Raw genomic sequence first — 503435 nt, 5'->3', positions numbered from 1 at the left:
CGAAACGCAGGAGTGCGAGGTGAAAAGCGTCGAAGAAGGGCGAAGCAAAGTGAAACACAGGAGGCAGAAGGATACGCTTAGCATTTTACAGACGAAACGTGCTCGCCAGACCGACGATCGACAAGCAAAAAGCGAAGAGGAGGTCGCGGGTGCGAGCGTTAAGGTAAGCGGGGATGGAAGCGATGGATTCACACAGGGATGGGTGAAAGGACTCAAGGAATCGTCGCACGTACCTGCCAGAAGAAGATGAAACGGTAACGAGTGTAGTTCACGGTAACTAAATATTCGCAGGATCGTATCGGGGCCAACGACGGAAAAAGGGGAGTTGAATGCTCGCTTTCGTCGCGTCACGACGTTATTCGACGTCGCCATGCTGTGTATGCATGCAATCGTCGTCGTCGCTCGTGGAGACAATTTATTCTCACGGTTTCGCGCGCAATTTGCCACGGGCACGTGTAACGAGGATAACGAGAATCATCGAATGAAAAGCCAACGTCGTGGCTGCAAATTGCGTTTCACGCGACATTTGCTATAACGCCTGCCGCGAATATTTCTAGTGGGCCCGCGGCCCTCGTGGCATCGCTCCCGGCTGTTCGATCTTCTCCGACACCGAGGCAATCGACTGTTCGGTAAGAGATACTCGATACGTTGTTTAACTCGTCGTCTTCGCGATCCTGTTGCTTTTCTTCCGCGTCAACCTGGTTTCTCATATTATCGCAAATTATTCGTTTCGAAGAATCGCTAGATGTTTAATTCGTTTAAACGTTAGTCGAGGAATCGCACGTATTAGATATTGCGTTAGACTTTTATGACACGGCATAAATAGTAACTCGTAATTTACGTAAAATCTTTAATCTGTTTGAATAACGCATCGAGAATTAAATTTGTAATTAGCTTTTAATTAAATTTTTCTAATCGATCATCATCGTTTGCGCTCTTACTGTAGAGGAACAATTAGCCCGAACATTCCCAACAGCAGAAGGTTATTTTACTCAGTATTCTTAGCAAAGTAAAGCGCGGTTGGTTAAAAAAAGGGAACGAGGGAACGATTAATGCTCGCGCCAAGTTTTTATTGCGGGAATTCAATTTCCAAAATAAACATTTGCAAAGAGAACAACTGTTGACAAGTCCATTCTCGTGCGAATTTCAACATTTACGGTGAATGTCCCTCGACATTTTGCCTCATATATTTCCGCGTCCGCCGTTTTCATCGGCAACGATCGATACTGGCTATTTTTCCTGCTATTCCAGTCAACTGCACTACACAACGTGTGAAAAATGAATTAAAGCTCCGATCTAGCAGTTTCCTTTTCTGGACAAGAAAGAAGAAAGAAGAAAGAAGGAAGAAGGAAGAAGAAAGAAGGAAGAAGAGAGAAGAAAGAAGGAAAGACAGCGGAAACCATTATGGAAACCAACGATAGAGGCATGCTGGCGATCCGGTTCGCGTTGCAAAAGCTAGCATGTCGCGTAAAACCGTAAAAGAAAGTGGCTGCGACAAGACTATTCAAATATTTGAAGTTCCTCTTGCCGAGGAAGAGCCTTATGATGAAATTACCGCGTCCGACTCTAAATATAAAAACGCTCGTAAAGGAAGTACACGCGTGCTCGCGAGCCAAGAGGAAATGAAAAATACCGCTTGGCTGGATGTTTCGTTATAATTTGGGACGATATTCTTGATAACGAAATTCGTGAATTAATCAAAAAGATAACGGTCCAATTTATAGAAACGGAAAAAGAACGAATAGCGATGCTTGAGCTTCCGATCGTTGTTAAACATGAGGCATACGTGGTTTTATCGGTAGTAGAAATTGAAGATAAAAAGACTTTCCGTATTTACGATCATATAGAAGGATGCGTATGTGGTGCGTGGATCGTTGACGTAAGATACCTTACTTTAACTCTTTAGAGACTACTGATGCAACTAGCGAAGTTACAAAAAATGTTAGGTAATTTGTGAAATTATTTTTTGAATGGTTCATTTTATTTTTACATCATTTTCAATGGTTTCGTTTTAATATTCAGTTGCGGTTGCTATCGTTTTGTAAAATGTTGGCACTCTTTAGAAAATAATACGATCCTAGTAACCACTTTTGGAACTATTGATTTCGGTTAACAGCCTTTCGTGTGTGAGCGAAAGCGCTTTAGTAATTCGTGTATCGTTTTACATTTGATTAGCGTGTAAAAGCCGTGTAATTTTTTAATTAGAAAATATTATATAGATCAACTCGCATTTATTGCCGTAAATCTATGTTGCACGTTCGATATTTTAGTTACATCTAATTCACAAGTCTAATTAATACAAATTACAAAGTGGCCAATTATTTTTTGAAGCCATTTTTTTACGATAAGACAAGTAGTATCTCAATGCAACTTTTATGTTCACGAAATTATTACAATATTACAACAACCTAGAAGCATTTTATACGTCTATAAAATTTTAAATTCTATTAACAAAACATTTCTAACAAGAAGCTAAATACCAATAGCAAGGAATTTATCCTCATCCATAAACATCGCGGTTTACTCGTCTGAAACTACTACTATCTAACTGAAACTATCCGAAAACCACCCTTGTTTTCCATTGATGACAACGATGATACGATTTCGAAATCCCACGATGCTAAACAATCAAATCGGAAAACGGAAACGGTGGCGATGAGAAAACTGATAGAAGAATATATAACATGCGTGTTGTAAGTTTACATCGTGGCACGTATGCGGATAACAATAAGTGACGGGAGTGTAGGATGCGTCCGAGGGTAGTTGGAGGATGGAAGCGGATCGTGGATGTGAAAGAGAATGACGCACTGGCGGGCGCAGCAACCACATAAGCGCGAAAATGAAGAAGCAATTATTCTAATGGAGGCTTTGGGAGGATTGTAGCCGGGACAAGTGAGGTAATCCATGAATAATACCTATACCCTTCCACCCTTCTCTCATCCATGCTACTCTACCAGTTACTATCCCATATTCTCGTGGCCCTAGTGTCGTCTGCCTGTTGTCCTTCTCCGCCGTTCGCTAATATTATGCTAAATTCCGGTAATCCTTGAATGCCAACCTAGCCACAGATACAGTATCGCTATCTCGACTAACGCGTCCGATTCGAGGCCAGTAACGCTCTTGGTCTTCGTCTCTTTCCACTTTGGTCGTTTCTTTCTCGTATCCATCTTCTCCAGCTGTTCTCTTTCTCGTTTTTTCTTCTATTTCTCTCGATTCTTCTCTGTTCGAATGCTAATCGAGGATGTATGCCAGTATTCGCGGAAATCTAAGACGAATCGTCGTGAAAAGGGAAGAGCAAAAATCGAGAGGTCAAGTTGAGGATTCAAACGGGAATTTCTGCCCGAATCCTCCACTCGTTGAGGACCATTTCTCGTTCCATTCGATCCTTCTCTACCAATCCGTGTTCTAGCCGGTAACAGGATTTTTTGGACGAAAAGGCAACCCGCGCTTTTATCCGACTCTATTCGTCGAATTTTGAAAGAATGATACCTGCTCAGGGAAGTTCTTATTTACGTGTATTCAGTATTTAAAGTCGCTTTCTGGCCTTTTCCTCGAATAAAGCCAAGCGTTTCCGCGATACGTATTATACTTAGACTTTTGTATAAAGATTATTGGTACCAAGTCTGAAATCGAATAAATTAGACTTAGGAATATCTTCGAATGCTGTTTTTAATACTGTAATGCGGATTATTTTGTGCATTTTTATCCTGTCTTATCTGTAAGTGGTTGTGTTAAAAAATGTGTCTTAACGTACGTGCCTGGGATAATCTGGAATTTAATTTGAGCTGTATTAAAATAAATTTTAATTTTTTAGATATCGTTATATTGTTTCGTTGCAATAAAATTTGGTAACGTTTTAATTAATTAAATGTTTTTGACTGTACCTATTCACTCGCAAACGATAATTAGATTCATATACAGTCTATTATTCTTTCTAAATCTTAATAATTAATTAGAGAAAGCAATAGTACAGGCTGTTTTGTACAGTAACATCCAAGGAATTTTATTATATAGTCAAAACAATTCAAACACGAAACGATATGCCTTTAACGTAACCACCGTCGCGGAACGAAACACGTAGCGTAGGTAGTATTACGGCGAACGACGCTGAGCTCGTTTTCTCATCCGTGTAATATTACTGCGAGAACACAAATCCAGTTTCCTATTTCTACATCTGAAAATGATACGTATACCCTGTTATGGAAATTCAGTGTTACTTTTATGGAAATATCCATGGCACGTCATTGCTCCTGTTCGGACGGGATGGACATTTTACCATGATTATCCCCACTGTATCGGGTTGTCAAAAAATTAAATGCCACAATTTAAACCGCATTCGTAAAATGCTCGACTCTCCAGGAAATGGAAAAAAAAAAAAAGAAATATTAAGTACTAATTTTCTATTTTCTCTTTTTTTCTGGATTAGCATGAAAGTACCGAAAGTTCAGCTTCTACGATACAATTTTTTAACTTTCTTTCTAAGCTTCGCTCCCGTACTCTTGATTTTACCACATCACGAACCGTGTTAACCTATGTAACTGAAATCTTGGTAGACCTTTCGAAAAACGGACTCGGGGGAGATAGAAGCAGAGAATAAAAAGAACGAGCGGAGGAAGATGGCGGCGGAAGAAAGGACTTAAGGTCGAGGTATACGCTTGTTCAAAGAAGACTATTCGAAATGTTTCGGTTCACAATCTTTTCTCCCCCCGTTCTTCTACTCTTCTTCGTGGCTTTCTCGTTTTTGTTCGTTCATTCTTTCCCACGCGACGCTCTCGTCGCTTCTTTCTTCCGCGGCACGGTGCCGCGTCGGAAAAAACACAGCTGCACTACTTTATATTACCATTCTTTGGGAAACCGTGGGCATACCACCACAATTTCTGCGTCTAGGATAAAATCGGAAGTAATCATGAGAAGTGGGGATCTCGAGGGTGTGCGCGCGCGCGAGCACAAGCAAGCACACAGTTGGAATTGAAGGGAGAGCCGTGAGATAGGGAGAGATGGGTTAAAAGGGAATGACAAAGACGGGGAGAGGTATGAAAAGAGGCCGCAGAATCGGCGGCGAGAGGGAGAAGGATGGAAAAAAGTAAGTGAACCCCGGAGTGCAGCGTATCAGAGCTTGTGCAACGCTGCATCAAGCGGCTGACGATGCACTTAGGGATATTAGTAAAGCCCCGTCGAATAAGAGCCGACGTCTGGCCTGTCTTCGTTTATCGCCGCCCGAAATGCTGCTTTTAACGCGTTAATCGCCGTCTCGTTATGGACAAGGTTAATAAACTGCGTACGTTCTACAGAAATTTTCAGTTGGTATCCTGTACAGACAGTGTGTTTCAGAGAAAGTGTTCGTAGAAAAATTTCGAAGGAATCAAAAAATGTGTTTTATTGATGTCTTGTAAATCAGATTCCTGTTGGAATTGGAAAAATTAGAGAATTGAATTTTTCTATGGATTTACGTTCATTGCAGATTTTTTGTTTTTCGGCAAATATTTTATGTCTTCGTTGAAATATTTAACATTTGTGTAGACAGAAAATTTGACATGTAAAAATTAGATAAATCTTTCTTCGAGAGTTTTAGACATTTATCGAACTGTCTGATAGCAAGTCTGATATGATCGTACGTAGTCAGATAGACTTCATTGCTCTTTTTCTAATTATAAAGTGGTTATCATATATAAATAAATGTTTTATATAAAATACAGTATTTTCTTCACACTATTTAATTGTAAATCATTTAACACCTAATTTCTTTTTAATTCAGTTTTGAAGAAGAAATAAAATTCATCCTACATCTGGTAAATTCTACTTATCAAATATTTCGCTTACAGGATCATCGAAAATTTCCAGGATAACATTTAATCACCTTAATTCGATACCTTCGTTAAATAAAGCAACCAAAGACGCGTCGCTGTGCGCAAAGATACAATGGCGGAATTTACTTACGTGCCGATTCCTCTTTCGACCATAAATGAGAATTATTTCAGAGAATGATAATTACAAAGCGTCTACGGGAACGAAGTTATATTCAACGGAACTGCCAGGATTAAATATTTCATTTATGTCTGCAGGTCCGACTTAATCGGTTTACGTTCTTTGGGAGTTGGAAAAACCGCCTAGCCCCAGAACCAGTAGAAAGATTTACTGCCGCTTGAAATTCTGCAGCTTTATATGTGTAACACCCGCATACCGAACAATTTTGCAAACCAATCGTTACAAAAGGAATTTTTTCTTCTTACTGTAGAAAAATCCATAAATTCGCATTAAATCTACCGAATCAAAACTTTTATATCTCGATATTCTATATCAGTTACGTTTTGGTTTCATTAAAGTATTTCTGCTACGTTTTTTCTATACAAAACTGGTTGTTCGAAGAAATATTTAAACCACTTTAATCCTATCTCTGTTCCGATATCGTATTAAGTAATAATTGCGGTTCGTATTTGGCCAGGCTATAGAGTTCCGCAATGACTATTCTCGAACGGTATAGTACATTGTGTGTTCGAGACTCGTTACTCGATTAGGATCATTATACCGTTTCTAATGCGAATTACCAAGAATCGTAAATTTCGGCCATTACCCGACTACTAAATCGGCTGTATAATACCATTGTAGCAGTTTTTATGAAGCACGATGTATGAACTAAAGGTAAATTCACAAGGTTGGTTTTGCACAGATTTATGGTCTTTTAATTTTCTACACGATAAGCAATGCTTCGGTACCTTTTTTATATCTTACACGAAAAGTTATCGTTAGAAGAATCGTGAAATTATTTATTAATAGTAACTTGCTTGATAAATGAAATGATAAACGTTTCAAGAATGAATATCGTATGTTACAAAATATTTAACAACAATAACCGAAGACAGAACATGATTCATGGATACCTAAAATTCCGCAATTTAATGGTTTTACAAAACCAACGAATTTCTGTAATAACTGATACTACCTGTGGACGCAATAAAATTAACTGTTTATTTCATAAATTGCCCATGAAATATTGATATCCGCAGAATCATCGACGCAAGAATGTAATTGATTTAATTTCCTCGCAGTCGAAATTTCCACCATATTCACTACAAAAACTCATTTATTCGTTTTTTGTTAATCATAACCAAACGAATTGTGTTATTATCTCTAGCACGCTGTCTCGTTCATTATTTATTCATATGGTAATAATAACACCAAAAATGCCTCTATTAAAAATCACGCGAAAGAAAACGCGTTAACTCTTAAAATTTAAAATCTTAAACTACTGTTTCTCTCCAATCTAATTATTTTATTACCTATATCTGGTTCAATTGAAATTCCAAGTTTCGAATTTTCGACAACGCGAGACTAAGGTGGAACAGTTTCGAACGCTTGAATGTTCGTTCGACTGCGCGAATGGTTTCGCACCCTCCCACCCTTTGAAGCCGTATATTCGTTTCGCATGCTAAAATAGGTAATCGGAAGTCTGCGAAATGAAAGGAGGCTGCGGCCCTCCGACCACTACCTGTTGCTATCGTGGACAGTAGGTAACTGAAACCGGCGGATGGATTTCATTTTATCGACTGCTTCGGATTTTAAGGAAATTTCTTTCGGACTATGTTTCGAGAAACGAAACAAGGAAGAAACTGCTGCTTCAAATTATTTTGTAGCGATGTAAAATGCTATTTTGTGTAGATAATGTGAATGAGGTCGCCATGTCTTACCGCATCGACAGATTTCCTGCACGCCATGCAATTTTTGTAAGTATTCGAATACTTAATGACTGGTTAATGAATTTCTTAATGTTTTATATATTCGTAAAAAGTAAGCTACTGTAAATACTAAGTTTGAAGCTTTTATAATGTACAAATTTTTCGTTCTAAAATCGTTAGAAAACGATCACAAACTGCACGGATATCCGATGTATACATAGAAATTGTGTTCTGTTGGCGCGTTTGGGATTCCATGAAACTAGAATTGACAAAGGGTAGCTTGACCAGAGTTGGAGAAACAGCTGAGTTGCATCTTGAGCAAATTTGTCGGAATTAGGAGCAACCATAATCTTGGCTAATTGGAAGCGACGTAAGAACAGCGCGATACAAATACCAAGACCAGTTTCTGAAGGCTTAGGATTTGAGTCGAACGGAAAGCTGACGCAGAATTTCCACATGCATTTCGTGGAAGGAACCTTGTCATCGCTTCTCGTTTCCATCAACCAAAAACTAGGAACGAATCCAGAAGTTTGCCACTTTATTTTGTGTTTTGACCTGTGCCGCGAGATTCTCGAGGTAAGCGCTTTAGTTCTTTCGGTACTTTAACGAGAAATAGCAACTTTCACATAGCCACGTGTACGCCGTGTACGTGTCTCACAATTTTTCTAATGACCGTTTCTACTTCGTGGTTCTCTAAAGACTGTTTAGGGTAAGTTTGGCCAATGCGTAAAAAGTTCCAGAGGTGTGAGCATTGGTAATCGATGATGAATTCTACTTTTGAGAGTGAATCTATTATACGTGTTTAGGCAAGATTGTTAAAAATATTTCTGCTACGTAATTATAAGTGCTAATGGTAAATGCCTTAAAATGGTATTTTGAATCGCATGAAAAAAGTGAAAATTTTCTGAACTGAAATGTGAATATTATTAAATACAAGAATATCCAAATCATTCAACATCATAAACTTATAAAATTTCTAGGAAAAATTACGAATTGATCATTCTGTCCACCCTAAGAATCTTAGCATTAATAAATTTCGAATCGGAAGTAGTACCAAATAAGCTTCGATCGACAGATGATTGGATAGTTATCGAAGAGAGAAGGAGAGAGAAAATCGAGATAGAGAGGGAGTGACTTTCAATCTTCTGTTCACCAGCACGGGAGCAGAAAGTGCACGCTCTGCTACCCTGACATAAATACTGCTTTCGTAGACGGAGCAAAACTTTCAGCCACAGTCCAGAGACTCGACTGCCGAGAGTTCGCTGACCAAAAGTCTCCAGCTTTCGGAAAAAGGAGCTCCGAGTGCCTCGCTACCATTTCCCGTCCGAAGGAGGAAAGAAAAGAGGCGAAGCGCCGGAAATTTCCTCCTTCCTCCCTGGTTTCGGGCAATTGGACTTGTACGCGCGTCGAGAACCGCGACTAAGCACGCTATCTCTTCTGCTACTTTTTCAACCGGTCTTCCAGGGGCTCATGGCTATCGGGCACGCATATGCTTACTCCGGATTGATATCTGGTATTAAGTAGTCACTTGCTGGAAGCTAGCTGGATAGGGTGGACAAGTGACAGGTTGGAACCGGATGTTGGTTTCTCCGAGAGTTGTCGTTGCTTGTATTTCTTTGAAGTTGGTTGACTGTGTGAAATTACTGGAATGAGGTTGAATTTAATCCCTTGTTACTCAACTGCACAGAATTCGGCTTTCTTTCTTATCACAAAGGCCACAAAAGGTATCGCACGTATTTTTATTTTCCAATGAAGCGTTTTTCTTTTAGCTTCTACATTTCATTTTCACAAAATCAAATTCTTGCAATCATATGAAAAATTGCAATCATGTGCTTAATATAATTGGACTTAGTTAATTAGCATATAGATACAATAGTGTGCGAATTCATTTTGTAACAACTATATACGATCAGAGAACGTAAAGTAGATAGTTTATAAGATGCAAGAACTTTATTATGCAAAAATTCTTACGTGTTACTTATAATCGATTCTTCGAAGTCTTCAATGAAAAATAACTATATATTGCCATTATATGGTTGGCTGGGAATTCAATTAAATATTCGTTAAAAAGCAAAAAAGGAAATTGAATACCGCTACTACAGTTTGAAATAAAATCGTTCTTAATGCAACTAAAAAAAATTCACATAAAGAAAATATCACAATGCTGTCGCGAAAATGCTGAAACTCGATATATTTAATATAACAGGCGAAGTAAGGACTAAATGGAGTTTTCCTTACGGTTATTTCGTATTCAAGTGTCAATAGGACGAGTGCGCATCGAATTGCAATATAGGAGGTCGAGTGGCGACCAAGCGGGGATCTCTTCGTCTCGGATCTTAGATAACGAGTTGCCCATTGGACTTCCTGATACTTTTTCCAGCCATTTCCGCGATATAGAAGTCGAAGAACTTCCGTCGCTGCTGGAAAGTATCGGTCAATAAAGATGCATAGCTCAAGCATACAATCCAAGATACCAATAAACGGTTATTATTTGCATTAATTCTTGACGCAAGCCTCGAAACTTTTTGGTTACTATTGTCTATGGGTATTCTATTCAGACGAGGTCAAGCGCCTGGAATTTCTTCTTCTTCTTGACACGATTTTATTTTCTTTTCTTTTTTTATTGCGACGCTGCAGATCTGACATAGGAGATTTATCGCAACTTAAATAATAACATTTGAAATGTAAAAAGAAAGTTAAATTATAATATTACGCAAAAGTTTTAATCCATGCATCAAATGGAGATGGTATCTTTCATAAACGAATATAAGATTGTTAGAAATTCTGTTGTATTTGTTAAAAAGTATTTAATTCAAAAATTAATAATTAATACAAGGAATGAAAATGCTCAAAAATCGCTAAAACTCGTGAGATATACATAATTTCATTTAAAGAAATCCGAAAGATACTTATGTATATTATGTATATTTTTCGATATCCAATACGTTTTATATAACAAGTAATATTAATCGATATTTATTTACCGCACAGATAATAAAAATTCAGATAAAACAGAAATCTGACGGAAGGAAGACACGTTAAAACATAGCGATCGTGTCTCAAGTGTTAATATTCTTCCATCTAGAAACTTCCGTCTAGCATGCCCTTCTTAGAATTCCGTGAGCGCATGCCGTGAGATTAATATTGACGGCTTCGAGAGCGTACCGATATGCACGATGGAGCAAATTTAATTTTCGTGTCCTGGGGATATCGGCCGGAGGGGAGTAACGGAGGATGCTGGCTATCTCCGTCGGACTGCGGACGTTTCTTACCTGCGTTGGTTACGGCCGGATGCGTAGCCCTGTCCAAGAATATAATTAAAACTTTACCGCTGTATCCACAACAACTGATCGAAATATAAATCAACAGGCTCCTCTAAGTTTCTTCGGATCATATTTTCTCAAGATATTCGTCCCGAATTCCAGCGCCATAAAATCTGACCCCGTTTCGAAATCAACCGGCTAAGATCTTTTTAAAGATCTCAGTATTAAGTTGTACAGACTTTAGAGAAACAGGAATGATTAGCTGTTTTGAGAAGTTAATGAATATTTTCTTTTTCATTTTGTGAAACCTTTTCAATTGCGTTACGTGATAAAACTTTGAGAAGGATCGGTGAATGTATTTTCGAATGCATAATTTAAATACAACTAAATTCATAATTATTTTCAAAAATAACATTAGATAATGTATATGATAAGGAAAGTGTTAATGGATGTATTAAATTTATTCGATGATGTGATACGGTACGCTTCTTTCAATTCCTCGGCACAAAGTTTCGCCAGAAGGAATTTTTCTTTAACACATCGGATGCGCTCTGCTCATCAACCTATCAAGTTTTAACAAGCAACACCTCGCGCTGCATAGTTTAAAACTTATGTAATAAATCGAATCTCTCAAGAAATCTTATTAGTATGCACCCTTCGGCAAGTCGCACAATATTAAGTTGATATGCGACCAGCCTCGGTTCGAGTTACTTTCCAATAAACAATAAAATTTCTCATAACTCATCGAACTCCGTTCTCAGGCGCAACTCAGTGATTTGTTTAATTAAAAGGATTGTTCACTCGGAAAATGGATATTTTTCGAATTCTCTTCTTAATCATGATTACTAAACTATGTGATGTTTATATAAATTTATATTTTTATGAACACAACTAAAAAAATAGAATCTACATAAATATTACAACGAGTATTTTAACCTAGATATTTTGGAGATTTTCGAATATTATGTGTATTTTATTGACTGTTAAATTTTCCATAAGAATAAAAAAAGTTCTACAATTTACAAAACAACACTAAAACTTTGAGACAAATTGGATACATTTTCTAATCAAATTTAAGACGGGTATGTTACATCTTTGATAAGATTTTTGCATATTTTAAGATTTGCATATTTGTCAAGATTCCTGTAACCTAATATTTTGAAAAATGATTTTAAATCGCCACGAATTCCAAAATTTCCACAGAATATTTTTTTTTCAATTTCAACGTCACCAACAAAAAGAATCTAATAATCGGTAATAACGTAGGTAGAATCGGCGCTTGGTAATTACATGGCGCAGGAAAGACGTTCGTGCTGGCGGAAGAGGGATTAGGGCCTGGTAGAATCGAACTCGTTGGAGGTGCACGGAACGCGGCCTTTGCAAGGCCGTTTGTCATGCAAATACGCTTTGCCTGGCATGCAAAAGTGAGCTACGCCGATCTGCCGAAAAAAGGAGGCTAAGCCTGTGGAGTTTTCTAATTTATCCGAAACGCGAGCAGACGGCCTCGCAAAGTCAGGTGGCTGAGGCAAGAGCAAGAGCAAGGGCAGCAGCAATATCCATTAGCGAGTGCTAGATATCCGCAACTGTTTCGTCAAGAAGAACAGAGAAGGAGAAAGATGGATAAAGAGAGACGAATAGATAGAGGGTAGCTTTGGTCCTGCGATAGACAGAGGGGTTGCCAGAAGTGGGAGACATAGAATGGGAATGAAGTGGAGGTTAAAGGGATAAAAAGGGAGCAAGGGTTCCAAGGGGTGTGGGGGAGGGCATGGTGGTGGATTGTGTATTATAATCGAGGGATAAGATGTTGAGTATTTTCGGAGACATCGGGGGTGAAGTGTATAAAGGGAGCATTCGCGAGAGAAAATATTGCAGCCACGATTAAATGGGCCTTACCTCGGCCCGATTGAAAAGTAATCGTGTATGCTCATCAGAGCTTTATCTATAGCTCCAGTATGTGTGAAATAAGTATTTCTGTGGCGTTATGCGCTTTATTATCTCGGAGATAATAAGGTCTCGGTCAAATTAAGGTTACAAAGAGGGAGGCGAAGTTCTTATTTATACTGATTTCTAGTCTGCTGTCTCGAATGAATATTTCGAATATTTTAATGGACTATTGAAGAATACTGTGTTATTCAATTCGCTAGTATTTTAATATCTTTAGTACGTTCTTATATTAAATCCAGTTTGACGCAGAGTATTTTAATAAACTTAGAATTTCTCAATTATCTTCTAGAATCATCAGTAACTATTTTCTGTTTATTCAGCGATACAGTTTGTATTACTTAACGGATACATGGCTTAATAAATACCACAACCACTATGTATTTCCAAGAAGAAAGTTTAACATCATATAACGATAAGAAGTTTTCAAAATTTTCCGCGTTGAATGTTCTGCAAATTAAATCTTAATATCTGATAAAAAATATAAAAGCTTGTAGAAAATATGCTTTTTATATGACGCATTAAATATGCGCGAATGAGAACGAAAGGAGTTTTATATTTTAAAAGGAATGAATTGATATCGAATGGTATGAAAATGTTTTCAAAATAATTTTCCATTATGATTATTTTTATGAAATAAACGTAATTATTAAATATGCATGTTTTTTTTTTATTAAAATCAGTTTGAAAATGATCGTAACACTATGGTGATTACAGTGTCACAGATGAAACGAATCAAACTTTTATTCTCAAATTTTTTTACTTCTCCACCTTCTATCTCTCGCGTTTTCACGGTTCACGGGATCGGAACTTTTCATCTTACGTCAAAGATACTTTCACGTGATTTGCCAATAACTTATGTACAAGTAATTTCTGTTCCGTGATTCTAAGTGGAGAACTTGATTCCGGAGCACGTATCGTGGAAGATTTAACGTTCAGCAAGTAAGAATCGTTTCTCCTCGCACGAACGCTACTATATTCTTCGAAAATTCTTTCAACGGAAATAGACTAGAATATCGAATGTTTCACAACTTTTGACAGCCATGTATTTTTCACAGCGAATTTTATAAGTTAAAGCAAAGCAATATATTTTATGAAGGTTAATAATCAGTGTAATATATAATACGATATGTGTATTATGATAGCCTAATATGAATTAAATTCCATTTGTATAATATTTTTTATGCATCTACATCTTTCATTTAGATATATCAAGAACAGTGCATTGTCGTTATTTCAACAAAGATCTAATGATCTCAATGTAAAGTAATGTGTGTTGATTAATGAACGACGGGTTATGCCGTAATTATCCTCTCGAAAGTAATCTTATATGTAGTAAAAGACCAAGGTTCATGGATTGTATCCATCCTTGTTAAATAGGTGTCTATAGCAATTGAATCAACGTCAGTTACTAGCAATCATTTATCACTAAATTTCTTAAGAACACTCGCTCGGTCTATGTGAATCGTTTGCTTTATACGAATAATCCAAAATAATTTGAATGATATTAACATGGCATGATACAGGCATGAATGAATTTAAATAAATTTACAGTTACTTGTTATGCGATCTTTCTGTTTTACAAAACATTTACAAACAATATCTCGAGTCAAACTATGGTTAAATAATTTTAGGTAATGTGTACGCGAATATTTTTGTTCAGTTATGATTATATGCTCATTTCTGCAAATTTGCAATACATCGACATGGATATGATTACGACGATATGACCACCATAGATTATATTTGTTAAACAAATACAAGCACCTAGATATATTTATGTCTGTTTGTCATTTTCATTTATCACCGATCAAGTAAACTATGATCTATTCTACCAGTCATATGTTTGATCACGACAACACATTGGTTTATGTTATTGATCGATTGTCGCCTCATATACTGATTCATACTACTTGTAGCGGTCTGCGCACGTGCCAATACACGAACCAATGTTCACACTACTTGTTGTTGTTATTATTAATATTATTAAAGTTGTTATTATTAATCAATGTTTTAATATTAATGTGTCTAAATAGTAGTCTCAGTAACCATACGATTGCGATCGAATGCACGAAAAAAATATGCATTGTAGGATTTTATTATTATTTAGAATGAATTAAACAGGGAACGATGGTTATTTAACGTGAACTAAATACAATAATGTGCTATAACTAAGACAACTAAATAGTTTATTTACAACTCTCGTCACCATGGTTCCAACGCTCTCTTTCACGCGGACCACACTCCTTGACAACGCTGACAACACTCTGACTTCTTGTCTCACACTCTTGAGTCCGACAACGCCGGCAACACTAAAGAACTCTCTGGCAACGCCGAAGCTTACTCTGGCAACACTAAAACCCGACAACGCCGGCAACACTAAAAGAGCTCTCTGGCAACACCGAAGTCCGCTGGCAACACTAAAGACTTCTCTGGCAAAATTAAAGCCCGACAACGCCGGCAACACTAAAAGAGCTCTCTGGCAACACCGAAGCTCGCTGGCAACACTAAAACCCACTGGCAAAACTAAAATCCTGTTAACTCACTAACGGCTACCTTTTACATCCTGGCTCCGCACATGTCCCATGATCAAATGGACTCTCTTAATTACCCAGGACTTTTCCCGATATAATTACTCAAGGTTTTCCTTCGATATTGCAATATTTTTTGTTTTAAGTATACAATACAATTTCGATGAGAAACAACTTTCTTTTAATTTTGTACCACACAAATGTAATAACTTTAATAATTCTTCCATTTCTATCTGTTACATTATGTCATATACCTACAATAAGGCTGGATTATATCTAGTTTGGCGATTACTATTTCGAGCAACTACATATTACTAGAGTCCAGAAGTGACGATGTAAATTCCACATACTATAAAATACAGAAAATTGTTAATTCTTCTAATCAAAAAAATAAAAACAAACAGAATATCGTTTTTATCAAGCAAAAACGCCTCCATGACTTATAATTCCTCGAGAAATATATCCGTCGTTTTGTTCACGATTCGATCGCATTATATATTGTTTGTAACATCTTTCTCATGGAATACGCGATATCTGGTTGATCGAGCGGCACATGTAACCATGTAAAGGTAGCGTTCGTTCCTCGACTCGTCGTTTTCTGATACGGCCAACGGAATTCAATGTGAGCGAACCCCGTCTAGCCCCGTAGCTTCCACAGTCCTCTGTCTTTTAAGACTTTTTACCTACATCGAAGCTGGAAGTCGAGGCGTTTCCCGTCGATTCAGCCTCCACGATGCGGAAAGGGTTGGAAAAGTCGTGGTCAGAATTGGATCCGGATTTTGGGTGTTGCAAGTTCCTAGGAGAATGCGAATGAATGGCGGGGGTAGGGCACAACACGAAAAGGGCGGAGGAGCTGAAGCTCCAGCCAGACAGTAACGTTGTTAATATGCAAATCTTATCATCGCCGATTTATTTGCGGATCCTTCTATTTCTCCTAAAATACCCCAATTTCTTCCTCCACTGGTTTAACCGTACGTTTACTAACTGGTTCAAATGCACACGTGTTCCATCTGATTCTTTACCAGCCTCTCTGTGATTCATTACGATCCGCCGGTTCGATGAAATCACGATAATAGGGCTATGTTGAGGGAAGTCTCATTGTAATTTTGTCTTTATTTTGTCTAAACCTTTATGAATGCGTTTGATTGGCTATTTGTTTTTAACGATATTGATTGAAAACGTTTAATTGAATTGCATTCAGGTTCTTAAGAAATATTATTCTTCTCAAATATTATTCTTAGTTGTATAATATCCTAATTGAATATGTTTCAAGTTTGCAAAAAATTTATTTATACTAAACACTGAACGCTTTCCATTCGTAATCTTGGAAATCCTTTTTTAAAGGATTTCATAAATTTCTAACATACGACTGTGTTACGCCACGAGGCTCTGCAGAGATCGTATTTCCAACCGTCGCTCGCGGTCCTCCAGCGTCGCAGATACATCCTCTTATCTGCCCGACGAAAAATATACATTGTATCGATGAGCGCATATTTGTCACCAAATAACGAGTTCTGGAATCGTCGATCTCGGACCGTTATTTTCTAACGAAGAAGTCGGCCTACGTGATTGTCACGTAAAATAATAAAAAAAACACAAAAAATAATAAAAAAAAGACAGAATTTATTTCTTCACACTTGATTTACACTTGACTTCCGAACTCTAGGAGCGACTTTTTAAGACTGAAGCTCTTACAATTCCACCTTTAAAAACTGATTTGTTTCTTTCTTTGTCATCCCTTAATATCCCCACTATCCACGCGTTTGTTAGCCGTTCTCGAATATTCGGCAAAAGGACCGTTGGGATATTGAGGGTTCATTGAGCACTTCGCCTCGCCGACATACACTGTCGCCGAGTGCGGCCGCATCTTTATTTCTATCATCAGCGGTTCCGAAGCGCGGCCCGGTCTTTGATGTAGATCGAGGTGTAGTTGATGTTACATGATCATCGGCGCGTGCGATGGCGTGATCCGAGCATATGGGGGGTCGTCTCCCCGAAAGTCAAAGAATCGGTCTAAGGGGGAGTCTGAATCGAACGCTCTAACCGATCAGTCGCATCCGAAATCTGTAACCGAGGAGTTCATTTTCGTCGTCCGAACAGTCAATAAGTCTACCACGGTTCTACCTTCAAATCAATTCGTTTGCAAAGTCTAACTATCGCATCGAGACATATCGTCAAATCGGGTCACATTTTCTGTAACGCTTAAGCTGTACTCATCGTCAAATACTTGTGACGCTCATAACATTGTGTAATCCATTGTTGAATATATACATCATATTAACCTGTTAACACAGTGTTAATTTCAATTAACCACCCCTGTTATCCTAACCGAAACACGGAGAACGACTATTTCGCGGCGTCGATTAGCCGAATCGTAGCGAGAATTTACGCCTCTCGCTGACGCGTTTTCCTCGCGACCGCGTCTCTCCGCGAACGGTCGTAACAGACTGAATTATTTCGAGTTGTGACACTTTTGCGATTTATTGTATACGTATAGTATCCCTTGTACTCTTATTGCAACCGAATATTGAAAATCCACCAAATCTACTAAGCTTTAGAAACTATCCAAATATCTATATATTCGGAATACTCCCTTTTGAAAGTATTACTCAAGAAAGCTATTATTTTTTAACTTGTACGAGTGATTTAAAGCATCCTATCTAAACGAAAACGAATGGCAACAAAAGATGGCAAAGAGACTAAACAGTTCTAATCTTCCCATGAAGTATGGTACAACAAGAACTCAGCTCTGGCTGCTAGCAAATGTTTTTCTCGAAACGGACGCAAAGCTTTTTGCACGGTAATGATAAATGCTCATGAACGAGTCTACGAGCATCTAAGGTCGTATAACGTTGGATAGGCGTATTACTATCGCGAAAAGGTGCATTGTTTCGCGTTCAAGGATGATGCTTCATTATCGGATATTGGATAAATTAGTAGCAATTAAACCAGGATACGGTTTCTGCTGTTAGTAGATGAACGTTAAGAGGGTAAATCTAATCAGCTGGTAATTAAAGTTAAACTATTATAACGCGCAAAACTTCTTAAAATGTATTAATTATACACTACAATTAATTGAACAGAGGCGAAATTTGAGACACGAACGTTTCTCTCTTACAGCTCTTGTTTGCTAACGTTAAAAGATCGTTTATTTTCCTAATCCCTTAAGCGTCAATGTTCCATTAATTATTACATTTTATTTGCAACTTTTCTCATTGTCAGCTAACGTAAATTATTGAATTTGATATTTTAACGTGGTGATTATAGAAGAGAATTCCAAGGACTTGTTTAATACTTTTTTCAACCACAATTTCTTTTTGCATCTATCTCTTACGATTTATTAAAGTCCGAAGAAATCGAAGTATCTATAGCATTGTGATAGCAATTTTCTATAAATTATAGAACCTTTGCCTTATATTTCTGATTTGTGAAGTAGACTTCTCTATGTTATCTATTATTCTAATATATTTTTTCACTTCGATAAAACAAGTTACTTTATTTGTGTCCTTCAATAATGTTGCGTTTATACAACACTTACGAATTATTTCACTGTTCGATCATTAATGAGTCAATGATAGCGAAAGTGTTGCATATTATACGTAATATTATATTATGTTATAAACAATAAAACAAATTTTGATAGTATTTTCTTGTAAGAATGCTGTTTATAAAGAGAAATAATACATATTTTGGCGAACATAATTGTCAAGAAAGCGACACGGATTTATTTTCGAGCGTCATAGGGCGAAAGTATCGATAGCTTTCGAAGAAGCTAGACTAAGATTGAATTGGTCCGCGGGGACGATGGCAAGAAAGGAAAAAGACGAGAGAAAAAACAGAAAGTGCGGAAAAGGACAATAAAAGATCAAATAACTTTTGCCTCTTATCCTCCGGAGAGCATCTAGCGATAGATGAATATCGCTTTCCTCTATGACTAAATCTTACGTTTGGGACTACTGAATTCCAACGACGAATGAATTATATCGTCGCCCTAAAGAAGGATGTTCATACTAGACTTTCTTTGAAATTCAGATTTTTTTTTTAGCGGTACGTACCGTTTCACGGTACCTCTTAAAAATTTCCAATTTCCTTCAAAGGGATTAATTACATTCATCATTCCACGAGTCGTAAGTCTTGAAGTTCTCTCTAAATGTGATTTTTAATATTCTATATCTCTAGATTATAGAACGTTCTTATTTATGAGAAAAAACGTTTCAATCGGTCACAGAATTTTTATTTTAATTTGAAATCTAGGATCTAATAAAGTGTAGTAGTATAGAGTAATAAAATATAATAGATAAAATGCAATTTAAGAAATTTCGACTACGTAATATTTTTCTAGAATAAGAAAATTAGATACGATTCTTTTACTTTGAGCTGGATATTAAAAAATTCCTCTCGTCGTTCGAGGAAAAACACTAGTGCTTCGATAAAATTATTATTATTATTGGATATCGTATAACGGCACAACAAATTATTTTGCCGGTATGAAATTAAGTAAGCAATGCTCTTATCAAATTTCCTTTGAATCAACAATTAATTTACGTGGAAATTAATCAAAATAAAAAAAGATTAAAAATACAATCAGCCACGGCGTTATACGAATTGCGTTCGATATTTTAATTAAAAGAGGAAGCGAGATATTTAGCAGAATTTTAACTACGATTTTTCATAAAATTTATATCGGGAGAGATCAATTTGAGAATTGGACAGTTTCGCGTTACTTTCATTCGATATTTTTGATAACGTGACTCCGCATAAACTCTCGCGAACTTCAGGTATTTCAGTACCGTGAAAAGGCGAGATCGATAAAAATTAATGCAAATGGAGTTTTTCATGGGTATGGTATACCCGGTGAAAATATACGCGGAGGGTTTTGTTTTATTCAATAGAGACAAATGCTTGTTGACACGGACTGGTGTTTTCGCCGGTTAGTTCATACACGATGCAGCGCATTAGCGATTCTGATGTATTTAAGTATGCACGGTTTCGTCCTCGTGCTTTTCAATTTTTCTCCCGGACTTCTACCGAAAAAAACACCTGTCTGTCCGACAGGATAGAAAAATCTAAAAGAGAATAAAGGCGTTCGTTACGGAGAAATATCGAATAACGTTGCAACATCGAATCATTGCTCGATTCTTCGATAAATTTTGTAAAGGTGCAAGTACAGGAAATTATTTAGGTTTGCTGGAGTTATTCGTGTATTTTAATGATGCTGAGAATATAAATAACATTTTGTGTTTTAACTGCTTCCAAGATATTTCGTTTGTATTTTAGAGAAGTTTAGAAATTCTGCTTTGTATCATTATGTTCATGATAATCTTGATCTAACAAATTACAAATCAATCTATTATTAATGCAATCAAGATTGTGCAACAAAAGTAATTTGAATATTTGAAAATCCAAATGCAAACTGTTTAAGTTTACGCCATTCAGGATGGAAGATTCAGCGACTATTAAGGACGTGATGAATTTAAGTTGTAAAAGTTGTTCGAATTTGTGTGCGCTTGGAATTTTAAGCGAAAGCTTCACAGTGCAGTTCAAAAGTACGCCTCGAGAGAAATTTATCGCGAGATGTAGAAGAGCGCGAAAGCGCGTTGCGATTTTTAGCAGCTCGATTCCTTCTTTAAAACATTTCCTAACTGGATATTAGTTATCCGGCTGAGATGAATTTCTGTGTCTGAGAATCTTTCTGTGAAATGAATTTGTTTCAGTTAATGTTCTCGTTTCTTGCGACTCGTAAATCCCATGAACCGACTAATACACTTCAGACGGTATTATTAGTACGAGTGCTAGCTCTAAGACACGAATAAACTTCTATCAAAGAATTATTCAAGATATATAGAGGCATTTGCAAAATTATACTAGAATGTGTTACGCTACGTTGTGTGTTAATTGCATTGCGTTGCGTTTCATTATGTTGCGTTGTGTTACGTTGCATGTTGCACAGTGTTACCAGTTAGACTTTCGTCACAGTAATTCGATGTATAGAGAGTCGGGAGATTGTATTTTTTTCAGTTGCCTGGTGGCCATTAATTTCATATCATTTTTCATTTCGAAGTTCTGTATCCAACACCGATGATACACCGCTGAAATAAATTCATGTTGTCGGCTAACCACCGTGCAGAGCGAAGAGATTAATCGCTGACCGCCACGAATCATTAAGCAACAATTACATACTAACAACGATCATCAGTAACGCTTTTCCATTTACATAATTGTAGCGTCGTGAGGTTGATTAGTGGCTAGTGTCCGATATGGAATCAGGAAAGACGATTTTACCGGCCTGCTATTATGTCAGAGTTAAATTCAGCTTGCTGTTCTGTTAAGTATAGCTTTTCTTGGATTTATATATGTTTCATTTCACGATAGTGTATCAAGGAAAATGTACTTGCTTGAGGAAAGGTTTGTAAATCAACTCTAATAATCGGATAACTGTTCTCTTTTCCCTTCTTTTGCGTGTGTTTTAACATACATCCGCCAACAATTCAAGCAAATTACCACCAGACGAATTCTAACATTGGCACATATCTGCCAAGTTAATTTTCTCTTCAATTCGACTAGAGCTCCATATTCCCAAAAGCTTCAGTTCGTTTATTCCATGGTCTCACAATTTGTGCGTAAATCACTACTCTATGGAATTCCTTATCCCAGTTCATTATCACCTTAATTAACACGTTATAGAGGATCCACTTCTTTCTATGCCATTAAAACTCATTAATTCTTTCATTTCCAGCCTTACTATGCGTACTTACACACACGCACGCACGCACACACACATATGAATTTTCCAGCAGTGTTATGTTCATACAGGGGCATAGAAATGCCTACTGTGAGTGTGTAGAGACGGCGAACACGCGTACGAATGTATATGGGACATACGCGAGAAGGATGCGAGGTTGGCTCGGAATTAGACCATGTAAGGAATGGTTGATGGGCGTCTCGGTAGCCGGTGAACTAGCCGGTTTTATGGGACGATGGTTTTACGAGCGTATCTAACCCATCCGCCACCCCCTAACATTCTTGGCTCGTACGTTGGAGAGGAAAAGGTACATGGAATCTAGCGGAACGAACTTCGCCGAGTTACGCTCGAACCCCGTCTCTTTCACCTTCCTTCTATTTCCCTTCCTCCTTTTTCCTCTTTCTCAGTAGTTTCGACTTTTAAGGAATCTTAAGGAATCCCACGTTATCCGTGATCGGCCAATTCCTCAATGCATGCTCGTAAAAATGTCCATAAAGCGGATATATAATTGTATCCATTTTCAATTTCTTGTTCATGTTGCGCTGAACGTTGACGCGTATCACTGCAGCGATGGCCGATCGTTGCCTAACTTGCACTACTGGCGCGAAAAGTAAATGTTCTTTTATATGAAATTCCAGGAATTTTGGATTCTGCAGGCAGATTTTTCTACATAAAAGAAATTTTTGTGATACTTGGACCTCTTACGCTAAATAATATTTATATTCTTATTCCCTTATATATTTAATGTCATTAGTGAGATTTAAAAAGTTATAAGTTGCGAATTTTCAGAGCTAATAAATTCTCTTACATAACAATAACGATAACAGGTTTGCCAGTAATATGAATAAAGTTTAGTAGCTGTGTTTTATAACTTGCAAGCCAGCTAATTATTAGACTAAAAATTCTAAAATTTGAAGAAATCTGTCTTCATTTCTCTGTTGAATGTATAATCGTTGACATTTTCTTCAAGACCGATCATTTTCATTAAAATTTTTCTTCAGGATAGGATAAACTCATTGTCTCGTGATAATACGTACAGGAAGGTGAGAAACAGTTTTGGGGAAAACGGGTCTTTGGAGGGCAATTCACTCGACAGGACTACAAACAAGTTTCACGCGGAAAATCAGACATAGAAAACGAACTACGTAGGTCAAGGTGTGTATGGCCAAAGGGACAAAGGTATCGTGAAGCGACGTGTATAGATATCGATTGACAAGGAAAAGCAGTTCGAGAAACTAGGGGAACATAAAGGAGATTGAACGAGAATGTACGGTACACATGTAAAGCTGATGGATATACGTATCTATCCTCGTGATACTACATACTATTGACTGGCCTTTCTTTGTGACTTTCGATAGCATACATGAAACTCTTACGCAGATCCATAAAATCGTAACTTTTTATATTGCACCGTTTCTAGTTGTATCGAGTTGTTCGAAAAGTTTGTAGTGTGTTTGACAATCGATGTTTTATACAGATGGATATTAAAGAAAATTAAAGAGAAACATCTGAAATCAGTTAATTATAAATATTTTGTTTTTATCAATGTAAGGCTTCATTTCGTGTATCGATGAAAAAGAAGGCCAAAAGTGTCGAATCTTGACTAGAATATTCAATTCCAATATCACCGGATATAAAATATTCACATTATTATTTATTGCAGGTTTTGTAAAACTTTTTTAATTATGAAGAATTGGATACTTTAAGGGTTTAAATTATCTTCGTTGCTGAGAAGAATCAAAAATTGTTTGAAAAAGAACAACTTTTGATATTAATACACTCAATAACATTCAAATAGCGAATGTAATAATAAATAAGCTATAGAATATAATTTTTATATGATTTCAAATTTCATAATCAATTCTATGGCATCGTTTTCTCCGTATCTTGTGCCAGATCTGACGAGTTGTTTTTCTACGAAGCAAGGAAACGAAAGCGGGATCCAACGCGTCGTGACCACGACCACCAACAGCAACGAACGTCCGTTCTGTGACGGATATGATATTGCCGGAAATAGAAACGCGATTTCCCGTGCGATCTATGCGTCTGTAATACCGAATACAAATGGGATATGGATATACCCAGTTCGCTGTATGGTGGTAAATTATACAGGTGTAGGATATGCAGAAGGGCAAGGAAACATCGCCAATGGCGTGGTAATCTTGTCAGTGACTATATTTTCTGTATTTATATGTTATTTACTGATTCATTTGGAAACATCGGAATCTCGTCGTTCGATGAACCCTTACTTCACGATTCATTGATATATGTATTTTTTAATAAAAAAATTGTGTTCCATTAATATTTCTCTATAATGTGACGAAGAATCGAAAAATTACGTAATTTTTTTAGTGTGTCTATATAATCTTTTTAGTGAATATTTACTTATTATGACATGTTGATAAGAAAATCATCGGAAATTGCATAGATGCGTGAAAAAGATATCTCTATATGTTTGGATTGGTTAATAATTAACGAAAGATGTTACTTTTGGTGTGTATACTATCAGATATTTTATTTATCGAAAATTTTATTCTAGTACTGCATTCATGCATCAGTCTATAAATAATACACACGAACGAGCAGAGATTAAAGCGGAACCTCTAGGTTCAATTAAATATTAAATGTAAAACGCTTAAACGCTTAATTTGTACCTGTTGCGTTAAAATTAGCAGAGAAATAATACAAGGCACGGTATATATATCCATCGACCAAATATACAGAAATTCTCATTCACTCGTTCACTTCTCCTTATCATATTCGTTTCTTTTTATCAACGAGAACTGGGTTGATATAACGAATAAAAAGATGACAATAAAATTAACTTAAAGTATAATCACATTTAAATAAAGCAGATTTTCCAATAACCTAATAAACATAAAAACTTGAGTCAAATAAAGTTATTGACACGATAAATATTTGATATTTTAAGTAATATTTTATTCTAATTAAAATGAAATATTGTGACAAATTCTGATAATAACCTACAATACAGAAACGTATCGATTTTACGATTTATCGCTATATTTTGCCCTCTGTCTACGCTATTGGCATTCGTGCAGTTACTATGCGGACAATATACACGAATAATCGGTCGACTGAATTTCCCAAATCGTTGCACTTTCGGTCGTATAAGAACCGTGTTATACGCTTTTCGTTCATGCTCGCCAGAATACCAAGCAACAGGAAATTATCTTTGCGAGGTGAGAAACATTTACGTTTGAACTCTAGCAGGAAAATAGAAAGCAAAACTCGTTACATACTTATTATTGTTTAATATTTTCGCGTGTATTGAATTTATTCTCGAGAAAGCACAACTCGAGGGATGAAACGCGACACAGAAACTAGAAAGAGAAGAAAGAGAGTGTTTAAATGGCGTATTCGATTCTCATACATATTTTGTGGACTCTGGCTTAAGAATTGAAATACAAAATGATATGGAAATTAATGCAGAGAATATTTACGATTTTATTTTTATAAATACAATGATTTTACATACAGAGCAATGTGAGATATTTCTTTCTTGTTGGTAAAAATAATTGGTTTCATAAATGAAAATTCATGAATAAAGATTTTTATTCGACATAGCATACGCGCGAAGTTGTTAAAACACTCGTTATTCGTGCGTACAGATTGAAATTCATGCTGATAAAACTTTACTGACAAATAATAAACTCTTGTTTTGTAAATTGTTAAAAGTCAACAGCACATTGTAAAGCACGGAATAATGAGAAACCTTTTTTAGTAAAAATTTCTCGGTGAAACTAGATAATACCTTATCAATCGAGCCGTTTCAGCGGTTTATGATATTTTTTAAGCATTGTGGTACGTTACGTTAGAAGAAAAAAAGGCAACATAGAAATAAAATACAAAAAATCGAAGGGAAAAGAATGAAAAGAATTGAATTTTCCGCGTTTAGTTCGACCGGGGAGCAGCGTGTCCATTCGACGGGACGAAAAATTTTGGGATGGCGATATTTCACGGAAGTAGCGTAATAAAACGGAAATTCTGTTAGTCCCATTATATCATAGATTTACGAGCAAATATTTTTATAATTGTGATCCACAGAATGCACGCAAAATACCCGTATACAATAAAGCGATCTGAATTTCAAATTTTCAAACAGGAACGAGTGCTCGCGAGGCCTTCAGGCGGTTACCGTTTTCATCGTACGTTTCTCCAACACCGCGTCGCCGTACCAAATTAAACACACTTGATTTTCAATTTTCTACCGAAGACACTTTCGCGATTGTCCGTGAAAAATATAAAGCATAAATGTTCATCAGATTTGACGAGTGCCTCGAAATATTATAAAGTAGCGTTTACACAACATACTAATCTATAAATAGCTTCTTGGATTCAATCTTTTCCTCTTAATACAGTTCATAGTGGATATTTTCGAACGAAGGAAAATTATATATTTAATATAATTTATATTCTAGTTCATTTATTACTCGATAATAAATCTTTTTCCAAAATAATGAAATGCAAAAATAATAAGGTGGATATTTTAAATTATTCTTCCATGTAATATTGTGGCATGCGTGTGAAAGCTTCAGTTTCGATTTCAGCGGAGAATTTTTCTGTTGCAACGTTTACAAGTATCTGTTTTACTAGGTGAATCAGCGGCGATTTATTGTAATACGGTAGCATACAGTAGCAGAGTGGTCATGATGCATCGTACATTGCTGTTGATGATACACTAACCGACTGCATATGGTAGTAGCGTGTTGGATGTTTAACTTAAATAGGTTTTATGATCAATGGTAATAGAGACACAATTTTAAACCATATATTATAAAATTGTACCACCATCGTAAACAAATTTTCTAAACATATAAACAAGCTATTTAAATCGAGACACAAACAAAAAGTGCGTCAAATAAAATTCTTTTCCAGACAAATGTAAAATAATGTCACACGATTTAACTTTTCAGTTCAATTTTATATTTCTAAACTTTAGTCTTTATAAGCATTTTTCATCGAGCAGGGAAGAAGTAGAAGAAGCAGCGGTAGCAATTTTTTTTCCATAAAAAGAGGTACGTTAGCAAGAATCGATTTTACCACTTAGAGACGCGGGGTATCAAATAAATGTTGGGAACCGACGAGCTCTATAATAATCAGTGGCAAACGAACCGCAGAACGATAGAACACCTTTAGATCGTTGATTTATTTCGCGGGGGCCTGTTAACGAATGACAGCAACCATTACCGACATGCTGCCGCATGCAGTCGTCACATTTGCACGCACAAAGGCCTAGCAGCGTTGCATTGTAACGGAGAGTACGTCAAAGACACTCGTGCTACTGTCACTGGCTCTGTGACCGTGTAAATGTCTAATACTATACACGTACACAACCAGCATGCGTAACTTTGCGCCGGATCTGCGCCGCGGCAATTTAACGTCCTCGGATATGATCGCGTACAAAGCTGTTTATCGTTGCAAGATGGACAGCTTCAAGACTTCGTGTGTATTCGTTCGTGTCGAATTCGTGTGTAATTTCAACAACGGTTCGCTTGCCAACATTTGACTGACGTTGCACATTTGCTTTGTTAAACGTTGCTGTTGCTTTCGTTACAGCCCGCGTGTTTTCCTTCAGCTCGTTTTTCACGTAGCCTGTTGTAAATTGGTACCGGCTATTTTATTAAACTAGTTTCTTCCTAAACTAACAATTAGGAACGATAAATCACTCTTTAACGTTTTGCATTCCAATTAGTTTGCGTATTCGAGTTCTCGATGAAACGATCACCAGCGTAATAGTTAATAATTTGTACTTTCGAACTCTCCGATTATTTTTGTGTATCTAGAGTGAAATATCGTGGCCGTAATAAAGTTCACGAAAGAATCGTAATTGAATGAGAAAACTTTCGACGAGCAAAACGGCCAATGCTTAAAGGAGCTATTAACGTTAAAGAAGAAGTATGAAATTCGAAATACAGTCTAGGCGCGTTATTAATTAACTAAAAAGTTCGATTAAATTTAACGCTAATTTCAGTGTGAAACAGATTTTACACCTTATAGATCTTATATAGAAGTGATTTCTTTTCTGTGGTTTAACGTGGTTCTCATTTGTCACGTGTCAACGAGAACGAGCATTAACATTCCGCGCCTCGTCGTCTAGAACAGAAGAAAATGTCGGACAGATAGTATAGGAGTTAGGCAATGAATAGAATCTATTCGAAGTGGTATGAAACCGACGGATACGTTGACACGATGAATAATTACGAACGTCGAAACGTTTCATTTTCACGTCCGCCTACAAACATTCACCGATTCACTAACATATATTCAGAGGATTGAAGGATTTTCGCTGAGTAATCGTTCAAACGAGGAGTTTATTATCCTGATTTCTTCACATCAGTGTTCATGTTTCTATATTTTTGTATTCTGTAAATCTTTTTAAAAGCAAAACATTACATTTTAAATATGTACATAAAAATGCATTTAACCGATGAATTTATCCGCTGAATCATCGATAAGCACGGCTAAAGAAAAAATCCGAATAACATTCGTTACTGACCATAATTCGATCAAAGATGAAACTTTCGTTATTCCAGTTTGCGTTTCCTCGAGACTTTGCAACGACTTTCTCGTAACTCTCTTGCGAATCTTCATTAAGTACGCACTGAACTATGAACAGCTTCCGAAAGTTAAAGTCACTTATCGGCGATGAGCATATCTCCGGTAAGTTTAATCTACCCTGGAATCTAGATTTCCTGCCGGAAATCGGGACATTGATCCTTGTACCCGACGACGGCAGATTACGATCCGGGAATGTTTATTAAATCCAACTATGTTTCTTTCCGCTAGCCCTCCCCCACCTTTCCTCGATCGTTCTCGTTCCTTCTACTAGATTAAAAGTCACCCCTCGCAGTCCTGCTGACACCCCTGCAACCCCCAAGCACGGTCGTTGTTATTATCGTTTCTTTTTCCTCGCTTTTCTCACTTTTAACGTGTCACTTTGCACATAAACGTTTTCTTTTAATGATCTAATAATTTCAACTTTTTCTCCCTCTTTGCCTGTTACTTAAGAGATTTACTCGCAGGATATTGAAACGAATTTATCGAAACGCAACTGGGAAATATTTTCTATTTTACATTTTACATAGTTATTTGTTCTGGGTTTCTTTTGCGAAATATATGGTGGCGAAAAAATAATTATTTTTATTTTAAATTGTTTGTCGAAAATCGTATATCTTTTGTATGCTATAGAATTTGATTCGATACAAATCTACTTTGTGTATATAAATTATGCGAGGAAAAGGATTTTTAATCTAGATTAGCACTCGTAAAATTACAAATAAGTATTATGTTAGTATACACTTATTTGTAAATTAACGTTTTAGAATAGCAGAAGGAAGTGCATTCGTTTAAAACATTATACTCCAGATAAAGCACGACACTAAAACGTGTTCGTCCATTTTCTTCAATTATTCCAGTTATCTTGGCGTGATACCAATTATTTCCCCTGTTGTCAGGAAAATTATCGCAATTAACGGCGACGTTTATGAAGTTGAACGAATCGTGTCTATCTTCATTTCTGCCATTTTTCTTGATTAAAAAAGTTTAACCCGACCTTTTCATAACGTTATTATTAAATCCGTCGTTAAAAAGTCACATTACGTCTTAATAAAACGACATTGAAAGTTTATTTATTTGCTGATTAATATTTCATTTTATTTCTTTATTCAGTCAATTATTACAACTGCGGAAAACAGCAAAGAATATTCTCGGAAAAATAAATGGCGAAATATCGTGTATCTTCATTCTTAATATCGAATTTTTTGTAAATATTTAATATTACGATACATACACTCGTCTGTATTTAATATTATATAAACTGACTGGAAGCGTGTGTAATATTTAATATTGGATAAATTCGATTCGATTTTGAACGCGTGCAAATGGATATCAGGTTCATTTGAATCCTGGATAATCCCATGGCGTGCATTCTGTGGATTCGCACTCATGCCAAACTAGCAGTCACTTGGACCGACTGCACAATCTATGAGAGCGACCGGCGGAATTTCATTAGCATCGAACTGCTGCCACCGAACTGTCCAAGTACCATTCGTACCAGCGTTTCTTCTCTATGTCAGATTTGTCTACTGCTCCTGTCGGCCTCTTTTATGGGTGTACCGACTTGTCGATGATGCCAACATTTTCATTAATAGCACGTAGAATAGGACCGATGATATCAAGATGTCAAACATACGTGAATAAAAACAAAGTTGAATTTCTAATTAATATTTTCGGAGGTTAATCAATAGAACTCTGCGTATAAATTAAACTATGTGTAGTGGAGCTGGTTTAAGAATTCTAGTACGGTAATATTAGAAATGGGCATTTCTCTTCATTATCTATGACGTGGAAAATATAATTTCTTTTTAAGTAATATCTAAAATAATATGAAATATAAAATTATATAAATAAATTTTAGTATAAAGACATAGTTAGCGATCTTGTCAAGGTTTCTTAAGTAGAATCGCGTTAATGTTCTTCGTATCCAGTACACGTACGATGCGAGTATGTCTTATCAAAGTTGATCTTGGACTATTCCCAGCAAACACAAACTGTCGGCATCTTAACGAACCAATACTGTGCCGAATGTAACTGAAATCGATCGATACGCTTCCATCCCCCTTCGTAATTTGTATGCAACAAACTTGCCAATGCTCTTTACATCAATGGTATCTTCGATTCCCCAAAGAAGATTTATATCGAGGACGCAAGAACTTTAGAAACTTCTGCTTTAAACTCGACTTACTTTAGTTGAAATATTTTTTTAAATATACCTTTAATACCGTAGAATTAAATAAATTATAGTAATGGTTAGACTAATTATTAAATTAATTTAATATGTGGAACGTGATCTTCTTTGTTCTTCAAAAAACTAAATCAGTGTTAATTCTGGATCATTTCATCAATGAGTGGATCAAATCGGTCGCACGAAACAGTTGGCAAATCTGAAAAGCGGTTCAATCATACGTTGATATTTCTACGATACGTTAATATATAATTCCAAGTAATTATATCGTAGATCTAACGTTGAACAAACAGCCGCGATTCGTATTCGATATTAATCAGGCTACAAACGACTGCAATTACAATTAGATGATAAAGCACGATTGGAACAGTCGTTCGTACCAATACTACCCTATCGATCGCATCACGTCTAAGCTAGTAGATTAAGAAATTTAACTGATCAAAGAGAATATTTGCCTTTGAGCCTGTGTAATTGGTGTAATTAACATAATGCGTAATCCCGTTTAGCCGGTGTGATCCGCCAGTTCGAGTGTCCTATGAAAACAGCTTGAGCGATCTTGTAATGCGTTCAAGAATCTGGTTATATCAGCGAGAGAATACGTGTTAACGAGTATTTAATCTTTCGAGGATTCAATCAAATTTGCGTAGCGGATAAAATTTTATACGTATTTTCTTTTTTAATAAGTTAACTAAATATTTGGTTTTATTGTATGTGATATTGTGAAGGTAAACATGAGAATACATTTAGCGAGAATGTACTCTTGATTTTTGGCCCAATGAAATTGAAAAGATTTTCCAAGATATTTATTCTTTTATTTATAAACTATTCGGATTCTAGTTAATTCTACAACAAAACAAGTGGCATTGTAAAATATCGCCAGAACAAAAGAAATTAAACGAATACAGAACACGTACATTAAATGAGAAAACTTCGAGCGACAAGAGAGGAACGTATACAACGTGAAACTAAGCGTAGCACCTACAACCGATAATCACGTGTTAATTTTCACCTTCCATCGAATAAAAAGAGCGCGAAAAAGAAAGAAGCTAATCCAGACTATACAAGGAAATTTTTATAGGCAAAGGAACAACCTTCGATAAAAAAAGGAACACGATAAAAGAAGAAGGAAACACAGACGCGAGGAGAACAAGGATCTGACGATAGAAGAAACAGATACAAGAAAAGAAAAATAAACCACGAGACGAGCGAGAGAAGCTGAGAGGCTGAATAAAATGGGAAGGAAAATAAAAGACTAAGACAAAATCCAGTGTGCAAGAAAAAAAGCACACGATCATGAAAAGAACTACGAAAACGAAGTTGAAGTTCAGTGAAGGAGAATTGAAGAGATTGAAGAGTTGAGATAGAAAAGGAGAAGGTAGTTGTTGCTGAGCGAACGTTCGCCAACGTCTCCTAGCCCATTCTGAAGTCTATTACGGATTCCGTGGAATTATGCCGATTAGCTGGGGTTCCCCGGAATTTACACCGGACTAGCGCTCAATACTAGCCTCCGCGGCGAAATCTCATCTCGTGGAAATAATTAAAACCCATACCTACGCCACGGCACTGAGATCCCTTTAACTAGCAGCGGCTTCTCATCCGACTACCTGTCGCTTCAGCCTCCAACGTCCTCCGTGAGTCGAACAAGAGCCTCGACAACGGATTATAAGCGAAATCGCTCGGGTTTGGATGACTCGCATGCTTTCACATATAATCGTGAGACTTCAGTTTACATCCTGGACCTGAATGCATGTTTAAAGTTTGATCGTTAAGAATTTGACGTGTGATTCCTGTATGTACGTGTATGGCTCAATGTCGATTATAAACAGTAGTTTGATACCGATAGTAATTTTAAATTGCTTTAAATCGCGAGATTTCAGTTTACATTTAGATCGTGGATGGAATTTGATCAGGGATAATTATTTGATACATGATCATTTTTATTGAAATATATGTAATTTTGTACGCTACACCGGATCAGCCGCGCAGTAGTGATACGCATATGTGTGTGTGATTATGTGTGCGAGTATGCGCAGCATCTCGTAGAACAAAAGAATGTCACTGTTCATGTTACATGGTAAAAAGTGAGACTAGAAGAGTGCTGAAACACGTGTAATGGGTATCTATGAACATCTTGTAAATCACATATTATATAAATACAAAACTATTTTATTATCATCCCTAGATGTAATAAAAGTGTTCTTATATATTTATTTCGGCGATTACGATCAAAAATTTTGTTCATAAGTAAATAGTTGAATATCGATCACAGTCTTGTGACTTGATCGCGAATTTAATTACTTTAGATCACGAATATTCGCAAAAAATGCGTACTCTTACACGATCATTGGATTATGAGTATAGGATTATAAGTATATTGAATATAATTGGTTACAGATATTGTTGAGTAGAATAGGATATTAAGCGTTTGGTGTGTGATCATGATTAAATGCATGAATTTTGATCGTTGTTAAACAATGATTTCTGATTTCGCTGTGAATTACATGTCGATTATAAGAAAAAACGTATAGTTTGATCGAGGAGAGAATTCGATACCAGACAGGTTGAAAAATTCTTGACTGGCCTGGTTATTCCGGAGAGGATACGTCAGGATGCTTTACTCGCGACAGTTTCTTAAAGCGACGAGGAGTTTTTAAGTTATGCAAAGCTATGCGACTTTGCGATCAGGATTCTGTGGTAAAGTCGTTCGACGCGATTCTTGATGAGAAGAATCTTTGAATCGCTGTGGTAGTTTGGATGATTTGATTGAACGAAGCGATTTTTAGACGGTCAAAGTAATTCAGTTTCAGTGCTCTTAGATATCGAGTAATTCCTTCCCCCTTTTACTTTTCTCAATTTTCCTTTACTATCTAATGACGTAACGTCGTTAATAAACTATGGTAATCAATATCTTTTAATCAAATAAAATCAAAATCCTTTATCTTCTTATTTATTTCATTCATCTCCATCTGTAGATATTGCAATTTTTTCTTTACATATAACAGGAATTTCTTCAATTATTGGTTCTTTAAATTTTATTGTTACTATTATAATAATAAAAAATTATTCTTTAAATTATGATCAAATTAATTTATTTTCATGATCAGTTTGTATTACAGTTATTTTATTGATTTTATCTTTACCTGTATCAGCAGGTGCAATTACTATATTACTTTTTAATCGAAATTTTAATACATCTTTTTTTGATCCTATAGGAGGAGGAGATCCAATTCTTTATCAACATTTATTTTGATTTTTTGGCCATCCAGAAGTTTATATTTTAATTCTTCCAGGGTTTGGTTTAATTTCTCAAGTTATTATAAATGAAAGAGGGAAAAAAGAAACTTTTGGAAATTTAAGAATAATTTATGCAATATTAGGAATTGGATTTTTAGGTTTTATTGTTTGAGCTCATCATATATTTACTGTTGGATTAGATGTTGATACTCGAGCTTATTTTACTTCAGCAACTATAATTATTGCAGTACTAACAGGAATTAAAGTTTTTAGATAATTGGCTACTTATCATGGATCAAAAATAAATTTTAATATTACTGTTATTTGATCAATTGGTTTTATTTTAATATTTACAATTGGTGGATTAACAGGAGTAATATTATCAAATTCTTCTATTGATATTATTTTACATGATACATATTATGTAGTTGGACATTTTCATTATGTATTATCTATAGGTGCAGTTTTTGCAATTATTACAAGATTAATTCATTGATACCCAATAATTACTGGTTTAATATTAAATCAAAAATGATTAAAAATTCAATTTGTTATAATATTTATTGGAGTAAATTTAACTTTTTTTCCACAACATTTTTTAGGATTAATGGCAATACCTCGACGATATTCTGATTATCCAGATTCATATTATTGTTGAAACTTAATTTCCGCAAAATCAAATAAAAGATCAGTTTCACTAACATGATGAATCAATATCTTTTTACAAAAAGCCAGAAGATAACTTATCATATTCTTCCCTTGTAGTTTTTACATTTGATTGTATAAAAAAAATAACCATCTATCTGTTCATATAATTTAATAATCCACCCCGGCACGTATCGCAACACGTTCAAGCTATAAATAACATTCATCACTTTGCAATATTTCCTAACAAACTGAAATTCAAAGCATTCTTATTACAGCATTAACCATCAACGATTACACATGGCCAGCGCTGATTACAGGTCTCCGTTTCGCGTTTTACGTGATAACGAAATATATATTATGCAAATATGTTTGTCGTGCTTCGTCATCAAATTCGGCTGGCGGATACTGTGGAAGCACGGCCGGCTCGGTGGCCCAATGCCGATAGCATTATTATATTATTCGACTAATGTTATTGCTGTGTTATGTGCCGGCCAATTAATATTGCGGACACATGGCAGCTTTCCACATACACAAGTATAGAGAGAGAGAGAGAGAGGCTTCGCCTTGGTACGCGATATCCCGATGGAATCGACTTCGCGATAAAATTGATTAACGCAACGCCAGTAGCGGGCAACCACACTTTACTGTTTTAAGCAGATCACGCGAACTGTACGTATACTACACTGACAACGGTAAATGGAGTAGAAACTAGCTGGAATGAAAGTTTCTACCGGGCTCTGCCAGGCCTCGAATCACGATATCCGGTCCGGTTAAAGAGCAAAAGACAATGGGCCAAAGACACGATCGCGGAATTAACTGTTTTAGCCTCTTAACTCTTTCCGAACGAAAGATTCTTACTTCGAATGGCTTTCATTAACCCAGATATGTTCCAATTTTTCCTTCACCATGTTTTTCAAAATAGTATTGTCTACTCTTCGCTTCCGTTTCAGACTTTTGGTGGCTCATGGAAATATTTAATCATTTGACACGGGAAGCTTGTATGAATATATTATGCGTTATATATTTTAATTTATTATTTCATCTAAAGAAGTATCTTGCGATTATCCTTATAGCAAGGTAGTAGGCATATAGAACTTACCTGGGAAATAATTTTGATTATCGTTTTTCGACATTCTTTATTTAAAAAATCGTGAAGTTTATCAACTAATTTTTGAAAAAATGAACAGGAAAAAAACCAGAACAAAAAAAGAAAAAAATGGCAAGAATGAATGAGATGCGTTGTACCATTATTGAGAAGTTTACGACAGATCGGTTAATAGGGAAGAAAAATCAGGAATCTTAGATGAATATCAAGAATTTCGCTAGAGATTTCTTTGGTTCCCAGTAACTTTGCTTTAACGACTTTCGGATTTCTCCCATTTTCAGGTTTTCTGTCAGATCTTTGAAACTAGCAAGGATTTTGCTGATTATTGGAAAGTGAATCTACAAGATTTTAATTAAACGAAACTCGAGAAATTCCTCCTTTTCCTTTGTGGAAATGCCATAAAAACATTTAACTAGAAACAGTCAGAAATTATATTTAACATTTCCTTTCGTTTTAAATCATATTAAATCTTTGGAAATATCCAGCGCGTTAAACACTGTAACACGACACGCTCCTCGCTAGAAAGAACGTAGGCTTATGGCGGTGGTACGAAAGTATTTGAAAAACTTTCCCTTTGTTACGAGGTAACAAGTTATAATAGTACCTCGGAAAGTTTTAGCTATCATTTTGTTCCAACGACTTTTTACGTGAGACGAGCCCTAACCCGACTTAAACTTGTCGGCCATTCATGTGTGGATAAATTGTCAATGAAAAATGGACAGAAACGATCCTCGTGACGAATAATGTGCTAGCTTTTCCAATTTTTATATATTTCTTATTCTTATTTAAATATTAATATTGTGGAAGGCAAGGAGATAAAATGTCGACGTTAATGAGGTACAAGTAACGCTCTGCAGATTACTTAAAGAAGTATAATAAAGTTGAAATTGATATATAATTATACAATATATTTAACAATTCCTTGTTGCTATATTATATAATTTTTTACAGTCTAATAATTACATTCTTTTAATATACATATTCACTAGTTCATATATTTTCTGTTAAAATCAAATTAGTGTCAGATAGTAATTAGAGTAACGATTTAATTACGAATAATAGAACCGATAATTAAATTATTATTATTTAATAACTATCGTCAATCCCTAAATTGCTATTTATTACCGGTATGCTATATTAACTACAATAATTACTCCTAATTACGTTAATGACTCATACACAAGCTTAATGCAACTCCACCGAATGATCCTCGATTAAGTTAATTGCTAAATAACGGGTGTACACTAATTGCAAGTATCTTGCGGTAAATATTCGCAGAATTGTATAAAATGAGCTCGAAAAGAACCTGATCGTTTCTAGCTGAAATTCACTGCGCCATTGAAACTTCTAATCACGTTGAAGATATTCCTATTAGCGTCGAATGAACCGCGAAGTGTTATTGAGTCGCTTTATTCATGGCGAGCGTAGTCTGTAAATTCGTGTTTTGGAGCAGATACCATATTAGAATTCGAAGTTAGCAATCAAACTAATTAACAAAAACAATTTGGAAATCACATTCATCATGCGTATCGTATTATATTATTTATATTTTAATTGTAAGGAGAAATTTATGAGTTTTAATTAGATCTATAACGAATCAAAGTCGCAGTGAATCAATGTACAAGCTACAAAGTATTAATTATAATATTATATATATCTGTGTATTTTGATTCAGCTTTGCTTAATACGATCAGTCAATAAATATGACTGTGACAATGAGTTTTATAAGTTTAGTATCCATATTCTTATGATTTTACGAAATCTGGAGTGTATATTTCCCTTGCTTTTTAATTACACATCTAGTAACCTTAACTTGACGTTTTTAAACTGATAAAAATGTAAATTAGTTTTATCACACAATACGAAATTATATGGAAGAAAAAGAACGAAAACTGATGTATTTTTAATAGGAAATTCAATATTTAATAAAGGAGAACGGGATCGTAGAAATTACATTTATTTTTCAATAGAGAAAATTGACACTTCGTAAGAAAGCATTAAAATTCATATTTTAAAGATGGTTTTTTCCAATAAAAATTGTAATCACATGTTTATGTTTCTTTGAGATTTATATTTTAACCTCTTAGCCGTTTGAACCAAATGATCAGCGTTAACAATATACAGGCAGAATATATAGTCTTTGTTTTTGATACGCTAGTGTCAGATATCAATTGTTGCTTTCCATTAAAATAAATATACCATTATTAGATGCTCTTTTTAACATGCTGATCCGTATTCTTATAATCTTTTAGAATTTTCAACCTCAAAATGCAGCTTCAAAATAGGAAACGAAGAGCAATTTGAAAAACACTATCGCGCTCTGAGTGTAAAAATTGTGACGTGGGTCTATGTGTCGTACCGTGCTTTAGGATATATTACATTCAATTGTATCATTAATTGTTACGGTAAATTATTAAAATTAAAGTATATGCATTATATGTTTAAGAAAAATTATAATTTAATTATCAAAAACTTCATTCTAATGTGCTTGCGTAGAAAATATTATTATCCGTCACACATTGCAGTGCTGTATCGTTTACGCGTAATTCGCGTCAAACTTTGTCGCACAAAACTCAACCGTACCTAAGAGGTTAAAGAACTGTAAAAAGATTACGCTTTCTTGAGAAATCGGCTGTGTTAACGCGACCGTGGTTTCTAAACTATGCTAAGTTTGAATTTATTCGCTGAATATAAGATTTATCTTAATAGGGTTCGAATAAGTTTCAGAAGAGTATTTATCTTTCTCGAATGGGAATTTTAATATGTAAATTCCCTCTTGAATTATACGGCTTTGGGATTTAACGAAAGCTTTCAGCGATTAGGTTTGTCAGTAAATGTTTTATGTAACGCCATATCATTCAACATTGAAATTTGTACGATCTGTCGAAAATATATGGTTTTCAAAGCTTACTTTGCAAATTCCTGTCGCAGCAATCGTACTGTAACACGGATCTATTTAACAGATTTTTCGAAACTCGTAGAATCCCTCTACATCATGCAGCTTTTCTAAAATCCACGGAAAACAAATTCCATTCTCTGTCGCGTCTCACCTATCCAACACACGTACATTCTTTAACGACCGATTTGAGCGCGTTACGACCGATCGTTTCGACGAATCGCGACAAACGTGTTCATTAGAAGCATCGTACGACTATAGTTTGATGTTGTTGTTGTGATGTAACATTGGTCTCATTAAAAATGTAAGGTCGTGATAAAATCTGGAAACAACGACGGCAGGTTATTACGCGGTTCTGGAAGATTGCGGCTCCACCGGGCCCTAACTCGCTTCACAACCCTCTCCCGGTTACAAAGGTCGACGTTTTATGGGTTTACACGTCGCGTAAGATTCGCGATAGAGCGCGAAACGTGCCTCGCCGCTCTTTACCTTTGCCATCATGAGAAGCACACACGAGCCTTTTGTTTGCGGTAAAAATGATTCATCGGGCCTTTGTCTGGAAAATTACCAGTTGATTTCACGTACTCGCCAGTGAGAATTGATTATATATGGAGGATTTCTTGAGATTTGCGTATTTAGTTTCTTATATCAGGATTTCTTATATCATAAGATTTTGGATAGTCTGGGTATCGAATGAATAGAAAGCCGTAAAATTTACAAGCTAATGATTCGCTTTGAAGGTTACTGTGCTAGAACATTTGCTGGCTACAAAAATTTATTTACACGTTAGCATCTCTGTATACAGTAAAAGTTGGAGTTAACTGTAGATTTAGTATTTAAATTATTCTGCTGTAGATGTTTTTGGACCTTTTCACTTTTAGTTCTTTAAACTGTTTTTATTTCCTTTATTTTTCTACTCTTTGTTATTTAATTCCGCGATTATATGATCGACGCGAGTGATTTGGGTGTGTAGTGTGTGTATAGTGCGTGTTGTATGTATCGTGGTCATTGTATACTTTGTTCGCAAAAAAACAGAGGCTATATTGGAAGTTTAATATAAAACTATTGCTATTTTTGGTACGACTTTTCTGCAAAGAGATTGGACACTCACAATGTGTGTGTGATATTTTTGAGGAAACCCGCGGACGGAACGATCGTCACAGTAAGAAATTTGTATAAACATTGTTTATGTGCGCTATTATTTATTATTTATAGAGGCGAAAGATTAAAGGAAACATTAATCCTCTCTGGTTGAAAATCTTATGAGGCGATTTTCGACATGTTACAGATTTTAATGACTAGGTAAGTATAATTTTTAATTTACGAGTTTCTTTACAAAACGTCAAGCAGAATGTTTTACGTTTTCAAATGTCATAATCTTCTTCTCTGCGAATTGTCCGAGGTAAGCTGCTGCCCATGTATCGTTCTATTTAAAGACCCCTGTGTACCCTGTTGCTTAGGCTGTCTTACTTTCGTTCGTGTAAGGAGGTTTGCTCGTATACAGGGATATTTTGACTCATGTTTAATTGTCAATAACTAAAAAACAAAGCCAAAAATGTAATTTTTTAATTCTCGACTTTCGTCCTATTTCGTCTTCAAGAATCAACCTTTAAATTTTCTAACACCTGTAGCCGAACATGTATATGAAGTTATTTAAAAGATTTCATATATTTATAAAATGACTTAACTCGATCTATTATAAGTCACCTACATTCCAAACACACTAAGTTAAGGTAATTAAGTTTATACACAATTAAACTGTAAAGATAAATAGCTTAACAGCAACAGAGGTATCAGTTAGCAAATAGCATTAACGCAGTAATATTATCTCAGACACGCGGTGCGGTGACCGAGGATCGTTAACCAACACTGTTAATCTTTAATTATCTGAAATTAAAGTAAGCACCAAGATTATCACCGCAATCGAAAGTCGTTCGAACAATTACACTTCTATCGACTTCGCTTCCTATACGTACATATATATATCTTTAAAGCATTGTTGGGGCGCTTTATCTCGAACGATCGGACGTCATAGTTATTCGAGTGCGTTTGAAGCAGAGTTGGTAAACGAGTTACGGTCATCGAGGTAACCGTTTACAAGCATATCATCCGAACAACTGTAGCTCAGACACGTAATTGAGAACATCAAAGTTTTCCTTTATTCCTGGTCGGTACAGGAAGTGCAAGACAAGGGTAAAGGGAGAGAGAGATAGAACCGAGAGTCGAGATGTAAGTTTGTTATACCCAAGAGGCGAAGTTTCTTGATATCCCACAAATGAATTTGATAAGCCCGGAAACAGTATTGATGTAGCACCAAATATTTCGCTGCGGCAAACTATTTGCAAACACACTGTAAAGACACGTTATTGCATTATTTTATGGCTGATTTTAGCAATGTCGACGCTCTGCCACTATATTATCCAAGGATGAACGATGTTCCGTCGCATAAACCAGTATTACTCTGATGAGACTAGCGTCATCGCTAATTTGCCATTAACGATTCCTATCAATCTGTTTCTGGCAACCGTACAAAGACATAAAAAAATATAAATTGGATCACGTCAATTTACAAATTATAGAAAGTTAATTTCTTCTTCTCGAAAACTTTCAATCCCATGCAAAGGCTTTTAATCCCATAGTACCTCGTAAGAATTCCTATAGCGCGTCGCTGGCATTGGAATCTTGACTCGGCGATCCGTTTACGCAGCTCAGCTTCCGGTTTCATCGTTCCACAAAATCGCGACTTGTTTGGCGGCAAATTTATCGGGTTCGCGGCGATTTCTCAAACTTTTCGCCGCTCGAACGGGCGCTAACAGAAAGACAGGATTACCTTTCCCACTCTTTTTCTCCGTTTCCTCCTCAATCCTTTCTCTTTCTCTCTTCATCCACCATACAGAACCCGGAATCCAGAGGGGTTACCCTCTCGTCTCCCAACCCCTTTTTCTCCTCGACGATCCCGTGGAATTCCTTTGGGAACTTTCCGATATTCATATCTGCTTGCTACTACATCAAAAATTCCAAACTCGCCTCGCTCAGCCCACGAGTTCCCTCAGTTATAAAGGATTCGCAGCCACTTATGATATCAGCCTTCTATCCTATCTCGGTCATCTAGCTCTCCGCCTTCTCTTCGAGCCTCTTCTCCAGCACTCTTCTCCTCCTCGACATCCTCCACTTTTTCGCTACCCTTCTTACCACCCTTGTGCTCTTTCACAACCTCTTTCAAGTCATGAACACAGGACGGTGTTTGAAAACGACTGTCGAACTGCGAAGAATTATCGGACATTGCGCAGACTAATGTCGTCTGGTGCCCGAGCGGAATTTCGCAGGATTCAATAATGTGAGTTGACTAAGAAGATCCTTAAGAATATAAAAATTTAACGACAGACTGCATCTTTTTTATGCATTCATGGGAAATTTAAAGATGCAGAAAGGGATAGAATGCGCGGAATATATGGCAATATTCAAAGTTAATTAGTCATTATAATATTTAGAGAGTGAAATCTATATTTAGATTTTATTTCTTTAACGTAGTATTTAGCGCAGTCTATTAATGAAAAATGATCAAAATTATAGTTTTTTCCCAGTAAGGCGGTCGTTATCAAATATTCTGTATCGTTCCTTCTTACGGTTATCCGTTCGTCGTCATCAATGTCCGGAAGCCTCTCTCCAGTCGCTCGCTCTCTTCTCTCTTACCTCCGTCTCTATCTCTTCTGTTTGTTCATCGTCTCTGTCTGCTTTTACCGATTTGTTCGACCTTTCATCCTTCTCTCTTCGACGTAACCGTTTTCTCCGTCTTTTCCGGTGTTTCCGCGCCGATCTGGATTAACGAGCCGACCCTTTTTCTGCCGTCCACTTCGGACTCTGGCCATCCGGCCCGTACGTGACTCGCCTCGAAACGAATCTCTCCATATACATGTACTATACTAGATATGTATGTACTATGAGAGATCGCTACTTCGGTTCTTCTTCCTCGTCACTAGCTTCTATTACTCTCGCTTCTACTCGCCGTTTTAGTAAGATTTTTTCTCTTCTTTTTTCCTCGTTTCGCTACATTGAAGCGGTTTATTTTTTTTTTTTTATCCTTTCACTTTTGACTTTAGTGTTCTTCGTATGATTAAATGTACCGTTTGATTTACGCCATCGAGGAGTTTTCTTTGATTTCGATGGCAGATAAAATCAATCGCAATGGCAATCGTAAAGCTTCTTCTGTTGTGGGCTTTTTTCTCCGGTTGAATATTTCCCGGTGGTTTCTTATTCTTTGTGAACGAGTTACTCGATTTTTCGATTCTGTAAATATTGAAATTCTTTAAAATATTTGACAAACTGTTGGTTTCTTTAAGATGGAGCTTCAATATGGCAATATTCCACGTAAGTTTCATTTTCTGGGAAAACAGGAGTCGAAAAATGCTTCTGGCTTGACATTCCAGAATATTGAAAATTTCAGAAATCTGAAGAGTTAATAATGAAAGTTGAACGAATGCTCTATGATAAAATTTGCAATCGAATATTCATATAATACACGATTAGTCTCATTATGTTAATTAATAAAATTATTCTTTTGTATTTATTGTTTATATTATTATTATTTATTATTTATATTATTTATATTATTTAAATGTAATTTTATTCTTCCGCAGAGAGATACTTTAAATTAAAATACTTTTTCTGAAATAAAAACTTTATTAACTAATTCTCTAGTTCTAAAATTACGATACAAACGAACAGATTGCCTACAGGGAATCCTTCGTGGTAACTTGAGTAATTAATTGCTGAAATATATCGCACCACCGAATTATAGTTAAACTGAATTCAACACTAATACGAGTTTAATTGATTTCAACTGCATCACAACAATTGTAACATCGTGTATGCTTCGATCGATACGCCGATTTTTATTCGCCATGTTTAGGTATTAAAACATTACCAGTGAATATTGCAAAACATCTGCTAAAAATTTCAGAACTGTCCCTCGTTTTACGCGATTTCACCCGGAAATCAGGTCGACCAAAATCGCCGCAGTCTCGACTACAATGTACACGATTCACAAAATCGAAGCGAATTCAGTTCATGGCACCAGAGTTAGACAAGATTAGAAATTTATTGCAAACACATCTCGTAATTTCTATTTACGTTTCAGATTGATATCAAATTTGACCAATATAATCGTGCCAGTCGTGTCTCATTACAGTGCTAACGATATTTCAAAATGTTTTATATGACACATACGATATGCACATAAATGTTTTCCGTGGCGAGTGTCCAAATACTTTGGTGAATCGGTGTATCGGTGAATTCCAACAGTTTCGTTAATAACCACAGACGGTCGGTTGTTTGTTGACGTCGAAAAACCAGACATCGATTGGCGACCGATGCGGCCGAATAAATGCAATTTAATTAATGAGAATGCACGTGCAAGTTTTATTTACTATTTTGATCGTATCGCGATCCCATTGCTGTCGCCTTGAGTGCTGATCCTTAATTAATGGCCGGACGTGGAGTGCCATCCTGTCGTCGTATTGCGGATTAATTCGATTCCAAGTGTCTATTAATTATCGGTCGGCTAGAATTGCGTGGTTGTCATAGGATCGAAATTCTAGCAAGAGGAACGCGCCGTAAACCTTTCCCGTATTGGTGGCTTTCTGGACGCGTATGTACATGAGCCAGAGGGGACTTTCACGCGTTCGTGGATGGATGGAGAGAATTCTACAGCATCAAGAAATAGCGTGGAAACGAGAGTGACGGAGGAATAGGGCAAGAGGGACAGGGAGAGTCGCGAACTCGTTAAGCATGAACGACCGATCGTTTGAGGCTTGGAAATCGGTTGCGGTGTAAACGTCACGTTTCAGAGAGCGTCTACAATGGCTCATTAAATTGAATAATCATCGAGGTCATATCCCAGCCGGCGAGGATGCGGTATCTGCAATTTATTTGGTCATCGGTCGGCAAAGTTATGTTAGTCCAGTTGGCCAAGTACTATCATCGAGTGTATTGAATCTGGATGAGATGTCTACAGCGACATAGACTGTCATGGCAAGATGTTATTCTTCTCTCCTAATATCGAGCCATCGAGATGACCAATCCTATCTATCGAATGAACTTTGGCTGATGAAAATTGGCTGACTGGCGTTACGATTTTTTAAGTATTAATAATGTTTGTTCACTATTAATGTAGATTTAGCATGAACAAGTTTGCTAAGAAGTATCGCGTATTTTCTATATTGTACGTAAATTCTAATCGATTTCCTCACTTTGATTTTTATGTAAAAACTGTATATAAAATTATTACTTTAATACTTTAATATATTCAGTTATAATATTTTATTATATCATTATCTCGATCCATAACCTAATGAATTGTCCTTCTTGACTTTAATTCCAATGAAATTTCAACCATTTCTTCCACCATATTTCTCACTATTCCTCGCTATTCCTGTTAAATATATACATTTTTCAATATTTTTCATATTGCTCCCTATACTATGCACACCCTTTGAATCGTTACAACACCAACAACAAAACTAATTGCTTCAAAAACAACGTTTTACATATTTTTATATTATAGTTAGTTTATAAAATATGATAACGTGCCCTCTATAAGCGAAAAAAGCAGGATTTTTCCTTTTTAAATGCTTTTTGTCTCGTTTCCATCCATCGTATCGTTTCAGAGATATCGTCGTTTGAAGTGGAGAATAATTTTGAATATTTTAACGTGGCTATGCCTATTGGGTGGTCGAATATCTCTTCCTCGCACGCGAGCGCTGACCTATCTCAAGCTTGATGGTTGTGCGGTGGTCAGTGACAGACGCTGAGTGGGCGTCTTTTTGCTACTACTACGCGACGTACGCATTTCCAGAAAAAAATCCAGGTCACGACAGATCGTTCACATTTATTTTCACACATTATACTTCACATTATACTTTAAACTCGAGTACCTTCGATGTTAATTGAGATGTCAACTTGAGACAAAGTGTATTTTTAATGTCGTGCTTCCTTTTAGCTATTGACATGTCAGCTTTAGTGATTATGGAATTTTTGTGGGAGCATCGTGAGTTAAAATTTGATGTTAGACCAGCGTATGAAAAGATTTTTATTCGTTTCCTCGTAATTTTGAAGAGATATATTGTTAATTATTGGCGTCTAAATACAAGGAAATCCGACAAGTCAATTTTTGTTGTGTGACAGAGAGTGACAAAAACATCCTAAAACTTCTTATTTGATCCTAAGATATTTTTAGTGTAAGATTTGTTGAAAAGACTGGGAACGTAACTTATCATGTTTTTTATTCGTGACCTCCATATTAAATGGAATTGAAAGTTAACTCTGTAAATGTGATTATAATAATTTTTAATTTACATATCAAAACAAACCAACCTAAACTTTCTTTAAATTCACTTTGTGTCAAGCGACTTGTCAAATTTTATTGTGTGACAGAGAGTGACAAAAACATCCTAAAACTTATTACTTGATCCTAAGATATTTTTAGTGTAAGATTTGTTGAAAAGATTGGGAACGTAACTTATCATGTTTTTTATTCGTGGCCTTCATATTAAATGGAATTGAAAGTTAACTCTGTAAATGTGATTATAATAATTTTTAATTTACATATCAAAACAAACCAACCTAAACTTTCTTTAAATTCACTTTGTGTCAAGCGACTTGTCAAATTTTATTGTGTGACAGAGAGTGACAAAAACATCCTAAAACTTCTTACTTGATCCTAAGATATTTTTAGTGTAAGATTTGTTGAAAAGACTGGGAACGTAACTTATCATGTTTAAATTATTCGTGGCCTTCATATTAAATGGAATTGAAAGTTAACTCTGTAAATGTGATTATAATAATTTTTAATTTACATATCAAAACAAAGCAACCAAAACTTTCTTTAAATTCACTTTGTGTCAAGCGACTTGAAAATCGATTGGCTCATATTTATCCGTTAAAAAATAGATTAATGTAAACGTTCACACCATAGAAGCTTTTTGAGCCTGGTACTTTCGGCCAAGCCATCTATTTTATTCGCGATATACGCGTGGCGGAGCATCGATTTGGCAACGAATTTCACACAAGCAATGCAAAATATAATAACATGCATCGACGTGACTCGTTGTCACAACGTATAATGCCCTCGATAAGTACATATTTTCCATCGTACACGATAATGTACCGATTGAACGGACGTTTATGCCATATCCGTTTATCACGTGTATCGCTTAATTAATCACTCTTCGTACTTTCATTGTTCAAATCGGACAGAAACAATTTGGCTTTTATTACTCGTGTCCGTTTGAATTGGATTTGGTTCGCAACCTTGCCGAAACATTTCCGCGCTACCGACGTATCATCCTGGAAGAATGACCGAATATAAATTACTGTAATAATAATGTCTACATTCCGTTGTCCTACAATTCGAACGCGTTTATTTAGAATTGATTAAACGATTTGTAATTATCGTCCGCTCCGTCGTTTATTAAAGTCGATGCCTTTCTCCGCAATCAAACGAAATCCTATTTAAATCATAACTAGCCTGTAATCAAATTGTTACCAGAAATCTCGGCCTTGTTAAATCCTATTGAAGTCATAATTAGTCCGTAATCGAATTGTTACCAGGAATCTCGGCCTTGTTAAATTAGAACAAAATAATTAGTTGGCGTTTTCATTAAGACAGCATAGTTTGTAAATTCAATTATTACTGTTAGTAAGAGTTTCAGGCTTTCGAAATCTGCCGAAAGCTGAAGAATTAATCCAACTTTTTTGCCTTCGATTTCTTCCAAATCACAATCATTCCATACAAAAGTAAATATTATATTAATTGCAAAGATCGCTATATAGAACTTCGTGGAAAGTAACAAAGCGATCCTTGAGCGAACATTGAGGGAAGAACGGGGCAATTTGTCTATGCACGAATCAAAGAGAGAAAGGCCTTTCCGGTTCGAGGTCACCGATATTCAACGGTTTCATTTTGTTAGACGCAAAATCCGAGAGCAGGCGGAACGGGTTTCGGTGTTTGGCCATCAGTCATTTCATGACGTGCCGGCTAAACACGGTACAACACTCATTCCATTTGATCCCCGAATAACGGCCGTTGCCCGATGTCTCTTTGAACGATATAAATGGAAACGCGTACCCTTTGCGGTCTTTGTACGACGCAAGCGAAGGGCAGCAAGTTGGATGATTCTGTTCAGGGTCAACGACTATCAATGTCCGAATATGCTGTCACTTTTTTTCCCTACGTGGGTGTTCGCGTTCTCGGCAGACTCTCAGCATTTTCTGATAGAACGACCCGTCTAGAAATATATACACATTTTTGTTCTTCTCTTTTTACCCTCTTTTCCTTTTCTTTTTTTTTTTTTTTTTTTTTGCTGAAGAAAGGTAGTAGGGAGTTGTAAACGGGAGTTGTAAATTGGATCCCATTGGATGGTGAAAGTACTTGATGTATTTTTGGTAAAATGAAATTGCATGATTGTAATAGAAGTGTTGACTGGATGAGATGATAAAGAGAAGTCGTTGACTTGTACAGGTTCGTGTGAAAGTTGAGAAGTTATTCAGATTAGGACGATAGGGAAATTTGTTTATTATTCTTTCTTACTTCCAAGTAATTGAAAATATTAGGAGATTGTAAGTTTCGGAGGTTCAGCGAGTTAATACTTTTTTATCTTTTATTTTATTTAAATATCGTATCGAATATTTATTAGTAACGTCTGACCATACATTAACCTGTACTACGTTTCTTTTAAGTAGGGGGTCACTTGTTGCTTTTGTGATCAGTAGAAACAAGAAAATTGATTAATTTATCTTGTTCTTTGTTCTTTTGTCCTTTGTATTTTGAACAAAATTTAGAAGTTGTTATACGGTCACACATATGCCATGAAATGTTTGTGTAATTTTTGGTGTGTAAAGTTTAAAATATAAGCGTTAAAATTTTTGTGTACCGTCCCACATCCGATTAATGCTCGATATTTATATTAATTAATTTATGTAGGCTCGTTAGATTCTCGTTAAAGAACGACAGCAGCAGACCATTAAACTGAATAATCATTTAGGTCAATGGGACGTTTTGATATGCTGCATATAATACAATATATATCTATAGAATATATATTTATAAAGTAGGAATCCTGATGAACTTCGAAATAAGTCTCTTGCATGTAATATAACAGAAATGATATTATACGTTGATGTAAATACGTTGTAACGAAGAATAGTTATAAACATTTTTTCAATTTATACATATATCGGTGATCATGTATATTTTGTCATTCTAAATTTGTAATAAAAACGGAAGTTTTTCAATTTAATAAAATTAAAAATAAAATTTGCAACATCAATTAAATGTAGAAAATTTCTAATGAAATATCTATCTATGTAAATATCACGACACATAATTTTAAACGTTGACTACACAGATACTAAAAATGATGGACAATGAGATTTATACATTAATCGTTTCTTTATTCAGTTTCATATATATATTTATCTCCGTTGGTACCAGCAGTGCGATAATTCATTGGTAGGCTTAGTACAAGTATCCATCACGGGATCACGTTATTACACGATACATTATTTAATTACATCGACGCAAGTATGCATATCGTTAATCATATTCATATATTATACCGTATGTATATATGCATATGTTATATTTATATTATACGTGTATGCGCGTAATTATTGTACAGTGTGCGGCTACGCCCTTAAATATTCGACTCTCGAAGGGGAAGATGATCGTATTCACAATATGACAAATCCTTCTGTTCGTTCATTTTTTATTTCTTTCTTCATAAATAATGTACGTTATGTATGTATATATAGTGCAAAATATATTAAGGCCAGGCCATTTATAGGAGGACGATTCTTAGTCCTCCTCAAAGACTAACCATTCATATATGTTTACTTCTTTTTTTTTTTTAGTCACTCTCTTTTATTTTGGTTTATTATCAAATCCGCACATATATCGATCGAGTATTACTTATTGTTAATTAATGACGATGGAACTAACACTAATTTAGCATTTGGTAAATGACGAAGCACAAAAAGCCAATTCGAATGGATAGGTTGATGCTAAATAAAATTGTATATTATGTTCTTTAAGTGCAAATCGTGATCTTTGGAGGGAATGCTCTGTCATTTTTGTTAATATTTTAGTTATTTTTTATCGAATATCCAAAAATGTATCAACACTTTGTAAATAATAGTTGTCAAATTTCAAAATTTTTGAATTTTCGAACTTTTAATCTTTCGAGTTTCTAAATTTCAAACAAAAATATAAATAGTGCACTTGTTAATAAATTGATGAGGATTCTGTATAAAAAAAAAAAAAAAATATTAATATTATAATTACTTACGATGATCGTGGTCTCTCATAAATGTTAAGCCATCTTTGGTTACCTAATGAAATTAATTACAATATTGACAAAATGACAGAGCATTTTCAAAATAAAATAACTTACATCACAAAAATCCAGGTCCTGAAAGTCTCGAAGATTTCGGTCGAAATCGCTTGAAATTCGAGTTAGAAATCCCAAAAAAGTATTTCCCGGATATGTAAGGAAAAATTCAACGGGGGTGAAAAGCCACCCGATATGTTATCCGATATGAGCTTTAATTTCTGTTTTTCGTTGATAGTTTTCACCCGCGCGTCAATCGACTTACTCTATTAAATTCGGTACATTTTTAGAGATACATTATATTTATGCGATTTCCTTTAATTTTTTTAAACATGCTATGTTTCCCGATTGCCTCGTAACATGAGATTTATCTGGATCTTTTAATATAATAGAATATAAACGGTTCGTAGAACAAAAATATTTACATCCACTCAGAATCGGTATACTAATAATTAAATAATGTAGTATATTTTACAATACGCTTTTATATCGATTGTTTCGCTTTGCATAAATATACATTTCATTCACTTACACGTTTCATACTCCGTATAATTTTGCAGATGAATTGAAAGTTATAATTTAGAAATGATCGATGATATTCATGATGATAATCTGTGGATAAATTTCTTCGTTAATGTTAATTAAATTATCTAACGATAAAAATTCTATCAACTTCTCTCCTTTTCATTTTCGTGTTATTGTTTGAAGAAAATGGTTGATGGAATCTTTTTCGATATTTAAGATTTTGTTTCATGTTACCAAACCATGGAAAGCCGATTATGTTGTGTAATTTGATTTCATATTTTATTTATATCTTACACTCTATTATATATATATATTATATATATTATATATATATTATATATATATCATATAAACGTCGTAAACACCTACAGCCAACAATTCAATAACTTTAATAATATCGTTTCATTATATTTCATATTTTACACAATCTACACATAAATGTATTCTCATATTCACTAATATTAAATGTCACATAATTTCTTCTTTCTAGTTACTAACAGTCATCGATTCATTCATATTCATTCATTTCGCATGTTTGCAATTGCGTGTAGAAATTTTGTTTATTTGTGAAATTATTTTTATCAACTTATATGGAACCATCTTCCTTGTTTTCTATTTCTCGTCTTGAATCGCTGAATTTTTATATTATTAAATTCTCGAATATTTGAATCCTGCATTTCAAATTCACCACATTAAAAATTATATTAAGCCATAAACTATAAGATTTCTACCATAAAAATTTCAATTAATGAGTTATTATCACTGGAAGAGTAACGAAATTAAAAATCTTTGCGTAATTTCTTACTTTCTTTCTAAACGAACCGCACTTTTTCTTTTGAATAAATCTTTGGCTATAATTATTAAATTGGACGTCAAAAACGAGGATTATTTTCTCACGCAACAAAGGAATTCGTTCCGTCGAATAAGTTAAAGGGAAATTTGTTTAAACTGGCGTTCGTTATATTTCAGCCTCTAATTAAATAAAATGTTCCGTACGATCTTCTGTGAACTAGTTGCTTTGTTTATACAAAATTTTCCGATAAAAGATTTCTTAATTATTAACAGGATAATGTCGTTATCGGAAACATTGTTGTAACATTAATATCTTGCTTCAAACACTGATACATCCCTCTAAAACAAAATTTCATTAACTAGAATGCATTTAAAAGAGAAGATCAAAAGCGATTAATAGGTGAAACGCGGAATCACTACTTCAAATTCACACACTTTGGCACGTTCTTTCAACTGAAGCGAATTATTTTACTTTCTTTTTAATACCTTTTTAATATGCTCAAAACGAATATTATTCGCAAAGTATCCTAGAAAACTGCGTTTTCTCAACAAATCTGTCAAATTGTCTAGCACAAGTGCGATCTATTTATAAATCTAAACTTTAATTTTACTTTGATTTATAGTGAGAAAGAAATAATATCTCAGTCTCTTTATTCCAACAGAAACTTCAAAAATATATTAAACATCCTCTACAATATTAATAATATAACTCAAGATGATATAGTTCCATCTCACAAATCTATTATTATTTACTATCATATATCATTATCATGTATATGATAATTCAAAATATGTAAATTTAAAAAATCGCATAACCTATCTATATACATAGGATAAATGAAATTTTGCTCGTTTTCTTTTTGTACGTAAAAATCGTACATATATTTCCTAACATTACATACCCGTTTAAGATGCACACACACCCTCTCATACATCCGTACAGAATCATCCATGACTCGCCATAATAATGCTCAACGATACTTTTCTCTCTTTTTATTTGTTGGTTGCAAAAGCAAAGGGATACATTTCTTACATTCTTACTAGCACGTTGGAATATTTTCCACTTTTGCGTTTCTTCCTTTTTTCATAATAGTTTTTTATTCGTTTTTACACTACATACGGTGGAAGCTCATCATACGAACAACGTGGCGTTCTGTGCATGCACACCGATATAACAGTATCGAAAGCACGGATACAACTTCATTTCCCGCTCATACGACGACTTTAATTAATGACTTTGTGCTTTATTGCGCGACTCTTTTGTTTTTGACCTTTATCTCGTCTCGTGCTCTCTTTTTTCTTCCAGTTTTTCTTCTCGGTTTCCTTTTATCCGTGTATATGAGCGACGAGACTTTCTTGTAAAAGGGAGCAAAACGCACGCTGCACGCTGAATGAATTAACTATACTTTGTCAGGAAACTGCGTTTATCGTTATCGTTACACTGTCATTTTCGTACAACGTATACGTGCTTACTTTGTAATTCTTGAATCGTTATATATATATATTATATATTTCATTTCAAAATTTTATAGATTAAAAAATCGATGATATCTTAATCAGAGGCGTAATATTTTTCGGTATGATGGGAGTTTATCTTTTCCATGTAAGTGATATAATGTTTGAGGAAAAACAAATTTGTAAGGAACGAAAGTCCAATGAAAGTTACGAGTAACTAGAAGAAATTACTGAAATTAAGAAAGAAATAAAATTTTTCTAGATAATTATCAATCGATATTGTGTTAAATGTCGGTCATTAATATGTAAATATGTAAACAATTGAGATAATAAATTTCCATTTCACAAGAATGAACTGTTTTTCATTTTTGAATTTATTAGACACTGGGACATCCACGAAACGTATAATATGCTACCAAAATGGATGAAGTTTAATTGGCGAAACTTATTCAAAAGTTTTCTAAGCTTGATAAAATCTTTTCTCACGAAAAGTACATTAATTTTGCATTCGTGTAACAATTACCATAAATTCAGTTTGTCTGTACAATTTTTTTCGTATTTATTACAAATCTAACGATATCTTCAGACTTGTGTACTCCTAATCGTTGCTTAAAAATGTGAAATCATATCGCTACTTTATAATTGATTAGGGATATGTATTGGATTCGTATAGGTTACTAATAATTGCCAATTTATTCCTTGTCCTCCTACGTAATACAAGAAACAAGAGAATAGAATGATACAATTCATATGTTTCCTCTCGATGATACCTACACCAACAATGAAATTTCTTCTGAATATTTGCGTCCAAATTTTAGATAATCTAGTGAAACGGATACGATGTACGAATAATATATATGTATCTGGCAATTTTAATTGTATTTATTAGTATTGTAAAAATTTGTAAAGATCCCAGAGGACATATTCCAAGATTTTATGACACTTCAACAAAGAATCAAAATAACATAATTAAAAATCTCACTAGAAACATTAAATGAAAGGAAAAATTATCAAGAGCTGTCGAACAACAAATTGTTAAACAATCTCCGCATGATTTCTTAGAAATCAAACTGCTCAATTCTACTTCTTATTAATTTTTTACTTTCATCACACAAATACACGATTCATTTACGTCAATAAGTTTATTCGTCGCAAGAAGACGATATAAAGAATAGCAAATTCTAAAGTGAATTTAAAAAATAGTATTTGCAACATCATCGCTCCTTTTATCTTATAGAGTTGATCAATGTGGCGTCCGAATGGCTTACGTATCAACTACGCGAAAACGTAGCTGATTCGCGTTTTAATCAAATCCAGATCTACGATTCACACATGAACCTTTGTGAACCGGTGATGAACAACATTTGCGTAACTAAATTTCATTCGTTCACATTATCTTGGTTGTCTGATATTCCCGTCAACGATCGTAATAATCCAGCGAGTCGGATATGAAGGGAACAGATTTTATTTCATGCCCTCCATATGCGTGTTCACACGTTGAAAAAAGACACGTGAATCCGTGAAACATAACGTGAAAAGGGACAGAGAAAAGTAGGAGGAAAAACGAGGTAGAGATGAGGATGGGACAAGAAAAAAGTACACGAGCCCGGGGTTTAATAATTCTATCATTGCAACAGATCGGACAATTCGACAGACCGGTCGTCGAAGAGAGACAGAGAAGGCGAACATGCAGTGCTAACGAGATATCTCGTTAAGCCTAGAACGGACAATCGCACGGTGGCACGGAGCGAGCTGTTCGATATGACGAGATCCACGACGAGATCTTCGTTCTGCCGTTACGTTTCTCCGATATTCATTAGAATATTAATTTCACGTTCGTCAGCCCTGATACAATAACGTACCCCTGTTGGTCGACGTGCAATTGTATCCGTGACCCAAGTTTATCGCGGTACGACTAAAGGTTCGACTCGTTTCGCGGTCTGAATAAACAAGGAATCAGTCCGCCGATTTTTCTCCATTTGTTCAAGCGGTGTACGCGAGGAAAAATTCGAGTAGAAATTCGTTCGATAAATTGTCCAGCCGAAACAATTACCCTCTTCTTACCAAGTATTATTTGGTAACTGAAAAGGGTGATTAATTTGAGAGAATTAATGAGATGGAGAAATCAGAAAATCTTTACTTTTTGTTTCGTTATTTCTATTGATATTCTATTTGGCAGTAATTTATAATCCTGTTTTTGATTTTATGCATGTTTTCTTTGAATAAAAGTTACTGTTAAGAGTGACTACAAAAAGTATTTTCGGATCATTGTATATATTACGTACTAATTAACTAGGTCCAACTATAATGAATTTCATATCGTTTACCAATTCGTCTGCAATTACGCGTGAATTGATGAAAAAGATCATTTAGTAGGCCAAGCGTACTGCTTTCGGTTCTTTAAATGTTTTTCTTGTTTTCTTCGAGCGGTTCAGTTTTTATAGTCATTTACTGTATTTAACTACCTGGCACATTGGCGCGTATTTTTAAAACCACTTTAAAATACTTCTCTGGTCTGGTTCTTTTGTTGAAAGATCGTGTAAGTGGTGCTACATTAAAGTGTGGACTTATACACGTAGGTCAAGTGGATTACAGAGTAACAGGTGGATGGTGAAATTGCTCTAACGAGACGTGTCTTCTTAATTGGAGAGATAAAAATGCCTACCTCGGCGACGTAACGAATTTAGATCTATCGCTTGCCAAGAGTTTGCGTATTGTTTGCAAAACGTGTTGTTTACAAATGACCAAAATTTAACCTAGTGAAATTATTCACTTGTAAAATAATAAATGAAGTGTTATACAATTTTTGAAGATAAAATTCTACGAAAAGGTTTGTCAATAAAATTTAAATATTAGTTAAATACTTATTTTTCTGGATAGATAATTTGTTGTTCAGTTCAGCTTTCTAGAGAAAATATTGTACATGGATAGAAAAAAAAAAAATATGGAAGATGAAAAATTGAAAATTTTATAATAAATAAATACAGAATGTGGGCGTTAATTGTTTATCATTCTAACTTCTGTGTTTTGCAAATTTGCTTTAATCAGAAGTTACGAATTTTTAAAATTCAAAGAACTAATAACAAAGTTCGAATAAATAACAGTTTTTCATTCAAGTCGGAATAATACGATATATATTTTGGTCCAGCGTAATGAATTATCGAATTTTAGATAAAAATGTATAAGGCTCGTATGATATTTTCATCAGTCCTTCAACGGTGAAGATCACGAAGTTTTGTATAAAATTCTTCTAATTCAGTTAAACTTGCTTTTACATTACACGATACTTAGTACTTTCAAACTAGGCAAATACGTTGCGAAAAGTTGTAGAAAAAGTTAAATCCACGTAAAATGAAATATCAAAATTTGTACAAGTTGTATAAGAGAAGTATGTAAGAAATATTTTGCTCGAAATATATCGAAAAATATTTTCGTATCGTTTTGTGATCTTATTTTATAATATCCACGATAAATACATAAAAAAGGAAAAAATTCAAATAAAGACAAGAAACGAATTATAAATAAATAAATGAAAATAACATTTTCTAACCAAAAATGAATAAAATTCAAAATAAATACTCGGTAAAATATTAAACCAAATTAAACGAAATTAACAAAAATTAAAAATGATAGAATTTTAAAACTATACACATGAGATAGAAATCTGTATGTATCATTACTTACCGAACGAACTCTGCAAACAGATACAACCTCTTTCGATTCTAATTCGTCAGCTAGATCCGGTAGTGTATCATCGATGGAGGGATCGAACAAATGCAACGATAAGATATCAACACAAACTTGTAACTAATTTTTCCGAAATGAACTTGCTTTTTCTCTGTCGACGAGTATAACGCAGCACAGAAATCGATATGCATCGACACACAGGAAAAAAAATGATCGACCGTCGTCGTTGAAGTAAACGCATGATTCTTCGTTCCTTCTGTATTCACGTGTTTTTTTCTTTTTTTTTTTTTTTTATAGTGTTCTTTACGTCAAAGCGAGCAGTTGGGACAATACTATTAGAAGAATACAAGAGGCGGGTGGTAAAATGTCGTTTGAGGACGTCGACGAGGATGCGTCGTCGCCGTTGAAGAATGGTTCCAAGGTTGAACCCGTTTCCCGTAAAGAGCCTTGATACACGTTAGTCAGTCTGTGATCTCGATCGTTGATCGCTTCGTTCGTGTCACTGTCCAGTCTTCGGTCTCCCAGTTTCTTCGAATGTTTCGGTAGATCCATATCTGAAACAAACGAAATCATTTTAAGTTGAATTAATAAAATTTTTCATTTTTCTCGGTTTTATTGAAGAGGATGAAGTTTCATCAGATTCTTCATCGATAATAGGAAGAATATGGTGTATTCTTTAAAAAGATATTTAAAATATATATAATATATATTTAAAATGGAAATTTATCGACGTGGACTTGAGATGGATATACAAACACACACACACACACACACAACGGTATTTTCATGTTATTAAATTTTACTTATAGTATGGCTATATATTTTCTTGCTGCAGAAATTATAAGTAGTGTTTTATCCAAAGCTAGTGGTATAGTACGGTACATGGTCAGACATTGCGCCACGCATTTGTGTACTCAGTTAATAGATTGTAAATCTTTAATCTGAACTCTATTTCTCTTAAATTTCGATATTATGCAACGTATAATATGTAATTAAATTTTATTCGTGTAAAAAATTCTTTACTCGTATAAGCAATATTTCAAACTTGTGCTGCATAAAAAATTGGCTACACGATACGTTTCGGACTAACGACACGCTTGGTAGTTAGTGGGACAATTTAAGTGACATCAGACGCCATACACTTTTTTTTTGCGCATGCATAACTTCGTGATAGAAACTATACCAGGGTTGTGGAGTGGAGCATTTTCACGCTCGACGTCACATTACATAGGAGGCGGTATTGGCGGAAAAAGAGGAAGCAAGAATGCATCTCTTTGACGAGGAATTTCTATAGTGGATTCAATTTATACATGTATCGACATGTACTCTACTAACACTAATATCTTCTGGGCATCTCCGTGCAACTGTTTACATGCGATATTAAATTTGTGCTGTGGTTTCATAAAAATACTTCAGTTTTTACATCCCCTCCCCTACGGCGAGACCGTGTAACTTGTTATATTAAAATTTCTTTACGATTCTATTGCTTCGTTGTTGGAAAATTTTTGTTTCCGTCAACGTAATTTCGACTGTCGGAAATTAATTCTAAATGGATCGCGTTTATCTTTGGATTTTATTTAAATTATCAAGTTTCAAAAATTCACAGTATATAAAAAGTAATCGCAAATAATACTTGCAAATGTTCGGTGAAAAATGATAAAATTTAACAAATCAGTTAGTCTCTGCGTAATTATTCAGAGCTTTGAAATATAAATATGAGGATAGTTATATAAAGTACGGAAATATAAATACAGTTTTATATAATATTTTTACTCATTCGAACGAGTGAACGATGAATGTCCTATAGGACGTTACTCATTAAAATATATTTTAAAATTTAAATTTCATTTTTATTGCAATTCTCGTATCAATAAAATCTCAAACATACACATAAAGTTTCTGATATAAAATGATAATAAAAATGAAAGAAGCCTGTCATTTGATTTATAGAATTTTTGATGGCTTTATGCTTAATTTAAAGAAATATCAATCGATCATATAATATATTGATACTAATTACACGCATATTAATATTCATCTACTATTTCTAATAAAATAATTTTTCAAGGCCTTTATTACTAGTAAAGAAACAATTTGTTCAAACTATCCTAAGGAATCGTCCGATGTTCAGGTAAAAAAAAAAAGAAAGGAACGAAAAAACAAAAAGAAACTGCAATCTTCCATCGCGATAACGCAAGGGCCATGTGTTGCAAAATTGACACACCAGAAATTGGAAAAGGCGAAACGGGAAGTTTCGTCGCTTCCGCCGTACTCTTTCGATATTGTTTTCTAAAATTATTATATACCCCAAGTAATTCACCGAAATTACGAAAATACAAAAGCAAGCAAACCAGTTTTCTCCTTTTATTAAGGGAGAGGAGATAAAGCAAGGATAAGGAAATTCGTTAACGCGACGTTTCATTCGCAACATTTTTCAATAAATCTAAATAATCGAATTTTGTTTCTTAACATCGTGTCTACGAAAAGTAATGTCACGAGTTCGCTTAATACCTTCTTTGTCACTATTTCTCTTACCTAGATTCTATAACTCTTTTTTTTTAAAGAAATCGAAGTATCATTATGGTAAACTATATTACATATTATTTAATCCTTAATGGCTTAATTACACACAATACGTTGATCTTACAAAAACGCGAAGTCCCGAAGAAAAATTCTTTGCATCCATCGCTATCGTTGAAAACTGAAAGATATCCTTAACGTTATCATCACAACCCTTCGGCAAAAGCCATCAAGGTGCGAGTAGAAATGGCGCACGTCTTGCGGCATAACCGCTTCCAAAAAACTGGAGCCCATTCTCGGTTCTATCCTGCATCGAAAATTTGCCGGCTGGCGTCCGCAAAAAGTCTAATCGACCAAGCAAAGCGTAACGAGCAATTTGCAGGCCGGATTCAATTTATTGCGTATACACTTCCGCGATCGGATCTGGCCCCGGACAGATGTTGCGGGGCTGGAAGCTGAAAAGAAGAAGCGGGAAAAAGAAATCGCGGAAGGTGGTGGAACGCTCGACAAAGGGGCACGAGAAAACGAGACATTGCCACAGGGTGGTAGGGTGGATATAGGGGAGGAGAGGAAGGTTGGAGCGAGGGGAATGGAAGGGTGAAACGTGCGGCAGCTCGTCGAAATAGCAGTTTAGCACTGATAGCACTTGGCGGACTTTTATCGATCATGTCTGGCAACAGATGGCTCACCCAATTCCCGGCGGCGCGTTTTGTCTGGCCGGCCTGATAAACGATAACTAATACGGAACAGAAGAAGCAGCAGCAAGAGAAAAGGGAAGAGAGATGTAGCGTTGGGGTAGGATGGGCCGGCGGTTGGATATTGTTTCGCGGACTTTTAGCCCTTGACGTGACGTGCCAACATCTCTCGCCACTGTTGTCCCATCCTCCTCTATGCGATGCTTCCTGCTACTGCTATACTCCTATATATCCTCTCCTTCTCCATCTGTACCCTCTTTTTTCTCCTCGTTTTCTCTTCTAGCCACCCTCGATCGTGTCTGTTGTACAGGGTGTGCCACCCGCGAGCGCATCTCTGATTTACTATTCTCTCTGCAGACATGCTTGTGGTTCTTTGTCCATTTGATTGTTCGATTTGCTCGTCCATTTGTATATTTGGCGAAATCATGTTCGTATAACTCGAGTATTACCGTTATATTTTTACAATTTAAAATGACGTTTCGTGCGTATTAAATAAGCTAACATATAATAGCGTAAATGATGCGGTTTTCTTTTGAGAGTTGAGTTTAATAAAACGATAACGAACTACTTAGTTCATATATTAAATATTAAATGCGCACCGATATGCATTTATTCAAAATTATCAAAATAAATCAGAATTTCTATACTTCTATGTTCATCATAGTAAAGAACGTTCAATTTCTTTTCAATGTACTACTCTGGTGAATATTAGTTTTATTCTTAGTGAAAACTATAAATCATTCAGCATTCTCCGATCCATCTTTTATCACCCTATATAATAGATATCATTACTAATTCAAACTCTCCAGTTTCCAAATTACAAGTTTATTACACGGATTAAGCGACCACTGTACAACAATCGGGAGAAGTATGCTTTCTATAGTTCACTTTAACCCATCAAGATTCTCGGCCAAAAATATTTCAAACAATTATCAAACTATTTCAATCGTTGCATCCTGCTCTCAGCTTGAAACTTAGCCAGAATGTTGAACGCAATTGACCTATTATAAGTCACAACCAGACTCTGTGTTCAAGTGTAAAATCCCACCCGTTACGTTTCTCTGCTTTCTTTTCTCCCGTCGTTCTCTTCACGCTCCGTTTATACCTTCGCTTCGGTTTAACGGTTAATCCCCCGGGTTTATCTGATCGCGTGACTTCAACGAGAAGTTGGAGCACGCCGCGCGAGCGAGGACAATCTTTGCACACACACTTCCCGTGGACGATAATACACGCGTCGGCTTTGTTAGTTTACACGGCTTACGCGATAAAATTTCCGTCATTAAACGCGGGGGCGTAGCCGATTCGCTCGCTGATAATGGACTGCGTGTTACAGTGATTTCCTTGTAAATACTTAAACTCGGTTTTACTCCACTTGTTACGTCTTTCTGGATATCGTCTGATTCGCGCCTGAACGCTCAACGCGCACCTCGTGCCTTCGTCACGGCAACCATAATCATTCTCTTCCATCTTTTTTAGATTGAAATGTTACACAGTTAATACTTTTCGTTTGTTTTTCTTTCTTAGATAAATATTGATAAGTACGATTATCTTGAAGAATGAATTTTGTTTCATAATTTCGTCCCTATGGATGTACACCATGTAGTTCGCGATATAAAACTCATATCTGACGACGAGTGAGTTCGTCGTAATAAATTCGATCATTTTAAAGTTGCAGTTTCATTATACAACATACACGTGCAACATACGCGTTGTCCTGCGCAACTTTCATTCGAAAATTTATATTGCTAAGTTCGGCGAACAAACAATATGTCGCGACAAGTTTCACGTTTATTTGGAAATGAAATTCCCTTTTTGAGCGCACTCGGGACTTTTCACCGTACGAAACAAGTGGGACGAAAATGGCTAACGAAATTTTATATTTAGAAAATTATCAATCCGCCGATACTTATGGCTTTTAACTCGAGTCGATGGGTTTACAAACATTTTTTATTGCTGATCTACTCAAGATAATCTAAGAGTATTTGGTCAACTGGAAAGTTAATGAATTTTGTAGATATTTACAGGATCATTATTAGTATGTTTTATTTAACATTCTTTCATAGGAATTTAATTTAAGTTTGAAGAATGAAGTTTCGAATATACGATAGGTTTCGTATTTATAATACGTACGAGCGTAATTGTAGAGAAAATTCAAATATGCGAGTTTAACCGTAAACATTAAATTCATAAACTTTGCTCTTCGAAGTAATGCATATTGTTAACTCGAAATTATCTTTCTCTATCAATCGGTCCGTTAGATTAAAGAGGATTTTGACACTTTTATTCCGCGTATATTCTATATTATATCGAGATAAAATATCGCGACACTTCTCTAAAAATGTAGTAGAATACGTCCCTCGCTAAATTGCAAATTACTATTTAACGAATAAAACGTCAGGTTTATTTTGTTTAGAATTAAAATCTATCGTTTCGCGGCACGATACGAACGATATATACGTGTGGCATTGTTTTTGCTTACCGATAGTCGAACGAACGTTTCCGCGTCGGGAGTTGCAACGAAACAAATTTGGATTTGCGTTAGAGAACTAAATCGGAGCAGACGATAACCATCGGTTTCGCAAAAATAAGCAGCTTGGCCAATTCCAGCCCGATACTCCAGCTATTACGCTCAAATTAATAATCAATGCTAATTGCCATTGTCATTAGGTGAACGACCATTATACCATATATATCGTGAATAACTATGTCATACGATCTACTTTGTCTGCGTTTTCCGGTTAACCGAGAAATTTTGCAGAATTCAACGAAATTTATTCGCTGCTGCTTGTTTCAAGAAATATCACATTTTATTTCTATCATCGGGAATCGTTATTATTCGCGATATCTCCCGTATATCAACAATGCGACTATTTCAATTATTTTGTACGAACATTTATCTTTGATTTGCATGTAAATTGTGAACAACGGTTCTGAATAATCCGCATACGCCGTGAAACCTGACAGTTTGACGCATACGCGAATTATTATTCTTCCACGTGTTGGTTTCCTACTTTTTCATAAAATTGTTGCGCGATAATATAACTTTGCATCGCATAATATTATAAAACTTTGAAAGCAGCAATGGGAATTTATATCAGTTTTTATAATAATGCATAATTACATTATGATACGGAAGGTTTAGCACAGAAATGGGACAATCGTATTTTGTTTGGAAAACAAGAAAAATATAGAAAGCAAATGTTTTTTCGCATGATAATAGCGGCAGTCGTTAATGTTTTAATGTTCAGAAGTGTAGGGATGATAGAGCGGATGACTGTTACAGGAGATTGAACTATTATTTTATTGCTAGCTAAAAAGAGACGTTCGCTCATACTCGCTGTACCGTTCACTTATACTCGCTGGCAAGACTCTTTTGTCTTCGCGCAGGCAGTCGCTGTAAGTACACACATACACACACACCCGCACACCCGCACACCTAATGCATATCCCTTTTGGCCTAAGCCAACGTGCCTCACAAGGATTTCACGCGACCACCAACACGTCATGGCCTGCTGACCTTAAAGCTAAACAGACAACTATCGGCGGTCGGTTCTCATCACCCATAGTTCTGTTTCCTTGAACTATCTAATATGTACCACTTGTCCTAACTTATACACTAACACCATAGAAACATGGAGTTTTTTCTATTAAAGTTTATCTTTACGCATAGTATTGTTGAACTAATGATTTTATCCTTAGAACCGCTTTTCCTCTAAATTCTTTATGTGTAATTTAATCGTATGCATATTTTCATTTTTAAATGAAATACGAATTTAATTTCTAGGTTTCTTTACAAAAATATAATCTTCGTTGTATACATTGATAGTGTATATTTCTTTATTTTCTTTTCTATTGTACATTTCTCTGATTCAAAGCAAATAATGGCATATTCCTTTCTCCCGGATGATTCATAATAAACAGTGATTAATTAGCAATTAAGATAGAAATATAATTTTACTTTATTTATGCTGCGTTTTGTGTTGACTCTCCTCATGCCGTACTATAATTTTTATCGCACTGTCTCTAATTAAGCGAGTGTAACGCAACACATATGCGATCCAATTAACATTGGATTACGCAGAATCGCGATTTCGTGAGACACGTTCACCATATAGAACGTATTAAAAAAGAAAGAAGAAAACGAAATAATATTAATAAATAATTTCTCTGAAGAAGAATTTTGTAATTTGAATATAATTCAATAAGTGAATATTCCTTATTTTGTTTTTCTAAAGAAATGTAAAAATTAAGAAAGCTGTGGATTTAATTCACATTTATTATCGTTTCATCTTTTTATCTCGTAATTAATAACACCCGCCCATCCTTTAGAAGTCCGATATTCCTTGCAAACTTTGTTTTGTTCTCTTTCGCTGGCATTCCTAAGGTAATTCTGTTTATCGAAACAATTTCGTACAAAAAAGAGGTGCATATGTGTATTATGGGGGCGTGCCTGTAGTCGCGAAGAAGAAAAATTCTTCTTGATAGGTAAACATAAACGAAGGTAGAGGGAGAAGTTGGAAAGCACTGAAGTTGAGAGTTTGCGATCCTCGTAAACGTATTATCCACGAGAACTCACCGTAAAGTCGAATGTTTCCCTCTGCGTCGCCGATTGAGTTCTTTGAGATGCACTTGTAACCACCGAGATCCTGTTTCTGTAGATTCATAATTACCAAGCGCATCTGTACACTGTACACGGATGTCTTCACTTCTGACATCGAGTATTTGTGATTGCTAATTATCATCTCGCCTGAAACAAAAAAAAGGATTTACATTTTTAAAAATTACCTGCTGAAACACCGTACAAATTTTCAGTATTTTGAACGATCATAATTTTATTTGTACGATTATAGCATTAAATAAATAAATGTATAAAGTAGGAGTTTCTAAGTTCTTTCGTAATCACGTGAGCACAAACCATCGTCATATGGTTGTTAGCGCGTAACGTACAAAATTTACAAGGATAATTTTCTCTATATACGCACAAATGTCTTTTCGCAGGGTGTGCATACTACAAAAATTGCTTCACGTGTTTTCTTTTCTTAAACTAAAAAATTATTCAAGCATTAATATCTAAACTACGAGAGGAACGCTAGATTTTATTTTCACTAGAAATAAATGGATTTCCAACGTATACTAAAATACGTCAAACGTCGAACTTTATATGGTTTACTATAGAAAAAGTATTAAGGCATTTCAATGGTAAACAAATACCAATTAAACAAAGTTAAAAGCACTGTTCTTCTCTCATGGTTCTTTAACATTTAAAAATAATCCGTACATATAACTAATCTTGGCGAAACAATTTTATATAAAACGTATCAAATTATGCTAACTTCGTTCCACAAAACGTTACGCCATAAGAAAGTAAAGAGGTCCTAAGGATCCGGTAGAATGGGAATTTTCGAACCGTACAATGCTCGGCTTCGCTTCGCATTTAAATTTCTGTACGTGACTTATCTTCGTGGCTCGCCAGCGAACACGCTTCGGCGAATTATTATTTTACTCAGCCAGCCAACGAAAATTCAGTTTCTATCGCGTGCGATTTAATAAACCTATCTATCGATTCATGTTCTTCGACTCGAAAAATAAAATCTTATGTCTGGTTTTTATACAGTGGTGAACAGAGGCAAGTTTAAAATACATCATAATTTGATAAAATTAAATTATGACTAACAAAAGAAGAAAATAAATTTGTCAAGTGCAGTGTGAATGAACTTTGGATGTTTACATATTCGTATTTTTATAAATAGTAACAAAGGAGAAATATTTAAATAAAAATGTATTATCATTCAGATAAGTTATTATATGTATTTTATTCTTGATATTTAGATAAATATTCTTGCACATATATACTGGATATAAATACATGAACAACAACAATTTAACAGTAAATAATTTGTCCATATTAAAATAGATGGTTATTACCAATATAAAAAAGAATTTATAGTAAATACAGAATTTACTAATACTTCTATGTACAATTGTCTTTTGTTCAGAATTGCTTCTTTCTGGAAGCGATTTCGTTAGAACTATAATACTCTACAGCTTTGGTAATATTTTTCGAAATGAGGAATAAAACCAAACGACGGTGGAAACAGTTAATTGAATCTTACCTGATTCCCGTGTCCAATAATTAATGGCCTTCGGAGAAGCTTCGACGAGACAAACCAGCGTTACGTTGGTTCCAGTTGGCGCGCCGACTAGCTGGTTTGGTACTTGAACCATCGGGTGAACTGCAATTTATCGCGACGCCATTAATCAATGGCAGAACATAAAGTATACGTATATGTAATAATTATCGGACACGCCGCGATTTGTCACCCGTCATTGATACGGTTCAATGAAACGTAACGCGCCGACACGTTCGGGTTAAAGTAAATTCGATCACGTGAAATTGCATACGGCGATCGTCGGATTTCAGGAAATTTATTTTCGATATGACGCTGTTTGCACCCCACCGATACATACTAACAGAAAATTCAATAATTTTGGAATATAAGTAGCCTCTTTTAAAGTTGAATTACAGAAAGTGGCTAATATTAAATTCCTAACGTATATTTATTTTTACTCTATCCTCGGCCAGAAGACCTGATACTGTCTTAATAAAACCTGTTTCATGTGTTTGAGCACCGTAAGCAATATAACGAGTCTCTGAGATACTATTTTTAAAAAAAGAAATATTCATATGTTATCTTATATAAATATATCGTTTATACACATTTACCTCTGTTTCGGTACTATTTCGGAATTTTAAGTACAAACTGTCATTTTTTATAACACCATCTCTCATTCTGGTCAAAAGATTTCTGCCCACCGAAAAGAATAAAGCAAAAGGAACAACGGAAAAAGATATTACATAGACAAATCGCTATAAGAATAAGCGAGTGTACTGCTATCTCGAAATTCCTTTATCCTAATAGTCATACTTCCATATTAATTCGCAGATCATAAGTTCTATTATACTAATCTACGTATTAAAAAATCAACTATATCCAAAAACTATTAATCACCAAACATACAACTTTTCTTTAAATTTCACCGTGTTCGTCACCGTCTCAGCCATAAATCTACCTATAGCACACACGCGTCACGCAAACTACAAGAACGCAAAGTACGCTGCATCGCGATACGAAATCGCGCAATCGTAATTTCAAATTTCTACCAGTATATTCCTCATTTCCAACAGACTTTCAAATCTGCATCAACTTTGTTCGCACTACCACTGACAGTAGCTCGCGATACAACGCAGGACTCGAGGTCGAATTAAATATAAGACGAGCATTTGTTATGAAGTTGCTCGAAACTGTGTCACACGCGTAAGAGTCATTTTCCCGGTGAAACGCAGCCGGATCATATTCATTCTGCACAATTGCGCTACGGTACAGTCTTCTCTCTAATAATAAGAGAGAGAAAAGGAGAGAGAGAGAGAGAGAGAGAGAGAGAGCAAAGGTCGTAGGACGGAAGCGGGATGGTTAAAAGCAACAGAGATCGCATGCCGATGTATTGTGCCGGTTACAATCGCCTTACGAGATATTTCCTGGTGTTCGTCCTTTTGTGGTGGCCATTAGCCGTCGTCGAGGCCGCATAACTTATGATAATGAAATGCTGGCGTGGTTGACGGTCCTGTCATTTAAAAGGAGCGGAAGGTAACTCGCGGCATAGCGCGTCTATCGTTCCGAATATCGTAAGCAGCTTTCTGTGAGCTGCTTAGGTCTTAACAGCCATCCTCTTTCCGTGCCGGCCAGTTCTTTTGACCGAGTAAGTTACGTTTGTTCCTGCATTTTGAGGAAGAAGCGGCTACAAAATACTCCTCGTGTCTCGGACCACTTGCTTAATCATACATACATTTCCAAGATAAGTCGGGAAAAGTGGACCAGCGACGTCTGCGAGACTCTCGTTTCGTCAAACGGATTTCCGATCTGTTTTCGACGTAAGAAGGTTTCGTCCGGCGATGTTATTGCAACGTATTATCGTGATCCGGATGCATTGGGGATGAATCGGGCTAGGCACTGGAATTGGTGAGAGAAGATTTCATAGAGTTGTGAAGAGACGTAGGTGCTCAGGTAATAGGATGAAATTTTTGGTGGTGAAACTGAAACTATTTTTGCAATGTGAATTTTTTATCTGAAATTGCAGGGACATAACGCGATAAGTCACATTATTTTTCAGTTAAAATTCAATTAAAATTCAGTATGTTCAGTATGTCGCTTGGTCCCGTATTACCATAATTGTTTCTTTATTTGGTTTGGATTTTTCATTCTCTTCAAAATTTTCAAAATACCGATCGTTACAGTATTAAAATATTACTGTCTTGATAATTATTCAGCGACTTGTAAATTATTTTTTAAAAACTTACGTCTTTGAATCTAACAGAACGTTTTCATTTTTAATTGCGTCATTAAAATTCTCTCGTTCAATCATAATGTGAGATTAAAAGAAATAATCAACAAAAGCGTACAATTATCATATCTTTCCTACGATCTTCAAATAGAAGATGGTGTAAAAAGTAATTCGATTTACAAATATTTCTCAAACTATCTGTCAAATGAATAATTACTTCTTAAATTTGCAAATGTAAATTATATAAATCTTATACCTTGTTGAGAGACTCGCAAAAGCATGATGAAGTTTTCAAGGTGTCAGGAGGTTGATCGAGTTAGAAAGCTGAGTTCGAAAAGGGCAAATTAGATTAAAATCAAAATTGAACTGTATTACGATAGCATATATCGATTACCTTACAAACTAAACCACAACTCGGTGAAGACCACGTCGTGCATAACACGAAAACAAATCTGCAGTTTCTCGCGTGCCCTTGGGACTTGTAGGTTTGCGATGGAATGAAGTGAGAACCCTTTGATTCCCTAGTGAGAGGAAAATACATTCCCTTCACTGGCAGCTCGTAGAATAATCTATTGTTGCCTTCTACCAATATTAGAACATAAATTCAAGAAAATATTTAAAAATCAAATTTCCAACCATGTTTTTAAATCGTATTGTTTGCTATACATTTAAATTTAATTGTTTACAAAGATGGACTAAAATATAAATTTAACGAAACACAACGTCAATCCGAATAATTACCTTTGTTGTAGAATCAGAAACACTGCCAAACGGACATTAATTAACAAACAAGTTTTAATTCGTATCAGCCAAGAATTCATTAAATTTCCATCAACGAAATAATTAATCACAACCTTCCTGTAATACGAACGTATCGCGTGAATCGGTTTGGGATTCATTTTACGTATTGTACATTAATTAACCGTAATTAATTAACTGATACACTTTAAAAGCGTTTGGAAAATCTGTTCGAAAGGAAATGTTTATTTGGAAGAGTGTATTTAAATAGGAAACCTGTTCAGAGGTATTCGAAAGCTATTCAAGGTGGGAAAATAACTGTGTTTCGATGAAAGCTATCACGGTACGAACAATTTCGACGCTGAGGGCATCGCGTCGATACGGACAGAATTATTTAATACACCATAGCGGGAATTAAAACTTTTTTCGTTTCAACTACAGACTTGCGGGACTCGTAAATCAATCTTTATATCTCGACACGTACCGTTGTTCGTTCGAATATTCATTTAGCTCGATTGCGGAACCGTCGTTTCGGTCCGATGTTTAGATTAATGAGCTGAACGAAATCCAATTCTGTAATTGGCCAGGCTGAAAGTACGATGATATCCAAAAAACGTGAATAAAGATGTACATACACCGAGGCAATAAACGCGCGTTTCCACAATCGAATTGCCAGGAACAACGGATTGAATCTCTTTTCGCCAAAAAGTTATTCCGAGCTTAAATATTTTTGTGATCTCTACGAAATATATACTTGCATTAAATATCCTGTAGCTTCTATGTGCAAATGCACGTTTTTAGATTTGTTCCACGCTCCATCGATAAAACTGCGACAATTAGGTTTCGTTACAATACCAACTACATTTCAAAACGTTTCGTATAATACACATAATATATTCATAACCGGCATTTCCCAATATTCGAATACTTTTGCGAGCCTGGGTATAAACAAAACTCTATCAATTTACCAATTCAATTTGATCTTTATCGAAGGAAGGAAGAACGGGAGGAAGGAAGGAAGAAAGGTAATTGTAGAAGGGCCAGCAACGACAGGGCGAAATATCGCCAGCGCTGGCATTCTCTGAAAATGTTAGAGGGCTAGGATGGTATTTGGTCGGAGATAGGTCGGTTCGCCGCGAAATAAATCATTTAAATTGGAGGAAAGAGAAATCCCGGCTAATAGCTTAGGATTTCGGCCGAAGGTGTGTCCCCTGATGCGATTGTGGTGATGAAGTAAGCCTGTAAGGCGAAATATTGGGATGCCCTAATAGGTTTCCAGATCGGCTGGTCAAGCCGCTTTATGTGGTTTCTTCGATGGTAGCCGATCTTCATGATGAGTATTAACGCTATAATATCAAAAGTTGCTGGTAACCTCCGATAAATCTTTCTTAACTTGTATTAACGACTGCGCCGGTTCTCCCTAGTCTATTTATTGTCTCGCATGAATGTTGACTAAACCAAGGAATTATTAACTTACAGTTTCTTCAGAATTTAAAGATTGTACCTGCAAGACTGTTTTCTATCGTTAACAAATTCCTTCAATTTAAAGGTAAAACGAAAGAATCGTTATTGATTCGTGTAATTTTATATTAAAATTTCATATATATATGTCGGAGATGAAAGGACAACGGGGTCACCCGTTGGAATTGCTTGGAAAAGCCTCAATAGCATTCATGAAATAACCCAGACACAGTCATTCGAAACTTGAGACAATGAGCTTAGGCTCGAGGCGACAACCGGTCGCCGAGCGTAGCCGCGGTCACGGGATGGACGTTCCACCTAACAGAAAAGTACCAATATTATGAGACACACGTTGAATTAACAATCAAACCCTGGGCAAGAGCAATGTCGCAGTTATGTGAGTCTGCCTAGCAACGGTAGCAGTTTGTTGGTATCCCAGGCCAACGTTAAACAAAGCTAACGCAAGCGTAAGGAGAAGAAAGTTTCCATTACACAGTTGTCCTTGTGATCTCCTTGGTAAGTGACACATCGTCTAGAGAGCAATATAAAGAGCGTCATAGCGAGCGATACTTTTGTGCATAGAAATTCTATTCTGAGTTTAATAAAGAGTGAGCCCGTGGACCGTGGATTCGCTATATCGAACCTAAGGTCATTGCCATTAGCGTCTAGTTACCGCGGTCACTGGTCGATCTTATTTCATCTGTATCCGTGTTAATAAACGTTATCTTGATTGTGAAACAACAATGAACAACCCAAGCGAAGATTCTTTACACGCCCATAATTTAAGCTCAAACAACTCAACTCCGACATATAGATATTGAAAGTTTTCCGAGATAAGATTGAAATTGGGATATAAGAAGATTTAATCTTATTTCGAAAAAGATGTTGGTTTAATATAGAATGATTCTTCTAGAATACTTTCACTTTCACAAAAATTTAACTATTTCATTTGAAAAAGAGAGAAAGAGAGCCAGGAAAAGGGATAAATTTGTAATAATGCCAATTAGATGGAACATGTAAAATGTAAAATTTGCTTTAAATCGTCGACAAGGGACGAATTCAAGCGTAACGGGTGACGGCGCTGTGTAGAACGTGTTAAAACAGCGAATCGTTTAAAGATGTCCAGTTGGGAATACTGTGGAGCGAAATACGCTTGTCGTGCTGCGGCAAAACGCTAGGAAATCCTGTAATAGGTTTCTAGGTTGACTGGCTAAGGGAGCAGGCTGTGGTTTCGCGGGGATGGCTCTCATAGAAAGCAGAATTCCCTCTGCTTCTAGGCCAAAGGACAGATCTTCGTACTTCCATGGTAATACTGTAACCTTCGCGCTTCGCTGCATCTCTACCAAGCTGGCGTCGCGGCGTGAATAGACGATTGGTACGACGGTTTCTTCGTTCAATATTGATGGACAGTTTAAAGATGTACTCGTCGCTTGTGAAACTACCAGTACCACCGAGTTTCCGGCGTCCATCCGCTACGTTTTGACGCAAATAATCCCTGGGAATAATGTAAATTTCATATCGTCTTCGTTGCTGTCCCTTCAGTGACTGACAAATGCTTGCCACGCTGCGCAATTATACAATATTAAATTTAGACTAAAGATTGCAAAATCTTGCCAACGTTAGTTTAAAAGATGAACCGAGGATAAAAATTTTGAATTTTGCAAATGTGCATGTCGTAATCCTTGAAAAGTTGCAAAAATATTAATATTTTTATATGCGATTCGTTTGAAAGTTAACAATCTATAAAAAATGCTTTGCTGCTCAAATTCCATATGTTAGTACACCTACATCGACGTTAGTACATCCAACGTTAAAGTGCCAATGTCAAAAATTCGAATTGAGCAACATAAGCAATTTCAAAATCGTTAACTCCAACGTGATCTAACGGCGTAACCATAATTTCTGTTTGTCCAATGGAGATACAAGATTGCTCGTTTTAATCGAATAATACGATTCCATTTGGACTAGCATACGCACATGGCAAGAATGCTTCGACCGATCGTATCCATGGAAGGAATTCATTGGTCGTGATGTTACGGACGGTAACGTGATCATAAATCACAATAGTCCGACTAAAAAGTGCGCGACGTAAAAAGGATGTAAAGCAGAAATCGTAAACTGCAGTTTAACGTGTAAGGGGAGGTAGTGGTAGGTAAAGGCGACAGAAATCCAATACTGCAGTAAGAGGTATGCGCGTAAAGTTCTTATCTATGGAAACAAGAGTCGAAATTCCAGATTGGCGCGTGGACAATAAAAACGACAATTTTTCATTACTGATTCAAACCATTACTATGATTTCTCCTATCTGTATGGGATTCACTACAAAAATTTGATACTACAAAAATGAAACGTGAAAGCTGATAAAAAGGTACTTCATTGGAAAATAAAGGTATGCGTAAATACTTTTTTTGCAGCCATTGTATTGCTTATGGTAATATAATTTACACAAAGGATATCTTTAGATTTATTATCTTAACGTTAGAATACTTGTTCTCTGGAAAAGAAAAATTGCAGGTTACAATGTTTCGTATTTTAAACGTAGTTCAAAGTAAGAATAGAATCCAATAACGTTGGAATTTTAATACGAGATTTAAATTCAAAGGAGTAGTCGGATATATCTTAAAATAATATTTGCAAAGTAGGTATACTTTAAAATATGCATAAGCTTCTTTCGATCGATCTGTCAGAATCGCGTTTCTCCTCGATAAATATCCCACTGGTCGATGAAAGTTTAGTCAACCCATACATAGTCACCGGAGGGGAATGGAGTAAACTTCAATTAAATCCATATTTTAAGTTTTGGAAAGTGGTCGAATTCCATTCCTTTCGGCGAATTTGAACGCCTGTTCAACGAAGAATTCCATTCGCGCCGAGTTTTAGATTCATAGAAGAAGTTGAACCGAGTCGCCTCGGAATTTGTGTACAAACTATTCATCGCTTTTTAGTATCAACTTCCACTATAGCAGTCGTTACTGGTGCGTCACCGGTATCAGGAATCTCGTTAATACCATCGACCTTGCGAAACTTCCCCGAACAGACGTCGTTTTCTCTCACGGAGACCGCGTGTACTAGACGACCTTTTTTCATTCGTTTATTTGTCACTAATGCTGTTGCGAAGGAGAAAAAGTGTCTTATATTTAGAGAAGCAGCTTTAAGGAATGGGGCAGATGCGTGTCAAATGTTCGCTTATAAACAGGTCAATATATGCTGCATCTAATTACTAATTCATTATTAATTCGTAGTCGCGATCCAGCTGTCATAGCGTACAGACGTTTGCTATAATCCTCCGCCAGTTTACAAACAGTAAGCGAATAATACCGTTAGAAAAGGACAACTATAGCTATGTATCTCGAAATGAAAACGAAGAAAAGCGTATGAAACTGCTCGATCGTTGATACCGATTTTCACTATAATTAGGTATTATCTGGTTCGGAGATGGCTTCGAACATACAACCAGGACATTCCTCAATCCGTCAACTAGGTGATCTGCCACTTTAATGGCAGAAGTACGACTCATCCAAAGAATTGTCTAGAAATAAGCATAGAAGAAGTCCGGAAGGGAAAAAGGATATAAAAAGGAATGCAAAATTCAAAGAAGATCTTGAGATAATTGCAATAACAACCTCCAATAGATTTATATTATTAGATACACCTGATGGATATACCTGAATGTTAACCATCACAGACGAATTCAAATTAAAAGTAAATAATGACTAGGTCAAGATAATACCGAGTGACTCTAATTCATACAGAAAAATAATAAAACTTCTAAAAATGCTGGACGCTAACTTTCACACTGTCTCAATTACAACAGAACAGGCCTTTTTGTGTAGTCCTACGCAACTTACGTCACTCAGCAGACCTAGGAGGATTAAAGGAAGAACTTCTACAGCACGGACACGAAGTAACTAACATCAACGATATAGAACACAGAGCTACACAAAATCCAATGTCCTTGTTTCTCATAGACCTCAAGCAAAGCCAAATAATTAAATCATTTACAACATTGACAAAATTGTGAAGTACATAGTAAACTTCGAACCACTATATAAAAAAAAAGAGAGATAGTGCAGTACAAGAGATGTTAAAGATACAGTCATACCGAAATAATATTGTAATCACCAATTTCTCTGTGTAAAATGCTCAGATATATATCCAACAAATGAGTACACTAAACCGGCAGACATTCCTCCGAAATGTGTCCTTTGCTGAGATAATCATCCAAAAAATTATAAAAGCTGTCCAGCTCATAAGGTGCTCTGTAGAAAAATGTACCTTGAATTCAGACTGAAATACAATCCGAATACTAATATTACTTCTCTAGATAACGAAATAAGAAGCCATTTAAGACTTGCCTCTTCATCCGTATCCTATATTCGGGCAATTCTAGGAAATACGAGCAATAAACGCTCACATGATAACATCGATAACAGCCAAACAGTTAATGCACAAACTACAGAAATCCTTTACGGGCTAGAGAAACTAATTGAGAAACAAACAGAACAGATCAATAACCTGCTGGCTCCGTTAACGCTAGTAATAAACAAAATAACGAAATTTTCAACAAAATAACAAACTACAGAAATTTTTTACGGGCTAGAGAAACTAATTGAGGAACAAACAGAACGGATCAATAACCTGCTGCCTCTGCTAACGTTACTGTAATAAACAAAATGACGCTTAATGCCAAATAATGAAGTCGATACGTACCGGAACGTTAACGGTCTGGCTCGACATAAAAACGACCTAGAAATCTTTCTAGACTGCCAAAAAATAGACATAATGCTTATTTCTGAAACTCATTTTACGGACAAATATTAGTTTAAAGCCAACGGTTACAATACTTATCACTCTCGATACCTCAGCGGCAGGGCAGGTATGTCGGATCAGGTATTATTATAAAATCTAATATCAAACACTACGAACTTCTACTATACAAGAAGGATCATCTCCAAGCAACTACCATTATGATTTAAGATTGGCATAGTCCGTTTGAAATACCTGCTATGTATTGTTCTCCGAGGCACAGCCTATTAAAAGAGGATTTTGATCATTTTCTTTTAAAGTCTAGGTTACAGGTTTATAGCAGGAGGCGATTTTAATGCTAAACGTATTGACTGAGGTAATAGAAACATCACTCCAAAAGGTAGATTACTATACAAAAGTATTTTATCAAATAAATTAAATTACATTAGTACAGGTGAGCCCATACTGGCCTATGGAGACAAACAAATTACTTGACTTACTGGACTTCTTCATAAACAAAAATATATCTCCGAGATACATTCAAGTTAATTCTTCTCTAGAGTTGTCCTCAGATCACTCACCAGTTATTGTAACAGTCGGTTCTACAATTATTGAAAATCAACTTGCTATCTGAATCTATAACAAACCAATTAACTGGTCTCACTTTAGGCAATCCTTCAACATTTCAAAATCAAACCACCAAAGACGAAAGAAGATATAGATGCAGCAGTTGAGTATCTGATGAACAACATAATAAACGCGTGTCGCTCTTCTACTCTAAAGTTAGAGTATATAACCCAACACGAGTATCCAAACGCTATAAGAAAAAAATCGAAGATAAAAGAAAGTTAGGAAGGTTAGGAAGGTGTAAAGTAGCAGATATTCTGAAGTAGACAAACTTGAAGAAAACAAAATAGAAGGCAAATGGAAACTAAACAACGCAACTACAAAACCAGAAAATTTCCACAAAAGTTCAGAAATGAGTGTTTTCAAATATATTTGGATAAGCTGACTTCCACATCCGTTACAAACTACTCTCTCTGAAAAGTTCCGAACAGACTCACCAGATCACAGCAGATAATTCCTTCCCCTAGTTCTCCACGTGGTGATTGAGCAAGGTGTCCCATAGACAGAACCAACCTATTCGCTTCTCATCTAGCTACAGTATTCAAACCGTTTCTTCCCAAATCCACTTCGTGTGAAACCGAAATATTTAAACATTTCCAATCGTCAAGCCAAGCCTCTTTCCCTGTCAAGTTCTTTTCTTCCCAGGAAGCCAATGCAATGATTGACAAAAATCTTAACTCTATGAAGGTCCTAGAACACGATATGATCAGCGATAAGGTGATCAAAGAATTACCGAAAAAGGGGATATCGCTCATCACATTTTAACGTAATCATCCATTTTTGATTATTATCCATCCTCATGGAAACTGTCAATCATCACACTTACTCACGAACGACTGTAGTATCATACCGTCCAATCAGCTTACTATCGAGCCTATTCAAACTCTTGGGAAAAAAGTTAAGCAAACGCCTACGTACCATACTGGATGATACAATGACGATTCCAAATCATCAATTTGAGTTTCGAAAACGTATTGGGTATTCGACAACTGAACTGGTATATCGTATTACACATAATATTAGCCAGGAGTTGGGAAAGAAATCATGCATTCTTACCTAAATAACAGACAATTTAAGATTTTTAGATGCCACAACTACAACTTTTCCTACTGAGGTTGGAGTACCACAATGCTGTGTACTTGGACCAATCTTATACTTCATCTATACGACAGACCTACTCACTTCGGCCAATGTCAATAGAGCTACATTCGTTGACGATACCGCAGTCTTAGCAGCGGATAAAAACCCAGAAGTAGCTTCTCCAGTCCTTCAGGATCACTTGAACAAAATTGTAAAATGTTGTCATACATAGCGTATTAACACAAATGAAGGCAAATCAATGCATGTTACTTCAGTCAATGCATGTAAAGTACCTAGGAATGCTATTAGACAGAAGATTAACTTGGAAATAAGTAAGTTCTACTTAAAGACAGTTCTATTGACTTATAGGCCAGCGTTCGAAATTAAGCAAAATCATTTTATAAACCTGTATGGATCTACGGAATTCAACTGTGGGGTGCAGGAATTCAACTCTAACATTGAGATCCTACAGTGATTTCAATCGAAAACGCTCAGGACTATCTGTAATGCCCCTCGGTACGTAAGCCAATGAAACCATACACAGAGACTTAAAAATACTAACAGTTAAAGAAGAAATTTTGAAATTCAGTAACAGTTACAACATACGCTTGACTAAGCATTCCAATCCTCTGGTCACTCAGCTTTTAAATAGAGCAGTCCACCGGAGAAGACTGAAAAGGCACTGTACACTGGATCTACACAACAGATTCAATTAGCAAAGGATATATTAATCCATTAAGATATGTACCAAAAGAAGTAGCCTTACCGTAAGGTTACATATTAGGACATGGAAACGCGACATCGTAATTACTAAAAATTCTTTTTAAGAATTGATTGTAATATTCTACCGAATAAAAAAAAAAAAAATCATTAATTCGTATACTTTGATAAAATTCACATACTATTGTAGTATCGTGGATGAAAGGCCTAAGAGATATCAGGCGAACTATAAACAATGTCGCGAGAAAGCCGAAGTGCCGACATGCTCATCAATGTGTCGTCGGTCCTTCAATCGAATAGTTTCATGGAGAAGGCCTATGTGAGCCTGTCCACGAGCGGTTGCGGAACATGTGTGTTGTGGGGCTAAGACAGAAGACAAAGGGATGCTAAGAGAGAAAGACGAATTAACAGTCAGTGTCAGTGGAGAAGCCGGAGAGTGTTAGTTGAGAAGTCAAGGAAAGAGTGTTGCTAGCGTTGTCGAGAGAGTGTTTCCTGTTTAATCGACATTTGTTTAATTAATTCATTGCAAATAAACTGATTGTAATATAAGATACTACACTATTATAAACAGACCAAAGTATTTTAATACGTGAATAAATGAAGTACATAAAACATCTATGACATATTAAGTTCTATTCCCCGAAATTCTCTTAATATATAAATTTTAACCTTCCAACTATGAAAATTTGGAATAGTGGCGGAACTAGTTATGTTCTCATAAGTTCTTCCATGTATCGTCATAAGCAATTACAAAGCGATTGCTACATGCGATACTCCAGGAATGGAAGCGGAATTGCGCGGAACAAAATAAAGCTTCGTACAATTTGTCCCAGAAGAGGTGAACTGGCCCGAAATTGTTCCACCAGCGACAGCGATTTACGGCAGTTGTAATCAGTTTGATTAACGCAGACAGCCGCGATAAATGCAGGTAGCACGATGCATCGAGGCTACTTCAATTTGCGAGGAACTCGCGAAGCCTCGACTAGCATCGTCTATTAGGTCTATTGGAAACTTGTACCCGTTGTTTTTTTCCTCTATCGATTAGCTTTCTGTCAAATGAAACTGTTGGACCGCGGTATATTACGCGTGATTCTCATGGATAAAATATTCTTCAAAATGATCAAAGAAGATTGATCAAATCGTTCATTGTTGGTGCAAATATTTCAATACTATTGTCTTATCAGATCGTGCATTGCTGCAAATAAAAATTGGAAGAATCAGTAGCGTGATCAGTGACGTGAGAAGATTCCTAGCTGTAGACTAGTTGTAGAGTCGGTCAAAAGTTAGAAGTTAATCCGCACGAATCTAAATTAAGTCTTGCGAGTGAAACGGTCTAGATAGATAGCTGGTGGGCACGTTTATTTAGGGTAGGACGGTGACCCAGTAAATTTAACCCTTTAATTTTCTTGACCGAAATATTCTGCAGAAACGAGCCACCTTGCTAAATAACTTTCGGCTAATAAACACTTTGAGGTTTACTGTCTTTTGAGTACCATCGTAGAAAGTATACGTAACCAACAGAAAACTGCAACCTTTCAGTTTTATGCTTTATAGGTGTTTTTAATAATAAAATCTAGAATTGTCGAGGGACAACTAATTGCGATTAAAGTATTAAATTATAACCAGAACTTTATTGAAACGTAGAAAGGTTAATCACGAGATCGTTTAATAAAATAAACGTAGTAATTGATAAGATACTAGAACTTTTCTACGCTTGAGTTTTAATAAATTGTCATTTGGGAGCGTAACTGAAAGAAAATATTTATTCAAAAATAGAATAGAGAGATTGCTGACGAATTAAGGTCCATTTAAACGGTGTTGTTTTTTGACGTAAAATAAGCTTACAAGGAAAGACATTAAGGGATTCTAGATAGAGAAGACTGCGGTTTCCACGGGATAAGTACGGTCCACGGGAAGCAGCATTTTCCTCGCTCTAGAATGAGGAAACCATGGTGTTTCTACCTTAATAAGATAACACCCAATTCCATTCTATTATTACATAGGTAAACCATGTTTTACTACGATACTCTTTCATTAATATTATTTTCGACTCTTTCTTTTATCGTATCAAAGATAATCATCGATTAAAATGCCTGCGATTGTCAAAGTTATGCAACAGATATGCTCGTTTCGTGTATTTTATACGATATTCTGTACGATCATCGTCTCACGACGAGTAAAAACGACAGATAACTATGACTAACGTGATAAATTACACGATGAACGGAGTCTCGTTCGCGTATCGTTTCACCGTTGTAAGACACGCTAATTAAACAATCGAATTTGTTTTGGTTGCGGCTAGTAAATCGCGTGTAATCAACCAACAATTAACCAGAGCTCTGTGAACGCAGCCGATGTGTCAGTTATTTCCATTCACACGTTGCTATTCAAGAGTTGTATAACAGGGGAAGCAAAATGGTGGGAAGGTGTTGGCAACGGTTAAGCAGGCTTTCTGCACAATAATGACCAGCTATTGCACAATTGGGAATTACGCGCTGAATTTGAACCACTGCATGTTTAATTCAGAAGCCAGAGATTATTAATCTGATTTTCCACTTCTGTCGCTATGTACGTACGTATAGCGAGGATATGTTGAACATTATCAACGCGTTTCATCAAACATCAACGAACCATCTAGGCGGATATGGGTTAGACATTGGTGAGACAAATGAGAAGGTTTTTCCACGTGAACAAATGATACAAGTTTTTAAAACTCATATTGTCTGTTACATGGAACGCAGAAAAGTTGTCGACAATATACAGGGTGGTTCACGTAACTGGGACAAGTAATATGGTTGCAATTAAAAAATTATGCGGAAGAAAAGATGCGAATCATTCAAGAAATGCTATCTTTCTCGGAGAGTTTTCTTACGTGCAATTTCTTTTGGAGGTCCTTTCGTTATTCTTCATTAAAAATATCGAGAAACGTTTGGTCTATAAGACGTTTTAAACAAAGTTTAGTTAACTCGAACGAAGTCTTTCTGAAAATGCTTTGATGTTGCTTCAATATCAACATTCCACATTTTGTACATTAACTTCGATATATTCAATTTCCTACTTCCAGGAACAAATTTCTTTCACAAATTTCTCGCAGCAGAGATACGGAAAGAAATTCCTTATCAGCTAGCGAATTAACGAAAGAAAGAGTCCTGGTGGCGCTTTCATGCGAAAAGAAGCATCGTCGTTTCTCTCATAGAATAAATGTTCTATCGCGCGCGAGTACCCTTAAGATTCGTTGTAACGACCTATCTTGAAATTGTATCAAAATGAAATTTCGCGGAAGACCTTTGGAATGGCCGAATCGGACAAAAATTTGCGCCTCTCCTCTTCCTTCCCTCCGGTCACGTTTCCAGGCAACGAGGTTCTTTCGACTCGCGTCGAGGACCGCGCGCTGTTATCAAAAAAAAAAAAAAAAAAGAAAGAAAGGAGGAAAGACAGAGATAGGAAACGAGGTCCTCTCGCGTTCTTCTTCTGTTTTACTTGTTCGTGGAAGATAAAAGGAGGGACGATTGTTCTCCGTTCCCAACGAAGAGACCGCGTAAATTCCTCGCTTTGCGTGGCGATGTAACAATCAGAACGAGTCGAACCGGATCGATCGTAAAACCCCTTTCTCTGCCTGTCTTTGAGCGTTTCCTCGTAACACACAGACGATCCTCCAGCCATCTTCGAGATGATCCGGTTTGTCCTTCTCCTCAGCCTGGTCTCTCAATCGACAATAGCCCCGATCGCTTGAATTTCGAAGCAATAGCTCGCGAATGCAATCGTCTATACGGTCTGCGGGCACGGAGCGTATTCAATGAAATTCGATTATCCCGCACGATCTTATCGCTCGAGGGCAGGTGCAAGATCGTAGCAGGAACCTAGGTACATCCAATTTCCGGCGAAGAATTACTTCTCTCTCGGTCCTAAGACACCGAGGAACGCAATAGTAACCGCGATTTAACTCGCCGGTCATTGGCTACACTACTGATTCGCAGTTCTTTTGCTTACACACCTTTTCTTCCAACTTGCTCGTTCGTTCACTATTCCATTGTTGGCTTGAACTTGTAGGCTTAATTACTGTTAGATTTTATTTGAGCATTTTGTTCATTTTCAATTTTGTATGCCAGTTTCAGCTTTGAGATCTAATTGTAAGCGTGGATTTTTAAGATTAAAGATAAATAAATGTAAATTAATGGATTTTAAAACTGCTTCGATTACTCTTTGAGCATTATAAGTTGCAATATTGCCTTTATTAAACTATTCACTTTATTCACATTTATTTTATTTGGGGATTTTGTTCATTTTCAATTTTGTGTGCCAGTTTCATTATTTTTCACTATTTTTACGTATTTCATTGGGTAGGTGCGCATTTCCTTGCTCGTGCTTATTCTTCTTTTACTTTCTATCTATATTTAGCAGTCGATATATCGTCTACAAAATAATTATATTATCTTTCTCTTTTTCCAAGATTCTGCTTTGTACACTCTATTCGTTGCGCCTTAGCTCGTTCCTGCTGTTATTTAAGTTGCAATTTATCTTTACTTTCTTTTTTCCACTCCGTTACCGTCTGCAATCATCCTCTCGCTTTCCTCCTTCCCACTGCTTCTTCTTTTCCGTTTCTAATACAGATACGAGTTTCCCTTTTGCCACGTTGAAATTATGTAAAGAAGGATACGATGGCTATCTTCGTGCATGCTCGCTGCAACCACACTCCTGCTTTCCTCTTTCTTCGCTTTTTTATTTCTTCTTTTTTGCTTCTTCTTCATTCGTTCTCCTTTGCCTTTGGTAGCCTAACCACGCTGTGTACATTTGGTTCGAGGTGGGACGTCCTTAAGATTGCAACTCGCGTCGGATAGGACCGTGGCTTCGCATTGTGCGCGATTCACAGAATACACTCCGTGCCTAAGTGGCGGGAATATGATGGCTTTATCGTGGTCTAGTTGCCGGAGGAATTTTATTTCTTTGTTCTATTCCTTGTGCTCTGTCAATGATGCATTTCATTTCTCGGCGTCGTGAATTTTAAGAAATTTTTATGTCCTAATGTTTCAAAGAATTCTGTTCACCTTTCCTCTTTCTTCCTTTCCTTGCAGAACAGAGGGAAATACATGGTTAAACACGTAATTGAACGCCATCAATTTCGTTTCGATGGATCTTGTTTCAGCACGTAACATGGTAGCTATTTGTATTGAGACTTCAAAAAGATCTAGAATTTTTATTTTCAGAATTTCTAGTATTTTTCGGTCTTATAGAAATTTTAGACTTCCTAGGATTTTAATGTTTGACATATATTTTAGAGATTTGAAGATTTGCGAAATTCGTATAAAATAAATGTTTCTTCATTAATTACATTTCCTAAATTCCTTACGTTGCTGAACAACAAATTCATGTGTTTTGATAACACTGTGTAAGTCTCAATACACGTGTGTTATGAATTCCCAAGCTTTTATCTCTATATATAAAATAATTGATTCGTGAAAACACGCACGACTTATGAAGCATCAAACATTAATTTGTTTTCACGGGAAAATAAAAGTAGAAGGGTTCAATAAAAGGGCTGTAATATATTCTTACAGTGAACGATAATTTTCAAGCGATAAGGAGTAATTGCTTTATTATTAGAACCGGTAATACTTTTGAAGTATTTATATGTACAATACATTTATTCAAAATTTCAATCGCTATAACTTTTATAGTAAAGAAGTTGAAGCATTTTTAATGAAAAATATTGTCTAGATTTCGCATTTTACCACATTTCGCGTAGGAAGAGAATTTTGTTATGACAATGTAATGATACGAGTCTGGAAGTATATTTATTTTGAATATCACGGTAGGAAACAAGTTACAAATTTGATATGTGTGACATAACGTTGAATATGTTATATGTGTTACGTCGCGTGTAGTCGGTACCTGCGACGTCCCTCATGGTCAGGCCGCCGTAGCCTGCACATCGTCACACTGACCCGCAATAAACCCAAGGAACCACCATAGCCCACATCTGTTATCCATAAAGTTGCATTCTTTTGAACATCTTCGGTTTATGAGTGGTCCCTTAAAAGGGTCCTTAGGTTTATTGCACGCTCTCGCTCATTACGGAGAAAGCAGATGTGCCCAGCGAAATAGTGGGTTTTTCCCCAGGTACAAAGGCACCCAGGAGCCACAAATGCAGGAGACTTTCTCCTTGTATTTTGTTTCTTGACATTGGCTAGAACCAATGGTCATCGCGGATCGTTACCCTCACTTTTCTACCGAAAAGTGTGAACTACGAATCCGCGTTCTTAGTTCAACAAGGATACACCCACATCGAGCTTTCTTCCCAAATAGTACGAGACGGGTCAATCATTGTTCTAACACCCCTCGGACAGTCAAGTTCACTGTTCTAACACTCATCGGGCCGTCAAGTTCTAACATAACTCAGTCAAGTTCTCGTTGCTCTAACTATCAAATCGAACAATCTTCGGGTCCATCACAACGCTTTCCGACACGACGAATTCAAACACGTTCGGTTCACGTTAACTATTGTAATCCAGTGCAAATAAATATACATATATTATATAACTGTGAAGTCCAGTTATATTCCAACCCAATCACCCTTTATTCTCCCACAAGAAATAAGGGGATCGCCGTGTTCGTGCAATCGTAGCGGGAATTTACGACTCCCGTTGACGCGCTATAACGCGACCGTCTCCCCGCGACTGGACGAATTAACAATATGTATGATGAAGTAACTCAATTTACAGCTTCATGCGCAGTAAGCAAAGAAAACAGACATGAGGGAGTTATTTAAATATTTCGAAGCATTGATAAACGGTTGGTTATAGATAGAATGATTATAGATCGTGAAAGAATCTCTAAATAAAGAAATTATTATACCAAGAGAGATTGGCAATCTTATTTATAAGTTATCGCGTTTTTTCTAAATCAAGATTATCATAAAATGTATTAGACAACAAAAATTATTACAGACAAGATCTCCACACGATTCACTCAAAACAACGGACAAACAATCACGTCAACATTGGCGATAAAATCTCTATCATTTATCGAGATGTTGTTCATCAACCTTTTTCCTATCTCCTATATTAAATTTTCTATATTAAATCGTCGTAAATAAATGATCTCAACTATTATTACACTAGGGGGATAATTAGATCGATAGTGGCGGACATTGATAAATCGTGGTGCATAGTACGTGTTCAGAAACGTGTAAGAATCTCTAAAAATAAGCCAGAACCCGATAGACGGGAATTAGCGGAATCCATTCCTCGGCTATGAAGATAATCTTTGGATTACGAAGGGTGGCTGAGATAAATCTTTTCGGTGAAAATAGCTAGTGAAATGATATTAGGGCGTACTCACAGTGTACGTGCAGCATCATTCGTTTGCTGACTGATGGTGGTACTCCGTTACTCGCGATGCACAGGTAGGTGCCCATCTCGCTTCTGGTTACTTTCGACAGAGTCAGCGTTTCTCCTTCAGCAGTAGCTACTGCAATACAGAGTCAGACGGGCGGAATTAAAGATTCTGAAAAATTTTCTGAGCCGCTTGTCGAATGGGTGATTTCTCGAGTAACCGAAACGCAAACTCACCAATCTGAATTATTTACGTAGGTCTGAGCTTTTTTCTTCATTAAACGAGCACAGTGATATTTTATGGAAAATTAATTTGTAAAGGCGCTGTCAATTAGAGCAATAAAAGTGAGAAGTTTATTTGGAGACTGGCTGCTTAAAAAATGATTCATTCGAATTCGTGCAAGTAATATTTTCGCTAATTCGAAGGATTTCTCGATCGAATAAATTTGCAAGTTTGCTTTCGGTGAATCAATACGAAAGATAAAGACTAAATATATAGTTTATCAAAACTTGTTTGTTTTCCTTATTGTTTGTTTGAATTCCAGAATTTTGACATCTAAAGTGTAATGCTTCGATTGAATCTCGATGAGCTACTTACACGGTTGATTCGTTCAACCTTATCGAGTAAATAATCGAATTGGCTCTATTACTAATCAAACACATCGGATTAGATACGATACGAAGCTTAAGGTTCCGCTATCGTCCCGTTCAATTCAACACATCGATACTACTTGCTCGAACTCCTCACGAAGTGCGAGCGAACAGCAGAGGGTGAAAATGCAGTTTCACCTTCGCTTGCGAATCAGCATTTCTCTCGACGAAATGAAAATACTCGATTGTTTTATGCAAAAGAATGCATTATTGTCTCTAAAAAATATCATCTTATTTCCTACTGCATTCCCGATAATAAATATTCTTCTAAAAATTAAAACATTTTTTTGTTGAGGAATCCATGGACCCTATATTTGAATAACTAAAGTAATCTCGAAAAATATCAAAGAAGAGAGGAGTAAAAGTAAACCGGTTCTTCGAACCAGACATGCTTGCGTTACAAGTCTTTTGTACTGAAACTCGATCTTACCTTTAAATTGGTACTATTTTTCAAAAACGTATACTTGAATTTTTCTATGAAATTCTACGAATTCAACAGACGAAGCGATTCGAAGTGGAAATAAAACTGGAGGACTTTACAAGATAATGCGAGTAACGTGAGTTTATTCGTATACTGCTGAAATTTTTATTCTTCAAATTATTTCTAATATTTCGCTATCTAACATAAAAAAAAAAAAAAAAAAAAATGCGCGTGCCTTCCTTGAAAAGAAACTTCAAGAAACGACGTGAGATTTTTTTTTCACAAATTGACGCGTGGTTTCATATTTGTCACGTCTAGTGAATAATCTACTATGAATGAGATTGGAATTTATATGTTCTATTATCTTACGATGTTAAAGTATGAATTATTTTCCTTAAATTGTTTACGTCTATAGCGTGCACGTCGAGTTTGAAAATTATTTCTTCGCTGAGAATATATCAAATTACTGGTTCATTCAATGGCTGTCAAAATTCTACTTAAGTCGGCATTGTGACAAGTATCGAGGCGACGAATATTTGCATGATTCGATGCAACGAGAAGGAAAACATTGAAATATGAGTGGCGACAGTTTCGTTTCGCTCACGAGTTCAGTAGCCTGAGGAATTATCGTATATCTTACACTTTAAAATCGATTTCATAATCACCGAAGTATGAAAATATGCGAAAATTATCATGCAAACTATATTACGAATGTAAAAAAATTTGTCGCAAAAAGAGAAAAGTATGTTGGGGTGTTTTAACTCGTTGGATGTACCATCATACGTCGAATGCGTCGACTTCGTAAAAGTTAATTTATAAAAGTTCGTTTGATTTTTGCTGTAATTTATTCCATTTTTGACATAGAAAAACTTCTATTGTTCGAAATTCTAGTCACAAGATGCATGAATTTGCTGAAATTTCGCTTGTACCACATATCAGTTGACACAGTTGCCTCGATCAGAAAAGGGGAGCTCTTCAAAAAATTGTGATTTATGAATCGAAATGTAAGAGGTGAAGTTGACGAATTGACTTCAATTTCGATATTATCCCTGTTTTCCGATTTCAATCCGATGTTTTATACGAGCCGCTTTACTTACATCGAAAATATATTATCATATTATATACACGTCATTGGCATCGCCATTTTGCAATCTTTTCGCATACTCAAAGTCGATCCAGCTAACATATAAATCGTCATTTATTCAGTGTTGATTGACATAATGTAAATTATACGGTATCGTTATTTTCGAAATTGCCGATATTTTTGTATGAATACTGAAATCATTGATAAAACCGAAGGATACAAAAAGATTACTATCAATATAAATCACAAATAAAATTCCAAAAGCCCATACATATTTTCCATGGAATATCCAGTAATTTTATCATATTTACATATAATACCTGTCATATAGAGCCGTGAAAGAAAATTTAATAATGAAAATGGAGCTGAAATAATTGAAATATCAGGTAGAATAATATTTTCGAGTTGTTTAATCCGGGTTAGGCAATCGGTAATCAAAAACGCGACTTATAAAGAGTATTATCTTTTTCAAAAAATGATCGTATTAAAGAAATACAACCAGTGCAAAAATACTCGACGTATTTCCAACTGATGTAATGAAGATAAAAACCGAACATAACTGGAGACGCAATCACGGGTTTGTAGGTTTTGTAAACATACTCACTTTTCGTTTTGCCACCGGACGATCCGGCACGGGAAATAATCTCGGCGCCATCTTCTCGCTTCCATACGATCTCAGGTTTTGGATAGCCGCGAGCCTTGCAGACCAGTTTTGCGGATCCGCCCTCAGGTACCATCAAGTCGTTCGAGGTCTCTTCGGATATTATGTCCGGCGGTATCACCACTTCTAGAAACGCGCTCTGTAAATTCAATACACCAAGGTATCGGTATTATTATGCTCTATTGCAGAGAGAATATGGCAATATTATCATATAATCCGAAAAAGGATAATTCTTTAATTTCATGAAATCAACGAATTATTTTCGTTTAATAGCTCGATCCAGGGGAATCGTGATAATGTATTTTAACTTCTAGCCTCGAAGACGTTTAATTATTAAGCGGATTTTAATTAAGCTGGGACAGGAAACGGTAATATTTCTGCCATGTAAATTCCGAAAATTTTAGAACATAATTCGTTGAAATTTAGCCACCTCCGTCTATGCGGGTGCAGACCGTCGGAAAACACTACCTTCACCAAGCACAGAACGGATTTCACTTTGAAATGAATGCCTTCCATACCAAAGCATTGCGTACAATAAAAATCTGACCCGGATCTACGGTAAAAAGATTCTCTACTTCTCCGACCATTTTCCTTTCCTTTCCCACTCTTTCTCCGCTCTTCTTTTTTTTCTTCCTTTCTTTATTTTTTTTTTTTCATTTCATTTCTTTTTTTTTTCTTCTTATTGCACGACTTGCTATTTCAAAGGATAATTTATTCGTACCTGACTCTTCATAGGATCCGTGTTGACTTGACACATGTAAATGCCTCGATCTTCTCGGCGTACCCCACGAATATTCAACGTCCACGTGTTGTAGTCACTGTGTGTTACTGATAAACGCGCGTTGTTCGTGATCACGTGTTCGTGAATCGCCAGGACTGCCTTGGTGTCTGCTTTGATCCACGCCACCTGACCTCACAAACCCATTTCTTAACACACTGCGCTATTTCTTCGTCCATGTGCACGGTACCGCTTGCGCGGCACTGGCGAAAACTTATCGCTAACAATATGCACAGACTCGATGTTTTAATACCTTAATTGCTAGATAATTCCGCGTAGAACTCATTTTCGAAACGATCTCGACTCGTTTCATATCCTTTGTCATGGAAATGAAACATGCTCGAATTCGAGTTTATCCATAATTAATCGATGAAAGTGATTGCTCGTCGTTAAAATTCCTTTTTGTGAATGAAAAGTTCATAAGAACGAAACTAGCGATTATAAATACGTTGTTACTTAAGACCATCCTTTAATATCCCTTTTAATATTCTTTAAGGTTATAGGCTATGATTTGGAATAGTTTTTTACGTAATAGTTGACATTTTTATAAAAGTAGGCTTTAACGCATTACGTTACGTTTCGGATTAATTGCATGTAAAAAATTGAAAAAAGAAAGCCGAACGAATGGTCGAACTGGAAAATACTTGTTCTAGAATGAAGAATGCGCGGATGTACCATTTTCATCGTCGCTATTTTCAACTAGTTTTATCACGTTTCAAGAGCATTAAAATTTCAAACTATTGAACAAACTTATGCAGGAAAAATATAATTACGTAACGTTGCGCTTATGAGAAATATGATAGGAGAAGATGCGTTATAGAAAGATAAACTTCATTATACCGTAGTTTATCTTTCCCTCTGGTTTTTCTATCCTTAAACAGAAAATACGACTCGTTCCAATTGCATGATTACTTTGCATTTTAAAATAGTGAGAATAATATTCGTTCCACTATTTTACCTTTCCCGTTTACACAAGTATTTATAAATTAAATCTCGCACTTGATTTAACTATCGATTGTACGAATGTTTTTACGACGCGTTATTTTATAGAAATTCTTTTAAATTGGCAAGATCAAAGGAATTCACAATCCTGTCAAAGAGTAATTAAAGTTTCTCTCTAGCATTTAAGCATGCTCCATTTCCGCATGGATTTTATAACGCTATAAAGATTTAATCAGTTTCGTAATAATAAAAGGACGAATTGATTCTTTTTGCAATACATATGCTTGCAGAAGAAATTAACAAAGATTTATTTAGAAGGAATATACTGTTTAGTACAGAATACGTTGTTTTCTCAGAATACTGATATTAATGTTAATGTAGATATTTTTTTAGATTCTTCTGCAAAATATGTATCGAACCAAGTATTTTAATCTCTTAATATTTTCCTGCAAAACTTATTAAATACCAGACTTCTAATATTTTTATTTTCTTCTTTTATACGATAATTAATTTTTTTCTGAATTCATTATATCTATTTCCCTGTTCAAAGTACCTAAAGAAACTTCCTATATCGTATTTTCTCAATTTCAATTTCTTAGATCGTTAATTCTTAACATCTCGTTGTGTAGGATACTTTTTATTTTATTTTAAAGACGTATTATATCTGCACATATTAATGATATTAGATTATATATATAAACTATAATTTTTTACATTGAGAAATCCTACGACGACTAGACTACGAGACACCTACAATATCAACGAGGCATTTCACATCATATGCTTAAACTTAAATTCAATCGATTATTTCTCAGATAAACTTTCTTTAATTGTTTTTGATGATTGTCAGATTTTATATCTTTATACAACAGAGTAATCTTCTCAATAGATAGACTTTAATTTTAATATTGATTAGTGCCATCATTACAATTAAAAAGAAATATTTCAAACTTAATTAACCAATATGCGTAAAATTGCGCTTTGTTTAAACACTTTATCGACCCTCAAAACCCAGATATTTCACCGCAATGCGAAAAATATTATCCAATTTTACTAAGTTATACCGTGAAGGCAACAATCCGAGATACAGTAGACGAAGTTCATTTTCCAACGTCAACATTTTCCTTCCGAATGCAGCTCGGTCTGCTATAGATGTACGCGAAGTTTTGGCGGGAAGTTTTCTTATTTCGCATAGATATTATTGGCACGAAATTGAACCGGCGGCATGTCGAATATCTGACCTCGCGTCGCTTTGATAGGCTATCTATCAACCAACAAAAGAGGTCTGCGGTTCTTATCGATAACTCGAAAGCGGAGTGTACAGAGAAGGCAGCTGGAGAGGTTTACGGAGAAGCTGCGAGGGTTGAGGTGGAGGATCGCGTTTGGAAGCGGCAGTGGAAAGGAGAGAGAGAGAGAGTGAGAAAGAGAAAGAGAGGAAGAGAGGGGGGGGGGAGACAGAGAGAGAGAGAGAGAGAGACCAACCAGTAGCTAGAAGCTAGAGAAAGCGGGGTGGAGGGCTTTGAGTGTTTGGTAGTGACGGCCCTGTGAGTGCCTCCACTTATAATACATTATACGAGGATAGTAAACCCTCTTCTCCCTTTCCTTCTACTTGCCCTTCGCCATCCTGAGCAGCTCCAAAAACGAGCTCTCTTCGGGAACTGAAAAAGTCCCCCGGACGACAGATGCGCGCGATTCTGAAACATTTATGCCACTTTCCCGCCCCTCGGTGTCCCATCGTCCTCTGCGATGGACCTTTTGCTTTTACGTCGTTCTTCTTTTCGAGATTCATCGATGGATGATTAATCTGTTTTGGGATATCGAGCTTTGGAACTTCCGAACACTATAAACACGTGTATCCGTCGATCCTAGAATTAATTTCGTTCGATTGCACGAGGCCATTTGCCCAAAGGCTATTATTTGGTATTTGGTATGATAGGATATTGTTTAACACTTTTCAGTTTGCGGCAATATCTGGTTTAATTTATATCTTCCTTTAGGGTATTAATATTTAAAAAGATCCCCAATAATACAATATTTATAAAACTATCGCACACCATCAAACCGTAGTATTGTATTATTTCATTTGAATAATTTTATAGTTTTATAAAGAGCACCACCCTTATCATCCGCTGGTTGTAATTAACGGTTTCTCATTGCCTACGTTACTGTTTTATTTAAACAGCTCCACAGCCTTTTCATAAATTTAAGCTCCGCGTACATGCCTAAGGAAACTGCGTCGAAACGCGGAACGCTTGTCGGTTCCGAGGCTCCACCTCTTTCTTTCGATCTTTCAACGAGCTGGCTGGTCGAAATATTCAGGGAAAGTCGAAAGTCGCGGCACGATCTTCGCTCAGAGGATCGTATACACGAAAGAAGGGAAACCCCTTTCTCGTTCGGAGAACTCTTCGCCGTTTGGCCGCGAAATCCACCCCCGAGGAAGGGTTGAGAACTATTGGATTTAAGAAGCCGCGTGAAACGTTAAAATTGTCTATTCTTAAGACTTTTTAATATTTTTGAAGACGCTTTGTCATTTTGAAATATCGTACCGTTTTAGAGCTACGAAATTAGTTAAAAGTCATGGTAAAGTAGACGTGACCGGAAACGTTAAGTGTCGCAGCAAAATTAGCTCTTTCCGGTGCTGTCGCGTCTTTGAGAACAAGAAAGTAGAAAACATAAGAGAAAACAAACTTGAAGGAGCTTGCACATATAGAAGAGAGGGAGAGGGGGAGAGGGGGAGAGTAATAATGACGGAGAAAGGAAAAAGAACGATGTGGAAGAGGAAAGGAATGATCCAGTAACGGTGTCTCGCGAGCAGTCGCAAATTTACAGCACAATGAGCAGTCCACGACTTTAAAGAGCTGAACTCTATGGAAACGAGTTTATCTTAAGCGAAAGACGCCTTCCGCCTAATGCAGTTTTCCCTACGCATTTTCAACTGGCGATCGGTCTGGCGGCCTCGTACCTTTGTCGAGGGTGAAAAATAAGGACTACTAAAGGAACTTGAAGCAAAAGGAAAAGTGAAGAAGAAAAAGGATAGGAAGCGTGTACACGGAGAGGAAGATAGAAAGCGAGAGAGAAGAATAGATAGGATAAGAGGATGGGAGCGTGGATAGGCGACGATGGAGCAGACGAAAGGCGAAAGAGAGCGAAACAGAGGAGGGGGGAAGGACGTGGAACCCTAGTCAGATATAATATCACACTATGTGCACCTATCTACCGTGGTCTCCATTCTCGGCCCTCTTTCATATGCAAAACCATCGTCGGCGCTCTATTGTGGCGCATTGTGGGATCAGGAGCCTCGTCGGTCCAGTCTACCACACCTCGTTTATTTCCCGCCATCTTCTCGCTCATGCCCTCCTTCCACGACCACCTAACTTCTCTCTTTCGTCTTCTTTTTCATCCTTCTTCTCGTTTTCTTCCCTGCCTTATCCCCTTTTCTCTGTTCGTACGACTGCATTCTCCCCTGTCCACCGACTATTCTTTTATTTTCTCGACTTCTGTTTTCGGTAGCGAGCTACGGCTGTTCCTTTCAACGGCATGCAGATAAATGGATAAGCTTGCTAATTAAAAGTTTCGCAGGGCCCGATCCCTTTCTTCGTATCCTGCTGCTGCTTCCTGTCGTCACCCCTCCTCTCACGCTGTCTAATGTTATTTCATCGTCTTCCTATTCTCCTTCATCCGTTTCCGTTTCTTCTGCTTGCATTTGGCCTCTCTGCTCGCGCTTCGTTATATTCAAACGGCCACCGGTTCTATTTGGTTGTCGCTGCCGGCCGGCTTTACGCTCGAGATTTCAGAAAGCATTATTCCCTCACTAGCCTTTGTTCCCTGGCCTCTGCTTTTTGCAACTGGGGACAACTTTAAATGTTAGTATTTATTACTGCAGAGTGCTCGGTTCGCAGCAGATTACTGTGACGGTTTTACACACGCAGCATCGCGCGATTAACCGATTGTATCAAGCGAGCCTCATGATATTGTGGCTTACGCGTCTACGGCTACACGTGACCGTCAGTTTTCTTCGTCATCATCGGCTGTTTTCATCGGCAGAAGGGTTGCATGGTTTGTTGAATCCCGTCGCTTGGTTAACGATTTATCTTGCTTCGGCCTGTTGGCTATTTTATTTTACTTGTTTTCGGACTTATTTCTTCTATTTATTTCTCCTTACCGTCGAAAGGCCTAGCAACTTTGCAACGATTAGTCACGAAAGTTTTTTTCATAAAAATGTTATCCTTTTACTATGGTATCGTGTCTATACTGTGCGAAATGAATTTTAGATTGCTCGTTTCGAGATTACTTTGTTGGTTCTTTGACATTACACGGTTCGACAGCCTTGCAGCGCTAAGCCATGCGAGCTACCTATATCATGTAAAATAAGAGTCTGTCTTCAAAAGATAGTTTTATAAAGTTTAAGTTTTGTCTTTGTAGAATTATACAAGGATTGGTTGTTTCGAGATATTTAATTCCTAATAATCTTCTTTGTGAAGCCCGTGATAATTAGCGCTGATGTTTATGCTTTTCTCGACGACATTGTAATAAAGTTGCACCTGTCTTTTATATGTAAAGTAGCTTCATAGTTCACGTTTCTTTGGTTCGTACTTTTATCAAAGTTTTTTCCCTTTCATTTCTTTCTACGTACGGATGATACACAGGATATTTCTATAGTATCTGTTCCTAATAAACTTGTTACAGAAATACAGTCGGTCGATTCGTCGCGTCAACAACAGCATAAGTGGAATTGATGTGTAGATGTCCTTTTTTATTCTTAACTTACGTTAATTTAACTTAGTATATTAAATTAGTTTCTCAAGGACTAAAATGATGTCAACGGGATATTTTAATTTATCATTTTGATCAATCCATTCTATTTTTGCATGTAATTTAGAAATAAATGGGATATATGTAATCTAGAAATAAAATATCTAGTTAGTCATCTGCTTGTATGCGTTTTTCATTCTTCAAATTCAATATTGAGAATCGACGGAACTATCGTTTCTTTGAATTATAACCGTTTTTATGCAATTTTTTCATAATTAATAGGCATAACACGATATTGCAAGGAACCGTCAATAAACGACAGATTCGATTTTTTTCTTCGCGTTTATAACGAAATTTATGTACGCCAGACCAATGACGGATCGAAGATAAAATAGAGAAAGGTACGTGACGACCATCGACGATAGGAAATAATACTTCTAAAATATGACCTGGATTGCTTTTATTCCTCTCTTATTCTGTTTGTTTAGGTAATAATCCTTTGAAATGTTGGTAGCATACTTTTATTGTATAGGTTAAATATAATATCAATATTGAACGTAGGTCACAGAAAGCAATATAAAAATTATTTGAAAAATCTGGATACTTCTTTGGGACAAAAATCGTTTTTGAATAATTTTCACTGCTTGTAGAAAACGTTTCATCGAACATGTGGGATTTTTATAACTTAAGCTTTCAAACGAGATAACAATTCCTATAAATTTTAATAATTTCCCAATAGTTTTTCAAGTTCACTTCATTTTTCGTAAATGTCAAAATATTTATTATAGGAAATATATAAGTGTATTTAGTGTTTCCAACTTTATGAGATATATTTCTTTATGGACGATCAGTGTATTATTTGAATCATCGGCTACAAAATTCATCGGATACTTTATGTAGTTCACATGTTATGCTGTTAATTAAACAGATTATTTCGCGGCGTGTACCAGGGAGATATGAATTTTGAAACCGTCTGCTTTTGATACATGTACATTCGTCCGAGGCAAAGGCTTAACTTAATCTTCCCGACTTTGACGTAATTAGTATCATGCGCTAAACAAGATAAAATTTGGCGGAGCATATTTATGAATCTGTATATTTCTTCCCTTGGACTTACCTCATTTTTCAATTTTCGATTAACTGTTTAATATTCTCGGATTCCGGCGATCTCCTGTACAACTTGTATTGATGCCTTTAATATAAGTATTCGTTTAAATCACGGTTTTATCTCGCCTCCATTTTATTCGTTTCGACAAACGAGTAACATATATTTCAGATACGGTGATCCGTGAGTATTGATCGCTATAGGGAATTTTCTCGATTCAACGTTTTATTTAAAAATAGGAAAGGGACGAACCAATGATTTTCTTCTATTCTGGCTTGCAAATTTTTATATATTGCTATTCACCGACAATATCAAAGATTTTCAACCGGAGTCGCAATTTTTGTTAACAGTAAAAATGCAATTTTGTGAAGCACATAATCTATACAATACAATGTATGCTGATATTGAGAAAATTAATAAAATTACTCTATCGAGGGAATCACTTTTCAAACATTTTAAAAACAATTACAAATTATATTTACAAAGTTTTGATATTTAAACGTATGAAAAACGAAGGAAAGAGTTTCTTCGGGACTTGGCTATAGAGTCTCCACCAATTCCATACAAACCCTGATAATTTCACTAGAGAAGGCGTCTATCTTATTAGAAATTCCTTCGAGCGTCTGTCACAAGACTCTCTAATCTTTGGACTTGGAGGTTCTTCATTTCGTAGAATTTCAATTTCGCAGGAACCATTCTTTACAAAATCGTACTTTCTTTTAAACATCGCGGCATATTGTGACGCGTACTCTTAAGCGCGTTTAAGATGAACCACGTCTTATGGCTAGTCATGTATGTTTCAACCACGATGAACGAGTAATTGTTTTAACGCGCGAAACGCAATACGATTTTCCGTGCCCATAAAACTGTTTCGTCCTTTTTTTCTTTTACAATGAAAACGGTTATTTCCTCCGTTTGCGATTACTTGTTCAGTCATTTTTCTTGGCTGGCATCCTTTTTTTTCTTTTGATGATAGTAGTAAATAATTCTTTTGCGATGAGAAAGAGAATGGCAAATGTGCGACGCTCGCTCATAAATCTCTTTAAAGACCGTGTGCAAGAGGAGCAATGGATATGGTAATAATAGATTATAAACAACGGAGTGGAGCTATTTCAGAATTGTCACAGTGAATTTCGAATTTTATCTTGAGGTTCTGTTATGCTGCGTATGACAGGCTTTCGTTGAATGCGAAGCTTTATGCGTTTTGACGGATCAGCTTCCGATGTCTCGTGATTTTCGTACAAAACGAGCCGGTGCTTTGCTTAATAATTCGCCGTGGAGCTGTTAAAAATCGTTTGAGAACGATAAATTCAATCTAACATTTCTGGCGATTCGACCATTAATAATAATTCGACGATTGAAGAGAACCCGTTAAATCGGTTAAATCTATCAATAATTAACGCTACGGAGTGTTTTCAGCAGTTAGTAAATGACACTTAATTTCGTCCGATCTTTAAAAAGAATAATAGAATTGTAATTTTTATGGCACTATTTCCTTTCGTTCAATTTCGAGAAATTGGGAGTTTAAAGTTTACTGTAATGGAATAGTCTTTCATTTTTCATTTTCTATTTTCGTGGACTCTTTAACTCGATGATAAATCTTACCAACATTATCTTAATTTATTCTCTGCTTGTTACTGTAATTTAAATATTTGATAAAAAATATCTTACGTTTGTTATATATTTTATATACATCATTTAACCCTTTCGTTCCAAAGTTATTTAGCAACTGTAAACGTTTGTCTGTAATTTTTCTACCTAGCGCATCATCTATTATTTTCTAGCGATATTTTATCCAATGCAGGAAGAATTCAAAATAGGAATGAATATTTCGTTCGATAATTTTAAAGACGTCAGTACAATTATAGTGGAAACGAAGGGGTCAAATGAATTTTTAAACGCTCGGTTTTCTCATCAGCTTAATTTATTAGTTCACTTTACTATTTCTTATTAATTCATTTACTAGTTCTTATTTCTCTACATTCATTCTATAAAATCTGACATCACGTGTTCTCTAACATACACCTGATATCTAGAGCCTCTTTTACTTTCTATCTTCTACCAACGATTAATCCGCCTTTTTTATTAATCTTATTTAATCTAAATTAATGCTTATTGAAAAACATGCTCATGCAACCTCTGTCATCACCTTCTGTTATCATATAATCATGCATCAAGGCATGCCTTTTATAAGTGAGAATTCATAGATACGCTAAGAACAATCTGATATTCAACACTCGACTCGATCGTCGAGACCCCGCTATTACTTACGACGCATAACACATCTTAAACATTGTGCACTCAACTGTCGTCCAATGCAGCTTGCATCATATTTCATCCCACGAACAAACAGTTTCAAGTGTGTTGTGCAATTGTGGAGAAACGTTTTGTGCGACATACGTCTGTGCGTTTATATATAGATCATATAAAATTTTTCTCTCTGATGAATCAGCGGCCAACCGTCAAACCTAATCTCGTGTTTGTAGGATACCTTCTTTTCGTATTGGAAAGTACTAGGTTCAGTAACGGGTCGAATAAATTTTTGCTCGAACGATATTAAAACTTACGGTGTATTTTTTCGGTTCACTTATGGTGCTCTCGATATATATGAGTACTATAATTTAATCCGCTGTGATAATAAAAGTATAGTTACTGCAGTGATTAAACGGTGGCCATGTAATAATTATAAATATAGAATATTACATTTTTTGAAAATAAAATTTAGAACATAGTAAGAAAGTTTTATTACGATAATTGTAATAAAATTTGGTACAATTTGTCAGAAATTTAATAATGCTGAAATATTCTAGAAGATTCACGATTTTGAAAAAGAATTTGTTATGTAAAAATACTTTCGATTAACTCCTTGGAAGAAATTTGCGAGCATACAATAATTATCACGAGCAATTTCACGAAAGATCCGTCAGAAATTGTAACTAGTTGTCACGTTCCGGTATGTCTGGGCATCGCCAATGTTTCGTTCTGGAAGTTCCAATTATGGCGTTTAAGCGTCGAAGCTTAAATCTAAAAAGCCAAGAAGCCATTTATCATTGCAGTAGAATATCAAAATTAATTTTCTTGAATACACAAAGGATGATGTTCCCTCAAATGAATTTCCAAGATAAGATTCCAAATTCTCTTGGCTAATTTATCTTTGAATTACCTGCAGTGATTATTTCTCATTTCGTATTAAAGTTTTTGCTACGCAAGCTTGAACATAAAATATTTCTCGATTGCAATACGATGAAAACTGATGATATCAGCAGTCCGTGCGGAAAAGCGAAAATCATCATGGTGAAACTTGTATTTCTAACTGGTATATCGCACTATAGTATACATTTATTGCCGGCTATTCATCGGCGCGTGAATGAAGATTAAGCTTTTCGAGTACGCTTGTTTAAGTTGCTCGTCTTGGTGGATACACACCACCACGAACAACCACTACGGAAGAATATTCACCGAGGCTTTCAGAGAGTTGCGTGAAGGAATATTCGAGCTGGAAACGCGAAAAATATCAGCTCGTGAGAAATCTGATGTGAGGTAGCTTGAAAATTTCTCGAGAGCATTTTCGTTCAAAGGAAACACTGTGTTTAAAATTTCCACTGCTATATCAAACCTTCTATATTTACCTGTCGTTCGCAATTTCTTTTTCTATTAGTAAAGTGATTTAAACGAACTTTAAAAAAAAAAAAAAAGAATAGATCGAAATTTTTTTGTGATATCGAAAAAAAATTCGGAGAATTTCGTGATATATGAAATATCTCGATAGAAACCCCGATAAATGAATGAAAAATAAAATTTGAAGAGTTAAAATTTTCTGGCTTCATTTCTTATTTGTTTAACACCTTTCCCTGCGTAAGTCGAAAGATATCACATGGTTAGGTCAGAGTGATTTGTCATTCAGCGTATTCGCAAAGGGGCAAAGATACTCGGCGTGTTTACGGCCGTATATATGCGCATACATTTGGCGCAAGACTTTAACCGGGACTCTTGATCATGAGGATGAAAATGAAAATGATAATTTGTCGTATACGAATCAGCAAGTCAAATAGCAGCAAGTTAGGCGGGTTCGCGCCTTCGGCCGCGTCTCGCTGAGCTCGAGAAAGAATGATGATTTTCTTTCGTGGAACAAGCGATAATTGAAATTATGCATGCGTTTCCGAAACACATTTCTTTGTCTCGCCTTTCTCCGCGTATCAATTTCATTCTCGTTTCGGACACTTCGAGACTTCGTTCAAACTGTTTTCGAATTGATGAAAATAAGAATGAATATGATTTATAATTATTTAAAGAGGAAGGAATTTTTATATCATTTTTAGAATCATTCCGTTCGTCACCTTCGTTACGATAGTAAGTAATAAGAAAAAATTAAGAGGAAGTAGGGAACACCTTTAACTTCAGAAAATTCTTTTAGGAATACCCTTTCCATTTGGAAATGTGCAAACGAGTGCAGCGTGGAAACAGTGAAAGGAAGGAGGTGGATCACAAACCCCGTTGGCAAAAAGAATCATTCATTTGCCAAGTTATAAAGTTTAAGGTTTCAAGGCTTAATTAAAGTCTACAGGGCAACTTTCGACGAAAATCTCTTCGAAAAGAAATATTTTCTTCGCCGACTATTCCGTACAGTAAGAAATTCGTTCAACAAGTGGAATCGTAAAACTGTAAAATATATTTCTACGAGTTTTACTTGTGAAATTATCGCTTTTGTTTGTGCAAGATAATCAAGAGAATATATCGATTTATAAGAAACTCTAACTTGGATATTAACTGTAATCTGGTTATTAATTTGGATGTTGTTATTAATTGCAAAAGTTTTTAACCTGGCATTTATGCTTTAACGCGATCAAATATATTTTTCATCGTAAACGACAAGTATACGAAAGATTATTATTTATTGGCGAAAAATGTAACTAATTCCGAATACTTGGAATGTTTTCTCTGCTGCGGAAAATAATAAATTAATGGCTGTTTGTTTCGTCGATAATCAATTTCATTCGTTACACATTTGTGCAAAATATATTTCAAGTATGTATTTAGTTATTGAAATGGAAGATATCTAATAAAATATATCACCTGAATGACATTATCGAAAGCATGGAAGAAAAAGACTGGCTGAAACACGAATACAATTATTTGACTTTCAACAAACACGAATGTGTATATATATATATCGTATGGAAGGTACATTGTTCTGATTTCTCTAGAGTATTGTTTTTTTCCGACGGAAATAGGTAGATTGCAGCAGCCGGGAAAACATCAATGTTATTAGCTTTCTGTACAGTTTTACCAATTAAATAAAAATTTGATATAATAAATAACTTCTATTAGCAATTTATTCATTTATAATAAATAATATTGCAATTATCGGAAATAATAATTTTGTTTTATATATTCAACTGCATAAATATATGAGTTTTCTGCATCGCTAACGAGAACGGTATTAATTCGTTTTTTGTTAAATGCTGCATATTTATTGTTTATCATGTTCCTATTTGTACCAAATATTTGTTATTTTTGTTATGTTAACAACATTTGATCTAAATACAGATCTATGTCTTGTCATCAATGTCTGTCTCTTGCTCTATATCTTTTATGTTTCTTTCTATAGTATTTACAGCCTCAGCCTTTCAATTACTTTTTAGATTTCACTTTGCTGTGATGCATTCGTTGTATCTTTTTGTATATCGTGAGCTCGAAAAAGAATTAGATTGGCAATTTGACTTTAGAATTACTAATTTTCTGCTTACTCTTCATCTAATTTATCAATAGCTATAGTTTCGATTCCGCATAATCTACTTTCCAAGCTACTGCTATTTTTCAAATGCCTTAGACTGTTCGAACAGCAATGCCATTTTTTAAATATCTAGATATTGTTCCGAGTGTTAATTTCAAAAAATAAATTTATATTAATGCAAGTACTAAAAAATGGATCTGTCTATGAAACAGTCTAAGAATAAGCACATGCTACCTTAGTATCGATACGTAGCAGCGATTAGAAGGCCAGTTCACATCGATTGTTCATGATAATTCATGAGTGAAACAAATGTGAAATAACACGAGGATCTACACAGAGTGTTTCAAAATGATGGAGCGAAGGATTTAAAAATTTAGAAATAAACGTTAAATGAGAAAGAAACCAGAATTGATAGACATGAACTGCTTAGAAATATCAATGAACATACATATTGTATTGTCTAACTATTTTGTTTCATTATATATAGATATATCAAAAAATAAACATCTCTAGAGAATTAGCCCTGAAGCACCTGAGGAAAGCTGTTAGAAGATAGGAGATGATATCGTGCCAATTGCTTAAAAAATGACTCTCGACCGAGCAACTCCTATAAATTTTATCTATTATATAAACCTATATCCACAATCTCTACTATAGTATGAAATGTACTTATAATATAATATTGTCTGTAATCAACGGTATATTTATCGCATATGAAACACTCTGTAAAACGTAAAGTGAGGAAACACGGTCGAAGGGAACGGGCCGAACGCTCTAACTATGCCTGAAACAGTCTGGTGTCACAGTTGTCATCGTGTATAGGTACACAGTGAAAGAGAGACAGTATGCACGAACTTTTCGCAAGCTATTCTTTCTCTCGTTCTTTCTTCCTATCGTTCTGTAATCGCGGGTTTTTTTCACGTCTATCTTCTTTCTTTTCGTTCCGTTTCGTTTCTTTCTACTCTTTTCGTGTGTTTACTTTTTTCTCGCGTGTCTCGTTACCAAGAGGAACCACCTTCCGGTCGACAAGGTCCGGCGTAGAGAAGCCGTAAGGAATGAGAACGAGGGAGGAAGGAAGGAACGCCGCGGAAGAAGAAAAAAGTATGCTCGAAAAGTTTAAGTCACGCGGGCTGGCACGTTTCAGTTCATGTGCAGCGGTTCTATATCGGCTGATGGGTGAAAATGGATGTCGTACAGAGAGAGATGCTTTAGTGATGGTGGCGGCTGCTGCGGTGGTTTTCTTTTTCATAGCTGGCAGTGGTGCAGTTAAATGCAGTGCTGTGAGGTGCAGGCACACGCGCATATAAGTAGTGCAGTAGTAATAGTAGTAGTGATGGTAGTAGTAGTAGTAGTAGTAGGTAGTAGTAGTAGTAGTAGTAGTAGTAGTAGTAGTAGATAAGGTAGTCCATTACAGGCGGACACAGGTTAATGGTAAAATAGTTACCCGGGCCTTGGCGCCGCCAGAGTGATCTCCGCTCGCGGAGGAGGAAGGACTCACCCGGTATCCACCGAGGTTGCTCACCACGCAGGTGAAGGTTGCGTCTCGACCCTGCGAGATCGTTAAGTTCTCCAACGGGTATGTGAAGTCTGGCTCGAGCCCCGTCACTGTAACAATCAATTGGCCATTTTTTTCATCGAATAATTGGTCATTTTTTTAAATGCGTGCGCACTTATCTTTTTTTTATCAGTCAGATGACTGATTTAAACACCTACTAAGCTGTGTTTCTTTAGATTTAGATCATTGTTCATACCTATTTCATTGTTATTATTTATAGTTTACTCCATATATCAAATTTCACAATGTAACGACAGGGAGATGTATGAAAATTATTTGTAATATTCAGCAACAAAAATTTCGTCGACGTTAACAATATCAAAGCATAAAATGCAGTGAAAAGAGAAATGTGTCAAAAAATGTGCGAAAAAAGAGAGCCCTGATATATGTCAAAAGTTTCCAAAATAGCATGTATGGATAAAATAAAGTACCAATATGTAAAACGCTTAAGCTGTGCATTGTGAAACGGAATGACCTTTCGTTCGAATTACTAAAAAAAGCTTGTATTCAAGTCGGAGCGCATACGTCCATACTCGGGATTAATGTCTTAAATTGATTCTGTGTCGATATCACCGCTCAATTGAATAGTACCATGTAAGGTACATACGTTTGTTCATGTGTGTTTTAAAACTATTTCACAATGTTATGTTAGTTTCCAGAAATGTATAGTTTCGCAAACTACATACTTATAAATAAGAAAAATTTTCCGTGAAGGGACGGGAGTGGTAGTATATTCTTATAGATTAAAATGATTAGATAATAATTAATGATAGAAAAAAAAACTGACGGTGAACATAAACCGAGGCTTGAAGAAGAGTCTAATTTCTAGAGACATCAGGTTTCTTAAGGGAATGTTATCTGCGAAGCAAGCAACGTCGAAAAGTTTTACTGGCGCACACTTTGGATGCTTTATCTTCGCTGGTATGAAGCAGCGCGGAAAATTCTGCTCCTCGAGATTTTCATTTTATCTTCTTCTTTTAAAGAGAATTCTACTATCTCTAAGGAAATGCCTTTTTTGAAGCAAATAGCCCCGATTTGGCAATGATTTCAGCGCGAATTTTTCATAGAACAAGGTGTTACGTTCGTAACTAAGAAATATGTTGATACACGATATGTTAAAATACGAATTTGTATACAGGGTCAAGGTGCATGGATCATGTTACTAAAGCAAAAATGTCTTTATAATTTACAATACTCGATACAAATGGAAAAATTACCTTTCGATCAATTACTAGCAATTTCTCGTAATCGTAGAACCTTCCAAAACCGTTCAAAATCGTAGGTATGCGTAGCATGTGTAATTGAAATTCACGAACTGTTTCTCCGGTTACGAGAAACGAGAAACTGAAAATTTAAAGGATGTAAGGGATTAAAAGGTAAATTCACAGGAGAAAACGTCCAGTGTATAAAAAGTGCTAGAGATAATATTACTCCAACTCGTAGAGAAGAGAGATAATCGCTTGCATAACTAATGTTTAGAGTTATAGATTAATCTTTATTCTTCGCTTTTCTTTTTCTTTTCCTATACGTGTATGAATAATATTTTATTAAAATCTCCATATGGTTAAGGTATTATATTCTTCCAAAATTTCAAGAGAAGGGGATAGGTAAAAGCAAGAAATATTTTCGCGGAACTTTTTCGATAAAGAGAGATGCTTTTTAAAACATTCGAAGAAGAAAGAAAATTATACATGATATAAATTCATGACTGTATCTTAAACAGTAAACACATTTAAAAATGTTTGAAATTATGTTTTTGAAAAATAAAGAAATTGAAAAATAAGAAATGTATTACACAGACAATTTCTAAAAATTTATGTACGTTTTTCTTGTAATAGATGTTACTCATATTGTAATATTTGATTATCACGTTATTATTTGACATCGATATTGTAATTCGATGAAAAGTTAGTAAATGCAAATGATCGACGATAATAGAAGAAAATTGTAATGGAGATTTAAATGCATGCATATTTTCAGATGAAATTAAATTACTACATTTTCCAATGAATATATGTATATATTATTATATAAATAAATATAAATATAAATACATAATTATATATATTAATTATATTATATATATTTGGTCATATTAATTATATATAATTTCATCGGTGAAAGTACAAACATTTCAAGTAATAAATTCTTTACCTTCCATTCGTTTGTTCAACATCTGCTTTTCAAAATTACTGATCCGAAATATATAGTTTCAATATATAGATTAACAATTACATATAGAATAATTATATATAGAATAATAATTTATAGACTAATAATAATATATAGACACCCCACGATATATATTGCAAATCTAAAATAATTTCAAATATACGTTCATCTTTCTATACTCTCATCTTGAATTTGCCAGGTGGTGGCGTCAAACTCTTTGATTCGTTATCCACAAAGTATTTCTTTCTATTATGAAATAAATATATGCGCATATTTCTATCTGTTGTAACCGTCAATAAAAACCGTAAATTGACTATTTTATGTCGCGCAAGATAAGATATTACGTTTTGTATAAAATGCAGAATCGAATTAACTGTATTTCATGTAAATGAATTTTGTACGAAAATGAACCGGTAAATCGCGAAACGAAATACCGAATACTGCCAAATTTTTTAATTAGAATTTATATCAATTCCTCTTTCAATATATCAATTCCTATTCAATACCTCTTTTTCCTTTTAAATATCCCATGGATATCTGACAAAGCATTGAAATATCGTGGAAAATATTAAATTATAACAATTTTCAAGCTAACAGTATCAAAGCATAAGAAAAGGGTGATGTATCATGAATACACCAAATTGTGTTCGTTCTATGCCATTTTACCGTGTCTTACGATATTATTTCAATTTCTAAACATCTTAAAGATATAGGTTGACCCAGTTATGTGGAAAGCCCTGTAGAGAAGCGCATTGAGAAGTTCCCGTAAATCGTATTACAATGAAAAATTAGAGGGAAGCTTCAGCGGTATCTCTAACGCAGCTGGAACGACAGTTATGCAATCGAACATATATCACCGGTGAGCCATCGCGAAATAAAGGTGCGCTCAATAAAACGCCAGCGTTGCTTGGGGAAGAAACTGATTCACCGTATAAACTTTTTTGCCATTTTCAAGAAAAACGCATACGTGCGGATTTCGAATTTACCTCGCGACGAGTGGTTCGCCGCGATATCTTCAACAAGGGATAGAAAACCGTCATGACGATGGTTTCGATAGTTAGGCATGACTTTTTGTCGCTCAGATTTTCCACAGACACAAATGTATACTGGTTCACGAAAGTATTTGAACACATACTATAGAAAACTTTTATATTCATATTAACGTGTCGTATGAAATATTTTACAATTTTATTAGTACGGTTATGAGACTCGATTATCATGATATTAGTAAAGTTTGAAATCTATCTGAAAATGTATATTCCTGCATTAAATTGAACGCCAAATACATACTTTTAAACATTTGTATTCAATTATAGGTTATTATTTTTCACTCACTAGGAAGAATTTGTGGATCCTGCTGGGATAGGCTTTTCATGACACTTTTTGGTGACACATTTTTTTTAATTGGCCGCAAGATAAGAGAAAAATAAATGGGAAAGATTTTTTGAAATATCAAATGTCATTTACGTGAAAGCAGGTCAGCAGTTTATGACAGTTTGTATGGAAGTACGCAACCATTAAAAACTCTTTCAACCTCAAAAATCATTTTCAATATTTGCTCGCTGACTAAAATTCGGTTACACGTGCACGCGCGATAAAGACAAACAATGCTTGTTTTAAATAAACTGCAAAAATCTTATCTATGCTATCGCATAACGTACATGTATTGTAAACTGTGAACACACAAAGTGAGCAAAGCTAGCAAATGGAATTTCAAGCAGAATGCGACGAATTACTTTTTTCAAATGCGTGCCGTAAATGTAGCGTTTGAAGCAAAATGTCTTGGAGAAAAGATAAGGGCAAGAACATTTGTTCATTTTCTGTATAACACGGATAGTTAGATCTTTCATTATATATTGTATGTACAGCTACAATTCTGACAAATTAATCTTAGTCTTTTAACGAGGGAAACATATTTGGATTTTATATTAATTTCATATATCACGCGAATCGGGAATATTTTTTGCTTTCCTTAATTAATCTTTCAAAATCAAGTACATAAAGTTTTAGATCATAATAAGAAGGATTTACACAGTGTCTCATACCCATAAACGCAAATATTAACGTTACCATTGCCTAAACACGATCTGCAGTACAGCATCTTAAATCAGCAATTACGCGCTCAACCCTGATCGTTCGCTCACTTCCGTCTCTCATTACCGATTTCCTCGTCTTGTTATTTTCTTGCTAACTAGAACCAGTTCCGTTCGATATTCGCCTCAAATTTATGTTCTCCTACAAACACGTAAATTTTCCAATGCACGAAACATCGTTTAAGCTTTAAACGAATGAAACGAGGGAGCGAACTTCGTGATTAATCAATTTGTTGCAACAACCTTTTCACACGAATTACTCGATTCGTCGGAAAGAAATGTTCCTCGTTTGGATAGGCAAACACACGAGGCGAGGCGTGAGATACGTTTTTAAACGAAGCACGTGTTGCACAGACGATGTTTCTTGTCAAAAATTTCTAATGAAAATTTCAATGAATCCGAAACGTTTTTGATTGGCCTTTACGATTTCGTGCGGTAGGTGGCCGCGTCCTGTGTTAAGCGTTTTTGGTTACAAATTCGCGTACATAGCACGCGCGAACGATTGAAAGTCGAGAACTCGAGGGAGTTTCCTCGGTCGATCATGTGTTCTCTGGTTAAAAACGGTCGAGGTTTATGCGATAATCGCGAGATATTAATATTTAGAATTCGTCTGTTTTGTTCTAGGGATCGTCCAAAATAATTTACGTATTCTTTCTCTGGCCTCCGGCGCGCAGTTTCGTGAAAGCTCCATACAGCTATGCGATATTGGCATCTAAAATATTTCCGTGAACTGTTAATATTGCAACGAGACAACTCAAGGAGGAAAGTTGTTGCTCGCCAGCGTCGAAAATATATAATGCACGTTTCGAATCGATGATCGGAGAGACTGGTCGACGACTAACATTGCGGACGGACTTCTACCAGAAATTTTAAAGCGCGAATATAACGTTTAGAATGTTTAGAAAGAGAGAACATAATGTTTATAATGTTTAGAAATTGATTTTTCTTTAACACTACAACTATCGATAGTTAACACGAAGCTATTTCTAACAAAACCAGTCAAAATGACTGGTCTTTAAAAATATGCGATATTTTTTTTATATTTATTGATTTATTACTTTCTTATAGAAAGAATTCCATGTTATATAGTAAATTTTTGGTATTATTAATCCATCTGGGACCTTGATCCCTAAACGAGGATTCACATATTTATAAAATTGTAGAACCAGTCATTTTAACTTGTGTTGTATTTCTAGTATTACCATCTAAGGATCTAACGATCGATCCGGAATTTTCCTAACAACTGATATCATCATATTAAATGATGTGGAATGAAAAAAACGAGGAAACTGGTTAATGGGGGTTCGATAAACAGATTGCAAGATCCTTTTATATTTTAACAAGCACCGGTCATTTTCACGGGTATTGGTATAAGTAACCTTAGTACAAAATTATTTTAAGTTTGAATACGTAAAAAATAAAATAAAATTGTAATGTCGTTACATTATTACGCATAAAAATATAACATGAAGTAGGAATTTTGAAATAAAATTGTAGAGCCAGTCAATTTGTGGTAGTTCCAGTGTTAAATATGACAGAGTTTATATTGCGAGATCTACGGTAGATTAGCACGCCGTTTCCTCTTTCAATGAAATTTCTACCTGTTCTTTTAATTTAATCTTCATATTGAATCTTCCCACAAACCTAATTTAGATCGCTATATATCTTAAAAATTGTTCAAAATATCGAAAATATCAACGGCATCCCTGTATCCCTATTAATCCTTTCATCGCTAATTCTAAACACCTCTAAACGACGTATCGCCCACTCAATTCAATAATCGTTCCCGGATTGCAGAAAATCGTCGAATAGTCTAGTGGTGAGATACATGGAAAAGAACAATGTGAGCACGCTGATCGATAAAAGGAACAGAAAGGATATCAAATTGCGACTCGCATCGATTATCAAGGATATCACGCGGTCGGTAATGATGAGCGTTATGTTGTGCGACAAGAGGATGGCAATGGCGTTGTACGAGATGAGGCAACAGAGCCGACTGAATTTTACGAGGATATTTACATGAGCGCAATATTTTATAGAGCACTTAATGCTGGGTCACGTTTTGTCCCTCAGTGGCGAGGCGGCCATCTATGAATCAAAGTACGCTTTAAAGATTTCTTTCTCATACCGCCCCGTGCCATGGATAAGGAACTCGCTCAGGCTCGTACCTTGCCTAGAATATCTTACACGGTATCTCTCCGTCGCTTTCTTATTGTTCCCTTTCTTTTTCTTTCTCTTGCTTTCTTCCAATTTTCCATCTTTTCCATCTTGCAAGAGAAACCTGGTTTCGTTGCTCTCGTCTCTTCTTTCAACGAGAGATGCTTGTCTGTCTGTTAGTAATGCGCACGCTGAAGGAGAGTGGAACCTTCGTCGAAGAAAACGGAACGCTACTTGAAATTGGAAACGCGGAGAAACGCTAGAGTTGTTACGTTGTCGCGTACGATTTTGCTCGCATTGATCGCCCAACAAGTTGTACACACATTGAAGGCTAGAATGACGAGCGACGCCGAGACTTCGCGATAATATTTATTAGAGGTTGTACATACACGGGTGAGTGTACATACGTGGTCGAGCATTTTTCGATAGGATCAGGTAAAATATATTATATAAGCGTAGTAAATAATTTGTCACGTAATTCTTCGCATTCGGTTATAAACGATTTTTAAACGAATTACGAGCTGCGAAATGTTTGTACGGTGTGTAAACTAAAATGTTTGTTTAGTTTCTTAGAGTGAAAAATCAAGATGAGTTGATTCAGTGAATACGACGGTAGTTAATCGTAAAATTTAAACAATAGGATGAACGTGAGTAATATGAAAAGATTTATAATAAAACAGACGACGATAGGATTACGGTAATTAGCACTTACAATTACATAAGCTTAAGCGAGACGTGGACCATTAATTCTAATTGCCAGTATTTTCTCTCGGACATTCTCTTACTTTCGCTTCTTAATGTATTGTGGCAGTCGGCTTGGCAATTTCGTCTGCCTGCTGTTTCTATTGTTTAAATAATTTAAAGAATACGTATATTTACCTTTTGAGTGATTACATTAAATTGATTTACATTAATAAACGACAATTAAATATTTTTCTCTAGTTATTATAAAAAATCAGAAACACTGCAGCAATTAAAATACATCACATTCTTCGAGTTATCTAGGATCAAAGGATGGAATTAAATTCAAATGGCACGGTAACATCCGATAACATCTGGATTAAATAGCAGTGCAATGCCAATTAAAAATTTGCATCTACATAAATTATATGCGTCATAAAGCAAAGCATTAAAAAAATCGAACTAATTCGCTGGGAACCTATTGATAGAGAGGGAGAAAATCTGGGGGAATCCCCGATTGCGCCGGTGTAAATATCAGCTAAAGGGTGGTACGCGTGTGTACGCTAAAACGGCGCGCTTTAATTTCACGCGGCGGAACCTCGGCGGCGAATGCAATTACTCTTGCAATCAATTTAGATAACTCCCAGTAGAACCGGCACGTAATTGTTAACGCGATTATCCGGCTCAGCCGGCAAGTTGTGTAAGCTGGAACAACGGTCAAGAAGAAACGCGACGCGTCGCGAAAGGCGCCCCTTTTCACAAGAAAATCCGCCTTCGTTTGTAACGCCGAGGAAAGCGAGCAACTTCGTCACGTTCGAGAAAAATGCTATTGGAACAGAGGAAATAAATTTTTTCACACGAGATTGGATATTTTTCTTTAAATTTTTTAGCTGCGCGATACGAAAATATCTTTTATTTGGAGTGCTTTTTCGAATTTTTTAACTGGTATTCCTGCGCAAAAAAGCATAGGATCCTTTTTTCAACGGATGTTATAACGTATTTAAACGCATGTTGTACGGATTGATGTTGAATACCGAAAAGCTGATCAAATACCAAGGCTGTGTTGGAATGGTACGTGAATTTACTGTTTAGGTTAGCAAATGCTCGTAGTGACGTGTATCAGCAGCGATACATTGCCTAAAACTGGGAATCGTGAATCTTGATGCTCCTACAATTATCTCTGGAGTAATAGCAGCACAAGCTTTAATTATTCGATTCATCATGGGGCACCTGCAGTGGTAGATTGCTGTCGATAAACGTTCAACGTACTTATCAGCATATTATAGAGATACGTATAGAAGGATTAATTAGAATTTGTGCTATTATTGCTTTATGAATATACAGAACATGAAAAATGGAGGTGTACAATATTTATCGAGTGTTATTGTAGACATCGAGACAATGAGAGAAGTTCTTCTTTTTCGCTTGGAACTTTACGTGCATGTGTTCGATTAATATCTGCTTCTGGTACGCTTCTTCGCAGTTTTCCAGTCACGCTAACAGAGACATTATTAATTCGGTAGAATGGGAATCGCAGTACCGTGTAACTGTTTTCTTGATTAATGAATGTTTTTCCAGTGGTCCAGCCGAGATTTTGACCGGTACACGTAGATTTCGTGCCAAAGAAGCCATCCACTCCTACTATTCTGTTTCCCTTGATTTTGATAAATTGGAAGACGATGCGACGCCACGTAGAATGGATTGCAGTTCCGTGGACAAGTTCTGTCGGAGCGTTTGTTTCGCGGCTATTTATCGTGTTCTCGCTTTTAGAGGATTTGTCCCGCATAGGATAATCATTGTTAACCGTGTGATACGTACGAAATGTAAGTGGCAGCTTGAAAAGGATCAGGATTTGCATTGTATCTAGTGAGAGATTTATTGCGTACGATTATAGTATCTGAAATTGTTAATGGATTGGTGCTCGTTAATCTTAATGTTACAAATGAAAGTCATTAGGGTTTAACAAAATACCTATTACTATTTTTACTTATATGTTTGGACGTGCTATTGGATATTACAAAGGTGTTTGTGAAACCGCCACTTTCCTTAGTCTCCAATGTTCGTGTGACACGCGACACGATGCAGTTTTTGTTTTTCCACCGGTGCATTTCCACGCGTATCCGAAAATTTACAAGGGTAATACCACGGTGCACGGAACGATTCATCCAACTTTGCGACCCGTGATTTAATCCCTCGAAACTTGTACGGGGTATGAGTAACACGAAGAATATGAGATTATCGGTATACGTTTGAATATATTCGGAATTATTTACCAGTTCATTCGTTCGTTTATATACGCCGCTCATTAATACACATAGTTAGGGAAACAAAAAAAGATTGGAGAAGAGAATGAAATTATTGAATCGTTGGAAAGAAAGATAGCGAAACTTAAAAGAACCTCGATGTTAATCTACTTTTCTATGAATAGCTGCGACTAGTCGTTGAATAGCTTCTATAATTTGGTTACTCGAAGTAATTTCTGTTGGTTTCTAAAAGTATTCAATTTCTTGGAATTAAAATAATATCCTGGTATACATAAATGTCACACATGGAGTTAAACATTTCAGGTTCAATAATATTTTTTCCTCGGTCTTCGTCGTTATATCGAGCAACCCAGCTTTTCTATCGTTAATAGCTACATTTAATATCATAACGTTGGTTTTATAAATTTTTTCCAACTTTATTAAATATATAACATTTCCAACAACTTAATAGAATTAAAAATTCCTTTTTTCTCTTCGTTTACTACTTCTCGAAAGAAGCTACTAAAATATCCGAATATAATATCGAATAAAACGATATTCGCGTATTTGGCCATTTTGATTAATTAATGGACGACTAGCGGATACAATGGATATTTCCGAGATAATACACATTTTATGCCGATGAGATATTAATCCTGATATTAATAATGGTCACCTGTATTAAGTTTGATTCGTGACAATTAATATGTCTTTAAATAATGAATACAGGTAAGACAGTATCGCAAGTACTACAAATTGCAATTAAAATTAATTTGGATGAACGCTGATCCGGCCAACGATCGCAACATTATGTATTTGGTTTAACCAGCTGACAATGATTTTAATGAGTTTTTCACGTGACACTCAAGGATGCTCTCTTGCCGATTTTAATATCCGTCATAGACACGCTCGCGTTTATGAGTGTCGTTCTCCCTACCGTTTGTCATGCAAAATTATTAAACGAGCAAATCCTCGTTCATTTCGAGATGCATGTGTATTTAAACGTAAATATACTACGTTAAAAATCATTCGACGCGCACGTGGAATTTAGCAACGTCGTATATTACATTTATTCGATGTAATATAATACACATTAATAAAATAATTCTATTTTGAAAGTACCGCGTTTTGTTATCCCTGAAAAATTATTATTGCAAAGCATTTTAAAGTATACGATTTTATGGACTTTGTCAAAGTTTAAATCTGACTAAGCAATCGTAGCAAATATGAAATATTTTTCTAAATATTGTATGTGATCAATACAGTGAATCTTCGTTTATATAACCTCTGTTTATATGAAGGAAATTGTAGTAGTGTCTAATTGACCAAACTTTAGTCCAGCCGCTATTATCTGAATTACAGTCGTGCGTCAATCCACTTATACGAACGTCTAACAATAACATGTACAGTGGCTCACGAAATTATCCGAACGGTGTAATACTGTTGATAGTTTTTCATCCTCCTTTGCACCGAATGTAAACATCATTGCTAAATGAAAATATTGGTACGTTCACTGGATGTTAGGATACCGTTTCAGTAACAGTAACGTAAAAGTGTGCACAATAGTATTTAAAATGAATACCAAAAAATCTGAAACAAAAAAGTGTGAAAGAGAAATAATGTTCCGATTACATGAGGACGGCAAATCATATAACGAGATTGCCGGAATTGTGAATAGAAGTAAGTTCACAATACACTATATCATAAATAACTTGCAAGCAAAGCTCGATCAGGTCGACCAAAGAAAGTGACTGGAAAAGAGGAGAAAGTTATCATTCGCGAATTAAGAAAAATCTTACTACATCCGCTCCTTAACTCGCAAGTATGATAGCTGATATGTTTCATAAAGAAGTTCACCCGGAATTATGTCGACAAATCTTACGAAACAATAATTTTCATGGCAGAGTACCGCGAAAGAAGCCATATATTAATGCTATAAATCATAAAAAAAGATTGACTTTTGCAAAAACCTATATTAACAAAGATAATTCTTTTTGGGACGAAGTCATCTTTTCGGACTAGTCAAAGTTTAACATTTTTGGTTCAGATGGTCAAAATTATGTGTGGAGAAAACCAAATACCGGATTGGAAATTCGACATTTACATCAAACAGTGTAACACGTGGTGAATCGGTCATGGTGTGGGGGTGCATGGCTGCCAGTGGCACCGGAAATTTGATATGTATTGATGGAATACTTGATAAATATAAGTATTTAAATATTTTTAAAATAACCTTAAATAAAGTGCCCGTAAATTAGGATTATTGGAAGATTTCCACTTCATAGGATAATGATCCTAAGCAATACTGCTAGAATTGTAAAAGAATGGATCGTATGTAACACACCACACATGTTAATTACTGCACTGCAAAGTCCAGACATAAATCCGATTAAAAATTTATGGGCTGAAATCGGAAAAAGATTAAATAAATTTCAGATAATCTCAAAGCAAGTATTGAAAGATAAAATTATAGAAATGTGGAACTTCGTTGTGTGTAGTTTTACAAAATCAATAGTTTACAGCATGGAACGACGATTGAGACACACTATTGCTGCTAAAGGTGGTCCAACAAAATATTAATATTAAATAATTTAATAATATATGTAGCGTTCAAATACTTTTGCGAGTCACTTACAATGCGTGTTTCTAATAAATGTATCAGGACTCCTATCTATATATTTTTATATAATAATTTTAAGACTTCCATCTTTCTATTGATATCTGCTTGTCGAAACAAATTAATGTACATTAATTCGGCCATTCAAGTTTACACATGTAAGCGTTCGAATACTTTCGTGAGCCACTGTAAACAGTATACGTGTGGCATAAACAGGCACGTGTGTAACGCACTCTCATGCTTCGCAATCGATATAAATTTGCAACGATATTACATACACATGTACGTATTTCAAAGCATATGTTTCGTAGAATCCTCTTATACGGACACGAATCCTTATTAATTGAGTGAAAAATTATAAATAGTGAGGAGGGCTGAGTGGACTCCTATTATATATATAAATGACGTTATACGAACTAGTTTGTCCCCCGAAAGGTTCATTCTAAACGAAGTTCAGCTTTACCATAAATAAATATACATAATAAAGATATATATGAATAGAAATCGTTTTAAATTTACCAAATGAATAATCATATGACAGCTAAATTGTACTTTGTTTTTTGGTCATCATCTTTGTAAATATTATATTTGATGTTGCAATAATTCCAACGATCAAAACATTTCTAAAACAGAATTATAACTTTAAGCATTTAGCTCGAAGAGAAATTGTAACGATATATGGATTTGAGTCCTTTCTATGCATTTCTACTGTAATAAATATTATAGAGCTGTCAACGGGGAGAAACTTTTTGCTTATACGGGAAATAAAACGCGGCTGGTTCAAAAATATCTGTTCGGCGTTGCAATTTGTTTTTCGTCGAATTTCCATTGTCAAGATTGATTCCCCGATGGACCATGTCCGTCGAGTGAACGTTCTCCAGAGGGTAAACGGACATTCCAGTAATTTCAATGACCATCCGTCGTATTCAAACACTAATTTGAGCCGTACGAAGAATTCCACCCTCCCTCGAGCGCATTTCGCCGTTTTTCTTCATTTTCCAGAAAATGGACCAACGCTTGTGATTTAAAGTCTTTGTATTGCTTGTTATTTACACGAAAGTAATTTCAGCTGATGCAGATAATATCAACAATTACATATCTTCAAAGAACTGAGAATCTCTTGCTTTATCATTCCTCTGACGTATTTATTTTCAAAAGATACATTTATTATCGCATTATACGTATATTAATTAAGGCAGGAGTATGTAATTATCTTGTTCAATATACAATCAAGTTGTTTTACTGAAAAAGATGGATTCTGCAGTATTGAATAACCTACAATAAAATTTTAATTTGCGGATAGTAATTTTCTTAAGAAATAGTCTATAGAAATATCAAAACGATATATTTTATAATAAATTCTATGATATATTCTAAACTCTTAGCACTATAGATAAGAATGTAAAGAACAGTCCATAATTCAATTTCACCGTGCTCGATTTCACCGGTAACAAATGTTGACCCTTCGAGCGGAAACGGGCAACGGTAGGGCGATCCAAAATTGAACCGAACGAAATATTAGTGGGAATCTATCAGGATTCATTAAGCGGCCGCGAAACATTACCAAATGGTCAACAGAACAGAGAACGGGCAGCAATTCACTTCCACCGGCCGAATTCATGGTTATTTTAGCAAATACTTCTTGCCTCTTCCTGTCCTTTTCTCTCTCTCTTTTTCTCTTTGTACCACTGTATTCGCTTGAAATCGCATTAAGAAACGGAAACGATGAATGGAGGATGTTTCGCGACAACGCGAAATACATTGAATAAATATTACCCGTGCACAAGTGTCGTTGGAAAATATTTTGAAACGGTCGAAGCGAAAGAAAAGCAAACGGAACATCGTTCCCGCCGATTGCTAAAATTGATTCCTCGCACTTTCATACCGGAGCAAATAGCCGGTCCTACGTTTACTGAGAAAATACGAAGATCAATACTTTTCGGACTGCAATGGATGGAGCGGCTTCTGTGTATCATTTTGTCGTATAATCGCATCACGAGTATCAACTTATTAGCCACGATCGTCCGCGCTTACTTTCTACTCCTATTTCTTTGGTGCGATACTATGGTTTTGGAGCAAAATATCGTAAAATAAATATTACTATCACTGGTCCAATAAAGAATATTTGGAGAAAATAGCGCAACTTCGGCAGAGCTTAACGCTTTCAATTCCTAATCACGTACAATTTTTTTCAGAAACGGCGCTAACTATGTTCGAACACATCCACGCTTAATTTCGTTCGACAGTGCTTTCAATACCGGCACAAAAACCATAACGAGCCTGTTCACAGTTTCGACACATCCGCAATTACGTGGCCGTTAGTAATGTTGGCAGACGCGTTCCTTTTCCACGGAACTTCTTTATTTCTGAAACTTTTCGCACCCAGAGTCTCTGAACTAGCCTGGGGAAAGTCGGAAAGTTCGTGAAAGTCAGTATAACGAGTGATCTTCTATTTCTCTACGTCAACCAATATTAAGAAACACGTGTTCTACAAGAATTCGTGTACGTACAATATTTAAACAAATTGAACGTTTATAGTCGTTTCTGTAATTGCTCTATAATATATATTAGTTTATTAAGAAACCTTTTAGGTCTTATTTTAGTTATAAGTTATAAACTAAGAAGTTTATTGAATTACTATTATCTTTATACTTTGAGAATCTAGCTTCGTGTCTTTGATTGATTAGCACGTGTCTTCAATAAAAATTGATGGTGTTTTTGCAACATGCTTAAACAGGTATTTATGCCGTATCAATCTGCTAAGAGTATATTAAGAAATGACCACCTTAAGAAACTTTCAATTTAAAAAGAAAACAATTTTCCTTTAAACTAAATTAAAGGCAAGCTGCTACTTCATACACTGATGATTGAATTATAATATAATATTGAAACGCAAACATTTAATGTTAGTAAGAAGTTCATGGATTAATATACAGGTAGACAATAAAAAAACAAGCTATCAAAACCAACCCCTTCTTCAATGGTACGCCAAAACATTTCTGAACCTGGATGAGATCCGAGAGCAGAAACTGGGAAAGTTGATGAAACTTGTGATAACGAGTGATTCCCTTCGTCTCTTTCCTGCCAAGGAACATCAAGGAGCACGTGCTCAGCAAGAATCGTCAGTTATTTTAACCCTGGCTCGTGGCCGATAATTGTCGCTGCGAGCTACCGTAGGTGGAGCGTGGAAATGTGGGGACGTTTATGACCATCCGTGGATAGTCATATAACCGACAACAGAGAGACAGAGAGACAGAGACAGAGACAGAGACAGAGAGAGAGAGAGAGAGACAGAGAGAGAACTAGATAGCATGAAACAGGGAGAAGCCCGGAGTAAGAACGTGGAGAAAAGGGAGTGGGAAAAATGAGTGGAAAAAGAGAAAGTCATTCAAGACGAGAAATCGAGGAAAGGGCAGAAGCGAGGAAGTAAGGAAAAGCTAAGGAAAGGGGAAGAAAAACGAGAAGACGAACGAGAAGGACGTGTAAGAAAAGCAGAGACGGAGAGAACGAGAGGATGGAAGGAGGTCTGATGGGTCAAGGGTCGAGTCGTGTCCCCGGGTATAAGGAGTCGCAAGCGAATAACGTGCTATCTCACGTCTCCCACGGGGATCTGACCACCGTGGCCATCGTTGGCAGCAGAGTATTGCTGCCGATCAGCTCTGACCCTTCTTCAAACGTTTTCTCGGCTGACCCCTTCTTACACGTCTACTTTTCTCCCGCGAGTACTACTAGACCCGATGTCGTTGAAACAAACTCACCAACGAAAGTTGACCGGCCGATCCACCAACCAGGAAGGGGCCAAACTGGATCGTGTTATTTCACCGATGTTCGCGCACTTAACACTCGCGCCGTTGACTTCGACTTTCAGGGGAAGAGAACTCATCCCTTTCTTTTTTTCGTCTGTGACGGGACCGTGGTTTCAATGGGTTTGATTTTCCCTCTTCGAACCTCTGAATCTTAATGATCGAGCATTTGTGATTAACTTGCGATAATAACGATGAAAGTTTGTCAATTGAAATTTTTGGACAAAATTGGAAACTTACTATTGTAGGTATTATATGGTTTTTGTTAGATCATGGTTACAGCAGATACGTATTCTAGCGAACTGCCGTTCTAATGAATGGAATATCTCGAGATCGAGATTCATACACTCGTAACATATCGATTGCTTTAAAGTATTTGTCAGAACCGGGAACACGCATTCATCGTAACCATAACCATATGCAATAAATGCACTATGTACGTTAGAAAATTTGACGTGTTATGAAACAAGCCAGAAAATTTGACGCATATTTAGACTGCAAAAAAAAAAAAAAAAAAATGAATTGCACCGCAATCGGATTGTTCGTTGAACACACGATTTATCCAGGTTTTCCGCAACTTCGTTACCACAAACAAGAAAAATAATCTGAAATCTGATGGTATGAAAATGCGACGCGACTCAGTCAAAATCTAGAAATTCCAGTTTTAATGAACGTGATAATAATTCTTGCGCATGTCTGGGTCGGCCAGGAAGACAGAGAGGAAGTGTGCACTCGGCCCGAGTACCGAAGAAAGGAAAGCAGAGAAAGCGTCACGTATTTCAATTTAAAAATGCAATTATCTCGAAACGGTTGCCGTGATTGCCTTTTTGCTTATCAAGGTGGCGGGTATAAAAAGAAGAAAAAAGAAAAAAAGAATCAGGAACTCCCATGGAGAGAATGAACTAAGGAAAGAATGGTACTGGCTATGAATTTCGAATGTAAATAGAATCGTAACATTACGAACGACGTACTGGGAAACTTTTAAATGAAGTCAATGAATAAGCGATTGGATGAACCATATTACTTTACGTGCGATGCTTCTAATGAAATAGAGAAAATTCTAATTTTTTTACTTGACTAATAGAATGTGCTGTCATCATATGACTGTAAGAAATTTTATTATAAAAATAAAACGCACAACTTGATAAAAAGCACTTCATAGGAAGATAAGAATATGTATAAATCCTTTCCGTAGCTATTGTGCAAAGCCATGAGATTGAACAGAGAAACCGTGTTAGCGATAATGAAATAAATTTTATTTTAGAATGTCACTCCAGTCTAATTTTCTTCTTAATAATAATTATCATTGTAGAATAATCGCAAATAATCGAGATCAGTTTCGAACTCCATCAACGTTCGCCTATTCGTTTCACTTGCATGATGGCTTCTCAAACACAGTTTCCGTGTGGGCATGCATACCAGACGTTGATCGTGCGATGATCAAGAACGAGCGAGGCGTAACAATTCGAGCTCGCGCTGACGAGGTATTTTCAATTCCAATGGCAGCGTTACGCGACCGCCTGTACGCAACAAAGGTTCAGAAACAGTTTATTGGTTGTTTCGTCTTTCTTGTCAGTCGAGATACCACATGACAGATCCGGCCAGCCAATCCGTTTCACAACGTATCGTGCTCTGTGTGCTCGCTACAAAAGCTCGCAATCCACCCTACGCAACCTCCGTTCCGATGGTTCAACCAGTCTCTGTTTCTCTCCCTTTTTCTCCTCTCTTTCTCTCTCACTGATTCGCCCTTGTCAATTTTTCCTCCTTTCATTTCCATATTCTTCTGTTTTCCTCGTTCTCCGTTTTTTCCCATTCGTTGTTTTAACAAGCGTATTTTTACATCGCGTCACATCAAAAAGCGTTTCATGCATATAAGCACGTGTAATTGAACATAGAAACATTGAAGGGATTTAAATTTCAATCTTTTCCCGGTAAACCCGACAGCTTTTCTCCTTTTTACGTTTTACTGTTACGTTGGCTGCACGGGAATAACTCTGGTTAACCGCGTGTAACGCATTCGACGATTATTTGTGTTAAAAATTGTACCTACAGGAAGAAAAAACCAAGATAAATGAAATATTTGAAACATTCGCTGCGGTTATGCGTTCGATAGACGCACGTGTTACATGTTTCGTTTTTTTTTTTCCTCTTCTGGTTTTTCTATCTTCTGACAGAAATAAACCTTTTATGTCTTTTTCTTTCATTCGAATTGCTTCGTTTAGAATTGATAAGATGTCGCCTTCTTTCACATATACATACGTACATTTTATTGCCTTTATCTATATGTAATTCCAAACCTAAATAAAAATACAAGATAAATTAGGAGCTCGAAAAGTGGGCTGCCACAAAGAAAGAAAGATGTCAGCCATTACATTTTCCTTGTATACTTTTCAAACAAAAATCATCTACATCGTTATATTAGACTTTCTGAAATGTAACGTTTCAAAATAAATCGATTTATAGAAAAAATATAGATAGTTGGTCGATTAATTCTGCCATCATAAATTACTTGTAATCAGTTCGTTTTATGAAAAGATGCTTGGAACAGAATTCGTTTGATATCAATGGGCGTTCGTTCTGTTTTTAGAGATATAATGTGAAATATTTAGTGAACATCGAATTTGAAATATTCCTTTGCATCATAAACCGTTTATAAATAATTGAAGGTAGTAGAATTCGATGACTCACCCTGTATGTTTAATAATTAACCAGAACGTTTGTATTACTCACGAAGGAAAAACAAATACGACGATGTCGATTGCAGTTTCTCATTTGGATCTGAGAAATAGAAGGAAAGTTAATATCTAGTCGGAACGATACGAGCTTGTGAAACTTGTGTGCTTCGTTCTTCCAATTCCGATCCTCGCTTATAAACATTCGAAGAAAGCGTATTTCGTTGTTTGCGATTGTTCACCCGCAAAAAGAATATCGCAATCGTTCAATGTAAAGTACGAAAGCCTCGGTTCCAATGCCGAACGAGTTACGTCTTTCTGTGTACTCGTCCTGTTTAACGAACGTCTCGTTTACGACTCGCTCCGAGCTTCTTTGATGTACGACGGAAGATTAGTTTAACAACTAAGGAATACAAAGTCTTGGTTTTCTTTCCGATGTAACTCGAAAAGGTGAATGGAATTGGTTCTTTGGATTGCTTGAACGAGAATAGAAACGAGAGAACACAAATAAAGATTTATACTTTACTATCTTTTCTTCGATATAGTATAATGTATACACGATGTTAAGAGAAATTAATATAATGCAAGGAACCGTATAATAAACGCTGTGTTGTATTTTATTTGTAGTTAAGCTTGTTACATTAAGTTATAATATTCGTATATGCTCTTCATTATGTCGTGAACTTAATGCAAGTATATTTAGCGTCAATTTAATATCAACGATCTCCTCTAGCTTCTACAAGATTCTAAATGTTATTTTACATTCCAGAGCTACCACTACTGTAGATATTAACGACGTAAACATTTCATTCTCAGACAATAATTTCTTGAAATTACTCTAAACGCGCAAAATCACTAGATTTGTTTCCAAATGAAATTATGGTAATTACGGTATGGTAATATTGTTCTATTGTCAACAGCTTGGTTAAATTATATCGAATGGTTATAATGTAATGTCAGGTTAAAATCAACGAAACCACAACAAAGTACGGACGCGTTCAACAATAAGATGCAAGAACAGAACGGTGTTGAAATAGAGTTTGCGACCCAGTTACTTTATCTTCTTCCTTTACGGCGTAGAAAATGAACTTTCGAGATCAACTGAGCAACGAACATCGAGAACTGGTTCGCGACAATAGCTATGAAATTACCGTGCATAAATATTGTTCAACTTTTTCGTTGTTCGACGCGTCACGGGATAGCTTTTGAAACTTGTAAAAGTCGTCGAGTCACTCAGCAAAATGACATTCATGAGAATCACCTGGTGGTACTATACTTGAAGATTATAATTGATAACGTAGGCATTACTTGGTGTTTTAAAGAATCATTTTATTACATCGAAGAGATGCGACGATTTTTTGAAATAATTGGAACAGTACTCTAAAAAATAAACGTGTTTGGTAATTATAGAAAAAATTGGAATGTTTATTTATTTGAAGATTGTTAATTGGAACACGCGCGTTCCTGCATACTAGTTTACATTTCGAACGTGCCTGTTACTCGTTACAAATTGCAATCACAATTTGTTTCGCCGCCCTAAATACACATATGTGATTAGAAAAAAATATTATTATCAATAATAATAATATACTTAATTTAGAAATCCTAGTACAATTACCACTATACTGGTCAATAATCAATATTAAAAAATACAGTGTACAATGAACGAAGTAAACCAGTTTATCGGGATAAAAGTAATCAAGAAACTTGGAATACCAATCGATGAACAGACCAAAGCCACAGAATGGACGCGTCAAAGGAAATTTTCCGTAGAATGTGTGTTAAACTTTGGTTTCATACACGTACAGGAAATAATTCGAATGCGATCAAAAGGGGAAAAGAATGAAAAATAGAGAAAGAGAGAGAGAAAAGGAAATAAAGTATAGTCTGGGACATTTACAGAATTACCAGCAGTTACACAGATTGTAACGAGGTCAGCGGAAAGCGAATGAAAAGTACATTAGGATAAACACAAAAGTACATTCTTTAAGCAGACCGAGTGACGTTGAACAATCGTCTCACCCCTCACCGAACGACCCAGTTACTTCGTTCTTCTTTGTTCGCCAACGTAAGAAATGATGCTATGCGAGCTTCGGAGCAACTGCACCCTGGGCGCAATACGTGGTCGGAATGGTACTCGTGAAATGTTACCGAAATTTCTCATTCCCGCCGTTAGTTAACGACCGAACCTGCCTCCTACGCGTTTCAAAGCTGTTGCTCGCTCATCATCAATAATACCACGACACGAGGAATACAAATGTGAAACGTAAAAAAAATTAACGGTTAAACGCGTGCGCGCGTGATCGATAACGAACCTTCTTCGTGCTATTCGCTACAGATTATTTTTCCTCTCTACTAAATTTCTCTGGATAATTTGAAATGGTAAACTCGTACATTTTAAATATGGCGCTTGCTTATGGAAATTTATATGCACCTAACATCTTGACAAGTAGGTATTCGTATTATGCAAATTCAAGGTTTGATAAGGGTGCATCCGTGTATTTTTCTTCCTGCCAGATTCTACAATTTTGTGAAGCTTGGAAAACTCGAAGTATTTGTAGTATTATGATAAACTACTTTGTTTCAAACGATGAAAATTGTTTTAACGTGATAGAATATCTACTCGTATTGTTGGTCGTTTCAGAAAAAGAACTGTCATAAATATATTATCTTTTCAAAATATTTAGTGCAAAAGCGCGATAAATCCTGCTGTCAGCTATTTTTATAATTAGATTGCATATGGAGAACGGATGTGAAACGTGCGCTTTTAACTAGCTAAACATCTACGTGTAATTTAAGAAGGTAAAAAGGACGAAGCTTATTACGACAGTATGTTTTAATTACCTGCTGTAAACGCCCCTTATAACTGGGAACTAAAAGGTGAATATATGTAGGTTTTCATCGCGAGAACGACATTAAACGTTCATAAGTATAAACGGACAACCTTTGTCTTGCTTTGTTTAATAGAAAAAAATGATTCACCACGTAATTAAAGACAACTCGCGTTGTCCTGTGATATACATGTGTACAGGCATACGAAAATAGGTGGGCGTTTCGTTCACGAGGCATTGCACAAGTTTACTGCGATTTTGTTTCCGCAAACTGTATTCTCTTTGCAAAATAAAAGTCAAACAACCAACGCGACCATTGGCTTTTTTCGATAAATTTTATCTTTTAACTGCCCTCAGATTTTTTATCTAAGCAAAAGAATGCGAAGAAGAATCACTCGGTTCAAAGGAGTTCTAACTTTGCAAATTTCATTCGAAGAAAAGTCAAAGTACTACTGATATTAATATTTAACACGACAGTATTTCATCCTTCGTTCTTATATTTTTGACACGATCTTTCAATTCTTCGAAGATACAAATTTTTAATAATTAAATTACATATAACAACATATAAAATATTATTAGTTTTTCGAAGTCTATGTCTTCTTCTTCTGTATTCTAAATTAAAAAATCCTTGATTTCTTTTGTTATATAAATTTAGAGATACGTTAGTCACAATAAGGAATGTTTTACATACGCGAAGTTGATGAGCGAATATGAGGATCAATGGATAACTGTTGCTAGTAATCAACTACTGTATCCATCATCGCTCGTGTATCATAGTCGAGCGTAAATTTTGAGATGATGCGACAGTTCCCTGAGCCCGGTCGAGACTAGATTATTAGCTAATTTTGTTTGTTTACGAGGGAACAGCAAAGCGCATTCCAGTCACTGTAAGTGATTAACGAACAGCCGCGCAATTGCTACATTGTTTGGCCGTCAAGGTTGACAAGGCAAACACATATTTCGAAATTAGAGTTTAGTACAAGCGAACGTTTCTGATTCGTTGATAAACTGCAATCCCTTTTGTCCATAATGCGCTTCCATTCTGCATAGTTAAAAAGAATTTTACGAATATAATCAACGAAGAAATAGAACATCGTTACGTTGTTCTCTAAACGAGTAATGTTAAACGGCATCGTAGAGAATAATTTGCAAGTGTAATTAGTGGAAAAAATTTCATTATAGTATTATGTTTATAGTAGCAGATATTAAATGCTATATCACAGATTTTAATAAATTTTGTTAATGGAAATTTCGTATCGCATTCCTCGGTGGTATATCTACATTCAGTACAATTATTTTTCGTTATTCTTTATTTATTACTATTTCGCTCCTTAATTACGATTAGAAATCAAGTTACAATTGGTAATAGAAGCCTAAACACAGTTACTAAAGTCTATTTTTGTATAATTAGGATAGTTTAGGTAATTCGTTCGAGAAATTTTCGCAACTATCAGCCCGGTGTAATGCGTATAATTACAGATGGACGTTATTTTAAACGTAAGCTTTGTAATTGCCAGGATAACGATCTGAAAACTTGCAAATTCGGCATATAACAAACATTTAAACTTGTCGCACGACGTTAAAATTAATTGGAACAATTTCATGAAATTATCAGATAAACAGGTGCTCCACGGTTTAAAGTTTGTACCAGGTGTTCCGAAACCGGAAAATTAAACCACCATGAGTTATACATCACTATATCCGCGCGCGATTTTCAGTTTCCATTGCGGCCGACGTAAACACCATGCGATAGAATTGCGCAACAATTTTCTCACTGCGTAGATACAAATTTGCATATAAATATTTTAGTAACCTGCAATGGACTTCTATTTCGCGAATTTTAATTAACAAAAGTTCATGATAGTTTTTAGCATTGAATAAGTATTCACTTATAGATTATAAATTACATATAATCTACAAATCTAAATCTGCCAGTTTTATGAATACTTTGTTAAATATTTTCGGTTATGGACGGTCAAAATTCCATCCAAATGAAATGGGTCTAAAGACTGGAAAAATATTTCTTCTAAACTTATTTTAGTATCGAATCCATTAATTGTTCATGTACAGATGCACTTTATCGTATGTGCGTATTATTATAAATGTAACAAAAATTCAGCCGATAGATCACATTTGAATCTCCAACCCTCTCATCGAAGCTTTTTTGTCGCATGTGTGCGTTTAACGTCTCGAGACGGTTCATTCGATCGTGCAACTTTATAACTTTATCGCTATCAAACAATCATCACCCTATTATCGCGAGCGTGCATTATCATTAACGATTATCACCGTCTCTCTATATTCACCGTATATTCCTCTAACGATCCAACGTCAAACATGATTTCATTCACGCGTGACTATGTACGTGCGCATCATGGACCTCTTGAGATAACTATAACTGTATATCAATGTTATATCACGCTGTACGTCGGACATATAAGCGTAGCTGCTAGCAGGAGGTCTGACCACCTAAGGATACGTGAATTCTATGTTTGCGCGTTTCGAGACGAGCGAGCACAAGAAGACACGCATTGGTTCGTTCATCCGAGCGTGTGTGTGTGCGCGCGCGCGCGCGTGTGTGTGTGTATGCAGCATCGAAACGGAAGAAGAAATGGGGGAAAGGTTGGAGTTGATTGGGTGTAAGCAAACAGGAGTTCCTGGCCAGGAAATCCACTACTTCTGTCCGTGTGTCCAAGCATCATCCCACATGTCACGCCACGCTCCACGTTCCGGCAACCTCACTCCAATCCTCCACCACGTCGTTCTTCCACTTCTGTTTCCGCTTCCAATGCCATTGGGATTCTTTCCGCTACCTAGCACGTCCTCGCATTTATACTCTTTCCTAGATGGCAATTTCCCTTTTTCTGTTGCTCTCGCTATTTCTCTATTTCCTTCTTTCTCTCTCTCTCCCTCTCTCTCTCTCTCTCTCCTTTCACCATTTTCTATACCTTCTCTTAAGAATATAAATTTTCTTCCTTTTTCCTCTATGTCTTCATTTCGTTCGTCGCTTCCTCCTTATTTCTTCTTCAGGTTTCCATCTTTTCTTCGAGTCGTTGTAGCTTTGTCTGTTTTTTTTCATCCTTCTGTCGCTCGTATACACACGCAGACACACGTGAACGGCAAATTTACTTTTCTGCTTTTGCTCCTACGACGACGTCGCCCCATTTCTCCACGCTTTTCTGTCCACCGTTTACCTTTGATCGCTCGTAATGAGAAACAACCGTGCGGAATCTCGTGGAAGGAGCATCGGCGCAGTGTTTCGAGAGATATCTAAGGTTCTCCTACGCCACTGATGTGTTCGAGTATGACAGACGTTTCTTTAACGATTCTAGCGAGTTTTCAAACGTCGAGCAAAAATTGCGGAGGCGTGTCTTTGAACTTTGTTAATCATTTTAGTATTTTGGTGCAGATGAAGCAGCCAAATGATATTCGAAGTCACTTTACTATAATGAAATATCTCATAGTATTTAAAATGATTACATAAAATAAAAATAAAATAAAAATTTTATAATATAACGTTTTAATAAAATGCGAGGTGGTTAGCGCGTAGGCTTGGTTGATAAAGGAACGAGCAGATGAATTTGTAATAACAAGATATATCGAAACAAATATATGTACAGAGATAGTGTATGCTGATTTTGATCGTCGCTCACTCAACAACTACAATAACAAAAGAATATCATAGGGAGCATGTTCATACATTTACATATGTTAACGGATGTTGCCACAAAAAGTTACACCTTCTTGTGTAATTCTAGCTGAAGATTACAAGAAACATCAACATTACAATTAACAATCTAGACTTTGTAATCCAAAACAACGTTAGTATTCAAGGGCACAATAATATGGATCTCTCCCAGTTTTGAATTTCTTCCGTTTCAACAGCAAACTTGAAACTTTTTCTACGACCATGAACCACTACAAATGTATAGCCCATTACATTCATAAGATAGGTTTGTATGTCAACAGTCGGACATAAACTATTTAAAGCATTCTCCTTTATGCATCGTACGTAATATACATTTCATAAAAGCGTAGAAGAATTCCCTGAGGAGAGATACATATAAAACATCCCACTGTACGTCGACATCAATTTCTCTAAGAAATTGTAGATCAAAATCAAACATAGCTTTTTTAGCATAACCTTTCTACATCCTACGTGTATCCTATGAATGATACTAACTTGATAGATGGTTAACTATAGTACTCTATAAACGAAATATTGATTCATTTGCAATACGTGTCGTATCGACCGAAGACAGAATTTTAGTTTTATATTCGAAAGCTTAAGAAAATATTTAGTGAGGTAATACCCTCAGTTTATAGTGATTATTTCATTTAAAACGATAATTACCGTTGAACAGAATGGATATGCATTGCGATAATTGGATTCTTTTTTAGCTCCGACTTTTCAATCTAAGCACGCGTGTGTTGTGAAACTCGTGCCCTTTCTAGCATACCTTTCTTATTCTTATTTTAAAATTATATTGGCTGCGAAACGGAATTCTAACAAGTTCGTTTCGCGATATACAATTGACACATCGTCCACGAAGTCCAATTCGAAGTATGAACCACGGGTAACTGCGATAACCGCACGCAGGGAAGTTGGTATAGAAACGGTATTGTTATCGAATGGTATCTATCCATCTCCATTTCCCGGTGCCGTGTATAGACCTTCTGGTCGAAGTAATGTTGTCGCTTGTTAGTTTCTGCAGCAGTGACTTTCTTTTCGCTCGTACATAGTTACGAGCAATTTGCGGATATATACATACCTTAACGTATTTCCCGAATTCTGTCGTACATTATCGAAACTACTAAATTTTCAATTAATTTCTATCCTTTCCGCTATTATTCTATTCACTTTTCTACTATTTTTATAAAAAGTTACATCACTTACGTAGATTATCAATTAAAGTTCTGTTGGTCCTTTTATTACTAAATTGATTTTTCTAGAAACCTCGTTAGAGACCTAACGGTATCATTCGGTTGCAAGTGATGAATTAAGTTTGCATCGTAGCTCCTTCGAAAGAGGGCAGCGTTTCACGCGATAGAATTCCAAAGAGAAATGGAAAATATTTTGCTGATTTGATATGCAACATTTCTGCGTCAGTTTCGCGTACCGATATACAGGACATTTCATAACATGTGGGACACGCTTCAAAAGTGAGCAGGAGACATATAATGGAGAGAAAAAGAACGTATAAATAAAATTGATATAAACATGTGTCCTATCTGACCTAGTTTCAAAGGTGTAGCTTACGTTTGTGTTACAATGACAATTGGCGACAGTTTATCTTCATAAAAAGTGCTCGAAATGACCAACCTCGGTCTGTATGCAGGCTTGCAGTCATTGTGTCAAAGAATTTTTGCAATGTTTTAAAAATTCCAGGTGTATGTCGAATAATAGATATAGACCATATCAGACATCTTTTATTAGTATTTATTATCATAACATAAAAGTGAACTACAATTTTGAAACAAAGTCAAATTGGGCATGTATTTACTTCAACTTTTTTCATTACATTTGTGTCTCCTGTTCACGTTTAAATAGTCTTCCACGTGTTATGAAACACGTCGTATTTATAATGGAGTTTAATTCACAGATCATTAAAGTCAGACTATGCCCCATTACTAGCCACCATATCTTCGTGAAAAGTTGCTAGCGTACAATTACTAACGGAGAATAGTATTTTCCCTGCTCGTTTATCGATCGCAATTTATTCTTGAAAATTTATCGCTGACTACCACCGAGCGATTCAATTCAAATTGATTACACATTGTCGCATCGGAGGTATTGAACTTTAACGCCGATATCTTATGCTCGCTGTATTTTACAATCCACGTGAGAATTGTGCGACCGTTCGTAAGTTTCTAGTCGATAAAAGCCACGTGTTTTTTTCTATCGAAACATTGAATTTCTATTAGGTAATCTAAGATAAATTAAAAGAAAAAAAAAAAAGAAAAAAAAAACGTTACAATTACAAAACGCTTTCAATTACAAGATCGTCGATGTGACTCCTTAACAGCTCAATTCTGAAAACATGTTTCGTTCGACGATGTTTGGAAAACGGTAGAAAAAGTTAACGTATTAATCTTTTTTAAAAAAAAGTCGTGGATCCAAACATTCTTATACGCTAAATTTTCCATTTTCCGCTACGAAGTTTATCCTCAAAGCACAAGAACAGGAGAAAATCATAGAAATTATTATCAAAAAATTTGCTAGTGTCCTGATCCCGGACCGCAAGCCCTCGACTGGATTATCGTACGCAAATTTCAAGACATCCCCCTTTCACCCTTGCGTCTTTACTCTTTCCCACTTAAAACCCTTTTTCTCGGAAGAGTTTGCAACCCTGCCGGCCAAGGCTCGGGTTTCGCGTTTACAATTATTCCCTTCGTACATCTTCTGCCTATTTCACTCCTTTCTTCGCTCATTCCTCCTTTCCTAGTCGCGATTTCGCCGGCCTGTTTCACCGTGAAAACACACCCTTGCCCTGCCCCTTCACCCTTGTTTCCCCTGCTTCACAGCCTCCTTGCTCGCCAAGTTGAAAATCCTAATGAGATCTTGAAAGTCTGAGATCTGATATTCAGCCCGTTTACCTTACTTTGTTTGCAGTTGCAGCTCCACGAAATCATTGCAGCACGACTAGCAACGGCTTTCCTTACCTGGCGCGATATATATATTTGCAAATGAATCGAAAAATACGAATAAAATCCTTGAAGGGAAACGGTGACATTGTAAAGTTCAGCGGTTTCTGATTTAACGTTGTTGCGTGGTTGCTCGATGAAAAATCTATGAAAGTATTTACAACGAGCGTAGAAATTTCAAAGATGAAATTTAAATATCGAGGAACTTTGTTCAGAGAGTAATGGAGTGGACAAAACATGAAAACGATTTTATAGAAACGGCGAATGCAGTGTAGAAATAACCAGAAAGATGAGGATATGAATTTTAGACAGACTTGGAAATTACATCGCGAAGTAATACGAGAATAAATGTGAATGTTTTCGTGATGTGATTTATTTTTACTTAAAAACCAAATAGAAGTCTGCGGAATAACTAATTGTCATATCGATATACGTTGTTGATAGATACAAGGCGTTATCGATAAGAACCGAGATGACGTTAAGAGTGCGAGACACGATCTGGAAAGCAAACGTTATTCCTGCTTTGCAATTCTACTCATCCGCCGTTTTTTTCAACTTCATCTCGCCCTTCTATTTCTCTCTCTATTTTCGGTTTTTCTCGTGATCCTCTATCCCCAACAGCGAAGTCTCGAATTCTAGATACCGGTACTTTCCGAAGATCACGTCGTGGCAAGTGAAATCGAGCACTTCTTACTGGATGTGATATATTCACGAGGAATCAACGGAATTCGATGTGAATGTTCAACGCTTCGCGCTATCATCGGGACGTTGTTCCCGCCTCTAGTGATCGATAAATCCTGCTTTCGTCACATTATTGAAAGCTGCTTTCATCCCTCTCAGTGTCTCTTACCATTTTCTGTCCTCGTATCATTTCTAATCAAGCTACATGCAGGACACCGTGTGCGAAGTGATAGATTTTTTAATTATCTAAACGTAGATGAATTATTAAACAGGGGATTTCGTGAAAATTGGCAAATTCTATATCAGATTTTAAATACGTTCCATGTCATTCTAGAAATATAATTCCGGCTATTCTAAAAATAATTCTTTTCGTTAGACTTGAGTGACGCTGATGGATTTGCCTAAGTGACATTTTTAGCACTAAGTACAAAGATAATTTTTGTATTTATAATGATATATATTTCATGAGAATTCATACAGAGAAGATTCAGCAGTAGATTACATTTTTAGAGAAATATATAAAACAATAAATCTGAAATTACCATTCGACTGCGCATAACTGACATAATTATGACACGAAGTTAACTTTCACAGAAGATCCACGCACGTAATATAATTAAAGTGACAAGTTTCTGAAGTTTCTTAGTCGGAACAGGCTCGAAAAGTTACTGCTTTGTTCAAAATGTTCAAACGAATCAAATAGGGGGTCCAATAGTGTCAAAGTTACAAATGTCAAAGTCTCGTTACGGTGAAGTTCGTAGAAACGGCCGAGTGTGTCATCGTCGCGCCGTTTATAGGGGCGTTTCATTCTGTCGAATTAAACCAGAGAAATATGTAGTTCAAAGTGTCGCTCCTCTATTTAAGTAATATGTACTGGAGAACAAACATAACAAGACTTTATTGCACTCGCAAAGACTCACAGTTTTGCTAACAGTACTGTGATAAAGCTTAACCTCGAAACCAACAGCAATAAGAAAATAATAGAAGAAAATATCGCTGCTGTAATTATTTTACGATAAAACATTTTGTTCTACGTAGGTATAGAGGTGATACAGTAGACTTTCAGTTATCCGCTTCCACTTTAACGTATCACATTCTCGTTGAAATGGAAACAATGGACTAGCAGCAAAATTGACACATTCTATTTTCGTTTATATATTTATTATCGTTCGACTAAATACGCTTCTTATCATATATGTATATATATGTCGGAGTTGAGTTGTTTGAGTTTTGATTATGGGCGTGTAAAGAATCTTCGCCTGGGTTGTTCATTGTTGTTTCACAATCAAGATAACGTTTATTAACACAAATACAGAAGAAATAAGTTTGAACAGTAACAACGGTAACTAGACGCTGATGGCAATGACCTTAGATTCGATATAGCGAATCCACGGTCTACGGGCTCACTCTTTATTAAACTCAGAATAGAGTTTCTATGCACAAAAGTATCGCTCGCTATGACGCTCTTTATATTGCTCTCTAGACGATGTGTCACTCACCAAGGAGATCACAAGAATAACTGAGTAATGGAAACTTTCTTTTCCTTACGGTTGCGTTAGCTTTGTTTAACGTTGGCCTGGGATACCAACAAACTGTTACCGTTGCTAGGCAGACTCGCATAACTGCGACATTGCTCTTGCCCAGGGTTTGATTGTTAATACAACGTGTGTCTCATAATATTGGTACTTTTCTGTTAGGTGAAACGTTCATCCCGTGACCGCGGCTATGCTCGGCGACCGGTTGTCGCCTCGAGCCTAAGCTCATTGTCTCAAGTTTCGAATGACTGTGTCTGGGTTATTTCGTGAATACTATTGAGGCTTTTCCAAGCAATTCCAACGGGTGACCCCGTTGTCCTTTCATCTCCGACATATATAATGAATAATTGACCGTCTAAATACTTTTGTGACATTTCCGAAATATTATATACTTGTACTAAATATCTTGTTTTAAATTTACTATACTATGACAATTATAATTAGGTCTCGTTACAACGTTAATGGAACCTTATAACGTTTCATATAAAGACGAATACTTTCGAAAGGTTTAAATACTTGCGTGACAAATTGTACGTAAATGTCTACTGTAACGAATACAATCGCACTCCTTATTCACTCGATGGAATCCTATCACTGCAGATAAATAAAATAAAATTCCAAACCCGTCGTAGAAATCTAAGTTTACAAATCTATCTGATCCATGATATATTATTTTATTTATTTCATCCAGTAAATTCACTTTTTCAGCCCCTTTATACGTTTCTTTACGTACCGAAGTATAACGAGATGTCGGAAACAATATTAGATGCGACCTAGACAGATTCCGAATCATTTCGAGAACCGTTGGAGTATCCGGTGGCCCTGCGAGGGTCAACGCAACCGATTACGAAAGGAAGGACAGGGGAAAGGTGTCCCGAAGGGAGCTTATCGATCCACGTTAGGGAATCGTCCAATATGAGCTTGAATTACAGCGACGCTGTCCAAAGGACATCGAAAGACCCGCCGTTTCTTACACGATTCGAGCGTGTACCGTGAAGCGTTTCCTCCCGCGGGGACAGAACGCCATTGCTTTTTCGTTAATTTGACACGAAACGTTGTCCTACCGTATCGGAAAGGTAAAGTCTCTCTGATATGGCTGGGCTATCGGCGTGCCGTGTCCTGGGGATTCCTCGGTAACCGTCCCTTCTTCGTAGTATCGCAAATAGTTTGAAAAGCATGAACATTTACTCGACATGGACGGTTACTGTTAGAAATATCCGAATGAACAAACTTTATGATCGAGATGGAAAATTTCGTATTTTTTTTGATATTTCAGATTTGAAAATGCTGTTCAGTTTGATTCGTCTAACTCTGCTTGCTGATTATTTTTTTTCAACTAACATTATTTATGGCTAGAAGGAAATGAAACAATTAATAGAAAGACGAATACAATAATGCAATAACACTGAGAAGCAAGATTTATCGTAGGAATCTTTGGGAAATAAATAAGGTTTTTCTCTGTATACATCAACAAGAATTTATGATTCCCTTTAATTCTTTCGAAAAAATTTGAAAAGATGTGAAAATAGGAAGAAGTTAGAATGATTAATCGTTAGTTTAAGGATTGTGTGATTCGTGATGGGAAATGATTTATCAGAAATTTTACTCTAATAAATATGACTGGAACTTTTTCTATGCTCATAGAATTTCCAATCTATAAATTTCTTGCAAGCTTAGAAACAAGTATGTACTTTGTAACGGGAAAACTTTCTTTTATTTTATGGTTCAAGATATCTCGAGACACGAACTTGAGAGCAACTCGAGCAGTAACGAATATAATATAAAGAAGGAACGAATAAAAGTTGGCCGAGAACCAGTAAGATACATGTACATATGTATCGTGACAAGTGAAAAACTTGAAAATCCATTATTCATCGACTGTTCGAGTTAAGAAAATGTCGGTAATGGCCCTGCAAGTGAGTCGCTACTTCGATAGAGTAGCTGCTTCACTTATGTATGCGATGGATATCGATGGTACCTATGGCCGATGCAACTCGCAGAAATCGTATCAACTTTTATATTGTCATTTGTGTCGAGAAATGTTTCCCAGATACGATGCAGCATATTACGGCTCCTGAACGAGTCTGCGAATCTAAGGACATTTGGAACAGAGTTGTACGACGATTCATCGTCTGAATGCGACAGCTTTATTATCCTCATCCTCCGTTATCATCCTCAATTTTTAAATTCTATTGTAACTTATTTTAAGTTGAAAATGTGAGTGTTTTCCATTACGCGATCAAAACCGAATATCGGCCAAATATTGTTTCACATTAAAGGTGGAAAAATATTAGCGAATTTATTTAAATCGTGCAAACATTTTTTGAAGATTCTACAAACTTAGAAGATCAACAATCAAAGCGATTGTTTTTAAGAAACCGAATTCAAAGCTGTAACACTTAATACGAAGATAAATCTGCAAATCGTGGGTTGGATCATCGTATTGTGACATAGATGAAAATTACATCACACTGAGCGTAGTATCCGTTTCGACTGGTATCTATCATTCCCTTTACGGCAACGTAAACTTTCATATCGCAACAATCACACTGAATCATTATAGACCAACCAAAATTGTATATACAGTGGCTCACGAAAGTATTCGAACGCTTACACTTACACATATCAATTAATAAAACGAGGTGTACTAAACTAATTTGTTAAAACAATTTGGTATCTATAGTGATGGGAAAGTCTGAAGATTACATCAGTAAAATTTAAAAAGATTCAATACTATAGACAGGAGTTATGATACATTTATTAGAAACATTCATGATAAGTATCTCACAAAAGTATTCGAACGCTGTAACACTGTTGATAGTTTTTCATCTTCCTTTGCTCCAAATGTAAACATCATTGATAAATGAAAATATTGATACGTTCACTCGATGTTAGGATATCGTTTCAGTAACAGTAACGTAAAAGTGTGCACAATAGCATTTAAAATGAATACCAAAAAATCTGAAACAAAAAAGTGTGAAAGAGAAATAATGTTTCGATTACATGAGGACGGCAAATCATATAACGAGATTGCCGGAATTGGGAATAGAAGTAAGTTCACAATACACTATATCATAAATAACTTGCAAGCAAAGCTCGATCAGGTCGATCAAAGAAAGTGACTGGAAAAGAGGAGAAAGTTATCATTCGCGAATTAAGAAAAATCTTACTACATCCGCTCCTTAACTCGCAAGTATGATAGCTGATATGTTTCATAAAAAAGTTCATCCGGAATTATGTCGACAAATCTTACGAAACAATAATTTTCATGGCAGAGTACCACGAAAGAAGCCATATATTAATGCTATAAATCATAAAAAAAGATTGACTTTTGCAAAAACCTATATTAACAAAGATAATTCTTTTTGGGACAAAGTCATCTTTTCGGGCGAGTCAAAATTTAACATTTTTGGCTCAGATGGTCAAAATTATGTTTGGAGAAAACCAAATACAGAATTAGAAATTCGACATTTACATCAAACAGTGTAACACGGAGGTGGATCGATCATGGTGTGGAGGTGCATGACTGCCAGTGGCACTGGAAATTTGATATGTATTGATGGAATACTTGATAAATATAAGTATTTAAATATTTTAAAAATAACCTTAAAGAAAGTGCCCGTAAATTAGGATTATTGGAAGATTTCCACTTCATAGGATAATGATCCTAAGCAATACTGCTAGAATTGTAAAAGAATGGATCGTATGTAACACACCACACATGTTAATTACTGCACTGCAAAGACCAGACATAAATCCGATTGAAAATTTATGGGCTGAAATCGGAAAAAGATTAAATAAATTTCAGATAATCTCAAAGCAAGTATTGAAAGATAAAATTATAGAAATATGGAACTTCGTTGTGTGTAGTTTTACAAAATCAATGGTTTACAGCATGGAACGACGATTGAGACACACTATTGCTGCTAAAGGTGGTCCAACAAAATATTAATATTAAATAATTTAATAATATATGTAGCGTTCAAATACTTTTGCGAGTCACTTACAATGCGTGTTTCCAATAAATGTATCATAACTCCTACCTACGTTGTTGAATCCTTTTCAAATTTTACTGGCATAATCTTAAGACTTGCATCTTCCTATTGACATCTGCTTGTCTAAGCAAATTACTTTAATGTACATTATTTCGGCCATTCAAGTTTGCATATGTAAGCGTTCGAATACTTTCATGAGCCAATGTATATATATAGTCTAATATATAAATTCGAAATTTCCCTTGAATCCTTCACTTTTCACTGAATTTCGTGTTTTAATAATTACAAGCGTTTCGCCGACTCGCAATCAGCCAACAAAGACTACAGTTCTACCAAATTCTATCTCGGATTCTCGTCTATTCGCAAACGTAAACTTTCATGTCATCGTCGTTTCACTCTTCCGCTATAAGAATGCACACGTACGCTAGGGGGAAGTACTTACGTTCAAGCGTTATTATGCACTGAAACCAATGTACCCGGGCAACTTCATGCATTCGTAGACCTCGAGCACTTTCCATTCAATGTGCGCTCCAGACGAAAGAGTTAAATGATCTTCTCCATAGAAATGAAATTCGCGACTGTTAAAACATTTTATCTTTCCACTCTCGAATTATTGTACGAAGCGAGTCGAGTTGATGTGGCGAGTTATATTCTTCGTTTAGCTAAAAAGAAATAGTTGAACAGTTGAATAATTGTTCTATGATTTTGTTGTTTTTTTATAACTACAATTACGCATTTGAAAAGAATAAATGTACATAGTAAATACTATGGTCGAAGTATAAATGTAGTCTAAAGATATGTAAATTTATCGTAGATTTTTGTTCAGTTAATATAAAGTCATATATTATGTTCTTGTCTTCTAACGCGAGGGTTTCCTGTAAGAATTCTCCATCAAGATATGTTAGAAGTTTATAATATGGAAGAAGAATGATATACGAATGGAGATATGAGTAATATATCTGTTATGTTACGAGTGGATAGATCGCAAATCCATGATGTATATGTATACTTTGGGATTTAAATCAGCTTCTACCGGTAAGCATTTGAGATAGAGAACGATTTATTCTTAGGAACAACGGGACCAAAAGTATTTAATGTAATTCAAGTAACTGTAACCTTATTCCATACGAAACATAAGAAATTTTAATTATGATATTAAAAAGACTAAAGATGTTTTTTAATCTTCTAAACTCGAACTATACGAAACTAATTTTCTTGGGAATTTTATATCGTTTCAAAGAATACCAGAAGATCGAAAGAACAGCATTAAACACAGATTGTCTTAATAAGACGCGGTCAAAGCAAGCCAACCCTTATCAAGAGTTTCGCCGAGCGAAAAGCACGCACGGTATCCGACGATATCACTTAGATTACTGGATTCCGATCACGTATCAATCCGTGATTACTCGACTTAAATGCCGCTTTTCTAAACTCGTTCTAGAGGCACCTAGCATCCTTGCAAAAATTTTAAAAAAAGTAAAGAGAAACTACATAGAATCGAGTAATAGCAAACACAATGGAAAATATGGTACTACAAATAATATAATAATTTGTAACATTTCTAACGATTCTCTAATTGTTTATCATATTCATGTTTTGCTATAAGTAGTTTAATAGTCACAAAAGAAGGTGTGTGTGAAAGATTATCGTAATTATAATTTCTTCGAGGTTCGCTACCAAAGAGTATTTTAGGATGAAAGGCGAATTAAGTAAATACATTTGCCTAAGTAATCGACCAGTTTCGTGATACGAATTGCGACTGCTATGGTAATAATCGCCGCTAACAGATCGGTTTCGAATTATTCTCCGATCTACCAACATTACACCAAAGCTGCCATTATTGGCCATCTCATCGATGTCTTTTGCGTTATTCATCGACAGAACGCGTTATGTGAAGCGATTCTTATTGCCCTTTGATTCGCTTCGATGGTGTAATCTGATCATTTTTATGTCCATCGTTCAAAGAGAGATTTTGTAAAGCGACTATCTGTTGGAATTTTTAAAAGCCCGTTCTCAAACGTTCCATTTAATACTTATTTCTGGCATCGAAAAGATCAACAAATTTTAACGATAAAAAATAAATATTCGCTGATCAGTTTCTTCTTTTTAATGGTACATTCTTTAATGGGTTTAAGACATTATAAAATTTTTGGATACTCACAACGTAAAATTGTATTGCGTTATTCAATTTATATGAAACTTATAACAGGACTAATTTCGTTACAACATATGATTATGCTTCCCTGTTACACCGCTTCGTTAGCCAGAAAAATATTTCTGCAGGGTACAGAATAAGCGATGCACGAGTTCATATTTTTATGTTGTTCTCTATGTTCAATATTAAACAAGGAAGAAAGAAACAAAAACCAGGATACGCGTATTCGTTAGATGTTTTAGCAACAACGCATCTATTCAAATCTCAAGCTTCAAATACAATATACCATAGTTGCGTTTTGTTTTAATAACACTAAACGAACATATTTTGCACGGGAGCTGCCGTTAAGCAAACACATTGGTTAGAAAATTGTGAAAAATAACTGTCTCGTATATCAGAAATAGGAGAGCATAAAGGTTTGTTAGTGCTAAATTTGCTTCGAGGAAGCGGCGATTCAACGGATTTTACCTGGCTATTTTCTGATAAGCTTACTATTAGGATTCCCCTGATACGATCTCACGAAGAAACTTTTTCTCAAATTAAAATCGGCTGGTTAGCGAGTTCGATAACAGCACGAATCACGCTAATAGAGTAATTGAAATAAAAATGAAATCCAATGTCTTTGACAAAGGTAGAAACTTCCTTTCTTTTCTCTTCTCTTCGAATAAAGAATGAATTTCTATTAACTTGAACTTTATTCAAATATATCTTGCTATATTTGCGTCGTTTTGGCATGAATGTTCAAAAAGTCAGAAAGAAATGTAATATAAGAATATTGATTTATCAAGTTGAGCAATTTCAACCGCGACACACCGTTTTTCATTTCGATAAGTAGCCGGGCCCTCCAAACATTGTTCTCGAAACAACATTCTAATATATGGGCCAGCCGGCAGAAAGCTACTAAAGCAAATGTTTTATTCATAAAACGTTGATGTGATATAGCACCGGGAGGAATATCACGCGGCTTTGTTTGTATTCCATTCCATATTACCCAACCTCCCTATTATGTGAAAATGATACAGCACCGTCTATATCGAATACGCAGATATTGCGTTGTATCGATAACCGACCGCGCACATTATGCGATCTTTTTAGATTTGCAATCAGAGGGTGATTTCTTGAAAGGTCGCTTCGTGAAACGGCACGACACTCCTCAAGAACTGGCCTATCAGAGAATCGTGCAAACTTTAAGTTCATAAAGTGACATTTAAGTTCTTAACGACTGCCATAACCTGGGGAAAGTAGCTTTTGCGGAATCTGCGACAAGTACTATTGGAGTACAAAAATATTCCAATATAGTAGAAATTGCGGAATTTAAGTGGTGCGAGTCAAGAATTACTGAAACAGAGTAGTAAATATGTGCGAATAAATAGCCAAGCAAATCTGAGTCGTTTTTAACGTTTATAAGAAGTTAATATCTTAAATAAGCTTAATGATTTCGAAGTGATATTTACAAATGTTAGAATATTCTCTCAATGTTTTTATTTTTAATTTATTAGTTTTCCATCGTGTATCCACGTAATCATAAAAAGCTCAAAGCACAACCTCGTTTAACAAGAAAGAGGCGAGACAATTTCTTAACAAGAAGAAAGACAATGTGTATAAATAAAAGATTGATTAAGAAACTCAATCAAGCGTGAAAGATGTAGAATATTATCGATAAATCTACATCGCTTTACGCCTTTCATTTTTATATCGCTTAGTGGAGCATAACGACAGGTGACGTATATTAATAGATTATTCATCTTTCCACTCTTTCCATTTCCAAACAATTCACAATTACGAGCGTAAAATATATATACCTACTTTAATCGAGAAAAATTGAACCGCAGACTTCTTTTGGTAATTTGTTAACAACATTAAAGTCAAATTATATACGTTTTTAGTTTTATTTTCGTCGAAACTGCAGAGGAACCGATCCTGTCGTGATGGTAACGTGATACATATAATCGTTAATTACAAGCCGAGAATTGGCTGCCGAATATCAGAAGCTCGCGATGCCGAAACGTCTTGTTAAAGCCAGGAGAAATTCTAGTTTGAATCGAGTAGTCGTATCAGATCGAAGCAATTCAATCGTGCGAAATTGAAAAGCACGGAAGAGCATGAATCACCGTGCATTGAATCAGATCGAATGAGTTCGGATGTGTTCCGATCGGAAAAATCGAATCTCTAGGGGAAATGCTGCGATTACACACTTGCTTGCGACAATAGGGAGTGAGAACAAATCAATATACGTTTCTCAGAGCTCTCACGCTGTTTTCCACGCTGCGTTCCCCTTTAAAAAACATTCGAAACTCAAACGGAGAAACTCGTTTTAAAGGACGTAGTAATAGCATCGGTGAGGACTTAAAAGTCAGATGCATGAAACGAAAGACAAGCCATGTTATTTAATTGCATCTTTATAAGATGATTAATTATTAAATAAATAAAAAGAGTTTTGATTAAAGATAATTCAATTAAAGATCACTTTTCCTGCAAGAAGCGGCAACAACGAGACCAGGATAAAATTATTCCATGTTCTGAAGACGTTGTTTAACATGGATACAAAATTTAACGATAAATTTTTAGTATCATTAACAGAGCAAACACTTATCGAGTGTATTATGGTACTTAATACAGTGTAGATACATAAAACACGATTCGGCTTAATTAACATGAATTGCGTTCGAGAGTCTCAAACGTGCAGTTCGATTGCACGCATTTAGAACAAGCTAATGTTTCAGAAGCATCCATTCATGTAATCCGGCAATGAATGGAAATTGTGCTCATCCAACCAACGTGTTCATTTTATCGTTCGTGTTTAGGATCTACAAAATTTGTTCTTCAACAAAGAATGTCGGGAAAGCGGTGGAAAAAAAAATAGTTCGTGTTAATCGAAAGAAATATTCAATCGTTCAAGAAATAAAGCTTAAACGCGGTTTGTATCCATAAAAATTTGCACAATGCGATAATTATAATTCAGAGGAACGAAAGTAGAAAAGTTTAGAGTTAATTAACGTCCCCAATTAATACTTAGGTTTCCAGCATGCAATGGAGAAACTCAGTTTTTATAAATCAGGACACCTGAAGGCTGAGTCTCGTATCAACTGAGAGAAATCGTTTTCTATCGCGGCGAAATAAGTTGAACGCCGCACAGGCTTTAGGTTTCCAAGATAAATGGAAAAATAAGTGTCTCGATTCGAAGTTCATTGTCCGCGCGGCCAAGGAATGGTAGGAAAGAGAGGAAAGGAACCGACGAAACGATAAAAGAGTCCGGTACAAAGTGGCAGAAAGGAGTAGGTGTACCGTCTTACACAATGAATAATTGATGAGAAATTCGACTTGGGATTTTAGTAAATAATTTATCGCGAACACCATCGTAAAATTATTCCAAAGTTTCTTTCCTTCGAAAAGGACACCATCGACCACCGTGCAGAGAACTTTCTTTTGTTTCCACGCGAATAGTCCACGGAGTAAACTCAACCGAAATAAGCGAAGTTTATTGTTTGTCGGAGTAACGAGCAGGAACGCGAGGAAAAAGAATTAAGAAGAACGTGCAGAATACATTGCGACTAAAGTTCCTTCTGAACTAATTCAGACTTATTATCCCATAATATATTTTCATATAATACATTTTTTAACGAATGGTAGGTAAATACATTAGAGAGAATAAAAATCGCACCGCCATCGACCACTGTTAATTTTACCTATGAATGTTATCGTCCACTCGTTAATAAATGCTCCTTGAACGAATTTTATCGCCTGTCTGGAAACAACGATGAAAAGACTTTTCATAATTGCTATCGTGAGCAACATCTACAGGCGCGTAATCGAGCTGCCGATAAAATTGATTCTTGCCTCAAAAGCCTTCAATACACGATATCATCGTTCGATCGCGACACAAGCTGCCCTGCCATAATTCCTTAATCGAAACGTCGATAAACAATCATACCTTTCGAAAGAACAAAAGTAAACGCGTAAAGAAAAGAGGGAAGAAAAGAAAGCAACAAAGAAGAAGAAAAGAGGAGAGATAGCCGGTAATTATTTAACGTCACGATCCACTAAAAGGATTCTTGCGAAGGCGAGACGCGCTGGCCAGAAATTATCGCATAAAGAGCGCTATTTACAGGCAGAGAAAGAAGCAGCTCGGAATGAAGAATAAGAATAGAGTGAAAGTGGAGTGCAGGCCAGGGACGCGGGGGGTGAAGTAAAGAGGAAGGTGCGCGTGCCTCCGTTTTAGAGGATAAACCGAAAGATAAAAGTGTCCCGACCGGAAGTTCGTGTCCATCCCCCCTTCCTCCTGAGGGGCCGGAGAACGACAAAGGGAAAAGCACGAGAGAAAAAAGGACACTATCATTGAGGTGTTTGTTGGCGTGAAGAAGAGAGAAGAGCGGAAGGGAAGGAGAAGGAAAGGAAGAAAGAAAGAAAGAGAGGAAGGAAGGAAGGAAGGAAGGAAGGAAGGAAGGAAGGAAGGAAGGAAGGAAGGAAGAGACCGGTATAAAGTAACGCGAAACAGTGCTGCATTATTCACAGCATGAATTATTGATGAGCGTCGCGTAAAATATGAACGCTGGCGAGTCGTTATCAACGCCAGCGCAGCTCGTGCTTCCTCGTCGTCCCCTCTTTCTGTGGCCACGCGCGCGCGAGCGCGAGTGAGCACGCGAGTACGAGCTCGTGTACAGCTTCCTTTTCCTTTTTCAACCCTCTCGGTGTACGTCTCGACACACGAACGGAACGAACTCGGGAAGACCGTTTTTCCGTGGCTGCTGCACACGGTTGCGAACGAACAAATGGGATGAGACAGACGACACCGCACATATTGTATTACGTCATATTCTCTGCTAGCCGGGGATCATGCTCTCGTTATTCCTTGGCCTGGTCGCATTTTACGTTCGCCCATTTCCACTCCCGTTCTCCGGACCTCCACCTGTCTCTCCTAACCGAAGCGTTGATAGCGAACGTCGCCGTCTCAACTCCGCCACCGCCTCCGCCTCGCTCTCTGACTCCTGTCTTCGCGTCAACCGTTTTGTTTTTACACCTTTTCTGGATCACCTACCACCGTCTTTGGCTGGCTCTTCGGGATGCCTGAAGATTTTAGTTTGAGGAAATTTTCACGAAAACTGCTCGGCTAGCGTCGAGTAACCAGTTTACCCAGAAATAGTTGAAGACTCGACAAGGTTTGGTCGTTAATTTACAATATACATATCAATCGTTTATTTTCCCCAGAAATATTCATCCGCTGACGATATTTCGGACGAAAAATGGGATAAGATAGATTTGCATTTGGCCGACGGCGCGATCGCCTACGAAAGTGCATTTTTGCAGCGTCAGTCCTGTGCCCGAACGCGGACATACTTTCGCGTTTAGAAAGCGCCCCATCGACCTTCCGGAATACTGAAGCTGTCTCGAAGAGGCGGGTTTCGTCTCGTGGGTGGCTCGTCGAGAATGTTCACACGTTATCGTAGTGTTGGAAGGAGAGTCTTCTAATTTGGAAAATTGCTCGCTAGATCGTCTGGCTCGTTCTACCTGGCCCGGGGAATTATTTATGCTCCTCGAAATTGGTAATATGTCCTTACTTTACATACCTCGCACTTCTCTCCCTCCCCATTCTACCCTCTAATACCACGGGTAATGTTATATTACGTATTCGTTCCACCCCCGTCGCAATTCTATCCCCGCAACGTCGTCCCGTTTTTATTGGGGCGCGTCCGCGCCTTTTCAGCCCGAGCGAAAATGCTTTTTTGACGCTACGCTTCGATATAGATTCAATTCGACCTTTCATTTTTGCTACTGGGGTGTTGCTGCTGTAAATTTTGGTTAAACGCGGAAATTCGTACGTACGAACAGGCAATTTTCTCTAAGTTTCACTGTTGGATTTATGTGTATTTCGCGTGGTTTGTGGATGAGACGAGGCAGATTGTCTCTTGCTTTTTTAATACTTTGATAAGGTTCAGAGTAAATTTTTTTGTTTTTAAAGATCGAAATTAAGTTGGATTACGTGGGAAAAATTCAAAGAGATTGAAATTTATCGATGCATCGATTAGTTGCAAATCCCTTGAAGAATATTGTCAGTAAATGTGATTTATTTAATTGATAGCGTCTAGATAGATGTGTTGGCTTACTATAACTTTTACGAGATTTAGCAAGCAAACCTTGTACGATATCTACCAAGTCTATTACGAAAAGTGAAAAGAGAACGTAATCTTCATCTAGAAAGTAATAAATTTTAGCATTCGCATCAAGAAGGTACTACAAAATATTCGAAAGGTAAATCGAACTATTTCCTTCGCAAACGAGAATCGATTTCATTTTCATTGTCGCAAACAGAGACGAATCCTTTTGCTCCAGCTGCCAAAGTGAAATCAATTTATTAGTCAAAAGCATCGTGAATATAACGAGTCATCGCGAGGCATCACCTTTTCATTATATTTGCCGGATAAAGCGATCATAGATGGCCAAGGTAAACGTGCCTTCCAGCGCAATTCTCCCCTTCTGCATTTCCAATTACGCGGGGAGTTTATTAATTTTCGAAGATACCGCTTCGATGATGGCTTCAAACGAAACTCTGTTCTTTCTCTAGGACAAAAACGAGAAAGAAGAGGAAAGAGGGATGATAAAAATGAAGAGAGATATAGATAAAAAGAAAGAGCGAAGCATTATCAATAATAGAGAGAAAGTTTTGTCGAGACAACAAATGGCCAGTCCCCTCTCTCTCTCTCTCTCTCATTATTTCTCACTCCCTCTCATCATTCTCTTATTAGTTTGCGTCCCGACTATGTATCCCGACCTCCCACAACAGAGTCGTCCCTTCATCAACGCGGGATCGCTCATCCACGTAAATACGGCGTGAGAAAATCGTTTAAGCTCCCGTACGGAAGATCCTTTGCGTTCTTGTTTAAGCCGAGATAAAAGAAAATACTGGAGAAGACAACGACACCACTCGTAAATGCGCCTTTAATGGCGGTCGTGAAAGATTATCCCACCGACGGGTAGTCGTGTGTTTCGTTATTTATCGTCAATTACGCGCGCGTGTAAGTCTCTACGGCCACAAGACTGGAAATAGGGAGAGGGGCTCTCTTTAAAGTCTAAGTTTATTCAATTCGTTCCTCGTAAAACCGATACAGCGAACTATCTCCTGTCTTCCGATTCAATTATGGGCCCCCTCTATTCGCCGATGAATTATTAAAAACTCATGCCTGTCACAAACCAGATAGCCGTGGAAAAGTTCTTGCTTTATTGTTCGCGAAGAATATTTATGTTTTTAATCAAACAACAGATATTATAGAAGAAGTTTCGAAACAATAATTAGAATTATATAATTAGAATAGTATTTTTCTCTGTTAATACGCGATCATGGAAGGAATATCTTATCAACGGAACTCGAGCAGAATGTAGAGCAGATATGGAATTACTAGCATGAGATGCATTTCAAACCTACGTCATAACACACTTATCTCGTAACAAAAGCAACGAAAGTTATAAGCTTTGTAACGTCACTGTAAAATATCGATAGCAATCATTCTATCGTTATCATTCAAGTATTTCTTCGCACATCTACTTATATGCGATCCACTCAGAATATCGATAAAACTATTGGTCCTCGGAAAAACCAGGGGCAGAAAATTTTCTATTCCGAATGCAACGATACAGAGTTTTATTACAATCAAGGCGATCAGTTCGGCGAGACGGAAGCGAAACGGGAAAGACCGGATGACGATATAACCGGGAATGGTACGCGTCAGCTCGTCTAGAAGATCCGCGACGTCGACGACAACGATGCCGCGTGATCCTGAGGCGCCGATTCTCAGGGGCACGATATAATTTCATAATCAGAAAACGAACGAGCCAGGAAACGGTTTCTCCGATCGCACGTGAACATCCTTCCAAGTGCGATGCCGCGAGACGAGATCTCGTGTTAACCAGATACGTAGCAGGTAGGTATACAGTCCAGGATGGGAACACGGAATGAAACGGTTTCCGCCTGGTAAAGGAAACCGCATCCAACGATATTGCAAAACAGCCAAAAGGAATTCACGAATCTGCCGTTACCCCCCAAGGCTCGCATTATGACGCGATGCATAATGCAACGTGTGCACGCGGCCCCGTGCATCATACATAGCAATGTCGGATACGGATATGATTTCAAAAAGGATTTCCCTCTGTGTCTGTTTCCACGACCCTCTCTGTCTTTCTCCTGTTTCGATCGCAACCTTTCCTCCACGATGTGTGAGTATGTGAGTAGGTTTCGATAACGACGAACTTTGAATTACGATAGCTTGTACATAGCGCGTTAGCGAACGCGAGCGAGCGACTTTTCGCGTTTTCGTTTTACTTTCCCCTTTGATAGCGAACTTGAGACAAACTGACGACAACCGCTAAGACGCGGATTTTGCTGATACCGTTTTTTGAAATTTTCACGCGTTGTTCGATAAACCGAGTGCTCATGCATTGGGTTAGATTAATGGACCGATGAGAACGTGTTTAATGGATTCAGGTGATTTAAGGGTGCAAGGTGAATCGCCTGGTGGTGTAGCTTGAGAAACGTTTGTTGTACCTACAGCGCTAAAAATGTAGAAATGTTTTGTTGACAATTTTCGACGTCTGTAGCGAAGTCATATTTCGATCAAATAATTTGACGATTTTCAGAATTGATTAACGAAGGTAGAAAATTTAAAACATATACAGCGATAGAAAGAAGGAAAACAAGCTGAAAATGCAGAGAGTCTCGCTAGGGAGGAAAAGGTTAGTGAAAAGAGAGTATCCTGATATAGAAAAGGATTATAAGGAAAATTAGAAACTGGTTGAGAGGAACGTAAAAATGAAAGAAGTATAAGATAATAAAATAGTGGAGAGAATGGAGCACGTGACAGAAATACGGTTGTAGAAGAAAATTAAAGAATCTGAAGGGAAGAAATGTGTAATTCTAAAAAGCAACCGCGGATAACATTAGGAAGTAACAGCGACGCGAAAGGAGAGAATAAAAAAGCGAACGAAATGTGCAAGAAGATAGAAAGCGAGCTAAATAATACAACGGAAATTTCAATTGTTCCCCAAGAAAGAAAGTGTATAAAGGAAGGTTTTATAAGAAAGAGCTTGATAGATGTTTGAGATTAAAAAATGCGTACTTAATAATTTTAACAAGCGCCGTTACTGCGACTAAACATTAAAAGTATTAATACAATATCTCGTACGTTTTATTTTATGATTAACGAATCGACGAATTCTTGTGTGAACACAGATAATTTTTAACATTATGGAAAATATGCCCCCCCCTCCACCCAAAGAAAACAGTATTTTATATTATTCTCAAATTTAAACAATCGGAAGAATATTTTCTATTATTTCCTGAAAATTTCCAATTGTTAACAATAATTCCTCCTGTCTTCCATTTTGAAACGAAACAATTTTTTATTAAGTAACGTTAAGGAAAGAAGTAGAATTACGTCTTGGAAGTACGTTTGCGTTGCATTTCCTAAAGTGGATAAAAAAACTTGGAAAATAAAATTGCTGGCCGCACGCGTGACATTTCAGGCACCGAGTAAAAATAAGTACGTGAAGGGAATATCAAAACTTGTAAGCGAAATATCAAAAAAGCGAAAATTTCCTTCGTGACTCCGTGCCTGTAATACCGCGCACGGGACACTGAAAAATGACACGTCACTCAGCTTTAGATACTGACCTGCCACTGCTCATCCGATATTCGCACGCTTCGACCTTTTAACTTTTTCTCCAAAACTTACCCCGATTTTCAAATAACATATCATGTACCGTACGCTTGATCTTCATAAAAGTTCTTTAAGAACTTTCAACTTATTTCATATGCGTCGGCCTATTAATTGAAATTGTTATTGACCGATATCCATTCTGCAGAACTATCGATTTGCCAATAGCTCTGTAACTTATCAAATTTCAGTTTTAATTTAACGAAAAATATTCACAATTCACATACATGAGTAACAGAACTAGGAGCACGCAGGCTTCGATATGTCACAAATAAATTATTTTAGTGCACATCGAAAGGTTAAACGCGTGACGACACTTTCCTTGACTAACGATTTCTGAGTGTTGCGTTATTGACACAGTGAAACATATCTCCTCGAGACGAACGCTAAACGCAGTTTCAACGGTATTGGTGTCTCTTCTGTTTCCCCGTGCTATTCTCGTAGAAGAGGGTTGAGAATCGAGGAGCACAACAATGAAGAAGCAGAAGCAGAAAGAGAGAGAAAGAGAGAGAGAGAGAGAGAGAGGGGAGGGAGAGCATAGCGCATACAGAACGCGCGTGTTACGTTGCTTCACTGTTTACACGCATTCCGTTCACCATTGATCCTCTTTGCACGAGGCTAGGGGTAGTTCGGTTCCCGTTCCCATCGCTCTTGGGATTGTTTATAAGACTTCCGCTAGCTGCCGCGCTTTTCAAAGCTCAGCCCTACCGCTCGTCTTTCTCCTTTCTTCCAGACCCTTAGTTCCCTCTCTTTCCTTCTTTTCTTCTTTCTCATTCTCTCGTACGATCCGCTTTTCTCCTTCTCCTGCTCTCTCACGCTGCAGCAACTGGATGCCAGACAACAAGGGAGATTGTATGTATTACCTCGCCTGTCTGCCGCACGCTTGCCCCGACTCTTCCCAATCTACTTTCGAATCTCGCCACGACCGATACAAGGCACTACGCTCGCAATGCAATGCGATCAAATCGAACCCTCCTTGTATTCTGTCACGGACTTGAAATCCATACTATATATACAACTAACATCCCCTGCATGTATGTATAGTTGCACGTAAAGGGCATTTCACGCGTTATGAGTCAAATACGCGATAAATAAATATTTCTTTCGGTCAATGAACGAGTATTCATCTTGGAATTACATATTTTTAAATAATCGTATTCACGTCGACCTCTACATCCTCTGCTTGAGATATTTTTAAATGGACATAGTTGATCGTGAAAGATATAAAACGTATATAATTGACGTAAGAAACTGTAAGAAGGTACGGGTCTCGATCGTTTGCTTATGAGAAATTCATCGAGTATTGCTTGTTAGAATTTTCATACATTGCTTACAGTGATGCCAGGTTGTTATATATTTTAAATTGTAGGATATATTTTCGAAACAGTCTATACACATCACTACCTATCACTACATATCGATGTAATTGTATAATTGAAGAGAAGATCTGTGACGCGTGGTGTGTATACATGTTACGTTTATGGTGATATTTCGTGCCTACGTTAGTCGTTTGGTCGTTGGTATAGAGACACGTCCCTGAACCGCGAAAAATTTGATGGAACTCGACGCAGGCTAGTGAAGCAACGCTTTTATCCACGTCGGTCGCGACATCGGGGATTGCATTGGTTAGGGTAGATATCGGCGAGATATGATGGATGACGTTCAATGATTTTCCGCGCGCGTTTCAATCGAATCGTTATTAAGTCGGCTGGAAAGAGATGCCGCGAATGATTCCCTGTCGTTTGCTTCTCTACGAGCTCCGGATTTTATCTGGCGGCGATACGTTTGTGGCCGATGGTATTCTGCTCACCGATTCGAATTGTTTAATTTCGAAGATAGCTATGATATTTCAGAGATCTATTGTGTTTCAAGAGGAAAGTAATGGTTTTACTACTTTTCTATTTTTTGAAGAGTTTGACAGGTTGATTTTATTATAACAGGTTGATTATATGGAACAGAACTCGTCCAATTCGTTTCATCTTTTTTATCGATATTTTACTTGATTTCTTTCGTCCATATACAGTTCACGAAAATACCACAGAATACTTTTACGAATATATCATATATACTACATAAAGCTTTTTAGAATTTTATTTACACTATACTGAGACCGGACTGCCATTGATTGTATTGGTAAAATTTCAAATCAATCTGAGAACGGACATGCCGGTTAGCGGATAGTTATTGCAAACGTATATTTAAAAAGAAATTAGTATCCAGCATGAACAACCATCTCGGACTTTTTTTTAAACTTTAACAATATAATCATGATAGTCGTATCTCATAACAATGTTAATGAAATTTCAAAATGATTTTTATAATACAAATAATAAATTCGTATAAAGTTTCTATAAATACTCGAATTTATTATTTGTATTATAAAAACCATTTTTAAATTTCATCAACATTGTTATGAGATACGACTATCATGATTATATCGTTAAAGTTTGAACAAAATCTGAGACCACTGCATTGTATTTTATTTTGTAATAAATGAAAGCATTCGAGCATTTATAGAAACTTTATACAAATTTATTATTTGTATTATAAAAACCATTTTTAAATTTCATCAACATTGTTATGAGATACGACTATCATGATTATATCGTTAAAGTTTGAACAAAATCTGAGACCACTGCATTGTATTTTATTTTGAAATAAATGAAAGCATTCGAGCATTTATAGAAACTTTATACGGATTTATTATTTGTATTATAAAAACCATTTTTAAGTTTCATCAACATTGTTATGAGATACGACTATCATGATTATATCGTTAAAGTTTGAACAAAATCTGAGACCACTGCATTGTATTTTATTTTGTAATAAATGAAAGCATTCGAGCATTTATAGAAACTTTATACGAATTTATTATTTGTATTATAAAAACCATTTTTAAATTTCATCAACATTGTTATGAGATACGACTATCATGATTATATCGTTAAAGTTTGAACAAAATCTGAGACCACTGCATTGTATTTTATTTTGAAATAAACGAAAGCATTCGAGCATTTATAGAAACTTTATACGAATTTATTATTTGTATTATAAAAACCATTTTTAAATTTCATTAACATTGTTATGAGATACGACTATCATGATTATATCGTTAAAGTTTGAACAAAATCTGAGACCACTGCATTGTATTTTATTTTGAAATAAATGAAAGCATTCGAGCATTTATAGAAACTTTATACGGATTTATTATTTGTATTATAAAAACCATTTTTAAATTTCATTAACATTGTTATGAGATACGACTATCATGATTATATCGTTAAAGTTTGAACAAAATCTGAGACCACTGCATTGTATTTTATTTTGAAATAAATGAAAGCATTCGAGCATTTATAGAAACTTTATACGGATTTATTATTTGTATTATAAAAACCATTTTTAAGTTTCATCAACATTGTTATGAGATACGACTATCATGATTATATCGTTAAAGTTTGAACAAAATCTGAGACCACTGCATTGTATTTTATTTTGTAATAAATGAAAGCATTCGAGCATTTATAGAAACTTTATACGAATTTATTATTTGTATTATAAAAACCATTTTTAAATTTCATCAACATTGTTATGAGATACGACTATCATGATTATATCGTTAAAGTTTGAACAAAATCTGAGACCACTGCATTGTATTTTATTTTGAAATAAACGAAAGCATTCGAGCATTTATAGAAACTTTATACGAATTTATTATTTGTATTATAAAAACCATTTTTAAATTTCATTAACATTGTTATGAGATACGACTATCATGATTATATCGTTAAAGTTTGAACAAAATCTGAGACCACTGCATTGTATTTTATTTTGAAATAAATGAAAGCATTCGAGCATTTATAGAAACTTTATACGGATTTATTATTTGTATTATAAAAACCATTTTTAAATTTCATTAACATTGTTATGAGATACGACTATCATGATTATATCGTTAAAGTTTGAACAAAATCTGAGACCACTGCATTGTATTTTATTTTGAAATAAATGAAAGCATTCGAGCATTTATAGAAACTTTATACGGATTTATTATTTGTATTATAAAAACCATTTTTAAGTTTCATCAACATTGTTATGAGATACGACTATCATGATTATATCGTTAAAGTTTGAACAAAATCTGAGACCACTGCATTGTATTTTATTTTGTAATAAATGAAAGCATTCGAGCATTTATAGAAACTTTATACGAATTTATTATTTGTATTATAAAAACCATTTTTAAATTTCATCAACATTGTTATGAGATACGACTATCATGATTATATCGTTAAAGTTTGAACAAAATCTGAGACCACTGCATTGTATTTTATTTTGAAATAAACGAAAGCATTCGAGCATTTATAGAAACTTTATACGAATTTATTATTTGTATTATAAAAACCATTTTTAAATTTCATTAACATTGTTATGAGATACGACTATCATGATTATATCGTTAAAGTTTGAACAAAATCTGAGACCACTGCATTGTATTTTATTTTGAAATAAATGAAAGCATTCGAGCATTTATAGAAACTTTATACGGATTTATTATTTGTATTATAAAAACCATTTTTAAGTTTCATCAACATTGTTATGAGATACGACTATCATGATTATATCGTTAAAGTTTGAACAAAATCTGAGACCACTGCATTGTATTTTATTTTGTAATAAATGAAAGCATTCGAGCATTTATAGAAACTTTATACGAATTTATTATTTGTATTATAAAAACCATTTTTAAATTTCATCAACATTGTTATGAGATACGACTATCATGATTATATCGTTAAAGTTTGAACAAAATCTGAGACCACTGCATTGTATTTTATTTTGAAATAAACGAAAGCATTCGAGCATTTATAGAAACTTTATACGAATTTATTATTTGTATTATAAAAACCATTTTTAAATTTCATCAACATTGTTATGAGATACGACTATCATGATTATATCGTTAAAGTTTGAACAAAATCTGAGACCACTGCATTGTATTTTATTTTGAAATAAATGAAAGCATTCGAGCATTTATAGAAACTTTATACGAATTTATTATTTGTATTATAAAGACCATTTTTAAATTTCATCAACATTGTTATGAGATATGACTATCATGATTATATCGTTAAAGTTTAAACAAAATCTGAGACCACTGCATTGTATTTTAAAATTATATTTAAAAATTTTTTAAAAATTACTAAATTCCGATATAATATTATGATAAAATGTGCGCGAAAGCAAAATTAAATTATTTTTCTATTGTGCGGTGATTTTTAATAAAATTTTTCTCGATTTCGGGATAAAATGATTTTGTTCATACGGGTAAACGTAATCCTTTCATCTCTTTAGCTAAAGCAGAAGTAAATAGAAGCTTTCGTTGTATTAACATAAATAATGCCTTAGGCGTGTCAGGCGTACTTGATAATGTCAAACATTGATTTATAACCGTGAAACAAGTTTATCACGTCGCATTATCTGAATTTAATCATTCACAAGGTGTGCTAAACAGCGACCTATCCCAATCAAAGCGATGAAAATCGGGCTTAAACGCGAATCAATTAAGCTCTCGTTGATAACATCTTTGAAACAACATGGATCTATACCAATTTTCTTGTAAAGTATGTATGTGAATAACAGCTCGTTTCTTTCCTGAAATCAAAATGTTGATATCCTATACTTTATGACATAGACAATTATATCGATCGATAACTTGTTACCGTATTAAACGTTTTAAACAACGTATTCAATGAAAATAGATAAACGAATCAATAAACTTGTATATTATTTGCGTTGTGGTAAGATGGTTTGTTCGACGTTAAATACATTAAGCGGGTTTCTCGTCAAAAACATTAAAAAATAAATTATTTAATTTAAAAAGACAAATTTGAATTTTATACATTTTCTACGTGCCTACCCACTACAAAAGGACGAATAATATACAGATTAAAAAATTACATTCCTTCCTCCAAATCATTCAACCTTTATCTTATACAATCTGGAAAACCAAAATGGTATAATAATTCTCTAAAACGTCATTTCAACGAGCAATTATTTCGAGTATATGACAGACATTTTGTCTTTATCTCCGTTACTTTGTCAATTGCCGAAGTAACCAGTATCGTTAAACGGAACAAAAATCTTTGTCAAACTGGACATTTTCACTGATTTCGTATTTACCCGCAATATAATAAGATTTCCCCGATGTTGACGACGAGTTAGTGTCGTAACGGTGAAAGGGTTGCAACAATTCGTATTTGTTTTTACGGCGTGACCTACGTGTAACAATATTTCAACATAATGACGCGCGCGTTTATTATTTAAATTATGCGCAAAAATCTGCGGTTAAGAAGCGCCAGCTTCACCGGCACAATAATGAGCGTGTCGTTTGAAAAATCGCGCAAAACGCTGCTCCCTTCCCGTTTTTGCTTTCATTTGCGATATCTCATTTTGCTGGAAGCGTCGCGTTTTAATTAGTCAATTATTGTCTGTATAGTCAAATAATAATAAATTAAATACATTGTCTCTTGCGATACAGTTGTGTGTTTAAAGAAGAAAAGAGATTTTCAAATTGATCATTGAAAGAAAAAGTACAGACAAAAAGTAATCTAAAAATATAAGCGTATCGGGAAAGAGGTATAAAAGTACAAAAATATATAAAAATATCGGAAAAAATTATACGAAATGGAAGGAACAACGATAATAAAGGAAACAGATTTTTCTCTCGATTGCGATTTCGTTACAACTCTCTGTATTTCGCTTTGTATAACTCAACAGGATTTCTAGGGAAATTCAATAATATTGTCGGTACGGTAAAGTAACAACAAGGGGTTGCAATTCTCTTTGTTGAATTTCTCTTTTTTTTCCAACGTAATGTCATATTTCCAAGTAATTCTACTTTAACACCACGTTTCTTTGTTCTGTTACGAGGCATCTTATCTTAATATGTAATTTCGCTATTTCGTTCTCATAACGTTTCTCTCTTCAATCCCGTTTGTTGGTTAAAGAAATTCCGCCGTAACAAACTCTTTAATTTGCATAACGAAATATAAAAATACCATGGCACAGTTGAAAACATAAAACGAAACAACAATTAGAAGGTCTCTACAGCTGATAAAACAACGTTAGGTCGAATGTTAGATTTTAAAGAACAAATGAAAGTGAAAATGACAAAAACGTTCTATATTCGACAGTCTGTGTTTTTCTCCACTGAAAGTATCTGCGAGTGGATGGTTCGCAAAATTTTAACATCTCGTGTGTGAACGTTGAAAATCATGTACAGGGTGTCTCAAACTTACAGAATAATAATTTCATTAACGAGGGATTACAGATATTAGATACTTGATACGTTTTTATTCAAAACATGCATGGAAACAAAAGTCCAGCGAAAATGATCCCGTTCCGCATTATAAATTCGCAGATTCTCCTACGATCTTCGATTCCATCGATTTTCAATTCTTATTTAAGAAAAGAGCAAAGACAGAAAAGTATTGACGTATCTTCCACGAATCGATTCAGAAAGTTGGACGAAATGCGCGGCGCTGCAATTCTTCCGATTGGCCAGCCACAAGGGCAGTAACATATGGTCGTAGGGGGGAAAAAACGGCAACTCGTAACTTTAATTCGTTTAGATAGGGTTATATGTAGCCACGAAATGGCTCTCGGTCGGGAAGAAGTAAAACTCGCGAATGCGTTTTAAACTTGCTTGGAGGCCTTGTGTTCGAGCCACCCTTAACGAACGTATACTTTCACTTTTTTTCTTTCTTTATTTCTTCTTCTCCTGTTCTTTTCTTTTCCAGCAAGCTCTCGCGGCTCCTCCTTTCTTCTCAGCTTTCTTCCATCGTCCCGAGAGGAGAAAGCAGTGCGCGGGACTTGACCCTTCGTGTCTGAGGAAACCCAATTGAGTTCTGGACCGCAGTTATCCGATTATCACTATATACGATATACTTGTATGGCTTGAGACGATGATAGCAAAGGCACATGCGTGTGTTAGTCTGCCGTAGCTAGGTTGCTTCAAGGTGGAGATACATTCCGCGAAAGGAAGCGAGCGATTAATCACGTTTTACTAGACTTCGAGCTGAGCCAACCAATTTGCCCGGAAAGGTCGTTGTTTTCAGATAAGGGGGCGAGAGAAAGGGAGAACGAGAGACGGCTAGTGTTCCCACGGAACAATCGACGAATCCGACCGTGATACGGAGTATGGACAAACAATCTTATCTACCGGCCAAGAGATAGGACTCTCAATTTCTACTCCTCTCTCCCTCACACTGTCTGTCTGTTTGTCTGTCTGTTTGTCTCTGTCTCTCTCTCCCTCTCTCTCTCTCTCTCTCTCTCTCTTGGTTCCTCCTGCACCATCCTTTTCTCTATGTTCCATGCTCTCGGTTCATGCTTCCATGTTCGAGTCGTTCTACGTTCCTCTCAACGACACCGATTCGAGACCCAAATCTCTTCTTGGATGGATCCTGTAGTTCCGGATGTCTAGGCGAGAGCGACATCCTGTCGTGCCACATAGAAGGATACAGTTTATCGCTGTCAACAGCGCCGACTGATAAATATTGGCTGACGGGAGTATCGCCATGAAGCAAACAGGTGTTCCAGGTAGTGGTAATAAAAAGGAGAAGCTGCCACGTTTTTTCGATATTATATTAGAGGTCGGAAGATTTGACTGGTGAACATTTTTCGCAGGCACTTCTAATCTCTTCTGTTACAATATCGATCCACGGTGACAGGAATTGCCAAGATCAATTTAATAAAAGCGTGAAGATAGTATACGCGTAGTTAAACGTATAAAGTAGATAATAATGCAGAAGTGTTAAGTTAAATTCCCGATGAATTTCATATTTTCTGAATTGCTGTATGTGTAATAAAATGTACATTTTAAGAAGTCAAAGATTAAAGGATCTAATATAATGTAAAATCGGAAGTTCGTCCCAACGTGAGAGGAGAAGACTAGATAAAATAAATACAATTTTTCGATGAATACATGCATCTGAACCAATATGGCTTGATGCGTAATGTGTAATTATGAAGGAACGGTGTGTGAAAAACTGATAGATTATTAGAGAAAAAGAGAGAGGGCGTGAGGGCAATAAATGAGATCACATAAATCACATTGTAACAATTTAGTTTAATTACATTTAATAAATATTTTTCCTCACGCTGTAAATGTATCTACGATGAATTGAAAATTTTCTGTATGATTAGTTATTTCTGTACGATTCGTTTAAAAAGATTGCTCTTCCACGATCAAAAGGAAATCAAATCAAAAGTATTTTGTTTGTCGTTTTACCGCTACACTAATTTAAACTAACGATTATAATCCACCGTCAGATTAATTGAAAATTCTGTTACGTCTATATGTACGATATCAAGCATAGAGCATCTTACGTCAACATCATATTGCAATCAGTGTTAGGACTGTTGAATTTATGGTCGACTAAATCCACAAATTACTACTATGCAAGTAGTTGGTCTAAATGCAACTCTCTGCCGTAAACATAGATACTGGTATTTACGCCATACCAGGTCACGGTGGAGCTGTTCAGCAAGTCTAACGTTAATATTCGGACAAACCAGGATCGCTTTTCTTGCACGCCAAATATGGTTACGTAACAATAATTCGGTATTGCGATCAAGTATTGGAAAGCTTAATGAGAAAAAGACAAACGATTATAGAACACGAGGAACGATACATCGCTGTTCAATCGCGATAGATACCTGTTCATTGTTAGCTATATTTACATATCCAAGATGAATCGTATTATACACATAATGGTTTAAACAAGAATAATTTCTTATCATCGAAAGCATTGGCCAGGTTTTCCAGCTAGCATTTAAAAAAATGCAGAAGCAGATGCACATTTAACAAGATAGAAGATAAAAATACAAATGTTTTAAGCTGTAGCAACGTTGAGAATGGAAATGTGAATGAGAATTCGTAGTCTGCAACGAGAAACGTATTTGAGGAGAATGGCAATGCATTCTCGTTAGTCAAGCATAATTTAAACTGGATAATGGGTGATTGACGTCTGAACGAGGAAACTCTCTCAGCCATCCATCCCTACATCTGATTCCGATGTACAAACCTAATCACATTCGTAGGATAGAGGACGAGAGAATGAAAGGAACGAATAAAGTAACAACGTACAGCAGTCACCTGATATTTGTATCTTCATCGATCATTTTTAAGTTTATACGCTTATTTTGCTATTAAATATTGCTTTTAATACGGTATTCGTTGTACTTTTTTCTGTGAATGTCTTATTATCAGCTACTTAGAAATACGAAAACGACAGTTCATCAATGGACGAACGTTTACTGTATTCCTATTCAAAAGAGGAATTACGCTGTAACAAAGACGCGAATAAATTATTACGGCTAGAAAGTATGAAAAATATTGTAGGAAAGAAGAGGCAGAAAGAATTTCAAAATTATGCAACAGAGTGATGATAATCTGATCGCGAACCACTCGTTAGAACTACTTAAGTTCATTCACTCGTACCGTTAATCCACGCTTTGTTCCATAGAATATCCGCGACACCGTTCCAGCAGACAAATCGCTGCTAAATTCTATTCTCCGTGAAGCTTGGCTACACGCCAACGTATCCGACACCATGCAACGAACTTATTTAATTATTTTTCTATCAAGAAAACCCGTTGTCGAGATGTGAACGGATGAGAGAACCAGTTACCCTAAACTTATTTAATTATTTCCTCTTTTACCTTATACGACGATACTCGCCCATGTGGCGCAAAACGACACGTCGTTTGTAGTCAGTTACCATACCTATTTTTTCAGGTAATGTTATTCCGTTATAGGGCGTCTCATATAGTACATAAATAGTCTCCAGATGTAGTAAAAGATCGCATGCAGAACGGAAATAAACTATGCAGAGACACTGGGGAAATGGAAGAGAGAGAGAGAGAGAGAGGGAGAGAGAGAAGAAGTAATTTATTTTCTTCGTTTCTTCCGCAAATTAAACAGGTCGACCGAAAGAGCTCGATTCGAATTCCATAGGATCGGGTTGAATTCGTGCTAGAATTTCCGTGGAAAGGGACAGAATCGAAGGATACGTCTGTGAGAATAGAAGGATCCAGCCGCAGAACCTGTACGTCTGGGTGAAGAGCATAAGATTCGAGGTCCGGAAACGGTAAATTAATTCGCGAACGACAAGCCCAGTCGGCATTGCTATCGGCCGTCGTTTCTCCCTCGGTTTCAGGGAATAAACATCAGCGACAGAAGTTGACCGGCGACCGGGAACGACGTCGCTACGATGTCGGTTTCCAGGTCCCGGCGCATATCCGAAATTCGTTCAGCTAACCGTTCCCCCTTGGCTCGTGTTTGGCACCGGGCTTCCTACCTCGTTTCTCTACCTCCGTTGTATATCTGCATCGGACGTCGCGCGCCGCGCAACCACCGGGATTTCTACATTCGCTATATACCTAACTGTGTCGATCGCAACCCGCGAACTGCTGCGATGCGAATTGATATCTAATTCGGGTCCCGGTGATCTGCGAAATTAGCGGGCTAACTGCTTTTGCACCGGGGAACTCTCGGCCGATTGCGTTCCAATTTCGAGTTTACCGAGAACTGTTTGATGATTGACTTCGACGCCAGAATCGGGAAACATGCTCGATTCGCTTCGCCACAAGAAGTGTATTCTGTTTCTGCTTCGTTTTCTTTTTCCTTTTCTTCTTTTCTGTTTCATTGTAGGAAGTGAATTGAAATGTATATAACTGTTGAAATAAATTGAGCAAGCAAAGGTTTGAACGATTTCCGATTTCCGTACTGAAATTGAGATTTTAATTTATAGGTCTTCTTAGAGACTGTAATGAAAATTTTTTTAAAAGAAAGAGAAATTCGATTCATCCGATAATGTCTATAGCATTTCGTACGTATGTATTTTCCCTATACCACAATATATTTTTAAAACAGTTTGAATTTAATCGCATCGCATCAAAATTGGAAAACTATTTCACCCATTGTGAATACAATTTTCATTTTCAGATAAAATCTAGCCAAACGAATTTTCCATTTTAAGTATCGTTCATTGCTCGTCCAAACCATCAACGTCGGGTAAAATTGTCGACCTGAATCGGACGAAAGACGATCAAAAGCAAACGACACCGTTAACTTTTTCACTTACCGATTGGCACGTTGACAGCAAAGAGAACGACAAGAGCGCGATGGCAGAGCATTGTGCACTGCATGGAAAACGCGATGAATCGTCGTCGTCGTCGGTCGGTGGAACCAGCAGCTGTTCCTTTATCTACTTAACGCTGTCATCTTCCGCGAGAACCTCTGTTTCCAGTCTTCTGACGCATAGCATGCCTGAAACAATCGAGAACCATGGTTAAACGTATTCGTTAATCGTTACTCTTTTTTTTTATAATGTGAATAATTCTGTGGCCATCCCGATTGACAGATTGAACCGGTTGGTTCGATATTCGAACGCGTCTATTTTCGACGAACGGGACAGAACTACACCTCACCATCGTCGCGCTTTATCGGCCGTTTCCACCGAACGAACTTTCGACTCGCGCGCCCTTGCATCGCAAAATTGACTACCCTAACCACTTCCATCGTCGTTATCTGGCCTCAAGCTGCTGTTTCTCCTCGATGACGTTCGATCCTGTTCCGCGAAACTTGACTAACAGCTCGGTCAAAGACGAACTCCGGCTGATGTTTCATGGGACGTGGATCGATCACCTTGTTTCCTCACCAAACGACGTGTAATTGTTCAGAAAAATTTTGTTTTGTGTAAATTTGTATGTCTATATTGCGTTGTTATATAAAACATTTTGAAGGTTCATTAGCGCTATTAAAAGATAATGATAGAAGGTAGTAGCATAGATTCAAAACAAGAACATTTGGCGTATCTAATACTATTAACTATTAATAATATCTTTATACTCTCATGGCGTTTTTTTCGCCCAAGATATTTATATTTCTATATTAATAAATATTTTTTATATTATCCAAATCTATATAAATATAAATTTCGTTCGACTTTGTTACTGACAAAATTGTTATCAATCTCTATACGTTGAACTCGGTCGAGCGGTATCGAAAAAAAAAAGTCAAACGATAACAAGCATATAAAAGAACAAATTTTATCAAAATACACTCATCGAATAAGCGTTCTTCGTTTACATCGATCACGGTCGATTACTGGACACTGGAAAGCACGTGTCTATCCGCATCGCGCGTTCATTCGGCAAAACGAAAATTGTTGTCTGACGGTATTCGGCGAGTGTGTTACGATTTCCCTTGCCACTGGAATAACGCGAGATTGTTAATTTTCCATATTCCACGGGACATGCGTTCACGGCGTTACGTTCCGCTTTGTGCACACCATTGAACAGATTCGATTCCGTTCGACCAACACGTGTAACAGCACTGATACGGTTCCGCGTACGATTTCATCCTCGATAAAGTATTTGTAATTCTAATCCGCGATCTAAACGATCGACAAATAGGTAGCGTAGACTCATTTCCGCGTTGTCTGTATCGTCGAAAATTATTTTGTATAGTCGCGTCGGTGACTTGATCGTTCATATTGGTTCACGCGTCTACGCGACAATAAATTGTTAATTACCATTTGTGGTAGTTTGCTTTAAAGCATGAACAATGTAACGGACATGTTCCGCGACAATTTTACCAATTCGCGCGACATTGATTTTCAAAGTGATCGACGAAATTATCTGGCCCTACGATTCACCGTTGCTTATTCGATTTGCAAGCGGGTCAACAAGTCTCGTTATTAGCTCACCGTGTCTGACTATTGTGCGGATATTTATCGATTTCGTGCTCGCTTAATTCGTTTGCCTCTAGTGCTTTTGAGAAAAGATTCGAAAGGAAAAGTGGCTGTGAAAGTTTCAAAAGCAAAGATTCCAGAATAATATATAATAATAATTGCTCTTGAAAACAATGAAGAAGAATTTTGTTTTTAAAGTATTGATATTTATAGTATTATCGAAATAGAAATGGGAACTTTTGACAACCAATGTATCTAATTTTCCTCGTTCATTAAGGTACGCGTTAATACTTGTATATTTTGACAAGGGTAATAACCAACTACAAGTATGTAAATTATCATTGAAAATGAGCCATTAGTCGTAACGTGTATCTGATCGTTCAACGAATGAAATGAAAATTTTAATAGTAAAGTAGATAGGAATTAATTTCTCAAAATACTTTCTCAGAGATCTGTATCAAAATCTCCTTGTAAGTCGTATGACCTTATAACATACATATTGGGTTGGTAACTAAGTGATCGCGGATTTTGCCATTAGGTGGTATTGACAAAATCCGCAATCACTTAGTTTCCAGCCCAATATATGGTATCTTGGTAATTATCGTCACAACGAATCGAAACCGAAGAAAAAGCAGGATAACGATTGGTAGCAGCATATGAGCGTAGAAAAAGTCAACGGAAAATTCAGATCTGGGATAGACCCATATTATTGTACCTTTGAATACTAACGATTGTTTTAGTTTACAAGGTCTAGGGGCAAACGAAATCGGGAAAGATTGTTACTGCTGTTTCCTGTAATCTTCAGCTAGAGTTACACAAGAAGTTTAACTTTTTGTGGTAACGCCTGTCGATACAAATGTACGAACGTGCTCCTTAGGGAATTGATTGATTATTATCCTTTCTGCGATCGACGTAATAAATAGTATTGAGCGAGCGACGATTATAACTGGCCTACACTATCTCTTGTACTTATACGAATTTTACTACAACTGACTGTTACAAATTCATCCACTCGTTTCTTATCAAACAACCTACACGTTTAACACATCTCATATCTATCCTCGTGGCGATTTAAATAAGTCGGGGTAAACGTATACTATGGAAATTTGCGAAGCGCATGCGACAAGAAAGGTGAAGTTAAATGTAAATTGTAAAGCGTAACGTATGTTGCAAATAACTGACGGCGCTTGTGCGTTATACTGACACGGCGAAATTATTTAAATTGTAACGTACGGTCTAACCAGAAATAAATTACACGGTGAAATGTGTCGCGTGTCGACGAATATAATACCTCGTGAAACGTGCTAAGTTTCTACTCCATGTTAGACATACGGAGAAGACGATACCATAAGTTATATGAACATAACATCGCGTGATTATTGCATGCAATATTGTTCTTGTAATGGAACCAAAAAGTTAATACGATGCGACAGTTACTTATTACTAAAGATTATAGAAATAAATTAATAAGTTTATATTTTTACTGCTTGCTGCATATTGTTTATAGTATACATGAAATTAAAATGAAGATTTAATGAGAAATATAGAGAATAGGTCATAGAATAGAAAGTTTCTATTGTTAGTTCAAAAGATTCGTAAGTGAAAATATACTTATATATATAATATATATTATATATTGTTATTATTATTATATTTACATATAGTAATTTATTATATATATATACATATATCTCGGAGATGAAAGGACAACGGAGTCACCCGTTGGAATTGCTTGAAAAAGCCTCAATAGCATTCACGAAATAACCCAGACACAGTCATTCGAAACTTGAGACAATGAGCTTAGGCTCGAGGCGACAACCGGTCGCCGAGCGTAGCCGCGGTCACGGGATGAACGTTTCACCTAACAGAAAAGTACCAATATTATGAGACACACGTTGTATTAACAATCAAACCCTGGGCAAGAGCAATGTCGCAGTTATGCGAGTCTGCCTAGCAACGGTAGCAGTTTGTTGGTATCCCAGGCCAACGTTAAACAAAGCTAACGCAACCGTAAGGAGAAGAAAGTTTCCATTACTGAGTTGTTCTTGTGATCTCCTTGGTGAGTGACACATCGTCTAGAGAGCAATATAAAGAGCGTCATAGCGAGCGATACTTTTGTGCATAGAAATTCTATTCTGAGTTTAATAAAGAGTGAGCCCGTGGACCGTGGATTCGCTATATCGAATCTAAGGTCATTGCCATCAGCGTCTAGTTACCGCAGTCACTGTTCGAACTTATTTCTTCTGTATTTGTGTTAATAAACGTTATCTTGATTGTGAAACAACAATGAACAACCCAGGCGAAGATTCTTTACACGCCCATAATTCAAGCTCAAATAACTCTACTCCGACATATATATATAATTTTTGAGTAATGATATACGTTAGATGTACAATTTCTATGAAATTGAAACATTGTTATTCCTCGAAAGAAGAAATGGTCTCATGTTACAAAGTGAGTTTCGGTTCGTTTGAACTGCGAACCTTCGAGGGAAAAGAACAAGAGCAACCTTGTCCAGCCATCGTTATACACATGTTCGATGATTACTTTGAGCGCAGAATCTCTTTATAATGGAAAAACGAAGTCACTAGTGCAACCTTACAGTTAACGTTTCCTCTAACTTTGAATTTTTGACATCGTTCACATTACGAGAGAATCTTCGACAGAGAAGCTTCTAACATTTACATCAAGATTCTTCGTTGTACAATTTTACTAAAATTTTAAATAAAGATACTTATTATCGCTATAAAATTATTATAAAAAGTTATAAAAGATCAAAGTAATATAAAAATTGTCTAATAACAATAGTGATAAAATTTCAATGTCACAATTTCACGATATCAAAATTTCATTATCAACTAAATTTGGCCGAGAAGACTTCTAACTATCTATCGAATATACGACTTCCGAGTAAAAAATGAAATTCAATTTCCACGTGACTCAAAGGAAAATCATATTGGGCGCACTGCATGCTGGTGAAAATTTTGATGGCAATATTTGCGAAACCACTGATTCCTATGTACGTCTCCGCAGTGATGGGACGACGAGGCGACGTAAAATGCGAAACACGGAACACGAAATACTTCAGTTCGTTATTGGCAAGGTAAAGCCGATCTATACCACAGCAGAAATAGCGGCGGCGGATGCAGCACCAGCACCGCAAGCAACTTTCACGCAGACACCTCAACAAAAAGAGTCGGCGAATGGGGTTAACTTTAATTTACATTTGCTTCTACTTATGTACTACTATATCTATTTACAATGCATGTATGTGCGTACATATCCTTGTCGTGGTGACTGCTGCGCGACCACCAGCTGCGAATATCTTGAGTTAACAGTAAAACAATTTCAAAAGACAACTCTTCCTTGCGGAAACGCTTGCATTCCGGTGTATGTGCCTATTAAAAGAACTTGGATCGTGTACCTTTCCCTTCATTTTTTCCTTTTTTACATGGTTCACGGTAACTATAAGAGGTCAGTGATTCAAGATATTATTGGCTTGTCGGGAAAGTTCGTAAGGAAAGGTAAAATACTTAAAGGATTTTATAGAATATTTACGATGATTTTTTACGACTTATTGGTTAGCTGCATGATCGCTCTGAATGATAGCTGAAGAACTTTTCGTCCTTTTTAGCAATCGATCGCTTCAAGTGGTTTTTGCACAGTCCTAAAATATTCTGTATCTTGTCATTATAAAAAAGTTTTGCGTTGAAAAACATCTTTGCTATTAACCGATCTGAAACTTTTCTCATTAATTGCCACATTTAATGTTCAACTGAGGAAATTTGTCTCAATTTAGTACTTTGTTATTTCACATTTCCCAACTTTAAAAACGTTATGAACTTTCCGAACAACTTAATATTTTAACAAACAGTTATCTTTACCTTCTTTCCTTTAGTGTAACGAAAAATGATGATAACTGTGTCTAGATATACCACAGAAAGGATACATTTGAGGTTTCTTTTAATTGAATTATACTAGATACAATCATCATCTTCTTCTTCTTTTCTTATTTTTAAGACAGTAGTAACTGATATTCGACATGAAATACAAAACTCCGAGAAAAGAACAACGTGTTGAACAAATTTCCTACGTTTTTCACTAGAATAGAAAGCGAATAGAGCTGGAACTTCAGTTGCTTTGAATTATGCATTAATCGCTAGAAGAATTCATAACTCGATCTACCGGTACGTGTTCTAAAAAAGAATTACTGTAAAATATCTTGACTCGGTTTGCACTTAAGAGTCGTCCATGTTTAAAGCAACTTTCCATTCCGCATCTTGCGAAACTACTTGTAGGAATCGTGCCGCATTTGCATAAATGTTATCTTTCAAACTGCAGTTCTTCCTTGGCGACGGTTTTACTTTCTACTTTCTGACAGTCGGAGTGAAAACCCGTGTTGTTTACGATCTGCTAAATAAAATGTAAATAATGTGTCAAGATATACATATACTTTGTGATTATCGATCATTTGGACTCAAGAAAATAAAATGTATCTCTTCCGTTCAACTAATATCATCTTCTATAAATGTATTTTTCTTCGCATTTTATTTCGTAATTTGAGGAACAGGGATACGTGAAAAAGAAACCGTAGCAACACGCGTTGCACTGTGTAACAAGGGCTCACGTGTTTAGATTAGATGCAGATTAAAGCGCACTCAGAGATGGGCTTAGCGTGAGAGATCATTTGTCCGAGATAATTATTTTTCAGTATCATGCGATGCTTGCAAAGTACGTGGCTTCCTATGGTTGATTAATGAGACGATCGAGGACGCGTTGAAAGACCGTAGAACAGTTAATATATTCGTTTCTATCTTTTCCTGAATCGAATCTTGACAAATAAAAGTGCTTTTCCAAGAGCAATTACGAAAACACGTTTAATTTGTTAGAACAATGTAAAACAAAACAAATTTGAATTTGCAGCATTGTATCACCTTCGAATTTATACCCGTTAGAAATTATACCGACGTCAAAATTTATCTGCAATGTAAAATGTGCATATAGTACTACTGAATTAATAAGATATTTCAATTAACAACAAAATTTACAATTTACAATTTACAACAAAAGGACGACATACCTACCAATTGATTAGTCGTTATTCGATTATATTTAAATTTAACTTATTTGTAGATAAATAACTACTCTATGCGTCATAGAAATGTGTTATAGTATAATTATGAATCTATGTGTAATTTTAAAACATAGCAATATACAAGTAAATAAATCAAAGACATTTTAAAAAACTTGCACGTACAAAACAAACTCTATATAATCGTTGAAATTGCTATAATCGCGTCTAATATTCTGTTACATTAATATTTAAATGAACTTTCGTTCAGCCCCAAAATGATCGTTTGATCATAAATGCAAAAACCTCGCGTTCATTCCGATGCAGTCGATTTCGAAATAGATATTTTAAATAAAATTTCCTAGTTTCTTGATCGTTTCATCAAAACGGTTAAAATATTCATTATGGACCATTGATCCTGCACGAAGGCCCACGCTATGTATATACACATATATCGTGTCAGACCAAAACCGCGACACTATCACTTTTCCGATGATGATCGTTTGCGGCTGCGCAGGTATTTCGCTACAAGAGTAGGCGAAATTTACACGAAAATAAATTTGAAACGTTGCATGAACACCACAATTTCCGGAACGCTTTATTCAACACGGCCTCACTCCCCTATTGTTCCCTAATAAAAATAATATTCCGTGAACGGAGCGCAACTTGCTAATTTTGATTTTCCTACCTTCAACAAATGGCCTAATTTTTCGAGAAAACTTAAGTTAGAACGGAGTTTAAATTAGGAGGAATTTTTACCAGGTCGAAATTCCGTAATTACTTAATCTACACTCATGTTTAATTTATTTTCATTCGGCTACGTTCTACTACTATCCTCTTTATTTCTTACTGTGTATTGTTTCTCTTTTTGTTGCATTGTTTCATTTTGAATAAAGTATAAGAGACACTTGACATTTTAGAAACGCTTATGATCCTAATTATTGGTCAGTTATCATTAATTAATAGCTACTGTTGTGCTTTTCAAAGATATTTTTGGATTTGCTATTTCATAAAAGTGGAGTAACAGTTCGAATAAGTATTTTAGGGTAATTACTTTTCGAATTATAATTCGTATCGTAGTATCGATCCCAGAGTCCAGCTCTTCTCGTTCTCTTGAGCAACTGGCTAAGGATCGTTGATTCTCTTCGAGACACTGCTTTCGTAAGCGAAATTAAATCGAACAAGCAAACAGCTGAAGCGGGCAACACCGAGCTTTTACTTTTAGTGCACGCCATTAAATAAAATATAAAGCGTGACGATAAAGCTATAAATTTCTTAACCAAAAAATGGCAAATATATTTAAACGACTTTTTAAACAATCTATGTAGTATTAAAAATAAGTGCTACAAAATTATTTTCGCAGATAATATATCTCAATTTTCGAATCAAAGATTTATTTTAAAACGTATTTCAAATTTGGCAAGTACTCGGACACATTTTAAGAAATGTTTTTTAATCGACGAAATCAAATATTTCATTTAACTCGAGTATTCAGTCTTCACTTAACTTTTGCGTTTATATATTTGTCAAGTCTTACACATATTTGCGAATTTATTAAGTTTCTAACTAACGAAAAGAATTTGATAGATAAATCGTTGATATGCATGTTCGATACTAAGAGAGTTCCAAACGTTTCCGTAAAATGATTTTTAGATAGATCGTTATCTCCAGGGACGTGCAATATTTTCGACTGATACACATTACTCTCTAGAGAACGTTAAGTCCACTGCTATGAATTAACCGTCACATAAAACTGGAGACTCTAACAAATGTCCCTTAAAGAATACAAAAAGTCATCTTCGAGTAAATCTACAGAGACTGATATTCGCTGAGATGCTTTTATACTTCTTAGGATACACACACATCTATCTATCTATCTATCTCTCCTTCGATTTTTCCTCATCCGTCTTTAAGGTTTTAATTAAATCAAAATGTACGGAAGTGGCACAGTGCAATCCATTAAACAACCAATGAATGAATTATATCGTTCAATTTTCCTTAACTGGTATTATATCACTGATAGTGTTAAATTTAAAGCGTTCTTCAAACTGAAACCCTTTTAAAATGTTCAATAATATAGAAAAAGCATTTATCGAATGAAACTTGTGGAACCAATACAAAAATAACAAATTTATACTGAAATTTATGTCAACTATTTTAACGATAACCAAAAGTAATTACTTTTTTTTACGTGGCTTGCTATTTGACATTATACGTTACTTCAAAATGATCGCTGCCAGCGCGAGCATTGCACGTACCAATTGATCTGCATGTTTTCGTTGAAACTACACACAGAAACAGATAAATTCGCGAGAATTTTTTGCATCTTTTACAACGAAGCAGATAAAAGAATTATCGCCGCTCTAACGTAAAACGTAAAATATTTGAATGGGAAAAACGGTGATCGATTTTATTTTTACAACTATCGGGGAAAACAAGTCTACGGAAGAACAATCCAGCAGAGAAGAATAACGTCATCAGCGATGTTCGATTACAGTTGTATAAATCGAAAAGTATGTGCAAAGCAACTATTTTCGGGAATCATATTTTAATTGCATTTAGAGCTTTCTACAAACTTTATTCAAATACTATTTTTACCTTTAGTAACAGAGGCAACTGAACTGAAACATCGATATTTTGTACCCAATAAGAAATGACTGAGAATTATTTTCCTTAAGATAAGAGAATTTTTCCCCAGGATTACTAAGAGCTTCGTGATCTCAACTTGCATTTCCCTGTCTGACTCAACCATCAACGATATACGAATATCAAGCAGCAACGAACTCTGAAACTGCACGAAACTGAAACGCAGTGCTAGTGAACGAATTCGATTCTCTCGAACTCGAAAGCTTCTTACGCGGCAAAGTCTGGCGATGGAAATACGATGAAATATGACGAGGCACGATTACATCCGTTAGTGGTGTCGCAACGTTCAAACACAATTTCCATTGAACATGGAGAAAAGCGATCGCATGCTCGCTGAAGTTCGATTAATTCGCATCGCGTGCGAATAAAGACGCGTAGCTGTGTCTCGAATAAAAGGTAACCACCTATTGCCATATGTGTTTTCCGCTTTCGTGTGCACGATGTGCATCCGTGAATTCGTGAATATACAATGACACCGATCTTCACCGGGGTGAGTTTACGACGCTCGCTCTTCGCTTTTACGAGTTTGTCAAGATGAAACGACTTCGCGCGAACTCCGAATCCTTCTTTTCCGCCGGTGGTATTGACGCGTGAGAACGTTTCCTTTCAACTGTGGCTCCGACACTGTCTCGTCCCTAGACGCCTCCAACACAGTGATCGACTAAAGTTTAAGACTGCCGGACTCCCAGTCATTGAATTTGTTTCTTACTTCATTTTCTTTCTGTCCTTCCTTACGGCGAGAAGGAAAATCGGAGCCGGAAGGAAGCTCCGAACGCGTCAACCGCCGGCAGGTAATTTCCGTAATCATTGAATTTTCGCCGGCTTATGTTCGTTAAGTTAGTGCCAACTTTGGTCTCGCTCCTCTTCTCCCCTTCCCCCTTTTTAATTGAAAATTTATAAGCCTCATCCGCGTGCAAGAACATTTCGAATAGTTTTAATTGGAACAGTGTTAATTAACGGTAGTCGCGCCGTGTATTGGCGATTTTATTGTTAGACTTACGTGCCAAGCAAAGAGATTAATTTTGTAAATACCCTATTCTCGAATGTGTCACAAAAAAATAATTGAAATAGAAGATAAAGCTTTACACCGATAAGCTCGAACTGCTTTAATACACACTTACAAATAAAATACCTGCATCAAATGCTGTAACGGGTGTCATTTCGTTTCATTTTCATAGCTTATATAATAACATAAGATGCTATATTATTCTATTGCCTTGATTATTTTCTTCACTCTGTCTTCCTTAAAAGAAAATCCGACTTCCTGCCCTATCAAACAACATTCCACCATCCATTACATCTAGTTTATATTCATAAGGTTCGTTCATTAAAAACTAATTTCTTTTTAATTGGACCGCAACCTAGGTTGACATTGTTTTGTTTGTTTTGCCAATAACTGACTTGAACTGACTTGAACTGACTTCTTAACAGGAAAATGGAACACGGGAAAGGAAACAGCTGCCATCCTGATTGCATGTAATTCTTCTGCTAATTTGCAAAAATTCAAGCAACGAAAATTCCTTTTTAGATTAAAGCGACTCAACATTACGGCAAACACGATATTTTCACGGAGAGGGGAATCGCATTGCCAAAAATATATTTGTTCACAGTATAGGACAATAGGAGAAAAAAGCTGTTGGTTTTTCCGACGAGTTTGGCTTGATTTCCTACGGGATACGACGCGTAGAATAACGGTTCGTGACATTTTGGTGTCTCTTTTTATGGAATACCATGAATTTTTTAAAATATTCCCCTTCCGCTCTAAATCGCGTTAAAATCACATTACGCTATTGTCGGATAACGTTACTTTTTAAATTACTATTATAAGAAATTATTAGTATATAATGATATTATAATATAAAAAAATTATGTACATATTTTGATTATTTGTGATGGCGAATAATGAAATTTTGGTATATTAATCTTTTGGTTATTATAAATCTCCTCGGTATTGAATATATCAAATTTGGTAACAAATTTCCTCTTCCTTAATGTGATTATTAGTTGACGAGATGATGAAATTTAGTAGATTCATTTATAAATTTCGACCTCCGAATAAATGACATTTCTTATACACCAATCTAATATCTTTGCGATTTTCCCAAATATTTAATTAACTGAAATATTCGAGAGAATTCTTGAATTACTTCCCGATGGCACTCGCGAAGGTAAAGAGTTAAAACACTCTAAAATTTCTGTACAATGTTTGAACACGGTTCACTTGAGGGAAGGAGAAAAATGGAAAGATAGGAATAGGGTGAAACGTAGTTAATCGCGCACTCTGCTTTCTGCGTCATCGGGTTCCGAGTGTACTTCCATTTAAGTTGGTCTTTATTTTTATCGAGGGCGTAGCGGAATTTCACGATTAATTTATATGTTGTCGACCGTATTGGAAAGCTCTCATCCCGGTCGCGATACCAACGTGGAATCACTTTTTCACACTTATTGCCTTATCGAACTTCGAACGTCCTTAACTCTGGAATGCAAATCACTAGAGCTTAACTTAGATGAACTCCGAAGAGTGTGGGGTCTGACGACGAAAAGAGAGATAGAAGGAGGAAATGAGACACGGAGTTAGGCTAAAGATGGGAGTCAGAGGTTTCGAATTACCAAGTGCAGAATCCCTTTAAAAAAAAAAAAAACAAATTCAAATATCCTGCGTAAGAAGAATTTGCAAAGTTTGATAGACGTGGAGGATGCACATAATTCACGTATGAAATTTTAAGCGTATTTCAAAAGTGTGAATAGACAATGTGACCTGATTTTAACTTTGTGAGTTACTTAATACGACGACGTTTAATTGTAAAATTATAAATTACGTCGTGTCAATTTGTTACAGTCATGTATCTTGAAAGTCGATAGCCTTTAGATGTCGAGAAAAGTTAACTATAAAAGTGATAGTGTACAAATCAATACTGCAATAAAAATATGTAAAATGTAAATAGGTATAATTATAGCTATAATTTCAATTATCAGGTAAATCGTGAGATTAACTGTTCGATTCAAGCTGGATGTGTGATTATCGGAAATTATTATCAATTTGTTAATAAGATTTTCCAAAGATCTTTAGATCGATAAGCACTCGGTCAGATAAAACTGAAGCTTTTCAAGCATGAACACACGAGCGAAATCAAATTTCCGTAATCATAGAACAAAGCTCGGATATTCGTTTCATGCGTAATTATCCGTATCCTTTAACCGATATTTTCGTTAGCGTAAGTGCCTTGTAATTCACAATGAACACAGGAAAAAAATTATATCGGTATATTTGGTTGCAAATAGTTTAGTAACTGGACTCTCGAATGAAATAATAACGTCTATCTAAGAAAATAACAATGTACCAATTATTTGATTACAAACATTTACACAAAGTTTTTCCATCACAACTTTCAGGTTGTTTTCGCCCTCTTAACACGATGCGTAAAGAAAATAAGTAAAATACACGTTAAATATTTTTTCAACCGCCACGTCATATATCAGTCTATATCATCATAATCCTTGTAGCGCAAAATATAAATTGAATTTTAAATGAAATACAATGTCCAAAGTTAACCTAAACAATCGTGATCGCCTATAATCCAATAAAGATGTCAATTAATAGGTTTTGTTAGTCCTATAACACGTTCATAATTTTTGGACGCGTATCGAGAAAATTATGTCGTTGACCAACGTTATCGCTCATATAACTAGCGACAGAATAATTTCGGTGCTTTTCTGGTGGTCGTGGAATCATCAAAACTTTGCGGTTCGCTGAAAATGGAATCAAAGGGTATCGAGTAACGATTTAACTGCTGTGTGGATAGTCCAGCATTTGAATCACGATATTCGAAATTGTATCCCGCCCACCAAATAATTAATCCTGATCGATCTCTTAACGACGCGCCTATATTTCCTATTTCGGAATTTTGATTTTAAACGCACGCAATGTAAAAATGATCATCGAACAATTTGCGTTATATAATTCCCCTTTTCACGCTTTGAAATCATACTCTTATGTGTTTTATCCGACTAAAAACTACGTTTTAAAATTGTATGAATAAAATAAAAAAAAAAAAAAAAACAATACGCCATTTATGATGGATGTAAAATACTAGTTATCAATATGTGTATGAAACCTGCACAGATATTTAGGAAATAAATTGTCCATATCGTTAAACAAGTTATTCAGAAGTCGTACTGATTAATTCTATCAAAATTAATCGTTTAGCTTAAAAAAAAACTTTGTATTTTAATTGTTGAGGTTATTAGATGTGTGAACAAAGAAACGTGTGGATAGATTGTAAGGTAGAAAATATAATTTAATATACAAGTGTAAATACAAGTAGGAATATGTAAGTTGGTCCAGATCCGCACGCTAGCAGTGTTACCCTATGACTAAAGGAACGCCGAAAAAAGACGTCGCACGTGTGCCGCTTATCGTCTGTCGTCGACGCATTCTTTTGTCTATGCGCTATAGACGAAAGCCGAAGACCAGATGTAGAGTTTTCTCAGAAGTATCGATCACTTCAACATTAATTCTAAGATTAAGAAGTATTCAGAGCACACAGTTGATCAGTTTAACTTCGGCACAGCTCGATGATTCGTGTAATTGTGAATATCGGCAAGTATAAAAATCCGGCTGGTTTTCCCGAAAAAAGATACAAGAAACTATCGTCATGGATGTTTTTCTTTTCAATAGAGAATTTGGCGCATTTCTTATTTTTAGTATTTCATAGGTCGCCACTCGAGATGCATCTGTTTGAATACAACCGCCGACGAACTGTTCCATACGGCGCGGCGTCGTACTCGTACGTACAATTTTCCATGAGGACATAAGCAGGCTAAGAAGGAGTTTGAAGGTTCCTCGGTTTTCTCGTCCGACAGGCTACCTCTTGCATCACAATACTTCTCCAATTTCCTGAGCAGAAGTTACGGGACGCGTTCCATCATGACGTCACGGGAACAAAGCTTTTCCCCTATCCTGTTCACTTTTCGTCCTACAACCCTCCCATCTTTCCCCTTATAACCGTACATACGCCATTTTCTCCCTCTCCCTTCTGTTACCCCTTTTGTCTGTTACTCTTGCACGTTCGCTCTCGCCTCTTGCTGCTCGTTCCTCTCTGTCTGCCTCGCTAGTTACGGCCGTGTGGTCTTATTGCAGCTTCGCGTCGCCTCGTTTCTCGCGTACTTCCAGTGGAAGAAGGTGGGGTAAATAACCATGATAGTAAACTAAGTTTGCACGAGAAGCCGAGACATCGAAGACTCGCGCTCGCGCGCGCACCCGATCTTCCATCCATGATGACTTTCCTTCGACACGTTCGATCGTTAACCGCACACTGGATCCGTCTTACTTTCCAATGCGACTCTCAATTTGCCACGACGTTTCTCATTCCACGACTACGATCACGCTGCGTTAAAGAGACCGTGTCGTCGTATCGTGAAGTTCCATTGTCACGGAAGCCGTATCGAAGATAAAATCATGTTTTAAGTAAACAACGCTTTGATCTTAGAGATACTGAATTGTCGAGATTAACTTGATCGTTATTGCGTACGATCCAGTTATCTGAATAAAATCGGTACACGATCCGAGCTATCGTGATCTGTACGTGCAACTGTGGATAAATACAAACGTTTTAAACCGGAAGTCTAATAGATAGAGGGATAGAAAGAATATTTATGTTCATAATATTTAGAAGAAGTAGAAGCGATTAAGAAAATTTCAGTACTTGAGACCGTATAAATTTTACAGCAATAGAACACAGGGATCGAGATGCTAAGTTTACAATCGCTCTTAATCCGTCCCTATAGAATATTTCAGCCTCTGCACATTGCAATGGTTACGTTCGAATAATAGCCTCGAATGCATGATTTATTCATTTGGAAATTTTGCATAATTGGAAACATCTCCTTTCGCATTCTGTTGAGATGCGAAAAGATATCTGCAGAATTTTGAGGCTGTTCGATCGTTTTGCTGTTCGAATTCGAAGGAAAATTGAACTCTCCAATAATTACACAATATTTGCAACAAATATCAGTCTTCTTTCATAAAATTGTAAAATCTAGATAGAAGAAACAGCGAGGAAAGGGATATTAAGCGAACCCTTGGAATTCTCTTTCATAGTCACGATGGTCAAAAATAGAAATCGATAATACAAATTGACCGAGAAAATTTGCGAATAGAACGTTGCGTTAACGGAACGTTTGCCGTTAATGGGTTCGTATAGAATTATGAACATCGTGAACATCTTCAATGCTGGTGAGTATTGAACTACAAAAATCAATGCCAATAATATTTCTATAGATAACGATTTCTAACGATGCTTTTACATAGGTGTATCCGATTTATAATGAACGTGCTTGTTAAAGTAAGTACATTGATAGCATCCTCGGAAATCTGAGTAACCTTTCCACGTTCCACCCATTGTTCCCTGCGTAACCTGGTGCACAACGCACGATCCGAAATTCGTGTAAGTGCGTTCTGAGCGCGTTCACCTCGCATAATCTTGGAATAAATTGAGCCGGTACTATCGTTACACACCGTGATACCGGGGAAAGCAGTTTCGCCGATTACGCCGAACCCTCTGACAAAGGGAAGCCTGCTCTACGACGCGACGCAGCGTCTCGCTTCTGGAACGTAGCAAGACTTGTTATCCCTTATTTGATAGCTGCCCGAGCAGAAACCTGCAGCCTCTCGATCCGTTCAACGGTTCGCTTTCGTGCTCGGCTCTGTTTCCCAGCACAAGGGTTAAAATTGCACCCGGTCACGTATTTGCACCGTGTTATTTCCCGATATTTTTCAGAGTAATTTCAGTCTACGGTATTTCCTTAGCGATTGAATTATAAGTATATCGAACTAAAAGTATCTAAGAGATGTTTGTAAACTATTGACCATATATGCAAGTGACTAGAGGAGCTTCGATCGAAGACAATTGTACTAAACAAAAAAATGAATTAGGATTGTTTTGTATTAGTTGGATGATCCAGTTATCAATGAGTAGCTTGGACTAATAATAAATTATAATATCGATGAGTTTCTTGCGCGGAATGTGGAAAATTTGTTCGTTGATACTAAACTTTAAAGATCACAAACAACAAAGTTTAATATTAAACTGTGCAGTTCAGGAACGATAAAAATCTGAGAAATTATAATACTGCCCAAAAATAGCTCGAATATCTCAATAATTTTGCACCCAGCAAATTTTTCACGAAGAAATATCAATCTGCGATGTCAATTACATTCATTTGGGTCCCTGAAAGCCTCAAAAATCTTATTATCCCAGATTCAGCGTTTATTTCACATAGACGGGCAAATGATAAAGGTATGCCACTCTCCATGGGTGTTTCGTTCATCTGAGTTACGAAGGCCGCGGCGACCAGCCGTATAACTCGACAACGTGAATCCATTTAAGCCGCTCGAAAGAGGCACGCTCTCCGATTCCACTCGATCTTCGTGCCTGACGTGTAAATGCCGGGGTTAATGCGACGCGCTCCATTAAAGTCGAGTCTCGACACCCCGGAACATTGCTAATTACACGTGGCGCGCATAGCCCATGCTCACCAGTCGCCCTTCCTTCTCCTACCTCCCCCTTTTCTATCCTTTTCCGGATTTTCCTTTCTCCCTCTTACTCTCTAACCTATGCTTTACGCGATGTCTCCCTTCCAACTTCCCTTCGATTCCTGCACAGGAACTTTTGCCCTGTCTGCCATTGATAAGCTGCTTTCTCTTTGTACATCATATTTACTACAGGAGACGTTGTTTAATTTTTTAATGGACGACCTTTAGAATTCAATGCGTTATCAAGGAACCCTATATGAAAACTAACGATGAAAATTAAACGCTAAAGCTTTTTTATTTTTTAAATTAATTTAAAAATTAAAAATTAAATTAAAAATTAAAATTAAAAATTAAAACTTTCTGAAAAATATACAATCCGTATGTATATAGTTCATAGGTAGCGTCACTTCAGAAGGAGATGGACTAATTTAAAAATATGCATGCATATTCGCATCGTTGTCTGAATGTGTATACGTTAACGTTAATAACTTTTCTGTTTATCGATGCACAGTTTCGCGACATGGCATTAATAGCTTCATTAACCACAGCTATTTTGAAACACCTACAAGCTCGGTACACGCTCTTTGCTTGACAACAGCTTCATCAGCCTTTCTCTAACTTTCTTCCTCTTGTTTCACCTACTTTTTGGTTCGCCTGAGCAACTTACGACAAGACAAGCTAAGGGATGCAACGAATAAAACAACGCCCTTCCAGTTTCCACTTTCATTAAGTTACTTGCACAAAGGAAACGCGGAATTGAAAGCAAAGAAATTTTCTTTTGAATCTCTATCGATTAAATCAATTACATACTCTAATGTAGTATCGGGAATACTACTAATAATTAATGATGGTTTATTTATGAATGAATGGATTGTACAGATGTTGATTAGACAGGAAACGATGGTTATTTAACACGAACTAGTCGCAATAACGTACTATACTTTAGACAACTCAACAATTAATTTGCGACTCTCGTCACAACGAATCCAACGCTCTCTCTGACTTCTCCACTGACACTGACTGTGAATTTGTCTCTCTGCCTTAGCATCCCTTTTATGCCTTTGTCTTAGTCTCATCACGCACGTGTTACACAACCGCTCGTGGCCAGAGTTACGTAGGCTTTTTTTCTACGAAACTCTTCAACTGAAGGATCGACGACACATTGATAGGCCTGTCGGCACCTTGGCTCGTGACAATGTTTATGGTCTACCCGATATTTTTAGGCCTTTTGTCCACGATACTACGCTAATAAGGTATTCGAGTAATTCAAAGATTATTGCGTTACACGTTTAGTAATGACAGTGACGAGTCGATGTGACTCGATTATTCTGTCAAATGAAGGCGACGGAAGAGAAACGTAAGTCACATTTCTCGTCCTTTTATGGAGAAGTAATTTTTAACTTCAATATATTATAAATAACACGACAAATCTGTTTTCGTACTTGATTTTTCCATTAAGTGCGTTTACCCTCTTGAACATTTAAGATATTCATATCGATAAAAAATCGAGGAAAATAGATCATATCATTATCATTCTCGTGTGGTCTTCAGATGCCAGACACTACTGTTTCTGTGTTTAAATATATTAAGACAAAGATGTACTACTTCTATAATTGTTTTAGTCTCGCAGTACGATCTGTTTAACAAGTTTCCGAAGAAAAATCATTTTACTAAAATCACGTTACATTTCCAAAATTTATTTCCACATTCGGATAATCGATCAAAGCGGAAATCCGGTGTTCCTCCTAGCATGCTAGTTCAACGAAAATTTCTACCTGAAAATATTCCAATCCACAAAACTTGGGTTATTCTCACACGAGCGGTCGAGGCATTAGAAAAGCTGCAGATCGTCTTCCACGCTGCGTTCCGGTAGGGAAAGATTGAAAAAGTTTCCGTCGAAACGTCAGCCCCGCAAAAATACGAGTTCCAAGGTTGAATTCGCGGAATTTTCCTGGCAACTCGTCACGAGGTGCCGGCTAACAAACTCGCCATTAGGTAGCAACGGTTTGCCCGGCTGTTCCTGACAATTGCACGGCCGACCGTACGAAAACGTACACCGAAGAATTATTGCGCATCATGTGCAGCTAAGCTCGTAAGATTACTAACACGATAATTCCGAATTCATTCCCCTTTCCTCCCTCAACCACTGAATTAAATCCCGCACAGACTCATGTTCATAATACCTGTTGTGTCCGTTGCAAACTAGCCCCTCTAGAATTAATTTCACCGGGAGAATACTGCTATTCTACAACCGTTCCTCGCCTACGGTGAAGGTTCATTAAGGGAAAGTAAAATCTCTGACCTCCATGAAATTAAGAATCAGTTGAAGATATAAATATGTTGATCTTTGCTTCTTTTCGAGTGATATTCTCGGTGATACAATTGCAAGGCTGTAAATAATTCTTAACTCGTGACAATTTGTCTTTCATTTTCATTTAATTCTACTCCTGCGTTCATCGATATCTTTTATTTCTCGATCGAACAAAGATCCGAAACTGACAATTCGTTTGAAAATATATTTTATGAAATACATGAGCGAATTTGGAGGACGGATAAAATAATAATATTCCCTATAAATTGCAATGTAAATCTGATAAACGTATGCAAATTCTTGATCAACGCTGAGCAAAGTATCGACGAAACAGCCAGGAATATATCACGATCCGCAAATAATTAATACGGTGACAGAAGGAGTTATTAATCCAATGCGCGGTTTCAGTGGTCGATAATTAACGATTCAAAAGGTAGAGCTTAATTTGTCAGTTTTTCAAATACGGTTGAGCAGAAAGGTCTGTCTGTCTGGATGGTTGGTGGAATAGGAACTAGTTGGAGATTCAGTGGACGCAACGCGCTATTCAGAACAAAGCGGTCCTTCTGCGGCCAGATAATTGCAAATTCCATTTCGACGAGGCAAAACCGCGGGAGCAATGTAGTATGCCGTCGTGGAAGCGCATTAGTGATCGGGCTGATTGCACTTTTACCAAGAAACGGTGACGATGCTCGGAGACACCGTTAAGGAATGCGGAAGTAACATGCAAAAGCGGAGAATTCCAATTGACTCCCCCGCTCTTCGGCCGCAATATCTTATTACATATTACTGTTTTCAGAATAACGATGAGCTCCATACTCCTGCCCACTTACGTTTTCAACAAAAATTCAAATCGTAGCGTTTTCTTTCCTGTCTGGGAAAATTTCGTTTTCCTCTAACATTTCTTCGATTCAATGTACGAAACTTAAATATACGTTTCACAAACACGACAGAATAACATTTTGGAGCAATTTAAATCACACTTGAAGCGTAGAAAAATTTTATTAGTGATTATTAATTAGCGATCGGGAAATTCAATATTTGTTAACTTTTAATATTTCTGGCATTAATTCGTACAAAATTTGTACGCCAAACGGTACACGCATAGCGGTTTGTTATCCAATACCGTAGGTTCAGGAAATCCACATTTTAATTAAAACAGCATATCGCGGTATAAATTTACGTGTCACTTTTTTTTAATTTCCTACGAAATTGCGATCTTGTTAAAAGTGTCCAAATAGTTATCATTAAATTCGTTTACTTACATGATTGAAATATCTCTTTTCGACTAGATGTTTGTCAAATTATATTTACATTTTATTTAGCTTTACACCGTAAATATATATATATATATATATATATATAATATATATAATCATATATAGGTATATGAGAGATTGAAGTAAAATTATGAAATTAATTAAGATTCTTCGTCTCTTGCTGTCACGTAGCTTTCATTTCAGAATCGTTCCACAACGTCGAAAGTAGTTTTATATCCATTTTTATGAAGCAAACAGGCATATCGAGCACAAAAACAAAATATGTAATTGCATAATGCAGATTTTCAAGTAGGACATTATACCGGCCAACTACCAAATTGCATTACGTGGCTGCATAACGCATTCAATTTTCTCAGGTGTTTCTAGTGTTTTTCTCGATATTATCCAGTACATTGACTGACATAAATATGTAACAACGTTCTCTTCGGTAATAAATTGGGTTTTATTATTGATAGCACAATGTCGCAGACATCCCTTCCTATCTACTTACCAAACATCAAACTTTAGCTGACTTCTTAGATTCTACTCGAGGGGAAACATTAATGCTACTTACGTATTAAAGTACTTATAATTTTAAAACAGAATTGATTATGGAAATAGACTACACATATAGTGCCGTGAATAATTATAAACTCAAACTCATTTTCAGGTTTTTCATAATATTAAAACAAAAAATGACAGAATCTTTTATATAATTTCATATTATAATATAATACATAATTAAAGATATAACAAACAAAAACTTCCTTCTTTTAAGGTCTAGGAAAAATTTGAAATTTTCATTCAGTAGATTTAGTGGATTTCTCTTTATTCTTAATTACTTCTACAAATCTGTTAGGTACACTATCCACTAACTTTTTTAAAGTTTCGTTTTGAACATCCTCCCGCTTAGATTTTATTCTTTTTTTAAGTTTAACAATATTTTCTATAGCTGGCTTCTCCTGATCGTAAACTTTTCTTGAATTTCTAGAATTCCTCGTAAATTCTCGATCGGGTTCAGATCAGGACTCAATGCTGACCATTGTAATAATTTTATTCTGAAATCTCGAAACCACTAGTTTGTAGTGGCAATTGTATGAATAGGATCATTGTCTCGTAGAAAAATTGTCTTTTTGTCTTCTATTCTGGCAATAATTTGTCATGTAACATCTCCTGATATCCTATAGCGTTCAATCTACGCTTTACAAAAACAATTTCATTTAACTTATTCAGGCATGATCAGTGGTTTCTTGCAGATGTTGAAGAGATAATGTCGAAAATTTGTTTGTGTCTATAATTATTCACAGTAATGCAACTCTAGCAATAATAATTTCAGATTCAGATTAGTTTAATTATTAATTCCAGCTTTAATAAATTAAAATATGAATAATTAAGTCGATTTCGTGATTGATTTTTGTAATAAGCTCTTAGTTCTGATCAATTTTGATTAAGATTCTGTTCATATTTTTGAAGCAAGTAGTTTTCAAGAATAAGCTTCAAGATAAGTTTCAATAGAAGAAAAAACTTCGTTGACGAACACACATACAGGTGAGTTTATAACTTCGGACTCATACATTGACCTTAAACTAAAAGTTGAACAGAAGATCTTGCTTTTATAATTGGCAATAAAGAAGATGATATCAAATATAAAAATATCTTTGATTTATATAATTCCTCTGTCACCCGTTTCAGAGTATCTATCAAGTTTATCGAGCTCCTACAATATATATACATAGAACACAATACAATATAATTCAATTGCTTCTAATTTATTAACTAAGAATGAAATACGAAATTTCTATATTGTTTGCACGTATAATTTAAGTTTCCTAATTTAATGACACTTCTTGCACTTTCACCTTTTCGAATAACAAACGTAATTCGAATAACACTGTACTTTATTCCCACAATTTTTATACTTACAAAACATTGTTGAAGTTCTTTGCCAGAACATATTTCTATGTATTAGGTCGTCCGAAAAGTTTCTTTCATTTTATAGGGAAATAATGGATGCACATTTTCCGTTTTATATTATCTTATCGAATTATGTATGATCTATTTTGTTCTATCAAAATAAAGATCACAACGTTCGACGGATTAACTTTCATGTTTGTATAAAGATGGATCGTTGTAAAAGAAAGACACTTTTCGGATAACCTAATACTTTGTTAAAAACTTATACTTATTATATTATTCTCTCTTGAAAAACAGCAACTTGAAAATGACGATTTAGCATATATTTTACACGAAGGTCAAATGAATTAAATATTGAAATTCATGTCCGCAGGGATATGCGTGATTACAGGAACGAAATAACGTGAAAGTCAAAGTTTCACGGGTCACTTTACAACAAAACTGCTTCCAGATAACTTAAATGTATTAACGTTATAGTTACCAGCCGTGGATATAAATCATTTTACTTTCCACTTTAGTGTATGTCTCGCATATATCATTTTATTCGGTACGCTTCATGCCGCTACGTGTGTATATTGCAATACATTAAAGCGTTATGCGCTTGGAAGGGCAAATTACGGTGGGGTTATACATTCAAGAGATACTCCGGTCCAGAGTAGAGTTTACAATTTTAATAGCTATTTCAAGTACTATAATCTAGCTTGCTACCTATCTCGCTCCTTCGACTAATAATCGCGTACAAGATACTAGTCTCGATATGTATCAATTCCTTATTTACGTGTCGGATCGTTGATGTCGAAAAATGAAATTAAGAGTTATGTTTCACAATAAATCAGTCTTTAAAGAACAAAGATAAATTATGTAAACTCTTAAACTTCGATTAAACAATACCTATGTTAAAATATACATCAACATTATTAATTCCCATAGAGCCATTGTGAACAATCAAGTACTTTACACCTGTTACAATGTTATAACACTTTCCATTGGAACATGATCCTAATACAGTATTATTGCTACAAGTTTTCCAATAATGTTTACAATAATAACTAGTTAAAGATAAACATACATTTTGGGGGCAAACCTGGAAATTATAAATTTAAATGTTATTAATTTTTTTGATTGAATATATAACTTTTTAAAGATAGTTATTATCTTTTATATACCAGATCCAATACTTGAATATATGTTTCATTTAATAAATGAGGAGATACTATAACTGTAAAATTATTAAATGCCATAGGAAATAAAAACTTATTTGTGTTAATTAATTCAGTTTGCAAACACTGATCTTTCCAACCATGAAGATATTTTAAAGTTTTCTTAAAAGAACACAATGGAGTAAATCCAGATTGTAGTATTTCTAAATTTATAAAAAAAAGATATTGATAAAGAAATATTAATTTAATAAGATATTAATATACTAATAAAAATAACATTATATATAGTATATAACAAAAGGTTGAATATAATTATTATATACTATCCACATAACACTATCATCTTGATAATGACTAAAAGTATTATATCCAGGTACATGTAATTGGTCTTCCCATTTCCACATTGGTCTATTTGAATTTATTGCTTTTCTTAAATCTTTTTCGGTTTTTATATCCTATATAAAATAAAGTAAAATAAAAATTATAATTTTACAATAAAATGTAATTTGACATGTATACATTCTAATCTTACCAATTTATTGTTAATATCATAAGTAGGTGGAAGATTATCATATAAAATACAAAAGAGATTGTTTACCAATTTTTCAAGTATAAATGGAGTATTATTTCGTATAAAGAAATGATATTTCTCTTTATCTGTGAGAATATCGTATTGTAATATTATTCCAACCTTCATTGAGTACAATATACTCCAAAGAAGATTGCCAGAAATAATTACAAGTCTAGGCATTCGCAGGTCTTATTTATAATTGCTGAATGTGATCAAAGAAGATTCCAAAGCATTTTGCCTCGTTGCATCGAGAAATACATATTGCACGGCATTTCGAGCGTTATCTTTAGCACGTTCTACGTAGTCTTTGTTATAAAAGATATCACCTTCGCGGGTACATCTTGGAAGAAAGGCAAATTACAACGTGGTTAAGCGGCATTCGGTGGCATTAGGCGGCATCGCATTAGTATTCTGGAAACGTTTTCCACAGCATGTACAATTTAACACCTTCACGGTTCTACTATATTACGTCATACTCTGTCTAGTTGTCGTAATTCTATAAAGAGGATTTGAATACGTGCTCGTATTACACAGACACCTGTTAATTTGGTACAAGCCTCTATAATACAACATTCAAACAAATCATGAGACTTATTAGAAAAAAGAAGAAAAAAGGACAAGCGACAAAACCACTGGGCACAGCTTTTACCTTCGTTCTTAGTTTTATTTCTTATTGAGAATTCTAAAGAGTCTTTATAAAAAGAAATACGAAAAAGAATATAAGAAAATACATCTTACAGTGAAATATCCTCTTAGCAAAAAGAATTATTCTCTTTTTTATGCAACACTCTTATTTCAATAAATATTTACTTCGATGGGCTAAGAGGATTGCTTTAAAAACCTCTAGCGAGATAGTGGCGGAACAAAAAGAATTAAAATTCAACATTGATCTTGTTTAATAAAGATTGTTCACGACTATATCACGTACATTAGAAGAGTGCAGGAACGGTTCCAGTTAATCCGCAGAAAATTGAGTGAGTCGAAATAACTTAATCCCTCGCCGAAGCTTGTTCTTTGTACGGAAATATAAGCTTATCCGACGAGTTATGCAAAGACGCATTGTTACTAGTGGATTTTATCGTGTTGGAATGGGGGGAAACAGAACAGCTACTCCGCCCTTCCCATCATTCTTTTATTTGGTACATGATATAACTCGATAATATTCTTAAAGCATTGATTTTTTAAATAAAAATGTTAAATGCGAAGTATAAAATTAATGCATTGCGTTGCATGGAAGAAGAAGATTATTTTATCTTATGTCTTGGAGGAAGTGCAGTGCAATTTATGTTGCAGAGATCGCACAGCGCATTCTCCTTCTCTTCCCACGACACTTTGATCGTTACGGAGAACGAAGAAATATATTAGCAAAGATTGATTTAGGTAGCAAGAACAGAAATATCTTTAGAAATTTAATATCACGTTGTTAGTTTATCATAATCGCTGCGTTCATAAATATTTTTTGACAGATATCCTGAAACATAATGTACCTGACATAATAACGTATGATAAGTTCACTGTCAGAATAAGCTTTAATTCTTTTCATTTATTCTGTTACTCGAGCAACATCCGGTTGTTCTTCAATTTTATTTTTATAAAAGTAGTAATCAATGCTAAATCTTCGTAATCCATTTCAACGAACGTTCTTAACAGAATGGCTGAAAATCAATTTAAAATCTGACATTGATTATGCAGTAACATCGTAAGAGACAGAATGTCTTTTCACGTGTTATTTAATTTCCAAAGGCAGCAAGATTTCGGTGTTCATCGCCGTTTTGCTCTCGATATACGCAGGTGAAAATAACTATGAAGTCTTTCACCTGTTTCGTTTCGTTCGGATTTCGGCGATAAGTTCGAGTTCAAGAGAGAAATCCGTCGTCCATCACCCCGATTCGAATCCACAGAAAGAAAGTTTCGCCCGTGTTAAGAAAAGAGACAAAGCTGCAGCTGTATTTTCCTCCGTGACGCGGAATCGACGTGGAATAGTCTCAGCGAATTTAAAGGGGAAAAGAAACTTTTCATAAAACGAAGAGAAACGCAACGGCTACGATCATTTTTTTTTTTTTTCGAATTCCTTTCCTTTTGGTGTTACCCGATGCCAAGCTTTCCGTCCTCGTCTCTTTAATTAAACTTCCAAGAGATTGAGGTAAGGAAGAGGGAAAGGGACACAAATAAGAAATATGTCTTGATCGTCGGTAATTTTAGAATTTCCAAATATTCCACTAATTCTGTTCGATCCTTTTTCTTTGTAAGGGTGAAAGTTCTATTGTTCCGTTATTAATCACGAATATAGCGATCAAATTTGGTTTTTCTTCTTAACAAATAATCTATTTGAAAAACGATAAAATAGCTGTTACAACATTTCCCAAAAACAGGAAGTCAAAATATTCAATACAGAAGAATACATGTTGGACAAGAATGTAAACTCGTCTAAATCGTTTGTATATATATATATAGTATAAGTAACGTAATTCATTTGAGAAACAGAAACCAAAGCTTCTTCATTTTTGCTTTGGATTTGAAGAACGAGTTATAGGAAGGATCGAATTAGCCGCTTTAAACGAGCTTAACAGCCAGGTAGTTCGACGCAATCGAGTTGCGAAATCTCTGAATCCAAGCCAGCGAATCGTTTCGCGAAAACCTCCGGCTTCTGCCTATTCCCAGTTCTGACCTTGGTCAATTCCACTCCTCGTTATTCCGGTCCGCGCGGAGTACTGCAGGCGAGAAGTCACGTGCTGGGAACGTGTCCACCGTTTCCGGTCTCCTTCCTTTCAATCTTTGGAACGGGCTCGATTCCAACGCGGCTTCTCGTTCGTTCGCTTGCCGAATCTCGAAGAGGCACTGTTTGGAAGAGGCAACGCGAACGAACCAACGAACGAGCAACGGGTTGAAAGGCGATCGGGTCGACTCGAAGCCACGAAGGTTCACCAGGCTCGTCAGATATTTTAATGGAAGCTTGAACTTAAGATATTTCGTCGGACGAGACCGCTGTTGGCGTGCTACTCGAGTGTTCATAATGAGATGTTAATGGAGTGCCTGGAGAAAAAATTGCGGCTGTCACATCAGGCTATCGACAGCCATCTTACCTTCTTCTCGAGCCTCTGCTCTCTTTCTCCTGTTTCTTCCCTTCCGTCATTCGATCGCCTCTTTCTCTTCGTAGCCAGCCAAATCCACCACGTCAAAGAACCTCTCCTCCTTTCTAATCTATTTTGTCTATCGCAGACAATCTTCCCAACAAACCTTCTCTTCCCCTCGAGGAGAACGTTTCGACGAATGAACTCTATGTACATATACATGCACGACTCCTCTCTTCCAGCGTTTCCAATGTTCAGACGATTCGATTATCGAATAACGTTGCATCGGATCGCGGCATTCCTTTGGATTGGCCGTCGTGGACGGGACACATCGGCCGGAACAGAGGCTACAAAAACAGGATCTTGATCGGTGGGTATTCGTGACCCAAAAACGTTAAGTCGAGCGTCTTATATAATTGGCAGTGGATCAAGAAAGTCTTGGAGCGGCAGCCACTCCATAGTCATTAGACCTTCCATTAGCACGCTATGAGTTAGTCATTAGAACACGTTGTCGGGGATGTAAACGAGTCTCGCTGAATTCGGGACATTATTGGTCGATGTAGAAACCGGCTCAACGATATCGTTACAGTAATTCTGACTGATGTTTTAATTCTCCTGGATGTTATATCTTGGATTACCTGAATCGTTGATAAATTTTATCGAAAGCCGATTTGACCGAATTTATCTTTCAATCGGAGGAAGAATTTTTGTCTGAGTGTAAGACTCAAATTTATAAATGACGAAATCTATTAAAATTTTGTTGGAAATCAGAGAATGTTTTCTCGATGACACGTTAAGATTGACGTAGAAAAAAGCGGAGAATATTTGATATTCGTTATCGATCTAATCGTTGCTTTTTATAGATACACTTTTATTGATTTTATAGTTTATAATGGACTGCTTTAATATCTTATACCGACTAAAGTAGAAAAATTTCTGCGTCACAATATCTTGATATATTTCATGTAAATGTTTTATTTGCCGGTGAGTGCCGAACGATTTTCTTCTCTACGCAATTTCAAAATACACAAATTTCGTTTTGCTTTCGAGATAAAACGGTCGAGGATTAAAGAGACTTTAAAATCTCACTTAGAGATAACGTATTTTAGAGGAATCGTTCGCAAAGGAATAACGCAATACAAAATGGGTCAATGCAATCTTACAGAGGCAGTCACGTTTGTTATTATAAAAGCACCATCCAAGATTGCATTGACCTGTTTTTCCTTCTAATTTCTTCTTTCCGTGTATCGGCCAGTAAAAAGCGAGCCAGGAAGGGAAAAAAAGGTACAACAAGAAAAGAGATGTACTCGCGGCTTGTCTCGGCTGTTCAAATTACAAAATGTACTCAATAGCCGATACTTTTGTAACAAAATGATACTTCCCGCGGAATGAGGAGCGTTTATATCAAAAGAAGTGCCTCGCAGGAAGGAAACTTTGCCAAGCTACGAAAACTTTTCTCTTTTTTTCTGCTTCTCTGTTTTCACTGTTAAATCATACAAACGGCAAGGCTAGTCGCTAAGCTTTACGGAGAACAAGAAAAAGGAAAAGGAAAATGAAGGAAACAGAATTCTCGACGAGCTAATGGATTAATCTTTCTCTTGCTTCTCGTTCTACTTGAGAATAGAAGATTTTAGACAGACGATTTCATGACATTAGAAAGAGAGAGAGAGAGAGAGAGAGACAGTCAATCGGCAAAGGAACGACCTGATTCTTTTTATGAACCAAACTGTCTGGTTTAAGAGCCGAAACGACTCGATTTCCGGCCACGGGAAAGGTATTTACCCCCGTTTACACCATGACGTAACCATGTGATGATCGAGCCAATGCGAAATCGAAAAACTGTCACCATTGAAAATTGACGTTTCCGTGAAATGTCCTCTCCCTCTCAAACGCGGAGAGAAACGACGGTCCAGGTGATCTCAATGAACAGCCAAAAGATAGAAGCTTCAAAATTAATCCTACGGAAAAAAATATCGGTTCCATTATTCATATGATAGGAATCAACGTAGTTTCTTTTTAACCACGATCGATTATAAATTTCCATGATTTTATCTAGAATCATTCTCGACTGATCTAATGTTATACTGAAATTTGTTTTCTTTTTTGTGATTTTAAATATTAATAACGACGAGGGGATCAAATTGTAGGAGAAATTGTTCTATGTTTAATTTTCATAAGAATAATCGATAGTTATTTAATATGAAGATGCAGGAACGACTTTATTTTTACTTTTCGTAATAGAACTATAATACCTATAATATTAGTACAATCTTCCGTGATATCGAATTGCATCTGAAATATAATTTCTAAATCCGTCTTACTGAAAGTCAATTTTAATTTTGCTCCTTCGATGATTAAAAAAAGCAGAAGTAGAAAATAGCGATAGAAGCAAAAGCGACGCTATTTATAATAACGAGATAGAATATGTTACGCGTTCGGGAACATAATATCGAGAGAAACACACGAAACTCGTTTTTATGAGGCACAGTCACTTTCTTCAGCTAATATAAATCATATAGGACGCTTCGAAACTAGCTTCAAAAAATAGTCGCGAGTTCCCACGACCGTAAAATAGGATACTTCTCGCGCGCTACATGCAGCTCTGAATGCGTCGCTTGCATACCGCATCATAATAGTAACTCTTGAAAGAAAATAACCAGGATACACTTTTAAAGGTTGGACTTTAAGAGCATTCACGACTCTACAGGGAAACACGCAATGGTCGGTATAGCCAGATATATACTTCCGGTGTACACGGTGTCTTGTTTTAATCTAGAAATGGAGGCACGTGTCACTAAAACCTGAGTGATGAAATTGTCGAACCTGTTCGACGTCGATATAAACGCGAGACATTTTACTTTCAGAATGATAATATGTCTGTTTTTTGTAGAATTTTCTTGATAAATTTTTCATACTTTACCCCTTTAAATTATACTTATAATATGCATGTAACCGTATACTTGACAATTTATTTCAGTCTCTTTCGACTTACTCTATAAGACAATTAATTTATAGATATTTGTTAACGGTACCTTCAGACGTATATAACCTTCGATCTTTACTTCATCATCGTATAAACTAAATCAACCATAAAATTCAGCATCCAACCTACCAATACTCTTTCCAATAATGTTACAATCGATATCGCCTTTGAAGCTACTAATTCACCATCCTGAAGCCCGAAGAAGAAAACCGAGCAAAACGTACTTATCATGGTCGATTTTTACACCAACGTTCCGAAAGAAAATCGATTTATCTATTAAGCAGCGTTAGACGAGAAAGTTTTGATAGCGATTGCTTGCTCTACAAAGGCACCGGAGGCTATCCATTAAGAAAACTTTAGTCGTAGTCTTTGTCATCATTGGACGAAGAGGTAAAACACCTCTTTCCTTCGTTCTTTTCTTTCCTTATTTTTTTACTCTTTTCCCGTTTCGCTTTTTTGCACGTAGGTTGCAGCTAAGATGTCGTTCTGCACCTGACGTCGGCCGCGGCGAAGAAGTTTTTGCTGGCGAGGCGAGCGACGAATAAGAGAAGATTTTGCGAGGATAAAACTGCGAAAGCGGAGAAGGTCGAAAGTTTCGTACCCAGGCTAGACTTTCGTCACGGGAAAATCCGTCGTGTCGCGAGATTCGATTTCAATAGATTCGTCGACCCACTTGCGCGAAAAACCGTATAAATGTCGTAATCCAAAAAAGATGGGGAACAAACGTTAATATCTCTTGACCGATGTTTGATTATTTTCTTACACGAATTTCTTTCCACTCTTATCAGCGCGAGACATTTATTTCATACTGATATCTTTATGTAAAATAAACGTTTATCTGAGCAAAAGGCAATTTCCCTTATTCGTTATTATTAAGATAAATAATAAAATAATAAGTACTTTATACTGAAACTGATTTCAGTAAAAACGTATGTGTGTGTGTTTAATGTGTTAACTCCTGCGAGTTATAATATCGCAACGGATCTTGTAATTAGTTAAAATGGTCGTATACATTTTTTTCAAAGCACAAGCTTAGCTTCTCTTATTTCATAGAGCCTCATATGTTACTTTGTTGAAGAAGCTTCAACGAAAGTACGTTCCATGTAAAGCATAGAAAAAGATTGAAAAAATAACTTCACGGAACTTTATGAAACATTATCGCGCCATTGATCTACCACTGCTACAATATCAAAGACAAGTGGAGGCGATATAACGTCACCCTCTTTTTTACTTCGAAGTACTTTCACGTCTAATCTGTACAACCATACGTAAATCAATTTACGAATTATTATGAAATTATAAGAAATTATAAATTAACGATGAGAATTACGTAAAAAGATAGTTGATGAATTTATTTGAAAAGGAATTAAATAAAGAAAGCAGTAAGACAGAGATAATAGCCGTTACTTGACGCTTTATCGAGTCTGTACATAGAATAATAAGTGGTGGAAGAACCCTTTACAAACTATTTGGATGAATAAAAGTTTCGCCCGTAGTAATTTACTATTCAAAAGGTAAATTTTATGCAGATGGTATTTAATACCTCAAGATCTCTTAACTTCAAGAGTGCTTTGATATAAATGGAAATTAGTATTCTCTTTGCTTCGCGCATCCTAGTTGATATTTAAGATTGCTTTGCTCTGCGCCGCCAATTAATTACCGATAAACACTTAACATTTATTTTCACGATCGTCTCTCTTCCTACCAGCTACCGATATACAGATTCTAAATTATTGGCGGTATCAAGATCGCAAATAAAAAAAACTGTTTTGATAATATTTATTTACGTTAGTTACTTACTATGAAAAACTTTAATGTTTCGAAGGAACTCTGTTCCTTAAACGATTAATTATTTTAAATTGTCGTGGAAATATCGATATGATCGTAGTATAAAACCAATTAAAGGGTAATCATGATAATATCCAGTTATCCAAAATTATAATTAAAAGATCATAATTAGTCTGACGAATTTTTCGAAATGTAGAACATTTGATAGGCTATCAAACATTGGGAAAAGGGATGAAATATCGAAAGAAAAAACATTTTCTTCAAGAAATATAAAACGAAATGTTTTTAAACTCTATTATATCCTCATAAAGCATAATCACCGACGTAAAGCCTCGTTTCGATCGAAAGCGAGCTCATCGAATGATATAACGTTGGAGATCGATAACGGCTCGCCGACGATATTTTATGGTAATCATCGGAGAAATCGTTCGAAATTGAAAAAACTAAAGGTATATGTACCCCTGCAAACTTTTGAGACCATTCTCGAAACGCTTCTCGTCGCCGGTATACTTCTTCGACTTGATGGAATTCGATTTCGACGAGATAGACTCTCGCTATACGGAAAGTTCCGGCGTTTCGCTATTATCGATGACTACGGCTCAAAAATCTAACTTTACGACGGTTGAAAGGGGCATCGTCGATTTTCTTCGACTTTTAAACCCCGCGTATTCGAAACCATAGATTTCGCGGATCTTTGTCAGAGGATTATCAGGAAATTTATAAATCGTTTTAGCTACAACAGTTCTAGGATCAAGAAGAATCGACTGAATGAATGGAGAATGGTATCGAATGGAGGAGAAACGTTGCTTCAGGTTGAAATATTCTGTTCGGCTAAACGCATTACAGATCACAAAGTGCTTTCAACTTTTTAATGGGTGGAGAAACGATTTTAGATATCTTTTCGTCGTGGAGAATTTCGTATAGTAGCTACTTACAAGTGGATATAAACTTGTTGGAATAACTATTAAATTGAGTTGATACAGATACAATATGAGGATTCTTTCATAAAAAGATACATATTCTATGGTACACACACTATTGTTCGAATATACCAAAATGCTTTCTGTTCAATTTTCTTGAACGATAAAAATTTATTCGATCGGGAAAAGTTTAATTTGTTATTAATTTATACATTTCAGTACTATTAAAAAATGGTCAAAACGATAAGATAAGTGTTGAAAAGAAATTGAGAAATTGTGGATATTCTGGAGGTCGCACGGACGAGGAACGATAAAAGAAAAATGAACAAAGATAAGCCGTGTCGATGAAAAAGACACGAGCCGACACGCTTGGAATTCATTTGATTTTCCGTTCACGGGACCGAAAAGAACAAGTGGTACTTCGGGACGCCGATGCATCAAAGACAGTAGCGATATTGGAAACAGGAGCAAACTACTCTTCCTCGACCCCACACCCTTGCGTATCTACCGCCGTCCACGATTCCACGACTTTCTGCCAACTTCGACTTGCTCTTTTCATCCTTCGACCCCGACTCCAACCCCTAACGACCACGATTCTCTTTCTTTCTCCCTGTCCTGCACCTTCTTTTCCCTTTTCTCCTGTCGTTTCTCTTCTAAAGTTACTATCTCGAATGACCGCCCACGGATCGCGTTTTCGTTCCACGCAGTCGACTTGGAATAAATATGAACGCAACAAGTTTTCGACCGATGACAGCGGCAAGATTGAAATTCAGATTCATACGATCCAGATTTACCATACTAGATGGAACATTTTTCAGTTCGGTCGGGAAACGTATGCAAAACGAAGAAAATGATTTTCTCTCTATGGAATTTCTAATTCCAATTTCATTTAGTTCGCATCTACGTAATTTGGGTTTGGAGAATGTTCGAAGCGATTAACATTTTCGCATCTATGGACGAGAATGTCATTCGCGCAATGCTTTGCTGAATGTCACGAATACTTAGTACACGAGGAATTATCGTACAGATATTAGGCGCAGATAATTTTTGTAGAATGTACACGAAAAGTTTACTCGCCTAGGATCTCCAGTTCTCTCCTCGATAAATCGAAAAATGTAAAATATATTAACATTTCTAGATGTCGAAGTCAATTTTAAACTGATGGTACAGCTTGGTGAAAACGCAGCAACGCGAAATAAAAATATTGCAACGCATCGAGGGGTTAAATATGCAAGAAACTTTTCCCATAGCGGTATGTTTAAAATATGCAGATCACGGTTTTGTTGCATGTTAAAAATACAGAAAATGTTGCAATCGAGCCGGGCCTTCCTGTGGCCCGGTCAACAGCGAGATGACACTAGACTCCTCTTTAAAATTCCATCCACGTATTTTGCCCTTTACTTTTCAATTTCCTGTTTGAATTCGCAACTTAAAAATTTATTAAACCTGCAGGCGAAAAGACGATATTAATTCTTTCGTATCCATTTGCTTTTCAAAAACACGTCATATTGAATTCCAAGAAATTTCATGATACGCAACGGTTTTAATATCGCTCAACTATGTGTGTGCGTTCATAATTAGATCGAACGTTCATTTCATCGTATTTAGTTTTGGATATTTAATTCGCACTGTTTTCCAAATACGAAGTCTCAGAATTTTAATCAATTCTATTTCTACTTGTGTATCGTGCTGTTCTACTTTTTAATGAAAATTAATAATCCACTGCTCTAAAAAAAAAAAAAAAAAAAAAAATACAATTAGAAGCACCGCGTATCAAGTTTTATATCTCGTAGAATTAATGTTATTTAACAAAATTTTTTATGTTACGAATCTTCTGTAAACGTTAAGTATCGTTTAAAATTACCGCAGATTAAAGTACATAATAGAATCTATATCGACATACTTTGAGACAATAATAGGAAACGTACGTATATTTAGGAAGCTTTCCCTTTTATATTTTTTGACGGTTCTTGTCTTTTCGTGGTAAAGGTATGTGTATAAATGTCTAAGACTAAAGCCGATAACCCCCACACCCGTTTGCGAGAACTACGTCTTGGAATGCCATCTGCGACAACGAGATTCTCGATTAAAATTCCAATCGTGCCTTTTCAGATCCTTCTCTTTCAGACTCAAGATGTGATCTTAAATAAATCCACTAGCAGATACACCAGTAAATATGTGTATTTAAATTTTGCTTCTACACATATATATATATGTCGGAGTTGAGTTGTTTGAGCTTGAATTATGGGCATGTAAAGAATCTTCGCCTGGGTTGTTCATTCTTGTTTCACAATCAAGATAACGTTTATTAACACGAATACAGATGAAATAAGATCGACCAGTGACCGCGGTAACTAGACGCTGATGGCAATGACCTTAGATTCGATATAGCGAATCCACGGTCCACGGGCTCACTCTTTATTAAACTCAGAATAGAGTTTCTATGCACAAAAGTATCGCTCGCTATGACGCTCTTTATATTGCTCTCAAGACGATGTGTCACTCACCAAGGAGATCACAAGAATAACTGAGTAATGGAAACTTTCTTTTCCTTACGGTTGCGTTAGCTTTGTTTAACGTTGGCCTGGGATACCAACAAACTGCTACCGTTGCTAGGCAGACTCGCATAACTGCGACATTGCTCTTGCCCAGGGTTTGATTGTTAATTCAACGTGTGTCTCATAATATTGGTACTTTTCTGTTAGGTGGAACGTTCATCCCGTGACCGCGGCTACGCTCGGCGATCGGTTGTCGCCTCGAGCCTAAGTTCATTGTCTCAAATTTCGAATGACTGTGTCTGGGTTATTTCGTGAATGCTATTGAGGCTTTTCCAAGCAATTCCAACGGGTGACCCCGTTGTCCTTTCATCTCCGACATATATATAAGTATGTGCTTTCTTCAAATCTTATTCTTTTTGGTTTTCGTTCAAGAACTGACTTTCGAATCGAATTCCTAATTCATTTGAATCGAAAACAATTGCAACGAATATGCTTTCACGATTGTTAATTATGCTTAACACATTGTTCCTAGGAGCAATTGTATAAATAAAATCGATAGCATTCTCGAAATTACAAGATATAGCTGTACTATAATCTGTTAACACCGCTTTAGACCAAGAATAACTGGAGTCTCTACGGAGTTCTCGTTCCAGCTACTATTATTTCAAACTTTGTGCTAAGAAACGCTTTATGCGCTATATCCGAAGGGATCATTACGTAAGGGACCATTACGAATATAATTTGACAAAGCATTTTCGAATAACGCTTTCACGCATAAGACGAGATATAAGACGGTATCAAATAACTGTATAATTGGATGTAATTGCCTCGCTTCTTTTTACACTTCCAATTTTAGAAAATGTTACATTTGGAAAAAGCAGCGCCTGAGAGAAGAAATTTTCTAAACAAATAAAGAAGAAAAGAAAATAGTACAAAAGTAATATTAAAAAGATTGGACTAGAAAATTTGATAAAATATGGGTCAAAGGAATTATGAATTCAATGATTAAAACGTTTCCGTCAATGTGATATATATTTCTCAATACACACACTGACAAGATACTCTTTGTTTCCTGGTTGGCTTCCTGTATTCGATTTCCTTCCTTGCGCCTTTAACTTCCATTATTTCCTTCTTTCCATTCCCGTCACTAACAGAGATTCTGTTATACCTTGTGCTTCTGTTCCTTAAGATAATTATTCTCCACAGACGGTGCGTACTATGAGAAAGTGCAGTAATTTATTTGCTGTATTGCCACTCAACAGTCTTTACAAAAATAACGATTTTGCAATTATCCAAATGTCGTTTTCCTTCAGTACATCACCAATCCTTCTAACTAAATTAGAAATTCAGAATAATATTAAAAATAATACAAAAAAATATACATACAGATCATATATATATACAGAATGATTTGTATATATGTCGGAGATGAAAGGACAACGGGATCACCCGTTGGAATTGCTTGGAAAAGCCTCAGTAGCATTCACGAAATAACCCAGACACAGTCATTCGAAACTTGAGACAATGAGCTTAGGCTCGAGGCGACAACCGGTCGCCGAGCGTAGCCGCGGTCACGGGATGAACGTTCCACCTAACAGAAAAGTACCAATATTATGAGACACACGTTGTATTAACAATCAAACCCTGGGCAAAAGCAATGTCGCAGTTATGCGAGTCTGCCTAGCAACGATAGCAGTTTGTTGGTATCCCAGGCCAACGTTAAACAAAGCTAACGCAATCGTAAGGAGAAGAAAGTTTCCATTACTCAATTATTCTTGTGATCTCCTTGGTGAGTGACACATCGTCTAGAGAGCAATATAAAGAGCGTCATAGCGAGCGATATTTTTGTGCATAGAAACTCTATTCTGAGTTTAATAAAGAGTGAGCCCGTGGACCGTGGATTCGCTATATCGAACCTAAGGTCACTGCCATTAGCGTCTAGTTACCGCGGTCACTGGTCGATCTTATTTCATCTGTATTCGTGTTAATAAACGTTATCTTGATTGTGAGACAAGAATGAACAACCCAGGCGAAGATTCTTTACACGCCCATAATTCCAGCTCAAACAACTCAACTCCGACATATATAGAATGAATCAATAAAAATTATAAAAATAAGAGGAGAATTTTCAGAGTATACGATATTTGATATCTTTCCATACGATAGCCACTTTTATACCAAGTAACACTTATTTGAAAAAATTGTCCTTCTACTTCTATGGAACTGGACATATGGAATGATTTCGTAGGTTCTCTATAATAGTAAAAATAAAATAAAATTGTAAAAGCGAATGAAAAATCACAAAGATTAAACATACTTTGAAGAAGTTAACCTCTTAGGTACGATGCGCCACTATAGTGACTTTCGCAGATGTCATCTTATATTACGACGCGCCACTATAGTGGCTCACTCTACTGACTCACCGACTACACACGCTCACCGTTTGAACTAAATGATCTTTTTCATTTGTCTTGATCCACGCTCCTTTTGCCCTCAGAACGTTTTGTAACAGTGTCAACAATATACAGGCAGAATATATAATCTTTGTTTTTGATACGCCAGTGTCAGATATCAATCGTTGCTTTCCGTTAAAATAAATATACCATTATTAGATGCTCTTCTTGACATGCCGATCCGTGTCCTTATAATTTTTTAGAATCTTCAATCTCAAAATGTCGCTTCAAAATAGAAAACGAAGAGCAATTCGAAAAACACTATCGCGTTATGAGTGTGAAAATTGTGACGTGGTCTATGCGGTACCGTGCTTTAAAATATATCACACTCAGTTGTATTATTAATTATTAAAGTAAATTATTAAAGTTAAAGTATATGCATCATATATTTAAGAAAAATTATAATTTAATTATCAAAAACTTTATTCCAACTTGATTGCGTAGGGAACGGCATTATCCGTCACACATTGCAGTGCTGTATTGTTTACGCGTAATTCGCTTCAAACTCTGCCGTATAAAGAAACAACTCCGTGCAAAATTCAACCATACGTAAGAGGTTTAAAATGTCTATTGAAGCCAACTTTTCAAACTTTATCAAAAATCTGCCAACTGGTCTGGATCCCTTTTTTACTAGAGGTAGAAGTGAACATTATGGGTCATCAGTGGAAATATATTTTCCTTTAACCGCGATATCTAGGAAACATTTATTTAAAATTCCGCTCGCAGCTTTAGTCAGCTCATCCCGAAGATGAACAAAGTCATTGCGAGCAAATATTTACGTCTACGAGCGCGTAACGTTGTTGCGCTTTGAGACCATGCAATCACGTTGCTCGGATATACATTACTATTCAATATCGCACCGTCGACTCTGACAAATTAGATGAAATCTTCTTTTACTTAGACCCGGTGAAAATTGAATTGCGTCAGCTCGTGTCTGTCTGTTTTCGAATAAAGCGCCTCTGTAGCTCCGGACGCGTTACGATTTCGAATTCCTTAAGAATTCATACAAAGGTGCTGGCGCATATTGCTCCGTTGAAATTGCAAACGAACATCTCGCGAGATAGATAATACACGTTTATATCTTATCTTCCTGTTCTTCCTGTTAATTTAGGATGAAAAACAATAAAGTCTATCCTATTTGCTGCATACTTAACTCCAATACACTTACCGCTCCTTAATACTCACGACAAGCAGAAAATTCTGTAATAAACGCAACGACGTATGCAAGAAACGCGAAACACGTTGAAATCACGAATGAATTTAATCGAATGAATCCATGGAGGAGGAAGAAAAATTGGTAGCATCGGTGATGATCGAAAGCAAGGAATATGCGAAGGAGAAGAGGAAAGAGCAAATCAGGCAAGAAGGAGGAGTGAACGTAGGAGAGTAAGTAAACGAGTAAGCAGCGGACGGTGAAGAAAGAGAGCGGGATGGTTTAAAGGCAGTGCACGTAGCAGCGAGGGTGGACAGAAGGACGGTCAAGAGGGTATGAGGTCTGCGCAGCGGTCAGCAGAATCAGAATGCTTAGAACCCCATATAACGGCCACTCAACCGAGTTGAAACCGGTCGTGCTGGCTACGTTAGCCGGAGTATGTCGGTATGTAGGCAGTTACACCGTTACACACACATGTACAGACGATGTCAATTGTCCGAACAGAACTTGGTGAAGCTGTCTGCGAGAGTTTCCACGGGCTTTTCCAGCGACCGATCTCCTGGGAAGATCTAGACATCGCGTCGCCTCGAGTTCGCATCGAGCCGAGCGTCACGATGTTCCGTCAGACGAAAGATAGAGTCACATCGATAATTGGACCGTGTCGCGCGCAAAGAAACCGACTTCGTTATCGTTCGAATTCCTTTCCATCTATCTGACAGTGTTCCTTTTTCGCTCAGCTTTCCACATCATTTGTGTCGTTACTCTCGCCCGCCTGGCCCTCCTAGTCCTCGTTCTTGTGTAACAACGCGAGAAAAGGCGTAGTTGGACCGACGACGTAAGAGTTGCGCGACGAGTCGACAACCGTCGCTTCTTCTTGCATTGTTCGACTGCACCAGGCACGAGGATGTGTTTTGAAACGTTCTTAGTATCTTTGTGGATGGATTGAACAGGAAACGAACAGAGAGGACAACAGAGTATGTAATCGTGTGTGGGTGAGCGTGCGATGTGTAAGTCTTCTGAGCAATTCAACGAGGAAGTACGGTAGAGAAAGCAAAGGAGGGACCAAATGGAGCTGAAAGAGTCTGTCGTGGTAGGTGACAGATAAATCAGTAGGAAATTTGCAATATCAGTGCCGAGAATCGATAACGATAATACTTAGTTTTGGAGAGATTTCAAATAATCGACTAATCATTATGCAGGTATATTTGTATAAATTTGAACAAATCCACCAATATTGTACGTAACAGTACGTAAGACATAGTAAGAACTACAGATGGATTTTCTTTCGGTCTTAAAAGAAACAACACTCCAATATTGCAAGGAACAGCGAAACTTGCCGGAACTTTCCTGTTGTACACGTGTGTTTTTCGACACGATGCAGCATAGACACTGAAACAACGCAAATGGAATACGCGAGTGCATTGTACGCCAGGCATGCCGTTGTTGCAAGAAACACTTTCAAGTATTAAACTGCATAGCCGCTTCTACAGCTTGGTAAGTGGTCACATTACAGAGACAGCGGAGACAAACGTTATAAAGCCGCACTGAATAGTTCTAATGGAGCCGGGGCTCGTGAATCTTCGTAGATTCTTGTCTTACAGCTATGGGACTAAACTCGAGACTGTATCGATTACTTTAATTACATGCAAATGTTATTCATAGTTGGGCGAAATAATCGGCGAGAATTTCGATACTCTTCTTTTCCTATTTATCTCCCTCGACCAAGATTTTCCAACCTAATAAAAAGTTATGATGCTAGATGGATTCAATTTATCCGCGTCATTATCCTTCGGGTAAACGCAGGCCATTGTTCCCAATTCGCTATAGCCATTTTCAGTCGTTATTCCCTCCCCTGCCATATCTGTAGTTTTCCGATAAATCATGCTGACAATTAACATCGCTGTATGCAGCGTACGCGATCGACCATTCGCGGATACGTTATTTCATGTAACTGAATTACGGATTCGAGTTAACCTCACAGGCGTGAACTTAATTACCGTGATATAATAGATATATACTTTTGAATACAGTTTTGATACTATTGTAACAGAGAAATGTAGAAGAGCAGATTTTTTATAATAACAAGCGCCAAGTATTACTTAGCGAAGAATATCAACAAGTTGACTTACTGTAGTACGCCATACGTATACCGTGATAGATCGACAGTTTTCTAGCGAGGTTTGATATTTTTAAAGAAGTTTCTTAGTGCTTCTCAAGAATTGAAAGGATGCGACACTTACAATCAATTAAAGAAAGAAATTACTGTTGGAAAGCAATAAACCATCCTCTAATGAATTACGCGGAAGAAGAAAGTAACTTTGTTGGAAAAGACAATTTGAGAACTTCGAGACATCTTTTAATCTTCTTGCTTGATTTAACGAAATATTTAGTTACAAGAGATTCAACCGTATTACGTTTTCTTAACCGGGTACTGTTTTAATATTCTTTTCGTTGGAGAGGTATGTACGTACTGTTTGAGTGACAACCATCCTGATCTTTTCATTTAAGGAAATGAAACATATCTTTCATATTTCTCCTCTGTCTTGTCACTTTAATTAAAATCTTCATAAAAGAAATTAAACCATGAATAATTTTTGTTCACCGACTCTCATAAAGAGAATTTCATATTTTTATGATTTTATACGTCGTATCTGTTTAATCTTAAATTCTATATGATAAAAAGCGTAAAAAACTGTTCTTGCATAATTGCATTAATATTATTAGTTTATAAACTACTATGTAAGAAAGTAAACGAATAAAGCTAGATTCCTGCGATCACATTTAATTACATCATTACTATTTGTACACTTATTTAATCTACTTTCAGGTATTGTAGCTGCTCATGAGCGTAGAGAAAGTGAAGTTGAAACGGAAAATTCAAATCTGGGAGAGACCCATATTATTTTGCCTTTGAATACTAACTTTGTTTTGGTTTACGAGGTCTAGAGGCAAATGAACTTGGGACAGATTGTTATTGCCGTTTCTTGTAATCTTCAGCCGGAGTTACATAAGAAGGTTAACTTTTTGTGGTAACGTCCGTCGATATAAATGTATGAACATGCTCCCTAGGGATTGATTGGTTGTTGTCCTTTCTACGATCGGCATAATAGCATTGAGCGAGCGACGATTATAACTATCTCTTATACTGATTTTCATACAACGGACTATTACGGATTCAAACAAAAAACAAACAAAATAAGAAACAAACCTACACGTTAGAACCACCTCAGTATGTAGTTTATTCTCCGCATACCTTCAATCTTTAACGCATACTAACATTCATTACTCTTCTATTCAAAATTCTCGGCACAATTCGAAAGATAAAAGATTGCAGTGAAAGATAATTCTCAAAAATAGTCGTTCTAACACCCCCCCCCCTCACACTCTGTGTCTTCAAAAACATCGGCAAGTATTAATACCAAATTTAATAGCAAAAGTAATCCGTGGTCTTGAATGAGATTGTAAGTAAAGCGACCATCGACTCGAGTGTTCTTGTAATCCACATTTCGTCAAAGTGGTAAAAGGAGCGGCTATGAGATTCAATGCGTACACATCGAATCCTCAGGGATGGCAAACGTTTACGTTACTCCAGTTGCTTCGAGTAACGGATGAAAGACGAGAACGCCATTGAAGGAAAAGATAGCAACGCATCCGAAGATGATGACGACGAGGAGGACGCTGTGGATGGTTAGGATGCGCGAAAAGAGAGGAGAGGAGAGACGACGTAATCGAAATGGCGGCTGTGGCGTTTCCTTGAGCACGGTTAAAGGCTTGGGAAATCCTGGTGCTGCAAATTTCGGGTGCGACGCGCGTTTACGTACGTCCTCGCAGGGTCATTCCGGTAGCGGAAACTTTGCGAATCCGGATAATCCTATTAGCAAGGACACCGAAGCACTTGCTTCGGTTAAACGTGCCGTAGAACGGGATGGTCGTTCCTGCTGATGGAAACCAACACCAGCGGAAATTCCAGCGCGATTTATTGGTGACTCGCCCACCGCTCTCCCTTCGCGAACAGGACCGGCATCCGTTGCGCGAATTATTCACCGCGACGGATTTATCTCGCCCGAGAGGATACGGATGGACCAGGAAAACGGACTTCCAGGAATCCCTGGCTAGATTCTTTGCTACATTTTGGTAAAAACTGTTTTGATAGGTCTAAACGATAGTAATACGACGACCTTAAAGAACGAGTATTTGTTGCTCTAATTCATGGACTGTACACTGATTTCGTAGGATATCTTTTTCACGAAACGTTTGTTTTATTATTGCTACTTCTCGCAAAAAACATAATTGCGGTTTCCAAGTAACACTTCTTTCAACAGTCTGGTTTCTTATACGGACCATGAATGATCACGTGTATTGTCCCGTAAGGGCTTCTTAGATACTACGTAATGAATATTTCAACGGTCTTACTATACTAGGAACCTATTATTCTTTCTTCGTAAAATTGTCAAGAATCATAAATCGACATTAACGACTGCAAGAACGTAAAATCTAAAAGAAAACTCTACTGATTTACTTAAAAATTACCAACGACCGCGAAAGAATCTAACCTTCCCCATCATCTACTAATATCCATAAAAACCAGCCCGAACTTCGTTTAAAATTCCAAGAAGCTTCCTACCCAAGTAAAAGTCGAGCGATGTCGAACGTCAACGACCAAAGGGAATAAATAAGAAGTTTCAAACGAAGAACACACGCGAGGCCAGTAATTGCTCGATCGATGAATAATGTAAGAGTTTCACGCAAAACCATAGATATTCCGAGGCTTAATCAGCTTTGTTTAACGTTATAAATACCAGAATGATATACCGGCGTTTATTCTCATCGATACTCGTTTCAATCGGGCACCACGTTCCGCAGTTTTGTAAGCGATAGTGTAACGAGTATGCTATATGCGTGCCTGTGAACATTACACGTGTATTCACGGGCCCCATTGAAATAGTAAACACACCCCATAAAGCACAGCGGAAAAACGCAATTTTCACTGTTTAACTTATTTCGCTGCGATTGCGTTTTGGTAATAGCCGTTGGTATCTGCCACCAATTTGCTCTTTCATAAATGTCAAGCGTTAAAATCGAAGGGCTCACTAACATATGCATAAAAGTTTTTTTTTACAAATTGCACTTATACCATACAAACAGACACTTACACCATAGAAATCAAAGATGTAGAAAATTTCATAAGAAGAATTTCGTTTACATATTGATTTACTTATCATAACTACAGTACTGATTAATCCATTCACTGCTAACTACGAGATATCTCGTAGTTTGAACAAGAATTTTATTCAGTGACGCCAGCTATCAGTTATCTCTTAGTGTTTTTTTTTTTTTCATTTTCAAATTACCGTGAATGTCATTTTAGTACTATATCTGCAATTATATTATTAAATTTTATGAAATTTCATGTTTTCTTTAAAATAAAATCTTGGCGTCGAGGGCAAGACGCTCTAAATTTGCCTGGCAATGAATGGGTTAAATAAACTAACATTTATATTAATTTTAAGCTAATCAGAATTTATTTGGAGTTCAGCAATTGTCGATCATTAAGAGCTTAATAGATGTTGTTTGTATCGAGTTACTTCTGAAAGAAAATGAAAATGTTCCAATGTATACAATAGTTTTACAAATAAACATTTTGTCGTTCTCTTGCTTTTCATCGTTTCGCTGTCTCATAGGAACATTGATGGGCATTGTTGACATTGATTCTGAGTTATTTCTAAAAGAGAATGAAAGTATCCCGCTTGGAATTGATTAATAGCAGCATAATAGTATGGTTCAATCATTTTTAATTTTCATTGATGTGCTATTCCACGAGGACATTGATGAACATTGTTGGCATCGAATCATTTTTGCGCAATCTATACGGTGAATGTAAAATTAACCTGCTAACTAGGTCGCTTCACAATCGCGAAATTCCTTTTGAACTTGGTCAAAGAGGAATTAATGCCTTTTACCTTTCGCCTACAACCATGATAATGTATTTTGAATACAAATAACCATACGTCAAAAATAAAGTTATTCCAAAAATACGAGATAGCAATTCTTGCCCATTTTGTTCTCCAATGACATTATACAATGTGATATATGCTATTATAACGTTCGTTAATAACGACCAAAGCTACAAACAATCAAATCTTATTTCATTACAATAGAATGAACCGATATAAAAATATTGTACCGGGAAGGGTTGAATGCTGAGGGCAAAATAAATATAAATTTTCATTCGACGAACGCAATCGATGCAGATGTATTGGGTAACGCTCGGCAAGCCATAATATTATATTAAAACTCAATTAACGCGCGATATTATTTGCATGCCACAGGGGAAGGGTTATGTGAGGCAATGTGAAAAAGAGAGCAAAGAAGAGAATATTGCACAGCAATTTTATCGAACAGTGAAAGGAAAAAGAGTCAAACGGGGAAAGAAAAAAAAGAAAATGAAGAGAAGAAACGAAAAAAAAAAAAAAAAAAAAACAGAGGTAGACCTCGTAGCCTCGTTTCGCGTTTTAAAAAATTTTCCTCGACTCGGCAGAAATTCGATTTCCCTGATGCATCGCGCTCTACAAAACACGGCATTCATTTCATCCTTTCGATAACGAAATGAAACGGTCGCGAGCTCGTCCGCGCGCGACGCAATATTCCGCGCAGGAGTATCCGCTAGATGCCATCACGAGCACAGAAATAAAAGGTCGTTCTCAGGCCAGTAAGTCAAACGATTCCTCTCGAATCACCGACCTATCCTCCAATTCGTCTTCGACGTTCACTTCGTAGTCACCGAGACGAAAAAGGACATGCGTATTCGAAATTAGACGAAGCATGGTAAAGCGATTTACGCCTCGCCGAACGAATATGTTAAAAGACGTGCGCAATACCACTGGTAATCCTTCGCGTAAATTCCTACCGTGCACACTGTACGCGCACGTGTACCCGGAGCAAACATTCCGACCGCGTTCCATTACAGCATCGAACCCACAAATGCACGCAATAAAACGAGCCGAAGCGACAGACAATTTTCGCGTTTTACCATTCGCCCTGACAATGTCTCTTTCGAAATGACCGGCAATGAATAGCGGCCGCGCTCGTCAAGAATGCTCGTGCACGCACGTTTGGCATTTAGTTAGTCATCCGACGTGGTTTATTGTTGTGTGCGTGGGGTCGACTTAGAGATCAAATGGAAACGCTGAGATGAGTGTAGAATGCATTGAAGGGTACTGAGGAATAATTTGAAAGTGTGTTAAAGCACTCTTAACACGCGGTGGATAATTAAACGAATGAATTGAGAAGCAGTGTATATGCATTAAGCATAAATGGTTTGTACTTAAACTGGGTAGAAATTACGAGCAAATTGTAATGTTAGAAAATGTTGATTGAGTAACCTTGTCAATAAGTTTCACAATAAGTAATTCACTTAGTTCGGTTTGCTTAAATAATACATCTAGTTCAAAATGGGTTCAACAATCAGCTATAAACAGCTTCTCATACGGTTAATAACACCATGTGATATTAGTAGAAGTTAGAAGATATCTTTCAAGAAACTATTAACATAGTAATGTAAGTAATTATTATTATGTCTCGTAGGCTTAAACAGTAGTCGAATTAAAGATCTTGTATAAAATCTTTCAGGTAAACTTTTTTGTTAAAATAAGGGTGCAGTGCTTTTATTCCTACATTTTGTTTTTTTTTTTTTTTTTTTTTTTTTGATATAATAAGTCGTAAATTATTGAAAATGCGAAGACCAGAAGTTTATTAATGTATTAGAAGTAAATATTACACTTGTGCTTTGGAAATGTTAAAATATCAATAGTCAGGATGGATGTAAGTAATTTTATCCGCATTAAATAGAGAATATCCGTAACTATCGCAACGTGCCGATGTGTTGCGCCTGCTGTATTTGTATTCTGAGCCAACGTTACATGGATATTCCCTTGCGGCGCCGACCCGGTAAACATTCCCAATAAAGCGAGCCAAAAGGACGCGCAATTTTCACGCTTTAACGTTTCCGTTGGCAATTGCTTTTTGGAAATGACTGGCAAAAACTGTCATCCTGATGAGTTCAATCAGTACCTAAAAGCGAGTGTTGCATGTTCTCTGCATGCTCGATTGCAATCCGTTAGTTGAGAACTATAGACACCGTCCGACTTATCAGCTTGAGTGTGATTTTTCCCAAACCATATGAAAATTTAAACAACCTATTTTCAAGGAAAAAATTATTTATCAGATTCGCCTGCCTCTTTGGGAATTTAATCTGTGAAAGCGCTTACATCATAGATACCATTTTTATATTCTAATTTTATGTAGTACACCTCGTTCGATATTTAATTTTCTACTTACAATTTTTCAAAGACAGGATTTTCCAATTTCGGAAAACCTGTATTGTGTGCCTATTGCAAGAATATTAATCTTTGTGATAGCGTAAGGTAGAATTCTCAAAATAATGTACGAAAATAATTTCTGTGATTGTATAGTAAAACAAACGCTGTATGCTCGGTAACTTGCAGGCTCGAACGTACATTCCTTTTTATCTTTTCCACCACGGCGAAGCCAAAGTATTTTTTCATATGCATTTTCCCTTGTACCTTTTAAAGCTCTACAAATATTTGATGAACGTAATTCCTCATTTTTTTCATTTTGCGTAACATTAACGCATTGTTTATTTCGTGCCGATGTTTCTGCTCGTTCTAAAAATCTGCCAGAGATAAACCCCAAGGTACAACGAAAGAATTTTCCTGGCCATAAATAAAATTTTTACGTTTTGACATAACGTGCAGTTATCAACTTCTCGCATTATTGACAAGCGAAAGTGTATGCGCATATAAATCTACATATTTTCAAGGCACGTGTGTACCATACTGCGTTTTTGATCTAAATTTTATATATTCGTGAATTCTATAAGTATTTACCGTAGTAAAAAGCTGTCTGAGTTTTCGTATGTTCCGAAATTGTAATGATTTCTCGCCATGCGTCCAAATATATTGGTAACAACGTTTTGGGGAGAATTCTAGTTGGGAATTATACAGGAATTAAATTGGCATGATTCAATCGACGACCGAATTGGACGAAGGATAGAACGAAGATTAAACTTGTCCCATGGGTGCAACGTTGCACTGTTCATTTCCTAGATGCAATTTCCAGGTAACTGGATTTATCGACTCCTAGATGAGTTTTGATTTTCGTTTCCAATTGACAGGTGTTTCGCATTTGTACATATAAGTTTGTATATAATATGGTGAAATTCTATTCAAATGCGTGTTGCATAAAGCTAAAGAACTAATTACCCAACAATATAGCGTAGAAAAGGGAACTAGACATTTGACCAAGCAAATCAAAGAATACTTCAACTGCGTTAAACGCATAAATTATCATTATAACGATCGACTGGTTTCGAAAGCAACTTTCACGTTATGAATTAACAGAATATGGTTTTCGCTCGGAAGACTCGATAACTCGAAATATTTGAAATATAAAATGTGTGCACATGCTTAAATACTTCCAACTCGTTTTATTTTGTCACCAAAGAATGAAACTCGATATCCACACAAACGATATAAAATGATGAAGGGAAGCGGAGTAAAGCGGAGTAAAGCGGAGTAAGTTGGTGTGCGGTATTCCACATAGACGCAGAGAAGGGCCGCGTAAGTTCTGCTTTAACATTCGCACAAAGTCTGCGGGTCTGGACGAGATATGAGATTCTACACCGCAAGGGTCAGTGGCTGGGCAACTACCTACTTTTTCAAATTAATGTCCGACCAGTTAAACACGGAAGAATGTAATATACGGCGTTTCTGTCAGTGCGCACACCTCCATTGCCCTTTCTAGCTGCGATGCGAGGCGTGTGCGTGGCTGCAGCGTCGAGTGCAATAATTGTACCGGCAAGCCACTTTGATGTTAATGCATTAACCCTCTACGTGCTTCCGTTACTCGCCACAGCCTCGCGCTCCGCAACGCGTTACAACGTCCCATCCTCGGTGAGTTTTACTCCTCCCACCTCCGACTCCTCCTTTTTGTTTTCCATTTTGCTTGGAAATCTCTCAAGAACGCTGTCGCTGATAAAACTGCGCCACCTTGCCTTTACCGCGGTCAATCCCACACTCAGACAGAGATAGAATTTTTCGACGTTCAACTTGATATTTATGTATTCAGAGCTGTATCGGCTTGTGTGGGAATTTCATAACTCATAACGTAACTGCATATGTATTTAGAAAATGGAAGAATAACGATTCCATGGTCGAGCTTATGGATATTGTTTCATGTTTCTTTGCTTCTTTATGCCTGTTGGTTGGATTGGAAACGGTTCCATCGGATGCAGAAACATATGAATAAATTTCTCATTGCTTTGTATATATAATGAATATATTGTATGCAATATAGGAAACTTTTTGAAATCTTAGTAACACTATGATGAGATACGATTATCGTGTTTATATTGTTAATATTTGAAGCCAATCCGGAAATGTATATAGAAGTTAAAAAACAAGATTTACTTGACAATTCAACAAATCCTATTACTAAGCGAAACAATACTTGTTACATCGCATTAATATAAATGTATCAGATGGAATACCTGTCATTTTGATTAATAGATGTACAATTTATAAGAATGACAAAAGAGTACGATCACTCATTTATTTTCCATTAATCTAATATTTCCAGACAGAAAGAGAGACTTCTTTGTTTTGATCTTCTGTAAGTTAGTCACGGCAATGTAAGTATAATAAGGGGGCGTCACTACGCAGAAGACCATTTTATAAATGGAACTGGGCCTGAAACGTAAAAGGTAGAAGAAGTTTAATCATGTTTCTGCAACATGAATCTAAAATTTCAAAGTGGTCGGGTATTTTCCGATCTTTCTTCAACATTTAAATGTAGGAATAAAAGCCTTTAATGGAGAACATTGCTGTCTCTTCATCGACGATCTAAAATTTGTTTGATTGAAATAGAAATTGACAATATATAAAATTACGAATTTTATACAAACTCAGAAAATTAACTAATGCGTTCATGAACATATATAACTTTCCTCTCTACTAGTGAAAATCTTAAAATCAGAAATTCACTTCGTGTTACGAACTGCCGCTATGAAAACAGTATTCAAAATAATTGGGATCCAAGCCTCTTTTAATTAGACTGCTTATGAGTTCTACTCAACGAAACAAGCTTGCACAGTCTCTTATCTTTTTATCTAAAATCACATCGCGTTTCATTGCCACGAATCCTTTAATTTCAATCGAAGAATGACAAGCATTTAGCATAATTAAAAAGCTTATTTGGAAATGTTTTGAACACTATCGTATGGAAATAACGAATCGTTGTAGTTGCGGGGCACAATTTTACTTACGCATACGCCTGTGTCGGCATCCAGATCTAACAAAAAAGAACTTGCATCAGGATGTGTGCCATGAAACCGCTCTTTTTAATTATAGAACGTTGGATTGTTTCGCAACGATTCCAACCAGTCTCGTTAACTGAAATCTAACCTGGATACGACACGAGAAAAATTGCGGGAATTCCATCAAAGCCTGTTTTATATAGGAACAGCGAGGAATTAAAATATTCCTAGCTCTCGTGTAAAATACAAAGACGAATGAGGTTTTGTGCCGAGGTTCGCACGTTGGAACTTCTTTGTACGATTATTGAATCCAAACAAGCTTGATAGGGAAGTGATTCGCGTACTGAGCGTTCTTCTGCCTCTGGAATGCGAGAAATTTAATGGTACGAAAGGATTTCCTAAGATGTAAAACATAAAACATCAAATTTAAAGGATGGAAGATTATCAAGATAACGATTCCATCATTTCCAGAAACAATTCTAATATACAGATGTGGATAATTTTTTTCTAAATAAATTTTTGCATTGGAATATTAATAACAGAAGAATATTAATCGATATTGCTTCGTCCTTAGGAAAGAAACAGAAACGAGTTTCGCGATAACATTCCGCTGTCTTTGAATGGAGAATACCATACGAATCTTGGTTGCATCGGTTACAGCAGTAACTAAGGAAAAGTACTTATTCGTAATACTAACGATGGAAATCATAATAATGGCGGAACGTTAACGTTGCATATCTACTTTAGTTCTGTTCAGCTAATGCTAATAATGTAAAGCAGCATTCACTGCCGTAAGTATTTCGTTTCTTAGTTGTACTATTGTTCTGATACGGTGAATATATAGCTCCGAGGGCTCTGCGACTGTCTGATGTGAAAGTCAATTAAAGCGTAATCATTTTTCATTTCATATAAATGATTATATCCAATCAACATCTACGATTGCGTTAAATTTCTTAATGTCGATTAAATGCGATATGATAAATGCAAATAATTTCAATGAGGCATACATCATCGTTCATGCACTTGAAAAAGAAACTGAAGTACGAGACCGATAGTAGCTCGTTTCTCTTTCGTTTAGAGATTCAGATTTCTTACCGATTTATGATACTAGGGGAATAAATTCATTCGAAGTCATTATTATAATGCACAAAGCTGATAATCACCTTTTTGCACGTAAAAGGATTCAGAAATGAATGCGCGAAGTTAATTTAAAGAGCTGGAAAGTAAATCGTAATCAACGTTGTGGACGCGGTTCCACGAAAATCCTAAAACCGCTGACATCAGAGATTCATTCGCGATATGAATTTTATCAGAAGCTCAGGACCACCTTTTCTTTAAATAGCATAGATAGTAGCCGGATTTGGGATATGTTACATGTAACTTCTTATGGTGTACCATGGATCTAACCTCATAATGTATCCCTTGTACACAAACTGGGTTTGATCGTCCCTCGAGATTTCGCGATGTTATGAACTGGAAGCTGTTTGCACAGAAGATTGTATGAGCGGCCAATTTCAGTACTACGCTATTAATTTATTATTCGTAAGGAGCTTTATACACGACCTTACAGACGACTATCCCGTGGCGGACTTCTGATTCAGCTTCTATCACGCGCTATGAATAAAATATCTGTTTCTCTAAGAATGAGTTTATAGTATAGATGTATAATAATAGATAATATAGAGATATAGATAATAATACATATACTACATTCTGAGATTACATTGAAAAATAAAATTTGAATAGTAAATTCTAAATATCCACTGATAAGCTAGAGCTAACAAAGATTCTTAAACAAGATAAGTAACCGACACAAAAGTGTATCGAAGTACTTTTAACACTGAGGCACAGGCAGTGTTCATCCGATAACACTACATCACGAATTACTTTGTATCGTTGATCAATTACATTAGCCTTTGGCATTGGAGGGATACGCGAAGGCTTTAGTACTCTTCTGCCAGAACCCGCAACACGATCGGTAACACGTTGAAACTATTCAGAGAATTTGGAAGGGTCAGTCGAGCTGGGTCGTTAGAGTTTGCTTTTCCTGTGCTGTAGCCCTCGTGTGTATCGGCTTGCTCAGCTTTGCCTTTAATAACAAGCAAAGCCTGACACGGCTTACCATCGAAGCTAGCAAACTGGTTCCGTGCTGTACGCTACTCGGCACGACTGATTGATTGATCGATCGATTTGTTCGGTCATTAAAGTTTGTCTGGTCTGACTATTGCCAGTCTACTGGGAGCACGGATAATCCAACGAGGCATTCCTTAGTCTTGCGTGTGACTCAGACTCGCTTCGATGGTTTCGCTCTGCTTTCGCAGAAATCGAAAATGTGTTTCCATCTGATTTACCGATTTTTAATGATTTAGAGAAATTCCATGTACACCGATAAATACGAAAACTGTTTCATAGTACTTTATTAGGGATTTCCAAATTGTATTCTCTAATTTGCGTACAGTATCATGTGTAGCGGAGAGGAAGAAATCTAATCTGCCCTAGTGCGAATTCAGTGTAAGCTGCAATCTAGGGCACTAAACCCTGTATATATTTGGTAGAATACACTGTAAGATCATCGATAATACAATACCATTAACCAGATTATGATGTCCTAGTACATTACTAGAACATCGTTATATAGGATATACTCGTGTGTTCATAACAGAATAGACATGTATACTGTCAACTGTATAGTACTACTGTGTATCTGATATTGAATGACAATACACACAATTCCCTCGCAAATTTTCCTGCGCCAGATTTTGAATAACACCTCATGACCCACGATAACCGTTGCAATAACTGTTTTCAAAATATTAAAAAATAAAATGAATTGCGCTCGTAGCTTATCGTACTGTACTCTCGTCTGTGATTCTCCAATAAACCTCATTCACACACACATCAAATACACCGACAAGGACAGACTACAGCTCCTAACCACTAACTCAAAATATTTAAAAATGTCGGAAAAAGGGGAAAGATTGAATAAAAATGGACAATGCGTTTGAAAAATGATACAGAATTCCACTGTTGAAACGTTTTTTTCACGTTTCGAATCGCGGAATCGTGTAGAAACTGTCAAGCTCGCGAACGGAGAATCTATAGTTCCGGTTTTGACGAACAACGAGAGAAAAGCAACGGAGGAAAAAAATGGTCAGCGTGCGTCAAAGTGTGGCCTGTATCGGTCAAATAGAAGTCAGACAGCGAGCGTGAGGACGTTTAAAAATGATTTAATGTGACCTGGGTTGGCTTGCACAGGGACAGCGGAAGAGAGGGTAAGGGGGGAAGTTGCCGAGGAAGGCAACTTGTTGCACGTCGGTGACACACGACGCCCTTGTACGAAGCTCAAACCCGGAGCATCACCCTCTCTCGCTTCCTCTTCCTGTGTTTATCCTACCTAATCCGTTTTCGGTGACTTTCCGTGTAACGATTTGTCACGGTATTGCCTCGTGCCGCTTTTCTCGATATATGTACACCGTGGAAATGAATACTCGATACCACTGGTCCTCTGATAAAATACACGAGGGAGGAAGTGTATCGCGTAAAGACTGAAAACGAATGAATGAATTATACGTAAGTGGACTGTTTATACCTTGTGGCAAGGTGAGTTGAATAATAGAAATCGTTTTATCGCAATAAATCGCGGAATGAAATTATTCTAGTGAATGTGATTTATCAACAATGAAAGTAAATGATAAAATAAAATTCTAAAGATCAACAATGTGATCATAATAATATAAATATGTTAATTTATATTCGTTCATTTTCGTAATATACTATCTTTATAATTGCATCGATCGACACGTATAATACTTCATAATTGAATTTTCTAAACTTTGAAACATGACGTCATGTTTTACAAGTAATTTTATATTTCAAAGTCTCTTTGAAATTTAAAAGACGCACGCGTGAAGCATTTCTAATCGTAAGGTGCAAGCAATCACCGCTTCTTGATCGATATTAGCAAAGTGCATTAAAAACTTCTAATTCTCAAGCGAATTATACGTCGAGAATAATTTTTATCGTAAATTGAGAAATAAATAATTGAAAATTATAACAATACTAATATAAATAAACGGAAAAATCCTAATCTTTATATATACAAAAGTAAAATATGTGTATTTGTATATCGAGTAAAGTATTCTATATCGAACAACGTATCTCCACCAAATTTGGCATAAATATTCTTCGACGCCCTAAAAAAAAAAAAAAAAAAAAAAAAAAATACTGCGGAGGTCTCCACACCTTTATCATCTCTAACACAGTTCATCTTCTCTTAACTTAAGGCCTAGCAATTTTTTATGTAACAGCTAAATAATTTCCAATAGTTTTAAGGCAATTTGCCGCATATGGTGGTTTGGATGTTTCCTGGTTGGTTTTAAGATTTATTATGAAAGTATTATTTATAAAGCCTACTCTCTCAAAAGTCGGAGCAACGGCGAACATACGCAGCTAGTATCATATATAAAAGTGTTAACTACACCGACTCCTCCGATTTTATGTTTAACAATTTAGGTAGAATAAATGGAGTGGCCGCGCGATTGGACAATCCCGTTATCAGCAGTTCTATGCACGGATTTCTATACCGTCGCTTAATTCCATCCGAGGTACGACTGCCGGATAGAAATTAGGATTAACATCGTCCAGCTATTCCGATCTAACTGCTTCCAACTGAGACTTCTCCTGACGTATGCAAACAGAGAAGTTGCGCACGGAGAACTCGTCTTCCGTTGATTACGACGCATTCATGTGACTTGCAGTTCGATATCATGTTTCGTGTTTGTCTTGGTCGTATGCGCGCAGTCAATAAAGTGAAATTGTTTAAGACGAGGATTGAGATACTTTCACGGTACAAATGGAAATGAAACGCTGCCCCTAATTAGATTACCGATAGATACATTCGGTCATTTATCTGTGTCATTTTTCATAAATATTCTAAAAAATATTGGCAATATTTAACAAGCAATTGAATTGATTAAATTAGATTACTTTTAGTTAAAAATTTCTGTCTCTAATTCTTTTATTAAATCATTGAAGTATTAACAATCGTATTTATGACTTTGATAAAATATTCTAAAGAATTTACTGTTCTCCGTTTCAATAGAAATGAAATTCTATTATTAACATGAAAGAAATAATTCAAGATTCTATGAGGGTAGAATATTTTCTGAAAAATTTATAAGTTTCGAGAAACTAATAAAGATTTAGGGAGAAATTATTTCAAAATTGTTAAACACTTCATCCTACCAGCTGGAAAATTATCTGCTCTAAAGTTGGATCAATACGAAGCAAAAGGGACTAATGACTTCTGTCTACTCCGCGGTTTCGTTTGTCGGAAAAGAGGTTAACCATTTCAAACAATTCAACTCACCGCAGGTTTGTTTAACCGTTCAGTGGTCCACTTTCAACATTATTAATGACTTCCATATTATTGCACACAACTAAAGAATGCATAGCTGTAGGGAATTAAATTACTTATTACGTAAGCCTAATAAATGACTTGAAACACATTTTAAAGTTACTTTTATTAAAAATAATTAAACCCCTAAGACTAATTCATCCATAATTATTACGAAATTCATCCTGAATTTACTATGCTATAACTGTAATATCCATCCAATTTTTAATAACGTACACTATATGTATTCATACTTCCGATCATTTTATATATTTTCTTTAAAAAGAATTAAAAACGATTTGGACAAAGGTGGCACCAAACATGATGGCAACACGAACCAATCGAAAGCTTATAGTGCGAGAATTTTCCAGATAATGGCTTGCACCATCCTTTTAGCTCTGACTTTTCAGCAGCTCTAACAAAAGTGCGAGAAATTGGCGCCATAGGAAAAGGAGAAACGCCTCGTTTACGTCTAACTAACGTGAAATTTCCACAGCAACGCCGGCTCTTTTCGCCAGGGTGGAATCGATGTTCGATGTTCTTTGATCGTGCACCAACCGTGCCATTACCGCTGCCGGTCGTTCAATACTTCATGAACGGAATTGCGGTGGTAACTAATTCGCCGCACAAAGGTCGCGAATATTTTACAGCACGCCAAGTGTAAATGAATGCACTACCGAACCGCGAAAAAGTGTAATCGATATTTGGATCACCGTGTTACCATTCTTCCATTCTTAACCGGCTAAGCGCCATTTTATGGAATAGATCGTTACGACTCCTTTTTCCCACGACGTCGGATGAAACACGTTCACAGTCATTTTTACAGAGACACGTAAGTTTGCGCGATGTTTTGTCGAGGACCATTAGAAGTAACCGAGCAGTTCTTGCTCATTGTTTTGGAACTCCTTGCAACTTCTTATGGCACTGTTGCTGTCCGTTTCTTTTGAGAAATGGACGCGACATTTTAGAATATGCTACCAGGAAAGTAATAGAAAATCCTCTTGGAAAAATGACGTGCTTCCTTAATATCTTTTTTAGTTACTTTCGATGATAAAGGATTATTAACATTTCGTCTTTAAGAAATAGTTTTATTGGATGTTTAATTAATGACAAGCACTGAAGAATATCAGATATTAAAGTATTAAGTATTAAGTATTAAGTGTATTAAAGTATAAGTGCTTTTATTTCGAATATTCGTTTGCATTCGATACATTCACACGTATCAAAATAAATGTATAATTTTTCCCTATAAGTATTTCACAATTGGTATGTATATATATTTAGCAATCGATACGAAGCTTGAAATACCAAAAGTACCTGACAGGATTCTAAATCAAGTTAGACGAAAACAATCTACCAAAGTTATTTATATTTCATCCTGATTTTACTGTAATAAATCAATTCAGGAAATTGACCACATTTTCTTAACTTAATCCTGACAAGCTGGTGCAAATATTTCCTTTAATATCAGCAGTCAGATGCAAATTTATATCCGTTTCGACATTAATATTTGTCTAAATGAAATATTTGCTGCAATATTCTTAATTATATATCATCATCCGTTTTTGTAATTAATCACAAGAAGATATAGCATAGGCTTGAATAAGCGAGAAATAAGAGATAAGCGAGTAAGAAGTAATTTATTTACGCCCCAATTATTCGAAACTGTAAAATTTAGTTTTTTACTTGAAGTGAACGATCCAATTATGATTATGATTCCTGTATCTCGTATGCATTTTCAATGTGTATAAAAACTGTAAAGCAAATATAAAAGAAATTATGGCATAAACTTTGTTTTATATTCCGTTGTTTGTGAGTGACCTACTTACTGCAACTGCAATAAACGAAGTTTAGCTTCCTCTCGTATCAACGAAAAGATGATGTCATAAAATGTCATAAACGACAACCAATTTTGGCTGAATGAGAAAGAGAGCGCGTATCAAAATGCTGCCCACGATATATATACAGAATAAAGCAATTTCCCTTTGACGTACCTTTGAACACAGAAGATATATTTTTGGAACAATTTTATATTTCGAAACTCTAATAATGTGTATTATAGAAATTTTACACATGCCACAGACGTTCCATCCACATTGTTTACCAAGAAACATTGAATTGTAAAATCGCTTGGCTCATCTCAAATAATTTATGCAACGACGTCTCAAAGATAATGCGTGTCTACCGCAAGATCTTAAATAATTCATAAAATTCTACTACGAAGATTAAGCGCGACTATGTCTTCCAACTCTCGGCAAACAAAAATGTAATAACAAGAAGCAGAAACGGTCGAAGAGAGTTACAGAATCCGCATATACATCTCAATTCTGTTAATAGTTTGTAATACTCTCGGGTCCGCTTGGGTTCAGTATTTTAACTTCATACTCTGCGTCTAGGATCGTTGCTCGTTTCGTCTTTCCATGGTTGAACCGTGGTCCTTTCCTGATCTTCGTTTCTCGTATCCCCTTTCCACCCCAACCACCCTCGACTCGCGATCTTCCCTTTTCCGCGTGACTCTCAAGCTTGGCTCGTCGTATCTCGAACCTCGTATCCCTGCCTTAGGTGGAGCAAAGTGGTACATGCCAGTCCCGCCAGCAATGTTCACTATATTAACACCTCCATCCTACCTTAATGAATCCCTCACAGTGTCGAGACAGTCTCGAGGGTGGAAAGATCGGGCACTAGTCTCCAACCTCCCTCCCTTGACTACCATATTCCCGTGCCTTCCCTGACACGTCTTCTTTCCTCTTTCGAAGTCATAAATATCTTTGCTCTCCACCTCGGCATCCGTTTATTTCACGCTGAGTCTCCCGCGCTTACTCCCTTCTTCCTTCTTCTTCGAGAGTTCTCTTTATCTCTTTATAGCTGCACGGTGCACATCCTTCCGTACCTCTCTCTATATCTCTATCCTCGTCCGACGAGAGCCAAGAATCGCATGCTGTTTAATTACGACGTTGGAGTAACGTAGCCAGTGATTCAACTATTTCAGAGGCGCGCGAACAAGTTTCCAGTTTTAAGAATTCCGAGTTTCTCCAAGCTAGAGATGATTCAGGCTTGATATTCACGAGAGGCGAAAGAACACGGTGCTTTAAGGAAGACCGCGTTCACGGGAGGTCTTGCATTAGGCTATCGATGAGTTTAAGTATGTATCGTCGATTGAAGAGGAACTTTCTCAGGAGGAACAATGATATTCTTTGCTATACTCTATTAGAGTATCAGAGTATAGCACATATTTCAAATAGTTCATACAATTTTTCTCAGATTAACAGACCTAATAAAAAATTGGTGAAAATTTCCACGTCACGAAGGTACAAAGCATCGATGCGTCAAAGGAACCTTCACCTATCACTTTCATACAGAGGGAAATTCAGCAACCTCTGGCGATAGCGGGCGACACGCGAGCACAATAACGCTGGTAACCTTGATACATACATTAACAGAATCGATTTTTCTCAACAAGATTATGATATCTTCAAAGACACGATAACAGCCGGTATCGCTCCGAAACGTTTAACAACCGTGAAAGCGGTCTTGAATGTCTTTAATCTGCTTGTTGCGAAATTCAATGCGAAAACAGAAAAGTTTCTCGTGTGCAGCACCAGGAAGGTTTGCCACCTCCGCGTAATATATGTGCATGTCGAGTCGCAACCTTTCGCTGTTGCACGAAGAGAGCAAGAGATAAAAAGGAGGGAATAGAATACGAACAGAAAGAGATAGAGAGGACTGAACAGGAAGGGGTTGGAGCATGGGATATGCTAGGGAATGAGAGGGTGAGGCCCAGCATAGCAGAGCACGGAGAGGGGGAAGCCCATCTCATACGCGTGCAGGGGACAAATTATTTCCCCATTTTATGGCCCGCTAAAATATAAATCAAGTTCTAAATTAAATTCCTCACCCCGTGCGCCGCGAGCACCGTGGCGAACTATAACGAGCATTTTATAACGTGCGCGTGTGTACGTGCGTCAGACGGAAACCGAGTGAGAGAATGAGAATGAGAGCTGTGGACCTGTGCATACGTGTTAGGACGCAAGTGTGAGAGGAACAGACAAAGGATGACGGGACGAGGATAGAGACACGATATCGAGCTGATTGCGAGGGAAAGAGAACGTTCAGCCAAATCGAAAGTATTTACCTATGGAAAATCGTTGTTCCCGTGTATGTGGGAGTATGTTTCTTTTCAGATATGTATGAATGTAGAAATGTTTTTATTTAAAATTAAGCAACGTAGCATCTATACGAATCTTTTTAATCCATTGAAACCGATGACTAGCATCCATTTTCTAACTTCATTGAACGCGGCGTACGTGAAGGTAGATTGCAGAACGCGGTCAATGGAAATTCGATACGTGTGTTTATGTAATAAACGTAATAAAGTGATCGTCCGCGTGAGATTGTATTACAAGTGAATTAGCGCCGCTTGAACTCTGTTAGACCGAACGACGAATAAGATCAGCAGAGAGAATAAATTTTGACATGGTTGGGATTGTCGGAAGCCAGCTATCTGCAAAAATGTATTTCGAGGGAATTTGAAAATACGCGGTGAAATACGTGCGTGAAAAACGTGTAAGCTATGTGGGTTCTTAAGTCGATGGATCTGTAAAACGATGATTGCGAACCGTGTCAGAAATTCACCTACGAAGCGTTCCTCTCGTTGCGTTTCTAAATTCTGCATTACCATGGATATGTATCTCCCCAAAGCCAAATATGCTGAATCTTCGGTACGAGAAAAAAATTGAACTTGCTTCAGAAAATTACATCGGATAAAAATATTCGGGCTGCGCGAATTAAACTTTTCAACAGAGGATAAGTGAGATTTTTCGAGTAAAATCGCATTTCGAGTAACAACCGGCATGAAATATATTAAAGTATTGCAGTTATAAAAAGTTATAAAATAGTTTATGAAGAACTTTAACCCCAACCTTCGAATTCTTAGAACTTAACCTTTTTTTGATTCTAGTTAAACTTATTCCACTGCACTAGCTTTAATTCTTCTACCAGTGTAATACCTGTTAAGGTTATTCGATGTATGTGGAATTAAAGAAACGCGTGGGTAAATTGTAAGGTATTGTAAGTATATATATATTGTGAATATTAAAGTACAAAGTGTGGAATACAATGTAAGCTTGTCCAGATCCGCATACTAGTGTAACATCAACTACACCTCGATCTACATCAAAGACCGGGCCGCGCTTCGGAACCGCTGATGATAGAAATAAAGATGCGGCCGCACTCGGCGACAGTGTATGTCGGCGAGGCGAAGTGCTCAATGAACCTTCAATATCCCAACGGTCCTTTTGCCGAATATTCGAGAACGGCTAACAAACGCGTGGATAGTGGGGATATTGAGGGATGACAAAGAAAGAAACAAATCAGTTTTTAAAGGCGGAATTGTAAGAGCTTCAGTCTTAAAAAGTCGCTCCTAGAGTTCGGAAGTCAAGTGTAAATCAAGTGTGAAGAAATAAATTCTGTCTTTTTTTTATGTTTTTTATTATTTTTTGTGTTTTTATATTATTTTACGTGACACTAGCAATGTTACCCTGAGACTAAAAGAACGCCGAAGCCAACGTCACACGTGTACCGCTTATGGTCTGTCATCGACGCATTCTTTTGTCTATGCGCTATCGATGACCTTGTAACATCAACTACACCTCGAATATTCGAGAACGGCTAACAAACGCGTGGATAGTGGGGATATTAAGGGATGACAAAGAAAGAAACAAATCAGTTTTTAAAGGTGGAATTGTAAGAGCTTCAGTCTTAAAAAGTCGCTCCTAGAGTTCGGAAGTCAAGTGTAAATCAAGTGTGAAGAAATAAATTCTGTCTTTTTTTATGTTTTTTTATTATTTTTTGTGTTTTTTTTATTATTTTACGTGACAACCTCAGCGCTTGAGAAAACCGAAGACCAGATGTAGAGTTTTCTTAGAAGTGGCGATCACTTCAACAATACCAAATAAGGGTTTAACCGTGTACAAGTACTATTGAAATATGTGTAATTTTGTGCGCTACACTAGATTAGCCGCGTAGTAGTGACACACACATATGAGCATGAGTGTGTGGGAGTATGTGCGTGCACAGCGTCTCGTAAAGCAGATGAATGCAACTGTTCCGTTGATAATGTGGTATAAAAGATGGTGAGACAAAGAGAGTGCTGAGACGCGTGCAAACGTATATCGACGAATATCTTGTAAATCACATATTAAATAAATCTGGGACTATTTTGATATCAATTCTAAGTGTAATCTAAGTGTTTCTATACATTTATTTCGGCGATTAAGATCCACAATTCTCAACAAGTACAAATTTGCCCACGATCAATTACCTCTATTGTATGATACTAAACAATACAGCTAGAATTGCAGTCGATTAATCAGGGGGGAGGAAAGATGATAACACAATGTAAGTTCTTTACTTAAACAATACCTTTGTACAGCTGCTATCAACTGAACGAGTTTACACTCTAATACCTTCGCCTCCGTAGTATACTCATACCTCAAGTTTGTATGCTATGCCTGAGATAATACCTCGCACGATGTACATTTCCCACTTACAAAAGACTATAACATACATGAAACACATCTTAAAACAATTGGAGTCCAATTCTAAAAACAGAATATAGTACGATATACATTTTGAGCGTAAAAATGATTAGACAGATAATCATTTAAAATAGATAATCGTAATATATTATGACAGAAATTCGTCCTGTTTTTATACGTATTACAAATATATTGTAATAGATACAAAAATAGGACGAATTTACGTTACAATCCGATGAATTACCGATCGTATTATCTTCTCCTAAAAATCTTGAACGATAACGAAATCTGCAAAAAACTGCAAAGCTCGTTAATTTGTAGGATAGAGAGGGTTGAAATAAACCCAAAATAACAGCACGGCGGGGAAAGATTTCCTGACATTTCTGGAGGGATGCACGCGAATCTATAGAAGGAGGACGTTAGAGAACGGCGCACGACAGACATGCTAACTACCATTGAAAAGTGTTCCGAGACGAGAGAAAAAATCCCGAGGTATTTCACGTATGTTGTATTGCCGGGGCTAGATGGAGAAGACTGGTATGAAAAACCGACGTAGACCACTAACGATGGACATAGTCGCGCTTAAATACGTGAACGCGTGCATCCCTCTGATCCGCGGCCCGCTATGAATTCTCGCTTTTCGAGCGTTTCCCTTTGACTCTTTCTGCCGGCCACAAGTAATGAAAACGCGGCCACTACTAATCCTCGCAAATATTTTTTAATAAAAATACGTAGAGCGTGCAGTTGCACGCGCTACTTACCGCACCGCGCCGCGTGGTCCGCTCGCTGGACGGCGGCTCTTGCAACCGGGATTAGAAGTGATATACTTGGTCGTTTAATTAATGCATGCGTAATATCGCGAAACTTTGTCGCAGCTCCAAACCATAGATCAGAGGAAAAACAGCATACAAGCATGCTGTTATTAAGGGTAGAACGAACGAGTCTCTTTCTAGTTAGCTTGCGGAGATTTCGTCAGTTATAGAGAGATATACATAGACTGTTAAAAGGTTGTCCGAGAATTTAAGAGCACCAGGGGAAGAAACAAGTAGGCGTTCAAATATTTTCGTCAGCTACCGGATGTCGGGTGACATTAAATAAAGAAGTATTTAAGATGTACGAGTAATTCAGAAAAAAATTTACTTCAAGAGGATTCATTAAAAGGAGAATTGGAATAATGCTTGGAATTTAAGGTTTGCATTATATATCGTAGAACGTGCAAGATCTGGCGCTGGTATAACCGCTTATGCATAGTTTTGAACCCGGCGGAAGTTCATCCAACTTCAACTAATCTTAACCAACATCGGTAGTACAGGAGCAACCGGTACGAGGTCGATTAGATGAAGGACCTGGAATGTGCGGAGAGAAACGAAGAAGAGAGAAACGAAAAAGTAAAGATCGTTCGTTGCCGGTCGAGATTTAATATCCACATAGTTCTAAACTAACTTCCACCCGGCGAACCTTCTTATTCCGTGTCAATAAATTGAAGGCTGTTCGATTTCCACAATACTCCAATGGTTCTCTTCTCTCTCTCTCTCTCTCTCTCTCTCTCTCTTTCTCGCCATCTCTTTCTCTCTCTTATCCCATTTAAAGATATTTAAACTTTAGGAATTTTTCAACCGTAATGAGATCGAGCCGCGTTGAATCTAGTAGAATTTGTCATGATACGAATCAATCACGATCATTCGTAATATCAACAGTGTTCAATGTGGAATTGATACTACCGTCTAAAACAATTGTAATTCCTCACTCGTGTCACTGATAAGAAATTCTAAAACACCAATATTACAACGAAATATCGTATAAATATCGTGCAAGAAATAACAAACTTCATAGACACGCATCTTCAAAGAATACATCCTCAAGAATATGTCTTCAAAGAATATCCATTCGTCAAACTTAATTTCAACGGATTAAAATTAAACGATTAATGTTAACTAAAGCCAGCGTTACCTGCGACAAGCAAACAACGTTTTATTTCCATCCGATGCAATTCTAATTCCTAACAACCAATGCTCCAGAAAATGAAACTGTGACAGGAGGAAACAAATTTTCCGGTGTTTTCGCCGCACTAATTCTGGCTGAATGACGTAATAATAAAGGGGAAAATTTCCTGACAGATTACGCGACATCAGTAATTGACAGTAATTGAAGGTGAAGTCAGCACGCTGGATTTGCCTCGGTTCCCTTCCTCTTCGTCGCATCGAGGAACATAAGCGTAAACGAATCAACGTTGAATCATTTAGAAACCGTTGTTCGACGATTAGAAGTTAAACGTTTACGGTCGTACAACGAAACATAGTACACGTATGTATTCGTATCCAGGTATGAAGGATAGAGGAAACAACGTAGGATGAAACGGGTTGAATAAGCAAAAGCAGGACAAGGCTGGAGAAATTGTAAAGCTGGAAAAGTCGTGAGCGAATTCAGGGGTCTTTAAATGTAACGGAAGCGATGTCGCGCTCCCTTCCCTCGTCTCTACCGGCCCTGGGGGAACCTCACCCCTCGTTTCTTACCCTTTCTCACGCCACCCTCCCAGATAATTAAACGAAATTCATTTACATAGCTCAAGTAATACGAAGTCGCACGGAGGGCCGAGCTGGGAAAGCAGAGAAGACGTTTGGAAAGCAGAAACACAGAGAGAGAGAAACCGTGTTGTCAAGCAAAAAGAGACAAGGAATAGAAGGCGGAGGATTTAAAGGACGTAAAGTGGTGAAGGAGAACGAGGGAAAAATGAAGTGTTAGGTTTATGGCATGGAATATCCTCTCCTTTTGCTTTGCTGGGGGATTTGTCGCACCGTTTTGATTTTCCCTGGGACGGTATACGGAATTCTGCCGATATATCAAATCTTTCCATCGTTCCAGCCAGTCACTATCCGTTGCTACGTGCCCGTAGAAGGTGAGCTCCCGACGGAAAGTAGTTCGAATGTCTCGTATCCGAGCTTTACCACGGGACACCAATCTTCGCTATGTTTCCACCGTGAAAATTAAGGTTGATTAAGCGCCTAGCTCTGTCTCTAACGGATGGTTCATGAAAATTAAATCGTGGTGTATCCAGTGGAACATTGGGAATGGTTTGGTTTATGTAGAAACAGTTTCTCTATTTTCTTGTGTGAAATTTGGATGATAATTCGTTTGATATTAATGAGAGTTACTATAGAAAAAAAAAGAAAATAGTTTGAATAGACTTAACACTGAGATAATTTTGATAATGTGTCTTTATTTCAGATAATGTTTAAAAATATTTTATTTATACGTGATATTTTATTAATTATTTTACTCTACAGATAAATGAAAGCACACCAAAGTTCTATTGTATATATTAGTCGAGCACCTTTGTATTACTTGCTTTCTATTTCCACTGAATATTACGTATCTAACCACGCGACGCTTACGTTACTTACAAAGTTTAGAGCGCCATATAAGTTTACTTCTAATCTTATATAAGCCGGAGAACGACTTATATATCCGTATTCTATTCTCGAACGAAGAAAGAATCGCATACAATTGTTTCTACAAACTCATACCTCGTCGGTCTCTAAATTAAATTCAAAAGAGCAGATTATCGTTCGAGTAATAGCACTTTTGCAACTAAATGTTTGCAGAAAAAATGATGTTATTTAAAATTATGCAAGTAGTATCCAGTAATATACGATCCAAAGATAGCTTTAATTCCGTTTCAAAGAGCGGCACGTAAAGAATTCTACGCATTGTATTTTACATTTACACGTAGGTATTCACGGCAATTTAATTTTTCGGCCCATCTCAAATATTTACATTTCCTAAATAGTGATGATTAAACACATTCCTACGATTCCCGTATAAACATTTGCCTTACGAATCTGATGAAAATGCATAACCGAAACGTGTAGATCCGTTGTCGACGAAGGTCGCAAGAAACATGAAAATTTCATAAGGTAACGCGTCGACTTGCCAAGGATGAGGTAGTTATCCCTTGATCCTGGACAAATAAAGAGGATTCCGTAAACTCTCTGATAAAACATACAACGGTATATATGTCCATACAAATCAGAAACATGTATATTGATAAATATCTATATTTAAAGATCGTTACAATAATCTCGATAATAATTTCATAATGAAAATCTTATCACGATAGGGAATACTGCTACGTAACGATTAACGCGCAATGATAAATCAATAAAGGATGACAATATCCTTTTGTTATCAAATGCTCCAACTTGTTCTAAATTATTCTAGATAAAATATCTTATCAACATTCTTATAGCGCTATTAGTAGATCTGAAGAAGCTCGTGGAAGTAAGGAAGCTAACAGAAAACCGTCTCCTCCTAATGGCAGCCATTGACGTGGAAAGCGCGAGATAAGTGTTTTTCCAAATACCAAAGAAATTACCAGCGCGAGAAATAATCGATCAATTCTTTGCCCTATTCTTTTAACGTGGGCACGAACCCGTCAAGTTGTTGCAAGTCACCAGACTATAACGATGAATCTCTGTATTTTTCTGCTTTCCACCTTCTAACAGAAACAAAGGACCCGCACCACCGATTCTCAACGTTAAAGGTATGAAAAACAGAGGAAATTTCATTGGAAAGAACTCTAAAGAGATACAGAATCCTATATCGATCCCCCGTACTGTTTCAGAAACTGTCCTTCCGGTTTCACGAGCGAAATTCATGAAAGTTACAAGCACAACGCAAACAATCCGAACTGCCAATAAAGGGGATAGAAGAGTAGGACGTATGGCACGGCGAGCGTGAAAGGAAAAAAATTCGAACACTTCGGTAGGTTTGAGGCATGGTTTGAACGCAAGGCTTTACGAGCGGCAGGGCATCTGCATAGCTCCATTGTTGTCTCGAACAATAAATGCCAACCTGATCCTGGATGTTACTGGACTCCGTACCCATGTTGTTACTGTGCGTTTAATCTTTATACTTCGGGGGTGTTCGAGAGACCCGGCCTGGAATAATTGAGCACTCTCGTTTCTGTCATCGCAAAATTCAAAAAAAGGTTCGCGAGGCGTGCTTCAACGTCACGATGCATCCTGATTTTCCCATTTCGAATCGGAAATACGGGCTACTCGACCCGTTGCCCTTCCTACTTATTCGACTGCTAACAGAGTTCAGCCTGGCAGAGTTCGGCAATAACCGGATCTAGGAGAAACTAGAGAACGTATCCTCGAGTACTTTCTCTACGATTCGGCTCTCTCACTCTCTCTCTCTTTCTCTCTCCGACCATGTCGGGTCCGAAAGCGCCCACTGACGAGGAAGTTGAAGGTAACCGAAGGCACTGGTAACCGAAACTGTTCCACCGACCAGTTCGTTTTATGTTGACACGGGCAAATGCTGACCGTTCATCTTGATCATGGTTTCGATAAGAATGGTGGATCCGGTAACTCATCCGACGTTCCCTTTTCTGCTTTCATCTTCGCTCGTGCGTATGCTACTAATTTTGATACCTTGTACCCTTGAGCCAATTGTTTCTGGAACACGTTCGTGTTTTAGGAACGAGCATGATCCTAATTGTTAACTACTTCCCGTAGCAATTAAGCGACACAACCATTGCTATACAGTTGCCTTGTCGGTCGTGTCTGACATTAGTCTATCTTATACTACTGAAATGTATATCTCGACATAACGCAGTAACGATAAATTAATTTCATATAGCTACTAACTGTCCTGATTATTTTCATCAATTCGTTTTATTATTTGATTTTGATAAAAATATTAAATCCCTATTTCAAACATCGATATCAGAGAATCAATCATTCGAACTATTTTCGTTACGTTCCAAAATACACCGACGGGAAAAAAGTATAGTTTCAACTCCGCGACAGATATGGTGCAAACCCGATCGATCAGGTTTTCGAAAAAGAAAACACGATTGAAAGAAAAATGGGCAAGAATCGAGCTTGTTTTAGCGGCAAGTCAAAAACGTCCGAGCATACAAATTGAAATTGAATCGCTTTATATGGCAAAGTGCGTGGCGCGAGGGTAGATTTGTAGCAACGTCCAAGAGAAGACCGAAAGGTATTCGAGAACTGATATGCGGTATGCTTGACTCGTAGCAGACAGTGAATGATGAGTGCCGACCGATCCACTCTTCGTTCGCTGTCCGCTGTACAGAGAGAACAGCAACGGCTCGAATGAAACTCTTGTCCATTCATTACGGCTGCCTATATTGTGACATTTCATGGTGACGTACGTTATTAAGCGTTCCAACGAAATGGATTCTCTCTCATTTTTTAAAGCTCCTTGAAAATCGATTTCACTGTAAATATCAGAGATTCAATTTCGCTCGATACCCACTCGCTACAATACACAGACCGCATTGATCTCCACACCACCGAATATATTCGGGATATTATAAATGAAATATTATTTCGTTTCGTCAAACTGCATTTTTCCGCCCATCTAATATTTTATCTCTCTTTATAACGAAACCCGATTATTCCTATTGAATAAGTACTCTGCTATCATTTATAACGAGCGCATCGAATGTTCAAAAAAGTAATAAATTATGCGATAACAATAATGAAGGAATGGAAAAATTACACATTTGCGTTTTATTCCTATTAATGGATTCTTGACGAAAGGAAAATTTCTCCTAAATAATTGAATATATAATACATCGTGAATTTTTGTTCTTGTTACTATATCAGAGAAACGTTTAAAAACGAAGAAAACGAGAAATCGCTTGCAATGCAATCCAACGACTGAAGAAACGTAAATAACTACTATCAAAGACACCTACGTAAAACAAACGAATGACCGATACATCGGAAACGAATGGCAAAGAGGTATCGAATCAATTGTAGATAACTGATAGAAATACGCGATGCGGCTGGTTGAGTTGTAGTGGACAGTGAGTGATTGGTAGCGGACGATCCTGAAAGTTCGTTTGGCAAACGGGCCACAAGGTAACCAACTGGTGAAATTTCGTTTATTCATTGGACACATTTCTGTAACGGTATCTGTATATCAAGCAATTTTACAATTTGTCGTATTATAGTATCGTGCTCTCTTTTTTCTCTCATTCTTGCTCGCTATTTTACTCGGTATTTTTTCATCGAATAGAACTGCTTTTCGACAGATTTGCCCGAGAGACGCTTTTATCATAAAATAAAAATCTCGCCGTTAATGATCCCTGCGTAGTCTCACCGACCATTAAAATTGTATTATCAGTTCCTCGCTATTCCCCATCCTTCCAATTATCGAAGTAACATTATTTGTAAAACTCGACCAAACTGGAGATCGCGAGCGTTAGAGTATTACACGGAAATATGTAGGACAGCACAGTCGATGACGCAACAAGATTTAGGGACACCTTGGGACCGGCCGTGTAAGCATCAAATTTTCATTGGAAGAAAATTCTACAGAAATTTAGGAAGAGATTCCGAAGGAATTCAGACTATTATTACGGTGAAGGAGAAAATGGTTCGCCGTTTCCGAGCGTACCGTTCGAGTGTGAACTACAAGAGGAGTATTAGGCGATGGTTACTAGTAGAACGGACGATAAAAGTCGTACGAGCGAATCTAATTTGGCGGGGGAGAACGAGTGCGCGAAAATTGAGAGTTCCTTTTACTATATGTACGCGCGTACCGTCAACGGGGAAGCTCCGCTTCCCCTATCCTTCTCCCTTTCATTCCTTTCTTCGTTCTTTCGAGCTCGAATTATATATGCCTCAATTTCGAATCTGCGTGAAACAGTGCGCAAAATTACCGGCACATACAGCAAGGCGAACCGTATCGAAAAACAATAAACCAAATAAAATTCAAGCGCACGCCTCTGTGAATTTTCAAACGGCGATCCAAGTTTGCCGCAACCACGTGAATTTTCCTAGAAATATGCGGGCTAATTTACCGGTCTTCTCTTCTATTTAATATCGACTGCTTGATAGTTACGGTCACGACGAACATTTGATTCAATTCCGAGATCTAATTCAATCGATTTGTTGAAATCTTCGATAAATGTAACTTTTTCGGTATTGTTCATTCCTATTAATGTAGTATGGTACTGATTTATATCACTCGTCACTGTTCGACGCGTAATCGATGGTACACAAACAAACAAAGAAAAAAGAAAAAAGCAAAAAGAAAAGATTTACTAGGTTGGCGTAACGACGGTAGTCTTTAGAATGTATATTCGATTATACGAATGATTTATTCTGTTGCACGAGCGCGAGAAGTGTAAACGAAGAAGGACACTCGATGATCGTTACCGATACGTGTAACTAGAAACCGAACTTTATCGTTCGTAATTGATTTATTGGATCAAATAATGCATCATAAGCTACGCTGCAGGCTAGAATATATTAGAATATATTTAACCAGTAAATTGTTTCGACGAATATACTCGTCATAAAGAAATAGTTATATTTTATGATATGACGAACCCTGTTAGTAATAAAATTAAAAAATAAAACAGGTATTTCATTACAACTTAATTCTATTATTAATTCTATTATAACAGCCACACATACTGTGTGTTTAACGAGTATACTCATTGCCGCTTACTTTTGGCGATACATTCTAGATACACACTATTCAAAGTTTTCAAAGAGGTCGCAACAGTTAACTGGTTAATTGGTCTAGATGATAGGAAATATCTCTGTTAAAATCAGAAAATAGAAAATTAGTACGGAAAATGAACGGAACCATCGATTCCTGCTTTTTGGAAACACAGTTGAAGTATTCGAAAAAATTATGTACATCACGAAACAATTATGACGAATAAATGTTAAATATACATTTCCTGTTAAAAGTACATTCGCATAAGTTTATCGCGTTATAATTAAATATTGCAAATTGTACGTTCACACGTACGTAAGGAAGGACCGAGAGAACAACGTTTCCTGAAAAGCGTCAAAGTATGCAAATCTTATTATATGTATACATACACGATTTTCCACTCATATGCGACATAGTGTATAGTTCCTGACACGGAGGAACACTACTGTTTGAAACGTTACTTTGCAATTAAGTGATACTCCGTTTGAATTGGTGTTGTAACAAGGCGAGTAAGATTGAAGCTGGGTAATAAAATGCACCTTATGGCGTCCTGAGTAAACTTGTCTCGATGAATGGTATGAAAACTTCACGAAACTTGAAGACAACAAAGATACCACGAGGAAGTAGGTCCAAACTAAATATATACAGTGACAGAGTCTTATGTGCGATTGCTCGGTGACTATTGTGATTTCTACAATAATTAAAACGATATACTTATCTTTAAAACCTGTCTATATAACGTATAAGCTGACAAATACAATTTTATTGTACAACTTGAATAATTTAAATATTTCGTACCTACTAAAACATTGAAGAATTTATACGTTGATTTTGTGAGTTTATCAATACGATTAAAACAGGTACAAATTTGTAGAATGACAAGTTAATTAGCGAACTATGGAAAGAGCAGTCGCAGTTTCCGAAAGCGTAAAAATTCCAACAAAGGGGACAAGTCTTAAGGCTATTTCAAGAACCCGGCAATATTTCGCCGTAACAACGGCACGATATTTATACAAGGCAAAACAGAAATGCATGTTATAAACTTCTGTTTATCCGAACAGAGCCTACTGTAAAGGTTTGTGATAATTAAATTTCTATTGATATTTACTTCCTTTCTTGTACGTTTTCTCGTGCCGTTGATAACAACAAAGATATTATGAATTCTAATTTCAGTGTAAAATTCTATATCAAATTCCTAAACACTTTAACCGAAAACAATTAAAAACGGAAACTTTTCGATCCCAGCATATTCGAATCCGAAAATTGAACGCTACCGGTGCGCCGCACCGTTCAACTTCGCCATCGCCCGCGAACTCTTGTTAATCTATCTGCGCAGCAATTCCAACACATGACCGATGCATCTGGTCGCGGCTAATAGCAGCGACAATTATACGACGATCCATATTTAACAGGATATACCATGCGCGTCCTCTGGCTGGGAGAGGGGGCGAAGAGAGAGGAAGAGCCGGAGGGAAGGGACGGCAATGCTCGTCGCCGAAGCGCAATTCCCTCACCAAAATCCATGGGCAAAACAACATATCAAACGTCCATTCCACGGCTGAAAAATTTCAACGTAACTGCAGCACACATTCCGCGCGTGCAGTCCTCGAATGTCCGCGGATCAGTTTTGTGGCCGACGAGATCCGATTGATTCGTCCGATTAACGTTCTGAATATCGTCGCCACGGTGGCCACGGATGACCATTTGGCGAAACTTCACGGTGGTTTGATTCCTCCCTCTTTATCTCTCTCTCTCTCTCTCTCTCTCTCTCTCTCTCTCTCTCTCTCTCTCTCTCTCTATCTATCTATCTGTCTATCTATCTATCTATCTATCTATCTATCTATCTATCTATCTATCTCTTTATCTCTATCTCTCTTGCTATCATATCTCGATACTACATCGACTAGTCACGCATTCGCATAGATGAATTTATGCGAACGTGCATATGTGTGTTTATAGGTGTGTAACGCGCAAGCCGCCTCTTTCTGTAAATCGACAACCCATCCGAATTTGCAGATCGAACATAGAACGGGGTAACTCGTCGCTCGACCATATAACGAGATGTCACATAGAGGGGAAAAAATTACGTAAATTAGCGCGAATTGGTGTCGAATGGTCGCGCATGGTTACCATGAGAGGAGTGACGTTTACCATTCTGAGAGAGGAACGAGACCGTGCCCTCGGCAGCACCGAGCTTTGTAGCACGGCTCGCAGAACGCAGGGGCGGGCTACCACCAGAACTGTGTGTGATTGATGAGGCAGTGATAGCGACGGGTCTGCACTCGACACATCGCTACTGCCACCAAACAATGCATATTCATCGGACGTATAAATAATGTCTGTTTAATACATAAATATACATTAACGCGTGCGACCCCTTTATATCATACTTCCGGCTCCAGCCTCGTCTTCTTCCTCGTCCACTCTCAGTGGTGAGATCCACGTGTCCTTTCTCTTTGCAAACTGAATTTGATCGCTTGGGACACGTCCTCTGAATCATTTCTATTTTACTTTCACGATGTTATAGACAAATTATGATTTAAGAAATCTGCGAGTATCTTTGTGCTCAGGAATAAAACTTGTGTCGTAAAAACGTTTTCTTCTTTTACGATATATACAATCAAACTTTTCCACGTTTTCAGAGATGGTGTAATGTTTCTTTATGACACAATAATTTTATTTCTGATAATTAATATAGGTCACCGGTGGATTACGTGCAATGAAACAGATGCGTTGAAACATTTTTTTGCGTTTGCAAATTACATAAAATGGACTTTCACGATACCACTGTAGATATCTATCTTTTGAATTTTATTAAAAAAGATCGTGTTTTAATCCGTTGATAGAGGTTCCTGATAGTTTCACCAGCGATGCGTTATCCTGTAACGGACACGCCGTGGAATGAAAATTTGAAAGAATCCGATAGGACACGTTGTCACTGATGATTGATCACCATTTTGACCGAGACGCGTCCTTTTTTTCAAATTGAAAATTAATCCCCGCTTTTAACGTTCAACTTTCAAAACATTACGATACACCGGGTGTATCGATTTTCCATGGAGAAGAGGTTACATGGCCGCCATTACTGACAGAGAAGAAAATTTGTCTCATCGTAAATTTAAATGAGCCATACTGCGTAGTTTAAATTCCGATATGCGATCGAACGCATCCAATTTTTTTTGTCGCCGTTTATCACGGTAGATTAAGTACCCATTTATCACGAGCCCTGATGAATGACTCGCGCACGCGTGTACATAATATGACACGGTATATCATTGACGGGAATATCAATAAGCTTTTTATAAGATACTTCCTCCTATATTTCAAACAATTTAGATGGAAATTTCCATTCTCAAAGGATCACGAAATATTTCTTCAGTCTCCTAAATATCATCGATATGTTAATACTTGAAAACTCTAAATATTTCAAAAGGGAAGATATTCTTTTCTTTCATTTTCTTCTTTCTGAATGCATTAAATCATTTCATAAATAATGCGACATTTTTAGTAGGATAAATTCTACTCTCGTAAGAATCGTGTTATGTATAGAACGATCTGATAAGTCCCGTTGAGCATGCTATAAAATTATCTAATCTTCCACGTTAAATTCACGTTACTGTAAAACTGTTATTTATAATATCTTGCGAGATTTTCTCAGCGATATATATTAGAATTTACAACTGGTCTTTATTCTCCTCGTTGATGCGTGGCAGAAATTTTGTGGTGGATAGTCACCCTTAACACACAGGGAATTTTATGACGACCTGTTATAGACACTCTTTGTATGCTCATTGTGGACGGTTTACGAGCACTGCTTATGGCCCCTCTTAGCATACAGTGGACGCTTAGTAGCGTGTGATCATGGTCGGCCTTGGTTCGCCGAGGAGTTAAGTAAGCCCGACCCTAGCCCTATATTTGGTGCGTAACATCGAAATTCGATTAGATACCGGTATAAGTTGATACTTTTGTAGGAGAAATGTCAGGAACGCGATCGTTATATAACCCAAATGGCGAAGGAAAATAAGCGAAAGGATAACTCTGCCTCTGGTATAATTGAATAAATACATATAACGCAAACACGGTGAGCTGAAAAGTTTCTCCACGAAAAGTCATTATTCTAGAAAGGAGGGTGCTGAAACTTCTATGTTTCGATAACCTGCACGATACATCCAACTATTTCAGATATGCTGAAACAACGTCTTAATAATGAAACTTTCAGAAAGCGTAACATCGTGAAAACACAGCGCGGTTTCGGCTCGATAACCGACCAGACTTGGACCTCGGATCAAAAATTTTCACGGTAAATGGTGGATCAAGTGAAAATGGAAAAGGATGCGTATACACTCTCCGTTAAAATTAAGAAATCCGACGATGGAAGTATTCGAGACAGATACGGATTCTTGTTGCCGAGTTCATACACCTCGGTTCAATTAAATTCGCGGCCGGAAGAACAATAATTGCTTCGCGTTTCGTTCCTTCCCAACCTTCTAGTCTTCCACTCACTCCCTTACCATCCTATCGTCCATTCTTCGTTCTCGTGAATTTTCTGTGAAAACTTTCATGGCACTTCTAATTAGACTTATCCCATTGCTCGCGTTAAGAGACGAAACTTTCTATAGATAGGAAGGAAACCGTGCTAATGGCGCGATAGGTTGTAGCGAACACTTCGGCGATCAAAATTAATGCGGCCAGAAATATCGGACGTCTAACTTTTTCTCTCGTACTCGGGGCTGTTCTATTTCGATTCGTGAAATTTTCCGCACGGTAAACGTTCGACAGCCCTTGAATACGCAACTTTCTACAATGAAATCCTCTTACGATCCGAATACGAGTAACCGTGTACAAATTTTGTCTGTTTTATAATTGACTGCCAGAAATTCTTGCTACGTATTTGTCAATACTCCCGTTTATTCCCGTTTATTCTTAAATTTAGTTCTAATTCAAAAAATGGAAAAAATGCTCTTTGTTTGATTCCCATACGGGACGACCATACCTCATCTTGAGACATAAATATTTCAACTATAAAAACTGCATCAAAGTGCGTTTATAGATATTTTTTCAACACGTTGGTGAAATATAGACAAATTCAACAGAAGTTGCAAGTCAGTGCAGTTTAACCATGACAAATTTATTTGACGAGACAATCAACGTTATTGCATCTATGAACCGGATATTGAAGTTTGATGGAAGGTCAATTCTCTGGAAGATCAGTTTCCAAAAACAGAAGTTGTATGCACTTTTCCTCTGATCCCTTTGACTGAATTATGAATTTGAATGCAGAAAACGCGTTGAGCGCTCTCAGAAGTTTCAGTACAGTTTTTCCTCGATGCTAGTCGGCTATGGTCTTTAGCATAGATATACAATTTCCATGACGAGTATGAAGCCGGGCAGAAATTCGTAGGCGAACAACGCTACTGAATTTCGATCCTACTCAACTAGGGGAAAACGCTTCTACTCAATCTAGGATCTAGGAATTTTACGAGGGGAAACACTTTCTCTTCGTGTTGGAGGAATGTATTCCGTTATTTATATTCCTACCTGTTTTTCTAAACTTGACAATTTTTGAGACGTGTAATCAAGTTGATTTCTTAATTCCAAGTTTGAAGGATTGTGTAAAAAGATTTTTTATGTGGAGAAATATTTATCGTAATTATAAACATACCTAAATTAATTTTCATTTTCTAGCTCTATTAACTTTTGAATAGGATCGTTTTCAAAACCTGATGAGAATGCCAAAGCGAATATTTAATAACTGACAATCTGTATACATGTATATCTGTATACATAATACAAACTGTTTTCAAATATTAAACCGCTTGCGACGCGCAAACTCGGAGGAATAAATTATTAATTGTATATCTTTTATGTGAATATATGTATGTACAAAAAACACAGAAGAATTTTATTGTATTAATTAGCTGCAACTCGAGTATTAACAATCGCGATGGCAGCTCTAGGTCAATACGTAGGTAATAAATTTAATCGATACCGCTTGCGTTTGTTTCTGGTATTTATTCGCGTTTGGTTTCAAATTGCATTACTGGCTAATTATGTTTCAGAGATTAATTCTGTAACGCAATTAAATTCACTAATGTTCCCGATACCTCTGTTACGAATTTCTTATGTACAAACAGTTTTCAGGACTGTTAAACAATTCGGGAAATAGACCGTCAGCGAAACACGAGGAAGGCGACACGAAAGGATTCTATTCTGGAACATGCATATGCATCTGTTCACACATTTGTGCGTGACATCGCGTTCAAAATTGTCCCGTTAGAATAGCACCCGTGTAATTGAGTTTGCAAATATCGCGGTTGATTTCCTAACAAACAGTATAACGATCAATTTCGTACTTTGTTTCGTCGGATCTAGTTATTCGTCGGCTATTTTAAGACGCGATATTTGCAAAGGAATCGTACTCACGACTTCCCAAATACGTTTTAATTTTTGTTATTATATGAACGAGCAAATATCGATATTTCAAATATAGAGAGGAATAAAATAAAATTCAGTGTCCGCTAAATCATCAGTCTTCACAATCTTGTACAGTTTGCATTGCGCGTTCCGTACGAGTTATTTCAACATTGCAAAATTTTGTGGAATAGCTATGTATATGATGGGGGAAATTTGAAAACTAAATTTCAAAAATTTTTATACGAAACGAGAATAGTACGGAAGCTAGTGAAAGAAAATTTATTTTGTTTAACCGATATATTCCTACTCCTCTCTATAACTCGAATTTCCTTTCGTGCCACAGATATAACTTTAATTTACGTAACAAAGCGCAACGGAGAACTTTGCATGAATAATCCGTGCCTTTTATCATAAAATCACCGTTGAATAAAAACCATTCTCGCTCTAGTTTCCTCGAAACACCCGCTATATCTCGAGATACATCCAGCGTCACTGAGATATCTGTCGTTGTTTTCACCTCCATCATGGACTTCCACGTTTTGCCAAGTTTCCAGCTTTAAAGTCTGAAAATTCTTTTAACGAGTATCTGCATTGTAAGAAAGACACGGCTTTTAAGCTTCTCACTCGTTGGAGGTATTTCTTGGAACAGCAAGAAATTGCCTGGTTCTCGCGCTTAAATGCGCTTATTACGCTGTATTCTTCGAGAAAAATTTGAATTGGTCTTAAAAGGGAAGAGCGAAACTTACAGAGAAGGAAACGAACGGTTGTCTGATCGGAGTAATTTTACACGAAATTTCATTGACAACTACCTTATGAGATAAAATAAACGAAGAATAAACTCTAATAGAATAATAAAGAAGTTTTTTCTTTGAATATTTAATTAATTATACCCGAGAAATATGCCAACAATTTAGAAAGCAGCGAGATATTCCGAAATATTACTCCGTACATTTATCCTACTCTAATGTTTCGAAATATTTTTGGAATTTAGTTGAAATATTCGACAATTTTTCCTCATTGTCGTGAACTAACGATCGGCTGATCAATTAGGTTGCTATGCCGTGGTATGATAATAACAGTAGCGGCCGAAAAGGAGAGTGGAAACAAGGTAACACGTGTAACGCGTCAGATGGAGACGAAGACAAAGCGTGGCGCGGAACTAGCGTGCAGAATTACGAGAAGATCGCGTGCTAAACGATTCTCCTCTTTGACTAGCCCCTTCCTTTTCTCTCGTTCTTTCTCAGGCTCGTGGTTCTTCCTTTCGCACAACGGTTGTTACGTCATACCACAAAACGGTGGAAAACGACGCGAGAATGGAGGAACGCAAAGGGTGCAGATCGCGGCGATACGATTGATAATGAGCATTACATTGCAGGCACGTTGCCAAATATCGCGAGCGTGAACGAAATCGCGATCAGATCGTCGGAAAATTAATTTTCTGGGTCGGAGAATCGCGCCAGGGTCAAAGATTCACGAGGGTATTGATAACTCGAAGGAGGAAAGTTAGTCGTAGACCTTCAAAGGTAATTTAATTCCGGCGCGTTTCTATACTTTGAAAGCTGTGGCAAGACGCGGGAAATAGCAGCGAAAAAGTAGTGGACTGAACGAGGCGACAGTGAAATATTTTTGCCTTTCCATCAACGGCGTAAGAATCGCGTGGAATTCACAAGAGAGAAAGTGCATACGTTTCATTCATCACAACCTTAATGACCTCTCTGTTAAATTAATGTCCTGGGTTCTATCGAGACGCGCACGAGGCTCGTTTGACTGCCCGGGTTGGGTTATTAACATTAAACTCAACTTAGAAGAGCTGAAACACTTCTGAATACATTATTTATGCTTTATTCGTGACAGTCTTTCGAAAAGCAAAAAGATATTAATTGTTCGGCAGAATTTTGTTACTTAATTTAGCTACGGTTTACGTATATAATGAAACATATTGTTCGAATCTGTGTTTTGACTTAACGAATAACTCGCTGTTTTTGTTTTAATTTTGCAGCTCGTGTATCGCATATTTACTATATCCCAGTTTGATAAAAGGGGTAACACAATGTGCTCTGCGAAATGAGCATAAATCAATTTTATACCTTTCAAACCCGATGCATGGCACTCTTTAAAACTCTTTAAAAACAATGGGCCAATGCGATGTTGTCCGCTATCAGCTACAGCTTTCCCTTTGTTGCTGCACAGATGATAACGCAGCAGAACTTGCGAAACCGAGCGAAATTTTTTACGGAGATCGTACGGATGGTGGCATATTTTTTATCTTGTACGTATAACATTTTAGTAAATAAAACCAACAGAGAATTACCTGACGCATTAAAATTTTTACAAACCGTGTAATATACCAATATAAAATCTATACAATTATTTCAACAGAATTTAAATTAAAAAACAATTGATTAGAGGTATTTAAAAAGGTACCACACATTCATCGGCTCGAAGAAATTTGAATGAAAAAAGATGTTCGCAGATCACGTTTAGGTCCGTGTATAGAAAAGCAAATCAGACTACCCTACGCTTTCTTCCGACTCGTTGCTCGTTAAAGCCACGTTTATCGATGCACGCAAATCAGGCTAGAACGTCAGACAAATGGTAATCGAGAAGCGTGATTAAAGTGATCGCGCTTCTAATGGAGAGGAAAGTAGCAAATAAGAGACAAGAAGAAGCGAAACTTGCCTGTCAGTGATAGTCTAGAGTCTAGGGGCGGCGTCGTCCTTCGCCTTCCTTTTCCCTCTTATCCGTGATGCATTGCATTCTACAGGGGCGGCCGCGCGAACGTATAATGCACGCCGGCTTCTCGAAACCGAAAAAGGAAATAGACAAGACCCTTAACTGAAATCAGGAATGTGAAGCGGATGGTAGTTTAAAAGGATTCGCCTTGGTTGGCTCCTTGTCTCGACTATTTTTTCCTCTTCCTGTCCAATAGTCGCAATCTACTTGTTCCACTACCTGCGCTTTGACCCATTCCAACTTAAACTACATCTATTTCTATGGTATACAAGAATGTATCTCTTCGCGTTTCCCCGCTGATCCTCGCGTTAGTTTCTCGAGCCTGTACGCGCGAAACTTCTGAATACGGTGTATTGGATATTTACATAGCCTTCGTGGTCAGAAAACTATGTGCTACTGAGACGTGATCCGCATACAAATAGAACTTTGAATCTTTTATTCTTTCACCTTTCCCATATGTATTTCCTTGGACGCATAAGTGAAAAATAAATTTATCGCACGCGATTCTAGCAATTTGCTAGATGTTTGCGATCGCACGATTTCGATGATCAACATGAATCAAATAAATATTATATTAATTCCTTCGTTTTTTTTTTGTTTGTTTGTAATAAATACGTATTCTGTGAAATTACGGGCTACTGGATATTGCAGAATCCTTTTCCAAATGTCAGGTAAATTTCATCAATATTTTATTCAAATCGCGTAATGAATTTATTGACCATATTCTCTCGAGTTTCCTATATGTATATCTATTTTAATATCTACTACAAATATTTCTTTCTCAACATTTCTTTCATGGATATATCTATAGATATAAGCAATTACGAATCTCACTTAATCGTCGCTCTATAAAATACTTGAATTGTTTTGATCTTTCTCTCTCGCCGTTCTCGTTTTGCCCGTAATTTGGAAACAACGAAGGAAGTTACAAGGACCGATAGCGAAGACATGTTACGGCACATAGATTCAATCTTTAAAGTTTATGGTCGTGTATCAGTAAAATTGTATCAATATCAGTCAGTTTCAATTTTTGTAACGATATCCCACGATACGTCGACAAGTGCCGCAACTGATACGGTTTGCGTATAAGGATTCAATATCGTTCGATGGATTCAATTGCTTTATGATGTTCTACGGAGAAAATTCCGAAGTGATTGAAATATTATTTTTTATATAAACTTATAAAATACAATCTTTCGTGTTACGTGAAAAAGAGAATTAATAAAACGGTGTTTCGTAAAGCAAAAACCTCTTCTAAATTTAATGCACGTCGTCGCTGATAACGAGGAACGATAATTTAACTGGAAGTAATAAACGACAGTTACATGCGTATTTACAACCTGGCAAGACACTGCGTTTAACTACGTTTTTCTGTCTCACTTTGCTTCCCGTGCACCCGCGAAAATTTAAACAGCAACACGGGTTGTAGCTATGTCTGCACGGGCACGCAATTAAAAAGAAGAAAACAAAAAAGCTTTTAGTGCGCAGTAAAAACCATAAAAGGAAAAGATTACACGGTGTAATTTCGTGCAGAGGGAAGAAACCAGTTTCGTTGGTACGCGGCAACAAAGTGTCACAAAAGGAAGTGTAAAAGCGCTTGTCCAGATTTAGAACCTCAATTAAGGCTATGGAGAAGGAGAATCAATGCAGAAACACCGAGTAATCCATCCACTTCCATGGACCGCGACAGTGACTTTTGTTCAAGTAGCATGAACAAGTAAATATAGAGATAAAAAGAGAGAGGAGAGAGAAAAAGACGAGAGTAAAAAAAAAAGGAGACAGAAATAAACGGGATGCTACACCATTGCCCATCGACTACTAACCTAGCGTTTCGTTTCTGAGGCTAGGAAACGAAGAAAAAAAAGAAAGAAAAATAAATAGTTGAAGTTAGCGATCTTCGCGCATTTCTGTTTTGAATGTGTTCTATTATTCTATTCGGAAGGAAGCGTGGAAACTTTGCGCGATTAAAGTTCCTCCATCGTAGAAAGTTAATCGTGTGGAAAATGATTCCGTAAAAATCTCATTATTTTTTTCTTTCGTTTAACTTGCTTTAAGCGATTTTATACATTTAACCGGTGTATTATCGGAATATGAAGAGAAAATATCGTTCTTAACTATGTGCCTTATGAATGAGGCTTATTTATGCGTACTTCATAGATTTATGTGCAATATATTAATGATTATTTTTGTCGCTTTGTTAATTGGTTCTAAATTTGTTAAAAATTTACAGACAAACGAGTCGAAGAAATTGTCGAGTCTTTGAAGTCTTAATTTTCTAATATATTTTATAACAAAGAAAAAAAAAATAAATAAAAATCTCGAGATCTGCTCCGACTGGCTACTGCTATTTAATAGATATGGTTCGTTATTCAAACTTTCCACGATCTAATCCATAATTTTCACGCCCCTATTGTTATATATTCCATCATTCAAGGGTGTCGAAAGCGTCGAAACAGCCGATCGATCAATGCGATCATCCTTTTGTTCCGAATAAAAATCAAGTATGATAAAAAACTTGGTACTTACCTTATCTAAGCGCTCCTCAGCCTCGAAAATCCCAGATCCGTGACACCCTCTACCGCTGTAGCACCGGTGGCATTCTTATCCCTTCATTGGACGCACCTTCAACACCCTTAAACACTGCACGACGCCGCGCCGTCCACGTTGTATCACACAAGAATCACGTATCTGGTTAACTACGTTTCTCTGGCATGTCTCAATCCGCGTGCCTCAACGACGATCAAATTAAACACGTCCCCCTCTCGAAAGCTATCCTGATTTTCCGGACCAAATAAACAATTTAAACGCGTCTTTGATCGACATACGACTTCTTTCGCTCACGAACCGGAACATCACTCATATTCGACGAGCAAAGATAACGGAAAAGCTCGATCGGAAAAATAAATCATATATAAATTTTTGCATAAAACGCGGCTCAACGATCAACCATGCTTTACGTTTGCTGTCATGATCTGTTTAGGTTTTGTTTCGCAACGAGACTCAAGGAATTTACGACAATATAGAGCAGTGACACTCCTTAAGTGGTTGAAGGTCGATGACGAAGAAGTAGAACGAATGATCGCGAAGACTGCCGCCGCGTTCAGCTGTCACGTTCAGCCGGTGAAAGAGTCGATCACGTGGCTTTTCGTACGCCTCGCCGTCACTCGCATCTAGCAACACCGTTACACCTTCTCGGCGATCCGTCGAGAACTGCGTTCACCACGACTCCCCACCCGACGCTTTGGGGGCAGGACGCTCAACGTCGCTAGCTAGACACGACGCGCGGCGTCGCTCCGCCTCCACGTGCAACTACCTGCACCCCTCCGCGGTGGTGAGCCCTCGCGGCTTCTCTACTCTTCTTCCTTGTCCGTTTTTGGCCGGTTTGCTTCACGCCGCTCTTCCCCTGTTCTCTTCGCGTCTGATCGTGCCACTTCACGCCGCACCTCTTCCTCAAGATGACCGGAGAACCCTTTTCCACGATACAGCATCCCCTGTGACCATCGACACGCTTCTTCCGATCAAGTTTATTATAGTTAACGGATAAAAGCGATCAATATATGCGAAGATCAGTGAGCTAGGAAAAAGAGAATAATTTTGTGGTTGATATTTCCTGTATGCTTCATATGAACTTGAAGCGAGTATAATCGATTATGGGTTTTCATTTTGATTGGGTAATTGAGAATCGATAATTGGGATAAATGGATTGGTACTAGTGTAACGATCGGTGGTGCATAGTGGTGGTAGATGAATAAAATACGATTTGAAAAATACGTATAGATGAAATTATGAAAAATTAACATTTATCGTTGAAAACACGTAGATCGTATAAAATATTTTTCAATGTGACATATAGTCGTTAATCCCGACATGACTCGTAAGCATGAAAATACTGAGAGGGATATTGTATCTCTGGAAGAACACTCCGTTTTTGGCAAGTGTGCAAATTCGGACACATCCGTTACATATGTAAATTAGTGTTGCATACACGTTTCCTCTATTCGCGAAACCATCGCAAGAAGAAACATCAAGCTTTCGCTATTTATTTCGAAACTCTAAACGAAACAACGAATAATACAATTTCATAGATAAAACTGTACTTCTGTATGTACGAACGCTTGTAATATTATTTCTCATTTCGTGCAATAAATCTCTGATTAAACCTTACATCTGCTTCGTAAAGCGTGGTAGATGAACATTGTTAATAATCCGATAAGGGATATCTGTTTGTTAAAATGAACTCCATTTTTAATACGTTGTACGCACAAAAGCAACTGTAACGCGTGTAATCGATGGAATAGCAATCTACTGTCCACTTCGTTAATGAAACAGATATAACGTTCGAAATGAGATGCAAATGGCCCAGGGTGTGGTTGAAATGCAGATACGAGCGGCGAAGTTTTTATTTACAACCCCTATAACGAGACCGACCAGCATAATGCGTTTTTTCGAATGGATCGGTCGTATTTCTCTTCGTTGTCGGATGTATTTCTCTTGTCACTTTCTCCCTTCCCCTTACGTTCCCCTTTTCCATTTATCAATCCCTAGCACGGTGATATTTTAAAGACTTAAAACAGCTGACGCACAGATTTGAAGTACTTCTGACGTAAACTCTCTTTAATTTTTTCACATCTGGTTTAGTCCAACGAATTTCACTTTTCCGTTGAATCGTGGATTTTGCAAGCACTATTTATCCTTTTTCCTTTCCCTAATCCTCTGTTTTGCGTGCCATTTTTTATAATGTGCCTGAAATTTTTATAATCTAGCGTTCATAAGAATCTTTGGGAAATATTCTATGAAAAAGCAAAAACTACTTATCCCCAGATAAAGAGATAATACTTATAATACAGAAACTTTGGCGCAACCATAAGCTATAGATGACTACGGAAAATGATGAAAAATTCAGTTTGAAGCATAAACGAGATAGCTTCCGAATCAAAAGTCTCGTCGCGTCTTACAGACGCCTTCCAAATTCTCGAGTAAGGTTCAGTGATATTTGTCATCGTTCTCTATCACTGAGATATCGTTTCTGCGAAACGATAAACAGAGAATCAAACCAATCGTTGAATCTTTCGAACAAAGCGAGAAAAAAGGATCACGTAGTGCGATGAGAATCTTATTTGAGCATCTGTATTACGATGAATTAGAGGTAAGGCGCTATATCTGCCTATATAACATACTGTTTAAATAACATACTACGACAGTACCGTTTTCGCGTGACAAGGAAGGAATCGAACGGCGGATAATATTTGAGTTGTCGAGACCATCGAGTCTCGACACAGAAGAGATGAGGATGCAGGTTAAGTAAGTGGTTAGGAAGACGGCGTTGCCCAAAGTAATGGAATAAAAACACTCGACCTCGATGTTACCATGATTGATTTGGGCGGCATTATCTTTCACCTTCTCTTCTCGTCCGGCAAGTAGACGTGTCAAAAATTCCATTGAAAAACCCTTGTTTCTTCGTGTTTTATGAAAATAATAAATGTCCATCACCCAGGCATTATTTCCTGGCTTTAGTGACTTGTCTTTTACTCCGGATTAACAAATCCTGTTTATCAAAATGTATCCACAGCAATTAATCAAAGATGAAATAAAAAATAACACTTAGATACCTATCATCCAACTTTCCAATTATTATTTTCTACGAAGTTAATATATAAATAAAATTCATTACTTCCTAAAGTTGTTTCAAAGATTACTACAAAATATTCTGTAAGGCAAGATCGCCGACGAACGTGTAGAACGAAATATAGGTCTTAAAACTTTTATTTCTTAAAGAACGAAAATTAGTTGAAACGTATAACAGTGAAATGTAACGAACGTAGCATCGCTGAAATTACGAGAATCAACTCATAGAATGTCGTAAAAGTAGAATGTTCGGTTTCATTAATGTGCACAATACCAAACGCATACGTAGGTGCTGGGAGATGGTAAGTAGTACGTGTTCCGCAGCCCTTTTATAGATCCGTGACTGCTTCCGATACCGTATACGCCGGACTGTAATTAGTCTGTAGGACTGGATCCAGCTTTCAATGGACCTTCAATGAGCGCTACTAATGACGACCGGATGACGCATCCGGAATGCCTGTTTAAATGATAGTATGCTAATTCAATGGCAAGCATTTCGTTTTTGCGCATATCGTGAAACACATCTGATTTTGCGTTTCAGTTAACACCGTACTTCCTCGTTGTCCCGTCTAACAATATGCATCGCGCGTGTAATCTATCCTAAGAGATACAAGAATTTTCTAATGTTAACACGTCGTCACGGCGAATCGATATTTCGATTAGATTATTATTTTTGTATAATGTGCTTCATATTCAACAATTTTTATTATATTTCTCAAATTCTATCGTTGATGCGTCGAATATAGGGAAATTTGAAAATTACGCAAAAGCCTGAAGCTTGTAAACTTTCCGAATCGAAAAACTCTCAAGCAGAATTACATTATTTTTTACGATGCAACGGAATTCGATCATTCCTGTTCGATTTTCGATAACATGACAATGTTTGATCTAATACTAGGTTGGATTTACGTATAGAAGATATAGGAAGCAGATCGAGGGCGAATACGAATTCCTATGCGATCCCTGGCCGGGAAGGAGAACTGCGAAAGACACGAAAACGTAAACAGTGACTTAAATCACCGTACACGCCTCGGGGAAAGATCGAAATACGGTGTACGTCGGAAGGATACCTCGGCGAACGTGGCGGAATGATGAGGTGTCGCGCTAGAATAGACAAGGAGGACTTTCCGGTCCGCTATTCCATCCGATTCCGTAATCCATTCCGGATACCAACGGTGTTCTACTCCTTTTTTCTCCTTTTTTCTCCGTCGTCCTTCTTCAATCGGTCGGGAAAGGCGATCCAGGACAGGATACAGGACATCAGTCTTTTCTGTCTTCGCTACGTTCAGGGCTGCAGATTCCACCGAGAAATTCCACGCTCGATTCGTCCTCCTGCGTTCAATACAAGCGCCGCTCTCGGATTCGCCGCGTACTGTGTCCCGTTTTCCTTTCATGGACTGCCTTTCTTCCATCGTGGAATCCTCAACATTCAAATATTCCTTTACGTGGAAAGGGAATGAAGAAAGAAGGGAGTAATCCAAGTAAGACAGGACAAAGGACCAAAGAAGAAGGAAGAACGAATCGAACAACCAAACGAAGAGAAGAAGGGCGACGCGAGAAAGCAAAAGGAAACGAACAGGTGAAGGTGAATGGTAAAATGAAAATATGAAACGAACAAAACGACGACAGAGGTGGATCGTGCGACGGGAACGAAGAACTAAAATTAGAATAGAACCAGGACGGAGAGAGGGGCCATGGAAAGCGGTGGAAAATCGAAAAGGTGGTTAAACCGAGAAACGGTGAAACGAGTGAGAGAGCCGGGACAGCTACTTGCGAGAGGTTGGGTATACACCGGGCTCGCATTCCAAGCAGACTTGGTGAACCGGGTTCATTATTTTCTCGTTATAAGTTTCTACAACTCGAGCTTGTTGTCGTAACGCTGTTAACGCGGACGCGTCGCGAATTGTTAAAACGGCTGGCGAACGATCAGCGCGCGTATATATTCGGCGGCTTCCTTAAACCCCGTGTCACGCGCCGCCCTACCACTTCGTTCCTTTTCATCCTGGCCTCTACTCAACCGCCACTCTCATCCTCTAATACCCATTCCTCGCTCTACTCCCCCTTTATCCTCTTTTTTTTTCGTTTATTAATAAACGAGCCACTGTCACTTGCCTTTCTCTCTCTCTCTCTCTTTCTCTGCCTTTCTTTCCTTCAGTCTCTTTCCCTTCAGAGGCGCAGGATATCGGAAAAGGCAGAAGGAGGAACAAGAGGACGGAAGGAAAAGCTAGCAGCGACACGACGAAAGGCCAGTGCTCGTCTTGTTGTTCCTTTGCAATACTCAGCGGAATTATTGAACAACTCGGTGACTTGATGTGCTAACTCTAACTTCCTCTCAGACACGGCAAAGCGTTACCGTTGAAAATGGAGCACAGTCACGAGTATCGTGAGCGTCGTTCGTAAAGGATCGCACCTGACGATGCCGCTTTAATGGTGACTTTAATTGTACCCTTTGATTTCAACACGCTTCGTACACTGTCGATTCCATGCGATCTCCACGCGATTTCTATCCCTTCTACCTCGCCAACATTAAAAAGTGACGATATTCATGGACGAGAAGATTGTTGCTCGAAAAACTAAGATTTCTTGTTATTTCGTGTTACTTTTATACAAGTGTTCGGCTACTGTTTCAACACAATTTAAGGGATGATTGTTGACGTCTAAATAAGATGAAAATCAAGAATAAAAGATTAAGTTTTCGGTCTTGTTTTTTTTTAGTTATTGACAATTAGAAATCGGCCACAATATCGCCTGCACGCGAGCAAACCTCCTTACACGAACAAAGGGAGGGTCAGCCTAAGCAGCGGGACGCATAGCGATCCTCATCCAAACGACACATGAGCAGTAGCTTATCTCGTACAAGTTGTAGAGGAGAAGACTATGGTATTCAGAGACGTAAGCAACCCGGCGCGACGTTTTGCAAAAGAAATGGTAGATTGAACGTTAAACCTGCTTACTCGTGAAAAACCATAAGAACATATCGAAAACCGCTCTATGAAACTTTCGCAAGTTTTTGTTAGCCAAAATGTATACATTTGCAGAACTTTCGGACATGCAAGGCATTTTCAAAATAGGCCAATAATTATGGGATACCGGTACGTTAAACCCTATGAAATGTATACAAGAAAATACAAGAAGAAGAATCTTTGCAAATGGATGAGTTAACTGACAATAACTAAAAAACAAAGCCGAAAACACAATTTCGTTATTCTTGATTTTCTCCTTAAATTCTGTTGAAACAGTAGCCGAACATCCTGTATACGAAGAAATGAAATAGGAGCGATACAGACGTACCACCTATCTTTGTCATACGAGTAAAATTAAAAACTCAAATCGTGATTCTAATAGCACTTATGGAAGATTAATTAAACCTTGCAGAACATTAGAGAAAGTAACGTTCTCGTTGCTTAGTTGCCAATCATTATGAAATTGGATTTTACGCCCTTTGATAATCTTCCCTATGTTCACCATTTAAAAACTTTGCAAATTGAAGAAATTGACGAAGACTATAGAATACGATAAATTAATGATAGCCATTCGACGTTGGCGAAAGAGTTATAAACAAATCGTTGGAGAATTGAAAACGTTGAAATGGCAAACCGGGCGTTCGATTCAGGCGGTGCAAATGAGTGGAGCGATATTAAAATCTACGCGGGCAACAGATGGGCTTGGATAGCTTTACGATGCTCGAGCCAATAACGAAAATCATTAAATTAGCTTTAACCGCCGGTGCACGGCGTACTGTTAACAGCGTACTAATTTTATTATTTAGTAGTAGCATAAAAATCCTGGAATTCCCTTTGTTACTTCTCCTGCCGACGCAATTCACAGGCTTTTAAAGTAATAAGTTCGTCCGTTTGACTATGTTTTATTTCGCTATTACGCTCATATGTGTATGTACCAACATTGTACGATATAACGTAAGCTTTCAAAAACTACTCTTACCTTTGCATAAGTGTACATTCAAGATAGAATTGCATATTAGTAAATATAATGTATATCTTACCTTGTTTGTGCAAAAATTCACAGCAACGAAGGATATCTTTTGTTGAAAAATGTGATTAATGGGATTTTCGCGACATGCACGCGTTCAAAGTTTGACGTGACAGCCATATTGCTTTTAACACTACCAGAAGCGTGGAGTTGGCGCCAATTTGCATTTACCGAATATCGGTAACGTAACGTCCTACAAAATTTTATACATATTTGATCTGTAACTGGTGTGTACCTCGTGTGTACTGCCTAATGGATCAATATCGCAAAAATAATATTTGAATTCATTCAATTTAAGAAGATGGCACTACTGAATTCGCTTAATGCTCAAGGCTGAATGTTCACAGCCAGTCCTATTCTTATCATCTTAGCATTGACTTCTAAGTTTGTGAATCGTTGGAAAATAGGAGATTCATAAACATTAACGTAACTATTCATAAAAACGTAACTTGAAAACAGATTTTATTTGTTTCCGTATAAATATAACAGATAGGTATATAAATAGATCATAGTTATATGCGTCATATATAATCATAATCACAACAAAGTGCATATATAACACATAAGATATACATCATGAGACTCGTTACGCACATTTGATTCGTGTTAATATTGTTTATTTGTAAGTATTTTTATTTATCACACATTCGAATGAAGATAATGTTATCGTGGAAAATGTCACTTTCTCACTTCTATCTTCGAGAAAAGTGCACGCGCTCTATTCAAAGTATCTTAGTTCGTGAACTCCAAAAATATAAAAGAAATATACTTATATTTGATAGACATAAGAATAATGTGTTTATTCAAGTGCTCCTTACGCTCTACTGTGGAAATCGTGCGATGTACTTTAAGTGTTAAATATAAATCATCTTACACGTTAGTATTTAAAAATTATTCGTGAGATTTAATATGATTAAGATTAACGCTAACTCAATTCTTGAAATACAATAGGATCTTATGGTAAAAGCGCAAGTTGTACTTCAACCACAGACATACATATAATATACATCAAATACGATAAAAATTTAAAAAATTTTTAAAGTTTATAAGGAAAAAAGTTTAGCCTATACAAAAAAAAATAAAAAAATTTATGTATAATAAAGTGGTTTTATTGCAAAAGTAATAATGTCCCTGCATACGGCGCGTATGTATTATATTACTATTGCTGTTGCACATAGTCATACAGCAACACAATCAGTTTCATTTCCAATATAAAATTCTATTCCCGCTTATTACTTTTATTTTATTCTGTTTGTTTAACATCAAATAATGATGTTCATACTATTTACATTCCAATATTTAACTGATTACTTCATCTCTAAAATGTAATATATTTCATTCATTTTCTTAAATATCCTAACTAAGATACTTTCCACGATATACACAATTAAATTTAAGAATGATATATTAACATTTCTACATTTAATTAATTTCGTTATTAATATTTAGAAATATGTTACCACCGACATACGTCGAAGGTTTTCATGATTTGGAAGCCGTTAAGGCTATGGAATATAGACCTTTCGGCAAAACCGGATTGATGGTCAGCAAATTATCATTTGGTGGCGGACCGCTTGGTTGTCATTATGGGTTGGTACTTAATTTTTATTCAAAATTTATTATTCCATACATAACATAAGCTTTAATATTTATAAAAAAATTATGAAAAAAATGTTTTCATAAATATTTTTAAAATTTAATATTACGATAATTTTATACTTTCATATGTTGATACGGCAACAGTACGTATGATGAAGGTCAAGCAATTGAAGCGATACGTCAAGGAATAAAACAGGGGATCAATTACATTGATACCGCACCATGGTATGGTCAAGGTCGCTCCGAAACTACTATTGGAAAAGTATTCTTTTTTGCATATTATAATACACATTTTAACATATACCTTTTTTTAATTTATTTAATTTTTACTTAATGTTTAATGCTTATTTAATGCAACTAGGCACTGAAAGGCATTCCACGTAAAGCATATTATATCGCGACAAAAGTCGGACGATATGAATTAAATTACGAAAATATGTTCAATTTTTCCAAAGAAAAAACTAGAAATAGTTTCCTTGAAAGCTTGAAACTTTTGGGTTTGGATTATGTTGATGTCATCCAAGTAAGAACCATCAACTTTTTATGGTTTATTTCATTTATCAATTAGTAACATGTATTTTTTATAGGTTCATGATATCGAATTTGCACCAAGTTTAGACATAGTAATTACACAAACCTTACCGGAACTGTCAAGACAAGTTGCGGAGGGCAAGGCAAAGCACATTGGTATCACTGGATATCCGATATCCATTTTAAAGGAATGTATTGAGAAAAGTAATATTAAAATTTCTTGCGTACTGAGCTATTCAAGGCATACGCTAATAGATAATACTTTGTCTGAATATATTCCATTTTTCAAGGTAGAATTTCGCAGTAAATTAAATATCCATATTTCCCAAAATAATACTTGTTAACAGATTAAACAAATGTACCAATTTTTAGGCACATAATATTGGTATCATTAATGCTTCTGCACCATGTATGGGACTTCTAACTAATAAAGGTCCACCAACTTGGCATCCCAGTTTAGAACAAACAAAAGAAGTATGTGCAGATGCTGCTGCATATTGTAAGGTATATAAATTTGAAACATTAACATAATATACATTTGTATTTGAGATTACTTTATTTATGACATAATGAGAACTTATCTTTGCAGGATCATGATACAGAATTAGCCAAGTTAGCATTATGGTATTCTATGCAGTGCAAAGATATTGCTACATATTTAGTCGGAATGCAAAATTTAAAAGAACTGCAGATAAACCTTGATGTTGTTAAAAATGGAATTACAGATGAGGAAAAAAATGTGCTTCAAGAAATTCAGGAAAAGTAAGTATAACATCAAAATAGCTAGTTTTTAATTACTAACAGTAAAGTGGAAAAACGTTTTGTTATTATATATTACTCTATTTCCTTACACAATTTAACAAATAAACCACGTTATAAAATTTTACTAGTAAAACATATAAAAGATTTTAGCAAAAAAAGAATTCTTTTATCACACTTCAACTTATGAAAACAAATATAAAGTTATATATACAATTATGCCATGTAATATATGTAGTGGTAAATTTTAAAAAATTATATTTTGTATGCCATATTAAATTAGTTAATACTATTTTATGGGTGATTCATTCTAGGGATAGGGCAATGTATTTTATAAAATTACATGTTTATCATCTTGGATATAAAAATTTTAATTAAATTAATTTCACAAAATAATTAGAAGAAATATTTGTCTTGTAGTAGTCGTCCTGTAGTAGTTATTTTGTGGTAGTAATAATTAACTTTTTTTATGTAGATTACCACGTTTTTATAAAGCATAAACTCACATATTTAAAAAAACATACATTGTGTTCCATATGCCAATAGTCCCCGTTCTCAAAGATTTTTAAAGCATCTGATCTGACATGGGATTACATTCTATCTACTATATTTCTGTGATAAATAAGTTCCTATTATACTTAAATTGATATGAATTTGGTAAGTTGTCAATTATTAAAACAAGAGTTCTCGCTTAATAAATCATTTGGACTCATAACAATAAGACAATGGTTAATTGATAATACATGAAATAATTCAATTATACTTATGTCCAAAATTTAAAAAATTCAGAAACAGAAATTAGAGATTTCTTCTTATAATAAAAAAATATAAAATGATCCTTCTCTTTATTCCAGGTATTTATGTAAAGTAACAGAGAAACACTGGGAAAACAAAGAACTTCAAGCATACTGGGAATATATGAAAAAATAAGAGAAATATATTTTTTGTACATAATATCATTATACTGTTAATATCATTTTCTATAATATATTAAATGCTAATATATGTAATAAATTTTCTACAAAAACTATATTTTTAGTATATTTAACTTTATATAAATATACTAATTATACTTTATACAAATATTTTAATAAACTAAATTATAAATGCAATCTTTAGATATGTTTTGGAAGATATGGTCTTAGATTAAAAAATTTATAAAAATCTGGTTGTGTATTTAAAAAAATATCAGATCTAATTCTTTCTTTCTAGATTTAATTCTTCTAGATCTAATTCTAAATTCTTATTTATTAAGCATTGATCTAGTGTAAACTACAGGCACATAATCAGCTTCACCAGGTTTAATTTGATATGTCAATTCATACATTAACACAGTTATAAGTGAGCCCAAAATTGGTTTATGGTACATTTGTTGCAATTCAAAACCTTTCTTAAAAGATAGCTCTCTCCCACCATCTGTATATTCTGAGGCAACAAGATTAGCACAACTGTATCCTTCAGTAATAGCAAATTGCACAGCAACATTTATAAGGCATGAAGCTATTCCTTTTCTTCTATATCGCTCATGTACATAGAGCCTTTTGATCCATGCACCTTTATCTAATCTATAGCTTTTACACAAAGCAACAGTTCCTACAATCTTCTTAATCTGAGATGAAATGTCAATGTTTGAATCACGAAATTGTTGTTCTGTCATTATGGTATAATGTACATTCTTTGCATTATGCGCCATTAGGTAAGGTTCAAATGCTTCAGCAACCCAAAAGCATGAAAAGGCATTAGACATATAAATCCTGTTATAATAAATGCAGAAGTTTTTATGTTGATATTTACTTTTATCTGAAATACTTTGTTTTCATAATAAAAATTTTATATAATACTATATTAATACATTTTAATTATGGAAATAACTATAGTTTTGATATTAACGTCTTAACATCAGCATTAAATAATACATACATATAAAAAGTTTTTACCTTGGTATATTAGAAACTTCTTCATTAACTTCCATAGTTTTCATAGTGAAAGCTATATAAGTTCCAACATATACCAAAAAAATGACGAGAGGAATAACTGAAATACAAACTGTCAAGGGCAATCCAAAAAAAATAAACATTATAGCGGCAAACAATATCATCAACTGAAAAGTCAATTCTTTAAATACAATTCCCAAAAACGTCGAACTTAGAGAAGACATTACGCCCGCTTTCACTAACTCCCTACAATTAATTTCATCGCCTGGTTTATAACTTCGTACTACTATAATGTGATTCATGTTGGAATACAATTAATTATCTCACTCTTTACAATTTTTATACATAATTAATGAACGAAATACAGACTAAACATAAATTAAGATATTGCGAGGTTATATTTTCGATATGTTCGCCATCTACAGGTAATACAAATATCAAATTAGTAATTTGCTTTCAAGTATATGTATATATATATTAATATCTGATTAACATTAAGCATTTCCTTATTTAATATATAAAGGGTCGGTAAATACTTGTTTGCTCGTTAACAAGCTTTCTATAATAAAATCAGTTATTAATAACCTAATGAACTTTTTCTAGATACATGTACTGAGTTACTCCATAAATTACATAATAAATGCTATAATTATAAAATTTCTGGCAACGTGTTTTAATGTAAATATAATGTAAATTATCGAATCTTCGGTAAGAAGATTAGAAGATACTGATTATTGATGAATATATGAATATACGCCTTAAGGTTATCTGGAAGTGGGAGAGTCAGCGTTCAGCCATTGCTACTCTGGTCTAAAGACGCGTTATATGTGAATGGTCTTCTGTACTTCGTCTAATTATCTCATTAACGAAATTATTGTTTTCTCATTCAATATCTTCTAAAGTAGATATTTAATAAAACGGTGGTAATTATGAGTGAGCGGCCGAGTAATGGTGAATACAAGTATCAAAGGGAAGAAAATGCCGATTCGAAGGTAAGAACATCGTCGGAAAAGGAACGTGATGAAAAGGAACATCAGGTTGACAAAGCCGGGGAATATGTCCGGGAGCTTTTGCAAGAAAAAGTTGAATTGGATTCGCAAAAATGGCCTAATGCAACCAGATTAATTGATCAAGGTGAATGTGAATATTGCTCTATCATCAGTAGTCATTGTTTTTAGATCATCTTTATTATTTTTAATGGCCGTGTTTATTTTTTTACTGTTTGTATATTTATTTTTGTAATTTACTAGCATAACTGTTTGTACACGATTTGTTGGTTTTATTACATTAAAGTCGAATTGAATAAATTATTTAAGGTTAGATTATCGTGTAAGCGAAAAACAGTTTGCACTTTGTTACTTAATTTTTCTAACATTGTTTCGAATATATTACTAATTCTGTACAAAAATTATATCACATTTGTTAGTGCAATAAACAATAATTAAAAGGAAACATCAAACTTTTCCATAATAAATAAATTTCAGGAAATACAAACGTATTTAGTTTAAAGAATCAATATTAATATGTATGTAAACCTACGTTGTAAACCATTTACTTATTTTTATATTGTTTTAGTATACAGATTAATTTCTTTAACACCTGTATATTATGAGTATATAACTTTAAACATCTATTAAAGAAAAATGTACTAATAATTATGAATATATAAATAAATTGATATATATTTTATAACTTCTTATTACAATTTTCAATATTTTTCAGTCTAATTTGTAATTCAGATTAATGAATATTAATAACTGTATATGTGCTTATATCAATAAATTTCTGATTACAGTAACAAAGAATAAAAAATACGTTTTTACTATCATTTATTTTTAAATCTGTATTTATTATTATCATAGAATAAAAAATAATTGCTTTGTTCTATAGAAATTCAAAAAACTCAAGCTATTGGGAAACCAGTTAGAGATCTTAAATATGTGGATATTTATCGCGAAAAACCAATTCGGGTGTCAGTTAAAGTACTGGTACCGGTTCGGGAACATCCAAAGGTAGTAGACATACTTTGTTATAAGTATCCCTAATTTAAGTAAATATATGAATGAAATTATATCTTGAAATTATGTACAGTTCAATTTTGTGGGAAAATTACTGGGACCAAAAGGTAATTCTATGAAACGTTTACAAGAAGAAACTATGTGTAAAATGGCTGTACTAGGAAGAGGATCTATGAAAGATCGTCAAAAAGTAATTTTGTATTAAAAATGCTGAATTTTGAATTTTCATTTGATTTAGTTTTTTGTTTACATATATATTTATTTTTGCTTAAAGTTATTATTAATATAAAGTTATTATCCCTCTATAAAATTCTTCGTCAACTTACTCTAATATAGGAAGAAGAATGTCGTATGTCTTTGGATCCAAAATACGCACACCTTTCGGACGACCTCCATGTGGAAATAACAGCACTCGCACCTCCGGCGGAGGCTTATGCTCGTATTGCATTTGCGTTGGCTGAAGTTCGGAAATATCTTATTCCCGATAACAACGACAACATACGGCAAGAGCAAATGCGCGAAATGGAAATGAGCATGACAGATGATCCAACAAGTGGTGATGATAGAAGGCCCTCTGTCAGAGGAGTACCAGGTGCTGGAGGAATATTAAGACCAACCACAAGACCAACGATGCCACGGTCTTCGCGAGGTAGTGATATTTTCTAATCACCGATCTTTTAGTAATGTCGTGTTAGAAAATTGTGTTCTATATATATTCTGCTTTCAATGTTAGAGTGAACGAATTAATTTCAAAATATATGTTTTTTGAGCTTCGTCTATTTTAGCGGCGATACTTCCACCGCCTTCGAGCCGGGGACCAATCTCACGCCCTGTTTCAGCAAAAAGCAAAGTGTTCTCTATCTTAGATCGTGCAAGAGTTGCAATGGATCAAAGTTATGGGTAAGTCTTAAGTTAAATTAATTACCGTTATTAAGTGAATATTGTTATAGATTCATAATATTATGTAATATATAGTTATGAAACTGCCACTCCACCTCCAAGTAATCGTGTAGGATCTCATCATGATTACGATTATCACACATCAACGGGCAGTAGCAGCCGATATGGAGACCGACATTATACATCAACATCAGGGTAAGTATAATTCTATCAAAGAGTTAATTCATCGAAAATGTTCTTATCCGTTATAACTATTTTTCATGTTATACATTTACATTATCAATCCTATCCCTTAATGTCTCACTTGACATAAATCGATGAGGTAAATATTTCAAGCATTAAATATAATATAATAAAGTTTTATTAACAAGTATTATGGTTACGTTATGCTGCTTTTCGTAACAGCTTATAAAAGGTATATATGTATAATACCAAAATAATTAAAATAATGGAATATTTTATTTAAATATTTAAAATAAAAAAATTACTAGAGTCGGGCATACGCATAATATTTCTAATCAGTCATGTATATATATTGCAAACATGAAGCCGTAGCAACGAACCTTTTATTTTATACTAATCTGCAGTTGTTTGTTCTCGAGATATCATTGTATCATATCATTTGATAAAATCCATAATAATTTTCAATTTCGTTATTTATAATGTTCTTGCATAATCAGATGTTTTTGTTACACATTATGACTGATCTATCACAACATTAACCCCTTCCCGTGCTTTAACGAATCTGACTCGTGAAGATTTTGACACGAATATCACGAGCCAGGCCCGTGAGCAGATACTCGGGCCAAACATGAATATCACGAGCCACGCTCGTGAACAGATAGCTTTACATCTACCAGTGTGTTAGGAAATATCGTACCATGAAGTTTTTTGAGTTGTATTTTCTTATTACCTATTGATTCAAGGTGAACATTTCTTATAATTGAATTTTTTGTTTATATGCTATTTATTTTTAGGCGTAGTATTATTACATCCCTCAGGATAAAATCATATTTGAAGACGCTTGAATTTCTATTGAAGTATCGTTTATTCATGAAATATAATTTTGAAACTGTCATCTATTAAAAAAGGAAAAAAGGAAAAAGGATTAGAGCTTACTTCCACAACAGCAGAGTCGCGTAAAACTGACTATATCATAGGTATTTACATTTCGGCTCGTATTGTGACTATTCTTGAGCATCAGTCTGGTTTGTTTACCACGCTTTGACGCCTACCGCTTGGACCCGAGTTTCGTCGAGCTATATGGCACGGGAAGGGGTTAAGTCACGTGTGCTCAATTATTGAATCCGTCATCCTCTTCTTATTGCTACTGCGCAACAAACGTATTTTGTTGAAAAAAGTAGGTTACCCTGTTCGAAAGAAGTTTTGTTGCCATTTAATCCATCTCTTAAGTAGTACATTGGTACAGTCATTTCTTGACGATTAAATTTACTATTGATATGATCCCAAAGTGCATTTTCAAGAGCGTTGCTTTCCTTCAGAGTATATTGCAAATGTTTTATAGTACAATGATTTTTAAAAATAATATTTGTTTCTTTCCACACATTAAAGCTCTACTCATTTCCACAATACGATAACTAATATTTGTTCTCGTCACAATCTTTTTTTTTTTTTCATTATCTTTCCAAAGTTCCACATCTTTTTTGGAATGTGTAAAAAGCAAACAAGGTTGAAATGATTTAGGTTCTTAATGTGTATTGTACTTTTATATATCATTTAGAGATGATATGTATCCTTCCTCGAGGTACACAACCTACGAATACGAGGACGATGCTGTCCCGCACTCTTCGCATAACTACTACGAAACATCAGAATATCCAGGTAACATGCTTCTCATTTTACATTGTTACTACTTTTTTTCTAGCATAAAAATATAACACGTAATTGTACAGAAATTATCATAAACATACACGCATGTGTGATATGTTGTAAATTAACGTAATAGCAATGGGATTAAAACATTTTAATATATAAATTATACGTAGGCAAATTTTTCCTGATTTATCATTCATAAAAATAAATATTTTGAATTGAGCTAAATAAAAAATTGATAATATACAAATTTTAAATGGAAATATAAATACGGCCAAAAGTTTAAAAAACATTAATAATTGTTTCTTGTAATTTTTTGAACGATTTATTATAACAATTTCGTACTCACGATAAAATCCATAAGAATTAAGTAAAATAATAAGTTTCATTGTTTTATACAAAAATCTAGAAATTCCATGTTTCTCGCACAAAAAATAATACACGAATAAAAAGTTCAACAATATAAAGTAAAAATAATTTCCATCCACTATTTAAAATCGAACTATATTTTTTCGAAATCGAACTTAAAGATTTTCCTATAATATCCTAAATATTAGAGCATACCCTCAACAGACACGGGATGCCTTCACATAACAATGTGTGATGTTAACTGAATTATTCATCAGCTCATTCGCAGCTATTTTCTTTTTAAAACATTTAAAATAACATAATGCTCTCGCTTCGTGTAGTATATAGTTAGGAAATTATTCGATTAATATCATATACACATATACATCGTCGTGGTGCCCTTATTTAATAAAAATAATGCAAATAAATCACTCCATGAAATTCGCAGAGGAATCATCGAGCCGCGCATGGAAATCGTACAAGACGACAACGACATCGGGCTCAAGCTCGCGCTACCGCAACGCCCCGTATTCACGACCTTCCAAGTAAAAATCCATTAAAAGAATCATCCAAATATTTTCTTAATTTTATCTTGTCCAAACAATTCCTGGATTCTGAAGCGAAACAACGATCTTTCTTTTTTGACTGTATTGTTTCTCATAGCCCTAAACCATTGACGTGTAATCTTCCTAACACACGGCAACATACGATGCCGGCAATGCCAAAACCTAGTAACCGAGATCGTTCTTATATGAAAATGGGGGTACTCCGAGAGACTAACACGGTAAACGATATGCAGATGATATTACAATATTTCATCGTATTGCGACGATAGAACCAAACAGGTATAACGTAACTGCCATTTCTCTTCGATTTGTCGAGGATTTGCCAAAGGAGTATCATTTTCTACTAAATGGTATTAACAAAACTTTTATCTATGATTACTACGTTTCATATATTCCTTCTTTGAAATAAAATTTATGTCGCAAAAAAGAAACTTTTACGTTCGTGAATAATTCGCTTGTTTTCTTTCTTATTATTCTATAGAAATTCTATATAATAGAAATTTTTCCAGCCGTAGTGTAATAAAGCAATCGCATGCTTTCCGGATGTAATTTTCATGGCTTCTGGATAAACAGTAAAACTCGTAATACAATGAAAACTGTAATCAAACTGTTTCCTTCAATTGCGTTTTTTATCGCGAACGATCGTACATAATATTCAGCCCGTAGACAGTCTGGTTTTCTATGAAAGCATTGAAAGATAGAGAAAGAGAGAAAAAATACCTCCCTTCAAATCCTTTCCTCTCCTGAAAAAAATGTCACGTCAGAGTGGAAGGCTAGAGGACCAAGAGGATCAGTGGAACGAGACACGTAAAATTGTTAGATAAAAAAAAAAAAAAAAAAAAGAAAAATGTCGGAGCTATGTCACATTTTTCGAGATGTCAAATTTCGTATATTTTTATATAATTTCATTTTATATGCAAGTTTTTAAGTTCTTTTTTCTTATTTTGTTTTGTTAATTGGTATAATGTATAATGAAGTTCATGACATGTAAATAACTGATTTTAGTTTTTAATTTATATATATGTTTGTATATACATAAACACATACATATGCATATATATATATATATGTATATATACATATAAGGTATATGTATATATATGTATATATATATGTATAATCTTTTTATTTTTTAGATAGGATCTATTCTTTGGTTTTAATATATGATGCTTTTTAAATGTTGAAAAGTACATAGCTCAGACAGTCGTGTGCGTTATAATAAATAGTAATATGTGTCTAAAATAGAAGAAAGTAAAATATTGTAAATGATGTTCAGTGGCAGATGACCGTATATAAATTAATATTACATAAGTTACATATAATTATGTGATTATATAGTAATTCATTTAATATTAATATGTATAGTATCTACGTGAAAAAAAAATAATTAAAATGACGTGTTGGAAGTTTAAAATGACATAAATAAATGTTAAACAAAAATATACGTGTATAGTAGCACGTACCAAATATACGAAGTGAAAGATCGTGTAGCTTGTAAACATACAGTAGCCACAACATTACGAATAGAAAGAAAAAGATTGTGTAATCATATAGTATAAGGATACAAAACAACAAAGATAAAAAAAACTTGTGCGTAACTTATAAACATCTTTCCGCTTTTAAACGGAGTTTAATCATTTATGCTATACATATATCTATATATAATTACCCTAAACTGAAATAAATAAGAAATGTAGCGCTATTATAATGAGCTACACCTCGAAGCTTTAAATCAAAATCCTAATTAATCAATAGCATTATAACTTGGACGAAAATAACGTTTATATAACGTATAATGTTTTCAGATTTAACCCATAATATTAAATATCTTCAGAGATCCATAAAAAAATCTCTTCATCAATATATTAGTAATTTTCATTTAATATGTTTACTTTAAATCAACCACGAAATGTTAATTAATGTTAAGAAATTTTGTCAAAAGAATATAATAAATCTAATTTAATTTTCCTTAAATATTTAAGTACATATGTTTCAATTACGATAATATAAGCGAGAATAAAAATTAAAAAATATTTGTTATATTCACTAAATGCCAATCGAATACGTGTTTAATTTGTATTAAACTGGATTTATCTTGCATATTATTTAAACTTTTATTAGCAATAAACTTATGAGAAATACAAAATAGCAGTGTCACTATTGTTATATACTATTGTTATACATATTTTTAATCTAAACTGATTGAAGTTTCGTTATGAAGTACTTAAAACATTTACTTCTAACATATCTTTTCATGTATCCCTCTCAGGTGTATAGAAGAATACGGAAGGTTGCGCGGGAACACGTTTTCATGGATTGAAATATTTTAATCCTATCCTATTTCTCTGTTCAGTGGACTTTGAAGTGCCTTGAAATCACGTGAGTATAATTTTATTATTGTAATATAACATTCTAATTAGTTTTAAAAGTACCTATAAAATGTAAAAGGTATACTCTAGTTTTATTTTTACAAACAATATAGCTGCTGATTTTATTTGCTTGCATAATGTTACCTCAAGATACTTAGACGATTTTTTATTCTTTATTGATGGAAATAAAACTAACATTTAGTGAGAAATAAATGAAGTTTTTTAATAACTTAGTAGTTAAGGTATTAATTTATTTTTTAGCCTGCATGTTCAATTTGATTTGCTTCTTTTGTTAATTTCATACTAAAATCTGAGATAGTAAGACTTTCTTTCAGGCAATGGAGTGTACAGACTATGCACAACATTGTGATTACATCAATCGAAGAAATAATGACATTTTCCTCTTAAGCAATGACCGGTATGGTAAAAATTAAGATATGTATTTTAAATATCTTTAAAATTCCACGTCAGTCCTTTCAGCACAGTAGACAAAATTTTAAACAAATATATTTATTTGGTGTATTTTTGCGATGTCGTTGATTGTTAGAAAGTAGAATTAAAAATCATTAGTGATATATAAAATAGTTTGTGAAATGCTCGTAGTAACTTTATTAGATCTTCTAATTCGATTAGATCTAATTAGTGTCAATAAATGTGATCTCTTGTTCTTTTACAACATCTCATTTAAAATCTATACGGTAATATTAAATTAACTTAATATAAGTAATTTTTGAACCGGTCAAGCTTTAAGGTAAAAGGTATAACATAAGGTAAAACATTGTTAAATTTATTTCTATAATATTTTAGGAATATAAATCTAACTTTATGATTTTATAGTTAGTATAAATGTGTATTATGTGGACATGTGCATCCGATACTTAAAATAAAAAGATTGAATCGAAAATAAATAGATCGAGCGTAAAGATCCAGTGAATATTTAATTTTTATTTTATAAGAGTCGTAAAAGTAATAAGTGTTGTTATTTTGTTAATTTATATTTAAATAATGTGCGTGCTAGACAGAAATTATAATCTTCCCCAGCAGGTGGCGCTGTTGCAGTCTCTTACCAAAATGGCGTCTGTAAACGCGGTGCGTATAAATTGAAGTATTGAATAATTCAAGGATTTATCCTTTTTTCTGTACAAACGTTTTTAATCAATATTTAAGAGTGGTTTAGAAGTGTCTAGAAACTAAGTCGAGATGAAGTGTTATTTTGTAACTAGTATTAAGACGACTGCCTACGTAAAAATAACGTAATTTATCTCGCACAGTTTGACGCGCGCCATCTCTTCAGTAGTAATAGGTACGTATATATGAAATTGATATTCATATTTCAAGATTACTATAAAACCATATTGTATACTTATAACTTTATATTTTTATGTTAATGTTAAATTTCTTTGAAATAAATTACTACAAAACGAAAATTTTTGAACACTTTTCATGTTTTACATTCTTGCTACATAAGTACATATTCGATACTTTGAACTCAACGATCATTAACATTATGACGCTTCAATGAACGTTCATTATTTAAATAATTTTTATAATCACATTATATAACATTTTAGTACGAATGTTGAACTCAAAGTATTCAGTCGTTAAAACCCACCTAGAACAATTAAATAGGATCATACTGAACATGAGTGTGTAAGTTGCTTAGAAACAATATTCTTATTTATTTATCACACACCAATATACAAAAATGAACTGTATAATCAATATCAGAGAATATAATATACTACGAAATTCAATTAATAAAGATATATCTGAGTATCTTACAAGATTAGAATGATGCTTCAACGTGGAACAGAAATGATCTACAACATTCTTTGCAGTTGGCACAGAAATTCTGGTAGAAAAACGTCTTTCTACGGCCGTTCTAAGGATTATAAATAAGTATTAATTTACGGGATCTTAAGTCTAACGAGTCGCCTAAGTAATCGTGAATGAAAATAAGGGTTCTAGGATTTTTATCTGTTTTTTTTCATTCTCATGATCTAACTAAACTCGCGGCGTTGGTCTTAAAGCTGAAGGAAAGTTCTTTTCCTATTTTTCGTTACCTCTTTCCTTTCTTCCTCAATTTTTGACCGAAGAAAACTGCGATTGAAGCGCACGCAACATCGCAAGAGGAGAAAATTACATTTATCGTTGGACATAAAATTTGTCGACGCAATAAAAATCCGATACATTAATCGGGATTAGCGTGAGTTGCTTTGAGTAAACTTCGAAGGTTGTGTCTCTTCAGTAAACGAAAAAACGGAGAGATATTTGATGCCCTCCACGATCACGCTAGTACTTTACCTCTATGAAAAAACATGGAATGATAATAGTAATTTTACGTGTTCTTTTTTTTCGCCTTTCGTTCTTGCTTTGCGTTATCCGTTTATGTCTTAGTAATATTATGATTATATCACAAGAAAGATTCAAATACTCTGTACATATTATCCCGGAACGCGAGACATTCGATCAGGTTTCTTAATCTTACATTTACATACGCTTAAGATTTAATTACAAAGTTAGATATGTCTCAGGTTCACCTGGTATTGTACTTCAACGCAATCTCTCGTGCTTCTACTCCGCGTTTGCTTGCCCGATTTCTTTCCCTTCTTGCACGAAACTTTTCCAATACTTTCGATATCATTATATCAACAATCGAGATCGTTCCTTTACTACGATCCTTTCATTTGTAACTTCTATGAAACGAGAGTTCGAAATGCGTTTCGTAGAATCTTAAACGGTGATCTTCCGGTATTCGTTCGATCTTGGTATCTTCGGCTGCTCGCTTCTAGTCGCTGGTTCTTACGTTTCTAAACTCGATATCATTAATTGGCACATCTCAAATGGCAACTTTCGCATTGGCACGATGAAAATGATCCTTAGACTTTTTGTTCTTCTTTTTCTTAAATTTTTCGGCACCGACGATCGCACACGTCCAAACCTTGTTCCGTGTTTCCTAAACGAAATTCGTAGAGCAGTTGTAACAAGGAGCAAAATACGTAGTCGAATTACCGATGATTGATACACTCGCTACTGGAATTCGTTAAATTCGGTTTCGCAGCATCAATTTTTCTAAATACGTACAAGTTAGAAACAAACAACCGATTAAAACGTATATCCCAATCGTCGAACGAATGTAACTTGTTCGACGTCGTTTAACAATTCTTTTGAAAGTATATACGTTATATACGTTACTTATTTATTCAATCTATCCGCCGTATCAATTACAGAGATTGATGGAGATTTATGCTACAAATCTATGAAAGTTACGTGTTATTACGTGGCAAGTACGCGAAGTGGATCGATCGAGCGCAATAACGAAGCATCGAAACATCGTCCGAAAATTGCAACGTTAAATAGGGATCATCGTGTTAAGAGATCATAAAAGGGTTTTCATGTGAAATTATGTATAGCTGATCGAATTATTAATAGAAATGTTTGGAGAGCGAAATTCGCACGGTATACCTCCAACTAGCTATTCAAGAAGAAAATCTTTTATTACGTGGATGAATTGGAATGGATCTCGATTAAAAGTTCGAGTGTGGAATAAAAGTAGTTCTTAATACGCGTTCAATAGAAAACTATCTCGTATCATAAATCCCTAATTGACTACCAGGAAATCGTTCGAAAACAGTGTTATCGTCTTGAATGCGAATAACGATCGGCGATCACCGTGATAAACACGCAACTGCAGCGAACGATGATTCAACCATTTGTCCGTATTTTGATTTAAACAAAAAATGATTGGTTACTAAAGCAATAGATAACGACTTTAAATTAATACTTTTTTAGCCTCGGACGGCTGTTGCATGTTCTCACCGCGTGAATTTTCATCTTTTTCCTTGTTCGCTCGTTCTAACATCTTTGTCTAGTCTCGCGTGAGATGATCCACATCATAAGTTTCCATATTCTCGTGGAAAATCATCGTAGAGATTCTAACGAGAAGACCAGGACAAGAGATGAAAAGTAGACGATAACGTCAAAAAATTTCGTGGCTGAGTCCATAATTTTAATTTTCGAGTTAAACATATTTTTTGTATTACACTTGTGGAATGTAGTGCAGTAATTGTACGATGAATTGATTTCTTTTACGATAAACGAAGAACTTGAGCGATAAGAAATCCCACAAAGGACGCCCGAATCATAAGGTGAATGTACGTTTAGAAGGAAACCTGTAAGAACCATGAATATGCAGTAGCTTTTGCATATAGCATGTTTAGATATAAATGAAGTTGAGTTCTATGCGGTAGACTCAGTCAGTCGATATAAAGGTGGCCCATAAAACGTTCGCAAGTGGATTTACAGTCGCAGACATAAAATTGTAAGTTGTACGCGGTATAGAGAGCGATATATCACTACGCTGACAATATTAATGCTTACGTAACAGCGTCATGATCGATACTGCGCGTATGTCGGGCGCTCGGTAGTGAGCAAAGAATAGTTATGCTTGAGCAATATAAATAATCGACCCAAAAATTATACGTAGAGAAATAAAAGGTTGTTGTGAACTGCGCTTCTTTCTTTTTTTGTCGTACCTCTGTGTGTGCTTTTGATTATCGATCGATTCGCCGTATCGATCGAGTCGTAACAGTGGACGCAGGCATAGACATCCAAATTCAATTAGTCCGGATATATTTTTGTGTACTTTCTTTAAATAGATTTGCCTTCTTTAAATAAATCTTTTTATCTGGAATTGAAAATGAATTTCTAGCCATCATCTGAATCTGTACATTTCACATTATATTTTGCTTTATTTGGAACTTTTAATCATTCCATTATTCTATCGATAAAATGCGAAATTTATAAAGATCTGAGCGAGAATTAAATCGTAACGATTGCACAAACGTTTCAACTATCACTAAAGCTATCACAAGTAATCGTAATGCGTATAAATATCTTCGAACCGTTTGGTGTGCGATCGCACACGAGAGAGAACCTATGAAAATAAACGGGGAAGACGTAATAAAAGTTTCAACTCTATATCACGACGATCGCGGATCCCGTCGAATCGATCGATACGATCTTCTTCGTTTGACACAGATGCGTTTCAAGACTGAGCAGGCAGTGAAAGAATAAACGGTAATTACATTTCATTACAATTCCTATATTTTACTCGAGCAGATCCTTGTTGTAACGAACGTAATCGCGGATCGATCCGCGAATCAAAGATCCTCGATGTTTCTTCGAAACGATATACAAGTACGCCGACTATGTTCTTTTCGTTAAACCAAGGATAAATGAAGTATAGTTTCTTGTTTATATCTCATTGCCGGTCATTTCGACTCGACCAGATCTTCGATGAACCCTGTCTGAGGCCCACGATTGCACATTTCTTGTGACGTCTCGTCATTCATTTATCTAGAACACTTTCGACCAGCCAACCTCGGCGAACACGGATATCCGCACGTGTCGCGCCAATATTTCTTCGAGTAGGCCTCCTTTCTCGTCCATTCTCTTCGTTTCTCTTCGTGTTTATTTTTCTCTCTCTCTTTTTTTTTTTTTTTTTTTTGATTATACAATGGAGCTCGTGGCTGCGCGGACATACGTGTCGTTTCAGTGGTCCACCAGAAGCTGTTCGCGATGAGCAAAACTCGCGAAAACTCAGTTGTACGGCCAGGAGTGCCTGATTGAAGTGACCACATTCGAGGTAGGCGGGTCCTCTGGGCGTCACTTCTTCATGTCGTTCATCAACGTGCCGTCCTTGCTCTTATTCGTGTCGAGATTCGATTGCTGACTACTTGTCACGCCGCTCCCGTTGCCTGGGTACATCTTCTCAAGGTGATTCAGGGACTCGCTTAGGAACTTCTGTAATCGACAATTTTGATTAGCTAAATGAACGAACTGATACTTGAAATCGTTAATCGTAGAGATATTGAAAAAATAGTTATATAATTTAAATGTTCCAAGACGTACCTGTATTGCCGTAAGAGCGGCTACAATTGCAGGACTTCCGAATCCGTGTGATATAAGAGAGAAATGTGTTAGGTGTCTCTGTATGCTTGGGTCGAGGATATGTTGCGGCCGTGTATTGCAAAGTGGCGATCTGTCTTGATTGAGAAGATCCATCAGCTCTTTGGTGATTTGTCTGAAAAATAAATTTCAAATTTTAAACGAATCTAAACGTCCTTACGCATGAGATTTTATTCTTCTCTCTGATCAGATGAATTTCGAGCAATCTCGATTATCTCGATATCTCTCGCCATTGTTCACACGCCGTGTGGAAATAAATTCTTACTTGGTGGCATGAAGAAGTTCTTTTCTCCTGTAGGAATCTTGTGGTTCACAATGCTGCCGACTGAGGTATTCGGCAACTTGTTTCGCAGGGAATTCGGTTTCGCAGACATAGCCGAAGTCTCTGGCAAGGTGAATGGCTTCTCCTGTAAAAAAGAAGATAAGATATAAAACGCCTCGTTATGGGAATTTCGATTACGCAACCCATCATATGGATATATATGAGTTTTTTGCGATTCATTTACGACTTAACGGGCTAAAGATAAAATCTTCCTTATCGGAATCTACAAATTGCGTTCGTTAAAACTAATTTACTACGCAATTCTAACGTCTGTTTTATGCGCATGTTAGATTCTACGAATTATTTCAAACACTCTAGATTCCACGAATAATGCCACTATAGGTACATAATAAAGTAAATGGCCGGGAAACAGTAAATGGACCAACTAAACATTTCTCTAATTATCTGTGAAATAAGCAATACATCAGTGTTGCCTTTTATCTTCATATTGTATTTTGAGAAGATATTTGCTGTTATTGTTATAAAATAACCCCTGATACTGTATCATGATAATTACATGTTCTATATAAGCTAGTATAGTACTAGTAGTATAATAGCAGGACACAAATTGACAAGTACTATATTCAGTATATTCAGACATCTTCAAATATCAGGTTCATCTTTCCTAGAATTACACTGTACAAAGCGAGATATATTCCGCCCAACCGTCGATAAGTCTAATACCCCTATTATCTTAGCCAAAAGTCAAGAGGAATACAGAGACATTTTAGAAAGTCAGCGGTAGAAATCTGAGATTCCTCGGTTTAAAACAAACTGAACATAGCCATTTCGCGCGTGCCACTTACAGGATTGTTCGGTACAGGAGGAACGAACTAATTTACGATAATGAAACGGCACACGTACTTTCTCTTAAGCACGTGGTTCGTTTCTCCCCTTTCAGAACAATCCCCTTCATACGTCACTATTTCTCTCTTACTCTCGCTATTTCCCTCTCACTATATTTCTCTTACTCTCCGGTCTCTCTATGATCCTCACCCTTTCTCTCTTGCTCCCGATGATGGCAGGTAATTAGGTACCTACAAGCAGGGTCTCGTGAAAGATGGAAGCGGACCCGTTGGGCGCTATTATCGACAACCGAGGAAAACCACCCGCAGGCCTGCCGCATTTTGCCTACTACGCGATCGACAACACAAGCTCGAGAGCCACCTGCAGCTAACGAATTATCCAATTTCGCAAACTCGTTCTACCGTTTCTTCCTTTTTACGCGGGTGAAAAATATGCAAAACGCTCCTGATAATTGCACCTTCGTGTATCCTCGTTTCTACCGTCCTCTCACTGCGTTCTAACGAAACCTTCCAGTGGGACAATTTTTAGTTCTATCGAGGTACCGAAACGGATTTTTAAGCCAGTATTGGAACTGATTTGTAGCTCTGTCGAGTACCGGTATTGATTTTTATCGATTGTTTCGAGGTCAACAGTAATCCATATTTTTTACTCTTTTTAATTAGGAATAAATGGAGTTGGTTTAATGGAACAATTTTATACGATATACGCAAGACTAGTTCCCTACACGGTGCCGCTATAAATTGCATACGCGAGATACGATTATTGTTCAGTGGTTACACTGTACACAACGTAGTTGTAAGAATGTTGCAATATAATATTTCTACTTCGATATCTGCTGAAAATGATACAGCACGAATTGCGTGAAACAAACGAATCGAAAATATTACAAAACTGTTTCACAACCGATAGTAATTTACATAATGTTTCATAATGTACTTTGCCTTATGATCTCAATCACGATGAAACATAATTTTTCAAATTATACGCCTAACGATTGTTGCAGGATTTAAAGAAACTTTCTTCTACCTTTTCAAGGAGCATATCTAGAATTGTAAACATGCTCGTCATCTTTAAAACAATCGGTTATAGAGTCTTTCTTCTACTTTTTCGGGCAGTATATCTAACATTACAAGCATATTCGATCCATTTATCGGTCTCCTTTCATTATATCATATCCCAACGTCGATGATTTCATCACGATTTTAATAAAACTTTTTAAATCGGTATATATCTTGTATATAAAAAGTCGAAAATGTCCAAAGAATTTCTCCCCGTGAAATCCATCTCTATCATTTACAGCCTCTTTCCTATCAATCGTATGTGCACTATAGGCGATGCATCGAATAGTTTATTCATATTAGTGCTTCTACGAGCGTATTTCACAGTTTCCCTTGGTAATATTTATTTGTCCGCGAGGATAGCTAATAAAAGCTATGAAATATTCCTGCATTGTCGATAGTCACGGTGTAAAAGTTGGTTTACAACATTGTAGGATGCGTGTAAACTGGGAAGGATCGGTCTTGAGCGAAGCCTGAATTAAACGCGTGTCGCCATCACCGACTATCGACGATCTAATCGTGAACGCAAGTCGCGCAAGTGTCTGCACGATGCACGTACAAAATGCAACAGGTCGTTTTAACTAGCTTTTAGTACCGTACACGAGACTCAGTTACACAGCCAGTGATTTGCATATGAGCCCGTCACATCGCGTGTTTCATAACTTTTTTTAATTTCCTTTTAACTGAATTGATATTTCTGTCACGTTCATAGCCGAGAGATGCACGGTTTTACGTATGCTCGTGTGCACACGTGGGCTTAGTTCACGGAGATATTTGTTGCGAGACGTTAAGATCGTTTCTTTTTATGGAACACGGCAACAGAGTTCTTACGAAAACCTCTTCTATGACTTGTCCTTTCGTTGATAGTATTTTTTTTTTTTTTTTTTACATCAATCGTTGTCACGAGTCGCGTGTATTATCACATTGAAAAATGTGTGCCTTCTTAGAATAACAGGATAAAGATAATATGCTGTTGTGAACTAATTTTATATAACACATATTCTATACATAAATTTTTTACAGCAAGCGTATAGTCAAGGTTTTAGGAAGACTAATTCTTAGCATATCGTCAGCATCATTTGCAATGAAAATTCGATCAACAGAGATAATGTTAATGGTACAAAAATAAAAATTAGCTATACTCATCTTATCTGGTTCAGGAAAATGATATCCATTGCTAGAAAAAGTCACTGCACAGATCCTTAACAATCTTATCGATCGAGAAATTGTCCCTCGAATATCCCTCGAAAGAAGGCAATCGATTGAAACGATAATCTATGATAAAGACGTACAGCGAGACAACTCAATGCGACGAACGGACCGCGCAATGCAGATGAGGGCCACAGATTGGTCGAAGATTGCAGATGCGAACTGCAGATTGATACACGTGGCAGTACGAGAGAACGAATCAGCAACATGACTAGCGAATTAACGATCAGCCTTTTTACTTGATGACTTTACTGTGCTTGTCGCCCGATGTTCGATCGAAAAATCGATGCGATCATTACGAAGCGGTTGCGAGATTCGATTAAAAGACTTATCCATTTCGTTGTTCGCTTCCAGTTCGGTAATCGCCGTAGTAAATTAGCAACGAGTAATCGAATAACGCTAGTTGGTATGTAATCTGCCTAAGGAAATTTTTATCCCATTTTTATAAAATCGAATTGAGCGCTTGGTATGTATTACAATTCAAATATATTTATGAAGATGAATTGTATTGGAAACAGGTACGGGTTTAACTTGATAATTGGTGCAGTTGTCATTAAAAGTGTTTCTTGAACGAAGGTTATTACTATTAGCTGATAGGAAACGAGTTAGTTCGGTTTGCTTATTTTAACGTTATTTCTATCATAGGTATATATATGTAATATCTATCATCTACGACGATAAAATCGAAAAAAATCACAAACGAATGATAAAAATCACAAACGATGTGGCTAATACGTTCATTTTTTGCATCTCAAGTCCACGTCCGGTCGATACATATTTTAATTAATATTTTTAATAAATTGATATTTTTCCTATAATAGAGTTTGCTTTAAATCTTTAGAAAGATGAGATGAAAGAACCGTAAAAGGTGTCGATATTACAATTTCACGGACGTTCGTAAAATACATAGGTCTACTCGATACGATCAATCTTTGAAAACGACCGCAAATTATACTGCTGTTGTAATGTGTCTCGGTGAAGAATTTCGGGGGATTCTCTTCCGCGTACCTTCAAACAGCAGATAGCTACGAGTATGCTTGCGGTTTCGCCGCTGCGTTGCGCTGTGTCGAAACTCTCGATTGCGATCGATACACGGAAAATATGTATAGGTACATAAAAGGCAAGGATGTATTGTATATATACGAAGTGTTCTGATTTCATATTTATACTGTCATATAGCGTATCCTATTTATTTGACACGCAAATAAGCGGAGTTTCTTTTATATGGCGTGTCATTTTCTAACTTAAATAACATTCAACTAAAGCAATATCTTTTTTAAGTTAATTGGCAGTGATGAAAATATGAATAAAAATCATAATTTGTATTCTAAATAAAGTAAAATAAAAATATTTCATTATCTTTATACAATCTTGATAAAGTAAATGTGATTTTAAAAAAAGCATTAGAATTTCACGCAAAAAGTTGCGATGCGCCAGGTGAAGCTGACAGCGAAACGAACTTTCGTCGTATGTATAATCGAGGTTGCGTCACTCTGCGGCACAAATTTACGCATGAATCACGCACAGGTATACGTTAATCGTATGCGACCAAAGTATACCTATACACCTGGTGCGTTTACGTCCTCCATTCGAGAGGAGGTTCCCACACTTTCGCTGCACTCTACCGGCTCCTTCCACGGCTATCACATCCATGTACCTGCTAGACGCACGTGGATATTTCGAAATATTATATCACTCAGCGAATTTGGCTTTTGACTATAAGCGTTTAAAAATTGTACCATAGATTATATACTTCAGATTAATGGATTTATAGTTATATGTTATGTCCATTGTACTTAAAAGTTTTCTTTTCTCTATGATTTGCAGTGATATTCATAAATCTACAAAATGATATTTATAAATCAGAGGAGCTATGGACAAGTTTCTCCACGGATTTATATATCTGAACAAACACGAAAAAAGCTAAGCTTGCTTTAAATTGATAAATCCGAATTTAATCTACGTTATATCATAAAGAGAGAGTCAGTGCGAAATATCGAAGTCGATAAACGGACACGAATACATCCAACGTTCTGTTTGAACGATTCATAGACTGTGAAAGAAGCCGATAGCGAATTCCAATTAACGTGCTGTATTCCTTACTGTTACAAATCTACACTGTTAGGCGTTGTGCAACACATAACTAGATTTTATTCAACGATAGCATGTCCCATATATTTATTCCAGTTATTCAAATAAGCATCGATAATAGCGAATATGATCAAGTATCCGTATTCGTTATATTCTTCTTCATATATTATACGCGGCTATTAAAAGAAGAAGCAAACACGATAAGAAAAAAGGAAGAGTGAAAGGAAGAAAGAAAAGATACTAGTTGAAGTATAGAACACACAGCGGTTATTCCAACAGAGTATCTTCGAGATTAACTTCCGTCTTCGAAATGCCATCGAGAAATGAAGATTCTAAATGTCCGACAAAACGAGTTTGAAAACCTGTATGTTGCTAGACAGTTAATTAGATCGCTGAACGGGATAGTCCGGGAATACGGGATAGTCCAGTAACTTCATAGAATTGATTCTATGGTTTATGCGTTATTAAGAAGCTACGTCCCTTATTCTCTTGCCTTGTACAATAAAATTACGTTGCGACAGCGTGTTAAAAAGAAGCAGAAGTTTATTGTTGGAGCACACAGCTATTTGATTCGACTTTTGGACTAACTAGCTTACATATAAATAATGAACACTAATTCTATAGAACACGGGGAATAATTTGTTGCTAAGAAATTGAGTATTAAATTTACTGAAACGTGATTTACATTATAGATTGTAGAATAATTTTCAAGCAGTTCGCTTACTAGAAATGTTTCATTACTTATTATAAGCACAATTTTTCCAGAAGGTTAAGTCTCAAATTATCATATTACTGCCATTCAAATGACGAATTGAATTCCTTGAACTTTTTCCCATTCAGATAAATGCTAGATGATATCATTATTATTATATTTTATAGGTTGACAAGCATCGTGTCGACGATATTCCATGAATCTCGACAAACCGACCGCTAAAACACACGCTGATTACACACGCACATGCCGCGGTCATTCTTCGCGATGTGTCAGTGCCGAGGAAAGAAAAGTCAAGATGGTGTTTTATAGACGCTCATTGACCATAAATTATAATCAATGTCGGCACCAACACTCGAACAATCCGCCAGTCGCGTCATTAAAGCTTCGTCGGGATAGGTCAACTTTTATATGTATCTACAACCTTGTTGATCGAAAGTGTGTTATTAAGAGTGTGGTTAACAGTGGACATCCCTAGGGATGATCCTGATTAACTGACTCATCTTGTATTGGATGTTCGCGAACGTGCTTTGACTACCATTAAAAAGTACTTAACGTCATTCAGTTTACGCGAACAATTTTATCGGAATAATTCCGAAGCTGTATAAATCATAAAGGTGAATCGTAGCTTGTAACCTATGATAATTGCAATTAGAAATGGTAGCTTCTTTTATTTGTAAATTGTTTTTTGGAAGAAGGTCTTAATTGGAAAATACAGGAATGGTTAATCAATTTTAAATTTAGTATAACAGATCTTATAATAAATGTGTTTTCACAATAGATAATTTTCATTTAATATTTTAATATTCCGTAATTTTATTTCTATAAATTCTCGTTCAACAGTATTTTCCAATCAATTTAATGATACGTAGGTAATATTGACATTAACATAACGACATGTATCGCGAATTAATAATGTAATATCGTTTACGTAAATGTAAATATTTCCTTGCTTTTGATCCATTAATCGTTAGGCATACATTAAAATAATTAAATGCTGTGTAAAATAATTAAATGCGTGATTTATACATCTGCATCCTTAATCTTTTGGCATAACTAACGCGCATCGAATTTCTAAAATATTGTAAGAACTTTGTCGTACATCGATTGGAAAATAATTTAAATGCAGTTAATTATAGGAATTTAATTTTTCTTCCAATCACTAATTTTCATTTTAATTATCGCGAGCAACAACGTGTTTAAAAAATGTCTTCTATTTAGTTAAATTGTAAGTCTTATTACGTAATGGTTAGACAAGTACAGTATTTCAACTCACCTTCCACTAAGGATGTTAAAAGTGTGACATTGGCGGCCTTCCTTCTTCCTGCTGGCAAATTTAGCCCAATTTTTTCCAATTTTTCCCTAAGCAGACGTCCGCCGTTTTTGGACTTTGCTCTACGAAACATAAACAAAAAAATACAATCATTAAGTATTACATTAACATATAACATCTGGAATAAAATATTGTAATGATTGTAATTATTCGATGTAACACTTTAATGTAAAAAACGAAAATGTTTATTCCTTTTTCTTTTTCTGAAGATAAAATGTAGTATTTATTACGCATCACAATATATGTTAGATCACGAGATGAAAAGATCGTCATAAGAAAATAAATTTACAAGCAAGAAACTTGCTAATGCATGTTTTTGTAATAATTATTCGGCCTTAGTTGATCGTTTACACGATCCAAATATTTCACTGCATTCGTACGTTTCTTCGTGTAAATTCAGTAAAATGTAATTCTATTTTTTAATTCAATCGTTTCTTCGAAATGTAACTTTGTGCACGGTAAAGTGTTCATAACACGCGCTTTAAACTAAGGTTCGCTTTAGAGCGCTGAAATTTCGAAATGGAATTGCCCCATTAATCATCTGTGCCTTGATCTTTGACGGAAGAAAAAAGGAATCGAGAAGCAAGTAGGAAGAAGGAGGGAGGGAGATAGAGAAACAGGAAAATTAGCATAATCCGTAACTACGCGTGTCATCCATCGACGATTGAGTAACTTAGCTTTGTAAGTCGTTTGCCGAGCAGGATACTACTTTCAAAAGTATACGCATTCACGTGTTGCAAAAACTGCCAACTATCTTGCAAATTGCTTGGATAAAAAATTAATCACACGTTAAAATGTTTTTGAAAAATTTTGAGAAAAATATAATTTCAAGGTTAAATACATATGGCTCCAGCACTCAATTAAGGTTACGAAGACGACTTATAAGCCGTTCAATTCTCATTCTAATTCTATTACATACTTTATCTCACACAAACATACGATCATACCATAATTCCATCGTTTTTTTCTTACAGCTCTATTTAAATGTGCAAAATGATCTACGAATAGAAATATCCAAACAGAACAGAGTAAACATTTCACAAGGAAAGACGTAAAAAATACCGAAAAGAACGACGACGAAACTCGCACGTCTACTTGAAGAATAGTCTAAAACCTTTCACAGGCTCTCGAGTATATTTCGCGGAATATCTTGGAGAATTCGATAGCACTTCTTAACACACCCTATTCATCCATCATTCGTGGACCGAAATATAACGGTAATACGTACCTATACACATCGGCTACCTTTGTTCGGCTTGAGTAGCCGGTTCATCCGGTAATCTTTCGCTTCACTCGGCAATTAATACACTTTACCGCTACGAATTTTTTAAAATATATCTGCCGAAAGGATCTACACTCTGGAATATCCTATCGCTCAAAAATATACACCGGACACTTATACGCCCTTGACAGGATGTAATTTAATCGCTAAATAATGGACGAAAGAATCTGTAATGATTTTATATATCATGATCATTACACTTACGTAATATGGAACATTATAAACCAGATAAAATTGATTTTTAAAAGCTAATACGGATTAACGAAATTGTAGAACTCTTTATCTGTAGATTATTTAATTTCTAGTTTATAAATGTATAGTCTGCTGACAAAATTCTAGTTATCAAATTTTTCTCCTGCGATCTTCATTTATCAAGCAACGACGTAATAGTAAGTCCAGAAACTAATGCTTCTAATCATTAGTTTTCCATTAATTTGTAGGTACACTTCGTCCGAATACATGTAAATAATAATGTACGTTTCGATGATAGTTCCTTGGGAGGATCTTGGAAGCATCAATGTAAACACAACGATATCATCTTTTATCTATAATTTATTTAACCCCCATCGATGCGGCCGTATATACCGACCGAAACTTGATTTAGAAGTGTACCTTCGTTTCAGAGAAATTCCTCGGGTAATTTGTGAACGTTTATAGTTTCGGGGATCAGATAGCGTTTTACTGGTCACGATAAACCTGTTGTGCGTTGTGCTGCCTCCACGGACGATCAAACGTTCCTTTTTTTGTATCTTTTGATGTTTCATTGTAGAACCAGTCGAACTGAAAGCTTTGATTGAATTTCAACAGGACGATACGAGATTTTTATTTTCTGGTTTATTGTTCTCGATTTCGAGAAGTGACGTATTCTATTTTATATCGCTGGTGTTTGTATTCGGTTCTGATAGATGAAATTTATAATATTCTTTCTCATAGATTTATATACAGATAGCGTTGAAGTATCATGTGACTAGTAACTTTCATTTAATGTCTACTTAAAATATAGAAAGCATCTTTTTTAAATTCTAAAACAACTACGAATCTCCGTATGAATGCAAATATAAAGTATAAATTCGAACTCTTCGAAGAATTTTGTACTGTTACGTAAATAAAAATTACTTTGCATAAAAAAATCCGCTAAATTAACGGAAGATTGAATTTAACCAAAGAATCACGCGTTATAAGTCACTAAAGCGATATCGTTGGTTCAGGTATTTCCTCGTGACCAGTTAAAAACACGTACGCATCCTGTTAATGTCACGGTTCTTCTCTTGTCGCAATTAACACTCGCTGATAAAAATATATCGTTTCTCACGGCGTGTGCATTAAAGCACGATTATCCTGACATAAACTGTGTAATTATCATCGGTGTCAGGACATTTACCACTGCCCCGTAATCCAAAGAGAACTTCGTTTTATGCAACCCGATGTCCTTCCACTTGTGCGTTCGTCCTTCCATTCGACTCGCCCGCGAGTGTTTCACGCTATGTTCGAGCAATTCGCGTGATGACAGTATCCCCATATATTTATTATATAGTGATTCCTTTGTACGTGACGAGAGCAATTCTCCACTCATTACACAGTCTTGTCCCGAGAACGATTCTCGCTCTTCTTCAGCGATCTGCTTCCCGAGATTTCCACGATCTTCTTCGCGCCCTTCCCTACTCGATTCTCCCCCGATATGAACTTTAGGACACCCTGCAACACCCCTGATTACTCGAGACGTCCTCGACTACTGGCATCGTTAATCGTCAAACTCTGCGACTGTCGAGTGCTGTTGATAAATCAATGAATCCTTCGAATTTGATCGAATTTATTATAGAGTGAAAAAGTAATATAAAAATTATCAGATATTTTTTCGTCCTTAAAAGATTGATGTAATTTCATTTGTCTTCTTCACTAATATTTGTTACTTTTTGTGCTTCGAGAATATTAATATAAGTAGTAACAAAAAGCGAGAGAAAAACTCAAGGAAGTAGAAAGAGGAGAAAGGCAAAATTTTTAGGATCAAAAACTCTCTAGTTTGTTGTTGTACAAACTTAGTTGACGATTTTATGAACTACAGAATTGGTTGAATTACAGAAATTTGACTACAGGTTGAATTACAGAAATTTGATATCTTCTTTTTTCTTTAGCGAATAAGATTGCAACAGTTTAAAGTAATTTATTGTTAGGAGTTAATATGTTATTTAATTATTCGCAGCAATTTTTTATTTCTCAAGCGTTTTTTAAATGATTTAATTTGAACTATTTGAACCGTGCTATTTTTTCGAAACCGCAATAAATCCTGTGAATACGAGTGCTCGAACGAAGCGATAAAAGATAATAGATGAAGAAACCAATCTGTAATACGACCGACAAATGAACATCAATCTTTTTTCAAATAATCGGTGATGCTTAAATTATCCGACATTTCTAGTACAAACAATCGTATCTAGAGGATCTTTTGAAATGTAATATAACTGTCGATCGTAAAACTCCGTTTGGTCATAAAGATGCAACGTAATTCGAAAGAGGAGAAAGTAGAAGAAATAGATAAACAAGGGGGAGGAAAAATGTAAGAAAATTTATGGTGCTATCAAATAACCATTTAAAAATAATTTCTCAATGTAACTGTTATCGTTTACACTATCTATTCAAATTAAGAAGCTATCGCCGTTTCTTGTTATGCTTATATTTTAAAATGCTTAAGAAACGTTAAAAGAACGATAATTTTAAGCAGCGCTGGCTATATAATTATAAAGTTTTCAAAATCTCCTTAAATTTTACAAATAACATAGACGTTCACCATGAGAGAAATCTTTAGTAATCGAAAGAAAATTAAAATTGGCAAGTAAAGATTATCCGATCATAAAGTTTAAAACTTCGTGCCATTTGTATATTGCTTAAGAGACGTATGTATTTACAGTTTTACAGATGACTTTCGTGGTTGCTGAAACTAATGATAACTATGTCTTATTGTCGACGATGTTTCGCGTTAAAGCACAAAAATTACAATGCAAAATTGGTTGGTACTCGACAGTAATTTGAAAAGTCGTTAACCAATTGTGGGAACGGCCAGATACGAAAATGAAACGTGAAATTATGAATAAAACATACGTTCGAATGGACTTTTACGATTGCCGCGTGAAAAACGCGCGTGTAGTTACGTTTCCCGGCTACGAGGTGCGTAAACTTTTTGCACCACTTCGACAAACATTTGCACGATCATTATACGATACACCGTGGAATCTGAATAGCTTTTCAGACATAATCACTCGTAATTTAAATGCGAAAAGAAGTTAGTGACGTTTCGTCATCGTAAAAAATTGTTAAAATGTCAATTGCGCTTACAGCTTATGACCCGTACGAGTTTATCTTTTTTTATATCCGGGGGGAGTGTGATACATAATTAACACGTATCTTATTTAATAACAGCTAAGAAAGTAAGAAAAATTACAATTCATCTAATTTTACGGGATATTTTATTTTTCTCGGGAGTCCACTTCGTCAAAATGAATGCGTGTTGATTTAAATTAATGTAGCAGCTCACACGAAGCTTAGACCTTTATGAATAGTCGCTAAACTGTACTATAATTACATCAGAATCAATTATAATCGCCGATATTCATATATTTTTTCCTTGCATCCAATAAAAGTACCGTCTCATGTGTCAAAATGCTTGATCATATACAAGTCGATCGAACTAGCAACCTCCTAAATTTCCTAAAATTGTTCCCTTAGTTCCGCTTTAAAATCATCACCGCAGAGGCGAGTTTCAGAATCGTTTCGACGGTTAATAAAATATTTAAACGTCATCCTCGCATGGGGGTCAATCGGGCGAGCTGCGATTATAACTTCAGCGGAGCAACTGGCAATTTGGAAACGGTTGCGTCTCGGAAACGAACGCACGATCGTTCTCTTGGACTTGTAGCGTAGAAGTCGTGTTGATCGTAAGCCTTAATCCATCGTGAAGGTAGAGAACGTGTCGCGGAGGAACAGGAGTTGGCTATGAGGACTGGCAAGGTGGAGAGAGGCGGACACGAGAGACAAAAGAAAGGCAGATGGGCACGGTAGAAATGTATGGTGGCAAGAGAACCCGGCGCGTGTAATTATCAGCCAGATCGCTATTCGAATGGATGAATTATATCGTCGCGGTCTGCGGTGTGCGTCGAATGTAACACTGCCAGCCCGAGGGCTGCTCGTACAACCAGGAATTGACACTCGAAGCTATGCAATTATTAATGTCTCATTTGCATCGGGGATAGATCGGCCGCTTTATTGGCAGTTTATTCAGCGTTCTCCTTTTTTCCTCCACCCCCACTTATCCAGCTCGCACGCTCGTGGAATTTGCTGAGGTTCGATTCGCGGATAATCCTAACGGCGAGAGGCCGTGGGCTACGTTTTATGGGTAGTTAGCCATCTACGAGTTCGCGCGCGTAGGCGGGTGGAGAACGTTACAACTGTTTTTGTTCGTTTGATCGGTGCTTGTTACAGCCACGACGAGAGAAGCATGGATTTCTGAATGATTCGAAGCATTCACGAGTGTTTTATATGGAGAAGGTTTATGAATTCAAAGAAGGCAAACACGGGTCTAAGGTTTCGTAATGGTTTTGCGACGGTTGTGTCCAGTGATTGAAATTCTTGTTTAGCTTTGTGATTAATTTTGTTGTTAACGTTAAAGCATAGTAACGGTATTCGATGTTTCGCCTTCGTGAGTTGTGGATCGTTATTCATCCACTGATCGATCACTCACGATTATATAGATGTAGCAACGACGATCAATGTTAAATCCCTACGACCAGAATTCTGTTTGCTTATAATAACAAAATATTACAGTTGGCAGTAATTCTTCACTTTGATCCCATAAAAATTATAATCCCTAATAACTTTGATACGTTGTACAGAAATTATCCAGACGCAGACACGTTAAATCATATTACCCTCCATTTAAACACGGCAATCAAACCTTCGTATTTCCGTGAACGTGGAAACATTGACTCGCATCACTGTTTCCTCCACGTGGCCGTTAAAGTCTCACGTATCAGAAGCGACAAAGACGAACAACTTTCTATTACTATTTATTACGGCTGGCTATACGTAGCTCCGAGTTAAATCTCACAATCAGTCAGATCTCTCTTTCGTTTGTAATCGGCGATTCCTCGAGCAAAAAGTCGAACACACCGCGTGCGTCATACACTGATCCACGTACGAGTTTGCGTATATACTATATGTATATGTTTCACGTGCGTGAGATACATCCGGCCGTAGGTACCGGTGATTTATCCACGCCTTTGGTGATAAAGCATTGCGCAACGGATAATGTTCTGGCCGAGTAAAATGGTGAATCAGATAAAGAACGGCTCTTCCCGCTTCCAAGGGAGAAACTCATAAATCAGCCGGCTGTCCGTGCTCGAGTAAGAGGTGGCCGAATGAAGCGAACGCACGTTTATTAATTAACTGACTGGATGAAGTCTCGTAACGGTTAAACGTATCGGTATCTCGATTCTTTGACTATTCTCTGGTTATTCCGTGACTATTCCTTGGTCCAGGCCATTGTTCCCTTACGGTATGGTATAACCCTCTCGGATGTTTCTACCGCCAACGACAAATGTCCGGAAGTGTTTATGTTATTCACAGCAACACGGTGTCTCGTGTTTCGCATCGTTCCTACGCGTCTCTCTTTAGATAATGTATCAGTGAGCATCAAGCAATGCCGTTAAAATACTTAATACGTACTACTTAATTTGAGTAAGAGGAAATGGTAGTTTATGTGCCGGCAGATAATTCAATTTCTAGATTTCGATTACCACGCGTAGGTAGCGATGAGATCAAGTTTAGTATATCGTACAGTTACAAATTCAACTCGATTATAATTTTTAATTATCTGCGTTAATATTATACTACCAATATGAAGTTTAATTCACCATATTAAATTTTCTACATCGTACGTTACAGAACTAAAATAATGTTGAAATAGCCTTTAAAACGAAGTGAAAAATCCGTAGTTGCATCGAATGTTTCAGTGAAAGAGCTGGGGTTTTCACGATGGTTCGTCGCTCGGAGTGTAACGGCACGTCGTGTAACAACGTCGCGTCACTGTCTTACTACGGACGGGGCTAATCTCCTTATAAAATTGTATTATGCAAACGAGGAGCTGGTACAGACAGTGACAGTTTCAAAGCAATATCTTACCTCCGTAAGACTCCACCGAGGAGGCTCGCGTTTAAGCATTCCGGTGGCGATAGTCGTCTTTGTACCTCGGCTACCGTAACTTTGTACTTGCTGGTGCTGCTTAGTAACGATAATCGTCCTGGAACCGAACAGAACACGTCCGAAGGCTGTGCGTTCCCACTTAGCATCGCCTTCTCACTCCTGTCCGATGGTTTCATGTCTACAACAAACAAACAACCCACGTTTACATCTGAGAATTATGCGTTTCAACGATTGGAAACCAATTAACCGATGTACTGGGACGAGAAAGTGGTTCAACATTTTAATTTACGATGCAAATGAAGTCGATGTACTAATGAACGTTCATCGATTAAAAAGTATCGAAGGATATCGAGACTGCGGTACCATGTAAGGTTTAAGAAACTTCCGATCGTTTTTTTGAAATTCTAAGCAATTGAAATATGACATTTTAGATCGATGCCTGTGAATCTTAGCCTCGTGTTTAACGATGTTTCTCAGGATACGATGAATGTAAATGTAAAGGTGTTTTTGAAAACCAAGTGTTTAAACTTGCTGATACAGTCGGTTAAATGTTCGGTGAAGTGCTCGATATTATTTATATAGTAAAAACATGTTAGTTTTATAAATGCAAGCTTTGAGATACATCAGGCGTGTTATTTATATCATACATATCGTACATATCTAATGCTTGTTATTCGCTTTGTTTTCTGCTTCCCACGTCTTCATTGTCATTTTCTGTTCCCCATATTCTATTCCCCATGTTCATTTTCTGAGATCACAAAAAATGAAAATAATATTCGAAACAGCGAAAGGGATAAATTATTCTATTTCGCAAAATATTGTCCGATTAATGTTGCTCCGTTGATGAAAGGAACGCAATAATCCACTTAAGAATACAGTGTTCTGTTCCCGTAAAAGGTCAAAGAGGGTTTAACGAGTGGCCGATAAGGAATACCAAAACCGTAGGTTCTTCTGAAATTACCTTATACCCGGTCCAAGTCTATCTATATAGGTGCACAACCATGATATCGGAGCAATATCCTCCGCGAAATATTTTAAATTCGCCGTACCTCGTCCTGTTTTCGTTTCTATGCACCGATAGTCCCGCATTATTGCATCGTTGCTCTGGAATGCTTAATATAAGGCCGCGGGGTTCGGACAAAGCTATGTTATTACAAGGCAAATCGATGGTCAACTTATAACTTGAAGCTCTTCATCGTTGGCTTCGCTCGATCATGAGGTATACCTATGGTTTATAGCCGTTTAAAAGGAACGCTAGTTTTAAACCGATATCTTCGAAATTGTTGCTGAAAAATATCGTAATACGACAACGAAGTACGCCGCTTTTTTATCGTCCTTTATTTTCGTATAATGTTTAGGTTTTACGCATAAAAGTTCCGTTCCGCTTTCGATGGTTCGAGTGGAACATAGGTTTATAGTATATTGTACGTAGTATTGGTTTTAGCGCCTTAATTTTGAACGTAACAGCTTTTCTAAACATTGGAAATATTTAGCGAGAACTTTGTCACCATCAAAATATTTTTAAATGTTTGAAATATCATAATTAGGGATAGTAAAAAGTTTTCCAGTTTTCTGATTTCCATGTTATTACAAATATCAATTCTTACCGCAGAAATCTGGTGAAATTTATTGTATCATAGAATACCCGCGTATGTGATAATACAATACCATTTATCTGGTTGAGGTTTGATTTGGATTGACGCGTAATTCGTTTGTATAGCGTTTGTGTATGTGAAAACACACGAAAGAGAGAGAGAGAGAGAGAGAAGGCACAGTAGGAGAGGGAAAGAGGAAGAGAGTGCAAACAAGTTGTCAAGTAGAATCAATCCACAACGACGTCTCGATCGGCCGGGTCAAGCGGGTAATAAATTTCTACGCGAACCAAATAGGTCGACGTGGATTTGTTCCGCGCTTATAAATCGTAATCTCGAGAATGAAGCGGTAGAAAATCGTGTAACGGTAAGCAGTCTGTCGATGAAACTGACCAGACAATTTCGTAGCTCGAAGAAAGATACATTTGAACGAAAGATACATAGACTTATGCATTAATAATTTTTATAACAGTGAAAGAACTAAAATTACATATTTCCTTACTTTCTAACTTTCACCGTATCAATTTTGCAATTCGAGTACTCTGAGTGTAGAGAAATTAAATATTCGACGCTTTTGGCGATCGAATTCAATTATTGATCACGACCGCTAGCTAGTACGCTATTTTCTTTTTCATTTTTTAACAATCCCACTCGTTTAAAGATTCTTTACTTTACTTACTTTACCTACTTTGTCTACTTGGAAAGCTACATGTGGTTCACGGACCATCGTACACAATCGTAATATCAAATGTCAGGAGGAATCATTCGAAGCGAGAGAAAAAAAAAATAGAAGGATGGAACGCTGTGGCTACCTTCGAAGTGTTTCTCAAGTTATCTTAGCCTGTTATCTTCATCTCGGTAACGGCACTGGAAGGTGCATTAATTTATTTAATGGGAATAACTCATGCTTTGCTTGCGTCGGTCACGGTAAAACGTAGTCCTGTAAAACGTGTAATTATAGAGGGTTGTTTTAACCTTTTGCCGATGTGAATTGTGAAACGGTCTCACTCATCGATGAGACCGCTATCGGTCAATCGATCGTGAGTTAATTACAAAGGCATGTATCGGTTAATTCAACGGCCACGGGCAGGAATAAACGGTTCTATGACATTTTCATCGATGCCGTTTTTCAGCAATGATTCCTCGTTGACTCTACATTCGAATTGGCTAAAAAAAAACAAAAAGAGAAAAAGCCGAAATATTTCGCTATTATGACAAATGCGTTCTGCCTAGAATCTAAAGGACAAAGTTACCAAAGTACTTGATCTTTTCGCTATCGACCTTAACTAAATGGCAATGCAACGAATGGCGACTAAAATTATATATTGAAATTCATTCACAATGATGATTTGCAAATTGTTAGGTGTACTCGAAAAAAATCCAACATTTCGCTTTTTTTCCTTTTTAAACTCCATGTTCTCTTTATCGTTGCGATTTACACTGACGAGATTGTGCCTCGATTTACATATTACCAGTAATTTGTTATCAAGAACGGTGGTAGATATTATCATTAGGTTATTAAAGTTCGTAGGAATCGATATGTAGTTACTATAAGTAAATAACATCGATTTTTAATCGATTCTAATTAATTCTGTTTATATAGAGGCGTGGTTAAGTAATCGACAGTAATAATTCACTTATTTTCTCAAGTTATTATCCTTCCATTTTCATCCATACGTAGAGGTCTAAGCAACAAACAAAATGTCGCAGGAATCAAAGCCTGATACAAGAGACGGCTGTAAAAGCACAGGATGACAACGAAAGCGTGATCATTCTGAATTAAAAAAAAAAAAAAAGAAAAAAAAAACGCCACCGTTCCGTAAATTCTCGTATAAATTCGAAATTTAGCCGACTAATGAGATTTTCATTCATCCTTTACACTCTATTTGACGAGGGACCAGTATAGAAGGCATGTATCTACGGCAACATCCTCGCCTCTGTATCCCGGGATCGGCGCTGTCTTGTTTTAGCCCGAGATAACGTCTAGGAAGTCGCCACCAGATAATTTGTCACCCGGCTAACGTGGATATATTACCGGCGTTGATCAAACAAAAGTGCTAAGACCCTTGATCATGACTTCTAGAACCATGAAAACGGCTAGTTCTATGGCATCTGCAGGGCTACATGTGACCTACGTTTATGTTAATTACAGTGTTTGTAACATAGCAATAATCAGACGCGATAATTAGCGCCAGACGATACTTCGTGCTAACGACTTAACTTGTGGCAATGAAAACAATAGTGACAATGATTTCTTTAATTGTTCGGACGATGATAAACACCGTGATTCGTTTTTTAATTTTTTCATTTGAGATTAATTTTGAAATCGATGGTAATTTTGGAGTATTATATTCTTAATAAACGTTCGTACGTTTGCAAGTTTTTAAAAATATTAAAGTTCCAAGCTTTTATACTTTCATATTATCAACGCGTAAAGATTAATTAACAAAAAAGAAACAGAATGAAATTATCTACTTTTACATCATCATGCTTCATCATGAATAAAATCTCATTGCGAGATTATTTTCGGAACGATACTCCAACTTAATATTTTTCATTGATAAGAGAAGGAATGATTGTTTGTCGGAGACATGGGATCAGCGGGACTGCAAAGCGTGGGTAGTCAATTAAGCTCTCGAACAGCGATAAATCGTCGCTGCTGTTTGATCAGGAGTCTGAATAAAACTTCTTTCATTGACATCATTGGATCTCGGGCACGAAACAACCGTCTGACAGGTAGATTGTAGCAAAAGGTAAACCGTGGGCGGGTTTCCACGTTGGAATGCTGTTATATTGTTGAGAAAGTTACAATGGAGTGACATTATCTAGCGAACAGTTTGATAACGCGTCGCGCGATCACGAAGTCTGTTGATAATTATGTGGCAATATTTTCTCTTGTTGAAACTTTCTGTCTTCTTTCACGATGCATCGAAATGAAAAACTAAAGAAGAGAAATTTCCTAATTGTTTCTTCGTGTCGCAAATATGCGTGGATTTAAAAAATATTTTAATACAGTCCTATTCTTGTATTTTAATGCAACAAATTCTTTTACAATAATTTCTTCTGACAAATCAAATTAACTAAATTATATATCGAATCAATATTAATAACATCAAGTAGCATCTAACAATCGTTAATTTTCTGATTTCTGGTAACCAGAGTATATTCTATCCGTAATTTTCACATTCCAATGGTTAATCGAGTAGTTTCAAAGAAATCAGCGACGTTAAAAGTAAGACGAATTAAATATACCTATCCATTAACACAGCCTCGATCTGTCATTGCTCGTTATCGCTCTCATTATCGCACACACGTGTCAAAGATTTTGCATATCTTGAAGTTTCTATTTTTTGAACGCTAGTGGACTTCAGCGCAGCAAACATCGATCCTTGCGCGATTTCTATACGTGATACGCATAAATCATTCGTCATTTACTGTCTAATTAAATATGAAAATACGATCCAAGCAACATTTAAAAACGTCCCAAGGGTGCTCAAGAATAAACTTATTGCAGTTAAGTTTCTGGCATGCGTGCAATCTAGAATATATTATGCGTGTTACTTCGAATTCGATGACTTTTTTAAAATTCTATTTTTATTCATCACGAGTTCCTTATAAGACACAGGAAAATATGGAAAAAATATATTATAAAAATATATTTTCGCTATATCTTATATTTTCGAAATAGAACCAGACTGAAAATTATAGAGACAAAAAATTAATTTCAAAGCATATGTTGTTAATCTCGTCGATAAAATGCAAATGTTTCATGTTGCAGTAATCCTATGTGCATTAGGAAGTCGTAATATTATTACGGTAGAATGACTTACGGTTTCCTGAATGCAGATTTTATATAATTGAAATTATATATAATTATATGATAATGAACTTGTCGATTAAACTGTACAGTTTGTCCTGCAAATATCTATCTCCAAACACTTGGAAAAGGTGCTTAAAAGATGTTTAAAAATTATCCTGGAAAGAAATTGCCAATTCTTTTATTGCAAAATATCAAAACATTAGGTTTGAACAGAATTTAAAGAGAAAAGAAAGGGGATCGTCATGGAGCATGTACGAAAGAACAGATTTCCACTTCGGTAGCACCTTTACACGCGTACTAGTTGTAGCTAATGGCGATCGTGGTTCGTGTAAGGGGTACAATTTTCATTCCAGCGGAAACGATCGAGAAGCAAACGGGAGCACAACGACCGGAACATGTTGGCCGTCAATGAAGCAACTTCGATGGTCAAACGGTGCACAAGGAATCTCTACCTGTACGGATGCACGTTTCTATCCTATTGGGGAGGACAGAAGGCAAATCTCCGGTAATTTGCCGAGAATGTATCCACACACGGTCGTGAATGCGTTTCGTAGAAGTTATTGGCAGGAAGTTCACGATAATGGGCCTTAATTTAAATAACGCGCGGGAAACAAGTATTTTGCTTCTGAATCTCTGACTGAACATATGGTAGGATATTATGCGATTGTTTCTTAAGTCTTTTTGCAAAGAGAAATATCACAAAATTGATTTTTGTCTTAGTAGTTATTGATGGTGTAAAACTAAATTTGAGCTTATTCTTCTGGTTAGTTTGTTTAAATAGTTAATCAAAGGTTTCTCTTACAAAATTTTTCGAAATTCGGAAAGTTCAAATGATACTATACTTGAGCTGAAATCTTTAATAGTTCCAGAGTAGTTTTTCAAAATCGAGTTGAAAAGAGTTAGGTATCATTATGCTGTTATTAAAGAAAACTGGTCAATCTACTAAATAAGATATTTGCTTCGTCCAAGAACAATTTAAACCATTGGTTCTGAATGAAACATTCAGTGCAGGAATACGACACGTTTTTACATGAATCAAGTTCCAGCGGCATTAAAATTGTTCATAGCGTGAAAAAAAAGAACAGGAGCACGATTATCATTTTAACGGCTAATGACCGGATGTGATAGCTACATTTTTCCCGATTACAAAATCATGCAGGAGAAGAAAGGAGTATGTATATCCGTGAATCCTATTTTCACGTTTAAACCTTCCTTGGCTTTATCTACTGTAAAATAATAATAAAAGTACAATATTTGTAAAATAAAGCTTCAGTTTGATTTGAATGTTTTAATGAGAAAATGCGAGGAACTACGCAATTTCAAACGTTGTGAGTATAAGATTTATAACGAAGTGAATGAATACATATTTAAGAAACTGATTCTGTTAGAAATAACAAAAACACCAATAATTATGCAAAGATTTATAATCATGCTTGAAAAAAGAAAATGTATAGCAAAATATTGCAAAAGAATTATACTTCCTACTTTTCATATTTTTATAACGCAACGTCCATCGATGAATTATAGATGAATCATTGTAATTAGAAATTATAATGATATAATTAGAAATTATATGTATTCTTGGAAAGCATTGATACGTAAACTAAAGCTAGAAACTACATATTTCATTTCTTTTCAGCGAATGGCATTTGAGATTAATATTTGAATACTAATATATACCTGTATAGGTATACGAAATTCTACTTAGCTAAGAATATTGAAGTATTGAGGAATGTCAAAGGTGTTGTTTTTCTATCTAAAAGAACATTATATGTATGCGATAAAAAAAGAAGAAGGTGATTTCAATGTAGCAAAGAATCTCTTTCATGTTTAAACATTGAGAAACGAAATTAAAATATCAAAAGGAAATATTACCAGCATTAATCGGAATATAGAAATGATTCTTCTTCAAACACAGTAAAATCATAAGGATGGCTATATCGAACGATTACATCAAATTGCATTAATCACTCCGATAATCACGTTTGGTTGCTAATTTCAGGCTGGTAATAAAACCGTTATCGCCGCGATACTTGCCAAGATTGATGGCGAACAAAGCTGTTAAAAGGTAAAAATTCTATTAAGAAATCGAAACAGTGGGAGAAAAAGAAAAGAGAAGAAAAGAGAAAAAAAAGCAAAAGTTGCGAAAGCGATCAGTCGGTGAAATATATACGTCGGTGCCAGTGAAAAGTTAGCCAGAGAAAAGGCGATTACTCCGGAGTGATCGTCGATTTATCAATCGTCGCCCGTACGAGAAGAAACTTCACGAACCATGATCCACAACGATTCGCTATTATCTATAGCCCCGGGGTTGTTTAGAGAAATCATTACTAGTGGATGCAATTGCCAATGTCCATGATTTTAATGAGTCGATCCGGTGAACGCGTACATTTATGATTTATGACACGATTACATAACGCGATTATTACACAGGTGTATTGATAAATTAATACATTCGCGGCCGGATGCAAGCGTGTACATAGTGTGAACCGCAAATTAATCGACGCGAGCGGTTTCGTTGCTTTGTAATTAAGACGGGACAGCAGTTGTTAATACCGATTCGATATACCGATAACTGATGCGATCCTGTTTTTCGGGATATCGATATATCGACCGGTTCCATCGAATTTTCACCGTGTTACGAAACGAATTTAAAAAGTTCTTTGTGACAGTCTGCATTGGTTGCATAAAAAATAAGTCTTTCTCGCATTAAATAGATGGAGTAATTTTTTAAATAATTAAGAATAAGAAACATTTCAAAGGACAAATTCTTCTAATTTCAATTTTTATTCCCTCAAATAGAAACTACCTATGGGTAACATCTGACATAACGTTACGTCAACTAACAGGTAACATTAGCTTAATTATTTAAAAAAAAAAAAAAAAAAAAAATCATAATTCAATTCATAGAAGAGTATTTAGAGAAAAGCGAAATTAATTTTGAATTTAATAACGTCTGAAAACCTGTCAAGGGATATGACACAAACATAATTGATCTTCTTTAAACCTCATGTTCACGAAACTCCTGATTTCATAATATACTACGATTTACCACGAACGAAACTAACAAAAGAGCATGATACAAATGCATAAGTAAAAGGTTGCGATAGGCAGAATATCACAATCGCATAGAAATAGACAAAAGTAAATATTTGTCTACGCATTTGTCAAAATGATAAACTTCGTAGATCGATGCGTCAGTCGATTTTATCGCGTCTAATATCATTGCCCAAGGCTGAATTTCACGTTACGTAAATAGCTGTCAAACTTTCCTTGTATTCAGCCGACAGATACACCTCGCGTTTACCGTTCGCTCCTCCATCACAGCTTTTAGATAATCTTTCAAGAGTTACATACGCAAGTACTTACGTGCTCGCTCGAAAGATCCTCTCCAAAGTAACGTGATGTTTTAATTGCTCTTGCAAGCCGATCATTTGTTTAGTCGTATTTTTATTTCACAGTGTTACATGGTTGATTATCAATCAAAGTTGTAATAAGGGTGCGTTTGAATAATTATTCGAATAAAGTTTCTATTACGGACATTACTTTAGCCATGCTCGTTTTCGAATACGCAATTACATGTCAGTTTCTTAGTGTCCTAGTATAATGAAAAATTACCGACACTTTCCACGACTAGTTTCGATCAGGATTTAATTTGCGATGAATATAAGAGTGTCTCGAAAATAAAAGTTTGTTGTTCTACTTGCACATTACAAAAGATTGATCGAGATTAATTCTCGTTACTTTTATCAATGATAAAAAGTTAACCTTTTCTCTCTAACAATCTAAAATAAAGATTATTCATTCGATACACAGATTATGAAAACGACATTGGAATAAATGAAGCGATATAATCGCACCACAGAGAAAAATATTTCATTTACAAAATTATCCCCATTTACATTGATTAAACATCAATTTATTGCTCGTCGTTAGTAGTATGAGCCATCAGACTTCTCTTTAATACCTTGACCCTAATAACAGATCTTTTCTCTTTAATACCCTCTGCAAAAGATATCAATTCTTGACGATCAGCAAAACGCTATTAAAACAAAAACTACATGACTTGTACCACAAAAAAAGAATATTTTATTTGCAAAATTATTTTCATCATTTTATTTTTATCTCTACGCTGAAACAAACCAATGCTAACGTTCCAGTCTGAGATCTCGAACCCGCATGTTAAAACCTGCATGCATTCCATACGTAAAAGCCCTTAATTTGCAAAAGTGAGAATAGCCTTGAGCCGGTTGGCCCAAGTTCGCACGTGCAGAGTCCCGCGCACGCACAATTTCCTGGGCAATCAACGTCCCGGAAACTTAACCAATCGCCGCGTACGAACGAGTTCACTTATTTCTCGACCTTGATTGGTTACCACCAAGCGACTGGGGTGTGACTTTTCGACCCTGCCGCACGGCACGGCAAGACACAGCACGACAGGGGTGTAATCGCGAGGCAGGGATCCACCTGGCCCGAGGGCAACGCGCCACTGGTCCTCGTTAATTTCATTAGGTCTTGATTCTAAAAGGTTGACTCGCCCTTGCACAAAGATGGTGGCCGCCCTTCATCCGTCTAACGCGACAGCCTGACAATTCCACTCCTTTCCAACGGAACAATGTCAAAAAACCACTTACCGCTGATTCTCGACTCGACTTTCATTCGATTGAAATCGATTTACCGAGCACGCTTGAGAATGTCCTCGATTAGTCTAGGACTGTTGGATAGGCTTGAATTTGTCGGAAAGTTTTGTTATTTGCTGTTAACACGTTTGCTACCATGATTGGAACGAAAACTAGAGCAGATCGTATTATATTGTTTATATTTTTTACATTGTGAATAAATTTTGATTTTGTTGATTAAATTTGTCGGAAAGTTTTGTTGTTAACATATTTGCTATCATAGTAGATTGGAACGAAGACCAGAGCAGATCGTATTATGTTTTTTATATTTTTTACATTATGTACAAATTTTGATTTAAGAAAAGTCAATGTACGTTTTTGGGTAAACGAACCAATTAATATTCTTCCTACTAAGGCTATTCCGGATAGATCAAGGCTTCGTTCTTTTTCTTAATTTATCTGTAATTTGCTGTGACTATGAAAAGAAAAATTATCTCTGTCACGTATGTATAACATCGTACTGTCGAACCAAAATTCATGATAGCAAATACGTTGAGATAAATAGAAGTCGATACGGATCTGGTGTTACTAAACTTTTTAACTGTGTAATCTGTCAGGTAATTAGTACGTTTGATAAATTGTGGAACCATCAAATGAAATTATCGTGGGATAAGGTTGTTTGAAAGTATCTAGATGAATTTTATAGAGAGGATTTTATCTTGAAGTTAGTGGTTAAACGAGATAAATGGCGAGCAAGATTATGGTGTAACACGATTGCACATAGTTCTATGTAATTAAATATTATGAGTGAAATTTTTGTATGTCTTTGAAACTTAATATATGAAGTTTGGTATGATATTCTTGGCCAACTAAAAAGTGGTCTTGTTTAATTTTTAAAAGATCAGTATTGCCTAAGCTATTCTAGAGTAGGGATAACGAGATACGAATTCTAATGTAAAATTCAGCATTAGCAATGCAACCAGCCGCTAGAAATGTAATCAAATAAGAAAAAGATGCATAGAAATAGTTTCATTGGAAACAGGTTTCTTGTGTATGATGTAACCAATTCTTTAATGCCCCTCAATTAAACCGCTAAGAGATGTAGATAGGATGCTAGTAAAATAGTTGAACGATATATAATCTTTACTGTGTTAAAAGATGCGAGAGAAACGAATTATTCAAATGTGACAACTAATGAATGATCGAACGAAATTTCTCCTATTTTAATATAAAAATCATAAATTCTTCAACGTGTACTCGATATACGTATAACTGATGATAACAAATCAACCTTGATGATATACCAAACGAAGAATTTCATATGTCGTAAAAATTACACGCAAGAAAAGTGGACATAATATAAGAGATTCGACAAACAGAAAACTTTGTTTAGATTACAAATTATACAATTCATTGGTACAAATAAAAAATCTCATTTACCAACAATAACGAGACGACTTTATACGTTTGTATTGAACGTGTGAAACAGGTTTGTCGAAGATTAAAATGATATTATCATAATGCATTCTTAATAAAACACATCTGACAACTCTCACGATAGCCAAAACATACCATGTTCAGGCTTCGTAAATAGTAAATTACGGTTCTGGTCATAAGTCAAGTCGATCGACGTGGAAAGGCGCGCATAATTTTCAGATTCGAGCTCTGTCACGGCTGGTAATACCAAGTATACGTCAAGTTCGTACGGTAATTTAAAAGCACAATGCGTAACGTGGCAGTTTGGAGGTTCCATAACGACGAAAGTTAATTGACCGGACGCCATTGACCAGGTAAATTAGAAAAACCATTAACATAGTAAAAGCGTGCCGTCTGTTGGCCTCATTTGAATGATTAATTAGTTCTAACATGGCTCGGCCTCCGATACCACAAAAACTCGTTTCCATTCCTTAAGATTCTTATTTATTTCTATTCCTTACGGGAATCTCTTTTTCTCTTTATGCAGATCCAGTAACTAAAAAATTACTTACGTTTAAAATTCGTTAATGCTTCTCGCATTTTTCTCGTGATTGTTTATTTGAATTAAAAAAGAATCTGATAAGTCAGAAGCAGTGGAAAATTGTAAAAGTATCTTGCAGTTGTAAAGTTTGACTGTAAATCTTTCGGTTTGTAAATATTATCAAAGTCTTGATATATTATTCTTTATCCAAAAAGGAACAGATTACACCAAATAATGTCTGATGAACACTGCAAACAGATGACAACAGATGTCAGATTATATGGTGTAACGTGAACTTGTAATTTAGAATGATTTCCCAAGTAGTTATCCACGACCTGCAATTATAGTCACCAAATGTTTAAGCAAACGAAAAATTCTAACTTAAAATGAACTAAGGAATATTTTCTTTTTCAAGTCAAATATGAATTTTTTGTTCTTCTTCCGTTCTTCATAATTAACTGCTTTCGCGATAATATTTTTCGAACTAATATATTTTTTACAATTTCATTTTTTTAAAATCTTCAAATATATTTTAATGTTCTTAAATTTCCTCAATCAACGAACAAAGTTTTTAATTTTGAATTTCTTGCAGCTCGAAGTTCCGAGAAAAATTCATTTCGTTCGTATACCTCGGAGCAACGTTAAACTGCTAAACTGGAGCACGTCGAGGAGTGACGAAGGAGCCAAGGTAAGCTGCAAGTAATTGTATAACCGGCTTCCGAGAAACGGAACGCGTATGTTGTGTCGTCGGTTGTACGTATTTGTCGTTGCTCTCGCCAACCGACTCGATATTCCAACGGTGACGAGCAGTTTTTACCAGAATGTGGGCGGAGGAGTGATACTTTTGGATTTAACGAATTGAAATTATGAATTTGGCACGTTGAGACAGAAATATCATACAGATGATAAAACAATAAATTATTTCGATAAGAATACTTTAAGCAAACATATTGAATACGAAAAAGCAAGAATTACTAGAAAATATATCGTGTCGAAAGAAATTTCAACTTTAGCACATTATCATTTGTATATATTGCTCTAACGTCTAAGAAAATTCTAAGGTACACTATCGATACTTTTAGCGACTTTTGTCAGGAGGATTCATCGTACAAGCTCGATTGTAAAGTACAAACGAATAAAAGAAGCACATCGAAATCTCGCACGTAGGTAAGAGAAAAGAAGTCACGTTAAAGTGAACACGCGTCAGGATAAACCTTTCTAAATTCGACGACACAATGTCGGATACGTCGTTGGAAACAAAGGGACAATGGCGGCGGGGAGTGAAATAGAAGGGAAGGAAAAACTGGCCAAATAAGCCGTCACAGGGCAAGTAACGAGGCATATAATAACCCACGGTGACACTCGAACAAACAGCCATCTGTAGGTAATACCCCTGTGGTGTGTAACGCCCCGAAAACTGCGCCCTGCCAAAAAATTACAATGACAATGAACGAAATCCGATCCGCCTGCGGGCACATCCACTCTAGTTTTATTTCTCCTTCGCACCTCTGACACGTTGCTGAAACGTATTTAGTTATACGGTACAGTATATTGTGACCGGTACACCTTTTCCGGCATTGTGTCGTCTGTTCAGAAAAATCAAGAATCGCGTCGGGGGTTGCCGTTGTGTTTTGTTATCGAACTTACGACAAGCGCGATAGGCTAAATCTTCTTTCGAAACTTTGATAACTGCAAAACGATTAATGATTCGCAGTTAGCCAATGATCAGTGGTGACTCAATAATTCTTCATTATCAATATATCAGTTCTTCCATTCTTTTGTTTAATTATGAGACAAATTTGAGTGTACAATCGGCAATTTACGATAGAAATTCTTTGATTTCCGTTCAGAAAAAAGTATAGCTGAGAGTAAAATCTGAGTATCGACTGAGGATTGACAAAGCACGCGCGTCACACTTTCGCAACACGTTCACCTGGCTGCGGTACGTTCTTCTCGCATCGACACATGCGATCATCATCGATCGAAACGCACGATTTCTTATAACAGAGACATCGTCACGATCCACGACACATTCTCCCTTCCCATCATTGTCGGATAACTGGCTCAGCGTTACGTAATAGCGCATATTGGGCAGTTTCAGCCACCTCGGTATCCCTATTCTACTCGTGCAATAATTTAAATTTTAATGAGAATTTTATCGTGTCTGCGTGTGTTAAACGAAACTATGCTGCAATCTGTATAAATTGGTTATCTATATGTTTACAGTTCCAAGAATCCGTAGCAAGATTGACGTGAAAGCGCGACCCACTATCGGCTGGGCGAATTCCGAAGATAAATTAATTAGATCGATGGCGTATAGATTTTTATCTAGTTCGAAGTCATCTAGCCTGCTTTGATGGCAATTTGAAAATAAGAAATCAATTTTTCGACGTGCTAAGTTATAAGCTAATTTTTGGGTGGAAATTGGATTTATTTGTTTGGTAATCAATGAATTGCTTTATGTGTAGCTTTCATCGCGATTATCTTAATTGGCAGAATGCCAATATTCGATAAAAAAATCAGTTGATCTTTGGTGGAACATAACTGTTCATTTTTGCCTTATTGTCGCGTAACGAGGAATCTCGGTATACAAGAATGGTGTAATGGTCGAGGAAAGATTAGATGTGGCATGATTGTGGTTTTCAGTACACAGTACCTACTCCAATGTCGAGAGAAATCCAGGTAATCCATCGGTTTTTTTCGAACTAAACCTCAATCATTTCTATGCAATATCTCCCAACATATTTTGTAACATTTTGTACGCAATTGATAATCTTTGTTTTTCGTTTAAACTATGATCAAATCATCAAATGTTCAACGCTGTTTTATGGAAGGTGAAGCGGATTTACATCGATATGATTCTCAGCTCTCCATATACCACGAGAAATCGATGGACGATCGATGATCGCAACGACGTCCGGTCGCGGTTCATTTTCCTTGCAATTACGACCATTAGTGGCGTATTAATGGCGAAGGAAGATGGAGGCCATCCGCCTTTTTATCTTTTCGGCGTAGTTTGAAATTCATACTCCGTTCACAGAGGAGCAGTCGATACGACACTCTGGGAGATAAATTCTAATTAAAAGCGACAAGTTACCGGCATGGCTACTTTATATTTCCGGTTGCGCGGCCGACACGTTTTCCACGCTGGGATAATGTCCATTACTTTTTTTCCATTTATCCCTACGTGAAACGTCGCTTTTTACGCCGTTGAATCGCGTAAATTCGTCGATTCTATGTTTACGGTGTTAAAACAGCTTATATGGCTTCGGAAATTAAGAAAACATCTTCAGCGATATAACACGTTGATAAGGTAGCAAATTTGAGTGGCGCATTTGATAATGAGCATCAAACCCGTAAGGAACTGGTAGGTTGAAAAGGAGATAAGATAAGGTGGAGTAAGATTATCGCGATAAAGTGGAATAAACGTTTTTACTTTGAAATGGAATACTTTAACACGATCTTATGGCAATGTATATTGATAATGTAGCGAGTAGCAGAAAGCAAGATATTACTTACTTTTTAGGAGAGGCAGGTCGTTCATGAACCCTCCATCGTCTACATTTGTGTTCTGAAGCAGAAATAATATAAACGATTAAAATAAACACATTCATAAAAAAGCAATATTCGAATATATTTTGAATTGAAAGAGAAAGATCGTAGAAATGAATTCTTTAAGACTCTGTCTTTTAAATTTACTGGATGATGTTAGCAATTAAGATTGAAATTTTTCATAAATATTATAAGCATTTTCATTGGTGAAACAGTAAGAACGCAACAGCGGTAGAACGATAATAGAGAAAACGTGTTGTGATTACGTACATCGTCGCTCACCTGGGGGTCGTCTACGAGGCTGCTGTGGAGAACGAGGTCGGTTTGGTCAAGACCTGGGGGTGGTAGGAGGGCGTCAGGACGGCGAACAGCGCCATATTCGACGCCCCTTCCACCGCCGCCGCCACCGCCACCGCCACCTCCGCCGCCACCACCACCTCCGCCACTACTGCGCCCACCGTCGTACGGAAACGACGCATGCATATTCGTCTGAAATATCAAAAGAAATATTACTTCACTTACATATTGACAAATAATAGGAAAAAGTACTTGCAAATAAAAATTATAATTGGCGAAGACAAAGAATAAAGTTAGGTCAGATACAGAATTGTTCTATTTTTGTGTTACTTGATACGATCGCTAAAAGTAAATATCGAATATTTATACTCGAGTTAATTGCGAAACTACTCAGCTGTGAAAGAATCTCTCAATGGAAATAATCGTCGTATAGCTTATTATATACTTTGTTAGTAAGTCTCCGCACGTTGCCATGAGTAAATTTATTTAGAAACACGTGCAGTGTGCATCCTATGCGTATTGTCAACGCTAGTGCAACGTATCTTTTAGGTTACGATATATCAGGAATCTAATGTAGCCTCCTTACTTTGCAACAAACAACACGTATTCCTTTTATGTCACGATTGCTGAAGTTCCCATAACAATCTCTTATTATTACTATTAAGTCTTAGATTCCTAGATTCTCTATATAATTTTTCAAAATAATGAAAACTTGTAAACGTCAAATTGAAATAAGACTCAGCTCTCATACCTTTAAACCGAGTCTCGATGATTCGACGATTAACTCGAATCGCTGATATAATCGCATAGAAGCACGTAATGCAATAATGTTAGTCGAATCTTGATTCGCGCAACTTTTTGTTTTCTCCTCGTGAGGAATCGTTATACAGAAACTCTTCGGAGAATTTATAAAAATCAGCTTGCGTGTGGTGAATTCGCGTGCGATTTTCGTGGAACGAGTTGCATTCAACAGTATCAAGATTAACCATAAATCCATCCGGTGACATCGGGTTAATTTAATCAAAGTATAAATAAAATTTCAACAGGTCTGATAATTCGCCGAGGCGAACGTCCAATATTAAGACCAATTAAAAGCTGAGTAAATCCGGTATCGATTACGTAAATCACTCGGCAGCGCACTTTTAAGCGATATCACTCGTTCGACGAACAGGGGAAAAATTAATTTTATAAATCGCAATACCGACGGCATGTTTTCAAAAGCGTACGCATTAAGAAGAAGACACAGCGTGGAGGTTGTAAACGATAACCATACCTGTTCATAAATATTTGTTTATTACCAGAGATCACATTTATAATTGTCATTCAGTACACACGTAGTTATATCATTGCCTACATAAATTATTATAATCAGTGTTATAATAGCACGTGTAGATTAAAATTCAAAAGCGATGGAACTTGATGTTTATGATCGTCGATTTTATACGATAACCAAATATTATTTTTCAATGTTCACGCTTCGGCTAAGTACGCGTGACTACTGCTCCATGTAATTCTTTATTAATTGTTATTACCGAAAACGAATTGCATATTTTAATAAACGTTCACGTACTTACAGGCGCGAAGTTGAAGTTTGTCTCTTATGTAAGAAATTATAAATACGTAGTTACAGAGAAATATAGAGGGGAAAAAACGAAGACAATCTTCCAAGAATTGAAATACAAGGTAGATATATGTTCGGAATCTTAATCACATATAGCGAGAAAAACCAGAGATTTTATCTAGACTGCAAGTCGGCCGTGTCACAAATACGGTTGTATTACGAGCCCTTACCATTATTGTCATACATCTTTTCTATGCGATCCACGCGATTCTCGCATCGAGAAGAAATCTCTGCGCACGTTTCTCCGATTTCTTTCCCAGATTGTTGGTTCTATTGTAATTGTTTTCTCCGTTACGACTATTCTAGATCGTTGCGATACGTTCGCTTTTAAATAGCGAATGGAATAGCGAAATTATGAAGCTTCGGTATACCAACTATTTGATCTAGTGAACAGAGTCAAACAGTTCTAATGGTTTGAGATGTAATGGTGAGAAAACATGAGACGGAAGTAACTAATACAAAGCCCAAAACGTAAAACGATAATTTTATATTTAGCAATTTAAGAGCTGGTACAACTTTCTCTTTGTGACTTTTTTTCGTTTCTTAGATACCCATTAATTATTGCTTCTTTCCGAGTAAAATGTTAGTCATCGTTTTACGACTGTGTAATTACAATCCTTTTCGGTAAAACAATTAAAATCTACTTTCGACGATACAGTCGTATATATGCTAATAAGTCCATAGTCCTATATATATTATACCTTAATGAATTTTAGATGAGTTTCATATCTTACCAAGCAAAAGTATTAGAAAGTCATTAAATAGGACTAACAAAGTATCATTTAAGTAATTTTAAACTATTTTTAAACCGTCGAATAAAACACACGAAACAAATGAATTCGATGACATTCGAGGATGTTCGCATACGAAGATTTCTATCTAGAAAATAAAAACGATTATAGCCACTATACTAATACAAATCACCCTACAATTTCTCACATCTAATTAACTACTTACAACATTCTTCATCACCCACCGGACACTGACATTAATATTAATACTCGAGAGTGGCAAATTAGCCGTACACCGTCGTCTCATCGTGCAAACATGCTATCCCAAAAAAGCGCATGTACACCTATAACCTCATTTACATTTCAGCAGGCATAGGTTACCTAGCTCATTTATCAACATGAATGTCATAGCGACGTTGCAGATCCCGATTAGCGAAACTCGATGATGAACTTCGATGTGATCAATAGCTATGTGCATTCGATAAACATGAAATTGTTCAGTCTTATGGTATTTAATCTTAAAATCCAGACATTAATCAATACTTTTTTAACATGAACGTTCGTAAAATATTCAACTTTTTTCCAAATAACGTTGCAAATGCTATAACTTCTTTAAAATCTCGAAAAATTTTAGGATCTACGTGAAAGAAATAGCGACGAAAAAAATACTGAGCGAATCCTTGGAATTGCCTTTCACGATCGCGATGTTAGAAAGCTGAATTTGATAATGTAGATTGACTGCAAGAATATTGCAAATGAAATGTTGCATTGCCGCAACGGTGGCCCGTAATGAGTTAATAAAAATAATAGAATCCCTTATGTGGTCAAGAATCGATAAAATACAAACAAGAATTTTGTCAACTATAAAAATTACGACCGTTTTAAGGCTTAGGTCGCGAGTTACCACGATATCCGAGCTGTCGTACATCGAAAATCGCACGATTCATCGTGTGCGACGTCCTGACCATTTAGAGTCCGGCTTTCACGCGACCAAAGAAATAGAAACGCGGTGCTAATTAACTCGGCTAAGTGGTCGAGCGCTACCTACCGGTATCTATCGACGGCCCGCGTTAGTTATAAATTGATGTAACCATGCCAGCCGACTAATGAGATGAAATGTGATCGCCTTTCTCTCGTTAAACGCCGCGGTGAGGTGAAGTCACGACGGTCGGTATTCGCGGTATCGATACTGATAAATGGGACCACGCCGCGGATATCACAGCGATCCCTTCTCATCGACGATCTAGCGAGTCTTACCCATATTTCCTCTTGTGTAATCCGACACACACACACACACACACACGTTGTCATGTTAATCGAGATTCAGAGTTACGTAACATTTTTGTAGATAATACCTGTTATGCGAGCGAGCAAATATTTGATGTTCGGACCGTTGGAAATTGGTGGTCTTCGAGGTTGATGGAGTTTAAGGAAATGGAAGATGTTGAGATTTGATTATGTTGGCTGATGATTCGACAGAATGTTATATTAGTGGTGTAGACGTGTAATAAAATTGTTTGAGTACAAATAAAATGTATATATTTTTTTTCCTTGTTCTTTCAGTCAATGTAAAGATTTATGTTAAAGAAGAAGATATTTTTATTGATTTAAGAAGGAAGCAAGTTCGCATTCGAAATGAAGGAAAGTATGGTGTATCTGTCGCTGAAGCTCTTTCGCAATAGTATAACCGTAAACTCGATCAAAGAACAAGATAGTTTTAAATAATGCGAATTTTTATTACAATTGTTTACTTTCCTCAATGCAATTTTTCAATCTCATAAGGTAAATATTCTTGTTAATAAAATGAGAAGAAGGTATCTAGATTATCATCATTGTTCCGTAACAACTCGATATTTAACTCTTCCCCGTGAGAAAGACGTCCCACAATGAGGCAGATTTTCTGAATCGTAAGATCCCTTATCGAAGAGGCTGTCACAAATTGTACTCTCTCGAGCATAAATGTGAGACTGTGAAGGGATTCAGACGAGATACTATAATTCGGTATAAAACGCGTGAGCTACGGTGTATAGAGGAAGCACGAGGCTGCTCGTGCTGCTTTCAAGGATAAAGCTATTGGAATCGGCCGAACCACTTGCCTGATTATTGGCATTGTCGTCTCTTTTTCGGAAGCGTATCATCATCTGTTCTTTCTTCTTCGTAAAACGTTTCTCGTGAAATAGAACGCACACGATTTTATTTACATCGGCTACAAAGTTTGGTTTTCATAGTTTTCAAATATGTATTAAACTCCCAGCACTAGTGTAAACATGATCATAAATTGTATGTTCGATACAGATTTTACGATCAATCAATTTACACATACATTTATGTATAAATATATTTACGATGCAGATTATGATACATATTTATGATACATTTATGGTATCTTAAGTCACAAGTAATAATTATTCATAATACGTTACATAAGGGAACTACAATTTTTAATTTTTCATCTTTATTAACAAGATCTCCACTAAAGAAAACAACTCTATCGATTTTTCTGCACAACTGTAGACAACGTTATTCATTCGTCTACCTCTCGTTTCCCTTAATCATTTGACTAGAAACTACCGTATCATTGTTGTTCAGTTAGATCGAGTATGACGTAACATTAGTCATCGGCAGATGAAATGGCGTTTATTAATCGTTCTATCGAATGATCGGTGATTTCCGATTACACGCCGATCCAATGTTACCTTGACGAGTTGGCCCCATGCGTTTATACCGTACTATCCTGTAAATTTTTCACTGTGTCTCCCGTGTAACGCAAGTTTCACGTGTCACGTAAACGAGAAAGCAAATTAAAACCAAAAGAACAAGGTGGAGAAATCGTTTACCTCTTTTACGCATCTCCGATACCGTCTTAAGGATTGCAGAGCTTGGCATATTTCAGTCAAAGTAAACGCGTCCCTGGCATTCTCCCCGAGGGAATGCCAAAGGTCAGCCGAAAATTTAATAAGTAAATTACTCGAGGGAGGGCAACGAACGCGATGGTTCAAGAGGGTGGCCCATTCCCAAAATATTAGAATGCATCGCAGTTGGAAGAAACCGTAGAGGAAGGAAATAACAAAAATATTTCATCCATCCAATTTTTCTAATCGTATATGACTTTGTAACGATATAAATGTATAGTTAAGCTTGGAAGTAGGCAATTTATATTCCATGGTAATCTATTTGGGATACAGGAAATGTGATTTAAAGGAACCTTCGCTGAACTTTCACTTTTTTTACACGCGATAGAATGTAGAACAGTTTCCAATTTCTTTTTTCTACCGCAAGATTAATAACTTTTGAATTATAGTAATTAAGACAATGACGAAGGAGTCGTTAATTTTTTAGATTTGATAATCTAGTCCATATATAATTACGTGCTTTCGAACCCTCAAAGTGGTTTCGAACGACGTGTCCCCTTGAAGCTGTCGAAGCATAATCTCGCATCGTTGTCGTTCTCGATGCTCGTGGCAGAGATACCGAACCGAAAACTCTAAGGGTGACGCAAGTCGACGCATAGTCATCGCGGCAAGTTCCCTAACTACGATCAACTATGCAAGACGCCGTTACTGCGTATAGTTTGCGAAAGGAGTTTGAGACTTTGTGCCCCTTGTCTACAACTATCTTCTCTCCTAGCAGACCGAAAGTCTCCTGGAACCATGGTAATCGCGTAACTTTACGGAAATTTCGCTATGCCTGCTTTAAGATTTCATCATCCCCGAAATAAGGCTTTCAATTAATCATTCGTAATTAATCTCTTTAAGGGTGAATCTATTATCATCGGTAAAGATTTACTTTCTATTTTTCCAGAAGAAAACAAAATTTACAGTAACATTTAGAATAAATAGTGAAAGTGAGCGATAAAAGCAATCGAAGGATATGCTCAATACTTTATTATGCTCGCGCATTGCGAGATTGAATCGATGTTAGGTTTCATTGAGAACAAGATTGGCCACCCTCCTTTGAAGAATGCGCTTTAGGCAAACCAAGATAGGCTACAAGGGGTTGTACTGCTCGAAATAATCGATATTTCAATCTCGTAGGTCGGCAAAGTATTTTAAAGCCGAGTTTCTAGTGGAACATTCTACATATTTACGAGTATCAATATGAAACGAATTTACTTTGTAACATTCCATAAAAATTAAATAATATGTTATTTTGCATTTTCGTATTGTACATAATCCATTGTATTATAATTCGTTATTTTCAACAAATTATACCAATTTCACTTGTATAATAAACATAGACGATAGAAAATAAATCAATGATTATGAAGTTGCTGTTAACAAAATGAAATTAACGAGTCCGAGCATTTGTAATAGCTTTACTAAATAAATTTCAATCCGAACGTAATTGTGAATCCCTAACGGCTACTCGCAAATCGGTGACGATAACTTTACCAATATCAAAGTACATTTGCGCCCGTGTTTTACTCGTTTTACGAGGCGTAAAATAAATAATTTTCGATACAGAATTTCAGGCTCGCAATACGAGACTGCATATGGCGCAGACAGATGCGTTAAACCGAACCCGCTTTTCTCTTCTTCTGGCCAGTTTCGATCTCTGTGAAACTAAACGTATTCTTCGGCCGCGTGTCGAATTTCGTCGAACCTGGTCTTTTTTGCGCGAACGTCACACGACACCTATGGAAACCGCCCAAAACATAATCCACAGCGTGGTTTACGCGCGTCCCCCCGCTATAATTAGGGTGATACTTTCATAAAAGCTATTGGGGTAAGGTGTACCGCAAATACTATTATCGTGAGTATTATTAGAGGTCTGAAGTTGCCCCTAAATACGTGGTAGCACGGTGTTCCGTTACTATGAGCAAAGGCGCGTTACACTCCGCGTGAATTTGTTTGGGAATCTAGATCCTTCAAATAATACACTTGCTTTTTAATGATTAAATCAAGTTTGTAAATTACAATCTGAATCAAACCTTAGATAATTATCGATTACAATAAAAATATATTCTATTATTGAATACCTCGCAAGAAGATACAAGAAATAAAATGTGATATGTCGTGGACGTTTTGATCTATAATTCTGACGAACGTGTTACAAACATGAACTACTTATCCTAACTAAAAAAGAAAAAAAAAAAAAAAAATAATTGGCAATTTCTAAACTATTCACAAACTTGATCTTAACAGAACCCATAAGCAAGATCATCTTCTAACAACTCTTTCGCTCGATAGACAATTCCAAAGTCTTCCTCCTTTAACCCATCCGTAACCCCGTCGAACTATCGGTAGACAGTCAATGCTTCTCCAAATACAGCCAAGGGAATAAATTTTCTACTTTACGAAAATAGACCGCGTCTACCCAGGAAGACCGCGACTATGCCACGACTAAGCCACACTCGTCCACGTACTTACGATTCCCGCTAGAGCAAACAATACTCTCGCACTTCTTTAAACAAAAAGCCCGCCGCGGGTATACTTAACACGGAGCTGTTCTCCGCGTATTCGACGTGCGACGGTTAGACAGCGAAGCGGAGAGAGACGATCGAGAACAGGCAAGAAACCACACGATCCATCCGTAAACCAGAAAAATCCAACTAATCGGGAACAAAACGTTACGTTGATCCTCGACTTCCTGCTGGCCGGTTCTTCTGACTGGCCGAGAGTCGATCGTTTCTTTCGAGTTACGTTAATACCTGACCAGACTATTCCACCCATCGGAGCGAGGACAGGCACGCAGAACCGTGGCAAATGCAAATGTCGCGCGTCTCCACTCCTCGCGTGCTCTTCGTGGGATCAACGATCGTAATCACCGATGTCACGGGCCGACTTATTGGTCGCGATACGTCTAATAGATCGATAGCCGGCCATTATTACGCATCCCCCTGCTGTTCAACCGCCAGCGGCCCGTCCTACAAATAACACGCCGCGTACCTTTTCTAATGAGCCAGCCGGACGTGCACGTGACCGGATCTCCGCGCGCTTCGATTTTACGCGCAAACCCCCAGGATGATCTTGACGACCAAACGACCGTGTTTCCGCGAGACCACGAACGCGTTTCAGAATCATCGTTTATCGGTTTACTTCGAAATAGATTTTGTTTTATCGATGTGATTAGTGTACTATTGTTTCGGCAACTATTCCAGAGAATAAGTGGTGTTTAATTTCATGTAGGGTATGATTAGGGTATGATTCGGTCTGTTTCTATTATATTTGTCCTATTCTTATTTGTATACAGTGGAAATCCATTTATATGAACTTGCTAGCAGACAGATATGTAATTTATGTAATAAAAGTTTCTGCCTCTTATGATTTTTCATCCATACATTGTAAGTAGGAATTCACGTTCAGACAAATAGATTTAAAGAGCAAGAATTCATTTAATCAAACACTAACTATAATTTCATTCGTATAAGAGAAACTCGTATAAACGGTGTTTTTGTTGTTATAAAATGTGAGAAGCAATAGGCAAGTTTTGAAAGTTTATATAGTAAAACACTAGCATCTAAAAAACCTGTAGTATCTTTAATTAAGGAAGATAATGTTTATGAATATTTACTAGATATAGACTGAGATAGATCGCGAAATTGAAAAAAATGTTAATTAAGTATAAATAATTAATAGACAATTTTAAGATATTCCTAATATCTAGTCGTTTAAGAATTAATGCGAATATTTAATTCCGACGTCGACTTTCTACGATCGTATAAGTCTTTCATTTTTTAATAGGACAAAGATATTAATTACCATAACTATAATATATGGCAAATGGCATTTACCGTATATTACCGTAGGATCATAACGAATGCGATGATGGGAAAGCGATAAAGTTTCAGAGTGTATATATGCACATATATTAGTAATCTGTTAGTGTAATATAATTACAGTCTTTACTATAGAAAATAGTTATGCGTGTATTTAAAATAAAATTTTATCCCGCAAACATTTTGAAACACAATAAACTAAAGACAGTTTTTCTCGGTACACGCTACGTATTCTGATACAGTGAATTATTGTAATTATGATTCGATGAGGACGAACGATGAAACATCGCTGCAATTTTCTACCGATCGCGCTACGCGATTCAACACACTTAGATATTCATATTTTAATGATGCAATATACAAGAGCGTGTTATCTTCCTAGTAGAAATATAAATACGTAGTATAAATCGTAAAGTATTATCAATGCAAAATTTCAGCAGTGTTACATCTATCGTTTGCACACGATGCGAGATTGGACCTAATCTTGCGATCTAACTTAATTTTTATTTCGTTCTGGAAATGCTTCGTATTTCTCTCACGTTATAAACGTCTTAAAATCGATCAAAATACTGCTAGTAATAAACAGATTTATACTTGTAAGCCAAACTGATTGACGACTGTGGTTGACTTTAGGGACGAAAGGGTTAAAACCTACTAATAACTCATCGAAGCGATTACTCACCACATGGATACCCTCTGCGTCCCTCCTGAGATCACCACTTCTCTGGCCAGCCGTGACAGCGGCACTCAAGTGATTATAGTGATGTTGATGCAACGTGTTGAGCGTCTGCGTGTATGGATCGCCGACGAGGTAATCGAGATGTTGCGGCTGGCCAAGACCCGGATGTTGAGGGCTCGCCGGCGCATGATGATGCGAGGGGAACGGGGGTGGAAAGTACGGTGGTTGAAAGTCGGAGGCGGTGGGCAACGATGCGCCCCCGTGATGGGGCATCCCACTGCCGTTTCCATTGCCTCTGTGACCGTGGTGATGGGCGCCGGAATACGGCGAGGAATTTCCACCGCCCAGCGAGGAAATACCCCCGTGACCAGTTAATCGGTCCTGTTCACAGAAAAATTCATACATTAATATATATATTACAAGATATGTTAGATACTTGCTGTCGTAAAAAGTATTTTGGAATATCTTATGGTAGAGCTCAGACATTTTACGCTTTTCCTAGCTTACTCTTACAGTTTTTCTATAATTCACTCGGTTTACGCTGTTACCATTCTCCATCGCATTTTTAAATTTTAATCCCCTAACTAAAAATCCGTTCAAATACCGGCTGCAATTTGTTCGCGGTTAGACGAAACGACTTATGAAAATGTAGTAGTGCTTAAAGGATTAAAATTTTCTCTCGTGAGCAAGTTCAATTGTTTCCAACAACGTCATATATAGGGGCACATCAAAAGAAAAAGAAACGCAGGAAATAAAAAGTAATAACCATAATAAAAGCGAGCAGAGATACGCGCGTTCTTCGACACACATTCACGTTCGTCGTCGACCGTAACTTTCGCCGCTATTAAAAAATTGCTGGCCACCAGTAATTGTGGTGACTAATGTGCGCTGGTATCGAGAGAGAAGAAAAGAAAAGAAAAGAAAAAAAATCATGTCAGCGGCGTTGGAGGTCTGCCATTACTATAAACGACGGGTATATGGAACAGTGGCGCTTATTTCTCGAAGGTGGTGAACATAAACGTGAATAAATGCTATACAAATCTTTTGGCACATAACGTAACGAAAATAATTTAGGGGCGGAATATAGGTGTGGTATAGATCTTTCTTGAGAAAATCGTACGAGAGTCGAACGAGCGACACCGACCACCAAGCTTTCGATAACGCGATAAAGTGTTATTAGGAGTGATAAGCGACCATGAGCAAAACTCGTCGTTCGATCATGAACGTCGCTCCTTTCAGGCACTCATAAATCGATAGCGATTTCCTCCATTCGGTCGTGCAATTTTCGATAATTTATCCTGCTTCGAACTATAACGGATGACACGAATAAGAAAGTTTATTTGAAATTCTTTGGACAGTGGCAGGTGAATAAAATGTATCAATTTTTGAAACATGAAAAAGCATGCGACGAGGCCGCTTTTATAAACGTTTCGTAATTCTTCGTGTGTGTGTGTGTGTTTGGAGTAAGTTTTTAGTTTAATTAAATTAAATTTGTTGTCTTGTACTCTGACATGCAATTTTCGATGGTCCAATAAGATTAATTACCAAACTAAATGATTAAGATAACTTAACTGGTCAGATAATTTATATTTCTGACGTGACAATTTATTTACCCAGAAACTCCATGCTTTACAATGTAACATCTGCATGTAAAATATACTATGTCATACTTATATCGTAAAAGCCTAAATTATAGATTGAGCTAAAATTAATTCGTTTACTTTCTACGTTTCAATTGCGTATCTAAAGACGTCTTCGGTTAAGAAACAACCCACTTAACACATTCGATAAAAATTCAGTAAAATTGGTTTCTATTGTGCATTTGAATAGTCTTCCTTTCTTATAAAAGTATGCTTCCACTAAAATTAACACGTTCAGAAGAATTACTTCAGAATTGAGAGACAGAAGCTTCCGGTACGTCGTAGAAAAGGATAAAATTACAGTGTTCGAACGTTGTTATAGAAAGTTCATAAATCTTCTATAATCACTTTACATTGGCATTAAGTGGGCTTAAGAATTTTACGAGCAAATAATTATTGTTTGGGACTGATTATCAATTTTCAACTATTTTAGGTATAGTCGTTTCCGATATTTTTTTCGAATACATCTTTCTAATTTCTGTTCAACGCTGTTACAAAATTTCGATAAACATCTCCGTGTTAAAAGCTAAGCATATCAGAATCTCTACGAACTATCGACTGCATGAAATATCAGTCACAAATCGCAAGATCATCGAAGCAAATTGCTGAGCTGTGATTAAGCATGTTTCACCTTTGAAAATATAGTGAATTGTATGTACAAATGTACTTTTCAGTCTGCATAATTGGTTGAAACGAAATGAAAGGAAATATTATTATGTGATTATTGATAGACCTAGGGCAATTAAAAATATATTTATAGTTTACAAATCAGTAACTAAATATTTTGAAGATTCCACAAGTATTAGCAAACTAAGCGTTTAATAAAAATTCTATTCGCTTATCTTTAAACTAATTTTTTTTTTCAACATTACGAAATTTTTTTTCGCTAGAACACAGGTAATGTATTTCCAAAATCAAAACTTAGAATTCGAATCATACGATCGGACAATGCACAAACAAGATCCACGTTCGTAATTTCCAAAATTACGACGCTTTTACGCGGATTTCAAAATTTTTCGCTCGATAAGAACGGAACCCAATCAAGTCCACGTGATCTTTCGATGGAACGATTACGCGATATTATTCAGGTAGATAGTATCGATCTGTGATGTATCTGAATATCGACAGAAAGGCTTTGTATAGACACTATACCGGTGCAAGCCATTAGGTTTCTGTTCTGGTGATACGATCTCGAACATCTCTATAAGCAACGAAGGGCCAACGCATGTACCTTTTTTCCTATTCAGACGACGGTCCATTTGAATGTCACTTGTCGATTCTAATTATGTAAGGCAATTTAAAACTGAATGCCACTCGTGAATGAGATAAATTTTACTTAATGGTGGTGTACGTTCATCTACATGATGATTATACGCTATTGATTAGAAAATTTGTGAAGACTTGTTCAAACATAAAGTCGTCAGATATATATATATTATTATACTCTTAATTATTATTTTGACTTCGAACGTTTCAACGCTGTGGTATCACCAAACCAAACCAAAAGGCAAGAAGCGGTATAACATCTGATCTCTTCCCTAATTTCATCCCTAAGAACATTTTTTAAGAAAGATTTACGAACGTTACAGATAAAATATTTGATAAGCACACTATCACTGCACTAAGCAGGGTGAAAAATCGCGACACAACAGTAGGAAGAATTCGATTATCGAGAAAATTGTTCGTAACGGAATTTAACGATGGTAGGCCGAAAATTGAGCGGAACGACTCGTTATAAAAGGGAACTCTCACTTGGTCAAATACCATAATCTGGCCTAATCTGCCCGATACTGACGTTTAATGAGACAAAATTCAGCTTTGTCGCTTTCCAAGTCGCTTTCCAAATCGTTATTTCGAAATCTATGTCGGGTAGACAGGGCCTGGGTCATTGCAACAGACCGTTGTACCTTGTTTTATTCCGTACGAAATATTTGTCGTCGTTTAACGAGTCGCGTCGTTACGAACCCGTGCACAAGTACCGTTTCATCTTCGATGCCAAACGGAGCCCCATTAAGGCGTATTTCAATTTGCAGTAATGTTTGTTACTCGACCATTATAGGTTTGACTTTCACGTGTCTGGTTCACGTTCCAAACGGACACGCGTCATCAATTTCTTATGTAGTTAAACATCTGATTTGAATACATCGGACAGTTAAATGTTCTCATTTAAATAAGACCATCGACAAAACGTTTCGATTTCGTATTGTTGTCGTTAATATCTCTTGGATTATCATCGTTACGGTTTTTATATTCGTCAATTTAAATATTACCATTTCCTTGAGAATTCGCTGCGTTCAGCGTGTACAACGAACTGTTTGTCGTGCAGAATAGCTTAATCCAAAATTGGATGCGACATTTCGCATATTCGGAAAGAAAATACGTAAACGCGATCGTACACGGAGAAATGATTTAGAGAAACGTAAATGTTACAGTTTGGTAGTGAATCGAATTTACAAGTACGGTCTTATACAGACATTGTACAAGATAGGAGGATCAAATAGGCAAATGCGGGAACCGTTTCGTGTGGAGCAGCGGAAGAGACAGAGTAATTACAAGGCTAGAAAAATACAACGACACCAATGAATTTTAAAGAAATAGTCGCAACAATAATATTCCAGTTACTATCTGTTTCCGAATAATCTCGTGGATTCAACTTCCTCGATGAATAATTAACTCGAATACCGGTTATTCGCCGAATCGTGTCCTTTGAAAACGTAAAAATCATTTTCGTATCTGTTCGACATACGACTGTAGAAGATTGATCGAAGCGAAGAAAGTAATGTAAGAAGTCAGGAACTACATAGATCGTGGCGCAAAAAAAAAGACGACGATCGTTTAATAACAAGCTCGATCAAAACGATCTGACACGATACACGCATAAAATTTCGGCTGGAGAGCAACCTGCAAACGACCGATTCATTTCACAAGACGCATAGCCGAACTTTCCAGCTGAGATCGCTATTGATAAGGTCGGGAGAAATCGTCCTTCTTGCCACATATGACAAGTAGACAATTAATAACCAATAAGTCGGCCCCGTGTCGAAACCGACAGATCGTAGATTACGAATAAATAACTAGAAAAGAAATTAACCGTGTTGAACGTTTGCGAGAACTCTTCAACATTTTTTTTTATTTGACCTTCGATAGCGGTAGGTAACTTGAATAATATATATATATATTATGCAATTGTATTATTCCATTATTACTAATTTAGCTTCATTTTCGTTGTAAAAATAATGAAACTGATATTTATGATAATTTCCTTTTTATAAGCCAAAAGAAATTTAATTATAGAACGTCAACACGTTTTATGAGATACTTTGATAGAATTCTAAATGTGAATGAAAAAATTACGTATATTGGGAGATTTAACTAGACAGAAATAGTACCTAATCTTTAACACTTTGATTTTCTGCTACGCCTACTTGTTCGACGATTATGGCAACGAGTATTTTTATTGCGCAGTGAAAGTTTTATTTCCGCCAACTATCATGGGATCACGTATCATGGAGAGTATTAACTTGAAGATCGCAGGCGATAGATATATGGAAAGAGTTTGAGATTTGATTGCTCAAAAGTCTAATACAAGTATCTGTGTTCATTACTAAATTTCATGATTGATTCTACTAATATGGATTGGATCGTAAGAAAAATATTTGTTTTACGATGGTGATTGTGAACTACGTTACAGTATGAATTACTCTTTACGTTTTATCGAGATCGAAGCTGATTGAAATATATTCTACGATGCAGTTCCATGCAAATTCGAGTTAATGGTGAATTATGTTTTCATATATTTTTAATACATTACTCAAGCGTAATCAGTGCATGAATAATGCTTCGAAGAAACTCTGCTTAAACAACTTCCTTCTCTTCGAGCAACGAAATTGCGTATAATTTGTATCTTTTCATAGATAAATAGATGATTGCTATCGTCGCTTCGCTTTTATAATCTACACAATTATACTAGCTTTTTTTCCCACAAACGTTTAAATTTCATCTGCTATAAACACGAATAATTGCAGTTGGTTATCGCATCGAAAACACTATTAATAAAATCATCTCGATCCAAAATCGCGAAATGACAGAACTATCTTAGAAAAATCAATGTTTGCATAAGTAAAATTTCATCTGCTCAAAATCATTAAAGGTATGCATTCGATATTAAGAATGAATCGAGCACAGAAAAATCATAGGATTTTCAACGAAAACGCACCTCGACCTCGATCACCGTGGTCATGTCAACGTGCGGCGCGTAACAGAGCGCCAGCTTGTCCGCTGTCGGCGCTTCCGTTCGCGGCGGGAACATCCCTAGGATCTCCAGTTTGCCGGTTTCAGTGCCAGATCCGTTACAATCGCTAGATCGCTCGCGATAATCACTTTCGAGCACTATTTTCTCCTGCACGTCACACAATCACGGTTCGTTGTCATCTGTGCAGCACTTCGCGACGATTGTCGTTTTTTAAACACACTGTGCACTGTGATGGTTCACTATGGTGATCTCCTTCAACCAATAGGGTAACAACTAAGTTTCTCGCTTCATCGATAAGCGATACTGTTACAAAAGGTTAAAACCGTAGGGCACCGAGTGCAACTGCGTTCCCTTCATTACTCGAAAAGTATTTTAATGTTCGAGAGTAAATCGTAGATTCAGAAGAAAAAGCAAAGATAGTTCGATCGAACGATAAGTAACGTTAAACATCATTTCTATGGTTTCACGAGAGAAACAAGCGAAACCAGGCACCCTCGGTCGCGAATTTACCAATCAATCATCGCGTCAAAGACATCAGCCTCCAGCCAGGAATCGTTGCCCGTCGCAAGCGGAACGAGTGAGCGGACACGCGCGAGCTCGTGCATGGTCGTTTTTCGAGGATCGTTCGCGCATCAATTTCGAGGGTCGCGTGAACCCATTCGACCACCTCGTTATTGCTCCAACAGACGTCGAGTCCTTGCAGGCACCACGCCGCGGGAAGAAGTCAGAAAACGCGAGCAGAGAGCCAGAAGGCGAAAGATACCGAAAGACCGCGAGAGAAAAGTCAAAGGTTCCGCCGTGGAGTTTCGTAGGCTTTTGTCGGATGAAGGCGAGCCGATGCGAAAGAGAACAGCTGATCGGCTGATCGAGCGTCGTGTTGCGGCCGACCGACTGAACGACGGGGACGACGGCTCGCCGTACGAAAGTATAGCTAAGAGCCGTGTGCCAGCACGACGAGAGGACGAAATGGGAGGTGGTACGATGTGCTCTTACCGAGAGCTACTACTACTACTACTACTATACCACCACCGGCAGCCACCACCACCAGCGAGACGGGCGTCGTCGTCGGCAGCTGTGCACCACCACCACCGCCACCACCATCGCCGCCTTAAGAATTCTGCCCTACCAGACCTCTGGCCTACGAGCGCCAAGGATAGGAGAACGGAAAGGAGAGAGACTCTCGTTTGTGCACGCGTACAGACGACGACCGAAATTTCGCCCGAGGATACGCGCCACCACGTGCAACTACTCCTAGAGCTGCCCCACCAGACGATCGAGCGGCTACGATCCACGAGGGGACGTCCCATGACCGAACGAATAGGAGAGATACCTCGCGGCCTCGCGCGACGCTACCAACGACGCTACGAACCACGCGAGCCGGCACTCCCCGATCGACACGGGACCCTCCACGCGGTCTAACCAGAGCTCAGAACTTCGGCAAGCAAGTTTTTAACCCCTTTTGAACTTGTTTCCTTAATCGTTGCAAGAGTGACGTGATTTTGTGTTACGAAAAAAGTATTTCATTTGCTTTATGAAAAGCAGTGTATTTCCAGTTTGACACGAAAAGTAATAATATTTCATCGTTTCGCCACGAGAAGCTTATCACATTTGGACATTTATGACAAAAGGTAATACATCATATTATAGACAGGTTAATCAACCAGTAACGGAACGTTATATATATATAAATAGAGGATTCGAATTTTAAATCATAAAATTCTTATTGCCAGTAGGGATACAGAAAAATGATTAAGCAACATCGAAGTACATAATTAGATTCGCACAGCGACGAAGCAGCAAGAAGACTCTCTCTATCAAAACTTTCGTGTCCATAGTACATTAATAATTAATCTAACGCTTTCTGATTGCAGATGTTGATTGAATGAAACGATGCTAAATTATAGAAGTATTCCTTTTGAAAAATGGAAGCAAATTTCCTGTTCTTCCTCCACAAAAACGGGTTTTATTAAAAACCAGCTAAAATCCAAGCTATTTCGTGTTCACATGGATTATAAGGATACTTGAGGATATTTTTATTTCAGATTCACTTCGTCTGAAATAAATGATATTCTCATTAGGTATTTATTATGTATAATAAGGAAACATCGTTAACTCGAAGTAACGAATTAAGGGGAATTCTTAATTGATATAATAAAATTATAGACCATTACTTTCAAATTTACTATGCAAATTATCTAATCTTAAACGAAACGAGAATGCACTATTTCACCGCAGGAACTTCCGTAATACAATCTATAAAGCTCAGACGGTTTCTTTATTAGAATAAAAATTCCAATTCCCAATGTAAATTAATCCCTTGATGAAATTTAAACATACGTTGATAATTATGCTTAGCAGTGACATTCAAATTGTAATGTCGCTCTTATCGAATCACGGTCGTCCTGAATATATCGTGATATATTGTATCAAAGATATTTATTGCTACAAGAGACTAGATCGTGACACTTGATAACGGGGAGATTCGTTATCGTATTCGGCTCCTCACCGCAGGAGGTGAATGTATTAATTAAACGGCGGCCAGAAATGGGTCCCCGGTACGTCTCCAGCCGCTTTTCCGTCAACGCTCATTCATGCCGGGAGCCGCAATTAATTCGCGCAAGGTGAAAACGGCCAGCGTTATAGGTCGTCGACTCGCGGCCCGTAATTTATGCCGGTGTAAATTCTGCCACGTAATTACGCCACAGAACGCCATTCACGACTGCAACGAGAGAAGCGTCGCGTCGTCGTGAAAAGACACAGTCGACAGCGGAACACAGTTGGCACGTAAGTCAGGGGCAGAGATAGCCCAAAGGACAAGGACTCGATCGCACTACCAACGATTTTGTTTAGAACAGTTAGATGCAGTTAAATCTTATGTTTAAAAACATCAGAACGTCAAGGTTGCGTATTTACTATTTTTTAAAATATTGGAATGTTGGGAGTAGGTATTCGTATAATTTAGAGAATTTGAAGCTTTTAGCCTACAGATTTGAGTCTTGTAATTTGAATAGTATTTAGAGAATTTCAGATTCTTTAGTGCGACTTTGAGGAATATTAGAATGTTCGAATTAAGTACTTAAAGTTTTTAAAGATATTGGAATGTCAGGATTAGAGATTTACATCATTTTTCGAGTATCTTTAGAGACCAGTTTCTTATTTCATTAATTCACATTTTTAGTTTCGTAATATACTACGAGATCCGTATAAAATGCGCAATAAATTTATTATTTAGTCAACTTAAAACGATAGGGAAAATTTTATGTACGATTTAAAGCATCTCAATCGTTGATTCATCAAAGGTACCATCGTAACGGAACTCCATCGACAACTCATATTCTCTAAAATAAACAACCGAAGTCTCCGAACAGATTTATCTATCTACGCATCGACCATTTCTTACTAACGAAAAGTAAATTCAATAATTCAACTTTCTCGAAATAGAATCCTTAAGATCCACGTTGAGATCTACGCTCAACTTGTCGACGATGCTCGCGTCAGCCGTACGAAAATCGCGACCGAGAGCTTCTTGATTAATGGTGTTCAACGCGAGAAACGTGATAACCACTCGACACGATTCTTACTCGCTCCTACTAGATACGAATCAGGAAATTCGTTTTCGTTTCGATCAATAGTCAAATTGACGCTGATAATTGGTTTCCGAACAGCTGATTAATCGTGCCTTTTGCTTTAGAGTCCATGTTGTATCTATGCATATACAGAAAATAACAGAGACGATTGAAAAAACGAACATGGAAGAAGAAACACAGTAGGTGTACAGCAAGACAGAATAATGTGGAAACTTCTAGGAAGGAAGCCGCAGGCTACCGATCACGCATCGTGTTGTCATTCGATGCATCAAGAATTTATTGGGACAACTAGTTTGTCCTGCTAGGTTTCTATCGAGTATTTTTCAATTTCGTTCAACGTTGCCCATCAGTGGAAACTGCGGTCTGCGGTCGTGAAATCGGTAAACCAAATGGAATCGTAAAGCCTGCTCGACCAACGGAATTAACGCTGCCGCAAAGCGCACCGATTACTCGATCGCGTTAAACGATCAACCGATTTGTTTGCAGACTCGCGATACGCAACCAATGCAAGCTGTTACAGAGTATGGCTCTTGATAGTATGTTTGCTTCGATGTTTGTTTGCTCGGAATTAACGCGAGTTAACGCAGTTGGTGAAATTGTGAAACTTATTTCTATGTTAGTAATATTAATTTCTAAAGAAGGACGAGGAAGAACACAAAAAAGTTAACCTTCTTTTAGTCTGTCAGTACGACTTTAGATTTCATATAAATGTAAACGTTTTAGATATAAAAGAGGAAAACTATTTGGAGAAATATATTTTATATAATAAATTACAAAAATATCGTTGACATGTTTTTTCTATCCATGTCGTAATTTACTTCTTCGGATTTTAATTGTTACCTATCACAAGTAACAAACGGAATAGTTTGCTCGTTACTATTGTGCTTTGTGAACTTTGCATGATCGATTCCGCTCGAGGCTGCGATCCGATAGCTACACTTCCGAGAAAATTTCTCGATAGATGTAGTCGTGCGTCTCTAATCGCATCATCAGGTGCATTAAATCGCTAGTTTTAGCGTGGAATTTATACGATTTCAACAGTCCTATTTGATAGTTCCATTTGAAAAGAGTCGCATGATCTCACGTCCCTCCTAAGGGTATTTCTTTTTCAATCTTGTTTCATTTGCTCGATTATTTACCAGTTGATTTAATTTGGTCACACTTACGTCAGTTCTTTATTATACAGTTTTATAAGAAACGAACGAGGCACGATTAAAAACAAAAAATATCTAATTATTGTAATTTTCAATGTTGTTAGTTAATCGCTAGATGTTTATAGCCTCTTTTTATTCGGACAAACGTTGTTCATTATCTTCAGGGCCTCTGTGACATTATGAAATTACACGTAATGCTATTTCCGTCCATGTAATTTCAATACACCAATTACCAATTCGTCGGACGATGAACATCTGTTTCCACTGCAGATTAGAAAGTGATTTAGCGTCGTGTATTCCGGCCTTCCAACGGAACAACGAAAGGCGGCCATTTAAAATTTAGAAAGTAGTCAAATTCGTCGCAGTTGACTTTCAGAATTACGCACCTTACAATGCTTGAATCCTTAAACGATTCTACGAAGACTCAAGTACGTCTTCTCTGCCATAACTGATGTTATAATCTACGACATGATTTGAGAAAAAATTATTTATCTATTTAAATTTATGCTTAATATCAGGTTTTTCCCTCAAAAACTGTATGAAACCTGAAAATATATATAGAACAATTTGCATTGACACGAGATGGCTGTTGTTTTTTTCGCGAAAATATCTAATCCTTCAGGTAAATTCATCATCAGTGAATCGATTTATAACTGTACTCACGTTAACCCACGCTAGAACGTTAATCCTCCTTGTAAATACATACTTCTCCGTTATTTATCGCACTGTTGGTACGTGGCAGAGTTAGCAAGATACGTGGACGAATCTTAAAAATACGTTTTTTTCGAAAGCCGGCCATCGGATATGTGTGTTATGGGAAGAAGTAGCGTGAGAGTGAGCTGTCGATAAAGAAATAGCCGAGGTGGTAATCATCGGTAATCTTCAGTCCGTTACTTACGCAAAAGCAGTAATTGCCACTGTTACGCCGTGGATTAGTTCGGAATGGTTACAGCTGGTTCGTTCAAGGAACGTGTTATTTAGTCGTTCATTCAGCTACGATATTCGATGATTCGTCGTTTCATGCCACCATTAACTCCGAATAAATTGTGCAATGGCTTCACGTGTGCCATGAATTTTTGTGTTTTTCTTTCAATGTTCACGTAATTCGCGTATTCCTTATTATCTTGTACAATTACATTATCAAAATAGTTAGTCTATATTAATGAGAGAATATCGTAATAAGCGTTACGCGAATGTTGCTTTAGCACGAGTTTCCGTAAAGCACGGCTAATAGTATGAAAAATTTCATCGACTATGTGAAAGTATACCAAATCTTTAGTATTATGTGCATTCTAACCATCGAAAATACTTTAGAATATCCCTACGATCCTTCGGTGTTTTTAAATTTCAAAATTGATTATTAACAATTTTTAATGGCATCGAATACATTCGCTGAATTAAATGCTGAATCCATAAAATAGAACACACGGTTACCGCAAACCTGCTGTTTCCTGATCGAGGGTAGCGACCGAAGGTACTTCAACGATTACAATCGTCGTGTATAAAGATACGCGGCAGTGTTCGGGTATGAAAGGCACGTACAAGTCGAACGAAGAGAAGACGAAGCCGAGAGAGGAGTCGAAGAAAGAGCTCTGGATGACGATGGTGGGAGAGGGAAGTCGCTAAACGACATTCCAAGCGGACCATCCAGCGCCACCCAACGGTAACCAACGCATGACGCCCTTATCTTACCTCGTGTTACCGCACCTTTCCTTACGTTACCTTAACGGATCAGCCACGGTCAAGGAGAACGTCGATTTCGCGTCGTATCGCGTCTCCGAATGTAACTCCAGATATCGATTATATGGAACATTCGAATCTCTACGTCGGAAACGTTTTCGAATTCCCAAATTAACGCGCATATTTCGAATTTTTATATGAAAAATCAGAAACGATGAAAAATAATACCGTAATTTTGACAGCATAGTTGGAACGTCTAAAATCTGTCGAATTTTATAGGTTGCTACAGAACGTTCAAGAAAATTAGAAAAAGAAGAAGAAGAACTCTCGATCTTCGATTTAGTTGTACCTTCCTTTTACATTCGATAGGAAAAGAATTTAGAGGATTGGAATATTTTTTCAATGATTCGTTCGTGTTAATGACGATGGTATTCGATAAAGGGATGCATTTTGTTTGAAGCAACAGTTAAACATAGTTAGAATAATTAGAAACATTTAGGTATGGAATTCCGATACGTCGTTGATTGCGATCACTGAAATTTTGAGGGCTCTAAGTCACGTAGAAGGTAGCATCGGCACTCGTAGGAAGGGAGTCAATTCTCCAAGCTCAAATTTCTTCTTTACCATGACGCGGTTGAGATAGGACTTTTGTTAAACAATAGTAGAAACGACCGACGATTTTGTAGAAACGATGGTTGGTTCGGATTGATTTTCAATTGATCCATCGGACGTTTGTTGCTTCTTCTTCTTATTGGTAACTGTATTACGTGCAAAAAAATTGATAGGGAGAGTAATGGCTTATTACAACCGCAAGATTGCCCTTCGCGATATTCTCATTATTAAATTTTACCCCTTTTTCATTAAAGCCTCATCAGTATATTTTATAAGTTAATACTTCTGAAACGTACTTCAATCAAAGTAATTACGATGGAAATTATTATGCGCTCTGAAATGCAAAATTTAATAATTTTACTTACTTAAATTATTCCACTATTCTATTTGAAAATTAAGGTATCACTCTCAAATAGTTTATAACCTTATTTCCAAGAATGTATGATCTAAATCGCAACATTTCTAACCTTTTATCAGGTATTTTACCTACAAAGCGTCAAGTTCATTTTATCGCGTGACAATTTTAGTTTAAACGCATATCATATTCTACCTCGAATACGAGTGTGATCGAAAATTGGCACATTTTTGCGAGTAAAATCGATATGATACAGCACATTTGTCGTTTTACGCAGTTTGCCCATTAACATCCCTGCTACTACATGTGTTCTAATCGATGGCGGTAAACGTACGTTTTCCATGTGACCGATGTTTACACACTTGTCTACGAGTGCTTAACCTATTTGCGTACACGACATTCCGATTCCTTTATTGGACTCGCGCGAAGTCGGCTTTAACGCGGGAAAGACAAAGTTTCCGAGTAAACTCTTCCATTAAAATTTTAAACGAATATGAATTACCGGAAGATTTAACACGCTACGTTAGGGTTGCGTCGATCTTTGCAAATAATCGCGCAAAACTGAGCGTGAACACGAGAGCACCGTTGCCAATCGATAATAAAAAGCACGAGCAGCGATAAATAACAATCTTGCGCACGATCCATAGTGTCTACGATACATAAACGATCAGTGTGTTTAAACGCGGCCTTTATCTTGATACGCGTCGTTTAATTTACGTGGTTTAAGTAACGTGCCCGTTTTTGCAAAGTATATTACTCGAAGTTATTTAAGCAAACACGACGATATAAATGTTTAGAATGAAAGGAACTTTGCGTGATTACAAATACGTATATATCGAGTGATTTTCTAAATCGTCGGTAAAATTGAAGTACGCATATATAAGTCACGCAATTCCATTATCGAAAGACTTTATAGATTTGGTCGTGCTTTTGATTTGAAGAATTCCGCCTTTAAAGAACTAAATGACGCGACGTGACTATCGTGCCACATGGTACTTTAAATTACTGCAACCTCGAGAATTTTCTGGATTCCAGCATTTCCAACCTACTTCAATTAATAATTCTCCACGGCTCATTACATAACATAACGAAGCGTGCATCATTGACATCGTGTCGTGTAGGTTAATGCAATTACTTTAATTGGAATATGGTCGCGCGAAACAAAATTTCAAACAGTCCAAAATTTGGGCCGAACTTCAAACTATTTAAACAACCGACTATGTTAAATTCCAAACGATTCTTAACTCACCCAGAACAATAGATTTTCCGCTCAGATCTCTTTTAATCTAATTCTCATGTAACGTTAAAATATATATTAACTATTCTCTTTCCGATTTTAATTTTTATCTAATATACCAATTATCTACATTCTGCAAACTCTTGATCCTTCGGAATTATCGTACATTCCAGCTTGCTCGTACTTTACCAGACATTTCACGTTTCAAAGTAACATCTCTCTTCGCAGACCTTCAACCTAATTCCCACGTTCTTTATCCTTATAACAATAATATTCCTTACATGTTTAGAGTCAAGTTTAGCGCACCAAAAATTTCTCATCTTAACACCTACCCTTAACATCACTCTCCCTGAAACAACTCTCACAGACTCTCGTCAAAAGTACAAGATCGTAACCTACACAACTCGCGGCTACGCCCTTTCCATCGCGTGCACGCTGTGTCCTTAGCAATTAGCGTCAGCGATCAATCATCAAGACGCAACGTCCGAATCACCTCCGGTCGAGGCAGCTGCGAGACCGGTAATCTCTGCCGCGTGTATGCGCTTTCTCGATGCTCCGAAAACTCGGTTCAGCCGCGTTGACCGCGTTTTCGTTCGGTCCGCCATTCGCAGAACCGAGGCTTGCGCGGATCTCCGTCCAATTCTCTAATTACGAGGCCGGCGAAGATAAACGATTTCCTCGATCGACGTTCACTAATGGCTTGCTTGGTGCGGAGCACAGCACGGCAAATACGAGCGGCGACGATGAAAAAGGGACCGATGAAGGATTAAGCGAGAGGCAGAGGAGGGAAGATCGGGGTCCGATCGTTCGACAACAATGATGTTCACCGTTAATTTGAGTGGACGAGTGAATCGGCCGTTTATCGCTCCGGCGCGGCGGCGTGAAGGCCGTGGACACAGGGCCACGCACACGTGTATACACGACACGTAGCCGTGGACACAGAGCCATACACGCGTGTATACGCGACACATAGCCGTGGACACAGGACCACGCACGTGTGTATACACGACACGTAGCCGCGCACACGGCCTCGTGGTAAGAGGCGAGAGTCCGGTCCAGAGGGTTCAAGCTAACGGGACCAAGAGCCGATCGTACAAGCGCGGCTCTGTAGCCAGCACGTTTCGCACACCCGCGCGAGAACACGTACACGCTTGCTGAAGAGCGCGAGCGCGCACGCCCGCATCTGCACGTAGGGGGAAAGGTTTTTATAGGCCTGGAACGTGTCCGTGAGCAGCGTTACACTGATATACGATATACATGGACCTTTGCCGGCGCGGTGTTTCGACGTTGCGCCCTGTCGCGGCTCTGGTGATTTCAACGCTTGTTCAGGCGCGAGTTTTTAATTCGTGATAATTGGCCGCGCGACTGTACCGGTTGACTGCAATCGGGATGAGTGCAATCGTTAACCACTGCGACATCGTGGAAATTCTTTCGCTCTCAATTATCTACTAATTTTTTTTAGGGATTTTTAACTGCCTTTTAATTGGATCCTGCGATTAGGTTGTGTATGCTTCCGAAGACTTTATTTTTCGCAAGTTACAAACGAGTTTCAATTGTTTGATTTCTACTCCGAGGAACGCCGAAATGCGATAATTCTTCCACTGCAACAACAACAACCTGAATGGTTTTCGTCTTCGTGTCATCGCGAGGAGTAGGTTTATATCGCAAATCGAAATGTCGCGCGCAGCAGTTATAAAGGGTCTTCGCGGAGATACATCTTCGTTTGTTATTGTTAAAGATCTAATCGCCATTAGTCAGGGAAAATGTCAGTTGAAACGTTTCCATAGCGAGCGGCGCACGTGTATATGTATATGCGGACGATCTATTGCGCAATCACGACAACTCGAATCCAATATACTGTTACAATGTTAAACGGCAAGTGTGACTCGACTTTAGTTTTGAATTTATCAATTGGACATCTCGTAATGCAATACAAATGGAGCTCCGCCGATTCGTCAACGGTATACGCCATAATTAACGTTTCATGATCGTCAGAACGGGCATTAATTATAAACTACGAATAGTGTTGCTTCATTCTCTCTTCCTAGGAGGTTAATGCGACAATGGTTTTTATTAAAGAAAGTCGGACAGGTATGCAAAAATCCTTAAATTCTCAGCCGACAAGTTTGTAATTATGACTTTCGAATAGTCGCCTAGGGATACGATTTTAAATTGTCATTACAAGGTATAGGTATTTTGAAATTCGTTGTAATGTAAAGAATTACAAGTAAAGCTGTTTTATACAAGTACACGTATGCTATTTCGTGGCCTTTCCATTTTCCATTTTTCGTCATTTTCGTATCATTTACTTATTATAAACGTAAGTTACAAACTATTCCATTTCTCGAATATATGAAACTTAGCAGAAAATATGTATGTATACTTTTGAACGATCATTGACGTTACAGCCAAGAAATTTTAAGACCCCAAATATTTATTTATATGCCAGATTTCCATTTCGAAATATTCGAAATTTATGTATCTTTATGATGATAAAAATAGCATGATAAATGAACGAACGAATGAATAAATCATAAATGAAGTTATGAATACATTGACTATATAATGATATATTTTACAATTCCAGCTAAGAAACAGTCAAAAGAGGTTTTTTCGAAACACAGATCAACGATCAACTGTCAGACCATGTCGACTGAAATGCAACCATACCGTGGGATGGTAATTTGACGCCGAAAGGCAACGTTTATGCGCAGAATAATTATCAAACGAGATTTGACAACGATCGTACTAGATCTGCTTGACTCGTAACCAGCCAGGAGAGCGGTTACGATTTATTCCACGCTCAATGGCAAAGTGTCTACAACGCAGGACCGATTTATTCCAACAATTCCTCTTTACAATTTCGATTAGCTACAGATTAGGAAGCAGCTGTTGTTTATGTGTGTTTCACCTCGATCACGATGACATGACGTCTCGAAACTATTGATTTCCTCTGGCAATTGCTTCTGTCACGTGGTAAATGTCTAACGGTGTTCACCAACAATAACGATAAATTCAATGATTTTTACGAATTTCGTTTAGAACAACGGTGGCAGCTAAGCTTTCCATGCTGACTTATCATAATTGTAAACCAGTGACGCGCTACCTTTCATACAATCGAAATTTATGTTACTTCTTACAGAATTCTTGGAATTAAAGGCGTTGCAGTATTCATGATATGTCAATTGTGTTCGGAAATTTATGTAAATATTCTACAGCTTATAATCATATGTACTTATCTAAATAAACACAAATATAGACATAATAGTATTAAAGACATATAGTATTAAATAATTATAGATATGTATTGTTTTTGTATAACAAACGTCATTTATATTAAAACCCTTGTAATATGTCGTAAATATTTTAGTAGGCGAATAAAATAGAAAGTGTTACGATATATGGAAAGGAAATATTTCAGAAACTACGTAATAAGAATCAATAACAAGTATAGAATATCATTTTGTCGTTGTCCACAAAATTTCGAATGAAATCCAGCCGTAAAACAAGTATTCACTTTTCTCCATGAAAACACGGATTTCACGATTTCTTTCCGCGCGTCAACGAACCACATTGAAGTTGCAAAAACCGTAGGTACACGTCACGCCTATCTATGCCAACCTATCTCTCCTCTAACTTCTATAACTCCAGACGCAGCAAAAACGAAATGCATCGCTCGTTTCAACCGGCGTGTACTGAAAATCATTTTCACTGTCCGCAACCGAAGCAACGTTATTTATAGTTAGGTCGATAGACACTGTGTCGCTTTCACCGTTCCTTTCATTTCCCTCAAAGAAAAATGATTCGTGATATTTTTAATTGCAAAAGTCGCTCATTGTCAAACCGGTACGATTTATCTCTAGTATCTAGTTGAATCGAGACTCCCGTCAATCGTTCTGTCGTTAAATCATTAGATTCCTCTAAATCACCTTTTTCCAATGTTTTTATCGTATTCAAGCTTTTGTTAATGATGCTCGTTCATGATATAGTTCCTTAAGCGACGTCAACGTACAAACAGATACGGCATAATAAATATCCATATGTACGTTATTTGCTAGAAGCATAGATCTAGCTTTTTGATCGCTCAAAGAGAGCAAACCGGGATGGTGCAATGACCGCGGTCATTAATTAGATTGATTTATTAGCCCTCGGGTGTACGCTCCTGTCAAAAGGATAATATTTTACGACGTTCCTAAAATGTGATTGCGAAGCATCGGTGATTTAGAGGATGGCAAATATCGACGGATAGAAGAGTACACCGGTTCGATTAATTTGAACGAGTCGTGGGACTCGTGGAACGGCGGAAGTTATGACATCGATGCGATTAACTCGAGATGTTCCTGTCATTCAAAATTCTGATTGCTTTCGGATAGGCTGCTTTGAAAATTAGCGACCGTCGTGTCGCCTCTAGTCGCTAGTACGAAGGCGATGCGACTATCCAAGTTCCTTCGGCTACTCATTGGTTATGCGCGTGTATAATTTATCTCGTTATTAAAATACCACATCTTCCCGTCGTCTCGTACGATCTTAAATTGAAAAAAGATATTATTCGGCGAGCTTTGTTTGGAATTTATGAATTCAGAGTTTAATTTCATAAAGAGCAACTTTAAAACAGATCTATTCCCTCTTGCAAAGTGAATGCCTAACGAATGACCTAAAACAGATCGTCCGAGTATTCGCTATTGAACAAATATGTCAATGATATTTGATCACACAATACGTGTCTACATGATGAAATTAGCTTTGGCTTTTCACTTTGCCTATTTAGTGACTTCATTCTAATGTCTTTGAATATCATTCTATCACCGATAAAGCGACGCTTTACATTAACTTACTATCCTACCGCGCTTAAATCACTGTCAACTATATTCATGTACACATACTGTTCTCTATCAACAGTATTTACGGTTATTACGTATTTTCAACTACCAATATCTGTTTATCGCCATTATCTCTACCAGTGATGCTCCATATGCTATTTTATGCCAATAGCGAATATCCGTTGCTTTTCATCATTTTTTTTTTATCGATATCCTCCAATTTGTGACTGCGTTAGCAAAGACTATACACTCCTTTTTACCAGCAATAACTTTGTATACTACATCCTACAATCGTTATTTTCTAGTATTTCTACTATACTATAGTTACTATACCAGCAATATCCTTATACTCTCCTTTCTATTACCATCATTACCTTCGCTATTGATACCTCTGTATGCTATGTTTTATCTTCGATGCTTCTATCTGTTTCTAATATTCTTAAATTTGTTACCACATCAGCAGCATATTTACACATTCCTTTCTGCTTGCTGTTACCTTTAACAGCAATAATCTACGTATCAGTTCCTAGAATCGATATTTTTCAGTATTTCTCTCATCGATATTTTCCAATTTGTTACCACGGCGACAAACTTGCTGTTTGCAATTCTCCGTGTGGAACATGCTTATATGCAGCTGCACGCGTACTATGCACTGGCGATGCAACTAACGTCGAACGTGGTTCGCGACAAGAGGTGAAGGCACACGGTACAACCGGCATCAATTAGATCGTGTTATGCTAATGCGGTCTGCATGTGTAGAGCGAAATACGCGGCGAAAAGCAGCAATCATCTCGGAGACTACAGAGTCGGATCCTCGTAGGCGGTCGACCATAGCCAACCGAATCCAACGCGGATTCAGTCGTGAACGGCAGGTGTAACGCGAGATAGCTGAATTTGTTGGGTGGAAGTTCTGCATAATTATCCTGAATATCATGGCAAATTTTGCTTTGTTTGGAACGAGGTAGAGTTTCATTCAGTGGATACAGAACACGTTTACGTTTTGTTGTTTTGACTCCTGAAGGTATTTAGCCTCTTCTTGGCGCCTTGGATGACATATTTTGTGGTTTCTTTTTTGTTAGAACTAAATTTGAGGCAAAAATTAGTTCGTGAAATGTGACAGGCTTAACTAGCAACTTTTGGCTAAATGTATGTAACGAATGATCGTTTTGACATTGGCATATTCTAATAATTATTCAGAGTATGATTATAGATTTTTGCTAAGATTATGCTGCAAGTAATGTTTCTATTATCAGATGTCATTCATTCTACCTGCTTCTCATTTCACGTAAAAAGTAAAGCAAAAACATCTAGTATCCCAGTGGTTCTTATGGATAAATCTTGCGGAAAAAATCGACTCGTGACTGTACTTTGATATCACTAGAACATATTAATATCATGGAAATATACTTGTGAATCGAATGTTTAATTTATAAATTTAAAACTGAGCAACACAACTTTTTGTTTTCGTTGTCTGATGTTAAGAAAACTGTTAAGATAATCTCGATGCCTGTTATGTAAATGCTACGAAATTATCATTAAAGATTTAATTAGTGGTGAAAGTAGATGCTGAAAGTTTAAACGTATGCTTGAATTGTATCTTGAACATTAATTATTTATATTATAATTTATATATTTAAATTATTTATTATTTATTATTATATTATAATATGAATCTTCTTGTAAACGATTTAATATAAGATCACGTTTTATAAACTAAAATAGATGCTGTTTGACGTGTCTTTGTTTTAAATGAATTTCTCTCAAGAGTATAAATATATACAGTATGTTTAGTTTAGTAGACTAATAGGATTATAATAAACTAAGCGATTGATTAAGCTGTTCAGAATGCAGTTTGTTCAAAACTTCAAGCAACAAATCAAACGCGTTTCGCAACATTACAACATCTTGTCATTGGTTTATAACGTGATGCATAGATTCGAGAAAAAAACCTTGCGATAATTACGTTCTGTATGGACAGTATTGATTCGATTTTTAAGATGTCAGCATCAGAATTGTTGAGGGTTAACTGATAGAGGAACGAGTGGATGAATTTCTAATACAAAAATATATTGGAATAAGTATAAGTATAGTGTATGGTGATCCAGATCCTCACTCTCTCAGTGTTACAATACAATAGAATACAATAGAGAGCACGTTCATATATTTAAAGTAAAGGACATTACCAAAAAGTTAACCTTGGTGTGTAGCTCTAGCTGAAGGTCACAAGAAACAGCAATAGAAATCTACTTATAGCTCTTTTGTTTCTAGACCTTGTAACCCAAAACAAAATTTATATTCAAAGGCACAATAATATGGACATCTCCTTATGTTGAATTTTTTCACTAAATTCTATTCTCTTCGTAACAACGGTCTCCAGATCACGGATATACAAAAGAAAAGGTATTGAGTTGTTCTTCAAGTAATTACTTCAACAAGAATCAACGTGTGAACGTCGTTCATAATAAATATAACCAAGAGCGGGACAAGTAAAAGTTCATGGCTGTCACTTTTTCTTCCGAATGTGATAACACGATTCACGATACCATAAGCTTTGCAAAATATCAAAAGAGTCATTCATAAAGACGTTCTGTTTTCACCGTGAAATTATTAACTTAGTAGATTGGTCAACGCGTTCTTTGAGATATTTATTAACCTTACACCGCATGACTGCGATAAATGGGACGTAGAGGGAAAAAGAGAGAGAGAGAGATAATTTACAGCGGTAAGAATCATTTGATAATCAATTAGCTTCAATTACGTATAAGGCGTATGGTTGCACAAGGTCCGTGAAATCTTCTTCACGAAACGTGTTTCATGGAAATATTCATTTTTATGGAATTTTCGAAATGAAATTTCATAGAATCTCTTATTTATGAAATATAATACAGTGTCTATAATATTCTTTCAATTTTTATCATTGCTTTTAATTCTAATACTAATCAAAGCTCATTTCTATGTGTGTCTCAGCGACTTAGCAAACTATTTGCAACTGACAATCATGCAATTTATACTAATTAACGCAGATCGATAAATAGATATTTCACCGCGCTGTTTAACCAGCCAACGTTCTACAGAAAACCTCGTACATTATCTACGACAACAATAACTTGTTGGACAAATGACTCGTTCTTCCGAACATCGTGTCGAGGTTGGAAAAATAGTCGCGTGACAACGAGTCTCCGGCTTGTACCAATAAGTCAGTCGGTCCAGTTGGCCGTAGCCGATAGAAAAATATCCCGGCCAATAAATACGGCTATACGTATCGCCATATGATTTGTAGATCGCATTATACGACACTACACGACGCGTGCGTGCTGTTCGATCGTGTATTAACGCCTTTTATCCTGTTTTTTTTCCTACAGCCTTTCCCAACCCCGTCGCCAAACGAGCTGCGTGACCGCGATGATAAAGAACACGTTAATAATTTTTGCTTACGTGTTGAACTGCCGCGCCGGGCCGATCTTTGTTTTATATTTTCAACGTGGTAACACAGATACTGCCAGCCAACGAATTGCGATAGATCCGTGCGAAGACACGACTTCCTCCGGATTCTTGTCACGCGATACTATCAGCACGAAAGCGGGGATGAAATCGTTTCCTCCAATTGAATACTTCACTCTCAGGGAGAACGTTTGGTTCGTTTGTCACGCGTGTATTGGAAGAATAGGGCAACTTTGTGTCGTCATAATCTCTCAACAATTTTAACATACAAAACAATGAGAAATGGGAAGAACAATCAAAGGGCATACTGCATTTGTCAGTGATTTGAATAAATCAGTAAAAGTTAACTTAAAATCAAATCACTTTTTGCAAACCTGAACGAACTGTTTGAATTCAATCGCGCTATAAATTTAATTAATATTCGTAGCGTATTTTTCCTATCATATTTTTCTTCCTCTTCTGTTTGCTTTTCGATCGGGCTCTACCCAAACAACAATATCAGAAAAATCACCAATTCTATATATAAACCACTTCTTTCCGTATCTTTCTAAACATCAATTCCTACTCAACCCACTTTTGCCTCTTTCCCTGAAAATTTGCAAACCCTTTGCACCGCGAGTGAAACACGGAAAACTAAGAGCATCTTCATTCCACGGAGACAACGAGAGCGGGACCACGCGGAGAATCCTCCCACGCGGCGCGAAATAATTTCTCAAAGAGGACGGGAAGGTCTTGAGCGATCCGTGGACCAACCCAAATCCGCCTACCTGATCCGGTAACAGGTTCCACTCCCTATCGTGTAGCGGCGTTATTTAAACGCGTACACTCGTTTCGTCGTGCACCTACACGCGTGGCCACGGCCGTGTGGACGTACACGTGGTCCGTATCGACAGAACGGAATAGAGCTCATGTTTAAATACATGCGGTGAAACGTAGGCAGGTACTCTACTCACAACACGCCGTTGGGTATAGGCCGACATGCGCAGGTGCCTTCGGGCTGCCTCGAGCCGAGCATTAAATTCACTCTTTGGACAACGCCATGAGGTGACGGAGAAGCTCTCGAGAAGAATCTCCATAGCTGCCGTGCGTCTCGCGAAACGTGGTTTCCGTGGCACTCGAAAGAGAGTTGGGGCTCCAGGTAATGGCTCGATGACGGTGGGCCGTAGTTTTTGAAGTAAACAAGCAGCCATTTATTTTAACGAGGTAGATTCGTTTTTAAAGCATAGTTAAAAGGTGATAAAGAAAGTTAATTCTTCGATTTCTTGTGGATTCTTTTTCAGGGTAATTTTTATGAAGTTTGGTTGATGATTGATCGTAATTTTCGAGATAATTAAAAAGCAATAAAGCCACTCTTGCGAGTTTTCGTGGATTTTTTGGATGTAACGTTGAACGAGGGAGATTAAAGTGAGTTCGAAGCAGTGATTTGAAAATGAGAATAAGATTAGTTGTATTTGAAGCGTTTGTCGGATCCAGTATTTGTATAATTGTAGATATCCGGAGAGTTATTCGTCATAACGAGACAATCAACGTTTTATGAGCTATTTAGACATTTTAATGGGCGTGATAAATGGTTTCGATGAAGTTGATAATAATACAATGCTGAAGATCAATAATGCTAATGCTATTTTAATTGGTAGATTAAAGTGCTGTTTGAGAATCAATAATGTAAGTAGAGCCTATAGGTAGACCGATATATTGCAACGCAATGATAGTCATTTTGAATCTTTGTCTTTTGTAATATAAAGAAATATTTTGACATTCCATTATATGTATACTATACTTGGATATTTCCCTATACCTATTACGTAATTACAAATGTAAATTTAGAAATAACGAATTACAACATAAAAAGCGTTAATAAATATTCTCATTTTACTTATGTCATCGTAATAGTCTATTTCCAATAGTAACATTTACGCTGTGCACTTGTAAGCTCCTTACCTTGAAATACGATATACAGGAAAAGAAGTGTTGGCGCATTGACGCGTTTTCATTCTTAGCTTGTAAAAACACATATTATTATGTTAGCGCAGCGATAATAGATACAATTAGCTAGTCACAATTCTGTCAACCTTGCATGGTATAACATTATTTTGACACTATTATATTTACTGAACTCATAATTGATTCCATTATTATTTCTGTCATCGTTTCGCAGATTTTTCGCCTTTTGATACATTAAGCAGACTCGCGTTCACGCGATAATCTCGTGAAACTTGATCCAGTAATTTTATGTGTGTTTCTAATAAATGTCTTGCAATTTCTACGTACAATTTCAAATTGGTTCCAAATCTTACCAATAGGATCAAAATAATCGTATTTTATTAGAGTGCGACAGAAATTTCAAAAAGTTTCGTCTAACGAGCATAATATATTTATAAGAATCCTCTGCGGTAGACGTTCGCACACCTTCGTGACCTACTGTATGAGGAAAAACATTTAAACTGATCTACCAACTGAATCCAAACCAAAGCCGCTTAATACTTTGACAAGCCTCGCGAATAGACTCTATAGGCGGAAACTTTTCCATTGAATGCAGCACCGAGTGAAATACCTCGCGCTTCCTCCATAGCTGTCTTCTGGGACTCGCATCTCCAGCAGACCATACGATTCATATTTCATATTTCTCGCGCGAATCTATGAGTCATATTCGAACGTGTGCACATCTGGCTGTACAAGGCGGCCAACATTGAAGTAGGACGTGAAAAGGTTAACGGTTGTATCCGCGTGTGGAAGAAGCTCGTCCATCGATACACACGAATCGCGTTGTCTGAAACAATAGCCGGCATTCAAGGCTAATCGAAATAATCGGTGGCCCGGAGATGAGCCGTCGACCAGAGCCAGAGCACAATGGCTAATAATATAAGCTGAAAGGTGAAATCTCGCGCTGTGTCGTCGTTTCTTCGACCGTAGGAACGTTTGAACTCGGTTCGTTCGTGACTTCGTCCACGATCGTTGCGGCAGTGTCATTAAAGGGAGCCCATTTGAACGCGCGTCGCGATCTCTTGATCGTGCTGATAACAAGCTGGAAACGATGCTCGGAATTCCGCGATAATGTTAGAACGATCGCAACGCGTCCAGGCTGACCAGGCCTCCGAGGCGTTCGCGCGGAACCGTTTCGACGGATACGGCCAGGCCCGCCGCCAAATGGTTCGCATTCCTGCTATGCTGCTCGCATTTTTCATCGTACATGCTCAATAGGTTCCGTGGATACGACGGATACAGTTTACGAATGGATTATACGATAAACAAACGTTTGTAGGTAGTCAGGTTGATTTGTCGTGCTCGTTAAACTTAGTATTCAGGTGCGACGCAAAATATTTGCGATTGAAAGATCCTTCGGACTAAGGCTTTGGTTACAGCGAATGAATGTTTTGACGAACTGTCATTCCGACGAATGAAACATCCGAATATCGCGTATCAAGAATGTTTGCACTCACGAGAATCTATATACATACATGTTTGATTGCTTAGAAATATTGAGTTTGTTAGAATATACATCTACTTTAATTATACGTAGATTGAAGCGATAAATTTGTTTCGGTGAAGACGCGAGCATTGACTTTGTCAAAAATTGGATTGTATTACTATCCCTTGCCTTTTTTCGCTACCCTATCTCACGTTATACATTCGAACAAAAGTCAGTTAACCATATTTCGTCGATTTCACAATACTAACACCACGAACGCACAACGAGCAAAATTAGAATAAGCATTACTTTGGGAAACGATTTCATTACCGGCAAGTCGTTACTCCTGCTTTCTTTCTTTCTCTCTCTCTCTCTCACTCTCTCCCTTGTTGGCAGTATCAAAAGGCGCATTCCAGTAAACGACCGATTCTCTTCGCTGTTTCTTTCATACCGTTTGCATACTTATTATTCGGATGCGTTGTCGGCTGCTCGTCGAGTCTTTGACGGCTCGGCTGAGAAGTAATTTGGAACCAGAAAGCTTAGTAATTACCATGTAAATCGACTTCGGATTATTAAAGCTCGTAATGTATGCGTCTTATTTCGCACTCGTTACTCGGCTGCCTACCTATCGAGCCTAAGAAGTCGGCCGTGTTCGAGCCAAAAATTCTCTTCGTCGCAATTTTCGATTTATTGGACAAGACTCGATGCTTCCTTTTTTTCATCTTTTATCTTTACGAAACTGTAACCGTATGATAATGCACAGATGTCAGATAAGGCTTCGTAAGGCGTCCGATTAAACACGTTGCTAGTCTGCACGCCTGTTAACCTGCCTCGTCTCGCATCTTCCGCGCCGTTCAACAACGTTCTTTTCATCTGACACGTCCAATATAGGCGATGCAAATTATTTTCGCGACGTAGGTGCGAATTTCGAGGCGCATTAGCGCGACGAAATTGGTCTCTTCCTTGGTTGCGAAACAGAGTGAGCTCCGTTTCGTGTACCTTCTGTGCTTCGTTTTAGTAATCGGACATTCTTTGGCAATCGCTTCCTGGAACCGATTCTTCCTCTGGTCCTTCATGAAAATTCATCATTTTGAGGTTAGTCGAGGTTGATGGTTAGTTTGGTCTGAAAATTCTCGTGTCAAACACGTTGAATCGTTCATTTTGGTGCATGCACGTTGTGCGATTTCCCCCTTACCATATATATATGGTAAGCGCTTGGTTGTCGTTAAGAAGAGGCCATGCAATTTGATCGATATTCATTCGAAAATGTTAAAATTCATAATTTGCTCGGATAAATTTTTATATAGGAAGATTCCAAGTTCTTGTTTCATATTTTTTAAAGCTTATTTTTTAAAGCTTTAAAGCTACTTGAAACAATTCAGGGAATATGTTAGCAAGATGATACATTTACGCTGTACATGTGAATGTGTGTGTAAGCGTCAGAGGGCGTCCAGGCCTTAGTTGGGACAAAAGACGATTGACAGTCGTCTAGAAGTATCCGGAAGAGTCGGTTGAGAACAAGCGTGCGTGCGAGTGGCTTTGCGAGGTCTTCAGTGAATAAATTATATGTATAACTGTTGTGTGCTCAATAAACGAATTTTTTGTATTTCCGAATCCCTCCTATATCTTTACAGAATAATAATAAATTACTCCGTAGATTTATAAAATTTGAAGTTTGTAACTTTCATTCGAAGAAATCACTGAACCTAAACATGTTTTCTTATTACGGTAAACTTTCAATAAAACTACGTAGCCTCACTATAGAAACACACATTTTTCCATACTTCTCTATTCAATCACAGACAAGGAGTCTTAATATTTTCCTGTATTTGTAACAACAGATTTGAACGGAAGAATACTACGTTCATTTACATCGACTACAAGGATCAACGGTAACAGTTAATCATCCGTTATGCAGTAATTATCCCGAAGGAAATATAATACGCGTTTCCAACGCAATCCGTTCCTTTCTCAATAATCACGTTCATCCGTGGAATCAAGCCGTGAGTAACAAACCGAATGTAACTTCAGCATCTACGCTATGCACAAGGAGGATAATAAAAGCGGCTAGCAGTGTTGTGGAAGTTTTTCCAATCGTACGTTTCTTTGCCATCCGGGAACATGATTTTACACCGCGCACGTTATATCCGTTTTATACGGTTAACACTCAATCACTGTTGAAACGCGAATCGAGTTTTCGCGTTTTCTCAGCTACAAAACATGAGCAACGCGTTACTGTCACTTCCTGTCTCTATTCTTTCGAACCTCTTACTATGGAAAGAGCGCAGGAAAGCGCTTCAGATTTATTTATTTATTTTCTGCCCGAATTATAATTTAGTTCCACGATTACCGTCCGTGTGAGATAATTCTCGCAAGTTGTCGTGTTTCTTCAATTCGTATCGTTCGAAACAGTTGTGCTTTCAAGTTTAGAATTAAGAGCTTAATATTCTTAATACAACACGGTTTGCATGCATTACTATTTGCATATCGATACGGTGCAATCGAGAATAAAATGCGAACGTTAACAGGTTGCACGATAATCGTATACTGGTTACGAATGCTACGATAAAAGGATGCTCCTGGAGGCAAACTTGTCCCTGTCCGCGAAACGAACGCCTTATAAGAGGTCGAACCACATTTAACTGTTGCATGGTGAACATTGTGCGATAAACATATGTTGAAATGAACGTAAAAGACTGCGAAGATAGTGGCAGAATATTTAGTGGTTGAGCGTGGATGGAGTTTCGATACCGCCTGTCAAGTTAATTCAAGAAATTTAGATAGTAACAAAGGAACCCAAGATAAAAAGTAAATTGTACAAATTGGTATTCGCTTGTCCGTCCAAAAATATGGAAATACTTGTTATTTTCTTCGGATACTCCAATATTAAACGACCATATTTTTGATAATTATTTATTCCAAGGTTTCAAATTGAGGTAAAAACCAATAATGAATACGTTACAATTTTGTTTCCCATAAGCAAAGAACACGTACGTACACACGAGTATCACGCTACTCAATAAGCATTAATTCACAGACGCTACTAGAGGTAGCTACCTTCTGGTACTCGAGAGAACCCGATCCGAATCGACAATCGCGATAGTAGTCGTGTTCAATGGCCATTCATAGTCGCGCGAATTAAAAACCCTTGGCGTCGAACTAGCGAAATACGATGCTCGAACCTGTTTCTAATCCAAACGTGGAAACATCGCCCCGCATTCCCTTATCTATAGTTGTCAGCTTCCGCGCGAGGGACCAACCGCTGCCGGATAAACGGAGGTAACGGAGAATCCGTGCGAGCACCGAGGATGCTCGTAATAACAATATACAAGCGGCTGAGTAAAACGGCCATTACACGGATAAATTTACAGATCTCTCGGTTGTTTATCGAGTTCCTTCCAACCCTGCCTCGCAACTATATTTATGCCTTTACACCACCTTAGTCAGCTTTAATCCAGATCTTTATTGCAGCCTACGAAGCTTGCTATAGGACACTTGGAGTCCACACAATGCGGAGACTTGTCAAAGAAACCGCGGAAATTCTTCGAACGAATTCGCAGAAATCACGAATTTACTGTACTTCTGCCGTGAAAGAAGAATCGTTGAAAATTTTTTCCGCGTTTGATCCATGTAAGATATGTGAATGGAGAAGTTGTTGTTCGATTGCACGTTGCATCATTTTAGAGATGCTCGACCTGATGTCAGTTTGGTGGTTGTAAATGATTTATTTAGTAGTGGATTGTCTATTCGTAGATTTGGCAATTACCGATGAACACAAAAGTAATTAAAAAGAAAATTATTAAAAAGCGTGAGTTGGTTGGAATCCAATGATGCTATTATTTACACGATTTTCTCAATTGCCTAATTTTCGCTAAATATTAATTTATCAAAAGGTATATTTCCATTTATATTTGTCATTTAACCAAAGCCAGTAGAATAATATGACTTTTCATGACGATAGGGATCGTCAACTCCCACTTCCTCTTTCTGCGGATGCAACAACAATAAAATGAAGATTATTATACCAACGGATAATGCAATAAAACGAAAAATTCGATGCAGCAGATTTAAAGACCTCCCAGTTGAGTGCCGCGACGAGATGTACGAAAGACCAAGTAAAGCTCGACGTTTTCCCTTCGCGACGGAAGGATTTGCGGATTGCACGGTAGTTTTCTTCGTGAAATATCTTTTTTCTTCCTTTTCTTCTTTCCTTGCAGCTGCCGCTGGATGACGGTACAAGCTGGAAATTTATTCAAAGTATTTCTCTCTACACAAATTTAATATCTTTACGAATAAGATTAAGCGCGAAGTTAAGTAGCTACTATTTGGTATAATTGTTTGGAAAAAGTTTCGTAATATCGCTATACTGTCGTGATACATTGTCAAGTAAATTTAATGAATAACTCATCGATTTATCTATAATTTTAAAAATAATACGTTGAAACGTCCAGCAACATTCTTCTAATTGCAAATTAGTAAGAGGCTTGGAATAAATCAAAAGATTATCACTTAGATAATCCTAAACGTGGAAACGTGAGACTATTACAAACTACGTCTAATCGTCCATCATAAATATTATTGCTTAAGAATTCTAGGCGATTTGAGTTTAACAACGCTAATCATCGGTAATTTCTTTCTATTCGATGCAATATTAATGTCCAAGGTAACAAAATGGTGAAAAACACTGTGTGATTATCTCAGTCGCCGTCACATGCTTTTCTTCGTTTCCATCATAATCCTATCACTTTATTTATCCCTATTCAATCGCTATATTATATCGCTATATTAATTTCAGTATCATTGTATACGAACCGTTTCTTAAGAAACCATGTACGAACCTCAACGGAGTCGATTAAAATTTAGCTTCTGCGCGACTCGTGTAAATTTTCGTCTTCGGTTTCAAAAGCTTTGATACTTCCAAACCACGATCGAACATGAATAATCCTCGTCGAAGTCATCGACTAGAAATCCCCAAAGAAAATCTTTATCTAAATGTCTCGCCTATCCAGTCGACAGATTTTCGCGAGAAAAAAATGCAGCGGCTTCACTCGGTAGTCAAAAGGCCACGTATAAATCACGCGGTGGCATCTTAGATAATGACAGTCATACGGCGGGCTCGTGTGCGCCGGCCACGACGGCTGATATATTGTTCGGTGGCCGGCGAAGGTAGCGGTTAAAATTCTTCGCCAATGATAATCCGGCTTCGACCGGGAGAATCGATGCGTGCACGATTTCCGGGCTATCGCGATCGGCCTGTTGCATCGTTAGGCGGTAACACGGCCTAAGTAACCATCGATCGGAGAAATTACACGCTTCCGCTTGTTTTTACTTGCACCGGCTCGCGTTCCCGGCACACTGTTGCTGAGCCGGTGGTACATGGTACCCCACAAAATGGGGAACATGCACTCCAGTTCTCGGATGCTTCCCTTAATTCTGGTTATTTAAACTTGATTCCTTTTACTGTCGTCGATCGCTATTTTGGTGCAATAAGAAAATCGAAAACGAATATTATCAAGAAAACATGAAATTATATACGGGATCTGCGCTTTTTTCTTTTGTTTCTTGAATGTTGAGTGTAAATTTGCTTGATGAATGAATCGTGGATGATGAATGGAGAATCGAACGCATAGCAATGATTAAAGTAAATCGATTGTTTTAATAAATGATGCTAGTGGATAAACAGTGTGGCCTATTTTCTTCGATATCTTTGTACGTCGAAATCTTACTGGATCTTTTGGAAAAGTATTTTCGCTGGAAGCACGTGGTTAATGATAAAGTGTACATACTACTTTACATTCGACGCGAAACGTTTAAAAAATGGCTGTTATTAAAACGAAGACTGATATCAACGACTACTCCATCAAATAAAACACTTCCAAAGTTTTCTTCTTCAAAGAATTATACACTGCAGCTAGAGAATTAAATGATTAAAACACTGTCTAAATTATATTAGTCGAAATAGTTTTGAAAGAATCAAATTACACGGAAGACTTCATTCGATTACATTAGTTATAGTTTGTACAAGTTTTTAGGGCGAGATAGATAATATTCAAAAGGAAAGAAGAGGAAGCAAGGAACTTTTATATTCAGTATGTTATTATTGCTTTAACTCTGTTACGTTCTTTAAGTCAGTTTCAACTTAATTATGTTTTTCTATGGTTAAAAAATTATATCTTTAATATTGAAAATCCCTAGAATTAAAATAATTTTGCTCGATTTTGAAGAAAATAATATTCTGCAATAAGTTGTTGTATCAGAAACAATGTTCGTGATTTATCCATTTGCAAGATAACTCTATATAACGAATAGAAGATTGAGTTATTAGTAGATCCTCCTTCATCGAGGTAGTTTACGCGTTCTTCTGTAAGAAAATACACATTGAAGTAGAAGATAAACGGCCAGATGCAACGATGAAACAATGTTAAACTATTCGCACGAATCGTATGCAAATTATCCTGAGTGACCGTTTTCGTTGGCGGGTAAATTGCGAACGATTATGAAGATTACAGGTGTCGTAACCACCTTCTCACTTGCCGTTCAATTTGTCGGAAATGAAGAGATTTTTGTGTTTTATTACACGGTAATAAGAAATGCGTAGGAGACAAAACCACCTTGCAGCGATGTTCCTGTGTTCGTATAATATATTCTGCACCGCAAATCTCCACGGAACATCGAATATTATGCCGAACCTCTAATCCTCGCCATACATTTCTCTCTTTTCCTTCTTTAAAAATTGTTAGAATATTTGAAGTTTGTTATCTCGATTTTCTTTATTAACTTTATTCCTTATACAAGAAGTTCTTTTGCGAATTGCGTAAGAAATAATCGAGTGTTCGTATGGTGCATAGAAGTACCTATTATAAATTTCATTGCTAGTTACGTGTTTATGATATCATAGCTGTTCGAAGTACCAATCTCCAACTCTCTAAAACCAATCATCATCGAGTGCTAATCAAAGGTTCACGACTGCGAGCCACCTCTAACAACATCGAAACTGATCGAGAATTTAAGTTACGGCTGTTCTTCTCTGACAAGGGTACGCTTTCATAACCAGGCGTAATTAAAACTAATAACGTGCGTTTCGGCTTCCAATCAGGAAGAGCACGCTCAGAGTCAGACACGAAAACCACGCATTTTTATCGGAGAACACCTCATGCTAAGTGAAAGTCACGCTATAACCTTTAACTGTTTGTTTAATTGTATAGTAACCATTATTTTAACATGTAGAAAGTATAGAGATCAAAGATCTGAGCAGTGATTAAAGCTCTGAGACTGTCAATTTTGGATAGAGGAAGATCGACGATTAAACATTTAAGATAACGATTAAAAGATTTGGATGACGATCGATCCTTTAAAATACCTTAAAATGTTAATTTCTGAAGAAGATGCGTCATAGGTACATATGTATTACGATCAGAGTTTGCAGATGAGTTTTATACGTTGCAAGAACGATCGATAGATTCAGAGATAATAGTTGCGCGAAGAATCGAGTCGAAGACGATCGTGGATTATTTTTACGGGCGCATCCACTGGAAATACGGCTAATGGAATCCCTGATGCTACTCTATAGATCCTGGAATTGGCACGGAGGTAAACGCGTTTCATTGGGATTCTGTGTACACAAAACAGTAACATCTCAGGATTACGTAAATAAATTATCCGTAACTTCATACTACAACATCAACATCGGACGATATTCGCCTATTATCCTTTCCGGTGTTTCTTCGCAATGCTTTTCTATGCGCTTTCAATGTGCAAATAGAGTACTGAGATATCCTTTATAAACATTTCAGAAATATTAACTCTTCGTTATGCGTTTATTATTGCCAGACGTTTTTTTACTTCATTACTTCGACCGCTTGTAAAGATTGATTTACAGTGAATTTGAAAGATTTTTAATAGCATAGATAAACAATTCTGAAATGAAATAAATTCATTCTATGATTGCTATTTAGTCTGCTTAATGTTTCATATTTGAGATATAATTTTGCTTTAAGTAGTAATACCATCTAGTATTAGCTAACTAATATGAAAACATGGCCTGTCATGTTTCAAATCTGATTATCATACATAGTACAATTATTAATTTCCTCCAATTGGATGAAATTAATCTGATGAATTTTCTCGAACAAATTAAGGAAATCGTTCTAAAATTTCAATTTCATCTATATAAAAAGCTACTACCATTCAGTTCAATTGATCCAAGAGTCCCGTAATCTCAATCAAACTAATTCATACATCAATTTCGTCTAAAACATAGCTGGCTTTCCTAATTTAACAATCCTACTGAATCCTACAGTACACCTGCTACAAGAGAAACCATTCACGGGAGAAAATTTTCTTACGTGGACAGGTATCGGCACGAAAAGCGGTTAATGGAACTTCTAATAGCGTCGGATCGCTGCATCGAACAGTGGCAGGACTGTAGTTATAGGATAGCGTGGTTACATCTCAGGGTCCCGCGTAGATTTTTCCTGAAACCCGTTTCGTGACCTCGCACATGGGCTTGTATCTTACGACAATCCTGCCTACGCGTGAGCACGTCTCACTGGCCTCTGTCCCCGTTTTCGAGAGTGGTCAGAGGCATCGCTTCCTCGAACGATCGCGATGCCCAATCACAGAGGAGGAGCACCGTCGATCACTTATCTCGTGCGCGATCCCTATCTCGAGATAAATTTTCTGATAATTAGATCGTTTATACCGAGATCGAAAGACCGAGATAAGGATTTGAATAAAGTATTATCCATGATAACGATAATAAAAATTAAGAAAGTGAGAATAAATCAATTTTGTTGCCTTCTGTAATTTTAACTTGTTACAGTGTCAAGAAATGTTTTAACGTTCATCAACGTATTTCTGTAAATTAAAAGTAAAATAAGCATTTCCCTATGTATAAAATTAATTTTAACAAACTAGAAATAAAATGAAAATAAGATAAAGAAAGGGGGAAGAGTCGATGATGACATTCAGAAAGAATTGCGAATACTTATGGTATTCATCACTTATCGCGACCTTTTGTATTTCAGCAGTTTTTTAATTCAAAATTCAACAAATTAGGGACTACCTAAAAAGAAACTAAAGATCAGTATAAAGAAAGAATCAATCAAGGACGTGCGAATGGTATTCGTGGATCGTTTAGACGGGTAATGGAGGATTTTATGACGAGCGTGAAATTTAGCAAGTATGATGTCCGTTGAAAAGCAGCATGAGATAAAATAATAATTTTAGAGAAGTCAAGATTTACTGCTCTGCTTCGTCCAACGATTGTTGGCTACATTTTTCGACATTCTTTCTTTCTTCGTTTGAAGATGATGGGAGATATTGTTCACCGAGACGTCGATGCAATAAACGTACGAATGTTGTTTTTAATGTCCCGTTTCTAGATATTTCCGCTATACGCCACTTGATGAATACTTTAAAGCAATGTGTGCGTCGTCTTTACGATAGCAATTATAACGTTACAGTATGACGTAATAAACGATTATACGCGCTTCGTTATGCGCTAGAAGAAGTCTGATAACTGCTTTGAGTTACATCCCATATTGCGGTATGAGATAATTTGTACTAACAAGCTATCATTTTTAAATAACCCAATATGTTTAGAACAAGTTGCAGAAAAGCCTTCCTAGATTAGAAGAACGGCTATTATAATTTACTGCTTTTCTATCATTAGTACAAAATTGCATGGATGAAATTACTCAGGCTCCAAAAATGTTTATCGCAGTTACTATCATTAGTGAAATTAAAAAGATAAAAGAAAACTTCGTAATATTAGAATTTGTTTTATATTGTCAATTACCTTCAATAAACCGTACATTATATATTTCCAATGATCTCAAACATAACATTTTTAATGAAAAGATATCTACTCAACGATCGTTTCATGGAACGGATGGAGCCAAGGGAAAGGGATTTCAATCAAACAAAATTTCTAACTTGAAAGTACTTTTCCATGTTCCCAGTTATCCCCAATAAATCATACAAAACCACTATCTTTAAATATTTCTAAAGACGTAAAACGTAAAATTTCGATTCGAGAAACACTTCAGAAACAGGACAGTCTCCGACTCGAATGAAGGAAAGGGCGCTTTAGCTAAATAAGGAGCGGTCGTGCATCGAGCTTCCTGGACTGTAAAGATGACGCGCTAATAGCTTCGTTTTATGATAGTCCTGAATCCGGACACCTGATTTGTTGCCGTATGTCAGAGTTGAATACTCTCACGACAGTGGAGCAGGTATAACCATGCGTAGGCGGACACTTCAACCGACAGCTGGTCTTTCACTTGCCACGTGAGAATTTAGTTTCTACGCAATGTAGTTTGAGAGCCGTCCGTCGAACAGGGTTATGGAGTACGGTTTAAAAGAGGATAAATGTCACTGAAACGCTGCCACATACCACCGGTCTATGTATTCTCAAGTTTCGTGATATGGCATCCGATATATTCATTTTTCGCGTCGAGTCGAAATGTCTGTGCGAACAGGGAGAAATAACGTCACGTAATCAATGCTTCCACATGTTATTAAGTGCTATCGATGTTCGTTTCGATTCCTTTTTGTCGGAAATCATGGAAATCATCGTGGTTTTGAAAGGAAAAGCTCCGCGTCTCGGTTTTCACCTTTCATAAATAGTTTGAAGTATTCAAAATTGTATATACTTTATGATTTATGAACAATGCATTTAAAAATTAATTAAAGAATTTTCATTCAGAAAGTATTTACTATATAAACACTCTTTTTGAATTTTATCCTATCCATTAGCTCTATTCAATGTCGAATCGAATAATGTGAATCAGGAAATGTAATCAATGATATTAATCAACACCGCCAATGTTCTTCAAACTCAGCTGTTTATCGCAAAATAAATAAAATCGCTCCCTAGTGTAAAAAAGAAAGATGAAACGGAAAGAAAGGAAGAAACTTACATCATCCCTGTCCTCGTGGAGATCGTCGTCGGCGCTCTCCTCGAGGACAAAGCCCACGTCGTTGTTGTTCCTGGTGAGTGAGGGCAATTTCCTGGGTGTAAGCTCCTCGCCGTCTGTGTCTCTCTTACGCTTGCCGTCTCTATGTTCGTTCAGCGTGGTCTCGTGCTCGTCCAACATGTCGGTAACCATCAGTTCCGACTCGACGCTCGTCGGGGACACGACTTCGTCCAGCGGTGACATCGTCGACCTGTCGGCTTCACCAGCCTCCAGTACGGACATGATGAGCCACTTTTCCCGGCACAGATGCTTCCTCGGTCACGATCACCAGAATTCGCGGACAGTCGGGTCTCGTCTTCGACGGGACAATTTGCGTCGGTTGCCAAGAGGTGGCAACGAGGCACCTCCACTCATCCAGTGAGTACGGATGCACGTTCATAGAGTCTTCCTTCGGTGTCCAATTCCCTTTTCTATTCACGTGATCGTTTGTTCGACGATTTGTTTTAACGATTAAATAGATACATCTGACCAGGATGTTTTTTTTTTTTTCAATGATGATTTATAAAATTATTTTAATAGACAGCGCTGCTATTAAACACTCTTAAAAGGAAACTGTAATTAGATTGTCATCGATGATCGAGAGTTTCCTCCCACGGTTTCAATCTGCGACACGATTCCAGGTCTATTAATCACTTTCCATTCAAATCGATCTTCTCCTATGAACATCGCTTCGTTGACATTCTATCAGAGTTATACTCGTTGAGACTTCCTCTCATTAATCACTTTCTTCTATACGAGCTTGTTTCCTCTTCGTGCATACATCCGCGTTTATGTTTGTTAAAGCCACCAGATTTGACGATCCCAGTACGATTCGTACATTCGTGGCGAAGCCCGATAATCGAGTTCGCGTTCACCCCGCCCCAAGACAATGGGCTGATAAATCGCCTGTCCCCGATAACGGTGCCGCTCACCGCTAAACAGGACCCCGGCCGGAGCACATCCAATTTTCCAAACCAGCCTGACCCTCTTTTTCCTCTGGATGATCGGTCGCTGAATCGAGCAGGAATACCTGCCGACGAGTACTTGTTTACGAAACGAGAAACTTCGCGAATTCCGATTGTGAACAGGTGTTTAAAGATTTCGATTCGATGATCGCGGAGATGGATTATTTGGAATTCATTAAAAATCCTCGTTCGAGTGTCTTATTGTGAAGTGATACGCACGAATTATGTTTCTTTACAGCTTGATCGAAGCTCGGTTTGTGGTTTCATTAAGTCGATTATAAAGTTTACACTCTTTTGGCTTGTGTTTAAATATATTCTGAACCCAAATTTACCGGAGGTAGTAAGATTCGTCAACGAAACGATCGACTTTCAGTCAATAAGCGACTGGAACGAAATCGCTTCACGTGTGCGTGGAACACGCAACTTTAAAACCAGACGTAAAACGATCCCGCGGCGCGCGTCTCTGCGGGCATTAAAGTCTCCGACTTTCCACCGGTTTCGCTGATCAATGACGTAGAAACCTGAATTCTTGCGGGCGACCTCTTCGTGCAGTTTAATAACACGGTCGTCACCGCGTAACTATATCTTCGTTCGGTGTGATTCGCATTAAACGAGGCGATCGACATCGTATCGTCGCTCGAAAATACGAGCGAACTCGCGTTGATCGATGTTCATGACTGCGTGATATAAGCAAAAGCTATAGTATGACGCACGAAAGTGACAGAACGAATGCACTCGCAACGAGTCGACGCGATTAGATCATTTGGAAGAAGGAGGCGGTTCCGCGAGTGCCGAGCGCAAAAGTCCTGAAAAGACGTAAAAACGTAGCCAGTTGCGAACAGTCACGTGGCGAGTCAAGCTCGTGACGTACGTTCCTTGCTTACTACTGTTCTAACATTCAACTTAGCCTGCTTGGCCCGATTTCACCGTGGAATCGAGTCGCGGACCGCTACCGGTAATAGGATTGCACCGATCGATACCCGCACTCTTCCTGTCGGCATCACGACTTCTGATTTCGATGCTCGAAACCTTGTGCACCACAAATCGCGCATGTTCATAATTTATGTTTTAATTGATCAAAAGTGTTAAATTCTTTTCTGTAAATATATTCGATTAAGTGACAGTTTACGTATTGATTTCTAAAATTATCACTGGTAACAAGTTGATGTCGATGATGCTGTATCTATCACCTCGTTCCATAACACGATCACCAATCATCGTTTCCATTCATTCATATTTCTAGCTAATCACCGATCAAATTTATTGTCCTTCGATGGGTTTGTTAGCGTCTGCCGTGATAGCCTGAAATTCCCTGGCTCCGCAGACACAATGTAGCAACAAGTAACACACGCGTTTTCTTTATCGATGGCCGATACGATCCACATCGGAAACAACGTGAACCGGTCCGCAGATGTAACGCAACCGATCAATATCCATGTCGAAACATCCTTGGACGAGAGTGCGTTGAGAGGAACGGCGAATCCCTCGGGCGTCGTGCGACGGATGTTGACGTCCCACGACGAAGATCCGCGGTTTCGATTTGAGTCACGTGGCCGCCAGTGTCACGTGGGGGCGGAGAGGGCGGTCACGGTAGCACGAAGACAGCCGCACGAGACCAAGAGGGAACGGTCGAGAAGATAACCTGCGGACTCCGGATCGTCGTGCAACGTGTCGCAATTTTGGAAAAGTCGATGCGCGAAAAGCCTGGTAGAAACACGTAGAAGCCCGCGTATTCAATCGAAGGTCGACGAGAACCGATCGTGCGACACCGCGTTGCCGCGCGCGCCTCTCGAGAATGGCCTAGAGGCGAAAAGAGGAAAGGATCTCCTCGAGTGGCGCCGCCCGCGGCAGGAGGGGGCAAATCTCTCTCCTGCTCTTGTCGAGAGCAAGTGTCGGGCCCGCACGATATGCCCGCTGGACCACCACCACTACCTCCGCGTCCTCTCGTCCACCACCACCACCACCACCATAACCAGCATCCTCGGCCACCACCACCGACGCAACGCCGACCACGCTACCACGGCCGATGCCATCGGTATCACCTTCACGAGAGAACGCCGTCGCCGTCGATACCAGCTGTCCTCTCTGAGCGAACACACGGTCTCCCCTTCTCTTCCACGAGCTTCCTCAGAGCTTCTCTTCCTCGCCATGACTGTCCACCGTTGTTGTCGATGATTCCCCACCTCGACAAGCAGCGCAGCAACTTGTCTCCGTTCAACCACGACCGAGAACTGCTCGTCGCCTCTTTGTCTCGCCGACCGTTGCTACCGTCTCATGCTCTCAAGACATCGTATCAAGATAGATATGTACGATATTTATCCTATTCCCTAGTCGGAAAACATCGAGAACCAGCTTTGTTCTACTATTTACCAGTCCGAGTCTTTGCCTCGTGCACGCGTACTCGATATCCTTTTCCCTCTATCTTTTTCCCGATCCACTCCCTTTCATCCTGCTTCTATCTTATTCATGCACGATTCCATTCGATCAACTTGGTCCTTCCTCGGAGGAGCACGCTAGCCTGTACGCTATCTTCATGCTTGTTTTACTCTGTCTCCGGTATTCTTGCATATCTTTCTCTATAATAAGCGATAATAAACGGGTGGAAGAGTTAAATAGGAGCGACACACTCGCGATTGCTTCACACATGCTTCGATATTTTCCATCAACGGATCTCGGAATAGCAAGGTCCGTCTTCCTCGCTGTCAGTTTCGTTAATTTTCGCGCCATTACTCTCGCTATCAGTCGGTTCATGCGGTGTGCGGCGGACGATATCACCGCCGTTCATAGTCATTCACGCGAGTCATAAGCTCGGTTTCGCGTTGCGTGTCGACTGTTTGCGCGAACGCGTGGCGTTGCTGTGACAGTAGACGTCGACACCTCGAAGCTTATTCCTTGGTCACTGGCTTTAAATCGCCACCAACTCTTTAGCTTGTGCGATACCTCGGCGAATGCGTTCCTCTGACCGCTCGCGACCGTTCGATCGACTGGTAAATTGCGCCGGACCGGTCTCACCTTCTCTCCCCCTCGTACACCCTTGCTTTCTCTATCTTCCTCCACGACTATCCTCGTTCTCTTGCCATTCTTCCAATTAGCATCTTGTAAGTAGAGCTATGGGCGATTCGAACGTTTCTTCGTCTCTTCAGGATACGTCTGAATGCTTTTAGCGCGTGTTCGATGAATCGAAGATCGGACGTGAGTAGGGATTGTTTTACGCCACAAAAACTGACGATATAGTAAACGTAACGATACTCTCTCGAACTTGTGCCAATGATCGCGATATGTCGGTTGCAAGTGAAGTCTTTTAAAGGGAACTTCTAGTTTCTATTAATCAGTGTTATGATGCTGCTCGTCGTAATTGAAATTCCCACAAATAGTTCAATTTAGTAGATTGGATCTTTTCTCCTTCTAGATGTATTTCTATCTTCTCTCAAAATATGATGTGATCGCAAAAGACGCATCGATTGATTGATATTGATCTCATTTTCAAAATAATTTGAAGCTCCGAAGAAAGCCCGTAAACTTTGGAACTCGAACTTCTATTAACTTTGATGCCGTTAGAATGCAGCATAAAGCTCAATTAACATCGCGATTTTCATTTTGTTCCCTTGTAACGATTAGGAGATCGTATTATCGTTGATGTCCGATATTTTTATGAATAGCATGCGCGTGCAGAAATATAGAAAAAAATGTCGGCATCCTGTGACAGGATCGTATACAGGGGAACATTCCTCCATATGTTAACCCAAATATGAGCAACGGCGAACGTGAAATAAGACGCTCATTAAGAAAGAATGTTTTGCTGGAACAGTTAGCGGCGGTATATAATTTAAACTGCAATAAACTTGCTTAGAGCATACGTTGTTCTGTTACCTCATGTTCCATTCCGCGACTTAATATTCGTGCAAAAACCAACAAACGAAACGAAGCTAACAGCTTCGACTGCGGATTTATAGTGGAATAACTGAACTGTAATCGGTCGTGAATTACGCGACTATTGCTAACGATTACGTTATAAATACCAATTTGCCAGAAATATCATTGTTGTATTTATTGTTGCCTCCAATCATAGTATTATAATTATGAATGTTCCTTCTCAAGAAAATGATCATGCCAGAGTAAATGAAAGTACTTAATACCTTTTAAAATCATGTCTCGTCGATTACACCGCGATATTGTTGAGTGACAATAAATATGCCGAATTATTCGATATAAAATTTTTTTAAAATCATACCAACATTCAATTAACCACTTTTCCGTTGTTTTAATAAACTCGTAGCATTATAGTTCTTATAAAAAATAAATTAAAACATTTCACATAGTATTGTGCTAAAATATTTCTCACCTTTCGTATTAAACGTGATTTTAATCCATTCCCTTTATATTTTCATCACGTATTCGCAAGACAATCCTCGTTTCTGAGATACGCGCCCTTGTTATCGCGAGGATCGATATCAGGCTTTAACGAGTAAAAATATTCGGGTCAGATGAATAGTAACTGGCAACAACGGACCTTGGAATCGCAGTTTCCAAAGGAGGCTGGTCCCTCCGCATGCGAAGACAGATCAGCTCTTTTTTCCTCTTCCTCCTTGCACATTTCGCGCACCTGTCCAGCCTCGACGGATGCTGCTGTGATTTCGTTTCCTATAAGTTTCTTTTTTCCTTTTTCATGTTAAATCGTCTAAGTGATTCTAATTACGCATGAAACTCTACGCTAAGTGGCTGTGATATAATTCCATTTCTGAGAAAAATTCGTATCGTAGGCAAGTATTGACGAATTTATGGGATGATATGTGATAGAGACTTGTTTGTCTCTATGTACAGAGCGTAATAACATTTGAAAATCAAACAAATAGAAAATTGTTCGATATTCTTTAATTCAGCTTTTAAAAATCCTTTTATGATAAATGATTAAAAAATTGTCTCGTCCACTGATTCTATTAATTATCGATAGTGACTTTCTTGATAACAGTTATCTAATCAGGCATGATACAATAAAAACTTTCGTGTAAAGAAGTTTTTATCTCAACATTGTAATTATTTTGAAATTGTTCGATAACGAAGTTGTTCATGTAGAAGTTATTGAACGAGCACAGAGTGCCGAAGAAGCAAAAATCGATGCGAGAAAGCCACCCACGTACGTAATTATGAGATCACTGCCGAAAACAGCGTGGATCCGTGTCCAATAGGGAAGAAAGAGGCGACCGTGTGGGGAACAAGCAAAAAGGAGAATGGTTAACGAACTCGTTCGACGCATTCTCCGTGTCAGGATACAAGGGGAGATACGTCGGCCGTGTTACAAGAACGCTGCTCGATATATCGTGACGTAAGCGGGGGAATTTCGAGGAGAACGAGCGCGACGCGTTCGAACACTTCTATGAAAGTGGAACGCTGCGCGTTTCTCGTGATTTACAATGTGTTACCTGAATAAAAATAGACCGGGGCGTGCTCTATAAACGAGATATACGAGCGTGTAAAGTACTTGGAAATTTGAAGCAAAAAACGAAAAGGACGAAATTCGAAATTTACAAGAGTTTTGCTTACGCGTGGTTCAATATTCTGTCGCAATTTGTTGTAATTTCAACTTTCGACGACAATTCTGTAGTCAGTTATCTGCCGTTATGATTATCATAAATCTGTTTAATTGCCGATAAAATATTTTTAATTGGAACTCGATGATATAATTGAACCGCTCAGAAGTCAAACTCATCAATTTCATATTTTATGAGGTTCTCAATTGCACGAATCAGGCACATAATTAGAATTTAATAGTTTAAAAAAACAAACCACGTATTGTCACGATTTTATTTATCGTAAAGAGACGATATAAGGAGATCACAAATTCCAAGGTACATTTTAGAATGTAATATTTTTAATTTCAGTTTATTTCGCATTTCGTTAGAAAATTTAATCTCAATCAGCCCTAATTTTGATTCTTCCCATTACAAAATTTGTATCCTATTTCTCATAAAGAGAAACTGAGATGCACGTCATTTTACCCTCCTGCGTCAATCCTTTTCTTTTTTTTTTTCCTTTTCTGATCTCAATATCTAAGCTTAATTACAACAACGTCAAATCAACAGGCGTACTATTAACTCCCTAGTATCCTATCACGAATCCATTCAGGAACGATAAAAAGATCCAAACAGAATAGCAATAGACTCGACAGCTTACCCTATTCGAGTTAATGTGTATTCGCGTGCCGAACGCGATCGTCGAACGGCACAGCGCGGCGCGATACATTTTTCAGATTAGAGAAGGATTACTCGATAACGGTGAATACGTCTTTCGGGTGTGAGATGCATTGACGTTCCCCGGAGAAATCTTTGAGCATATTTTCACGTCTCTTGTAAGGGTGTCTCTGCCGGATGCAGATAGCGGCGGCCGTGTCGCACAATATGTGGCCACGTATGGGATCCGCACAATGTCCCTGATGGTAAAGGCCATCCAACCTGTACGATACGACATAATACTGGCTTGGATAATATATTGCTGTACAAATGGCACGACGTCCCTGTCGCCCCGGCCTACCTGTATCCGCTTATCTCCGCTCGATTTTCTCGCCAGCGTTCCCGTCGTTTACATAGACTCCACTCGCTTGATCTACTCTCCTTATGTTTTCGGGACATGTGAAAAATCAGCTCGCTCGAAGACAATTTACATTCGTTCTGTGTTTCTTCCATCTAACTTTAATCCAGAAACCAACAAAATTTATTAATAGTTTCACGAGAGTTTAGTTATTTCTACCTATATTTAACTTCAACCAGTTAGCTGTTTTTGACGAGTATACTCGTCATGAGTAAAAAGTAATTACAATTTGCTGTTTAAATTGCAATGTAGTAATTGTAGTAAATTGCAGTGATAATATTACGAAATAAAACAGTCATTTCATTACAACCTAATTGTATATTATAACAGCTACATATACTTTGTGTTTGACGAGTATACCTCTCATCGCTTACTTTTTGCGACACATTTTAGATACACACTTTTCAAACAGGTCGTAACAGATAACTGGTTAGGAATTATTATGATGTCTCCGATTTTCGTCATTAGAAGAATTCAGAGGTTCTCGCCACGAAGTGTTCTATCCACAGAATTACACCCTCTGATCAGACATTTTTCTTCACGCGTGTAACGAAGTTGATTTATTAATATAATTACTACTTATATATTTAATAATAGTAGTAGCAGTATTATTGTATATATGATTTATTAATAATGTATAGTATTGTATATGCAAATTTGGTAGATAATACTCTGTGCAGATTAAAACTCCTTATACATATGTATGCATGCGATATCAGTATCATTTCATTAAATAGTTTTTTATGTTTACGACGTAGGAAGAACTTGATACGTGATAAATTAACAAGTATTTAGATCGGTATAATTTCCGCTGCGAATAGTGGCGGAAACTTGCTTAATGTATATCTGTCGTATATATACATATATCTGTAAATAAATTCTTTTTTCATCTGTTTTTTCAGTTTAGTATTCAGTTATAAACAACATGTAACATGACACTACAAGGCGAAATAAACGTATGAGAAATATAATTAAACAATTTAAGCTAAGATAATCGAGAGAGTTCTAGAGGATATAAGAGGATTTGATGAGAACAGGGTAATGAGATTGAAGAGAAATCACGAGTGTACTTTTCCAGTGTTACAAATTAATTCTTCTTGTGTCTGCGTAATCTTTTTTTCTACTCTATCCAATAGGTAAGACTATCTATCATTATGGTACTCATAGAATCAGGTACTAAAGTATATCACGCATATATTAGAGAAAAAAACTGGTGTGACGAGAACCTCTTTAGTTGTATCTGTTTTTTTTTTTTCACTGACAAATACAATTTCCATTTTTTAATAGGTACTTAATTAACACACATTTTATTGATCGCTAGAAAAAACATCAGAAAAACTATATTCGCATAAGTGCGTACATGTATTTGGGCAGAGAAGAAAAACGGGATACCATTAATCATATTTTTGCGTCGTTTAAAAGCACACTATTGAAAAAGCATAGAAAATACTAATTAATTTATATCAATATTCTATCGAACGTTTAACGACTTCCAACATAATGTAAAGTTAATAATAGATAGCGAAGTACTAAAAATCATAGAATAATCAAATATCATCTTTTCTCTTAAACATCGATCGACACGTTCTATAATATATCATTTATACATATACACACACGTAAGTATAATATCAGATAAGATAACCAGACATCGCAGAATTCGATTACTTTTTAAAAGATAATACTGCTTTTGTTCAATAATTCATATTCAAATTTCTACAGTGAAAGAAATCGAATAATAAAATCTGTTGCCACATTGAACTTTCACACATTTTTCTCGATTCACGTTTTAGATTGCTACTTCAAAGCGCTAATTTTTTTTCGTAAACGTTTCTACTCGCGAGTGATCGATCGAGTTAGCGCAAGACCAGTGAACGAGCAAACGGGAAACAATTTAAACGGGAAAAGCAGAAATAAATGCGAGCACTGATTACCAGAAAATCACGTTGCCAATTGCGTGTCGCTGGATTGGACGTTACGATCGCAATCACGACCGTCTGGATCCGATCATTGCTATTTCGTTTCTTATCCATAGTCCAGCGAATGATAATGGTAAATAGGCGTGGCTTGCTCGAGATTTGTTATTACAATCACGTCTTCGACCACGCGATTAGAGTCGAATTGCGCGAGTCGCTTCTAATACAACCACCATTCTTGCGGAATCGAGTCTGCAGCCAGCCGATTTCGTTCCAACTCATCGTTCTCGCCACGCTTTTCTCAATCCAGACATCTTTTTGCCCATTTTCATCGTTTATATTGGAATTACATATTAGGTTTTGAAGTCGAGCTGAAGTTTTTATCGACAGAAATACAAAAAATCTATTCTACGATAAAGGATAAAGGAATTCCTGAAGCAATTCTGATTTCTTTAGCAACAATAATACTATTTGCACAGAGAAAGCTGAACATCGACTAAAGACACAATATCGTCAGTCGCGTTATCTTTGACAAAACAGACAGTTCGTCGACAGTTTATAATAATTTGTCATTTATACGCGTAAGCGGAATCATCTAATAAATTATCGGTCTATTGCTTTACGATGTTCGTAGAGTATGCAGCCCATCAAACCGCGACATTGCTCTTAGGTATCGTTCATTAACATCGTTACTCCGTCACAACGATGATATATCGCGAGATGCATTTAAAAGACTATCGTTTAGGAATTCCTTTGCAAAACGGTGTCGAATCACGAACAATAATCTCGTAAAAAGATCCGCTCGATCGTAAATGTGTTCGATTTATAAGCCATAAAACGAATTCTATTACAAACACTACGATGAAAAAGAGTGGAAGAAGATAATAAAAAAAAAAAAAAAAAGAGAGAAGAGTTGATGAAGGACGCATATAACGGGAACATGGCGCGTATCTGTCTTAATCCCATCGGCTGCCTATCGATTAACTGATTGACTAAGATCGAATCTTTTCAGTCGTTAAAACGACTCGATAAAATCCACTAGTTTGAAAATACACACTCAGTCGTTAGAATAAAACGTGACGTTCGTAAAGATTATTGAAGCATAGCAATTGAGAGTCTAAAACTTGCTCACGTAAGTAAAACACCATCGAGAAGTTAGACATAAAACATATCCTTAACCCTTTATATAATCTCATGATGTTAAATGACTCCACTTTTTGTAAGCTTGAAAATTTAATGTTCAGTTCTCAGAAAACGAACAACTTACTTTTGTAAATTTAATTATCGTAAAAAAGAAATAGCATAATTAATTGTAAATTCCAAATCTAAATAATAATGCTTTTAAAAATTATCGCTTTGGAATTGACCAAAGTGGTTTCTAAGTAACTCAAATAAAAATCCTCTGACTAATTGGCACTCTTTCGTCATTTAAACATCTGTCTTAAAACCTAGAAACGAGCATAAGGGGAACATTACTTTTATATCTGATCGACTCTCTTTCGCTTTAGAACGAACATTCCTGTCTGAAATCGTAAGTACACACGTAGATTTCCTGTTCTCTTTGTTCGCCAAGAGCAATCGCGAAATGATCTCCGCGGTAGATCGATACGATGACGAGACCGAGTGCCACGAGAAAGAAGAAAAGAAGTTCTTGCGAGCGAAAAAGAGAAGAGGCAAAACGAGCCCCGGTGCATTCGATTCTACTCGGCCATTAGGGCACACAGCATCCTCTCGAATCCATTCGGGGCCAGGCCTGGTTGCGGTTTCGCGATCGAGAAGCGGTCGCGAGGTAGGTGGATACCAGAGTCGATCTGAATCTCGTTGCAACGATATCGTATTCGTTCCTCAAGCTTACGTTAACCCGCGATTCTTTCTTTCTTTCCTCTTCTAACCGTTTCCAGTCCCAACAACTTCGTTTCGACGACTTGCAATTCTCGAACCCGTTGCATCCGATCAGCTGCAATGTTCTTCGAAACCTTCCGAACGATAGATCGCACGGTTACGTTCCCTGGATCGTGATCCCGTCGAACGAGGATGACGAGATGCAACGCCGTTATAGGAGTTTCGAGATGCTGTATCTATGGATTATCCTGCATAGAAGATTTAAAGACGCAACGATGGAATGTGTGTTTCAATAGAGGACGGTTGTTACGTCGTCGAGTTATGGGGTCGCGTTACGCGAGAGAAATCCGTTGTATCAGTGCGCTGCACGAGCAGTTGGCAGATGATATTGTGAGATGATTGACAGGTATTTCGATGATAGCAGGAAAACTGAGATTCAGTTTTTCAAGGTGATTCGACGATGTTTGGACATGTGCGAAAAGGTATGAAGCTTGCGAAAATGATCAATTATAAAAAAAATGCTTATATTCGATCCTTATTTCCTTATATCACAATCCTTGTATCAAAGGCGATTCAAAATTCGCAGTGAGGCCATGCGGGACGGAGAATGATGCCGCGTACCCGTCGCCATGCTCCAGTTCGCACAGTCATCGAAAGTGAACACGTCGAAGTACATAATCCTAGTGACTTATCTCGCGGAACGGTCAACTAGATATTGTCCCTGCGGTCCAGAAACGTGCGCAGAGAACGCGAAGAAAGAGAGTCGGAAGTTTTTGCCGCGCGAAAACCTGCGAACCGTAATTTACACGGCCGTAAAACGCGATAATATGACCCGTGATATCTCTGTCCGATGATGCTTTCTGTTGCTGGCCATTGTTCAACGGTCGTTTATTAATAAGCACGAGATCCAGTACTCGCGTTAATGAAGCGCGGGCCATGGAAAAATACAAATCGCGCCATTTGTATCGCGTGCCGATTATCAGATACAAGAGGAGCATGCTGGCACATCAAAGAACTTGCAACGTAAGTTGCATTGATCTTTCATAACGTAATCCCGCGTGAATAACCATAAAACGTAGAAGAAGAGATGAAGAATCTCGCGTTCAACGACGTGCTTTCTCAACGATATTCCAGGACGTCGTATTTGTTGCATCGATATTCGTTAAACGAAATGGAACGATAAACAGATTGATGGAAGAAAGTTCTGTCTAATATATGATTATGTATAAGGAAGAGAAAATTTCTTTAAAAGGAGATCAAGTCAGTGGCATGTTTCGTATACGGTTAAAATTGGGAGCTTGAAAAAAAAAAAAAAGAAAAATTAAAAGGTTAAAATCAGTAATCATGGAATAATTTCAAAATCACCTGGTCGTTGCGCGGAGTTGTTAACCTTTTAATTAATCGATAAGGGTCGTTTTCACGAAGGAAGCTCAATCGAGAACGGCGCAAAATTAAACGGCATGGAATAAAAAGCGTGAGGGCAGCGACGAGCACGAAACCAACACCACCAGCGAGCTCTTTTTCTTCTCATTCTTCTCGTTTCCTTCTTTCACATTTTCTTCTTTTTCTTTTTTGTTTTACGAGACCTGTGTTAAAAAGTTTTCGATTCACGGTGACCTCGAGAGAGGCAAGGAAGAGCAGCTTTCAATCTCGTAACGTTACCGGAACGTTATAATCGTTATTGAGGCGAGTTCAGATGACGTAATTACTACCTCGGCCGAACCGAAAAAGCGTTAAGCGTACGGAACCGATGCCTGATTATAGTGGAACGTAATAGACGGCTTTTAAAAGTTCATTAAGTAGCCGATTGTGCGACTCGAAATTGTCCGTGTTGAATTGGGTCAACGGCGATCCGCCGTGATTTTTCGAAGGGCCCGCCGCGTGAAACGGCACGCCAACCAAATAATTCGCTGCCTTTTGAAGCGGATCCGCGAATTGCTTGGCGAGAACAGGATATTATGTTCGATAAAAGCGAGCGCACGAGCCTATCAGATATGATGCGAGCACGCGATGCGGTCGAGGAAGCGACTCTACTCCGATTCCTCTCTAAAGGAGCCCCTTATTGCTCCGGAAATGTTTGTTTGTTTGTGACGTTTTATTATCGTGCGAAAAGCAAAAGAAACTTCGATTTTATGGGAGTGAAATAACTATGAGTAAGTAAATGAGTGAATAAGTAAGAGTGAAGTAAACTTGGAGAAATTTAAAAATCTTAATTTGAAAATTTAAAAGTTTGAGAACGAAGGAAATTCTTAAGACCAATGCTTTAGGTTTCAAAGAGTTGAACACCTTAAGCAGCAAATTGTTCCAGCAAGTATAACATTTTGAGAAATGTGTATTTAAGAAATTTTCAGCCGCTTTTAATTCTAATTCGGTATAAACAAAAAATTAATAGGTATAGTCTTTACGCTAACGAGGTTCCCTGGCCTTCCACCATTATTCTTAGAAGACTAATAGAGGCAGGAGAAACTTGTAAATTCAAAAGTTCGAGAATTGCTATTGTAACCTGCCTTCGAATATCATCTGATAAACTAAGTGCTAATCGATCCTAAGCTATCGAAAGCAGCCACGAGACGCAGCACTTGAAGCCCTTTTCATACTAAAACAAAGGTGATAACACATTAGCCTTTGATTACCACAATCTCCACTTAACGCTAACTAAAAGAATAGAGGGAGCATCGTTTTAGCTAATATGTTAGTTAGCAGTTATACTCTAGCAACTCAAACATGCTGTTATATCTATTTCATAACTAAACCAAACTTCAATAACTATTATACAAATATGAATCAACATACGATAAACTTCCAAACGTAGTTTTCGAAACATCATCTGCGGATTAAACAATCTTCTCCTGTGATCCGTATTGTCAATAAATAAAAATTTGGCGATCTTTCTATTCGCAAGAAATTATGTTAAATATCATTCACTGGATCAAATATAATTTTGAAAATAGAATGTGTAAATAGTCCATTTATCGCGAAATGCTATATCCCAATAAATCTTATCGATGCAAGTTACCTCGCAAATTAACTGTGAACGTTGTTACATCGACAATTTTCAACAATTCTTCCACCAATATTTCAAAATCCTGTAAACACTAATCACCCAGCAGTTTTCTTCCGCGATGAGATTACGTGCTCTCTCACATGGTCGGCAAAAAGAAAATCGACAAAAGGACAACGGGAGGAGGAGAAGCAATTGGGAGAAAAAACGGACTCCTTCGGCTCTCATCCTCCGGCAGAGGCGAGATTCCGCTCGCGCTCCTTTGGTCCAGCCAGGTCAACGCCCCAGTGACCAACGCACCTTGTTCCTTCGTTCATAACGCGTACGTGCCGCGATTGCCGACGTTCGCCCGTGTCTGCGTGTACACACGCGTTTGTGAGCGAGCGAGCGAGCGAGCGAGCGAGCGAACGAGCGCGGACATCTCTCGCGCGTGCTATCTAGGGCAAACGGGTTGGAGCAACGTTAGACTTTTTCCCTGTCTGCCGCTTCGAGCGAGATCGAAAAAATGTCACGATGAAAAAACGCAACAGCGGCTTCGACCGGCGCTGCTGTTCTGCTCCGCTCACCGGAAGCGACGCCGCCCCGACGCAACGACGTCGAGAAAGCCGTCTAGCTCGCCAACAACCTAACCGGAAGCTTAACCTTAAATCACGAAAACGTACCATCTATTTCCAATTACATAATTGCGAACATGAATATTACGGATAGGGAAAAGCCATTGACTTGGTTGTGGATTTGACGAATGGTTAGAATTAAGTTCGATTCTTGTCGTAGATGATAATGTCGTGATTATAACGCAAAGCATAAAAATTAAGGATCCAAGGTACTGTGCACGTAATTGCTGTTGTGAAATTACTGAACTGCTGTTTGATTGATTTAAAATAATACTCGTAACATACGGATATTACTAAAATGCATAAATTGATGGAGCAAGCCTTTGATACTATTAGATTGTCTGAAAAGTTTCTCTCGTTTTATGAGAAAATAATAGATTGACAACGTTTTTTGTTTTATATTATATTGTCGAATTACGTACGATCCGTTTTGTTTTGTTGAGATAAACACCGCGACATTTTACAGACATGGTTTCACGTTTGTATAAAGATGCACTGTTGTAAAAAACACGTTTGCGAAAGACAGACACTTTTCGGACAACCTAATACAATATCATATTATACTATGGTATATTAGAAGTAAAAACAGACTGAATTTATATACTAGAGGAATCTCGTTGTCAAATTACAAGTCGGTTTTTCCACGTTGTAAAACCGATTTCGCGTTGTACGTGGATAAGAATTGAGTGGTTGAAAAAAAATTCAGAATCGTTGCATCTACGACACGCACACGTTTCTCTATCCCTTCATTTTCACCCCTATCATTTCACTTTACGTCTGCGTTCTACTACGTATTGTTTCACACGGTAACATCCGGCGGAGGAAATCGTGCTAGACGTTGCAAAAAATTGAGTGAATCGGTAATTGTTGGAAGGATCGTGCGAGACGATCGTTGACGGAACGTGTGTACTCGGGACAGAATCGATTCTTCGAATTATTCGTCTTTTACTTCGGACATCGGACTGCGAATCTTTATTGATATATTTCTCACAAACGTTTCGTATTCGAATGATAAACTTGCAAAATATCGATATTATTATTGCTCGATAATCTTTCTCTTATATAGTCGATCACTCCCAAAAGAGAAAACAAATATTCTTTTATATACAAAGAACGATATAAATCGAAGAGCATGGTACTTTAAATTATATTAAGAATTATACGATTATATAATTAAACTGCAACATTATTTTCTGTATCTTCGAAAAATCTAAAAGCACGAACAGCATTCTCTAATGTCTCGTACATTAGAGAATTTTAAGTTTGGTGAGTCACGTAGATAATCGTTTGGAATTTACCGTGTATTATCCGACTACGATGAACAGGGTTGGTCGCCAATGACATAGGACACGTGAGCAAATTACGTCGTTTCGTGCTCCGCACGAATCTTCCTTCCAGGCTTTTAATTTCATCCGCGTGCCGCACCCTCGCGCCATTTCGCTTAGCCGCGATTATTCTTCCCTCTTTCGACGACGTTATCATGAAAAGTGAATCTTTATAGCTTTCTGTCAAAATATTTGTTTCTATATTGCATCTTATACTTTATGTTTTAGTGTAAAAAATTTACTACTAAATTTGGTAAAAAATTTTTTATTTGTACAGTTTTGGTGGTTGATACGTCCTATTTTTCACAATATATCGATTAATTTTGTTTTTAACACATACGCAATCGCTGACGTAATATTACGTCACTTTATGAGACAACAGAAAGCAGCAAAGAAATAACACGGATCAATAAACGAAGTTCAGAATTGTGTAATAATATCTCAACATCAATGAAGCGAAAGATTTCTAATTTATTCGTATTACGAGAAAAAGTGTTCTATTTTAGTTTATCCTCTATTACGAATCCCCATAGAGGCATTGATCGAAAACCAAGTAACGAGATTAAGCTGTCTGATTAAGACAGCGTACTGGTCAACGTCAAACTTTATTCTTAACTTCATTTTTATTCACATCGATCCTCCGGCGACATCATCAACGTAGCTCCGTCAATTCACACGCAGATTTCATCTCGGCGAGATGGCCTAATTGCTTCCACGTTCTTTCTCCGGCACGGATACGTCGCGATAACTGTGTGAATGAACGGCAGAGCTTCGTTGGAAATGCTGCGAGCTTCTTTTGTAACCAACGTTTCATTCCCATCGCCTGAATTACGATCGTTGCAATTTCGTGTCATCGTTTAAATAACCATACGGTAATTGAACATATAAAGATAAATTATTTTTCGTACATTTTTTAATTATAAATAACAATCATGCCGCTTATAATTCGGTTATTTAAATCGAATTTAATAAGCTCGGGTAGTACCTATTAGTTTCATCAAAGATACACAGAGCTGAACGTTTCAGGTCAACTTTTAATTATATTTCGCTTTAAATTATACATTATTAAAAAATTTTTCATAAAAAGTTTAATAACACTGAGCTCTATAAGCCACGCTACTACACGTTATGCTTATTACATAAACTTTTACTTTAAAAAACCGGTTATCACAAAAAATGTAACAACGCTGGAAACCTCTGTGTAACAATCAATGTATTTTGGTATAAAATATAGAATATTTATTCTATGTACAGTTTTTCTCACAATGTCTCCTAACTTATACTTGCGAAATGATTTTTATATTAATTACATTCTCGTTGATTATAAAAGCAAAATAAAATGCAAAACGATATTTTTAATAGACTATGATGGAAAATGCTTGATAAACGACTCTATTAGAAAACTTATTCTTCCATTCGTGTATTTAGAATCTTTCTTCTCGGGGAAAAAAAAAAAAAAAAAATAAAAGAAAAGAGAGGAACAGAAATCGAAATTTATTCATCAGCAACGATACGCTATAACATAGAAACCTATTTATCAATCTTGTTCGCTATTCTAGCTCTTCCACCTTGTCGGTACGGAACAGTGCGCACTCATTGAAATCGAACAGCGTTGTTAGAGAATCGCGCGAGCTAGACAATGATTAATGCATGAGGGACATTTTCGAGGATCGAGCTAGCGGACTTTCTAACCGGCTGACACGCCACACGTGAGATATTTGATCGTGCGTATTCCTTTTGAGATCCATGCCCGACGACAGAAGTGACAACGCGAAAAAAGATCGGGATCGTGGCCACGAAGTCAGGATTAATTTATCCGACATTCTTTTTCTCCGCACGTCCGGATTGTTCTAGCTTCGACTTGTTGCCAGTGAGATCGTATTTATCGATCAATTCGTGCTCCTCCTTTAACAGCGAATATTGCGTTGCTTTTGTAACCAGGGAAATTGGATTTTATTGGACTTGAAAATTTATTGGAAATGTTTTAAAGAATAGTTTATTATTAGACGGTGAATGTTCGTGTCAATTTATATTTTTATAAAATCGTAGAATTATTGGCAAAAGTGAGGAAGCGAAATAAATTTGAAGAATTTGCCTTGATTAAGTATAAAAAATATAGATACGTAAACTATTATAATTTACGCATTTTTAAATACTGCTAAGCTTAATAACAAGTACGAAAGGCTATGATGGAGTTGTAAACTCCGTAAGGACCGATTCGTTTTATATTTTTATCGTTACTTTTCAATTCGAGTCGCAACAAAAGTAAGAGAAGAGAAGACACGTTGTTCTTACGTTGCATGATACAGAACTGAAGAGAGGATCGTAAATCTTGACTCATGAATCGAGACACATTCATTAACAGGCCAAAAGAACCGACCGTCAAAGATCATCAAGAATCATCAACGAAGGAGTTATTAATTGCAAATCAAGCCTCTTTGATTACATCTAGCGCGAGCTTGAACGATGCATGTCACTGACATTATGTTGCGTGTTTTATGCCTCAAATGCCTGCTTGCATCGATCGTTACACTTTACGTCTTCGTCACATAAGACAGAAAAAAGTTACGTAAAACAGCCTTAAAATTTTCATTTATCTTTTGTAGTATTTATCTTCTTACAACTTAATTTCTTACAACAATTTGATATAAAGTAACACGCTTTGAAAAACCTGCGATTTATTATCTTCTCTTAAGAAAAGGAAAGAAAATCTTCTGAAAGAGTGAAAGGAATTATCGTACAGAAATTGACTGAAAGAAGAATAAAATAACAAAAGTAGCAAGAACCGTGGCATTCTCGGCAAAATTATATCTGTTATCGGCGAGTAGTGAGCACTTTCACATTGGAAATACAATGCGATTCCAATCTGGGCTCGTGATTGCACTTACATAAAATAATAATTATCAGGGGAAACTCTAAGTGAAAGTAATTGATGCATTCACGATTAATTAAAAGCAAACTTCGATTTGGATCCTATCTATCTGCCCCGCATTATACGTAAACTATAATTCTCTTACTGTCTTTTAACCTCAGAGATTTTATTCTCAGCATTAACAAGTCTAATGCGAATAAATCTGTCGGAACGTTGATATAGCGAACTGAGAATCAATAACTCGAGTTGTCAAAATTTCAATTCGAACTAGTATCATCTCTATCCTCTCGTATCTTGAAAAGTCGAGGCAACGGAGGTTACTTGTACCGAGATATAATTATCAGTGGCGCAAGAAGATTCGCGACTGTCATCGAAAGATAAAAGGCCACCGTTGAAACTCGAACGCGTATCGCGAAACGAAAGCAAGAAGTTGCCCGAACGCGGCCACGGTTACGAGGCTCGATAGCCGTTGGCTGACGAGGCCGGCTCGTAATTACTCGACAAGATTTAATCGACGTGCTCCGGGCTAATTAAAAATTCCTCGCCCCTCGCGGACTCTATCAATAAGGAGATCCTATCGGGCTAACGGTAAGAAAATGTCTTTAGCCGTTTCTTCGTTCCGCGAAAGAAAAGGCACGGCTGGTATCTTCGCGTAAATCTCAAAAGCTATCCGTCACACGATATTGCCGCCGATAATCGACCGTTTCTACGGTGAGCTTGCATATTTCTCGCGGAACGCTATTCGACGTGACTCGCTCGCTGGACAATTCGGGACGAGTGAGTCTCGCCACCTGCTCGATAGTCTTCGCACCCTTTGTGCAATCCATAATGGCGAGACTATTTTCCGGTAAAAGTACGCAACCCTGAAAGCACGTTCGTATCTGAGATCGAACTCGATTCAGTAGTAACGTTAATTGGTGTTAATTGTCAGAGTATAAGAACGTGATAGGGGTTGTTCAAGGGAACAATGTTTAAATTCGTTCGAAGACTGTCAAGATGAAGAACTTTTAGGTTTGATCGTGGATCATATAGCGTGTAATTTAAATTTTCAGTAATGTACATATCACGAATGTGATCTTAATTTCAGGGTTTAGTTATAACGAATATGAAATAATTGGTGAAAATAATTAATCAAGATGACAAAATAAGGAAGTTGACAGATAAATAAATTGGTTTCTGATTTAATTTCATTTGCCGGTTGATAGAAAGTTGACTGAAGTTAGTTGTCTTGAGTATTTTATTGTTAAATATTGTAAACAAACGTAATAGATAATTTCATGATGTATATGTTTTAGAGATTATATTTAATAACATTGATGAAATATGTGCACCAATTGTTAGCATGACCTATTTATAGTTACATAAAAGGAAATTAATGAACGAACATTTGATATATAAATGTAAAAACACCGAAATTTAAGAAACTTAAGTGAATGTATTTGAAATCAATACGCGTTACACAGCAATATATACTACGACCATCTACTGAGAAAATAAAGTAAGTATAAAATCTTTCGTTATCCTCTCAACTTCCTGCAGATATCTTGCTTACCGACTCCATTACCGGCTTCCGCTGTCGTATCTGAAGAGCTTCTGAAACTAGCGTTTATAGATCTCTACCATTACCCACGTTTTCTGAATTATCTGGAGAGCATAGTTACAAATCACGACGAATGTGGCCAAAGAAATACCAATATACCAAACGTAAATGTTACTATATTCCTAGATTCAAACATAACACTTTGAAGAAGAAATATTGTATACAAATAAACATATTGTAGAAATTACATATCTTCAATTTTAAAGCGAAGCCAGTATTCTCAGATAATATTTATTATAAATTATAGTTGTTTAACTTCCACGAATCAGCTCAAACACACTTTCGTAATTATTTTCTAGCTCAAGTACTTTCCTCAAATCATCTAAAAATCCTTTCTTACGTCATGTTCATTTTCTTCGCGACTTGTACGCGTGATTTTCGTTTTTATATTCGATCCATGATCTTTTATTCGGCAAATAATTTTCGGCGGCAGAGCCAAGAAGAGGCAGGAAATAATTAGCATCTAAACAAAAATCCATACGCTCCGCGTGGAAACCGGTTTCGGATACCGTCATATGTTTAACCGACTAATTGACCGGTCTAGATAAAGGGGTGGGATACAAAAGGGGTAGAGGAGGGGCCTTATCTCCCTAGCTGACGGTAATAAATATCCCCCCGTTAAAACGTAACTGATTCAAGACATTCTGTAATGATCGGTTTAAGTGTATGATTTAAGACTGTTCCCGTTAAGCTCCGTGGAAAAACTGGCCGCGTCCTACCGATACGCCGCGTGCATACTTCCAGCTTAATGCGCGATCGTTTCTCGATCGCAAACAAGTTCCGAGCTTGGGCGGTGTTTATGGCATTAAAATAGCGAACGGGCCACTTAGCCTGATTACAAGCCGACATATTGGTTTAGAAAAATCTCCTTGCCCTGTACCACGGTACGCGAACCATCTCCCCCTTTCTTCTTTTCTTTCTTCAGTTTGTTCGTTCTTTCTTTCGTTTCGCCGTGTTGGTCTCTTTTTTCCGTGTCCATCGGCGATGGCGATTTAATCGCGCGCATTAGACTAGCAAGGTTACACGGGGGTGCCACGTTCCCGTTCACGCTGAAATTCATAGGACTTGCCGGTCACGAAGCCGCTCGAGATAACCCGTAATTTATAGTTATTAAGCAAAATGAATGAGTCGCCGATCCCGCGAACGAAATTTTTGTTAATGACCGTCATGCGTCGCCCTTTACGGATGATCTTAATGCACGATCAGCTGCCTTCGCTCCGGAATCGCTTCTACCTGTACGGTTAATTATTGCTTTTACGCGATAGTTTATTGAAACGCTTAGAAGGCGATTGGAGGACGATAGGCAAACATCGCGAGCACTGGCCAGAAGACGCACGATCGATCTGATGTTTTATATCTGATTAGGGTGGTATAAAACGAGTCGTCTATAGCGTCTATGCGGCTTTGCTCAAGATCTATCATTTTTCCTACGGAGATCTGAGATATTACTATCCGAGGTACTGTCAAGTGCTGCTGATGGATCGAGAACAACAGTTTATTCGTAATAGAATTTTAAGTCAGAGAATAGCAATTCAACTCGTACTACGAAAAAAAGAAAAAAAAAAAAAAAAGGAAGAAAACACACAAAACGAACGAAAAACGCGAGGAAATCGGCGTAAGGCGTTCTCATATTCGAAGGCCCCCATCAAATCCGACTAACTCGTCTTCGATTCGAGGCACGCTCGGAATTCGCAAACGCCTTTAATGAGGCAGTTTTATATCGGCGTCGGCAACACCGAGGGGAGGTTGAGAACCCGAAGGTGGCTCGTGCTCGATGATGACCTCTGACCGCGAACGCTCGAGAGTGAGACGAGGCCATGCCTGGGCACGCGAGGCCCAAGACTTCGCCCGGAGGCACGCGCACCATTCTCTTTCTCCTCTTTTTCGTCTCTTCTTTCTCTTCTTTCTTCTCTTGGCCACCATCGAGCCGAGGCTTCTCTTCCTTCTTCGTCTCCTTTCTCTCCCTCCCCTCCTTTATCCTGTTCACCCTGTGCCAGCTCGCTTCCCTCCTTTTTCCCTCCGTTTCTGTCGGCCTCTCCACGTAATTTTGCGCGATTGGCCGGTGTCATGCCGTGCAGAACGCTGCCCATGGAAACTCCATGATCGCGGCGCGCTAAGTGGCGGACAAGCGGAGAGGCGAAACGCCGCTTGTTTTGCATCTGCCTCCCTTTTGAACGCGGGCGATCTCGATCAGGATCCAGAATGGATCCCTTGGACAGACGCGCTGGGCGTGATCGAAGTTTCGATCGGACGGGATTCGGCCAGAGCCGAAGCCAAAGCTCTCGGTATCTCTACCCGTAGATTGGAATATTTTGATAGGCTTTATATGTGGATAGGATCTTCGATTTGCGGCGCAGTTTTGCCAGGAAATCTTGATGACGATGTCGATACAGAATTTTGAACGAAAGGTTAGTTTCCGTAGGATTGAAGATCGAAGATGGAAGAAAGTTTCCCTTGTCTATTTAATTAAAAAATATTACCCTCCGATTCCCTTTTGTTTTTTGATATGAAAAATTATTTGTAGATTATTTGTAAAAAAAAAAAACAATAGTTTTAGATGATTTTCAACGATAGGTTTATGAATGAACGAGGGAAAACTACAGCGAGCGACAGAGTCATTGAACTTGAAACAGCAAATGAAACATCGAAAGATAAATTTTTCATATAGCGTTTAAAAAAAGTTTCTGGGAGGAAAAAATACATTTCGCTCGGTGCGGCATTCACAGTTACAAATTTGCAATTCTACAATATGTAATCTGATTTACAATCTGTGCATTTTTTTTCCCGCTTGCAAATTGTAGAAAAATACGATATCTGTCGAACAAATGTGCATATATTGTTTGTCGTGTAATTCGGCTTCAAATTTTTCCCGTGAAAAGGATAAAAGCTTTTGGCCAATATCTATGTACCTACCACCACCGTCGTATACAAATATTCGTATAAACATTGTATAAAAAAATGTATGATGTGGATGTTCGACCTTCGTTTTTACTCGCGAAAGTAACTTTCTAATGAATTTCATTTATCACTGACATCCAACTTTTGTATCACCATATTATTTTTCAAAACTTGCAGAATTGGACTAATATTACTAGTGAAATTTCGCAAGTTGCAAATTACAAGTTATCCGCAATAATAAATTCTCTTGTACAGCAGCAACAGGTTTGCTACGAGTAAATTTTGCACATTACAAATCAGTTGATTATACTATTTGCCTTAAAATGTTTTAAATATGAGTAGTAGGTTATATATGCCCACCACATCTTGTTTATATATACAACCCATATCTTGTAATATGTCAATGTTACGATGTCATAATTATTGTTTGACAAATTATCGTTCAAGGCTATCATATTTCCACGATATTTTCTTAATTCAGCCAGACCGAAAAATCTCCATTTTCGCGTTAAATGAGATGATCTTTCGTCACAGAAAACGTACAAAGATTACGTTGGAAGCGTCGAAAAGATAAACTAATCGCAATAAAAGATGCAGAGTCGAGGTGAAACCGGGCTGACGCGACGCGACGACGCGAAAGCAAGAGCAACATAGCGACGCGGCCATCGAGCCGGTCGCCGGACATCAAGGTGAAGGATACGCGCGCCAGGTATCCGACACGGCGAACTTTCCAAGGGGCGGTGTGAAGGGCGTAGCCCGCTAATTATAATTATACTACGGCGGTATTAGCAGCGTGAAACGCAACGTAAATTCTGGTGAAATACTCGCCGCCCCTCAGGGTGCCGGCGCGCAGCTCGTTTGCTAAGAAGCGGTTTCTGGCGTATAGGCGCGCGCCGACCAGCCACAGCGTGCTTTGTTTCGTGTCGTAGTTCGACCGGCCTGCATTGTCATACATTACTGTGTAGAAATAAATGAGTTCGTTATGCGAGAAAAACGAACGGCAGGCTAAACACGATGAACGCAGGTCGGTCAATGCCACACCAATTCGCCGTCATTTGTCCGCGTCGTTTCGCCTTTTTAATTACGTCACATTAATTATCAGTCAATAATTAGAAGAGAAAAGGTCTACGACCTTCTCCTGTTTCTGCTTCCGCGTCTCTTTCGTGTCTTTCTCCTTTCGTTTCTAATTATCGTTCTTCCGATAGTTGTTAAATACCAATTGACTGGTGTAGGATCGTCATTCGACTGGTATACCCACTGGACATCGTGGCAAACGACGACGACATGGGTACGGTACACGCGAGTCATTAACGCGACTCATTGCCCCCGAAGCATACCTGACAATTTGAATATGATAATTACGCGTCTCACGCGGCATTAAATGGCTTAACGCTAGATTGCAACTAGGAACGCTCGTGTGCATCGTTGTAAATCTCTGACGGGATTGTTGATCTCCTTCCTCGAGGGAACCTGGCGCGCCTTCCATCGCCAACTCCTTTTTACGGAGAGCTATGTTTCGCGGAACAGGTGTCCATCGAGATCGGCACAGTGATTGAAAGATTCTTCATTCTTGAGAGAAATACGAGAGAAGTAGGTAAGATAATTTTTGGATGCCTTCAATCTTTTTCATTTTTTTTAGACGATGGAAAGCTCCTAATTAACGTTCGCGTTTTTCGTCGTTCGCTTTTACTCGAGACGAAGCGACTTTGTTCGACAAAACAATCTGCCAATATCCTATCCTCGCGAGCAAAGAAAAATCCGATTATAGATGAAAGCACTATAACGATGAAATTTCCTATCGTTGAAAACGATATAAGAATGGAAGTAAAATTTCATGGGTAGAACAATCTCGAAAATCTACATCACGCCAAAGATTAAACACTCAAGGATAGAAAATATGAAAGTATCTTCGACGGCAGCTTTTATTCTTAATTCATAAATCTCCTCTGCCGTCCGCTAATTGATAATAGTAATTACAGCCGCGTGTCACTCAAAACGACCGTGCAGCAGATTATACGTGCGCGTGTATCCGCCACGTCGTTATTTATCATCGTCGGCTTAAGGATCGGGCCGCTTCTTCCTTCGAATTGAGTCGCGCCGCGAGGCGGGCGGTTTCTCCTAGTGCACTAATAACACACTGGCGACCTGATAATTAATAATGAAACTGCACACGGGCATCAGTGAGGGGGAAGAGAAGTCGTGGAGGGGCCCTGTTACGCCGTGCCGCAACCAGCGAAGTCGCGGAGTGGGTGGACCGCCTTTCTGCGTAATTGCAAGGTGCAGCTCTACGCGCGATTCGTTGGCCGCGTCGAATGGCTAGAAACGAATGGAACGACTGGTGGATCGGCAATCACACAGTGTGGGGAAATACTCGTGAAATACAAGGACAGGAGTAAGATCTTGATGATCGGAGTGTCGAAAAATCGGCGAATCGTATTAATTTGCGGCTTGTTTCAAATTTACGGTCCTTGTCCGTGACGAAAGCTGGATATGGTTTTTAGGTGAGTATAAGGAACGAAGCGAGGGGTGATTCTGAGTAATGGAACACGCGTTTCAATCCTACATGGTGCTGTATGACTTGGAAGTTGTTATATTCTACAACCGTGTTTCGTAGTAGCGTATATATTTTAATGTGTTTGTGGTGGTATGGTGATGTTCGAAGATCGCGAGGAAAGACTACAAATGTACGCGAAATGTCATATTCCACATAAAGCTCTACAATTCTACGTCCTTTTTTTATCTAGACTGAAAGACACCAATTTGTTTCGATGTTTCAATTTTTCAGAGAACGATATATTATTCCCAAATGTCATGGAACTCGACAGAGCACCGAGAATTTCATTAAATCTAACCACGATCGTTTCCTTATTTTTCCACAGTAACATCTCCTTTTTCTTTGTTTCGCTAAAGCTCGCGACTTTCCTTCGGTTTTCTCGTCGTTTCTCTAGAACCAAGAGAGGACTCGGACTTCGCCTGGCGGATTGAAACGAGTCTCAACAGGCAAATAAGATAATCTCCATTATAAACTTGGGGGTAGGGTGAGTAAACGAGGAGTTATTTACTCGCCTCGGAAAGAGGGGAGAAAGGAAACAAAGTAATAACAACGGAATGAGAATAAGAAGGTAGATTTGAATCCTTCGTTCGTACCCGCAAACTTCACGACCGCGCAGCCGCGTTAAGTTGGCTTTTTATCGCGTTTATTATCCGCGGCAAATGGCTGCTGCCGACCTCGTTTCCCGTTTCTATAATTCCGCGAATCTCGCTTTTACTGACCGCTCGATATTCCACTTTGTGTTTTAATTCGTTACTTGATGATCCGTAAAAAATATTTCCACCCCTTTGAAATCTCGCTTAAATGTTTTTCGTTCGTTGAGAATTGGATCTCATCTCTTTTCAGGGTTGTTTTCTTTTTTCTCTTCAGACACCGCTCTTGTACAACGCTGAATACTTTTTGAAATAATTTTGCAACATAAATAGTTGAAATTTTTCACGAGTACAGAAACTATTGTTAATGATTTAAATTTGAATTAAATTATTTTGCTATAGCATCGTGAAATAAAGAATCAATTTGTTTCAATTGTTCGTACAACAGTTCTTTGACGACAGATAAGCAGATTTTACGACTATTTTATTTCTTAAGGGAAATACATTTTCTTACTAAAAGAAAAGTTTAAGTTTATCACGTACAACATTGTAATTGCAGCAAGTTTCAAACGAAATAACAAACCGAGTAATTGCTTTCTTACGGCATTCTCTTGAAAGTTATATAAATTCATAATTCTTACTAACAATTTTCGAGTAACTTTTACTCGCCATCGAGTACGTATATTGAGTAACGACGTGTTTAAAGATTAAAATTAATATGTTTAACCTTTTCGAGACGGTTAGTATACGTATCGGCTTGAAGCTATCCAATACCATTTCCGTAATTCAAATATTTTTTTGCTACACGATTAAATTTGCATTGAAAATCGTGAGTAGATTGAACGACGGAATTGAACGTTATGAATGATAATCGCTCAGGGGAGGTTGCACAACCACGGAATTTACTATTGCACTAAATACGCGAAGCAATTTCTATTATGCCTGGCAAGATCTGATTCGAAAAGTCTGCTAAATTTTTAATTTTAAGTTTCTCACATCCAATAAATTAGATATGTTATCCGATGAATTAAATACTATATAGGCATAGAACATTTTAAGGCACTAATTCTTAGTTTGCGTTTAGCAAATATCTGTCAAGAATGCACACACAGCAATAGATTTTATTCCACGATGAAAGAGATTTCGCAATTTCTTTTCGATGTAAGTATAAAACCTTCTGCGTTTAGCGAGGTTAATGAAAAGGGCTTGTTACAATTACGTTATTCCCATTCAACGAGTAACAATTAGACGGTGCCTTTTTCGCAGTTTTCTCTGGTTCCTTGAGCATGGAAAACTTTCTGGCGCGCAAACAGAATTAATGGAAACAATGACAGGCAAATAGAACAAGCGTTTCGTTCCAAGGCGTTCCCGATGCATATAGCCAATTCCATCATCAACGATTGTGTCGTTATATTCGCGCAAAAAGTAATAACGATAGCGACGAAAAGAGCATTGTACCTTTAATTGAATCTTTCTTTCGCACTGCCGCTTCCTGCAGTGGTTTAAAGTCGTTGAATTAATTATCAGGTTTACTGGCAAATAATGGCGAGCCGGTCCTCTTTCCGTAGAACTCGCCATAGTTTTGGTTTCATGAAAATGCTTTAGTTAACGCGTGCGGGGTCGTAGTCCGTTAATTTTTCTTATCCGTTTGCGCGGATTTAAATTTCCAGGAGTTTAGAAATTTCGTTAAAAAGATTTTGTTATTCGTTCGCATAGGGATTTATGTTTTGCTGATTTAATAAAGTATAGAAGCTCGTCAAAGTGTTTGAAAACTTATAGAAACTTTTTTCAAACAGATATATAGGTATTATGTGTGTTACAAACATTATAATATTCTATTGGAACGAATTCGAACGTAAAATTCGAAACGAATTTGAAAATGTATGTGTAGTGTAAATATCGATGGTTATGAAAATATAGTAATTTCATTAAACGTGAAAGAAAACTTATAGTCGCGTTTATGGATACCTAATCTCTTTGAGAATTATTTATTGCAATCTGCGTCAGCCATCAAAGTAGCTAACGAGGCTATCTATTAATCGTAAAAGTCAAGAATTATTATTCCAACGAGATATCATAGACGCGTTCAACGTTTAGTAGTTCTTCATGACCCTATCCTTTATTTATTCTCCTATTTCTTTTACCATTCATTGATACAAAGTCTCAAATGTAATTCTGAGACCATTCAAGCGAGTGGATAATCGAGAAAAGAGATCGCGTTCTCGTTTAAATTAACAGAGATCATGCTATCTCACCGACAATGAAATCAGGAAACATGCTACGAAACCGGACAAACTTAACGTGCCGTGTCGAACGATGTAGTCGAGAGATAAGTAAACAAATGAGCGAACATGCAACAGAGAAAATAAGGTTTTCATTGATCCTTCCGAAGATACGCGAGGGAGAGATTTCATTTTTTAACTGCTAACTCGAGCTGTTACGAGGGTAATCGAAAACGATTTTCGAGTGAAAATTAGAATATTAAAATAAACAAGTCGACGACTACCTAAATACGATATTTAAAAGTAGCAATTGTTTACATGATTTATGTAAAGCAATCGAATAATTTGTAATTCACATACAGTAGAACTCCCATTATTTTAAAATGAATAAAACTATTAAAGTTTGTCATTTTTTTTTAAACATTGCATTGTCGTATTCTAATAGCTACTCCAAGTCTTCTCCGATCTCTGATTTCATAACTATCTCAGAGCGTTGTACGTCTAGCAGATCATCTTTGACTGACTAGAAAATTGCGAGAGGCGTTGAAAATGTGTCTGGATGAGCGCGAAATACAAATTCTTTTGTGGAATCGCATGGAAGAAAGGTCGAAACGTATAAGTCTGTGTTGACGTTTCGTTCAGGGATTGCGGCAACCAAGTTACATAAGAACAACACACTTACCCAGGATGCACCGCAGTCACCGCCTCCAAGTGTCTGAAAGGCTGGCATGCATCTGAACGTCATTCTGAGCTCTACCGCCGAAATATTATCCAAACGTTCACCGCGGTTCTCCGGTCACAACTTACCTAGAACAAGACGAAACGCCTAGTTAGCGATCAAATAAACTAATTTTGGACAATACACAGATAAGATAGAAAAAGAATTTCCAAGCTTTTTATTTCCACGAATTGTTATTCAAATTACGTGAATGATTTATAGTTTTAACAACAAACATGTCCATATGGGCTTCTTTTATTACGTAATTCTTGTGGCTGCAATTCTCCATAAAGTTATCATGGACGATTCAGATGTTACATGAATGTTGATTGATAATTACAGTCTCGCTAATAAAAGGATATATCTTATTACATTGTGCTTCACAGAATTATCGATCTGTCTTATGAAACATCCATTATTTATGTCAAAGATATAAAAGCTATAATTTATCCACTATATAGAAATTATGATATACGGCTTCGTATGATTAGCAAACACATACATTATGTTTTTATTTGATTAAAGCACAGCAAATTGAATCTTTTCCAACTTTAATGCTTTAATTTAATACACTGCCAAAATACATTTAATATATTGTCACTACAAATTTAATAATATTGCTATCGATAATAATCAGCGATAGCTTATCACTGCTTTATCATCGGGCTGCTATCATCGGATAAATGATCTGAATTAGTAGTAATTAGAAAATATCAATCTGATGAAATATGTATCTTGAATATCGTAATATTAAAATAATGATTCTCTTTTACGAGAATTAATTATATAAATTATATATATCTTATAATATTCAAATTGTCTTTAAATAATAATCGCTATCTAATCTACCGATTCTCAAAATCGAGACTTATCACCGAGCAGGATTTTTTCACAGAAAAATCTTTCTATTGAAATTACGCAGTACCTATAATCTCTCTTGTAATTCAGATTTATATACTTATAGTAAACTATTTATAATAACTTATAATAACTTAATAATAATTTATAATATAATATAATAATAATAATTTATAATGAACTATTTATAAATTATTAATAATAATTTTAAATTTTCTAAAAGTCACAAATCACATCATATTGATTTACTTTTAAAAAATCCGAATGGAGTTCCCCCTCTTTCCAAACAAAATGAAAATATAAAATTCACTAAGCAAGCTTATCGCTCGAATTACATAATTGCAAAGCGCGCTCCAAGCTTCAATTCTGCGGTTCAAACACCGAACCAGCTGGTACCTGCGATATATATCGATATAGGAGAATAAGTAAATAAGTAAATCACCACGGATGTTTTTTTCGAATTCCTCCTCCACTCGATTTATTATTTTCTTTGCAACGCTATTTGTCTTTTCCTTGCCCTTAACACGTCACGGGTATAATGAACGAAATTTTATGTAAAACGCTCTTCAGACCAATGATAACCAGTATGCTTGGGCATTCGTTGGGTCGTGTAACTAGAAACTGCCCAGCTGCTTACTTGCGATATGGAATTGAAAAACGCATCTTCATTATCTTGTTCCTCATTTTTCCTCTTTTTTCTTCTTTCTTTTTCTTTTTAGAGATGTAAGGTCGAAGCAAATAGCTTTTTCACTATAACTAAGTTGTAATTATAATGAGTAATTATGTCGTGATTTAGGAACTTTGATGAAAAGTCGTTTATTTATGATACGTATCGCACGAAACGATTTATTATATGTATTTTTTTAATTATTTCTATCGAAGTGTATATCATATATTTGCCTCTCTATATTCTGACTGTGATTGACCAGAGATTTAATATCTTTCTGCTGCTAAAAATTAAACGAAATTTATATAAATAATTGAGAAATCTAACTAGATGTATTAACCAGAAATTAAAAACTAGTTAAGATAATCTTAATATAATGTAATATATTTTTCTGCCATAGAACAGGTAGTACAAACAACAAGTTACTTTTAATTTTACAAGATGGATTCCTATCACGAAAGCCCGGTTTATTTCGCGCCTTCAGGAATTCAAAAAATTTGACGACGGGTTTGTGTTGCGTAAGCGATCCTCTCCCTCAGCTGGCTCTCCCGAACTGATTACTAGGCCGAACGAAGCGCATTCTTTCCGCCAACGAATAAAACCACGCGAAACGACCAGTGGAACCAGCGGTTGTGAGGAGGGTGAGGATCCCAAAGGAGAACGAGACCGCGCAGAAGAGGCACACGTAGATCCAAAAGAAGAGAACGACCACGACGAACCAAGGGAAAACGGACAAATAAAAATACCACGAACAATTCTTTTTTTAAACTTCTTTTCTCTCATCTTTTATTTTTCGTTCCTTATATTTGTAATTTATATTCTCCTGCTGTTTTTTGGTCACTATTATTTCACATGTACTTTGTTTTTCCATATTTCCATTCCTCTCCCCCACGATTCGTTCCTTCATCTTTTGCAATTTTTATGACCTCTTTTCCAAGTTTCTCATATCCCTCTCTTCTCTCTAGTCACGTTTTGTCTCTCTTTCTCATCTTCCTATTCTTCCCTCCTTCTCCTATCCTCGTAACTTCTTCCTCGCAACGCTCCAATCTTCCTTCCCTCCATCTCTGCTCTACTTCAACCTCTTCCTCTTGTCCGCTACCAGTTCCTCGATCATTCCTTCTCACCTTTTCTCTTTCCTCTCTCTCCAGACCGTAGCTCACCTATATTCCTGTTCCCTGGCCAGTGGTAAGTAACCTTCTTCCTCCCCGACCTAACCCAGGTCCCAGACCCGGTGGAAAATGCAGCGCGCGGTCTGATGCCGCCGTGGCGATGAATAATGGATTCGAACGCAGCCATGCCGGCTACCCTCGGCTGAATATTCATAATGGGTTTCTACGCCATGTGCCGCTGATACGACCGACGATCCTGCACGTCCAGGCCGCGTTCCACGAGACGAGCACGCGCGAGCTTCACGCTCGCGAAACCAGACACACTGGACCAACAACCTCGCCTGTCGAGCGATGCTAATGGGGAAACCTGCCGGTGTCCAACACCGCCGACAGGCGAACCGATCGGTCGACAAGTTTCATGATTCGTGACATTCGGCTTCTCTGTTTCTGTTTGGCCGCGTAAATATGAAATTGCTTGTGAACCATCAGCTTCGTCGTTCTAGGCCTACGTTGTCTCGCTGTTTGTATATGGAGTCAGTTTGCTACGAGGTTTGTGGGTCTAAGCCTTTGTTGCTACCTGGCTAAGTGGGCATCGTTCATTCATATTTGACCGTCTGTACGATTTGACGAACTCGATACCCGACATGCTATATACTTTGTGATAGTTTTTGTGGTTTCCATTAATTAATAAGATTCATGATGCGAGCTGATAGGCAATGATGAATTCAGTTTACCTTGAAGCTTTTTAATTCGAAACTTTTATTTGTTTTTGAAGAAATTAGATGAATTACTGATGGCGCTGGACGTAGTAGAGCTAAAATAGCGAAAGAATTTAAATACTCATGTTTGAACTAGAGAAACCATTATTGTACTTACAAGTGTATTTCATTTGAAATGAAAAGTGATATTTAAAATTTGTCAAGTGGTATTAGATGAGTCTGTTATCTTGACATTGGCGCGTTCTTCTTCTTTACCTATTCTACTGTTCTTTAAATGATGATATTATTATTTTTTACGTCTATGGCCGCCATATAATATGTAAGTACATCTATATAGAAAAATATCGGACGTACAAAATCTCATATTTTATTTCATTCTTCTTATATTGTTCGTATTACGAGATATTACATCTTCCACAGATTCACAGGAAAAGGAAACGTTCTGTTGAAAAATTCAAAATGTATATATTCTCGCAAAAAAAAAAAAATTAAAAACCTGGCTTGTGTTACATTCCGATGGATAACGGTTGGCGAACGGAATTATTTGCTTTCCTACCATGGAATTAGGAGTACGCAAAAAATTCTGAAACAACATAGATGCCTAACACCTGATATTACATCATGTGATTTACTTAAATTATCGTAATTCTTGGAACGATCTAAGCATCTTGCTCGACGCATGTTGAAACTAATCTTTCGTTTTATGATCGTAAATGTTGGCGTATTTTTTCGATCGATAAAAGAAGCTCAACCACTATCTATTCGTTTGTTTGCTTAAGAATATAAAATAATAACTAGTAGAATATACACAAATATAAAAAGTAAATTTACTTTTATTATTTTTTGTCGAAAAACAACTGCTTTAACCGAAGTATATATAACGGAAATGCGAGTATCGCGAAGTATATTTTATTTTTCGAAACAACATCAATGTTTCCTTAGTAGAAAAATTATAAGTACCTTTTTGCTTTTTTCAGAAGTTACGAACGCGTGGGAAGGATTAAAACAATAGAAGAGATGAAGCAAAGGGAATACGTAAAAGCGCCGTCACAAAGCAGAAGATAATATTAGTCGACTTTAAACGCTACTTCAAACTGCTGTTTCAAACAAAAATTGTAAATACTCCTCTGTAGCCGAGACTTTAAAGAAACTGCAAACAACAAAGAAAGGGTAGAACAAAAGGAGTGACAGAACTAAGGGTATCCAAGACTATATCGCGACGAAGTTGAAATTCATCTTTCAAGTGTGAGACGACTATGTACTTTAAATTGAAACGTGTATCTTTCTTCATGAAAAAATTTACTGCTCTATCGTTAACGTCAGTGAGAAACGTGTTCTTCAATTATTACTTAATAAATCATTTATCTCTTTATCTTTAATTATTTGTTTAATAAAACATTTCCTGCGTTTATTTCATCTCATTTACTATTTGCATTCTATGCAAATTATTCTTGAATCTAGACATACATTTATATCTTTCTGTATTAAACGTTTATCGCGTTTCAATTCATATATCTGTAACACGATTCAGCTTTACATATTTCCCGCAGAAAACAAATCTTCGAGTTGAATTTGAAATAGTTTCAAATTTCACAATAGTCAAAATATCACCCACCTCGCAATACTAGAATTATCAATGCAATAACATCATTTCTTGACTCACGAGCACCACATCTATTATAATTACACAATACCCGATACCAGGCCAACAACATCGTAACTTATACCACTTTACATAAATTTTCCAAAACCGCTGCACCGCAGCAACAATCAGCCATCATCGAGAATTACAACACGATCCATCGAATCAATTCATCTCTCAGACCTCCCTCGGCCAATGTTCAACAGCGATCAGCAGCGGGCAACAGCGCCTATCCCGGAAAAGCAGAATCGCTAACTGAGTTATACAATCGTCGAACGGGCAAGAGTTAGGTTGGCAGTTTTATACGCCGGCAATCAGCGGCGTTATCATCTTTTATAGATATTGCCTGAGCCGAGAACCGGATACACGGGAACCGGTAAGGTACAATAACACGTTTCGTCCTGGTTCCGTTCTCGAGTTGTGTCTCTGTTCTACCAAACTCGGCGAACCTCACCGATTCCGGGTATCCCGAATTCCGAGTGCACTCGTTTTTTTATGATCACGTCCCCAGCTATACGACTGCTAACGACGTGCCATTAAATCGAGTTAACGAGGGGAGCCGCGCTATTTACCGAGCTATTTCCTAGCCGGCCGATCGTTTCGCCTCGCCATCGGTAAACCGCAAAACAGCGATCCCTTTCATGGAAACGCGACCGGCCAACAGTTTCAGTGGACACTCCCGCGACAGAGATACGCTCTCGACCGAGGCTCGTTGCGAGCAACGAGGCCCCATCATGGACCCTATTTTTTTTTAGCAACAGGATTGCCTCGGCAGGATTGTCGACCAGAGATTCTTCGCTATCGACGAGCGCCTTTTGTCTCTTGAACGGGATCGGTGCTTCGGGGATTTTTTCCTCTTCCGTGGTGGGTTTTGCGGTTCAACAGTCAGGGGTGAGCTCGCTGGGTAAATTGGTTGGCGAGCTGATTAACTCATCAGTGACGAGAGGCTGTTTTGTGGAAGTTCTTCAGGGACAAGTTGGTGCTTGTGAATTTTAGTATTTTATCTGGAATGAATCGTACTTCGTTTTACAAAGACTTGGATATCTTTAATGCCAGTTATTTTAATTTTATTTTCATTTTATTCTCATTTTAACATTCGTTTATTTTTTGTAAATCGTCTGGTTAATATTAAACTAAAGAGGTTGCTCTCTTTGAATTTATATGGCTCGAAATGGATGTTACTATATTTCAATAGATATCATGAAAATATAGTTTTTAAATATTTGATCGGAAAATAAAATACTCGAAGAGATACAAATGTAAAGAAGAAGCGAGTAATACAGCAGAGTTAGATATCGTATTTAAAAACATTATTTAAAGACGCCTCTATATTTTAGATTTTTCAAACTCTCTCTCTCTCTCTCTCTCTCTCTGGCAAATCGCGTGGCGGAGATTTCAGCGTTCGATTATTAATGTCGATTATCGCATATCCCAGTGTAAATTCAGGTGTGTAAATTGTTTGATTGCCATAAAATCGCGGTTGTTCGTGTAACATTTGCTCGCGGCAGATCAGTTTAATTTATTTACGCTTCCGCAAAGTGTTATTTCAAACGATCCGGTGTTATTCAGCGACTACGACATGTTCTCACCGTCCCCGCCTTTCTCCCCCTTTTGTTTTTTTCACATTTTCTCGTTAAAAAATAAATTGGCCTCGAGTGGCGAAATTAAATCGAGAAATGAAACCGAATTTAATGCACGCGTGAAAGAAGGTCAAAGACTGATCAATAATACAAGAATTTCAGCTACCTTGCTAACTCGACAACTGAAATAAAGTTCATGATCTTTCGTAATCGACGTTCCACAGATTTCGGTTGAAATTGCAGGAAAACAAGTTTTCTTTCTTGGTCATTTTTTGTCTTGCTTCGAGTTTAAGCATCTTTTGATAATTGGTAAAGACTATAATATTCTGAATAGGCACATCGAATATGATAAGAGGACGTAGAAAATAGCTCATTTTCAAAATTCAGACTTATAATTAAGCTATAGTAATAAGTTCCATTGCTGTTTATATTATCCTATCGTATTAATTACACATATGACTATTATTTAGTTTATTCCTTATTTCACGTTATCGAATCACATCTGTGACATGGATTATAATTCAAACACGATAAATATAAATTCTTGTGGTAAAGTCATGTTTTCAATTTGTGGAAACAATGATTATGAAATGTAAATTCTATTTAATATCTTCGCATCATTCATCTCAAAACTTCAAAAAATTAAAGAACATTTTATAGATTGCAGCAAAAAAGTTAGCAAAGAACTGAACAAAATGAAATTCTAACATAAAGAAAATGATCATATTTTCCTATCCATAAGTATCTTTGATCCATTGATAAATACTCTCCGATCAAGTTTATCTATCTCGCATAAAATTTCCACTTTTTAATTACCCATTTTGCCTACACTCACTGTAATCCTCGTTAACGTGTAACAAATATTAGATCAACGAAATTACTCAATTTCGTTGTCTTCGTTGTCTAGAGACCGCGTAGCCGAAGGGCATAATCAGGCGTATCTGCCGTAGCAACTTGTAAAGATATCGCGAACAGTGTTAAAACGTTCATTTTAATTGCGGTCGCGAAATGAAAAGTCATTAGCCCGGTGGACGATGGTCAATTTAAAAAATTATTATCCCCTTGTATCCGGTTGGTATGATGTTCGTCGAACACGTGCATATTAAAATCACAAAAAAAGTCCTGGCTGCATAGCTTCCCGCTCTACACTATGTACTTTCTTGCTCGCTTGGGTATTCTTTATGGTTACAATTTGATGCTATTAACCATGTTAATCTCTTTCCTACATGCGTGTCCTATGCAGCCGACATTTGCTTTTGTTTGCCGTGCAGCTCGCCGTGTTTTCCATCTTACGGTGAACACCTTCGAATCTGTAATGGACTGACTTGCTGCATAAAATCGGCATACAATTACCAAAGAAAATCGTACCAGTTAAAAGAGACGAGGTAGGTTTGCTCGAGAAATCGAGCTGCTTTTCGCTCCGTCATTCGTAATAAGTTTTTTCTAGAACTTAGAATTGAATTTAGAATACCGTCCCTCCTCTCCAATATCGAGTCATAAAGGAAGATTGTGTTCGTTGTAAATTTTAATCTGAGCTGCAACTTTAGTTCCAATCTTTCGGAGTAAAGATTATTCAGTATGAATTATGTATATTTCAATATTTTACGTTGCGACACGACAGGAACTGAAGAGGCTACCAAGATAATCTCAAGGCAAAAGGTTCAGATAAATGGAATGGTTCATGAAATTTTCAGAAGTTTCAATCTTTTAAAATCTCTTGATTTTGGTTTCTACGGAGAGAACGGTATGAAGACCGTTTGGAATTGCTGTGAAAATGGTTTAAAGATACGGTTTATATTGAAGTGGAAATTCTTCTACAGAATAACTGAACTATTAGCAGTCAAAGCGTGTTTTCTTCTTCCTGCATGAGCAATGTCAACTACATGACCATAATAAAAACCTCGCAATTAATCTCAATCACGACTGGGCATTCTCGATCATCAAGGAGATCACGATAAATATACCTCTGACGCAATGCAAAGCCTAGAATTCATTAAACAGTGAAGAACCCAATAATTTGATCGGCAGAGTTGAAACGATTTAACGGAAAAAAAAAAAAAATAATCGATCCCAGAGGAACATATGAATCACCATTTTCTTTGATGTATTGAGCCTCTATGATTTCTTATTCGTATGCAAAAGAGAGTTTCTAATCTTTGACCATTTTAATCGTCTCCGCAAGGAAATTGCTTTTAATTGTCGATTGATTTACATTTCTGGAGTTTTCTGATCGATCGTAGTGTCACGTTAGGGTGTCACAGTTTACTTGATTGCTCGTCCCACTAGACTTTTATTGTTATTTTATTGGAAAGATAAGATTTAAAACGGAAATTTGCCAGAAAATTGTTCAATTAGTTTACACGCTTTGTGTTTGTTTGTTTGTTTGTTCACTTGATCAGTATAAGCAAATATATTCTATATAAAAATAGTTTATGCTGCTAGTTAAAATCTGTAATAATCTATTTTGGAATTTAGATTTGCTAGCGAAACTTCATTTACCCGAAATTCATTTATTGAAACGAAATTTTAGTTACTACTCGATTAACTGGAACTCTAGACGACTGAATTCACTTATCTGGCTGAACGTGACTTCCTATTATTTTAACGAAAAATCGTAGATACCTAATGGAGAAAAATCAATAAATTCCAGTTATATGAACTATTTGGACCTCGACGATTCAAACAAATGGAGCTCTACTGTATGAAAAATGATCTGTGAAAAGTTTGATATAACTTACTCAAGGTGTTTTTCATCGAATATTTTTCTGAGCAGAAGTTTTTCAGATTTTACAAACAACGAACGAAATTAATTTGCTACAGTTCTTGAAAATACTACTTGCATTTAATGTATTAACGATATACAGATATTAATTGCTACAATTAATTTTAATAATTTCATGATTGACTAAAAAATTGATTGAGGGAGCACGTGAAAACCGTTAACATAATAGAAGAAGTACAGTTTGTAAATCTACGACCTACGATTGACAAAATGTCTAATTAAAGTCCACAGTACAATAGAACATTCCGTAAGCCGCTACCTACGAGCCGAAAGAATAATCATCCAGTCCCAAAAATAAATGACATTTACCCAAACAAATCCACGGATGCAATCCGTCAGTCGGATCTTCCGTTCTCGGCGATCTTGTCCGAGCAACCCCAACGTCTCTCATTAATCCCACACAACAGAAAACCAGACAGGCTTCCCCTTCGATGATCTGTAATTTAAAGAAAGCTACTCTGCAATGTCCAAAGGAACTCGTACTATGATTCTCGAATTACCAGTCTAAGGAGCTCCTCCTTAGATCGACAGCGACGTGAATCGACATTTCTCGCCAGGATGCTTCATAAGAATTCTAGACACGATGAGGAACGACTAGAGGAATAATCGCGGTATGGTGGTGCACAAGCAAGCAAGCATCGAGATAATGACGAACGGGGCCAAGAATCAAATCTATATCGGGCTTCGATAATGGCTGGCAGAGAAACGACGAGGTGGTGGAGGTTGGAGGAACCGTAGAACGAAGAAAAAAGGGGCAGCGTAGCATAAGATACGAAATTGCTTGGCCGAGTCTCGGCGTGGCCCTAAAGAGCGAACGCGAACGCGCAACATTCCGATCCATTACAATTACCGAATAATTCCAATGTTGGCCCATATTCGGGGCCAAAGGAACCCGAAATTAGGTTGATTAGAGGCTACCGTTCGTAAGGATCGCCACTACCGGAATTTAACCAGTTATTATATAGATAGCAAGTGGTGGAAGAGAGGAAAGAATACATCGCTGCGTTACACGGTAGGAAAACGGAGTTGCGACCGCGTTCTTGTTCGGTATCGGTACATGGGACATCGAGCTACACGAAACTTTGTTACGGGCTCGATAATTGAAACGCGCGGCAAAAATATTACTTTCCCCGGTGAAATTGCTCGATCGCGTAATTGAAACATCCTGTGCCCATGGAACCACGAGATACGTCCATTCGTTGTAGAGTTTTAGGTGGAGACGTCATCTCCGCAACTGTGCGCATTGATTTCGCTGTCGTTTGGAAATTCAGCTTCCTCATGGCTTTGCTGTTTGTCGTTTAGCGTGCTGTTTAGCAAGTTGAGGATTTAACGGTTGAAGATTGAAGTTAAGGGTTGGAGATTATAATTGTCCAATAGTAAAATATTCGTGATAATCGTTTCACAGTGGCTGCAAAAATTATTTGCACATACCTTTATAGTGCAAGTACTTTCTGTGGCCACTATAATCTTTCTGCTGGAGCAATATGTTGTACTTTGAAAATTTTTGTTGTTTAAAATTAATATTTTGTAATTGCAGTTTACACTGACTCTTTCTTCGTGGACAATCTATTTAACATTCATTCATTTCTAACACAAGCAGTCAGACCTACCAACATTCCTACTGTCGCAGAAAAATCCTCATCAACGTCTTAATATCTGGACGTTTCAACACAATTTACCAATCAGCAGAATTTCCAATTCTATTTACTAATATGCTGTCGCTGTTTCTACTGATTTGATGAAGTTTCGACTCGTTGTGCGGCGACGTTTGAATTTATGGTGTCCATTCTCGTAGCGAGGAACCTTTAGCGTTCCTACATCTGCCAAGTCGCCAAGAATCGACTGTCCTTAATTCCCTTCACCGTGACACGCTCATCACCCGTCGCCATGAATAACGCAAACTCTTTTCTACGCTTTGAAACGTCCGCTAATAGCGACTTTCGTACGATGTTCGCGCGTGCAAATTATTATTATCGTATTTGATTAGCCTTTCTTGCGAACGTCAGAACGCACGAGAAAAATTGAGAAGAAAAAGGAAAAGAAGAAAGAAAGGCAGAAAGAGGATTCAACGCGCAAAGAAAACTCCGTAACGAAGTTCGTTAAAGCGAGTTACTTGAGGTATGGTAATCGTACGTTTCTTGTCCGTTAGCGTGCGATTAACCTGTTTGCAGAGGTAAATGACAGATTGTGCAATTTTGTCAAAATTGTAGGTACGCGCCGGTGCACATGCGATCGAGTGCACGATTAGCTCGACAAGCGCGGAACACGTTCGCGTTAATAATTAAGCAATGTGCGTGTGAATTATCTGATCGTAGGAACCACGACCCGTAAAATTCATTTCTCTCCCCTCCTCGTCTCAAACTTCGCTTACCCCTCTGGCCCTGATTGCGCCTACAAGCCGACTACTTGGTTGCTTTATTGAATAAATCTTCATACTTAATTTGACCTGGAATCACACCTGTTCCGACTTTGTGTCGATTGCTTTAGTTAATAGATTCGGCTTGTTAAATCTTTGTAACACGTGTGACAATACGAAAAATAACATCTTTACTTACGACATTTTTTATTAGAACAACAGTGTTGTATTTATTTTGTATTTCGAGTAAAAGTTATTTCTAATTATGACATTGGTGAGTCGCTGAGACAGTTTATCACACACGAGTTCATATTCAGGAACATGATTGAGTGTTGGCTATTAATCATCGAGTAAGAGATTTATGGAAGCAATTTTTCAATCGAGAAATGATTTAATTAGCTAAATTTTTGGGAATCGGATAGATTTATTCAACATGGGCTCTGTTATTTGTGGACTCTAAAACTAGTTGGTTATTCAAGTATACTCTTCCAAACTAGATGTTACGTATCTAATTAGCTCGATTTCCATAAATTAACGATTTTTTCTATTAACATCCTATATTATATTCTTTAATTTTCTTTACTCATAAATAAAAAAAAAACTACTCAATCGTAAAAAGATTCTAATTAAAATTTATACGACTCGACTAAATTTCACGACTAAACATCGACTTTTAGAGAGCTTTAGACAGAGCATTTAGACACCTCCGTCTCTTGATATCTGTGTTCTAATTAATTCGGAAGATACCAGCAGTGATAACAGACGAAATCATATTTATCGCGGAGCGACTCGTCGAGATAAGGATCGCTCGTCATGCTCGTCGCTCGTGCCACTAGACGTTTCTTTTCAAATTCGTGGCTTACTAATAAGTCGCTATGTAATTTAATTAAGGCAAATGCATTTATAGCGTTCGGTTGAATTACGATTCGTCTGGTGATAAATCGTCCTTTTTAATGGCTACCATCTCCGAACAATTATTACCGCGCGCGAAACGCTGCCTTCGGGAGATGCCCGTCTGCCCACGCAAATGACAACGCGCGATCGAAAACAAGTTTGCAAGGATAAGCAGCCATTAGCTTCCTACGAAAAGTATCCGTGTAGTAACAGAATCTCTTTCGTTATACGGACCGATGCCGCTTTTTGTGAGATTTTATCCACATTGTATTTTTTATACATATTCTGAAGAAAATCTTGTCGTAATTTTGCGTAGTTAATAAATTAAAACGATGAACAATGGTATTATGTTAATTATGAGTGACGTTGATGATCTAATTATATAGAAGATATTCGCTATCCAGTGAAATAAGTTAGCGAATCTGAAAAAATAAATCTAATCATTGTTTGCGTAGTAACTACATCTATAGCAATTATTCTACAGAATAATTTTTCTAATTACTTTTAAGCGATTATTACATAGAGTAATTCTTATGAAAAAATATAAGATCTTGAATGTTACTCGATAAACTCATACAAACATTTAGAACAATTATTAATTACTCAAGAACAGTATCATTACCACAGGGGATGATTCAATTGAATTTTTCACCAAATTGTTTCTTAAAAGAAAAGTTACTCGTGTACATGTTAGAGGTACAAAGATGCGTGCAAATAATGCGAGGACGCTCGTGCAGACATGGTACATACTGCTGGACGAGCGTTTCCGCCCACGCGGTTATGGCGAGTTCCTCGCAAATTCTTTAATACCGAAATAGGCTTGAAACCGTTTCGTTTCAGAGGTTAACCAGAGGTCCTTTGAGTACTTGTCTGGCAGTTCCGCCGTCTGAATGGCTAGTTAGCGCGAAGATTGGTTTTCTTCGCATTATTGGTCCCTTCTTCGGCCGGCGTTATTGGGATCACCCAAACACACGGCAGTAAAATCAGCTAAGCTGGCGGTTATTTATTGCTCGTAGTGGCACAGGTGAAAGAAACAGGCCTCACTCACCTTCCATGCCATCGTCTTTCCCTTTCTTTCGTCCCTTGCTTCCCTTTTCACCTTTTGCTTTTAATTGTTTCTTTTGCGTACTATCAAGCGGTTGTTGAAATTCGAACGTTGCACACTGATGATTTCTAGTCACATATAGTCAACAAATTTTATTGGGCTAGATAAAATATAAATGAACGGACGAACGAGTGTCTTTTGAAAATTTTAATTTTGACTAAAAATGTTTGAAGGTGATAGATTTTCAATTCTCAGAATAAAACTTCATAAATGAATGAAACAATTTGATTAAATAAATAAGCATAGATTAATATTTGATCAAGCATTATAGATCGAATCAGCGTTTGAGAAACGATAACAAAATAATATCCATAACAGTAAAAATCGCCTGTACGATAAAGACAACCAAACCGATTTTTTCTTTCGGGTACGATGTTATTTACTGTCTGTAGCTCGAACGTTCGAGGATGATGTGACTCGAAAAGTTTGCGATGGCGCGGCTAGAAAATTTGCGCGGCCAACAAAAGTCGATGAGAGAAATGAAGGTGAAGAACGGTTGATTGAAACGTCAGCCAACAGGAGTTATGTTCCAGCGATATGTTACGGTATACATTATATCTATACATCGTACTATCAACCCTTATGTAGCACGTGCTGTATACTGTGCTTCGATCGCTGCGTCGCCTTTGCACAAATTTCTGACGAGACGCTGCAGAAACCAAGACTCGATTGCAATATATATAAAGCAAATCCTTCCTGGAGCGAAACGTATGTTTCCCTCGATATTTACTGACTTCACTTCAATAAGTTTTCCAGCATTATATACTCTGTGGTAAAATCTATGAAATAGTTTTAGTTTCTCACCCATAGTAATCAAAATTACAGGAATAACTTGTTGTAAATGCATTGCATTGTTTATTGCGTTATTGCATTATTAATTCCCTACATTTTTATCAAATTTATGATTTAGGTGATATTAAATTCAGTAATATAACTAGAGTACTTAAAGTAATCGTAAATCGTAAAGACGATAATATGCTATATTAAGAAACTTCATATCACGAAGATGAGAAAAGATTATATATCTGCTCCAAGATAGTCGCCATTAACACTTCTACTTTTACAGTATAAAACTCGTATAATTCCTACAAAGATTTTGTAGCTACAAACAAACTATATCAAAGTGTACGATTATCCATCCAAGAAGAAGTTCCTTGAAAGACCATTAAACACCAATTACCTACACAGCTTTACTTACAGGAAAAATTCATCCCCAACTAGAAACTGTGAATACGTGCAACATATCTTGGACGTCAACAAAAGTAATCGTCGATCGTAAAGCATCGAAGGCGTTAACAGCAACAACAAAATTGTTAGAGCGGCGTCTACTTCTCCGCCCAGCCGGACGACGATTAACAGCCTAATAACTGTTTATACTCTCGAGTTCGAGCGCTAATTCCAGCGCGCGTCGGTCGCCGATTTTTCTCAGGTTACGTTCCGTTTCCTCCGATACGCAATTCGCGGCGCAATTAACGCTATTCGTCGTTACCGGTTATCATTACCAGCCACATTATTGCAATTATTTTTCGCCGCGCCGCCAGAAATCGTCGTTGTGTTAACGTAATTATATCGTTCAGCCATTTTTTGCGGTCAGCTCGAGCACGTCAATTACGAACTTCATCGCCGGTTCGAAAAATCCGCCGACTATGACACAGAAAGGCGAGATCGTAATGGCAGATATTAATTTTGCTAATTGTTAGTTTGTATCTTTGAATAGAACAATATTTCATCGAGTCTCGGTAATTTGAATTTATTGGATCCGTACGAGTGTTTTGTGACATTTCAGTGGAATTGTTGATTAACTTTACGATATCATTAAACAATATCATACTAGAAATTGATTAACTCCGCGGTGTCGTTATATAATACACCTACACGCTTGTTCCTGAGCAAACAGCAGGTTGGAACGAAGTAATTTTTAATTTCCGTGATGCGTTTCGTAATCAATGTTGAGCCGATATATGTAGCTAAATAAAGCGTGTAAACTTCCGTCACATATTTACCTTTCGCTTTGATAAAAAAGAAAACAGTCTGCAATTTCTTGGTCCGCAGGAACTTCATGAAAATGTAAATCACGATATTTACTCTTGAATGATAGAATTAATCATGCATAATATTTACATAATGTCACAATGTATACGTCGGCGTAATTTGTACTAAAAAGGATGTGGAAGGGTCATTTTATACGATATTAATTTCAGACGCGATAAAATTGTGGATTATGAGAATAGTTTGATAACCAATCAACTAATTAAAAAACTAACTCGCTCCCTTCGCTCTAAAAAATTTAATTAATCTACGAATACGATGCGTAGAGTTCCAAACGCAAAAGAAACGACAAAGCTAAATAGGGCAATATAATATCGTCACCATATTGACAACAACCGTATTTCATAGAATTTTCATTTCGTCGTCTACTGACAGCAGCATTTAAAGGTTTAAGAGTTAACTATAAAGTTAAAATTAGTCGCGTTTCAAGCTCCAAACTGGGCATATATCCATTTGTCACCTCATGCAAACGATACATATTCCATTTCGTTTAATTTGCCAAAAGAACAAGAAAATTACGGGACTGGAGTATAGACTTATGAACAAAGTGGCAAGAAAATGTACCTCATCCCTCCCACGCGCGATGGATACGAATACTCGCGTGTCCAACGAGAAGCTTCCAGCGAGGGTTGAAACTCGCGGCCGCCATTCACGCTTGTAAAATACGCGCGAACTCGCGGCCGGCGCGAGCCACTCACACGCTTCACCATTCAAGCCGTGCAATAGAGGCAACCACCGTCAAGAATGATTTCATTGTGGCAAGATTTTACGAGTCGCTGTTAAAGCCTGTCATTACAGGCCGAGCTGAGATGCGCGAACGCGTTGCCCCGACACCGTTTGCTCCACGCAACAAATTCCCAATGATTTACCGCTCAATTTTATGAACTTATATTCCATAAGACTGACGTATCTATTTCACTTAAATGCGTCCCCGGGGCGCATGACGAATCGACGGACTCGTAACGCCATTGTGTCGGTTTATTACCCCCGGCCAGGTGTATACGTCCCAGATACGTAGCAGATAGTTGAAAATGAATGAATAGATCGGCCTGGACCGCGAGATTCCTCGTAATTGTAAAACGATACGAAGGTTCGAAGTCACGAGTACCAATTGAATTTACGCAGCGAAAAGGACGGTTATATGCAGTCATGATGGCGGCCGAAAGTATGATATTCGGCCTGAAACTTATAGCGCATGGGAACGGAATGCAATTTTTTGTCGAGGGGATGGTAATCGAGTTTGCGTCGGAGCGACGGATGGTCCATTTTCGTAGTTTTGTTTCGTTTGAGTGTAAGTAGATGGTGAAATAGAGAGAAGTGACAGAAACTTGAAGTTCCGTGTTTGTATAGTAAATGGGCATTGATTTTTTAAATAAAGCTAAGTCTGTTGTGTTTAGAAATTAGGCTGTCGTAGCTGTCTCTAGAATTTAGCAGATCATAATAACGATTTTTAATAAATATGCAAAAGATATATGACATAATATTTAATATATTACAGTTGCGACACAATCGCGCCTTTTCAAACCAAAGAAATAGTCTCTGCTATTAATTTGTTTTTATAATATTCTATCTGCTATTCCCGAAGCAATTCGCTCGATCAAATTTATGAACTAGCGTTTATTATAATCTCAAAGCGTATGACTAAAACAGCATGATTTCTATAAGTAATTCCGTATTTCCCCGCGTAATATCTTATTATCTAAGACTTATCCACTGATTTCTTGCTAGATACGTTCTTCTAAGAAGGATGTTTTTCATAATACAAAGAAAGCCGACTTGTAAGAATCATAATTCATTTTTCATCTCAAGACGCCTTATTACCGATGAAACTAGCCACTCGAGATTCCCAGAAATTTGATTGAAACCGCCTTGTTATTAACTATCGCATCGTAGAAACTCGTAACATTCTTAAATACTACAGAGAAATCTTATGAGTAGATACTTACACATACATCGTAGACCTTAGTTTCATAGATGCGCGAGAAATACAATTTACCGATAAACGCTTTCGCTCGACACTCGGCGTATTGAAGACGGCTCGCTAATTTATTTATCTCCGAATGCTAGAAAGTTTAGTCACGTTCTAAGGTGTGTCCTTATAGGATTCGCAAGAATTCAACCTGCGCTGTCAGGCGATTCCGCGAGAGGCTTGAGAAAACATTACTGGATGAAGGAGATAGTGGTTAAGCGTGCCTAACAAAAAGGGAATTCCTTCCGTGTCATTCAAAACGAACCTGTGTTTCTACGTCATAAACATCCGACAGAGAGAAAAAACACGCAACACGGGCCACACGAACGCTAATATCTTTCATTATAAATCTTGCGCCTTGAAAATTCTCATTGAAATATCCGAGAGTTAGATTCAATATCATAAACTTAATGATACTCTTCGCTAAGATAAAGGCACGACATGGACGTCAGCTGCATTTGTAAGTACACGCATGTTCCGAGTACGGGAAAATTGTACGTTATATGGCATCGGTAGGATAAACTGCGACTGAATCTGTTGCTTTCAGGAGAAAGCGATTTGCGTCACCAACGTTATTATCTCGATATCTATGATATTTTACGAAGGAAAATACCTATTACGTAAAATCAAATTGCACGCTTCTTCTAATTAATCCTTGCAGATCGACTTCCTTTTAAAAATCACCAGACCCGTCACCGACTATATCTTGAAAAGAGTTTACCATTTGATGCATTCTCGCGGTGTTGTAGTAGTCTAGATTCGGCATCCGGCCTCCTGTTGTCGTTAATCTAGCCGTAAGAACAGAGTACACTTGCCAGCGGAATGGCCACGACGACTGTCCTAAGAGCTCGAGGAACCGGCGTTATTCGCGTATCGCGATCATTACACTCTTACAAGCACTGCCTTCGCGCACCACTGTATCGAACAATCCAAGCCTGGCCGAACGTGTGTGCCTCGTAAACGTCCGAATGATCCTGTTGATATCGAATCCTCGTCTTCAACGTGTGCGTCGACAGGCTGCGACGCGACACGAGTTTCCGCGAGTCCGTGCGAGGTCCATACGTGAGTTCGTTCTCCGGACGATCTCCGTGCGTCGTGGAAAACGGTGAGACACGAGGGTGATGTCCCAAAACCGTGCAGAACACTTTGGAAGTGACACACGCGCGCACAAAGGGGACAAGACCGTGAAAAGCCGCCGTAAATCGCACGTAGTTTCGCGAAGCGACCGCGTGTTTGCTCGCCGGCTACCTGTCTCTGCGGGGCTTGGGCCCGTTCCCAACGAAACGTCGACGAGGTGGGACGGAGCGGACGGAGACTGAGAACGGACAAGAAAGGTGCGAGCAAAGGATGGAAAAACAGGGGAGAAAGGGGTCGACAGAGCGGCGAGATATATCGAGTTACTACGGCACACGGTGGATATTGTTTTCCGATATCTCGAGCTTTGTGTATAGGTATTCGCCTTAAACCGTCGTACACGCAGGAAGACTCGAGGGTTACTGCGCCCGCGGGGCCTTAGCTACCAGATAGACGCGTCGCGGAAACAGCTCGGGGTGGGAACTGGGATGGGCCTTAAGGCCTGAATCATTTTCGAACGACCGTTCATTGGTCGAGGGGCCCTGGAATGGGCCCAATCGCTGGTTTCTCCGTCGTGATCGTCACGTGAACACGGGACGCCCAGCTCGTATGGGATTGGTTAGACTGCCGGTACTAGCTCGCATATGCTCGCCGCTCTCTCTTCGTCCCTTCCGTTCCTCTCTGATTGTCTCTGTTCGCTGTGCCGCGGATAAACCCCCGGATAATGTCATGGTGATTTTATTTCTTGAATAAAGGACGAGTCTTTATTTCGTACTCCTCTGCCTCCCCCTCTACGCCATCGGGCCCCGCGATCTTGCGGCCCGATATTGGTGCAGCTCGAAAGATACGAACCCTAGCTTCGAGCTCGCTGCGACTCTCGCGCTCCGTGCCATCAGGAACCAGCTCAACTGCTGCTTCCAACCAGCTCACCACTTTTGCCTTTTATCGTTGCGTCGGTTCGAGTTTGTTGGTTGGTTTTTCTTTTTTTTGTCTACAGATTACAGTGACGCGGAATGTTTTGTTTCTGTTACTCTTTGTTCAAAAAATGAGGACACCGTCAAGTGTTTTTCGCGAAGGTAACGTTATTGTTGCGCGACGTAAACACTGTTAGGTTGCAGTTTTGAACTTACATATAGGAGAGACTAGTACGTTTCGACTTATAATATTTAGAGTAACGTTAGGTTAAAATTTTAATCGTCTAGTCATAGAGAATATAAGACTTAAAAGAATCTGTGTTTGATAGCAACTGTAGCTTAAAATTCTCGAGCAGAATTTTTCATCGATGATAACGCATAGATTTAGTTTCTTTAACATCAAGTTGTCTTCTATAACTGGATTAATTATCTATTCAAAGTATCGTTCGATTAATTACTACAAACCTGAATTATTTCGCATATCGCAAGCAGGTTTTTGCTACATTTCTTATACGATTCTGCTTTTTTTCGAGGACAATGTGCCAACGGTAATCGCGTTATTTCTACGATGACACGGCCGAACCTACTACTACACAGTTCGAATCTTTGCTGACCAAGCGAACACATTCAATGCGAATAGTTCCATCGTTCTGGTCAACGACCCTATTTAACCTGAGGGCAATCCAGAGGGTAGATTTCTGATCGGCTACCTGAGCAATGAACGAATGAATGAAATTCCTTCGACCGTTTCGTAGAACGTAGCTGTCCCGCTCGACTTTATTGCTTCTACGACCTACAACTTCTTGTACCGTTGATGACGGTCATCTTCATTGATGGAACGCGTTGAATTTTAATTTGGTCATGATCCTCGTCACGGAACTGGTATTCATGAAATTTACATTGCTGAATATCGTGATTGTGCCTGATGAATAATTCGTGTGAACGCTTGTAAGTGATGATTATTAAGTTTTTTTATTATTTTTCACTACCGTGTATGATTTATGACTGTACGTTTCGCACTGTGCGTTCTAAATAGAGTAGATTAAATTCCTCTTTCTCTATAGTGAGTGCTTTATATGACAAATATAGTTTTCAAGTGCTACCGCTCACTTTATTCTTCCTCTAGTAACATTATAATTTCATTAATATCTTCGAAATGATCAGTCATGTTGTAGTAAAGACTGTATATTAGAGACTTGTAGGAGTAGTATGAGATATATAGGATATATAGAATTACTACGAAAAACGTAATTTAATAAAACCAGGGTTTAGAACTTTATAACAATTTAACGAGTTTCGTTAACTCTAGAGACACCTAGACGAAATTAAGATGCCCCCGCAGACGAATTGTGCTGGTTTTGCACAGGAGATACGCGTACGGGCGAAGGAGGAATTCCAAAGATGAAATTACCTTACGAGGAATTCCTGAATCGGTTGTACGAACGCCGCAGTTAGGTCCGAATCGTGACAGCCCAGGGCGTGCACGCGAGCCTACAAGAAAATTTCAGATCGAGCTGGCGAAATTGGAAGGAAGGGCTTTTAACGAGATGCGGTCATCACTGTGATGCCCAAACCTACGCTCATCCTTTTACGACCATTCCTTCCGCTCGTGTATTCTTTATTTCCCTCGAATTTTCTCTTTTTTTCCCCCTACCATGAATTAACGATAAACGCCATCTCGACGTTTTCATCACGCTCCGAAACTTTTATTTATGTCACTCGCGTGTCATATAATAACTACGAATTGCCTCGATTCATGCTTTATTTCGAATTTATCGTCATTTGTAAATTGATATTACCATCGAAAGGATCGTGGAGCGATCGCGAGGTATATATCTCGCGTTTCGTTGAATTAAATTTGATTTGAAATCTATTTTGCAAATGCATGCAGACGGGGGTTTGTTTGATCAAAGCTTTGTCACGTAAAGAAATCCGTGAAAAAAATTGCTGTTCAATGCGTTAATAAAACTGCCCGACTATATTTCCATAACTTCTAACGAAACAACGATAAAAATGCGAATAGAATATTCTGCAGAGTGTTAAAGTTTCACTAAACTTCTATATACATATTTCGATCGATCGTGCCATTTGACAAAAGAAGAAGATACATTAATATCGACGTTCTCGGTAAACCAAGATTTACAATTCCCATTCTCCGACCCAATCTACACCATCCCTAAGATCCACCTCGTTAATACCAAGGAAACACTGTTCCATCTTAACCAACACGAAACGTTCTCTTCGTCGAACCACCATAAACCAACCGACACGCCACTTCCTCCTCCATTCATTTCGAAAAGGCAAACTAGCAACTCGATCGAGATCTCACTGGCGTTTCGAAATGCTCGTCAGACAACGGCGGAATTTCGTCTGGTGGGGTGATCGAGGCAATTCAGACAAGGCTCTAAGTAGAATACGCTTTCCCGTAGAATGATGGAACACAGCACAAAAGGATGCAGCGTTCTGTACACGCCGCCGCGTATTGCAAATTTAAACCGGCGTATATCTCAGGGCGTAACCAAAGAGGTAGGTAGGTTGGTAGGTAGGTATAAGGGATCTTATTGATCTGGTAGCCCGGGGCGTGTCATCCTGGGCTGTTGGCCGCAGGGAGGACCGCGGCTAACCCTAAAGCAAAGGGGGTTCCCCGTGGCTGGCGCATGCGCCCACGAGACCGTTTTCTCTGCCCAGAGGGCTAACTTACACCAATCACCAGGAGCTAGAAACCCTTTTCGCCGACGGGGTACGCCAAGAACTTCCCTCTTCATGAGGGAGAGAACGGCTATGTAGAGTACATAGTACGTGTATATATCGTTGGCTGATCGTCCGTCTGCTCTGCCCTCTGCTCCACCGAAATCGCCTCTATCCGTCTCGGAATGTTTCCCTCGTGGCATCGGCCGAAAGACACCATTCAACCAGCCAACATTATTATTACCGCCATTATTACTATGGCCTTTGTTCACGCGTTGCCCTTCGTTCCTAGTTCGCTACAAGAGCTTCGCTCGGGTTTGCTTTTCGACTTACGGTGGCATTTGACGCAAGGAAAAACGAGAGATAGATGTTTCTCGGGAAGACGATGTTCTTAATGCTGGATGAAGTAGACTTTGTAAGGTTTAGATTTATTGGAATATGAACTCATCCAGGCATAATTGCGACATCTATGGTTGCTAAGATTAATATAAAAATTGAGTATATTTGGTATATAACGTTCCTGTACTATGTAACTATATTGAAATACAAATAGATTGTGGAAAAGCCAAATTGTTATCAGATTTTCTAACCGATCCTTGAGGCTAGCTTGTTTCATGGAATTCGTCGGTCAAAGTTACGTTCATTTATTTTTTGGACGGTAAAAAGTCAAAGACTAAATAATTTTTGGGAATATGATTTAATGTTACCAGTAATTTCGAGCAAGAATATGTACTTTGTATTTCATAATCTTCCGATCTGGTTTGTCTTGTGCAGAATTCACAAGCGGCGATCGAAAGGTAAGATAACCGGCATCCCTTTATCACTGGGGAGCAGCGGCACGATCTGTTATTAGTTTTGCAGTCGTAAAGAAGCTAGGCGCGTTTAACATACGGCATGACGATCTATACGCTTCTAAACCAGTTCTTGGCATCGTATGAGTTATAAAGACATTACACTTCTAACGCTGTAATTACAACAGTCCAGTGGCTATAATATTTCCGAACGCATTCTTCTTGGAGAAACTGCATATCTACTATGATTTTCCTACACGGAAGTAAATATAGTATATATTTCGAGATGCTGCTTGATTTAAACGATATAATCTTTGATCAAGAATATCAGTGAGGAAAGAGTGAAAAAGTTCGAAATTTTATTTGCTAACTTAATAGGATCATCCAAATTTCTATATAAATTTAATCTCAATTTATCAAAAACTATTGGAAATCTGGTATGTGTAAATATTTTATGCTCTTCCTTCAATATCAAAGATCTATTACACGACCATGTAATCTTCAAGCACTTGCTATAAGTTCAGCCTAACTTTATATTCTCCTTTACTCTTACAACGAAACAAGAAAATTACCTAAAAATACTAATCTTTAATATGTCAAGTCTCTTATCGTTACTATAAAACCGTCAATCTTTATAGATTTATATATTCATCGAATACAATCTTCCTACCGCCTTTCACATTACATCCACGCTTATCATTTTCTTTTTTTACAGAACCACCCCCGTTTCAAACAAATTCCATTAGCTTCGTGAAGTAAACTTCAGAAACTTAACCATAGTGATCGGTATAACTTGGAAGCTGATTTCAGCCAAAGAAACGATCTACTCACATTTACCTCTGCGTAAAAGCGGTGAAACGAGATGACTGTGAACGTCGCGATCGTGACGGATAGCCTAACAGCTGTGTCGCGAAAGGTTAAAAGGTAGCGAAAGAAGGGACGTCGTGGGCGTACGTGGCGATATTTAACGAGCACGCTAACTATTGGTACTTATCCGGCGCGGTGTTTACACGCACCGTGTTATGGACTTCTTTCGCATGTTCTTCTTGTCGCTCCACCTCGGAGCGACTTCGAGTCTTCGCGCGAAGCTCATAAATCACCGTGAAAGTCGGCACTACGCTACTACAAGGGCTGAACGGACGCGACATACACTGGAAAATGGAAGGATATCGAAATTAATAATATTTTAAACGTATATCGATGAAACCGACGTTCCTTCGGTTTTTAATTTTGATCTTAAATTCCAATTAATCAAGCGGCAGATTAGAAATCTAGAACACCGCAGAGTAATCTGTATCATTTAAAAGTGTAATGAAAGAACAAGCATATAAGTTTTTCAAACGTCTAATAAGTATTCGATTGCTGTGGAAGAATTATCCTTTTTTGCCTGTTTCTTTTTCCTCTGTTCTGCAGTTTGTTGTCCAAGTTCGAAGATTTTCTGAGAGAAGCTTCCAAAATCTGAATTAGAAAACATCTCCTAGATCGAACAGAAAAGCATTGGAAATTTTTACTTCCATTTTTGTGGTGCAAATATGTTGTCACGTATATGGTGCAAAAATAAAATAATGCTTCCAAATTAATTACCCCAACTCATCGGAGTCTTGATAAATAAATCGATCATTCATAAAAACATGAAAATTCTTGGCATCCCCGGTGGACAGGTAGTAATATAAACCGATTACGAAAGGTATTTCACCGTGCCAGCCAGTTTTTCTTTCTCTCTTGTTCTCTTTTATCTTTTTCATTTCGAAAGAAGCACGAGCAAATACGCTTTACAAATTCCAATTAGTTGGGCCGCTTAATATCGATTCAATCGCACGGTTTAATATCGATTTTTAAATATTTGTCCAGAATATCTGCGATGTGTTTTTAATTATACGTTACAAATATGTTAATAAGACACACGATACCGGAGCATAATTTAATCGGCAACGTTGAGCACGATCTCGCGTATTTCGTGTAGCCGGACCGAGACCAGTTTCCATGTAAACTCGTCGAATACGATTTCGGTAAATAGCCGTGTACGCGGCTGACAGTCCCGCTCTATGTACACAACTAGTTTCCGGTAAGCACGCGACGCTTGATCGAGTGAAAATTTCCGATATCAATGTCTATTATGGATATTAAACTTCTTGCGCACGATACGCGAACGCCTGAACTTATTTATCGCTACGTTTCGCTCGTCTTCTAATTTCTCCTCGCCATTTGATCATAGGTTGAATGGTTGTAACGAAAGAGAACCGACAGTGGCATATTTTGCCAAAGGGAAGTTCGTGGAATGATAGATTGTTCTACTCAGATGAACACTGTCTCCGGAAGTAGTTAGAACCGGAAAAAGATCTTTGGATATGGATATGGTAGACAGCAAACTGCCAGGTATGATCTTGGAGAAAGTGATCACTGACTGATCACAGAATGGACGCCGTTTGTGATAGATAATTGGTCAAGAGGAAAAAAACAGTAGCTTCAAACACACCCGCATCCGTGAGAATTTTATACATGAAAATTAATTAAAGTGATAAATACGTGATCATCCTTTAAATGATGATACACGACGACAGACGCTGGCAACAAGTTATCACGTGAACCTTTTTGGTAAGCAATTATGATAATTAGTACAGAAGTGAAAATTATTTTAATCGTCCTTCCATGTTCCTCGCGTAACCGTGAAGATATATCTTTTTCAATATCACGGTCTCTTGCGACGCTTTTTTAATTTCGAAAACGTTCCAAGTTACCTAGATTATTATTTGCCGTAGATATAAGTGAAAAAAAAAAAAAAAAAGAAAAAATGAAACGATATGGGGAAGTACTCAAGAAATGAATATATGTACGAGTTTTCGTTGGAAGTACACGTGTACGAAGAGAAATCCGCAATTTTGCCAGCGGCGTTTCAAACTCTGCTCCGTGATAGTTATCGTGTTCCGATAAATCGAGCGCGTGTTATCCTTAGACACCGGTGAGACACAGTAAAGCGAGAAACATAATGCTCAAACATCATAACAAAAGAGCTGATGAAATTTCAGTCTCGTGAAACTTTTCCATTCCCTTCGATCCACGGTCGGACGATAATTGGATTCCAAGCAGAAAGTTGAAAGGGAGAGCAAAATCATTCAAACAAGGAGTTAAGAAACGCTAAACTATGAAAACGTAAATCTAGAGATTAAATATCCAAGGTAAAATGAATACATGTGTTTAACGCGCATTCGATAAAATTATATTTTTGCTGAATGTTTGATTTCCGCTACGCGTACCAAGATGTATTTTATTCTATTAAATATACTAAATATATTGGATATTTTATTACGTGATATTTCATTTGATCGATTGATAATTCTTCAATCGTTTAGCGAAATATCGAGTAATATCTCGTAATTGAAATATTTAAAATCAACTTCCCATTTCTGATGTAATTAAATTATCTCCGAATTTAATTGAAATTCAAAGTAACAATAAAAAGTTATCAACCCAAACACTGGAAATCCAATCATCAAAAACTCAAACCAGTTCAAAATCGATACAGTAGTACCCTTTACTTATTCCCTAGCACAAACCCAAGTTACTCGTCTCTCCAAGCATTCGCTCATTAATCTCCATTCTACTCGAAACGCAAATCACCCTCCATCATCGATGACTCGATATACTCCCTTAAAGCAACCGCGAAACCACAATCCCCCTGCGTTCTGCAATCCCATTCGGTAGAATCGTTGAAACCGCGGCGCCTCGTTAAATCTCGGCTAATCTACTTCTCCCATTTGACCATGGCCGGACAAGAACCATGGAAATCCGGCGAAACGTCGAATCTCCGACAAAGCAGAGCATCTCTTGAAAATTTGCCACGGATCTTAAAGTACGGTCACTCTGGTCTATAAATGGAGGGCGGCGGACACTCGTCGACCCCTTTTCGGCGTAATTCGGCCGATGTATCCTCCAGCCGAAGATAATACGCGCTCTCATTCGCTTGTGAGCGGTTTTCAAGAATATAAAAGACAGTGGAAGAACGCACACGAGAATAGAAGGAAAGAATAGAAGGAAACGAAGCGGACGGGAGGTGCGCTGCACAGCGCTGCAGAGGAACAGAAAGGGTTGGAACGAGGGTAGAGGCGGAGGAAGGACAAGGCAGAGGGCGAAACAGAACGCGAGGAGAGCTGGAGGTGAGAGGGGGGCAGACGTCGGTGCATAATCGATGATCACAGTCATAATAAATGAAGTATGTCTTGGTAGGAGGTGGGTAGGGTGTAGGTACCTGACGACGGCCCCGGGCGTCCACAGGAAGATCATCTTCTCCGGCCGTAATCCGAGGTGTGCGTCGCGTATCGCGTATCCGATCGGAATCTCCAGCACTCCCCTGGACCGGACCGAAAGTAGCTAATCATAATAACGTGCCGGTACCCTAGTACCCAGGTGCGTGCACGCCCTGCTACGATTACCCGGCATTATAAATTTCAGTTGCCCTCGACGCGTATAAAGTCTCGCTCTCCTCCGTTGCTTTCCTCTTCGGGTCGAACAGAGCAACGCTCAAGAACAGGATAAGAGTTTGTCTTTTTATTTTTATCATCGTTGCTTCATTGCCGTGGATATCGACGAGGCTACGGCAGTGTAAAAAAGAAGTCGTTGAGGAATCGCCACGAGATGGCGGACATCTGGAATAATTTGGGTACCGTATCGTGGCCATCCTCATTGTACGTGCGTATTGTGTGAACGAGGTGTGTTCGTGCGTAACGACGACCGGTGGAACGAAAATGTGAGATTGTCGCGTACGTTTATTACGGCCGCCACGTTCTTGCTCATTGATTTTTTGGCTGGCACCTTCGGCCGCGAACCGACGTACGCTCATCGCTTCTAGAGCGAATCCAGTTCAATGCGAAACTTGAACTACCATGACGAGTCGCGAATAGTAGACGTGTTAGTAGAAGCGAATAGCTAGGTGTGACGTAAAGAGTACAATTTTCGTAATTGAATTTGAAAGAAAGAATAATTTGGAAACTTTCGTAAAATTTAATATATGATATAGAGACTTACGTAGAATATCGATCTACAGATTACGAACTTTCACGCCGTTTTATATTTGAAATAATTTCTTTTAATTTCAAAAAACTCGATCCATAACTATCGCGTATTTCTTTCTAATATTTTTCTCCGATAACGGAAGCAACAACTGCAACGCCATCGTAGGACGCGGCGCGACGTAACAAAGATTTGACTAAAAATAACCTTAAAATTTGTAGTCGAAACATCAAAACAACGTTTTGACGCTATAGGTACAGACAAAGCTTGGAAAATCAGCTTTCAACTACACTCGATTCACGCTCCCTTTTGTTCCGTTGCACTGTAAACGAAGTAACAAAGATACATCCAACAGACCGGGTGTACTGCGAGATACAACCAGCCCTCAAGGGCCAACCACCCTTTTCAATTGAAAAACGTAAACACCTAAATTCAACCTCTCATATCAGCCTCTAATTTCAGAAATTCGTGCGCATCGATTCAAGAACAATCATTAGCTTTTCATCTATGTTCTATCTAAACTGCTCTTAACGATACTTTCTCCAGCGATCGTTCTCAACTTGCTTTCCTCTCGAATTAAAAATCAATCTCTATATCTCTCGAATGATTTCTCTCGCGTCTGGCAACGAGCATATCGTTGGATCTCGGTGAATTTTCCATAGGCATAACGCAGCATAAATCTCCGACGAGTTCGGTGAACGACGCGTTCGCATCGTTTAATGCTTTCTCGCGCAAGTTGGAACAGCCGAGAGGGTGGCCGAGCGCGAAATGTACACGGACCGCACGGTACGGGGAGACGAGGGAAACGATTGCGTGGAAAAGGGAGAAGGAAAGATCGAAAGATGGAAAAAGACAAACGAGAAAAGAAGGACACAGATAGCGATGGCAAGACAAAAAACAGACAGAGAGTGAGAGAGAAATAGAGAGGGAGGCATCGAAGTTGGAATTGATCGGAGGAGGAAGGATTGGAGGGACGGAACGGAGGGTTGCCCGCAGCGCAAGCGCCCCTCAGGCGACGTCACATTGATTCCTCCGGGAAGAGCTTACAAAATGGCCGCCGGCGTTCCATTCCTTCCTTGCTATTCGTACAGGGTAGGCTTCCGTCTATCTAGGTCTCTTTGTCTGAGGTATATGCGAATGTGGGTGGCTGCCGTGGCGCGCGGGCCCACGGGGGTATGAGGAAATCGATGCACCTTAGGGAGAGGAACCACCGGTGGTGTTCTCCGCCTTCCCTCTCGCTCTGTCTCTCCTTTTTTCACTTTGGCTTGTAGCTCGCGTATAATCTCGCTAGAGCTAACCAGCTCTGTCTCGGAGAAGCCGCCGGATGACTGGATGGCTATGTGTTTGGCTGGATGGATAGAGAGAACGAAGGAGAGTTGCCAGCGCGGAAGGAATTGAATTATCAAGCGAGGCGGAAGGTGCAACCTCTAAAGATAAACCGGCTTCCTAAAGTGAATCTTAATCTGATACCGACGATGTAACCGTTTGCTGGATACTCACGGCAAATAAGCTCGCTTTCGGTCGTCACTCGTTTCTTCGTCCGAAAGCTCTCGCCGCGATCGGAGGTAAGCGAGAAGCGTTGTTTCGTGCACCAAGAATTTCGACCTGATTCGTTAAATCGGAAATCGGCCGTCGACTGGTCAGTGATTTCTGTAGAACGAGTGAAAATAGACTTGGGTTTTCGCAGTGTACTTCACTGGAACTACTTTACTTTCGAAGTGATTACATAAGCGATGGATAGTTGTAAATTTACGTTCTTTGATTGTAAGCTTCGTTTGCGTGACTACACCTGCTCCATTTGTGAATTGTTCTATAGGAAATAAACAAATATTCGTACAAATATGACAAATTAATTCATAACTTGTGTGTGCGCAGTAGAATTTCAATTGCAATCAAGCCCCATGTTCATATAATCCGCTCACATTTCAACTAAGAGAGCTTATGCGACGAATGATACTGATCACAGCGAAGGACAATTATTTATTATTCCCGCGACACTCAAAATTTTGCTCTAATATTGTTGTAGTTGCAGTTCGTAATTATAGGAAGATACTGTTGTGATTACTTACTCTTTCGACCAATTACTTATGCATGTAAATTATACGTTCAGCAGCTTAAGTTCTGCATTATTCCGTAACATTGAAGCTTAAGTATCGACACGCACACCATTCGATCTTGTAGTTTTTGTACAATTATGTATATTACCGAACATATAAAATTTCTGATTTAAATTAAAGGATGATTATAAATAAGTAACAAAAATATTAAAAACACGATAAAAGCCAGATAAAGAATATTTTGTTCCATATCTCAAACTTTAAATTAATACCAATACACTTACGATATACGCCAAAATTTGTTCCACAGTTGTATTTATCCATTGCAAACATGCATTCCCAATATGTACATCTATTTCGACAAAAAAATTGTTTTCGGTTCGGATTACAAATAAAAGCAAGATATTATCAACCAATATGATTCTCTCAAACCTTTACAAACAGATCGCTCTAAAGAGATTAAAATGCATAAAAAAACGAAATTGGAGTACATTGATATACTGTAAACGCCACGTTGAAATAGTTCGTTAGAATAGGACATCATGGTTAATTATTATTGCAATCGAATTATTATGCAATGCACAAGCTGCATAAATTATGCTGGCATCGAGTATCTGTGTTCTTTTGTATTGCGAAGACTTCTGCGTTCAATACAGAGGATTAATTCGGATCTGTAATTGCGGCGTGTGCGTATGCCATATCTGACCCTGTATGCTCGCTGTGCATCTGCCTAATCGCATTATGACAACGTCATGAAAATGACAGGCAGCAGCCTACTAGGTTAGTTCACGTCCACCGATTGCAAAATTTCAGGTAAAAGAAAGGAAACAGCAATGAAATTGAGGGTATCACACACGATAACGACCACTAAACTTGCCGGCATTCGCGTAATTAAAAGGGGCAATACGTAAAAAGTCATGAAATTTTACAAGTGAAAAGTGATGCAAAAGGATAAACTCAAACTTTATCTTGTTTCATTAATTGAAATATTACTATTTCTTTTCTGCTTTATTTTAGAGTTACATGTTACTTTAAATTAGTAAATAGTACTAAAGATTAATTTTCTACGGTGTTAACTGATATCGTCGTTCTGTTAATATTACCTTCCAATGCATAGAGGAGCATTGAAATTTAATTAAATGGCACTTTCTATCAATTCAATATGTTATTAACATAATTACACAGAATTCCGGCTATCGATCATACCATGAATCGTTGGATGATAACCAAATAATGGGAATGTGATTAAAACCCCTTTTTTCATAGGTCGGTAAAAAAAGCAACATATTATGCAATCATTTGTTGTTTTCGTTGCGTGTAAACTTATTAATGATATTCTTTTACTGGCAAACCGAGTATCGCTAATGACATTTTACGATCGCCCGATGTCGGGATATGCGTTTCTTCAAACTGTACACGTAGCGAGTGAGCAATGTGTTTATGCAAATTTGCACGGGTACTTGTTTACGTGTATAAGTACACATCGAGCGTGGCGATATCGAATGTTACCGTTTTGCCGGAAGTCCTCATGTGCAAATGGGAAGTCTCGGTTTGCGGTGACCATGAAATGTCCAATGAATATAATATACGGTGCGTCGCGGTTGGTACACATCACCTTTCAGTTACCTGTCCCTGATTTGCAATAGGAAGCTGTCTTCCAGCGATACGAACATTCATCCAGATTCATTCAGTAATTGAAATGCAAAACGGGAATGAAATAATATCCTTATTGTACCTTTCTTTATACGAATTTCCCGCCATTATGAAACTTTTCACTTTCTGTCGTTATGAATATTACGGGTAAAAATTTCTAATTGTGACACGAATAATTTTGTTTTTTCTTTTTTTTATTTTGTTTTAACACGTTGGCTGTCGCGAGATGATCGAGAACGGACATACTAATAAAATATTTAATACATTTAACGCTACAATTTTAATATGCATAGTACAATGTAGGTATCGTGCTAAAATAAACGACATCAACACAGTATAAAATGTAAGACAGTTACGTAGCAGTTGACGCGTTAACACAGATGGCACACTGTCGATCTATTCTTCCATCTCCAATTTCATAAAAATCGTTCGAAACACGTCAGAGAGACGGAATAAAAGTATCACACCTGTCCACGTTCGCTTCTTGTTTTTTCCATCGAGCGAGAGGTCGTTGGCGCTCTGGATCTCGAGCGATGCTCGGCTCCCGATGAAACGTATCTTGGTCGTCAACCGAATATGCATAAATATCCATCAAGCGGCGCGATTCCTTCGGTACGTTTAATCGAACGACCTTTTTGTCGTTAGCAGCTCGGTGTGCGTGTCTAAACGGGGAGCTCCAGTCTGCGGTGACCATGAAATGACGCTTCAATATGCATGCGGTACACCGCTCTCTCACCCTTTCTCCTGGCCGCTGCATCCACCTACGTGTACGCGATAGCTTCCACCACCCCCTCTGTTCTCTCTTCCCCGTGGCATCTAGCTCTCCACGTTTCTCTCTGTCTCTCCTTCTGCCTCTCGTCAGACACATTCTGTACGGGGGTGGTTGCTGGTAGTGCCGGCTGGATCATTATCCATTCTCTTTCCCTCCCCGCGCCCCAAACCCATCTCCCTTCCGCCCTTCTCTTCTCCCTGTCCCTATCCATTCTCTTTCTCCAGCTATCTCCGTCCCTTTCTGTCCAGCCACGTATGCATATACTCGCACGACTCGCCGCTTCTATCTCCGTCGCTTCACTGTCGTTTCTCCCCCTCGATGGATTCTCTGGCTCGTTCTCTCTTTAACCGTCTGTCCTTTTCTCGCGACGTATCCGCGGCTGCCTGCTCTCAGCCGCTTCCCGGCAATCGTGATTTTCCGTCCCCGCGCCGACGGTCCAACATAAACCGAGAACTGCCGCCGCATGAGACCAGGCCAGATGTGACTACATACATTCCGCTTTGTGTCCCGCGGGTTATTGAAATTCCCGCGTGCGGACGAGCTCGCCGCCAACCACGCCGCGCTGCCACCACTGATCGCGCTGCATTTTCTCCTTTCGTCCTTTATACTCTCTCATTCTCTCTCTCTCTCTCTCTCACTTGTTTCTCCATCTCTGTCTCTATCTACACCTTCCTCTCTTCTTCTCTCACCCTGTCGTGCTCCTCGTATCTGTTTCCACCTTTATCACCTCGGTTTTCTCCTCCCTCGTCCCATGTCTCTCTGTTTTTTAATCTCTTTTCACGTTGTATCCTGTTCTGTTCGTTGCTCGGCTCCTTCCAATCCCTCGATCTCTATACCAGCCACCCACGATTCTTCTTTCCTTCTTCTTCGGGTTTCACGCTTTTTCCGGCACACGATTCGTCGTATCGTGCACGGAAGACCCGCTTCAGATCGCAGAAGCATTTCGTGAGTTCGAGGGAAACGGGTTCGCCGAAATAAACGCTGAATTACAATTTTAAATTAGATCTCTGGGGGCCCGGGAATCCGCAGCGTGTCGTGATACGGCGGAACCTCCGCCACCTCTGCCCCCCTCCCCCTCCGTCCCCGAGAATCACTGTAAACGATTTTTGTTACTTTTACCTCCACGTAGCTGCGCTTCGACAAATCACTTCGCTGCCTTTATTTCTATTCCTCGCAGAACGCACCAATTTCACGCAAATTTTCGTGAATCAAAATATCAGCGGAGCATACTAATTTTATACCTCGTTTAATGTCTGTTACGTAAACTGTGCGTTTTAAAAAAGATACTTGTTGTTTCTTCCTTTTTTCGTGACAAAAATTTAATCATTTTGACCAACGAATTATTAACAAATCTGCAGTTTTAAGTTAAGTTGTTAGTTTAAATGAGTTGTAATAATGAGACAATCGAGCAAAGTAAATGCGGTTTCCGGAGAACGAGAGCTTCGATGTTTAAGAACCGCTATAGTTGTCAAAGCTATACGTTTCAAAGCGATGAAAATACCATATACACATAATAAATCGAATAATTAGCATAACCGTATAATTTCTTTCTTTAACTTTACGAATATTCGAATAATCAATGAATTGCTCCTAGTTGAGCTCTATGTGCTAAAAGACTGAAAATGAAAAATATGTTATCTATCCGCAATCCCACTTACAGTAAGAAGATCAAACCAAAGAATAGTAAAATAACGAGTCACCTAAGCTTCGTAATCTTAAAATTCAGCCTTGAACTTTGCGCAGAACGATTAACCGTTTGAGTTCCAGGGGTCTTTGAAAAAGCAGGGTCGAAAAATCCCGAACAGCGCGATAGCGCTTGTCCTAATCGATTGTGAAAAGAAACAAGCGGCGCAATAGCGCTCGTCATATTTGTTATTTTTATGAAATACATCTATATTATTATATATGCATATTATTAGTTTATAAATATTTCAAGTTTTGTTCAATAAAAATTATTCAGAAGATAACAATGAAATACAAAATACCGTCAGTCGTCCGTAGCATTCAAATGTACTAGGACTTTTCGACACAAAATCTAAACAACGCGATCGCGCTGCTTGGAACTCAAACGGTTAAACTTGTTGCATACTATAATCCATTATTTCTAATATCATAATTAAAAAGAATGAAAAACCTATTATATATTTTAAATTCACCAAGAGAAGATATCAAAAGCGTAAATATAACACAAATAACTGCACACTACCATATCTCTCAAAAACATACAAAACGTTCTAAAATCGTTAGATATCGCTCAAGGACCAAACACTCGCGAAAATTTATTTGCTCGCGACAGTATCCTGTACCTATGTAATATGCAGAAACGAGCAAAGTTCTATCTTCTAATCGTGTGCAATCGGAGTCCTTGCGTTTTGTCAGGTTTTCGCGCGGAAACGAGACGCTGGGTAAGTAAACGTATTTATCCGGGCAAATTGCGCAATTCACCCTAATCCGAGTAGTATGCATACGAAGGTGTCCACGTGGCAAAAGGCCGAGCACGTCCACTTCCGGCGCGCGTGTCGCTGCATCCATCGAAATCCAGCGCGCGTTAGCGCCGGCTCGGCAAGATTGATGCGACCGGTGTCAGCAACATAATTGAATGAGTAGCCCGTTGGTGCCTGTGTCGGCGCTCATAGTGAACGCCGCCGCTGTCCTCGCTCTTAATTTCGCCGCTCGCGGGTACGCGGACGGGCCACCACCTAAACCTTCGATTAATTACCAGCGAACACCTGGGACGTACGACCGGGGTCGATGCTGGAATTGGCCTTGAGCATTCCACCATCGATTCGCCCCACACGTTTCCCCTACCATCCCTTCGAACGATTCTCCACCTTTAATCGAGCGCTTTCCTCGTAGGATGAGTTCCGTTCTATATGTGGGGCAACGTGTCGGGGGAAATTTTTTTTATTCAAATCACGAGATACGTTCATCGGACGAGGATTGAAAGAAATGCCGATAGAGTGCGATTTTAAGCGATTAGAAACCGCAGGGCTACTGTTAATGAATGACGAACAGTCGACGGGATGTTAAAAAATGTTTACGTTTAAAAGCCTGGGAGTTGAAAAATTGAGCAATGATCACTTGCTAATAAGCTTTTTTTTGTGAATTTGAAAATGAATTCTACCGATATCGGCAATTTTAAAGGATAATTGCTTCAAGCAATTAATAATCTGGCGTTTTATGTGTTTTTGTAAAAAAAAAAAAAAAATTGTCAAATGTATAGTCCCATCCATAATTTAATTTCATTCTGTAATCCCCATACTAAAATTTGAAAGTGTCTGAAGATTTATCCACATGGTTGTATACATACATGATATTGCACTCTCGTCTTTTATGCCTCAACATAATCGAAAAAATCTTCTAGAGCCATAAGAAGGGTGGAATATATTGATCTTCAATCTCCATTTCAAACCACCCCTTCTAAAAATTCTTTTACTCTCTATTAAATACACCAACATAAACTACCCCTATCACTGGAAAATACGCTTTGAAACACTTCGAATCCTGTTTGGTGCATTGGCCTATATCCAAGAGAAAGCGTCCACTTTCACATGCATAAAAACTGGGAAACTATTCCGGCGGCCGAAGGTTCGCGGACACCTTGAGCGCAATGAGTTTGTCGAAGCTCGAAAAGGGAGAAAAAAACGTTTAAGAAATGTATACACGTCGGCATATGAATATCACGAGCGTCCGTATTGTGGACGGCCACCGTGATCCCGCGCACGGAGGATTAAAAAAGTAGAAGAGGAGGAGGACAGTTTTCTTTGATGCGACTCGTGACCTACAATCTTAGAAGGGACACTATTTTTAGGTCCCATAAAAAGCATCGTCGCATAGAGCCGTTTGAAACGCAGCGTTGTCTGTGCGGCTCATTTCACTCGCCCTTTAACATTTCTCTCTTTTTAACGAGCAGCGCATATTCAGGGTAAGGAACGTGGCGGCCGTAGACGCCTCAACCTCGCTTTCACGTCAGCGACAAACATCTGAACTGGCGTGTTTCTTCCTCCTGCGTTTGGAGGGTCGTCGTCGCGTGATCGAAGACATTTACGTTAAATTTACAACTACATGATAATTATCGTCACGTTTGGTCAATAAACATGTGACACGCGTTGCACGTTAGTTCCGTTCGCGTTTCGTTACCCCATCTCTATTTGGTCCAGGGTTATCTCCTTCCTGACAGCATAACACTAACTTAATCAAATAAACTTAGTTAAATAAAATTGAAATTAAAGAAATGCTCGCTCTGTTACTGCATCGTGTCACAAGAACGTATAAAATGAAATAATCTGGAAGCAACGGTGTTTGCAGATCTTCAACACCTCGTAACAAGTACGAATAACATTTTCAAAGTTCGAACCATTTAAAATTGGCGAGTCCGTTTATCTTGACGCTGCTTAACCAAAGGAAGCAAGTTTAAAGAGATACATAGTGTGGGAATCTCACGTACGCTGCGGTGGAATGCGCGGAATGGAGGGCACGAGTTGGCTAACCACCCATTAAGGGCAGCCCTAATCTCTAATTATTTAATAAAAATATGTTTACGACGTGGCATACCGTACGCCCCTTTCGATGTTTTCTTCTACCTTTTAGTTCGCCCCCCGAAAGCGAAGCGGCAGAAGAAGAGGATTTTAAAGGGTCGAAGGTCGATCCGACTCGCCGACGTAGGTACCACCATCCGAAACGAAACCTACGAGCCTGTACATTCGAGTACGTGCTGAATTTGTGATTTATCACTGCTCAAATTATAACCGTGAGCCCCTGTAAACAGTACACTATCGAACGCCTCCAACCCAAACCCACCTGTACACCGAACCTTTGATGTTAACGCGCCTTTTTAGTACCCGAACTTTTGAACTCAGAGTGCGATCGACGCTAATTGAACCTAACGTTTTAATTGTTTAATCGTTCATCAAGCATTAAACATCGTAATACTTGAAAAGCTTGCGTCCTGATGATTGTGAAATATTCGAAAACTATCGAAATTTTTAACGAATGATAATAAGAATAATTTATAATCTTTAAATGAAAAGTTTTCTAAAGGCGGTACAGAACAATTGGCAATAACTGAAATTAATTAATTTGACTGTTAATTAAAGTCTTATACCTTATTATCTTATACCAAAGTCTTATACCAAAAATTGTGAATTTTTTTCGATTTATCGGTTGAAATAAAATTGAATACATCGAAATTATAAGTATTATGAGTCTTTTTGCAAAAGATTTCACCATTATCCTTAAACAACACCTCTGTCAAATCCATTATTCGAATCAATTTCACTCAGTTTGTCAGCTTTTCAAAGTATCCCAATAAATCGATCAAACAAACTTACTTCCAATCCCTCTTGTCCTATTGATGGCAACGGTTCAATGAAGTAATCGGGATGCGTATCGAATTTTTGGTCAGGACCCCGAATAGAATCGAATCAAGACAATTCGTGGTTGAGCCTTTTGCTCGAACTATGTAGCTGTGGATTTTGATTTGTACTATACTTGGACGATTCAGGACGAATCTTGAAGGCCTTTCGCGGACGAGATCGATACAGACAAGGCCGGACTAAAGCAAACAAACGGCACAAAGGCTGGACCGATATTAGAGCCGTTCACGATTCACGTAGTTACATACACGCGAAGACTGGAAGATAACCCGTAGGAGGAATCAATGTACACACGGCACCTTGATCTGTTTGAACAGAAGAGCACAGGTCGCTTCAATTCGGCTACGCGGTGGTCCGTGATGAGACAAATTCGACCTCGTCGCTTTCGTTCCATTTACTTCTTCACGGAAAATAAATGGTCCACACGAGAGAAAGAAAGGTTCATGGTGAGGATAGTTTGATTTATTTTCTATCAATATTTGTAACGATGCGTGTTCTATGGGCTAACATGGCTTCGTGAGTTTCTTTTTATTTGTTTTTAGCATTAGGAATTTAGCTTTTGGGATATTTCAAAGATACTGATTCTCGTAACATTATACAGCTGGTTATAAAACTTCGCAGATTTATCGGATATTTCTCGAAAGCTTGTGTCTTTGAAGACTATGAGACTTATCGTGTTCTTTTTTCTATGGTCTTGAATTGCAAGAAGTGTTGCGTTTTAAAAAATGAACTTCAGGTCTTTTGCACAATTCACATTATTAAGTAGATTTCTTAAGTGCCGCGACCTATCTTCTACATCAAGACTATTAAGTACGAGGGTAAAAGACATTCCGTGTGAACGATACACCTCGACATTAAAGAAACGTAAAACTTTTAAATGGACCGTTTGGAAGAACGCGCGTATCTCGGTATGTCCCTTCGGACGTAATGTTTAAACTTTTACTTTCGCTTAAATCTCTCTGCTTCCGATGCTCGCTTGTCCTCGTGTTTCGCTGTCTGCCACAGCGTATAGAAGAGAATTTCGGTGGAGAGAACTCGCGGTACGAGAAAGCGAGGGAGGGAATACGGCACAGAGAGAAAGATCGGTTGCCTAGCCTCGGAAGAGAACCGAAAACTGTGGTTATACTCTTCAAAAGCCACTAAAAGGGCGCCTACCTGCCAGAACCATTGATTACCGAAACGCTTCCCACACAATCTCACAGACGAAGCAAGTCAAACTTGGTTAAAAAGCGCTAACGGAGCTCACGAGGCACGGTAAGTATATCCTCACGCCACTTAGAGACCACTGTAATTTCCATTAGGGATTTCGCGTAATCGCTTAGAATCCTATACGCGTTCCAGCGAACGGTCCTCGACGAAGCGTTGCTCTCGTCCGAACGAACGCTCTTTACGACGAATCGCGGATTCGGAAAAAGGCAAGAACTTCAGAGGTCGTAACCGATCGTGGCAGGACGCATGGAAGTTTTGTTTCTTTGTCTGCAGCCTTGATCAGTTTCTTTGGAAACGCTCGAATGCTAGAATATCTCTGTTAAGTGGAATCTAGCGCGCTTGCGCGAGTATCTCGTGGGAGAAGAATGTTGGAAAATGGAGAAATTCTTGGAAGCTTGAATTATTTTAATTTCAGGTTGGTTCTTTTAACATATTAAATACAATTGACGAACGTATACGTCATCTTATTGAATATTATATTCGATAATATCCTCTAATATTTGTGTAAATTTCTTCACAATATATGGAAGATAAGTAAAAAATTAATCAATTAAGATGACACCACAATATTCTACTATCGTAATAACGTAAGATTCATCGATCTATTTTCTTTTACAATCTAATTGGCAAATTGCGATGTTAGAACCAGATCAAGGTTTATTGCAACGTGAACGCACGTACGTAAGTTATAAGTACGCAATCTACAATGAAAACAAGACGATATTGGTAAATATAGAAAACTGTTGACTTGCATATTACGAGCAAGTAAAATAAGCAATAATGAATCAAAACAGAGCTCTAGATCTATAAATAACGATTATGTAGCATCGTGGTTGCAATATGAAGAGAAAAAACATCGAGAACTTTTATTGTTCAATAACGCCACGATGAAGAAGGAAACTTCTAGATGTTTTATATAACAAAAAATTATCTTTCTCATATTTCATACGAAATCATTAGAATAAAATTACCATGCATACAATGTTGCAAAATAGATAATATCCTATTGAATAAAAATTATTCTTGAAATAAAGAATATTCAACTGAAAGATTTCTTCTCAAGATAGTTAGAGGAAATGGAAAGTTTCTGGTATTAGAAGTATTTTATAAGAATATTCCAGTTTCTCGACATTTTTTAGAAAATAATTGAGGAGATAGGATTATACCTAAACCCGTCCATGAAGGAAACACCCCGCAGAGACCCCATTAAATACGCTGTAATACATAGTGGTAGCTGTTATGCAGCATGATCTTGAGTGACAAGGGTCGATCGCTGTTTAGAAAAATGATCAGCCTTGTTATTTACCTGCTGTCTATGCCGATCGTTTATCAGAACATTCGTTCCACAATTTTATAGAGATATTATTATAATAATGTAATAATATCGGTTCAAATAACGGTTCAAAGATAATTAATAACAAGTGAAGACGGGGAAGACGGTAGTCAAAGGCAGACGAAACGTTCAAACAATTCACAATTTTATTAGATATCTAGATGTTATAGAAATAGTTTCGAATCAGAGCCTCCAAGTAAACTTGAGGTTATTAAAGTTCTCATATGCGAACGTTACATGCTACGAAGGTTACCACTAACCAAGCTTATTTACAGAGAACTACAATTTCTCTAAGATTAAATTCCGAGACGAAATGATATCAGAAAAAACAATGAGATTGCAAGGCAAAGGAACAAGACGTCATAACAAAAAAAAAAAAAAAAAGAGGTGGCAAAGTTACGCTGCCAATACAAGAAATGGAACTGCAATTCGAGGCTTAAGGTCATCGTTTCCGGCTCGGTTCCAACGAAACTCGCATTTTGCCAGAAATCCGGAGCCGTCTACGTGGGAGGCGTTGAGGGCGGCGTCGCTTCCCTCATCCAAAAGGGGAGGATTTCGCGGAAACACCGAGTCTCGACGGAAGGATTCTCATGAACCAGATTCGCATCCTCTCTCGAGTGCCTCGTTCGCTTTCGCGTTTAACGCGTTTAGTAGATGTATATCCGGTCGGTGAAGAAAGAGATAGCTAAAAAAAGGGGAAGAATGGAAGGGTGGGGAAACCTAGCTAGCTAGAGAAGGAGGCGCCAGGGCGTTCTGGCCGGGGTCAAGTAACCTTTTCATTAGGTAACCCCGTATAGACCGCATCAACCGCGGCCTATAAAGTCCTAAAAGCATTGACGCAACCAGCACCGTGGCCCTTGCGGGACCAAGCGCGCCGAGAGCCTTATTCGACTATATAATTATCACCGTGCCGCGGATAAGGCTAATAATTTGGTGGCGCCACGGAACACTTCGCTGCTTGGAGACACGCGAGCAATAATTATCACCCGCGCCAGATGGACGTGCCAGGCCCTGTTCCGGACCCTCGTTCTTCATCACGTCTCTCCTATCTGCCAGCGGATCTTTAATCGATCCAACATCGATCCGAATCGACGACGCTGCGTAGGCGGATCGTGCTGTCCCTTTGGATCAGACGAGTCTCTACCGGTGTCTTGACCTAACCCTTTAACCACTGTTCTTGTATTTCCATTTAACGTTATTTGCGCTTCCAAGAAAGCTTTGAATTTTCAAGGTTTATTTAATTGATGTAATTTCTTCGTAGAAAGAAATCTTATGTTTGAGATAACAGTGTCAGCGCTGTTTTAACGACCACCAGTTGGATAAAATAACAAGGACTATTTTTATATGGAAATTTAATAACATTCGGTGCCACGATCTTTAGGTTTTATGGAAGATAAAGAAGTTCCTTGGTAAACTCGAAAGGAAATGTTTCTTTCGCAATGCACAAATCAGACATCTAATGTCATCCACGGAGTAACAGTGACCCTTTGATGACCAGTTTATCCGTTTATGCTGCAAACATCTGACTTGTCTCGTTACATGCGTACCACATCGGCATATTACAAAACCACGTATCTATCTCTTTCGAAACGTGTCTTTACAATTTACCGTGATTCATCCCGCTTATAAAAAGGCGACGTTGCACCACCAATCGAAAGACAGACTACCGTCTGTTAACTAGACGATCGATGTTGCCTATTCACCGCACCTGGTCCGATATAAGTGCGAGCTTCGACGAACGATCGCTCGATGACTATAAGTTTTCCGCTGAGTTACTGTCCCCCCCGTTAACAGCACAGTATATTATAATAACAAATTGGATTCCTATATCATAGCGCGGTGGTCAACTGTCTACCGATTATTTCCGAGCTTGTTCAGGCCCGTCGTTTGAGTCATTACGATTTTATCGTGCTCAAGATATACGGCCGGTCGATATGCTTAACAATTTACTAGAGCTATTTAAATGTTTGAAAACACGCAAAAGGTAATTATCACTCGCGCCAGATGGACGAGTTTCGCGCGCTCTGATCACTTGCTTTTCCACCCCGTGAAACGTATCTCATTTCCACCCACGCAAGCAGCCCTCGTTACGTACCGTGGGTACTTATGCTACGAGATTCTATCTGTTTTCACGTCATTATGTGCATCCGGTAATCGTAACGAAGCCCGTTATACGAATACTTAAATCATCCCACGGTAACGGTCGGGGATCGCGTGTGTCATTGGAATTGTATATTTGGCCCCGATCGACTTGTCGAGTTGATAATTTCATAGAATGCGCGCAAGCCTGTAATTTAACCATCTCTAAGCGCATGCAAGATCGGCGATCGAGTGTTCGATTCCCTCTAATCATGAGGAATGCGATCAACAGGTCGGGAAGGTCGCCCACGGAGCTGAGAAAAATTCCGATTGGAAAATTGCGCAACATTGTTTGTGGCACATTCCATATATCGTATGTATCAAGGTAGAATATAAGAAGGAACACAGATGAGGAGAGACGAGAACTACATCCTGTACACTTGATATCGAGTGGTATACGTTTGCTACATATATTGTTCTCTTGGGCATATTATGAATATTAATATTGTAATTATTTGCATAAGTCTCCCGTCCTAAATTTATAGAACTGTTTATCATGATTACACAACGGTGTGTAATTTTATAATCAAACTAAAGCTAAATAGATAACCATTCCGTTCATATATGGGATTTAATAAACTATTAGAAAACGATCCAAAAAAGGGATTCATTTTACAGGTGACCTGGCAGTTTCGATTTTGCGAACTATCAAAATTGTGGCTTTTTGAGATTTCTTATTCGATCAAAGCGTACCATCGAACAAAAAAGAAAGCGGGAAAAAAATATTTTGTACACTTTGTGAATAGTATCTAGCGGGGAGCAATATCTGGGATCCGAAGCAGAATATGAAAAAGCGATGGTGGTCGCGAAATTGCCAAACAACGGTTCACAAAGTTGTGCCCGAAAGGCTCGAATATGTGCGTACGATGCGCGTACAGCTCGATCGCAACAAACAATTATTATCAAGCGGATCCAGTCGTGTGACATAGACGCAAGTAGACAGACAGATAGCCAGGCAGACCGACAAGCCCTCAGCCCGAGGGAATCCGATCTGGGAAATCAACTATCTACTAGATTCAATGGCTTCGCGGACCCGCGTACGTGCCACAGACATTTCTACAGAAATTTGATTTACATAGAAGATGCTGGCTTGTAATACGTTCCGCGAATGTTATTCTTAAGAGGGAGGGATGGCTGTTCAGTATTTTCCTGGGAACGAAAGCTTCGATTCCAACTACGTACTCTCATAGTCTGGAAGAGACATCGTGTACTGAGATTTATGGAAGATAACACATAATAGATACATATGCGCATAAAGTTAGTATCAAAAACGTAGAAAAATTATTCTTTATTAATACGGAAGAAGATAACATTCCTAGAAATTCATAATTGCTATCCAACAGCGTAAAATTAGATGAGATATTATAGTGTGTTGAAAAATTCGAACGCAGTAGGTGGGTGAATACTTGTGCGATCGACTGTAGATTACGAACTTTGAACTGCATTTAACTTTTAATAAAATACAAATAATACAGAACCTTTATAGAAATTTAAAAACGCGATCCGCAAGCTTCTACGCGCAGTCTTCGTTCACTTGTCTGATGAAAATGGTCTGTTTTACTATAGACATACGAATCTAGGAAACATCATACTGAGTCGTGAAACTATACTTAAGTCAGTTCCGTTAAGAATACCCATTACCACGACACGCCGAAAACTTGGTCTTGGTCATGATCATCGGCATCTCCATCACTATCATCGTAATCATCCTCATCATCATCAACATGAACGTCATCGTAATTATTGTTATCTAGCTAGCCGTATCTAAAAAATCAAGATACTTATCGGTGTCCCGCGAGGGGCGCGGATCGAAATTTCAGGCGTAGACTCGCGCGTTAAAATTCCTTCTAATTTTCTCTGGAAACGAAGCAAAAGCACGCTGATTTGAATATAACGCCGCGTTTAACTGCTCCTACGTATATGCGCAGATCCGTACAAATTGCCGGATCCTGCACCGGCAAGCCCTAGGGATATGCATAAGGAATGCACGCTCGCCTCATCGGCCCTCCGTAGCGAGCAGAGTAGCGGCAAAGGACGAGAAGCCAGCAGATTGTCGGACGGATGGACGAGCGAGCGGACGGAGGAACGAATGAGCAGAATGCGCGTGCGTGGGCGGAACTCCGGCTTACACGTGTTTCATCGTACAACTCCAAGGCTGGAGAACGAAGGGCAGTCGGCTGTGAGGATAAGCCGGCGAAACGAGCAGCCTGCTCGAGTGCTGCCTCGCGTTAACAGATTTGTAGCCTGCAAATTTCCACCACGCATTTCGATATTGTCCACCACGCATTTCGATATTGTCCACCACGCGTTTCGATATAGCCACCGACCACCGATTGATTCCAATGATCTAGATTAGAATTAGGATTCTTATGGACGAAGTTTCATAGAATTTAAAAATTGATAAAGAGGTGGTACAATTTTAATTAAGTTAATTATAGTTTTAGTAAGTTTGAATATACTAGTAGTTGTACTGTTAAGTTTTATCACCAGTTATTGATAAAACCGACTGTAGAAGAGGGTAGAATCGAAAACAATACAAATCAGAGCGACTAAACCCGAACTATACCTATAAATCAGTTTAATGACCGTCTCGTGTCGCTACCTTTGCTCGACTTTCATTTATAGAAGTCGTTAGCTTTCTATTCATTTATATGTCTCAACCCGTACGTTCTCGATAATAATCTCGATTCCGAAAAAACCATCGTTATTTACGATCATGGTAAATGATTATAAATGACGATATAAACGTATGAACGAAAACTCACCGAGGGAAACTCAACGGTCACTTTCTTTTCTCGATATAACCTAACCTTATCAAACATCCCAATTTTAACCGACTCGAACACACGCTGCTTTTAAATCGAACCACTCGATGAAAGTGATTTACACCCTGTCCCTCGCCTTCCCATCATCATCATTATCCGGAACTACCTAAGAACTATCCAACATCGATCGAGCGGCAAAGCTCTCTCTTTCGTATATCTCTTTTCCTCAAAAACATTCAGCGCTTTTACTCGAACGACTTACCATTCCGGATGATTTATATAGCACTCAAAGCCTAACAGAGAGGAGAAAGAGGAGAGGGAAGAAGAGGAAAAAGAAGAAAGAGGTAATACCTAACAAAAGAGCAAAGTGGAAGATTAGAGGTGATTATCGTGGATCAGGTGCGCTCACATTCGGTCGTAACTCAGCCGGCTGGACGCGTGGGTGGTTTACCTGTGTGTCCAGACGATGAAACAGGAACTTCCTTGTACGTGCACCTATAACGAATTCCGACCGCTTCAACACTTTCCCGATAATCGACCTTGAGATTGTAACACGCGAGCGGATCGATCAGAATGCTACGAAGAGACGGGATAATTGCTTGGAAAGGGCAATCTTAATTGGCGAGGGCTACTAGTTTCTGTTTCGAAAAGAACAAATTTCACGATATATTAATTTCTTTCCCTATTCGGAAACCGACGTTTAATCGACCATCGAGTAATTTCATAACTGAATAAATTGCCTGGAAATTAATCTACCCTCGATCCTTAACAAGGTGATAAGTCATACTTTATTAGGGTATGTGTATTTTAAAACTTTATTTTGTTACAAATAATTGGAAACAATATTTTCCTGGGTTACCCCACGAGCTTCAAAGTATCTGTTATGCGCAGAATGGCGCTTAAAAGTTAAAATAACGAGTCGACTATGAATCTTATCAAATTCATGGTAAACCGTGAATCATAAATTAACTGAGTTCTTGGAAAGACATACCTTCGATTGAAGCAAACATTCATGTCCTACTTTTTAATTGTTTTACAACAAACTTGGGAATAAAACAAAAGACAAACTCGTAAAATAATCTATAACGAACTTCCAAAGCACATGCAACTGCAGTTACCAATCTAAATTTCGACAGATACATATATTTTATCGTAGAAGTGTCTCATATATCAAATGAAATGACATGGAATGTTATTAATTAACGTAAAGAACATAATTAGTGAACCAGAAAACAGCTATAATGCCCTGGGAACGTCTGACGATGATACTACGGATTGATGTAGAACAATCGGATTAAATTATGAATTACGCGACGACCACGCAGATTTCAAGGGAAAAGGATAGGCACAGCTTGGAAGAGTTCTCTGCGGGTCCGGCCATAGAAGATCCAAATCTCTCGCCGATTCTCTCCGCCGTCACGGCGTTGGGGACTGTATCATTTGCTGGATTAGCATAATCACCGGGAACTTTTATTGCGCTGGCCCGCGAAAACGCCACGCTGGTAGCAAATGCGCCGAATGAAATAATGAATAGCACAGTTTCTGGTATTCGATGATTATACGCATCGCGACGGGCAAATTATAGATTTGCGGTTTCGTCTGTTCGTCTTTGCTCCTCGTATCGTCGAACGAACGAACGAGGAAAGACAAAAGAGAGCGGAGGCGGAGGATCCGATGAGAGAAAGACGAGAAATGGAAGACCAGGGGATCACAGTTCGTAGAAGAAAAAGAGAAAACGGCGAAGGAACCAGAGGAAACAGGGGAGAGGACGAAATGTGTATACTTGGAGAATGTAACAAAACGTTTTTGTCTGAAAATTGTAGGTCGACCCGGCCGCGATTCGAGCTTTATGCGTCTGGAAGGAATTTCGCCGTGTTTCGTGTCTCGTTTGGTATTTTCAACAACTCGACGATTTTTGTAGATTGTACGCTTTGGGGGTTGAACTTTACAAGATAGTAGAGGTGTGAAACATTTCTGAGACAAAGCTTAATTCGATTTCTTATGTATAACCCTCGATAATTAGAAACTCCTTTGATGAACGTTTAATCTAAAGACGTTGCTCCTGGCTAAACAGTGGGTTCATATGAAAGTTTCATTTCAACGTCACGCGTCTTGCAATTCCATGAATAGATAGGAAAATCGCATAACGGAGGCAGAAAGGAGAGAATGCAGGCAGCAAGTTTGCGCGTGGAAAGCAGAGAAAAGGGAAAAATGCCGACAAAGATCCGCCACTGCAGGAGGTTGAAACGCAAAAATTACTGCTACCAAGAATTAGTCAAGGACAAAGAAAATCACGTAAAACATGCATGGATCTTTGTAGAACATGTTAATTAAATTATACATAAACATTTGCACGTTCTTTCAATGACACGATGTAAATAAATTAATTTTACTTTAGCGAAACAGTAGAAGCATTCCTGGTAATAAAGTAGAAGGGATTATTTCCCTACCCTTTTCCTGTTCTAATATTTTCGCTTCACTCTAGAAAAATATGTTAAAACCAGAAACGCTTCGTTAATGGAGTCTTAGTGTAGCAAAAAATAGATAGATATTAAATGTTGAATTTGAAACGATAGCAAGTTTATGAAAGAGACTAGCTATTGCTCTTAGAAAGCTCTTAGAAATTGTTAGAAACTCGTCGGAGTCGAATAACATAATGTTAATAGTTAGACGCGTGATGATCCACCAGAAGACGGAAAAAGGGAGTTTCGAAAGAGTGGAACGAAGAAGTGGGCGGCTGAGACACCGAAAAACACGGCGGAATGACAAAACGAGGCAAGAAATACCTGGTATTAAGCATGAGCCTCAGAAAATGAGTGTTTATGGCTCTTATGCCGCAATTATTATCAAATAAAGAGTCGTTTATGAGACCTGCCTGCAAATGACACTCGAGCCTTCGTAACCTGTAATTCTATAGTCGTTGCGTTCGTACGGCCTTCGAATTCGGAAAAATTTTTTCGCTTTTTGCGAGTTTGCGCTCTACCATCACCCGCTACTACGAGAAACTTCTATCGTGATCCCATAAATTTAACAACTGAATGAATGAGTGAATTTTTATTATTATATAAAAATGATTGCAAATCTCAATCAAGTAAAAAACAAAAAAAGAAAGATCAACGATTCGTCAATTACGATTGAATTAAGTCAACTACGTAAAAGTTACGAGACTAATATCATCAATCACTGATTAAAGGGAGAAATATCCGCCTATTATGAAATACCATGGTAGTTCTAGAAATCTTCCGTTTGAGGAAGAGTGTGAATTCCATGTCAAGCTCTGTACGAATATTATACGAGATATCCAGGTGTCAGTTTGAAGGCAGAAGACGAGGGTGACCTGTCAAGAGAATTATCGAGAAAACGAAATTAGAAAATAAGACTGGCGACCGATCCCTGGGAAATTATTTCCTCGGACAGCGTCTCGCTCGGTTTCGTAATATGTAGTTCGAAACTCGAACGATACAGCACGATTTCAGTGCCGTGACTAACTCTTGGGAACAGGTGGGTTTAGTCTAGGCCAATTATACGCCCAGTCATTATTAACTTCGTGGAATGGACACATTCTATATATGTATGTACATAGTTGGTGTTACACCGAAATTTTTTCATCATGATTTCTCGATCATTGCGTACCGACGATGAGAAATTATCCGAAAGAGCTAAAGCGTAAAGAAATAAAGCGTAATATTCGTGATACTAATCACTATGATTTTTCTCGTATAAAATATAAAAATAGATATATAATAAGACTTTTTTCCAGGAGAGACTACAATTTCGAAGAAATCGAGATGGGAGATTTGTTAAATACGTGCACGCTGTTGAGCGTTGATTAATTTCCCTTTACATAATTCATTATTTGTACATGTCATTTGCGTTAATGAACATCGACGATGGTTTACTATTTACCTTCTATCGCTACTATCGTATAATTAATTCGTAGGTTCTATGAATTTATCACGATACCACGATATAATAACAGTGTAGTAATACGCTGCTTACACTGCGACCTTGTTCTTTCTTACATAAATCTGCTAATTACACACAAAGAACATTTTCTTACTGAAATTGACGTCATCTACGTCTACGATAGCATGTGGTAGTACAGTGAAACGATACTTACATCATTTAATATCCATTACAACAAGGAAAGAGATCATAAAGTAACATAGTTTAAAAGTAGATTGGAATTAATTTGCATCTTCTGAATTCCTGAAATTGTCAAGTTTGTTCGGAGAATTGGTGAAAATTTGAATTGCACCAAAAAGCATGCCATACTTCGTGAACTGTAAAGAAGACATTAAACGCAACTTGTTGGAACTCACTGGAAAGGAACGCGACGAAACGACGAATAAATCATACCCGGTGATGGACTGTAAAGCGTTGGCAAACGATAGCAGCGGTTACACCGTGAAATCATAGTTTGTTGAATTATATAACGCGAAAGAATTCGCGGGGAGCAATGCGTGACGTTGGTCGGTGGATAGGCGAGATTGGTCGTGATACCATCGCAGTGTTATTAAGATTGATATCTCTAGTTCATCTGTGCGTGCGTTCGCGAGGAAATTATACGAACTTGAAATCATACACGCGATAGAAGCGATCGTTAATAAGGGCTGCGCCGCATCTAATTTATGTGAGATAATTTAAGAACTCGGAAGTAACGCTTTGCCTATCAGAAACTTTCAAACGATCACGCTATTTCCATCGAACAATACACATGCTCGTACGATGATATCGATCGACTAATGTTCACAGTTGCATTTTTCCATGAACGGAACGAAACAAAGCAAGAAATCGAGTAGAACTGGCATTGTCTTTATAACACGGTACATTTTATTTTATCCACCTCTTTGTAAAAAAGATGAGATTACTGTGGGAATTCTACGGGAACGCTATGAATACCGCAAAAGTCGAATCGTTTCATTCGAGAGGCACCATCACAACGGGATGAGATCTTTCCTCGAGATTCAATTGGTGGATTCCGAAGATCATGAGCGACCATTTCCTCCCGAGAAGCGAAATGTTTTTGCTCGCTCGTTCGCCATACTGTTGCTTGTTGCGAGATCCGCTCCACGCGGAAAAATGATCGATTTTACGGCTTAATTGTCTTAACTAACCTCGGTGATACCGAGAAACTATTTATATTATTTTTTGGATATTCATTGCTAAGAAACAATTTACAGAATGGTACTGGTGGGAACGTAAAATTTTACCATAAGTTGGAAACCTTAAATTCTATTGCTGAACAGAAATGTATACTCAAATGTATATTTCTTTCCATCCTATTTTTTTTTTTTTTTTGACATACGCTTGAAGACTACGCAACTAAATCACTAAATGTTCAAATTGTTAGTGGTTAGTAAAACGTACAAAAATAGTTCCATCAAGTTTATACAATTTGGAATAAACATTTCTTCGAATAGTAGTAATTCAAAAACAATCAATGAAACTTGATTATTTACAATATGTCCTCGTATTAGAGAACTTTTATAATCCACCAAAACTATAATTTCGATAGCTTATCGAAATATTCTATCTGATCGCAATACACTAACAGAATGACAGAATAATTATCAAATTCATACAATTTCAAACATTTGGTATCTCACAGACCGGTCGTTTACATGAAATCGGATCGTATTATTTCCTCATTACTCGATAGTAAAATAAAAGTGGACATTTTCTTCGATTAGCTAAGCTACACAATCTCATACAGTTACTATTTCCTAATATCTGCCATTAACGATATTAACAACTCGCAAATTAGTAATTTTAATTTGCAGTACAAATTAATACGAGATAAAGCAAAAAAGAAAAGGATGTGACTAATACGCAATATATGCAGGAGCAATTTGCGACAACGCAGCGCAGCGCAACGAGAGGAGAAAAGCATATCGGAGGTGCGCGGTCGCGCGAGCAACCCGAGCGGGCGCAGCAGTGGTCAAGAAGCGGACTGCGCGGGCGGCGCGGCGGTGAGTATCGTGGCCGAGCAAAGCGCGTGGTGGTCGGGGATAGAGGGAACACGAGCGGCTGGATAAGAGTAGAGGGAGCAGCAGCACGGAGGGGCCCGATCGAGCGCCAGGCATTGCAAAGAGGAGAAGCGGGGCCAGAGGGATAGTGTGTAAGAGGGGCCTGACACGCGATGCCTGCCCCGGGGAAGCAATCACGCGGCGGGCGGCGGGGGCGGGCCACGAGAGGAGGCCAGAGAGACCACGTTGCCTCTTCCTCTCTTCTACTTCTCCCTCGTGCCTCCTACACCGGACTCGGGTCCCTTGTCCCCGCTCCTGTGCCCCCACCTCCTTCATTCGTGCACCAAAGTCCCCCTCCGGCGGCGTCGAGCCGCCTCGACGACTCAACCTGCCAGCCAGCGCCTCGAACCTCGGTCCCCGTATCCCTCCTTCTCCTTTATGGGCCCCTCTTCCTCCCCCACGAATCTCCTCCTCCTGTTGCTGCTCCCCTTACGTTTCACCGAGGAAGAGTGAGAGAGAGAGAGGGCGGGGGGGGGGGGGGGGGGGGGGAGAGTCCACCAGGAAAAAAAATAGTCCTCCTCTGTGTGTGTATGCGGCGCACATATTGCAACTCGTAGCAACCCTAAGAAGAGTCTATATTCTTTTCCCTCCACCCCCGTCCCCCTTCAGGCTGGTTCGCGCCGTCGCTCGCCGCCCTCTGCCGTTGCTTGCCTTCTTTCCTCCTCGCTGCCCTGCCCTCGTGGATTACTCTTCGGGCTCGACGCGCACTGCTACGGGGCACTATGATTACGCCGCATAGAGGTACGACCACCGCCGACAAAACGAAACGCGATCGGAGCGCGAAACAGCCGGTAAGGCTCGTCCGTTCTCGTAATGAGTATCGCCTAGGTGTTCTTTCGCCGGCGTACCCCCGACCGCTTCGAAGGATTTGTTGCACAGGCTCCGGGGGATCGAATGCTCTCTCCGTCTTTTCGATCGACGCAGCCTGCACTTTCATTCCTTTCGTGCCGCTCGCTAACAGCCAGACGATACTCGAACCCTTATATCATCCTTTTTCCCTTACGTCTTTTACTTTTTTTTCTATTTAATACTACTAGTACACGCGTTCCTGCCGGGATCAAAGATCTTTCAATCTCTCGACGCCTTCTCGCGTTTGAATACGACCTCGCATACTCCTCATCGCTGTCTAGAATCTGAAAATACAAACGTTTCGAACGAGCCGACAGAACTTCAGACTAGTCGAACGTGAGGACGAAGGGATGGAACGATTCGCAGAATACGCATCGCGTTTGCGCGCCTCTTGCGCAACTGGTTTCTCTTATCTTCGACGTTCGATTGAAACGCTGCCGCGGTAATAATAAATAACGCAATCGATTTCGTTACGCGTGTACAATCGCGAAATACGAGTGCGGCGAGCGATCAGAGCGGAACAGGATTACCAGCGGCTTGTACAATCGGAGTAGCTCTCGTAATGAGCATCGGCCTGAACACCCTACGGGGGTGCAGTGTATCTCACGTGATTCGTGGCTGAACTCTTGTCATCCAGGCTAGTTCCTGCAATCGATTAAAACATTTGATTTGGTCAGAATATTTATCGTCGCGTTATTAAGCTATTTCAACGGACGAGCTCGTAGCCACTGGGGGTGTACGGAGGGAGCTGTCTTCCTGGCGATAAATCAGCGGCAATGTAATTATAGAAGTAGACCTCAGCGCGATGATAAAGCGAAAAGCAACCGTAACACGATCCGGCCGATGCGTCCGATACGTTCCTATCTTACCATAAATGTAATTTCAACTTTTCTTCCGTCATTTTATACCATACTAACCACCGTGTAGCAGCTCTTATCGCCTCGACTGCACGATTGATTAAACGCTTCCTCGGCTATCTCACGGCGACTGGACAATTAAATCGTGACGAGGCTTCAAAACGCGACCGGGAAGCATCGCTTTGCGCGACGTTATCAACCGTAACGTTACAACGAGGAAATAAAGACAAGCTAACATTTCTCGATCCTTTGAAAAGCTGAGCAGTCATACAACTTTGTTTTCGAACGTTTGCAACGAGATTGTCGTTGTACACCGATTGTCGGCAGAATCAAGGATGAAGAGCCAGTCTTTATCTAGAGAAGGACACACGCGGATGAAAGAAGGCCAAGAAGCCGGACCGTAGGAAGAGAAAAGGACGAGAAGAAGAGGGCATCTGCAGCTCCGGGGCTAACTATGTAAATGAGAACGGGGAACGGATCGCCTCGGTTCAATAGACCTTCGACCCTTGGGTCCGGATAATTTGTTTATGAGCAACGCACGCGGCTATCCTCCGTATCCGCCGCGGGGTAAGAAGCTGCACGGTCCATCTCGCTGCAGATTCTATACGGGGCCTCCTTCATCCAGGCGGTCGCGCGACCAGGACGGGAGAGATCTGCTATACGATTTACATACGATTACCGGGCAAAGTGAAGGCACGCACACCCACGCCACGCAAACGAAAAGAAGGGAGCACAGCATCGTACCGGCAGTCTGTGGAAGGGTACACCCAAAAAGAACGAAGAAGAGGAAGAAAGTTCGTGGAAGGGTGAATATCTGACGAGGATGAAAACAGCCAGTGTAAAAAGGACGGACGAATCGAGACGGCAGAGAAGTCGCGAACGAGGATGATGCGGAGGAGACGAGGATGATAAAGTTGGAGGTGGAAAAGAAGAAGGACGAAGAGGTATATGATGATGATGATGATGATGATGATGATGATGATGATGATGATGATGATGATGAAGAAGAAGAAGAAGAAGAGGAAGAAGAGAAAGACGAAGAAGGAGAAGTATAGGGAACAAGCCCGTACACGGGGAGGGTCGCGGAGAGCCGTTCTGGATTCGAGTCCCCGGGCTGTCGGGATGTCGATGAGCGGCAGTCGGCGTGGGCCGCTCAGTAGGACGCCAGCAACCTGAAGAAGCCCGCACCCTTCGGGCGAACTCACTCGGAAACAATGCCTACAACCTGCGGGACACTGCGCGCCTCCCTCCGACGTCTACTTTTACTTCCGTTGCAATAGGTGGAAGGCCACCTCGAGAACCCGGTCGAAGGTGATCACCGTTCTAACGATTACGTTCGATCGTTCTATTTTTTCTTTCTTACCTCTTTTTTCTATAGGTTCAAGCTTTAAATTCAAGAAATCTCATTGCGGTATACGAACGGGGTAAAATAAAAGATGGATATTGAACGATAGAAATAGCGACGTAAGAATTTATTTATACAGTGTATGAAAATTTATTCGGAAAATGTTAACGGCATTGGAAGTAATAACGATGCTAGAGTTATTTCAATTAAGAAGCGGAAAATAATATAAGAATGTATAAATTAGCAGTCGTGTTTAACTTTTCACAGAAACCGATAATATTTGTCGCATAGAGCAATATGAATACAACGCTTTAATGGAATAGTTTGTCACCATTTTCGACATATTATTAGAGTTAACAATAGTTTATAAGTATCTCGAAGTAATTTTGAGAAATTATATGCTAGAGCGTGTAATTTAATAAAAAATGAATACTTTGTACGACATGCAATGCTGCGTGTACACGGCATCGTCCATCGATTCGACGAAATTAATTTCGCATTCCGGAAATATTATTTTTCGATTATTACACGCGTGATGAATAAATTAGCCGTCGTGCGTTTCGCTCTTCTCATTTGATAGAAAATCTGCCGAATATGCATTCATACATATGCATGCACGCATATACATATTAGAGCACTCTTGTCTCATCACTATTCATCTGAACGAGTATTTAGTTGTTCCCATAGAAAAGCAGCATCCTGCATTTTCAACCTCATCGAAACATCACCTACGTCGATGCTGATAAACTTGGTGGATTTATGGCGTAGAAAATTTACCGTGCATTTAAAATAGCGAATTTGACGAAATTTTAACTTGGACGTAACATTTGAATTATCCTAATACCAATATTTATAGAAATAAGTAAGTACTTCGTGTCTGCGTATAAGAAAATGTGTTGTAGCATTTAAGACAACATATATAACGAGGAATCTCAAAGCTGATATTGGATAATATTGGATGACGAATTTGTCACCCAAAAATACGTGAAATTTCCTGATTGTATGTATAGAAATCGTAAGAAAGTAGCGAATTTCTTGTTTTCAGCTTGTTCCAGTATCGCGAAGAAACAACATCGCGGGAGTTCTTAGGACGCTAAAGTGACTGCATACTTTCACTTGACAGTTCATAGAAGTTCAAATGTCAGAAACAGATTGGTAACATTTGAACTGTATTGCTTAGACAATTACATATTCTCGTATGCTTTCTTGCTCAAATAGGTCTCCATACATAACAAAGATTTTATATAAAAAACCTACAATTTTACGCGATGACAATCGATTCTCGAATTAATAACTTCTTTTTTACCTAACAGATAAGCGTAATTAACCCGTATCAATTTTTAATCAAATCGTTTAGTAAAAGCAGAATATCATTTTTCACAAAGTATTTATTGTAGCCTTACAAATTTAACATTCGTAAGTAACGTCTACCATTTTTGCAAGATATCGTACCGTGATGCTAGTATCTGACAACACAGGACTGTGTCATTTCGGAGAAAAAGATGGAGCAAGATTTCCGATAAGAGGGCGGTATTTCATGGTGACAAAATGTACCATTAAATGCGAAAACGCTGAAACAGGTCCCCTGCGGGATGTTCACCGACGCCACAAATTTACAAAGTTTGTTCCAAGTGTAATCTATTATTGCAAATGATACAGCAGAAGTGCTACCATCCGGATAAAAACTTCAAGAACAGATTAAAATATACCCCTACTACGAATATCGCAATAAAGGTTTACAACCATGCCTTTCTACGTCATTACACGCGTATCACGTAAAAACAATTCATCCTCGGAACTCGAATAAAGAGTTATAAAATCTTTTTACGGGTATAGGTATATTTATACATTTACGGAACGTTTAAAGGCGCAGAAATGTATAAAATGTATAATATGCAAAGATATATAAAATATAGAAAATCACCACTATAATATTTAGTGGAAACAAATTACTGTAGTTAACGTCATTCGTGCATATATGTTTAGCTATTTTTGTACAAATATAAAATTGCACAAACGACCACAGATTAGATACCAATAACCATTGCTAAGATGAGTCAAAAATTGTGTCGTCTACTCAACTCTAAATGTTATTTTCTCCGCCACTCTAATTCCTCGCGTCGTACTCTAATTTTTCCCTGAAATCGCACGCTCTACGATCTCATCGATACGAAAAAGAGAACGTTATACTCCCCTAAGGGTCCCTGACGAATCAAAGGGCGAGTAACGTAAGGAATGAGGGATCGGGCACCGATACTCAGTGCCGCGCAAGTTCTTCAGACGCCATGTAGCCGCGCCCGCCATCTTGTAATTAGGGGATCAAGAAGGCATCGCTTTAATGAGCTGCGAGGCTCGTTCGCTCGCGTCGAACGATACAGCATGAAAGGAGAGGGAGCGAGCCAAGAGACTAAGACAGCGTACGGGAGAGTAGAAACACGAGAGAAAGAGAGAAGCAGCTCTGATGGGTAAAAGCAAAACGTGGAATATAAAAGCACGTAGTGAACCGAGAGTGTAAGGGCAAAAAGGCGCGCTCCAGGAAAATATTTCATACGAGGCGTCGGGGACAGGGGCAAGGTGAGACGACGAGGGGGCGAGGTAGAGACCAGCGGTCGGAGAGTAGAAGGAGCAACGTGCAGAGATACAAAACGGCGGTGCAACCAAGCGAACGTGGCGGAGAGTAGAGAGAAATGAGAGGATTAAAAAAAACAACAAGGGAGAAAACAGTAGTAGTAGTAGAAGCGATGGTGGTGGTAGACGTAGTAGTAGTATAAGAAGATTATAGAGGAGACCAAAAAGATGGTGAAGAATAAGAAGCAGAAGGAGAAGAGGAAGAGAAGAATAAAGGGAGGATAAAGACGAGGAGGAAGCAATGAAATGAGAGAGGTGAGGATGAAGGCGAGGATGATGTAGCAACGAGTGGAGCACGCGGAAAGGATATGGAAGATCGAGCCGAGGAAGGAGTGGAAAAAACGAGGAGCAAACACTCCGAGGAGAAAGTAAGATAAAGAGAGAAGAAGCCGGTAAAGCGGGCAGAGGGTTGGGGGATTCAATTGCAATAAAAGCAGCGTGGCGGTAATCTTAGACGGTGAAGGCGTAGGAGAAGGAGAAAGAGGTCTGGTAGGTCGAGCCACTGCACGAGTTACGTATGAGGAATCCGCCACGGGCGTGGCCACATCAACGAGTGCGCGAGCAAAAGCTTCTTCGCGCGATTTTTTCGCCGTGCAAGCGTTACGTGCGCCCGTGGTGGTGAACGTAGACGCGCAACGTTATATAGCACCCTGGCATTGAGACCCGAACGTAATGAAAGGTCCAACTTACAGCTCTTAGCTCCAACTACCTTCCAGCCTGATATATTCACGATTCGGGCAATTCTCCGACTCTGATGTACTCTATCGAATCGATTTCGCCCCGAGTCCATGCGTCTCGGCTTCTATCACTTCGACTTCCTTCGAATCGGACCCGGGACTGTATTTCTTCGACGTCGTTCGAAGAAATCCCCCGACGCTTGGAGGAAAGATCCAAGATTTATCGCGAATTCGTACCTTCTGACTTGGCAGATTTTAACAGATAAAGGAAACGCTTCGAGATTCTCTAGCTAATCCATTGTATTTGTACAAGTGCAAGCTCCAGATGCAATTGCTTCTCTCGTCCTATCTTAATGTATATGGCCTGCATAGTAATCAACCGCGTCTTGCGAATCGATATTTAGTATACGTTCACCGGCCACAAGGAACAAGAAATGTCGAATTAACGACTACATGTTGCCTCTTCGAGACGAAACGCATTGCTCGGGCCAAGAGACAAGGCACGCGAACTTATCTGCAATTTACTTCGCACAAGGTGGAACGTATGCGGACGCCATTCGCATGACTTCCAACTAAACACACCTTGTATCGAGTAACAGTTAATATCCTATCGCAATCGTTCTCGCTATAAAATACAGCCAGAACATAGCGTATCCGCCAATCAGCCGACCGACACGGATAGCCAGTTCGTTCCGTACGGACGATATGGACGCCAGTAAAATATAACCAATAAACGACAAGGGTTAAGCGTGTATACTGCACGCGCACCTTTCCACCAAACACACAGTGCAGCAACGGTTACTTCTGTATCGCAACGACTCCAAGGCTTTTTCCTTTTGAGACGAACGCTGACAACGTTGTTAAAACACAACAGACAGAAGAAAGAAAAAAAAAAAAAAAAAGAACGGAGATACGTGCTAGATGGGCGAGCAACGTGCGAAGGAGGACATCAATTGGCCGAGTGACCGACACACGTAATTGCATGACAATGCCTTCTTTCGTTGTTCTTTCGTTCCAGTTTCACAACGACGCGGAAACATTTATCGTGCTACCGAATCGGAAAGCGAAGCCTCGAGTGCTGAATTCATTAAGACCGATCGACGTGCCGTTACGAAACATTGGGTCAGACGACTTATTCTCCTGACTCGCTCTGAATCTACCTGTGTCTGTATTTTAAATAATGTTACACGCTTTCCTGCACCAACGTCATAACCGCGTGACTACCTCGAGGGGGCGCACGCATGCAGAATTCTGGCATTTCTGCGTGAAACAAAGGGAACGTTGTTGTAATTGACCGCCACGCAGATGGCAAAGTCACGAGCCTCCTTTTCTCATAATTCGTGCGAGACAACTTCGATAAGAGATGTTCGCCGTTCGATAAGATCGACGCAATTGTTGTCGTTTGCAAGTTGCGTGTCTTTGTTGTCTCGTATTGCCGATCTCGATTTAGTTAGAAGTCACACGACCGAGTTTTAAAACGTGTCCTTCCTCACATTAGTTAGTCTTAAATTAACCGAAAGATAAAAAGATCGACATTTGTAACATTGTCCTAAAGAGGTTTGCAAGGTGTACTTTATAGATGTCGTCTTACAAGAAGATAAGGAGATTTGGATTTCGATGAAGTATTGGTTTATGCTCTTAAACGATTGTTGTTTGTAACTATCGACGAAAATATATGATCTTCGTTTAACTTGTATAATGAAACAAATTAACTAATTTCTTTTTTCTATTCCAATATAATTCTCCTAGATATAAAACATCGTCTTATCCCAATATAGCTCTCAATCTCGCACCAGAAAAGCGATCAAATTTCAAAATCCACGTTTCTGATCTACATATCGCAACAAGTCCGTTATAAATCAAAGATCACCACATCCCATATAATAAAGCTCCTTAGCCAAGACGATGTGTTAACCATCTGACTCGTTAAAATCAACAAACCCGTACGAGCGAATCAATCTCAGATTCGCATTACTCTGATTCTACAGCACGCGAGAAGAAGATCCACGAGCCAAGGTGTAATGGAAAGGTCCCGGGCGAACGAAATTGGCCAACGACCATTTTATTTGGGGGGGGGGGGGATGTTTAATCCAAGTTGACCGGCGACGTGTTATTTACTTGTCTATGATAGGGCCGTTGCATCGCTTTGACCAGGGCACACGTTGCCGGCAACGTGCTTTTAGCACGACCGAAAAAGTTACTCCGTTTACGCCGGCTTCACCTCGTGAATCAGATACAGGTATCTGCAGCATAATATATCACACAGGAACGTTTGGCTCTGGGCCCTCGGGACATGCGGGTGTATAATCTTTGGCCGGTCGAGCGGAGCTAAGAGTTTGGGCCCAATTACAGGGCCAGTACCACCGAACGAACCAACGGATGGACGGACCGACGGACGGACCGACCGACCGACGGACGAAAGAAACAACGAACGAACGAACGCCTCCACCTTTCAGAGACTTTCGAGCATCGCGATCACCACCGCGGTCCAGTGTGCGTGCCGTTGTGTCTGTGCCTCGTGTACGTTTCGTGATGTTGAACCCAAGGACGTACAGGAATTTGTAAAGACTCGCTACGCCGGAAGGGGATAAATGATAATAGCCTCGAACCAAAGTCCGGCGTTCTGCTAATTTCTCTTGTTCTCGTTCTCTTCCCCCCGTTTCTCGATTGATTGCAGCTCGCCACGATCCCTCGTCATGATAACGTCACTTGTTCGAAGGTGGAGTAGGCCACGTATGATGTTCTTATTATTAAGTTTATGATACGGGATAATCATGTAAGTACTAAGTAAAAATTGTGTTCCTTATGATGTTGTTCTTATTACAAATTATAAATACGACTGATTTTATTGTATCTTCAACTTGATCTCGCGATATATTACTACGTATTCGTGGAAGTCGTTGCACAAAGATCAAGAAGATTAGCTTCCTTATAGGATTTAATTAAAATAAAATCTGCAAAAGTCGTTTATCGAAGGAGATAAAGTTCTTATCTTACAGAACACAATCGATAGATTTATTCCCGTAACATAATATAAAAATGATGAACGATAAAAGAATTATGATTCAGTCCAATGATATACTCTCCTGAATTCATTTTTTAATCTTCTGTAAGTCAATTTATTGTCTTTTGATTTATTGTAATAGGATAAAATCACGTAAAACGTAATATATTAGGTTGTCCGAAAAGTGTCTTTCTTTTACAGACACGTATTTTACAACAACACATCTTTATACAAATATGAAACCTAATCTGTCGAACGTTGTAATCTTTATGTTGATGGAACAAAATGGATCATATGTAATTCGATAAAATAATATAAAACGGAAAATGTTGTTCATCCATTATTTCCTTATAAAACGAAAGAAACTTTTCGTACGACCTAATATTAGTATCTGTGTTATCAAATTCAAAGTTAATAATTTAATTCACGCAATTACACTAAATCCATCTTAATTCTATTTTAATACGTTCTTGCTATTAAAGTAGAAACACAAATTCACAACACCTGTGTATCAAAATTATCCCAACGATGCTTCTCATCGTGAATTTTTCGTAGAGCACAAAAAACGCTGAGACAATCACTTTGGGCATGATTTCGGTTTAACCAACGCAAAGATTTTATTGTCAATGGGTGGTCGTTCGCGACGTTAGGGCCGAAGAAAGAATACAAGCAAGAGTTCTCTTCCTGGCCGGACGTAGCCAGGACTCCTCGGCTACATAATTAGCCGACATCTATCAGCCCGGAGCTATCAGCCCCGTATCCAGCCTGGAACTACCCTTGAATCCACATTGTATACGGCATTTTTTACCATCGAATGGGACAAAATTATCTATAACGCGTATACTCCGAACCACTTAAATTTCTGCGAGCAAGCAGAACTACATTCTAGCATACATCGACATGGCATCGTTAACTATTATTAAGGTCAATATTATACTTAAATAATAAACATTCGATAAACTTCACGAACGATAGTTAATTAGCATTAAAACGTTCAGAGAAAAAAGAAATATATCGAGTATCAAAAGGTATTATCGAGGTGTATGAAGTTATTTAACGAAAACTGTAGTTTCAGATCGTGGTAAGAATGAATATCAGCTACTATTAAAGATAAAAGACATAAACGGTAAACAAAAATTCGGAAAAATATAAAATTGCGAATACTCTTCAAGATGTTAATCAAAACAAGATAATAATCTAATGAAGATAAAATGGGATAAGTTTAAAACGATAGAGTGCTTAATATAGCAATAGGAGAATGTATCTTTCTAGAAATATTTTTAGAAATTTAAGATTATATTATCAATAAATGGTTAACAAAATTTATAGAGGAAATATTAATGAAACAAAGTATCGTTCAAATCTTCCATAACTTTACTACGTGACTGTGTACTTTAGTATGTGACAGCAAAGTCTAAAATCATACGCTACGTACAGAAAACATGACAAATAAACCGTTCACGCGCACGAAACGCAGTTAAAGTGTTGGACAGTGCGTTGAGTTAACATGGCAAACCGAACTTATCAGTCACGATCTGACTTACTTTTTCTACCTGGGATCGTCGTTGAAAAGTCACTTAAGCGAAAATGAAGGAAATAGGTCATTCTTGTCACTTTTCATCGTTCGTGACATGTTAAAAATAATTCTCTATCGTTGCTACGTGCACGATGTTAATGTAATCCTGGCATTAATGCCCAACACAAGATTTAAATGTAGATAATGTACGAATCTGTACGCTTATTATGATTTAATACTTTATAATTGCTATCTCCGAGTTAACCAACTCCGGATTAATCGTTCAGATTGTATAACTAACGAACAAATTACCTTCGACTGGTTCGCTCTGATTTATCAACGTCGACTACAACTCGAATTTTCCAATTAACTGATAACTATTCAATAGAGAAACGATTTTTAACTATCTGCGATCAGAGATATCGTGTTTCTTTATCGTATACACTTCACTTTCACCGTCGCTTTTTCGATAAATCAACTGTACCGGGTGGACATGAATAATAAAAGCCCTCCCCTCTTTTTCGAACCGTGACGCGCAATATATCTCCGAACGTCATAGCATGCGATGTTATAAAAATTAAACCATCTAATTTCAAACGAAAGAGACGGAGTTTTGAGGCTGGAAGGGGAATTGAGTTGTGCGACGTGTTCATAACGCATCCGTTGACAGGTGGATAGAGCGCAATTTTTTAGCGATTCCGATACACGCGATTCCGAGAGCGGATCCACTTCTCCATTCACGTGACGAGCCTTGGAAACTAATTATTTTGTCAGCTGCATTTCGACAGAGAACGAATCCCGAATCGACAGGTGAACGGCCACGCGAGCGTACACGCTGCCACTGCCGCGTCGCGCCGCGCCGCGCCGCGCTGCATCCTCGTTCATATCAAACGATTTGTCCCTCGAAATATTGAATTCGTCGTTTACCGAAGCTTCCCTCTCGTTACGGGTATTAATTTTCGCCTATCGGCTATCACCAGGAGCCGGAGTCACTCGCGAGTCGAAAAACTTGCCAATCATCACCGTGCACCAAAATCGGTGCGCTTCCATTACAAATGTACTTCTGACACTGACGTTTTTCAAATTAAAATCTTCCTTTTCCCTCTATACTACGATCCAATTTGGTACAAGAAACAATACATCGAACGCGATTTAGACGGACCAGGGAATTGGTTTCGAAAATTTCGAAAGTTACAAAATGAAATTTAAAAAAATATATTTTTGGTATATACAGTAGCATTAAAAAATTGGCGTTATTGAAGATGCTGCAGATACCTCTAGTTTTGTAAGATCTAGCGATTTATTATTTTATTATAACAGAAAACTTATTACATCGAGAAATCCTGCGTGTGGCCGCGTAACCACGTTACATAAAAACCTAGCCGCGAGGACGCAACGATTTTTGAATTGGATAACGGGTTTTCTGTATCGCGTTTGCTTCGAGTTGCCGCAATTCGTCGAAAGCGATTCATACGCAGATGGTCGACTACTAATTAGAGTTCGTTCAAACTACAATCGACGGAACATCGATGCATACAATACTTGCCCGACTTTCCTCGTTGATAATAATAATCGATACGTTTACCAGACTTGACCGTTCGATTATTATATTTACTGGATTTTATGTCTTTGTGCGGATCGTACGAATGTTATTAAGGAATAATAATAACGAGTGCGGGAACGTTATCTGTACGGATTATCGAAGGGCAATTGTCGAAGTTAATGGGCTCGTCTTTGTCCAGGAATCTTAATCATTCTGCACGCTCGACCGATGGGTCGATAACGCGCGCGATAATCGAGACAGCAACATTGCGCGGTATCTGGTCATCGGGCTGTACCAGGGCGATCTAACTTTCACATCGTTCGAGTGGCACCTGCGTGGTCGTTGATGATTCGCGAAAAAGAATTCGATTCCCATAAAATATCTTTGGAAATTTGAATCTAACTCTAAAATTTCGATCGAAACATTTGTATGTGAAAATGTGAATTCAGAAATTTGATTACTACATGAGAACTATGCAAGGTGTGTGTATGCATTCTTTTAATATTAAAAATTAAAACTTCTCGGAAGAACGCCGAAGCAAACAATTAGAGCTTAGCGGCTTCCACATAATTTTGGAATCAGCGTGTGAATTACGAAGCGAAAATTGCAGTGGCGATCTCTGTAATTACGTGTAACCTGGATCGCCGTTATAATGATACAATTAGAAGGAAATTGCAACGGTTAATAAGTCCGGGAAGCCATTTTCACGGCGGGGCGTGTCGCGTGCAAGAAGTTAACACGAAATACATAGAAGCCAAGCCAGCAAGCACCGATCAAATGCACGTCGACAAATTCGACTGCGTGTTATCTGGCCCGGATTCACACCTCTAGTTTATACGTGGTAACTCTAACTAAAACGTTCAGCGATGTAGCTACTAGTTACTGACTGTCATCAACGCTATTTACGGTAATACTCTGCTGTAATAATTTACATAGTTGTCATAGTTGATAGAAAATTTGAATATCGCACAATGACGATATTTTTTAATTTTCTGAATAAAACGAAATTTCATTTGAGATTTTAGAAAATCACATTAATTCAACTTAAGAAATTAGTTTGCTATCTTTAATGTCAGATTTCTCGAATTAGATTAATTTTTGCTAACGATAAGAAATTTCTATGATAACTTTATTTAATCAAATTCATAACAATTTAGAACATTTCAATGTAAATTTAGAAGATGACATAGTGGATTAACCGATATTGTTAGGTAATGTAACACAACCCACTTGACGCTTACAGGTCAGTAAAACACCTGCGGGTCTATTGCAAACAAAAATGCATGTGGTAACATTTACACCTCGGGGCAAATGGAAATGTGTAGTCCGATTGATGGATACACATACGCATCTATTTCACAACATTCATAATAACATGCTTTAGATGTCATACTGCGTTGATAAATTACAAGACTTAATTCCTATATATCCATACGTTCACGATAAACTTATAAACCACTTGTTACCGCCTTATCTTTGAAACTATGTCATTTTAAAATATTCTGATCGAATATATATGCATGTATACCATCAAGACGTTACGATGTGTAACGATATATATCACGTGAACTAAATAAGAAAGTATCGTAATTTAAAAGACATTATGTTTCATGCGCATGAATTAAAATAACCAACAAATATCAAGCTACCTCACGTGATTGCATCGATTCTTTCAAAAACACTACTTTTCGCGCAAAAATAAGAAACCACTTTCAAACTTACGTTGCGTGAAAATGCGCGCAGAAACATTCGCTTGCACGCCCGAAGCGGATTCGGGGCCTGTATGCTTGGTTGCCTTCGAATATGCGAAATCCCACGGATGATCCCTTTCAGTGGGTCTACTGGTGTTTACCATAATTCATATTAATTGTCCCGAGCAGCTGTCCCAAATCCCACGCGTTACCGATGCGCGCATTTCGCTGCGGGACAAGCAGCTCGAATAGTTTTACTGGCCTTTACTTGGGCTCGGCCACGAACGGAGTATTATCGTTTTCTCTACCGGTGTACAAACCACCGTTTCTCGTTTCAACATGCTCTCGTATCCGTGGTTCATGCGAAAGACTGTCGGACGAAAGGGAAGAAACGGCGCGCTTCTACCATACCAAGTACAAAATGAGCTTGAAACTGTAAGAATTCGAATTATCGTCGCCCCAAGAGATCAGGCGGCGTACCAGTCGTGTGTATAATGTCATGACTCGTAATGCCACAGGACAACAGAGAACGTGGTCGTCGAATGTATGTAATTTTTGGCGAAAAAGGAGCGTGGCTTAATAACCGCAAGCATCACAGTATCACATTGAAAGGGAGGTTCGACGAATTCGCGTGCTCGGCCACGTTTTGAAATGCAAAACAACCGATCGTGCGGTTTTACACGCGGGACAATTTACTGCTTTTCGACCATCCTCGATGGCGAGATGGACGAGAACATAGAAGTGAACGGGACAAGTCGAAAGTAACCATCGATTCGACGTATTACACAGTAGAACGTAAACGATGTGCGAAAGTCGACGACATTTAAGACTGCAGGCAGTAGTACACCTGTGAATATATGAACTTTAATTATCGTCACACGGAATGACTAGCTAGGGATTGTCGTGGTAATCATCATGACGATTAGCGATCCTGGTGGTCTCTTTTCATAATCACGAAGACATTTTGTTCGGCCCGATAACTGGTTTTGTGGTTACCTTGTAACCGCGTCCCTTTCCCTTGCTCTTTGCAAGTTGAAGGTGAGAGTCATTACGGAACCTTGGTATTTCCCTGCCTGCTGGCTCAACTGGAATCGTCATGAGTCAATGTGCCAATGAAATACCAATGAACGTCGCGTTTTCTCAATTTATCGCCGAATTTAAACGAGCTTAAATTTCCATTTCGGTCATGAGTATTAGTGTAATGTAAAATGAAGTTCTTCGCACGATGAATATAAATCTACTTTGAAACATCTGTCGATTTCTTATTCATAACTTATTAACATATTTAATTTATGTTTACTAACATTGACCTACAATACCACACATTTCGTGATTAATCTTTCGATCGTTATCCCAACTTTAATTTGTCCTTGCGATTCACACGAAGCACGCGAAAAAACGCCACGTTATTATTTCCGATCTCACAGGGTGTGATAATGGCCGAGCATTCCTCTCTGGGCTCATCGTGCGTGCGTCTTTTCTGTCGATGGAGAGGCTTTCACGTATTCCTCTCTACATATCGGTAACAGTAACTCGGATGGGCATAAGCCGAACAACGCTGGCTGCTCGTTTCCTCTTCACGGGTCCACGGCGACGCCACGTGGCGGCGCGTGCCGCAAACTAAAAAAGACCCCTCGCGCTCTTGAGTCCGAGTTCAGTTGCGGGACGAATATAATTAACCATCAGTTTTAGGTTTCTTCGGAGGAACAACACCCTGATGAATATATACTCACTCTCTCGCTTCCTTTCTCTGTCTGACACGGATGAGATGAAAATGGAGGAACAGGGAAAGTGAAATGTAAAAAAGAAAAACAGAGGATAAAAGAACCGAGAAAAACAATGAAAAAGATGAACTGGCGTGGTGAAGAGCTTGAGGGGTTTGGGAGGGATATGAAGCCACGAAGGCGGCATATATTTCACAGGTCGAATGGACTACGCGCATAAGACAGACGGAATACGAAAATGCTATTAAAATAAGCGTAAAAAGTGTGACTGTTGCAAATATAGATAGTATGGCGAAATAACGAGCTGAATATAATTGTCAGTTTCGTGGCTTAACGTGTGCTACTTGTTCTTTGATCGCACGCGTTTGTAATGACTCGTAGGAAGTTGTGTTCCGAACGTTGATAAGAGCTGGTATTTCGTTTGTAAAACAGGAATATGCGTTCATGTTCTTTGTTAAAGGTAATGCACATGGCTTTGATGTAATTAGAATGAGAAATGAGCGTGTTATGGTATTAATGGGTAACACATAAAAGTAATCCCAACTGTTAAACGTATATTTTACATGTTGTGCCTTTTGTTGGTTTTATTAATTAAATGACCGCATACGTAAATATGTTTACGTAACTTTGTTCAAGTGATTTAGTTCGGAGAGAAAATGATCGATATAGTTTCATTTTCTTTAATCGCCAGAAATGAAGATGAAATAGTTACAATCGGTTTGATGATTTTATTAAAAATACGCTTAATAACTGGAATGGAAACTGTAGTAGTAGTTCTCCTAATAATAGGTTATTCATCGCATGAAAATGAAGACAAATGAGAAAATAAACGAGTATCGATAATAGACGTTGATATATCGAGAGGGACAAGTTTCACGTAGCAAAGGCATCCATTCTACGTTCATTCCTTTTTTAAAGCCGTTTTTCAGCCATTTTTTCAGTACCTAACGTTGACCGAAGAAACATCTGCCGCGGAAGCGATCGTGATTTAATTAGCAAAGTAATTGCAGGGTCGAATCTTTCGATATAGCTGAAGGGGACGTTGACGGGCTTGATTGAAACGTTGCCGGAAAAAAATAATCCAATTTGACCAAGGCGGTCGTTATAGCGTTAATTGCGTATAATCTCGAGCCTCGCTGTTGCAACCCTCGATCCAGATAATAGTTGCAAAACCGTTCAACCGCGAAACCTTCGATCATACTAAACTACTATGCTGCAAAAGACTTTGGTACTCAATAAGGAAAACCTCGACTTTACGCAACCAAACTTTTACTAGAAACCAATCAATTTGTAATTTTTTCTAGTCCTCTCTTACACTTAATAATTCTATCATTTACTACGTGATCATCGGTATGACGAAAAGCGAAGACCAGTGTAAAGCTGGTTAGGTAGATTACAGTAAATATTAAACAGAACACTAAAACACCCGCTGAGCCGAGGAATATTCATCATTTTGGGCGATTAATTAATCAAAAGGCTGGGCTCGCTGACAGCGGCCGATACTTCTGGCTTGAAATTTGCGAGCACGTGGTAAGAACTCTCGAACCCGAACGGGCCGTGAAGTGCGCTTAATAGTGCTGTCTAACAAACAACGGGTACTTCAGTGCACTTCGCTTAGCAAACAAAACGGGTTCGTAGGACACGTGCGAAGCTAAAATCATGATACTGTAAGCTTCACTTTTGTTACGCTGACCCTCCGATAGGAGAGAATGTAGCTGGCTCGAGTAGGTAGCCTAACACGATGGAGAGCGAGCCGGGTGATCCAATTTATGTTAGGTGATTTTCTCCGGCATAGATAATGGATTTTATTAGCGAAAGCTTCGTTTCGCCGGTATTGATCGTTTATCGATTCGAGCGCTGCGTGGAATTAATTCTGATGGCTAAAGCTCTCGACAGAACGGATTAAAATTCACTTGAACGCGTACGATTAAATTCTCGCGTTTACATCGTACCTTCGTAGTTTGATAAAACGTACATATTATATGCATAAAATGTATGTACATAAATAGCGAAATAAAAGCTTTTGGTAGTTACCATTCACCTTTATGATTAAGCTATGAATATAGAGAATATATGATCTGACGAAATATCGTACTGGCGAATAAAACATCTAAAGATTGAAATGTATACATTCATAAGAATTTACACAGACTGACGAAAATACATACTTATATATTTTACGGAGATCACAAATTCATATTCGCCAATGTTGAGGTTGAGGTTGACTGATTGAAGAAAGAGTGGATGAATTTATAATAGAAAAGTATATTGAAATAATTAAAGGCATAAGTACGCTGATTCGCATCCTTACTCTCTTAGTGTTACAATACAATGAAATGATAGAGAGCACGTTCATATATTTATAGCAAAAGGACATTACCAAAAAAGTTAACCTTATAACTTTAGCTAGAGGCTATAAGGAACATAAATAGAAATTTGTTTATTAGTTCCTTTGTTCCTAGACCTTGCAACACGAAACATAATGTACATTCAAGGGTACAATAATATGCACCTCTCCTTATTTAGAATACTTCTGCGTAATAGCAGTCTCCACGTCACGTATATACATAAATAAAGATGTAGAGTTTTTCTTGAAGTAGTTGCTTCAACAGCTAAAAACCACAGCCTTAAACGAAGGCAATTTCAAAGGAGGAAAAGGCACAAGTTGAAAAAAACAGCGAGTAAGATCGTCTCCACGTCCTCTGCGAAATGGATGATCAATGTTTCTAGCGAATGAAGCGGCACGCGGACGAGCCATTAATCCGCGGTACGTAATCGATGCCAAATTCGATATTCGAATCGCAGGTCCGCTCGTGGTTAAGTACCTATTAAGTGTCAGTGTGCAGAACGATACTTTCCATTATCCGCGGCCGATCTCTGTTAGCCACTTCCGGCTTCCGGTTACATGGCACGCCGGCCGGAGGCGGTCGGCGCCTCGGGCTACTGCGGCCCCAAAAATAACCAATAAGCGACCAATAAAAGTAGACCGTTAAACGGCCAGTTGTACGCTCTCTCGCGAGTAAAAGAGCTACCGGTTAATTACAGGTCTAACCCCATAGCGCGGCCCCAACGGCCGTAGCCTTAATAGATCCGTCTTTCGACGAGCGGCCCAACCGCGTTTGCCCGCTGATTTCTTGCTTTCATCATCGCGCCTCATGGAACCAACATTGTGGCGTCCAAGAAATTTTACGACGAACGGTCTTCTTAGCAAGGAATCTTCGTTGTACGTGGTTATGGGTTTAAAAAGTTGTTTGATTTTTTTAGATAGACGTTATAACTCGAAACTGACAGGATTTAATGAGACAATTAGTGGGATAGTATGGAAATAAATACCTTTTAAAATCGAATAATCACTGTGTCTTCATTCAATTGGTTAACCATCGGAATTTAAATGCTATTACGCTCGACCTGAACAAATTTAGAGAATAATTTGACCCGTACCATCCATCGAATAGAGCAATTCTGGACAGCGCTATTCCAATATCACCAATGTTCGCACGTGGTATAATGTAAATACAAATCGGTGACGCTGGTAATTGCAATTATTTACAATAGACAATAATTACCGATCTACGTGATTTATTACTATCAATTCGCGTTATCTTCGATCTTAATAGCAGAATTTCAGCGGGATCGATCACCGTGATCAATGAAAAATTTCCACAGCGAACAATGCCGACTCTGTATTGTATAAACGTTCTTTCGATCGTTGTGCCGGCAGCTAGGTGTAGCTTCGAATAGAAATTCGCTTACATACGAACGCCAATGCAAACACGTCGCAACAGTGTGTCATAAAATGCGAATATTCGACCACGATGGACAAGACGGTGGAGTCGTACAGAAGTGATATATCGGTGGCTAATAACGATCGTAATCTATAATCTCGTTCCGAGGGGCATTCTTCATCAATTTTGACCACCGTATGGAAAAGAAACGGTCGACAGGTTGACTTGACTGGACAAGCAGGCGCGATTCCCAAACGGAGGCTCTTTCGGGAGTCGTGTGCTCACCACGGGGGTCGTATCCCGCAGGGCTTCAGCACCGACACCTTCTTCGGCCTCTCTTTCTATTCTTTCTCTCTCCCTCTGTTCCCGTGCCTCTCGTCTGCTATATCCTCGTATTTGTATTTATAATGCGCATGAAACTATGCTTCTCTCGTTTGCCCCGTTATAAATTCTCTCGCTACTCGACATTTCCCTGAAACAACCTGTGCGACTCTCTCGTTGTCTCCATCTCCTTTCCTTCTTTGTCTTTCTTCGTTCTTTTTACGCGGCTAGATATACGCGTACTATAAATATTAATAGTATTAATAGGAAGGCGGTAATACTCGGTGGTGCAGTATTTGGTAATTTAATATTTGCCGAAACGAAGCAGTTAGCGTAAACCTTCTCTCGCCACTTTGAATTTCAGAATTTCCCGTGTCTTGGAAACCCTTTGTACTTCCTACAATGCGCTTTCTCTTCTGCGCCTATAGAAGTCTTCTGCTCTTTGAAACCACTAGCGTTATATTTCCCTTCGTTTTGATTACTGTGATATTACGCTTTTGTTGCCCGGTCCATGATATACAATTTACCGTTTCACCCGTGCGCTATGCAAAACGCATTTCAACCGGCTGAATTCGTAAGCGCGTAACAACTAAAGCGCTGCATAAATAATTCCGACCGTTTTTCATGTAATTATGTTTGCTCCTGAATTACTTTCCGATTCGCTGGTGAACACACACGTTATCTGTCGAGATTCTTTTCTCGAGGATTTCGCGAAAATTTCAATCCCGTGAAATAACAAAATAACGCGTATAGTATACAAATTAAATGATGCAATACGTACTAATAGGATGATTATTTAAATTAGTGGAAAACATTCGATCTCCGGAAATATTAACATTAAAACCAAATTAATATTTATTAAAAATTTTTAATATTTAATCATATCAAGTATAATATCCGTTGAATTTCATTCTCATTATGCAGCGTGAATAAATGCTCCTTTACATAAAATAAAGCTAATTATCTAATTTATGAACGTTTCATATTGCGAATAAAATACCGTAATGACGAACAATCGGTTAATTATCATTAAAAGTATCAAAATTAATTAAAAGCAACGAAATTATAATCAGGATTGAGAAGAGGAGGAGGGGAAGGTTTCGATGAAAATGTAAGTCGACCGAATGTTGTAGAGAATTCGAGAGCGGTAGCGAGCCGTGCTCTCTAGAAGAGTATCCAAGCACAGCGTTAAAGAATTGATTAAAAAACAAAATGAATCACGGTCGATGAATCCCGCCACTAAAAACTCATTAAGCTACAGATTCGGTCGGTGATTTATCGTGGATTATATTAGTTGGCCATGCTATGGACACAATATAAAACTACGCGACTCGTAATTTACTGCTAAGACGATGCTGTCGTTGAGAGAATTATCGTCGTTCATGATGTATCGCGTTTTTTTCCACATGACCAGAATTTTGTTTGATTACGAGGAAAAGAGATCTGTTACTGATTATTGCTTTAATCTGAAATCTAGCAACTCTAATGATTACGGCAAAAGGAATGATTAATGTTAGAAGAAAATACACGTGCGTTTATCAGCCAAGGAAACGCTACATACCTTACTTTTTACCATCTAATGTACAGTGAAAACTGGGGAAATGAAGAATCTCAGTTCTTAGGATATACTACTGAAGTTCAGTTTTAGCTTACATTATAAAGCATTCTATGTTTACCGATCCACCAAACTATAGAGAATAGATATCGGAGAAAAATCAGTTCCACTCATTCTGTACGAACGCTGAGCAATCTTCAGGAATAGCAAACTACGCCAGGTATATCCGCTAAACGACTCGTTAATTGTATTTTTAGGGGCTTCCTACGAGAGGTCTCAGTTCCTAATTTACCGACTAGCCCGTTTGGTTTATAGGCGCTCCGATGTACCGTTTATAGTATAACCGACACCACACCTCGTTAAATCAAAGGACCGGAATATGCTTATAGCTATACGTCCCCTAAGAATTATAACCAAACGAGTGGAGCATCTTCTGACTCGATCGAGCCGCCATAGTCAGGGCAACCGTAAGAATTCCTGTGTACAATATCTATTTCGGCTCTCTTTGTGTATGATTTTTGAAGAAATATCATATATAAAGTGGTTATTTTCATTTCACCTCTTATTTATTTACAAATACACTCAAGCAAAATCATTAGTTGACATATGATAATTAAGCTGGAAAGAGAGAAAATATTAAAAACAAACGTTCGATACACATTTCTACAAGATCGTTCCGACTAGTAAAACCGAGGATAGTCAGGCTAGAAGCTTACTTGTACAATCGAGGCAATCATAAATAACGTTGACGCCAAACAAGCTACAATTTACGGCTTGTTGAACTTCTACTTCTAGTGAAATATGCCGACACTATTGGGGAACGCTTGTACGAACCACCACATCTTCCAGATATATCTCCTTTTATGTGTCGATCGGTGATCGAATCGAAGTACGACCGTCTCGTTCTAACGATCATTAAACCAGAAGAAGAACGGACGATCGAAACGTTCTTACGAGTCGATCTTTTCATCTACGAGAAGTCTTTAGAATCTGTGACTCGCTTCTATCAGTTGAAAGTTTCCCGCATCGATCGTCCCATTCGCTAGGTGACTGCTCACGAAATTTCTTCGTGACAAAGAGGAATTTGAGACGAAGTGCCCGGACGGACAGAACCTCTTGAGAGGTTGTGGTTCGCCCGCGCTTTATTAGGTCACCCTGTACAGAAGTTCGCGAACTGGCAGGAGGACCGGCGCGGTTGTGGCGCGCGGGTGAAGAAGAAAAGAAGGAGAATGGCAAAAAGGAAAAAGTCTACCGTTCGTCGGTGGGACGAAGAGAGACAAAGGGGAAGAAAGAGAGCGTCAGCCATATGGACTTATCCAGCAACGTAGTCCGAAAATAATAAATCTCTGAGCGTGCTGCGGGATTATTAAAAGAGTCCCTAGCTCGTTCCCCTTCGGTAGAGGAGAGCGTAAAAGAAAAACAAAACGCATTACCGTTTCTTAATGAAGCTGAGGGATACGAACGAGCCGAGGCAACGAACGAGAGGAACGTAGCAACGCACCGTGCAAACAGCACCACGAACAGACGGACGGACGAACCGACGGAATGGATGGACAGACACAAGGATAGACGGACGGACAATCGGACGGTCCGACGTTCAGAACTAATTGGAGCCACGAGATATTAAGAGAGCCAAAAACAGACGAACGAGTCACGGTGGGACGGAGAATGTGGACGCGGCCGATGCCACGGAAAAAACTGTAAGGGCTCCCGATGGTTAAGGGTGGTGAGGTGTTTGAAAGGATCATTAGATGGGTGTGCACCGATCGAACCGCGAATGATCACATTAACAGCTAGTTCGTCCGTGTTATGAGTTTGTTTAACGACATTGCGTCTGGCCGTTTCAGCCGACCCTCTCGGGCAAACTTGATGTATGCTCGAGAGAGAGAGAGAGAGAGAGAGAGAGAGAGAGAGAGAGAGAGAACGGATTTTCACTTCCGAACGACGCAACGGTTTAAGTGAAATATCCTTTTTAATAGATTTAACAACTCGAGAGGATAAGATTTGCGAGTAAAGAAAGAATATATGGTATCTCTGAAAAGAAACGGATAATACTTTGTAAATCATTTCCAGTAATATCTAAGAACTTTTATGACAAAGGTAAATTACATAACATACATCGTTTAAGAAGCAAAGATATATTCGTTTCGCTCGATTTTACCAATTAATGTCAACGATGTTTATCAGCTCGCGAGGCGTCTCGCAGATGGCTAATATGCAAATGTAGATCTAGATCGAAAATATTACCAAAAGCAAGAGGCATATAGATTTTATTACAGAAGAAACAATACGTTACAATAACGTTAATAATGAAATATTAAAACTTGTTAAAAAGTAGACGAAAACGATTCGATGGAAAGATACGAACATGTTAAATTTTCTGGGATAGCAACGTTAATTAACAGTTTGACCGCGATATGAGTTTGTTTAACGATATTGCACTGTGAGACTTTCGCGCATCATAAACGCGGTATCCTTATGCGAAATGATGTTTCGGACACGCGTTGCGTTTATTTGCATTAGCTTTGCATGCAGATGCACCAGAAATACGCCTTGGGTATCGTAACGAATGGCGACTCACGTCAACCGCCAGAATGACAACATAAAGTGAAATAATATTCTGTTAGCATATCCTCGAGCATCGGCATTACGCGATATAGATCTTTACTTACGTTCAAATACATCAAATACATCATTAATCTACTAAAATAGATTAGGTTATTCCTATCTTTTTTAATTTTCATTATTTTATACAGTAACTCTTGCTTCTATAAAAGATGCGCTCATTATAGTTTAACGATAATTACGTAAGATATTACGAAGAAATCCGTGTGCCGTATCGTTGCAAAGTGTGAGTTGACAAAAGAAAACTAGGGCCCTGGTCCCCATAATAAAAACGATCTATGATAATATTTTAATCTCTATTTTTATGTTCCCACAGATTATAGGCATCTTGGGTTACAACAAAAGCGAAATTAGCATGCTTTTACGATAAAATCTGTGCCTTCGTATCATTATCGAATTATGGCTCGCTGAAGATCGTAATCAAACTAAGATGATTCAGCTAGAAAAACGCCTACGTCGTGACGGTCGTTGCTTTTTCATTTTTATATTAAAAATGCATAAAATAAAACCTACTGAATATTAAATCAGTCGAAGGAAAAAAATGGTTCAGCGATCTAGCATATTTAATGTTATTATAATTAATATGATGAAAGATACTGTTATATACACAGGTGATTTATACAAATGAAAAGATATATCTTCGTAACAGATGTACAAAGAAATATTTTTTGCTAAAGAAAAAATAAAGAAAAAATAGTTCGTTAATTACGAAGACGGAAAATGTGTATTCCAAATCAGAAGAAACACAGGTTTTCCTTTTAAGACCCTAATCGGTCAGGAGGTCTTCGAGTTCGGCACTTTAAAACGTGTATTCCTTCAATTTTCTAGTCGAGTAAGCGTTCGTTGAGGGCTCTTGTGTGTCTGGCAAAGCGTGCACTATCCTGTTACGCGATCTCTCCCAGCCCGCAATCAAAATTCAAATCACACTTTTACAGCCGAACATAAAATCAATATTCGCCCTTTGGACATGTCCCTAAATTCCATCGAAAACAAATCAATGCACTCCTCGGGTTTAAAGACGGGAGATATCGACAGGCGGATACTTTCAATATCTCTTGCGTCTATTTTCGTATATAAATTTGGAAATCGATTATAGAATAAATGAAAATTAAGTAACACAGATATTTAATTGAAATTGTCCACTTATCATTCTGCGATATTATAATAGGAGAGTTAAAAATCGTTAAAAAGAATTTTAACACAAGTAAGGAAATTACCTAAGTACAAGCTGATCCATTGAAAGCAAAATAAGCTATAAAGAGAACTCCGCGCGTACACGTTGTTACGTACCTGTCAACACGAAAAAATAGATCATCTGATGGCTGCAGAGTCCAAAGTGTAGCAAAACGAAAAGAAGCGTCTTAGGCATCCGGAATAGTGCTCTTATAAATGGTTTTTCTATATTGCCTCGTGTCTGGCTCACGTTGGACATGGACATGGGTTACCAGTTCATTTAAATAAGTTAAGGGTCTCGCTTAGTGCCTTAGCGGGTCCATTACAGCTGGGCAAAAGCGGCTAATTACCTGCCTGACGTGAGTTATAAACCCCTCTCCGGCCATCGCTCCTACCTTTGAATATTTTTAACCGGATCTTGATTTTTACAATGAAAACGTCCTCCTCCTCCCCATTTTTACAACGTTCTTGACCTGACTTTATTATCGCTATAGGAACTTATTCGCGCTATTTGTATTCTAAAAACTCGCCTATCCGTATCCACATGGCACTTATATCATTGCGTCGATAAGAGCTGATGAAAGTTAATTAATGTTACAAACGAGAATACACGAACGTATCGTATCGAAGGCTGAAATGCACGAGACAGGATCGTTTAAACGTACATCGTTTCGAATCGACTCGTTTCGAGCGAGCTCGGGAGTTTCTGTTATTGGCTATGCGTTCTATGAAACGCGGTCCCGATTGAATACGAAAAATTAACTGTCCACGCGCGGACGTTCGTAAAACCGTATGTTGATGAAATTTCTTATCGAAGATAATTCACTGGCGATACGTGATATCTGATGTTATTCGTTGTCGATTATTTTATAACCGCCTTTCAGCGCGAGACCTTTATAATCGAATAGAATAGAGATGGAAACGAACCGACTCGATTACGAATGTTCGACATGCGACGTAATTCGAGAATGAAAATTGTCATCTCGAAACGTTGTCGTTGAATTTACGTTAGTTTTTTAACCAGCGTGCCGTGTTGAATCGAAACAATCACGTTCAACGACGAAAACTCGATCGAGATCGTGTACAAATGTTACATCGAACAAAAAAGAGTGAAAAAAAAAAAACGTTGACGACGAATCGTTCTAAATCGCAGGATCAACTGTGTTTTGCGGCGCGATCGGTTAAACGAAAGGTTTTTTACCATTACCAGTCACGGCAATTTCTGACAGTCGAAATTTCGTAACAAACGATCGGGAAGGCGGTCCCTTTTGGACAGAAAATTAATCTAGTTTGTCATAACGTGGGCGGGTTAGTTCAAAGTGCCGCTAATGAGAAAAAGGCCGACCCGCGTCCTTCTTATTTGTCAATGGGATCATCGTGCCCATGAATCAAGTCAGGGAGATGTTCACTTGGGCTCTTGAACCGCATGGGTAGAAATTTTTCTTTTCTCTTTTTCGTGAGGAACGTATGACATAAAGTAGTTGCCATTTAACTAATTAACAGTTACAGAAATAATTAAAGATAGCCAACGCTTAAGTACGCAATGCCCTTGCAAAGAGTGATGCGCGTTAGAAGCGGAGGATTTTGCTAATTATACACCACGTGTTACATTTTTCCCTTCGCGGAGCAATTTGCTTTAGAGTAAAATTATCCTCGCATATACTCGAACTTCGAGCTTATTTAAATAATAAGAACTCGAAAATAGTAAAAATTTGATAATTTCTTTTGATAATTACTTAATTAAGATGTTTTGCACTCTGTTTAAGAAAAATGATTTTTTTCTAGATATACCGATCTATCATCGAAATCAGTATCGATTATCGAAAATACCGAAGAACGTCACGCAGAACGGTTTCTACATTTTCTTTGGACCTGATACTTCAATTTTGCGTGCAGTGGCCCTAAAAAGCCCTGGGGGACTGGTTAGCTTTGGTTAGTGGTCGTGGAACGATGCGAACGACACGAACGGCTGACGAAATAGACAGACACTAGGGCGGAGGGAGTCTATTTCATGGTTAATTTGGCTAACTCGATTTCACCACCACCATTGCGACCAGCAACTACCACCCTCAAAAAACCAGGATCACTAAACTAGATATAGGGTAGATTCAATGGTCACCCTTCTACCGACGCGCAGTTCGCGAGCTCGTGGTCCATGAAAAACCTCGGAAATTCACCGTTATGATCGTTTCACCACTGGGATATATTTAAATAATATTTCAAGTTCTTTTTCTTCGACGAAGAAGAAAGTACGAAAGAAATTGTCGTCTAGAAAACGCCATCAGATCATTTGCGTCTTAAACTCTTCTTTACCCTCGAATTATCCACAAAGCACCATAAAGCTACTCTGGATAAAATAAATTAGCAGTCACAACAATGAGAAACGCTGCGAGCAGTAACGAATGGATTGCAACAAATCACCGAAGAAGAGGAACAAAGTTTCTTTAACCTCAAGAGTTGAAAGATGAAAGAAAGAAAGGAGAAAAGTAGGAACAGAAGGAAAAAATCAAGGTGGCGAGCGCGAACAAGAAAGTCAATTGTAGTACGTGCTGTCTGTTAGATATGTATATAAGAAAAAGATAAAACAAAACAGGGCCAAGCAACGAACCGAGCAAAAGTATAATCTTTTGTTTCCGTGACATATAAGATGATAGCACAGACTGTGGTACTAGCCATCTCAAGTCCAGTTTTTCTGCAACGACGCTATGATCCTCCTCCACGAGCGTCAGAACACTTTTCTGACAAGCCGAACCGGGCCAGCATCGTCAACGTCGTGTCTACCGGCTCTCGCGAATGACAAAGGGAAGCATTCTCGGAGAAAAAATCTCGGGAAAAGTTGGAAGCAAATATTAGTTGAACACTGGACTAGTCATTATTTCTCTTTGTGCTTGCAAATGCTACTCGCTACGATGTCTTCCGCAAAAGGGCAGAACAAAGGAGCATGTCATCGTACAACCAACCCTGCCCTTCTCCCCTTTACTGCCTCAACATTCACCTTCTTCCTTTTTCTCTCCTTTCACTTCGATGCACCACCTTTACCACCAACCACCCTATGCCACCTACTACCCACCCGCTCTTCTATTTTTGCTCTCCTTCTCCAATCCCTTCCCGACTACTTTCGCTTCGCCCAATCTCCCCACTGTCCCTTCATCTCTTCCTCTCTCTTTTTTTATGCTCCAGTCTTAATTACTGGAAGCAGAACGGGTTAAAGACTAAAACACAAGCCGACGTCGCTTGACTGATCACGGCGCGTCGTGTCTGACGTCCGTGCCAAATGAAAACAGTCTAGAAAAATTATTATTGCGGAAGATATGTGACACCGTCTGACTTTTTTCTTCTGCCATTTTTCATCTAAATTCCTTAGACCATTCTCAATTTTTTAATTTTTAAGTAAGGAAAGATTATCTTCGAGTCACCCTTTTACGAGTGATTCCGTTTTACTTTATTTGCAAAAAGTTTGAAAGTTTACGAGCCGTTTTACCTTTGGAGATTTGCATTATCTTATCATTATTTTTCACCGTGATTCACATTTTCACCTGACTCGCCTCGTTCATTTCGTTTCTCTAATAGTTTCTCGCGCTTACTCGAAAAGTCATGAAAGTTATCTCTGACGGAAGAATTGCAGTACACCGTGAAACGCGTGCAACTGAATTTGCCTTCTGCATTATACAGGAATGTGTCTCGTAACATGCTCGGTGTACATAAGCGCGCATGAACAAAGTGCCACAGCCCTTTGTACTCGATGGGGGTGACAATGGACCTCGTTCTCCGCATTGTCACTGGGTTAACCAACGTTTCCAAGGGGTATCACGGATGTTTGGCATCGCCGTGGCTCGGCCAACATCAGCTCATCATCTTTTATTCAACCCTTTGCGTGCGGCATGCTGCGTACGTGACTCGCCCGTGGAGCTGTAATTACTGAACATCAGCCGTTTTAGAGAATTCCGGTTCCGTTCTACATCGAAGTTTGAACGCTAACAAAGCGAGCTTAGTTTACACTACATGCTTGCCTGCCTCTCTCTCTCTCTCTCTCTCTCATTCTCTCTTTCTTTCTCTCTTTCTCTTTCAGACTCCCTGTTTCTCCTCTTGTGTTGCGTTCATACAGAATAAACAATAATTGAACAAATTCTATTCCAGTAGATCTCTGACAGATCTACACAGTTACATCGATCAGTATAAGGGATTCAGTTTAAGTTTCTGTAATTTATATATCTTATTGTGTAAAACATAGCAATAAATCATCGATAATGAGAAGAAATATATCTATGCTTCGATGTTACTTAGTTAAACATTATCAATACATTATTCCACGTTCAAAATGACATTCATATCTGAATAGATTTTTTTTTAGACATCAAAAATTCCTTCTAAAAATTTTGGCAGCTGTACAATCTGCAAATCTTCGAGGCCGCGCAGCGGTAAACGTCAAACGGCGGAATGAAATCGAAATTCAATTTCTCGTCCCTCGTGATATCCGTTCGGTGCGCGAGAATCTCCCTCGTGAAACCATCATACGATTACGCTAATTCGGGTATCATTTATTTTTCGTTCACCCTTCCTTTTCTTTCTTACCCTCCATTACGTCGCTCGCCGCGCAAACGAGCCATCCAAACCCCACCTTCAACCCTCTCCTTTCCTGTACCTCGTGAGCTGCTCCATGGATCGAGCAACTTTGAAGTGCGCCGAGTTTTTGATGTAGCCACCAACTGTTCCTGTCTCGTTCACCATGCAAAGCAGTGAATCACGCATTAGGCTAAGATGAAGAGACAAATAATCGGAGTAATCGAGCGACCAATCTACGAGGCAATTGCTTACATCGCGATAGTATTAAGCAAACAACTTCACTTTTCTGCAAGTTCAAATCCAAATAAAAGAGATATCTATCATATTGCGTTAATTGATATCGTTTTCGGACAATCTGACAAGCGAACTTTATACATTTCGGATAATGCTGTTTAATTAAACAGGTGCTGGATCTTATATTCCATAACGATATAATGTCGGAGCTAACGCAGTTCACAAAAGATTTTACAAATACTGTCAGTTGGCGAACTAATGATCTATTTATTTTTGAAATTTTATAAACGATAATATATCTGAGAAAAATTCAGAGAAGAAGTTTATTCGTTACTAAAATCGTTTACCAACGATTTAAAAATTAGAAAAATTGTTAGGCAATATTACACAATATATACTGTCAGTTGGAGAACTAATAACCTATTTATTTTTGAAATTTTGTAAACGATAATATATCTCAGAAAAATTCGGAGACGAAGTTTATTCGTTACTAAAATCGTTTACCAACGATTTAAAGATTAGAAAAATTATTAGGAAATATTTAAAGATTAAAAATCAATCAAAAAATGCTTTAATATTCGTTGCGACAGAGACAAGGCATCGAATGACTTTAAAACGAAGATGCTAGTTACATGACTTTTCACAATACGAGGGGCAATTTATGTCGTACCTGTCACGCCATCAAAAGGATTGGAGGGAAATCGTAAAATTTGTCCGGTCGTTGTTCACTTATTCGAAGCCGAAGAACGCACTCTGTTCCCTACGACACAAGTCGTCGGTTTAACGCGCGGACACGAGCGCGAAAGTCGAGTGGATAGCGAAGACAAATATGCGGGGGACACGAAACCGCGCTTCAGCCTCTTAACTCATCTGATTCCGAGAGAAAGCACATGCGTGTACGAATGCACGTGCGTGCACACGCGCCCAGCCACCTATATGAAATATTGCTCGTATGTTGTTCAGTGGACATACTGCTTGCTTTGGTGGTTTCCCTATCCTTTACGCCGGTTCGATCAGGGAAGATTGGTGGAAATCGCAGAGGACGGATAGACAAACAAACGGGGACAAAGATAAAACGTGATAAAGGTGAAAGTAAGAGAGAAAAAGTAACAAATCCAACACGTGGGACCGAAGTATTAATTCCGCGTTCGATGCACCCCCTGTTATTTCAGGCAAAGACACAAGCCGACGCTTGCCTTTGCCACGCGTACGCATCATACTTTATTGGAAAATGTGTAAATACTATGCTACCCTCCCTTTGGGTTCTTTCTTCTTTTTTCTATATTTTTATCTTGTTTTTGACACGCGCTGTTTTACTCATTTTGAAGATTGGGCTCTACTTGCAAGTAAATACAAAATACTTATTGCTTCAAAAATTCATATTTAAGAGGAAAAAGTTATCAATTACTAATTATATACATTGTGTACAATATGCTGCTTGGAATTTATTAATACAGAATTATTCGTTAAACGCAATATGTCGTTAAACATATTACGCGATATAATTCTCTTTTTGTAGTAAGATCACGAAATCGATTGAAATGTAAAGTAGAGATTTCAAACATCTGACATGCAGATATAATAAGAATCACAAACTACAGAATGTTTAATATTAAAATGATAATTCGAGCGTTATCTTTACGAAAATGGAACCTGGCTAAACGTTGAAAAATGAATTCTAACTGTGTATTCTCCGGACCGGAAGAGGCGGCTACGATGCCAAAACTACCGTCATTTAGACAAGCTAGGTAAAGCTAGTGAAGTTCTCTAACAATATAATTCGATATGGACTGAGTCTGCCTAAACGTGTTTCCGTTATCCGCTATGGTTGAGGCCTTACATTTCCTGCCGTCGCTATGTGATTTCCGTGACTACCGAAGGGGAATCTTGATACCCGCCATACTGTGTCGAATATGTTTCGACGATTACCGATGTTTTTCACCACACGAATGATCTTTTTTAGGTTTCCCTGCAATCCTATTAACTTTTTATCGTCGAGAGAAATTTCTTCTAAACGAAAGTCTGATGTGTACGATTAATTTTTCATGACCACCTCTGATTCGATAGCAGCTGATTTACTCCGAAACTGCTCATGTTGGTAACTTTCTTCACAGGGTTAATTGTTTTTAAGTGTTCACCATTATAATTGACTAATTTACCTTCAAACATTTACCTTAAATTATAAGATGTATCTTAATATCCATTAGTCCTCATATAAGAAAATGTCAACAATGGACTTTGTAATGAAAATAATTAAATTTCATAGTAGAAATCTGTCATTGTCACGCATAACAGCTAAGAAGCGTACCTGCCTCGATCCAACTTACTCTCTAAAGCAAATATCCAATTTAACAATGTGACAAAATTAAAACAACGCTACTCTTAATTCCATGAAACAACAGATCCAAGATGAACCTAAGCTCATGACAATCGCTGGTTGAATATTGCCTAATTTACGCTCATCTCTGCACACGGCGTCGTTTTTCAACAGGCGTAATCGCGCAAACTCGTTCCCCACATCGCATACAGAATGTCGGGACGCGAATCGAGCGTCGCTAATTTGCCTCGATAATGACTGCAACTACAGCGGAGAATTAACCGGCGAAAAGGGAGCCGAGTTGCCGCGGCTCGATCCGTATCTGTCGCCTGGTTGGCTGCTTTATGAATGGGGAGGAACCTCGGTGATCGTTGCGCGATCACGGAAGAAGATTGATCTGTCCCCGGTGATCTGCGACGTTTATTAGGAATGCCCGAGGTAACAGGCTGCACCGGCTCGTTTCGTCCGACTGAGCGTTCAACACGATCCACGAGTTCTCTTTTATGGTAATAGCTCGAAATCGGGGCACGCGACCGACGATCTTAAAAATCCTGTTCAGAGTCGCATATCTATTCAAGTGGCGTTCTTTTACAGAAAGTGAATTCAGTCTGCATTTCGGAGAAATCGAATGCTAAATTTAATTAAACGAATTTTACGGGATTTTATTTGATCGTACGAATTGAAAATTAACAGGATACAAACTAGTAAATCTAAGCGAGGAGTTGGTTTGCAGGAAGCTCGGAAATGAAAATTTAAATTGTAGCAAATTGGTGTTTTTACTTTTGCATACGTTTGGCTTGTGTGTCTAATATTGGTCCTATTTTACTTGTGGTATATCTGTTGTGTTGTTCAGCATATTTATCACACGATATATACATTTATACGGTGTACAAATATTAATAGAAAAACTTCAAATAAAGCTCGAGTAATTAAAAAGACGGATATATATATAGAGTAATATTGACAGATAATTTCGAACTAAAAGCTACTCCTATTTCAGTTCATTGAATAACTGATCATCCGTTATAACATAATCACATTGTTTGAGAAAATTATGTATATTACAGGTTCCATCAAATTTTATCGCGCAACAATAGTATATATATTATACAAGGCCCATTTAGTGCCCTTATCTGAGCTATTTAACATTCGATCTCAATTGCAGCGAACAGAAACTGAATATTACTTGCGAAACGCGTCCGCGTACTAGACATTTTATACTAGCATTTTCAACACACCAGTGATTTCTAACAACGCAAAATGAACAACGCAGATTCATCGCGTGCACAACTCGGCACCCATAAAAGCAATCTATTCGTCAACAAATATTTACCATTTAAATTATTGCACTTTCCACGAATTAAGCGACACAGCTTCGCGCGTTGCCTCTGTTCGGCATACAACTACGTATTTACACGATGTAATTGCATTTACATATAATCCCAACCGACTTTTATACGTCACAGTTCGTCAAGCATTTCTCTTAACTTTTGCACAGTTAACGCGTGTCGAAAAAGCCGAATTAATTGAGCCACTCGAATCGTTCGACTATTCTCCATTGTAGAAGGAACATTGTACAGACTGTGCCAGTAATAACGAAACGATCGTGGGAACAATTGCCAGTAGTCACACTTTTCCATGAATAGGTATTATAACAATCTTTGGTAGAAAGTATTCTACTATCTGCAAAATAGAATCTAGAAAGATACGAATGGCAATATACTTTAGCAACTACTGTAGGGTACTTTATGTGTACAAGAGTTATCAATTTGTTTCGTAAGAACGTAACAATAGATTTTTTACCGTTCCGTTACTTCTGTTGTAGCTTGCGTTTCGATGAAAACGCAACTGAAAATTGAAATTGACACTTACCTGCCAGGCATTGGAGTCCAGAGCGAGATAAGACATATTGTTGTTAGTGTCCTCCGTGATTGAGAAAATATTGTAGATCCTCAGAACCCGTTGCCAGTTGGCACTTCGTCAATATGAAAGTTCTCACTCACGTCCCGAGCTGATTGGTAGGCGGCATCTTCCGTCGGTGGCTTCCACAGCGTGAAAAATGTCCTGTAAACATATTTGTTAAGAATTTTATTATATACAGTTGGACACACAGGATCGATTAATAGAAAAAAGGTAGAAAAGAGATTTTTATGGATTTGCATATTGTAATAACATTGTGAGAACTACGATGTAGAATAGGCACTAAAAAGAAAGAAACATACCTATACATATCTCAGAATAATTGATTACATTGATTCTATTTTTAAAGCTTAAAATACTACTAATTGCTTACGTGACCGATTACATCATTATCCATTCGTTTCATATTTCTCCTATTACGCCATATTGTATTATTACTACGGTTTTCGTTCTTGTTTTCATTCGTTCATTATTATGCTATATTTCAAGAGATAATAAAAGAAACTTCATTTATACAGAAACAAATAAACAAACACAAACAATTCATATATGTATGTATTCTACGATTGAAAGCATTCAATTTCAGATAAACCTAATAGATTAAATTTAAGTAATATTTACTTCAACGAAAATAAATTTTTATGACAAACAATTCAAACTAATGGAAATATCGCCAAATTTTAACCGAACAATGCAATATTTATGCGGAAGTGGTTCTTCACTACAAACTTAACATGTTTTGAAATAAAATGAAATTCGCTGAAATCAACGAGGACGATTATATGTAACAATTCCGAATGTGTTAATAACGATATGTATGCATTTATTTCTATACGGCAACAATGCTAAAAGCTCGAGCGTTATAATCCGCGCTTACAATAAAACATGATGATGCATTTTCGAATTTTCCAACAAATCTACTACAACAAGTATTCGAAAAAATCAAAGAACAGTACAGGCGTATGAAGATAGTAGAGAGTTTGATGGAATGTAAGAGAAAACATATAAACAGCGTGAATAGAAGCCGAATTCAGAAACGAGCGATTAAAATAAATACGAAGGCACGGACAAGAAGAAAACTGAAAGTTGTTCGAAAAAATGTGAATTATACTGTCGTCGTTTCAAATCCCTCGGGCGCTCCGTCAACGGATAGAGAACTTAGTTAAGCAAAGTTAAATACGGCTCCCCGAGGTGGCACGACCACTTTTTAATTGTAAACACTTTCACGAAACGAAAAGATAACTCGAGTTATCCCGGTACACGGTGATTTCGTAAGTCGATATTGCTCTGCTATTCGACAAAAAATACATAATTTCGTTATTTAAATTATTTATTATATCGCTATATTCGAGGTAATGATCCGATTAATACATGCTTACGGTCACCAATAGTTTAATGGTACTTATCGTGTAGATATTACGATTATAATTAGACGTAATCAGCACTTGAAAGTACGAATTATGTAAATTTCACTTTTTAACATGACGTTTCCATATTAAGTACCTTGGAATGATAAATCAGGAATTTAACGAGGGCTTGATACGAACGACATAAAAATTATGTAGATAAGTATCCTAATTATTGAGTCTAGATTATAGAGTTCTTAAGAACAAAGTGGAGCGAGTCACAAAATTGATTTAGAATTCCTCAATATATCGATCAATTGCACAAAAACAGCATCGGGTCTTCTTTCATTGAAAACGAAACAAGCTTACGTAACCTATACTCGTTGGCAGATAACCTTAAATGTCACGTAACCGGAGAAAGAAATCACGAAAAGCAGTAAAACAGAATAGAGAACTCTCGCGTACTCACCACAAGTTTCTTGGAATAAATTAACAGATTGTTCACGCCGAAACACACCAAAATCAGTCCCAGACGACCATACGATTGAAATCACAGCGACACAGCGTCGTTCGTTCCAGACGTTTTTTGAGCGCGAAAACGGAGTAACGCCACACGTCACGAGGGGTCGTTCGAAGGAAAACACTCGATACGTTCTCGCGATTGATACGTGGTTTGATTCGCGCTTAGAATCGCGTAAAGAAGACTACAAAATTACAACTCCTGTCACTCGTGTCAGTAGCCCCGCGAGGATCCACCGTGTTCACGGCTCGCGAAACACAAGGAAAGCGTGTGCGTCGCGACGCGATTCCAAACGTAACTATAATGTGTGTGCTGGTGCTAAAACGTCATCGTGTTTCCAAAGATTTTTTGTCCTATTCCCGAAAGGACGAGACGGTAAGCGGTTTTCAGGTTAACTTTTAACGAGAAAATCAATTCGATCTCTCTTTCTTTTCGGTTGGCCTATTGTTTTCGAATATACGCACTCGCGCACGCTTACTCACATACACGACCAAGGCCCGGTAACCTAATCCTCGGCTAGATTAGCAAGGGCTAATTCGAAATGCAACCCGCGTCTTCCTCTCTTTCTCATCGACTTCTCGATCCCCTTCTTGCCCTCTCTTTTACTCGCCTCCCCTCTCCCTACCTTTCGCCTTTTCTTGTGCGATATTGTTTCGTCCTTCGACTCGTGCCTCTCTCCTTCCCTCTCTTTCTCGCTCCTTCTTTCCGTTCTCTCTCTAGCTTCCTTTCTCACTCTCTCTTTATTTCTCTTCGTCGCTCTCACACCCTCGCTGTGACTACTTAGACGATGGCTCGTATAATCGGCAGACACTACGATATCAGTTGGCAGTAGGAGGACACGAAATTTGGTAGATACTAATAGAAGACAGTGACCCGTGTGCCGCGATATAAAGACGCGTGGACGAGAACGAGGATGGAAACGACGACCAGCGCGACGATACACGACAGGAAGGAAGAAAGTGACTTTTGTACGTTGTACCTCCCCCGGTGTGTGTTGCCACCGCACGTGGCGCGTCGCGACGTCGCACTGCGCTTGAGGCAAGAGAGGCGCCGCGGCGCCCCCCAACTCCTCTCGACAGCCACCCTTAGTAAACCACGCTCCCTACCTCCTCATCCTCCCTTTCGCTTCGTCAGCCCGCCCGCCCGCACCTGCGGCGCGTCCACCGCCAACCTTCCCCTACTCGTTGCACCCCACGGGGGTGTGGTGCCTCCGCCTCCAGTCACATGACGGACCCTGCGCGGCCTCCCTACTGTACGCAGCTGCCGGCGGGGATAGCCTAACCTAACCTACATGATTGCGCGATATAACCTATATGAGCGCGCTTCGTTTAACGCGCCGAGCTTCGTCAACCGACCTACCGATCGCGTATCCTCTTCTCTGCTCTCGATTTCACAATTTTCTCTTCCTGTATTTACATTGGTCGATAAACTCATGTCACTGTATTCAAATTATATATTAAAATATCACAGCAGAGACTTTTACGAAACTAGACCATATTTAGAAGTAGAAACTTAAAAAAATGCGCTGTAAGTGGTATTGAAATTAGGATGTCTACCGATATGTATTCGCATACGAATTAGCAGTGAAGAGAGAAAAAGAGAAAAGGGAGGTGGTGAAAGAGATCCAAAATACAACGAACGTACAAGATCGAATACGCGATCGACGCGTATTCCTGGTTGTCGCGTAGACGATGTGTGCGTGTATGCGTGTGCGTGACAAGGACAGAGGGCTGGTTTCCGCACACCACACCCTCCGCACCTCTAATCCTAGAACGAACTGTATGACTGTATGACGCCAATACATTTGTACGGGCGTAATACGAAAAGGACGACGAATGCTTAGCATCGTCTGCGCATGACCGATCGATGCCCCTTCCTCTTCTACAATCATCCCTCCTGACGAGCGACTACTACGCTACTACTGTACGTAACCCGACTTCGTATCACCCCACCATCCTGTCCCCAGCGAACTGGGACTATCACGCTACAGCCCCTTTCTTCGTACAGCCCTGCTGTCGCTACCTCTACTGCCCATCCCACTACATGCTTTTACCCCCGGTTCTAGAATGAGAGAAAGATCAAGGGAAGGGTGCAAACTGAAGGAGTAAAAGCGGCGGAGCGGGGAGGAGTGAAGCGAAGAAGAACACGTCAAGACGAGGCTTCTGTTTTTCCCTCTGGAGATTTCGGCAGGTCTTCACGCCGTCGCTGTTTCTGTTCTCATTTTCTTCATCCCTTGTCTTTTTACTCTGTATCTACTTCTGGCTTTCTACCGTTCCATGCGCGCTCCCGTTGCATTTTTCTTTCTCTAGCCCTTATCATGAATACCATGAATCTTGAATTCGACGAACCTCCCGGAGAGTGGTTCCTTTCCCTACCAACTCGTAAGAGATCGATTCTCCGCGATTTTTACAATGGTAATGGTAAATCGATTTCTGTTCAACATATTATGGATTTCAGCGTTACCAGCAACGTTTTCGATCAGAAAAAGTAACGTAACATCCGGGAAGACATTGCGAATAAGGCAAACAATCAGTCATTGCGATCGATAATAAACCAAACCACGGAAGATATATTAACCGTTATTCGTAGAGTTTTTGTGTTTTAAAATCCCATAGAAAAGTGATTACCTTCGTGAAGAAGCCACGATACACGTCACAACGTGCCTCCAGTTACCCTGATCGAACTCTAAACTCGCGCAAGAGGTCAAACCGTCCATCTTCTTGCCGGAGAGCGGCGCACCACGCCTATGTTAAATCGTGACTCGATCGAGGAGGAGGAAGCACCGGTGTTATATTAGCGCCCAGGAACAACCTGATGCGATCCTTCGGGGTATCCACGATGGTTCGTGAATAGCCCGTAGAGAAAGAAGCGAGAAATGCAAGATCGACAAACAACGGATCGGCGTTGCGCAATTAACGAGACCAACCGATTGAACTCGAACTCGAAGCAACATCGAATGGGTCGACCGGGTCAAATCGAGTCGAGTACCTTCGTAGAGTCGTCACTAGCTTGGCATAGCACCGTAGATGTTCGATATCTCGAGCGTAGTTGTGTTGTTCTACGAACAATGCGCACTGTGCAGACACCGAACCAATACGATATGCAAACTTCTCGACAAGGAGGATGTTCAAAGGAAGGGAATTAAAGTTCTCGTCGTCCCTGTATCTACCTATCAGTGGCCGCCAGTTGTCCGGCCTCTTCCTTGCTCGAGAGCATGAATTAACGTCCAGTGTGAGTAGAATGTCAAATGAGGTTCGGTTATTATGGTGTTTAAGTTATGTTTTTTCCTTATGTTTCCCGAATCGATGAGTAAGCTTTTTTAAAGGCACAGAGGATGCGATTAAGGGTGCAGAGCGAACAGAATTCTGAGAAATTGGCTACTACAGCGAGAAAACACGTTTGCGTGTAAAAACGTAGTAATGAATGAAAGGCGGAAAGCGAAAGGGCGCGTGGAATGTTGCTAATGATAGTTGTAAACGAGAATGGTAAGAGATTACTCCAAAGAGGAGGGAAGAAACACTTGATGCACCTTGTAATATGAACCTAATCATAATGCGAGGAAGACAAATTTGATTTTGAATTATGGGAATGTTAAGTACTTCCCAGATTTCAAAGTTGCAAATATTCCAGAGAATGTTGGTAATACTGGTAAGACGACGTAAATGCGTGAGTATTGCAGTGAAACTATGAATTCGAAAAAAGCCATATACTACGATCTATAGTGATCATACTTGATGAAGTTTCTTTTGTATTTAATTTTCCTCGCCTAACGCTATTCACGACGAGAGCCATTAAGAAATTAGCTTACCTCGTTGAACGATGTACGTACGGTCAAAGACCGAATCTTTCCTATAACCAAACTTCAGCAGCTAACCGAGAAGTCACTCTCTAAGAAATCTACTATAATCCACTTTGTTCCAGAACACATCACATTATAACGCCATAACTCGCTCGTGTGATGCAATTTAACTACTACATCATTACTCCCAAAGTTAAGCTGGTGTAAGTTGGAAATTACTAGTTAAATTGCATATATCCATGCAAGAGCCGAGAGCGCTGTGTAATCTGCCCATGTGTTTATCTATCGGTAGGTAGTCTGGCATATACTGTGGCCCCTCTCCATCATCGAGATGGTCACGGAGACCATCTTACCCTAATTACCTAATAATCCGAAGCGATGACCTAACTTTGGCCGTGTCTAAGTGGTTTCCGCGTCGCAGCAAGTTGAATGATGTGTCTATAACTCTGGCAAATTCTAATAGACATACTCGAAACGCGTATAAACTTGATTACTCTGTAATATCCATCTTTTCCTCTCCAACAAATAAATATTGATATTAACATTCTCACGATGTTTAAGCGAAATATTTGATAAATCAATTTCTCCGTAAATTCACTTGTTTAGTGGAAATGTGATTCGAACAGTTTCATAAATTATAATTTTTCTTTTTACATATAGTCTTCTATAACGGATAGCGACAAATTTATTTGATCAAATTTATACCTTTCATACTTTTAAGTAAAAATATTTCACAGCACATTTAAACACAAATCTTTTCTTGGTCGTTCGATTTATTCTGCAATAACATTTGAAACGAGCTAAACAATAACGAATTTCACACATAGCACTACATGCGTTAGTGTAACAAACTCAACCTGACATGATTCCATTTTCCATCCGAGTTTCTCTTTTACAACAGTCTTTTTCGCGTAAACATCTTTATACGCGAACGAAAGATCCCGATTGGTGGAACGACAGAATCAATAGATCCCGGATGATCCGTCTACTGCCATAAACAGATCCTTCGAAATCGATACTGATCCCTATTGATCATGAGGACCGCAAACGCGACGCGTCCTCCATGTATATCCTTTCACGTTTCACGAACAGCTCGAGGCTGTCAGGTGCTACCGCCGTCAGGACCATAAAAATGTGCGTATCTGGAGCTGATTTTTCTGAAAACATTCGTGCATCTTGAAAGCCCACTGAATAACCTCCTCTCCTTTTTTCCTCCGCGGGCGGTGAAGAGCTTGTTGACTTAAGCGCGTGGCAAATTTCGTCTTTTCAAACGTTTTTCTTCCTCGAATACGGCTCGTTACCCCGCGCTACTTCGAAGATTACACCCACGAAATGATTCGAGGTACTGCATCACATTGTTCCGATTTTTTTGTGAACTCTTTTTCTTTTTTTTTTTTTTTTTTTAATACTGAATTTCTTTTTAAATTGAGATTATTTAAGGACAACTATATAAACGAATGTTTAAATGTTTACTATATTGTGTCAATAGGCATCCTGTTAAAGAATGTATTACAAAATATTTAAACGTGAAGCGTTCACGGTTGAACGGGATTGATTCAAAGATAACGGTAACTTATGCGATACGACGGACACAAATTACATAGTAAATTTATAAAAAATTTTTGCAATTATCATTTCTTTCGGTGATTTCATATTACAAGAAATTGCCTTTTTATCGTGATTTCCGACAAGTACAAATATGACGAAAACATAATAAATACGATTAAGCAATAGTAATTTATTCCATTAAATATCCGATACTTTTTCTTTGCACGTTCAAGTTCGACGGTAGACTTTGAGATAAGAGACTGGAAGTCGAACTTTCGTAATTACAATAAACAAGTCTCGGTTGCCACGGCAAAACGCCCCGCTACAAAGTACAAACGCCTCACGGTAATGGCATGCAAATTGTTGGTTTACCTAACGTCTGGACTCCGTGGGTTCGGTTGAAATGTGATTTCTTACTACTTTGAATCCGAACGGGGTTTACCGCCCTTTGAAGCCCCACGATATTTTTGTAAGAGGGTTCGCGTTTCAGCGCGAATGGAATATCGAGCACGATATTATCGCGGATTTCTTTCCATCGTGATGGAGATTGTATCTTTTTCTCTAGAATTGAGAGAAACAATTTATTTCTAGAAAGTGAAAATATCAATTTAGGTATTTGTTAATAATCAATTGATTAAGGACGTCCAGAATTGTAGATTCATTCTTAAATGTAATTTAACAAACTATTAAGTGTTTCATGCTGTTGCAAAACTTTAACTATTACTATTCAACGATATTTCTTCGCTTAATAAAGAAATAAAAGGATAATCGATTACTGTATTATGTATTGCACTTTACATATATCGATATTGTTCTAGCCAATTAGATAACAACCACTCTTCCAGTAAAAAGATACACGCTGAGTAACCATAAAATTACAATATAGGTACAATTAACTGTTCCAGCAACATCCTTCGAGTGCAACTCAAGTCCTCGTAATTTTTCGTCGAATACTCGACCAAGGAAAGCTGATATCTTCCACCCTCCAGGAAAATTTCTCGACCGCGACGTTTTGAATAACAATATGTTCCACTGTGGAAACCACAAGTCTCGCAGCATCTCGATCCTCGATAGACCGAAGCGTCCCGAAATTAGCGCTCATCCGTGCGAGGTAAAACACGGAAAGACGTATGCATATAAGAATAGGTACTTGTATTCCTATAAGTAGGGTGATTCTAATAACAGTATGCCAAGCCACTCGTTCCACTATGAGCGACGTTCTGTCGGTTCTCGTGGCTACGCCGAATCGCCCGCAGCGTGGCGTGATCCAGTAGCATTTGAAAACGGCACACGACTCGATACTTCGACCGTAGTCTTTGCATCTTACGCGAGGAATAAAGTCCAACGGTGGTGCGCGATTTGTGCCATTATCCGGTGGATTCTAATAAGCGCGTGTCAATTCTTGTTGGAGCGAAGCTCCGACGCAGGATCTGGTAGCATAGTAGGCCCTGTGCTTGTGGAGAATCGTTCAGCCTATGGCGTGGCGTGCTCGAGTAGCGTTTGAAAACGAACCCAGTGACCGGTGCGGCATCCTCCTGCACGAATTCCAGGCTGAACATTGTCGGTAGGTAAGCACGTCGTGAAGCACGTTACGCCGGTGCACAGGCTACAGCTCTTAATTCGTGATAAAACATTGGTTCGGTCCTTATTGAACATTCAACGGTGCACCTACGGCGCGAACACAAGCCAGACATCCTCTCCCCTTACGCTGGAATTTCTACGAGACATACGCGGGATGCAGGCTAAAAGCTTGTTCGGATTGGTTCGAGGTCGAAGAAAGCGGCTACGGGTGTGCAAACCAGGCAAAAGAAACCACCATGAAGAACATACAAGCGTCGTCGCGACCACCGAGCTGCGCTACAGAGTATGTTTGAGAGTACGTTTTGTGTTCCTTCGAAGCCTGTACGGCTCGTGCAGGGTTGTGCGACTAAGTGACGCATTAGCATAATTGCCTGTAGAAGGAAGCGATTTTTCCGCAGCGCGATCTTTCGTTCTTCGATGAAACGACCAAGAGGAGAAAAACAGCAACCCCGGCGGCTGCCTTGAGGAACGTTTAATATCCGCGTTATTGCCGACGTCGTGCGTTCATTACGCTTCCGTTACAATTAAACATGAAGGTATATATCATATGATCGAGAGGTAAAATTTATCGATAACGGGCTCTTCAGTTGCAATCTCATTTCGTTTGTACGGTAACCCGCCCACCGATAGTATACATATGTATATCGTTACCACATATGTATATGTACCGAGCATGTACGTGCGACGGATTCCTCGGAAACGCGAGCGTCCTGCACAAAGAAGAAGGGAAACAAGAAGAAGGAGAAAAGTCGAAGAAAGAGCGGCAGAGAAGAAAAGATTCGGGTCAGAGTCCTGGTACGGAGAACTCTCGAGAGAGAACCGGAGACTTTATCATCGCGCTCGGTCGCTCGCCTCTCTCATTAGTTGGCTGGCACGCCGCCCCCGGGGCCGGCCTGTGCGTGAGTTTAATCTGTGCGCGAAGCGAAGAGCGCGTGTATGCGTGAACTCACCGCTCGTCCTCGCTTAACGCGCGTCCGTCCCGTCGTGATGCCGCGCGCGTTTGCTCTCGCACACGAGGCCGTGTTTTCTCCGACACACGGTGTGCGCCGTTCGCCGCGCATTACAAACTTCGTAGACGCTCCGCTCGGCGTGTGCGTGCGGACGAGCGCGCGAGACTGGAGATGCAGCGTGGGCGGCGCGCACGCTACGGCATTCCGGAGCTGGCCCGGCAGCGGCACGAAACCGCGTAATATGGGAATGCGAGGAGGCTTGATTTTAAGTGGAGAGAACAAATATTCCTCCTTATACGCGTTGGCTAGACCTCAATTATCATGGAATCCCGACGGAGGGAGCAAACCCCCCCAAAATAAATTCGAGGTTAGAACCGGGGACCTGCCAGAAATTCGCCGATCGGACACTGGGAAAAGATCCTTCGTAGAGAAGCTACGAGGTTAGAGGGATTTCACGCGATAAACAATATTGCTTGGTTCTTTCGTTGCCCTTTCACCTTTAAAGAATTCTACGGGTCTAAAGAATGGGTCGATTCTTTTCTTATGGCTTTCCTACGTTCCTACATTTTCCTTCCAGTAATTATACTCGTTTTACTATCTGCGCTATAAAAATCGACAACATCAACCTCTGTGTAGCAATTTCCGTACATGTTACAAATTCCATGACACGCGGAATGCTCCTCTGAAAATCTGGGAGTATCTTGAAACGATCGAAACATGTATTTTCATACACCAGCCACCCTCCGAGTCGCAATCGAGCGGGAAACGGCGGCGTTATTCGGGGAGCCAGTGACAACTTAAGAAAGGAAATCGTCCCCTGTCTCGTCGTGCACGATTCAGCGCGATTCTATCGGCGAAGGGATTCCTCGATGAGACAAGGGAAAGAAGAGGGATGGAAAGAGAGAAGAATGCATTCGTCATTACGCGGCTACGTGACGATCAAAAGGAGGCCTGCGGTATTTACAGCGAACAGGCACGATCGCGGCTACCCGATCGATCGTTTCGCTCTGTCGCAGGAACCCCAACCGAGCGTCGAGCAATTCTCGTTCTTCAAACAACGCCAATATGTTGGTTCGTGGGTCACTGCTTTGGCACGAAACTCGTACACACATGGTCGTGGCGGTGAGGGAAGAAACGGAGGGAAAGTGGAATGGGTCAGGGGTAGCGAGGAGCAAGGGAGTAGCGTCGTCTGTCGGGTATAGGGTGAAATTTAGTGCGGAATATAAGGGACCCTCCCGAGCTTGGCCTAAGGCGGGGTTTACAGCCCTCCTTGTGAATCTGGCCGTGTGCGCATACATTTTCAAAACTCACTTCGATCCACCAGGTTGGAAGGGATCGCATTGTCGGAGACAATTCTCTATCTTTTCCCTCTATCCCACCCCTGTTCCCTCCTCCACCCCTCTGTTCCGTGGCTGGCTTCTTCCTTTTCACACGGGGCAGAGCCACGCGTCCGACCAACGGATACGAACCCGGCTTTCTCCAGAACTTGCCCCCTTTTCCGTTAGGTCGTCCGCGAAGAAAGGGATGCACCAACTCCTCCCAGTTTTCTGCCCTTTACACCACTTGGCGGCGACGCGTCCGACGGCCCAATTAAACTTTTAGTGCTCGCTTAACGCGTAGCTCGCGCGTCGTCTTCTCTGCTTAACCTCGCGGCACCGTGTTAACCGTCGAAAGTAAAGCCGCAACATGGTGCGAAGCGATCATTTTTTGCAAACGATAATCGAACTTTAAACGCGTTGATTTATTTATTTATCGACCATATGGAAAGTAGAACTTTTATAAAGGATAATTTGTATAAAACTAAAAATAAGTACACCGAAATTAAAGGTGATTATTTTTAAATAAATCAAATATTCGACGTAAAATATCTGTAGAAAACTAAACGAATTGCACGATTGTTGCTATTTGCATTTTTCCCATGAAATGAGGACGAACGTAGAAATAAAATATAATATTATTTCAATGGTAAAGTAAATAAATGTATGACAAATGCGTTGTAATTAAATTTGCTCAAATACGCGTTTTATTCAGCGATCAAACATCATCGATACAATTGTATAGTCGGAATTACTCTTCAATAACGATTCAATCAATATTTTCAATGCTTAAAGCAAAGTGACGGAAAATAGAAAATAATATACACGAGGAATCGTATCGAGGTTTATTTTGTTAACGTTACATTATTTATACACATTTGTGCGTATATTTTCTTTCCGCGATTCAGCAATAAACGGTTGGTGAATTTAGTACTGAACAATTTTTAATGGTTGATTCCTGCGCACCCGTGATTTGGTATGAATCATTGATAATATTAATAGACGGCAATATGTCTAACGAACAATTTTCGGAGCAACGCGAGATCGCAAAACTGATAAATAAAAAAAAAGAGAAAAATAAAAAAAGTGAAAAAAATAAATAAAACCAACAGCTTCGAAAGTTATTTAACGTGCTAATTGCTCGGGCCACTTTATTTTATAGCGGACCCAGGGAAAATATAGATTCTGTAGTTAACGTATTGAATTTCCGTGAATGTCGAGTGAATAAATGAAAATTCATGAGTAATCGCCGCCTCAGGCTGAATATTTTCGATCACCGCCAACAAACCGGGTCTCGCTCTTAAATCATAGTCTTAAAAACATCATACCATTGTCCAAATATTATAAGAGGAATCATTTCATGGTTCGTTACTACATTCGTATACTTTGGCGAATTTGGAAAGAAAACTTTGGGCCGTTGAACTTTCACTTTTACTTTTGAACCACAGATCGTGTATATCTAAAAATATGAAAACTTATGCGAACATTAAAAGCGATACTTTTATTTTCCTAAATGAATCATGGCACTATCTGGAAAGTATTGTTGTTTGGCTACTCGACTTTTTAATTCATAACTATTAAACTTGTGTTCTATTTCTTTATCTATCCAAAATATAAAAGAAGCTACGTCTACTTTCGAAAAGAAAGAAAAAAGAAGAACTCTATCCGAACGATTTCCAACAAAATGGCTCTGTATATTTTGCAAGATACTTGAAATTATCTAGATGATAGAAGCGAAAGTTACAGCTAATTACGTAGCATGCGTGTAAGATTCCAATTCCTGACTTATATAGGGATACTCTCTGTTTATCGGTTGTCGTAGACAACATGACGTCATTACAGCCGACCAGCTCGCACGAAAGCAAAAATTACTAGTCGAAAGAAAAATTATGTCGGGGCTCACCCAGCGCGATCACGCGCACGTAGACGTGTACGCACGAGTTAAATCCTCTTGCTTCGCTCTTATAGTCGCAATCCTCTTTTCATTTCTCTTCGGTTTTCGTCCCTCATCCGGTCGATCTCAGCCTCCTTTTCCAGCTTCCCCAAAAGCATATTTCTCCTCTTGCCGTACGAGAAGTCGCGTTACCTGTGCGTATACTGATCCGTGCTCGGGCTCGTGCACATCCTCGCCTCGTGTCTTCTCTCTCTTCTTCTGGTGGTGTGCTTGTACCCGAGATATATATATATATATATATTTTAGCGGCGCTCGAGCGCCCCGCGGGCGGTCCCCGAAAGTTTGCCGATTTAAGGATCAGGAGGAACATAAATTGAAAGTAATGGCTTGGTGTGTACGTGTCAGGTCGGATGTCGACGTGCATCGGGGCCGGATGACCGGCTGCCTCTCGCTGCGGCGGTTCTGACCCGACGGTGCAAACGTTGTCCTATCACGAAAGCCTCGCTTCTTTTTTGCTTACCATCGAGCTTTTTCAGAGGAGCCGGCGTGGTGTGTACCGTTCTACTACACCGGTGTGTACCGTCCTATCTGGTCAGACAGACTGCCAACCACGTTGCGTACTAATCCTGCGCGTGCTACGATCGCTACGCACGGCAGCTTGTAAAACAACATGGTACTTTGGTGTATACGCCATGCAGGTTGAACCCGAATGGGGCCACGTTCAGAAACTGGGAGCGAAGGAAGAGAAGAGGAAAAAGGAAGCACGCGGCGCGAAACGAAAGTACAAGAGAAAAAGGACACAATCCCTGTATGCGCACGTGATAGGGATAGGGACAGAGAAAAGGAGACAACGAGAGAGATGAGAGGAACGTTCGTAGCCGTGGGCACGATAAGGTGTCTCGAGCCCCGGGTGGTGGCCAACCACCTACTGGGAGTTAAGAACTCTAAATTACGCGTGGACATGGGTTTATGTCTTCATCGGTTACAGCCAACGACCGGTCTCCGTGGAACTGACGTTCCGGTTATTCCCGGAGCTTTATTATTATATATTTCTCGCTTTTCCCCCGTTGCTCGTGTATAAATTGCTGGTCTGCGCGCAACGAAAAACAGGAGAAAAAGAAAAAGGGAGAGCAGGCAGCGAAAAAAGAAATGAAAAGAGGGAGACGAATAAGCGGTTCATAGTTGATATTGGATACGCGGGGGACCGAAGTCAAGTCGGACGTTCAACGAGAAATTAACCATGGCCTCTTCCATGCACCGCTTTTTAGCCCGTTGCTAATTAACAGGAATCGCGGAGTATGGGTTAATTAATTATTTTCGAACTCGTCGGTGTACCCGCTGTATCCAGCTTGTTTTCGTTTACGTTTCATACATTTTAATCGATGAAAATCGAGACGAACTTTTTTCCAGCACAATCGAACTTTATAAGGTATAAATCGTGAAAATTGTTTTTCACGATGTTCTGAAACAATTTTAATCGACCAAGCGAAATACCATGCACGTTGATTGACGCGGATTTCGGTTTTTGAATAAAATGTTAAATATATAATACTCGACTATTGCAACGCGTGCATTATCGGTACTCGTTATAGCACATGAAACGATACAGAAGCCAGGACTGTCGAAAACCATGCGACTTTCTTATGGGGAAACGCCTTTAACATAACCTAATATCCTAACGCAGTTCAGTCATTTCCTGGTGGCCATATAGCCGTCCCTAAAGCGAGTCCCCGGGGAGAATTTTGTCAAAGGATCTTTATTCTACGCGGACGTATAATACACCATTGCGCCTCGAGCGAAAGGGAAACGTGATACGTGAGTGTCACACCGCAAAAATTTCGATTACGCATGAACGCGTTGAGAAAGATCGCCACCGACCTATTTCTTTCTGTAACGTAGTTTGTTGCGTCAAAAAATTCTAATTACAAACTCGACAAGATCTCGCGTGTGAAAGCCTGTAATTATTTACTACATTTTTCTCGCGTATCCAGGAGGTGCTCCACATAGAACATTTCTTTAGAAAAACGTGAAAAACCAGTTAACAGGAGAAACTTGTAATTTCGTTTTCAAATATAAGACACCACTCAGAAATCTATACTTCGTAAAAAGATAATGTTAGATCAAAATAATATTATAAGTCCAGAACGTGCATTGTAATAAAACAAAGCAATATCTTATTTCTCGATTCGTTCACAAACACTATTGCTTAAACAACTATCCTCCAGCCTAAAAATCTAACCACCCTGAGAACATCTCAAAGCGATTCAACTCAAAATGATGGCTGATCAAATGAATTTGCCATACTTTCAGTTTCATATCGTTATATCGTTTATATGCATCGCGTCGAAAAACCATACGTATCATCGTCAATGCATCGATGATTTCTTAATCATCTCTAGTTTTTTGCTGTTTGCAATTTGACAGATGAGTTCAGGAGTCCGTAGCAATCTAACGAACGCAGACGCACACACGATTGGCCGGATGCGACCATGCAGTTCGACTCCAGTTTTAAATATTGAAAACGTCAGGGCTTTGAAGCAACAGCCGACAGACTGCCGCGGACAGGAAAGCTCGCGTTTTGTTTGATGTTCAGAGTATTTTCAGAAATTTCAACATCGTACATCGCCCGAAAATCCTACCATCGATCGATCGAAATCGCGATTGGAAATTGACGGCGACCGTATTTCCTCGCGGACAAGTACCGCGGGACGCATCCGGTGATATTTTAATAGTTGCGTAGCTAAAAAGTTTGACGCTCGTGTCACCGGTATGTGTTAATGCATACTTGATAAAACCCGACAATATAATCATATTGATTCATAAATATTTACGTATTAATACTAATACCTAACTAAATTAATAATAATATTATAGTAATAAACTATTATTAAATAATATTTTCTATTAGAAATAGTAAGTATATAATACATTTAATACTATATAATACTATGTAGTACATTTAAATGAAATAAAATACATGCAAGAACGCTCGAAACAAATCTTTTGTTAATTAATAATTCTTAGAAGGTGATAAATTTAATAATATTCATAAAAGAATAATAATGGTTTACAAAATTTGTATTCTCATCGTTCATGCTCCGGTTCTGTGTCTCAATGTACGTCTTCCCCTAACATTTTCGATTTGTGGTTCGTGCCACTCAAACCTCTACGCTAGAATCCTTTCGAGTCTCTATTTCTGATAATTACAAGAAGGAAAAACAATGGACTCAATCACGCTGCGGAACAATAGCGAAATACAACAATTGCGTGTAGGACCCCCCATGAAGATACGCGCCCAGTTGGTAATTGGACGTTGGCTTGCAGGGAGCCCTACGTGCCAAGTGCTCAAATCCCTTCGCCGCTAGATACTTGCATTGTTTATGCCTCTCGTTCATTCTACGTGCATCTTGTATAGTTAGAGTGGGGCTACTGGCGTGATACACAGTTAAGGACAAGCGATTCTGGCAGCGCTTACTCATTGTTATACGGAAAAAGAATCACCAACTAGGCCTAGGTATCTCGCTCATGAAATCAAGATTAGCTGATTACCAAGTAGCTCATCATAAAACTAAATTTAACATCTTTGAAGTTTGTAATCTCCGATGTGTGAATTAATTGTAAAACTTTGTAATTATCGTTATATAGTAGAATTAAGCCACATCTTCGTAGTTGTTTTAAAATACAAGTTCAAAAAAACTCCCTCCCCTGAAGCATTTTATTTGTTTTGTACATTATTAAACAAAGTATTTTATGATACCTCATAGTTATAAATTAGTTTGGAAGATCAGGAACACAGACTTTCCTTTGGAAATAATTAAAGAGATCTTAGAGATCCTTTGATCAAGAATTAATATTTCAAATTGGAATTCTATTATTAGTTTAATGATTCTCCTAATGTTAAAGCTCATATAGCCGATGGCATTTGCGGTACTTCTCGCTTCTTACTCGATTCCCGCCCAAAACCATGAATTTAGTTTTCTACACAGCCCAAGGCGATACGCAGGATAATATCAATGTAGCGGTCATACTCTATTGCAATTGAAATGAACGGTTCGATTCACTACATGCACTACTGCCTGGGTACACGCCAATTTTGGCTGTGATTCGAACCACCCTCCTTCTATTCCGAAACCCTTCTAATTTTAATCATATCATAAAGAGCAGAACATCTTTGAACAGAGTACGACTAAATTTTGACAGAAAGTGAAAAATAGATGGAAAGAAGAAGAGGATGAAATCTTATCATTATTCTACAGTAAATTGTATCAAAGAAAGAATTTTTATGATATTCATAAAAAAATGACTTGAATGTTGAGCTTGAAATCATTTACAGCAGCAAATCCCGCGCAACATACTCACCTCCAGAAACAAATTCTGTCGAGTGTACGAATTGAGCGCGTAACGTACGCGTCGTTTATTAAAATAATAATTCGCGATATTTCCTTATTTATAGTCCCGACTTTTTCGATAATATTCGTTTAGCGTATTTTATGCAAAATGTAACGTAAGGTGCGCATAAATTCGATGCGGAATATCAGGTATCGTTGGATACATTATCGATTTCGGTGAACCAGTTTCGCGCAATCACGCGTTACGATTTACTAGCGCACACGAGACAGAACCTAAATACTGGGACTCCGATATAATGGATTATAGTAACACCATTAAAACCGCTCGTAATAAATCATTTTATTTTCCCTCTTTCATCATGGATATTGAAATGTTTTTAATGATAATTTATTATTTATTATTATTTATTATTATTTATTACTATTATTATCATTATTTGTTATTTATTATTACATTTACTTTACACTAATTACCAAATTATTCGAAACCTTTGATTCCGTTTTTTCGAGCTCATAACGCTCGAGACGTGGCACAATTTATAAATTTTATTCTCCGCTGTAAATTGCACGCTGTAGATCCGATTCTAGCAATTAAAGTATAAAAACATCGTTCCACCAGTCGTTTGAATCGCGAAAAGTTCTTCTTTGAAAGCTTGGATAACCAGCATCTCCTTCTCGACGGGTTCTTTTATTTTGTCCGCGAGCATCGAGCAGGGTGGAGCGTAAGGAGCTTGAAAAGAACAAGTTTTAAACTGTGGCAGCGTAAAGAAAATGCTTTTCTTTTAATAATTTCAGATAAATACGGCGAAGAGAGCGGAGCTGAGTATTTTTGTATTCGCCGGTCTTTTGTATTCACCCGGGCTGGGATCTGTAAAATTTTCCCGGTAATTGACGATCCTTTTTCCCTCGATTAATTCAACGAAGATCTGTGGGCAATCCTGCAGACGACGGGAATTTGATAACGTCGTTGCAATCGAAGACACGTTTCAATTACTTTGCACATCCAGTGTCTTTTTAATATTAAATTTTAAGAAACGAGAGGAGATTGCTGAAGCAATCCCAAGATGAATCTCTAGTTTTCTAAACCGTATCGCTGGATTAATTTCGTGTTGTCATCTTGTATGTCTATACACGTTGTAAATCTTTGCAGAACAATCAGTTCTATTCGATATTCAAAGGTAAAAAGCATTTGCTATTGAAAGATAAATTCACTTCTATTTAAACGTCCTACTATTTTAACATCAGAATTAACAACTCTGAGTCAACAGTATCGGATCAAAACTCTAAAAATAGTTTTAATGTTACATAATGGAAACGTAAGCGTCGATCGTATGCACGACAGTGATCGAATCGCCAGGACGTTCTGTTAGGAAGAGAAACGAAGCGAGAGCGCGGGGAACGAGACGCGATGGACAAAACGTCGTCGACGGAAATGTTTCGAAAATTTCGAGCTGGTACGAATGTCTCAGAGCAAAAAAGCAAGCCGGAGCACTCAGAGCGCAACTTTTCCATCGGCGGTCCGCCGGGGGCGTAAAATTGTGAGGTCTGGCGCTCCCTTTACTATCCGCGTATTCACGGCCCGAGGTCTGAGATTCCGGCCATCTGTCGAAAATCCTGATTTTACATTTTCCTTCTTCTCGTTGTAAGTAAATCGCAAATCACGACCTGTACCTATGCTTTTCTCCCTGAATTCGAAAACGATATCTTCAAGCCTTACGAAAGCAAAAGACTATAGCGATTAATATTATATTAAGATCCAATTATCGATTGTTTTCGATGATCTATTAGACAGGTATCGTTCAAATGTGATATATAAATGTAAAGAAAGTGAGTTCATGAAGTATGTAATACGTGTAAGTTGAAGGAAAAGATTGCTTTTGACACAAAGTTATAACACAAATATATTAATGTTAAGGATAAAAAGTAACGATTAAGTAGGGCGGATAGAGTTGTAAGTAAAATGCAACTGAACGTAGATTGGATCCCTTGTCGAACCTCGATACACCTTTTGTACCCTGGAGCTGACCCCGTTTCGTTCACGACTGATTTAATGATGACGGAAGTCGCTTAACCTACACTTAAACTGATCATAATCGTTACTTGTATCCTACACCCTTTTAGAAACGATATTTCGATCATACTATGGAACCTTATCATATGTATTTTTACCAGTAAAGTTTTACTAATATATATGTACACACATAATATGATTGGGAAAGTATTTTTTTAAGTAATTATAGTATATAGTATAGTATAGTATAATTAAGTATATTAGTATTCTTTTTAGATAATTTTCAATAGTCTTTTACTTAAACTTCATTTCGTACGGAATTTTTATAATTCATTGATAATTCATTTCATTATCTCCGATTCTTCGTTGTTAGGTGGTTTTAATATAATACAAATTCATGAAAACAGATTGAGATTGTTCGAGTGTTTGATTAGATGGCCGTTCAGGTGTTACAACAGCGATAGCCAGAATGGTGAGAATCTTCGAACAGAATATTTCCACGTAGGCTATGAACAAATAGCGTGTAGCTTTGTCCGCTGAAGTGAACGGTGCCTATGAAATGTCTGGACCACTGTAGCCTCCAAACTTCGGTAATCATACAGTCCAGTGCACCACAAAGCAAATCTATGCGCGGTAATCTCCTTCTTGTGGAATATGGAATTTAATAACTTTATTTGATAACTCAAAACAACAACATAAAGACGTATCAAATCGTTTTTCGAAAACAATTGTTGCAAAGGTCGTTGGAAAATCTATTGCAGCGAGTAACATGTTGTTTTGAAAGTTGTTAGTCAGGTTAGTTAGCTCCTATTTTTATATCTTTTATTTGTGTAATAGAAGGATAATCACGTACAAATATGTTTTTTGAATTTTTGACAACTCTTTTTGAATTTTTTAAAATAAATAAATGCCATGAATCTTCCAATATATTTTTATTTTAAGGAAACTTTATAGTAATTAGTATATTATAGTAGTAGAAGATTTTAAAAAGTAAAAGATTATCTTCGTAATAGTCATCTAACAATTATCGCGACGAAATCATTTATATGGACCAATTATGCTTTGATGGTACGTGACACGAGTTTTAAAAAAGTTGATAAGTTGATTACGACTCATCGATTTTTATTCCCTGTCAAAAATTGAAGGGTTGAAGATCGCCTCGACCAACGTCAATGTAAAATAAATCTGTTCTTAAACAAATGTAGATGAAAAGCGGTGAGGATTTCCAGAAGATGTCAAGATCGCCGCAACCACAATCACTCAGAATGTCTTCCTCGGTTACAGCGTTCATATATCCCATGAGGAACCCCTTTCTATCTTACCATCGTGGGTAAATTATTGGTAGGTACGACGTTAAAACATAATTGATTAATACTTGGATTTTGTGATATACGAACTGATACTATTACAGCGGACGATCCACACTTTATCTGCAAAGTTTAGTACAATTCCAATTCGAACTTATTTAATTATATTAAGAAAAAGATGATGCGAAATTTTTGCAACTGTACAAAGAAATCAAAACAGATCAACGGAACAACCGATACCATAGATGCTTGTACTATTTCAGGCAATATAAAAATAGCGATTTGTCTATCGGTTCATTAAAATAATGAAAAAGGAACAAAGAAATAACTGTGTTTTCATACAAAAGCACTAGTTTAACAGTACATTAATATAATCGTTTGAAGAAAGAATTTGCAGAAAGTTTACACATTATAATCGTCTATAAAAATTCATAAAACTCTCGCAAGCTGTCATTATTTAAGCTTATCGCTTTTAATGAACTCTGATTTCTATCAAAGGAACTTACATTCTTATAGAAGATCTTCTAAATCTATCCAAAGCAGCACATGTCAACGAGATTTATCGTGATGCGATAGCTCTTACAGAATCTTTCGTCACGATTTCGTATAAATATCAATAGACTTTTGTTGTAGATCGAAAGAAACGATTCGCGCGTAACGTATCATTATAGAGACCGAGATAGGTGAATTGTTAACGCACGCCCGCTCTCGGTTAATATCAACGCAGCATTTAACAAGAAACGAACATTAAATACGTCAAAATATCATAGTTCTGGCTGGCAGGGAGTTCGGATGGTTTAACTGGCTTTGATCTTTGTACGTAACGGTGCTCAAAGTCTGTTACAACGGTGAATTATACCCTCCAACTCCTGCCGTTTAACAACAAAGCGACCTGTTTCGTTTGGTATACGTTTCCCTCTCTCTCTCCGTTTCTGCGTTTCTCTGCTTCCACGTTCTCTTCGTCCATTCCTGTGAATTTCTATCGTCTCTTTACGTGCTTCCGGAAAAAAAGAAACGATGAAAAACGAGTTAATGTCTCGCGGCAGGCTCTAAAGCGTTCCCATGCTTTATATCATTTACCACGGAACGAAGAGAATGACCACGAAGCAGATAATGATGACACGATCGTTTAACGCTTTTAACAACATTAATTGCTCGCCTCTGTTGCGAATTTAGGAGCCGGAAGTTAGGAGAGCAACAAAAACTGGAAAACACAGCAGCATTTTACGTATCTAAATATTTGATATTCTGTAAAACGATACGTGAAAATGACAAATCAAATGTTATCGATAACTCTGAAAATGAAAACGCTAATATCAGAGATACTCGCTAGATGCGTTGAAATCAGTAATTCAATGATTACAGGCATAAGCCTGAAATAGTTTAATGAAATAAACGATGTTGCAAAATAGCAGAACTAAAAGCATAACAAGGGCATCGCCTAAATCCGCGAGGAACGACGGTCAAAATGATTCAACGAAATTCTAGACTCGTCCCAGACCGACATAGATCCACCCTCGCTTCTAACCGCACATAAACGGTAAGGATAACCTAGCATTTTATACACAAGATCTATGGAGGCTAAGCAATAACGTTTAGCGATAATTCTAGGGTAGCCAGACCACAAGGCCTCGGGCTTTACGGATGACTTATGCTTGCTGAAGTTATTTGAACTCGTCGATGTATCGAGTTGTGGCACCGTGAGTCCCCGACGTCTTTGTCAATGCGCTGTACAAATGTTAGCACACAAGACGTACGGCGAATCCCGCGCTGTTATGTGGCGGGTGCTTCGTAATTTCAAGGTAAAAAGCATATACGCCGACCTTATTATCAGCTCGCGTGTAAACGTTATCGGGCCGTCGCCAAAAAAAGCACTGTGTCTCCCCTTCCATTTCCGTCGCTTCGATTGATCGACTCGTCCCATAGATTGAAAAACGTGTATGTATTTCTATAGAAATTTGTATCAGAACGGAAACATTGCGAGATGTTTAATTAATCCTGAAACGAATCACTTCCCACGTATAATGAAATATTTCGAAACAACAAATACTTGATATATCGCTTCATTCGTTTGATGAATAGTTTACTTCCGGTGACCGTCACTAGTGATTCACGAGAATCGAACATCGTTCATCTATAATTTTGAATCCCTTTGAAAGCTCGATGGGATCTATAATTTACTCTACAAACTCTACTTTCTAATCGCCCTTTCCTTATTCTTTCTTCTTCCATCTACTCCATTCACTTTCACTCATGGAGCATCGTTTAATTTCGATTTTCGAGATCCTTTGACGAAAGTGTATACGGTGACAACTGATTCCACGAGCATCTGTGAATAAAAGAACTGCAAGTGCTGGACGAGTACCGCCAGCGGGTGCTCACGCAATAAAGATAATTGCAGTTTGATCCAGGTAGCGTTAGCCGGGGGACGCAAAATACATCTAACGAAGACAATCTCTCTTTCGTTTGGAGAGGTTGATCAAACCGTTGCACGTACCAACAGACAGAAACAGACGATCTGTTGGATAGAAGGAATCTGTTGATGGAAAGAAGAGTGGATCAGAGACGGTGGACGAAAATCGGAGAAAGGTTGCGAAAGAGAGATGACAAGGGGGTGGGAAAATAACGATAATAGAAATACAGGGAAAACGAAAGAAAAATTTCAAGCAGAGGAGAATTCCGAGCGAAATAAGGAGAGGAAGATAGAGAAACCAGAGAAAGCATAGGTAGGGAAAGAAAGAATCCGTTGGGATCCCAAGCCTGCTGGCGTAATTCTACTGGATGACAAGACGGGGGTTAGAGGACAGGTGCTACTGACGCCTTTGATCTCTTCCGCATTACACGCTGTAGAGTATCGCGCTCAAAAAAGGGAATTATCAAAATATCCTGGCCGGTTGCGCCCGCTCCGCTAGAAAGAACAGCGATCGATACCCGCTTAGGGTCATATCAACCGTGACGTTCTCTTTGTTCTCCTCCTGTTCGTCGTTTCGAAATCGTTTCTCGGTATTCCTTTTGCATACTCCACCTGTATGCAGCGCAATATACCTTGCGACCGTACCATGCAAGACAACGTTACAAAATTGCGGAGAAACTCCAACGATTTCGTCTTCTTTTACTCTTGGAGAAATGTTGCGAAGGATGTATAGGTAATATCAAACATCGGGATTAACAATATTATTCGATTGTGTTACTATGTTTTTTTGAAGATTTAATTTTACGCGAAACCCGAATTATTGTAGAAACTTTTATATTTTCCAAATTGTGGTAGCAGGAAAGTATAATTTCATACAATTGACACTTCCTTATAATAGAGCTGTCGTAAAATATTCGAGGACAATAGAGTGAACAGGAAAGAGTAGTGGAATTTTTTGAAGCTACTCGTGACACTTCGAGATATCAAACAATTGAACTCGTTGAAATAGTACGTAAGTAGATATACATACATATCAAGAGCAAACAATTCTACTTATAGTACTGTTTGATATGACATTTATTTTATAACGTAGGTAGCTTGCCCGTTTCTTCGTAGTATGATATTTCTACATATACGGGATTTTTATTTTAATGATAACATTTTTCCGAAATTGTATACCTAACTCGTTTCTTGCCCACATTTTACATTTCATTCCTACAAGCTATCATTTTCAGAAATAAATAATTCGAACACATGATATCAAACACAAAGTCATTTATTCTCAATCATTCGGTCAAGCTCTTATCGGGAAGGGAACATTCAAGGAAGCGAGGAACGCCGCAAGGACGCAGCGGAAGATTTACAGCTCGTCGCCAGGAAGGATAAGCGGAACTATTTATTGAATATCATTTATCATTGAGGAGATCTCGTATTTCTCAGAGTCGCACATCGAAACGGCCGAAAACACCGGCTATTAGGTGTAACGTCACGGCTATTGGTACGCGTATGTGGTAATTACGCCGGGGCCTGGAATACGCGTAACGCAAGAAACAAATTATCGATACCTCGAGCGAAGATTCGCTGCCTCCGGTACTAAGCGTCTAGCGACGATAATCGACACATGTCGTTCCCGTGGCTGGCAGACAAAAACTAGGCGGCGAGATTCCCAATGGACTCCCGAAAGCTGTTGACGACAAATCGAGGGTTAAAATACTATCGGTAAATAGCGAGTGGAATGAGCACGGGGGTGAGGCCAAGGGAGACGCGTATCAGATGGCACAGGGGGGGATTATAACCCTAATTTCGGCTATCCGCGTGACACTCTACTTTAAATGAAGTAGCCTGGTCGCTCCCATGGCCGAGCAACAATCAATCCTCGTGCATAATAGGGACTCTTGTTACCGGATCGTTAAGAAATTCCTACACAATCGCTTCCTATACAACGAAACTTGGCTGATTAAGGCGATAAGACAGATAAAAACGAGACTTTGTGAAGTAGGAAATCGACGTTGAAATATTGTCTTAATTGTTACGTGATGCAAAGATTAGATGATAGGACTATTTGGTTTTGATCTTTTTTATTTGTACGACTTGGGCGCGATTTAAAGTTAATTGATGATAATAGATAGATGATAATCCAATAAAGAAGAAGGTAATCCAAATACGATCATTGTTTATTTCACTTCAGAATTCATTTGATTTTCAACTAATGCACAACTAACAAAAAGCATTTATTTCGAAATACTTCTACAAATTCCTAAACGATCGACAATTTCAGAACATAAATAACTAAATATTAAACAAACAGTCGATTTGTCGCAGGAATTCCTTACCTATTTTCATCAAACACGTACATTTTTCTCCCATTTTACATTACACGTGTAGGTACATCGGATCAATTCTATCAATAAATCTTTCAGTTGACATTTAATTAAATGATCCGTCGTTAATTCTTCGCAAATCCGATGTATAATTTTAATACAACATTGATAAGATTAAAACAATCATCGTGAATATATTTAGATGTGCAACTCGAAATTTGATTCCTTCTTAATTTCGGAATCTGTTTAAATTTATCTGATCATTGATTCAGAAATAATAGGTGAGCATACGCGGAACATAAAGAGATGATAACGGAGGAATCGGTATCTGAGCACGCAGTCGCTATTTCTGTGGCGGCTAATTCGCGCCACTTTCGTTAATCCGTGGCAATAACGCATCGTTGATTAGATAAAATCACCGTGACCGTGATCACGGCAACAGCGGTTAAAGTTATTTCCACCTCGGCCGAAAGTCCTCCATAAATCACGTCTCGCGGACGTCCAAAATTCTTCTGCAATCTCGCAAAGCGTTTTCAGAGGAACCGCGAGCCTGTCTAGTTGCAACCCTTCCCCTCGATGGCGCATTCTTTCGAAATGGCCCCCTTACACTGGATCACGAAAATTTTACCTCTGCTAGCACGCTCACCTCTAGGCTAGAAACTATCGTAGTACAACAATTTTTCATAACGTACTTTTCAATTAGTCATAAAATAGACGTCTTAATATTAGAAGTACTTATATAAAATACATTTAACGTTTGAACGATTCAAAGAACTGGATTAGTCTCGCAAACATTGCGATCAAGTAAAACGATTAATTGTTGGAAAAAAGTAATATGGAAATACTCTCTACGTCTGGATAACGTGATTTCCTTGTTGCCAACAAAGTTACTTCCTAGAATACCAAACTTTGACTGTATATCGTGTTGTAGCGTAATCCGGCCAAAGGCGAACAACAGTTCCTCGCCTCGATCACGGTGCGGCGGTTCCTTCCGTGACCAAGCTGGACGACAGACACGCTCGATCGTGGGAGAAAAAATGGACAACGCGTCGGCGTTGCCGTGAAGTTTTTTCTTATGTACCTACTACTCACTGCATGCCATATAGCCCGGAAAGATAATTATAGTTTCTCGATCGACGTAAGAATTTCTGAGATTTCTGCCAGCTAGCCGCCTTCTACGTCGTAGAATAGTAGTAGAGTATCTTTATAAGCAACGAGTGTGGGTGAGCTGACCGCCCCTACCATGGTAAAAGGCGGTAGTGGAGGGAAAGGAGACGGAGGGGATGCTGAGGGCCAAAGTGAAGGCTTCGCCGGAGAAAGATTAGCAGACCAGCCAAGACTTTCGTGTTTCTCGGATCCACAGACCCGTAGATCATGATAATTGTGAGAACAATTCATCAGGTAAATTTCACGCTAAGCGGTCCCCGGATTCGTTGGCATGTACCGATCATCCACCGGTCGGTCCATTAATCACGATCTCCAATTGTCGGTCGGCTCACTCATCAACGCGATATGTGTGCGAGCTTTCATCTTTTTTTTTCTCGATCGAACGGATCGACCATGATACGCGTTTTTGCGCAACATTCTTCAATATCGTCATACAAATATGTATATGCGCCCCAATGTGACAGAGCGCGTGTAAATGTGAGATAAATTATATCTATTTTACGATTCTGTTACCTTTTTTACGAAAATATCACAAAATCACTTCAGATTCCCATTCTTTGGATCATTTATGCGAACATTTTTAATATCGAGGCTCCAAACTTACTTGTACGCTTGTTACACGACCACAGCATTTTGCTTGCATACATAAGGATTAAGAATTAAATCAACATAGCGGAAGAAGGGAAATCGAATTAGTTGTTGCTCGTCAAATGGTCTGCAGACATCTAATATACTCAAATTGTGATTTTTGAATTCCTGTAACCTGAGACGTTATTCTCCAGTTGACGTCTTCTTCGCGTCCGTAAATGCTCAATTTGTCGGCACTTTCTACAGGTGTTCGTGGTTGAAATCACTTACCAGCCATAAACGGGAGAACAACCGAACGGATAATACGTGTTTGCACTAATAGTAGGTCCTTCGTAAACATAGGGTAGCTTCTATACGCTAGCAATTATTATCGTACTCCGTGTAAGTATGTTCAAATACGGTGTACGGGCGTTTATCAATGAAGTTGTTTCGTCATCATCTCAAAACCACGGCTACGATAATGACTGTCGCGTTATCGTTGACAGTTAACACGGCGATACTAATCACGAAACCTGTAATCCTAGGTTTGCAGATTTTTCAAAGATTGTGCATCATCGTCGTCGATCTTTTCGATTGGCGTTTTAAGAAATTTAAGCCTTTTGTTTGGAAACAGTCGAAGACTATCGATAAAGAGGCCGATCAATGCATATTTATCGATCTTTTTATCTTTACAGACTTTTATAAACATCTATACTTACAAGATTGTGGGTTACGTGTATAATTTTTCAAGCAAGAAATATAAAATTTCGCAATTTTATGTCTAAACTAACAAATCGTAATCTTTTTTACGTTATCGGAAGATACTCGCGATAGTTCTTTCCGATATCTAGATCACTCCTTGAAATAACTATCGGTTACAATTCTTAACGATTGAAGTAGGCAAGCAAAAGAAAAATATCATTCATTTTTATCAACAAACGCGACAGTTTGATCTTATCGTTTATTAAGTAACTGTAACGTTATTCTTAAACGTCTGTTTCCATAATTACAATTTACAACAAGGAACAATGCGGGATTTGTTTAAAATAAGAGAAAGATACAATCTCACAAAATGAAAGAAAAATTTCCCATTCATTGTATTACGATCAATATCATATTCGAAAGTTAAAACAATCATCACGTAAGACGTAAAAAATTGTTGTAGAAATTCCTTGATACAACCGTTGATCTTCTACCTCGACCATTTGTAACTCTTCCGGCATTGTTACGACATTATAATAGCGCAAAAAGCCAGTCGAGACCAAAGGAAATCTTGAGACCTATTGTAAGGAGAGAAAAAGAAAGCACCGCTTGTCGAAAGAAGAGTACAACGCCGATATCCTGATTCTGGCGTGGTGCGAAACGACGCGTCGCGGTTCCTCCGGATCGTGGGAGAGGCGCGCGTGAAAATCGTGGCTGTCGGTTTGGTTCGGTCTAAATGTAACCCTAAAAGTTCGAGGCAACGGCCAAAAGAATGTATAATTACGAGGCATAAAAATAACCATCGCCCACTCAAAAGTATTCGTTGCGGCTGGCCAGTGTGTAACGATGTGCCTTTGGTTTTCGGTCGTCGCACCCACAACTTGGAGATTCCCATCGATCTCTCGACACACCACCCGTTTCTCTCTGAACCAAAAGATGTTCGGCAATTTTTCGACAGTGATTACACCAGCAGCAAGCCTCGCCTGACCCGCGCTGTAAAAATCTTGCTTTTAAGTATAAGGCAGGCGAGTGGACAATGGAGAAAAAGTCGAAGAAACTCTCTCGCCACCGTCCATTCGTCCGTCCGTTTCGAGGAATTTGAACGCGAATTGAGGGTGGAGAAGAGGGATTTTACCGTCCAAGAGCCAGCAATCTTTGAAATCGTTTTCCTGCGTGACGCTCGCGGGCGTCTGTTACACCTTTTTTATGCGATAAAAGACTATACGCAAAGAAGGTAGTGGTCCCAGGATACATTTCCCTAGCGACGGTAGCTTTCTTCGGAAAAGCACGGAAATTCAGATTCTCGTGGGAATTCGAGCCAGGGATGAAAATATTAAAAAGAAGGGAAAAACAGTGTACGATTCATTGAAATAACTATGCGTCGTTACCGTCGGCTTCAGAGCGTGTTACTAAGGCCTATTAAAAATTATTTTATGAAAATATTACGAATGTCTTATTGAACAGCACAGTTATACCTACTATACTCTATAAACTGACGAACAAAGTTTCGAAATAGAAATATTAACATTCTCAGCACTGACATATTGCGCGTTCGACAAATATTATGTTTTGAAAAATATTTACCTGATCCTCGCATCTTTACTTAAATCACCTACTTGTCTAGCAATTTATTTTTACAGGAAAGCTAACTATCGAGTTTCTGACGACTGATGAGAACCGGAAACTCGTCGATCGAAACGGAGAGTAGGAAAATCGTCCGAATCACCATCTGTCATGGCGGATTGTTAACTCGGTTATAGCGCACGCATATCAAATCGTTCGTGACGTACCTTAGCACGAAATGGGCAGCGCAGTAATGCGATTTGGATATATGGAGAGTCCTCTGGGATATTACCAGTACAGAGCTTTCTCCCCTGCGATACGACAAATGATATGCATATGTAAATACGGTGACCGAGCATTACGAATCGGCCTAACGCCGGGAAATCTGATTTGCAAACCTTCCTACGAATATTCGAACGTGTACGCCGTTACTACTTGTGATTACTTTACATTTTCTAAAATCTTTTTCAATCTCGCGCAGTAACATTTTCTCCTTAATGATACAAGCTGAAACCAGTAAACGTTTAATTATAATATTCGACTGCAATTCTATCTTTTTTTTTCTAAAAGTATACTCATAATTAATAACACGATCAAAATATGTTTCTCTGTGTTTGTATTTCTTAATTCAAAAGGTACTTACGTTAGTCTAAGTAGTCCGTACCAGACGCGTTTCGTCGAGAAACGTCTGAAACGGAAAACTGCCGAGAAGAGAAAAACACGGTTTTCTCTGAATTGATCCAGTGACCTCGAAACAACACAGCCAGAGAGAAAGGTCCAAGGGAGTTTGGTTTTATCTCACGGTCTTTCACTGTATCAGCGGCGCTCGGATGATCCCGTTAACAGGATCAAGACTCGTGGCATAGACGAAGGGTTCTTGTTATTCGCAATCGCCTTCTCTGGTCCTTAGGGACGCGAAATCCCCTCTGGATGCTCGGAGAATTACCAGGAACGCTAAGATATATTCATTTGCAGAATACACAACGAACGAAATTACTCACTGCCATCTTTCTTATTAACTTTTTCTTAATGAAATTAAATTGAAATTAAATGAAATAACCATCGACTTATTGAGCGTCGATCGAGACTTGCACTTTCTCGAGTCGCGTTTTCTTCAACATCGTGTCCATACTTTTCAAATACGTTTTTGATGCAAAAATTGTTCTTCGTTTGACTGTAATTCTATTATTCGACGAACATGCTATGTAAAAGTGTACGAATTTAGATCTTGGTCGTTTCATACGCTAGTTAATATCTATAAACGGTAATCGAGAATTTTAAACATGACTGCATTACGATACTCAGAGCAAACGTTATAATTAGTGAAGCGAAGCAAACGTCTTAGATACGACTCGTAATAATACGAGTACATATCTACCTGTAAGACATAGCGCAGACTTTCGACCCTCGTCCCAAAGTGCCAACCCTTAGCCCTTGCCATCGTACTAATGATTTGCAAACATCTACCCTCCATTCGTTTCGCTCATTACAAAGTTTTTTCCCGGCGTGTTGCGCATGAACAAGATGAAAGTGTTCCAGGAGTTTGGAAAGAATAAGAAAATGAAATTGAACAATCTCGCTTAGTCTTTTGGTTTTGATCGTTACAATAGACCGTAAAATTGATCGCCATAATTCATATTTAACTCCTTGCAATCATTATTGCTACAATTTATTTCCCAAGTCTAACGTTTCAAATATCTTTCAATAAAAATCCAAATTTGGAGAGTAGAAGTTCTCGAGAATAAAATTTCATTTCCTTATAAGCAATTAATTATGTGTTTCGTTTAATAAAACGAATACAGCAAAATAATAATTGCAAATGTCGTAACACTGTTAGAATTATTTGTACCTACGTCAAGAAATACTCGGAAATTATTGCAGAGATTTCTTTTTTATCAAGAGACGTCAATTAAATTTCTATTTTACGCATCGCACGAGTACCTGTTAATATCTAAATTAAACAATCGATTGAGCTTACGTTTCACAAGAGGCAATAATTAAAAGATTAAAGATATCGATTGAAATTCGATCAATTGACGTGTATTATCAATTGAAATTTCTATGTGATATCCATTAAAGAAGTGGTAACTTAACAATACCGAGTTTATATCCGTTATCAGATTAATTGTTTCCTCTTTCTAATAAAAAGAACATATAAAAAAGCAGGAAACCGATAGTTGACGATATCGATACTATCTTGTCTTTATAATCAAAGCTACTGGGATTTCACGTATCTCGAACATCATTCTCTCTGGTTGCGCTTATTTTCGTTCCTGATAAAAATCTAATATTTTGTTTATCCTTATCAACGTGATGTATGCCCTCGGAACGTATATAAAATGATCGATAGAGCTTCTGTCAGTCAGTACTGTGAATCTTCTTAGCAATATGTTCACTCTGAGCGCTTCATTTGTGCTGTGTCTTGCAGTCGCCGCATTTGGTAAGTAATAACAACCGAAAAAAAAATCTTTCAATGTCTTCGAATATGTCCAACATTGAATTTCTTTACATACTCTATATTGTATACTAACTATATTTATATCTTAAATATAGCCTTCGCGCCTTAAGCAAGTTAAAGTAATTAGTTCATTCAATTGTTACCAAATGTTTTAAGAATGGAAATAAAAATCGGTAGAAAGTGAATAAAAGTTTGTGGAATTGAATGAAATTGTCCTAGGAAGTTTAAAGGATCGTTTTCTACTTTACTCGCTCAATGCAACTCTTTATTTCGATAATTTTCATTTTCTCAACTCGTTTAACCGAGTGCGCGATACAAAAACTATTATAGTAACTAAACAAAAGTAAGACTTTATGCATGAAGCTGTATGAAACCACGAATGCAGTAATCTTACTACGATTTTGTCTTGGTTAGGCTTCCCTGAAAGCCAAATTGTCGGTGGCAAAGACGCACCAGTTGGCAAGTTTCCTCACCAAGTGTCTCTGAGACAGAGCGGAAACCACTTCTGTGGTGGCTCCATCATCGACTCACGTCACATTCTCACCGCAGCTCACTGTGTCCAAGGGTATGTACTATAAAATTTAGCGCACGAAGAATAGTAAAATTAAGAAGCTGTCAAACAAAGCAGATACACAGAAATCATACAAAAGTATCATCGCTTGCTGTCATATATTTATTAATATCTTACTAAGCTTCAAGTTTACCACTGATTGCTGAAAATTTTGAATCAATGGAACATGTTTGTCGTATAGACTGAACGACTTGAAAAGTATTACCGTCCACGCTGGAACGAATCAACTGAACACAAACGGACAGTCTTACGGAGTGGAAAAGGCCGTTGCGCATAAGGGTTTCAGCTCGTTGACCCTTGTTAACGATATAGCTTTGATTCGCGTGAACCAAAATATCGCGTTCAACAACTTGGTGAAACCAATCAAATTGGCAACCGGTAGCAACACTTATGAAGGATCAAACTGCATTTTGTCCGGCTGGGGAACTACCAAAGTAAGTTCGAAACATAGCTGTTTCAACGATTACTTGAAATTATAATAATTAAAGAATGTCTTGTTAAGAAATTCGAAACTTCGGAATTTAGAATTCTCGTATACGAAAGTATTCAGAGCTTAGTTATAAAAATCATATTAAGTTTATTTTTCTATCGAAATGATACATTTAACATGTATTTCGTTTACAGCTCGGAGGAAACTCACCAAACAACTTGCAATACATCAACTTGTTCGTCGAGAGCCAATCAAAATGCAAGCAAGCCCACTGGAGAGTTCAAAGTTCCCACATCTGCACATACACCAAAGTTGGAGAAGGTGCATGCCACGTGAGTATATCTAACACACTTTGTATTTAAACGATGCATGCTTTTTCATCCAAATACAAATTTAAAAATTGAGATCGGTAATGCTAGAATTTCTAAGACTTCTTTCGTTCGATGAAATATCAACCTTATGAACATTTAATTGACGACTAATCTTTTCTTTTCGAATTTCAGGGTGACTCCGGCGGTCCACTCATCCACAATGATGTACAAATCGGTGTCGTTTCCTTTGGACAACCTTGTGCCGTCGGCAAACCTGATGTATACACGAGAGTGTCATCCTTCATACCCTGGATTAATTCTCAGAAATCTTATCTTATGAACGAAACTGAAGAACAACCGGAAGACGCTATCTACTATGTTTAAATTTACCCGTTTCCAATATTTCCGAAATAAATCCTCGATTTTTATATTATGATGATAGAGTAATCAGTTTTGAAAAGTATATGAACTTGAATGTAATCGTCACTTTTATATACATCAAAAGTTTAAAAAAATGAAAATCATCATTTTCCAATAAAGCATGTACGTGTTAACTATATGTTCTTCATCTTTATATATATACCTCTAGCTTTTTGGAACAGCTGACCGATCAGACGAGCTATTTAAATGATTTACGAGATTTTTATTCAAACGGAATATTTTATTTCTCATTATACGAGACTTCATGCCTCTTTATATCTCAGTTCGTCGATAGTTACACGTACGAACTAGAAAAATCTCAGAGTATTCCCTACGCCCTCTGTGGTTTTCTGCAGAAAATATAGGAATTCCATATATTCAACTCAATCGTCAAAAGCGATAAAAATGGACCTGGCGTCTTATAAGGTATCGCATCACATGTTCTGTAGTACCGACCATTCAGAGGTTTTATTACGCCCTCTACAATTTATAACGTCGCACGAGTATGGTTAAACCATTCGAACGTGCTCCATTTATTTAAACAAAACTTTAATTAGTATACGTTTAAAGAAGCTTCTGGTGAATTAACTTATTTAAACGCGAATTACTATTATATGAACGAGAAATCGTAAATAGTAAGAACATTTATAGTACGCTCTTATCATATGAACCTCAGTTACACGAGCTTGTCCCGTGACAGATTCTAATAAACGGAATTCTACCGTATGTTCAATTCAAGCACGAATCATGCACAACAATTGAAAGCAAAATATAAGCTATTGTGGTTATTCATAAAGGATTATAATTATAGACGTATTATATTATAGACGTAACATGAAATACTTTCCGTGTTTCACGTTTTAAAGGTTATAGTATATAACTATAAAATCGTAAATTATTATTGTAAAGAATTCTACAGTAGGTGTCTATACAAATTGAATTAACGATTGATTGAAGCAACAATTTTGAACAAAAAGTACTATGCTCGTAAGTTTTCAAGATTCTGACCACATAAATAACTTTATCTTATACACTGTATATAATCTATAATCTTATCTCTAACTAATAATGATATGAAGATTATATCATTTTTACTCTGATTACTACGAATATTCAAAATCACTCCACCGCTCTTTTTCTTTCTTAATCTCACTACACTTAAGCATAATAGATATAATGTTCCTCTTTCGTTAAATAAAACAACGTAAATAACTAAATTAATACTTCAACTAAAATAATACTTTGCCATAATTATATATTAGAAAGTAAAACAGAATTGTGTGTATGCAAAAACATAATAGGTTCATATATTTAATAAATAATTCTTCGACAACGATATATGTTTACAATTAGGTTAGGAAAACTAATGTGATGTGTTAATTCGGGAATTGTATTTTTCTCTCTTTTCTCTTTATCAATAATAAATTGTTTAGCATTGCACATACAAAGCATTGTATAACAAAACATTCTTCGCGATTGATTCTCAGGATTTCCTATTTTATATTTTAGTTTTATAAATTAATATTGCGAAATAGGAAAAATATACTACTCACGCATTGTTCGAATTTATACTGAATGGATATTTTGGTACTCCTGGTTACCAATTTGATTCCCTTTTCAACACCTTTTATTTCCCTTTAAGGTATTCATTTATGAAAATACTGCTAAACATTTATTTATTTCATGTTAATGAATATTTTTAATTTATAAATATTATTCATTACTTAAAATTGTTATAAATTAATGGAATGAAAAATGTGGAAAATGAAGATTTTTTTATTATACAATTTCAAAATTTTGCAGGGGATTATTATACATTATTGGAATGATAAATATTCTGATAAAATATTTTCATAATACAGTTCCAAAATTTTTCATGGAATCAAAATATAAAAGATAAATAATAATTAAATAAATGATGCATTTGTAGTAGTAATTGTTCATTATCAGAATTATTTCTTTTTTTGCAATTTTATCGTCTACGGTGTATTCAATTTATTAATGGTATATAAAAATTAAGAAATTTATGCGAGTAGAATCATTGGATGTATTAAAAGAATGGAATAAAGATACTTTCAAATACTCTCTCATTTTATAGATGAATCAAGATTTCATAAAACATGGTAAGACCTAAGCAATTATTATTATTTGTTATATAATTCGTAATTATAGCGTAATACATCACAATAATTATGAATTATATATCAAATAATATGAATTAATTAATTGCGATTGCGATTATGTTCTTATATACTAATTAAAAATCTATTAAATTATTAGTAAGACTATCATTGATTCCTAAATTTGCTGATTGTTCTTTTTTTTTTTGGTTAATAGTCTGTAATAAATCAGTGCCTATTGAAATATTACAGAAATATGGAATTCTCTACTTCGTTTGCGATTACAAGATGTAAATATATTTTATCGAGACAATTAAGAGATAGGAAGTAACAAAATTACGTTCGAAAATTTAAATAATTTAAATAAATATCTTTTAATACTCTCTTTTTTAATTTAATATAAATTATTGTAAAGAATAATATTGTACACTACTTAGCTAGAATCTTCGCCACGTACGAAAACGAATGAGGAGAAATATACATTATATCTATTAGTTATGGTCATGTCTTGTTTAATCATTTTCAATTTCGATTACTTTTCTACTTCATACTATTTTGTGAATGGTTCTATTTTTGGTTTAAAGTTGCCGCATCTTGGGAAATTTTCTGGTGGTTTTGGCATATCAGATACCTCTCCAACTTGTAAAGTGACTTCCATACCAGCAAGATGATGAAAAATTTGATGACAATGGAGCAGCCAATATCCTTAAGAATGAAATAAAATAAAATCGTTTAGTTATTATGCATATAAAATTTGTAAAATCTCGATTTGTCAATATTCACGATTACCTGGATTATTTGCGCGGAATCTAATTATGGCATATCCGTTGTTTGGTATAGGAATGTCATCTTTTCCTTGTGGAGAAACGAAATTCCTTTCTATTTGATTTTTCTTTTCAAGTTCTTTGAAATATTCCAGTGTCATCTTATTCGTAGTATTCGAATTTGTAGTGGCACCCAAAGGTTGACCTAAGCCCATAACATAAAATACGTATCCATGCAAATGGAAGGGATGCCGTACAGATACCGTGTCAACTGTAAATTACAAGATAATACACGTATATATTGATCACTTTATCAAATAAACATCTTGTAAAGTAATTTGTTAATTCCATCTTTAGATAACATTTAACATACACTCGTCTATCAGAATTATCTCCACGGTGGAGTTCAACGGAATTTTAATCAAGTGAATACACGTGCACAGAGCTCCTGGACTGCAGTGGGGTGGTAAATTTTCGGCGTTACAAAATGCATCTGCAGGTATGTCTTCCAACTGAGTGAGTGGCGGGGAGGATGGACCAGTTGAACTTATGTTGTTTATCATCGTGGCTACTATCCATTTTGGTGATGGAACTATTAAGATTAAAAAAAAAAAAAGAAAAGGACTAATCATATGTTCTTTCAAGAAACAAATAATCGGATATCCATATCTTACCCAGAAAGTTCTTATATGTGTTAGGTACGAACACCTCTTCCGGTTTATAACTCTGCATGGATATAGGTAGATACAATTTTACATCTGGTTCTTTTTTCAAAATATCTGGATCGACTGGCAAAGCGTTGTTTAATCCATTGCCACAAATATAGTTAAGCGTAAAATTGCAATCGGAACTTGCGATATCCAATACCTATGATTGTAGTAAATAAAATTATATATTTCGTTAACTAGATTATTACTATATCTTACCACTAGTAAAGTCACTATTAAAATAAATATATCTTTAGCGATTCGGTAATTGAACATTTTTACGATTCAGTTAATCAGCAACTCCATATAAAATATGAAAGGACAACTTACTAGGCCATTAGGAATAGGATTATCGAAAGTAGGTTCTTTTGTCTTTGGTATAATAGATGCTCCTTCGTATTGTAATAAAGCTAATTGTTGGACACGGTTATAGACGCAATCATCCAATCCACGCAGTTGTATCCAATAGGCACCAGGTGTTTGATTAGTATTAATGACAAAGTCGTATCGTTCTCCTGTGAAATTTGTTCGAAAGGGAAATTAAATGAATAGAATGACAATCTTATTGATAATACTATTTTGTATTTTTATTGATATCGTACCAGCTAGAGAAACTATAGAATCAACAACGACAGGTTGCATAGGTTGACCATCGGAAGCAATAACGGTAAGACTATGGCCTTCGATAGTCAATTGTGCAGGGCAAACGGTACAGAAGGAGTTAATTAAACGAAAACGATAACGTTGATTAGCACCTACGGTGATTACTTCAAAGGGAATGTTTGACGTAGCGTTACTGGGATCCTGGAACGGACAAAATTAAGAAACTAAGTTAATACATAGCGTCTTTAAAATGTAAATACTTTGAAATCTATTGAGATATGTATAATTTTATGTGCTAGACTAGATTAGCTGCGTAGTAGTGATATTTGTATGTGAATATCAATGTGTGGAAATGTGTGTGTGCGCGACGTCTCGAAAACAAAGGAATGTAAATTGTTCGGTTAACAGTCTGGTGAGGTGAGAGGAAGGTGAGACGCGTGCAAGTGTGTATCGATGAATATCTTTGAAATCGTTTATCAAATAAATATATAACTATTCTAATATAAATTCTAAGTATAAATTTAGTGCTCTTATACCATTATTTCGGCTATTAAGATCCAAAATTCTCAACAAAATCATACATGATAAAGAGGTATATACTACTATACCGTATTACGTAATCAAATTTTAGAAATATTTGAATATAAAAATACGACGATTTTATTTTAATTATTGGCTGAAATTTTCTATGATAAAATATTTTAAGTAAAAAAATCAAACTCACAATGTATCTTCCTTTTCCGTTAATTAAGAACGCATCGGCATTCTGATGAACTACGCCGGCTCTACGACCTGGAAATCGGCTCGTAGCCTCTTCTTTAAACCAATCGTTAATAACGATTACGTGATTTGCTAGGTCAAAATCATACAAATTTTGATAGGGTTCATCTTGCGAAGGTGATCGTACGATGAAACTTCCGAATATACCATCCAATTTTTGCGTTGCTGTGTGAGCATGCCACAAATGAGTTCCCCAATTATTAGCAAAAAATTGATATCTAGCAAAAGTATAACGTTCTAGTAAAAATTCTTTATTTCAAGTTATTTGATACTCTTGTTTGATGAATGTTTTATAGAATGTTCTATGTGATTTTATATCCTCTATTTATTGTCAGTTAAAAGCTTAATTTCTGGTAATACAGATCTTCCTGCCTCGATTATTATTACGATTATCATTATCATAATTACCCTAGAATAATCAAATGAAATTTTATCTCATAAGACTGTTTTAGGATGAAAATTCGTACTTTTGAAAGAGGTTCGATTATAATTGAATTTCTGTATTATTTTTCTACGAAGAAGATAAAGTAACTCGAGGAATGTACAATTGAAGGCCACAGGTGATAACATGATATCTGACATTTCCTGCTTTTTATAGAAGAGCAATTTTAAAATTCAATACATTGCTAATTCTTGCCTTTGTCGCCTTTTTATATGTTCTTTTTGTTTGTACTTTAAAAATATTAACAATATTTAATATGCAGAATAATATTAATTAAATTAAATTAACATGAAAACTAATATTACTCGTTTTTCACAAAGCATAGTGGATTTTTCATGTATTTTCAAAAGAATTATATCTTCGAATTTATCAGGCTATTCCCTTTTTCATTTATTTCACGTTAAAATATTAAACACACTTCGAATTATTATGTTTTCTTCGTGTGCTCTTTAAACCTTTACTTTATATGCCTTCGGTATATTTTTCTAGTGACATTACCAACTAATCGACGCGATAAATATTTATAGTTTGAAAATTTTTTAATGTCACCGCTATGACGACATCCGTCTGCAAATTATTAAGTATTAGCAATATATCGAAATGGTCGATCATGAAAGCTACGATGTAATGTATTACGATTAAATTTTCACAATTTTAACATAATTTTTAAATTTTATTTTACCTAAATGTGTCATGAATCATGATCGGACACTGTGTCAAATGTGGAACCCCATCGTAATGCGGAGAATCCTGTTGGAAGATACCATGCCAATGAACCGTAACTGAATCTGACTTTAACAGATTTTGAACATCAACTACGACGTAATCTCCTTTGCAAACTTGTATGGTTGGTCCTGGTATCATTCTATTTACAGTCAAAGCCATCCGCTGCGTTCCATCCCCAGGAACGCATTGACAGTTAGGGCATAAAGTGTTTGTAGCGTTGGGCATACACAAATTGCACGCCCTGAAAATGAAGAATTATTCCTTAAATTGTATTCTTTATTTCACAATTGATCGTTTCTAATTTACTTGTATCTTATTCCTCAATTTACTTTAGCTATTCCTTAAAATTTCTATCTGAAATGAAATTTATCATACGTAATAAAATATATACAATCTTTGATACTTTGATACGGAGATTAAACCTTCTATCACGGAACTTTTTAAATCGCAAAATACTAACAGTAATAATATTGGAATAATTAAAGAATAAATGATCACAAATTTAATTATAAATACTACATAAGTAAATACCTAGTATTGATACTTCAAATTACGATGATAAGTTGTGAAAAAAATTTCAATAATTTCTAGACTTTTAAAAATCAAACATTTTTTACTTTTTAATTTGAAAGAAGTTTAAAGAGTTTTCAATGTTAATATTGCGCTGTTATACTCACTGGCCATTAACAGGATAACGTTCAATTACGAATTTATAGTAACACGTCTTTGATTCTCCTGATCTACATGTTCGTGCACACTCGACAGCAGTTGACAAGGAATAATCCCCAAGAAGTTCGTCAGTTAAACAGTTATTTTTATTAACAAATCCCATTCCACTGACGCCGGGCGCGTAACCCGCAATGATAGATTGTGAGACTGCATTCTGAACTAGGACTGAAAAGTTGGATCACGCCTTCTTCAAATTATGTAGTACATAATTACATGAAAAATATAATTAAGCTCCACTACGAGAGAATATATTATAAACACTATTCCATTTTTGTGAGAGTTTTTGAACTATAATATTGTTAAAAAAACTAACACACTACACGTATGGAGTTGAAAGAATTCAATATTCAATAACACTAACGATAATGTATTTTTTTAGTTTCAGAAATAAATGATATGATGAAACAGTTCTAATATCTACCGGATGTATTATTGCTGCTTGCGTTTTATTGAACGATAATGAATTATTTCAAACGAAAAGAGATTCCTACCGGTAAGAATAAGAACAAAGAGTAAAGAGGTTCCCCGCAAAAGATTCATTATGAGATCGCAATTCTTACGCACTGAACTATAAAATTATGAGTTTATATAATATCAATATTTAAACCTTTCTCTCATCGAAATTTGGATTAATTGTTTGATAAGATTAATACCTTTTCGTATAACACATACGTACTATTTCTTTGAATACATGATATCAGTCTTTTTTTGTGTGTGATTTGAAAACACGTAATTACAATTAGGAAAAATACATATCACTCTACCGATCTACGATATAGCTAATA

General features: G+C 37.5%; 8 protein-coding genes and 2 long non-coding RNA genes across 24 annotated transcripts; 5 read left to right on the top strand and 5 right to left on the bottom strand.

Moving 5' to 3' along the window:
- Window positions 1–49228: 49228 nt before the first annotated feature.
- Window positions 49229–244000, bottom strand: LOC139989249 (lachesin). 2 transcript variants are annotated; one of them, XM_072007432.1, is made up of 9 exons: window positions 243078–244000; window positions 160715–160899; window positions 102528–102634; window positions 88440–88625; window positions 87662–87857; window positions 84909–85037; window positions 65972–66091; window positions 64435–64605; window positions 49229–57197 (listed from the first exon to the last, which is right to left on the bottom strand). In XM_072007432.1, the coding sequence occupies exons 2-9, from the start codon at window positions 160776–160778 to the stop codon at window positions 56947–56949; spliced, it is 1224 nt and encodes a 407-aa protein (XP_071863533.1). In that variant the 5' UTR covers window positions 160779–160899; window positions 243078–244000; the 3' UTR covers window positions 49229–56946. The 2 variants fall into 2 exon arrangements, with proteins under 2 accessions (XP_071863533.1, XP_071863532.1); XM_072007431.1 differs by having other exon boundaries at window positions 102474–102634; window positions 243078–243994.
- Window positions 183938–184914, bottom strand: LOC139988830 (uncharacterized). Its single transcript, XM_072006592.1, has 4 exons — window positions 184750–184914; window positions 184514–184672; window positions 184224–184421; window positions 183938–184141 (listed from the first exon to the last, which is right to left on the bottom strand). Exons 1-4 carry the CDS (start codon window positions 184912–184914, stop codon window positions 183938–183940), a joined length of 726 nt encoding a protein of 241 aa, XP_071862693.1.
- A 6504-nt stretch (window positions 244001–250504) lies between the features above and the next one.
- On the top strand, window positions 250505–254085 carry LOC139989252 (uncharacterized). Of its 3 annotated transcripts, none has more exons than XM_072007441.1 (8): window positions 250505–250659; window positions 251616–251756; window positions 251910–252027; window positions 252127–252288; window positions 252353–252586; window positions 252669–252800; window positions 252886–253058; window positions 253910–254085. In XM_072007441.1, exons 2-8 carry the CDS (start codon window positions 251620–251622, stop codon window positions 253983–253985), a joined length of 1032 nt encoding a protein of 343 aa, XP_071863542.1. In that variant the 5' UTR covers window positions 250505–250659; window positions 251616–251619; the 3' UTR covers window positions 253986–254085. The 3 variants fall into 3 exon arrangements, with proteins under 3 accessions (XP_071863542.1, XP_071863540.1, XP_071863541.1); XM_072007439.1 differs by lacking the exon at window positions 250505–250659 and adding an exon at window positions 250859–251042; XM_072007440.1 differs by lacking the exon at window positions 250505–250659 and adding an exon at window positions 250859–251042 and having other exon boundaries at window positions 253602–253954.
- Window positions 254086–254163: 78 nt separating this feature from the next.
- Window positions 254164–255417, bottom strand: LOC139989256 (N-acetyltransferase family 8 member 3). Its single transcript, XM_072007445.1, has 2 exons — window positions 254993–255417; window positions 254164–254809 (listed from the first exon to the last, which is right to left on the bottom strand). The coding sequence occupies exons 1-2, from the start codon at window positions 255289–255291 to the stop codon at window positions 254299–254301; spliced, it is 810 nt and encodes a 269-aa protein (XP_071863546.1). The 5' UTR covers window positions 255292–255417; the 3' UTR covers window positions 254164–254298.
- Window positions 255418–255582: 165 nt separating this feature from the next.
- Window positions 255583–263946, top strand: LOC139989251 (KH domain-containing, RNA-binding, signal transduction-associated protein 3). 5 transcript variants are annotated; one of them, XR_011800298.1, is made up of 10 exons: window positions 255583–255697; window positions 255753–256123; window positions 256880–257001; window positions 257081–257197; window positions 257344–257656; window positions 257778–257907; window positions 257983–258102; window positions 259649–259749; window positions 262924–263033; window positions 263359–263946. XR_011800298.1 is itself a non-coding variant. In XM_072007437.1 (9 exons), exons 2-9 carry the CDS (start codon window positions 255919–255921, stop codon window positions 262929–262931), a joined length of 1116 nt encoding a protein of 371 aa, XP_071863538.1. In that variant the 5' UTR covers window positions 255583–255697; window positions 255753–255918; the 3' UTR covers window positions 262932–263946. The 5 variants fall into 5 exon arrangements, 3 of the variants coding, with proteins under 3 accessions (XP_071863538.1, XP_071863537.1, XP_071863536.1); XR_011800297.1 differs by having other exon boundaries at window positions 263137–263946; XM_072007437.1 differs by having other exon boundaries at window positions 262924–263946.
- Window positions 263947–267668: 3722 nt separating this feature from the next.
- On the bottom strand, window positions 267669–464968 carry Tfap-2 (transcription factor AP-2). 7 transcript variants are annotated; one of them, XM_072007420.1, is made up of 11 exons: window positions 464051–464968; window positions 462188–462379; window positions 376397–376516; window positions 309589–309966; window positions 299810–300028; window positions 299507–299558; window positions 283979–284177; window positions 276469–276587; window positions 269259–269400; window positions 268937–269108; window positions 267669–268828 (listed from the first exon to the last, which is right to left on the bottom strand). In XM_072007420.1, the coding sequence occupies exons 3-11, from the start codon at window positions 376457–376459 to the stop codon at window positions 268691–268693; spliced, it is 1482 nt and encodes a 493-aa protein (XP_071863521.1). In that variant the 5' UTR covers window positions 376460–376516; window positions 462188–462379; window positions 464051–464968; the 3' UTR covers window positions 267669–268690. The 7 variants fall into 7 exon arrangements, with proteins under 7 accessions (XP_071863521.1, XP_071863524.1, XP_071863522.1 ...); XM_072007423.1 differs by lacking the exon at window positions 376397–376516 and having other exon boundaries at window positions 464051–464966; XM_072007421.1 differs by lacking the exons at window positions 462188–462379; window positions 464051–464968 and adding an exon at window positions 394884–395611.
- On the top strand, window positions 295685–381175 carry LOC139989270 (uncharacterized). Of its 2 annotated transcripts, none has more exons than XR_011800306.1 (3): window positions 295685–295820; window positions 296580–296675; window positions 380763–381175. It is a non-coding gene; the product is annotated as an uncharacterized lncRNA (long non-coding RNA). The 2 variants fall into 2 exon arrangements; XR_011800305.1 differs by lacking the exon at window positions 380763–381175 and adding an exon at window positions 303537–303769.
- Window positions 410866–411194, top strand: LOC139989265 (uncharacterized). The gene is made up of 2 exons (XR_011800299.1): window positions 410866–410980; window positions 411136–411194. It is a non-coding gene; the product is annotated as an uncharacterized lncRNA (long non-coding RNA).
- A 28956-nt stretch (window positions 464969–493924) lies between the features above and the next one.
- On the top strand, window positions 493925–495898 carry LOC139988763 (chymotrypsin-1). The gene is made up of 5 exons (XM_072006483.1): window positions 493925–494029; window positions 494462–494612; window positions 494800–495052; window positions 495243–495380; window positions 495552–495898. The coding sequence occupies exons 1-5, from the start codon at window positions 493978–493980 to the stop codon at window positions 495741–495743; spliced, it is 786 nt and encodes a 261-aa protein (XP_071862584.1). The 5' UTR covers window positions 493925–493977; the 3' UTR covers window positions 495744–495898.
- Window positions 495899–498330: 2432 nt separating this feature from the next.
- Window positions 498331–503294, bottom strand: LOC139988762 (uncharacterized). Its single transcript, XM_072006482.1, has 10 exons — window positions 503142–503294; window positions 502599–502815; window positions 501878–502162; window positions 500698–500971; window positions 499973–500174; window positions 499701–499885; window positions 499338–499530; window positions 499037–499255; window positions 498689–498934; window positions 498331–498604 (listed from the first exon to the last, which is right to left on the bottom strand). The coding sequence occupies exons 1-10, from the start codon at window positions 503188–503190 to the stop codon at window positions 498450–498452; spliced, it is 2025 nt and encodes a 674-aa protein (XP_071862583.1). The 5' UTR covers window positions 503191–503294; the 3' UTR covers window positions 498331–498449.
- Window positions 503295–503435: the final 141 nt, after the last annotated feature.

This window comes from Bombus fervidus, chromosome 7 (assembly GCF_041682495.2).
Source record: "Bombus fervidus isolate BK054 chromosome 7, iyBomFerv1, whole genome shotgun sequence".
Taxonomy (NCBI): domain Eukaryota; kingdom Metazoa; phylum Arthropoda; class Insecta; order Hymenoptera; family Apidae; genus Bombus; species Bombus fervidus.
This window is presented reverse-complemented; position numbering and strand designations above follow the sequence as displayed.

Excerpts from the sequence above, each read along its gene's own strand:
- LOC139989249 (XM_072007431.1), bottom strand. The coding sequence starts at position 160,778 with ATGCAGTGCACAATGCTCTGCCATCGCGCTCTTGTCGTTCTCTTTGCT. Across the intron at positions 88,626-102,473 it reads CTGGCGGCGCCAAGGCCCGG|GTGGCGTGGATCAAAGCAGA; the intron begins GTAACTATTTTA and ends TTGTGAGGTCAG. Across the intron at positions 64,606-65,971 it reads TTATTGGACACGGGAATCAG|GCGAGATGATAATTAGCAAT; the intron begins GTAAGATTCAAT and ends TTTTTGTTTCAG.
- LOC139989256 (XM_072007445.1), bottom strand. The coding sequence starts at position 255,291 with ATGAATCACATTATAGTAGTACGAAGTTATAAACCAGGCGATGAAATT. Across the intron at positions 254,810-254,992 it reads GAAGTTTCTAATATACCAAG|GATTTATATGTCTAATGCCT; the intron begins GTAAAAACTTTT and ends TTATTATAACAG.
- LOC139988763 (XM_072006483.1), top strand. The coding sequence starts at position 493,978 with ATGTTCACTCTGAGCGCTTCATTTGTGCTGTGTCTTGCAGTCGCCGCA. Across the intron at positions 494,030-494,461 it reads TCTTGCAGTCGCCGCATTTG|GCTTCCCTGAAAGCCAAATT; the intron begins GTAAGTAATAAC and ends TGTCTTGGTTAG. Across the intron at positions 494,613-494,799 it reads GCAGCTCACTGTGTCCAAGG|ACTGAACGACTTGAAAAGTA; the intron begins GTATGTACTATA and ends TTTGTCGTATAG.
- LOC139988762 (XM_072006482.1), bottom strand. The coding sequence starts at position 503,190 with ATGAATCTTTTGCGGGGAACCTCTTTACTCTTTGTTCTTATTCTTACC. Across the intron at positions 498,935-499,036 it reads GATAATTCTGATAGACGAGT|TTGACACGGTATCTGTACGG; the intron begins GTATGTTAAATG and ends TGTAATTTACAG. Across the intron at positions 498,605-498,688 it reads ATTCCGCGCAAATAATCCAG|GATATTGGCTGCTCCATTGT; the intron begins GTAATCGTGAAT and ends TTCATTCTTAAG.
- LOC139988830 (XM_072006592.1), bottom strand. The coding sequence starts at position 184,914 with ATGAAGGTTGGAATAATATTACAATACGATATTCTCACAGATAAAGAG. Across the intron at positions 184,673-184,749 it reads ATGATATTAACAATAAATTG|GATATAAAAACCGAAAAAGA; the intron begins GTAAGATTAGAA and ends TATTTTATATAG. Across the intron at positions 184,422-184,513 it reads ATAATTATATTCAACCTTTT|GAAATACTACAATCTGGATT; the intron begins GTTATATACTAT and ends TTTATAAATTTA.
- Tfap-2 (XM_072007417.1), bottom strand. The coding sequence starts at position 346,973 with ATGTCCGTACTGGAGGCTGGTGAAGCCGACAGGTCGACGATGTCACCG. Across the intron at positions 300,029-309,588 it reads ACGCAGAGGGTATCCATGTG|ACGAATATGCATGCGTCGTT; the intron begins GTGAGTAATCGC and ends TTGATATTTCAG. Across the intron at positions 269,109-269,258 it reads GAACTTCTTCATGCCACCAA|ACAAATCACCAAAGAGCTGA; the intron begins GTAAGAATTTAT and ends TTTATTTTTCAG.
- LOC139989251 (XM_072007435.1), top strand. The coding sequence starts at position 255,919 with ATGAGTGAGCGGCCGAGTAATGGTGAATACAAGTATCAAAGGGAAGAA. Across the intron at positions 257,657-257,777 it reads GATGCCACGGTCTTCGCGAG|CTTCGTCTATTTTAGCGGCG; the intron begins GTAGTGATATTT and ends ATGTTTTTTGAG. Across the intron at positions 258,103-259,648 it reads CATTATACATCAACATCAGG|AGATGATATGTATCCTTCCT; the intron begins GTAAGTATAATT and ends TATATCATTTAG.
- LOC139989252 (XM_072007439.1), top strand. The coding sequence starts at position 250,960 with ATGTGTTTATTCAAGTGCTCCTTACGCTCTACTGTGGAAATCGTGCGA. Across the intron at positions 251,757-251,909 it reads CCGCTTGGTTGTCATTATGG|TACGTATGATGAAGGTCAAG; the intron begins GTTGGTACTTAA and ends ATACGGCAACAG. Across the intron at positions 252,289-252,352 it reads ATTATGTTGATGTCATCCAA|GTTCATGATATCGAATTTGC; the intron begins GTAAGAACCATC and ends TATTTTTTATAG.